The sequence below is a fragment of the Choloepus didactylus genome, chromosome 5 (assembly GCF_015220235.1).
Source record: "Choloepus didactylus isolate mChoDid1 chromosome 5, mChoDid1.pri, whole genome shotgun sequence".
Taxonomy (NCBI): Eukaryota; Metazoa; Chordata; class Mammalia; order Pilosa; family Megalonychidae; genus Choloepus; species Choloepus didactylus.
The window spans coordinates 76459409-76985721 of record NC_051311.1 but is presented as its reverse complement, the minus strand read 5'-3'; the positions used below and the strand labels follow the sequence as shown (position 1 = coordinate 76985721).

The 526313-nt window shown below is 38.4% G+C and overlaps 5 protein-coding genes and 2 pseudogenes across 13 annotated transcripts; 3 read left to right on the top strand and 4 right to left on the bottom strand.

Annotated features, from left to right (window-relative positions):
* Positions 1 to 41902: 41902 nt before the first annotated feature.
* LOC119535129 lies at positions 41903 to 42386 on the top strand (annotated as a pseudogene).
* Positions 42387 to 65447: 23061 nt separating this feature from the next.
* Positions 65448 to 432026, top strand: ST7 (suppression of tumorigenicity 7). Of its 8 annotated transcripts, none has more exons than XM_037836311.1 (15): positions 65448 to 65772; positions 284796 to 284878; positions 312378 to 312537; positions 325375 to 325429; positions 331047 to 331162; positions 332488 to 332563; positions 336723 to 336877; positions 339011 to 339108; positions 370009 to 370123; positions 394440 to 394512; positions 395982 to 396084; positions 411402 to 411552; positions 420930 to 421022; positions 423858 to 423997; positions 431679 to 432026. In XM_037836311.1, the coding sequence occupies exons 1-15, from the start codon at positions 65622 to 65624 to the stop codon at positions 431772 to 431774; spliced, it is 1665 nt and encodes a 554-aa protein (XP_037692239.1). In that variant the 5' UTR covers positions 65448 to 65621; the 3' UTR covers positions 431775 to 432026. The 8 variants fall into 8 exon arrangements, with proteins under 8 accessions (XP_037692239.1, XP_037692247.1, XP_037692240.1 ...); XM_037836319.1 differs by lacking the exon at positions 431679 to 432026 and adding an exon at positions 424795 to 425857; XM_037836312.1 differs by lacking the exon at positions 431679 to 432026 and adding an exon at positions 424583 to 425857.
* Positions 65828 to 124392, bottom strand: LOC119534756 (annotated as a pseudogene).
* Positions 200658 to 204051, bottom strand: LOC119534198 (zinc finger protein 596-like). 2 transcript variants are annotated; one of them, XM_037836320.1, is made up of 2 exons: positions 203733 to 204051; positions 200658 to 203300 (listed from the first exon to the last, which is right to left on the bottom strand). In XM_037836320.1, exons 1-2 carry the CDS (start codon positions 203961 to 203963, stop codon positions 202017 to 202019), a joined length of 1515 nt encoding a protein of 504 aa, XP_037692248.1. In that variant the 5' UTR covers positions 203964 to 204051; the 3' UTR covers positions 200658 to 202016. The 2 variants fall into 2 exon arrangements, with proteins under 2 accessions (XP_037692248.1, XP_037692249.1); XM_037836321.1 differs by having other exon boundaries at positions 200658 to 203319; positions 203733 to 203911.
* On the bottom strand, positions 249814 to 250375 carry LOC119534755 (protein Mdm4-like). The gene has a single exon (XM_037837350.1). It carries the CDS (start codon positions 250285 to 250287, stop codon positions 249814 to 249816), a length of 474 nt encoding a protein of 157 aa, XP_037693278.1. The 5' UTR covers positions 250288 to 250375.
* Positions 346483 to 348020, top strand: LOC119534199 (60S ribosomal protein L27a-like). Its single transcript, XM_037836322.1, has one exon. It carries the CDS (start codon positions 346787 to 346789, stop codon positions 347228 to 347230), a length of 444 nt encoding a protein of 147 aa, XP_037692250.1. The 5' UTR covers positions 346483 to 346786; the 3' UTR covers positions 347231 to 348020.
* A 36397-nt stretch (positions 432027 to 468423) lies between the features above and the next one.
* On the bottom strand, positions 468424 to 512512 carry WNT2 (Wnt family member 2). Its single transcript, XM_037837450.1, has 5 exons — positions 512430 to 512512; positions 510117 to 510343; positions 504663 to 504940; positions 486917 to 487181; positions 468424 to 469225 (listed from the first exon to the last, which is right to left on the bottom strand). Exons 1-5 carry the CDS (start codon positions 512510 to 512512, stop codon positions 468996 to 468998), a joined length of 1083 nt encoding a protein of 360 aa, XP_037693378.1. The 3' UTR covers positions 468424 to 468995.
* Between the last annotated feature and the right edge of the window lie 13801 nt (positions 512513 to 526313).

Here is a 526313-nt window from a genome sequence, read left to right as displayed (position 1 = left end):
TCCTTATGTCCCTGAGTTATTTTTATCATAAAGCCACAAATGTATTATAACACAGCAAATTGTAATATATATTCCTGAACTCATGACCATGTCTCAGTTTTATTTTTTTTCTTGAATTGAAAAGTACCAAAATCAATGTACCATTAAAATGCAAATTTTCCTATTTATTTGAGTAGAAAATCACCAGTGAGTCATACACTATTTTTAAAATACTTTCTTGGCTATTGTGATTCTTAAGTGATTGTAATTAGAAAAGCTGGGAGTACATATGGGTATGCAGTAAAAAGTCTAAATTTTTCCATCTTCCTTTGCATAATAGCATGTTTGTAATATTTTTAAAAATACATATACTGATGCTACAGGAATTTCAAGCCTGTGGTGAACATTAGTATTTACTATAGGGAATGGGGTGGATTTATGGTTTCATTCAATAGAGTATTGCTTATTATACTCGAGTGGAATCCTTTCCTCACATACTCCTGGCAGATTGTCTGGGCCTGACAATGTTTTTGGTTTTGTTTTTTTTAAACACCACTTTTATTATGTACAATAAAATATTTCATTAGCTTGGTATAGATTTTTAAATATTATTTCAATGAAAGTATTTGCTGAATTTCTTTTTAAAATCCTGATTGGACTCCAAAGCTTGGGACTGTAATATGAAATTAAGACATTTTTTAGTTAAATCTCTTTCTCTTTAGTTTTAAAATACAAGTATCTATAATTGATTAGCTCAGTTCTATGAATTGGGCCATCATTGATTTGCATCCTGTGAAAGTCAGTTACTTTTGACTCTGTTTTACACTAATGTTTTCTTGAAAAATTATGGGCAATTGTTTTTAAGGTGATTTGCATGTGAAAGAGAAGATTTCTATCAAAATAATACAGAACACAATCCAAAATAATGGTTGCCCAATAGACTAGTTTTTTATAGTCTGAGAATAGCATTTTATTAAAGTGGAAGAAGAATGGAAACTCAAAATATCCTAAAGCTCATGGATGTAGTTTTAATAGAACAGTAGCGGCTACTTTGTGGATAGGCTGAAGTTTGGAATAAGGGCAGGGCTCAGGGACACCAATTAGGAAGCTATTGGAATAATCTAGTTAAGAGAGTGTGTTGGCCTTGAACTGGGGTGGTAGCTGTAGAGGTGGTAAGAAATGGCACGTTCTGGATATTATAAAAGTAAAATCAACAAAATTACTGAAAGATTGCTTGTGAAATATAAGATAAAGAGAAATGCCAAAGACTAAGATTTGGGCTTGAGAAATTGGAAGAATGGAATTGGGGAAGATTTGGGGAAGAGCAGTGTAGGGGCAGGGGGTGGTTAGTCAGGAGCTCAGTTTTAGACCTCAGGGGGAAATATCCCTAGCAGCTAGATACAGGAGAAGGGAGCTAGAGGAGTACTCTGGACCAGAAGAATGCAAAAGTAATGTAAAGCTACATGGGTGTAGGCTTAGAGTAGCTTAATTAAATTTAGCCAAATTTGTGATTTTGCCAAGAGACTCTGAGGGACCACACGAAGAGGGGCAAGGTTGTGGAATTTAAGTCAGGTAAACAGGAAGGGAAGGGATAGTAAAGATGTGATACATTCAGTGGGTTATAGATTTGTTTAGAGTCAGGATACTAGAAGGAATGACCTGGAAATGTGGAAGTGGTGATTAAGACAGTTGTGTGCTTAAAACTGAGATTTGGAGGGTTTAGAGTTATTAGTAATGACAAGTATAAACCAAGGGAGTGGCTAGCTGAGATAGGAGAGAAGAGTTCAAGTAACTGAGCCCTGGGGTGGTTGGAAAGATCATCTCTCTGGATATTCAAGTCAGTAAGGATTATGATAGAAGTATTCTGATATGATTGCTGTTTTTCCAGACTATACCTGTTGTGAATATCATATATATGTGGTACAGGTATTCATGGAGCTTTTCCTCATTTGGAATTTTGGGAATTAAAACAGGAGCAGCAGCAATCTTTGTAATAAATGAAAGGTGTCCTGGAGGTTCTGGTTTATTACTAAGGTTGCTTGAAACTAAATAAGACAACTGTAGATAATTCCACAGCATTTGGGTATCTGTAGTATTTGAGTTAACCCTTTCTATGATTGAAATTATTTTTGACTTTAAACCACACTGAAAGCTTTGGAATAACGCAAGATCCTTTCGAAAGACCAGCTTGTGCCCTTGCCAATCTAATAGGTGTAAAATATAAAGGCACATTTTGCCAACAGTTACATAGGTGTTTGGTAATGCACACATTATGAAACATTCCAAGAAGGATGCATATTTCTGTTCACATCTCTGAAGTAGATTATTTAAAATCAGAATCACAATGTACTTACTATTCTTGAATTCTAGTATTTTGAGGCTTGAAACTGAAAACTTTTTAAAGGAGAATTTTGTGTAGACATCTCCAAATTTGATATTCTGAGTATTACACAAAAGCCTTATTTTATTATTGGTCTGTAGTACTAGCTATTGCAAAATATGTGGAATACTCACCAAGTCAATTAACAACTTTAAAATCTACTTGCTATTAGAAATTAATGTTAAGTTATTCAAGATTAATTATCTGCGTTTAAAGGACTATTCTTGGGCATTGTGGACTCAGGAAAATATAAACTGATTTCTTTAAGGGGTCTACAAACGAGTTATGGGTCTATAAGCAGTGGTTTTCCAACCTTTTCCACATCACAACACAGAACAAAATTAGGCTAGCTGTAAGGTAACCCTGGGGAACTGGATGAGCCTGCTTGTCAGCTGCCCTGAGGGCTGAGGGGATCCGTGTCTTGGCACACCTGGAACCACTGCAGGAAGGTGTGCTGCAGATAGCACAGAAGATTAAGATACTCTAAGATTGTGTTCTAAAAAGCCTCAAAAAAGTTAATTTTAAAGGAATGTCAAGCCAGGGACAGTTTCCTGAAAAGGGTAATTTTAAACTTCATTTCAGCACACTAATGTGTTTGCTCTCGTGAGTCAAAATAGCTTTAATCCATTTAATCCTTAATTTTGGTATAATCTAACAAAAGTATGCTAGTTAGCTCTTTAACCGAAAAAAGTAATGACAGCTGGAATTTTCCTGAATTTCCACATTCTTTTTGTTAAAATGTATATGTATTTTGAAAGATCAAATAAGCACTGAAAATCAGGATTCATATTAAACATAGTTTTAAACATACAATTTTAAAAGCAGTATGTCAGTTTTCATTCTTCTGCAGTGCAACTGTTTCAAGAAACATTTTTTCACAGTCTGACTGGAAAGCACACAAATCACAGATATCAAACTAGCCACTCATTCTAATAACAAAGCTTTTCTCATTAGCTTGTGGGACTACATGAAGACTTAAGGAAACAAAGTTGGTATTACTTAGAAGATCGGTGACTTCTTGGGAAAAATTTGCAACATCCCCAGCTCTTAAACCAAATAAATTTCCAGGGAGTTCTCTTACTGCTAGGATACCCGTAAAAATCGTGTTAAAACACTAAAAATCACTACGTTCTTGGCTTCGTGTTTTATGATGCTAACTTTGCAGAATCTGAGCACTGAAGCTGTCTCTTCCCTCCAGACTTTACCTGAAACTGAGGGTTTGCCTCCTGTTTCCCAAAAGAATACTGATACCAGAGAACTTTCTTAGGTATAAATTAGACACTTAGAGAAGACTTTGGTTCTTCTAGAAATCACAGGAAAATAGGAGATCAATGTTTCAAGACATTGAAGGGTATTTTGGATGAGGAAAAAGCAAAATAAAAAAAAAAAAGGAAAAGAAAAAAATCCTGCCTATCTACCTCTTTTCCCCCTCACTTTGGGACTATAGAGAGGAGAAAGAACACAAGAGATAAAATTAAAAGGAAATAAACTCTTGGCCTGAGGTTTGCAATAGCAAAAACTTAAAACCAGTGTGAATATCCATCAACAGAGAATGAATACATAGGGTGGTTTATTAACAAACTGGGATAACCTACAGCTTTAAAAAAATTTGTGAACCAAAGCTTCAAATAGCAACATACTTTGAGAGAAAAAAGCAAGTTGCAGAAAGGTTAGTACATTTATAATAGGAATATATAAGTTTAAAAACCTGTAAATGCTATGTGTTTTGTTGTTATGTGTATAGCAAATGTATAAAACATGCAAAGGAATGAAACATCAAATCAGAATAGTACTACTGATGAAATTTCCCTGTAAAGCCAAAAGCAAAATTTCTAAATACATAATAACCAAAGTATGCTACATCATGATCAAGTAGGGTTTATCACTGGAATGTAATTTTCCTTGTTAGGAAATCTTATGTAGTTTACTACATTAGCATATTAACAGAGAAAACCACATAGAATCATCTCAGTAAATACATAAAAACATTTGATAAAATTTAGTACCCAGTCCTGATTTTAAAGGCAGTGTCTCAAATAAATAGGGTAAAAATGAATTGCTCTATAAATGGTGTTGGGACAACAGGGTAGCCAACTGGGGGGAAAAAATGAATCTGTATCTCACACCTTACACCAAAATCAAAGATTTAATGGTATAAGATGAAATCATAGATGTTCTCAAAGAAATGATGGTGATAATGAATTTCAGAACGGATAAGGCCTTTCTCAGAAGAAACCCACAGAAGCCATACAATAAAAATTAATTTCATGAAAGTCGAGATTTTCTGCATGAACTAAAATGCTCAAAGCAGAGTCAAAGATAACCCACAGTGGAAAAAAAAAATTTGACATGTGGTTAATTTTCCTAATGTCTAATGAGCACCTACAACACAATAAGAGACCAATAGAAAATTGAAAATAAGCACAGCCTATGGAGTCTGAGTTCCTGAAACTGTGGGAGCCTTAACCAGTCTTGGGCTGCCTAACTAAACCTTCATTGAGAAATAAACTTGTATCTTGATTGAGTGAGTGCTGTTTTGGTTTTTTGTTTTGTTTTGTTTTTAAATCACTCAACATCTGCCTCTCATGCTACACAGAATTTGGTACCAGAAGTGGCACTTGCTAAAGGCAATATATCAACAGGGGTCCATTGACATTTAAGTTCAGTGGAATGTACAAGACTGTCTGCACTTAGTGGCAATATTTATCATCTCTGCCCCCAGGCACTAAATGCCAATGACACCCTTCATGACAGTCAAAAATCTCCCCCCTAAGAGGAAGGGAGCGCCACCTTCTGGGCAGGCTCTGCAGGGCACAGATAATTGCTTAGAAAGCTGGTGAACCTTCTTAGGCTTTGGAAAGATAGCAGGGAAGATTGAAAATGATGGTCTGTTGCTGCAGGCTATTTGCAAGCTAAGAAGGAAGATGGAAGGGATTAAAAACTGTATTGCCATGTAATTACTGATTAACGGCACTGAACCTAACTGTAAGGACTGTTCATTCTCTCACTTTTTTTTTTAATCTTCATTTTATTGAGATATATTCACATACCACGCAGTCATACAAAACAAATCGTACATTCGATTGTTCACAGTACCATTACATAGTTGTATAGTTGTACATTCATCACCTAAATCAATCCCTGGCACCTTCATTAGCACACACACACAAATAACAAGACTAATAATTAAAGTGAAAAAGAGCAATTGAAGTAAAAAAGAACACTGGGTACCTTTGTTTGTTTGTTTCCTTCCCCTATTTTTTTTTTATCATCATTTTATTGAGATATATTCACATACCACGCAGTCATACAAAACAAATCGTACTTTCGATTGTTTACAGTACCATTACATAGTTGTACATTCATCACCTAAATCAATCCCTGACACCTTCATTAGCACACACACAAAAATAACAAGAATAATAATTAGAGTGAAAAAGAGCAATTGAAGTAAAAAAGAGCACTGGGTACCTTTGTCTGTTTGTTTCCTTCCGCTATTTTTCTACTCATCCATCCATAAACTAGACAAAGTGGAGTGTGGTCCTTATGGCTTTCCCAATCCCATTGTCACCCCTCATAAGCTACATTTTTATACATCTGTCTTCGAGATTCATGGGTTCTGGGTTGTAGTTTGATAGTTTCAGGTATCCACCACCAGCTACCCCAATTCTTTAGAACCTAAAAAGGGTTGTCTAAAGTGTGCGTAAGAGTGCCCACCAGAGTGACCTCTTGGCTCGTTTTGGAATCTCTCTGCCACTGAAGCTTATTTCATTTCCTTTCACATCCCCCTTTTGGTCAAGAAGATGTTCTCCGTCCCACGATGCTGGGTCTACATTCCTCCCCGGGAGTCATATTCCACGTTGCCAGGGAGATTCACTCCCCTGGGTGTCTGATCCCACGTAGGGGGGAGGGCAGTGATTTCACCTTTCAAGTTGGCTTAGCTAGAGAGACAGGGCCACATCTGAGCAACAGAGAGGCATTCGGGAGGAGGCTCTTAGGCACAATTATAGGGAGGCCTAGCCTCTCCTTTGCAGCAACCGTCTTCCCAAGGGTAAAACCTATGATAGAGGGCTCAACCCATCAAACCACCAGTCCCCTATGTCTGTGGTCATGTTAGCAACCACTGAGGTGGGGTAGGCCAATAACCCTGCATTCTCCACAAGCTCCTCAAGGGGGCACTACATATTTTTTTCCTTTTTTTTTTTTTTAACTTTTTTTTCTTTTTTAAATCAACTGTATGGAAAAAAAAAATTAAAAAAAAAAAATACAATAAAAGAACATTTCATAGAGACCACAACAAGGGAGTAAGAAAAAGACAACTAACCTAAGGTAACTGCTTTACTTCCAACCTGTTCCTACTTTACCCCAAGAAAGTTACCTAATATAGCAACATTTCTGTGAACTTGTTCCTACTATATCCATCAGAAATTAACAGACCATAGTCATTCCTGGGCATCCCCAGAACGTTAAATAGCTTATCTGTTCTTGGATTATTGTTCCCCCTTCCTTAATTGCTCTCTATTGCTACTTCCCCTACATTCTACATTATAAACCATTTGTTTTACATTTTTCAAAGTTCATATTAGTGGTAGCATATAATATTTCTCTTTTTGTGCCTGGCTTATTTCGCTCAGCATTATGTCTGCAAGGTTCATCCATGTTGTCATATGTTTCATGAGATCTTTCCTTCTTACTGCCGTGTAGTATTCCATCGTGTGTATATACCACATTTTATTTATCCACTCATCTATTGAAGGACATTTGGGTTGTTTCCATCTCTTGGCAATTGTGAATAATGCTGCTATGAACATTGGCGTGCAGATATCTGTTCGTGTCACTGCTTTCCGACCTTCCGGGTATATACCGAGAAGTGCAATCGCTGGATCGAATGGTAACTCTATATCTAGTTTTCTAAGGAACTGCCAGACTGACTTCCAAAGTGGCTGAACCATTATACAGTCCCACCAACAATGAATAAGAGTTCCAATTTCTCCACATCCCCTCCAGCATTTGTAGTTTCCTGTTGTTTAATGGCAGCCACTCTAATCGGTGTTAGATGGTATCTCATTGTGGTCTTAATTTGCATCTGTCTAATAGCTAGTGAAGCTGAACATTTTTTCATGTGTTTCTTGGCCATTTGTATTTCCTCTTCAGAGAACTGTCTTTTCATATCTTTTGCCCATTTTATAATTGGGCTGTCTGTACTATTGTCATTGAGTTGTAGGATTTCTTTATATATGCAAGATATCAGTCTTTTGTCAGATACATGGTTTCCAAAAATTTTTTCCCATTGAGTTGGCTGCCTCTTTACCTTTTTGAGAAATTCCTTTGAGGTGCAGAAACTTCTAAACTTGAGGAGTTCCCATTTATCTATTTTTTCTTTTGTTGCTTGTGCTTTGGGTATAAAGTCTAGGAAGTGGCCGCCTAATACAAGGTCTTCAAAATGTTTTCCTACATTATCTTCTAGGAGTTTTATGGTACTTTCTTTTATATTGAGATCTTTCATCCATTTTGAGTTAATTTTTGTGTAGGGTGTGAGGTAGGGGTCCTCTTTCATTCTTTCGGATATGGATATCCAACTCTCCCAGCCCCATTTGTTGAAAAGACCATTATGACTCAATTCAGTGACTCTAGGGGCCTTATCAAAGATCAGTCAGCCATAGATCTGAGGGTCTGTCTCTGAATTCTCAATTCGATTCCATTGATCTATATGTCTATCTTTGTGCTAGTACCATGCTGTTTTGGCAACTGTGGCTTTATAATAAGCTTCAAAGTCAGGGAGTGTAAGTCCTCCCACTTCGTTTTTCTTTTTTAGAGTGTCTTTAGCAATTTGAGGCATCTTCCCTTTCCAAATAAATTTGCTAACTAGCTTTTCCAAGTCTGCAAAGTAGATTGTTGGAATTTTGATTGGTATTGCATTGAATCTGTAGATGAGTTTGGGTAGAATTGACATCTTAATGACATTTAGCCTTCCTATCCATGAACATGGAATATTTTTCCATCTTTTAAGGTCCCCTTCTATTTCTTTTAGTAGAGTTATGTAGTTTTCTTTGTATAGGTCTTTTACATCTTTGGTTAAGTTTATTCCTAGGTACTTGATTTTTTTAGTTGCTATTGAAAATGGTATCTTTTTCTTGAGTGTCTCTTCAGTTTGTTCATTTCTAGCATATAGAAACATTACTGACTTATGTGCATTAATCTTGTATCCCACTACTTTGCTAAATTTGTTTATTAGCTCTAGTAGCTGTATCATCAATTTCTCAGGGTTTTCCAGATATAAGATCATATCATCTGCAAACAATAACAGTTTTACTTCTTCTTTTCCAATTTGGATGCCTTTTATTTCTTTGTCTTGCCGGATTGCCCTGGCTAGCACTTCCAGCACAATGTTGAATAACAGTGGTGACAGCGGGCATCCTTGTCTTGTTCCTGATCTTAGAGGGAAGGCTTTCAGTCTCTCACCATTGAGTACTATGCTGGCTGTGGGTTTTTCATATATGCTCTTTATCATATTGAGGAAGTTTCCTTCAATTCCTACCTTTTGAAGTGTTTTTATCAAAAACAGATGTTGGATTTTGTCAAATGCTTTTTCAGCATCTATTGAGATGATCATTTGATTTTTCCCTTTTGAATTTTTAATGTGTTGTAATACATTGATTGATTTTCTTATCTTGAACCATCCTTGCATGCCTGGAATGAACCCCACTTGGTCATGGTGTATGATTTTTTTAATGTATCTTTGGATTCGATTTGCAAGTATTTTGTTGAGGATTTTTGCATCTATATTCATTAGGGAGATTGGCCGGTAGTTTTCCTTTTTTGTAGCATCTTTGCCTGGTTTTGGTATTAGATTGATGTTAGCTTCATAAAATGAGTTAGGTAGTGTTCCATTTTCTTCAATGTTTTGAAAGAGTTTGAGTAAGATTGGTGTCAGTTCTTTCTGGAAAGTTTAGTAGAATTCCCCTGTGAAGCCATCTGGCCCTGGGCATTTATTTGTGGGAAGATTTTTGATGACTGATTGGATCTCTTTGCTTGTGATGGGTTGATTGAGGTCTTCTATTTCTTCTCTGGTCACTCTAGGTTGTTCATATATTTCCAGCAAATTGTCCATTTCCTCTACATTATCCAGTTTGTTGCCATACAGTTGTTCATAGTATCCTCTTATAATTTTTTTAATTTCTTCAGGATCTGCAGTTATGTCACCTTTTTCATTCATTATTTTGTTTCTATGGGTCTTCTCTCTTTTTGATTTTGTCAGTCTAGCTAGGGGCTTGTCAATCTTGTTGATCCTCTCAAAGAACCAACTTTTGGTGATATTTATCCTCTCTATTGTTTTTTTGTTCTCTACATCATTTATTTCTGCTTTAATCCTTGTTATTTCTTTTCTTCTACTTGGTTTAGGATTGGTTTGCTGTTCATTTTCTAGCTTCTTCAGTTGATCCATTAGTTCTTTGATTTTGGCTCTTTCTTCCTTTTTAATATATGCGTTTAGTGCTATAAATTTCCCCCTCTGCACTGCTTTTGCTGCATCCCATAGGTTTTGGTATGTTGTGTTCTCATTTTCATTTGTCTCTATATATTTAGCAATTTCTCTTGCTATTTCTTCTTTAACCCACTGATTTTTTAGGAGTGTGTTGTTTAACCTCCAGGTATTTGTGAATTTTCTAAGTCTCTGATGGTTATTGACTTCTAATTGTATTCCATTGTGGTCAGAGAATGTGCTTTCAGTAATTTCAATCTTTTTAAGTTTATTGAGGCTTGTTTTATGTCCCAGCATATGATCTATTCTGGAGAAAGTTCCATGAGCACTAGAAAAGTATGTGTATCCTGGTGATTTGGGATGTAATGTTCTGTATATGTCTGTTAAATTTAATTCATTTATCAGATTGTTTAGGTTTTCAATTTCCTTATTGGTCTTCTGTCTGGTTGATCTATCTATAGAAGAGAGTGATGTGTTGAAGTCTCCCACAATTATTGTGAAAACATCAATTGCTTCCTTTAGTTTTGCCAGTGTTTCTCTCATGTATTTTGTGGCACCTTGATTGGGTGCATAGACATTTATGATTGTTATTTCTTCTTGTTGAATTGCCCCTTTTATTAGTATGTAGTGGCCTTCTTTGTCTCTCAAAAAATCCCTGCATTTAAAGTCTATTTTATCTGAGATTAATATTGCTACACCTGCTTTCTTTTGGCTGTAGCTTGCATGAAATACTTTTTTCCATCCTTTCACTTTCAATTTCTTTGTGTCCCTGTGTCTAAGATGAGTCTCTTGTATGCAACATATTGATGGTTCATTTTTTTTGATCCATTCTGTGAATCTATATCTTTTAATTGGGGATTTTAATCCATTTACATTCAATGTTATAACCGTGAAGGCATTTCTTGAATCATGTTTGTGATATATATTTGGTTTATGTTTGTGATATATATTTTTCCCCTCTCTCTATTAATATCCTTTATTGTACCCATACCGAATCTCTTTAGTACTGAACCTTTCTCCAAGTCTCTCTGCCCTTTCTTTGTTTCTCTGTCTGTAGGGCTCCCTTTAGTATCTCCAGTAGGGCAGGTCTCTTGTTAGCAAATTCTCTCAGCATTTGTTTGTCTGTGAAAAATTTAAGCTCTCCCTCAAATTTGAAGGAGAGCTTTCCTGGATAAAGTATTCTTGGTTGGAAATTTTTCTCACTCAGAATTTTAAATGTATCGTGCCACTGCCTTCTCGCCTCCATGGCGGCTGCTGAGTAGTCACTACTTAGTCTTATGCTGCTTCCTTTGTATGTGGTGAATTGCTTTTCTTTTGCTGCTTTCAGAACTTGCTCCTTCTCTTCCGTGTTTGACAGTGCGATCAGAATATGTCTTGGAGTGGGTTTATTTGGATTTATTCTATTTGGAGTTCGCTGAGCATTTATGATTTGTGTATTTATGTTGTTTAGAAGATTTGGGAAGTTTTCCCCAACAATTTCTTTGAATACTCTTCCTAGACCTTTACCCTCTTCTTCCCCTTCTGGAACACCAATGAGTCTTATATTCAGACGTTATATATTATCTATCATATCCCTGAGGTCCATTTCAATTTTTTCAATTTTTTCCCCATTCTTTCTTTTATGCTTTCATTTTCCATTCTGTCATCTTCCAGGTCACTGATTCATTGTTCAACTTCCTCTAGTCTTGTACTATGAGTGTCCAGAATCTTTTTAATTTGGTCAACAGTTTCTTTAATTTCCATAAGATCATCTATTTATTTATTTAGTCTTGCAATGTCTTCTTTATGCTCTTCTAGGGTCTTCTTGATATCCTTTGTATCCCGTACTATGGTCTCATTGTTCATCTTTAGTTCTTTGAGTAGCTGCTCTAGGTGCTGTGTCTGTCCTGAACTTTTGATTTGGATGCTTGGGCTTGGGTTATCCATATCGTCTGTTTTTTTCATATGCTTTATAATTTTCTATTGTTTTTGGCCTCTTGGCATTTGCTGAACTTGATAGGGTTCTTTTAGGATTTGTAGACCAATTGAAGTCCTTATCTCTAATTTATCAGATCTACAGCTTCATGGAGTACACTTTCTCTAACTAACCAGCAGGTGGTGTCCACAAGTCGCGTGTTCTCCACAAGCCAGTTCTCCTCTGCTTTGCCTTTGTGGTGAGTGGGGGAGTGAGTCTTGTGGGGTCCAATTGGTGTACCAACCTTGCATGTGTAGTTGGTGTTGCCCGCCCTGTATATGAGGTGTGTGTCTGGGTGGTCAGGGAGGGGGGGTGGCTCTAACAATCAAATCTCCCTGGTCATCCTGGAGTTTTGAAGCTGCTGCAATAGTCTAATCCTTCAGTTCAGTCCTGCCACAGTTTGTCTCTGCCACTGACCCACAAGTCCTTGGTATTGGCGTATGGCTCCTGAGACTTGCGAGTGGGTCCCTCTTCCAGGCCGTGCACCCCCTGGTCCTCTGTTGAGGGATGACTGTGCTATGAACCCCCAGGGCGATTCTGGGCTGCTGGGCTGTGTAGGGAGGCTCCCAGTCTGCTGAAATGATGGCTGAATGGGGCTTTGTTAATTCACACTGCTCCACCTTCCCAACTCTGGGACAATCAGCTGAGGTTGCAGGGAAGGCTAATGTCCCCGCCCAGTTTTGTGGTGTGTACCTGTTATTTGAAGCACTTCTGTCACACTGGGTTGTCTGGGGGCAGCTCTGGGCTATGGGGCTGGCAATGGGCAGGAGTGTTTCCTGTCCACCAGGATGATGGCTGTGAGCGGACACCCCCATTTTCTTGGGAAGTTGTGGTGTTTAGTGAATTTTCTCAGCCACTGGATTATTGCCTTTTGTCTCAGAGCTCTCTTAGTTCTGCTCTTGTTTTGTCCTGCCCAAATTGCAAGTCTTTGAAGCTTTCTGTATTGGGCTTCTTAGAGTAATTGTTTTAGAAAAAGAAAAAAGGATTAAAAAAAAAAAAAAAAAAGGGCCCTCCTCAGAGATCTAATGGGTTATTGAAATGCTAAGAGACAAAGCAATTAGGGCCATTAAGGAAAGGACCACAGGGCAGAGAGATCAGCTTTTCTTCGGGATTTGCATATGAGCCTCAGGGCCTGAGCTCTGCCCTTCCCCTTTCTATGTTCACCAGAACTCCAAAATCCTCCACTTTTATTTTGGAGTTTTTCATGCTGTTTTTTTCTATGCCTATCTCCTCTCTGCTGGGCTGGCTGCTCTCAGATTCTCTGGTGTCTGGTCTCAGTCTGTCTATGGTTGGAGTTTGGATCAGTAGAATGAGTTTCCGATAAGGGCTGCCACTGCAGTTCTCCCTTCTCCTTCCCGGAGCTGACAGCCCCTCCTCCCACGGGACTGAGCCTGGCGGGGAGGGGTGCAGGTCCTCTGGCCACAAAAACTTACAGATTTCACTGATCTCAGCAGTTCCACATTTTCATGAGTGTTGTATGAAGTATGCCCAAAGTCAGATTGCTCTGTGGTGTCCAGTCCACGCAGTTCCTGGCTTTCTACCTACTTTCCTGGAGGAGTAACTAAAACATACAGCTCACCAGTCCACCATCTTGCCCCGCCCCCCCATTCTGTCACTTTTAATCTATGAACTGACCGTTCCAAAGTGATCATTTCAGAAGAAGATAAGGTTGAAGGCAGTGATGAGGTGTATTAGTTTTCTATTGCTCTGCAACAAACTGTCACAAAATTAGCATTTTAAAACAGTGCAAGCTTATTTTCTCATGGATCAAGAATCCAGGCACAGTTTAGCTGGGTGCTCTGCTCAGTGTCTCACCAGGCTGAAATCAAGGGTTGCAGTCTTGTCTGAGTCTCAGGAGTTCTCGTCCAGGCTCATGTGGTTGTTGACAGAATTCAATTCCCTGTGTTTGTAAAACTAATGCTCTCAGCTCCGCTTTCTACAACATAGCAGTTTGCTTTCTCAAGGCCACAGAAGAATGTCTCTGTTGAACTTCTAGTCTCTGACCTCTGGATCCTCTTTTTAAAGCAATTAAGAATTATATATTTTAATACATCAGGCACACCCAGGATAATCTTTGGATCGACTTAAAGTCAACTGATCAGATTTTTAATTACATCTGCAAAATACCTCTAGCTTTACCTTACAGTGTAACTTAATCCTGGGAGTGAAATCCATCATGTTCACAATCTGGCCCACACTCAATGGGGGGCAGAGGTGGGGAGGGGACTATGAGGAAATAGGTCAATGGAGGCCCTCTTAGAATCCTCCCTACCACAGAACCCTTCAAAGGGGGCTCTAACTGTGAGGGAGAGAGAGCATGGAGAATAGGAGGCAAAACACTATCTCAAGGTTTAAAATGTTATCTGGATATATTTGGGTGTGATTACTTGCACATTGTACGTAAAACTGACAGAAGATAGACTGAAAGCTTTTCAATCTATTTTTGAGGAAACTGATTTGCTGTGACCATTTAAACCTTATTCCTGGGCCCCTGAACTTCACAAGGAATGGAGTGATTATATAATTTATTATCCAAACCTGAATACTTGTGAGAGAGGAAGAAGAGCTTTTAATAATTACACCAAAACAACAGGTGTGTTAACAGGGACTCTTCTGGGTGAACTTGGATGTGTGGTCAACCTAATCAGCTACGGTGAACTTAGAAAGCTGTGCAGCCCCAGTTGTAGCCAGGAGGAATAAGGATAATGAAGAACTTTCCCCAGGAACAGTGCACAAGTTCCTCCTAGAGAGCACGATCTCAGTCTGCCCCATAAATTAACCAAAGAACTCACTCTCCTGCCAGAGTAGGGAGAGCTTGAAATTCCTGCAGAGTGGTGTTTGATAAGCAATGACAGATGAAGTAATTTCCATTTTTTCCATTTCTGAATGGTGGTTATTCTGTTCCTACACTTTCATTCTATATTAAGTGTGTTAGGACATATATATTGTCTTTTAGTCTATAGTTTACTGGCTGATAGAGAGACACATTTGTTCCTAATAAAGACAACTGTGTATCCTCCCTGCCCCTCCTCAGATATCTTGGACTTGGAGCTGACTGGATATACTCTGTGTATGGAAAGAAGGGTGCACTCAGGTCTAAGGGGTAGTCTATTGCAGAAATTGCTAGTTGTCCCCCAATATCAATTTTTAGCAGTTCATATGTCCTTGCAGTATATAGATGACTTCCCAGCTTCTCTTAGAGCCAGGCGTGTTTATGTCAGTTCTACCTAATGGGATAAGAGAAAGTGCTGTAAGGCAACCTCTGGACACCTCCCTTTGGGGTCAGAACCTGTGTGCTCCTTTCTTGTTTCCCTCTTCCTCCATCCTGATGCCTGAAACTTGGATGCCACTATCCTGGACTGTTAGGTCCAGGCACACATAGTTTATCAACCCTATCTTTAACACTTTAGAGCATCATACTAACTTGAACTATCTACCTGGACTTTTACATGAAGAGAAAGAAACCTCTATCTTATCTTAAACTCTTTCTTAACCAATATAAGCACTATTTTGTTTTTTTGTCACCTGCCGCTTAACCTAATCCTAAAAATATAGAGGCCACCCCCACCGCATCTCACATCATATTTTTAAAAATTCCAGGTGGACTAAAGATCTAGTAAAACCAACCAAACTATGAATGCTCTGAAATTAAAAATCATAACTTTTGTTAGGGAAAAACTTCCTCAAAAACAGACAAAACTCAGAAGTCATAAAATACACAATTGACAGATATCTCCTCCCAAATTATTTAAGATTTCTGATCACAGAAGAAACCATTAGCAGTGGTTGCAAACATTTTTTCTCTCCATCTGCCTTTTATCTTTTCACTTTGAAGTTGGCATCTTTTGTGGTCAGAAATTTTATCACTCTGTGTTCTCACTAAGCATTTCAAAATTCTTCTTGAAAAGAAAACGTTTTGGGTTTCTGAACATATGTTTGAATGAGATGAGATCATATATTGCCGAAATTTTCACCCGAGGAAAGGATGAGGTTGCCGTTTCGGAGACAAGCCAGCAGGTGTCGCTGTTTTCAGTTCAGGCCAATCGCGGTCCCGGAAGGAGTTGAACGACGGGAACGAGGCTGGGGTGTGCTTGTGACCATCTGGAGCAACCGGGCTTGTCACGACTTGGCTGTTTCTCAGCAGAAGGACGATGCAGTTTCTGGCAAAGAAACTTTTCGCAGTTAGCATCCAAGGAAAAAGCCCTTATGATGTGAAAATAGATAAATTAAGGTCTTGCCCGCCAACACTTGAGGAGTATATTTTCAAGCCAAGAGTACAGTGATTCTTTACTGTTTTGAAGTCAAGAACTCATTTGAAAATCTGAAGAAAGCCATGATCTCTCTTCCCAGAAAAATGCACCACATGTGCACACTCATACACACCTCTCTCTCAACACACACATACACACACACACATACCCCTCTTCATACTCTTCTAAAGGGAGTTCACGGCCCCTTTAATCCATTGTTTCCCGACCTTCAGTAATGTTCAGACATATTCAATAGAAAGAAAATTTTTGCAGATCCCTGCTGTTGGCTTAAATTATTTTTTTAAATCATTTTCCATTAATTTAACAAACTTTTCTCCAACTCCTCATGGTGCCAGACACTGTTCTAGGTGCTTGGAAATGCAGCAGTGAAATAAACAGTAAGGGTCCTTACTTGCTAGGGGCACTAAGAGGCACTAAACAAGGAAACGAAAATGTCAGCTCTTGATAACTGAAAACACAATGGGGATAAGGCCTCTCGGAAAGAGCCAACATATGCAGGTTTGAGTATTCCCTGTGGGGAACACCCCCCGCAAGGCCCCAAGGCGGGCATGAGCGTGTCTGGATGGCTAGAGCCATTGGAGTTTTCCTCAGTTCCTCTCTTTCTCTCCACCTACCCCCATCCAAACCACCAGCAAGTCCTGTCGATTTAACTTCCAAAATATATCTTAAGTCCACCTCATACAAACCAACTAGACTGTGGAAATGATCGAACTGGTCTTTGCTTCTCCACTCGTTTCCCTCCTACCCATTTCCTATGTAGCTGCTGCGGAGGAGTGGTCTTTTTTTAATGCAGATCTGATCATTTTCCTTCCCTGCTTAAAATGCCTCAACGCCTCTTGCTAACAAGGCTCCTGCCTGCTGCTTCAGTCCCACCTCATCCCACTGTCTTCCTCACCTCCTGGCACCTTCACACGGGCCTCCTTTCTGTTCCTGGAACTCATCTAGTGCTCTCAAACTGTGGCCATTCTTACATGCTGTTCCCTTGGCAGGATCATTCTCCTTCACCCCCATTTCCCCTGCTCTGCCCTTCACATGGCTTGCACTTTCTATTCCTCAGGTCTCAGCTCAATATCGCCTTCTCATGGAGGTCTTCTCCCATGAACAATCTAACGTAGTCCATCCCTGCCCCTCATGTTAACTCCTAGCTGTGCCTATTTATATATATTATATCCCTCAGAAAAAGCCATATTCTTTAATGTATTCTTGTAGGGGCAGACATTAGTGTTAAGTTGGAACCTTTGGATTAGGATCATGGAGCTATGACCCACCCAACTGTAGGTGATAACCCTGATTGGATAAGTTCCATGGATGTGTGGCCCTGCCCATTCAGCGTGGACCTTGATTGGTTCACTGGAGCTCTGTAAAAGCTCAGTCAGAAGGAGCTCACAGCTAGCTGCAGCTGAGAGACACATTTTGAAGATGGCCCTTGGAAGCTGACACTGACATTTTGGAGAAAGCCATTTTGAAACACAATCTGGGAGCAAGCAGAAGCCAGCCAATTGTCTTCCCAGCTAACAGAGGTTATCTGGACACCAATGGCCTTTCTCAAGTGAAGGTACCATATTGCTTATGCCTTAACTTGGACACTTTATGGCCTTAAGACTGTAACTGTGTAACCAAATAAACCCCGTTTATATAAGCCAATCCGTCTCTGGTGTTTTGCAAATGGCAGCATTAGCAAACTAGAACACTAGCCAATCAAGCAGCTTAATCTATTTAAATAATTTATAATAATCTGTCGTTATCTTGTTTGTTTCTGTGGTTAGATGATATTTGAAGCATTGATTACTTCGTATCTTCATATTCCCTGTCCCCAAATCTTATTCAGACCTAAGACATGAGGCTACCGTTGCTTAAGGGTAAGGAAAGAAGAAACTGGGAACCAGGACAAATAAAGCCTTGAATTTCACATTCAGAGGCCGGATCTGAGAGTTGTAAGACAAGTGTATTGAAATATTATTGGCTGAGTCAGATTTTCCTCAATGCCAAATTAGATCCTATAAACTGAGGGGGTAGGGGATGAAGGCCCAATGGTAGAAGTAGAGAGAATAAAGCAAAACAGTTAGATGCTACATGAAAGGCTCTGTACCCTACCTCTTATTCTTGTACAGTTTGTCATACTTTCAGCAGCAAGTGACCTAACTCCACCATCCTTGGCATGTTTGTTCTTTGTCTCCACGTGCTTACAAAATGGCTGCTACAGCTCCAAGCTTTATAGGTAATGAGAACAAAGAGGTCTAGTCTGTCCATTTTAGAGATCAGAGACATCTCAGCAGGTGTGAGGAGTTGCTGACAACAAAAGACCAGGATTAGACATTTGCACAATTCTGCCAAGACCAGTACAGATAGAAACAGAAAGATGAACGCTCTCTCCCCATTTAATGGTGAAGCTTGGAATCAACACCTGTGAGAGACAAGGGGAGAATTCTGAATGTGTCTGAGTTAACTTGACATGACTAGAAATTAATCTGGACATGACAGGAATTAAATTAAAGATAATAGAGAAAATTTGGCATCCATTTCCCACAATAGAGTGTCAGCTATATGACAGCAAAGATCTCACTTGCCTGCCTTGTTTAGTACTGTAGCAAATACTTCTGGTGGCCTGCTCAAAATACGTCCTTCCCTCTCCTTCCTTCTTCCCACACCCCTTTCTTTTTGTCCTTTCTCTCTTCCCTCCTCCCTCCCTTCTTTCCTGCCTTTTTTCTAACAGGTCCCACAGTATGTTTGGGATGGTAATATGCCCGTTTAAAATACACATTTGCCCAGCTCCCTTTGCAACCATGGGTGGTCAAACGAGGAGATTTAAGCAGTAGTGGCTGGGTGGGGTTCAGGGAATGCTCTTTTAAGGAAACAAACTCTTACTCTTTGACCTTTTGCCCTCTAACCTTCTTCCTCCCTGGAATGTGGACCTGCTTTCTGGAGATGCTGCTGCCATCTTGCAGCCATAGGAACGGATGGTGTACATTGTGCAAGAGGCAGAGCAGGCCCTGCTTTCTGGAGATGCTGCTGCCATCTTGCAGCCATAGGAACGGATGGTGTACATTGTGCAAGAGGCAGAGCAGGCCCAGAAGCCTGGACTTGATGACTTCCTTGAGCGGCTGCACCAGCCATAGACTCTGAAAAGAAACCCTCTATTTGGTTACACCATTACTGTTTACATTTTCCATTACATTCAGCTGGGCACAATCTTAACAATGAATACCACCCATAGAAGGAACTCACTAAGTATTTGTCAAATGAATGAATGAAATGCAAATGCAACACTAGAACCTTATATGTGTGTTCAGTTTCAAGGTAATTAACAAGATGCAGAGCCACAGAACTGTACAATCTTACCTTGCAGTCTTTGTGAACAGCACTCATGGAGCACAAACAAAAGCACAGTGTGAAAAGGGATCCAGAAATTATGCAATATAGGGCATTGTACAGATCATCCTAATGGCACAGACGTTGATTTTTCCTGATGATCATATGAATGAGAAAAACTAAATTTAAAAGTTCTTAAAAAACTCAGATTCCCACGAATATCTTGCTTTGGGATAGAATGTCTAGAAGGACTATGCTGCCCTGATATTTTTAGTCACAGAGTGGCTGCATAATACATGAAAGGTGAACATCTCCTTTTAGCAATTTTATTGGAAGCTGTAGGCATTACTTACTATCATTTAGTTGTACGGCTTCAAGAGACAAGAAGAAAAAAAATACCTGCAGGTTCTTGCCCTTGTTAAATGTTCAGCAATTTCCAAGTTAGAAGGCAGCCCACTGGAGTGTGCAGGATGCACCTGCAGTCTTCTTCCTCCAGCTACAGCACACCTTCCAATTAACACAACCTAGTTATTCACTCATAAAGCCCTACTCATCTGCAATATTGCATAAAGCTATTTTTGAGTTCTGAACATAGGCCTAAGAGTGTGCAGTTTATTTTTATTGGGTACTCTTTAAAAGCAATGCTTTCCACCCCCTCGGGGAACCTATAAATTTCTGTAAGAAACAGGTTGGTATATAAGTCACTCAGTAAGTTAAGTCATTTACATTTACCTTGTGGAGTTAAGTGAAAGAAATGTGGGGTTGTGTTTTGTTTTGTTTTGTTTTGTTTTTAACTGATGGTGTGCGGGAGAAGAGTCTGATTATCGTGATGATTGTTTATTGTCTCTCCTCTCTGCCCTCCTGCCCCTGCAACCCACCCGTCCTAGACTGTAAGCACCACAACGTCAGGGATCTTGGTTTTGTTCAGCCGTGTAGGCTGAGTACCTAGAACACTGACTGGAACTCAGTAAATACTTGTCAGTGAGCAAGTGAACTAACTGGGAAAGAAGGTAGTGTACTTACATGGTATTGAGCAAGTAAAGGATGGTTGTTTGAAATTTAAGAGTAGATCGTTTCATCCATAAAGCAATACTACTTCCTAATATGGGTTATGAAACCTGTAGATTTATTTGCAGAATCATTTTCACAAAACTACCCATACCATCAGCCTCATTTTCCCCATACTTATCCTTTTGCTGAATTGCCTCGTGCTTTTTGCTTCTTTTCCTTTCACCTTGTATGCCATTTCTATAAGTTCAAATCCTACCCATACCTTAAGACCTGACTGAAGGGCTATCTCCACCAAAAAAAAAAAAAAAAAAAAAAAAAGCCTTTTGCAAATTAATTTCTCTTTTTTGAATTCTTATATTTGTACATCTCTGGAAAGATTCACCCTATTATAAATCCTATTATAGTTATTTTGGGGACATCTTAATGGACCATTACTCCATTAACCCTCACACCTGAAACAACAACAAAATAGACAAAATGTATGAAACAACAATTTTCAAGACACTGGACATAAGTCAACAAAGGACAGCAATCCCCAAGATTTGAGAAACAAATAAGGTAAGCCCTCAGATTGCCCGAGCTTACTACCTTGACAGCATTTCCAGCCACAGCTCACAAAGGGGAGACTGAGGCAGAGTCTAACAGAAACCCTGAGTTGAGGAGACAGAACTGTGATTCTGGGGAGACCAAGGCAGCAAGAGTTCACGGGGCAGAGTGTCAGAGAAGAAGCAGCTTCACTGAGACAGGATTCCAGAAATCTGCAGAGGGGCGCCTGCAAGTATCCAGCAGATGTCAGGGGAGGAGCACCTTAAACTAAGGATTAGAGGGAACAGTATCAAGCGCTCACACAGAACCAGGAGTACTGCCTGTTCCCCTCAGCCCAACTGGAAAACCTTATAATTTAGGGAGCATAATTGGGTTACTCACAGGAGTGTTTCCTCAGTAGTGGGGAATAATTAGCCCTTAACTAAACACAGCTCTGGTCTCATTAACAAACATTAAATGCAAGACCCAAAAGGCTCAAACTATTTCCAAGTAGCTTAATTGCATCCCAGAACAAAGCTCAAGAATACATGCAAAAATACCCAGCACTGAACAAAGTAAAAATTTTAAAAGTACATTATTTTTTTGAGAAGTTGTAATTTTACAGAAAAATCATGCAGAAAGTAGAGTTCCGATATTTGCCCCCTCACACTCACAGTTTTCCCTGTTATTAATCTTTTGCATTAGTATGGTATCTTATAACAAAGTAAAATTTACAGTGTCTGGCATTCAATCAAAAATTACCAGGTTTGCAAAGAAGCAAGAAAATATGAAGAGAAAAGTTAATCAAATCAAATAGACCTGGAACCGACATAGCAGATAAGGACATTAAAACAGTTACTATAACTGGATATTCATATGCTGAAAAATTAAATAAAAACATGGAAAATAGTTTTAAAAGAGCCAAATTGAACTTCTAAAGATTAAAACTACACTATCTGAAGTGAAAAATACACTGGATAGTGTGGAGACCCAGGGCCCAGGATCCCCCTCCATATTGAGAGTAAGTGGCTACGTGTAGCCACCTACTTGACTGGGACAGAAGTTAAAGGTCTACAGACCTCCTCAAGGAGGAAAGAATGTACAGGTGGTGTCTAAACCATTTATCTTGAAAAGCATTGAAACTCCCCTCCCCTGATCACTTTTTTTTTTTTTTTTTTTTTTTTTTTTTTTTTTTTAAGGTCCCCTTCTATTTCTTTTAGTAGAGTTATGTAGTTTTCTTTGTATAGGTCTTTTACATCTTTGGTTAAGTTTATTCCTAGGTACTTGATTTTTTTAGTTGCTATTGAAAATGGTATCTTTTTCTTGAGTGTCTCTTCAGTTTGTTCATTTCTAGCATATAGAAACATTACTGACTTATGTGCATTAATCTTGTATCCCGCTACTTTGCTAAATTTGTTTATTAGCTCTAGTAGGTGTATCGTTGATTTCTCAGGGTTTTCTAGATATAAGATCATATCATCTGCAAACAATGACAGTTTTACTTCTTCTTTTCCAATTTGGATGCCTTTTATTTCTTAGTCTTGCCGGATTGCCCTGGCTAGCACTTCCAGCACAATGTTGAATAACAGTGGTGACAGCGGGCATCCTTGTCTTGTTCCTGATCTTAGAGGGAAGGCTTTCAGTCTCTCACCATTGAGTACTATGCTGGCTGTGGGTTTTTCATATATGCTCTTTATCATGTTGAGGAAGTTTCCTTCAATTCCTACCTTTTGAAGTGTTTTTATCAAAAAGGGATGTTGGATTTTGTCAAATGCTTTTTCAGCATCTATTGAGATGATCAATTGATTTTTCCCTTTTGACTTGTTAATGTGTTGTAATACATTGATTGATTTTCTTATGTTGAACCATCCTTGCATGCCTGGAATGAACCCCACTTGGTCATGGTGTATGATTTTTTTAATGTGTCTTTAGATTCGATTTGCAAGTATTTTGTTGAGGATTTTTGCATCTATATTCATTAGGGAGATTGGCCGGTAGTTTTCCTTTTTTGTAGCATCTTTGCCTGGTTTTGGTATTAGATTGATGTTAGCTTCATAAAATGAGTTTGGTAGTGTTCCATTTTCTTCAATGTTTTGAAAGAGTTTGAGTAAGATTGGTGTCAGTTCTTTCTGGAAAGTTTGGTAGAATTCCCCTGTGAAGCCATCTGGCCCTGGGCATTTATTAGTGGGAAGATTTTTGATGACTGATTGGATCTCTTTGCTTGTGATGGGTTGGTTGAGGTCTTCTATTTCTTCTCTGGTCAGTCTAGGTTGTTCATATGTTTCCAGGAAATTTTCCGTTTCCTCTACATTATCCAGTTTGTTGCCATACAGTTGTTCATAGTATCCTCTTATAATTTTTTTAATTTCTTCAGGATCTGCAGTTATGTCACCTTTTTCATTCATTATTTTGTTTATATGGGTCTTCTCTCTTTTTGATTTTGTCAGTCTAGCTAGGGGCTTGTCAATCTTGTTGATCCTCTCAAAGAACCAACTTTTGGTGATATTTATCCTCTCTATTGTTTTTTTTGTTCTCTATGTCATTTATTTCTGCTTTAATCCTTGTTATTTCTTTTCTTGTATTTGGTTTAGGATTGGTTTGCTGTTCATTTTCTAGCTTCTTCAGTTGATCCATTAGTTCTTTGATTTTGGCTCCTTCTTCCTTTTTAATATATGCGTTTAGTGCTATAAATTTCCCCCTCTGCACTGCTTTTGCTGCATCCCATAGGTTTTGGTATGTTGTGTTCTCATTTTCATTTGTCTCTATATATTTAGCAATTTCTCTTGCTATTTCTTCTTTAACCCACTGATTGTTTAGGAGTGTGTTGTTTAACCTCCAGGTATTTGTGAATTTTCTAAGTCTCTGATGGTTATTGACTTCTAATTGTATTCCATTGTGGTCAGAGAATGTACTTTGAATAATTTCAATCTTTTTAAATTTATTGAGGCTTGTTTTATGTCCCAGCATATGATCTATTCTGTCGAAAGTTCCATGAGCACTAGAAAAGTATGTGTATCCTGGTGATTTGGGATGTAATGTCCTGTATATGTCTGTTAAATCTAATTCTTTTATCAGATTGTTTAGGTTTTCAATTTCCTTATTGGTCTTCTGTCTGGTTGATCTATCTATAGGAGAGAGTGATGTGTTGAAGTCTCCCACAATTATTGTGGAAACATCAATTGCTTCCTTTAGTTTTGCCAGTGTTTCTCTCATGTATTTTGTGGCACCTTGATTGGGTGCATAGACATCTACGATTGTTATTTCTTCTTGCTGAATTGCCCCTTTTATTAGTACGTAGTGGCCTTCTTTGTCTCTCAAAACATCCCTGCATTTGAAGTCTATTTTATCTGAGATTAATATTGCTACACCTGCTTTCTTTTGGCTGTAGCTTGCATGAAATATTTTTTTCCATCCTTTCACTTTCAGTTTCTTTGTGTCCCTGTGTCTAAGATGAGTCTCTTGTATGCAACATATTGATGGTTCATTTTTTTTGATCCATTCTGCGAATCTATATCTTTTAATTGGGGAGTTTAATCCATTTACATTCAACGTTAAAACCGTGAAGGCATTTCTTGAATCGGCCATCTTATCCTTTGGATTATGTTTGCCATATTTTTCCCTCTCTCTATTAATATCCTTTATTGTACCCATACCGAATCTCTTTAGTACTGAACCTTTCTCCAAGTCTCTCTGTCCTGTCTTTGTTTCTCTGTCTGTAGGGCTCCCTTTAGTATCTCCAGTAGGGCAGGTCTCTTGTTAGCAAATTCTCTCCGCATTTCTTTGTCTGTGAAAAATTTAAGCTCTCCCTCAAATTTGAAGGAGAGCTTTGCTGGATAAAGTATTCTTGGCTGGAAATTCCTCTCACTCAGAATTTTAAATATATCGTGCCACTGCCTTCTCGCCTCCATGGTGGCTGCTGAGTAGTCACTACTTAGTCTTATGCTGTTTCCTTTGTATGTGGTGAATTGCTTTTCTCTTGCTGCTTTCAGAACTTGCTCCTTCTCTTCTATGTTTGACAGTGTGATCAGTATATGTCTCGGAGTGTGTTTTTTTTGGATTTATTCTATTTGGAGTTCGCTGAGCATTTATGATTTGTGTATTTATGTTGTTTAGAAGATTTGGGAAGTTTTCCCCAACAATTTCTTTGAATACTCTTCCTAGACCTTTACCCTTTTCTTCCCCTTCTGGGACACCAATGAGTCTTATATTCGGACGTTTCATATTATCTATCATATCCCTGAGGTCCATTTCGAGTTTTTCAATTTTTTTCCCCATTCTTTCTTTTATGTTTTCATTTTCCATTCTGTCATCTTCCAGGTCACTGATTCGTTGTTCAACTTCCTCTAGTCTTGTACTATGAGTGTCCAGAATCTTTTTAATTTGGTCAACAGTTTCTTTAATTTCCATAAGATCATCCATTTTTTTATTTAGTCTTGCAATGTCTTCTTTATGCTCTTCTAGGGTCTTCTTGATTTCCTTCATATCCCGTACTAGGGTCTCATTGTTCATCTTTAGTTCTTTGAGTAGCTGCTCTAGGTGTGTCTCTTCTGGTCTTTTGATTTGGGTGCTTGGGCTTGGGTTATCCATATCGTCTGGTTTTTTCATATGCTTTATAATTTTCTGTTGTTTTTTGGCCTCGTGGCATTTGCTGACCTTGATAGGGTTCTTTTAGGGTTTGTAGACCAGTTGAAGTCCTTATCTCTAATTTATCAGATCTACAGCTTCGTGGAGTACACTTTCTCTAACTAACCAGCAGGTGGCGTCCACGAGCCACCTGTTCTCCACAAGCCAGTTCTCCCCTGCTTAGCCTTTTTGGTGAGTGGGGGAGTGAGTCTTGTGGGGCCCAATTGGTGTCCCAAGCTTGCGTGTGTAGTTGGTGTTGCCTGCCCTGTATGTGGGGCGTGTTTCTGGGCAGTCGGGGAGGGGGGGTGGCCCTAACAATCAAATCTCCCTGATGATCCTAGAGTTTTAAAGCTACTGCAATAGTCTAATCCTTCAGTTCAGTCCTGCCACAGTTTGTCTCTGCCACTGACCCACAAGTCTTTGGTATTGGCGTATGGCTCCTGAGACTTGCAAGTGGGCCCCTCTTCCAGGCTGTGCACCCCGGGTCCTCTGTTGAGGGATGACTGTGCTATGTCACAGGTGAGTGCCGTCCCCCCAGGGCAGTTCTGGGCTGCTGGGCTGTGTTGGGAGGCTCCCAGTCTGCTCAAATGATGGCTGAATGGGGCTCTGTTAATTCACACTGCTCCCCCTTCCCAGCTCTGGGACATTCAGCTGAGGTTGCAGGGAAGGCTAATGTCCACGCCCAGTTTTGTGGTGTGTGCCTGTTATTTGAAGCACTTCCGTCACACTGGGTTGTCTGGGGCAGCTCTGGGCTATGGGGCTGGCGATGGGCAGGAGTGTTTCCTGTCCACCAGGATGGTGGCTGTGAGCGGACACCCCCCTTTTCTTGGGAAGTTGTGTTGTTTAGTGAATTTTCTCAGCCACTGGATTATTGCCTTTTGTCTCAGAGCTCTCTTAGTTCTGCTCTTGACTTGACGTGCCCAAATTTGAATTCTTTGAAGCTTTCTGTATTGAGCTTCTTAGAGTAATTGTTTTAGAAAAAGCAAAAAGGATTTAAAAAAAAAAAAAAAAAAACAAAAAAAAAAAAACAAACAAAAAAAAAAAACGGCCCTCCTCAGAGATCTAATGGGTTATTGAAATGCTAATAGACAAAGCAACCAGGGCCATTAAGGAAAAGTGCCCAGGGCAGAGAGATCAGCCTTGCTTCGGGATTTGCATATGCGCCTCAAGGCCTGATCTCCGCCCTTCCCCTTTCTGTGTTCACCAGAACTCCAAAAATCCTCTGCTTTTATTTTGGAGTTTTTCGTGTTGTTTTTTTTCTATGTCTGTCTCCTCTCTGCTGGGCTGGCTGCTCTCAGAGTCTCTGGTGTCTGGCCTCAGTCTATCTATGGTTGGAGTTTGAATCAGTAGAATGAGTTTCCGGTAAGAGCAGCCACTGCAATTCTCCCTTCTCCTTCCTGGAGCTGACAGCCCCTCCTCCCCCGGGACTGAGCCTGGCAGGGAGGGGCGCGGGTCCCCTGGCCGCAAAAACTTACAGATTTCGCTGATCTCAGCAGTTCCACGTTTTCATGAGTGTTGTATGAAGTATGCCCAAAGACAGATTGCTCTGTGGTGTCCAGTCCACGCAGTTCCTGGCTTTTTACCTACTTTCCTGGAGGAGTAACTAAAACATACAGCTCACCAGTCTGCCATCTTGCCCCGCCTCTGGATTGGCTTTTATAAAAAGGGGGTTTATTTGGCTATACAGTTACAGTCTTAAGGCCATAAAGTGTCCAAGGTAACACATCAGTAATCAGGTACCTTCACTGGAGGATGGCAAATGGCGTCCGGAAAACCTCTGTTAGCTGGGAAGGCACGTGGCTGGAGTCTGCTCCAAAGTTCTGGTTTCAAAATGGCTTTCTCCCAGGACGTTCCTCTCTAGCAAGCTTGCTCCTCTTCAAAACGTCACTCACAGCTGCGCTCTGTTCCCCCTGATCACTTTTGATAAAAAACCTCTGGACCCCTGTGTCATGAGACCCTGCAGAAGCTCTATTCTCATACTCTATGGAATGTCCTCGTCCTAAACCCTTATAAGCTGCCCCTTGCACCTCCACCTTTGTGAAGCACTGACTTCCTGAAAGGCCGCCACTGGGAAAAATCTTCTCCTGTTCGTAAGTACTAATAAAACTCATGTCTGACTCTGTGCCTAGTATATTCTTTGGTTTTGGGGCTGCGCTGACCTGAGCCCTTCAAGAGCTGGGTTGGAACAGATGGGATCAGTGTTGTTGAAGACATAGCAATAAAAACAATACAAAATGAAACTCAGATAAAAAAATTAAGAACAGCCCATCAGTCAGTTATGGAACAACTCCAAGCCATCAGGGGAGGGGGACAGTGAGAACAAAAATAATATTTGAGGAAATAATGGCCAAATATCTTCCAAATTTAATGAGTAGTATAGACCTGTAGATCAAAGAAATATGAAGACAACTACTCTAAGGCACATCATAATCGAGTTGCTCAAAACCAATGGTAAAGAAAAAAAAAACAGCAAAAGAAAAGAGAGACAATGTTCAGTACAGAAGAACAAAGATGTGAATGAACTCTGATTTCTCTTTGGAAACAATGCAAGTAAGAAGTCAATGGTGCAACATCTTCAAAGTCTGTAAAGAAAAATCTGTCAACCTATAATTCTCTATTCCGTGAAAATACCTTTCAAAACCAAAGGTGAAATAAGAGTTTTTTCAGATGTATAAAAGCTGGAAGAATTCATTGCCCCTGCCCTACACTACAAGAAATGTTAATGGAAGTTCTTCAGGCAGAAGGAACATGACAGCTGATGGAATTTAGATCCTCACAAAGAAATAAAGAGCTGGAAATGCTAGCTACATGGGTCAATATACATGATTGTATTATTATTTAAATCTCTTTAAATGATTATTGGCTGCTTAAATGAAAATAACAACAATGTAATATGGGAATTATAATGGGTTTATAATATATGTAAAATAAAATGTATGACAGCAATAGCACAAAGACTAAGAGGGGATAAATGGAAGTATACATTATGCTTCCATTTATAATGTAAGTGATCATTATACTATTATTGTTATTTTTGTACCTGTCTTATCTTTCCTATTAGAATTAGACTATAATCTCTTTATTCTAGGATCTAATCTTTGAAGATCATGTGGTATAAAATAATCTTATCACAATGAATTGGAGTTTGCAAACAAGATTCCTTAATCACCTGCCCCGTTTCCTATTTTTCGTCTAGGCAGGCGATTGGAGGGGAGAAATACCTGACTAGATAAGAGATGGTAGTTTTGCCTGTGTGAGGAGAATTGGCAGGAAGGCTGTTTTCCAAAGTATCTGCTTTGGGCCAGAGGACACGCTATTTGCTTGTCTGTGTCGGTTACTTATTCTTGGATGTAATCCACGTTACTGATGGCCCTGGCAAATTCACAACCTAAAACCATGAAGAGAGGAAAGAAGGCAGCAAGAAGATATTAAAGAAAGGTATTAATCAACTAGTGAGGATCTGTAACACAAACTCCTCGAGAAGAGAGAGGAAACTAACATTTATCCACTGCTAGAAGATTTACGTAAGTAAAATCACTAAATCCTGCAAGCCATGTAATATTCCAACTTTGTAACGAGGTTAGGATTTAGCAAATGATTATAATTACTGAATCATTACATAGATATTTCTTTTTTACTTTCTAGTATATTAGTATAGCAGAAGAAAATACCTGAAATTACTGAACTGTAATCCAGCTGCCTTGATCTTTGATAATTATTGTATGACTATATAGCCTTTATCTTGTGCTTGTAAAAACTTTGTGACTGACCCCCACTTGTACCTCTTTGTCCTGTATTTGAATTTTAGAGTCTTATAATCACCAAAGACAATGGCCAATGTTTATTAATAAAGAGCCTGAGTCAGCCCAGAACTAACCCAACCCAATTCCAAAACTATCCTTGCTAGATAGAGCTGGATCTAACCAAAATTGACCTACCTGACATGTGCAGTAAATTAAACTTTAACCTATAAGTGACATATACCTCATTATAATACTAAAAATGATGCCCATCATCATATTAAGGACACAATGTTCTTCAATATATTCTGTGACTAAGCATGTACTCAATCTGTACATGCTCAGAATTAGATCATCTCTAATCTTGTCATCTCCAGCCATTGTGCTTATTATCCTAAAACCTGCCCATCTTTTGATACTATGAAACAATCAGTTCAGGAAGACGGATTTTTAGGTCAATAGACTGTCTTATCTCCTGCTTTGCTCTTAACAATAAATTATTTCTCTCCGAAATCCCTGTGTCTCAGGAATTGGTCTTTTGAGTGCATAGGACAGAGAACCCACTGCTTTTGATTGGTATCAACTTGACGGATGAAGAAATTGAAATCCAGAAAAACAAAGTACCTTGTCAAAAATCACAAACCAGAGTTCTATCCTACTTAAATTCCTTATACATTTCAGATGAGATAAAAACTAAGAAGCAACATTTGAAAGTGAATTTGACCAAATAAGGTATTATAAATTCCATTTAAAAGTCTACCATGCATAATTAGCTGAAATATATTTTGTATTTTCATCTATAAAAAGTTTTTAGTCAAATTTTATAAACACATGTACATTTTGCCCTGTTTTTTTGTACCCAAGCCCTATTTTTTTTTTTTGTAAAAAAAATGTATGTGGTAACATCTATACAGCATAAAATTTCCCATTTTAACCACTTTCAAGTATACAATTCTGTGGAATTAACTACATTCACAATGGTGTGCTACAGGTACAACCATCCATTACCAAAACTTTTACATCCCCCAAAGAGAAACTCTGTAGCCATTCAGCATTAACTCCCCATTTCCCTCCAGTTCTCACCCCTGGTACCTTGTTATCTACTTTCTGCTCCCATGAATTTGCATATTCTAGTTACTCCATATAAGTGAAATCATACAATATCTGCTCTTTTGTGTCTGACCTATTTCACTCAACATGATGTCTTCAAGGTTCATCCCTGATGTTGCATGTATCACATCATTCCTTTTTACAGCTGAATAATAGTCCATTATATGTATAGACCACATTTTGTTTATACATTCAGCTGCTGATGGACATTTGGGTTGCTTCCCCCCTTTCAGCTATTAACACCATTGATTTTTTTTTTCCTCAAAAGGGTTTTATTGTGCCATTTCAAAGTCAAAAGAACAAGACCTTTGCCAAGAAGCACTTTGGCAATCAGTATGTTGATAATTCAGTCACAATGGCAAAGCATCACACCTAATTACTACCAAATCTGTCTCTGGCCCTTTCAGTTGTACAAGCTTTGCTTTATCCTTACTGAAGGAAGAAAGATTCTGTGGAAACCCCAAAACATAAAAAGAATGCATTTACTCTTATTTAATATTAAAAAATCTGTTAATTTTTTAAGGTATGGTAAAAGTATTATGATTATGTTAAGAGAAGTCATTATCTTTTACAGATACATACTGAAATATTTGCCAATGAAATGATACAAAATCTGGGATTGGCTTAAAAATAATGTAAGGGACTAAAGTGAGGGGGTAGAGTGAGGGCATATAGATGAAACAAGATAGGCCAAGAGACAGGTGCTTGGGGGCTCATTATATATATATTTACATTTTCCATAATAAAGTAACTTCATAAAAAATGCATTTATTCAGTTTTTAAAAATTCAGTTAATAATAGTTCTTACTAAAATACATAATTTTCTTCATTTCCTATTAAAGAAAGCTCAACAAGGGTTAAACAGAATAATTCTAATACTTAAATGCATTATTAAAAAGGAACAAATCCAGAATTATAATAAAGTCACTTCTCTTATACTTTAATGATTTTAACACAGCCCTAAAAACACAAAAATGCATGTACATTTTCATCTTCATGCTGCATATGTTCAAACTTACTGAGATAGTACTAGAGATCTGGGACCAGAGTTATCTCCATAACATCAAGGCTTAAGTCACATACACAGTCAAGACACGAGGCTTACTGAATGTTTACATTCAAATCCTAAAATTATGATAAAACCCCTGATATGCACAGACCAAAAATTATGACAATCCTACTGGTTGTATAAACCTTATTCTTTGAACCTAGACTACGGACCTGTGCAGACCCTAGAATAAATTGGCTTGACTGTATCCAAAAGTATTAGCAGACAGGTTTGGAGATATGGGAGACATCATTACTCACCTATCCAATATCTGTTTTCCCCTTCTTCCTTACAAAGGGAAGCCTAAATTTGCCCAGTTGAAAAAAACACATTTCTCAGCTTCCCTTGTGGTTATGTGACACAATGCTGGCCAATGAGATCATAAGGCAAAATACTTTTTTGCTGGTACATTTTTGGCATACTTTTTCCCTTTGCTGTTCCACTGTTTCTGAGCTACTTACCCTTATACATTTTGTTTCATAAGAATAAACTCCATACTTTTTTATCCTACTGTATATCAAGTTTTCTATTCATTCCAAAGGCAATCCTAATTGACATAGAGGTGCTGTAAATAGATTTCATCTGGCCCATACTAAAAACAGGTCCTAGAAAATTACCTCAATATGCATCAAGAGTAGAATGCATAAATAAGCACAACAGCATGCAATTCAGCAATAAGACTTAACAATATACTGGAGTAAACAATAATATGGATGAATCTCCAAACAACGCTGAGCAAAAGAAGCCAGACACAGGAGTACATAATGTATGATTCCATTTATATAATGTTATAATGTATAAACGCAGGCAAAACTATGTGTTAGAAGACAGGATTGTGATTGGAGGGTGGTTATTTACTGGAAGGGAGCAAGAGGAGTGAGCTGGTAATGCCGAGTTTCTTGCTCTGGAAGATGGGTAAATGGATGTGTTCAGTTTGTGAAAATTTAGCAAACTGTTCACTTAGGATATGTGAACTTATTTGTAAGTATATTAATCTTCAGTAAGACTTTAAAGAAAAAAAAACTGGCCCTACATATTGAGAACAGCAAATGCAGTTAACAGAACTCCACCCTTCCTTCCTTCAGGTCATTTCCTTCAGATCCGCATCAGTTCAGTAACGGGAATCAAATACAGAAAGAATGGTCAAAATATAAAAGTATCACAAACACAACACATCCATAAATAGACATAAATCACATTGCAGAAATGTCCAAAGGTACTCAATAATAGAATCTGTATGAAGTTACCCACATAACTTTTTTAAAAAGTTTTATTCACACACCATACAATCCATCCAAAGTGTGTAATCAATGGCTGTTAGTATAATCACATAGTTGTGCATTCATCACCATAATCAATTTGAGAACATTCTCATTGCCCCCAAAAAGAAAAATCCCATACCCCATAAACTCCTCTATTATTGACACTTAACATTAGTAGAGTACCTTTGCTACAACTGATGAAAGAATATTACAATATTACTGTTAACTATAGTCTATAGTTTGCATCAGTTGTATTTTCCCCATATACTACTCTGTTATAATACCTTGTAATATGATGTACATTTGTTCAAGTTCATGGAATAACATTCTTATATTTGTACAATTAACCACAGTAGTGACATACACGACCCTAAACTTTCCCTTTCAACCACAATCACACCCATAATTCAGCAGTGTTAATTACAGTAATGTGCTACCATCACCGCTATTCGTTTCCAAACATTTACAATCAACTTTGTTAAAAATTCTGTACAAATTAAGCATCAGCTCCCATTCTCTACCCTCATTCTATCTCCTAGTAATCTATACTCTAGATTTTAACTCCAAGAGTTTGCGCATTATAATTAGTTCATCTTAGTGAGACCATAATAATGTCTTCCAGGTCCATCCATGTTGTTTCTTGCCTCAAGACTTCATTCCTTCTTACACCTGAAAAATATTCCATCATATGTATCTACCACATTTTGTTTATCCATTCTTCAGCTGATGGATACTTGGGCTGTTTCCATCTTTTGGCAATTGTGAATAATGCCACTATGAACATCAGCATGCAAATGTCTGTTCTGGTCCCTGCTTTCAGTTCTTCTGAGTATATAGACCTAGAAACAGGATTGCTGGATCATATGGCAATTCTATACTTAGCTTCCTGATGAGTTGCCAAACTGTCTTCCACAGCGTCTGCACCATTCTACATTCCCACCAGCAGTAAATACATGACTCGTTTTTAAAAGTGGAATAATGTCAGAGAATTACCTACCCAAAACAAATCACAATTTCAGGAAATTCCAAAAAATAGAATGCTAAAGATGTCTTAGAGAACATTATCCTTAACAATTCCTTTGTCCTGGAAGAATCAAATGATTTGATCTTGGAGATAAATTAAAAAGTTACTTTCCCAGGTCTATTGCTAATAGAAGGATCAAGAAGGTATATAAAAACATCATAAAAGGAAAACTATTCCACAGCAACCAACCCTTCCTCAATAATAAGAAAATATCATGAGACTGGAAGAGGAAGATACCTGATGTTTCATGCTTTTGAGGCAATTTTCCAACTGTAGGGCCTAGAACGGTGCCCTTTTGGTATTAAGCTTCTGATTCTTTTCAGTGCTTTGCTTTGCTGCGAGGTGAGATTAGACTAAAGGAGGGCACAGAATCAGATTTGTCACTGGCTCTAAAGGATGGTCCTTAATCTTTTTGAAAGATCATGTTCTCCTGATGAATGCTATGGACGCTTTCTCCCTAGTCAGACATGGTGACGGTGGCTTTTCCTCCGGGAACACCATTGATTTTTGTGTATTGATCTTGTACCCCGCCACTTTGCTGAATTCATTTAGTAGCTCTGGTGCGGGACACTGATTACGTGCTTCGACTTGGCGGGCCTGGGCCAGGGGACCGGATCCGCCCCTGGGGAGGGTGGTGGGCACGGGCGACAGCGCCCTCCACAGCCCCCCGGGCCTGGGAAAGTGAGGCCGGAGGCAGGCCCCATTTCCTCACCCAAAATACCACTGTTGGGAGAGGCTTGCCGGAGGGAACCGCCTTTTCCCCACCCCCTTGTCCTGCTCGGACACTCCTCGTTGCCAGAGCAACTCCCCCACCTCTAGTGAGCATGCTCAGTTACCGGAACAACTCCCGCCCCCTGTCTATCAACCTCTGCACCCTCTCTGAACCAATCCAAGCCTTTGACCTCTACAGCTACCCCGCCCCCTAATCACCCAATATAAGCTGGTGCTCTCCCCTAATAAAGCTCTCTCGCTCTCTTGGTTTTCCACACCCTCAAAGAACCGTGTCCCGCCTGCTCCTTCTCGCCGCCCTCCTTGCACGCCTCCGCCGGGGACTAGGGCCCAGTCCCCCACCTCGCCCTCGCCTCCGGGAAAGAGCCCCCGCCGCCGGTACCCTCAGAGCAACGCCGAGAGCCGAGGGTTCAGCAACCGGCTGCCCCCCCCCCCCCCGAAGCAGCAAACGCGACCGCAACTGGTGCCCCGTGTGAGGGTTTCTCCACACGACGGTTTAGCAGGTCGCCCGCTCGCCCGGACGCCTCTCCAGCTTCCCTTCTCCTCGCCTGCAAGGTAAGGGCCGCCTCTCCTTCGCCGCTCCCGGAGCCGCCTCTCCCTCGCCGCTCCGCGTTAGGGGCCGCCTCTCCCTCGCCGCTCCGCGTTAGGGGCCGCCTCTCCCTCGCCGCTCCGCGTTAGGGGCCGCCTCTCCCTCGCCGCTCCGGAGCCGCTCCTCCCTTCCCCCATTATCCCGGCTGCCTCTCCTTCTTTTCTTCTATGACCCCCATTCTTCCTAACGCTCTCCCTCTTCCCCTCCATTACTTTGCTGTCCTCCTTTCTGTCTTTCTCTCTTTGTTTGGCGCCCTGTACCTCTTTGCAACTGCCCCCCCCAGACTGCTTCAAAATGGCGAACTTCCTCCTTCTTCTTCTACTGAGGGGAGGAAGTGCTCTAGTGATGACGTCAGCCCTAAGCCGGGCCGGAAACCGCATGCGCTTTACCCCGCCCTTTCACAGGGCGGAGCTAGTCCGCCATCTTATGCCTTAGGCCCCGCCCTTTCACAGGGCGGAGTTAGTCCGCCATCTTATGCCTTAAACCCCGCCCTTTCACAGGGCGGAGCTAGTCCGCCATCTTGTGCCTTGGACCCCGCCCTTTCACAGGGCGGGGCTGGTCCACCATCTTGTGTCTTAGCCACGCCTACCGCGCCGCCATCTTGCGACGCTTGGGGCCTCCCACTTCCGCCTCCCCCTTCGACGAGCTCCCCCTCGGAGCCGCTGCCGGCGGCTGCCACCGCCCCTCCCACCCTGCCGACTAACAACCCCTGGCTGCCTTCTACACCTCAAGGCAACCCTTAGGACAGCGCTGCCCCTACCCCCACTCCCGTGCCAGGCCCTGTACTTTGAGTGCATCCTGCTAAGAGCCGGCTTAGAAAAATTTGCCCCGCAGTGCGGCTTTGGATCAGCCTAGCTTCAGATCTAGTCACTCTGGCTGTTCATGTATTTGGAGAGCCGCCGGAAAAAATTATCTGGCCCCTGGACGCAGGCCAAACTCGCCTGCTTATACGTGATAACCCAGACATGCAAATCCTCTTAAAAGGATTTCAGGGGGAATTCAGCTGCCACTATCCTAGCCATCGACTGTTACAGGGGCTCGCCAAGTTTCCCTTCCGCAGCCCCTTCCATCTTTTCCCCTCCTCTGCACCCATCCCGGGTGCCACTACTGTCTTCACTGACGCCTCCAAAACCCGTTTTGCCTTCCTCTCTTATTCCCAGGACCACCCGGAACCCCGCCTATTCAGTTATGTCAACCTTCATTCAGTCCAAGTGGGGGAAATTCTGGCTGTGTCATACGCGCTAAACGCCCACTGCAACCACCCAGTAAACATTTTCACAGACAGCCTCTACACGTATCAGGTCTGCCGAGTCCTCGCGTTTTCCACCTTTTTCCCGGGAGACTCGGCCATTGATAAAACGCTTTCTGACCTCAGAAGCATCCTGGAGCATCGACAGGATCCTTGGTTCATTAGCCACATTCGTAGTCACTCAGGCCTTCCGGGGCCCCTGGCTAATGGCAATAGTATAGTAGACCAAGCGGTCTCAGCTCAAAATACCCAAGCTATGCTAACCCACACGGCAGCCCCTCCGGGGGATGCTGTTAACCAGGCCAAGTTATTGCATTCCAGGTTTCACTTTTCGGCTACGTCGTTGCATCATTTATGTGGCCTCCCCCTAGATACCTGTAAACATCTTGTCTGCAATTGTGCAACTTGTGCGCCCTTTGCGCCGCTTGGCCCCCTGCAACCTCAGGGAGTCAACCCACGAGGCCTAAAACCCAATTCTAGATGGCAAATGGATGTAACTCACGTTCCGTCCTTTGGACGCCTCAAATATGTGCATGTAATAATTGACACCTTCTCAGCCATGTGTTATGCAGTCCCCCTCGCCGGGGAAACGGCCAAACACTGTATCAAGGCCCTGAGACAGGGAATTCTCTTCATGGGAGTCCCCTGGGACCTAAAAACAGACAATGGGCCTGCCTATCGCAGTGCCTCCTTTGCGGCCTTCCTTCAGTTATATAACATCACCCATCATTTCGGCATCCCCTATAATCCTCAGGGGCAAGCCATTGTGGAAGCAATCCATCGCCGCTTAAAAATACAAATTGAAAAAGAAAGGGCAATGCTCCCCCAGGCAACTCCAGGGGACCTTGTTATAGCAGCCCTTATTCACCTTAATCTACTCACATTCAATAAGGAAGGGCTTTCGCCCCTACATAAACATTGGGGGCCCTCGTATAGGCCCACCCAGGCCCCAATGGTTTACTGGAAGGACCCGGAGAATAATACCTGGAAAGGTCCCTCCCCACTTCTCGCCCAGGGGCGCGGGTTTGCTTGTGTTTTCCCAGATGATGCAGCACAACCAATATGGATCCCAGGAAGGGCAATCCGGCCCGCCACCAGCAACCACGCATCCAACGAGACGGGAACGCCGTCGTCTCCGCAGCCTGGTGTACCAGATGACAACCTTACAACTGGGCCTGAACCCCAGTCCGAGTGAACCCCCTTTTTCCACAGCCCTCCAGCCGCACCTCAGCTCCAACCAGCCGCACCACAGCTGCAAACAATGCATCGCCAACCCCACCAACCCGACCTCCTCTACCCCCCTCTCGCTACTCCTCTCGTTACTCCTCTCCCCTCCTCGACTTTATCCAAGCAGCCTTCACCTCGGTAAATTCCTCCCACCCCAATCTTACCTCCTCTTGTTAGCTTTGCCTCTCCACCTCCTTCCCCCCTGTATGAACCAATTGCCTCCAACCTCTCCTTTTCAGAAAACACAGAGGACAGCCCCTCGGAATGCAATTGGAATACCTCTGCCGTCCCCCTAACCTTTCATTCAGTCTCCTTTACAGGAAAGTGCATCCGCCCTCGCTCAAGTAACTCTCCCAGCCTCACAGCTTGTGCCGACTACTCCTCTCCCAGCAGCTCTGCCAAGTTTCTTATTCCCCACAACTCCTCCCAATGGCTGTGCTCCTCTACAGGACTTACCCCCTGCCTTAATGTGCAAACCCTCTATACAACTAATGAAACTTGCCTCCTAATTGTCCTTATCCCTAGGGTCTTATACCACAGCGAGGAAGACTTCTTCCTCCGCCTGGAAAGAACTGCAGATTCCGCCCTTCTGCAAAAGCGAGAGCCCATCACGGCCCTTACAATTGCCTCCCTCCTAGGTCTTGTAGGCACTGGCACTGGAATTGCTGCACTAGCCCGACAAAACTCTGCCCTAACTCACCTCAGGGCAGCCGTAGACGAAGATATCACTCACCTACAAAACGCTATTTCTCATCTTAAAAATTCTGTCAATTCCCTCTCTGAGGTAGTGCTCCAAAACCGCCGAGGTCTCGACCTTCTCCTCCTCAAAAAAGGGGGCCTCTGCGCCGCCCTAGGAGAAGAGTGCTGTGTATATGCCAATTCCACAGGTCTCGCCGAGGACAGCCTAAAAAAGGTCCGAGAGGGACTGGAACAACGTAAAAGAGACCGTGAAGCCACCAACTATTGGTCCCACATCTTTACACCCCTCCTCCCATACCTCCTCCCTCTCCTTGGCCCCCTACTAATGATCATTCTAGCTCTCACCCTAGGGCCCTGCATTATCCGCAGAATCGTCCAACTTGTAAGGAAACAAACGGATGCTATTTTTTCCTCGTTCGTGCAAGTTCAGTACCAGCGACTCGCCACCTCTGACGCTGCCTACTCCAAGATGACAACCAACCCTCAGCGACCTCGCCGCCACCGGTCAACCCGTCGACCGCGAGGCCCTTCTCAATCGCCTGAACCTCGTATCAACCCCGAGCTCCAGCTTCTCTAAACTTTCGCCCAGCCCGCTACCAGCAAGGCCCTTGTCGAGCGCCCGGGCGCCACACCAACGCTGAGCTCCAGCCTTGCTGAGCCACCGTCTACCCCTTTTTCCCCTCCCCAACCGTCCCCTTCCCTCATCCCTTGGCGGACCTCTCCGGTAAGCTTCTCCCTTTAATTTGAAAAGAAGGGGGAAATGCGGGACACTGATTACGTGCTTCGACTTGGCGGGCCTGGGCCAGGGGACCGGATCCGCCCCTGGGGAGGGTGGTGGGCACGGGCGACAGCGCCCTCCACAGCCCCCCGGGCCTGGGAAAGTGAGGCCGGAGGCAGGCCCCATTTCCTCACCCAAAATACCACTGTTGGGAGAGGCTTGCCGGAGGGAACCGCCTTTTCCCCACCCCCTTGTCCTGCTCGGACACTCCTCGTTGCCAGAGCAACTCCCCCACCTCTAGTGAGCATGCTCAGTTACCGGAACAACTCCCGCCCCCTGTCTATCAACCTCTGCACCCTCTCTGAACCAATCCAAGCCTTTGACCTCTACAGCTACCCCGCCCCCTAATCACCCAATATAAGCTGGTGCTCTCCCCTAATAAAGCTCTCTCGCTCTCTTGGTTTTCCACACCCTCAAAGAACCGTGTCCCGCCTGCTCCTTCTCGCCGCCCTCCTTGCACGCCTCCGCCGGGGACTAGGGCCCAGTCCCCCGCCTCGCCCTCGCCTCCGGGAAAGAGCCCCCGCCGCCGGTACCCTCAGAGCAACGCCGAGAGCCGAGGGTTCAGCAACCGGCTGCCCCCCCCCCCCCCACGAAGCAGCAAACGCGACCGCACTCTGGTAGCTTTCTTGTAGATTCCATAGGATTTTCTATACATAGGATCATGTCATCTGTGAATAGACACACATATCTTTTTAAGCAACATGAGTAAATAATATCACAATAAAACCTGCAAACTTCTCTTTCCTCTCATGTTTAATAATTGACCTGCATATTTTACCATTTTCAGCTAGGTTTACTCTTCAAATCTTAGGGTTATCTTTCATACTGACAAAAAGGAAAACAACTTAGAGAAAAGCATTTATTATGAAAGGCAAATCCAAACCAACCAGGCAAAAGGGACTTGGAAAACAGTAGCAATGAGGGGAAGGAAGTAAATTTCTAAAAAGTTACCATAAATATCCTTAGAGAGATAAGAGTGATACAAAAGTTCTCTCAGAACCATACTTAAAAGGAAAACTCAAAGGAAATATCAGTATTAATGGAATGAAAATGAACAGTAAATAGATTTGCATCATATTTCTCTGTTAATTTGAAATGCACCTTCAATGGATGCTGAAGATTTGTAGAATTTTTAAAGAATCAAAGTGAAAAATCTAAAATGGTTTTTAGGTACAATAACTTAATTTCTTTAGAAGTCATAGGTTAAGCCAAGGATAATAGCTCCTTATTATAAGAGATTTTAGATCTTGAGATTCTTGTTTATGATTCAAAAAGAGAGATCAGGAGTCAGCAGGATGAGTGTGATTTCTTACTCATTAAATGGAGGTTGGGTGGTGTAGTGGGTTGAATGTTGGTGCCCAAAAAGATATGTCCACATCATATCTCTGGAACCTGTGCATGTTAATTTATTTTGGAAAAAGGGACTTTGCAAATGTAATTAAGGATCTTGAAATGAGAAGATCATCCAAGATATTTCAGGTGGGCCCTAAATACAATGACAGGTATACTTATAAAAGAAAGAATGATACTTGATACAGAGAGAAGAGGAGAAGATACAGAGAAGGCCATGTGAAGACTGAGGCAGAGATTAGAATAATGCAGCCAGAAGCCAAGGAATCCCCGAAGCCACCAGAAGCCAGGAGGAAGCATGGAAGAATTCACCCCCAGAGCCTTCAGAGGGAATGTGGCCCTGCTGCCATCTTGATTTTGGAATTCTGGCATCCAGAACTATGAGAGAATAAATTTCTGGTGTTTTAAGCTACCAAATTTGTGGTAGCAGCCCTAGAAAACTAATACAATGGGCAATTTAGCCAACAAAACTCATTTCTCTGAAGGGTTGGCCCTCAGAGGGGATTTTCTTTCCTACTCAATGAAAAGATGAAGACTCTTGAGATCAAAAGGTAATTTCCACAGGAGATGATGATCTTGGTGATGAGTGGATAAGCTTTGCCTACAGGGTAGTGTGGTTTAAGTTGCAGATTTTAGGATTTTCTAATAGATTGATAGAAGATAAAGTTATTCCCTGAGAACTGACATATTTTCTATTATGGATTATAAGAAAATTAGAATGGAACATTTTCCTCTTATCAAAACCACAGTCAAAATTTCCCAGTTGTTTCCAAAATATCCATTACATAATTTTGTGTTGATGAATAGAAGAGAAACTGTAGTTGCAATGAAATTTGATCAACTATCTATCAGACCAGTAGTACTACATATGCCACAGCTCTGATTTAGCTAAATCACAGGACAAAATGCATAATGTTGTTGCACAATCATTTTCAACTATAATTTAACTTAAAGTTGTAGTTAGTTAAAATTTTATGCAGTAGGATCAGTGGAGTTTTTAAGAATTGCTTTTGATGAGCAACTGGGCACTATGTGTCAACAAACTTTAAAATATTCTTAACTTTGACCACTGTCTACTTCTTCAGATCTATCACAATAAAATAATCCTAAATTTAAAAGTAAAGTTATAAATGCCCAGATATTCATGATGGAATTATTTAAAATAGCAACATATTAGTAAATATAGTTGTGGAATGTTTTAAAAATTCTTTGACATATGGAATATCATGCAATCATCAAATATGATGCTTATGAAAACTACATAATAACATGGGAAAATCTTTTAATAATATATAAGCGCAACCTGCAAAACTGAACTTAAAGAATGATTAAAACAACGTAAAAACTGCACATAGCAGTGTCCCCAGCAGTCTCACAGATCTACTTCCTGCTTCAGCAGTGTTTGGATGAAACAAACCCGGGAGCTATCCCCCATTCAGCCTCCATCACCCTCCATCTTCCATTCCATTTGTAACTTTGGGGACCACCTTGGCCATCTCCTGCTTACTGGACCAGCTAATATCATTTTTGTGTGTGTGTGGTTGGCTCCTCATTGTAGCCCAACCATGAACTTCCAGATCCATCAAAATTATTCCACCTAAGTTGAGGCCTCCATCAACTGCCTGATCAATCTCCATCTGAGTCTCCTACACCTACCTCCCTCTGAGCTTTTATTTGGACCAGGAAGATGTGGCCCTGAAGGGTGTGGACCACTTCTTGGGATAGCTGTCATAGGAGAAGCATGAGGGCACCCAGCACCTCTTGAAGATGCAAAACCTGTGCAGTGGACAGGCCCTCTTCCAGGATGTGCAGAAGCCGAACCATGATGAGTGGGGGAAGAACTCGGGACACTGTAGAAGCCGCCATGGCTCTGGAGAAGAATCTGAACCAGGCCCTTTTGGATTTGCATGCCCTGGTTTCTGCAAAGACGGACCTTCATCTCTGTGACTTCCTGGAGAACCATTTCCTAGACAAAGATGTGAAATTCCTCAAGAAGATGGGTGCCACCTGACCAACCTCTGCAGGCTGGCTGGTAGTCAGGTTGGGTGAGTATCTCTTATATAGGCTCAAAGGCTCACTCTCAAGTATGACTAGGAGCCTACGGAACCCAGAGGCCTTTGGGGTGCCCCTCTGAATTCCCCTGGCATCCAGGCTTCTGCCTGAGCCCCTCCCTCTAGCCAGGAGGCATCTTTTTAACCAGCCTTCTAACAAGCTGTGAACCAAGAGTAAACAAGCTTTTTGCAGCAAAAACGAAACACTGTACATAGGAAAATTGGTAGAGGAAAATATATTAAAAACTAACAGTAGATGTGTACGATCACGATTCTTAGTTATTTTTATTTAGTCTTCTCTATTTTCCAAATGTCACTGTGATTGCTTTGGTTCTAGTTGTGAACTAATGAAAGTCAATTTGATCATGTGCAACTATGAGCTATTTAATTTTATTTTACTATTTTATTTATTATTTTATGTTATTCTATATATATATTATTTTATATTTAATTTTATTTTGGTTTATATCAGTAGCTACCAATTATTATATGGAGGTGAGAGATACAGGTCTTCTCCCATCTTCTGCCCCCCACTGCTTTGACATCTTCCACCAGGTAATATCTTAAAATGAAAACGAGTCTCAGACCAAATTCTAACATGTATGTAAGCATTTATTAGAAACAGATACTAAAAGAGTTTATGCAACTTGTTCTGCAAGCTGGATGAAGTTACTACTTTCTGAAATTTACATATTCTGCCACCCCTTGCATGAAAAAAGTGCATGAAAGAAACAAGATTCAGTTAACCACATGTTGGCATGAGGTAGCCAGAAACCTTCCAGTTATCAGTGGGTCCCAGAACAGTTTAGAAATCATGTTTTTTTGCACCCTCCATGCCCCACTTTTTCTTTTTTTGATACCCTGGGAGAGTGTCTTTAAAATATTTTAGTCAATCTCGTATCTTGACTGCCTCTATAATTTCATAAATAAGAATTCATTTCTAACACCCCCACTGTATCTGCCTAGCAGAGGAAAAGGTGAATCATCTCTAGTAGAAAATAATATCATCTGAAGTATCCTCTATAATTCTTTTTATACACAATGTTCAATGTTTATTTAAAATTATTAGACACGTCAAGATAAAGCACTATATGACAAAGTCAAGAGGAAAATAAAACAACCCTAAACAACAGAAATAGATCCACAGGTGATCCAAATATTGCAGTTAATAGATAGAGATTTTAAAATAACTTTGATTCATGTGTTAAAGATAGTAGAGAAAATGAAAGGGAAACAGTTTTTAAAAATGGAGAACTTCATGATCTTTTCAAAACTTTGAAATCTAAATAAAGAATCAAATCAAAATTCTAAAACTAAATTACCATTGTTGTGATAGATAAAAGTATTACATCAAAAAAAAAATTCCTGTTGAATAGGAATCAAGATTCAAATATGTCTGCTGTGTGGAGTTAAACAACACTCTCCCACATTCCTGGGATCTATTTATATCCAATGATTTATACATGGGCTGAGGAGGCTTCTGGAAAAGTACAGTCACTGTGGAGGTCCAGACTTAAACAGTCATAAACTGATCAACTGAAGCCACTGAAGGGAACCATGCAAGGATAGGATGAGGATTAGGTGAGAGGGATACTGCTCAGGGCATTTGGAAGAGCCAGCAAAATAACGGAAACTTATTTTAGGGTTAGCTGTGATAGGCAACAATAGTTGTTATGTGATTCAAGGGAACTGGGGAATAATGAAACAACAGTCAGTTGTAAGTTCTCCAAATCACTGATCCTTAAAGTTGGGTGCAGGCAGCCCAGAAGAACATAGACAATCCATGGTATTTTTAGGAAATGCTAAAACATATTTATATTCATCTCATGTTTAAAATGCCTATGTATTCATTTATTTTTTTTTTATTTTTATTTTTTAAATTCAGTTTTATTGAAATATATTCACAAACCATACAGTCATCCATGGTATACAATCAACTGTTCACAGTATGATCATATAGTTATGCGTTCATCACCACAATCTATTTCTGAACATTTTCCTTACATCAGAAAGAATCAGAATAAGAATAAAAAATAAAAGTGAAAAGAGAATACCCAAACCATCCCCCCATCCCACCCTATTTGTCATTTAGTTTTTACTCCCATTTTTCTACTGATTTTTTTTTCAATTTTTTAACTTTGTTTATCAAAAAGTTAAAAACAAACAGGCAAACAACAACCAATAAAACCCCACAACATTTCAAACAAAGCAATGGATTAAGGAAAACAAATAACCTAAAATAACTACTTTGCTTCCAATATGTTCCTACCATACCCCAAGAAAATTAATAAACCATGTCCAAACAGAGGAGTAAGAAAAACAAATAATCTAAAATAACTACATTGCTTCCAACATGTTCCTACCATACCCCAAGAAAATTAACAACCCCTAAGAAAACAAAGGAATAAAAGAAAAAAAAAAAAAACCTAAAATAACTCTATTGCTTCCAACATGATCTTACTATATCCAAGAAAGTTTACAAACCATAATCATTCCTGAGCATTCCCATAACATTGAGATTACCCTCCATAGTTTATCTGTTCTTATTAGATTATCATTCCCCCTCCACTAATTGGTATCTCTAGGTCCCCTACATTCTACAGTATAAAACATTGTACATTTTTCACAGAATTCACATTAGTGGTAACATACAATATCTCTCTTTTTGTGCCTGGCTTATTTTGCTCAGCATTATGTATTTTTTTTTTTAATCTTCATTTTATTGAGATATATTCATATACCACGCAGTCATACAAAACAAATCGTACTTTCGATTGTTCACAGTACCATTACATAGTTGTACATTCATCACCCAAATCAATCCCTGACACCTTCATTAGCACACACACAAGAATAACAAGAATAATAATTAGAGTGAAAAAGAGCAATTGAAGTAAAAAAGAACACTGGGTACCTTTGTCTGTTTGTTTCCTTCCCCTATTTTTCTACTCATCCATCCATAAACTAGACAAAAGTGGAGTGTGGTCCTTATGGCTTTCCCAATCCCCTTGTCACCCCTCATAAGCTACATTTTTATACAACTGTCTTCGAGATTCATGGGTTCTGGGTTGTAGTTTGATAGTTTCAGGTATCCACCACCAGCTACCCCAATTCTTTAGAATCTAAAAAGGGTTGTCTAAAGTGTGCGTAAGAGTGCCCACCAAAGTGACCTCTCGGCTCCTTTTGGATTCTCTCTGCCACTGAAGCTTATTTCATTTCCTTTCACATCCCCCTTTTGGTCAAGAAGATGTTCTCCGTCCCACGATGCCAGGTCTACATTCCTCCCTGGGAGTCATATTCCACGTTGCCAGGGAGATTCACTCCCCTGGGTGTCTGATCCCACGTAGGGGGGAGGGCAGTGATTTCACCTTTCAAGTTGGCTTAGCTAGAGAGAGAGGGCCACATCTGAGCAGCAAAGAGGCATTCGGGAGGAGGCTCTTAGGCACAACCATAGGGAGGCCTAGCCTCTCCTTTGCAGCAACCGTCTTCCCAAGGGTAAAACCTGTGGTAGAGGGCTCAACCCATCAAACCACCAGTCCCCTATGTCTGTGGTCATGTTAGCAACCATGGGGGTGGGGTAGGCCAATACCCCTGCATTCTCCACAGGCTCCTCAAGGGAGCACTACATCTTTTTTTTTTCCTTGTTTTTCTTTTCTTTTTTTTTTTTTTAACTTTCCCTTCTTTTTTAAATCAACTGTATGAAAAAAAAAAAGTTAAAAAGAAAACAAACATACAATAAAAGAACATTTCAAAGAGACCATAACAAGGGAGTAAGAAAAAGACAACTAACCTAAGATAACTGCTTAACTTCCAACATGTTCCTACTTTACCCCAAGAAAGTTACCTAATATAGCAACATTTCTGTGAACTTGCTCCTACTATATCCATCAGAAATTAACAGACCATAGTCATTCCTGGGCATCCCCAGAACGTTAAATAGCTTATCTGTTCTTCTTGGATTATTGTTCCCCCTTCCTTAATTACTCTCTACTGCTAGTTCCCCTACATTCTACATTATAAACCATTTGTTTTACATTTTTCAAAGTTCACATTAGTGGTAGCATATAATATTTCTCTTTTTGTGCCTGGCTTATTTCGCTCAGCATTATGTCTTCAAGGTTCATCCATGCTGTCATAAGTTTCACGAGATCGTTCCTTCTTACTGCCGTGTAGTATTCCATCGTGTGTATATACCACATTTTATTTATCCACTCATCTGTTGAAGGACATTTGGGTTGTTTCCATCTCTTGGCAATTGTGAATAATGCTACTATGAACATTGGCGTGCAGATTTCTGTTCGTGTCACTGCTTTCCGATCTTCCGGGTATATACCGAGAAGTGCAATTGCTGGATCGAATGGTAACTCTATATCTAGTTTTCTAAGGAACTGCCAGACTGACTTCCAGAGTGGCTGAACCATTATACAGTCCCACCAACAATGAATAAGAGTTCCAATTTCTCCACATCCCCTCCAGCATTTGTAGTTTCCTGTTTGTTTAATGGCAGCCATTCTAACCGGTGTTAGATGGTATCTCATTGTGGTCTTAATTTGCATCTCTCTAATAGCTAGTGAAGCTGAACATTTTTTCATGTGTTTCTTGGCCATTTGTATTTCCTCTTCAGAGAACTGTCTTTTCATATCTTTTGCCCATTTTATAATTGGGCCGACTGTACTATTGTCATTGAGTTGTAGGATTTCTTTATATATGCAAGATATCAGTCTTTTGTCAGATACATGGTTTCCAAAAATTTTTTCCCATTGAGTTGGCTGCCTCTTTGCCTTTTTGAGAAATTCCTTTGAGGTGCAGAAACTTCTAAGCTTGAGGAGTTCCCATTTATCTATTTTCTCTTTTGTTGCTTGTGCTTGGGTGTAAAGTCTAGGAAGTGGCCGCCTAATACAAGGTCTTGAAGATGTTTTCCTACATTATCTTCTAGGAGTTTTATGGTACTTTCTTTTATATTGAGATCTTTGGTCCATTTTGAGTTAATTTTTGTGTAGGGGGTGAGGTAGGGGTCCTCTTTCATTCTTTTGGATATGGATATCCAACTCTCCCAGCCCCATTTGTTGAAAAGACCATTATGACTCAGTTCAGTGACTTTGGGGGCCTTATCAAAGATCAGTCGGCCATAGATCTGAGGGTCTATCTCCGAATTCTCAATTCGATTCCATTGATCTATATGTCTATCTTTGTGCCAGTACCATGCTGTTTTGGCAACTGTGGCTTTATAATAAGCTTCAAAGTCAGGGAGTGTAAGTCCTCCCACTTCGTTTTTCTTTTTTAGAGTGTCTTTAGCAATTCGAGGCATCTTCCCTTTCCAAATAAATTTGATAACTAGCTTTTCCAAGTCTGCAAAGTAGGTTGTTGGAATTTTGATTGGGATTGCATTGAATCTGTAGATGAGTTTGGGTAGAATTGACATCTTAATGACATTTAGCCTTCCTATCCATGAACATGGAATATTTTTCCATCTTTTAAGGTCCCCTTCTATTTCTTTTAGTAGAGTTATGTAGTTTTCTTTGTATAGGTCTTTTACATCTTTGGTTAAGTTTATTCCTAGGTACTTGATTTTTTTAGTTGCTATTGAAAATGGTATCTTTTTCTTGAGTGTCTCTTCAGTTTGTTCATTTCTAGCATATAGAAACATTACTGACTTATGTGCATTAACCTTGTATCCCGCTACTTTGCTAAATTTGTTTATTACCTCTAGTAGCTGTATCGTCGATTTCTCAGGGTTTTCTAGATATAAGATCATATCATCTGCAAACAATGACAGTTTTACTTCTTCTTTTCCAATTTGGATGCCTTTTATTTCTTTGTCTTGCAGGATTGCCCTGGCTAGCACTTCCAGCACAATGTTGAATAACAGTGGTGATAGCGGGCATCCTTGTCTTGTTCCTGATCTTAGAAGGAAGGCTTTCAGTCTCTCACCATTGAGTACTATGCTGGCTGTGGGTTTTTCATATATGCTCTTTATCATGTTGAGGAAGTTTCCTTCAATTCCTACCTTTTGAAGTGTTTTTATGAAAAAGGGATGTTGGATTTTGTCAAATGCTTTTTCAGCATCTATTGAGATGATCAATTGATTTTTCCCTTTTGACTTGTTAATGTGTTGTAATACATTGATTGATTTTCTTATGTTGAACCATCCTTGCATGCCTGGAATAAACCCCACTTGGTCATGGTGTATGATTTTTTTAATGTGTCTTTAGATTCGATTTGCAAGTATTTTGTTGAGGATTTTTGCATCTATATTCATTAGGGAGATTGGCCGGTAGTTTTCCTTTTTTGTAGCATCTTTGCCTGGTTTTGGTATTAGATTGATGTTAGCTTCATAAAATGAGTTAGGTAGTGTTCCATTTTCTTCAATGTTTTGAAAGAGTTTGAGTAAGATTGGTGTCAGTTCTTTCTGGAAAGTTTGGTAGAATTCCCCTGTGAAGCCATCTGGCCCTGGGCATTTATTTGTGGGAAGATTTTTGATGACTGATTGGATCTCTTTGCTTCTGATGGGTTGGTTGAGGTCTTCTATTTCTTCTCTGGTCAGTCTAGGTTGTTCATATGTTTCCAGGAAATTGTCCGTTTCCTCTACATTATCCAGTTTGTTGCCATACAGTTGTTCATAGTATCCTCTTATAATTTTTTTAATTTCTTCAGGATCTGCAGTTATGTCACCTTTTTCATTCATTATTTTGTTTATATGGGTCTTCTCTCTTTTTGATTTTGTCAGTCTAGCTAGGGGCTTGTCAATCTTGTTGATCCTCTCAAAGAACCAACTTTTGGTGATATTTATCCTCTCTATTATTTTTTTTTTGTTCTCTATGTCATTTATTTCTGCTTTAATCCTTGTTATTTCTTTTCTTGTATTTGGTTTAGGATTGGTTTGCTGTTCATTTTCTAGCTTCTTCAGTTGATCCATTAGTTCTTTGATTTTGGCTCTTTCTTCCTTTTTAATATATGCGTTTAGTGCTATAAATTTCCCCCTCTGCACTGCTTTTGCTGCATCCCATAGGTTTTGGTATGTTGTGTTCTCATTTTCATTTGTCTCTATATATTTAGCAATTTCTCTTGCTATTTCTTCTTTAACCCATTGATTGTTTAGGAGTGTGTTGTTTAACCTCCAGGTATTTGTGAATTTTCTAAGTCTCTGATGGTTATTGACTTCTAATTGTATTCCATTGTGGTCAGAGAATGTGCTTTGAATAATTTCAATCTTTTTAAATTTATTGAGGCTTGTTTTATGTCCTAGCATATGATCTATTCTGGAGAAAGTTCCATGAGCACTAGAAAAGTATGTGTATCCTGGTGATTTGGGATGTAATGTCCTGTATATGTCTGTTAAATCTAATTCATTTATCAGATTGTTTAGGTTTTCAATTTCCTTATTGGTCTTCTGTCTGGTTGATCTATCTATAGGAGAGAGTGATGTGTTGAAGTCTCCCACAATTATTGTGGAAACATCAATTGCTTCCTTTAGTTTTGCCAGTGTTTCTCTCATGTATTTTGTGGCACCTTGGTTGGGTGCATAGACATTTACAATTGTTATTTCTTCTTGCTGAATTGCCCCTTTTATTAGTACGTAGTGGCCTTCTTTGTCTCTCAAAACATCCGTGCATTTGAAGTCTATTTTATCTGAGATTAATATTGCTACACCTGCTTTCTTTTGGCTGTAGCTTGCATGAAATATTTTTTTCTATCCTTTAACTTTCAGTTTCTTTGTGTCCCTGTGTCTAAGATGAGTCTCTTGTATGCAACATATTGATGGTTCATTTTTTTTTGATCCATTCTGCGAATCTATATCTTTTAATTGGGGAGTTTAATCCATTTACATTCAACGTTCTAACCGTGAAGGCATTTCTTGAATCAGCCATCTTATCCTTTGGTTTATGTTTGTCATATTTTTCCCCTCTGTCTATTAATATCCTTTATTGTACCCATACCGAATCTCTTTAGTACTGAACCTTTCTCCAAGTCTCTCTGTCCTTTCTTTGTTTCTCTGTCTGTAGGGCTCCCTTGAGTATCTCCAGTAGGGCAGGTCTCTTGTTAGTAAATTCTCTCAGCATTTGTTTGTCTGTGAAAAATTTAAGCTCTCCCTCAAATTTGAAGGAGAGCTTTGCTGGATAAAGTATTCTTGGCTGGAAATTTTTCTCACTCAGAATTTTAAATATATCGTGCCACTGCCTTCTTGCCTCCATGGTGGCTGCTGAGTAGTCACTACTTAGTCTTATGCTGTTTCCTTTGTATGTGGTGAATTGCTTTTCTCTTGCTGCTTTCAGAACTTGCTCCTTCTCTTCTGTGTTTGACAGTGTGATCAGTATATGTCTCGGAGTGGGTTTATTTGGATTTATTCTATTTGGAGTTCGCTGAGCATTTATGATTTGTGTATTTATGTTGTTTTGAAGATTTGGGAAGTTTTCCCCAACAATTTCTTTGAATACGCTTCCTAGACCTTTACCCTTTTCTTCCCCTTCTGGGACACCAATGAGTCTTATATTTGGACGTTTCATATTATCTATCATATCCCTGAGGTCCATTTCGATTTTTTCAATTTTTTTCCCCATTCTTTCTTTTATGCTTTCATTTTCCATTCTGTCATCTTCGAGGTCACTGATTCGTTGTTCAACTTCCTCTAGTCTTGTGCTATGAGTGTCCAGAATCTTTTTAATTTGGTCAACAGTTTCTTTAATTTCCATAAGATCATCCATTTTTTTATTTAGTCTTGCAATGTCTTCTTTATGCTCTTCTAGGGTCTTCTTGATTTCCTTTATCTCCCATACTATGGTCTCATTGTTCATCTTTAGTTCTTTGAGTAGCTGCTCTAGGTGCTGTGTCTCTTCTGGTCTTTTGATTTGGGTGCTTGGGCTTGGGTTATCCATATCGTCTGGTTTTTTCATATGCTTTATAATTTTCTGTTGTTTTTGGCCTCGTGGCATTTGCTGAACTTGATAGGGTTCTTTTAGGATTTGTAGACCAATTGAAGTCCTTATCTCTAATTTATCAGATCTGCAGCTTCGTGGAGTACACTTTCTCTAACTAACCAGCAGGTGGCGTCCACGAGCCACCTGTTCTCCACAAGCCAGTTCTCCCCTGGTTAGCCTTTTTGGTGAGTGGGGGAGTGAGTCTTGTGGGGTCCAATTGGTGTACCAAGCTTGCGTGTGTAGTTGGTGTTGCCTGCCCTGTATATGGGGCGTGTTTCTGGGCAGTCAGGGAGGGGGGGGTGGCTCTAACAATCAAATCTCCCTGGTGATCCTAGAGTTTTAAAGCTGCTGCAATAGTCTAATCCTGCAGTTCAGTCCTGCCACAGTTTGTCTCTGCCGCTGATCCACAAGTCCTTGGTATTGGCGTATGGCTCCTGAGACTTGCAAGTGGGCCCCTCTTCCAGGCCGTGCACCCCGGGTCCTCTGTTGAGGGATGACTGTGCTATGTCACAGGTGAGTGCCATCCCCCCAGGGCAGTTCTGGGCTGCTGGGCTGTGTAGGGAGGCTCCCAGTCTGCTGAAATGATGGCTGAATGGGGCTTTGTTAATTCACACTGCTCTACCTTCCCAACTCTGGGACAATCAGCTGAGGTTGCAGGGAAGGCTAATGTCCACGCCCAGTTTTGTGGTGTGTGCCTGTTATTTGAAGCACTTCCGTCACACTGGGTTGTCTGGGGCAGTTCTGGGCTATGGGGCTGGCGATGGGCAGGAGTGTTTCCTGTCCACCAGGATGATGGCTGTGAGCGGACACCCCCCTTTTCTTGGGAAGTTGTGGTCTTTAGTGAATTTTCTCAGCCACTGGATTATTGCGTTTTGTCTCAGAGCTCTCCTAGTTCTGCTCTTGACTTGACCTGCCCAAATAGTAAGTCTTTGAAGCTTTCTGTATTGGGCTTCTTAGAGTAATTGTTTTAGAAAAAGAAAAAAGGATTAAAAAAACAAAAAACAAAAAACAAAAAAAAAAACGGGCCCTCCTCAGAGATCTAATGGGTTATTGAAATGCTAAGAGACAAAGCAATTAGGGCCATTAAGGAACGGTCCACAGGGCAGAGAGATCAGCTTTTCTTTGGGATTTGCATATGCGCCTCAGGGCCCTTCCCCTTTCTATGTTCACCAGAACTCCAAAAATCCTCCGCTTTTATTTTGGAGTTTTTCGTGTTGTTTTTTTTCTATGCCTGTCTCCTCTCTGCTGGGCTGGCTGCTCTCAGATTCTCTGGTGTCTGGTCTCAGTCCATCTATGTTTGGAGTTTGGATCAGTAGAATGAGTTTCCGATAAGGGCTGCCACTGCAGTTCTCCCTTCTCCTTCCCGGAGCTGACAGCCCCTCCTCCCCCGGGACTGAGCCTGGCAGGGAGGGACGCGGGTCCCCTGGCCGCAAAAACTTACAGATTTCGCTGATCTCAGCAGTTCCACGTTTTCATGAGTGTTGTATGAAGTATGCCCAAAGTCAGATTGCTCTGTGGTGTCCAGTCCACGCAGTTCCTGGCTTTCTACCTACTTTCCTGGAGGAGTAACTTTTGCCGCATTCATTGGCCCAGTAGGTTGACAGCTGTCCATGCCAACCAAGTTTGTTATCCTCTTTCTATAGTGTAAAGGTGCTGTTGGAAAGTTGCTGGCCAACCAGAGCCTACAATGTCAAGCTGCCCCCTGCATCCAGATGTAGCCAGTGCTGGGTCTTCAAGAAGTAGGACTCCTCTTCCACTGTCTTTTTCTCTATTCTCCTGCTGAATGCAGAGAATTCTAGGAATTGTGGGACCACAAGTTTGAAGAAGCCTGGATCCGTGACTGTGGGTATGCACAAGTCCAAATTCTGTAGAGCCATCAACAAACTGTCAACTCCAAGGAAGATGTCCGATGAACTCCTCAGGAAACGAACCACCAACTTCAACGAACTCTTCAGGAAATGCTTCACTGGGCAGCTGAAGAAGAAGTCTCATTTATTTTTATTGTGTGCATAATATATTCATATTGTGGTACATAGTAATACATATGTGTGTGTGTATATATATACACACACAGACACACACATATATATATGGAATGAGTTGATTTTTTTTTTTTTTTTTTTTTGCCACTGGCCAAATAGTTTGGAGACCAAAATGGCCTAAATCTACAAATTCATTAGCTAACTTCCATGTTGCTTCTACTATATCATGATTAAAATCCCACCACAACTGGTTAATAACTAAATTTGGAGTTTCACTTGTTTAGATCAGGTTTGTCCATGTATAATTTCTTGGTGTTCAGCTGTTTTAAGAGGTAGACTGAAATGGCAGTTTTCTCTTAATTTGCAGAAGAGAGAGTTTTCTCAAGGTTGTTTCTTTCCCGTACATTGTAATTAAACCTTTGCTTATTGCTGCAATTTGTCTTCTAGAGTCCTACCAAACAATAAAATGGTAAATAAGCAGTAAATTAATAACAAAAGAAACAATAAGGTATAGATTTCTGTAGCTTATCAGCTTGTTTTTTATGGACACATACTCAGTTGGAATTTTTTATTGTTCATGTAAAATAACTCCTTTTTATGATGGAATAACATTTATTAGTATATAAAGGTTCAGTAAGAGTCCCCTGACTTCAAGATATGTTGATACTGGAAACACTTGAGAAACATTATTTTATTTTATGGCTTTGATAGCTGATATCTGTTAATAAACACTTGGAAGAGTAACTTTTTGAGCTTGCATAAATTATTTATGCTTACAGTTGCTAGAGCAGATTTTGATAGTAGACAAGGGAAGGAAGTAAAGGCCCTAGGCAGCTAAGGGAAAGAGGAGGCTGTCTACAGGGTTTGAAGAACAAACTCCTACTTTCCAGTTTCACCTGAAGTGGGCCCTATATCTTGGAATTTAAGAGTTGAAAGAGAACACAGAGTCCATTTAGCCCAATTGTGACTGAAGGGAGTTCCCTGGATGTGGCCTTTCAGTTTTAAAACTGGGACAGTACCAGGCAAATGAAGATTCCTACCTTCTGCCAGATTCTCCTCCTACCTGGTATATGTATTCCATTATTATTACCATTTTACAGATGAGGGCTGGTGGTCCGCCAATTTCAGAATACTCTGTGATGGGAAGCCACATAATGGTTCTGTTAGATGCTTCTTCCTCAAACTGATTGTTTCTTACTGTGAGAATCACACAGGGCTTCAATTTTCTAAGTCTAGATAACCATATTATTTGAGAGGTCAAAAAAAAAAAAACAAGCAGCAGTGCTCCCTTACCCCCAACTCAACATATTCATTTCAATTCAGATCAGCACACAAGTCCCTCACTGTGCTAGGCCCAGGAGGGGATATAACAAAAGACCATGAACCAATGAAGAAATCTATAAAGAACACTTGATAAATGTATCTAAGCATGGTAGCTCAAGATAAGTAAACTTCTTGTAATAAGAGTGTAATATGCAATGCATACATGAAGTAGAAGTGCAGATAATTAAATCTAGTCTGGAGTTAAGTTATTTGCTACTATTTGTTTAATCAGTCGTACTTGAGAAGTTAATTCAAATTGGCTTGACTGGAGTATGTGGACATCTTTAGCTTAAAGGTTGGATGACAAACTTTGATCAAACAGACAAAATTGTACTGTTCAAACAGTATTATAGAGATAATTTTGAGGGGGAGGAAAAACTCAAGGGAAGCTGTAGCTTCAATTATGATCCATATACCCTGTCATTTTTAATAAGGAGATAAAACCCATTATAGTTAAATGTGCATAAAATGCTAAATATGGCAACTATGCTAATATCATTGAAATGCAGAATAAAATGGAAACCTGAAATGATTTTTGCAATGCAAAGTAAAGAAGAGAAGTTGGAATTACTATTAGAAATACAGACTGGAGTGGGCAGTCACATTACTTAATACTAGCCTGAAATGTACTTTAAGATAAAAATAATCTTTCCTGGTTTTGGATTAGGCTTCTGCACAGGCCACATATACCAGATGATTGTGAAATTTCCACTTTAATTTGCTTCCTTAAGTATAGTCTTGCACATTAGAAATGAGAACAAAATGAAATGTAACCAATAAAGTGAAAGGCAATATATTTTGGTTAAAAGAATGTAATCAATCTTCAGAAATTTAAGACTAACTGCTCTGGGTCAATAAAAATAAACTTAAGCCTATGTCATGGCTATCAGATTTTTCTTAAGAATCCTGGATAGTTCCATCACAGCAGTCTAACCTGCTTTCTGCATTTTTTTAAAATGCAATTGACTTGTTTGTTTGATGGATGTGTCTAAATCTGCCAGGTGCTTTGGAAGTTTGTATGCATGAAGGTGAAATTTGAAGCCAAAATCACAAAATAACATGTTGTGCACATGGCAAGTAAATAGACAGCATATTATTTTTGTACTTGTCTTGGAATTATTTTTGTGATGGTTATCATTAGTACTGGCTATTTTGAAAATTATGTAATTTTAGCAAAGAGATATCTAGAGATGACTCTGGTTCCTGAAATTCTAGCCAGTTATGGACCAAAGATATGCAGTGTTAAAATTAAAAAAAATAAAATAAAATAAAATTGGGATAGCTGATATTTTACATATACAGAAAATTTCAGAAATGGGATTCTTGTTTTGATTAAAAGAGCTACAATAAAAAAAACTCTTGGTCTGAGTGTCAAGAATAAAAAAAAGTCTACTATTATCATGTCCACACTACTTAAGTGCAACTGAAAAACTAGCTCATCTTAGAGTATCTTCCCAAGAGTAAAGACACTGAAGATAGAGTAAGTGTGGGTAATAGAGTTCTGCTCATGATTCGTAATTCAAGAAAGAATGTACCAGTTAGGACTTCAGAGGGTTCTTTCAATATATTTCTGGTCTTGTTTTCGATGAATATATCTGATCTCTCTCTGCTATTGCTCAGGTTTTGTTTTGTTTTGTTGTTTAATCTCATTCATCTTCATCTGGTCTCTCCTAATTATATTTTAGCAGTATAAAGGAGAAGGCTGTTGACTTCTCTAACTCTTTTCAAAGAAATTTTATTTTTTTTCATTTCCTTTGAAAATGAGGAAACATCCTCTACCAACTGGTGCAGATTTTCAGGGTGGAGATAAGCTTTAGTTGCCTTCAGATCCTTTATACAAAGCTCTGGTTGTTCTAGTTTGTATCCTTGCTAGAATTATTCTGTACATTGACAAATCTTATTTTATTAACAGGATTTTATTTTTAAACAAATCAAGGGTGCTAAGGAGTGTCACTGAGTAGTGACATGTCTGTGGAAGATTTACATAGAAACTAAGCTATCTTTTTAAAGAATGGAGAGACAAGAGGTAAATATGATTATAACATCATAAAATTCTTAAATCTAGTCCTCATGTGTCTTCTACTGTAATATTAGAAATGTATTTTTCTTTATCCATGCAATATTATATCTTGGGGAAGTTGCCCACAAGACTTTTGCTATCTAAATCATCTTTTCAATTCTACATGGATAGTTGAAATTCCATCTCTTCCACATTCTATGAGAGATTAAATTGGCTTGAAGAAGTTAGAAGCAATGAATTCCCTGCCAAACCTGTTTTTCTTTTTTTTACTGATTCTTACAACCAAGTAGATTTGCATTTATACAATTCTAGGTAAGGCATTAAATAGAGATAACCATTATGTAGTATGTTATTCATGAATACAGAATATTTGTAAATGCAGCCAATGAACATTCATGAACCCAACCAATGGACATGGGTGAGATTTTTGTTTTAAACTTAAACCCTAATGTCAGAAGAGTTATTTCCTGTGTTTAAATCTCAGATGAACTCTGATACTCGTTTACAAAACTAGATTCTTAAGTGTAAAACCAATGACTATGACAGACACTATAAGCATATATATACTTCCAAACATCATTTACAGAGTAAGAAACAAAAGATAAACACTTTAAAAGAACTTTTAAAGTTCTTTCCTAATATATTATTTTTTTCTTATTCAGCATAGATATTTTAATATAAGACTGAGATATACATTTTAATCTAACATATTAAACCAATTTAAGGGGAATTTAGGAGCATATTGTTTTTACATAATTCCCGTAAATTAATGGATATTTAACTCCTATTATCCAGATCCAAAGGTGATTGATTGCATCTCCTGAAACAAGCTCTCAAGTAAGCTCACCATGTGGTGGAAGGTGAAATCTTTACTTTTTCCCCTGAATTAAATCTAATAATAGTATTTGTTTTGTCTATATTTGTGACATGTAAGATTCAGAACTTATTTTGATATAATTGATTTCTTTCATTCCTTTATAAAACACCCAGTTAAGATTTATTGAGCATGTACCATGTACCAAACACTGCACTACTTGTACTAGTTGGTAAAGAGGACTAAAAAATTAACAACAATAAAATCACTTAGCATGAAAGGCTTCAATTTCCCTAAGACAGATGAAAGCATTTTTGGTATACATCTCATTCAATCTTCACAACAACTCTTTGTAATAAGTGCAAGTGTATCCCCATTGTACAGGTGAAGAAACTGTGGCTCGGGGAAAGTCATTAACTTGCCAAAAAACATCCAGTTAATGAATGGCAGGATCAGCCATAGAGCCCAGTATTGTGTGGCTCTGAGATGCCACATCTGTTAGGGAAGAGATGGTGAATTCCTGATGGAGTGAGGTGCGAGGGAGAGAAGTTGGTGTCACAAAGGAGATGATATTTACTTGAAAAAAAATCTCTAAGTTTTCATTTGGCAGTTGGGTCAGGGAAAGAAGTGGGGTAGTATAGCATGGAGAACTCTACTACAGGTAGGTCATGTCAAGCAAGTACAAAGGTATGGAAGAGAATGGCATGTTTGCTAAAATGATGGTGGTATGACTAGTGCCAAGGGTGGGATAAGGGCTGCATAGATGGGTACAAGTGGCCCTACAAAGGGCCTTGGGTACCATATAGATTTCATCCTTTAGGTAGGCACTGGGTAGAAGTAGGAGTGGAGTGAGAGTGGGGACTTAGTCTCTGTGGAAGATCATCTGGGCCATCATTAAAAGCAATGGAAGGGAAATGGAGAGAAGTAAAAATATCAGACATATGTAAGAGTCTTGATGCTCAGTTGGATGTGGAAAGGAAAGGAAGTGAGTGACAGGGACGGATCTGGATGTTTTGATATGCAGGTTTCTGAGTTAGACAGCTGGAAGTCTGGTGCCTGTTCCCTGATGGAACTCTAGATGGAGAAGCAGATGGGTGTGAGGGAGTAATGAGTTCAGTTTTGGATGTGATGAGCCTGTGGTGACTATGGGTCATTCCACTGGGAGATGATCAAGGGGCAGTTAGACATATCTGGGCTGTTGGTAAGTTCTGTAGCTGTATGGATATGATCCTTCACAGACAGAGGGAAAAGAAAGAAAGGGCAAGGTATGAAGAGGGAATCCTGGGGAATATCAACACTCAAGGTATGAGAAGATAAAGGAAAACCAATGAAGGCACCTGAGTAGTAACCAGAGATGTAGGAGGACAACTGGGAGAAAGTCAAAGGAGATTTACAAGTTCCATCCTATTTTTGTTACAGGCTATGAAATGCACATAAGTTTTTGGAAATGGCTAGACCTGAAATGATGAGCATTGTTTGTTTAGTCCTTTTTGGTTTATTTTATTATATCCAAAAATGATGTTGGATAGTCTGGGGAAGAGGATTGGGAGGAAGGGCCAGAGTTATTTTTCTTACTTCACAGATAAGAAAACTGGCAGAGAGTTTAACTGACTTGTCCAAAGTAATATAGTTGGTAAAAATGGGGAAACTTAAGTCTTCTGATTCTAATTTCCATTTTCTTTCCATATGCGTGCTACCCTGAATTAAGGAAGGCCTCCTTGTGAATATGGCTTAATCTCTCTGACGTAGTTTCTCTATCTATAAAATGAGAACAACAACACTTAATTCTCTGAGTGGTTGGGAGGTTTTGAGGAGCCTGCACATCATAGGATCTACTCACCCTCTTCCCTCCTATCCCAGGATAAAATAATTTAAGCCCAGGGAAAGTGGGGGTAGAGTGGGGTAGATAACAAAACCTAAAATGTGGTTCTATATGACTAAGCAACATTTATTCAAATTATTAACATTAACATTCACTACATTTAGAAACAGGAGTAATAAACTTTTAAAAAATTTGTTGTTTGGCTGCATGTAAGCTACCATTGGATATTAAATAGATAGGAATTTAATTTCCTCATATCACAAGATATCTAGAGGCAGATAGTCTCAGGCTGGCAGCTGTCTAAAAATGTTTTCATAGTGACAGACATCTAGCTTCCTGCCTTCCCACCTGTTCAGGTTTGCTAATGATGCCAGAATGCAAAGAGAATTGGATTGGCTTTTATAAAGGTGGTTTCTTTGGTTACACAGTTACAGTCTTAAGGCTATAAACTGTCCAAGGTAAGGCATTTACAATAGGGTACCTTCACTGGAGAAAGGCCATTGGTATCTGGAAAACCTCTGTTAGCTGGGAAGACACGTGGCTGGCGTCTACTTGCTCCCAGGTTGTGTTTCAAAATGCATTCTCCAAAATGTCTCTGTATCAGTCTCTTGGGGCAAATTCTGGGCTAGCACCTCCAAAGCATTAGCAAAACTGCTTTCAATGGCTGTCTTCAAAGTGTCTCTGTAAGTTGCAGCTCCTCTCTCAGCTCCTGTGCATTCTTCATAGTGTCCCTCTTGGCTGTCACAAGCTCACTCCTTCTGTTGGAGCTTATATAGTGCCCTAGTAAACTAATCAAGGCCCAGGCTGAATGGGCAGGGCCATACCTCTGTAGAAATTATCTAATCAGAGTTATCACCTACAATTGGGTGGGTTGCATCTTCATGGAAACACTCAAAGAATTACAATCTAATCAACACTAATGCATCTGCCCTCATATGATTTCATCAAAGATATGGCATTTTGGGGGGACATAATACATTTAAACCAGCATACCACCCTTATTGTGTGGCGTTTGTCCTCAGGGTCACTGTGTCTCCAGGCACCATATTCACTTGCAGGCAGGATTTGTTTTAACCTTTTCTTTTCGAAGGGAAGCCCTTCTCAGCTGAGTTCTGTTGACATTTCATTGGTAAGCTCTGGGTTGTTTGGCCATCTCTGTCTGGAAGGTGGCAAGGAAAATCAATTATTTAGTTTTCTAGACTTTACAGAAGAGGAAAGAAGAGGAGAGGTGGTAAATGGCTTTGGAGTAGCCAACCTGCAGTGTTTGCAACAGTCTTTTTGAAATTTCTTTAACATCTCCTCCTCACCTCCAAGTCAAAATGAACAAAAGCAAATGAACCTAACCACATATCAAATGGGTAAAATAACTACACAAGGATTTACATATTTTATCAAATCTAAAATTCCATTATTTTAAGTTTTATGCACCATTAATTACATTTACATTAATTATAAAGTAAAGAAAATACATATTATTTAAGTTGTATTAGGAATAAAAATTATCAATACAGGGAAAACAAAAGAAATTTAATAGAAAGTAATGATTAAATTGAGATAATAGTATTTAAATGACCTAGATTAGAAAAAAATATGTTGTATAACTCTGACCACTAAAGTGGTGCAGAAGCAATGTCATCTTAGGAACAGTGAGCACACCTAGTGTTCAGATTTTGGTTTCTAAAATCTTTCCCCTCCGAAGATATCAAGGCTTGTGGGAAAAATGGCTGATTCCAAGTCTGGGGCAGAGAAAGTACACTGTGAATCTGGGCAGAAAACAAGGAAGCTGAAGAAAATTAATTTAATTATGTGAAAAGGACACAGGAGCCAACTTGAAAAGGTTAACACTGGCCATAATTGTGACAAATGTGAGCATCAAAAAGAACAACTGCAGTAGATTCAAACACACTGAATCTATGAAAATGCATGGGAATACAGTAATAGTCAGAAAAACAACAGAAAAAAAAACCTAATTTGTCACTTTTTGAGGTGGAGAGTAGACCAATTTGTTTCTTTGAAAATTGCCAAAGAAATTAGGGAAAGAAATGAGGTTTTAATCCTGTCCTTCTGGCAGGTACTGTATTTTAGTGTGTATTAGTCAGGGTCTTCCAGAAAAACAGAACTTAAATATATGTAAATATTAAGAGTTTTTTTCCATAAGAATTAGCTAGTGACCATGGGGATTAGCAAGTCCAATTCCATAGGGCAGGTTGCAAGCTGGGAACTCTGATGAAGGTTTCAGTGGAATCTCCAGGAGAAGCTGGCTGGCTGAAGTAGAGATAGAAACTCTTCTTTCTGACTGCTGAAATTATCAGTTCTCCCTTTAAGACCTTCAACTGATTGGGTAAAACTTCTCTTATTGTTGAAGGCAATATCTTTTATTGATTGTAGATGTAATTAACCATAGATGCAATCAACTGACTAATGATTTGTATCCATGAAATACCCTCACAGTAACAATCAGGCCAGTGTTTGCTTGACCAAACAACTGGGCAACCACCTAGCCAGGTTCACACATGACATTAACTATCATAACGTAACCAACAGCTCCAGAAAATTCCTTTTAATAATGCAGAAGAAATGACAGACCTAGAAAATCACCATTTCTAATCTCTTATAAAATCATCAGTCAAGGAAAACATTATCAAGTGATGTTAAAACCAGAAATTGAATGGTTGATGTGGAACCAGACATGCAGGTGGGACCAAAGTAGAACCACCCAGATTCCTTTCTGAGAGCAAGGGGAAAATTATAACTATGCAATGGAAGGATTGGACAGTCACCTCCACCATCCAGTGGTGGGAGGACCAGATATGATATGTCGCCTGAGTGGTGCAATATTAAGTGCAAAATACTGCCTAGTCAAAAATGTTTAACACGGATCTTTCAGGCCTTTAAATCTAACTTATAGTTTACCGAGAAACAGACTAAGCATGCCTGAAGGAAGCACAATTCCAGAAGGTGAACCATTCTGTAGGGCAACTGGCCAGATCTCTTCAACAAGTCATTGTCATCAAAAAGTTAGTTTTAGGTCCAGTGTCTTTTAAACACCTGAAGATAAAACAAGTACATGGAATGCATGGCTGTGGATTGGATCATGGTTTGCACAAACTAGTTGTAAAGGATATTTAGGGGAGAATTGGGAAAACTGAATATTAGATAGAAGAAAATAGATAAAAATACAATTATATGGATGAGAGAGATCTTTAACTGGAAAAACACCATTTTACACATAGTATATGTATGTGCATATTTGTGTGTGTGTGTGTATATATATATGATTTCTTTTTAACAATAGACATATACTCTCACAACATACCACACACAGCATACACACTAGAAAATATTTGGAAGTATATACATTAAGATTTTAAGAGTGATAATTTTGGAATCATGGGAATGTAGTGTTATGTATTATTATTTGCTTATCTGCATTTTCTAATATGTTATAATGATATGTACTGCTTTTATAATAAAAGAATGACAAATTAAAGTGGTTAAAAAAAGAAAGCATAAGTTATTGAAAAGGAATAGTCACATGCAATACATTGATTATAATGTAAAAATGTTCACTTGGCACTTAATTTTCCCTCTTCAATACTCTCAATTCCCCTTTCCTGGCTGGACCTCTAGTATGAGCCCCCCCCCCCCCCCCCAATTCCTGTGGAAGGCTGGAGACTTCTTAATTACAGCTGAGAACAGGTGTCCAAAAGTGGGTACAGTGGGCTAGAGTGAAAAAGTGTTTCAAAGAGCACTATCTCTGTAGTGGGTATCAGATAGAGGGCACAATTCAGGGAGCCAGGGAAGGAGCTAGAAGGATCAGGGATGATCTGGTCAAATGGCATTGATAAGGAGGACCACGTAATAATAATAATAGCAGGACTTCTCATTGCTCAAATCTGAGTTTTCACCTGTCTTATACTATAGTACTTATAAGGAATAACACCTGCAGCACTTAACAGATTAGGAAGTCTTTTACAGCTAACAAAAAGATAAAAACAAAAACAAAAACCAACACAATAATATTGAGAGCTAGCTATGTACCAGAAACTGTTTTAGGTGCTTCAAATAGACTTATTATGTTTAATGCTCACAACAACCATACAACTATACCCATTTAACAGATGAACAAATAAGGCTTGAGAATTAAACTCAGAGCAACTGAGAGAGAGAGAAACAGGTGTCAGGTAGCTGTTGACTAAACATCAGCTTTATTACTGATGAAAGCAGGATTGGAAACATAACTATGTATGTGACCAGATGGGCTTGCTAGCGTTGCCCTGAATTGAACCTCAAAATGCAGTTCTCCCTGTCAGGGCATAAAACCTGCCCCAGGAACTCACTGTAAGTTTGAGGAGAGACCTCAGCACATAACGCTCAGCAGGCCAGCTGCTCCAAATTCACAAATCAGATAAGAAATAATGATGGGGTAGCCTGAAGAGCCAGGTGTGTGACACTCTAGTAAAGGCTCCTCTACATGAAAACATGACACCTGGGGGGTGAGGGTGGGGGTAGGTAACAATGACAACTATCTCATGAATAGTTTCATCCTTTACCCTTTTGCCTTTACCCTGCCTGTCCTATCAGTCACCAAGTCCTATCAATTCTATCTCCCCAATATTCCTTAAATCCCCTCTTCTATAAATCTCTGATTATTACAGTGGTATACTAACTCCTACCCTTTCCCATCTATTCTGTATATTGTCATCAGAGGGGTCTTCTAAAGAGTAAGTAGCATCACACTTCCCTGATTAAGACCTTTCAAAATCAGATGCTGGCCTACCTCTTCAGCTTTATCTCTTAACACTCCTTGGAGTGGAACCTTCCTTCTGGCCATATTGAAACAGTTTCAGTTCACAAGAGATTGGGCTCTTTCATTTGGGTGTCCAAACCCAAAGGTAATTATAAAGACATGGCTGACCCTCCAGGAATCAGTAGCAATAGAAAATTATGGCTCAAAGTCATATTAATGTCCTTCAGAGAAGCCAGGCTCCTGGATGTTCATTTAAATTAAGTAGAAAATAGCCTAGCTTGCCTAGTGAATACCAAAGAATATGGTGGGTTACTTTACATAAAATAAGTTCATGTACTCAAGTTGTTTTAGTATCCTAAGAATTCAGGCATCATTAGTAGATGCAAAAATTATTTGGTAGTGTGCTGCCATAAGTAACTATGAAAAAGTATGTGTGTGTTTCTCTTATCCTTGCCTATATCTCACTGTAGAGAACATGTAAAAAACAAGTTAAAAACGTGCTTACTTTATTATGGAGAAAACCACAAGTAAGCAAAACAAAATTTGTAATAAAATATTCCCCTAAATGCTCAGAATTCATCTTGGCTATAGATTGTCTAAGCCATCTACTACACAGAAAGTTCAATCATTCCCGGACAGAAACAGACTTTCTAACTTTATCTGATAAAGGCAACAATTTATTCAGCAAAGGCAAAAACTTTATAATTTATTCTCACTTAAAGTAGCAGGATCAGAATAAGTCAAAATTATTTCAGAGAAAATTGTTTACATTAAAAACGGCTGAGAGTTGTTTGAACTGTGATTGCCAGAAGAATTGGAGGATAAACATTCAACTTGTCAAGATTTCTTTGGAAAAATCCCTTTACTGCAACCAAAAAAAAAAAAGTGAAATACCATGCACAACCAAAATCTTGTTTAATCGAGTGATTTATCTTCAGGCCTACCAACCCATGACAAGAGCACACTTCCCATTTTTTTCTAGCTGCCCTCGGTTTATTCATCCCTCCCTCTGGGCCTGAAGTCTGAGAGGAAGGAGGTTTAGGATTTAAAACCTCCGGCACTGGAATCCACGATTTGTAAATGAATTTTGGAACCACTTTACGGTTATCTATTCAAAGGATATGTGCCTCAGTTTCCCGAACTATAAAATGGGGGAAATGACGGTAGTGACCTTCTAGGATTGCCGTAGGGATTAAATTACATTATACAGAGGTTGGAACAGTGCCTGGCATATAGTAAGCGCCCAACACATGTACCTTATCATTATCACGTCAGGAGTTTCCTTCAGGGCGCCACTAGACCTGTCTTTCGAATTTTAACATAATAAATACAAATGGGATCAGAACGTGAGGGGGCAGGGGCCACGTGATCCCTACACGAAAGACACTTGTAGGGGCCTTCAGAGAGTTAGCAATAAGGCTAATAAAGGGAAAGCAGAGCGCGCCCGCGGTCAGCACGCGATTTCCCGCCGTGCCCGCGTCCCGGGCGGCGGGCGGGCAGGCTTCGGGGGCGCCCGGGACGCGGCGGCGGCAGCGCCGGCGCCTCCGGGCCGGTGAATCATCCCGGCAGACACCGAGAACCGCGGCGGCAGAGAGCAGCGCTGAAAAATGGCTGAAGCTGGTACGGGCTTTCTGGAGCAGCTCAAGTCCTGCATAGTTTGGTCTTGGACTTATCTCTGGACTGTGTGGTTCTTCATCGTGCTCTTCCTGGTCTACATCTTGCGGGTGCCCTTGAAAATTAACGACAATTTGAGCACAGGTAAGGTCGGGGCCCGCTGGGCCCGCGGCGCTCGCCCCTCCCCCGCCTCGGAAAGTTAGTGCAACTCGCGCGGAGCCGCTGCCCGCGGAGGCGGGCGGCAGGGCGCGCGCTCGGGGGCGCGCCGGGTCCCGGGGCCCGCGCTCCCGACTTCTGCGGCCTCCGGGTGAGGACGCGGCGCCCGAGCTGCCCAGGCCGCTAGGCGAGGCGTTGAGAGGGCAGCGAGCGGCCTTCACGGGTCCCGCACTCCCGTGGGGGAGGAGCCGCGCTGCACACACGCCGCGTGAGGCGGGCTGGGCCGGTGGCTGCGGCACCTTGGCGGGGCCCGTATTTCGCTCACCCTTCCCCAGGTTTCGCCCGCAAGAGACGGGGGAGGACGGGTATTGGAGCGAGAGGGTCGCTCCCTCGAGGTCTGCACTTGAACTCGGAGGATTTCTCAGAGTTAGATCGTTCCCTTCCTCACATCCTTTGGCTCGTGGATGCTGAACGTGCGAAGTGGAGTCGGGCGGGGGTTCCCTCCCCACCCACGGCGTGAGCCCTGCCGGCCGCGGGCGCCCCCGCGGGGTGCTTGCCAGTAGCGCAGAGCCCCAAAAAGGGTCGGTCCCAGGGGCCGGGATCGTTGGGGCCGCACCTCTGCGGGCCTCTATTTGAAACCCGCTGCGTCGGAGGTGGAGTGTGGAGTGTGAGGTGTGGGTGGGGGGAGGACGCTACTCTGATTTGGACGCCGGGAGGGACTCCCAAAGGTGCTATTAAGGGAAGGGATGACGTGTCAGGTTACCAAACAGAACGTCGAAGCAACAGAAGCGGAGACAGGAAACTTGGAATTTAGATAGTCTCAGTTGAAGTTTTAGAATGCTCTCTACCCTTCTGGCTCCTCTCTCCCAGTCTGCGAGTTCGTTAAGGCTCTTCTAAGTAGCTGGGTCCAGAAAGTTAAGCTCCACATACTAAAGAAGTGAGCCCTGCTTGTCTCATCCACGGTGATACTTGCGGATGGTAATTAGAACAGGATCTTAATAAGCATGCAGCCAGCCAAATGAATCATTAAAAAAAAAAAAAAACGCACACACACAACCAACCACAAAGAAAATTCACGGCAGTAACTCCCCAGAAGCAACTCAGAAACACAAGATATATTTTGAAGGAAGGATACAATACTTTCTGAAGTTTGGAAATAGTTGTGGGACTCAAGTTAGGGGCTCCCCCCCCCCTTTTATAGTTTCACATTATCCTAGGAGTTTTCATAGTTCTGAGTATATACGTATTCTTCCTGGTGTGTGATTTACATATTCTGGGAGTCCAGTTCTGGAAATGCGTTTAACTGCATTAAAACAAGTTTTAGAACACTTAAGAAAATGGGCTCATTTTGTTAGGTATTTGTGTTGTTAAGATACTAAACCTTAGACATCTTGATTGCTTTAACTTGAACTCATGTACCCACTTTAATTCATATTTACATTTGTTTGATGGTATCCCTACAGAAGGATTCTGCACCCCAGAATCATCTCACTGTTTTAATAGGTTCTGCTCAGTCCCTTGGAGTCAGGAGTCCATGGCTTCCAGGCTTGTTACCTTTCTGGCTTCCTTGCTTTAGGCAAATATTTCTAAGATATCTTAGCCCCAAAGTCCTATAATTTCAAGAAATTGTTTGAATATATGGAAAGGAATCATATATTCCATGGAATATATGGAATCATATATTTACTGGTAAGTGAGCTTGATCACCCCCCCCCAAAAAAAAAATTCATTGTAGGAAATGTATTTCTCATTTAATACACATTTAAAATTTTTATTTCAGAACACGCTTGTATACCACATTTTCTTAAAGTAGGTTAATCATCTGTGTGTGTGTGCGTGTACATACACATGCTGCATACCAATGGGCTATTTCCTCTGTTTTCAGTGTGGATGTATGCACATTTTAGTCATAGAGGAGGTAAAAGGAGAAGCACACAGAGAACACTCATCTCTGCTGTTTCCTTGAGAAGAAATAGGAGGAGGAGGTACTTTGGCATCAATTATAAGACGTGAAATGATGGCAGCATACCACCCCAGAGCAGTTTTTAGAAAGACAGTGACAGGCATTGGAGGCCTTTTTTCCTACCTATAAGTAAAAGTGAGAAGTAATAGGAAAACTGGCAAAAGATTGCTGTCAATTTAATGCCTTTCCTTGCACCCTCCCTCCTTGGGAAATAGGGTTATTGAGGCTGAGGGCTTAGTGCCAAATGGCTTGATGTTGCCCTCCCTCGGTGTGGCAGGGACTACCTTCCTGTTGCCAAACCTGTCCTGGTGGGGAGATCTAAATGGATTCTAGTGGGACTAATTTTACTGTCCCTAAGCTCTCTGTTGCTTGCTTTTTTCCTGTGATGGTGAAGGCAAGTGTCCCTGGAGAGACTGCTGAGTCTTTAGCTGCTCTTAGGGAGCTGTGGGTGGTGCAGGCCTCCCTCTTCAGGGAAACTGAAACATGATCACAAGGAAGCACTTTGATGAGGCAACAGAGAGCCTGGGCTTCCATGACATAGGCCCAGCTTTGCACTTTAAGGTTGTGGAATATGGTAAAAAGGTTCTGGAGTTCTTGGAAATCTACTTCTGTTATTTCTCAATATCTTGACTGTCTTTGGTGATTTTAGTATTTTTAATATCATATCATATTTTTGTGTGAAAGTGCTTAATCCAATTAAAAAAAATCTTTAATTCCTCCTATACATAGGGTACTATGATATGTGTGCTATAATGAGAAAGAAGATGCACAAGTTTGTAAAATTTGGGCTACAAAAGAAGTTAACAACAAAAGTACAACTTCTCATAAAGCAAGGTGGATCAGGGTTATGTGATGGGAACTTTCCTTGAACTGAGCCTTGGAGGATGAGGAGAATTTCAGGGTTCTTGGTTGGTGAGGCAGAGGAGATGGCTTGGAGATGTGAAAGTGCAGATTGGGTTCAGGGAACTGAATCAGGTGGGCATTTAATTTAAAACAATGAAAATAAAGGACTTTAATGAACAGCAGTACCTTTTCAGCTCTTGTATTGTGTAGTTTCCAAGTAAAGTAAGTTTCTTTTCATGGCATGACATAGCATCTTGGATGTGGACTTTCATGTCTTTCATTAAATTTGGGAAGTTTTTAGCCATTATTTCTTTGACTATTGTCTCTGCTCCTTTCTCTTCTCCTTTTGGAGCTCCTATAATGCGTATATTGGTATGCTTGATGGTGTACTGCAGGTTTCTCGGGCTCTGTTCACTTTTCTTCATTCATTCTTGTTTCTGTTCCTCAGACTAAATGATTTCATTTGTGTGATCTATAGGTTCTCTGATTCTTTCTTTTGCACTGCACTCTGTGTCCTATAACTAGAAATCCCTTGCTTCAGGTAGCACAATTTAACTGTTCTCCCACAGTGTTCTGTAGGAGAGCTTGGTGAGCTGCGTTCTACATGCAGGGCAGGTTCTGGGATGGCAAGTCTCACAGGCTACCACCAGATAGATTGGGCCAGACACACATGCTCCCACAAGGGTTATTCTGTTCCATCTGGAACGGGGACCAGGGATCTGCACTGGGAGCGTGGGAGACTCCATGCCAAGTCAGTGATGGGTGGGGAAGGGGCCAGTCAGGGCATCACAAGATCCTAATGTTTTTAAGACCACCAGTGACAGGGTGCTCAACCTGTCACTGCAGTCCCTTGACTGTTTTCTGGAGCCTTGAGAAAGATGTTTCTGCCAGTTCTTGCTGGTTGTTCAAAGCTTCTGTGGGGGAACAGAGCTCTGAAGCATCTCACTCCAGCATCTTGATCCCTTTGCCATTTTTGCACTGAGTAGCCTAAGTAACTTTCCAATTTTTTTTCTGTTTCTTCAAAAGCAAATTTTCAATAATCTTTGAAATTTAATTTAATTCCTGTTGGAAAACAAAACAAATATAATATCCAGATCTAGGTTTAAAGTTATTGATATCAAAAAACATTTTATGAATTTAGATAGTAAATACAGATGAACAACTCTTATGTTACTGAATTGAAATGATACATAACTGCAGGTGCAGATCAATTTTAGGTATTTTTTTTTTTTTCAAGAACATTCTTTTATGGAGTCCCATTAAGCACAGCTAAGAAGTTCAAGAAATTCAACATTGATACAAAGCTTGCATTCTAATTCTGTATTTCCTTTTTTTTTCTTTCTTTTGTCCTAACTGTGCCCCTTTGATCCTCCTCTCCTCCATCCTCAGATCCCATCCAGGATCATCCTTGGCATTTAATTGTCATTATCTATTTAGACTGTCTTTTTTTTTTTTTTTTTAATTGTGGGAACATATATACAGCCTAAATCTTCCCATTCCAACCCCTCCCTAGCATTCCATTAGTGGGATTAATCACATTTAGAATGTTGGAATGCTATCACCTTCCCACCATCCACTACTAGAAATTTCCCTTTACCCCAAACAGAAACCCTACACTCATTTCTTAACTCCCCGTTGCCCCTTCCTCTACTTCTCATAACCCCTACTCTACTTTTCATCCCTATGGTCATATTCTCTGATATATTCTTTGTGTTTACTGTGGGGCTTAAATTTAACCTCTTAGATCTATAACAATCTTGTTTTTCTTTGATACCAACTTAATTTCAATAGAACATGTAAACTATGTTCCTATTCTCCTCCATTCCCCCACCTTTATGTAGTTCTTGTCAAAAATTACTGTTTTACATTGAATCCAAAACCACTGATTTATCATTACAGTTTATGTATTTTAGATCCTGTAGGAAGTAAATAGTGGAGTTACAAATCAAACATACAGTAGTATTGGTATTTATGTTTACCATGTGATCTTTACTGAAAATGTTTATTTCTTCATGTGGTTTCAGTCAATTGTTTAGTGTCCCTTCCTTTCAGCCTGCTCAATTCCCTTTAGCATTTCTTATAGGACTGATCTACTGGTGATGAATTCCCTCAGCTTTTGATATCAGGGAATGTTTTCATCTCCCCCTCATTTTTACCCTTCAGTTGTTGTGAATTCTCCAAGTCTGATGGTTATTGACTTCTATTTGTATTCCATTGTGGTCAGAGAATGTGCTTTGAATAAATTCAATTTTTAAAAAAATTTATTGAGGCTTGTTTTATGACTCATCCTATGGTCTATTCTAGAGAAAGATCCATGATCACTGTAGAAGAATGTGTGTCGTGGTGACCTGAGATGTAATGTTCTATATATGTCTGTTAAATTTCTCTCTCTCTCTCTCTCTCTCCTTTCTTTGTTTCTCTGTTGGTAGGGTTCCCTTTAGTATCTGAAGTAGGGCAGTTCTTTTATTAGCAAAATCTCTCAGCATTTGTTTGTCTGTGAAAAATTTAAGCTCTCCCTCAAATTTGAAGGAGAGTTTTGCTGGATAAAGTATTCTTGGTTGGAAATTTTTCTCTCTCCGAATTTTAAATATGTCATGCCACTGCCTTCTCGCCGCCATGGTGGCCGCTGAGGAGTCACTACTTAGTCTTGTGTTGTTTCCTTTGTATGTGGTGAATTGCTTTTCTCTTGCTGCATTCAGAACTTGCTCCTTCTCTTCTGTATTTGACAGTCTGATCAGAATATGTCTTGAGTGGGTTTATTTGGATTTATTCTATTTGGAGTTTGCTGGGCATTTATGCTTTGCATATTTATATTGTGTAGAAGGTTGGGGAGGTTTTCCCCAACAATTTCTTTGAATAGTCTTTCTAGACCTTTACCCTACTTTTCCCTTCTGGGACACCAATGATTCTTAAATTTGGATGTTTTATTTTATCTAACATATCCCTGAGATCCATTTTGATTTTTTCGATTTTTTTCCCCATTCTTTCTTTTGTTCTTTCATTTTCCGTTCTGTGGTCCTTGAGGAGGCTGAGTCCTCTAATCTTGTATTGTGAGTATCCAGAGTCTTTTTAATTTGGCCAACAGTTTCTTTTATTTCCATAAGATCTTCTATTTTTTTTTATTTATGCTTGCAGTTTCTTCTTTATGCTCTTCTAGGGTCTTCTTTATGTCCTTTATATCCTGTGCCATGCTCTTCTTCATGTCCTTTATATCCTGTGCCACGCTCTTGTTGTTTGTGCTTAGTTCTTTGATTAATTGCACCAAGTACGTGTCTCTTCTGATCTTTTGATTTGGGTGTTTGGGTTTGGGTTCTCCATATCTTCTGGTTTTGTCATATGCTTTAAGATTTTCTGTTGTTTATAGCCTCTTGGCATTTGCTTTACTTGGCAGGGTTCTTTCCAGATATAAAAAATACCAATCTCTAATTTGTCAGATCTACAGCTTGATGGCGTACACTTTCTCTAACTAACCAGCAGATGGTGTCCGCGAGTCACCTATTCTCCTCAAGTCAGTTCTCCCCAACTTTGTCTTTGTGGTGTGTGGAGATCTGATTCTTGTGGGGTTCAATTGGTGCACTAAATTTGGGCGTGTGTTGGTGCTGTCCGCCCTGAATGTGCAGCGTGTGTCTGGGTGGTTAGGGAGGCAGGGCAGCTTTAATAATCCAACCTTCCAGGTGTTCCTGGAAATTTAAGGCTGTTGCAAGAGCCAAAGCCTTCATTTCAGTCTTGCCACAGATTGTCTCTGCCGCTGACCCACAAGTCCTTGGTATTGGCGTAGGGTCTCTGGCATTTCTGAGCGGGTCCCCCTTCTCAGCTGTGTTCTTCCAGGACTTCTGCTGAGGGAAGGTTGTGCCACATCACAAATATGTGCTGGCCTTCCAGGGAAGCCCTGGGCCTCTGGGCCATGAAGGGGCTCTCCCAGCCTGTCATTTCAGAATGCAGACTCTCAGTTTCACCAAATGCATGGTCCCTGTGGATTTAGCAGATCTTGTCCAGCTGGTGCATCGCTGGAACTGGTGTTCTGGGTCACTTTCTGGCTTTTATCTGGTATTTTTCATGGAGGTGTTTTTTTGCCCTGTCTCAGCTAGCCGCCATCTTAGGTTCTCCCCCCACAGTTACAGTCTTAAGGCCATAAAGTGTCCATCAACAAAGGGTACCTTCACTGGAGAGAGGCCATTGGCATCTGGAAAACTTCTGTTAGCTGGGAAAGCATGTAGCTGGTGTCTGCTTGCTCCTAGGTTGTGTTTCAAAATGGTGCTCTCCAAAATGTCTTCATCAGCTTCCAACAGCTGTCTTCAAAATGTTTGTCTCAGTTCCAGCTCAATTTTAGGTATTTTTATGTTAGATATGGTTGCTCTAAATTTAATTAACTTCCTAGATTTCTCTTCTAGAGGCATGGTTACAGTTTATTTAGTCTTTTGCCCCTCCTAACTATAATTTACCCTATCTGTAAATCCCACCCATCCTTCAGGGACCAGCTTACATACTGTGATCTCATCCTTTCAACTGAAAGTAATATTTCCTCTGACTCTCATAGTGCATTATCTCAGAGGCATGTTGGCAGCTTTTACATTTCATCAATTACAGTTGTGTGTGTATAATATATGTATATCAGCATTGTGTGTCTCTTTCTCTGTGTGCATATTTTCATAGCCTCTTCTAGATTCTAAGTCTTTCAGTATAATTCCTTGCACATAGTAGGTCCTTACCCTCTGTTGAATGAATGAATCTCCAAGTTGTTTTGTACTCAGTGGGTTGGGATTAGAACAACAGAATTGATTGTTTATTGGATATGTGCCACCATGTAAAAATTTCAGTTTTAGATTGAGGTCAGGGGCTGTTAAAAGATATAAGAAATTTTATAATGGGTCATATGCATTTAGTTCGTGGCCCAGTTTATGACCACATAAAGGACATTATTTTCTGATTAACGCCAACTTTGAGTTTAGGATATGTTCTGGACATACTTGCCCTTAATTATTTTTGTAGATATTTCTGTTAACCATTAATGAAACAATCTGAATGATGCCTTTTTCTTAGGCCCTCAGTTTCCTTATCTGTAAAATGGTGGCTTTATACTCCATAATATTCCTTCAAGCTCTAGGATTGTGCCAGTGTCTTCAGATGGATTTTATTGAGTGCTGAGTGTAGCACAGTTTGGATTCTAATTCTTAGTGAACATGACTCTAGATTTTATGTGATTTTCTTCAGTGGCTTCCCATCAAGCTAAAAAATAAAATCCAAATATATTACCTTGGTTTTTAAAGTTCGATGATCTGGTCCCTTCCTACTCCTCCAATCTGAACTTTTGCCATTTACTTCTTCAAGAGGCTTTGCCATTTACTTCTTTCAAGAGGCTTTCCATGATGACTCAATCTAAAATGGCCATCCAATCACTATAATCTCACCAGGTTTGAATTATCTGTATAGCACTTAGTACTGTTGGATATAATTCTTATTTGTTTATTTATTTATTTCATTCTCATAGTTGTCTCTCATGGGATTGTAAGCTCCATGAGAGTAGGGATCTTGTCTATCTTGTTTTGATATCTTACTGTGTATTGCTAGGATCTAGAATAATCACTGTATTTGCTGAATGAATGAACAAATATGTCAGTTGGTTGTGATGACTCAGCTGTAGCACTGTCCTTTAGGAAATGATTTGGGAATCTACCTCTGCCAGTTTGAATGTATTGTGTCCCCCAAACACCATTATCTTTGATGTAGTCTTGTGGGGCAGACGTTTTGGTGCTGATTAGATTTGCTTGGAATGTGCCCCACCCAGCTGTGGGTGATGACTCTGATGAGATATTCCCATGGAGGCATGGCCCCACCCATTCAGAGTGGGCCTTGATCAGTGGAGCCATATACATGAGCTGACTCAAAGAGAAGGAACTCAGTGCAGCTGTGAGTGACGTTTTGAAGAGGCGCAAGCTTGCTAGAGAGGAATGTCCTGGGAGAAAGCCATTTTGAAACCAGAACTTTGGAGCAGACTCCAGCCATGTGCCTTCCCAGCTAACAGGTTTTCCGGACGCCATTGGCCATCCTCCAGTGAAGGTACCCGGTTACTGATGTGTTACCTTGGACACTTTATGGCCTTAAGACTGTAACTGTGTAGCCAAATAAACCCCCTTTTTTATAAAAGCCAATCCATCTCTGGTGTTTTGCATTCTGCAGCATTAGCAAACTAGAACACTACCCATGTGGTAATTTCTTATGAGGGAGAGAATTGCTTTTACTGACTCTGGATAAAGTTATGAGTGTTGCTCTGAAGTGCTTACTTATGTTCCAAAATAGTAATAAGTTTTGACCCATTCTTCCTGTAAGGAAGGCTTTATTTCTGGTCCATGTTGTAAAGTAAATTTAATATAAAGAATGCTTAGCATCAAAATTAATCATGTTTGAAACTGATTTGTATTATGTAACCTGGAACGTCAAACTTAGATATTTGCAGAGTTAAGTAACTAATATTTTATCTGTAAGAATGGAGCTTGGGGTTCTGCCAACACATAATACGCTCGTTTCTGTAGGGAAAATAAGGGTAATAGGAGAAATATTTGGTTTGGAAATTTTTCAGAGCAATATTTGCAGGAATAATGAAACGTAACGTACAGAAACATAATGTGGTGGCTTGGAGCTGTCTAACCCTAAAAAACATGTTCTTAGACTTAATCCATTTCTGTGAGTGTGAACCCTTGTAAATAGGACCTTTTGATGAGGATATTTCAGTTAAGGTGTGGCCCAAATGAATTGGGATAGGTCTTAATCTTATTGCTGAAGACTTTATAGGGATGGCCACAGAGAGAGCAACCAGAGGCTGAAGGTCAACAGAACCTGGAGGAGAAGGGAGAAGCTAGGAGAGGCTGCCATATGCATTGCCATATTACAGAAAAGCCAAGGACCAAGGATCGCTGCAGCTAGTGCCAGAATGCCAGAATATCTGGGAGAAAGCATTGCCTCAATGACCTCTTGATTTTGTACTTCTCCTGGCCTAAAAACCGTGAGCCAATAAATTCCGGTTGTGTAAGCCAGCCCATTGTATGATATTAGTTTTAACAGCTAGGAAACTAAAATGCATAACTTGACATAATTTGAAATATTTAGGCAAAATATAAAATTCATCTGTTTGATGATTCTTCTCTAACCATGCAAACCATTCCTAAGTTTATATGAGAAGCCAGTGTGAAAATAGTTTTAGCATTATAGAAATTTGCTTTTATATCCAATTTTACTGGAATATTTCTTTCTCTATCAAATACTGCATATCTATTGAGTGGAATAAATACCAGCTGTGATGAAATGAAATGAAAGGAACATTGACAGTTTGTCATGTGTTGGATAACTTTGGACAAATTGCTTTGTAAGACTCCTTTCTCATTTTTAAAATGGGGACAATAATTTCTATTTCAAGGTTTACTTTGAAATCTATAGGAGATAACATGCATTGAACGTTGAGCATAGCACTTAAATAATACTATCAATCATATACTATATACCTGATTGTTCTAGTTTATCTGTCTGACTCTGAACCTTGTTCATTCATTGATTAATTCATTCATCTACTGTTTTGTTCATTCATTGATTTGGAGAAGAAGGTGCCTTTAAAACTGAAATTGCATTATTCCTGTCAGTTATTTGGGACATAAAATCTTATGTTAGTTATTTTCCTCCAAGTTTCTGTGCTTGTTTTCTATGTTGGACAATTGGCATCCTCTAATATACTGCCTTGTTTACTAATGATTACAGGTATATTTTGCTCCCTATGAACAAGGACCATGCATATTAGAAGTCAAATCTTAAAAATAAGTTTGACTGTAAGTCTGTTAATTGGAATTAAGAAGGGATGAGGGAATTAACCTTTATTGAGTTCTTATACGAGCCTGGCACTGTGCTGTCTGCTTTATTGTTGGGTGTTAGAACTTGCCTACAAAAACCTGTTTATGTACCATAATATGCTAATGTTCTGTTTGTACATATGAAAAGAAAATTGTTCAAAACAAAATGAGTACTGTTATAATATTAGCTGTCCTATAAAAAGAAATATAAGTGAACACATTAAAAATGTATTTTTATGGGAAAGCAGTTTAATTTATGAATGAGACTGAGAACTTAGACTTTTGGAGTACTTTTGGAATGGAGTATTTTCTTGGTATACTCAGAGGGACTTGAGAGCAGGGATTATGACATTTTCATCTTGTATTTCCAACATACAGTCATTGCTCACTGATGATATGTAAAAAGATGAATGTATGAATGATTTTGGGTGTTTTTAAGACTTTCCAAGATTGATGGCACTTTAATCCTTTTCTTATTTAATTTCATCTTGCCCTTGGTTCAGAGGGGATTTTCTAGTGTTTGGCACTCTAGCCTGGGCTTATTATTTGACTCACAACTGAAACTCGGGAGACTTCTGAGGTAACTGGGGCAAGAGTTAGAAGATAAAGGAGGAAAAAGAGCTTTCCTGAATAGGAATTCAGGATTGGAAAAGACTGAGGGGAAGAAGGCATAGTGTGGTGTGACCACCAGTGGTCAGATGGGTCAGAACAGCTCAGAGATTGTCTAGATGTGGGGCTGGAATGGGATTGACAGAAACTGTGCAACTGGGCAAAGACACATCTTAAAGAGTTTGTACTTTTAAAATAGCCTGTAATAGGCACATCTGTGCATTCTATGAATATTTGTGTGGTTGAGATAGTTGCCGTTGGCCCCTCTATCAGTGATAGAATTGGTTCCTTGATTGGAATGCAACCTCACATGAGGCGGTAAGATAAATGAGAAAGTGCTTTGTAGACTGTAAATACTGTTTAAATCTAAGACATTATAGTAGATTGTTTCTCTAGAAGCTTTTTTCTATAGGGATCACTCTCACAGTGAAATGACAGGTTAAAATAGATAATAGGATCTCTTATCCTGTATATTGTTTCTAAAATAGAACCAAGCAGGATAATGGCCTACTGGATTGTAACCACACTATTGAATGTCTGTCTGTTTGAAGCATAGAATAATATATCCCAACATCCTTATTGTATTTGAGATGTCATTGTAGAAATATCCATTCAGGGTTTTGACTCTTTTGGAAGAGAGAGAATATGTAATGAAAATCATTTTTGATTTTAAAACTGAGAGCACAGTTGCTCATATGTTACTATTACCCATTATTCAAATATATATAGCTATCATTCTTGCACTACCAACAATGCTAAAATAAGAAACTGACAGTCCCAATTATTTTATTTTATTTTAGTTATTTTATTTTAGCTGCGGCTGTGGCCAGAGGAATCGCTGTTGAAACTGCTAGATCTTCCAACAGAATAAGGCAACATTTATCTGAGAGTATTTTTTCCCCTCTGAATTTTAGGAAACTTGAGAGTGTACTGCTTGTTGTAAGCATATGCCAAAGAGAACCTGAACTTTGGTTTTTAAGCTGACCTCCAAATCTAATAAAAGACCTTGGTTAAAAGTCAGTCTTTCAGAAATTGTGTCCAAGCCTGTAGAGAGTTAAAGGATTTTAAGAGAATCTCTTAAATTAGAGAGCAAGTAGTATTTGTTTTACTATTAAAAAAAAAGTAACTATTTAAAACAGCACAAACAGTAGAAACATTCTGAGATATAAAATAGTCTTTAAAAAAGAAGTAGCTTTTAAAAATAAGCTGGCTGGATCTAGATTTATTTGTGTTAGAGAGTTTTGTTTTTAAAGTCAATTGAAATCCCATTTTAAAGTATTATTTTACTGGTAGTAGGTAGTAGTAAAATGTATAGTTCCTCCTTTTGTTAAGCTTTTCCAGTTTCAGTCTCATTCTCTTGGGAAGAGAAATTTAAATTTCCTTCCCTAACAAATTAGTCTTTTCTATTTAGTTTATAGGTGCTGTTTTTGAACTTTCTGAGTAGAACTCATAAAATAATGCTCTTGGGGTATTTTGCAATTTGTTATACCCATTTGATTTAATTAGTATTATTTCTAGGACATATCTTTAGATTTGTGTAGTGTCACATAGTAAGAACTATATGATCTGGTTTATACTTTTTCCTGTTGCTGGGGGAGGTGGGGAGGGAGAGATGGGGGAATTCCTATCCCCTATCATTGGCATTTTTTATTAAAAAAATAAAAACCAAACCAAAACAAACTGAATTATACTTTTCTCAGTTCAGGCTACTCGACATTATGACTTAGAAAGAAATTTTTTCCTAGCTTATTTTTGTTGCTGAAATACAATATTTTTCACAATGGCTCTTTAGGAAAGAAAGTGTTTTAAATTGTCCCTTTACATTTGAGAGATGAAGCATAAGAGGCTAAATTACAATTCTTAAATATTAGAAACTTGCTTCTCATTTATTTTTGGTATCCACAGGAAGTTGTATATATATTATCATTCAGCCAAAATCTAAATATATAATTTAAAAATCTTATAGCAAATCTAATCAATTGGAGAAAGACATTATCTTAAGAAAAAAACTTTTTTCCTTCTTTTACATTATTTAAACAATCAAATTCTGGTTTTGGAGGGAAAGTACAGAAGCAGAAGCAGTGACAACATAATATCGATTAAGTTTGAGCAACGATATGCAGACATTAGTTTGAGCTGTAGAAGTATTCATAAAAATCTTTGATTTTTACTTAAAAAGTTGTTTTTTGTGGCTTGTCTGTAGAAAATAATTAACAATTTCTGGTAGCTTTTTTTTTTTTTTTTTTTTTTTTTTGGTGATTGTTCACATACCATACAATTATCCAAAGATCCAAAGTGTACAATCAGTTGCCCCTGGTACCTTCATACATCCCTCACCACAATTAATTTTTGTTCAGTTTTTAGAACATTTTCATCACTCTGGACAAGAAATAAAGAAGAGGAAAAAAAAAAAAAATGGGAAACTCAAATCTCCCATATCCCTAACCAACCCCCCTCCGTTGTTGACTCGTGGTATCAGTATAGTACATTTGTTACTGTTTCTGAAAGAACGTTGAAGTACTACTAACTGTAGTATATAGTTTGCAATAGATATATATTTTCTACCTATATGCCCCTCTATTATTAATTTCTAGTTGTAGTGTCATACATTTGTTCTGGTTCATGAAAGAGATTTCTAATAGTTGTATAGTTAATTACGGACATTGCCCACCACAGGATTCAGTTTTATGCATTCCCATCTTTTAACCTCCAACTTTCCTTCTGGTGATATACATGGCTCTGAGCTTCCTCTTTCTACCACATTCCTGCACTGTTCATCACTGTTAGTTATTCTCACAGCGTGCTGCCACCACCTCTGTTCATTTCCCAACATTTATGTTCATCCTAGTTGAACATTCTGCTCATTCTGAGCAACTGCCCCCCATTCTTTAGCCTCGTTCTATATCTTGGTAACTTATATTTCATGTCTATGAGTTTACATATTATAATTCGTTCCTATCAGTGAGACCCTGCAATATTTGTCCCTATGTGTCTGGCTCATTTCACTCAGTATACTGTCCTCAAGGTTTTGTCATCAACCCATTTTTTTTTTTTAAGATGGTTTTGCTCACACGCCATACATTCCATCCTAAGTAAACAATCAATGGTTCCCTGTATAGTCACATATTTATGTGTTCACCACCCTCACCACTGTCTATATAAGGACACCTACATTTCTTCCACAAAGCAGGAGGAAGAGTCAGAGAAGGTAGAGAGGCAAAAGAAAAAGAAAAAAGAGGGGGAAAGAAAAAGACATGACAGCTAGGATCCTAGCAGCAGAAGGAAAGATAACCTTAAATCAAAGTAGAATAGAGTCAGACAACACCATCAATGCCAAGTGTCTCACACCCCTCCCCTATGCCCTCCTTTTATCTGCATTTACCTTGGTATGTTGCCTTTGTTACATTAAAGGAAGCATAATACAATTATTCTGTTAATTATAGTCTCTAGTTTACATTGATGATATCCCCCCCCCCCCCGGAATGCCTCCCTATTTTTAACACCTTGCAAGGTTAACATTCCTTTGTCTTCCCTCATGAGAAAACATATTTGTACATTTTATCACAATTGTTGAACACTCCAGGTTTCACTGAGTTATGCGGTCCCAGTCTTTATCTTTCCGCTTTTCTTCTGGTGTCCCACATGCTCCTAATCTTCCTCTTTCAACCATATTCATAGTTATCTTTGTTCAGTGTATTTACATTGCTGTGCTACCATCACCCAAAATTGTGTTCCAAACTTCTCACTCCTGTCTTTTGCTATCAGTCTGTAGTGCTCCCTTTAGTATTTCCTGTAGGGCAGATGTCTTGTTCATGAAGTCTCTCATTTCTGTTTGTCAGAGAATATTTTGAACTCTCCCTCGTATTTGAAGGACAGTTTTGCTGAATATAGGATTCTTGGTTGGTGGTTTTTCTTTTTCAGTGTCTTAAATATATCACACCACTTCCTTCTTGCCTCCATGGTTTCTGCTGAGAAATCTGCACATAGTCTTATTAAACTTCCTTTGTATGTGATGGATCGCTTTTCTCTTGCTCCTTTCAGGATTCTCTCTTTGTCTTTGACATTTGATAATCTGATTATTAAGTGTCTTGGCATAGGCCTATTCAGATCTATTCTGTTTGGGGTACGCTGCGCTTCTTGTATCTATAATTTTATGTCTTTCATAAGAGATGGGAAATTTTTGTTGATTATTTTCTCTATTATTGCTTCTGCCCCTTTTCCCTTCTCTTCTCCTTCTGGGACACCAGTGATACGTACATTCTTGTATTTTGTTTTGTCCTTAAGTTCCCGGAGACATTGCTCATATTTTTCCATTCTTTTCTCTATATGTTCTTTAGTGTGTAGGCTTTCAGGTGTTTTGTTCCCTGTTTCTGAGTGTTTTCTTCTGCCTCTTGAGATCTGTTATATGTTTCCATTGTGTCTTTCATCTCTTATGTTGTGCCTTTCATTTCCATAGATTCTGCCAGTTGTTTTTTTAAACTTTGGATTTCTGCCTTATGTATGCCTAGTGTTTTCTTTATAGCCTTTATCTCTTTTGCCATATCTTCTCTAAGCTTTTGGAATTGATTTAGCATTAGTTTAAATTTCTGTATCTCAGTTGAAGTGTAAGTTTGTTCCTTTGACTGTGCCATAACTATGTTTTTCTTAGTGTAGGTTGTAGTTTTCTGTTGTCTAGACATCTGATCTCCTTGACCCCAGTCAGGTTTTCCTAGAGGAGAACAGGTTCAGGTCCCAGAAGGAGGGAATATTCAGTATCCAGTTTCCCTGATGGTGTGTCTTAGAGGATTGACACACCCTATGCTTTTCTGCCTAGCAGGTGGCACCTTTCAGCCTTTCACTCCAGGCTGGTATAAGGAGGTGTGGCCCATGGCTCTCCTCCCCCAGACTCTAGGGTCTGGTGCTGCATGGAAGGGATGTAGTAGAGCTGGGCCCCTCCTCTTTCCTCTTGGGAAGCTATGCCCCCTATAGAGAGGTCATTTGCATATAAATAGATTCTTTGTTTCTCTGACTCTACTATCTCCACCCTTGTCTGGGTCAGAGTGCTGTGAGTTTAAAATGGCTGAGGCTTTCTCTACAGCAGAGCACTGTGAGTTGAAAACAGTTGAGGCTTTCTCCACTGAGCTGCCCAGCTTGAGAGAGAGAGAGAAAGGGACAGAAAGCCCCTGTCCATGGCCCCCAGATTGACCCGTTGGCCAGAGATAACACACGATCCTCTGGGCTCCCCGTCCTGAGAAAGATACGTCCTCTGACTCTCCCAAGGTTGGTCGTCACCAAAAGCCTCTGTCTGCTTGTTGGGGATTCACCATCTGTATTGAGCAGTTAACATTAAAACCCCAGTTGGAGCTGGGCTGAGGTATATTAGCTTGTTCAGAGAGTGCTGCTTGCTAGCACCACCAGGCTTCCATGAGGGAGGGCTCTTGGCTCTCAGCTTGGGTCCACAGTTTTTACTTACAGATTCCATGCTGCGATCTCGGGCATTCCTCCCAATTCAGGTTGGTGTATGATGAGTGACAGTCACGTTTGTCTCCCCGCAGTTATTCCAGGTTATTTACTAATTTTTCTGTTGTTTATTAGTTGTTCCAGGGGGACTAACTAGCTTCCACTCCTCTCTATGCCGCCATCTTAGCTCCTCTAGCCCCTCTAGTAGCTTGTAAGGGATAGTTAAAGGAACTATGATTTTTAAAAATTAGCATTTTTAGTTTTGACCATGAGAATAAATGTGATGAAGAGTCTCAGAAGATGACAAACAACATGTTACCATTCAGGCTGGAGGGGATCTAAATTCCAAGTTAGCATGGAAACTGGCCAGCTGCTAAGAGGAAACAAAAATTTATTGTTATTTATTATTGCTGAATTCAGGGGGAAGATTTATCACTCTGGCAGATAAATGCCTTAAATGATATCGGGAATAGCCTTAAATGATAATGGAAATAGCAGGGGAAAGAAAGTTGTTACAGTGGTCAAGGCAGGGCTTTGTTTCTACCATGTCTTGAACATTATTTCCATTCATTGTTTTATGTCCAGTTTTCTTGCTAGGAATAAGGATGACTTAGAAGTGAAATATAGTGTCTCCTTTTACATGGCTTCTGATTGCAACACTTGCAAAATCAAAGAGAAGGTAACAAAAGTATTTGGACATTAAGACAGTATATTTTTAGTGGCTTATGCTCCATTGTTGCAATCATTTATTATTTCATTCAGATATATGTTATTTAAAATATGCTATTGATATGTAGATGCTGTTAATACTTGGCTTTATGAAAATCTCTTTTTTATCATTGACTGCTGTTGTAATTTTTCTTCTGTTTAAAACTGTATTATACTGGCCAACCAGAAGATTAAAACGTGGCAGCTAAACAGTGTCAGTCTTTTCAAATTGGTGTATTTCCTGGAGATTTGAAATAACTTAAGGTTCATATACCCTTCTGGGCAGGAAGCCCAACTGTTTGTGAAATGACATAATTTTCACCTTGCATTTAAATGAAAACAGTTCTCTCCTAGTCCTGGCACATTGCTTTTACCCTTCTTTTCTTAGAGGCACTGGAGAACGAGTCATTATCACTTCTTACATCACAATATGCATGCCATGATATTCTGTCCTAGTTTTCTTACTCCAGATGTAGCAAATTATTCAAAATGGTATGGTAAAATTTGCAAATCAATAAAAAATTAATGTATATGCTACTTTTAGAAATAAGGTGGCTGTTGGGAAATCAAACCACCTACGATGTGATAAAGTTATTGCAAAATACCAAAGGATTCAATTTGTATTTTGTGGGTTTCTTTTTTTAACTTGCGGTTTTATTGAGATATAGTCACGTACCATACAGTTATCCAAAGTGTATAGTCAGTTGTTAACAGTATCATCATATTGTTGTGCATTCATCGTCACAGTTTTTGAACATTTTCGTTACTCCAAAAAATAATACAAATAAGGATAAAAATAAAAGTAAAAAGGAACATTTTGGGTTTCTTTCATTTCTGCTTCCTTTTTTTTTGCCACTGATCACACAGTAACTCAAATAAGTCAGGGTTTTTTTCAGACTGTAGCTGCCCAGAGGTGTAGAGCAAAGGGTATGTTGATATTAATAAGTGGTAAGAATTCTGAGAGCTGCTCTGGGAGGCCTCAACTCCTGGCAGAGTCCAGCAGAGCTCACTGCCCCCGGCGATGGCCATTAATGCCCATTGATGTTCCAGAGCAGCTCTGTTACTGTCACTTATGTTTCCTGATGCCCAGGACCAGTGTTCCATCTTCCTTTCTTACCAGATCCTGATGTTTGGGACATTAAAGGTGGCTTTGGTTAGGCAGCCTGGGGCAGGCCTGCAGTCTAATTTGTCCAATCAGGGTTATAGATAGAGGCTCATTGGGTCTTTCTGCTAATTGTATCTGGCCTTGCAATTACTCCTGAATTACTGACCTGCAATAAAATGTGATGCTAATGTTTTAGTACAGTGTTAATGTGGGTTCAAGTCATTTGCTAGTTCTGATTCTTATCACTAGTTATCTTATCTGTAACTTAGGATAATAATAGTAAGCACCTCCTGGGATTGTTTTGAGGATTAAGTAAAATAATATGCCTGCACAATGCCTGGCACATCTAAGTGCTCAATACATTTTAGGTATTTAGTTGTAGTTATTGTTGCTGCTACTACTATAATATTGACCTTGTTCTATAATCTTCAGTGCCTCAAAGCTGATAAAATCAGCTTTTTCTCGATCAGTTTCTAGACTGGTAGTTTGTTTGTTTTTAATATGCATTTTTTCTCTCTCTTTATAGCTGATTATATTTGTCCTCTGTGTGTTTTTTATTTCCCCTTGATTTTAATGAGAAATATATGACAGTAGCAATAGGAGTTCTGCTCCTAGTAAAATGAATGAACTCTTTTTTTTTTTTTTAAAACTTTTTATTTTGAAATAATTTCACACTTACAGGAAAGTTGCAAAAATACAAAAATAATACAGAAAACTTCAGTATACCTTCCAGCCATACCCAGATGTTCCGGTTCTCAAATGCCTTTATGCAAAACACCAGAAATGATTCGGCTTTTATAAAGGGGGTTTATTTGGTTACAAAGTTACAGTGTTGAGGCCATAAAGTGTCCAAGGTAAGGCATCAACAACAGGTACCATCACTGGAGAAAGGCCACTGGCATCCGGAAAACCCCTGTTAGCTCGGAGGGCACATGGCTGGCTTCCGCTTGCTGCCAGGTTGTGTTTCAAAATGGCATTCTCCAAAATGTTGCTCTTGGGGCATTTTGCCTTCTCTTAGCTGCAGCTCCTCTTCAAAATGTCACTCTCAGTTGCTCTCTGCTCCTTCTGTCAGTCAACTCTTTATATGGCTCCAGTGATTTAATTCAGACCCACCCTGAATGGGTAGAGTAACACCTCCATGGAAATTATCCAATCAAAAGTCTTGCCCACAGTTGATTGAGTCACATCTCCATGGAAACAATCAATAGGTTCCAAACTAATCAACACTAATATGTCTGCCCCCACAAGAGTGCATTAAAGAATATGGCTTTTTCTGGGGGACATAATATATACAAGCCAGCACACCAGATTTAGCAACTTTTAACATTTTGCTCCATTTGTCATGTCATTCTACCTGTCATCCATCCATCTATCTTCGAAACATTTGAGAGTAACCGTATACATCATGCTCTTTGAACACTTAATACTTCCATGTATATTTAAGAGCGAGGATATTCCCTTGTGGTGACTTGGAGCTGTGTACCCCAGAAAAACATGTGTTTAAACTTAATTCATTCCTGTGGATGTGACTCCTTGAAAATAGGACCTTTTTGAGTTAAGGTGTGGCCCAGCTGAATTAGGATGGGTCTTTTTCCTATTACTGAAGGCCTTATAGAGAAAGTCACAGAGAGGAAAGGTCACAGGTGCAGCCAGAAGTTGAAAGTGATTAGAACCCAGAGGAGAAGGGAGAAGGGAGAAGCTAGGAGAGGTCTCTATGTGCATCGCCATGTGACAGAAAATCCAGGGACCACGCATTGCCAGCAGTCAGGCCCAAAATACCACAGTCTTCGGGGAGAAAGCATCACCTTGATGACGTCTTGATTTTGTACTTCTCCTGGCCTGAAAACCAAGAGCCAATAAATTCCAGTTGTTTAAGCCAACCCAATCATTACATGGTATTTGCTTCAGCAGCCAGAAAACTAAAACACTATGTAACCACATTGAGTACAGTTATCAAGTTCAAGAAATTTAACATTGATATCAAGCATATAGTCTATCTTCAGTTTTTTCATATGTCCCAATAATATACTTGGTTATTTTCTCCTCCATTACTAAAGCTAGTCTTATTACATTTAACTGTCATTGTCTCTTTAGTCTTCTCCTTTTTTTCCAAATGTGGTAATATATATACAGCATGAAATTTCCCATTCTCATCCATTCCTGAGCATACATTTCAGTGGCATTAATCACATGCACAATGTTGTGCTATCACTACCACCCATAGCCAAAAACTTCATCACCCTGTACAGTGACTAGCACCTATTATGCATTAACACCCCATTCTCCCTTGCATGTCCTCCCCTACCCTGGTAGCTTGTAGTCTACTTTCTGCCTCTAAATTTAAGTCTTTTTGTTATTTCTTATAAGTGGAATCATCTAATATCTGTCATCTGTTGATAGGCGCTTAGGTTGCTTCCATCTTTTGGCAGTTGTGAATAGTAGTATGCAAATATCTGCTTGAGTCTGTGCTTTCAGTTTGTTTGGGTATATAACTAGAAGTAGGATTGTTGGGTTATATGGTAACTTTCTGAGAAACGGCCAAGATGTTTTCCACAGTGGCTGCACCATTGTACATTCCCATTAACAATCTCTGCATCCTCTCTAACACTTGTTATTCTCCATATTTGTAATAATAGCCATTCTAGTGGGTGTGAAATGGTATCTCATGATTTTTATTTGCATTTCCCCAGTGACTAATGACAATGAGTATCTTTTCATGTTCTTATTGATCATTTGTATCTTCTTTGGAAAAATGTCTATTCAAGTCTTTTGCCCATTTTAAAATTGGTTCATTTGTCTTTTTTTGTAGTTGAGTTGTAGGATTTCTTTTTATATTCTGGATATTAAACCCTTATTGGATATGTGGTTTCCAAATGTTTTCTCACATTCTGTAGATTGTCGTTTTACTTTTATGATGAAGTTCTTTGATGCACAAAAGTTTAAAATTTTGATGAATTCTCATTTATCTAGTTTTTCATTTGTTGCTCATGCTTTTGGTGTAAAGTTTAAGAAACCACTGCCTAATATATTGAAAATGCTTCCCATGTTTCTTCTAGGAGTTTTATAGTTTTGGTTCTTCAGGTTTTTGATTCATTTTGAGTTGAATTTTGTATATGGTGTGAAGTAGGAGTCCACCTTCATTCTTTTGCGTATGGATATCCAGTTTTCCCAGAACCATTTTTTGAAGAGTCTCTTCTTTTTTTTTTTTTTTTTTTTTTTTTAAATTCAGTTTTATTGAAATATATTCACAAACCATACAGTCATCCATGGTATACAATCAACTGTTCACAGTATGATCATATAGTTATGCGTTCATCACCACAGTCTATTTCTGAACATTTTCCTTACATCAGAAAGAATCAGAATAAGAATAAAAAATAAAAGTGTAAAGAGAATACCCAAACCATCCCCCCATCCCACCCTATTTGTCATTTAGTTTTTACTCCCATTTTTCTACTGATTTTTTTTCAATTTTTTAACTTTGTTTATCAAAAAATTAAAAACAAACAGGCAAACAACAACCAATAAAACCCCACAACATTTCAAACAAAGCAATGGATTAAGGAAAACAAATAACCTAAAATAACTACTTTGCTTCCAATATGTTCCTACCATACCCCAAGAAAATTAATAAACCATGTCCAAACAGAGGAGTAAGAAAAACAAATAATCTAAAATAACTACATTGCTTCCAACATGTTCCTACCATACCCCAAGAAAATTAACAACCCCTAAGAAAACAAAGGAATAAGAGAAAAAAAAAAACCTAAAATAACTCTATTGCTTCCAACATGATCTTACTATATCCAAGAAAGTTTACAAACCATAATCATTCCTGAGCATTCCCATAACATTGAGATTACCCTCCATAGTTTATCTGTTCTTAATAGATTATCATTCCCCCTCCACTAATTGGTATCTCTAGGTCCCCTACATTCTACAGTATAAAACATTGTACATTTTTCACAGAATTCACATTAGTGGTAACATACAATATCTCTCTTTTTGTGCCTGGCTTATTTTGCTCAGCATTATGTCTTTTTTTTTTTTTTTTTTTTTAATCTTCATTTTATTGAGATATATTCATATACCACGCAGTCATACAAAACAAATCGTACTTTCGATTGTTCACAGTACCATTACATAGTTGTACATTCATCACCCAAATCAATCCCTGACACCTTCATTAGCACACACACAAGAATAACAAGAATAATAATTAGAGTGAAAAAGAGCAATTGAAGTAAAAAAGAACACTGGGTACCTTTGTTGAAGAGTCTCTTCTTTCCCCATCGAGTGGACTTGGCACCCTTGTCAAAAATCAGTTGGCCACATACATGAGGGCTTATTTCTGAACTCCCCATTTGATTCCAATGGCCTATATGTCTGTCCTTGTGCCAATACCATGCCGTTTTGATTACTGTAGGTTTGCAGTAAGTTTTAAAATTGGGACGTGTGAGACCTCCAATTTCACCATTTTTTTTCCTCAAGGTGATATTGGCTATTTGGGGCCCCTTATACTTCCATATAAATTTGTTGATTGAGTATTCTATTTTTGCAATGAAAGCTATTGAAATTTTGATTGGGATTGTATTGACTCTTTAAGTTGCTTTGGGTGGAATTGACATCTTAACAGTATTTAGGCTTCCAATCTATGAATGCAGAATGTCCTTCCATTTATTTTGGTCTTTTTTTTTTTTTCTATGTCATTTTTAAAAATTGTGTAATGTAACATATTTATATAGAAGTGGTGACTTTCCAAGTGTAATACCATGTAGTTAGAGAGCAAATTTCAAAAAATTTTATGGGTTATTACAGTTCCATGTTACAGTTATTTTCTTATTCTGAAATATAATGTATATGCAAAAAAGTATTAACTTTCAAAGTGTGCTTTAATAAGTAGTAATATAGGAAATTTCCAAGAATATTATGGGTTACAGTAACAGTTTCAGTTATATCCTTATTGTGAAATATAACATACATGCAAAAAGATGATAACTTTGAAATTACAATTTAACAAGTAGCTATATAGCAAATTTCAAAGAATGTTACAGGTTACAGTGCTACCATTTCAGTTCTTTCCTTCTAGCTCTTTTAATACCCTAGCAACTAAGAAAATTTTACAGAGATTCAGTATTCATAATCCTTTGTTAAATTCTGTCTTGTCTGTTGCTATCCCTTCCTCTAGTTTAATCACGTTCCCAATCCTCAGGGATGTCTAAGCAGTGACCACCCTAACTTGTTCATGTTGAACAGGGGTGTCGACATTATGGGGAGAGGGGATGCAACTGGTTGATATTCTCGAAGAGGCTGTTGCCTCTGGGTTTTGGGACTTAGCTGGCATAGTAGCTCTCTGGAGGATTTAAGTTTCTGAGGAATAAACTTAGTGAGTGAAACTTTTGTAGAGTCTCAGATAGAGACCCGGGTAGTCTTTAGGGTTTTCGGGACCACTGTTGACTTAGGCTTATCATATTGTGGCCATTTGGGATATCTAGCTGAAGCTTACGTAGGAGTAACCTCCAGGACATCTTCTTGACTCTATTTGAAATCTCTTAGCCACTGAAACCTTATTTTGTTGCCTTTCTTTCCCCTCTTTTGGTCAAAAAGGCATTCTCAACCCCTTGATGCCAGAGTCAGGCTAATTTCTGGAATCTATGTCCCATGTTGCCAGGAAGACTCACTCACCTGGGGTGTCTTGTCCCACATCAGGCTGAGGATAATGAATTTATTTGCAGAGTTGGGCTTAGAGAGAGAAAGTCCACATTAGAGCAGCAAAAGAGGTTCTCTGGAGGTTACTCTTAGGCATAATTATAGGTGGGCTTAGCTCCCCCTTTACAACCATAAGTTAAACAAGAGCAAGCCTCAAGATCAAGGGCTTGACTTATAAAGTAGGGGGGCCTTAATTTCTACCCACGATAATCAATAATATCTCACATTATCATCACTTAGTTGTATAATCCTCATTACTCCCCATTTTAAACAATTCTCATGACCCAAACCCTCCCATAGCTCTTTTCAGCCCTTAATTATTTGTCCCTAGTATTTATGTGGTACTAATAAGATATTCCTATTAATTATAGTCCCTAGTATGCAATAGGTAGATCTTTCCCATAAACCACTGTTATCAACTCTCTGTACCAGTGTCATGCCTTAGAAGTATATCTTGCAAGCACCTATCTATATTTGTAGTGCTTATCTGTGGGATACATGCCTTTAAACAATCCGTTTCAATCCTGTTTGTCTTCAGTGCAGTTCTGATACTTATAATCCCATTAACAAATAGTCATCACCCCTACCCATTCCCATACCTTTAAATTCATCCTTATTAACATATCTGAATATATTAGGTTATCATTCCCCCTTCACTAGGTTCTGTCTATCTCGAGGTCCCCAATATTCTTACATTATAAGACATTGATTTTACATTGTTCAGGGGGTTCATGGTAGTGGTAACATACAATATCTCTCCTTTTGTGTCTAATTTATTTCACTCAGCACTATATCTTCTAGTTTCATCCATATTGTCATGTGTTCAGGACCTTGTTCCTTCTTACTGCTGCATAGTATTCCATTGTATGTATATACCCTATTTTGTTTTTCTGCTCATCTGTTAAAGGACACTTGGATTGTTTCCATCTCTTGGCAATTGTGAACAGTGCCGCTATGAACACTGGTATACAAATGTCTGTTCATGTCACTGCTTTCAGATCTTTGTATATACCTAGAAGTAGAATTGCCGGACTGTAGGGTAATTCAATATCTAGTGTCCTGAGAAACCACCAAACTGTCCTCCATAGTGGTTATACCGTTATACTTTCCCAACAGCAATAAATAAGAGTTCCAATTTCTCTAGATCCTCTCCAGCATTTGTTGTTTCCTGTTTGTTTAATGGCACCCATTCTTACCAGTGTGAGATGGTATCTCATTGTGGTTTTGATTTGCGTTTCCCTAATAGCCAGTGAAGATGAACGTTTTTTTTCATGTGTTTTGTAGCCATTTGTATTTCATCTTCAGAAACATGCTTTTTCATATCTTTTGCCCATTTTATAATTGGGCTGTTTGTACTATTTTTGTTGAGTTGTAGGATTTCTTTATATATGCAGGATATCAGTCTCTTATAGAGATATGGTTTCCAAATATTTTCTCCCATTGAGTTGGCTGCCTCTTCATCTTTTTGACAAAGACTTTTGAGGCACAGAAACTTTTGATTTTGAGGAGTTCCCATTTATCTGTTTTTTTCTTTTGTTGCTTGTACTTTTGATGTACGGTTTAAGAAGCTACCTCCTATTACTAGGTCTTGAAGATGTTTCCCTATATTATCTTCTAAGAGTTTTATTGTTTATTGTGCTGTCTCTTATATTGAGGTCTTTGATCCACTTGGAGTTAATTTTTGTATAGGGTGTGAGGTAGGGGTTCTCTTTCATTCTTTTGGATATGGATATCCAGTTCTCCCAGCCCCAGTTGTGGAAGATACTGTTCTATCCAAGTTCAGTGGCTTTGGGGGCCTTGTAAAAAATCAGTTGACCATAGATCTTGGAGGCTGTTTCCAAACTTTCAGTTTGATTCCATTGACCAATATGTCTATCTTTTTGCCAATACTATGCTATTTTAACCACTGTGGCTTTATAGTAGGCTTCAGAGTCTGGAAGTGTAAGTCCTCTGTCTTCATTCTTTTTTAGAATGTTTTTGGCAATTTGAGGCCCCTTTCCCTTCCAAATAAATTTGATAACTAGCTTTTCCAAGTCTGCAAAGTAGGTTGTTGGAATTTTGATTGAAATTGCATTGAACCTATAGAGCAGTTTGGGTAGAATTGACATCTTATCTTAATGACATTTAGCCTTCCTATCCATGAACACAGAATATTTTTCCACCTATTTAGTTCCCCTTTGATTTCCTTTAGTAACAATTTGTAATTTTCTGTGTAGAGGTTTTTTACATCCTTGGTTAAATTTATTCCTAGGTACTTGATTTTTTTAGTTGCTATTGTGAATGAAAATTTTTTTTTTTTTTTTTTTGATTGTCTCTTTAGTTAGGTCATTCCTATTGTTTAGGAACATTACTGGCTTATATGTATTAATCTTGTATCCTGCCACTCTGTTGAATTTGTTTATGAGCTCAAGTGGCTTTGTCATTGATTTTTCAGGATTTTCCAAATATAAGGTCATATCACCTGTAAATAATGACAGTTTTACTTCTTCTTTTCTAATTTGGATACCTGTTATTTTTTTGTCTTGGCAAATTGCTCTAGCTAGAACTTGTAGCACAATATTGAATCAAGGTGGTGACAGTAGGCGTCCTTGTTTTGTTTCCAATCTTACGGGGGGAAGCTTTCAGTCCCTCATTGTTGAGTCCTATGCTGTCCTTGGGTTTTTCATATATGTCCATTATCATATGGAGGAAGGTTTCTTCAATTCCTACCTTTTGAAGTGTTTTTATAAAAAAGGTATGCTACATTTTGTCAAATGCTTTTTCAGCATCTTCTGGGATGATCATTTGATTTTTCCCTTTTGATTTGTTAATGTGTTATAGTACATTGATTTTGTTATGTTGAGCCACCCTTACATGCCAGGAATGAACCCTACTTGGTTGTGATGCATAATTCTTTTAATGTGCCTTTGGATTTGATTTGCAAGATTTTTTTTTTTTTTTTTTTTTTTAGATCTTTTGCATCTCTATTCATTAGGAAGATTGGCCTGTAGTTTTTCTTTTTTGTACTATCCTTATCTGATTTTGGATAGTACAGATCTGAAGCCAGAGTGATATTGCCTTCATAAAATGAGTTAGTGTTCCTTTTTCAATTTTTTGAAAGATTTTGAGCAGTTCTATTTGGAACTTTTGGTAAAATTCCCTGTAAAGCCATTTGACTTTTATTTGTAGGTAGATTGATTGGATCTTTTTGTTTGTTATTAGTTTGCTGAGGTCTTCTATTTCTTCTTGGGTCAGTCTAGGTTGTTCATGTGTTTCCAGGAAATTGTCCATTTCCTCTAAATTGTCTAGCTTGTTGACATACAGTTCATAGTATCCTCTTATGATTTTTTTATTTTTTTGGGATCCATAGTAATTACCTTGCTCTCATTTCTGATTCTGTTTATTTGGGTCTTCTCTCTTTTTGATTTTGTCAGTCTAGCTAAGGGTCTGTCAATCTTGTTGATCTTCTCAAAGAACCAACTTTTGGTTTTATTTATTCTATTTTTTTTTGTTTTTGTTTCTGTTTTTGTTCTCCAAGTCATTTATTTCTCCTTTAATCTTTATTTCTTTTTTCTGTTTGCTTTAGGGTTAGTGTGCTGATCATTCTCTAGCCTCTTCAGTTGTTCAGTTGGGTCTTTGGTTTTAACTCTTTCTTTCTTTTTGATGTATGCATTTAGAGCTATAAATTCCCCCTCAGCACCATCTTCTCTGCATTTCATAGGTTTTTATTTTTATTTTTAAACACAAAGAGGATTTATTCCTTATTTTATCTCTAAGCTCTTTCCTCCCCCTCCCCCAAGTTATTAAGGATTTTATTGTCTTAAGTTAAATTAACCACTGAGAGAGCTAAGCTCTGAAGAGTTAAGTCCCAAATTAACCCTTTATTTACCATGGACTCTTAAACTCAAGAGACATCTTAAATTTTAAATTCATTCTTTCCCCCACTCTGTATCTGTTTTTGTTAAAACTGTTTTATTGAGATATATTCACATACCATGCAGTCATCCATGGTGTACAATCAGCTAGCTGATCACAGCACCATCATATATTTGTGCACTCATCACCCCAATCTATTTTTGAACATTTTCCTTACACCAGAAAGACTCAGAATAAGAATAAAAAATAAAAATAGAAAAGAATACCCAAATCATCCCCCCTATCCCACCCCACCCCACCCCACCCCCCATTTACTTTTTGTCCCCATTTATCCACTCATCCATCCATACACTGGACAAAGGGAGTGGATCCACAAGGTTTTCACAATCACACCGTCACCCCTTATAATCTACATTGTTACACAGTCGTCTTCAAGAGTCAAGGCTACTGGGTTGGAGTTTGGCAGTTTCCAGTATTTACCTGTAGTTATTCCAATACAATAAAACCTAAAAAGTGTTATCTATATAGTGTGTAAGAATGTCCACCAGAGTGACCTCTTGACTCCACTTGAAATCTCTCAGCCACTAAAAGTATTTCGTCTCATTTCACATCCCCCTTTTGTTCAAGAAGATATTCTCAATCCCACGATGCTCGGTCTAGATTCATCCCTGGGAGTCATATCCTGTGTTGCCAGGGAGATTTACACCCCTGGGAGTCAGGTCCCATGTAGGGGCAGGGGCAGTGAGATCACCTGCCAAGGTGGCTTAGTTAGAGAGAGAGGGCAACAAAGGGGAACTTAGGGGGAGACTCTTAGGCACAATTATCAGCATATTTAGCCTCTCCTTTGCAGTAAAGAGCCCTACAAGGGCAAGTCCCATGATAGAGGGCTCGGCATACCAAACCGCCAGTCCCAATGTTTGTGGCAACATCAACACCAGTCCAGGTGAGGAAGTCCAACACTTCTGCACCTTCCCCCAGCTCCTCGGGGGGTGGGGGGCTGTAAATATATTTTTTATTCTCTGCCTAAATTACTTTGGAATGTGTTACTAGTTCACTCTAACCCATACTGACCCACCGTATCTCACTTCCTATTCAAAGCTCCATGCAATTGTGTTTGAACAAACCGATTGTAGAGTTATACTGTTTAGAAAATATAGATCCTGCACCAAATAGACATCTCTTCCCTTGGTCTCACATAGAAGTTGAAGTTTTAAAACATTGTCAGTTTCGACCTTTACCCTTGGGCCCGATTTGCCCTAGTCTTAACCAGATCTGCTTCGTTCATATCACTAATTGAAGTCGGCTCTTTTTCAGCTCTCTTTTTAACAGTTGCTGTATGCGCTAATACTGACATCCATATCTGCCGAGCTCTAGCTCCAAGTTTCAGATGTCCCAGAGATATACATTGTTCCAGAGACCAATCAGGTCATACACTAAGGGATCAGCATCTCAAAGTTTAGAGATAGGCATTACAATTCAGGAATAGAGTTGACTGCTGTAAGAGCTTACAATCTAGTGACCATTACAATAATCAAGTCCACGTTAGGCTATGTTCTAAGATTCAATTCTGAGTTTACACATTGTAGTTAGTCCATATTGGCGAGGCATTATAGTGCCTGCCTTTATTTCTGGCATACTTCACTCAGATACTGTGTACAGGATCCATTCACCTCGTTGTGTGTCTCACAGCTTCACTCCTTCTTGCAGTTGCTCAGTATTCCATTGTATGCATACACCACAGTTCACCATTCTGTTCCTCAGTCTATGTACCCTTAGGTCACCTCCACCCATTGCAAATCATGATTGCTGCCTCCATGAACACCAGTTTGCAAATGTCCATTCATGTCTCTGCTCTCAGATCTTCAAATGACGTACACCATAATGAGGTTGCAGGACCTTATGGTCCCCACATACTTAACTTTTTGTGGAACCACCACACTGACCTTCAGAAAGGCTACACCATTCTACCTGCTCATCAACAGTAGATAGGGACATCCCTCTCATCATGTTTTCTCCAACACTTTTACTCCTATATATATATTTTCCTACAATTTTGTAGAGTTATAGTCACATACCATACATTCATCCACAGTGCATAGTCAGTTGTTCGTGGTATCATCATAAAGTTGTACATTTATCACCACAATCAGCACTTGAACATATTGATTACTACAAGAAATTTTTTTTTTTTAGCAATAATATAAAAGATGATAAAAAGAAAAATAACATGTCATACAATACAATATAATAGTAAGGACAGAAAATAACACCACTACCAAGAATCCCATATTCCTCCCCTATATCCCCCTCTCATATACACTTAGCATTGGCACATTGCCTTTGTTAAATTTAATGGAAGCATATTACAAAGTTACTGTTGACCATAGACTTCAGTTTGCTTTGATTATGTTTTTTTTTTTGCAAATATCATCCCTTTTTCTACACTCTACATGGTTGACATTCATTTGCTCTCCCACATGCAAAAACATATTTATATTTGTATATTTAGTAACAGTCATTGGCCACTCCAGTTTTTGCCAAGTTATACAGTCCCAGTCTTTATCATCTATCTTTACCTCTGGTGTCATACATTCTCCTATCCCACCTCTTTCAGCTTTACTCACAGACATCTTTGTTCGGTGTACTTACAATAGTGTGCTACTGTCACACAGCATTATGCTATCTATTTCTGGATCTATACAATCAATCCTGCTGAACATTCTGTAGTCCTTCAGCATCAAATGCCTGATCTCTACCCTCTTTCTATCTCTTGGTCGCCTCTGTAGTCAGCTTTTAACTGCCAAAGTTTGTTCATTAATATCTGTTCATATTAGTGAGACCATACAGAATCTGTCCTTTTGTTTCTGGCTAACTTCACTCATCATAATGTCCTCAAGGTTCATCCACGTTATTATATGATCCATGTCTTTGTTCTGTCTTACAGCTGCATAATACTCCATCATGTGTATATACCACAGTTTGTTTATCCACTCGTCCATTGATGGACATTTGGGCTGTTTCCATCTCTTGGCAATCGTGAGTAATGCTGCAATAAACATCGGTTTACAAATGTCTGTTTGTGTCTTAAGTTTCAGTTCCTCTGAGTATATACCTAGCAATGGAATAGCTGGGCCATACGGCAAATCTATATTTAGCTTCCTGAGGAATCTCCACACTGTCTTCCAGAGTGGTTGCACCATTCTACATTCCCACCAGCAATGAGTAAGTGTACCTCTTTCTCCACATCCTCTCCAGTACTTGTCATTTTCTGTTTTTTTTTTGGAAAATGGCCATTCTGGTAGGTGTGAGATGATACCTCATTGTGGTTTTGATTTGCATTTCCTTAATAGCCAGTGAAGTTGAGCATTTTTTCTTATGTTTTTGAGCCATTTGTATTTCCTCTTCAGAAAAATGTCCATGTCTTTTGTCCATTTTTTAATTGGGTTGTTTGTCTTTCTGTTCTTGAGTTGTAGGATTCCTTTATATATTTGGGATATTAAACCTTTATCTGATATGTGGTTTCCCAATATCATCTCCCATTGTGTAGGTTGCCTTTTTACTTTTCTGACAAAGTCCTTTGATGTGCAAAAGTGTTTAATTTTGAGGAGATCTCATTTGTCTATTTGTTCTTTTGTTGCTTGCGCCTTGGGTGTGAGGTCTGAGAAACCACTTCCTATCACAAGATCTTTAAGATATTGCCCTACATTTTCTTCTAAGAGTTTTATGGTCTTGGTGCTAACGTTTAGGTCTTTGATCTGTTTCGAGTTAATTTTTGTATAAGGTGTGAGATAGGCATCCTCTTTCATTCTTTTGGAAATGGATATCCAGTTCTCCAAACACCATTTGTTGAAGAGGCTGCTCTTTCCCAGTTGCTTTGGCTTGACTGCCTTATCAAAGATCAGTTGCCCATAGATGCAAGGGTCTACTTCTGAACACTCAATTCGATTCCATTGGTTGGTATATCTGTCCTTATGCCAGTACCATGCTGCTTTGAACACTGTAGCTTTGTAATACGCTTCCAAGTCAGGAAGTGTGAGACCTCCCGCTTCGTTCCTCTTTCTCAAGATATTTTTGGCTATTCAGGGCACCTTGCCCTTCCAAATAAATTTGGTTACTGGTTTTTCTCTTTCTGCAAAGTAAGTTGTTTGGATTTTAATTGGTATTGCATTGAATCTATAAATCAGTTTAGGTAGAATTGACATCTTAATTGTATTTAGTCTTCCAATCCATGAACACAGTATGTTCTTCCATTTTTGTTAGGTCCTGTTCGATTTCTTTTAGCAGTTTCATGCAGTTTTCTTTGTATATGTCTTTTCTGGCCTTTGTTAAGTTTATTCCTAAATACTTGATTCTTTTACTTGCTAACGTAAATGGAATTTTTCTTTTGATTTCTTCCTCTTGTTGCACATTACTTGTGTATAAGAACACTTCAGATTTTTGCATGTTGATCTTGTAGCCTGCCACTTTGCTGTATTCATTGATTAGCTCTAAGAGCGTTGCTGTATATTTTTCTGGATTTTCTACATATAGAATCATGTCATCTGCAAACACTGAAAGTTTTACCTATTCCTCTCCAATTTGGATGCCTTTTATTTCTTTTTCCTGCATAATTGCTCTAGCTAGAAATTCCAGCACAATGTTGCATAACAATGGTGACAGTGGGCATCCCTGTCTTGTTCCTGATCTTAGAGGGAGAGCTTTCAGACGCTTCCCATTGAGTACGATGTTAGCTGTTGGTTTTTCATATATTGCCTTTATCATATTGAGAACGTTCCCTTCTATTCCTATCCTTTAAAGTGTTTTCATCAAGAAAGGATGTTGACTTTTGTCAAATGCCTTTTCTGCATCAATCAAGATGATCATGTGGTTCTTTTGCTTTGATTTATTGATGTGGTGTATTTCATTAATTGATTTTCTTGTGTCGAACCAGCCCTGCATACCTGGAATAAACCCCACTTGGTCATGGTGTATAATTCTTTTAATATGCTGCTGGATTCTATTTGTGAGTATTTTGTTGAGGATTTTTGTGTCTATATTGATTAAAGAGATTGGTCTATAATTTTCTTTTTTTGTAGTATCTTTGTCTGATTTTGGTATTAGGGTGATGTTGGCTTCATAGAATGAGTTGGGTAGCTTTCCTTCCTTTTCAATTTTTTTGAAGAGTTTGAGCAGGATTGGTATTAGTTCTTGAATGCTTGGTAGAATTCACATCTGAAGCCATCTGGTCCTGGGCTTTTCTTTTTTGGGAGCTTTTTGATGACTGACTCAATCTCTTTGCTTGTGATTGGTTTTTCTATTTCTTCTCTGGTCAGTGTTGGTTGTTTATGCTTTTCTAGGAAGTTGTCCATTTCGTGTAAGTTGTCCAGTTTATTAACATATAGTTGTTCATAGTATCTTCTCATTATCTCCTTTATTTCTGCAGGGTCTGTAGTTATGTTTCCTTTCCCATTTCTGATTGCATTTATTTGCATCCGCTCTCTTTTTTTGTTAGACTAGCTAGGCGTGCATCAATTTTGTTGATTTTCTCGAAGAACCAGCTTCTGGTTTTGTTGATTCTCTCAATTTCATTTGTGTCTGTTCTAATATTTGTTATTTCTTTCCTTCTGGTTGCTTTGGGGTTTCTTTGCTGTTCTTTCTCTAGTTCCTCCAGGTGGACAGTTAATTCCTCAATTTTTGCTCTCTCTTCTCTTTTTTTTTTTAATTCATATTTATTGAGATATATTCATATACAATGCAGTCATACAAAACAAAGGATACATTCAGTTGTTTACCGTACCATTATATAGTAGTGCATTCATCACCAAAATTAATTTTTGACATTTTCATTACCACACACACACAAATAATAAGAATAAAAATGAAACTGAAAGAGAACAATTAAAGTAAAAAAGAACACTGTGTGCCTTTTTTTTTTTTTCCTTTCCCCATTTTTCTCCTCATCCATCCATTAATGAGACAAGGGGGAGTATGGTCCATATGGCTTTCCCAATCACATTTTCACCCTTCATAAGTACATTTTTATACAATCGTTTTCAAGATTCACGGGTTCTGGGTTGTAGTTTGATAGTTTCAATTATTTACTGCTAGCTATTCCAATTCATTAGAACCTGAAAAGGGTTATCTATATTGTGCGTAAGAGTGCTCACCAGACTGACGTCTCAGCTCCTTTTGGAATCTCTCTGCCACTGAAGCTTATTTCATTTCCTTTCACATCCCCCTTTTGGTCAAGAAGATGTTCTCTATCCCACAATGCCGGGTCTAGAGTCATATTCCACGTTGCCAGGGGGATTCACTCCCCTGGGTGTCAGATCCCATGTAGAGGGGAGGGCAGTGATTTCACCTTCCAAGTTGGCTTAGCTAGAGAGAGGGGGCCACATTTGAGCAGCAAAGAGGCATTCAGGAGGAGGCTCTTACGCACAATTATAGGGAGGTCTATCCTCTTCTTTGCAGCAACAGTCTTCCGAAGGGCAAGTCCTGTGGTAGAGGGCTCAGCACATCAAACCACCAGTACTCTATGTCTGTGAGCACATTAGCAACCATCAAGGTGGAGGAACCCAACACCCCTGCATTCTCCACTAGCTCCTTAAGGGGGCTGTGCATATTTTTTTCATTGTTTTTTTTTTTAATTATCTCTTTTTTTTTTAAATCAACTATATTCAAAAAAGAAAAACTAAAAGAAAAACATACAATGAAAGAAAACATTTCAAGCAAACCATAACAAGGGAGTCCAACATGTTCCTACTCTACCCCAAGAAAATAACCTAATATAGCAACATTTCTGTGAACTTGTTCCTACCATACCCATCAGAAATTAACAAAGCATAGTCATTCCTGGGCATTCCCAGAATGTTAAATTTACCCACGATAGCTTGTCTGTTCTTATTGGGTTCTCGTTCCCCCTTCATTAATGGCTCTCTTTTGCTAGTTCCCCTACATTCTACATTATAAACCATTTATTTTAGGAGTGTGTTGTTTAACCTCCAGGTGTTTGTGAATTTTCTAAGTCTCTGATGGTTATTGATTTCTAATTGTATTCCATTGTAGTCAGAAAATGTGCTTTGAATAACTTCAGTATTCTTAAATTTATTGAGGCTTGTTTTATGTCCCAGGATACGGTCTATTCTGGAGAAAGTTCTGTGAGCACTAGAGAAGAATGTGTATCCTGGTGATTTGGGATGTAATGTTCTATTTATGTCTGTTAAATGAAATTCATTTGTCAGATTGTTTAGGTTTTCGTTTTCCTTATTGGTCTTCTGTCTGGTTGATCTATCTATAGGAGAGAATGATGTGTTGAAGTCTCCCACAATTATTGTGGAAACATCCATTGCTTCCTTTAGTTTTGCCAGTGTTTGTCTTATGTATTTTCTGGCACTTTGATTGGGTGCATAAACATTTATGATTATTTCTTCTTGCTGAATTGCCCCTTTTATTAGTATGTAGTGGCCTTCTTTGTCTCTCATAACATCCTTGCATTTAAAGTCTGTTTTATCTGAGATTAGTATTGCTCCTCCTGCTTTCTTTTCGCTGTAGCTTGCATGAAATAGTTTTTCCATCCTTTCACTTTCAATTTCTTTGTGTCCCTGTGTCTAAGATGAGTCTCTTGTATGCAGCATATTGATTGTTCATATTTTTTGATCCATTCCATCAATCTGTATCTTTTAATTGGGGAGTTTAATCCATTTACATTCAACGTTATAACCGTGAAGGCATTTCTTGAATCAGCCATCCTACCCTTTGTTTTATGTTTGTCAAATATATTTTTTCCCCTTCTGTCTTATTGTCCTTTAATGAACCAATATCGAATCTCTTTAGTACTGAACCTTTCTCCATTTCTCTCTATCCTTTCTTTGTTTCTCTGTCAGTAGGGCTCCCTTTAGTATCTGAAGTAGGGCAGGTCTTTTATTAGCAAAATCTCTCAGCATTTGTTTGTCTGTGAAAAATTTAAGCTCTCCCTCAAATATGAAGGAGAGCCTTGCTGGATAAAGTAGTCTTGGTTGGAAATTTTTCTCTCTCAGAATTTTAAATATGTCATGCCACTCCCTTCTCGCCTCCATGATGGCCGCTCAGTAGTCACTACTTAGTCTTATGTTATTTCCTTTGTATGTGGTAAATTGCTTTTCTCTTGCTGTTTTCAGAACTTGCTCCTTGTCTTCAGTATTTGACAGTCTGATCAGAATGTCTTGGAGTGGGTTTATTTGGATTTATTCTATTTGGAGTTCACTGGGCATTTATGCTTTGTGTATTTATATTGTGTAGAAGGTTTGGGAAGTTTTCCCCAACAATTTCTTTGAATACTCTTTCTAGACCTTTACCCTTCTCTTCCCCTTCTGGGGCACCAATGAGTCAGACGTTTGGACGTTTTGTTTTATCTATCATATGCCTGAGGTTCATTTCAATTTTTAAAATTTTTTTCCCCATTCTTTCTTTTGTTCTCTCATTTTCCATTCTGTGGTCCTGGAGGTCGCTGATTCATTGTTCAGCTTCCTCTAGTCCTATACTGTGAGTATCCAGAATCTTTTTAATTTGGTCAACAGTTTATTTCCATAAGATCTTCTGTTTTTTTTTATTTACTCTTGCAATTTCTTCTTTATGCTCTTCTGTGGTCTTCTTGATGTCCTTTATATCCTGTGCCATGCTCTTGTTTGTCTCTAGTTCTTTGATTAATTGCTCCAAGTACTGTGTCTGCTCTGATCTTCTGCTTTGGGTGTTTGGGTTTGGGTTATCCATATCATCTGTTTTTTTCATATGCTTTAAAGTTTTCTGTTGTTTTTAGCATTTGCTTTACTTGATAGTGTTCTTTTAGGATATGTAAGATTATTCGAAGTCTAATCTCTTAATTTGTCAGATCTACAGCTTGGTGGCATATACTTTCTCTAACTAACTAGCAGATGGCATCCATGAGTCACCTATTCCCCTCAAGTCAGTTCTCCCCAACTTTGTCTTTGTGGCGTGTTGGGGTCTGATTCTTGTGGGGTCCAATTGGTGCACCAAGTGTGGGTGTGTTGTTGGTGCTGTCCACTGTGAATGTGGTTCGTGTATCTGAGCAGTTAGGGAGTGAAGGCAGCTTTAATTATCAAACTTCCCAGGTATTCCTGGAGATTTAAGGCTGTTGCAAGAGTCTAAACTTTCAGTTCACTGACGCCACAGACTGTCTCTGCTGCTGACCCACAAGTCCTTGGTATTGGTGTATGGTCCCTGGGATTTCCGAGCAGGTCCCTCTTCCAAGCTGTGCCCTTCTAGGGCCTCTGCTGAGGGAACGTTGAGCTACGTCACAAGTGTGCACCATCCCCTCAAGGGAAGTTCTGGGCCGTCAGGCCATGTAGGTGCGTTCCCAGCCTGCTGTAAGGATGGCTGAATAGGGCATGTTAATTTCCCCTTTTTCGCACAGCTCTGTCTTCCCAGCTCTGGGAGAATTAGCTGTGGGTGCACGAGACGCTACTATCCATACCTGATATTGTGGCGTGTGCGTGTGATGCTGGAAACACTTCCTGTTACACTGGATTTTTTTTTTTCGTGCGGCTCTGGGCCTGGGTGCCAGCACCAGGTAGGAGCGTTCCCAGCCTGCCGGGAAGATAGCTGCAAGGGGCGTGGTTATTTTCCCCTTTTGGCTCACCTCTGCCTTCTTTGCTCTGAGACTGTTAGCAGCAGGTGCATGAAAGGCTATCTTCCATACCAGATATTGAGACTTACCCACAGCCTGTTCCTACTGCGCTTTACTGTGCAGTTCTCGCTGCTGTATCTTCAGCTGCTTTTGGGTTTTTTAAAAAAGAACTAGTCTGCCTCCAAACGCCAACCCACGGTTTCCCCACACCGCAGCGTGGTTGCTGGACATTCAGCAGGCTTACTCACTTGTTTCAGAACACAGACTCCTGGTTTCACCAAGTGCACGGTCCCTGTGGATTTAGCAGCTCTTGTCCAGCTGGTGCATTGCTGGAACTGGTGTTCTGGGTTACTTCCTGACTTTTATCTAGTATTTTTCACTAAGGTGTTTTTTTGCCCTGTCTCTCCTAGCCGCCATCTTAGGTTCACTCCTCTCTTCTCTTTTAATATAGGCATTTAGGGCAATAAATTTCCCTCTCAGAACCGCCTTTGCTGCATCCCATAAGTTTTGATATGTTGTGTTTTCATTGTTATTTGCCTTGAGGTGTTTACTAATTCCTCTTGTAATTTCTTTCTTTACCCACTGGTTTTCTAAGTGTGTTGTTTAGTCTCCATGTATTTGTGAATTTTACAATCTTCTGCCTGTTATTTATTTCCCACTTCATTCCATTATGACCTGAGATAGTGGTTTTTATAATATCAATATTTTTAAATTTGTTGAGACTTGCTTTGTGACCCAGCATGTGGTCTGTCCTAGAGAAGATTCCATGAGCACTTGAGAAAAACGTGTATCCTGTTGTGGGGTGTAGTGTTCTATAAATGCCTGTCTAGTCTAGTTCATTTATCGTACAATTCAACATCTCTGTTTCCTTCTTGATCCTTGGTCTAGATGTTCCGTCCATTGATGAGAGCAGTGTATTGAAGTCTCCAATTATTGTTGTGGAGTTATCTACTTCTCCTTTCTGTGTTCTCAGTGTTTGCGTCATGAATTTTGGGGCACTCTGACTTGGTGCATAAATATTTATGATTGTTATGTTTTCTTGATGAATTGGACCTTTTATTAATATACAGTGTCCTTCTTTGTTTCTTTTAATTGTTTTCCTTTTGAAGTCTATTTTGTCTGATATTAATATAGCTACTCCCTTTTTTTCTGGTTGCTGTTTGCATGAAATAACTTTTTCCAACCTTTCAGTTTCAGCCTATTTTTGTCCTTGTGTCTAAGGTGAGTTTCTTGTAGACAACATATAGAGGGGTCCTGTTTTTTAATCCATGCTGCTACTCTGTGTCTTTTTATTGGGGAGTTTGAGCCATTAACATTTAGTGTAATTACTATAAGGGCAGAACTATCTTCTATCATTTTGTCTTTTGGATTTTATATGTCTTGTCTTATTTTTTCCTCTCTCTCTTTTTACCCTTCAAGGTAGTCTTCTTTCTACAACCCTTCTACAAACCTCTTTCTCGTGTCTTTTCCTATCAGCCTATAGCATTCCTTTTACCATTTCTTGTAGCACTGGTCTCTTGCTCATGAACTCTCCCAGTGTCTGTTTGTCTGGAAATATTTTAATCTCTCCCTCATTTTTGAAGGACAGTTTTGCTGGATATAGAATTCTTGGTTAGCAGTTCTTCTCTTTCAGTATCTTAAATGTATCATACTACTGTCTTCTCGCCTCCATGGTTTCTGTGCAGAAATCTGTGCATAGTCTTATCAAGCTTCCCTTGTATGTGATGGATTGCTTTTCTCTTGCTGCTTTCAGAATTTTCTCTTTGTCTTTGACATTGGACAATCTGATCAGTAAGTGTCTTAGAGTAGGTCTATTGGTGTCTATTCTGTTTGGGTTGCGCTGTACTTCTTGAATCTCTAATTTTCTGTCTTTCATAAGAGTTGGGAAATTTTCAGTGATTATTTCTTCTATTATTTTTTCTGCCCCTTTTCTCCTCTCTTCTCCCTCTGGGATACCCATAACACGTATATTTGTGCATTTCATGTTGTCACTCAGCTCCCTAAGACCCTGCTCATATTTTTCCATTCTTTTCATCATCTGTTGTTTCGTGTGTCTGAATTCAGATGTCTGGTCTTCCAATTCACTGGTCCTTTCTTCTGCTGGTTCACATCTACTGTTGTATCCTCCATTGTCTTTTTCATGTCCTCCATTATGCCCTTCGTTCCCATAAGTTCTGCCATTTGCTTTTTCAAGTTTATGGTTATCCAGTGTCCTCCTTATATCCTTAATCTCTTTTGCTGTGTCTCCCCTCAGTTCATTGACTTGATTTTTGAATTAATTTAGTTTTGTTTGAACATCTCCAATTAGTTTTTTCTTCAGCTCATTGAATTGATTTAGCAATAATTGCTTCAACTCCTGTGCCTCTGTTGAACTATTAGTTTGTTCCTTTGGCTGGTCCATGTTTTCATGTTTTCTAGTATGGATCATTATCTTAAGCTGTCTAGGCATCTGACTTTCTTGATTAGTTTATTCTGGAGCTTGTTTTCACCCTTTCACCTACGGTTTTCTTGTTGGTCGGCTTTGTTCTCTAACCCTTGGTGTTCAGTTCAGCCTATTCTAGACCTTTAAGTTAGATTCTGTTTAGTTGATTGGAGTTTTTCACCTCTTGTTTTTCTGTTTCTTGCCCTGCCTCTATGTAGCCTTCTTGTGTGATGGTCTCTTCAGGTATGGTTAACCCCAGTCAGGTTTTTGCAGTCCAGTGAAGCCCCAGGTCTCAGGAGGAGGGCATGGAGTTTCCTTGAGAATGAGACCCTCCTGTGAGGCCTTTAGAGTGTATGATTCTCATATGCTGTCCAGCAGGTAGCGCTTGCCAGCCACAGTTACCCCACCAATGTAAGGGGTCTAGAGCCTTTAGTTCTCCTGGTGACCCTGACCCCGTCAGAGGTGTGGCTGACTGAAGCTGGTTTCTGAATTCCAGCCCCTGGGGTCTGAGTTCCCAGAAGGAGGGCTGCCGCTGCAGCTTGGCCATGCCCCCCTTCTCTTGGCAAGTTATGGTGTTTAGTGAATTTTCTCCACCACTAGACTTGTTGCTTTCTCTCTCAGAGCTGTCTTAGCTCTGCTCTTGCCTGGGCCCAAATTGCAAGTCTTTGAGGCTTTCTGTAATGGTCTTCTTAGAATAATTGTTTTAGAATAAGAGAGAAAGATTTAAAAAAAAAAAAAAAAGAAAAAGAAGGGCCCAGTATGACCTATTTACAGTCCTTGCAGATGAAATGGGCTATTGAAATGCTAAGAGATAAGATGTTGAGTATCATTAAGGAACAATCAAGAAAACAGAGAACCTGGCTCTTCAGACAAGGGTCCTTGCCCTCTGGATTTGCATATGAGCTTGATTTTGATTGAGCCCTGCCCTTCTCCATATTATGTTCACCTGAACTCCAAAAAGTCTCTGTTTTCATTTTGGGTTTTTTGTTTTGTTTTGTTTTGCTGTTTTTGCTACCCCAGTCTCCTCTGCACTGGGCTGACTGCTCCCAGTTTCTCTGGTGTCTGGTCTCAGTCTATCTATGTTTGGAGTTTTTGATCAGCAGTCTGAGTTTTCAATCAGAGCTGCAACTGTATTCTCCTTCCTGGTTCCCAGGACCGACAGCCCCTCCTCCCATGGGACTGTGCCTGGCAGGGAGGGGCACGGGTTCCCTGGCCACGAGAACTTACAGATTTCACTGATCTCAGCTGTTCCACACATTCATGAGTGTTGTATGAAGTATGCCCGAAGTCAGATTGCTCTGCGGTGTCTGATCCATGCAGTTCCTGGCTTTCTACCTACTGTAAGAAAAAAGGTACTGTGAAGTTACTGTAGAGGAGTAACTAAAACCTACACCTCACCACTGCACCATCTTGCCCCGCTTCATCCCATAGGTTTTGTTATGTTGTATTCTTGTTTTCATTCATCTCTAGATATTTAGCAATTTCTCTTGCAATTTGTTCTTTGACCCACTGATTGTTTAGGGGTGTGTTGTTTAATTTCCATATATTTGTGAAAGACCTGTTTCTTTGGGGATTGTTGATTTCTAGTTGTATTCCAGTATGGTCAGAGAATGTGCTTTGAATAATTTCAGTCTTTTAAAATTTATTAAGACTTGTTTTGTGCTGTAGCATATGATCTATCCTGGAGAACATTCCATGAGCACTAGAAAAGAATGTATATCCTGGTATTTTGGGATGCAATGATCTATATGTGTCTGTTAAGTCTAATTCATTTATCATATTGTTTAGGTTCTCAGTTACCTTATTGTTCCTCTGTCTAGTTGTTCTATCTATAGAAGAGAGTGGTGTATTGAAGTCTCCTATTTTTATTGTAGAAATATCTATTGCTCCTTTCAGTTTTGCCAGTGTTTGTCTCGTGTACTTTGGAGCTCCTTGACTGGGTGCATAAACATTTTAGATTGTTATTTCTTTTGTTGTAAATTGTCCCTTTTATTAATATATAGTGCCCTTCTTTGTCTGTTATGACATCTTTCCATTTAAAGTCTATTGTCTTTATTGTATAGCTTCCCCTGCTTTCCTTTGGGTAAAGCTTGTGTAAAATATATTTGCCATCTTTTCACTTTCAGTCTCGTTATGTCCATCACAGGGTCTAAGATGAATCTCTTGTAAACAGCATATTGATGGGTCTTACTTTTTAATCCATTCTACCTGTCTGTATCTTTTAATTGGAGACTTTAAATCATTCACATTCAAAGTTATTACTGTTAAGGAAGTTCTTGAACCAGCTATTTTATCCTTTGGTTTTTAGTTGTCAGATCTATTTTTCCCCACTCTCTCTTTTTTCCCTTAACTTACCCTTGCTAATACTCTTCAGTTCTGTGTACTTCTCCAGAACTCTCTCCTTTCTTTTTTTCTCAGCTGGTAGAGCTCCTTTCGTATTTATTGCAGGGCGGGTCTCTGGTTAACAAATTCTCTCAGCATTTGTTGGTCTGAAAATTTTAAACTCTCCCTCAATTTTGAAGGAGAGCTTTGCTTGATAAAGAATTCTTGGCTGGCAATTTTTCTCTTTCATAATCTATAATATGTCATACCACTGCTTTCTTGCCTCCATGGTGCCCTTTCAGTAGTCTGTGCTTAGTCTTATGTTGTTTCTCTTATCTGTAGTGAATCACTTCTCTTTGCTGCTTTTAGAACTTTCTCCTTCTTTTCAGTGTTTGACAGTCTTATCAGTATATGTTTGGAGTGAGTTCATTTGGATTTATTCTATTTGGAGTTGGTTTGGCATCTTTGATTTGCATATTATTGTTACTTAGAAGGGTTAGGAAGTTTTCCCCAATTATTGAACATACTTTCTAGCCATTTATGCTTCTCTTCACCTTCTGGAACACCAGTGATTCTTGTATTTGTGCCCTTCATGTTGTCCATCATTTCCCTGAGATCCATTTTAAATTTTTTTATTTTTTTTCACCATTTGTTATTTTGTGTTTTTGCATTCAGTTTTCCTGTCCTCTAGTTCACTTATCCTTTCTTCTCCGTCTTCAGATCTCCTGTTGTGTGTTGTTTTTAGTATCTCAAGTAGGGCAGGTCTCTTGTTAGCAAATTCTCTCAGCATTTGTTTGTCTGTGAAAAATTTAATCTCTCCCTCAAATTTGAAGGAGAGATTTGCTGGATAAAGAATTCTTGGTTGGCAATTTTTATCTCTCAGGCTTTTAAATACGTCATGCCACTGCCTTCTTCCTCCATGGTGGCTGCTGAATAGTCACTACCTAGTCTTATGTTGTTTCTTTTTTAAGTGGTGAATTGCTTTTTTCTGGCTGCATTCAGAACTTGCTCCTTCTCTTCAGTATTTGACAGTCTGATCAGAATATGTCTTGGAGTGGGTTTATTTGGATTTATTCTATTTGGAGTTCACTGTGCATTTATGATTTGTGTATTGATGTTGTTTAGAAGGTTTGGGAAATTTTCCCCAACAATTTCTTTGAATACTCTTTCTAGACCTTTACCCTTCTTTTTCCCTTCTGGAGCACCAATGAGTCTTATATTTTATCTATCATATCCCTGAGGTCCATTTTGATTTTTTCCCCATTCTTTCTTTTGTTCTTTCATTTTCCGTTCTGTCGTCCTCGAGGTCACTTATTCGCTGTTCAGCTTCCTCTAGTCTTGTACTTTGAGTATCCAGAATCTTTTTAATTTGGTTGAAAGTTTCTTTTATTTCCATAAGATTGTCTATTTTTTTATTTACTCTTGCAATTTCTTCTTTATGCTCCTCTAGGGTCTTCTTTATGACCTTTATATTCTGTGCCATGCTCTTGTTGTTTGTCTTTAGTTCTTTGATTAATTGCTTCAAGTACGGTGTCTCCTTTGATCTTCTGATTTGGGTGCTTGGGTTTGGGTTCTCCATATCATCTGTCTTTTTCGTATGCTTTAAAATTTTCTGTTGTTTTTGGCCTCTTGGCATTTGCTTAACTTGATAGGGTTCTTTTCGGAGATGTAGGCTTAATCAAGCACTGATCTCTAATTTGTCAGATCTACGGCTTGGTGGTATGCACTTTCTCTAACTAACCATCAGGTAGCATCCATGAGCCACCTATTCCCCTCAAGTCAGTTCTCACCAATTTTGTCTTTGTGGTGAGTGGGGGTCTGAGTCTTGTGGGGGTCCAACTGGTGCACCAAGTTTGCCTGTGTAGTTGGTGCTGCCGCCCTGAATGTGGGGCGTGTGTCTGAACGGTTAGGGAGGGAGTGCAGCTTTAATAATCCAATCTCCCAGGTGTTCCTGTTGTCTCAGCAGAACAAACTCACCCTGGCCCTGGAGGTGCATTCTCTCTGCCGCTCACAGCCTCAAACTGTGGTCCTGGGTTTCCTTTGGCCCCTCTTGAAAGGTTGCTGCCCTCCTGGTTCCGGATACACACAGTGCATGGGACTGCCCAGGTGCCACGAAGACACCGGTGCGAGTTTTAAAGTTGCTCTTGGAAGGGGCTGAAGTTGCTGGTTGCTCCCACCCACTGCCACTGCTTTACTGCTAAGCTTTTTAACTAATGGCCACTCCCACCCCCCCACCCCCCCCACTGTGGGCAGGGAGGGTGTTTGCTCTACGCTTCCAGTAGTGGAGTCCCAGTGTCTCTGGAGCTCCAGGTTCCTTCCCTGCAGCCTCATTCACTACTGCTTTATCTCAGCTTAAATTTCTGTGTGTTCTTGTGAGATACTCTACTTAGGGACAGAATATTAATTTAAAGTATTGTTAGTTTCATTTGTAGGCTTTAATTAAATTCGCTATGTATTTCCCTGTTTATCATAAGGTTATAATTGGGGAAATGGCAGGGCAGACTGGGAGAAATAACAGTGGAAAGGCCTTGTGCTCAAACTCACATTCCTCAGTTAGTAAGTCTGGGCGCTGTTGCAGTGCCTGCTGCACTAGGTGCCTGGTTGTCCCTGGTTCTGGATCTTTGGGCTAGGTCTTTTAAAATTTCTTTTGGCAATGTTTTTTAGTTTTCTGTGTAAGAGTCCTTTACATCTGTATTAGTCAGGGTTCTCTGGGGAAACAGAACCGACAGGAGATATCTGCAAATATTTTGAGATTTTTAAAATTGTCTCATGCAATTGTGGAGATGTACGAGTCTAAATGCTGGAGGGCAGGCTGCAAGCTGGGAATGCTGATGAAGGTTTTGATGAATTCCCAAAGAGAAGATGGCTGGCTGAATATACATGAAAATTCTCTCTTTTGACCCCTGAAATCATGACTTCTCCTTTTAAAGTCTTCAGTTGATATGGATCATTCATCTCATTACTGAAGAAATCTCAGTTGATTGTAGATGCAATAGATGCAGTCAACTTACAGATGATTTAAATCTACAAAATGCCCTCACGGTAACAATGTATATTATATTTTGAGGCTCTGCTAGTAGGTGGATATATATTTATAATTATTATGTCTTCTTGAATTAACTCCTTTATCATTATATCGTGACCTTTGTCCCTTATAACATTTTTTGACTTGAGGTCTATTTTACCTGATATTAGTATAGTGATCCTAGCGCTCTTTTGTTTATTGTTTGTGTGGCCTATTTTTTCATTCTTTCATTTTCACCCTACTTATGTCTTTGAGTGTCATATAGTTGGAACATGCCTCTGCCAGTCTCTGCCTTTGGACTGTGGAGCTTAATCCATTTATATTTATAATGATAAGGGGTAGTGCAAGATTTTCTTCTGCCAATTTCCTATTTGGTCTTTGTAAGTCTTATACCTTTTTTTGTCCCTCAGTTCTTCCATTAATGCCTACTTTCATATTTATTTGATTTTTTTAGTGTAGCATTTTGAGTCCCTTCTCATTTCCTTCTCTATATATTTTTCAGATATTTTCTTTGTTGTTACCATGAGGCTTAAATTTAACATTCTAAGCCTATAAATACCATATTTGTTGATACCAATTTAACTTCAGTAGCGTATACATACACTATTCCTATATCCCTTCATCCTTTCACCTTTTTGTTGTAATTGTTAAAAAGTATTTCTGTATATATCGTACATTCAGAACCATATATTTATCATAACTTCCTGTGCGTTTGCATTTTAGCACCTTAAGAAGTAAAAGTGGAGTTACATACCAAAAAATACAATACAGTAGTACTGACATTTATAATCGCCCATATGATTACCTTATTTGGAGGTCTTTATTTCTTTATCCTGCTTCATTCACTGTCTAATGCCCATACCTTTCCATCTGATGGACTCCCTTTGGCATTGCTTGTCTTGCAAGTGTAGTGGGGATGAATTCCCTCAGCTTTTGTTTATCTGGAGATGTCTTAATCTTTTCCTCATTTTTGAAAGACATTCCCACCAGATATAAAATTTCTTGTTTGGCATTTGTTTTCTTTCAGCCTTTAAATATTTTGTTCCACTGCCTTCTTGCCTGGGTGGTTTTTGATGAGCATATGGCACATGATCTTATTGGGACTCCCTTTCTTTTCTCTTGCAGCTTTCAGAACACTTTCCTTATTCTTGGCGTCTGACAGTTGATGACTATGTACTTGGGCTAGGTTCCCTTTGAGTTTATCCTGTTTGGGGTTCATTTAGCCTCTTGAATATGTGTATGTATGTTTTTTGTTAAATTTGGGAAGTGTTTGCCATTATTTCTTTGAATATTTCTTCTGCCCCTTTCTCTTTTTTCTCCTGGGACTCCCAAAATATGTGTATTGGTATGCTTGATGGTGTCCCATATGTTTCTCAGCCTCTGTTCCCTTTTAAAAATTCTTTTATTCTCTCTATTCCTCAGCCTGAATCTTTTCAGTTGTCTTATCTTCAGGGTCACTGATTCTTTTTTCTGCCAGCTCCAGTCTACTGTTGAAATTCGGTAGGGAACTTTCCATTTTTATTATTTTGGTCTTTAACACCAGTATTTCTGTTTGGCTCTTTTAGAAAATTTCTTTTTTGAGATTCTCATATTGTTCTTTCATCATTTCCTGTTATTCTTTAATTCTTTCTCTTATCTCCTTGAGCATATTGAAGATCATCTTTTAGAAAGTATTGGTCCAGTATTTCCAAAGTGTTGTCTTCTTCATTGATGGTTTCTAGATTTTATCTTGTTCCTTTGATGGACCATCATTTCCTGTTTGTTGGTCTTTTAATCTTGTTGTACACTGTACATTGTGGTATTTTAAGGGCTTAACTCTGGGATTTAGTCCCTGAGCTGTTACTTAAGCTTGTGTCTAGTTAGTGTTATGACAGATTTCCTTGAGTGCCAGGATCTAACAACAACAAACAAACCAATGCAAAATACATCTTTCATGGTCTTTTCAAATTGGCTCTGCATTGTCTGGTGTCCTCGTTCAGAGTGTAGACTTCCTATCAAGAAGTTCAGCTGAGGTAAAAGTGATCTTTTCCAGTATGTCTTTTCTGAGCCTGTGTCTTGTCCTGGTCTTATCCTGCTCACTTGTGATCTTAGGAATTCCGCCATTTACAGGATTCCAAATGTTATCTCTGTTCCCCATGAAATAAACACCCCTCCCCCACGCCGGTTTGAGTTAATTGTTTCTTATTCTACTTTGACTGTCACCATGTTGCTTCTTCCTCTACGGCAAGCCAGAGATGAATTTCCTGTGTCAGTCTTTTAGGCTGCCACTTAGATTGGTACAGACACCCCAGTATGCTCATGGGGCTCACTCTGCTCCTTTAGAAATAGGGCCAGGGCCCCACAATGGGAGCAGAGGCTGGCTCCACACTACATTGGGGAGGGGTGGGAAGGAGGAATTAGTATGGTGCCATGTCTTCCACCATTTTCAAGGCTGCATTTTCTTGATATGACGCTACTTCAGTTATTGTAACACTTTAATTGTTTTCTGGAATTTTGTAGAGGGTATCTCTTCCACTTTTTGCTAGTTATTCAATTACTCCATGGGGGAATGGTACTCTGTAGCATACTACACCACCATCTTGGTCGACTGTATCAATGATGTGCTGGTTTGAAACTGCTATGGACCCCAGAAGAGCCATGATTTTTTTACCCATACTTTTTGGGTGGAACCTTTTGATGAGTGTTTCCGTGGAAATGTGACTCACCCAACTGTGGGTGAGACCTCTGATTAAATTATCTCCATTGAGATGTGACCCCACCCATTCCAGGTGGGTCTTGATTAGTTCACTGGAGTACTTTAAGAGAGCTCACAGAAACAAGGAGCTTAGAGAAGCTGAGAGAGACATTTTGGAGAGAAGCTAAGATTTGTAATCCAGAGCCAACAGAGACACTTGGAGACACTTGGAGATGCAGATAGAAAAACGTTTGGAGATGCTAAGCTGTGAGATGAAGCCTGGAATTTGCCTCAGGGAAGCTCATAGAGGACTCCCAGATGCTTAGAGAGAAATGCCCCAGGAGAACCAAGCAAAGAGCTGAGAGAAGCTAAGAGAGACAGATACCCAAAGACATTTTGGAGAAAGCCATTTTGAAATGCAACCTGGGAGCAAAGGATCAGCAGACACTAGCCATATGCCTTTGCAGCTGACAGAGGTGTTCCAAATGCCGCTGACCTTTCTTCAATGAAGGTATCTTCTTGATGCCTTAGTTTGGACACTTTTATGGCCTTGGAACTGTAAATTTGTAACCTAATAAATCCCCTTTATAAAAGCCAATCCATTTCTGGTATTTTGCATAATGGCAGCATTAGCAAACCAGAACATATGTCATTTTTGAGATTGTTGCCTGCTTATGCTTTGCACCTTAGTTGCCTTGCTTGCCTCATCCTAGTCCTGACTCTGATTATAAATTATGTTTTGTTTGTTTTTCTTTTATATTATAGTTAGGACATTTGTTGACTTTTTAAAAAAGATTGCATGTGTGAGTATATATATTAAGTTTGTTACAGGATCAAAAGAGCATGATATAAATTCTTTGTTATAAAAAGTAGGTCTTAGATCTAATAGAGTTGAGAACTATTGCTCTAGAACATATACTTGGAAGCGTGAGTTTTGGGGTCCTGTGAGTATCTTCAACGTTATTGGGTAATGTCAGATTGCTATACTGAAGAGTTGTATCATTCGGTGATTGCTGCAATAATGCTAAGTAAAAGTACCCCAAAACTTCAAAACTCAATGGCTCAGAACAATAAGTATTTATTTCTCCTGTGGATCTGTTTGAGTTGGTTGCAAATCACCTGAGCTAGTCTGGATTCCAGGCTCCAGACTCTGGGCTCCAACCTGCAGGCTGCAGGTTGGGTTCAGGTCTACTCTATATCTTTCAGTCTCTTGGACAAAAAGCTATCAAGGACACGTTCTTCTCATGAGAAATGGCGGGAGCTAAAGAAGGCAAGTGGAAATATGTAAAACCTCCTATCTCTTTGCCAAGAACTGGTTTAGTGTCATTTCTGCAAATGGCCACGTGCATCATCTTTGGTGCAGGGAAATGTACTCTGCCTTTCTGTTGGGTGGTCCTGCAAAGTCATATGACATAGATGTGGATTAAAATTCTAATACAAGGAGGGTGTCATGATGGTTGTATCATTATATACTCTGCTAGTAATATATACAAAGTCATTGTTCTCAACATCTTCATCAGATCTTGAAGTTACCATACTTCCAAAATTTTTGTTCATTTAATGGATGTTATATGATACATTGTTATTTAAATTTGCATTTCCAACTGTATAGGACTATTCATAATACTTTCTATTAATTTATTTTAAAAGATTAGGTTTTTTTACCCCACGATAAAGCTAGGGAGAATAATGAGGCTTTGGGGGATGAAAACAAAAATTTGAAATCGAAGATTATGACATTTATAGTTAGTTGCAAGCTTTACCAACTACTTTCTGTTTTTGTTTTACTTATAAGATATCAGATGTTCTGAAGAGCATGTAAAATGTCTAGGCTCTAATCACGAAGGGCCCTTTTAGTTCTAACATTTTATATGTTTACAATTTTCTTTCTACTTCATAGTCTATTAGTTCTGTTGAACCCATTTAGTAAGGAATAGGCACTGTATTCTAAACTACTCTTTCCAAAATGTGATGATTCTAAAATATGCAGGTGTTGTTTTAATAAATGGATTTCTGGTGTGTTTCTCTGGGAATAGTGCTTCCTGTTTATTGGCACTCCTCTGATGTGGAGGCAGTTCCTGCAGGAGAACTCCATCCAGATGAGAGAAGGGTGGGAAGGAAGTAAGGCACCCACAGAGCTCCTGCCTTGTAAATATAATCTCATTTATGCAGGGATCAGGCAGGTTTAGTTTCAGATAGGTGTTTTTTTTTTTTTTTTAAGATTTATTTTGAAATAAATTCAATCTTACAGGAACAGTTGCAAAAACAATACAAACCCCATACACAGAACTCCAGCATACCCCGACCCCCCTTCCCCGATACCCCGATCCACCAACTTTAACATCCCTGTCACACCACCATTTCTTTCTTTCCTTCCCTCTCTCCCTCCTTCCCTCCCTCCCTCCCTATCATCCATCATCTATTGCTCTGTCCTCTGAACATATGAGAGCAAGCTGCACACTTCTTTGAACAAACAATATAATTCACATATACATTTCCCAGGAACAAGAACATTCTTTTATGCAATCCCATTAAGTGCAGCTAAGAAGTTCAAGAAATTCAACATTGATTCAAAGCTTACATTCTATATTTCCTTTTTTTTTCTTATGTCCCATCTGTGTCCCTTTGATCCTCCTCTCCTCCATCCTCAGATCCCAACCAGGATCATCCTTGGCATTTAATTGTCATCTATTTAGACTGTCTTTTTTTTCAATTGTGGAAACATATATACAGTCTAAATCTTCCCATTCCAACCCCTCCCTAGCATTCCGTTAGTGGGATTAATCACATTTAGAATGTTGCAATGCTGTCACCTTCCCATCATCCATTACTAGAAATTTACCCCAAACGGAAACCCTACACTCATTTCTTAACTCCCCATTGCCCCTTCCCCCACTTCTCGTAACCCCTGCTCTACTTTTCATCTCTATGGTCATATTCTCTGATACTTTCTTTGTGTTTACCGTGGGGCTTAAATTTAACCTCTTAGATCTATAACAATCTTGTTTTTCTTTGATACCAACTTAACTTCAATAGGACACATAAACTGTGTTCCTATACTTCATCATCCCCCCCCCTTTATGTAGTTCTTGTCAAAAATTACATATTTTACATTGAGTCCAAAACCACTGATTTATCATTACAGTTTATGTATTTTAGATCCTGTAGGAAGTAAATAGTGGAGTTACAAATCAAACATACAGTAGTATTGGTATTTATATTTACCATGTGATCTTTACTGGAAGTCTTTATTTCTTCATGAAGTTTCAGTCAATTGTTTAGTGTCCCTTCCTTTCAGCCTGCTCAACTCCCTTTAGCATTTCTTATAGGACTGCTCTACTGATGATGAAGTCTCTCAGCTTTTGATTATCAGGGAATGTTTTCATCTCCCCCTCATTTTTACCCTCCAGGTGTTGTGAATTCTCCAAGTCTCTGATGGTTATTGACTTCTCTTTGTATTCCATTGTGGTCAGAGAATGTGCTTTGAACAAATTCAAATTTTTTTTCTTTTTTCAATTTATTGAGGCTTGTTTTATGTCCCAGCATACGGTCCATTCTGGAGAAAGATCTGTGATCACTATAGAAGAATGTGTGTCCCGGTGACCTGGGAAGACCGGGGAGATGACTGCAAGTCATGTGGTTTTTTCTCCTTTTGGCTCCCGTCTGCTCCCCTGGCCCCAAGACAATCAGCAGCAGATGTGGGAAGGGGTATCCTCCACACCAGGCACCGAGGCGTTGGCCCAGCCTGCTCCTGCCATGCTTCACTGCGCGGTTCTGCCGGTTGTATCCGCAGCCGCTCCCGGTTTTTTTTTTTTTTAAAAGAACCGGTCCATCTCCAAATGCCAACCCACCGTTTCCCCACACCGCAGCATGGCCACCGGACTTTCAGCCGGCTCACTCACTCATTTCAGAATGCAGACTCCCGGTTTCACCAAATGCATGGTCCCTGTGGATTTAGCAGACCTTGTCTGGCTGGTGCATCACTGGAACTGGTGTTCTGGGTCACTTTCTGGTTTTTATCTAGTATTTTTCATGGAGGTGTTTTTTTGCCCTGTCTCACCTAGCCACCATCTTAGGTTCTCCTGATAGGTGGTATTTTTAAAGAAGTACAGTCCATGTAAACAATGAAAAGGCTGAAAAGGACTTACATGCTATACTGTTGTATCTTAAAGAACATCATAGGAGATATAATTCATAATTTCCAGCAACATTGCTAGTCTTCCCCTTTCTCTTTTGCTTCTCATATCTCTCTATCCTCCTCAGTTCTCTCTGCTATTTCCAGTCAGCTGGGCTTTTACCCTTCTCACTCCCATATGCCTCAGTGCTTTATTGTGTAGATTGACTCCGCCTCTTTCCATTAATTCTTTTCCCTCCTTCTACCCCTCAGATCCCCTTTTGCCTCTCAGGTCTCATCCTTCTCTGCCCATTTTTAATTCTGTAGCACAAAAAAACCTAGGAACTGTGGACTAGGAGTTTTATCTCCTGGATTGGTGGGGTGGGGGTAGTGGTGGTGGAATAAAATTGAATGTTGTTTTGGGTTGGATTCTCTTTGGCTGTGGGCTGGGTAATGATGCCTACACACATGCCATTATTAACATCTTTTGTGCTGGTGCAACGAAGGAAAGACTGGTTTTGGTTCTAGGGGCTCACGGAACCAGCAGCTCCTGGTCAGGAGCATTCTTCAGAAAGACAAGTATGGATAGGAGACAGGAACTTCAAAGAGACAACCACTGAGGTGCTGCTGGTTTCTGTAGGACTGGCAGGGTTTGATATTGTCAGGGCAAGTCTGTTCCACTGGAGTATGTGGTATATATTTCTGTCACAGGTAGGAGAACGGCCACCTCCTAATCAGGCATTGGTACATCCATCCGACTGGAACAGTGCATTCTCATGTAACTTGATACTCTAACTTTAGGGTCTTTTCTGTGTGCTTTTTTGACTTCTCAGTATGATTCCTAGAACTCTCACAGCTTAGTTTTCGTGAGTCCCTACACCCACCCTTCCAACTCCTTTGTACCATTGTCCTTGCTATTGCCAAGTCAGGGCAAAAATGCCTGCTTGGCTTGGTCCTAAAGAGGTGATCTAAATTTGGACGGCCTCTGACTAGGGCACCTTAGCTTCACACTCTGAATGGTAATGGGGTTTGTATCTTGAGGCCTGGTTCCAGTAGATGGAGTTGGCAATTCCAGATTTCTCTTTGACAGGCTAATGGTTGGCAACTTGTTGCATTCTTCAACATCAATAAATTGTATCCTGTCAAATTAGCAGGGGAAGGTTGGTTCTTTGTTTCCAAGAGCTTAGGTGAGTCATTTCTTGGCCTTTTCTGGCCAGCTTCACATCCTTTGGTAAGACAGGTAGGCTTAATACATATTTGAGCCGTTGTCAGAAACCTTCAAAGAAGGGAATCATAGGTCAGGAAGGCAGGGCCATGTGGAACATGTGGGAGAGGCTGCTTCCTAATCTATGGGTGTCAGCTTTTCCCCAGATCTCCTTTCTCCTGGAGACAGCTTCCAGAGGCTTAGTGAGGATGTATCCCACCCTATGTCTTAAAATCCAGCATCTTGAAAAGGAGTAGAGGAGACCAAAATAGAATGGATCAATTTTATCCTAGAAAAGTCTGTGGAATAGAACTTTGTGTAAGGATTTTTGAGGGAAAAAATTAAATGCTTTGATATATATTATGAAGTTAATTATGGCTGGTAAAGATAGGATACTATATTAATGAAGGTCCTAGTAGGAAACCGATCATAACTCAAATTGGTAATTAAAAACATGTAATAAATGGACTATTTGCAAAGGTGTGGGCAGGATAGTAAAAAAGGGTATATTATTAATAAGAAAACATAGTGCAGTACCCTGAGGCTAGGAGCAACAGGGAGCCATTACCACCCTTAAGTCTGAAAGGTTAAGGGGGGGGCAGCAGTTATGGGAACCTGGAGAGGTAGCTGTATGGAGGACCTGTGGCCTTCAGTAGTTAGACACAGCCAATCTGTGATGACTCTGTACATTGGGAACAAGGGGAAAATACCCTACCCTTATTCTCCTCCTGCATCTTGAAGGTTCCCTTATTGGTGTCTCCCATTAATGGAACCAAGTAGAAGACAGAAGGCAAGGGAGCCTGTTGATGTGGTCCACAAAGGTCAGCGACCTAGGGCACAGAGTAGGATGGAGAAGGTGAGAAGTAGATGTGGAGGAAATATATCTAGCCTAGGCAATTTTCTTCATCTCCTCAAGCACCCCCCTCTCCTTTAACTGTCTCTTTTTCCTAACAAGAGGTGTTTCTCAAAATTCTGTTTTTAACTGTCTTATTTTCTTATGCTGTACCCTTCAGTAAACTCATGTAGATGAAATTCAGATCTATAGTTTTTTTCTGACCCTCTCTTGACTTCCAGGTTTGCATTTTCAATTGTCTGTTGTCTATTTTCTTTGAGATCTGGATCACTAACTACATTTCTTTACTTCCTCTTAACAGAACTCAATTTCTCTTAAGGATCCCACATCTTTCAGGGCTCATCATAATTTATGTCTTCTCTTTCTTTCACATATGTTTAGTTGGTAAATCCCGTCAAATTTGTAGTGCCTCCTGAATCTGCGTTTAATTCCTACCTCTGCCTTTATTTCAACCGTTATAATCTTATTACAATAATCTCCCAACTCATCTTCCTGTTCTAATCTCTCCTAATCTAGTCTACATACTAGGATATGGCTTTCAAATTCCTTAGTGTTTTTCTGTTGCCTAGCAAATAAAATAGAGACATCTAAACCTAATATTCTAGGCCTTCTACCATTGGCTCCAGTGAATCTTTTTGGTTTGATACTCAATACTTTCCTTCACATTCCATACCCTACTCAAAGTGTACTTTACTGCATTGAAACATCATCTTTCCGTTATGCTCATATTCTTAATCATCTTAAAAATTCCACACTTTTCTTATCATGGAAACCAGAACCAGATGATTGATCTGCAAGCTGGTTACCTCTACTTTACCTGAGTCCAAATAGCAAATACCTCCATTTCAAAATTACCCACATAACCTATATCCCATTGGCTCCTTAATCTCCTTGTCCTAAGGACCTTTATCCCTCCCTCCAGAGTTTTCTTCCTACATCATGGGCCATCTAGGCATTTCTGCGCCTGAGCTGTGAGGAGCCCTAGGCCTTCTTCCCCTCAGTGCATAGTTCCTCTAGAAGTCAAGTCCTACTATTTGGTTTTGATGACAAAGAACCACTGATAGTCTATATGGAGGCCCCTCTAGTGGTCCTGATTCACTTTAAAAATTTTTATTTTAAAAAAACCTCAGTCTTTCAGAAAAGGGTTTTTTTTCCCCCCAAACCATTGCTGACATGATACCTTGTTACTCTAAAATACTTTAGTGTGTATTTCCTACAAACAATGACATTCTCCTGTAACCACAGTACAACCATCAAAATCAGAAATTAACTATATTAATTAATCAGAAATTGGTACAGTACCACCATCTAATACTTAGACCCCATTCAAGTTTCACTAGTGGTTCCAACAATGTGCAAAAGGATCCAATTCACAATCATGCATTGCATTTAGTTGCCTTGTCTCTCTAGTCTCCTGCAGTCTGGTATAGTTCCTCAGTCTTTCCTTGACTTTCATGACTTTGATACATGCCAGATTTTTGCTTTTCTTTTCAGAATGTCCTTCATTTTGGGTTTGTCTGATTGTTCCTCATGTAAGTTCAGGTTATATTTACCCTTGGCAGGTGACATATGATTTTCATTTGTCCCATTAATGATGATGCTCATTTTGATCATCTACTTAAGTTGGTGTCTCCAAGGATTCTGTAGTTATTCTTTCTGCAATTAGTATTTTACGGGGAGACACTTTGAAACTGTATAAATTCCTAATCAAACTTTTAATTTGTTCATTTATTTATATAAGTGTAGACTCTTGGTTTCCTGTTTTATTCAATAGGTCATAATTTGTTACTGTCATTATTATTTTGATACATACATTGTCCAGATGTGGCTTGTGGGGGCCCCTTCAAGGAGGCCTCTGTATCCTTATAATATGTTCCTGTCATTCTTTGAGGACTTTATTACTTTCTGGATGGTCTAGTATAATCTTGTATTTTCCCTGCCCCAGCCTTGAAATCAGCTATTTCTCTAGGGATCCTTGTTTTCCTTTTAGTGGAGAAACATTTGGAAGCCGATATCAGGGCATGAGATATGCTTATTGCTATTAGAGTGTCACTGGTTCCAGTCCTCTCGGTGGACATGTATATATGCTCATTATACATGTATTTATATTTGTATACATCTATGTATACTTCTATCTATATTTGTTTTTATATTTCTATTTATCTATCTATTTACTTGAAACCATGAATCCACATTGATACCTCAAATTCCAGCCTAATTCCACCAGGATTTATTCTGGTTTTCTGGCTTTCATTATCCTAATGTTAACTTATTTGCTCAATTCATCTGTATATAGCTAATATCTTTTTTTTCACAAGGAATATAATTTTATTACTGAAATCACAAAATCTTAATTTCTGTACAGTAATGTATAAGTGAACATTAATCAATGCATTGATAATTCACTTCATAAAGATCAGGTAAACATACTATAGAACATATTGTAAAGAAAAAATATTGTAAAATTTTCTGGCCTTTCTATGCACTTTTTGGTGCAAGTATTTAAGACATACTAGTGTTAAATTCAGCAAAGTACTAAGAATGTCATGCCACAGTCTACTTAATTCAAAGAGGGTCAGGACATGCAGCTTATAATAAAATGTTAGACAATATAGATTTAAAAAAACACATGTAATTAATAAAATATATAGTGGTTTATTTAGATGGTTTTAAATGATTTCATTGTGAAATTCAGCATAACTGGGACAATTGTCCAAGATCTTCCTAACAGTAATAATCTTGCTAGGCTGTGGCTTTTGCTTCTGTAGAAATGCTTCCCAGTATTTTATCAGCTGTTGTTGTATTTGCACTAATGATTCTAAGTACTTGATAATAGCAGTTTTAAAATCTTTCACTCATTCTTTCTCAAATCTTCCCACTTCTTTTTGAATTGTTCTAGAGATTGTTCAAAATCTCTTTCTCCTTGTTGCACTTTGGCCTCCAACTCTTTTATTTCATTTTTATCTTGCTCTTTTTTGTGTGGTTTGTTAGCAACCATCATTTTTGCCTCCGTTTCATGATTTTTGAGCAAAGTAATTTGAGCATCTTCCTATTTCTGTCAGCACTTCATTTGATAATCAGACACACCTTTCACTGCAGCAATAAGACGAATGTAGTCACTAAGTAGTTTTGAAAACATATGAAAGTCAACAAAAGCTTGTTCTTTATGTAACTTGTCTGTCTTCTCCTCAACTTCAACATGTTGAGACAAAGCTCTAGATAAAGCAATGTGATCCTCAGAATTACCTAACATGGCGACACTTTTAGCAAAGGCCAGCTGTGTTGGCCGAAAGTTCTTTTCTATGACAGAGCAGGGTTTCAGCACTGGCATGAAGTTTCCTAAATTGCTGATCCAGATTCTCAAATTGCTGCTTTTCTTCACCATGCATCTGATTCATTCATCTCAACTGTCATTTTGTTGACGGTGTCGGCAGCCTTGTTCATGATCCTCAGTATTCCTGCTCCACTCAGAGCCTGTGTATTAACTGCTCTAGGCAGCTCAGAACTTTCCGAGAATTGCCTTAAATCAGGATCCTGTGATAAAGTTGGATGTTTTATAGTTCATTTAGGATAGCTTTCAAGAGCTGTTTTCTGTGTTTTGTTTTTGTTTTTTTTGTTTGTTTTTTACAAAATTAGTGCATGATGAATCTTCTTTACCCACGTTGACCTTGGTCATGCCTACTATGCTTTTTTCCTTTAGCCAGTGGCACAATATTACCAACATGTAAATAATTGCTTGCTAATTTGCTGTGCAAGCCAAGAAAGTCACTGAATGTTCTTTTAACAGAAAATTCACTCTTCTTAAACATGGAAAGGGAAGTCTTTGTTTTTACCCTATAAGCCATGTAAACATTCATGCTATCACCAACTTTCTCTGCATCTGATACACCAATTTCTCTATCAAAAATATCTCTCTCTGCTGCTTCTTCAGTCTCTTCCCTGTATCTGTCAAATATCACAGGAGCAGATATACTCTTTGATTCAGTTCTGAGAGCAATGAGAGTAGTAGTGGTGACAGTAGCTGCAGGAGAAGGGTCCAAAGATAGTTTAGGTTCCCTTTCTGGACTGTCCAAAGAAACTTTTGTGGCTTCTGCAAAAACATCTTCTCTGTCATCATCTAGAATAGACTTCTGTGGGTTTTGAACCATTTGGAGTTTGTACTAACATCTTCTGCAGGAAGACTAGCTGGTTCTGGAGATGATGGACTTTATTCAGGGGTAGAGACAGTGCTAGTGAACAGGTACTCTCTGTCCTCCAACTCCTCAGAGTCGGTCGGCTTCCCATCCCCCAGTGGAGGAGGCTCCCTCTCTCCAATATCTCTTAACATCTCTGTGTGTTGGATTCTCCCTCAACTCACTCTGGCTCCTCAGAGGTCCTACTCATCCTATTTGGGCTGCAACACCCAATACCCCCTCCACTCCTCCTTCCTTCTCTAGTGGAAACCTTTCTTGTACCACTCAGTTCTGACACCACATGCTGGGCTATCACCTGTGTTTAGACCCACCTTACTCTGCTTGGTCTGTGATACTCCACGCTGGGCTGTTCCCATGCATAGATGTGCCCCTCACCCTGTTTTGAGCCTTTGTGCCCCCACCCCCTACCATTTGCCCCCCCACTCCAGCATAGATGCCTACCTTGCTTTGGCCCCATCTGATTGCTTTAGGATTGATGTATTGAGGAAGGGGAAGAGAAAGAAGAAAAGCAGACCCATTTTTACAATTCTTATTTTCTCTCTGTGCTCCTTCTTATGTTTTCTTTTCTTTTCTTTCTTTTTTTTTGTTTTTTATTAATCCAAGTAATTCTTACCAAATACTGCAGAATACAATTACTGAAGTTTCAGTGTAGGTCTCTTTGTGGCTCCAAAGTCTGGTTTTCTTTCATTAAGCTATGCCATCATCTGTTTGTTATATCCTTCAGTTCCTACAATGGAATTCCTCTAATCCCATGAAGAAGTAAGGATTTAAATAACGTTTGTTGCAAAGAGCATACCTGCTGGAAAGCAGCAGTTTTAAAGCTCTGGTTTGTGTGTATTCATCCATGTGTGTTGGTTTGTGCATATTCATCCGTGTGTGTGTGTATGTGTGTGTGTGTGTTTGTGTGTGTGTGTGGAGAGGGAGGGGAAGGGAGAGAAGGGAGACATTTTTGAAGTTGGAATGGATAATTATATAAAGTCCTCTGTTGTGAAGGGGACAATCAAAAATGTTATTTTATTTTTTATATTTTGGAAACCCCTTTTTGCCTCAGATTAAATTATGAATTATTTAGTCTCTTACAATATGCCAAAAGGACCTATCTACTCATCTGTCAGCTTCTCCACTAGACTGAAAGTTATTCAAGAACAGTACCGTAGACTGTGTGAGAGCAAGATGAGTCTTCCGTGGACACCTTTTTGTCCCCAGCCCCAGTAATCTACTCTGTCACATAGAAGGCACTCAGTTAATATTAGTTTCCTAACACTGGCTTGTGTTTGGGCCTGACACCAAAGTCCATGATCTTTCTACTACACACATTATGCTCAGGACCATCTCAGGATGATCTCTGTCCCCTTTTAGCTAGCAGTCTGGCTAATCCTAAAGTCTGAGGGATTATCTGTTATCCAATGGCATATCTCTCTTGTCCATGTTGGAGTCAGTCATATGTACCATAAAGTAAATGCTCAGTGAGTTTGTATGTACTGCACCTAGAATATTACTTTGTTTTTTCCCTTTGTTTCCAAGGAGCCAGCAATGGGTGAGGTATGGATGGCGAGGTGATTCTATCATTTACTGTTTGTATGACTTAAAAATAAATTATTTAATATCTAAGGGTCTGTTTCCTCATTTGTACAGTGGGGATTTTAGTAACTTCCTTACTGGATGCTTGGAAGGATTGGGTGAGATACAGCAAATTTAAATGTACCTCATACTCTGGGCAGAGTAGGTGCTCGATACACACACTTGTTCTCTTTCCTCCACTTCAAGTGTAAGAGCTTCATTTAAGGATGTTAAAAACAGCTGAACCTGCACTGTCCTGTGATCATTTAGTCTTAATATTTACTTTAAAATAGGCACTATTCTTGATTTAGTAGCCATATTGCTACTAAATTTGTTAACAAAATTGGATCTTAAACAAGAACTGCCCGTTATTTGGATTTTACTAAGTAACTTAGAACTCTTGTCAGTGATGTTTATCCAGAGTAATTCTTTTTGCCACTGGATGGTGCTTGCCTATGTATTTCTGATTCTCATATTAAAGTTATATTATTTGGGGGAAAAACTATATCTTGTTCACATTTGGGAATTGAATATATGATATTGATACTCACACTCAATGCTAAAAATAATATCTAACCAACAGGTTAAACTGGAGGGTAGGGCAGAAATTAGATGGGAATTTTGAAGTTGTTTTAAATCATTTTGTTTATCCATTGAATTCTCAACCCATATGTTTAGACATAAGGTATTTGCTAAACAAGAATGAGGATAGGAGGAATTATGTAAGTAAATATGGCATTCATATTTTCAAGATGGGCACAAAATTGGGCCTAGGCATTTTCAATGAATTAGTTAGAACTATCAAGATTAAGCACTTTGTAGGCTCATGTATAATTTCTTCTTGATTTTTCAGTATGATCAGAAAGGCAAAGCAGATAGTTCATACTTATATATTCTAATAGTGGATAATAAACACCATACACAACTCACAGTACATGTCATTTGAATTACAGTAATTGTTAAATGTGAAGCATTTTCTGTGTTTTCTGATGAAATTCAACAAACATTTATGAAGCCTGCTTCACCTGGGGATATAGAGATGAGAAGACCTGGTCCTTTCTTTTCATAAAGTCATGAATAATTAATTGTGTTTGACTGAGGATAGTTGTTAATAGTAGAGATTGTGAGGGATCAGAACAAGGGATTATCGAAATTTGTAGTATGTAACTATTTGACATGGGCTGCAGTGGGGAATCCTGTAAGTGATTTTCCTACTCATTGTGTTTTCTATGAATAGCTGGACATAATGAGGTTGGGAACAAACTATTTGGTGAAAGATAATTTTAATTCTTAGGATTTCTCAACATACAGAATGGCTCTGGACATGTGTGATTATGGTCTGTTATAATTCAAAGTGATGTCTCTGCTTTTTCATCATAACTCTAAATGGAAGGAACGATAGGGAAATACAGATTGGTGGCAAATTGAGAGTGGTGGTGATAAAGCAGAGTTGGTGAGCCAAGATCTAGTGGTTGTATAGGGTAAGGGGTTTTGGTTGTAAGCAACAGAAACTGACTCTGCTTAATATAAGAAAAAGTGGAATTTTTCATAATCTAATGAGATGTTGAAGAATGTGACTTCAGAAAGGACAAAATTTAGAGCATCTCCAGGAATCTAGAATTCTAGCTACTTCAGGGTTTTTTTTTTTTTTTTTTTAATCCCAGTTGAGGGGAAGGAGGAGCAGGTTTGGGGGAAAGAGTAGTTTTGGATGTATTAAGTTGGTGATATTCAGACATGCAAATGGATATGTAGGGAGGAAGTTGGATTTAATAGTCTGGATTTAGGGAGAGGGAGAGATTTTGAATAGTCAGTTTATAGGTGGTAGTTAGAGCCATGGGATTAGATGAGATTAGTAAGAGAGTGAGTATAATTACAGAAGAGAAGAAAAGAAGCCCTAGATTGAGGTCTGAGACTTTCCAACCCAGAGAGGTTGGGAAGAAGAGGTAGAACCAGCAAAAGAGACTAAGGAGGATAATTAAGGGCTTTTTCTGTAACAGGACTTTTTAGTGAGTATTCATGTGTGTATTCTAATTCTCTGAGCCCTTCAAATAGTCCATCCATCCACATTCCCCAATCTCCATCCTCCTAGTCACCAATCCTTCAACATTACTCCTTCAGGTCCCTCATTATTCAGCAGGACATTGGCCACTGCTCAGGAATTTATATAGATTCTGATTGTAGGCCTTCTCTCTTTGCATACAAAGTGAATAGATATATTATTTGAAGTTTGCCTACAGAAAGAATCTCTCCACTATCCTTTGGAGTCACCCTAAAGAGGGGGCTATAAGCTACAAAACAGTTGTAGTGTATTACATAGAGCCATCTAAATAAGCTTGGTATTTTTCATAGGCATCTAATCAGGTCTGGGTGAGTTCCCATGAAGCTGGGATGTGGTTGAAGGATAGGAGCCATCAGCTGGAGTAGGGCTCACTGTGAGTGTACATCCTCTCATACAAATTATGCAGGCCATCATGGCATCACTGGCCTGACTGCTCAATGCTCCAGCAAGAAAATGGTTCCTCCCTTTGATGTTCTGTGCCTAACCCCATATTCTTGACACTGAAAATTGTCCCTGGGTTTGGTTCTTGGCTCTGTGCCACTCCTGAACTTTATACACAATGATTTCCCATGAGATGCTAGACTAAGCATTTTAGAACTTGGATTTCAGGTGAGTTCCCACCATTCCCAGACCTGAGAAGAGTGGCTCACTGTGCATAAACTGTGCAAACAATATGGTTTATATTAAATACCTGTTTTCTTCTGGGCATCTGAAACTTGGGTACATGCCAGACAGAGGGTTGCTTATATGATCAACCCCCAGTAAAAATCCTGGGTGCTGAGTCTCCAATGAGATTCCCTGGTTGGCAACATTTCACGTTACCACTTCTCAAATTAAGTGCATCCTGTTTGACTCTAACGGGAGAGGACCCTTGAAAGCTAGTGCCTGGTTCCTCCTGACTTTATTATCCCTTGTGACTTTCTCTGTTGATGATTGTTCTTTGTATCCTTTCACTGTAATAAATCATACTCTTGAGTACAGTTCTATGCTGAGCCCTGGAGTCCTCCTAGCAAATCATTGAAACCTCGGGGTGGTTTTAGGGAACCGTGACACAGGATACTGGTTATTTAATCCCTGTTCTATCTTGTAAAAATCCGAAATGCGTGAAACATTTTTATAATTCTGTAGCAGGCCTTGTAATCAGGTATTTTCCTGAATCAGTCTATCTTCAACTTCATTAATAGTTTTGATGAATCTGGTGGTCAGAATGTTTATTTGGGCCTATTTGGAGTAGTATTGAAGTCAAATTAGGTTGCAGGTTTACCCACTTTTATGAAATGGATAGTTACTGTTACTTTTCAGTTGACACTGAAAAGTATTTTTCTCTTCAACTTACTTTTCATTAAATTGATTCACTCAAGACCAGTATATTAGCTATGTGCAACATTTAGATTTTACTGTTTTTCTAAGTTCTTTAACATATGGTTATGTGTAGATTTCATATTGGAATTTATGTTTAGTTTTTATCATAAAACCAATTGATCTTTGTGGCCAACTATATTCAAATAATATTATGAACTCTAGAGGGCAGTCTTTAAAAGATAAAGTAGTTGATTTCTTCATTTCTTGATTTTTGAAACTGTGATTGTAGCTATTGAAATAGTTGAGACTAGTGATTAAAATGCTTGTTGTATTCTGTTCAAGTATGCAAGGACTAAATTGTGATCTATAAAGAATACCAAAAATACTTGTAAATTATCAAAAAAAGACAAGAAAACAACAGTGTTATTTGAATTGATTATCTACCTAGTCTTAGGATGCACTTCCAAAATGCAAACTTGGAGACTAATGCTATGTAAACATACATTGTTTATTTATTCAGCAAATACTGGCTGAGGATCTTCTATATTGTAAGCTCCCTAGAGAACACAAAATAATTTAGATATAACCCTTGTTCTCATGCAATGTATACTCTAGTATTATACTGTCTAATAGAAATATAATAAACAAACCACACATAAGCCACATTTGAAATTTAAAATTTCCTAGAAGCTGTGTTAAAAAAAATAAAAAGAAACAAGTGAGATGAATTTTTATAATATACTTTATATAACCAGTGTATCTAAAATGTTATGTCAACGTGTAATTAATATGAAAAATGATTAATGAGATATTTATAATCTTTTTGTTACTGTGACTTTGAAATTCAGTGTGTAGTTTACCCTTATAACATATCTCAATTTGGACTGGCCACATTTCAAGAATGCAAGAGCCCCTTTGGACAGCACGGCTCTGGGGCCTAGCACCCTCACCAGGCTGCATCCTGGGAGTTTAGACAATGGCCCCAGTGAGTTTAGGCAATGGCCTCAGTGAGTTTAGGCAGTGGCCCCAGTGAGACATAATTTATATCACGAAATTCACCCATTGTAAGTGTGCAATTCCATCACCTTCTCTCTCTTTCTCTCTCTCTTTTTCCCCCCAAAATAGCATATTCTTGTCTAAAGATGTAATGACTTCTCTTATATCTTTGAGAATATTGTTTGTTTTTTTTTAAATTCCTTTTTTTATTTTTGTCATCTCTGTTTCTTCCATATTCCTTTCTTTCTTTTAAAGTTTTTTGTTTGTTGTCTTTGTCACTCTCCATCTTGTTAGAAGTTTGCCCCATAGGTCTGGTGATTGTTGACTGATAGAAAACTGTATATGTTAGAGTGTGTGAGTGAGTGTGTGTGTGTGTGTGTGTGTGTGTGTGTATGTTCAGGGGTGGGGAGGCTGGTGATTGTTTAACTTTTGACTTCCTTGTAGAGTGAATGAACAAGTAAAACTGAGTAATTTTCTCTTTCAGCCTTCTCCTTTCTCTAGCTTGGCAAGTTCCCTTTTACTTTTGTTTAGCATACTAGCTTTGTCTATGCCTAAGAATCCCCTTCTTTTGAGGGCCTTAGTTTTGTTTTGTTCTGTTTTGAAGTGTTTATACAAGAGGAAAAAGGAAAATACCTTTTTTTTTTAATGTTATAATGACCTCTGTTGGTATAATTCCACTGAAAAAAGAAAGGAGGGTGAAAAATAGGTAGATAGTTTTTTCTGTTACATAAATTATATACAAGCATCAGTTGAACTCTCCTATGCACTTGCTGTCCTCCTAGATAGTTGCATAGCTTACACCCTCACCTTTTTCAGGTTTCTAATTGGATGACACTTCTCAGTTCAGCCTTCCTTGACCATTTAAAATTGCAAATCCCCCTACACACCATATATATACACTGGTACCCCCATTCTCTTTCATTGCTTTATTTTTAATTTATTGCATGTGTCATGCAATACTATATGACATACTATATGCTTTATTTCTCTGTTTATTATCTGTCTCTTCCAAAAATGAGAGTAGAAATTGTTTTTCAATTAAATTTTTTATTGAACATAATGTTAATATAGAAAATAGAAATAATAAGTTTATTGCTCAATGAATTTTCACACAGTGAACACACACATACTGTCATCACTCAGATCAAGAAATAGAACATTCCCAGCACACCAGAGGCCTTCCTCATTTCCCTTCCCATCACTAACCTCCTCCTCAAGGGTAACTACTCTCTGGCATTCTGTCAGTGTGTATTAGTTTTACCTGTTTTGAATTTGATGTAGATGGAATAATATGTATTCTTTTTGTCTGGCCTTTTTTCCCCCTTCAACATTATGTTTGTGAGTTTCATTGATGATGTTGCATCAGTAGTTTGCTTATTCTCATTGGCATAGAGTTTTCTATTGTACTATCACAATTTATTCATCCATTCTACTGTTGTTGTATATTTGGATGGTTTTCAGTTGGGGCTATTACAAATGATTAGTCTTTTGTTCTTAAAAACCCTAAAAGGTTCTTGGACTGCCACTTTTTCTGCTGGGACACAGGCCTCCTCTGCTGCAGTGAGCAGGGCTGTCTACCCATTTGAATTGGGGAAAGGGAAAATATTATCCAGCCATACTGGCTTCCTCCAATAACTTATCTTGACAACAGAAACTTTGACTTAATCGTCTTTGAAACTTCAGTACCTAGTATGGGCCAGACACATGGTAGTCTAAAGACTGTTTCTGAGAAGTCACATAAGCTTTTTTTTTAAACATTTTTTTTAATTGTAAAATATAACATGCAGAAAAGTGATAAATTTCAAAATACAGTTTAACAAGTAGTTATAGAGAAAATTTCCAAGTAAGGTATGGATTACAGTTCCACAATTTCAGGTATTTCCTTCTAGCTAATCTAATACATTGGAGATAAAAAAGAAATAATCTTTGTAATGATTCAGTAGGCACAATTATTTGGAGACAAAAAAGAAATAATCTATATAATGATTCAGTAGTCACAATTATTTGTTAACTCCTAGCCTCTCAACGTTATTTGAAATCTCTTAGCCACTGAAACCTTATTTTGTTATCTTTCTTTTTACCCTTTTGGTGAAGAAGGCATCGTGAATCCTATGATGCCAGGACCAGCCTCATCCCTAGGAGTCATGTCCCACATTGCCAGGGAGACTTACACCCGTGGAAGTCATGTCGGTGTAGCAGGGAGGGTAATGAGTTGGTCTTAGAGAGAGAGAGGCCACATCTGAGCAACCAAAGAGGTTCTTTGGAAGTGACTTTTAGGCATAAATACAGGTAGGCTTAACTTCCCCGTTACAGAAATAAGTTCCATAAGAGCAAACCTCAAGATCAAGGGCTTGGCTTATTAAATTTGGAGTCCTTAGTGCTTGACAGAGTATCAGAAATTTCCCAGATAGGAAAGTTTAATAGTTCCATATTTTTCTCCAGTTCCTCAAGGGACTTTGCAAATACTTTTTAATTATCTGCCCAACATACTCTGGAATGTATCAGGGTATTACATTAAGCTATACAGAAATACAAGATCTCATTCCCTATTCTAGGCTCGATGTATTTAGGTTGTTTAAATGAACTGGCCAGACAGGTTTAATTTTTGTTCAAAATAAACATTTCTTCCTTTGTTCTCACACAGAAGGTGAAGTTTTAAAATATGAACATATAATATCATTCTTTACCCCGTATTCTGATTTACCTTCATCCAACCAGATCTGCTTCGTTCATATTTTTAATTGAAGTCTGTTCTCTTTTTTGGCTTCTTTAACAGTTGCTGTATGGAGTAATGCTGACTTTTAGAGCTGTAGACCTCTAACTCTGAGTCTTAGGTGTCACACAGGTGCTCAAAGTTCCAGGGAAATACTAGGTTATACACATAGAGCACAGCATCTCAGAATTTAGAAGGCTTGAACCTCAGGAATAAATGTGACTGCTCTAAGAGCTTATATTCTAGGCCCTAATTTTTTTACACATATTCTCTAAAGGAGACCGTACAATATTTGTCCTTCTGTTTCTAGCTTATTTTGCTTAGCATATTGTCCTCAAGGTTCATGCACCTCGTTGCATGCCTCATGACTCCCTTCCTTTCTATAGCCACACAGTATTCCATCATATGTATACACCTCAGTTTGCCCTTTCACTTTTCAGTTGATGTACCCTTCAGCCACCTCCATCCATTGACTGTTATAGCTAATGCTGCCTTATAAACATCAGTGTGCAAATGACTGTTTGAGTCCCAGCTTTCAGTTCTTCTGAGTGTATTCCTGGTAATGGGATTGCCTAATCATATGGTGACCCTATATTTAGCTTCCTATTGTTCTGCTACATTATCCTCTGGAGGGGGTGCACCATTCTGCTACCCTGCCAACACTGAATAGGTATACCTCTGTCTCCACATTTTTTTCTAGCACTTGAGTCTTTCTGTTTATTTATTTAGAATCTGTAGATTTTGTTGAGATATATTCACATAGCATATATTCTATCCAAAATAAACTATGTCTCACAGTATCTTCACTTAGTTGTTCAGTCATCATCACTTTCAATTTTAGACAATTTTCATTGCTCCAAAGAGAGAAACAACAGTTAGACAAACCCATACCAAAGAGAAAACTCAGAACACCCCATTACTCTTTATTCTCTGCCCAAATTACTGTGGGATGTATCAGGGTTTCACGCTAACCTGTAGAAACCAACCAGATCTCACCCCCTATTCAAGGTTCCATGTAATTGTGGTGTTTGAATAAACTGACCATATGAGTTAAATTATATAGTGTGCTATAAAAAATACAGATTTTTTGCCAAATAAACATTTTTTTTTTTGTAGCAAGGTTTTTAATGAATGAATCTCTGTACTTGTGATTGGTTTGTTGAGGTCTACTATTTCTTCTCAAGTCAGTATAGGTTATTCATGTTTTTCTAGGTAATTGTCCATTTCGTTTACATCGTCTAGTTTGTTGGCATACAATTGTTCATAGTATCCTCTTACGATTCTTTTTTTTTTTTTTTTTTTTATTTCTTCAGGATCTGTGGTAATGACTCCCTTCTCAGTATTGGTTATTGATTTCCAGCTTCATTCCATTATGATCAGAGAAAGTGCTTTGAGTAATTTCAGTTGTTTTAAAGTTATTGAGATCTGTTTTGTGCCCCAGCATATGATCTTTCCTAGAAAACATTCCATGAGCTCTATAGAAGAATGTATAGCCTGGTGTTTTGTGGTGCAGCAATTTATATGTGTCTGTTAGGTCTAGTTAATTTATCAGATTGTTTAGTTTAGGTTCTCTGTTTCCTTGTTGATCCTCTGTCTGGTTGTTCTGTCTATATATGAGAGTGGTGTATTGAAGTCTCCCATCATTATTGTATAAACATCTATTGCTCCTTCAGTTTTGCCAGTGTTAGCCTCATGAACTTTGGAGCCCCTTGATTGGGTGCATAAACATTTATGATTGTTACTTCTTGGTGAATAGTTCCTTTTATTAATATATAGTAGCCTTCTTTGTTTCTTATGACACCTTTGTATTTAAAGTTTGTCTGATATCAGTATAGCTACCCAGCTTTTTCTTTTGGTTACAGCTTGTGTGGAATATTTTTTTTCATTCTTTCACTTTCAATCTATTTGTATCCTTGGGTCTAAGATGAGTCTCTTGTAAACAGCATGTTGATGGATCATACTTTTTTTTTTAAATTCAGTTTTACTGAGATATATTCGCATACCGTACAATCATCTAAAGTGTACAATCAGTTGTTCACAGTACCATCATATAGTTGTGCATTCATCATCTCAGTCTATTTTTTGAATTTTCCTTGTACCAGAAAATAAAGGTAAAAAAGAACACCCAAATCATCTCTCCCCCCGTGTTTCATTTATTTTTTTTGTCCCCATTTTTCTACTCATCCATCCATACACTGGATAAAGGTAGTGTGATCCACAAGGTTTTCACAATCACACTGTCACCCCTTGTAAGCTACATTGCTGTACAATTGTCTTCAAGAGTCAAGGCTACTGGGTTGCAGTTTGGTAGTTTCAGGTATTTACTTCTAGCTATTCCAAGCATTAAAACCTAAAAACGGTTATCTATATAGTGCATAAGAATGTCCACCAGCGTGACCTCTCAACTCCATTTGGAATCTCTCAGCCACTGAAACTTTATTTTGTTTCATTTTGCACCCCCTTTTGGTCAAGAAGAAGTTCTGTATCCCACGATGTTGGGTCCAGATTCATCCCCAGGAGTCATATCCTGTGTTGCCAGGGAGGTTTATACCCCTGGGAGTCAGTTGATGGATCATACTTTTTAATCCTTTCTGCCAGTCTGTATCTTTTAATTGGGGAGTTTAATCCATTCACATTCAAAGTTATTACTGTAAAGGAAGTACTTGAACCAACCATCTTATCCTTTGGTTTTTATTTATCAGATCTATTTTTTCCCTCTTTCTTTTTATCCTTTAAAGTAACTTTACCAATACTGTTCAATTCTGTGCCCTTCTCCAGACCTCTCTCTCTCTCCTGTCTTTTTGTTTCAGCTGACAGAACTTTCTTTAGTATGTCTTGCAGGGCAGGTCTCTTGTTAACAAATTCTTTTGACATTTGTTGGTCTGAAAATTTTAAACTCTCCCTCAGTTCTGAAGGACAGCTTTACTGGATAAAGAACTCTTGTCTCAGAGTTTTTCTCTTTTCAGAATTTTAAATATGTTATACCACTGCCTTCTCACCTCCATGGTGCCCTTTGAGGAGTCATTACTTAGTCTTATGTTGTTTTTCTTGTATTTGGTGAATCACTTTTCTCTTGCTGCTTTCAGGACTTTCTCCTATTCAGCGTTTGACAATCCGATTACTGTGTATCTTGAGTCAGTCTATTTGGATTTATTCTATTTGGATTTCATTGGGCTTCTTTGATTTGCATATTTATATCATTTGTAAGGGCTGGGAAGTTTTCCCCAACTGTGTCTTCAAATATTCTTCCTAGTCCTTTATTCTTCTCCTTCTAGGGCACCAGTGATTCTTACATTTATGCGCTTCATGTTGTCCATCATTTCCCTGCGATCCATTTCAGATTTTTCCGTCTTTTTCACTGTTTGTTCTTTTGTGCATTTGTGTTCACTTATTCCTTCTTCTGCCTCTTCAAATCTGTTGTTGTGTGTGTCTAGTATATTGTTAATTCAATCTACAGATCTTTCATTTCCATAAGATCTGGTATTTTTCTATATATTCTTTCAAATTCTTTATGTTCTTCTAGTGTCTTCTTGATATCCTTTATATCTTTAGCCAACGAATTGAAGTTATTTTGGATATTTGTATGTACTTCTTTGATTAGTTGCTCCAAATTCTGTGTCTCCTCCGGCTTTTTAATTTTATTATTTGGCTTGACTATATCTTCCTGCATATTCATGTGCTTTGTGATTTTCTGCTGATTTCTTGGCATTTGATTATCTTGAAAGGGTTATTTTGAAAGTTGTTTCCCTCACTTGCCTAAGATTTTATAGTTGCTTGGGTTTGTGTTGAAGATCTCCTTTGGCACTTGGTTTATCAGTAATTCCCAGCCAGAACAAGGCCAAGGCCTCGCATGGGAGATTTAAGTCTGTTTGTACATCTACAGAAGATTTGGAAGAACAAGTTTGCCAGAGTGCACTTTCCCTGTCTTCCCAGCAGATGGCCCCCTTGGGCCACCTCTTCCCCTTAAGCCTGCTTTTCCCTGACTGTGGCAGCCTGGTGGGTGTAGTCCAAATCAGGTGAAAATCCAGCCAGTGCAGCAGGTCTCTGCATGTGCTGGAGACCACCAGCTCCTGGGGTGGGGGCTGAGCATTGTGTACCTTGGTGGAGAATTGGCTTGAGGACATGATGAGTTTGGTGATTTTCAGGTTTTGGAGTGTGATAACCTCAGGCTGTGGGACAGATTTTCACCTTCCCTGGCGCTGAGCCAGCTAGGAAGCACCCTACTCTTTGTTGGCCTGCAAGATCCCTGCCCGCTGTGCACCCGTGGTCCTCTTGGGTGGGGGAGGGGCTCTTGGTGCTCCATGTGGCTGTCTCCCTTGTTCCCACCTCTTTGCCCTTGGATGCTGTAAGCACCGTGGGCCTCCATGGAGAAAGGATACAGGCAGCGAGAGTGTCACTCTCACCTGTCAATTGTCAGGTCACCTCTGTTCTGCTCTGCGTCCTTTCTCCTCTGCTCTCCATCCTTTCTCCTCCTGAGGGGTGCGCCCCCAGTTTTCCCATAACCAGGCACCTGCAGCAGCATGCCTCAGGGTTGCAGGGAGGCACTATGCACCGCAGCAAGTTCTCTGCCTGTGGTTCAAACAAGTATGTTAGATCCCAAGTTCCCACACAGGAGTTCCTGGCTGCAGAACTGAGAAGGGTTATCTCCCAAGCTGGTTGCAGAGATGGGGGTGTGGGAGTATATAGCTCCTCCCTCACCCACTCTGGCTGGTGCATAGCAGCCAGCCCCAGAGGCAGTCATGATTAAATAAACTCACCCCATCCTTTCAGTTTAATTTCTCTGCTTTTCATCCAGGTCCTCTCTATAGAATGTAGAAGTTCCTCTCTGACTGCTCTTACCGTGGAACCACTGTCCCATTCATTTCCTGCTTTTTTTCTGGTATTCCATGGTGGAAAAGTTAGTTCTGCCTCTTCTGTTGTGCCATATTCCCAGAAGTCCATCCGATCCTACACTTTTTCATAGCCTTTTTCTTATTTGGGCACTTGCTCTGTTGCTGTGGTCCTTTACCTGTTTCCTGAAGCTTTGAGAAAGATGTTTCTGGAAGCTCTTGCTGGTTGTTCAAAGCATCTGTGCGAGGACAGAGCCCTGAAGCATCTCATTTATCCATCTTGATGGGGCAGTTATGACTAGTTCTTTCTTTATTATTTCCCTGCAGAATTTACTGACCTGAACTTAACATAGCCTCAAACTCTGAGGCGAGCACTGTGGTGCAGAGCTCCAGGAAAGGCCCTCTAGCTCTGGCTGAAGGGACTGGAAAGGGAACTCCTAGCACACAGAATGAATGTGGAATATCCTGCTGTTGTCCCTCTTTCTCCACAATTATCTAGCACTGCAATCCAAATAAGCTTTTATTCTCAGAATGGATTCTGGGGATAGGGGAAATAAAATTTGTTTAGAAGGGTCAAGGATAAAATTGAACTTCACCTTGTAGAAATTTCAAAACCAACAATGAGGAAGTTTTCAAAAACATTGAAGATAGAAATTTGGCCAAAGAATCAATTGTACCCTTTGATTGTACCTTGTAGAAGGTGTCTTCAGATGGGAGAAGCAAGTAGCAGAAGTACTAAATGAATTTTTTGCTTCAGTGTAAGGTAGATGTCAGGAGATAGATGTCTAATTTCTAAATTTTTTTTTTTGAAGTAAATAGATCAGCGTATAATCCAGATTGGCCTGATTAATAAATAGATATTTCTGGAATTCAAAGACATTAAAAGATGTTTTAAAAACCTTAAGGGCATAATTAATTATTTACTAAAATATATGATGCCTAGTTGACTAGTGACTTTTATGCATTAAAGAATAGAATCATTGATCAAGGAAGCAACTAAAACTCTTTGGGGAAAGTTAGCCTGCTTTTCACAATAGAAACTACTAGATGTATCTGAGAAGATATATTTGTCTCTGAACAAGGAGAAACCAGTGGACCTGCTGTTTTTAGATTAAGAGAAAACCATTGATGATATTTTTATACCTAAGGCTATTAAAAATGAATTCAGTTAGGCATTAGAGGGAATACTTTGACATGGAGGGCATCTGTCTTAGAGACCAGAGTCAAAAGGAGAAATAAATATGTAGTTCTGGAACATAAAATGTTAACTGTGGTTTCTCTAGGAAATTAATGTTGGGCCTATTTGAAATATCTTTTTCTTTTCCTCTTTAAATAAATTATCGGAGATTGCATAATGCACCAGTCCTCTTCTCTTTGCTCCATTAGGTTCACTTTTTACTCTTCTTTACCCTTTTATTCTGCCATGGGAGGTGACCTATATGGAGTTCTTCATTTAGCCGTCTTACCTTCTGGCTTCTAGTTGGTTCAGCCAATGGGAAGCCTGGTTGGAGATCGGAAGACTCAAGTAAATGAGTCGTCTGGCTGTGGCCTTCCACCAAAGGTCACAGTCTCTCTGGAGGCAGCCTTCTCTGTATGGTTTTCTCCCTATGAAACTGTATGGTAATGCCCTCTTGCCCTTTCCAGCTTAGGGGTGGTAATTGTCCTGGGAAACTGTACTATTCCCTGTGTTTACCTTATGCCCTTTCTACACTTTTGTAAATAGTCCCTTTATTAAATACTCCATAAAGTATCTAATTTGTGTGTGTGGTGAATGCTTCCTGCTAGGACCCTGACTAATAGAGATAAAACCCAGTGTATAGTTGAAAGAGAGGAAGGAACCACCAACCCAGGAGAACTGGGTGTTAGACTTGCTCTGCCTTTACTAGGGAAAGACTGTAATTTCTTTGTGTCTTTACTCTTTGACAAATTAAGAATGGTAATATTAACTCCTCCATCCTTATGTGGCTTTGTGGTAATGTTTCAAATAAACATCTAAGTTTATTTTAAAGCTTTTTAAAAACTAGGTTGCCAAAAATGAAAACCATTATTATTATTAATCTCATGACCAGTATAAATTGCTAAGTGAGGGAAATAAACCTTCCAGGTGAGGTGATATGAATGGGCAGGAGGTGACACATAATCTTTAAATGGCAAGGAGTAGATTTTAGGATAACACCTCGCGACAAAGGCTGGCACTTAATTGGGATCCCGTGGAAAGCATCCCCAAGTGAGAAGGAAGCAGTTTTACAGAATGGAGTAGATCATGCTTCAGACTATAATCTCCTTGTCTTCTTAGTTTGATGGTGCTTGCTTCTTCCTCATTCCTGGTATTCTGATACTATTTTGAGTACATCCAGGAGTTGCAAACTGAAATGCCTATATTAGGGGTCAGATAGGAAATTAAATGAGGTAAGTGGGCTTGAGTGCACTATGGCAAACTGGAAAATAACAGAGCTGTTTGAAAGGAGGCAGCTAGTTTTGTTCTAGTCGTTTGTTATGTGGGAATGTGGGTCATTTGTGGACCATATCTTCTAACTTTTTAGTAAAGTTGGAAATGTCAAATTTTATGTAAAATACCTCAATTTGAATTAGCCTTAGCAACTAATTAAAAAAATTTAAAATAGTCTTTGGGTTCTATAAAACATGTCTGTGGTTTAGATATAACCTGTGGTCTGCCAAATTTGTTCTCTGAGGTATGTATGACCATCTTAGATTTCTTAGTAACTCTCTGGGATTTGCCTGGAGTTCCTGCTCCTTTTTACCTTCATAACATACTGATGTGTTCTCTACTTTCTGGATTTCTGATATTAACTTTGCACATCTCCAATTCTTTATGTTTGACACTTAACATATTCAAGTGTGCAATAATGCATTTTGGAAAAACTGCAGGAAATGGAGCTAACACTGCTGCCAATTTGATGTAAGTTGATCTGGCGATGGATGATATGAAAATGTTAGTGCTGCTTCCTTATATCAGGCTTGTTATATAGATAAAGTCTCTTCTTAACTAGGCAAGATATAAAATTTTTATTATATTCTTTCCTCCAGTCTGTTAGTTGTCATTTTCTGAATAGCTGTATTATGCTTTATCTATCTCTGGAGACCAGAATGGCACCTGGTATGATTTAATGGTATTATGGTGTTTTCTCAGGGTGCACATGAGTAATCCACCTTTGTCCAAGCTGGATGGATAAAATCCCAGATGATATTTAGATACTATTTAACTTTCTGCTGCACAACTGAATGGGCAACTACAGGTGATTTCTCCCCGAATTTGTGTCCCATTAAACGTTCATTTAGCAGATATGAAGATATCCCACAAGATGGCCAGTAAGTTGGAGAAACACTATATATCCTTTGGCCCTCTAGAAGAGTCACAGTAGAAATTTGCTTGGAAAAGTCTGAGAAGTCATGTAGGAAGGAAATCTGGGTAACTTTGTTTGATTAATTAATTCATCCATCCATCCATCCATCAAATATTTATTGAGAGTCCACTGTGTGCCAGATACTGTACTATCCTCCTGGGATATACCATCCTCATGGACCTTATATTCTGGTGAGAAAGACTGATAATGAAAAACTAAACTAATAAACAGTTTCCTTATAGATTGTGAGAAGTACCAGGAAGGAACAAAGCAGGGTGCTATGATAGGGAAAAACTTCAGTATAGCAATTTTGTAAAACTCTCATATATAGGAAGTTACCACAGAATTGCTGCACTGGCCTTAGAGCTCCAGATAGTCAAGAGGTAGAAAATTACTCTTATAGTTCTATTGAATGCTTTATCAAGAATTTACATACTAACATCCTTGTTACTTGGAATCCAGCCTTCTGGGCCCTTTTTGGAACAATTCCAATGTGTGGCAAGTGTGTGAACAGCAAACCCAGTGCTAGTGAGGAAGTGTATTCAGTGACATATAAAAGAGAAGGTGGAATAGCTCTGAATTTGTGGGGAATAAATTGACCTCTGAACATCTGTGGCCTGAAAGGGCTACACAGAGCCTTGAGAAGGGCACAGTCCACTCAACAGTTCTTTTGATAATGAAATGAAGTTTGGCCTTTAGTAGATAAAATCTGGAGAAGAAAGGGTAATTATCTTCCTAGTGTTATTTCGCTGATTAGCATGTATCCCGTAGCCATTTTGTTTAGGAAATATTATAAGAGAGCTGATCAATTCTATAGATACTAGACAAGTAGGTCTATGATTGAAGCTTCTATTTTTAATGTTGCTTATGCCTGGAATTTTGTTACAAAGCCGAATCTTAAAGAGAGCTTGAGATGAACTGTGGACTGCGTAAGTGCCTTCTGTTACTGCTACTGAAGAATTCTAAGTCTTTATTTTTAGTTACCCCCAAAATGGAAATGAGATGGCAAGGTTATATGTTAGGAAACCTTAGAGCAGTGCTGTCCAGTAGAACTTTCTTCAGTGATGGAAATGTTCTACACTATAGCACCTGTTGAGCACATATAACTAGTGTGGCTGAGGAACAGAATTTTTAAAATTTTAATTAATTTAAATTTAAATAGCCATGTATAGTTAGTGGCTAACATATTTTGGACAACACGGCTTTAGAAATAACTTGTGATACCTATAGAGGGAGAAACAAGTGACCAAAAAGCAAAAAGACCTTTGGGACTTTTTCAAGCAGCATGTTTGAGAGTCCTCTTAGGGGTTAGTTAGTCCTATATCCACATCATCTTCATTTGCATCTCCAGTTACTTCTGTAATCTATCAAAATAATTTAATAATTAAGAAGAGCCTGGCAGATGAAATCACTGCCCTTCCCCCTACGTGGGATCAGATACCCAGGGGAGAGAATCTCCCTGGCAACTTGGAATATGACTCCCAGGGAGGAATGTAGACCTGGCATCGTGGGATTGAGAACATCTTCTTGACCAAAAGGGGGATGTGAAAGGAAATGAAATAAGTTTCAGTAGCAGAGAGATTCCAAAAGGAGCTGAGAGGTCACTCTGGTGGGCACTCTTGCACACAATATAGACAACCCTTTTTACGTTCTAATGAAATGGAATAGCTAGCAGTAAATACCTGAAACTATCAAACTACAACGCAGAACCCATGAATCTTGAAGACAATTGTATAAAAATGTAGCTTATGAGGGGTGACAATGTGATTGGGAAAGCCATATGGACCATGCTCCACTTTGTCTAGTTTATGGATGGATGAGTGGAAAAATGTGGGAAGGAAACAAACAAAGAAACAAACAAACAAAGACACCCAGTGTTCTTTTTTACTTTAATTGCTCTTTTTCACTTTAATTATTATTCTTGTTATTTTTGTGTGTGTGGGAATGAAGGTGTCAGGGATTGATTTTGGTGATGAATGCACAACTATGTAACGGTACTGTGAACAATCGAATGTAAGCTTTGTTTTGTATGACTGCATGGTATGTGAATATATCTCAATAAAATGAATTTAAAAAAAAGAGCCTCTTTTTGGCAGGGAAGTATATTGTTAAGGTTGGGAGGGCAGTATTGTTTCACTAAAGGGCATGTGAAAATGTGTGTGGGTGGCTTTGTGTTGTCACAATGACTGGACATTGCTACTGGCCTTTAATACCTGGGGGCCAGGAGTGTTAACTGTAATATTATCCTGCTTAAAATACCCATAGCATCCTCCTTGAGAAATACTGTTGGATCTTTTGGATGGTAAGAGTTATATTAAAATTTAGAAATTCTAAAGGGTTTCTTAAGAGATAACCATTTCTAAAGAGATAAACCCTTTGGTTATTGTTTTCTCAAATCAAACTATGTTTGGAAGACATTCTCTAAAGCTTCAGGATGTTAGATTTTTCTGTACTGTAGCCTCTGGTGCTTTGATTCTAGGACTCCTTTTCAGTACTAAGCAATTAGCTGAGTATTTGAACACTGGAAAACACTGAAGAAGCTATCTGACATTTTTAAGTGCAGAAGTGGTGAAACTGGTACCTTATCTAGTGTTCACAAAAATTCACCTGAATGGTTGAAAACTGTTTCTGCTGCAGATGAATGGAGGAAAGCAGGAGGTTGTCATGCTGAAACTATACCCAAGCAGTATTCATCTCTTTCCATTTTAAAAGACAAATCAGTCAATCTACTTGTAGCATTATGTAGAAGAATGTGTGAATTTATAGAGTTTATTTTCAAATGTAAAGACTACTTTCTCCCTGAAAGAACATAACAGAAAACTACCAGTGCTAAGTGCAGTTGAGTATGTTTTTACTGCTATTTCCTGTTATGGTTCCCCGAGCTCAGGTGTCTTTTTCTGGAAAGGAACCCTTTCCCTTGGTAAGTGAGTCAGAATGAGAGGTTTTTATATCTTTTTGTGTGAGTTACATAAAGGATAACATTGCAGGAATCAGATAATGCTTTCAGAAGCAATCCAGTGTAAGTTGGTAAAACAGCCTACAAGACTTCTAAAGATCTTCCATGATTATTCCTGGGCGGAGCTTGGAAAAGGGTATTTCTTGTGTAAGTTTCACAGTAACGAGATCATTTTTGATAATCTAGAGTTGCTACTGTTTTGTTGTTGTTAACTATGAATAATAGGCTAATAATGGCATGAATGTTAATAAAGGGGTTATTTCAAAAAGGGAGAGGTGACCAATTTTCCATTTTCTTTCCCCAGTCTTATAATTGTGGCAGGATCATTATCTGTTCTAGAAAATATAATCTGATGTCTCCACTTTGACCTAAGACAAAAATAATAAAAGTATATGGAAATCTGAAAAGACACCAGGTTTTATGAACATACTTTCTTAAGCACTGACATTTGTCCGAATATTTTAGGTGGGAATCAAATAAGAAGGTTTATTATTTGGGGATTTCAATTTTCTAGTTGAATATTATTATGTACTAATGTATGGTTAGGTTTACAAGTTTTGTTGATTAAATCCAGTTGATAGCATGATATAAATTGTACTGCAATCTATTTCAAATTGATTAGATCCTTAGAATTTTGGCTAGCTTCCTAACTGTTACAACAGCTGGGGATGTTTGTACACATGAATGTATACACGTGTGTGTTTTGAAGGTAGAATCCATTCAGTATGACTTTAGTTAACCAATGAATAAAAATGTTGGGCAAATCAATAATAATATAAATTCTTTTCTTTTATCTTCAGTATTAGATGTTAGATGCTGTTCTAGTTTGCTAGTGCTGCTGGAATGCAAAACACCAGAAACGGATTGGCTTTTATAAAGGGGGTTTATTTGGTTACAGAGTTACAGTCTTAAGTCCATAAAGTGTCCAAGGTAACACATCAACAATCGGGTACCTTTACTGGAGGATGGCCAATGGTGTCCGAAAAACCTCTGTTAGCTGCGAAGGCACATGGCTGGCGTCTGCTCCAAGTTCTGGTTTCAAAATGGCTTTCTCCCAGGACGTTCCTCTCTAGGCTTCAGTTCCTCAAAAATGTCACTCTTAGTTGCACTTGGGATATTTGTCCTCTCTCAGCTTCTCTGGAGAAAGAGTCTGCCTTCAACGGCCATCTGCAAAATGTCTCTCACTGCAGCTCCTGTGCTTTCTTCAAGTGTCTCTCTTGGCTGTAGCTCCTCTTCAAAACATCGCTTACAGCTGCACTGAGTTCCCTCTGCCCTTCAGTTCATTTATATGGCTCCACTGGTCAAGTTAGACCCACCCCAAATGGGCAGAGGAACACCTCCATGGAAATTATCCAATCAGAGTCATCATCCACAGCTGGGTGGGGCACATTCCAAAGAAACACTCAGAGAATTACAGTCTAATCAACACTGATAAAATCTGCCCACACAAGATTACATCAAAGATAATGGCATTTGGGGGACACAGTATATTCAAACTGGCACATTCTACCCCCTGCATATATAGAATTAGTGTTTTAGAAAGTTTTTTTTTTTTAACTGGCATACTGCATACTGTAGGGCCTTTTAAATAAGTGTCTCTTAGGAAGGAGTTCTGAATGGGTTGTTCGTTGCCATGATTGGAAGATGTCTTTGCAGGGACACTACAGTTTGAGTTGTCCCACAAATCTGAGATCAGGGTCTCTCAAAATATTGCCATTGTCTATTGTCTACTTTTTAAACTAAGAAGACTGACTTTTATGGTATGCATCTCACCATAATTTCTATTTAATTATTTTTAAAAATTTGTTTGTATTCACATGGATGAACATTGATAGTGTGCATAATATGTATATATATAGTGATACATTTTTTAAATTCAATTTTATTGAAATATATTCGCATACCATACAGTCATCCATGGTATACAATCAACTGTTCACAGTACCATCATATAGTTATGCATTCATCACCGCAATTATTTTTGAACATTTTCTTTACACCAGAAAGAATCAGAATAAGAATACAAAATAAAAGTAAAAAAGAACACCCAAATCATTCCCCCCATCCCACCCTATTTTTCATTTAGTTTTTGTCCCCATTTTCTACTCATCCATCTGTACAATAGATAAAGGGATTGTGATCCACAAGGTTTTTGCAATCATCCTGTATCACTTCTTGTAATCTACATTGTTATATAATCATCTTCAGGGGTCCAGACTACTGGGTTGGCGTTTGATAGTTTCAGGTATTTACTTCTTGCTATTCCAATACGTTAAAACCTAAGAGGTGTTATCTATATAGTGCATAAGAATGTCCACCAGAGTGACCTCTTGACTCCATTTGAAATCTCTGAGCCACTGAAACTTTATTTTGTTTCATTTTGCATCACCCTTTTGGTCAAGAAGATAATTGTAATGCATTTTTATTGAGATATACTCATGCAGCATATAATCCATCCAAAGTATATAATCAGTGGCTCACTGTGTCATCATATAGTTGTGCATTCATTGCCACAATCAATTTTAGGACATTAACATTACTCCAAGATAAAGAAAAGAATAAAAATAAAAAAATCACATAAACCATCCCAAACTCCTTATCCTCTCTATTACTTATATATTTTTTTGTCATTATTTTATTACTTGTCTGCCCATACACTGGGTAAAGGGAGTGTCAGTCACCAGGTTTTCACTATTACGTGGTCACATGATAAAAACTACATAGTTATATACTTATTGTGAAGAATCAGGTCTATTGGATTACCATGCAATAGATTCAGGTATTTCCTTCTAGCTATTCTAATACACTAGAAACTAAGAAAGAATATCTATATAATGTGTAAGAATAACCTCCAGACTGACCTCTCGACTCTTATCTGAGATCTCTCAGCCACTGAAACTTTATTTTGTTTCCCTTTATTTCCCCCTTTTGGTCAAGATGGCACATAATGTATTTTTGATAGTCCAGATAGAAAATGATTGCTTTTTGGACGTATGACAGTAAGATTGCTCAAATTATGGAATAAAAAACCCAATATTCAGAAAATTGTTTCTTAGTGATAATCAGAGGTCTGGGGAGATAGCTAAAGGACTCTTTGACCTTGTTTTTGTATCATCTACTTTGCTTAGAATTTTACCATTTCATCAGCCTGTTTAATCTCTTGACAGTTCACAAATGTATGTGTTGTATATGTGGAAAAGAAATGAACAATCTGTAGAAATTTTTAACAAGGTGGGCATTTTAATAATTAAGAGCCCTTAATTGACCCTTTTATGCATTTTAGTAGAGTTCCTCATGATTTTATGACCAAGATGGATAAAATAGATGTGGTAATGTTACCATAGAGTTTCAGTGTCTATAACACATACTTAAAGTACTTAAGTAATTATATAGTGTTTATTATGTTCGAGGCACTGTACTATATTCTTGGTAGTCATTGAATCATTTAAGTGTCAAAACAGGGCTACCAGGTAGGTAATACTATTATGTCCATTTTTCAAATGAAGAGACTGTGGCATAGGAAGATAACTAAAAAAAAAAAAAGGTACTCAATAACATTAGTTCTTTTCTTTCTCCTCCTTTGAAAGCCTTGCTTTGCTGGAGAAAAATGTAAACTAAGCGTTCCTAGTATAACCTTATACAATTTTTACATTGTTGACTTTTTCATCAATTCATACAAAAATATTTACACTCTAATGTTGAATCAAACTACCAAAAGAATGCCTCAGTCTGAAGGCATTAATTTCCAAGTTCAAAAGCTCTATGCATTCTGTATACTTATTCCTAATTTTTTTGATTGGATCCAGGGGACTTGTACAAAGTAGTTCTTGTTTTGTGCTCAGGGAGAAAACCGTAGAAGCTATCAATGAACTTTCTCCCAAATGATCCAGATAACCTATTCACCTTTAAGAAATCTGTCCACCAATAGGCATTGCTTCTTCTTGATGAATATCTGAAAATAGATTTTTCTAAGAAGTAAAATTAATCATTATTTTTATATTTATTGTATATTTAACATCTAGTAAAATGCTTTATGTCAGGTGTTAAAAAATGTTTACAGGTCCCTATTTTTCTCTTATAACACTTCAGAGATAAATGCTTTAGTATAATTTTAAAATGGTATCTTATTAAAAATAGGTAAGTTACAGAAATGATTAAAAAGATGACATCTTTCATGGAATATTTTGGGTAGGGCAAAAAGTTCATGAGACAGTCTGTACTTCTATAAAGATTTGATTCAAGTGGAATTTGGAGTGTTTTAGGTAAATAGTATATGGGAACCTAACATGTTTTATGTCTTGATTTTCTCAGTTATATTTGAAACATGGTTATGTTTAAATGTATTGCTACTGGATAATGCTTGGAAGTGCAGTAGTCAGATTTTGTTCATTGTAATACCATCTATCCTCAATGTATTTTTTTTTTTTTTTTTTTTAAGAAACACACACATTCCTAGCAGCTTTCACATTTTCAAAGAAAAGCCAAGTCAGTTCCATAAAATCTAATTTTATTGAAGTGGAATGCATTTGTTAACTCATTACAATACTGACAAAATAACTTTTTTCCCCTAATTATCCCCCATTTTATTTGAATATCATTTACTTCTGATTTACTCCGAGAACACATTTTTTTGTTTTTTTTTTTTACATTCTATTTTGAAGTAAATTCAAAGTTATAGGAACAGTTGCAAAAACAATACAAACCCCATAAACAGAACTCCAGCTTTCCCTGACCGCTCCCCCATACCCCGATCCACTAACTTTAACGTGTTGTCACACTGCTATTTCTTTCCCTCCCTCCCTCCCTCCCTCTCTTCCTATCTATCATCCGTCATCTATTGCTCTGTCTTCTGAACATATGAGAGCAAGCTGCACACATCCTTGAACAAACACTATAATTCACATATATGATTCCCATGAACAAGAACATTCTTTTATGCAATCCCATTAAGCGCAGCTAAGAAGTACAAGATATTCAACAATGATACAAAGCTTACATTCTGTATTTCCTTTTCCTTATGTCTCAAGGGTGTTCCTTTGAGACTCCTGTCCTCCAACCGAGGACACATTTTTGATGTGAATAATTCAGTATTATGTAATTACAAAATGTCGTATTTTTAAAAATGTTACATACCCTAGGAAAATCTAAAAGCTGTTGATCCTAAGTCTAGCCACTCAGTTTCAATCCACTTCACTTTCCATTATCTCCTTGGATAATAAGCCACAAATGGATTCTATTTTCTTCATTGTTTTCACATCTGCTGTTAATATAAAAATATTTCCAGTTTTCAAAAAGTTATATATATCAGATTTTTAATGAAATGCTAAAGGACACTACTGATTGACCACATGAAATTCCCTCTTTGCATATCTCACTTCCTGCCTAAGTGATTATGGACTGTGGAAACAATGACTAACATGACTAACATTGAGCACTGTTTTTAAGATACAGTATGCTAAATTCCCAGACATCAATTTAAAAATAAATTATGCTGATGAAAAGTATGTACGGCATGTTTCTGCTAAGAAACCAAGTTGTGGGAAAAATTCTGAATTGAATTGAGAAGATGTAATACCACATGAAGGAATGGCTCAAAGGACAGATTTTGTGATTCTTTAATTAGGCATTTTAATACATTAAAAAAGACAATACATTTTGTTTGTTAGACATAAATATAGATCATAAATAGAAATCTTCCAGAGATTTTTTGTTAAAGGAAAAGGTCAAAAATAGTAAATTAATTAATAAAAATAAATAGTACTGACTCCTGACATTTTACCATTTATAGAGTGCTTTCACTCATATCGCATATGAACCTCACAGCAACCTATTAACCATATTTCATGCCTGTGAAAATTGAGGCACAGAGTTGCCTACAGAAAGATCCAAAAGTGGATCTTGCTCTAATTCCAGTCCTTTCCACATGTCATACCTTTTTTGTGGTTGATTCATAGCAGAGTCAATGTGCTTTTTTAAAGTACGGTGTCCATATTTTTTTGGAAATAATAAAGCTTTCATAGGAGAGCGGTTGTTACAACTCTATTGCCCTGTTACTTACATTTTTACTTTGAAGTTTAAACAATTAATTTTCTGTTCCCAGCTACCATCCTTGTGTTTTAGGGATGCTACAACCAGTTGGTAGTAGTATGACATAGTCATCTATTCAAATGATTTTTAAATTTTCTGAAATTGAAGGAGTTGCTTTCTACTCAAGTTTGTGTATTGATTCACTCAATAAGCATTTCTAGGCATTAGATTTAACAATGAAAGTTTTAATCCTTATTTTTAGTTTTATAATGTCTTCTTAATCAAAACTAAAACTTATATAAACTTTTCATAAATGCTATTTAAAGTTAATATTTCTCACTAAATTTAGTAACAGAAATATACTCAAAGATACAACTGTTTATGAATTCTTTATAACTCTTTTAGCCAGTTATCCTGACCTAAATCCTAGATAATAGTTCTAGGTTACAATATTTAGTCTTAATGAATTTCAAGAATAGTTTATCCTTTTGCTGTTAGATTTCACAGCTTTTAGGCTTACTTCATGTCTAATGAGGGTCCAGGCTAATCAGAGTGTGACTGCAGTTTGCCCTTCTAGTGCTTTTTCATGTCTATATCTCTCTTAGCTTCATTATCCTAAGACCCTTTTTTTCCCTATGTGAAAAGTACAAAATATTTGTATACACACACACACACTTAATGTAGAAAGTGGAAATCATCAGTAACTCTACTGCTAGAGATATCCACAGTATGCTTTTTTAAAACCCCAAAAATGCTATCATATTATTCCTATTGCTTTGTAAATTACTTTTCAAGCCTAACAGTGTGTTGCAGATGTCTCCTTACATCAATTTTTATACATCATTCTGTGTATATTATTTCCATTGCTGCCATGTATAGCATCCCAGTTTTACAGATGGGGAAACCAAGGGTTGGAGGTGAATAACTTTCAGTTTAAGTATCAGTGGCAGGAACTAAATTCATGTCTGTTTAATTCTAGAGTCGGACTGCAGTATGGTTCATAGAGGTCAGAATTTTGATTATTGTGGAAAACTGTAGTAATTTTGAAGACAAGTTTTTGTGGTAGCTAAAGAATGACTTTATGCTTTTGTTATAGGGAAATTTCACAACTTGGAGTTTATGGTTGCAGCAGGCACAAATGTCTATTTCTAGAAATATCTTCTACGTATTACAGTCCATGTATTTTCTCTTGGAATCACTTGTATATGTGTTAAAACTGGGTAATTTCTAAGAGGGTAGCAATTGTCCTGATCAGAAATTAATTTTCAATGGCTTTTCAATAAGCCAGAAATAAAAGAGCAGTGAGGAAATTATCTGCCTCTTATCTGAAGGATAATAATTAGTGAAAATGTCATCAATATGAGCTGTAATAGAAAAATGCAGAAACCCTCAATGGGCTAGGTCAGATATCATGATAAATGTAGCTCTTTACATTACATTTTAGAACCATTGCATTTTAGAGCTAGAAAAGATAACAGAAATAATCCAAGCCTACCTCCTAATTTCATACATAAGGTACTTTTGTGAAATGGGCTAACCAAACTAGTTTAATTTTGCAGTTAGGATTGTAATCTAAATTTCTTGTTTCTCAAGAATACTTTTTCAACTATTGTTGATTGAGTGGGGCAAGATTTTCTTATCTCAAACTAGTTATTACTTTTATTTTAGACTGAGAGTATGCTTTGTAGAAAGTTTCCTGGCTAAGAATATAATTGAGGAGAGTTGGAAATCATACCCAGTGATTTCCACTTTTACAGGATCTTTGAGGCTTAGAGCTATATGTGGGTTGGAGATGTTTTTGTTATCCTATGAAAGTAGTTGAGGATTTCTCAGAAGTCTGATTCAGCATTTACCACTAATTCTAGGTGGATAGGAAATGGGATAGGGTTAGTGTGGATTATCAAGATTCGCTATTGCTGCTAGTATTAGAAATGAAGGGAATTGGAATGAAAGTTTTCTTGAATTCCGTTATCTGATCCATTAGGGAGTTGTTGGTGGAATCTATTATCTTTGTGAGTCTTGTCAGTAACAGAGACCTAATTAAAGATCAGAGCTCTTTCAGAGCTAGATTATAGAACAAAGGTTGGCAAACTATAACCAATGGTCAGACTGGCCTGCCACCTGCTTTTGTATGGTTCACGAGCTAAGAATGGTTTTTACATTGTTAAACGGTTGGGAAAAAAATCAAATGCAGTGTGATTTGTGAAAATTATAAAGATTTCAAATTTCATTGTTCATAAATAAAGTTTAATTGGAGCACAGTCACACTCATTCATACACAACAGTTTATGGCTGCTTTTGTCTAGAACAGCAAAATTGAGTAGTTGTGACAGAGAGCCAAATCTAAAATATTTACTGTTTGCCCCTTTGTAGAAAAAGTTTACTGACCCCTGTTATAAAACATTAAGAATGAGTTGTGTTTTGGAGTACCGTGGAAATTTGTGACTTTGCTTACTGAAAACTTTAGGTAAATACTACCATATTTCTTGAAGAATTTCTTTGCCACTGTGTTTTGCCTGTGGTAAAATCTACAGTAGTCCATTCATGACTATTTTTCATGACTTCTTTTGCTTATTTTCCAATGGTTCCTTTTGCTGGTCAGGTGAACAGACCAAAACCATACAGGAAGTCTGTGATTTGCTTAAAGAAGCTTTTCTTATATCTGGTTTGGGTACCTGTTTATTGTAGAAATCTGGATTTTGATTCTGATCTTTCTACTAGAGCTTTGATTAAAATGCAGATAGAATGACCCTTACTTTCAGGGTGTAAAATTAATTAACATATTTATTGTTGGATCCATGTTTGTAGGAAGAAAATCTTAATTTTTTCATATTTTTACTGGGCATTTTAGTAAATTCATTCATGTTTCCAATGACTCATAATTTTACATCAAGATTAATTCATGTGTCATCTTTTTTATTGTTTAGCCTTAAACACTTAAACCAGTGTCTTTTTTAAACAATCCTCTTGATAGACTGAAAACATCAATGGTTGGAGACTATGCTTCACCTCTTAAAAAATTTATTTCTCTTTTCTTTCCAGCTGTGATTACATTATGTCAGTTCTTTTGAGGCCCATGTATGAAGGGAGTGGCCCTGCCACTTTATAAGAGGTCTGAGCTTTGCACCCACTGAAAGCCTTGGATACTGCCACCATTGCCACCACCCCTTTATGGCAAACAGTTGTTGCCTATCCAGAATATCTGAAGGCTTGGAGCTTGGTATACCAGTGTATCTTTCTGTCAGGTTTTACCCATGCTGTCTGCCCTAACGATACTTTCTTGCCCGCTGTGGATGATTCTTAGGTTTGCCTCGGTTCACAGAATATAGAGCACTGTTCTGAGTCATGGTACTGAGTTGAGCTGTCAGGCACCCCCCTCATTTCATAGAGCTGATTTTGCTATCTGGTTGGTGCTTGGTGCTTCTCTGTCTCAGTTTATTTAAAAGTTTTGAGATGTGAAGGGTAGAGATCACTCATAGGAGGAGTTGGGCTCACTCTGTAGCAATCTTGTTCATCTAGAGAATCCTGTATTGCAAAGGGACTCATCTCATTTTGAGGCAAGCTGTGAGGTAGCTCCAGGGTCAGTAAGCAAAGCCAATGAAGGATGACAGAACATGAAAGGGAAATACTGAGGCAGGTGCAACTTGGTTAGTGAAAAGCTTGAGAGAGCAGCAGAGTGAAGTAAGATCCTAGGAAAGTTTGTTCTGACTTTGTAATAAAGGGAAGTTGGGGTGAGGCATAACCTGAACACATTTTGACTTAGCTCTGACGTGTTGGTGAAAAGGGAGAGAATTGAGATTGGAGGGAAAACTCCATATTATGATTTGTGAAATGTGAAAAAATTGAGGGTGAGCATTTATAAGCTAACCCTGGGATTTTAAAACATTTATAATAACTGATCGAGTTCTTATATGTGTCAGAAATACAGTGTAGGATATTATGGTAAAGTTATGTTTTTTGGGTTTAAGAGGGAAGATTGAAGTGGGAGAGGTGTCCATTCCCTTGCTCTGGGGTGGGTGACAAGCTGGACTGCATGTCCCTGAGGGCCTCTGCATATCACACAGCAGGAACTACTACAAGTAGGAAAGCCTGAAAGGGAAAGGGGAGATATGTCTCAGCCCAAGCTATCATCTATAGAAAACTGGCTATTTTAGTCATGTCCAGGAGGAAGGGTATCCTTCAGAAGCTTTATTGCTTGCACCTTAGCTACATTGCCGTAAGAGATGAGACCAACCAGGGATGAGCTTCTGGCAGTTATTTCTAAGTGTGTTTGTATTTATTTTCTGGCCCTCAGGCTGCAGTTGCTGGGCGCCTGTCTAGAGGGAACATTGTGCCTGTTAACAAGAGGACTCTACCTGAGAGCATCAGCCATTCAGTATAATTGCACTGGAATAGAACAATACACTCTGGCTGTTCAGTTTCCTATCCTTGAGGGACTGTTCCCAAAGTCTATGCAATACTGTGGGCTCTATTAGGAGGAGCTGTTAACTGCAGTGAATTGAGTTTTCTCATCCAGTGGTAATTAATCTGAAGATAGAATCCTAGATCATTTGAGTTGGTCTAGATTTTAGGAATAATCCAGTTCAACCAATTCATTTTACCAATGAGGAAATGGAGACCTAGGAAGGTTTCAGAATTTATCTAAGATCTGAGAAGTAATGAGGCAGTGTTCAGGCTAGACCCCGGGTCTCTTGATTCAATAATATATTCCTTCCACCCTGGGCCAGGAGGGGTTAAATTAAAGCAGGAATCAGTGTTGGGTTTCAGGAGCACCAACCAGTGGGCTACTGCTGAGTCAGTAAGTTGCAGTTAGAACAGTGGCTCTTAGGCTATAGGTTTAAAATGGGTAACCTGAGAAGAACCTCTGGCTCTGGTTACTTGTTACCACACTTTGGGTAGGACCATGATGTTATTGCGTGTGGGAGCATCACGGTCTAACACCAAGTCTCAGTCGCTGAGGATGGGATGAGGTAAGAAGATTCTCAGGGAGATAGATGGAGGGATCCAGTTAAAGCTCTCCTGAGTGAGCTTTGAATTTATAGTCAGATGGATCTGCCTTAACTCTTTAGAGGCCAGGCTAGTAATATCTACTATGACATTTGGAGAACTGAAAAACAAGGAGGGACTTAGTGGTTGCTGGGTGTGCAGTAGGTAGCATGTATCCTTTTATGGTTGTAGCTCTCTGTACTTGAGTACTTATTTCTGCTTAACTGGTTAATGTAACTCTCATTTTAAGCTATCATGACTCTAAACATTATCCCTTTCATTCTTTCTTGTTTAATTTTTCCATATGTTGGAATTAAGCATAGAACATAAAATGAAATTTTTATAAATCCTGAACTCAGATATTTGGTAAACTTCAGGATTGGTTTTATTAGGAAGAATGACCCTAGTTTTTGAAATGACTTTTCTTTTTTTGCTTCTATTTATTGTTCCCCTACTCGAGAGAGGTGGTCCATAGTTGTTAAAAAGAAGGGCTTTGGCGCTAGGCTTTGTGGGTTGAATCCTACCTCTGCTGGTTATAATGTGTGACCTTAGGTAAGTTATTTACCCTCCATGACTCAGTTTCCTCACTTATAAAATTGGAATAATACCTCATGGGATTTGTGGGGATGAAATAAATTAACATATGATTTAGAACACTACCTGGTAAATATTAAGTATTATTTACGCATCAGCTGTTATATGTCCCAGGCATTGTTCTCAGTCCTTTGTATACATTGTGGTTTAATTTATGAGGAAACTGAGGCTCAGGGAGGTTAAAAAATTTGCTCATGATCAGCTAATAAGTGGCTAAAGTGGGACTTGAACCTTGTTTCTTTGACTCAAACCCTGGCTCATAACCACTCTGCTGCAGTTCTGAGGTGTGGCAGATCACTTTACTCTGGGCTGTAGGTTTTATATTCATCTATCTTATGCTCTCTGGTTTATATTTTTCATTCTGATATTAAAATGCATTTCCTTAAAATATCTAAAACTTAAGAATTATAAAATATAAGGAAGAATATAAAAATAAAGCAGCTGCTCTCAATGCTACTCAGATAATTAGATAAGAACATTAAAAATCCATGATAACTGTGCTAAATTGTGAATAGCATAAACTACCATTTTGTGTGACATCTGATAATGGCTACTGGTATTTCCACAGACTTGAACGTTGTGTGGAAATTAAGATGTTGGTTATTATTTAGGCATTTTGAGGCTACCATTTTAAGACAATGTTACCTTTAATGTTTTAACTATTTGCTCATCTTAGTTACCTGGAAGAAACAATATCAAATTTTTATGCCTCATGGAAAGTGTCCCAATCAATACTCTGGATTAAGATACTGAGAATTAAGTTCCAAAAAGAGAAGGGGCTGCTTAGCAACAGTGACAGGTGAAGTTGAAGAAAATTAGGAGAGAGATAACAGTTTTTGATTGAGTTCTTAGCCAAATGGTGGTGTAATGGGATCTGCTTAGTGAAGCACTGATTGTGTAAGTGAAATAATGCTTTCTTGTTTATTTTATAAAATTAATGGGGAAATCTTAAATAATAATATTAAACCCTGATTTTGTAGATTTCTGCACTATACATACTTTTGACGTTGTACTGAAAATTAGAAGTCGCCTATGTTATAGCATTGTCAACTTCGTACTTATCTAATGGAGAAACTTATTCAGCGGAAAGTAACAAAAACAAAACACAACATGCAACTAGTCCAACAAAACCACTCTGACCAACCAAAACCTTATCTTCCTCAAAGTAGCTACACTTTACAGATACCTAAATTGTAAATTGTCCAACCATTCTGATCATTCAAAAAAAAAGAAAACTGATAAAAATTAATTAACTAGTTAATTAATTAAATCCTGCCTCTGGGCAAGGTAAAGAATTGTGTCAAGGTGAAATAGCCATTGTTAGTTTATTTAAAGTTTTAGCTGGCCACACTCAAGATCAGAAATAATTGTCAATGAAGGAAAAGATGGTTCAGGGGGATGTGATGAAGATTGCATCAGATAGAATCTGTCTCAGCATGACCATATGTCCTATGTCCTTTTCATCTGATATCTGTTTTAGCACTTGTGAGTTGGGGGTCTTAGATATTCTTTAAAGGATCTTTGATCACCTTTATTGGATTTGTTTTCAAATTAATCAAATGTATTTCAAATGGATCAAATATGTATACTCTCAAATGAATAAACATAATTACATAATTACAGTCTTCCTAATAATTTGGATGCTGATTCTTTTCTGGTTATATGGTTTTGTAATATTGAGTACTAGATGGATGAAGTATGAATTTCTTGTGTTCTTTTTACTTAGAGAAGAGAATTTTTTCCCTAGTTCTAACCTAGGGAAATGGAAAGAAGTTTATTTTATTTTATTTTATTTTTTATTTTTTTAAATAACCTTTCTTTTCTAAGAGAGATTTTTCTAAGGATGACTTAAAAAACAAAACAAAACAGATAAAGGAGAGCAGAACTGGCCGTTGTAGCTTGAGTCAAGAGATAAGCAGAAGTGTGGGTGTGCTTAATGTCACATGGCAGGAGGCTTTCCCCAGAACAGTTTGCCTCTCCTGGGAGCTGTTTCATTTTGTGTCTGATAGATTTGTACTTTGGAAAATACCCGGTTTCTTGACTACTGATTCATTATGGATTATACAGGTAAAATTAAATTTAAAATATTTGCCATCCATATAATTACATAAAATATTGAATTTATCTTTTAAAAATTATATTGGTTGTGTGTGTACTTTAAAAAATATTGTGCATCAGTTTATTCCTGAGTATATGTTTGTTATAGACAAATTGTGATTAATTTAGGATAAGCACTTCAGGGAATTTCTCAGACATACCCATATAGATCTGTTGCTTCTTCTATTTCAGTTTGGGTCGTAGTTGAACAGACTTAAAAAATAAACTGATAATTAATCCACAATTTCCCCTTCTGGACCAAAGGTTTAAAGTACAAACATCTTAGTTCAGATTATGCCCTACAGAGAATAAAATATATAGTCTACAGAGAGCTTCTGGTTTCTGTTCACCATTTTTGGCATTGTAATGATTATATCTTGCACGTGTGTGGCCATATCTTTTAGATGAAATTAACACAATGATTTGAATTTCAGTTTTTATGTAAATTTTCTGAGTTTAAAGTGAGTTCAGATTTTTCTGATGGATAATTAGCTTCTTCCTTTTAGGTTGCATAGCCATGGTCTCAATTTCTAGTTTCATTGAATGGTAAATTGGTACAGGTTTAGGCATAAAGTTAAGGTTAGACTAACAAAGGGTGGCAGTTCTTGATGAGTATGTGCAGATTCCCTTAGATCTGGTGGGGTGAAGGTGAGGGTGGGAAGGGAAGAGGTAATAAGGGGTTACCCAAACTTGTGCAACCAATTCAGAATTAATTACCCTAAATTCAAGCTTTTGGGTAATGGTGACACTGTTTTCTGACATTACTTTTATTTTTTTTTTTTTTTTTTTTTTTTTTTTTTTTAATCATCATTTTATTGAGATATATTCACATACCACGCAATCATACAAAACAAATTGTACTTTCGATTGTTTACAGTACCATTACATAGTTGTACATTCATCACCTAAATCAATCCCTGACACCTTCATTAGCACACACACAAAAATAACAAGAATAATAATTAGAGTGAAAAAGAGCAATTGAAGTAAAAAAGAACACTAGGTACCTTTTGTCTGTTTGTTTGCTTCCCCTACTTTTCTACACATCGATCCATAAACTAGACAAAGTGGAGTTTGGTCCTTATGGCATTCCCAATCCCACTGTCACCCCTCATAAGCTACATTTTTATACAACTGTCTTCGAGATTCATGGGTTCTGGGTTGTAGTTTAATAGTTTCAGGTATCCACCACCAGCTACCCCAATTCTTTAGAACCTAAAAAAGGTTGTCTAAAGTGTGCGTAAGAGTGCCCACCAGAGTGATCTCTCGGCTCGTTTTGGAATCTCTCTGCCACTGAAGCTTATTTCATTTCCTTTCACATCCCCCTTTTGGTCAAGAAGATGTTCTCCATCCCACGATGCCGGGTCTAGATTCCTCCCCGGGAGTCATATTCCACGTTGCCAGGGAGATTCACTTCCCTGGGTGTCTGATCCCACGTAGGGGGGAGGGCAGTGATTTCACCTTTCAAGTTGGCTTAGCCAGAGAGAGAGGGCCACATCTGAGCAACAAAGAGGCATTCAGGAGGAGACTCTTAGGCACAAATACAGGGAGGCCTAGACTCTCCTTTGCAGCAACCGTCTTCCCAAGGGTGAAACTTATGGTAGAGGGCTCAACCCATCAAACCACCAGTCCCCTATGTCTGTGGTCATGTTAGCAACCATGGAGGTGGGGTAGGCGAATACCCCTGCATTCTCCACAGGCTCCTCAAGGGGGCACTACATCGTTTTTTTTTTGTTTGTTTTTTTTTTCCTTGTTTGTCTTTTTTCTTTTTTTTTTTTTTTAACTTTCCCTTCTTTTTTCAAATCAACTGTATGAGAAAAAAAGTTAAAAAGAAAACAAACATACAATAAAAGAACATTTCAAAGAGACCATAGCAAGGGAGTAAGAAAAAGACAACTAACCTAAGATAACTGCTTAACTTCCAACATGTTCCTACTTTACCCCAAGAAAGTTACATACTATAGCAACATTTCAGTGAACTTGTTCCTACTACATCCATCAGAAATTAACAGACCATAGTCATTTCTGGGCATCCCCAGAACGTTAAATAGCTTATCTGTTCTTCTTGGATTATTGTTCCCCCTTCCTTAATTGCTCTCTACTGCTAGATCCCCTACATTCTACATTATAAACCATTTGTTTTACATTTTTCAAAGTTCACATTAGTGGTAGCATATAATATTTCTCTTTTTGTGCCTGGCTTATTTCGCTCAGCATTATGTCTTCAAGGTTCATCCATGTTGTCATATGTTTCACCAGATCGTTCCTTCTTACTGCCGCGTAGTATTCCATCGTGTGTATATACCACATTTTATTTATCCACTCATCTGTTGATGGACATTTGGGTTGTTTCCATCTCTTGGCAATTGTGAATAATGCTGCTATGAACATTGGCGTGCAGATATCTGTTCGTGTCACTGCTTTCCGATCTTCCGGGTATATCCCGAGAAGTGCAATCGCTGGATCGAATGGTAGCTCTATCTCTAGTTTTCTAAGGAACTGCCAGACTGACTTCCAGAGTGGCTGAACCATTATACAGTCCCACCAACAATGAATAAGAGTTCCAATTTCTCCACATCCCCTCTAGCATTTGTAGTTTCCTGTTTGTTTAATGGCAGCCATTCTAACCGGTGTTAGATGGTATCTCATTGTGGTCTTAATTTGCATCTCTCTAATAGCTAGTGAAGCTGAACATTTTTTCATGTGTTTCTTGGCCATTTGTATTTCCTCTTCAGAGAACTGTCTTTTCATATCTTTTGCCCATTTTATAATTGGGCTGTCTGTACTATTGTCATTGAGTTGTAGGATTTCTTTGTATATGCAAGATATCAGTCTTTTGTCAGATACATGGTTTCCAAAAATTTTTTCCCATTGAGTTGGCTGCCTCTTTACCTTTTTGAGAAATTCCTTTGAGGTGCAGAAACTTCTAAGCTTGAGGAGTTCCCATTTATCTATTTTCTCTTTTGTTGCTTGTGCTTTGGGTGTAAAGTCTAGGAAGTGGCCTCCTAATACAAGGTCTTGAAGATGTTTTCCTACATTATCTTCTAGGAGTTTAATGGTACTTTCTTTTATATTGAGATCTTTGGTCCATTTTGAGTTAATTTTTGTGTAGGGGGGTGAGGTAGGGGTCCTCTTTCATTCTTTTGGATATGGATATCCAACTCTCCCAGCCCCATTTGTTGAAAAGATGATTATGGCTCAGTTCGGTGACTTTGGGGGCCTTATCAAAGATCAGTCGGCCATAGATCTGAGGGTCTATCTCCGAATTCTCAATTCGATTCCATTGATCTATATGTCTATCTTTGTGCCAGTACCATGCTGTTTTGGCAACTGTGGCTTTATAATAAGCTTCAAAGTCAGGGAGTGTAAGTCCTCCCACTTCGTTTTTCTTTTTTAGAGTGTCTTTAGCAATTCGAGGCATCTTCCCTTTCCAAATAAATTTGATAACTAGCTTTTCCAAGTCTGCAAAGTAGGTTGTTGGAATTTTGATTGGGATTGCATTGAATCTGTAGATGAGTTTGGGTAGAATTGACATCTTAATGACATTTAGCCTTCCTATCCATGAACATGGAATATTTTTCCATCTTTTAAGGTCCCCTTCTATTTCTTTTAGTAGAGTTATGTAGTTTTCTTTGTATAGGTCTTTTACATCTTTGGTTAAGTTTATTCCTAGGTACTTGATTTTTTTAGTTGCTATTGAAAATGGTATCTTTTTCTTGAGTGTCTCTTCAGTTTGTTCATTTCTAGCATATAGAAACATTACTGACTTATGTGCATTAATCTTGTATCCCGCTACTTTGCTAAATTTGTTTATTAGCTCTAGTAGGTGTATCGTTGATTTCTCAGGGTTTTCTAGATATAAGATCATATCATCTGCAAACAATGACAGTTTTACTTCTTCTTTTCCAATTTGGATGCCTTTTATTTCTTTGTCTTGCCGGATTGCCCTGGCTAGCACTTCCAGCACAATGTTGAATAACAGTGGTGACAGTGGGCATCCTTGTCTTGTTCCTGATCTTAGAGGGAAGGCTTTCAGTCTCTCACCATTGAGTACTATGCTGGCTGTGGGTTTTTCATATATGCTCTTTATCATGTTGAGGAAGTTTCCTTCAATTCCTACCTTTTGAAGTGTTTTTATCAAAAACGGATGTTGGATTTTGTCAAATGCTTTTTCAGCATCTATTGAGATGATCAATTGATTTTTCCCTTTCGAGTTTTTAATGTGTTGTAATACATTGATTGTTTTTCTTATGTTGAACCATCCTTGCATGCCTGGAATGAACCCCACTTGGTCATGGTGTATGATTTTTTTAATGTGTCTTTGGATTCGAATTGCAAGTATTTTGTTGAGGATTTTTGCATCTATATTCATTAGGGAGATTGGCCGGTAGTTTTCCTTTTTTGTAGCATCTTTGCCTGGTTTTGGTATTAGATTGATGTTAGCTTCATAAAATGAATTAGGTAGTGTTCCATTTTTTTCAATGTTTTGAAAGAGTTTGAGTAAGATTGGTGTCAGTTCTTTCTGGAAAGTTTGGTAGAATTCCCCTGTGAAGCCATCTGGCCCTGGGCATTTATTTGTGGGAAGATTTTTGATGACTGATTGGATCTCTTTGCTTGTGATGGGTTGGTTGAGGTCTTCTATTTCTTCTCTGGTCAGTCTAGGTTGTTCATATGTTTCCAGGAAATTGTCCATTTCTTCTACATTATCCAGTTTGTTGCCATACAGTTGTTCATAATATCCTCTTATAATTTTTTTAATTTCTTCAGGATCTGCAGTTATGTCACCTTTTTCATTCATTATTTTGTTTATATGGGTCTTCTCTCTTTTTGATTTTGTCAGTCTAGCTAGGGGCTTGTCAATCTTGTTGATCTTCTCAAAGAACCAACTTTTGGTGATATTTATCCTTTCTATTGTTTTTTTGTTCTCTATGTCATTTATTTCTGCTTTAATCCTTGTTATTTCTTTTCTTCTACTTGGTTTAGGATTGGTTTGCTGTTCATTTTCTAGCTTCTTCAGTTGATCCATTAGTTCTTTGATTTTGGCTCTTTCTTCCTTTTTAATATATGCGTTTAGTGCTATAAATTTCCCCCTTAGCACTGCTTTTGCTGCATCCCATAGGTTTTGGTATGTTGTGTTCTCATTTTCATTCGTTTCTATATATTTAGCAATTTCTCTTGCTATTTCTTCTTTAACCCACTGATTGTTTAGGAGTGTGTTGTTTAACCTCCAGGTATTTGTGAATTTTCTAAGTCTCTGATGGTTATTGACTTCTAATTGTATTCCATTGTGGTCAGAGAATGTGCTTTGAATAATTTCAATCTTTTTAAATTTATTGAGGCTTGTTTTATGTCCCAGCATATGATCTATTCTGGAGAAAGTTCCGTGAGCACTAGAAAAGTATGTGTATCCTGGTGATTTGGGATGTAATGTCCTGTAGATGTCTGTTAAATCTAATTCATTTATCAGATTGTTTAGGTTTTCAATTTCCTTATTGGTCTTCTGTCTGGTTGATCTATCTATAGGAGAGAGTGATGTGTTGAAGTCTCCCACAATTATTGTGGAAACATCAATTGCTTCCTTTAGTTTTGCCAAAGTTTCTCTCATGTATTTTGTGGCACCTTGATTGGGTGCATAGACATTTACGATTGTTATTTCTTCTTGCTGAATTGCCCCTTTTATTAGTATGTAGTGGCCTTCTTTGTCTCTCAAAACATCCCTGCATTTGAAGTCTATTTTATCTGAGATTAATATTGCTACACCTGCTTTCTTTTGGCTGTAGCTTGCATGAAATATTTTTTTCCATCCTTTCACTTTCAGTTTCTTTGTGTCCCTGTGTCTAAGATGAGTCTCTTGTATGCAACATATTGATGGTTCATTTTTTTTGATCCATTCTGCGAATCTATATCTTTTAATTGGGGAGTTTAATCCATTTACATTCAACGTTAAAACCGTGAAGGCATTTCTTGAATCGGCCATCTTATCCTTTGGATTATGTTTGCCATATTTTTCCCTCTCTCTATTAATATCCTTTATTGTACCCATACCGAATCTCTTTAGTACTGAACCTTTCTCCAAGTCTCTCTGTCCTGTCTTTGTTTGTCTGTCTGTAGGGCTCCCTTTAGTATCTCCAGTAGGGCAGGTCTCTTGTTAGCAAATTCTCTCAGCATTTCTTTGTCTGTGAAAAATTTAAGCTCTCCCTCAAATTTGAAGGAGAGCTTTGCTGGATAAAGTATTCTTGGCTGGAAATTCCTCTCACTCAGAATTTTAAATATATCGTGCCACTGCCTTCTTGCCTCCATGGTGGCTGCTGAGTAGTCACTACTTAGTCTTATGCTGTTTCCTTTGTATGTGGTGAATTGCTTTTCTCTTGCTGCTTTCAGAACTTGCTCCTTCTCTTCTATGTTTGACAGTGTGATCAGTATATGTCTCGGAGTGGGTTTTTTTGGATTTATTCTATTTGGAGTTCGCTGAGCATTTATGATTTGTGTATTTATGTTGTTTAGAAGATTTGGGAAGTTTTCCCCAACAATTTCTTTGAATACTCTTCCTAGACCTTTACCCTTTTCTTCCCCTTCTGGGACACCAATGAGTCTTATATTCGGACGTTTCATATTATCTATCATATCCCTGAGGTCCATTTCGAGTTTTTCAATTTTTTTCCCCATTCTTTCTTTTATGTTTTCATTTTCCATTCTGTCATCTTCCAGGTCACTGATTCGTTGTTCAACTTCCTCTAGTCTTGTACTATGAGTGTCCAGAATCTTTTTAATTTGGTCAACAGTTTCTTTAATTTCCATAAGATCATCCATTTTTTTATTTAGTCTTGCAATGTCTTCTTTATGCTCTTCTAGGGTCTTCTTGATTTCCTTCATATCCCGTACTAGGGTCTCATTGTTCATCTTTAGTTCTTTGAGTAGCTGCTCTAGGTGTGTCTCTTCTGGTCTTTTGATTTGGGTGCTTGGGCTTGGGTTATCCATATCGTCTGGTTTTTTCATATGCTTTATAATTTTCTGTTGTTTTTGGCCTCGTGGCATTTGCTGACCTTGATAGGGTTCTTTTAGGGTTTGTAAACCAGTTGAAGTCCTTATCTCTAATTTATCAGATCTACAGCTTCGTGGAGTACACTTTCTCTAAGTAACCAGCAGGTGGCGTCCACGAGCCACCTGTTCTCCACAAGCCAGATCTCCCCTGCTTAGCCTTTTTGGTGAGTGGGGGAGTGAGTCTTGTGGGGTCCAATTGGTGTCCCAAGCTTGCGTGTGTAGTTGGTGTTGCCTGCCCTGTATGTGGGGCGTGTTTCTGGGCAGTCGGGTAGGGGGGGTGGCCCTAACAATCAAATCTCCCTGATGATCCTAGAGTTTTAAAGCTACTGCAATAGTCTAATCCTTCAGTTCAGTCCTGCCACAGTTTGTCTCTGCCACTGACCCACAAGTCTTTGGTATTGGCGTATGGCTCCTGAGACTTGCAAGTGGGCCCCTCTTCCAGGCTGTGCACCCCGGGTCCTCTGTTGAGGGATGACTGTGCTATGTCGCAGGTGAGTGCCGTCCCCCCAGGGCAGTTCTGGGCTGCTGGGCTGTGTTGGGAGGCTCCCAGTCTGCTCAAATGATGGCTGAATGGGGCTCTGTTAATTCACACTGCTCCCCCTTCCCAGCTCTGGGACATTCAGCTGAGGTTGCAGGGAAGGCTAATGTCCACGCCCAGTTTTGTGGTGTGTGCCTGTTATTTGAAGCACTTCCGTCACACTGGGTTGTCTGGGGCAGCTCTGGGCTATGGGGCTGGCGATGGGCAGGAGTGTTTCCTGTCCACCAGGATGGTGGCTGTGAGCGGACACCCCCGTTTTCTTGGGAAGTTGTGTTGTTTAGTGAATTTTCTCAGCCACTGGATTATTGCCTTTTGTCTCAGAGCTCTCTTAGTTCTGCTCTTGACTTGACGTGCCCAAATTGCAATTCTTTGAAGCTTTCTGTATTGAGCTTCTTAGAGTAATTGTTTTAGAAAAAGCAAAAAGGATTTAAAAAAAAAAAAAAAAAAAAAAAAAAAAAAACGGCCCTCCTCAGAGATCTAATGGGTTATTGAAATGCTAATAGACAAAGCAACCAGGGCCATTAAGGAAAAGTGCCCAGGGCAGAGAGATCAGCCTTGCTTCGGGATTTGCATATGCGCCTCAAGGCCTGATCTCCGCCCTTCCCCTTTCTGTGTTCACCAGAACTCCAAAAATCCTCTGCTTTTATTTTGGAGTTTTTCGTGTTGTTTTTTTTCTATGCCTGTCTCCTCTCTGCTGGGCTGGCTGCTCTCAGAGTCTCTGGTGTCTGGCCTCAGTCTATCTATGGTTGGAGTTTGAATCAGTAGAATGAGTTTCCGGTAAGAGCAGCCACTGCAATTCTCCCTTCTCCTTCCTGGAGCTGACAGCCCCTCCTCCCCCGGGACTGAGCCTGGCAGGGAGGGGCGCGGGTCCCCTGGCCGCAAAAACTTACAGATTTCGCTGATCTCAGCAGTTCCACGTTTTCATGAGTGTTGTATGAAGTATGCCCAAAGACAGATTGCTCTGTGGTGTCCAGTCCACGCAGTTCCTGGCTTTTTACCTACTTTCCTGGAGGAGTAACTAAAACATACAGCTCACCAGTCTGCCATCTTGCCCCGCCTCTGACATTACTTTTAAATTAAAGGACAAAGGCTTTTGGAAGAGCATTCCCCCAGGGAAGAGACTCACCTTCCTTACCAATGTAATGAGAAATTTCCAGGGTGCTTTCAGATTAATCTCTATTTACATATTCTCTGTAAAAGATCCCTTTAGACCTATAATGGACCTTTGGCAAGACAGCTAATTATGGTATACAAATCAGATTTTTGTGAAACCAGAAATTTTAAATGCAGCTTTTAGGAGTTTGCTATTGAAAGAACTTCTGTGGTGAAAACTTTTTAAAAAGATAAACACTTAAGCAACTGTTTTAGTTTGCTAATGCTGCCGGAATGCAAAACACCAAAAATGGACTGGGTTTTATAAAGGGGGTTTATTTGGTTACACAGTTACAGTCTTAAGGCCATAAAATGTCCAGGGTAACACATCAACAATCAGGTACCTTCACTGGAGGATGGCCAATGGCATCTGGAAAACCTCTGTTAGCTGGGAAGGCACGTGGCTGGCGTCTGCTCCAAGTTCTGGTTTCAAAATGGCTTTCTCCCAGGATGTTCCTCTCTAGGCCTCAGCTCCTCTTCACAGTGTCACTTTCAGTTGCTCTTGGGGTGTTTGTCCTTTCTCAAGGGGGGACATAATACATTCAAACTGGCACAGCAACTAATTGGTCCAAATATATTTATTCTGTAAATCCATGTTTTCCAATTTTAGGGTTTCTTTAAAGCAGGTATAGCTGTATCTGTGTGTGTGTTTTCTTTTTCTCACAAGTTCAGTGCACTAGAATTTTTGTTCCAGTGGTCTGAAATAAAATGTACTTACCTTTTAGAAGGCTCACTATCTGTGGGGTACTGTGTTGAAGCACTGTAAAGCCACATGCAAAGAAATCAAATTTCTAAAATCATACCAGGGAGCTTTACTATGAGAATGCTTTTAATTATAAATTTATATATTTTTTAAAAAGGATCAGAATCATTTGCTTAATTCTTTCATTTTTCTATAGTTTGTATATTGCCATTAAAATGCTTTTTCTGTTGTTTTTAAGTAATATTTTATGCACTTAAATGGTTGATATTTTAAAAGACATGCTACTTTAACGTGCTAAAATAGACATCAAGAGGATACTGAGGAAATAAAAACCTTGATGTGAACAAAGGAGATAGCTCCAAAGAAATTCACAGATATGACAATTTCAAAATTATTGTGTGAGCTCTGGAGAGAATATATGGTTTAAGTTCTTACCACATTAATAAGTACATTAATTAAATTAGTTATCTGTGATAGGGAATTAATGTGAAGGTTGTCTTCTATAGTGATTTTTATAAACATTTACACTTTTAAAAATATAGGTGTATTTAACCTATTAAACTTTGATGATAACTCACGTTTTCCATTCATAGGAGAATGAGTTCTTTTGAATTAGAAGAGAGAATTTATTTTGCTGGCAGTACAATTCAGCACCACCATTTTGTACTCATGACATCATCACAGCACTGAAGGAAATCCTTCCAATAGAAAATTGATATTTGAAGGCTCAAGAACAGATGTCTTGTGATTGTTTTTCTTTTTCTTTCTTTCTTTCTTTTTTTTTTTTTTTTTACTTTTAGGGGCTCTAAATGCCCCTATTCAAGACCTTTTCATTTATTCCCTCTGTTTGCAATGCCGTTTCTTTTGTTTTCCATGTAGTTTCACCTCACGTTTTTTAGGTCTCTGTTGAAATTCACCTTTTCAGGGTGGCCTTACATAACAATTTTACCTCTAAAATAACCCCCCATTCAATCACCCCCTATCCTTTAATTCTTCTTTATCTTTCTTGGTAAACATATACTGCCACTTGACATATTACATATTTGTTTGTCTGTCTCAACCACTAGACTAAAGCTCCATAGGGAAAGGTATTTAGGTATTTGTTCATGGCTGTATCCCTAGATGCAGAGATGCAGAACAGTAGGCTCCCAGGAAGTAGTTGTTAAGTGAATGCATGAATGGGGGTTTCTTCTAAAAGTGGACTATTGAGGCGGGGCAAGATGGCAGACTGGTGAGCTGTAAGTTTTAGTTACTCCTCCAGGAAAGTAGGTAAAAAGCCAGGAACTGCGTGGACTGGACACCACAGAGCAATCTGTCTTTGGGCATACTTCATACAACACTCATGAAAATGTCGAACTGCTGAGATCAGCGAAATCTGTAAGTTTTTGCGGCCAGGGGACCTGCGCCCCTCCCTGCCAGGCTCAGTCCCGTGGGAGGAGGGGCTGCCAGCTCTGGGAGGAGAAGGGAGAACTGCAGTGGTAGCCCTTCTTGGAAACTCATTCTACTGATCCAAACTCCAACCATAGATAGACTGAGACCAGACACCAGAGAATCTGAGAGCTGCCAGCCCAGCAGAGAGGAGACAGGCATAGAAAAAAAAAAATAACACGAAAAACTCCAAAATAAAAGCAGAGGATTTTTGGAGTTCTGGTGAACACAGAAAGGGGAAGGGCGGAGCTCAGGCCTTGAGGCGCATATGCAAATCCCGAAGAAAAGCTGATCTCTCTGCCCTGTGGACCTTTCCTTAATGGCCCTGGTTGCTTTGTCTATTAGCATTTCAATAACCCATTAGATCTCTGAGGAGGGCCCTTTTTTTTTTTTTTTTTTTTTTTAATCCTTTTTTCTTTTTCTAAAACAATTACTCTAAGAAGCCCAATACAGAAAGCTTCAAAGAATTGCAATTTGGGCACGTCAAGTCAAGAGCAGAACTAAGAGAGCTCTGAGACAAAAGGCAATAATCCAGTGGCTGAGAAAATTCACTAAACACCACAACTTCCCAAGAAAAGGGGGGTGTCCGCTCACAGCCACCATCCTGGTGGACAGGAAACACTCCTGCCCATCACCAGCCCCATAGCCCAGAGCTGCCCCAGACAACCCAGTGTGACGGAAGTGCTTCAAATAACAGGCACACACCACAAAACTGGGCGTGGACATTAGCCTTCCCTGCAACCTCAGCTGATTGTCCCAGAGCTGGGAAGGTGGAGCAGTGTGAATTAACAAAGACCCACTCAGCCATCATTTGAGCAGACTGGGAGCCTCCCTACACAGCCCAGCAGCCCAGAACTGCCCTGGGGGGACGGCCCTCACCTGTGACATAGCACAGTCATCCCTCAACAGAGGACCCGGGGTGCACGGCCTGGAAGAGGGGCCCACTTGCAAGTCTCAGGAGCCATACGCCAATACCAAAGACTTGTGGGTCAGTGGCAGAGACAAACTGTGGCAGGACTGAACTGAAGGATTAGACTATTGCAGCAGCTTTAAAACTCTAGGATCATCAGGGAGATTTGATTGTTAGGGCCACCCCCCCCTCCCCGACTGCCCAGAAACACGCCCCACATACAGGGCAGGCAACACCAACTACACACGCAAGCTTGGTACACCAATTGGGCCCCACAAGACTCACTCCCCCACTCACCAAAAAGGCTAAGCAGGGGAGAACTGGCTTGTGGAGAACAGGTGGCTCGTGGACGCCACCTGCTGGTTAGTTAGAGAAAGTGTACTCCACGAAGCTGTAGATCTGATAAATTAGAGATAAGGACTTCAATAGGTCTACAAACCCTAAAAGAACCCTATCAAGTTCAGCAAATGCCACGAGGCCAAAAACAACAGAAAATTATAAAGCATATGAAAAAACCAGACGATATGGATAACCCAAGCCCAAGCACCCAAATCAAAAGACCAGAAGAGACACAGCACCTAGAGCAGCTACTAAAAGAACTAAAGATGAACAATGAGACCATAGTACGGGATATGAAGGAAATCAAGAAGACTCTAGAAGAGCATAAAGAAGACATTGCAAGACTAAATAAAAAAATGGATGATCTTATGGAAATTAAAGAAACTGTTGACCAAATTAAAAAGATTCTGGACACTCATAGTACAAGACTAGAGGAAGTTGAACAACGAATCAGTGACCTGGAAGATGACAGAATGGAAAATGAAAGCATAAAAGAAAGAATGGGGAAAAAAATTGAAAAAATCGAAATGGACCTCAGGGATATGATAGATAATATGAAACGTCCAAATATAAGACTCATTGGTGTCCCAGAAGGGGAAGAAAAGGGTAAAGGTCTAGGAAGAGTATTCAAAGAAATTGTTGGGGAAAACTTCCCAAATCTTCAAAACAACATAAATATACAAATCATAAATGCTCAGCGAACTCCAAATAGAATAAATCCAAATAAACCCACTCCGAGACATATACTGATCACACTGTCAAACACAGAAGAGAAGGAGCAAGTTCTGAAAGCAGCAAAAGAAAAGCAATTCACCACATACAAAGGAAACAGCATAAGACTAAGTAGTGACTACTCAGCAGCCACCATGGAGGTGAGAAGGCAGTGGCACGATATATTTAAAATTCTGGGTGAGAAAAATTTCCAGCCAAGAATACTTTATCCAGCAAAGCTCTCCTTCAAATTTGAGGGAGAGCTTAAATTTTTCACAGACAAACAAATGCTGAGAGAATTTGCTAACAAGAGACCTGCCCTACTGGAGATACTAAAGGGAGCCCTACAGACAGAGAAACAAAGACAGGACAGAGAGACTTGGAGAAAGGTTCAGTACTAAAGAGATTCGGTATGGGTACAATAAAGGATATTAATAGAGAGAGGGAAAAATATGGCAAACATAAACCAAAGGATAAGATGGCCGATTCAAGAAATGCCTTCACGGTTTTAACGTTGAATGTAAATGGATTAAACTCCCCAATTAAAAGATATAGATTCGCAGAATGGATCAAAAAAAATGAACCATCAATATGTTGCATACAAGAGACTCATCTTAAACACAGGGACACAAAGAAACTGAAAGTGAAAGGATGGAAAAAAATATTTCATGCAAGCTACAGCCAAAAGAAAGCAGGTGTAGCAATATTAATCTCAGATAAAATAGACTTCAAATGCAGGGATGTTTTGAGAGACAAAGAAGGCCACAACATACTAATAAAAGGGGCAATTCAGCAAGAAGAAATAACAATCGTAAATGTCTATGCACCCAATCAAGGTGCCACAAAATACATGAGAGAAACACTGGCAAAACTAAAGGAAGCAATTGATGTTTCCACAATAATTGTGGGAGACTTCAACACATCACTCTCTCCTATAGATAGATCAACCAGACAGAAGACCAATAAGGAAATTGAAAACCTAAACAATCTGATAAATGAATTAGATTTAACAGACATATACAGGACATTACATCCCAAATCACCAGGATACACATACTTTTCTAGTGCTCACGGAACTTTCTCCAGAATAGATCATATGCTGGGACATAAAACAAGCCTCAATAAATTTAAAAAGATCGAAATTATTCAAAGCACATTCTCTGACCACAATGGAGTACAATTAGAAGTCAATAACCATCAGAGACTTAGAAAATTCACAAATACCTGGAGTTTAAACAACACACTCCTAAACAATCAGTGGGTTAAACAAGAAATAGCAATAGAAATTGCTAAATATATAGAGATGAATGAAAATGAGAACACAACATACCAAAACCTATGGGATGCAGCAAAAGCAGTGCTAAGGGGGAAATTTATAGCACTTAACGCATATATTAAAAAGGAAGAAAGAGAGAAAATCAAAGAACTAATGGATCAACTGAAGAAGCTAGAAAATGAACAGCAAACCAATCCTAAACCAAGTAGAAGAAAAGAAATCACAAGGATTAAAGCAGAAATAAATGACATAGAGAACAAAAAAACAATAGAGAGGATAAATATCACCAAAAGTTGGTCTTTGAGAAGATCAACAAGATTGACAAGCCCCTAGCTAGACTGACAAAATCAAAAAGAGAGAAGACCCATATAAACAAAATAATGAATGAAAAAGGTGACATAACTGCAGATCCTGAAGAAATTAAAAAAATTATAAGAGGATATTATGAACAACTGTATGGCAACAAACTGGACAATGTAGAAGAAATGGACAATTTCCTGGAAACATATGAACAACGTAGACTGACCAGAGAAGAAATAGAAGACCTCAACCAACCCATCACAAGCAAAGAGATCCAATCAGTCATCAAAAATCTTCCCACAAATAAATGCCCAGGGCCAGATGGCTTCACAGGGGAATTCTACCAAACTTTCCAGAAAGAACTGACACCAATCTTACTCAAACTCTTTCAAAACATTGAAAAAAATGGAACACTACCTAACTCATTTTATGAAGCTAACATCAATCTAATACCAAAACCAGGCAAAGATGCTACAAAAAAGAAAAACTACCGGCCAATCTCCCTAATGAATATAGATGCAAAAATCCTCAACAAAATACTTGCAAATCGAATCCAAAGACACATTAAAAAAATCATACACCATGACCAAGTGGGGTTCATTCCAGGCATGCAAGGATGGTTCAACATAAGAAAAACAATCAATGTATTACAACACATTAACAAGTCAAAAGGGAAAAATCAATTGATCATCTCAATAGATGCTGAAAAAGCATTTGACAAAATCCAACATCCGTTTTTGATAAAAACACTTCAAAAGGTAGGAATTGAAGGAAACTTCCTCAACATGATAAAGAGCATATATGAAAAACCCACAGCCAGCATAGTACTCAATGGTGAGAGACTGAAAGCCTTCCCTCTAAGATCAGGAACAAGACAAGGATGCCCGCTGTCACCCCTGTTATTCAACATTGTGCTGGAAGTGCTAGCCAGGGCAATCCGGCAAGACAAAGAAATAAAAGGCATCCAAATTGGAAAAGAAGAAGTAAAACTGTCATTGTTTGCAGATGATATGATCTTATATCTAGAAAACCCTGAGAAATCGACGATACAGCTACTAGAGCTAATAAACAAATTTAGCAAAGTAGCGGGATACAAGATTAATGCACATAAGTCAGTAATGTTTCTATATGCTAGAAATGAACAAACTGAAGAGACACTCAAGAAAAAGATACCATTTTCAATAGCAACTAAAAAAATCAAGTACCTAGGAGTAAACTTAACCAAAGATGTAAAAGACCTATACAAAGAAAACTACATAACTCTACTAAAAGAAATAGAAGGGGACCTTAAAAGATGGAAAAATATTCCATGTTCATGGATAGGAAGGCTAAATGTCATTAAGATGTCAATTCTACCCAAACTCATCTACAGATTCAATGCAATCCCAATCAAAATTCCAACAACCTACTTTGCAGACTTGGAAAAGCTAGTTATCAAATTTATTTGGAAAGGGAAGATGCCTCGAATTGCTAAAGACACTCTAAAAAAGAAAAACGAAGTGGGAGGACTTACACTCCCTGACTTTGAAGCTTATTATAAAGCCACAGTTGCCGAAACAGCATGGTAGTGGCACAAAGATAGACATATAGATCAATGGAATCGAATTGAGAATTCAGAGATAGACCCTCAGATCTATGGCCGACTGATCTTTGATAAGGCCCCCAAAGTCACCGAACTGAGCCATAATGGTCTTTTCAACAAATGGGGCTGGGAGAGTTGGATATCCATATCTAAAAGAATGAAAGAGGACCCCTACCTCACCCCCTACACAAAAATTAACTCAAAATGGACCAAAGATCTCAATATAAAAGAAAGTACCATAAAACTCCTAGAAGATAATGTAGGAAAACATCTTCAAGACCTTGTATTAGGCGGCCACTTCCTAGACTTTACACCCAAAGCACAAGCAACAAAAGAGAAAATAGATAAATGGGAACTCCTCAAGCTTAGAAGTTTCTGCACCTGAAAGGAATTTCTCAAAAAGGTAAAGAGGCAGCCAACTCAATGGGAAAAAATTTTTGGAAACCATGTATCTGACAAAAGACTGATATCTTGCATATACAAAGAAATCCTACAACTTAATGACAATAGTACAGACAGCCCAATTATAAAATGGGCAAAAGATATGAAAAGACAGTTCTCTGAAGAGGAAATACAAATGGCCAAGAAACACATGAAAAAATGTTCAGCTTCACTAGCTATTAGAGAGATGCAAATTAAGACCACAATGAGATACCATCTAACACCGGTTAGAATGGCTGCCATTAAACAAACAGGAAACTACAAATGCTGGAGGGGATGTGGAGAAATTGGAACTCTTATTCATTATTGGTGGGACTGTATAATGGTTCAGCCACTCTGGAAGTCAGTCTGGCAGTTCCTTAGAAAACTAGATATAGAGCTACCATTCGATCCAGCGATTGTACTTCTCGGTATATACCCGGAAGATCGGAAAGCAGTGACACGAACAGATATCTGCACGCCAATGTTCATAGCAGCATTATTCACAATTGCCAAGAGATGGAAACAACCCAAATGTCCTTCAACAGATGAGTGGATAAATAAAATGTGGTATATACACACGATGGAATACTACGCGGCAGTAAGAAGGCACGATCTGGTGAAACATATGACAGCATGGATGAACCTTGAAGACGTAATGCTGAGCGAAATAAGCCAGGCACAAAAAGAGAAATATTATATGCTACCACTAATGTGAACTTTGAAAAATGTAAAACAAATGGTTTATAATGTAGAATGTAGGGGAACTAGCAGTAGAGAGCAATTAAGGAAGGGGGAACAATAATCCAAGAAGAACAGATAAGCTATTTAACGTTCTGGGGATGCCCAGAAATGACTATGGTCTGTTAATTTCTGATGGATATAGTAGGAACAAGTTCACAGAAATGTTGCTATATTATGTAACTTTCTTGGGGTAAAGTAGGAACATGTTGGAAGTTAAGCAGTTATCTTAGGTTAGTTGTCTTTTTCTTACTCCCTTGTTATGGTCTCTTTGAAATGTTCTTTTATTGTATGTTTGTTTTCTTTTTAACTTTTTTTTTTCATACAGTTGATTTAAAAAAGAAGGGAAAGTTAAAAAAAAAAAAGAAAGAAAGAAAAACAAGGAAAAAAAAAAAAAGATGTAGTGCCCCCTTGAGGAGCCTGTGGAGAATGCAGGGATATTGGCCTACCCCACCTCCATGGTTGCTAACATGACCACAGACATAGGGGACTGGTGGTTTGATGGGTTGAGCCCTCTACCATAAGTTTTACCCTTGGGAAGACGGTTGCTGCAAAGGAGAGGCTAGGCCTCCCTATATTTGTGCCTAAGAGTCTCCTCCTGAATGCGTCTTTGTTGCTCAGATGTGGCCCTCTCTCTCTGGCTAAGCCAACTTGAAAGGTGAAATCACTGCCCTCCCCCCTACGTGGGATCAGACACCCAGGGGAGTGAATCTCCCTGGCAACGTGGAATATGACTCCCGGGGAGGAATGTAGACCCGGCATCGTGGGACAGAGAACATCTTCTTGACCAAAAGGGGCATGTGAAAGGAAATGAAATAAGCTTTAGTGGCAGAGAGATTCCAAAAGGAGCCGAGAGATCACTCTGGTGGGCACTCTTACGCACACTTTAGACAACCCTTTTTAGGTTCTAAAGAATTGGGGTAGCTGGTGGTGGATACCTGAAACTATCAAACTACAACCCAGAACCCATGAATCTCGAAGACAGTTGTATAAAAATGTAGCTTATGAGGGGTGACAATGGGATTGGGAAAGCCATAAGGACCAAACTCCACTTTGTCTAGTTTATGGATGGATGTGTAGAAAGGTAGGGGAAGGAAACAAACAGACAAAGGTACCCAGTGTTCTTTTTTACTTCAATTGCTCTTTTTCACTCTAATTATTATTCTTGTTATTTTTGTGTGTGTGCTAATGAAGGTGTCAGGGATTGATTTAGGTGATGAATGTACAACTATGTAATGGTACTGTGAACAATCGAAAGTACAATTTGTTTTGTATGACTGCGTGGTATGTGAATATATCTCAATAAAATGATGATTAAAAAAATAATAAATAAAAAAAAAATAAAAGTGGACTATTGATGTGCTTTAAGATTTTTACCATTATCCTTCTTCATCAGCAACATTCTAATTTAACAATAATTATTTAAACTACTAAATTATTTTGAATATTAATATTTTCTTTCCTTGGTAACTTTATCCTAAAATCAACAGTATTCTCTTCACTAATGTAAGGATGAGGTTGCAGACAAGGATAATTAGACAAAATGAATTATCCAACGGGCACTTTGGTTTTTTAATTTATTATGTGATTTTTTTTGTGGGGGGGTGAGGGGCTGATGATCAGATTTATCCTTCTTTCATTATATTTTCATTAGGCAACACATTAAAATTTGTCTTCATTACCTGAGCTCATGCCAGCTCACTGGAGGAGAGAATTGGAGTGAACTAAACTTTTGGAATCATTTTTGTTAAAGATGAGTCTTCAGCTATATGAATACAAGCCTTCTAAAGTGTTCAGAAATGTATCAGTCCTCCAGGGATTACACAAATCTTAATAGGACTCAGGTGTAATGTGTGTCCAGTTTTGCTGACAGTTAAGATGCTTAACACACTGATACTTTTACAGTTGTCTAAAAAGTAGACTTCTTGAAAAATATTGGAGCCTTTAAGTTATTCTTAGAAGTCTTTGCCAAGAAATATATATAAGCTCTCTGAAAAAGGCATTTACATATACATGTATACACCCGCACATATGAGCTGAAAAAAGGAGCTACATAAAATGAGTTTACTAACAGCAAAGCAGTTATTGCATATAGAACAAGGACTTCTGTTTGAAAAATCTCTCTTATCCAGGGAAAAATTTTCTCACTTTTCTGTTTGTCTTCCCTATGGCCATATCCATCTACCATTTGTGTGACTAGTCATATATAACATCTAGTATACAATTTATATAAGATAATATTCTTATGTAAGATAATATTCTGTCATAATGTTCAAATCATTTGAAGTGTATGCTGCTTTCTACTTCATACAGTTTTCTCTCAGCACCATTACTGGTTTTCTCCCCTGGTTGTTGACCTGACTGATTATTTTTCGAGGGATGGATTTTTCTTTCTTAATTTCTACAATTGTCAGTATAATCTTTTCTGTCATTTTTAGTTTTCTCTAGTGACTTTTCTCTCTCTTTTTAAGAATTTTTTTCTTCTACGTTTTCGATTGATTTCTATTTTCCTTTCAATTTAGTTATATCCTTGAAGTATTTTGGGTAATTATTCATTTTTCAAGAGGAATTATGGTAGGATGGTTCAGAGCATATCTTTTGGAACCGTACCTCCTGGGTTTGAATCTGGCTTATCATTGACTACTTGCTTGACCTTGGCAAATTATTTAATCACCTGTTAAGTGGGGATGATAATGGTATCTATCTTGTATGGCTGTTAAAATTCAATGAGATATACATATAAATATATGTAAATATACATATAAATAGTGCCTGGCACATAGTAAACACTCAGTAAATATTAGCTATTGTTATTCTTTCCTATAACAGAAGGTTCTTTATTTTATGTAGCATCATCACATTTTGTTCACCATAGTTCAACATTTTCAATAAGCTAAAGATCATGTTACCGTGAATGAATTATGGTACATCGATACAGTAGAATATTACAGTCGTTAAAAGAATGAGATAGATTTACATATACTGGCCAAAAAGCTACTAATGACGTTTTTTAGAAATTTAATTTAAAGTTTTTAAACTATCTCTATATAGACATGTCTTTATAAATATGAGAAAATATTGGAAAGGGTATATGCCTCGAATGAATGGATAGAGAAGACATTTGAACTTTCAATTTTATATAATTTTGAAAGTGGTGGGATTATCAGTGAAGATATACACATATGCACATATACACATGTAATACATAAGTATGTTATGAATATACAACTTCCTATTTTATATGATTTTAAAAGTGGGATTATCAGTGAATATATACATATCTATGTATATATACACATATACATATAATACATATGTATGCACAATATATAATGCATGTGCGCATATATATTACGTTTTGTGCGTTTCAGTATTTTAATTATTAAAACAAAAGAAAACGAAAGTTCTTAATTTGCCTGTTTTGGTTTAGGCCTTTTAATGAAATTCTCCACACTTCTTTTAGTGTTTTATTTTTACCTGATTTTTAAGAATAAGGTAATGCAGGAAGACTTTTATTGTCAAGTGAGTAAAGAAACAAAGTATTAGTATCTTCAATTATTTCTCTGTGATGGTAGATTCAAAAGAAATGTATTCATTGGTCACAAATGCCCACTCATACACACAACTTTTAAATGACTGAGTTACTCTGGAAAATGACAGGAATCCTCTTAAGGCAAAATGAAGACAAATAAGGGAAAAGGAGTAGGATAGGAGAAATGTATGTATGTTAATATATTCCTGGACTAGTGATTTTCACATTTGAATAATAGTTGTAAAACATAATTATTATTATTACTAATATTTGAGTGCTTATCATGTGCCAAAGCAGTGTTCTAAGCATTTTACTATTATTTTATCATATTTGTGTATTTATGCATTCAGAATGTGAGTGTGAAAGTATGTATATTTTTGTATTTGTGCTTGAGTGTACAACCCTTGATATGTCAGTCTACTGTAAGCCTAGAAAATATATCAATGAACTCTTCTGTAATTATTTTTAAAGGTAGATTACTTTTATCATTTCTGATATTCTTAACTCCCTTGTAAAAGTTCTATTTGCTGCATAAATCCAAGAATCCTGATGGGTACGATATCTTTGTATTTAGTTACTGTAAAGCCAATATTTAAATTTCTTTAAGGTCTCTTTCACTGCTTGTTTTTAGAAGATGACGATGTAGTCAGGAGGGTGTGTATATATGTGGCTCTTGGTCTTGTGTGTTTTTTGACAAAAGAATCTCCCTTTGAATCACACTGCTCCCCTGAAGCCCCTGGAGCCTCTGGCTCAAGCAGCGCAGTCAGTCTGTGCAGTGTTCCTGACGTCATCCAGTGTATGCATAAGCCCTGCTATTGTCTTACTGCTACAGCAGGGCTGGGGATTGCAGTATCCGCTGTTTCTCCTGCTCCCAGTCCTGCTCCTGCTGTTACCTAGTGCTGCCTCGCTGCATCCCAGAAGAGCCACGTTGGCCTTCTTTTGCCTATTGGATTTTCAAAAGCACCTCTTCAGTTTTTGGTTCTGTAGGAGACCTTGCTTTTCAGTCACACGGGAGAAAACTGGAGCTCGTAAGAGGAGAATCTGGCAGCTGGATCCCAGCTTGGACTGCATTGTCTGGCTTCATGACCCCTGCTGTGTAGCCGGCTCATCTCTTCCCTCTCACACCTACTCTTCTCACATTTTCTTCCCTCCTTTCTTTTTTCTTTTTCTTTTTTTTTTTTTCTGATTTTTAAAAGCGTCTGGAGCCAGCCATGTTTGGCACTGAATCCTCATGTAAGTAAATGGATCCCACTTCTTGCTATTTAGAAATCTGCTTGCTGTCATGGTTTCATTTGGCTTGGCGTTCATATTCACTTTGCCCTAGGTAATTAACAGCATTGTATTTTGGCTGTTATTATAAAAGAATTGGTCTCAGGGAAGGCACTCCCCCTTACTGGGTTATTCATCCTTAAGGCCTGGGATATCAGTGTGGTCAAAATCAGGGAGGAGGAGAGGAGGACAGGAATCTAGGCAGTCTTTCCAGAACATGTTAATTGATGGGATTAGATCTGTCACTGATCTATTGTTGTGGTTCCCTGAAAGGTAGTTAAACCCTAAAATAGATACTGGGAGGATATGAGATGATAGTGTTTATTAAAAAGGAAACAAAAGGTTTAAAATTTTATCTTAAGGGGGAAAAAAGATATCATTATACCCATGTCCTCATTTTTTTTTTTTAAACATGAGTGGACATTATATGTAGATTAAAAAAATAAGAAATAAACTTTATCTTTGAACATGAATTTATTTTTACAATGTTTGAATTTTGATATGCTGAAAAGTGTCATAGTCCAACAACATCATATGTGTCTTGAAACTTATACAATGAAATTGCTTTGGTGCAGAGCAGGCCCTGCACAATGAGATAGGCTGGACAGCAGTTGTAGACAGCAAAAATTGCTATTTAAGAGATGGTGACCAAACTAAGTTATTTATGGATCATTTAATATTGGGTGTAAAATAATATAACTTGCTAATGCAGTTGCAGAGGTTCTGCAAAATATTTTGTCATGATCTTTAGGCAAAGGTGACAGTTAAGAATTTCTAAATAGACTCAACCTGATGGCCTTAGAACATTAAAAATTGACAAGACAGTCTCTGGGAGGGTGGGGTTAGGGCAAGAATTTAGGGAACACATTTCTTATGAAGTTGTGATTTGACCTTTTCTTTCCGATCTCAGGTGATTGGTGTTGACTATTTGTGCATAGCTGACGGTTATTCCAGAATAGTAGCATTTAAAGGAGTTAGTAATCTTCAGCTTTTTTGCTTCTTGATTGGCCTTTTTAATGCATTAATTATTTTTGTTGTTTCATTATGGAAGCTTACCATCTCTGAAACTACCACACTGCCTATCAAGGTCAAAATAGAATAATAGTGAGATGTAATATCTTATTCAGCATATGATATTATTTTCTAACAATTAAATTATTTTTGTTTTGTAATTTACTTAATGGTGGGTACATTTGGGATCATTGTAATCCAAGAAATAGGAAAGGATTACTTATTATGTTGCAAAGATCTTCCAGTTTAATTGCAATCATGAAATTTTATGTAGGCATCTAGATGTATGCAGAAATACTTATATACTAAAGAAAATTAGTCCTATTACTTTGTTTAGCTGAAAATGTCAGTTGAAGGCTCAGAATGGGAGTCTCTGGGTTATTGGATTAGGGACTCTAAATGTTGTCTGGCCAGGTTTACCAAGCCGACACAGCCTTTCTTGATTTTCAAACATGATCTTTTAGTAATATCACTCATATGTATATGGTATGTTTGAAAACCGCTGATTGCTTCTGCTCTCCATAGCTACCAGATTACTGAACAAAACAGAATACTATTCAGAAGACAAAACAATCATGCAGGGTTATAGCAATTTTTTACTTTACTGAGTATTAAATTTTGGTTCTTGCTTGTCACTAGAAGACCACAGACTTATATGTTGGTGGTCTTAAGTATTGAGAGTGGACTGCCTTTTTCAGTTTAAGAGAAGTTCTAACCCTGTGCTCAGAGTTAAGACAAGTATATTGTCTTTGTATTCTAAGCATAGCTTTCCAGTCCTCTGATTTCCACTTTCTGGAGGCTATTTTATAGGCTTGAAACTGTCTCTATCTAGCATATTCAGAAAAATAATCACATTTGAAATTCTTACTAGTTCAGAAGGGATCTCAGGAATCATCCAGGTTGTTCTTACTAAATTGTTAAAGCAAATACTTCTTTATATATATACCCTGAGAATGATACTGTTAGGTTAATTTTTTTCTAACATATTCTGATTTTGTAAGTTCTTAACTTTGATTTTAGGATTCAGTGCATTACTTGTATTGGATGCTTTTATTTTTAAATTTGAGATATGGTTTGCATACAATAAAATGCATAGGTCCAAGTATGCAGCTCAGTGAAATTTTGCCCTTGTTTAAACACACCTGTGTAACCACTACCCAGATGAAGATACAGAACATCTCCATTACCCCAGAAAGTTCTCTTGTGCCCCTTGCCATTCAGTATTATTTCCCCTCTCACCAATAAGTAACCACTATTATGACTTCTTTTATCAAAGATTTGTTTTGTAAATGGCTCTTTTTAATTTTCTTTTTCTCTTCCTTGCTCCTTACTGTAAGTGGAGGAAATGGTAATGTCTTCATTTTCAAATACTGGATTAAGTTGATTTTGTGTTTTAGACCTTGAGTTCAGGAATTTGCAGTAGCCTGATACCACATTATAACATGTTTTGTCTCACTGAAATAGTATTGCTTGATTTAATTATACATAAAAAAAAAAAATCCTTAAAAACCACAAAAACTAGTAGGCCCTAGCTCATCAAAGCTAATAAGCCCTAGCTCATCAAAGCTAAAGACTTACACAGTTATGGTAACAGATTTAATAAATGCTCTTTGATGTCTGTGTTGGCCTATTTCAGATATCATTTTAGTGAATGTCTCCACCAGTGCCAGTGCCATCTCTCTGACTTAGTGGATCTGAATCTCCACAGTTGTGTAGCTTGGCCACAGCCAATCTATATTTGGGCCCACTTTGAAGTACTCTATGGTATGTGTACCCTATTACAAGGGAGGAAGTGTAGTTTCTATAACCATGTTTGTTACTATCCTGTTACATTTTACTGAGATTTTCCTTTACTGAATTTCCATGTCAAAAAATGAGAGTATTATGTCTGCTCTTTATATGCTTCAAGGAAATGCAATTTTAGATTCGGTGATCAGAATAATTTAGGTTTAAGAATAAAGTACTATCAATAAAGTTTTGTTGAGGGGGTGGTAATTAAAATGCATATTTTGGGTACTTCATTTGGTAGTTTATGTTTTAAAATCAATTAACTGAATTCCATAAAAAGGTCTTTTAACATTTTATAAAAGGAGAAAAAATTTTTCATCTTTTCTTTTTGAAGAATAAGGAAAACTGGTTTTGCACTGCTGCCATTTGGTTACACCCTTCCTGATAAAACCAGCTATTTTCTGAAGAGTAAATATTTCAAGTATGATTAACATTATTCAATTAGCATTTATTGGGCTCAGCCCTCCCCCTTTTCCCCTTCCAGTGGTTAACTTTTTTCAAGTCTCAAGAGTATCATTTAAGAAGTACTGTGGTGGGAATTGTGCCTCACTGTAAGACATAAATGTGCCTTCCAAAGCACCTGCCTTATTAATCCTGTGAAGAGAGCAACACTTCATTACCTTTTGAAAAGCAGGATGCCCCTGGGTAAATAGTGTCATATAATTCCACCTCCCCAAATTTTGTTATGGTTGTTTCAAATTGAAAAGAACATCTAGGGCATCTCTAAAGGGGGAAGTGTCATCACCAAAGGGTCTGTAAGGAGACAGTGTAACACCCACCCACCTGAGCTAATGGTGATGGGGAAATGGTGGACACATGTGTCAGGAGTTCGCTTTAGGGCTGGTATGTTTCGCCCACATGTCTTCCTTGCCATTCTCTGCATACCCACATCATCTTAGGTAGGGTAGCTGAATGCTGGAGAGGATTTGAAGTCCATGCAATACCCCCTGTGATTTGTCTTTGTTGCACTCCAAAAGTTCAGCTGTTGTCTTTTGTTTTTATTTTTGTTACTGATAAATGCATTCAGTTCGAACTGACAGCTTCTCAGTTCTAATAGAGAGTGTGGTATCATGTTATGAAGAACAAGGTAATTATGTCAAATACTCTAGCAATATTAGGTCACTAAGATACTGTATAATTAAACAGGCATTTCTTTGATAGAAAATGAGTCACACTTCCCTTTTATGTGTATTTTAGGGCCATTCTTGACAGTCAGTCGTAAGTGAGATTATACCTGGGTCTCTTGTTTTGGTGTAGCTTCTGTGAATGTGGATTGAGATGTGAATAGTGGCTGTGATTATTAAAAGATGACTATTCACAACTAGACCATTTCTCAATATAAACACCTTGTTCTTAAATAATTGTGTGAGATACTGTTCTTTTTACTGTCAGTATGTTTGGCCATTTTAATACTGTATTTTGTTTTCCTTTTTATTAGTATTTCTCATATGAAACTAGGTAATTTAAGAACACAAGCCATTTTCCTGTCCTACAACTTTTATCTGATTGTATTTAATATTTAGTAGTATTGGATTTTAGATGCTTTCATCTTACTGAAAGCAAATACATAAATTTGCACACAAAATTTCCTCCAAGTCTGCACTAAGAATATTGAATTTAAAAGAAAAATACTATTATATGACTTTAGATAAGTGGAATACCACAGACTGCTAATTTCACATATATGGAAACATAATTATGGACCACAGGGATTTATGTTGGGACATGGTGACACTGGAGCCTGGGAAGCTAAAGATCATATACTATTCTTGATTTTTCTCACTTTTTTCATCTTTTCTTTCCTTGTGACATCTTAAGTTATGATTTATAATTTTAGTATCAAATAAATAAGATAGGAAAATTTTTTTCATCTGGATATTTATATACTTATTCTACTAGTACAGAAATGGAATATAAATAACCTAGTGGTTATTTTTAAATTCTCACTTGAATTTCTTTTCTTATTTTCATTTCAGTATTGGTTTCCCTCATTGGTTAGTCTAGTTTATTCAGCAAAAATTGCACATGAGTTTTCAGTGATCTGTTGTTTTCATTGTGACAGTGGACCAGATTCATATCCTGTATAAACTGTGGGGAGTCTGTGGGGAAAATTGCCATATATGGAAACTTTCCCCATAGAAACCCCTTGGAGTTACACAGGATGTGAATACGATTCATTGTTGTTAAGGATTCTGAGCCGGAAAAGTCACTGATCCACATGTGTTTTTTAAACATTAATAATGTGATTGCATTAAATTATGTTCAAATACTATTAAACTTTCAGCATGAGACCATGTGGAAAACTAGAATATGAATTGTATGGTCATTTCTTCGTTGTTCTTTCAAAGAGTATTGTTGTCCCTCTGTTTTGTCCTAATAAGTATGAAGCATTTATTAACAAACTTATCCATGTGTTTTAAATTAGAAAAGGAACAATTTTTGAATTAAAGTCCTGTAATTAGTCCTATTTGCCATGCTAGCATAGTAAATTGTAATATTTTCTCTATAGAGTTTTTTTTATATTAATAATGGATTCAGATAATTATGAACTGAAAGACAAAGATACAACTTAATACATGTTACAGAAATGGCAGCAACCACATGCCAGAGCCAGACTCAGTGACTAAGTGCAGAGTCTTTGGCATCTGATTGCCTGGATTCACATCATGACTTTTATCACGTTTTAGCAGGACTTGACCATCTACCATCTAAGTTCTTCCTGCCCGAAGTGTGACTTATTCAGTGAACTCAATTCTTCATTCTTTTGGGGTCAGGATGTCTGTACCAGGGTAGGGCTTATCAAGGGTCATGTGGAGAGAGTAGAGTCCAGCAGTAGGAAAGACTGGTTGAAGAAAGGGAAATGTCACTTCCTAAGACTGAGTGGAAGTTCCATCATGGGGTTCTGTGAAGGGACTCAGTGGAAGATCTGAAGAGAGGAGGTTGCATGAAACTGGATGAAATGGGTTAAGGTTGGCAAATGTCCAGCATATTTTTCACTACTAGCCACCTCTGTGGCAGGTGTCAGTAATTGGTCACAACACTCCTTCAGAATTGGCTTAGGCCACTAAAGGTTGGAATGTTCTTCACTTGCATTTCATCTATGCAAGTGTTGATACATTACTATGAGTAATAGTCACATAAATGAATATTTAAATAAACTTGCTAACAATTTCTGAATTAAGAAAAAGGTGGAACTCTAAGTGTTCCAGAAATGTCCCATTAGATACTGTGTGACACATTGTGGTTCTCAGTGATGTCATGGGCTAGTGATTCAGAGCCACCACATTTTGCATGGCATTTATACCAATTGAAGACATATCCTCAGAGCCTAGTAAGGTACCTGGTATATACTAGGCACTCACATTCTTTACAATTTGAATATGCTGTGGTTTAAAGTAATATCATTGAAAATACAATGTATGGGCTTATCAGGGGTTAATGAGTTTGCTTAAATTTTCTAGGCTAAGGAGTTTATCACACATATCTGGCACACATCAGAAACATATCAGTGAACAACTCTTACCTGTCACTCTTCAAAGCAGGAGCAGGTAACACAAACAATAGCATATGGACTTTTATTACAGAATAGCATATGGATTTTTTATTACTCAACCCAAATTTGTTAGTGGGTAAACAGACAATTCTCTTGCCATATACTGATAACCTGAATACATGTGATCTAAGTTCACTTACCATTTTTTAAGGTTAATAAGTAAAAATGACAAGTCACTAGAATCACCACTTTATTTATGGTATGAAAACTGAGAATTGTTTATTTACCAATACTAATGTAATTTCAGGAACTAGAAAAAGTGGTTTTCTATTTCTTTGTGACCTTTCCAGACTGTTAAGGTTCAGGCTTGTTGGCATGGTTTGGATAGTGGCAAGCCTGCTTGGAATGCGTATGGATTAGGAAGTCACAGTGACTCCATTGGAATATCTTTTATTACTTTGTCCATTCCTGGCTACTTCTAGAACTTCTAGGGTTAGGGGGAGGCACTGGTAGAGTCTGGCATGGATCTTGCAAGCCTGGGCTTGCTGTGGAAGCCTGGAATTTCTCATCTGAAACTTTCCTAGATTTTAGCATAATTGTGTTCCAGTTATCTATTGCTACATAACAAACCACCCCAAAACATAGTAGCTTAAAATGAGCATTTATTATTATCTTCCTCATTTCTAGAGTTGAATGGACCCAGCTAGTAGTTCTTAGAGTCTCATGTGGTTGTAGTGAGATGCCTGTTGGGGCTGTAAGTCATCTGAAGTCTTGGTTTAGCTGAGGGTCCAGGAGAGCTTTCTCACAATGGCTGCCAGTTGACGCTGGCTCTTGACTTGAGACTCAGCTGGGGTTGGAGGTAGGAATATCTATATGGTTTTCTCTGTGGCTCAGCCTTTTCATGTCATGGTGCTAGATTCTCAGAGGGGACATCTCAAAGGCGAGCATTCCCAGAAACCCATTTGGAAGCTAGAAGTTTCCTTATGAACTAGTCTTAGAAGTCCCAGAAGTCACTTCTGTAACATCTTGTTTGCCAAGGCAGTTACTAGCACCAGCCTGGATTTAAGAAGAAGGGAATTAGACTCCTTCTTGGTGAAGGAGAGGCAAGGTCACATTGCAGGAGAGTATTTAGGATGGAAAATATTGTAATGACCATCTTTGAAAAATACAGTTTGTCTCAGTGGTTTCCAAACAGTACAGTAAGGAGTTGCCTCCTCAGAGGTGCTGCAGGGATTCTCTAAATCAGAGACTGACAAACTTTTTCTTGTAAAGAGCCCGTTAGTAAATATTTTAGGCTTGTGAACTATACAGTCTCTATTGCAGCTACTCAACTCTGCCATTGTAGCACAAAAGCTGCGTAAATGAAGGAGCATGGCAGTGTTCAATAAAACTTTATTCATGCACGCTGTTTTAGTTTTCTGGCTGCTAAAACAAATACCATATGGTGGGTTGACTTAAAGAACAGGAATTTATTGGCTCACAGTTTTAAGGGTAGGAGAAGTCCAAAATTGAGAAGTCAGCAAGGCAATGCTTTCTCCCTGAAGCCCAGTATTCTGGGACTGGCTGCCGACAACCCTTGGGGTTCCTTGGCTTTCCTGTCACAGGGCAGTGTCCTTTACTTTTGCTTCTGGATTCTGTTGATTGCCAGTTTCTAGCTTCTCGTGACGACTTCTTCCATGTCCAATTTACTTTGCTTATAGGAACTTCAGCCATATTGGATTAAGGGCCACCCTCATTCAGTTTGGGCACACCTTAATTAATAACAGACTTCTCTTTAAAGGTCCTATTTACAAATGAGTTCATACCCACAGGACCAGGGTTTATGAGTTGAGCATGCCTTTTGTCGGGGACACTGAAATTTGAATTTCATATAATTTTCATGTGTCAAAATATTACTCTTCCTTTTGATTTTTTCCCACCATTTAAAAATGTAAAAAATAATATTCTTAGCTCAAGGGATGCTGAACCCTGTTCTTAATATTTGACTGGAATTTAATTTTTAATTACTAAAAAACTAAAATAAAGAACAAAAGGTGACTCACATATTATGATTAATTTTTTTAAAATTTTATTTTGAAATAAATTCAAAGTTACAGGAACAGTTGCAAAAACAATACAAACCCCATACACAGAACTCCAGCATACCCTGACCCCCCTCCTCCGATACCCCGATCCACCAACTTTTACATCCTGTCACACCACCATTTCTTTCTTTCCCTCCCTCCCACCCTCCCTCCCTATCATCCATCATCTATTGCTCTGTCTTCTGAACATAGGAGAGCAAGCTGCACATAATTATGATTAATTTTAACAAATTGGTATTACTTATAGATAGACTTAGGATCTCATTGACTTTATTATTGAATGTTATAAATTTGAATTTATAAATGGATATGTCTGTTTGGCATGTTGGGCTTTTACATAATATTTTCTTTGAAAAAAGTTCTGCTAAAAATGACTGAAAGAAAATATAAAACAAACAAAATCCTAGGACACTGATAGGCTGCAATTCTTGTCTGTTCCAAAATTACACTAGCTGACAAGAGTGGGACAGTATATTGAAACTTTCTGTTTGATTCCGTTACACAAATATTTGTTGAACATAGAGGAATAGCATGTGATGCTCGAGGTAAGATAACAAATAGCTTTCAAGAAATTTAAAGTTCAGTCAAGCATGAGGGTATGACAGTGGGAGGAGAACAAAGAGGGTAATATTAAAACTATGTTTCACCTTTAGTTAAGGCAACATAGATAAGATTTTTTTTTTTTTTGACACAGTGCTCATGAATCAAATAAAAATGACTTTCATTTGAATTGGCATTGTGTGATATGCAGAATATGACAAAGGAAACCATTTTTTCTTTAATTTACATGTAATAAAATCTCCATTTTAACTGTTCAGTTTGATGAATTTGACACATTTGTGCATAAATGCAGCCATCACTGCAATCAAGATATAGAACTTTTTCATCACCCCAAAATGTTCCCTTGTGCCCCTTTCCTGTCAATCACCCATATCCAGACAGTGGTCTCTGTCACTATAGATTAGTTTTGTGTATTTCAGAATTTCATATAAATGGAATCATACAATATGTTTTCCTTTGTGTTTGGTTTCTTTATCTTGGTATAATGTTTTTGAGATTCATTCATGCTATTGTGGTTATTGGTAGTTCATTCTTTTTTGTTGCTGAGTAGTATTCCATTGCAGAAATAATATAATTGTCTTATCCATTTATTCATTGATGCTGAGTTGTATCCTGTTTTGGGTTCTTATGAATAAAACTGCTGTAAACATGCACGTGTAGTTCTTTATGTAGATATATGTTTTTGTTTCAAATATCTAGCAGTGCAATTGTTGAGGAATTGCTAAATCATTTTCCAAAGTGGTTAGCCCATTTTACATTCCCACCAGGAATTTATGAGAGTTTCAGTTGCTTCGCATCCTTGTCAACACTTGATATTGTCAGTCTTTTTAATTTTTGCTAAGTTAATGGGGGATAATGGTATCTTGTGATTTTAATTTGCAGTTCCCTAATGCTTAAAAATATTGAATATCTTTTCAGGTGTTTGTTGGCCATTGGTATATCTTCTTTGGTGAAGTGTCTCTTCACATACTTTGCCCATCCTAAAAATGGATTATCTTGTTATAATTGAGTTTTGAGTGTTTTTTATGTATTCTTGTACAAGTCCTTTATCAAATACATGTATTGAAAGTGTTTTCTTATAGTTTGTAGCTTTTATTTTTATTTTCTTCATGGTGTTAAGTTTTAAATTTTGATGAATTCCAGTTTATCAATTTCTTGTGTCTTATGTAAGAAATTTTTGTCTACCCCAGGGTCAAGAAGATTCTCCTCCTATATTTTCTTCTAGATATTTTATATGTCTAACTTCTTTGTATAAGTCTATGATCCATTTTGAGGAAATTTTTATGAATAGTGTGAGGTGAGGGTGGAGGTTCATTTTTTCATCAAAAAAATATTTGGTTGTTTCAGGACCATTTCTTGAAAAGACGATTCTTTCCCCATTGAATTTACCCTCTATTCTTGATTTCTCTGTTTTATTCAAGTGATCTGTATGTTCATCCTTAGGCCAGTCTCATAGTTTTGATTGCTGTAACTTTATAATAAGTCTTGAATCAGACCTCCAGCCAAGTTATTTTTCATAATTTTTTTGGCTATACTAGATCCTTTCATTTCCAAATATATTTTAAAGTTTGCTTGTCAATTTCTACAACAATGTCTGCTGGTATTATTGAGAATTATCTTCAGACTAGAGAGCAATTTCAGAAGACTTGACACTAAAAGTATTGAGTTTTCCAATTTATGAACATGCAATAGCTCACCATTTATTTAGGTCTTCTTAAATTTCTCCAAGTGATGGTGAAAGCTTTTGTGAATTAAAAGAATAGTTTGGATTTTTTTAATGATAAAAGAATACTTATTTGGAATGGGTATAAATTATTTTTTCTCATCCACCTACTATTATGTTTCTAGGGAATGTATAGTGAAATGTAAAGTGGGGTGTTAGTAAAACCTTAATTTGAATTTGGTTGAAGGGCTTGTTTGAAGTTGTGAAAAGTCTGAAATAGCATGAAAAATGAGAAGCTACTAAACAAATGTTGCATAAAGGAGTCTTCTGAGGTTATATTTTAACAAATAGATGGTTTGCACCAAGAATACTTAAAATTATGTTCATATAAATGCTACTTTTATGGCTCTTAAAACAATTGTTCTCTCTACATGGTGAGCTACTTCTTTCTCCATTTTATATTATATTTTAGGAAATGACTTTATTGTATTTTAAAACTAAACTTCACTTCTTCCTTAAATGTTCACATTTCTTTAATTAAAAGGGTCTAAATAATGAGTTTTTTAAGTTCAGAAACAAAGTCCTCCTTATGAGACTTTTTCTGTGGTTCTGTTGGATTACAAGCCTTTTTGAGGATCTGAAAAATCTGTGGCTCTTCATAATTTTAAGAGATTTGAAGTAATACCTCTCTCTAAAATAGATTTGGGATGACATTTGTCACCTTTAAAAATTAAATTAATTTAGAATTTACTTTTTAGAAACTTTTCTATTTTTTTAATATTACTTTAAATAATTTTCAAAATTCTCAGATTTAATAAAGCCAGACTGGACAGATTGGATCATTTGAAATAACACATTAGGTATATGCATTGTCAGTATGTATCCTTAAACATATATGTAATGTCTGAAGTAATATAAAATGTCCCCATCCTTTTTGGGGGCAGGTGGGGGAGTTACGATACAATAGTTCTGTGTAAAACCCTACTTGACTAAGGCAGTCTTTTGAATGTTGTGGGGTGAATATATTTTGATAGAGAATGAGTTCAGTTGTTTTTGTTTTTTGAGTTGGTCTCAGGGAGCCCTGCTTTGTAAGTTAATTTTAGAATATAGTACAATGCTTAAGAACTCAGCCTTTGAGTCAGGTAGACAAAGGGACTAGGCTTGCTTTGTTCTTTGGGCATCTTATCTCTTATTTCAGTTTTTTCTTTCTGTAAAATGGGTATTATAGTTAACTTCATGGGGTTGTTGTGATGCTTAAATGAAATAAGTAGAATGGCAAGCCCTAAGTAGCACATCATAAGCAGTCAACAGTTTAATTATTTTTTAAAGTTTTCCATTCTAGTAATACCTTAAGGGCAGTAAATAAATGCACTGTTTATATTTGATATAGAATAGGGCATAAGTGAAGATAGAAACAACAACATTGAGTGTACACAAATGTGAAGGAAAGAATGATAAAAAAAAATATTTTACATGGAAAAAGTTGTTTCTCATTGTAGAACTCAAAATTTTGATCCCTGCCATCTAGCAGCATGCATTCTAAGGGGACAAGATGAATGAAACTGTAATTCATACATATATACTTTATATCAATATTGGTCTGTTTATATGTCTGTATACATATAACAGTCCTTTTGCTTCTCTTTACACCCTCAGACTCCTCACTTCTGGTATTGTTCTCTTGGGTCCCTGTAATAGTCAGGTTAATTTCTGTCCCTAGCTTTCTTTCCCCCTTACCTGGATACATTCTATAGGTGAATTTTCTTTCTTTTTTTATTGAGGTATAACTAATATAAAATAAAATGAACAAATACTGTTTAGTTTGATGAGCTTTGGTAATTGTACACATCCCTGTAACCACAACCCAAAAGAAGAAACAAAATATTTCTTACTTCAGAAAGTTCACTCCCTCCCCTTCCAAACAATTCCCCTCCCCAGGGTTTTGCCTGGAACTTAATATATCTAGAATTACATAGTGTATATTATTTTGAGTTAGCTAGCTTGTTAATCATGTTCTTGGTCAAAACACTCTTAATGGCTCTTCATTGCTCTTTTTTCTCAACATCTTACTGTTTGCCTGACAATTATTTTCTACCATTTTTATGATTAATTTATCTCAGTCTTCATTTTTAAACTGCATTTCTTGTAGATAGAAAATCATTAGTTCTGATGATCTGCCTTTTCATTATGTTTGCACTGTTTTCATTTAATGTAATTTTTGATGTATTTGAGTTTGACTGCTATTTTTACCTTTGTTTTCTATCTGTTTCTCTTTATGTTGGCATTTTGCTTTTCTTCTTTTTAAAAAGAAATTTGTGACATATTCCCCCAGCATGGTCTGAGGAGTTCCCTCAGGGAAAGCTTTATATAAATGTTATGTCACCAATTAAGGTAATCATTTTCTTCTTCTTCTTCTTCTTTTTTTTTTTTTTTTTTGTTTGTTTTTTATTAGAGAAATTGTAGCTTTACAAAAATCTTCATTGCTTTTTTTTTTTTATCATCATTTTATTGAGATATATTCACATACCACGCAGTCATACAAAACAAATTGTACTTTCGATTGTTTACAGTACCATTACATAGTTGTACATTCATCACCTAAATCAATCCCTGACACCTTCATTAGCACACACACAAAAATAACAAGAATAATAATTAGAGTGAAAAAGAGCAATTGAAGTAAAAAAGAACACTAGGTACCTTTGTCTGTTTGTTTGCTTCCCCTACTTTTCTACACATCGATCCATAAACTAGACAAAGTGGAGTTTGGTCCTTATGGCATTCCCAATCCCACTGTCACCCCTCATAAGCTACATTTTTATACAACTGTCTTCGAGATTCATGGGTTCTGGGTTGTAGTTTAATAGTTTCAGGTATCCACCAACAGCTACCCCAATTCTTTAGAACCTAAAAAAGGTTGTCTAAAGTGTGCGTAAGAGTGCCCACCAGAGTGATCTCTCGGCTCGTTTTGGAATCTCTCTGCCACTGAAGCTTATTTCATTTCCTTTCACATCCCCCTTTTGGTCAAGAAGATGTTCTCCATCCCACGATGCCGGGTCTACATTCCTCCCCGGGAGTCATATTCCACGTTGCCAGGGAGATTCACTTCCCTGGGTGTCTGATCCCACGTAGGGGGGAGGGCAGTGATTTCACCTTTCAAGTTGGCTTAGCCAGAGAGAGAGGGCCACATCTGAGCAACAAAGAGGCATTCAGGAGGAGACTCTTAGGCACAAATACAGGGAGGCCTAGCCTCTCCTTTGCAGCAACCGTCTTCCCAAGGGTAAAACTTATGGTTGAGGGCTCAACCCATCAAACCACCAGTCCCCTATGTCTGTGGTCATGTTAGCAACCATGGAGGTGGGGTAGGCGAATACCCCTGCATTCTCCACAGGCTCCTCAAGGGGGCACTACATCGTTTTTTTTTTTTTTTTTTTTTTTTCCTTGTTTGTCTTTTTTCTTTTTTTTTTTTTTTTAACTTTCCCTTCTTTTTTCAAATCAACTGTATGAAAAAAAAAGTTAAAAAGAAAACAAACATACAATAAAAGAACATTTCAAAGAGACCATAACAAGGGAGTAAGAAAAAGACAACTAACCTAAGATAACTGCTTAACTTCCAACATGTTCCTACTTTACCCCAAGAAAGTTACATACTATAGCAACATTTCAGTGAACTTGTTCCTACTACATCCATCAGAAATTAACAGACCATAGTCATTTCTGGGCATCCCCAGAACGTTAAGTAGCTTATCTGTTGTTCTTGAATTATTGTTCCCCCTTCCTTAATTGCTCTCTACTGCTAGTTCCCCTACATTCTACATTATAAACCATTTGTTTTACATTTTTCAAAGTTCACATTAGTGGTAGCATATAATATTTCTCTTTTTGTGCCTGGCTTATTTCGCTCAGCATTATGTCTTCAAGGTTCATCCATGTTGTCATATGTTTCACCAGATCGTTCCTTCTTACTGCCGCGTAGTATTCCATCGTGTGTATATACCACATTTTATTTATCCACTCATCTGTTGATGGACATTTGGGTTGTTTCCATCTCTTGGCAATTGTGAATAATGCTGCTATGAACATTGGCGTGCAGATATCTGTTCGTGTCACTGCTTTCCGATCTTCCGGGTATATCCCGAGAAGTGCAATCGCTGGATCGAATGGTAGCTCTATCTCTAGTTTTCTAAGGAACTGCCAGACTGACTTCCAGAGTGGCTGAACCATTATACAGTCCCACCAACAATGAATAAGAGTTCCAATTTCTCCACATCCCCTCCAGCATTTGTAGTTTCCTGTTTGTTTAATGGCAGCCATTCTAACCGGTGTTAGATGGTATCTCATTGTGGTCTTAATTTGCATCTCTCTAATAGCTAGTGAAGCTGAACATTTTTTCATGTGTTTCTTGGCCATTTGTATTTCCTCTTCAGAGAACTGTCTTTTCATATCTTTTGCCCATTTTATAATTGGGCTGTCTGTACTATTGTCATTGAGTTGTAGGATTTCTTTGTATATGCAAGATATCAGTCTTTTGTCAGATACATGGTTTCCAAAAATTTTTTCCCATTGAGTTGGCTGCCTCTTTACCTTTTTGAGAAATTCCTTTGAGGTGCAGAAACTTCTAAGCTTGAGGAGTTCCCATTTATCTATTTTCTCTTTTGTTGCTTGTGCTTTGGGTGTAAAGTCTAGGAAGTGGCCTCCTAATACAAGGTCTTGAAGATGTTTTCCTACATTATCTTCTAGGAGTTTAATGGTACTTTCTTTTATATTGAGATCTTTGGTCCATTTTGAGTTAATTTTTGTGTAGGGGGTGAGGTAGGGGTCCTCTTTCATTCTTTTGGATATGGATATCCAACTCTCCCAGCCCCATTTGTTGAAAAGACCATTATGGCTCAGTTCGGTGACTTTGGGGGCCTTATCAAAGATCAGTCGGCCATAGATCTGGGGGTCTATCTCTGAATTCTCAATTCGATTCCATTGATCTATATGTCTATCTTTGTGCCAGTACCATGCTGTTTTGGCAACTGTGGCTTTATAATAAGCTTCAAAGTCAGGGAGTGTAAGTCCTCCCACTTCGTTTTTCTTTTTTAAAGTGTCTTTAGCAATTCGAGGCATCTTCCCTTTCCAAATAAATTTGATAACTAGCTTTTCCAAGTCTGCAAAGTAGGTTGTTGGAATTTTGATTGGGATTGCATTGAATCTGTATATGAGTTTGGGTAGAATTGACATCTTAATGACATTTAGCCTTCCTATCCATGAACATGGAATATTTTTCCATCTTTTAAGGTCCCCTTCTATTTCTTTTAGTAGAGTTATGTAGTTTTCTTTGTATAGGTCTTTTACATCTTTGGTTAAGTTTATTCCTAGGTACTTGATTTTTTTAGTTGCTATTGAAAATGGTATCTTTTTCTTGAGTGTCTCTTCAGTTTGTTCATTTCTAGCATATAGAAACATTACTGACTTATGTGCATTAATCTTGTATCCCGCTACTTTGCTAAATTTGTTTATTAGCTCTAGTAGGTGTATCGTTGATTTCTCAGGGTTTTCTAGATATAAGATCATATCATCTGCAAACAATGACAGTTTTACTTCTTCTTTTCCAATTTGGATGCCTTTTATTTCTTTGTCTTGCCGGATTGCCCTGGCTAGCACTTCCAGCACAATGTTGAATAACAGTGGTGACAGCGGGCATCCTTGTCTTGTTCCTGATCTTAGAGGGAAGGCTTTCAGTCTCTCACCATTGAGTACTATGCTGGCTGTGGGTTTTTCATATATGCTCTTTATCATGTTGAGGAAGTTTCCTTCAATTCCTACCTTTTGAAGTGTTTTTATCAAAAACGGATGTTGGATTTTGTCAAATGCTTTTTCAGCATCTATTGAGATGATCAATTGATTTTTCCCTTTCGAGTTTTTAATGTGTTGTAATACATTGATTGTTTTTCTTATGTTGAACCATCCTTGCATGCCTGGAATGAACCCCACTTGGTCATGGTGTATGATTTTTTTAATGTGTCTTTGGATTCGATTTGCAAGTATTTTGTTGAGGATTTTTGCATCTATATTCATTAGGGAGATTGGCCGGTAGTTTTCCTTTTTTGTAGCATCTTTGCCTGGTTTTGGTATTAGATTGATGTTAGCTTCATAAAATGAGTTAGGTAGTGTTCCATTTTTTTCAATGTTTTGAAAGAGTTTGAGTAAGATTGGTGTCAGTTCTTTCTGGAAAGTTTGGTAGAATTCCCCTGTGAAGCCATCTGGCCCTGGGCATTTATTTGTGGGAAGATTTTTGATGACTGATTGGATCTCTTTGCTTGTGATGGGTTGGTTGAGGTCTTCTATTTCTTCTCTGTTCAGTCTAGGTTGTTCATATGTTTCCAGGAAATTGTCCATTTCTTCTACATTATCCAGTTTGTTGCCATACAGTTGTTCATAATATCCTCTTATAATTTTTTTAATTTCTTCAGGATCTGCAGTTACGTCACCTTTTTCATTCATTATTTTGTTTATATGGGTCTTCTCTCTTTTTGATTTTGTCAGTCTAGCTAGGGGCTTGTCAATCTTGTTGATCTTCTCAAAGAACCAACTTTTGGTGATATTTATCCTTTCTATTGTTTTTTTGTTCTCTATGTCATTTATTTCTGCTTTAATCCTTGTTATTTCTTTTCTTCTACTTGGTTTAGGATTGGTTTGCTGTTCATTTTCTAGCTTCTTCAGTTGATCCATTAGTTCTTTGATTTTGGCTCTTTCTTCCTTTTTAATATATGCGTTTGGTGCTATAAATTTCCCCCTTAGCACTGCTTTTGCTGCATCCCATAGGTTTTGGTATGTTGTGTTCTCATTTTCATTCATCTCTATATATTTAGCAATTTCTCTTGCTATTTCTTCTTTAACCCACTGATTGTTTAGGAGTGTGTTGTTTAACCTCCAGGTATTTGTGAATTTTCTAAGTCTCTGATGGTTATTGACTTCTAATTGTATTCCATTGTGGTCAGAGAATGTGCTTTGAATAATTTCAATCTTTTTAAATTTATCGAGGCTTGTTTTATGTCCCAGCATATGATCTATTCTGGAGAAAGTTCCGTGAGCACTAGAAAAGTATGTGTATCCTGGTGATTTGGGATGTAATGTCCTGTAGATGTCTGTTAAATCTAATTCATTTATCAGATTGTTTAGGTTTTCAATTTCCTTATTGGTCTTCTGTCTGGTTGATCTATCTATAGGAGAGAGTGATGTGTTGAAGTCTCCCACAATTATTGTGGAAACATCAATTGCTTCCTTTAGTTTTGCCAATGTTTCTCTCATGTATTTTGTGGCACCTTGATTGGGTGCATAGACATTTACGATTGTTATTTCTTCTTGCTGAATTGCCCCTTTTATTAGTATGTAGTGGCCTTCTTTGTCTCTCAAAACATCCCTGCATTTGAAGTCTATTTTATCTGAGATTAATATTGCTACACCTGCTTTCTTTTGGCTGTAGCTTGCATGAAATATTTTTTTCCATCCTTTCACTTTCAGTTTCTTTGTGTCCCTGTGTCTAAGATGAGTCTCTTGTATGCAACATATTGATGGTTCATTTTTTTTGATCCATTCTGCGAATCTATATCTTTTAATTGGGGAGTTTAATCCATTTACATTCAACGTTAAAACCGTGAAGGCATTTCTTGAATCGGCCATCTTATCCTTTGGATTATGTTTGCCATATTTTTCCCTCTCTCTATTAATATCCTTTATTTTACCCATACCGAATCTCTTTAGTACTGAACCTTTCTCCAAGTCTCTCTGTCCTGTCTTTGTTTCTCTGTCTGTAGGGCTCCCTTTAGTATCTCCAGTAGGGCAGGTCTCTTGTTAGCAAATTCTCTCAGCATTTCCTTGTCTGTGAAAAATTTAAGCTCTCCCTCAAATTTGAAGGAGAGCTTTGCTGGATAAAGTATTCTTGGCTGGAAATTCCTCTCACTCAGAATTTTAAATATATCGTGCCACTGCCTTCTCGCCTCCATGGTGGCTGCTGAGTAGTCACTACTTAGTCTTATGCTGTTTCCTTTGTATGTGGTGAATTGCTTTTCTCTTGCTGCTTTCAGAACTTGCTCCTTCTCTTCTATGTTTGACAGTGTGATCAGTATATGTCTCGGAGTGGGTTTTTTTGGATTTATTCTATTTGGAGTTCACTGAGCATTTATGATTTGTGTATTTATGTTGTTTAGAAGATTTGGGAAGTTTTCCCCAACAATTTCTTTGAATACTCTTCCTAGACCTTTACCCTTTTCTTCCCCTTCTGGGACACCAATGAGTCTTATATTCGGACGTTTCATATTATCTATCATATCCCTGAGGTCCATTTCGAGTTTTTCAATTTTTTTCCCCATTCTTTCTTTTATGTTTTCATTTTCCATTCTGTCATCTTCCAGGTCACTGATTCGTTGTTCAACTTCCTCTAGTCTTGTACTATGAGTGTCCAGAATCTTTTTAATTTGGTCAACAGTTTCTTTAATTTCCATAAGATCATCCATTTTTTTATTTAGTCTTGCAATGTCTTCTTTATGCTCTTCTAGGGTCTTCTTGATTTCCTTCATATCCCGTACTAGGGTCTCATTGTTCATCTTTAGTTCTTTGAGTAGCTGCTCTAGGTGTGTCTCTTCTGGTCTTTTGATTTGGGTGCTTGGGCTTGGGTTATCCATATCGTCTGGTTTTTTCATATGCTTTATAATTTTCTGTTGTTTTTGGCCTCGTGGCATTTGCTGACCTTGATAGGGTTCTTTTAGGGTTTGTAGACCAGTTGAAGTCCTTATCTCTAATTTATCAGATCTACAGCTTCGTGGAGTACACTTTCTCTAACTAACCAGCAGGTGGCGTCCACGAGCCACCTGTTCTCCACAAGCCAGATCTCCCCTGCTTAGCCTTTTTGGTGAGTGGGGGAGTGAGTCTTGTGGGGCCCAATTGGTGTCCCAAGCTTGCGTGTGTAGTTGGTGTTGCCTGCCCTGTATGTGGGGCGTGTTTCTGGGCAGTCGGGGAGGGGGGGTGGCCCTAACAATCAAATCTCCCTGATGATCCTAGAGTTTTAAAGCTACTGCAATAGTCTAATCCTTCAGTTCAGTCCTGCCACAGTTTGTCTCTGCCACTGACCCACAAGTCTTTGGTATTGGCGTATGGCTCCTGAGACTTGCAAGTGGGCCCCTCTTCCAGGCTGTGCACCCCGGGTCCTCTGTTGAGGGATGACTGTGCTATGTCACAGCTGAGTGCCGTCCCCCCAGGGCAGTTATTGGCTGCTGGGCTGTGTTGGGAGGCTCCCAGTCTGCTCAAATGATGGCTGAATGGGGCTCTGTTAATTCACACTGCTCCCCCTTCCCAGCTCTGGGACATTCAGCTGAGGTTGCAGGGAAGGCTAATGTCCACGCCCAGTTTTGTGGTGTGTGCCTGTTATTTGAAGCACTTCCGTCACACTGGGTTGTCTGGGGCAGCTCTGGGCTATGGGGCTGGCGATGGGCAGGAGTGTTTCCTGTCCACCAGGATGGTGGCTGTGAGCGGACACCCCCCTTTTCTTGGGAAGTTGTGTTGTTTAGTGAATTTTCTCAGCCACTGGATTATTGCCTTTTGTCTCAGAGCTCTCTTAGTTCTGCTCTTGACTTGACGTGCCCAAATTTCAATTCTTTGAAGCTTTCTGTATTGAGCTTCTTAGAGTAATTGTTTTAGAAAAAGCAAAAAGGATTTAAAAAAAAAAAAAAAACAAAACGGCCCTCCTCAGAGATCTAATGGGTTATTGAAATGCTAATAGACAAAGCAACCAGGGCCATTAAGGAAAGGTGCCCAGGGCAGAGAGATCAGCCTTGCTTCGGGATTTGCAAATGCGCCTCAAGGCCTGATCTCTGCCCTTCCCCTTTCTGTGTTCACCAGAACTCCAAAAATCCTCTGCTTTTATTTTGGAGTTTTTCGTGTTGTTTTTTTTCTATGCCTGTCTCCTCTCTGCTGGGCTGGCTGCTCTCAGAGTCTCTGGTGTCTGGCCTCAGTCTATCTATGGTTGGAGTTTGAATCAGTAGAATGAGTTTCCGGTAAGAGCAGCCACTGCAATTCTCCCTTCTCCTTCCTGGAGCTGACAGCCCCTCCTCCCCTGGGACTGAGCCTGGCAGGGAGGGGCGCGGGTCCCCTGGCCGCAAAAACTTACAGATTTCGCTGATCTCAGCAGTTCCACGTTTTCATGAGTGTTGTATGAAGTATGCCCAAAGACAGATTGCTCTGTGGTGTCCAGTCCACGCAGTTCCTGGCTTTTTACCTACTTTCCTGGAGGAGTAACTAAAACATACAGCTCACCAGTCTGCCATCTTGCCCCGCCTCTTTCATTGCTTTTTTTTTTTTTTTTTTTTTTTTTTTTTTTTTTTTGAGTTGTAAACTGTTTTTATTTATCAATGTTTGCATTCATCCTTGCCATGAACATATATATTGTAATACCAAGACAATAGTAAAGAGTAATAATGCTGTGTTCCAGATTTTTGAGTTATCATTCCAAGTTACTTTCTGATTGATTCAAATCTTTGTGACTGGAACTGCTTAAAAAGAAAATTAGAATATGGCAAACATTAGATTTTCAGCAACAATATTTGTTGCTTATATATATATACAAGAACTGATCAATGAATTAACCTCACTTCACAATACTTTTTACAAATTCAAAACTCAGTATACCCATTTCACTTCACAATTTGTACTGTTATCCTACATAATATCAACAGTAAGTCTTGTTCAAAACCTTGAGTTTCTGCTCAATTTTGTTCTAATGGGCAACTTAAAGTATTTCATTTTCCACTATGAATTATCTGATGTGAAATCAAGTTGCAGATGTTTCCAAATGGATTTTAGGATTTTTCTTTCCTCTGCATATGAAAATTAATGCTAAAGTAATGAGCAATCACTGATTTCATGCCTGCATTCATGAGACTGAGAAGAGATTTATAAAGTGTGAATTCTCAATTGCCCTACAAGTGTGGGTATACAATTAAAGAATTTTGTGATTTTTCATGAATAACATCTCCAGCATGAAGTGCCTGGAAATTCCTCAAGAAGCTCCTTCATTTGGTAAAGATTTGTCTATCAATAGGAGCTGAGGATGAAGACTCTCCAACTTTCATTAAATGTATAACATGAGTTCTCTAAAATTGTATATCATCAGACCTTCTTACTAAATTCTTTGCCATGAAGGTGACATGATGTTGATTCCCTCCAATATGAACTGGCTTACACTGATGTAGAAAGAATTATTTAAAACTCTATCAGACTGATTACAAATGGTGTTTCCTCAGTGTATGAGTTGTCTTGTATGTTTAAAGGATAACTCAAGGGCTGAAATCCCTTCAATATTCAAATCATTTATGGTATGTGTTCTCTCACATAATCTAATAAATGAACATTGGCTGAAGCCTTTCACATATAACACTCATAAGGTTTCACTCAATTCAAATTCTATCATGTTGTCTAAGTTTACAAAAATAAACTAAGTTTCCCATGTAGATAATATTCTTATGGTATCTTTCCCCTGGACATTTTGTCATGTTTTCTAAAACCAGAAGTGTGGGTGAAGGCTTTCCAACATTGATGAGATTCACAAGGTTTCTCTTTAGTGGCAGTTCTCTCATGTTGTCTCAGATGAACATATTGAGACAGCTTTCCCATACAGAAGACATTCATAGTGTTTCTCTTACATGTGAGTGTTATCATGTACTCTAAGTCTAGAATAACAGGTGAAGGCCTTCTCACATAGATGACATACATAAGGTTTCTCTCCAGTGGGTTCTCTCATGTTTTCTAAGGGAAGAACAGTGAGCGAAGACTTTCCCACATAGATGGCATTCATATGGTTTCTCTCCAGTGTGAGTTCTCTCATGTCGTCTCAGGTGACTATATAGAGTGAAGGCTTTCCCACATTGAAGACATCCATATGGTTTCTCACCAGTGTGTGTTCTCTCATGTCGTCTCAGGTAACTATATAGAGTGAAGGCTTTCCCACATTGAAGACATCCATATGGTTTCTCACCAGTGTGAGTTCTCTCATGTCGTTTCAGGGAAGAGAGATAAGTAAAGTCTTTCCCACACAGAAGACAATCATGTTTTTTTCCAGTGTGAATTCTCTCATGAACTCTAAGGTAACAACACTGAGAGAAGGTTTTCCCACAAAGATGGCATTTATATGGTTTCTTTGCAGTATGAGATGTCTCATGTTTTCTCAAGCTAGAGAAACGATTGAAGGCTTTCCCACATAGATGACATTCATAAGGTTTCTCTCCAGTGTGTATTCTCTCATGTTGTCTCAAGTTAGATAAATAACTGTAGGCTTTCCCACAAAGATGGCATTTATATGGTTTCTTTCCAGTATGAGATGTCTCATGTTTTCTCAAGCTAGAGAAACGATTGAAGGCTTTCCCACATAGATGACATTCATAAGGTTTCTCTCCAGTGTGTATTCTCTCATGTTGTCTCAAGTTAGATAAATGACTGAAAGCTTTCTCACATACATGGCATTCATAAGGCTTCTCTCCAGTGTGAGTTCTGTCATGATCTCTAAGGGCAGAACATCGAGTGAAGACTTTCCCACAGAGATGACATTCATAGGGTTTCTTTCCAATGTGAGTTCTCTCATGTTGTCTCAAGGTAGAGAAAAGAGTTAAGGCTTTTTCATGTAGGTGACATTCATAAGGATTCTCTCCAGTATTAGGTCTCTCATGTACTCTGATGCCAGAATTATGAGAGGAGGCTTTCTCACACAGATGATATTCACAGGGTTTCTCTCCAATGTAAGTTTCATTGTAATGTGTAAGGACAGAGCTTTCAACAAAGGATTTACCAATTAGAAGACATTCATATGATTTACTTCTACTGTGAAAATGCTTTTGTTGATTAAAAGATAACTGATCATTGAGGGGTTTTCCAAATAGATTGCTGAAGTAGGATTTCTCTCTCTTGTGATTTAATACAGGTTGAGTAAAGTCTTCTGGCAATTCACTACACATTCCATTCTCTTGAGTATTAAAATTTGGCTTCTGGGAAGTAGATGAGAAACTATAAAAGGTTTGTTCATAAAAATCAATTCATACACTTAGGAATTCTAGAATAATCATTCAGTGCCAGTCTCCAATTAATATCTTTCCTATATTAGTTACATACCATGTTATTCTCCTGCATGCAGAGATCTTCTCTTCTGTATCATCTAAACTGCACTCTTGATCAGTTTTGAAGACATTATAATGTTTCAAATATTTGGTATATGAGCCATGATTATACAATTATATTTTTATTAAAATGCAGGTTATCCTTTTTTATTGAAATTAATTTTCCCTAAATTCAAACTATCACAGACTTTTCTGGATTAGCACATAAACCAACCTACAGTTAAGTGATTGCATTGAATTACTAATTTATTCCACTTCCATGTATACATTTAGAAGACCAGGGCTCACCACCATGATGCTTACCAATGCTGTGATTGTAAATGTGTCTTTCCTGCAGACATGTTGCATGGAGAGCATTCCTTGTTTTTTAAAGCCAACTTCACTGCCCACTGAAAGCAGATGACTGATATTCTCCACCATCACATCTCTAAACAGCATTTTCTGGAATGCATCCAGCAGAGCCCACTCTTCTGGGGTGAAGTCTATAACTACATCTTTCAAGTTCACTAACTCTTGGTGCTGGATTTGAATCATGTTGCAGGGGATCCCACCAGTGCAATGTGCAAGTGACCCAAGTATACCCAGAGCCCTGGGAGCCTCCTCCGTGGGTTCCGCGCGAGTGAAGCGCCTTTCATTGCTTTTTTAAGTAAATATAACTCTTAAAAAATTTCAAAGCTAGTCCTCATATGGTCCCAACTTTTCTTTCTAGGCTTATCTCCCACTACTCCTCTGTATATGCTGCAGCGAAACAGAGCGTATTTACTTTTTCCAGAGAGCGTTTTCCCATGCAAGTTCCTATATTTGAATCCACACTTGCCCTCCCCCTCACCTGACAAATTTTCTTGATTTTCAAGTCTTAACCACTCTTTGAAGTTCATCTCAGGTACCAGTTACTCCATGAAAATTCCTGGTTCTCCTGATGTCATGATTCTCAATCTCTGATCACACCATCATGGTCACAGACACCTCTCTTACATTCAGAACAATGATTCAGAACAACTCCTTTTCCACCATCATTTCTCCCTCCTTCTCCTAGAACCACTGACCCCACCAAAGAGCATCCCACAGTTTTGAATACCTCATTGCACTTTATAACAGAGGGTGCATAGATATGGGTTTGTAGGTTCTGGAGTCAGACTTTGTGAGCTGAAATTCTCATTCCCGTAGCTGTGTGACAGTGGGAATATTAAGTAACTTTTCTGGGCCTCATTTTCTTCCTCCATAAAACAGGGATACCTACTAGGGGCTCAATGAATGTTACCTATTACTATTAGGTATTATATTAGTCATTTATGTCTTGTCTTATAAGTCCTCTAATTGTTTCGCATTTCCCCTAGGACTGAGGTTTGCTCACCTTAATGTCTACCAAACTAAATACAGTAATTTGTCCGTTTAATAGTTTGCTGATAAGAAAGTCTGTGATGTGTTGGGGGAGGGAGTAAATTGTTATTTAAAGATAGTGGTTCTGGGTTTTATTTTCACCTCAGCTAGCACCTGTTCTTAGTTAATCTTATCTTGCCAAGTGTCTTGTTTATTAAAATAAACAGTAATGTTGGTGTTCTTGTTTTTATTCAGGAAACTGTCTGAAAACATGAATTGAATTTGTGCTTTTTTTAATGGTCATATCTTCACTCATCCCAAGGTGAAATTTAAGTGACTCTTTCTGAATACAAATAATTATTCCCTAATTTATTATTTTAGAAGTTAGTATTTTTGTTTGTCAGATTTTCTTAATGTCATGCATATCAGTATTTTTTTTTTTTTTAAGACTTTGTGATACTTTAGTATAGATGTTGCACCATGCTTTGCATTGTTTATCTCAGCTTAAGTGGATTAGGTGAACTTTTCCCTCTAAGTAATTTGATAAACTCTTCCTGATTCTTAATTGAAATGGACAGAGTTTTAACTATTTAAAGAGGAATAATGGGGAGATAAAACACCTATGCGTTTATATTTTGGTTTGTTTCTTTTGAGTTTTATGTTATTATATATCAGAGATGTTTTTGTTCGGCTGCTTAAGTGGGAGACAGGCATCATTGCTTCCCTTTACAGTATTTATGCATATTATGAAAGACTTTTACTGTGGTGTTGTAATAAGCCTAGTTTCCCTACAAGCTTTAACTAGGCAAAGATGTTTTGTGTCTACATTTGATTCCATGCAGGATTGGAGAGCGGTATTTTTTTAAAATATAAAATACCCAAGTCCCTGATTCCTCCGGTTTTCTTCTGCCAGGGAATAGTCACCCACACACCTGACTAAAGTTCATTTGTTTCTATGTAAGAATAATAATTTAAATTGACCTTTGCCAGCCTCCTCCTTTGTTGAGGAAGTTGGAGTCTGCACAACACCAGCTGTGTGTGGTGTGTGTGGAACAATAATCCAGGGATGCAGAGTATGCTGTGCCTTAAGTTTCCTGAAATTATGCGTTGATTTCTTTTGTCAATAGAATACTTCAAATGAATGAACACACCATTTTCTATTTTTAGTCTTTTTTGGGGGTGGTGGTGCCAATGACTTCTTTATTTTTTTTTTTTTTAATGTCCCCTTACCTTACTGCCTACCTTTCTCCATATCCTTTGTTGGATCCTCCTCATCTTCCTGGCTTTAAATTGGGGGGCCCCAGAACTAAGCCTTCAAATATCTTTTCCCTCCCTCCCTAAACATCTCTATGCTGATGATCAAAATTTAGTCCTTTATACTCAACTGCCTATTTGACATTTCCGCTGGATGAATGACGTCCTTAAAAAGCAGATAATTAATTCATCTGCAAATTCAAATTTTATTCAATGCATTGAATTGGCTTAAAGTAAAATGCACATCTATATAGCAGAAATTTTAACTAATGAATGAATGTCTTGATTTCATAGTTGTCAGATCCTTTTTCTTTGCAGCCACCTGATTATTTAAATTTAGCTTTTGTGCTTTTTCATTTTTCATAAAGGAAATATCTTCATTGTAACCGTTGCTTTCAGCATAAGAACAATTTTCACAAACATTTTCAGGATTTTTGCTACCTGACACTTTTAAGTAGATAAAACTGCTTTTCCTTTGGCACTGAGTGTAGTCTAATTTGTAGCTTCAAAAAAGTAGAGTTAACTCGTTTTTTTTTTTTTTTTAGTGAGTGGGTGAGTGAATTCTTTATAGGATAGATGACTCTCAAAGAATTCATTAGTTCAAAATATAATAGGAATCAATAAGTATTTTCTGCCAACTAACCAAATAATTGGGAATTCTTGAGAGGCATACAAGGAAATATATGGCTTCAAGCCTATGTCATAAATCATTCTGGAGGTTTCTTAGGATATTAGTGTCTTAAGCCTGAGATACTGGTTTTTCTTTTTCTGAATTGGAGCACCTTTGTTGAGGTCTCAATCTGACAAGTAAATAGTTGCTCACAGTTTAATAAATAAATGTTTATTGTGTGTTAAGACTTGACTTTCCTGTATTTTGTTAGAACTCCTCAATCGTGATGCACTAAAATTTCTGTTTTGCTCTTCATGCAGCTGAGCCCTCTCCCTAATAGTAAATAATCCTCTGCAGGAAGTCAAATCACTGTTACACATGACGGGATGTAAACCTAGATGGTGGTGAATATTTTATTTTATCATTTGTATTGTGTGGGACCCCAAAAAGCATCATCATGTCAGGAATAGGGGATAGCATAACATACAATCATGAATCAGTGGAATTGATGAATCTGAGCAGGAAATTACTGGGTATTTTATTCATTTAGCTGACTGGACTTTTATTTTTATAGCTATTTTTAATTTTAGGTTCAAGATGATTGAATGCTGTGGTGTTTCCAAATCTCCTATTAGAGATGGTAGGAATGTATTATTTTACTCATTTTTCATGAAACTATTAAAATTATCCATTAGATGTTCAGCACATTGTGTTACACTTAAAGATTTTTTTTAGTATTGTTCTTAGGCTCCCTGAGGGCTTTTACCTCTTATTCTTAGGGCTTTTTAGCCTCTTACTCTGAATGTGGAGGAGGAAAGAGCAAATGAGAATTGATAGTAGGAGTAAGGAAGAGTACCATATTTCTAGTCTAGCGACTGAGAAAACAAGACAAAATCATATAAGCCGCCTTTTCAGAGGCCCTGTTGCTCCCAGAAAGGAAGCTTGGGTGCTCATTATCTTTCCCTGAAGCAACTATATACAATATCACATTCATTTACTTTTGAGTTTGTCTGCCCGTTTTGTATTTTGAAACAGTAGTTGCATAATGATAAAATGCCCAATTTTTGGTGAAGAAGCCCCATTGCTTGAATCTCCCATCCAACCTCAGTTTAAAATCTTTTCCTAAGGCTGGGAGGAGGCGTGATAAAGTGTCAGACTTTTTTTTTTTTTTTTTTTTAAATGCCATTGTTCAGCACTTCAGCCTAAAGGCCCGTTATATTCTTACAAAATTTGGCAGTTCATTTCATAATAAGTTTCCTCTTTCTTCTAACCAGATTTAAAAGCTGTTAGTTGGACCCAGGATCCTGGCTCTAAGAACCTTGGCAATACAAGCAGAGACAGCAGCTCTGCTCCAAACAGCTGCCCTAGAAAAGCTGCACGGGCAGCCTGAGTGATTGGCTGAGCCATGTTTTATGAGGAAACATTCCCCTTAAACACTGGTATTTTATGTTGGTGATTAGAAGAATTTGGCATTTGGGAGTAAGGTCCCATAACCTTGTATTTTTGTATGAAAATATGCAGCATTGCATTTTATGTTATGCCCTTAAGGCACAGTTGTACCACGAAAGCTTCCTGAAGAGAGCCAATTTCAAAGTAAAGAGGAAAAGATTTTATGATGCCATTTAAACTAAGCAAGGCACTCAAATGTAATGGATTGGAATAAGATAGAACACAGACAAGCCAATGGCAAAAGGACTGATCCAAAAAGGTTGACCATAGCCTCTGACCATCCATCAGCTCTTACATTGATTGGACCTGAGTTACCAGTACATGTTTTCTTTCAGAATCAAGATAATTGAGTGCTGTGATCTTTTCAAATTCTCCTATTGGAGATGGTGAGAATATATTACTTTATTTTTTCATGAAACTGTTAAAATCATCCATTATGTTACATTTGAAGATTTCTTTGTATTGTTCTTAGATTCACTGAGGGCTTTTACTGCTACCTATGATTCTGAATATGTGGGGGAAAGATCAAATGAGACTTTTGATTATATGGCAAATAGCATAATCTTGAATTTCATGAAATTATTTCTGGATAGGGCTGAATTCAATATCTGAGATTATAGTCTAGCCCATTGCTTCCCAACATTTAAGCTGTCAACTCAATGGTAAATGGATGCTTTCGGAAATAATTTACTGCAGTAGGCTTCCGGGGGACAATAGTGTAAGTCTGCATAGGAACAGGAGCTACCCTTTGGAAAATCTTCATTGAAACAGTTGTTTCAGATTATTGTGCTCAGTGTGTGGAGATGTTGAATGACTTTTTGATAAGAGCTCTCATTACTTTATGTTCTTTAGAGGGTATTGATGGGGGCACAGGGCTTAATGAAAACTGAAAATTACAACCTGAAATGATAAATACCTGAGGATAGATGCTAGACACTAAAATGATAGTTTAAGGTAACTTTTATAAAGGATAACTAAAGGTAGATTTAATGTGATAACTTTTTTAGGGGATAATTAGGGTACATCTAATGTGATAACTTTTAAAAGAATTTACCTTGGTAATGATCATCCCTAAGCTCATTGAAAAAGACTCCCAGTGTACCAACTAAAGGGGACTGCAGCAACTGGCAGGCATTTGGCAGTTCGGAGAGAGGCCTATTCATGCTTGGTTCCTACATTAACAAGCTATGTGGACCAGTTTTAGTCTTCCTTATAAATACTTATTTTGCCCTAGGGGTCAGTGATTGATACCTATTGATATTTTCATTTCTCAAGGCTAGGGTGAGAGCTATTTTTTAAAACACAAAACTATTTTAATTTTTTTTTAAGTACATCTAAAACAATGTTTTGTCTTCTTACTCTTAACACAGTAGAGTTCATTTTCATTGTAGAAATCTTAAACAATCCACATAATGAAAAAGGAAGAGAGAAGAAAAAGACGGCTTTGAGTTTTGGGGTCACACAGACCTGGGATTGAACCTTGGTTTTGCTCCTTACTAGGCAAGTGATCTTTGGCAATTTGATTCTTTCAATTGAGGACATCTCTCAGCCCATAAAGTTGTTGTAAGGGTTAAATGAGATGGTGTTTGTAAATGGCTTAGCGCAGTGCTTCACATGTAGTAAGTGTTCAGTGCATTGGTATACACATATTGAGAACTTGTATGTTAAGCAGTGTACAAAGGATTTATACTATACGTAGATATATAGATATATGTAAAAATGTGTTTGTGTGTTTGTAATCTAGTGGATATCTCTACCACTGTCTTTGAAGCAGAGTGACATGCTCAATAAATGTGAAATTTTGTAATTATTAATAATATCCCAAATCCTCCCACTTAGTAATAACTTCTTGTTAACATGTCTTAAAATGAAATAGTTTTGAGAGATTTGTGTAACAGAGTTACCATTTTGTATATACTATTTTGCAATCTGCTTTTTAAAATTTAATAGTGTTTTGTTAATATTTTGCCATCACACCAAATTTAGTAGCCACAGGGTATTGAAACATTTTAAAAATACCAATCCTTTGCTAGTAGTTATTTAGGTTTTTTTTCTGTTGTTTTGTCTTGGATTTGTATTTCTTTTGCATGTATTTTTAAATCTCTTTGTGTAAACTCAGAAGTTTTAAAGACATGGAACAATGCAGTATTATTTACTGTCTTCCTTTTATATAGGAAAAAAAGAGCTTCGTATTTTGTTTTTTTAAATGTATGTTTTTTGTGTAAATGAAAGGTGGCTGAAAATGAATCCTTCTTCTGTACATGCGCAGTTCCCAGGTGGTTGTTAGAACCTTTGGTTAGAATATGATCCTGGCTTGAGCTCAGTCTGGGCCAGCTGGTCCAGCCTTTTTAATGGTCAAACCACATTGCCAAGCCCAGCCAGCCATCTTGCAAATCTTGGACAGTAGTCTCAAGGAAAATAATCTGTCATGGGAGCTAGAAGAGCCCAAGGAGGTTCATCAATAACATGCTTGCACATGAAAAACAGATTATTATGAGATTCAGACACTGTGAATAAATATATACATATACACTATGCATGGTAAATCCACTCTATGGCGGCATACCAGTTTCTTAGGAATGATTGTAGGTAAACTTTATTTTAAATATTGAAGTGCTAGCTGGTGATCCAGTTCATTTCTTTACCAATGGGTCTGGGTGTGCCTGTTTGTCAGTATGGAGTGCCGCTAGACGTCACTTCCTCTTAGGAAACTGTCACTGGTAGGACAAGTTGCTGATATACTTAGACTTTCATATTTAAAGTCACCTATGCAGTAATATTGCCAAAAGGCTCTACAGTTAATTTTAAATTAATCTAGTGCTTTGAAGAGGCTAGTTTCATTCTATAGAATCTGATCCATGGAATATATACCTACATACCATCAGAACTTATTGTTCTCTCCCCCCCCCCTTTTTTTTTTTCGCTGTCTTCTTTCCTCGCCTTCCATTTCTGTATCTACTACACCCCTTCTATTTTCTCTGGATTGAGTCAATGATACTAAAAATAGAAGATGCTTTCTGGAATGTTCGAGGATTTCCCTGAGGAACAGCCCCTAGGGGCTGCATCTACCTTATGATGTGAAGACTGAAGATGAGCAAAAAAGCCTGGGTGATGTGTATGCATGGGTATTAGCTGCTTTCCATTTAGGGAGCTTAGAAATGTGTCATTCTGAACTGCAGGATTGAACTTTTACTGCATATTCTTTTTTTCTACTTTGAGAATGAATGTAACTTTAGTAGAGGAGCAAGCAGATGAGTTAGTTATTGCAAATTCTGCTCTTTCTGGAGTGTTGTGCTTTTCTCTTTCAGTGAAGCCTAGAGATGTTTAGGTGCCAGAGGATCCTGTTCAGTCATTAAATTTGCAACAGCTGTAAGACAGTGGTATGGATACTTTTAAAAAAAGAATTAACAGTAGCAAAGAATGAGGGTCTGCAATACAGTTGGTATTGGGAGAAATTATTTAGAAGATATTATTTGATTCGTGTTTGATTCTAACTAGAATGCTCCTCTCTTTTCCATATATTTTCCTATATGTTGTTTTTCATTGCATTATTACTTTTGACATGTATCTTCTTCCTATATATCCATTTTTATCTTCTTTTCAAAAATCACTCTTCTTATGTGTAAATGCCCCTTCTATCTGCATAAACCTGTTCCTGTTTTCCTAAAATAGCTGTATAGGCTATTTCAGCAAGGCATATTTTGCCTTAAAGAAAAAGAAGAAAGTCCTTTTTCTTAGATTGCATGCTCATACCTGTGGTAGGCAGAATAATGGCCTCCCAAAGATGTCTGTGTTCTAATCCTCAGAACCGGTGAATGTGTTACATTAAATGGTAAGGGGGGATTAAGGTAGCCAATGGAATTAAAGTTACTTATCAGCAGACCTTAAAATAGGGAGGTTATCCTGTGCTGTCCAGGTGGGCCCAGTATAATCACAAGGGTCCTTAAAAGTGGAAGAAGGAGGGCAAAGAAGAAATCAGTGATGTGATGTGAGAAGAACTCAACTTGCTCTTGCTGGTTTTGAAGACAGAGAATGAAGGTCATCTGCTTAGTTAGGAACATGGGTGGACTCTAGAAGCTGGAAAGGACAAGAGAACGGACTCCTCCCTAGTGCCTACAAAAATAAATGCAGCCTGCCAACACTTTGATTTTAGTCCAGTGAGACCCATTTTGAATTTGTGAACTACAGAACCATAAGGTAATAAATTTGTGTTGTTTTAAGCCAATACATTTGTGATAATTTGTTTCAGCAGCAATAGAAAACTAATACAATATCCTACAAATAACCAATTCTGTGTTTTATCTGCTACTCTCTGTGTGTCACTCTTTCATATTGAGGAGACTGTTTATTCATTCTTTGACCTTGATATAGTGGCTACAATAAATTAGGGATTTATTCTCTTTGAAAAAGAAGTTTAGAGGCAGTGAATCTGAGGCTGGTATTGTGACTCCATCAAGTTACTAAGTACCCAGGCTTCTTTCAGCTCTGGCTTCTGTCCTCGAGGTCACAGGATTGTTGCTGAGACTCCAGCCATCATTTTTGTGTTCCTGGTGCAAAGAATGGAAAGGGCACATGCCAGCTATCTTTCTGTCTCTTAAAGAGCTTTTTAGGAACTATCTCACCCAGTAAGCTCAATTTATATCTTGTGTTAAGGGATTCTGGGAAAGGTAACTTTTTAGGTAGGTATATTGCCTCCTTGAATAAATTGGGGTTCTGACATTTAAAGACAGAATGGATATTGTATAGGTAACTGGAATTCTTTACTCTGGTTCTTCTCTTCCCCTCTTCTCTACAGGTAGCTATCATTACTAGGCTCTTATGTAATTTTCCAGAAATAGTCTTAAATAATACACACAGGTATATATTTTCTCCTTTTATTTTACACAATTGGGAGCTTACTATCCATACTTTTATATACCTTGAGTTTTTGCTTTTTTTAATCTATTTTTTAAAAAACATGTAGAGATTCACATATAGATAGATTGCATTCTTTTTGAACAGATTCATATTATTCCTTTATATGATACTACCACATTTTATTTAAATGGTTCTCTATTGATGGACTATTAGGTTGTTTTCCGTTTTGGCTATAACAAGTCTTTGTGAATTTACACAAGTATATTTGCTGCATAAATTCCTAATCAATTATGAATTTAAAATTTGGATGTTTATTTCCAAATTACTCTACAAAGAGGTCATTAAACGTACTCTTTTGTAACCTCTGTCTGGTCTAGACTGTAACTTGATTGTTAGTCACAATGAAGTAGAAAGTACAAGACACTAAGAGATGGAGATCAGAATGTCATTCTCTTTTTATTCTCTATTAAGTAAAATGCCCAACATCGTTGAGTGATTGCCAGACAGGTTTCTTTAATTGTCCTGATGATCCTGGGTCTGAGAGCCAATGTGGTTCCTGTGGCACTGATGAAAGTGGCACAATATTTGGAGTGCCCATGTCCTGCAGCCTAGCTTCTGTGTGCATGACTGTGCAACCATAACAGAGGAGGGAGTATTTGGGATACTAATGGACATAGATGCACAATATTTAGCTAGTGCATGTGATTTCTACATGCAGTTGTTCTGTTTAGGACATATGCAGCCTGTCTCTAGAAGGAGCATAAGACTTTGGCATATCTTGATTTTGCAATGACAGATAAGATGTTAGTCTCATGAGCAGGAAAAATCATGTAGCACTTTTAGGGTCCTTAGGTCCCACATAGGACATTTTCTCCACGACTCTTCCATAATATTAACAATAACATTTGATAATACCTACTGCACCTCACTCTCACCAATTCTGTGTATTAATAACCTTTTAAAAATGACAGTTGTACCACTTCCTAGTTCTGACTTTAGGGAGATTACTTAGCTTTTTTTTTTTTTTTAATTCAGTTTTATTGAGATATATTCACATATCATACAATCAGCTGTCCACAGTACCATCATATAGTTGTGCATTCATCACCCCAATCTATTTTTGAACATTTTCCTTACACTAGAAAGAATAAAAATAAGAATAAAAAATGAAAGTAAAAAGGAACACCCAAATCATCCCCCCATCCCACCCTATTTTTTGTTTAGTTTTGTTCCCATTTTTCTGCTCATCCATCCATACACTGGTTAAAGGGAGTGTGATCCACAAGGTTTTCACAATCACACTGTCACCCCATGCAAATTACATCGTTATACAATCATCTTCAAGAATCAAGGCTACTGGGTTGCAGTTTGATAGTTTCAGGTATTTCCTTCTAGCTATTCCAATACACTAAAACCTCAAAAGGGGTATCTATATAGTGCATAAGAATGCCCACCAGAGTGACCTCTTGACTCCATTTGAAATCTCTCAGCCACTGAAACTTCATTTTGTTTCATTTCACACCCTCCTTTTGGTCAACAGGATGTTCTCAATCCCACAATGCCGGGTCCAGGCTCATCCCCGGGAGTCATATCCTGTGTTGCCAGGGAGATTTACACTCCCGGGAGTCGGGTCCCATGCAGGGGGGGGAGGGCAGTGAGTTCACCTGCCGAGTTGGCTTAGCTGGAGAGAGAGTGGGCCACATCTGAGCAACAAAGAAGTACTCTGGGGGAGACTCTTAGGCTCAATTATAAGTAGGCTTAGCCTCGCCTTTGCAGTGACGAGCTTCATAAGGGCAATCCCCAAGATAGAGGGCTCTGCATACCGAACTGTCAATCTTCAATGTTTGTTAGAACATCCGCAGCAACCCAGGTGGGGGAAGTCCAACATTTCTGCATTTTCCCCCAGCTTTTCAGGGAAACCCTGCATATAAATTTTTAATTTGGGATGTATCACTATTTCACACTAACCTGTCCAAACCTACCAGATCTTACTTCCTATTCAGAGTTCCATGTAATTAGATTACATAGTGTTTTCATCTATAAAATGAGGGTAATACTACATGGTAAGCATGAAAAATTTTTACAGGTATTACTACTATTCATCTTTGTTAATCTGATGGTTGAAAATATCTCATTTTAACTTGTGTTTCTTTAAGTTTTACATTGTTAAAAAACTGAGTCTTTTTCTTATTGTTGCATAATATCTTGTTTTATATTAAAAAGATTAATTTTTTTCTGCCATTTATTTTGCAAATAAGTTTTTCAGTTTGTCATTTGTCTTTATTTATGGCATTCTTCTTTTATGCAAGAATTCTTTGTGATTATGTAGTCAGATTTGTAATTTTTTTTTTTTTTTGTTTATAGTTTTGTTTTGTTCTGTGTCTTGCTTATGAAGACCTTCCCTTCTCCAATATTAAAAAATATATGTAAACCTCCCATATTTCCTTCCAGGACTTTTATACTTTTCTTTTTTACTTTTGAGTCTTATGGAATTTTTTTGTTTTGTTTTGTTTTTTGTTCTTGTTTTTTTATTACAGAATGGGTTGGTTTTCAGAAAAATTATGGATAAAATACAGAGTCCCACTAACAGATTTTTAGCTCTGCAATTTTTTTAAGATAAAATTTATTCCAATAAATTTTAAAATGAAATTTGGCATAATCTATAGGGCCTTTCTGTTAATTACATAGTGCTTTTTCGCATAGTGGTACCAATCGGTATATATTTTTTCATGGTGATGGTAATTAATAATTTTTTCCCCTCTTGAGGTTTCATATAACTGTTTAGAGGTGGCATAATTAATGTTTTGAACCATCAATGCAACATGCAAAACAACTTACCTAGTGTTTCTTTAAGTTTTACATTGTTAAAAAATTGAGTCTTTTTCTTATTGATGTATAAGATCTTGTTTTATATTAAGAATAATCTTTTTTTCTGCCATATATTTTGTAAATAAATTTTTTCAGTTTGTCGTTTGTCTTTATTTATGGCATTCCAATAATATTAATAATATATCTTTGGAACACCTTGCTGTTTTCTAGCTCTACTTTCTCATGTCAGATTACAGCTGTTTGGGGGAGAAAAATGTATTCAGTCTTAGTAATTTTTTATTTTGACTTAAACCTCCCTGTGGGGGAATAACAATTAATTATTTATGTTTTATAGCCTTACAGTCGTTGTTTGAATTTGGTTTTGATAAAAATAGTGACTTAGGGAACAAAGCATTGGTATATGTTGTTGGGGCATTTGAGACTGTTCCTTTTCGGTTGTTCCATTGTGAACTAACAACATTCTGTTCTGTTACTTGAAGAAGTTGTATATTTGACTTCTAAATTTTCAGGACAGGCAATTTCCTATATTGTTGAATTACCTTTAACCAATTAGGGCTTCTCATGAGTGGGCTCTAAAGGGAGTCATTCCTCATCTCCAAAGATGAAAAAGTTATTGTCTACACCATCATGATGTATAGATGTTGCTATTCATTGAAGTCTCTCAGAATACTTCATAAATGGTATTTCAGTTCTTTAGATTTTATGATTAGTGCTATCATTTCTTAAGTCTAAACTTGCAAATAACACCACACCTTTGTGAGATGGCAAATATTACTTCCGTTCACATTTGCAGAGATTCCAGTTAAGTTTCAGTGCCTGCTTTATCTGAGGATGTAGATCACAGTCTTTATGTCTTAACTTTCTAGCCAGTTTTCGTTAATTATGTTTGCATTTTTCTGAGTCTGCATTTCTTGGAGTCAAAGAAATTTTGAGAGGGTGATAGAAAACCATTATAGTCCTATCAGTAATGGCACCAACTCTGAAGAATACTTGACAACATTCTGTCTCTTAGACCACTCCTGCTTCTTGCCATTATTTAGTTTTCAGCATATATTGTTCATTTGTAGTATACAACTCTGGTATTGATACCAGACAAAAGCAGTGAGTTCTCTGCCCGATGATAGAGAACTCAAATGACCAATTCACGAGACACCAGGATTTCAAAGTGAGAAAGAGTTTATTGCTAGACACAAAGCAGGAAATCAGATGGTCTGTTGGTCTACAAATCTTTCTCTGTGAACTGCAGTGATTCTGCTAGTGTTATAATATCAAAAGATGGGCAGGTTTTAGGATAATGAGCATAATGGCTCTAGATGATATAATTAGAGGTGATATAATTATTGAGCATTTGCTGACACGTTACATGCTTAGTTACAGAACATATGTAAAAAAAACGGCGGCCTTAATATGATGATAGGCATGATTTTTAGTATTATAATGAGGTATAGGTCACTTATAGGTTAAAGTCTAAGCTACTGTGCATGTCAGGTGGGTCCATTTTGGTTAGATCCAGTTTTGGTTATCAAGATAACTTTGGAATTGGGGTGGGTTAGTTCTGGGCTGATAAATAATAAATAAATTCATTTATTCATTAATAAACATTAGGGGCTGTCTTGAATGATCTTAGGACTCTAAATTGAAGTACTGGATAAAATGGGTACAAGTGAAGGTCAGTCACAAGGTTTTTGCAATCACAAGGGCACAAGATAAAAGCCATACAATCATTATCAGAAATCAAGACAGTGGAATTACAGTTCAGAGATTTCAGGTATTTCCCTCTGTTTACTCTAAAATACCAGAAAGTGAAAAAGGAATATTATATAATGACTCAGTAATCATAATCATTCCTTAAATACTAAACTTTCAGTAACAGTATGCCTAAAATGCCTACCTTTTCCTTTCCTTTCCCTCTTATGTGTCTTCTTTCCTTGATTTCAAAAAGAAAGGAAAAAGGATTGTTGCAGTTTTGATTTACATTTCTTATGGAACGTATCATTTTAGAGGAAGGGATTTAACCAGGAATGAGGGAGGTGGAAGAATATGAAGGAGGGATGGAGACTAATTTGATCTTATTTGTTTAAAAACCTGATTAAGTCAAAACCATTTGACAGCTTGACATGAACCAGTCACCATCTAGGTTCTTTATATACTTAATTCATTTAATTCCTAAAGTAGGTTTTATCATCCTATTTCACACAGAAGGAAATGGATTCAGAGAAGCTAAAGAAGCTTGTCTAAGTCTCATGACCACGTTAGAGCCAAGAATCAAACCCAGGAATCCATGACTCCAAAGTTAATGTTCTTTGTTTATTGATCCAGTCTCACCTCTTTAAATACCATTTATATGTAGACATCTCCCATAACTATATCTCTAGACCTCTAGACCTCTCTCGTGTAGACCTCTCCTCTGAACTCCAATTCCATGTATCCAATGACCTACTTGGTATCTCCACTTGGATGTCCCATGCATACCTCAATGTCAACATGTCCCCAAACTTCTGATTTCCCACTCCTCCCCCACCTACCACTCACCCATTCGTCCCCTTCTCAGTTCATGACTGCTCCATCATCTCAGTTGCTCAGGCCAAAAATCTTGAGGTCATTCATGACCCTTTTATTTTTTACACTCCATATGCACTCTGTCAAAAAATCTTTTTGGCTGTATCTTCAAAATTACCCACCATTACCTCCACCATTGCCTTCTTGGTCGAAGAAACCATCTTCTGCCTGGATTGCCACAAAGGTCTCCGGATTGGTGACCCTGCTTTCATCTTTGCCTCCTGGTAGTCTATTTCAAACACATCAATCCAAGAGAACCTTTTCAAATTGAATTCAGACCTTGTCTCTCTTCTGCTCAAACATTCCAGTAGCTTCCTTTCACCCTCAGAGTTACAGCCCTACAGAATCTGTTCCCATTACCTCTCTGATCTTACCTTCCGTTACGTTCCCTTCTGCTGATCTGCTCTAGATGCACAGATCTCATGCTGTTCTTTGAACACACCAGACACACTGCTGCCTTAGTGCCTTTGCATTTCAGGTTCCCTCTTCCTGGAATGCTCTCTCTCTAGATATCTGCATGGCCCACTCCCTCATTTCCTTCTTCTCTTTCAGCAAATAATACCTTCTCAGTGAGGCCTACCCTGACCACCTGACTTGCTGGCACTGTCCATCTCCATTACGTTGTTTTATTTTCTTACACTTACCACCTTCTAATAGGTTATGTAATTATCTATCTCCCGAGCCCTTTATCCTCTCACTCGGCAAGGGCATGGATTTTTATTTGTTTGGTTCATTGTTGTATGCCTGGCACTTACATCAAGGCTTGGCAAATTGTAGGTGATGAATAAAATCTATTGAATGAATAAGTTTATTCACAAACATGTTGAGCTTTGTGCTAAGAGCTAGGGATATAAGGGCTATCCTTAGTGTCAAGCTTTTAGTTGATTCCATTCCTTTAGAATTTCTACCTTTCACTTAAAAAGAAATCAAGTCTAGGGAGGTTGTAACTTGCCTAAAGTTGCATAGAGTTCCCAGTGGTGAAATGAACCAGCATGTGTTGAGCAGTTGCTTTATACCATATGCTTCATATAGATAGAATGCTTTCGTTTACACCTTACAACACCCCATAAAGAATATGTTATCTGCATTTTGCAGATGAGGAAACTGTGGTTCAGTGAGACTATGCACCTTGCTGAAAACCAACCCTCCCTAAGTGCATTAAGGAAGATCTGTTTGTGGTTTTTCTACTTGGCCACACGCCTTCTCAAACTGGACCCCACTGGCTATGGACTGAGCCCTGTTTCCTTAGTATGGCATATAAAACCCTTCCTAATCTGTATTCAGCCTGTCTGGGGAACTTGAGTTTCTCTTGCTCTTCTGGGATACCACCAAATCTATGTTCTCTTTAAAGACTTGCTTTTCACCCCATAGGTAGAGTTTTACAGCTCTGCAAAGTCTTTTTCATCTAACTGAAATGGCTTTTATTCTCTTTTCTGTTTGGGGAATCCATATTTGTCCTTTGAGTCCTAGCACATGTGTTAGTTCCTCCTTTAAGCGTTTTTTAGCGCTTTTTTGAGGAGATAGTTGGTCACTGCATACAGCTCACTAGAATGCCATCATATAATGTGGTAATTAACCCTTCCACTAAATTCTAGTTAGTCTACCAGAAATGGAGCTTTCTTCTATTTTTCTTTGCCCCATCAATGTCTAGGACATGGCCTAGAATAATATAAAGTAAATGTTGCCTCATCAATGTCTAGGACATGGCCTAGAATAATAAATAATATAAAGTAAATGTTTCTTCACTTAATGGTGATATGAGATATAATGGATAATCGAAACACCTAGGGATTTTGAATTTAAAAATGGAAGATTGACAAGTGTAATCTGAGAAGACAACTCAGAAATACTCTGTGGGTGGAGTACTCATTCATATACTCATTGCTATAGCATAGTTATTAAGTATATGGACTTTGGTGCCAGACAGATATGGGTTCAAAACCTAGCCTTGCCATTTACTTCGTAACCTTGCCAAGTTACTAGCCTCTCTCAGTCTCTGCTTCTTCATGTATGAAATTGAGGAAGTTGGTGGAATAATATTGGTACCTGCCTAGCAGTATTACTGGGAGGATTTAATGGGACAGTGCTTATGAAGTGAATGCCACATATTAATTACTAAATATATAACTTAAACAGTTTTCTTAAGGTGTTAGTATTTGTACTACAAACCTAAAATGTAAATTGCATTGAATAGATTGGGCAAAATACTAAACTACGGACATCAGTCATTAAGAAAAAAGCAAGCCACTTTCTGGTGGGGGTTACCTTGTGGGTCCATCCTATAGAATTATTCTGCCACACGTTTTTTTTTTTTTTCTTGATAGACACCTCATTTGAGGTTAAGTTGAATATTTTAAGCATTTAAACAAAGAGGGTTTAGGAATAGGCATTATTGCAAGGAAAATAGTTGGAATCTGAGAGTTGTATGTTTTATCAGAACTATTTAATTTGTTACAGTTTAACTTAATTACAGGCATGTGATAGTCTTAATGTTGTTTATAAGATGGGGCAGGGAGAGGTTTTAGCAAGTAGAGCATTTGATTGCATGAGCTGAGGCTCACCCAGAATCTGTCTAGAGGGCCCTGTGATATGGTATCCACATGATAGAATTAGGTTTAGAGATTCCTCTAGGAAAATTTTAGAACCATGCAAATGTACATGTCCAGCTACAATGTGACTTTACATTGATTTGGTGTCTGGCACTTTATACACTCTGTGCATTCTCAGATAGCTTCCTAGGCTGGCAATAATTAAAGGATTTGAAGTAAATAGATATAACATGAAGTCTTTGATATCTAACGGTAGGTTAGCCAACTTAATACTAGGTGTTTTGAGGCTTGGATGTTTTTCATGGTTATAGGCTGCATGCCAAATTTTATTCCAGAAATTGATCTGAGAGGGCATGCTGAGAAAATGAATGCAGAAGTAAACAATGATTTAAGAAATCAGCTTGGAAGTCAAGGATTTATTTTCCCTATCTTGCACTAATTATTTTGTACTTCTAGAAATAACAATGCCAGCGATAAAACAAAGTATTCTTCAATTCATTAAAACATATTAGGCATAGTTGGTAGAGATACAGTAGTGAACAAGATAGAAATGACTCCTGCCTTCATGGAACTTATTATTTAATGGATAAAACAGGCAACAAACAAATATGTAACAATGCATATTTACCAAATGGGGCACAGAGGTCGTGGATGATCAGGGTCCTAATACAGATAAAATAGAGGAATTTTGAGGACTTTTGAATTAAGCTGCAGGATGCCAGGAAGTCAGCCTTGTGAAGTAAGAGCATTTCAGTTAAGGGCTCAGCATGCACAAAGGCTCAGAAGGGGGAAAGAGCTTTGGCCTTGCCGGTTCAGGAAGTAGGTCAGTATGAGTGAAATGGTGAGCAAGTAGAAAGGCAGACAAGGGTCAGATCATACCAGGGCTCCTATTCCTTGGCGAGGAATATGGGCTTATTCTGAGTATATAGGAAGCTACTGCAGGGTTTTAAGTAAAGATAACATGTTTGTATTATGTGGAAAGTGGATTGGAGGGAATAGAGCAGGAATGGAAACAGCAGACCAATTAGGAAGCGCTTGTGTAAGTCCAGATGAGAGGTAGCAGTGGCTTGGACAAGTGGTAGTGGTGGAGAGGGAGAGAAGAGGATACATTAAGGATGTATTTGGAAGATAGAACTGACAGGACTTGTTGAGCTGGGTGTGGGAGGTGAGGGAGAAAGAGAAATCAAGGATGACTCCCTAGTTTCTAGCTTGAGGAATTGGGTGGATGGGAATGCTGTTAATCAACATAGGAAATAGAAGAGCACATACCAAAAAAGCCTAGGGAAATATGAAGGTTGGCAACCCTTAGCAGAGTCTAGCCACCCACATGGTTTTATTCCCATTCTCTTGCTTTTTGCCAAAATAAAAGCTTTTCATCTGCTGCAAACTCTTTGAACACAGTGCAACCTCTGTGTCGTCAATAATTTATGCAGTGTTCTCAAGTAAAAGCATTAGTGTTCAAGGCCTTGTGATTCTGATGTGGCTTCTCAGAATATTTCACAGGGCAGATATGAAAGAGGAGATTTTAAAAACTCCATCACTTATTGCTATGTTGAAATTCAAAGGGCCATAATTAAATTAAAGCCAAGGCCACTTTCCTTTTTGTGGGTGTGTGATTTTTAATGATAAAGGTTATTTTTCTTCCAGGACCTGTTGTACCAACACCTGCACCCTATTTATAGGAAAATAAATAGGCTGAATGGTATGTTTTACTTTCAGATGATTTTTTCCCCCATATGTACCACCAGAAAGGATTTGGAGATATATATATATCTTTGCAGCCTTCAGTCTGACATTGGTAGTTACTTTTAAAGAAAAGTAATTATTCTCATCAGTTCTTATTCTTTAAGGAATAAATAAATTTTTTCTTGTTATAAATACTATATATTCATTGTAGACATTTTGGAAAGTATAGAAAGTTATACAATCATCTGTAATCACAATGCCAAGAAATAATATATCCTTCCAGTCTCTTTTATCTAATCAGTATGATCCTTCATACTCTATGTGCAATTTTGTATCTTCCATTTTTCACTTAACATTCTATAGCTTTTCTATATCTTATTAACAATTATTCAAAACAAGGTTTTAAGTTGCTGTGTAATATTCTGTGACATGGAATATTCAGTCATTTTCCTGTTGTTGAGCCATTTAGGTCATTTGCTGTTCTTTGCAGACAAATTTTAAGTAAAGGAAAAAAGCCAGACCATTTTTATTGAACACCGTTTTCTAACAAAAGAAACTAAATCTTCTGCATAAACCAAAATAATTTGTTAAAGCCACTGTACTTCTCCAGGCATCTTTACAAGAATGACTGGGTCATCCGAGCAATAACAGTAAAAACCCCAGTCTCCTGCTGAGTCCTTCCTGGGCTCTTGGTTCCTGGGTGCTCAGCTCTGGCAGTTACTGGCACTCCTTGGATCTTGCCTTGGATTGCTGGCTGGAACTGGGGAGAAAAAGGAACAGCCCTCTTACCAGACTTTTGGGCTGCCAAATTTGCACTGCTTCATCCTCAGCCCACCCTTCACAGTGGCAGTCCCTCAGGTCTGGGAAGGTTGCCTCCTTCTAGCCATCCATCTACTCACCAACTTTTATTGAGTGCGGTCGCGGTTACTGCTTCTGGGGGGAGTGGCGGCCGGTAGCTGAGCCCTCAGCTCTCGGGGCTGCTTAAAGGGTACCGGCGGCGGGGGCTCTTTCCCGGAGGCGAGGGCGAGGCGGAGGACTTGGCCAGGTCCTCGGCGGGAGGCGTACAAGGTGTGGAGGGCGGCGATAAGGACAAGACACTCTTCATCCAGTAGGAGTATGCGCCAAAGAGGCTTTATTCAGGGGTGATCACAGGTTATATAGGCTGGTAAGAAGGGCAGGGCTGGAAAGGAGGTGAAGTAGCCTTAAATGGCAATACTGAAGGGAGAGGGGCTAGGATTGGTTCTGAGAGGACGCAGGAGCCGTTGCAGCGGGCGGGAGTTGTTCTGGCCACGGTGCATGCGCGCTGGCGGTGGCAGGAGTTGCCTTGGCACAGGGGAGTGTGCGGGCAAGATAAGGAAGTGGGGAAAGGGCGGTTGGGAGAAAGGCGGTTCCCTCCGGCAAGCCTCCCCTGCCAGTGGCATTTTGGGTGAGGAAAAGGGAGCTGCCTTGACCTCGCTTCCTAGGCTCGGGGGGGCTGCAGAGGGCACTAAACGCCCGTACCCACTACCCTCCCCAGGGGGTGATATCAGGTCCCCTGGCCCAGGCCTGGTAAGTCGAGGTACAAGCTCAGTCACCCGCAATTCCCCTTTCTTTTCTAATTAGAGGAAGAGGCTTTACCGGAGAGGCCCGCTAAGGGTGAGGGAAGGGGGAGGTCAGGGAAGGGAAAAAGGGGTTGACGGTGGCTCAGCGAGGCTGGAGCTCAGTGTTGGTGTGGTGCCCGGGCGCTCGACAAGGGCTTCGCTGCAGCGGGCTGGGCGAAGGTGAGGGGTTTAAAGTTCAGGGGTTCAGAGAAGCTGGAACTCGAGGCGAGAGCGATGTTCAGGTGATTGAGAAGGGCCTCGCGGTCGGCGGGTTGACCGGTGGCGTTGAGGTCGCGGAGGGTTGGCTGTCATCTTGGAGTGGGGGGCGTCAGAGGTGGCGAGTCGCTGATACTGGATTTACACGAACGAGGAAAAAATGGCATCCGTTTGTTTCCTTACAAGCTGGACAATTTTGCGGATGAGGCAGGGTCCTAAGATGAGAGCTAGAATAATTATTAATAGGGGGCCAAGAAAAGGAAGGATGTATGGGAGGATGGGAGTGAAAAAACTGGACCAATAACTGGTGGCTTCACGATCTCTTTTACGCTTTTCCAGTCCCTCTCGGACCCTTTTCAGGCTGTCCTCGACGAGACCTGTGGAATTGGCATATACACAGCACTCTTCTCCTAGGGCGGCGCAGAGGCCTCCTTCTTTGAGGAGGAGAAGGTCAAGACCTCGGCGGTTTTGGAGCACTACCTCAGAGAGGGAATTGACAGAATCTTTTAGATGGTAAATAGCGTTTTGTAAGTGACGAATGTCCTCGTCAACAGCCGCCCTGAGGTGAGTTAGGGCGGAGCCTTGACTGGCTAGTGCAGCGATTCCGGTGCCAGCGCCGGCAAGACCTAGGAGGGAGGCAATTGTGAGGGCGGTGATGGGCTCTCGCTTTTGCAGAAGGGCAGGAGCTGCAGTTCTTTCCAGACGGAGGAAGAAGTCTTCTTCGCTGTGGTATAAGACCCTAGGGATAAGGACAATTAGGAGGCAAGTTTCTTTATATTCACTGATGATATTCGTGCTGAGACAGGGGGTAAGTCCTGTAGAGGAGCAGAGCCATTGGGAGGAGTTATGAGGAATGAGAAATTTTGCCGAGCTGCTGGGAGATGAGTAGCTGGCACAGGCAGTGAGGTCGGGAGAGTTACTGGAGCGAGGGCGGACGCACTTTCCTGTATAGGAGACTGAATGAAAGGTCAGGGGGACGGCAGAGGTATTCCAATTGCATTCCAAGGGGCTGTCTTCTGTGCTTTCTGAAAAGGAGAGGTTGGAGGCAACGGGCTCGTACAGTGAGGAAGAGGTGGAGAGGCAGAGCCAGCAGGAGGAGGTAAAATTGGGGTTGGAGGAGTTCACTGAGGCAAAGGCGGCTTGGATGAGGCTGAGGAGGGGAGAGGAATAACGAGAAGGGGGCAGAGGAAGCTGAGGTGGTGGGGTTTGAGATGTAGTTGAGGTGCGGCTGGTTGGAGCTGAGGTGCGGCTGGAGAGCTGTGGAAAAAGGGGGTTAATGACTTTATTGGGACCTATGCCAGAGGGTGTTTTTAAAGCAGTATTTTGGCATGGTTGGCTTACAGCCTCCTTTTTTATTAGAATAAGTGATCCTCGGTCGGTTCCTTTCTCATAGATTCTGAAGCCCCAAGTTTGACCGAGTAACCAGGAGGGATTAGTGGGGAGCTGCACTGTAAGATTAAGATGTGTGCAGGATCCCTCACTTTCTTGGCCGAGCCAGTTAACAGTAGGGAGTTTGCACCCTGTAGGGGCCCACTTTAAGGTAAGGTAATGATTAGGAACAGGAGGCTTCCAATTAGTGGCTAATGTTTCACACCCCCAGTATGCACAGTAGTACTCGTTGGGGGAATTACAGTACGATTTTCCAGGATTTGAGGATGGGCACATGTAATATTGGGCCTGGGGATTACTTACCTTTCGAGCGCAGGTTTCTTCGACTCTGGAGACAAAGGTGGTGAAAGGCTTACTTGGCTCCTGGAAGAGCTTGGTGAATTTATTAGGCCAACAGGTAGAGCAGTTGGCAAACGCTCGTAAGGCGATTTTCCAAAGGATAGGCCAAAAGGTGGCAGGTGCATTAATATAGGCAGATGCATTTATAAACGCTCCCGTGCCCAAGTAGGCTTCGGGGTGATGATAGACTTCAGTGGCTGCGTCTTGCTCACTTTGCTTAGCTGCTTCCGCCTGGAAGTGAGCACGCCAGTTAACAAACTGACCGGGGTTAAGAATGGAACGGGCAAGCGAGGCCCAGTCTTGGGGGATGCAATAGTCCATGCCGAGATCCTGCAGTATTTGGGAAGCGTATGGGCTACCTAACCCGTCCTCTTTGACGGCCCTGCGAAGCTGCTTGATAGTATCTGAGTCAATGGGATACCAGTCATACGGTTTCTGTGGGGTGGGGGCAAGGTTAAGAGGAAAGCAGCGAAAAGCACGAGAGAAAGGAGGACGCGCTTGCAGAGGGCTTGGCGCGGGAGTGGGGGTAGGGGGAGCGTTGCCCCAAGGGTTGCCTTGAGGTGTAGAAGGCAGCCAGGGGTTGTTAGTCGGCAGGGTGGGAGGAGCGGCGGCAGCTGCCGGTAGCGGCTCCGAGGGGGAGCTCGCCGAAGGGGGAGGCGGGAGTGGGAGGCCCCAAGCGTCGCAAGATGGCGGCGCGGTGGGCGTGGCTAAGACACAAGATGGTGGATCAGCCCCGCCCTGTGAAAGGGCGGGGTTCAAGGCACAAGATGGCGGACTAGCTCCGCCCTGTGGAAGGGCGGGGTAAAGCGTATGCGGTTTCCGGCCCAGCTTAGGGCTGACGTCATCGCCGGAGCACTTCCTCCCCTCGATGGAAGAAGAAGGAGGAAGTTCGCCATCTTGGCGTGGCGCAGTGTTATTTTGCTTTTTGGGAGTCACCTCGAGCGCGTTGTTAATCTGCTCGACTAAGGACTCTGTGTCCGAGTCATGATTTGAATTAGTATCGCTATCTGAATCTGTTGGCTGGGTTGATAGGGCCTCCTTGGATTTAACGGGGCCTCGATCAGGGGGGAGGGAGCCTTGAAGGCAGGAGCGGATGGTTATCAAGGTGGGGAGCAAGCCGGGAGGGAAGCGCTTGCTCTCATGTTCCATGGCGTTGGTGACTCGATCAATAAGACGATCATAAGTAACAGGGTCCCAAAGATGGCAAGTGGTGAGCCATGGGTTAAAGGGCAGCAGGAGGTCCCAGTATACCTGCAGCTGCCGGACAGACACTTTACAGTGATGCGTGTCTAGGAGACCCGCTAGAGCACGAACTTGAGGTGCCTGGCACGTAGATAGACGATTACCCATAGCTGAGGGGGGAGGAGGGGGGGTTGTTTACCGAGCAGAGAGAATGAGATAAACCGTGGCCGCGAGGCCGAAGGAGACGGCGAGAGCGGAAAGCAGTGCCCTTTGGCAACGGGAGCAGTCGGGGGGGGGCGGTTGCAAAGAGGCACACGGCGCCAAATGAGGAGACAAAGACACAAAGAACCACGGCAAAGTAATGGAGGGGAAGAGGGAGAGCGTTAGGAGGAACGGGGGTCATAGAAGTGCGCATACAAGAGGACGAAGAGAGCGTGGGGGAAGGGAGGAGCGGTTTCGGAGCGGTGAACCTCACACGGCTCCGGAAGCGGCGAAGGAGAGGCGGCCCTTACCTTGCAGGCGAGGAAACGGGAAGCTGGAGAGGCGTCCGGGCGAGCGGGCGACCTGCCGAACTGTTGTGTGGAGACGTTCCTCACACGGGGCACCAGTTGCGGTCGCGGTTACTGCTTCTGGGGGGAGTGGCGGCCGGTAGCTGAGCCCTCAGCTCTCGGGGCTGCTTAAAGGGTACCGGCGGCGGGGGCTCTTTCCCGGAGGCGAGGGCGAGGCGGAGGACTTGGCCAGGTCCTCGGCGGGAGGCGTACAAGGTGTGGAGGGCGGCGATAAGGACAAGACACTCTTCATCCAGTAGGAGTATGCGCCAAAGAGGCTTTATTCAGGGGTGATCACAGGTTATATAGGCTGGTAAGAAGGGCAGGGCTGGAAAGGAGGTGAAGTAGCCTTAAATGGCAATACTGAAGGGAGAGGGGCTAGGATTGGTTCTGAGAGGACGCAGGAGCCGTTGCAGCGGGCGGGAGTTGTTCTGGCCACGGTGCATGCGCGCTGGCGGTGGCAGGAGTTGCCTTGGCACAGGGGAGTGTGCGGGCAAGATAAGGAAGTGGGGAAAGGGCGGTTGGGAGAAAGGCGGTTCCCTCCGGCAAGCCTCCCCTGCCAGTGGCATTTTGGGTGAGGAAAAGGGAGCTGCCTTGACCTCGCTTCCTAGGCTCGGGGGGGCTGCAGAGGGCACTAAACGCCCGTACCCACTACCCTCCCCAGGGGGTGATATCAGGTCCCCTGGCCCAGGCCTGGTAAGTCGAGGTACAAGCTCAGTCACCCGCAATTGAGCACCTGCAAATCTGATTCCAGGAAATGAGCTAGATATGGGGGATACAATGGTAATACAGATGCAGCTGCCCCCAGTTTATGTTTGGTGGGGAGTTAGTTCTACATGGGAGGCAGGATAAATAGTTATGTATGGTTTGGGAGCATGTTGTACAAAAGCATTGTTCTAGATAGTCCTGACCTTAGCTAGCTTTCTCATACTATCCGAGCACTCTCTCCGTAATTATATTTTGAAGCCTGTGTACGTGTGTGTGCATGCATACCCCCCCCCCCACCAAAACACCCCTTCTTCAATAGCGTGAGCTGTATCTGTTAAAACTGTACAATGAAGACAAAAGAACATGATCAGTGAAGCAGAGGCATTGCTTGGTAATTTTGCATTTCTCTGTGGGCCTTTCCTGTTCTTGGAATGGTCATGCTGTGTCACCAGGTGCCACATTGCAAGTCTATTATAATCCTTCGGAGATCAGGAACTGCTCTTCTCCAATGTGCCTCTGATGCATGTCCCATGTTAAAGGCATTGGGCTTGTAGTTTGACCAGAAGATAACATTTAACCTTGTGTTTCCCTCTTCCTCTTCTTAAAAGAACACTGCTAACACAGAATATAAGTGAATTTAGACTTTGTTTGGTCATTCCTCTATCACACTGAGTCTCTACTCTAAATGTGCTATGCTTGAGGGATGGTCCATGGTCTTTTGTTTTGTTTATTTGGTGATTTGACAAGGTATCTTCATAGGTGAGAAATAGAACAGTTTCAACAGCTAATGTTCAATGTTAGCATTTTCCCATCTCATTATTTTTTATAAACTAAGAGATGTAATTGTTATTGAACTCTGTGGGGCATATCAGGGAAATGCAGCAGACAAAATGAATTTGTATTTTGGCAACAAATCCATCTCAGAATATTCCTTTGCAAAGATGAAATACAGGCTGAATACAAGGAAAAGCAGATGAATTAGAAAAATTGGGTATTATATTTAGTGATGATGTGGGACAAGGATCTCTGGACACATGTTCATTGGTCCTGATTTAACATTTTTACTTCATTTTTTATTACTATATACATGGTCTTATATAATTTAATAGTAATAATCATAATTATACATAATAGTGAGTGACATTTACCTAGCAATTGCTCATTTACTGAAGAGTAATTCACTCTACTAAGTAAATTTGATAAATTCAATCCTCTTTGAGATGTAGGTAATGTTTCTCCCAAATTTGTAAGGGAAGAAACTGAGGTACAGAGAAATTGAATGAATAATCCTGGATCACAGAGCTCATCATTGCTGGGACCAGGATTTGCATGCAGGTCATTGTGACTAAGCAACCTATGCCACAGCCACTATTTAGTATTTAACTTTCCAAGTCCCAGTTTCCTTGGTTGGGAATTTATCTAATAAAATATTAGGTGCTGTTGGTATTCGTATTTTGGCAAATTCCAAGACACTCCCCTTTCTGGTACTCTTCCTTCTCTCTATGCAAATTGGCATTAGGACTTTTTGTTCCAGGTGAGATGAAGTGTTGTTTTGTGCCAAGCAATAAAAGGGTTTCAGTGCATTACTGAGTGTATCTCTTGCTTAGTGTTGGGAGGCTTACATGAGAGGAAATGAGATAAAATAGAACAAAGTGTTTAGTAAAATGGAAAGGGCTTGCACATATAAAGGATTCTTCTATATCAGGGTCACTTCAGGGGAGGGTGTTGGCATATTGCAGAGTCCTAATAGACCTTACACGTTTCAACATTGTATCAATATCTGGAATGAATAAATATATAGGGGATGCTCATCATCTATTTGTGGGTGATCTAAAGTGGTAGCTATACCAAATAATTCAGTTTTCATCCATTCCTTATGTTTTATTTTCTCTAATGATTTAAAACTAGGCTTTTGAAAATGTAACAATATTAAATCGTGGCCAGTTTAAAGCTTTACGTAAACATGCTTAAATCTATATTTCATTATCAAATTTTACTCATTTTCTGAGGTATTCAAGTTACTCTTTCTATTCATTCTTTTTTGTTTTTTTTCCTTATGTCTTCTTTTCTGATGCCAGTGCCCTCACCAAAGTCAGAGAATTTGGAGAATGCCAAGTATCATAGTCTGCCTTCTAAGAGATTTTAGCCCTCTGGGCTCCCTACCAGAGGAACTTTGCTATTTTAGTTTTTGTTAAGTGCCTCAGGCCAGGCTGAAGTACTTTGGTATACTCTGTATCTTACCAAAACAACTCCCTCCCACCCTCTTCCATGAATAGAGAGCTAAAGATAATAAAAACCATATCTAAGACATATTGAGCCTTTAGCACAGTAGGCATTTTTCTAAATACTTTAATGCATTACCTCATTTTACCTGTATGAGAACTCTATGATGTAGCTGTTGTAACTATCCCCGTTTTATAAGACTGGGCACTGTGAGGTTCCCTAGCCAGTAAGGGCGGAGCTAGGATTTGAATCCAATTAGTCCAGCTCCAGTCTTGGCTCTCAGCATATGCATGTGCTGAGATTCTTGCCTCCCAGGTAGTGAATTCTCTGTCCTACAGTGCTATATGCCAGATCCCTGAAACCACCACCCTTTACCCCCCAGTAAGACTCAGGTGGTCTCATCCTTTTTGCCCCCTTCTAGTTTGACAGGATTGTTTGTGATTTCCCAAGACATGACTGCCAAACTCAGTCTTCTGAGACAGCAGGGAATTGTGGTGCAGTGGGGGGTTTGTGACTTCTGTTTGTCTGCTGTGTTAGCCCAGTTTCAAGGACTCTGATCTGTTCATTTTATCTGGGTATGGATTATTGCTATGAGAATCGGAAGGGGATGCATTATCACTTGATCTGACTCCACATTTTATAAGTTATTCAAATGAGGTCCAGAAAGAGTAGACAACTTTTTTTACGTGTGTAGTTTTCCTTAACTTTTTTTTTTAATTATTGTTTTTTTATTAGAGAAGTTGTGGGTTTACAAAACAATCATGCATAAAATGCGGGATTCCTATTACTAACATCTTGCACTGGTGTGATACATTTGTTACAATTCAGATAAATGCACATTTTTATAGTTGTATTATTAGCTATAGGTCATGGTTTAACTTAGGGTTCACTCCTTTTTTAATATAGCCGAAGGTGCCTTTTGTTTGCTGGTATCTAGGAGTGACAGCTGGCCCAGAATTGAAATTAAAACTAGATTTTAAATTATTTAGATCAGGCTCTATATCTTCTACTTCTTTGTTTTTTTACAGTGCTCCACAATTTGTTTTGGATATAATTGATGTGTGTTATGTACTGTTTATTTTATATGAGTTTTTAAAAAATATTTTTTCTCTTTTTCTTCTTTTTTTAATGAAGTTTTATTGAGATCCATTCACACACCATACATATCATCTGAAGTATACAATCACTGGCTCCCAGTATCATTACATACTTGTGATTCCAGCTCCATGATCAATTTTAGAACACTTTCATTACCCCAGAAAATAAATAAGGAAAAAAGAAAACCCAAATCTTCCCATACCCTTTATCCCCCACCCCCCATTATTGACCCATAGTATTGGTATAGTATATTTGTTACTGTTGATGAAAGTTTTAAAATATTACTAACTTTAGTCCATAGTTTGCAATAGGTAACATTTTCCCCCATATACCCCTCTATTATTAACTGCTAGTAATAGTGTTGTACATTTATTCTAATTCATGAAAGAACTTTTTTTTATATTTGTACAGTTAATCATGGACATTGTCCACCACAAGATTCACTGTTATACATTCCCATGTTTTAACCTCCAACTTTCCTTCTGGTGACATACATGACTGTAAACTTCCCCTTTCCACCACATTCACATATCATTCCACACTGTTAAATTTTCTCACAATAGCGTGCTACCACCACTTCTGTCCATTCCCAAATGTTTATGTTCAACCTAGTTAAACATTTTGCAAATAGTAAGCAGTCTCTCCCCATTCTTTAGCCTCATTCTATATCCTGTTAACCTATATTCTATATTTTATGTCTATGAGTTTACATATTATAATGAGTTCATGTCAGTGAGATTGTACATTTTTGTCCTTTTGTGTCTGACTTATTTCACTTAGCCTAATGTCATCAAGGTTCATCCATGTTGCATGCTTCAAAACTTCATTTCTTCTTATTGTTGAACAATATTCCATTGTATGTATATACCGTATTTTGTTTTTTCATTCATATATTGATGGGCATTTGGGTTGTTTCCATCTTTTGACAACTGTGAATAATGCCATTATGAATATTGGTGTGTAAATGTCTAGTCGCGTCCCTTCTTTCAGATCTTCTAGGTGTATCCCATGTAGCAGGATTGCTGGGTCGTAAGGCAACGTTATACTTAGCTTCCTGAGGAACCACCAAAGCATCCTCCCAGTGGCGGTACCATTTTACATTCCTACGAGCAGTGAATAAGTGTTTCAATTTCTCTACATCCTCTCCAATTCCTGTAGTTTCCTGTTTGTTTAATAATGGCCATTCTAGTAGGTGTGAGATGATATCTCATTGCGGTTTTGAGTTGCATTTCCCTAATAGCTACCGATGCTGAGCATCTTTTCATGTGCTTTTTAGCCATCTGTATTTCCTCTTTGGAAAAATGTCTATTCATGTCTTTTGCCCATTTTTAAATTGGTTTGTCTTTTTATTGTTGAATCATAGGATTTCTTTCTTTTCTTTTTTTTTTTTTCTTCCCCCATTTTTCTACTCATCCATCCATAACATAGACAAAGGGGAGTGTGGTCCATATGGCTTTCCCAGTCACATTGTCACCCCTCATAAGCTACATTTTTATATAATCGTCTTCAAGATTCATGGGTTCTGGGTTGTAGTTTGATAGTTACAGGTATTTACTGCTAGCTATTCCAATTCATTAGAACCTAAAAAGTGTTGTCTATATTGTGCGTAAGAGTGCCCACCAGAGTGACCTCTCAGCTCCTTTTGGAATCTCTCTGCCACTGAAGCTTATTTCATTTCCTTTCACATCCCCCTTTTGGTCAAGAAGATATTCTCCATCCCATAATGCCAGGTCTAGATTCCTCCCCAGGAGTCATATTGCATGTTGCCAGGGAGATTCACTCCCCTGCGTGTCAGATCCCATGTAGGGGAGAGGGCAGTAATTTCACCTGCCAAGTTGGCTTAGCTAGAGAGAGAGGGCCACATCCAAGCAACAAAGTGGCATTTGGGAGGAGGCTCTTAGGCACAGTTATAGGGAGGTCTGTCATCTTCTTTGCAGCAACAGTCTTCCCAAGGGCAAGTCCTGTGGTAGAGGGCTCAGCCCATCAAACCACCAGTCCCCTATGTCTGTGAGCACATCAGCAACCATCAAGGAGGGGAAACCCAACACCCCTGCATTCAAGGGAGCTCTGCATAATTTTTTCATTTTTTTTTTCTTTTTTTTTAAGTGACTTTTTTTTTTAAATCAAATATATCAAAAAAAAAAGATTAAAAAAAACATACAATAAAAAAATTCAAACAAACCATAACAAGGGAGTAAGAAAAAGACAACTAATCTAAGATAACTACTTTACTTCCAACATGTTCCTACTCTACCCCAAGAAAATAACCTAATATAGCAACATTTCTGTGAACTTGTTCCTACCATACCCATCAGAAATTAACAGACCATAGTCATTTCTGGGCATTCCCAGAATGTTAAATTTACCCACGATAGCTTATCTGTTCTTATTGGGTTACATAGGATTTCTTTATATATTCTGGATATCAAACCCTTATCAGATATGTGCTTTCCCAAATATTTCCTCCCATTGAGTTGGTTGCTTTTCACCCTTTCGATGAAGTCCTTTGAAGCACCAAAGTATTCAATTTTGAGGCGATCCCCTCTATATTTTTTGTTTCGTTGCTTGTGCTTTGGATGTAAAGTCTAAGAAACTATTGCCTATTACTAGATCTTGGAGATGTTTCCCTACATTTTCTTCTAGGATTTTTATGGTATTGTTCTTATATTTAGTTTTTTGATCCATTTTGAGTTAATTTTTGAATAGAATGTGAGATAGGGGTCCTCTTTCATTCTTTTGGTTATGGATGATTTGATATGAATTTTTAAAAATCAAGATTAAGTCTTAGGGAGTTGTGAGATACTTGTTAATATGTTTTGAATTAGGACTTCTCCTAATAGGAGGTTTGATTGAGTCTTGTTTTAACACCTTTAATTAGTTGGCTTCAAATGCCCAAACATTGCAAATAGCAGCCTGATTGAAGGCCTCTAACATTGACTAGAGATTATACTATTTCAGACCCATACAGAATCATCAATTTGAATATAGTATAAGGAGCGTCTTTATTGTGACTTATTTTTGCTCTTAATAAAATATTCTTGAAAAATGATAGCGATGTAATAGAAAAAGTCAAGAGACCTGAATTTTATCACTATTTAGTGTATGCTTGTAGGTCACGCAACTTCTTGGGATCAATAATTGTACTATGAATTAAGAGAGTTAAAAATCAAGATCCTTTCTAGTTCAAAATTTATCTGAGTTTTTTCAAGTACTGTTACCTACCACCTATGAAGTTTGGCAGCCACAGTAATTCTGTCTGTGGGATGGTTTACAGAACCCCAGATGGTTTAAGGCAGTGCCCTTGACTCCTCTGACTTAGACTAACAGCTGTTTCTTGTGTGGGGGCTGCGGATTGCAGGAGATGTATGTGTATGTGTCTGTGTTGTGTGTATACTGTCATTAAAAAGCAAACTCATTTTCACAAGTTTTTATTTTTTAATTCTTTATTGTTACATTTGCAAGGGAATGTTAAGAGTATCAGGAATGTTGACTAAGTTTTATAAGTGAGGGCATGGAACTACATCTGCTTTTGCTCTTTGAAAATAGATTGTGCTTTAGCCAGTCAGGTTATCTATCTAAATAAGACAGAGAAATCAATAACATTTTCTTTATGTACAAAGGCAGTTATTTCCCAAAAAGTTCTGGTGATTTTAAAAAAAATTTTTCAGTAAAATGTAAATTCTTGGCTTCCTTTAGCTTTATGTGTCTTCAGAAATTAATGGTCAATTTGCATAACAAGCTGCTGATGGGGAAGACTTAAAATATGTTCTGTTTAATACCAGTTCTTCTATACATTCAACTTTTATTTCTTCTCTGTTGATTGTTAACGAAGACATCTTTTCCAGGAAGGCATGTTGTGCTTCTTTACTTGAAGTCTGAATTTGCTTTTCTATCTTAGTTCATTTTGTTGAAATTGAGCATTATAATTCTTAAGAGGAAACCAAGTATCAAAAAAGGGAAATGCTTAAGAATTGTTCATATCCTTCCTGTGTTTTTATAAGAAATTATAATATGGAAAAAATACAACTCTGCTTTTAAGTCAATTCATTGGCCATCTATATTCAACTGAATTGTTTGCTATATGATGGTATCAAAGAAATAGCAGGTATAGTTTATGCTCTTATATTCATTATTTAAATAGAAGAGTGTTTAAGTCAAATATTTCTTTCCCTTTCTAATGTTTTAGAATGAACAACATAGTTTCATTCATTTATATATATGAATTATATATATTACTATATATATACATGTACGTCATCTGTGTATTGTTATACACACACACATGGGAAATTCCTGATAATTTTAGACATACAGATAAAAATATATTCTGGAATTGAGAATTATATCATCCCTCAGACACTTTTATACAATTAAGTCTTGCTTCTTCTGCATACCATTTCATAGAAGTAGTGCCTCTGGTCTGAAATACTGTGGTTTGTGCTCTTGATATTAAATCAAACTCTTACATGCCAGATAATTGTTAGTCATACTTTAATTTCTTTCTGACCGTGGGTCATTCTTCAGGGTTTGTTTGATTAAGTATTAAAATATTTTTTTTTTCTTTATTAGAGAAATTGTGTGTTTACGGAACAATCATGCATAATTAAAATTTGTTTTGAAATTTCACATGTATTTGATCAGTGTAACCAGTTGACCTGATCCTTTGGGAGTAGCCAAGCAGCCTGGGCAAGGAGGGCAGGCCTGCTACAGGCAAACCTAGTATGGGACTAGTCGGCCCCTGTGACTGGTCAAAGAATAAGAACCTGTGGATAAAATGGACCTGAAAGTTGTGGAATCACCTGAAGCAGGAAAAGGAAGATAGGGCAAGCATAGTATCAGGTAACTAATGACTGCACCACCATTGAATAAGGGAGAGAAGTTTTCTAATCACAGTGCTAGGACTAATATCCCTCTCTTTCTTTCATGATTCCAGCTGAGTTGAAAAACCTTGCGTCTCCAGGTGTATTTGTAGCTAGAAGAGAAGATGTGCTTGAAAGTATGTTCTGATCTAAGGGAAGGCTGGGCATGGAAATAGAATTACAGAGAAGTTGTTATATACAGCAGTCTCAAGGAATAGTCACGAAGTTTCTTCACTCTAAGAGAAAATAAGAACAATTATTAGAAAGCCCAAGAATTAATTGATTCTTTCTATGTATGTGCAACATTTTAATTTATAATTCCAAACCCTGACCCTTCCAACTTAATTTATGAATGTAATGCAATTTCAGTTAAAATCGTTCTGGGATTTTTGGAGATCTTAAGAGGATGATTTAACGGAAAAGTAAACATGGGAGCTTCCCAAGAGACTTTCTAAAAAAGAAACCCAATGAGTAATAATGATGAAAAGTATAAACACAGATCTAGGTAACAATATATGAGTCTAGAAAGAGATTCAACAATTTAAAATTCTAAAATTAGTGTTGGGAAGTTGGGTAGTAGTTTTTTAAAAAACAGCTGCATCAACATCTTTTACTATATACCTATTAAGTTTGGAATAAACTAATGAATTAAATGTAAAAATTTGATGTTCTAGGAAGACCAAAAGGAAATAGAATAAAATATATGATAGAACTATGAAAGGATGTCCATTTTAGTTTTGAAAGACTAAGGAAATAAAGAGGAAAATTGATTTAAAAATAAGAATATTTAAAATTTATGTTCAGTGATAATGATTTTTAAAAGGACATTAACAGTATTGGAAAATAGATTTGTGCAAACATGACTAGAAAATATATCTATGAAATATAAAGTACTTGTTCATATTTATCTCCCATTGATTTTATTATAGGTGAGTGGACAAAAATACATAAACAGATGATTTACAAATGCACCTAGTAAAATGAACATGAAAAAATGTTAATTCTAAGCCATGATCAAAGATCTCAAACTTATAGCACACTATCATTTTATAATTGCTGAGGAATACCTTCTATCACAGAGGAGAGCATGTTATGTTAGTGGAATTGCAGTGAAATTTGTACACTTTTATTTTAAAAAGAAACCTGGAAGCTTATTAATTGCTGCTGAAGAAAATTTACTCAACTTCTTTTAAAATATATAGCAAAATGTAGGAAAAGTAAAAATAAAATGTTGAAACCCTTTGACCTAGTAATTCCATTCCAAGTAATCTAGCCCAAGGAAATATATGTGAACAAGATGATTAGACTTGGTGTTCCCTGCAGTAGTGGATGATTAGAAATAACTTTGATGTCCATTGAAAAGAAACAAGTACATAAGTGATGCTGCATCAACATGACGGAATCTCATGAAACCATTATAATGAAAATTATGAATTCTAAATACTTGGAATATACATTTAAGGTATAATGTTGAAGTGAATGGGATATGCAATATGATTTCAATAATAAGTGTGTGTGAAAGCTAAGCAATAATGAAAGTAGTTCTATTAAAATGTTAGTTTGTAGATTTTTAAATAATTAAGGTTTAATGCAATATTGCCTTTCCTATAAATAACGAGAAAAGAAATATAATTCTTGCCCCTGTGAAACCAATTATAAGCATTGTGAAATTGAAATCTTCAGGACATGGAATTTCAGTTCCCAGAGGTGAGTGGGCTTTATGGAAGCAGACAGATTGACCATGTGGCTACTTTCCTGCAGTTCCAGATATACAAGTCAACTCTAAAAACAACTGCTGTAACAGGAGGCACAGGGTGGGCAGGTCTCATAAGACTCAAGCCCATTAGCCCAGCTTGGTGAAACTTAAGTTTACTTGAACTTTACTTTCAGGTGTGTGTGTGCGCACACACACGTGCATGTGCGTATAGTCATCGTCGTAGTAATAACATCATACTTTTTAGAAACAGTTTAATGCAAGTGATTTATGATGTAAAAATAGGTACCCAAAGACCAATTTATGTAAATGATCTGAATCCCAGACAAATATATAAGAAATTATATGTGAATACTCTTTTTTTCAAAAGACTTTCAAAGTCTCTGAATTTTACTTCTGTAAAGGCACAGAAAAAGAATACAAATTGAGTCAGTAATGTAAATGGATAGTCTGAACCCACAGACATAGCAAATATGGATTAAGTGTAAGGGGGAACTAGAGGAGTACACTGATATTAAAAGAAAATATGTAAATATCACATTAATGGAATGAAGGAAAAAATCATGTGATCATCTCAGTTGATATAGAAAAAGCATTGGACAAACTACAGTACCCTCTCATGACAAAAACACTCAATAAACTGGGAATAGAAGGAAAAATTCTTCAACACGATAAAGACCATAGATAAAAACCCATAGCTAACATTATACTCAGTGGTAAAAAACTGAAAGCTTTTCCCCTACCATTAAGAACAAGATAATGATGCCTGTTTTCACCACTTCTATTCAAATAGGCCTTGGAAATTTGAGCTAATTTGAGAAAGAAAAAGAAATATAAGGAATTTAGATTGGAAAAGAAGAAGTAAAACTGTCTATTTGCAGATGACATGATCATGTATCTAGAAAACCCTAAAGAATCCATACAAAAAACATTAGTGCTAATAAGCCAAGTTACAGGATACAGAGTCAATACACAAAAATCAGTTGTATTTCTATACCCTAGCAATGAACAGTTTGAAAAGGAAATTAAGAAAAACAAGTCTATTTATAATGGCATTCAAAAGAATAAAATACTTAGGAATAAATTTGACCAAAGAAGCACAAGACTTGTATTCTAAAAAGTACAAAACATTGCTGAAAGAAATTAAAGAAGTCCTAACTAAATAGAAAAACATCCCATGTTCATGGTTTGGAAGATGTAATATTGTTAAAGTTGATGCTACTATCCAAAGCAGTATATAGATTCAGTGCAATCCCTTTCAAAATCGCAATGACACTTTTTTTGAAGAATGGAAAAACCAACCCATCTTGACATTCATGTGGAGTTTCAAGAGACCTGTAGTAGCTAAGACAATCTTGAGAAGGAAGGACAAAGTTGCGGGATTCACACTTTCTGATTTCAGAACTTATTACAAAGCTACGGGAATCAAAACAACTGGACATCCACTTGTAAAAGAATGAAGTTACCGTACACTATATTCAGAAATGAACTCAAAATGAATCAAAGACCTAAATTTTGAGCTAAAACTGTAAACCACTTGGAAGAAAATATAGGGGCAAGTCTTCATGACCTTGGATTTGCCATTGGTTTCTTTAAATATGATACAAAAAATGCAGGCAACCAAAGAAAAAGTAGATAAATTGGATTTTGTCAAAATTAAAAACTTTTGTGCCTCAAAGGACGTTATCACAGAAATGAAAAGACAACCTATGGAATGGCAGGAAAATAGTTGCAAATAATATATCTGATAAGGGTTTAATGTCTCAAATATAGAAAGAACTTTCTACAACTCAACAACAAAAAGGCAAACAATCCAATTAAAAAATGGCAAATGACTTGAATAGACATTTCACCAAAGAAGATACACAAATGGCCAGTAAGTAAATCAAAAGATGTTCAACATCATCTGTCATTATGGAAATGCAAATCAAAACCACAAGATACCTCTTTACACCTATGAGGATGGCAATAATAATAATTAACAATAAGAGAAAATAACAGGTTTTGGAGAGGTTGTAGAGAAATTGAAACCCTTATACATTGCTGTTGGGAATGTAAAGTGGTGTAGCTGCTATGGAAAACAGTTTAGTGGTTCATTTAAAAGTTAAACATAGGACTACTGTACAACCTAGCAATTCTACTCCTAGGAATATACCCAAGAGAATTGAAACAGGGACTCAAACAGATACTTGTAGGTCAGCATTCATAGCAGCATTTTCACGTTAGCAAGTAGGTGAAAACAAATCAAGTGTGCATCAACAAATAAACAGAATATGTTATATCCATACAATGGAATATTATTCAGCCATAAAAAGGAATGAAGTTATATATATATATTCAAATTTTTAGTTTACATATATGTTTCCAGTAATCTGAAATCTTCCATTTTAGTAAAGATATTTTTCTGTTAATTTAAAAAAAAAAAAAAAAAAAAAAGGAATGAAGTACTGATATTTGCTGCAAACAGAGGAACTTTGAAATCATTATGTTGAGTGAAATAAGTCAGACACAAAAGGACAAATATTTTGTGATTCCATGTGCTGGTTTAAATCTATTATGTCCCCCACAAAAGCCATGTTTTTTAATCCAATCTTGTAAATGTAGACTTACTATGAGTGGGATCTTTTGATTAGGTTGTTTCCATGGAGATTTGACCCACCCAACTGTGGGTGAGACCTTTTGATTAGATTATTTCCACCAAGGGGTGACCCCGTCCATTCAAGGTGGGTCTTGATTAGTTTACTGGAGTCCTTAAGAGAGAGCTCAGGGGCCAACACAGCCCCAGACACTTGGAGATGCAGAGAGGGAGACAGATGCTAAGCTAAGAGATGAAGCCCAGAGTTTGCCCTGGAGAAGCTAAGAGAGGAACCCCAGATGCTTAGAGAGAAATGCCCTGGGAGAACAAGCAAGGATGCACAGGAGCTGAGAGAGAGAAGCTAAGAGAGACAAAAACCCAGAGATGTTTTGGAGAAAGCCATTTTGAAACCAGAACCTGGGAGCAAAGGACCAGCAGATGCCAGCCACATGCCTTCCCAGCTGACAGAGGTGTTCCGGATGCCATCATCCTTTCTTCATTAAGGAATCTTCTTGTTGATGCCTTAGTTTGTACACTCTTATAGCCTTAGAACTGTAAATTTGTAACCTAATAATCCTCTTTATAAAAGCCAACTCATTTCTGGTATTTTGCATAATAGCAGCTTTAGCAAATCGGAACATTCCACTTATATGTAATATCTAGAATAGGCAAATTCATAGGGACAGAAAGTAGATTAGAGGTTACCAGGAACTGGAGGGAGAAAGAAATGTGGTATTGTAGCTAAGGGTACAGGATTTCTGTTTTGGGTGATGAAAAATTCTGGAAATATACAGTGGTGTTTGTTGTACAGCATTGCAAATATAATTAATGCCACTGAATTTTACACTTAAAAATGGCCAGAATGGTAAATTTTTGCATATTATATATATCCACAATAAAAAAAAAGAAAGAGGAAATGTGTAGCCTTTGCTGTGCCAGAAAAAGAAAATGAACAATAACCACAATATTTGTCACTTGGAAAATTAATGTGTAGGGCAAAGTTTAAAAATATAAGCACTTTTTCATATTATATTTCTGTTTTGCCCTCTATTCAAAAGAATACCTTGTTCCCACTGATTTGATGGTAATCTTGCCAACAAGGACTCTATCTTATACTTTTTTAACCCCACAAGCATAGAGCTCATAGTAGTAGCATCCATGTCAACATGGAGATTGGACTCAATACTGGTTGATCAAAGCTGATAGTTTGTTAATTGTGTGCTCAGTGTGATGTGAAATTCAATCACATTTTCATACTAATCCATGGAACTTACTTTTAACACGTTAGCTTTTTATTAGACTGCCAAGCAACAAAAGAAATTCAGTTCATGTGTTCAATTATTCTTTTTCCTTTTCTAGAACATTAACCTACATTAACATATTTAATATATACTAAATTTCTAGGATTCAATAAATTTGTGAGCTCTCTGCAAAATCTATAATTACACTAGTTTATCACTGGTAAATTAAATTTGGTTCTTGGTAAGAATAAAGTGAATGTTTATGTCAGATGCTGGAAACTTTTAGTTTTTATATCTTTCAAGAGCAAGTTAAGAAATCCCTTGGTTTTGATTTTTGCTGAGACTAATGGTATTTTAAAATAGTAATTTTTAAAAGCATATATGTTGGGGGCATTGTCCTATAGATAGAGAAAGATCTCAAATCAAAATCAAAGATCACTGGAAATAAAGTATTTGCTTTTTTATTTTAATTTTTTATTGCATTTTATTCTATCCTTTGAGGTCCCAGACAGTATTAAATTAGAAAGAAAATCTGGGTGATAAGTTTATTCCTAGAATATGACTGATGATTTTATATAAATGATAAACCACAGTTCCAATCCCAAATTTTCAGAACAATAAAGTTTTTTTTTTTTCACTTTTATTTCCTTCCGTTGATAGGCTATGGAAAAAATATTTTTATGTTTACCTTTGTATAAAATAATTTTATCTACTGATTTCTTGGGTCTCATTTTCCTTTTTTAGAAACATAGTTTGGTTGCTCCCTGAAAGGAAATTGGATTTTTTTAAACACGCTATCTCAGAAAATACCTGTGGTACTGTTATCCTCCAGAGTGTCTCCACCTGAGGGACATAATTTTAGGCCAGTGTGTGCCATTTATTGTAATTCCCAATGGGTATTATTTATATCAATCTTTATTAGTGTTTGTTTATAAGATTTGAAGTACAGTAATTTCAGAACATTAAATACTTATTTAGGGAAATAATTAGATTCTCTTATTTAAATGTCTTTTTTGCTACCTTTCATTTTTTAGTGTCGTCTTTTATTAAACAGAAAAAGTCCTTTATTCTGTTGAAGATAAACATTAAAATTTATGGGACTATGTACATGGAACGATTTTTTTCATTATCTGAGACAGTATACTGATAAACACGTGCTCTCTTGCTTGCTCTTTAGTTAATGCTGTCTTAGAAAAAAAAATGGAAATATGATGTAATAATTACAAAAAAGTCAGCAAAAACATTAATGAAATATCAAGGTAATTAAAAAACTACCTCCCTATAGGCTTGTCAGGGGCTTCCAGAAAAATCTCAGAAGAATTTGCCTTTTTCACAGCCGTTTAATTAACTTGAGAAAAATCCCAAGTGTACCCTTCCTACAAACATGCCTAGGAAAAGGTAGTGACTCTAATGCATATAGGGCTGTCTTCATGAAGGGCAAGACCAAAATGTCGTGTTTTCAAGGTAGAATTTGGATTTGAATGTATTTATTGATTTCAGTAGAATATAGCAGTATAACTTTGCCATAAACTTTGCCAGAATATCACCTAAAATCAATTCTCATATTAGTTGTTTCATAAACATGCTTTATAGTAAATTGTTTTTAAAAATTAAAGTGTAATCTACAGTATTTCAGAATATTCATTCATACCATTCTGTATTATTTAGTTCAGTTATACAAATGTTTATTGAGCATCTCTGGTATGGGACACAGTCCTAGATGAGGGGGTGTAATGGTGAAAATGATAGGCTGAGTGAGTACAGATCTGTGTCTTCTGGAAGCTTATAGTATTATTTACATGAACAAATAAAAATATGTGCCGAGAGACAAACATGTAAACAAGTAGCTTTATATGACATGTCCAGAGGAGAGTAACAAACTAAACTTGGGGTCCCTGGGGTTGGGGGGATGGGTTTCCATCTTCTGCCATCCTAAATGGGGCTAAGTGTTTGGTATAACTTATAAAACCCAAAGAAACAAGCTGCTGAGATTTAAAAGGGAGGTAAAATAATGTTAAAAATCACAAAGAAACAAATATATCTGCTTATCACCACATACTTGATGCTGGGAAGACTTTTCAAGCTCTTTGTCAAGTGAAATATATTTTTTTGAGGCTGTATAAAAAGTTACCTCTTGATTCTATCTCAAATCCAGTCTGTTTCCTGACAGCTGCTCAATCACTACTGCTGTCTAGGGCCATGATTCCCTGCCCTGGGCTGCTTCAGGAAAAAGCTTTCTCAAAATATCATCCACTCCCAAAGCACCCCAGAGCCCTGACTATAGAAGACTTTTACCCACAACATCTTGAGGGTTTCCCAGCAAGCAACTGCCATGGAATGGGAGTAGATGGATCCTTGCTGTGTTCTCCACAGACCATGGCATATTAAAGAAGCTTAGCACATGTTAATTTAAAAAAACAAAAAAAGGACCTAAAAGAAGAAAAGTAATGTATTTTGGGTGTATCTTTTAAATCAGCTAACATATATAGAGCACATTACTTGACACTCTTAGACACTTTCACATATTTCACATATTAAGTATATTAGAGTAACCCGGTAGAATAGAGCTATTATTCTGACTGTACTAATAAAGAAACTGAGACTCAGTGAGCAAGTATTTGCTGAGATTTCATAGCTGGTTGGGAGCCGCACTAGGATTTTGAGGGCTTTTTGATTCAAGTCTGGTAACGAAACACTTTACCCCATGTTCACCCTTCCTCTTTTGTCCCATCCAGTTCAGGCTGAGTATATAGAACAGAAAAGGAAAGAGTTCTGACACAAATCCTTGTTTTTGTCTCTGTATGTCTGTCAAGGTTATTAGGCTTTCCACTGAAACACTGCTTAGCCCTCTAAAGTACACTCTTCCCCTCACTGCAGCCAGTGCACTTTTTGAAATGTAATTTGAATCATGCCATCCCTCTGCTTAAAAACCTTCAGTGATTTTTCTATTGTACTTAGGATAAAATCCAAAATACTTGTTTCGATTTATAAGACATAGCACATTTTGATCCTGCTTCTCTCTCCTTCACTGGCTCAGTATCCTTGAATGCCTCAAGCTCTTACCTGCCTCAGGACCTTGGCACTTTCACTTTCCTGTCTGCAGTTCTCTAAGTGCTACTTCTAACTTATTCTTCAGGTTTCAGCCCAAATGTCATTTCCTGAAGAGTTATGTTCTGTAACCGCCCAATTTAAGCCCCCCTGTTTTGTTCATGTTCTTTCTCTTTTCTTGGCATTTATAATTTGCTTTTAAATTCATTTAATAATAATAGCTAACATTTGGTGAGCCCTTCCAGTGTGCCAGTCACTGAGTATTGCATTAAATCCTGTTGAATAGATGAGAAAGTAAGACACTTTTCCAGATTACATTAAGTGTTAAACTAGTATTTAGAGCCAGCTTTCCTCCACAAGACTATATGCTCTGGGAGGGCAGGGAACATCTCTGTGTGTTATCTACCCTAGTGTGTCTGGCACACACTAGGCACTCAACAAATATTTTATTGAACAAATGAACCCATAAGAAAGAGTGGAATTGCCGGGTCATATGCGGCAGCTCTGTGTTTAACATTTTGAGGAACTGCCAAATTTTTTCAAAGTGGCACAATAATTTTTTGAGACCTATAAGAGATAATTTGGGTATTACCTTTCCGGTGCTTTCCCACAAGTTTGTTAGCCAGGAGGCTTCCCTTAAATTATCTAATACATAGTGACATTTCATTCAGCATCCAACAGACATTGGTGTTGGTAATCTGGGACACAGCCTATGGAGTATTTTCTTGAAGCTGGTAAAGCTGCTTTATTTTCTCATTCACATGTTTACATATTAGTGTTTTGTTTTGTTCTGTATGGAAAGATTTAGCGAATTTGATAGTTTAGGCCTTTTTGGAAATATTATGCTATAAAGAGTGAAAGGCAACATTATATATTATTGTAGGGTTGATAGTTTGATAGTCATGTCATTTAGATAAATGCCTATTTTCACCATTAACACACCTTTTAAAAATATTTACTTTTATCTTTTTCTTTATTCTTTTTTCTTTTACTGTTCTTTCCTTTTTAAAGAAGCTTTTTCTTTCTGTGTCTTAGGATGTGTATAGTCCTGATTCATTTCACTTAGTTGTTTTTATTACTGTTACAATTTTATCTCACTTATTGAAGCATTGCTAGACTAGATTTATAAATTAATCAGCGACTGCTAAGAATGATTTTAACTTGCTCACATACTGTGTCATTCTTTGTTTTTTCTACCCGTTTGCATCATGGATCTTCAATTAATGCAAATTGATTTTCTTTTGAGAATAAAAGTACTCCTGGAAATTATTGGTTGTCTCAGGGAGCTGGGAATCCAAAGTTGTTACTCAATTAGAAAAATGAAGGCCTCCTCTGAGTGTCCTGACCTTCACCAAGGTTAACTGTAGACTTCTTTATCCAGTTAGTAACTAATGCATGCCAGCTCTCATTGTATGTGTTTTTATCACAAGAAGTGGATTCTAATGATTATAATTGTTTGGATTACATTAATATTCATGGCACATGGCTCTTACCTTACATGACACTCATTCTCTGTGTATTTAACTAATGTACCGTTTTGCCTTTCATTTTGGTGTAGGGAACCATGATTTTAGAGGGTGTGAAGTAGAGAGCAGCTGGAAGAAGAATGAATACCCAGAACCCAGTGCCAGGATTAACATACTGATGCGGATATTCTGAAAAGGGATCTTTTGAGGCAGGTTAAAGAAAATGCCAAGTGGAATAGAGCAGACCTTGCACTGGCCTGTGACGCTAGTTAAGGAGGTGCTTTGGGCTTGCTCTGCTGCATTTTGCTCTCAGTTTGCCAGCTGCCTCAAGCCAGCTGCTTAGACACAGCTCAAATAAAGGAAAGAAAATTATTACTGTACATTTTATATTTGATAACAGGCCAATAAAATTTAGAGCTCTCAAAGGAAAATATCTTATCCTTCTTCCCTTTCCAGAATCATTTTTAAAAGGGTGTGCCTTCCTTCTTTGGATTATTTTCAGAAGAAAGGGGGAAAAAACATTTTTTACTCTTTATTATAAAGTGATTACATATAATTGAATTTCAATAAACACATTGCAAAAATAAATCTAGTATCACTATTTTATGTTTTACACATGTAGAATTTGCAGAAAGGGGAAGTAACTACTGGAATTTAAATGGCATTTCACAATACCTTCAGAATAGGAGCTTGATATGCAATCCAACCCTTTTCCTCTGCTACTAACTCCCCCATTTCATCCTAACTATTGTCTGACAGTAGACAATATGACTGTCTTTATGTTCTTTTGGTTGATTGACATGACTTGAGGACTCCTCTAGCATGTTGTATCTGTGAAGCTTTTGGATGCACGCAGGAAACCATAGGTACTTAAGGGCTTCGGTAATTGACATGAACCCACCTGGTGTATGTGAAAGTGCAGTTCGGTTCATGTGTTACCAGGGTGCCCCTCTTGAACTGTATCTTCTGGATCCTACTGTAGAGTTTAGGTTCTTCCTCTCGGTGCACTGCTTCTCAAGCTTTCCTATCAGAAGCCCTTCATACAGGCATGGGAATGGATGCCTGAGGCAGCAGGGGGCATGGGCCAAAGCAGCTCACTGAGGAAACACAATCCCCTTGAAGTTCTCTAAAATTAGGTTAATTTTGTATCTTACCCTGCAGTGTATCCATGATTACTCTAATATCTAAAGATATTTAATTTTCTAATCATCAAGTAAAATTAATACTCTAGGAAGGAATGGGATGTTTAAATTGTGGCTTCCAGATGGTATGTATGCCCTGTTTTGGAGAATCATGGACTTACTGTGACTAGTCCTTTCTTTGAAATGTACCTGATAGATACTAAGTACATTCAGAGTACATGGTGGCAGAGTTTGGATAATTATTAGCTTATTTCAACTTTCCCACTTTCCCATCTTAGTGTAGTGGAGTGAGGCCAGACTGAAAGTCCCATAGTCTGAGTTCCAGACCTGGCTCACTATTAACTGGTGATGTTGGACAACTTAATTAACAGTTTTAGACCAATTTTCTCTTCTGTAAAATGAGGGAATGAACTATAAGAGATTAAGTGGCATTTTTCAAAGCGTCTTCTGTGAATTTTTTTCCAAAAGGAAAACTTACAAAAAGTAAACTGCGTTACATCTCCCTACTTCACAGTACATTCAGCATATCAAAACTTCTGCATTATATGCACTAAAACCCAAATTTTGCTTAAGTTCAAACCATTATTTCTCAAGTTTCCCCTCCAACTTAAACGAACATCTCTTACTATCCCTTGGACGAGCCCCATTTGTGAAAAACTGATCTGAGGTCTTTTCTACCTCTAACATGTTATCATTCTTCAGAAACACTCTATGATAATATGGGCTTTGCCAAAGTAAGAAAGACCTGGGCAGCCTGATTGGTAGAGATTAATTCAGGGCTTCCCATCCTTTTCCATGTTATGGCACATGCAGAAAGTGATAATATTTGTATGGGGGTGAGAGGTTTCCAAAAGGGTAATATTCTTCTGCAGTTCATTATTTAATACATGTGATTAATTCAATAGCCTCCTATTTTTTTTTTTTTTTTTTTTTTACATTTCAGTTGTATACAGTTTATTCACTTATCTTTAACATACCACCACTTTGGAGACTTCAGACTCCAAAGCAGTTTGCTGCACATGTCTAACAAATTCAACTCAAAGGGCAGTATTTTAAAAGATATTGCATCAATGCACAACTATATGATGATACAGATATAATTAACAATTGATTGTACTCTTTGGATGAGTGTATGATATGTGACTACATCTTAATAAAATTGCAAGGGAAAAAAGGCATTGAATCAAGCAAAGTGTTAGACAAATTGGCATTCAAATAACAGAAAGAGCAAAAACCCATTAGGTGAAAAGTCCACGGGGGACCTTTATAACAAACAGATCAGGCTGACACCACCTGAGCCCACAGAATCTTAACATCACTAAAAGAGGACAGGAAGACTTTTCTTGACTCTTTTTGTGATGTAACCGAAGTAAAAAGGACCACCTATGAAGCCTTTCTCAGCAAATAATTTAAATGTGAATCTAATTAAGCACCAAGATCTAACTACAGGTTTACCGAATAGAGATTAGAGAAACAGTTAAACAACATCACAAGGATACAATCTGCCGACTCTAGAATGTGGGAAATTCTACAGGACAAATGACACATTTCTTCAACAAATAAACGACATGAAAAGGTGTGAGTTTTATAAAATTAAAGACACTTAAGACATATATCAACCAAATGCAATGTGTGCACTTTGGATCCTGATTTGAACAGGCCAAATGCAACAAGATATTTTTGATAACTGGGGAAAATGATACATAAACTGGGTATTAAATAGTATTATGGAATTATTAATTTTTTAACTGTAATAGTAGCATTGTAGTTATGTCTGAAGGGGAAAAGTCCTTCATCTGTTAGAGCTTTTTTAATGTTTGTACAGATGAAGCAAATATGGCAAAATGGTAACAGTTACTCAATGGGCATTAATCATACCATTCTCTCAAATTGCAGTGTGCTTGAGTTTTCACGATGCAAAGTTAAAAAACATAGTTAACATTTTATGATAGGTAGTACATATCCCTCCCAAAGGCAGCATTCCATTTCCATCTTGATCCTCCTTGCTTGCCCATCATTTGCCCCCCTGAACTCAAAGCTGTGATACGGACTGAAGAAATATGATGTAACATACCTGTAGTAACAGTAGCTAAAGTGACAAGATTCTTTCTTAACATATCATAGAGAGGGCTTGGATCTTTCACAGAGAAGCTCTGACGTCCTAGCAGTTCTCCCAAAAGATCTCCACCACAATATACCATATGCTGCTCCTGCTGATCATAAAGCTGCTTCACCATTATATATTGGCCTAGATAGTGCATTACCTCTTTAACAGTGAACATGTCACCTTGTGCGCCTGCTTCCTGCAAAATCTTCAAAAGTGGCAGTTTTGGTCGTACCTGTTTGATTTGTGTTGGAGAGATCCTGCAAGCACTATCAGATGTTGAACACTGGGCAGAGGTGGAAATGGATGTCATTTTGGCAGTGGAAATATTGCAGTCTGTTGGTAAAACTTACGGTCGCCCCGTAGGTCGCTCGCCCACCAAGCACGGGGCAGTGGAACGTCAGTCAAAGATCCTAAGGCCTCAGCAGCATTTTTGAAACCGCGAGTGATGAGGGCGCTACTTCCGGCCAATAGCCTCCTGTTTTTAAAGTAGCACATACATATTAATAGAAGCAGAATAGTTCTCATCCCATAATATTTTTTTTCCCAACCTCATTTATTAGAGGAATAAGTATTTGAGGTAGTGATATGGACTGATTTGCGGGCGAAAGCATATTTATATTAGTACATTCTTAAAAGAAATGTGGTACAGATCGGTGATCGAGATCAACATTATTTCTACATAAGACCTCTTACTGAAGCTGTTCTCAGCCCTGAGCCTCCATCTTACCCCCTTTAGTTTGTGTTATTCTATAATACTATAATTTCTCAATGGCTTACTTAAAGGTTCTAGACTGAAGGGAAAAACAAGAGAATAGATTAAATTTGAAAATGACCTACACCGTTTTTTCAGTTAGTGTTTCTATTCAGCTCACCTAGAAACTAAGTTAAGTAATCATGATCCACTTAAATAGACATTTGGACTTTCAGAAGTATTAGGTCCTCCCCAGATTATCTTTTGTATTTATTACCATTTTTTTCTTATAGTAACTCTTATTTTTGCCTTTTTTTCAATCTTTCTTGTTTTCTCTAAGAATCCTGTTGGCAAGACATCAAGGTTTAAAATTAAACTTAAAACTACATCCTTACTTAGTGGCAGGGATCCACTGAGAAACTATTGACAACCAATTCTGGCTCTTGAGCCAAAAGTTTACCACCTATTGAATGAGTTTGATTTGTCACTTCTTGGGATCTGGCCAGAGCTAATTCCTTTCAGCAGAGTAAAGCAGGTGGGTAGGAGCCAGAATTATGAAGAAATGCAGCCACTGCAACTGGCCCCACTTCAGGTGTGGATGAAGGAAGTTGTACATGTCAGATCATGTCCAGAATCCAGAGGTGTGCAGTCATGAGGGATAATTGAGATAGAAAGTAAACCATAGCAATAGGAGTTTGAGACAAAAACAAGGAGTGCATAGTAACTAAAAAGCCAGTGCTTGCAATTCTTAGAAGCCAGGCAGACTGTGCTGACACCAAGGAGGCTTGAGGTGGGTTTCAGTCACTTAGAGGGTGAGCTTCTGTCTTTGGTGTAAAGCCCTGGTAAGAAGAAGACTGAAGAAAAGCAGAAGCAGTTCAGTAATAAAAAGTGGGAGAAATCAGTAGACTATGAGCATATCCCTAGGCTGCCACACAGTTTAATACTGTGTAACATTTTAAATGAAAAGAGCAGATCTGGATGTACTGAAGTAGAAAACTATCCATGATATAATAAGTGAAAATGCAAATCATTTATTATATAACATTTTTAAAAAAAGTATGATCTCTGTGAAAGGAGCTTTGGAACATGGTAAGGTAGAACTCTGCTCAAACATCTTAGACATACTTTATAGGGACAGATACTTTGCCTTTTGTTTTTAATCTATCTACCCCCCAGGAATGGCCACAATTATTGAATAATAACTGCCTAAAAGTGACAAAATGTCACTGGTACTCCTGAAGAGAGGCAGCATATCGTTGAGGGCAGTATGGGAGTGATTAGGGGCACCGATTCTGGATCTGGACTACCTGTGGATCTGGACTACCTGGTTTAAAGCCTGATTTTTCCACTGACTACTTGTATGACTTTGGGTTAGTCACTTAAGTTTTCTGTACCTCTGTTTCCTCATCTGTAAAATGGGGGGGGGGGCAATAATTGTATCTACCTCAAAGGATAGATATGAAGATTAAATGACCTAATATTTGTAAAATAGTAAGTTCTGTACAGATGTTTGCTAAGCAAGTAAACAAACAAAACACAAAATTTCTCAGTTTCCAGGAATCAAGTTAGGAATCAACCTCCGGCTTTTCTTTCCATTTCATGTAAAATGTTCTCTTAGGTATTAAAAAAAATATGTATTGTTTAAGCACTGTTGAAAAATATACTTAATATTGTCAGCATATCATTGGATTGGGTTTTTTATCTTAATCCTTCTGAAATTAAGAAAAATCACACTAGTTACTTTAAATTGGCTGGTCTATGTCAATGCTCTAATGATAAAGTAGACATTATTGTATAGTTTCCTGTGTACAAAAATCTAGTTATCTAGCTTGGATGGCTGGTCTTTTTTCCCTCATGGATAGTTCTTGGACAGTTAGGAAAAGTAAACCACAACAAAACATTTATCTGTGAATGGCCAGGCATGATCAGTACATGAAAAAGAGAAGTCATTATTTATGACTTCAAATAATGAGGGAGAGTAATAGGCTTTTGTTTTAATAAGGCTTTGAGAGATTAAACCTCCTGAACTTTTGTAATGCTGTTTGATAAAATTAAGGGAACCAGCATTAGACAAAATAAACAATGGTGTTCTAGTTAGAACCCCTGTAAAGTTTGGAAATTTTATTGGCTTTTCTGAAGACAATGAGAATTTAGTTAACTGTCATGTTTGCTTTCTAGTAAATAGTGATGTTACGGTGAATAATGTTCTTTTTGCATTGGTACTCTTTTTAGTACAGGTGTACAATTTCATAGAATGATTTCAAATTGACTAGCATTGCAGCTGGACTATGATATAACCTGAAATGATGTTACAGTTTGGGTTATTCAGTGAATTTAGGAATTTTGAGTGTAGTTCATTCTCTCTAGCTTAGTTCAAAGAACTGAACATTTAAAAATTATCTCTTGGTGATGGAGGTGGTACCAGTGATATGCTAATATACTAACAAAGATACACTAAAAACATGCAGAAAATATCTTGATAAATCTGTAGTAAAATGGAAAGTAGATTTATCATTTCCAGATTATCAATTCAGAATTTAGCTAATCAGGTTACCAATTGAGGATTTAGCTAATCTAATACTTCAGTAGAAGTATTTCTTATTGGGAATTCTGAACGATTTATAAATATTGCCTCATTATTTTCCACAACATCCCTTTGAGGAAGTTAGAAATATAAAATATATGTTTATGACTATGTTTATGTAGCGCACAAATTTATTCAAGATCCTAGAGTACTGTTCTCAAGCTAGAGAAAATCACATTTAGGAATCCAACAACTCTGCCTTCATACTGCTGCAGACATTGTGCTAAATGGGTATTATAATGAACACTGTTAAAGGCTCCAGATTAGTTTTTCATGGAGATTAACAATTTAGAATGAGTAATGTAGTAGCAGTAGTAGTAGCAACAGTAACCTTATTATAGTTAGCATGTAACTTGCCTCATTTTAGACAAACCTGAAAATGCATATGTTAGCAAACTTTTGGAATTTTGCCAATCTAATCAGTAAACAGCAGATTCTTATTGTGGGATTTGAGTTCTCTTGTGGACAAAGTATTGATTTTTTAGGAGCTCTGTGTTTAGGGATATTAACTTTTTGTGATATGCTTTGCAAAAGTTTGTGGGTTTTTAGCTTAAAAACTAGAGTTGTCATTTGTCTTAGAGCTGAAAAGGACCTTACAATCCAAAGCCCTCTATAGACAAGAAAAATTTATTAACCCAATTTATTAATCCAATAAAGCAAATCTGATCCCCAGCCCTTTTCTAGGAAACAGTGTTACATGTAGCTTGAAGGGGTTAAAGGACAGATGGAAGAATTCTTGGTTGCAGCTATGTGTATGTAATAGTTTTATACAACGTAATACCTTTATACAACATACACAGTGACACAGAACCCAAAGTATAGTTTGTAGCGCTTTAATATTGAGAAAGTGCCACTGAGCATTTCAACAATGTAACAGTAGAATGGAAAAAATTAAGAATGTCAAAAACTATAATCATTAAGTTTTTACAACATTAGTTTTAGAAGCATTGCAGATTAGCTCTGTTAATTTCTTCAGCCATCTGGTGACACAAATTAATTGTATTTATTGGGTTATAATATAAGCATTGCAAATCCAAGTTACCCTGTTACTTTCATTCTTTCTAATGGAGTTATTATGCTGCTACTCAAAAACCAGGGTGAGGTCTAGACATTCATGCCCAGCTGGAAGGAGCCAAATGCCAGCTACATAGCATCAAGATACATGCTCTGCATCAGGGTCATTGCTACTATATAAAGCTTGAAAAAGAATAGAACAAAAAAGTCATGGTTGTATGGATGCCTTTAAGGGTGATAAAGTTTTAATTGGCATATACAGGACATTCCATGACAATTAATACCCACTCTGTTACCTAATTGGTTGGGGTGAATTCTCTCTTAGTCTTTCATTTGCCTTATAATTAACTCAGCAATAGCTCAGCAGTTAAGTCATGTCACCAGCCCACTGTGACACTGAAGGATGGTGATAATGCTTGGGTGGGTGGCAATGCTTGGTACGGATTGCTCACATTAGAGCAGAATTGCTGGCTTCCTAAATGGATCCCATATTTTGGCTTGGGAACAATCTTTTGGGTTCTTGAATAAATCTGTGTTACCCATACACAGTCATATATGCTCTAAAACAAATAATTCTATACAAGATTTTAAGTCAGGAAATGTGGTTTTGAAGCTTTATAAATGTTAAAAACCATTATATTCATGTACCATCTTTCTAAAACTGGAATTCAGACACATTTAAACATATATACTTTTTTCTCTTTATTAACACCTAGAAAAACTTCATAAGGTAGAATTTTGTTGTTGCTATTACTCTTCAACTTATCCTTAAATATTTTTAAACTAAAATAAATTGGATCATTCTTTTAGAAATTTTCCTAAAATTCCTGTTACAGAAAATGTCTTATTCATTGAAGTAAAAAATGACATGTATTGCTTGTTTTAAAAGCTGTATATAGGCTTGTTTAAAATAACCAAAATAATACATATTTATATAATAATTTAGGACTATAGAGAATGTAAAAAGTATAAAATGAAAGTTCCATGTATTCCCACCCTCCAGAGATAGTAACTTTATGGTTTGTAATTTTATGTCTGCTTTGAAAACCTTTTCTCCCCCGATTAAAAAAATAACATCTACCATATATTCATAATAGAAAATTTCAAGTCAATAGCAGAGCAAAACATATCCAAATTTTACCACTCAGAGGTGAGCACTATTTGAACATTTTGCTTTATATTCTTCCTTCTTTCTGTGTTATATTATTACAGGGGATGTGCATATGTTTATGTACCTATACATATAGCTACATGTATAATCTATGAACTTATTTTTACAAAAGATGCCATGCTATACATGGTTACATATTGTTTTTAAACTAAAATGTGTAATTACATTACATGGGTAATACATTTTCTCATGTCATTTATAAGTTGATTTTTAATGGCTGCATACTATTCTATCACATAAATATATAATATTTAACCAGTTCTCTTGCTGGATAATCAGATAGTTTTCTTTCTTTTCTTTTACAAATAATAGATTTATAAATATATTTTGCTGAAGATCCTTGAAGATAAATTCTTGCATATGTCCATTATTATCATCTTAGGATAAATTCCTAGATGTGTATTGATTTTTAAAGAATGATATAAATGTACTCAGTTCACATATACAGACTTCTGAGATCAACTAGTGGATGAGCAAGATTGCATTCTATTTTTAGAATGACTTCAGTAAGTAAATTTGAAGATTCTAAGTTTCAGACTTTTAATTTAAATAGTTAATTTTCTAGCCTTAAACATTCTAGCTTTAGATGTTCAAATACTGTAGTTGAATGTAATCACTGCATTTGTGGAGGGGAGATCTATTGTGCATGTTTTAATACCACCCTTGTTTATGTCACTGAGATTTGTATCGCCTGAATGTTTGGAACTGTGTTTATCACACCAAAACCCAAATGCAAAGTGAAAAATGTAAACAGATTTTATAGGATGTCCAATAACATGTGTACTAGATTGTGTTCGAGAGAAAAGACAGTCTGGATATGATCCTCCCCAGCATGCTTTAAAATTTCTCTCGTGTTTAGCAGAGATTACTCTAGGAGGAAGAAATACGTTATTATGGTTGTTTCAAAACCAAAGTTATAAAATTTGTCATATCTTGAAAAATGTAAAAGGATACTACCTCAAATGTTGACTAAAGCAATAATTATATGATTAGAAGAAAATTGTAACTTTATAAATGATATGAGCAGTAATAGCTACTGTATATAGAGCTCATATTAGATAACTGATTTGCCCTACAAACATCTTGGCTCCTCACTCTTATCAATCCTTGTTAAGGCCAGGATAATAATGTATGTATGGCAGGCCTCAGTGTTTTCATTTTAAATACTTCTCAAATTACTCATATTTCTGATGTTTTGGTTCCCAGAAATGTTTGGCCATCTCTCTATAATTTTTAAACTTTTGCATCCCATTAAATCAGAAAACTGTTTCTTTCATTATCTTACTGCTGTAGGTTCTCTGAGTTAAAAAGACTTTTACAATTTAAATGATCTCTCAGTACTCTATAGTTCAAAGTACTTTTTGTTTAGCTTGGCTTTTCTCTTTTAGAATTCATGGTTTACCAGAGTGAAAATGCCACTGTCCTTTCCTCAGACTTGAGGATTTCAGGTATAATAGGAGGTGTAGGAGGTGTAACTATAATGTAATGAGTTTCTTTTCTAGGTGGCTGTTTTCATCCAAGAGGTTGTTGTCCTCTGGAATAATTGTAAAGAGATAAATAATCAGGCTTGATGTATTAGTCAGGGTTCTACTAGAGAAACAGAACCGGTAGGATATGTATATGGATATTTATCTGAGGCTCACCTGATTGTGGGGACTGGCTAGACAAGTCTCAAATCCATAGGCAGGCTGGAACTCTTGGGTGTGAGCTGAAGCTGCAGGTCCACAGGTTGAATTTCTTCTTTCTTAGGGAAACCTCAGTTCTGCTTTTAAGGCTTCTCAGCTGCTTGAGTCAGTTGATTATTTAGGATAATCTTCCTTACCTAAAATCAACTGATTATGAACTTTAATCACATCTACAAAATACTTCAAAGGAATACCTAGGCTTGTGTTTGACTAACTGGGGACTGTAGCCTAGCTAAGTTGGCACATAAAGCTGACCATTACACTCTATATCTGAACCAAGTCACCAGTCATATAAAAGAACCAGCTCATTAATCCATGATAAAACCTAGTAATACCCAATTTGATTACTTACCCTATGGATTAGTTTGGGCTATAAAAACTTTTATTTGTTACCAAAGATAAAATCTACCCTCAAAGAATTAATATTTATTGGAGTTGAGAATATTGAAAAGAAAGTACATTAGACTATAATTATAATTTTTAAAAAGTTTTGAGGAATGGCAGTATTGTAGGAAAACTAATAGCTTCCTGAGAGGATTTGAAAGGGCAAATGGTTATTTAAATCTATGTTTCTGAATGTGGAGTTCATAACTCCCTTGGAGTACATACTTATTTTCTTCTGCTTTTAGAGGTATGACAGTAGAAAATACCAGAGAAGCTCTACTTTTATTTAATGTAGACCAGGGGTCTGCTAACTGTTTTTGTAAAGGGCCAGATAGTGAAATTTTCAGCCTTTCAGGCCATATGGTCTCTGTCACAACTATTCAGTTCTGCCATTTCTAGTGTGAAAGCAGCTGTGTACAGTACATAAACTAATGAGCATGGCTGTATTCCAGTAAAACTTTATTTACTAAGATAGGTGATGGTCTAGATTTTGCTGACCCCTGAAATAAATGATCTGGTTTGTTGGTTAAAATAGTTACTCTGCTTCTAACACTATACCTATCTAGTGATATGGGATATATTTCAACATGATTTGGAAAGTTAGGAATTGATAAAGAATTTATTAAACACTGGCTAATTTTCAGCTATTTTAGTAAGAACCATGGATGAATCAGGAAAGGAATAGGAATGGAGCAGTACCCAGTCATGTTAGGGGATTGAAGACTATTGTGGGTGAGGTTATTAGCAAACAATGCATAATCATATAGGGCTATAAAATATATGTTATATATTGTATGTAACTGTGTAACATATTCTATATTGACTGATGTATTATATACATGTAATGAAGTCTATCTCCCAACTATCAAGAAAGAAAGAAGGAAAAAAAAAATAAACATTTGGTCTGTTTTGTGTTGCAGCACAGAAACAAGGACAGGTGCACAGATTTCCTTGTGAGCATATGGAGCCACTATAAGGCTATTGGCTGCCAACTTCTTGACTTTGTTCCTTTCCCCATCTTCTCTATGTTAAATAATAATAATAGTAAGGAAAAAAAAGAAGCTCAATAATTATTTTAGCATACATCTAGATCTGGGGATCTGGTAGAACAGCTCAGATACCCAAGTACTTGAGTTTGAGATTCTAAATTCAGTAGCAGAATTACATTTTCTGCTCTAATATGATGCAATAAATTATAGCTCAGGCACAGGGTAAGGAATCAGGAGATTTTGCTAATACCTAGAAATATGACCTAGAGAATGACACCATCTTTGGGCATTACTTTCTTCATCTGTTTTTAGGCATGCCTTATGTTAGTGATCATTAAGTTTGAGTGGATCAGTTCTGATATGTAGAAGATAGGTTAAACTGAGAGCTGAGAGATAGCAGCAAGAAAATGTCTAGGTTAGAACATATTATAGTTTAGGTAAGAGAAAGGAGGAGATTAGACTGCTGAGGGGAGAGCAGATGGAAAGATGTGTACAGGCTAATTATATGAACCCAAGATCCTGTGAAAGGGGCCTTAGAACAGTAGTTAGGAACTCATACTTCAGAGCCAGTTTTGCCTGAATTTATATCCTGGGTCTGTCACTTTCTGGCTGTGTGACCTTGGATAAGTGAGTTGAGAGATTTAATCTTCAGTTTCCTTATCTGCAAAAATGGAAAGAAGAATAACACATCTCATGAGGTTGTGAAATTAAGTAAGATTGTTAATGTTAGGCATTTAGCTCATCACCTGGAATTTTGTGAAGGTCCCGTAAATGTTAGTTGCTGCTGCTATCATCATCATCATCATCGACAGGAAGAAATCAAGTTTCAGTGCCAATAAAAATCTTTAGCTATGTGAAAATCATAATTATAATATTTTTTATAATCTTCAGGAGCCAGGGTATCTTTTTTTTAAAAATTTTGGTTTGGTGGTAATAAAGATAACATTTGATGTTTTCACTTTGGCAAAAATGATAGGGTCCCTTATCTCACACTATGTACAAAGATTAACTCCAAATGGATCAAGGAACTAAACATAAGAGCTAAAACAATAAAACCCTTAGAAGAAAACAGGGGAAAACCTCATTATGGTGGATTTGGCAGTGATTTCTTGGATATGTCACTAATAGCATAAGCAACATAAGAAAAAGTGGAAAAAATGGACTTCAAAATAAAAACTTTTGTGCATAAAAGTACCTGATCAAGAAATTGAAAAAGACAGACTACAGATTAGGAGAAAACAGTTTTGTGGTTCCTCAAAAGTTAAGTATAGAATTAGCATATGATCTGGCAATCTCACTTCTGGGTATATACCCCAAAGAATTGAAAACAGGAACTTGGAAAGATATTTGTTTATCAGTGTTCATAGTACCATTATTCACAATAGCCAAAAGGTGTAAGCATCCCACATGTCTGTCAACAGATGAATGGATAAACAAAATATGATATGTACATACAACAGAACATTATTCAGCCATAGAATGGAATGAATTCTTTTCATGCTGCAACATAGATAAACGTTGAAGACATCATGTTGGCTTTTAAAAGCCAGCCACCAAAGGACAAATATTGTGAGTCGACTTACATGAAATACCTAGAATATGTAAATTCATAGAAACAGATTAGATTACAGGTTATCAGAGCAGGTGGGTGGAGGGAATGGGAAGTTATTGCTTAATGGTACCGTACGGAGTTTTTGTTTGTGGTGATAGAAGACTTTTGATAATAGATGGTGGTGACAGTAGCACACAGTTAATGTCACTGAATTGAATACTTGAAAGTGGTTAAAAGGGGAAATTTTGTGTTGTGTATATATTACTGCAACAGAAACCTTTTAAAAAACTTGATAGGGGAAGCTCAATTTTAAGTTGTCATTTAGTTCTCTGTTTCCTAGTTTTAGAAGAATAGATACCTGTTCTCTGTAATCTGGGTGTGTCCTGTGTCCTTTTCAGCTTCGTTAGACTATTCCTAGCATAAGGCTTAAGTCTGTCATGGCAGTTATTCCTAAGGAAGTCATAGGAAATATTAAGAGACAAATACATACCAAATTTGTAAAAGAAAAAGGAGAAAGGAAGGAATTAAAAAAAAAAAGAAAAAATAAACACTAGTACCTCAAGTCACTAGTGTTCAGTGACAAGAAAAGAAAGAGCTTCTATTTCATACTAAACTGAGATAGACTTCATGTTTTAACCCCAGAATTCTGTAAGTGGGATTTCTTTCTAAATATTTCCTTTCAGCAGTTTGGTTCCTTCCCTGTCTGCTTTGAGAAATTTTTTTACTTCCTTTGCAGCTGTTGGTCTGTCTCATGTTACACTCCCATCATTTCTAAATTTGGTTTTGCTTGAGACGAAAGCTGAGAAATAGCTCATTTTAATGATTTCTGTATTTTGTGTATGTTTTCATTCTTCAGGAGGCACTTAAACCAGTAGTTATGCCATGTCATGTAATTACACACCTCTCCGCATATTCTCCCTTCTGTTGTGAACAATATTTATGGTTGTGTGTATGCCTGTGTGTGCTATTTGCTAAGCATCTGGGCTGGAGCAGTATGAATCTGCGTATTGAATGTCAGTTTCTTCTTGGTTTGTTTTGTTCCTACATGTCATCAGATACTCGTAAGTGTGTGTCCCTTCCACTTTCTGGGTAAAAGAAAACTAGAAGATAGGAAATTTTACTTTCTAGTAAATTGAATGTAGTGTAATTTTTTTCTAATGATTGTTTTTCCTCTCAAACCCTGAACATTTATATAGAAAAGTTTCTGTCAAAACTTCTGAAAAAAAAAAAACCTGAAACAAAATTAAAAGCACTTGACAACCTGCTGTGAAATCACATCAACTATGACAGATAAAAGGTTAACATACTTAATAATGAAAGAGCTTTTACAAACCAGTGACATCCACTAGAAAAACAGGCATACAACATGAACCAAAAGTTCCCCCCAAAATAAAAACTAGAGAAAATAAACCTGAAAAAAATTTCAGCTTGGCTGGTAATTAAGGCTAGTAATTCCTTCTTTTATCTTTTTGTTAAATAGTTAACAAAACATAATACTTAATTTGCTAAGGTAGTTGTTCTCAAACACTATTGGGAGTAATTTGGCATTATGAATTGAGACTTTAAAAAGCTTTACTACCTTTAACCCTTAGCAGCACTTACAGTAATCCATTATCAAAACTTTTCCACTGCCCCAAACAGAAAGTCTGGACCAATTAAGGATTAACTCCCATTCCCTACCCCCACCCCAACCCCTGGAAACTTGTATTCTAGTTTCTGGCTATGAATATACTTATTCTGATTATTTCATATCCGTGAGATTGTGCAATATTTACCTTTTGTGTCTGGCTTATTTCACTCAACATAGTGCCTTCAAGGTTCATTCTTGTCATCACATGTATCAGAACTTTACTCCTTTTTATAACTGAATAATATTCCACAGTATGTATATGCCAAATTTTGTTTATCCATTCATCTGTTGATGGATACTTGGGTTTCTTCCGTCTTGTGGCAGTTGTGAATAATGCCTCTATGAATATCAGTATGTAAATATCTGTTTGAGCCCCTGCTTTCAATTCTCTTGTGTGTATATCTAGAAGTGGGATTGCTGGGTCATATGCTAATTCTATACTTAACTTTCTGAGGAACCGCCAAACTGTTTACAGAGTGCTGTACATTCCCACCAACAATGAGCAAGTGTTCCTATTACTCCACATCCTCTCCAAGTGCTTGTTATTTTCCATTTTTTAATAGTAGCTCTGCTGGTGGGTGTGAAATGATATCTCACTGTGGTTTTGATTTGCATTTCCATAGTGGCTATTGATGTTGAAATCTTCTCATGTGCTTATTGGTAAGTTATATAACTTCTTTGCAGAAATGTCTATTCAGGTGCTTTGTCCACTTTTCAATTAGGTTGTCATTTTTGTTGTTGAGTTGTAGCATTGCTATGTATAATCTGCATATTAAACCCTTATCAGATATGTGGTTTCCAAATATTTTCTCCATTCTGTAGGTTATCTTTTTACTTTCATGATGAAGTCCTTTGATGCCCAAAATTATTAATTTTGATGGGTTCCATTTACCTATTTTTTCTTTTGTTGCCCATGCTTTTGGTGTAAAGTCTAAAAAGCACTGCATAACATGGGTCCTGAAGATGCTTCTCTTGTTTTTTTCTAGGTGTTTTATAGTTTTGTTTCTTATATTTAGGTCTTTGATTCATTTTTGAGTTATTTTGTATTTGGTGTGAATTAGGGGTTTACTTTCATTCTATCCCTGAGAATGATCCATGTGCACTAGAGAAGAATTTGTATATATTCTGGTTATTAAACCGTTATCAGATATGTGGTTTCCAAATATTTTCTCCGATTCCGTAGGCTGTGTTTTCACTTTTGTGATACAGTCCTTTGATGCACAAAAGTTTTTAATTTTGATGAGGTCCCATTTATCTATTTTTTCTTTTCTTGCTTGTGCTTTGGGAGTAAAGTCTAAAAAACAATTGTGTAACACAAGACCCTGAAGATGCTCTCCTGTATTTTCTTCTAGGAAGTTTATAGTCCTGGGTCTTATAATTAGGTGTTTGATGCATTTTGAGTTAACTTTTGTATGTGGTATGAGACAGGAGTCCTCCTTCATTCTTTTCATATGGATATCCAGTATTCCCAGCACCATTTGTTGAAGATACTATTCTTTCTCAATTGAGTAGACTTGGCAGTATTGTCAAAAATCAGTTGGCCAAAAATGTGAGGGTCTGTTTCTGATCTCTCAATTGGATTGCTCAATATATCTGTCCTTGTGCCAGTACCATGCTGTTTTGACCACTGTTGCTTTGTAATAAGCTTTAAAGTCAGGGAGTATGAATCCTCCAACTTTGTTCTTCTTTTTTTCAAGATGTTTTTGGCTATCCGGGGCCCCTTACCCTTCCAAATAAATTTGATAATTGGTTGTTCCATTTCTGCAAAATAGGCTGTTGGAATTTTATTGGGATTGTGTTAAGTCTGTAAATCATTTTGGGTAGTGTTGACATCTTAATGATATTTAGTCTTCCAAACCATGGATACAGAATGTCCTTCTATTTATTTAGGTCTTCTTTGATTTCTTTTAGCAGTATTTTGTAGTTTTCCAGATATAAGTCCTTTACATTCTTGTTTAAATTTATTCCTAGATATTTGATTCTTTCTGTTGCTATTGTAACTGGAATTTATTTATTGGGTCCTCCTCAGATTGCTTGTTACTAGTGTATAAAAACGCTGTTGATTTTCATGTGTTGATTTTGTAGCCCGTCTCTATGCTGAATTCATTTATTAGCTCTAGTAGTTTTGTTGTAGATTTTTTTGGGGGTACTTTCTATGTATGGGATCATGTCATCTGCAAATAGTGAAAGTTTTTCTTCTTCCTTTCCATTTTGGATGCCTTTTATTTCTTTTTCTTGCCTAACTGTTCTGGTTAGAACTTCCAGTATAAATTTGAATAGAAGTAGTTACAGTGGGCATCTTTATCTTTCAGCAGTGAGTATGATTTTAGCTGTGTGTTTTTCATAAATGGCCTTTATCACACATTGAGGAAGCTTCCTTCTATGCATATGTTTTCTAAGTTTTTATCAACAAAGGATGCTGGATTTTGGCAAATGCATTTTCTGCATCAATTGAGATGACTGTGTGTTTTTTTCCCTTCATTTTTTAATGTGGTATATTACATTAATTGATTTTCTTATGTTGAACCACCCTTATGTACCTGGGATAAAATCCACTTGATCATGATATATAGTTCGTTTAATGTGCTGTTGAATTCTAATTGCAAGTATTTTGTTGAGGATTTTTGCATCTATATTAATAAAAGAAATTAGTATATAATTTTCTTTTCTTGTATTATCTTTACCTGGCTTTGGTATTAGGGGGATGTTGGCCTCATAGAATGAGTTAGATCATGTTTCCTCCTGTTCAAAATTTTTGGAATAGTTTGAGAAGGCTTGGTTTAATTTCTTCTTGAAATGATTAATAGAATTCACCTGTGAAGTCATCTGGTCCTGGGCTTTTCTTTTTTGGGAGGTTTTTGGTGACTGATTTAATCTCTTTATTTGTAATTGGTCTGATAAGATATTCTGTTTCTTCTTGAGTCAGTGTACTTTGTGTGTTCCTAGGAATTTGCCCATTTTATCTATGTTGTCTAATTTGTTGGCATACAGTTGCTCATAGTATCCTCTTACAATCCTTTTTATTTCTGTGGACTGACTCAGTAGTAATGTCCCCCCTTCTCATTTCTGACTTTATTTATTTTTGTCTTTTCTCTGTTTTTCTTTATCAGTCTAGCTAAGGTTTTGTCAATTTTATTGATCTTTTCACAGAAACAACTTTTAGTTTTGTTAATGTTCTCTATTTTTAAAATTTTCTATTTCATTTATTTCTGTTCTAATCTTTGTTGTTTCTTCTGCTCTCCTTGGGTTTAGTTTGCTTTTCTTTTTCTAGTTCCTCCATGTGTGTAGTTAGGTCTTTGATTTTAGCTCTTTCTTCTTTTTTAATGTAAGCATTTAGTATTATCAGTTTCCCTCTCAGCACTGCCTTCACTGTATCCTGTAAGTTTTGATATGTTATGTTCACATTCTCATTTGTCTCAGGATATTTACTGATTTCCCTTGCAATTTATTCTTTGATACTGACTGTTTAAGAGTGTGTTCTTTAACTTTGATACATTTGTAGATTTTTTTGTTATCTGTCTGTTACTGATTTCCAGCTTCGTTCCAGTATGGTCAGAGAAGATGGTTTGTTTAATTTCAATATTTTAAAATTTGTTGAGACTATTTTGTGACCTAAACTTGTGGTCTGTCTTGGAGTATGATCCATGTGCACTTGAGAAGTATGCAGTGGGGTGCAAGGTTCTGTACATGTCTATTAGGTCTAGTTTATTTTTCATATTATTCAAGTTCTCTGTTTCCTCATTGATCTTATGTCTAGATGTTCTCTATATTGATGAAAGTGGTATTAAAATCTCCAACTATTATTGTAGAGGTTTCTAGCCCTCCCTTCAGTTTTGCCAGTATGTATTTTGGGGCACTATAGTTGGGTACGTCAGTGTTTATGATTCATATTTCATCTTGGTGGATTGCAAGTTTGATCTTTAGTGTCCTTCTTTATCTCTTACATCAGCTTTTGACTTATATTTTGTCCAGTATTCATATAGCTATCTCTGCTCTTTTTTGGTTTCAATTTGCTTGGAATATCTTTTTCCATTCTTGCACTTTCAACCTATTTGTGTCTTTGGGTCTAAGCTGATTCTCTTGTAAACAACATATAGTTAGATCTTGATTTTTTATCCATTCTGCCAACCTGTGTCTTGTACTGGGAAGTTTAATCCATTAACATTCAGTGATTACTATCAAGGCAGTACTTACTTCAGCCATTTTATCTTTGGTTTTTATATGTCATCTTTTTTGGGGGGTGGTTCTTGTTTCCTTTATTGCAACCTCCTTTTCTGTAGAGTTGATCTTTTGTAATGTATCTGCCTGATCCCTTATTTTTATTTCTGTGTATTTTAAAAATACTTTCTTTGTGGTTACCCTGGGGTTTATATTACACAGCCTATAACTACAACCTACTAATTTGAAAAGATACCAACTTAGCTTTAGTAGCATGTATGTTCTCTGCTCCCATATCTGTCTGTTTCCCCTCTTTATGTTGTTTTTAACCCACTTTACCTTTTTATAATTCATGTCCAATATCAGGAAATATGTCTTTTTCTTGTTTAGTTGTATTCTGACCCCTACAAGAAGTAGAGTTGCATATTGAGGATACAGTACTATTGGGTTTTGTATTTACCCTTTTAGTTACCCTTACTGCAGATCTTCATTTCTTCACACTACTACAAGCCATACTCTCCTGTCTTTTCCTTTCCACCTGCAAAAATCCCTTTGGGAATTCTCATATGGCAGGTCTTTTGTTGATGAACTCTCTCAATTTTTGTTTGTGGGTATTTTAAATGCTCCTTTATTTCTGAAGGACAGTTTTGCCTGATACAGAATTTTTGGCAGGCAGTTTTTCTCTGTCATTACCTTAAATATATCATATACCACTGCCTTCTCGCCTCTGTGGTTTCTAATGAGAAATCAGAACATAGTCTTATTGAGGATCCCTTTTGTGATGAATGAGTTTTCTTTTGCTGCTTTCAGAATTCTTTCTTTATCTTCAGCATCTTACATTCTCATTAGTATGTATCTTGGAGTAGGTCTATTAGGACTTACTCTGGAGTACATTGTGCTTCTTGGACATGTGTATTTATATCTTCCATAAGAGTTGGGAAATTTTTAGCCATTTTTTTCCTCAGGTATTCTTTCTACTCCTTTTCCCTTCTCTTCTCCTGGGACACCCATGATGTATGTTTTTGTGTGATTCATGCTGTCATTCACATCCCTGAGACAGTGCTCGATTTTTTCTATTCTTTTCTCTCTATGTTCTCTGTATGTATGGTTTCCATTGTCCTGTCTTCTAGTTCCCTGTCTTTTCTGAGCCTGTGTCTAGTCCTGGGCTTGTGCTTGTTAGTTGCTTTGCAGTTCCCTGTTTACAGGAGTTTGAATACTCCCTTTATTTTTCCCAGGAAACAGACCTTCTCCTGGTTTTTAAAACAGGCAATCCTTTGCCCCAGGCCATTGCCTCAGTAGTTACTTATACCGTTTTTGTTGTCGCAGCTGCTTTCACCTTGAGGGCTAATTCTGGGATAGTGGGGTATGCTGGAGAGGAGTTTTCCCATCATTCTTTCCCAGCTGAAACAAGTCCAGGGGACCCACAAAGGGGTCTCAGACTTCCCTGGGGAAGGGATCAGGAAGGGCGGCAGGAACTTCTTTGATGGATCCTCAGTGCTATGCTTTCTTGACCTGCCCAGCAAATGCAGCCCTTGAACTGTACCCCGCAGACCTGAGGAAGCATAGCATTTTTCATTCTCCTCCACCGCCACCTTTGTCAAGGGCAGGTTGGGACAATGGCAGTCCTCAGAGCCAGGCCCCCAGCTATTCAAAGTCACTAATCAAAAGCCATGATCAGAGATCAGCCATGCCCATCATTGAACTTGGGTGAGTGAATTTTCGCATCCCTTTTTATCACCAGCCAGCTGGCCAGGGGTCGTACCCCATGGAGGCCTGCCATGAGAGTGGGAAATTGGCACTGCTAACTGCCAGGTCCAGAGAACAATTTTCTAGTCTTTACTGTCATTTACCCGCCTCTTCCTCCTGGTCTTCCCTGGATGATGGACAGTGTTCTGCTGGACTCTGGCATTTGAAATAGTTGTTTCAGACAATTCTACCAGCTTAATTGTTGTTCTGGTGAAGATACTTAATCCTGGAGCTTCCTACTCCATCATCTTCCTACAGTCCTCTCTTCTTATACCTTTTTTGCCCCCCAATTTTTCCATTAATACCTACTTTCATATTTTATATTTTTTGTAGTGTGCCCTTTTGAGTCCTTCTCATTTCTTTCAGTATATATATAATATTTTTTTGTGGTTATCATGGGTCCTAAATTTAACATCCTGAATCTATAATAATCACTTTTGATCTGATACAAACTTAACTTCAATAGCATATACATACACTGTTATATACTCCTTTGTCCCCCTACCTTTTTTTGTACTTGTTACAAATTGTATCTTTATATATGTATATCCAAAAGCCTAGATTTATCATTACTTTTTATGTATATTTGCTTTTTGTAACCTGTAAGATATAAAAAGTGGAGTTACATACCAAAAAATTCAATACAATAGAACTGGCATTATAATTACTCTTATGTTTACCTTTACTGGAGGTTTTTTTTTTTTTAATCTTCATTTTATTGAGATATATTCACATACCACGCAGTCATACAAAACAAATCGTACGTTCGATTGTTCACAGTGCCATTACATAGTTGTACATTCTTCACCTAAATCAATCCCTGACACCTTCATTGGTACATACACAAAAATAACAAGAATAATAATTAAAGTGAAAAAGAGCAATTGAAGTAAAAAAGAACACTGGGTACCTTTGTCTGTTTGTTTGTTTGTTTCCTTCCCCTATTTTTCTACTCATCCCTCCATAAACTAGACAAAGTGGAGTGTGGTCCTTATGGCTTTCCCAATCCCATTGTCACCCCTCATAAGCTACATTTTTATACAATTGTCTTCGAGATTCATGGGTTCTGGGTTGTAGTTTGATAGTTTCAGGTATCCACCACCAGCTACCCCAATTCTTTAGAACCTAAAAAGGGTTGTCTAAATTGTGCGTAAGAGTGCCCACCAGAGTGACCTCTCGGCTCGTTTTGGAATCTCTCTGCCACTGAAGCCTATTTCATTTCCTTTCACATCCCCCTTTTGGTCAAGAAGCTGTTCTCCGTCCCACGATGCCGGGTCTACATTCCTCCCCGGGAGTCATATTCCACGTTGCCAGGGAGATTCACTCCCCTGGGTGTCTGATCCCACGTAGGGGGGAGGGCAGTGATTTCACCTTTCAAGTTGGCTTAGCTAGAGAGAGAGGGCCACATCTGAGCAACAAAGAGGCATTTGGGAGGAGGCTCCTAGGCACAAATATAGGGAGGCCTAGCCTCTCCTTTACAGCAACCGTCTTCCCAAGGGTAAAACCTATGGTAGAGGGCTCAACCTTGCTAGACGTAAAATTCTGATTGGCAGTTGTTTTCTTTCAGCACTTTAAATATTTCATCCAGTGCCTTTTTGCTTCCATGATTTCTGATGAGAGATTGGCACTTAATCTTTTATGGGCTCCCTTGTACCTAACATTTTGCTATTCTCTTGCAGCTTTCAGAACTCTCTCCCTGTCCTTGGCATTTGATAGTTTGACTTCTATGTGTCTGGTCATTGCTTGTCTGGACATTGTTCTCTTCAAGTTTATCCTGGTTGGGGTTCGTAGGGCTCCCTGACTGTGCGTATTTATATCTTTTGTTAAATATAGGAGTTTTTCTGCCATTATTTCTTGGAATATTCCTTCTGTCCCTTTCTGTTGAGTATGCTTGATGGTGTCCCACAGGTGTCTTAGGTTCTGTTCACTGTTTTTCATTCTTTTTTCTTTCCATTCTTCAGTCTTGTCTTTGAGACTGATTCTTTTTGGTCCAATGTGCTGGTGAAACCCTCTATCGAATTTTTCTTTTCAGTTATTGTGGTTTTAAACTCCAGTATTTCTGTTTGGTACCTTTAAAAAGTTGTATGTTTTTATTAAGATTTTCATATTGTACGTTCATTGTCTTCCTGATATCCTTTAGTTCTTCATGTTTTCATTGTCTCTTTGAGCATACTGCGGATTTTTTGGTTTTGTTTTGTTTTTTTTAAATCATGGTGTGGTATGCCCAAAGTTCAGTCTTCTTTTTTTGATGGTTTCTGGATTTTTATCTTGTTCTTTTGGATGGGCTGTTATATCCTGTTTCTTTATCTTGTAATCTTTCATTGCATACTGTACATTTTAATATTTTAAAGTTTTTACTCTGTGATTTAGTCCCTGAGCTATCTGTTCTTTAAGTTTGTATCTAGTTAGCAATATGACAGAGATTTCCTTGAGTGCCAGGAGCTAACATAAGCAAATAAACCAATGCATAAGTACCTTTCACAGTTTTTGCAGAATGACTGTGTTGGCTGATGCTCTCTTTCAGGGTGTATCCATCTTATCAAGATCAACCCAAGGCGAATATGAACTTCATGTACCTCTATCTTTTCTAAGCCTGTTTCTTGTCCTTGTCTTTTGTTTGCTTGTGTTCTTAGGAATTCCCAGTTTACACTATAATTTTAAATAAAAAAGAATACTGTTGTGGTAGTTCCACAAGAAGCTAAGTATGTGGGTGCCATAAGGTCCTGCAACCTCATTAGGGGCATATACTTGGAAGATCTGAGAGCAGGGAGATGAATGGACATTTGCACACTAGTGTTTATGGAGACAGTATGCATGATTTGCAGTGGGTCTCAGAGAAGGCCTAAGAGTATATCGGCTGAGGAACAGAATGGTGAACTGTGGTGTGTGCATACAATGAGAAGTAGTGAAGCTGTGAGACACTCAATGAAGTGAATGGATCCTGTAGAGAGCATTTTGAGTGAACTACACCAGAAACAAAGGCAAACACTGTAATGCCTCACCAATATGGACTAATTACAGTGTGTAAACTCAGAATTGAATCTTAGAGCACAACTTATCAGGGGAACACTATTGTAATGATCCCTAGATTGTAAGCTCTTACAGTAGTCAAATCTATTCCTGACTTGTAATGGCTGCAGATTCTGAGATGCTTATCCCTTTGTGTATAACCTGATCGATCCCTGGAAATTTGGTTATGTGTGTGACACCTGAAATTTAGAGCTAGAGCTCGGCAGATATGAATGTCGTTATTAGCACATACAGCAACTGTTAAAAAAGCTGAGTCTAGACTTCAATTAGTGATATGAATGGAGATATGAATAACATGCCTGGTTAGGACTAAGGCAAATCAGACCAAAGGGTAAAGGATGATACTGACTGTGTTTTAAAACTTCAACTTCCACGTGAGACCAAGGGAAGAGATGTTTATTTGGTGCAGGGTCTATATTTCCTAAACAGTTTAATGTGTACAGTTTGTTCAAATATCATAATTACATGGAACTTTTAATAGGAAGTGAGACCTGGTAGGTTTGCATAGGTTAGAGTGAAATAGCGACACATCCCAAAGTAATTTGGGCAGAGAATAAAAATATTTATGCCGGGCGCCCCCCCACCCCACCCCGCTGAGGAGCTGGGGGAAGGTGTGGAAGTGTTGGACTGCCTCACCTGGACTGGTGTTGATGTTGTCACAAGCATTGGGACTGACAGTTTGATGTGCCGAACCTTCTATCTTGGGGCTTGCCCTTATAAAGCTTGTCACTGCAAAAGAGAGGCTAAACCTGCCTATAATTGTGCCTAAGCATCTCCCCCTGAGTACCTCTTTGTTGTTCTGATGTGGCCCTCGCTCTAGCTAGGCCAACTCGGCAAGTGAACTCACTGCCCTCCCACCTACGTGGGACCTGACTCCTAGGGGCATAAATCTCCCTGGCAACACAGGATATGACTCTCGAGGATGTATCTGGACCTGGCATCGTGGGATTGAGAATATCTTCTTGACCAAAAGGGGGATGCGAAATGAAACAAAATAAAGTTTCAGTGGCTGAGAGATTTCAGATGGAGTTGAGAGGCCACTCTGGTGGGCATTCTTATGCACTATGTAGATAACCCTTTTTAGGTTTTAATGTTTTGTAATAGCTAGAAGTAAATACCTGAAGCTATCAAACTACCACCCAGTAGCCTTGACTCTTGAAGACGATTGTATTATACTGTAGCTTACAAGCAGTAACTGTGTGATTGTAAAAGCCTTGTGGATCACACTTCCTTTATCCAGTGTATGGATGGATGCATAGAAAAATGGGGACAAAAACTAAATGAAAAATAGGGTTGAGGGGGATGATTTGGGTGTTCTTTTTTTACTTTTATTTTTTATTCTTATTTTTACTTTTTCTGGTATAAGGAAAATGTTCAAAAAATAGATTGGGGTGGTGAATGCACAACTATATGATGGTACTGTGAACAGTTGATTGTACACCATGGATGATTGTATGATATGTGAATATATCTCAATAAAATGGTATTAATAAAAAAGAATACTGTTACCTAAGAGAGAATTGGAGCAATAATCGACATCTTCCAATGTCCATATTCATGTTTTGACCATTGGACAGTAATGGCTCCTTATGTGTGAAATATCTAGCACTGGATTTTATCTTGACACCTAGTAAGATAAATGAATAAGAGACACAGTGGAATAAACATGAAAATATACAGGAATCATCCTTCATTGTTAATGATAGCCTTGTGTGAGAGTCACAGTTATTTAGCTTGAGGTGTATGTGGTAATAAAATGGCTTAGTAATCAACTACCATCCACCTTGAGCTCAGTAGGAAATCTTTGCGGGCTTGTGCCCCTTGCGCTCATATCCAAGAGCGCTCCCTGATTCCAGCCACTGGGCCTGGCCCTGGGAACAATTGCCAATTCAAAAGAGGCAGTGAATGTCAAAACCTCAAATAGTGAATCCAAAACTTTGGCATTTCTCTTTGCTTTGTTTCTTCAAATGTACTGTTGATTACCTAAAGAGCACAGGCTTTGGGGTTAGGCAGAGCATGCTCAAATCAAGATTTCAGCTGATTAATAGCTGATTGTCCTTGGGCTAGTCCTTTAACATTGGTAAGCCTCAGTTTTATCCTCATAAAATACAGGTAATAATATTAACTTTGCAGGGCTTTGGTGGAGATCGGTTGATTAAAATACGTCAGATACCTAAAACAGTGTCTGACATATTAGCACTCAGTAGATGGTCACTAAATATGTCAACCCTTCCCTCCATAATATGTTTGTTGAACTTAAACAAGAATTTGAATGGCTTGATGGACATTTTATTTGTCACCATAAGGATGGTGGCTTAATTTCCTAGGTTGCTTAAAGCAGATTCCGTGAAATGGGTTGGCTTAAACAGTGGGAATTTATTAGCTTACAGTTTTGAGGCCAAGAAAGTGTCCAAAACTAGGCATCATCAAGGTGATGCTTCTTCCTGAAGACCAGCTGCCAGTGATCCTTGGCTCTCAGCCACATGGCAAGGCATGTGTTGGCATCTGCATGTCTCTCTTTTCCAGATTTTGTTGCTTATAGCAACTCGCTTCCATGGCTTTCTTCCTGTTTTTCTAAATTTCATTCTCTTATAAAGGACTCTAGTAATAGGATTAAGTCCCATCCTGAATGAGGTGGGTCACACTTTAACTGAGGTAGCCACATCAGAAGATCCTACTTACAGTGGGTTTACACCCACAGGAGTGGATTAAATTTGAAAACATGTTTTTCTGGGATGCCTACAGCTTCAAACCACTACAAATGGTTTTGCATATTTTGCAGATAACAATCTGAATTATAATTAAGGTGATAATTTTGTGAATCACATAATTTACTATATTTGCTTACTGAGTAATCATGTTAAATATTTCTTTGTGCTTTAGTTGGTGCATGTTGAACTTGCACAATTCCATCATTAAGTTTGTCTTCTCTTTGTGTTGTTTTGTTGAAATTTAAAAAAGTTTTCTGTTTTAAAATATATTTTGGAAGAACATCTTTGAAACACAATCTACTTTTTCTTTTAAAATTGGATTGTTTTTATGGTACTGTGATGGTTGGCCTCCCAGTATAATACCCATTTGTAATATTCCTCTGAGTTTGTGGCACATATACTCCTGATGTGAGGTTGACTGACCCATTCAGGGGCGTCTGTGACCTCATTAATCCCAGGTTTGGCCAACTATTGATTTATCTGGAGGTAAATTACCTGGGTTCTGAGGATCTAGGCATTAGGCAATTACTAAGTAAAAGCATGCAAATTCCATTTTTAAGCATTACAGATCAGTGGGTCATTCACAGTGATGGAAGACAATGCCTGAAAATATTTGAGGTAGTAAGAAGAGCTTTGAAAGGGAGGTAGATGCCTTTCATTCGGACTGGAGCATTTATATTATACGGGCAACACAGAGCATCCAGGATGTAGATACATCTTTTTATAGATTTTTAAAAACTGGTTTCCCAATATTTTTTAAATATCAGTGTTTCAGTTTCCACTGGCTGTCATCTGCTGATGAAAGCCAAGTGCATTTGCAATTTGCCACTTACAATTTGCTGCCAGCCCTGGACCTGGGGAGATAATTTTAGATGCCCTCTGGAATGGTAACTGGTCATTTGGTGCAAACACAAAGTCAAGTCTTCTTACTGGAATTGAACATAACAAAGCCAAGGGCTTATTTTGGACAACCAGGCAGTTGAAGCAGTGCAATACTAAAATGCTGGCTCTCTGGTGGTTTCCTCTATGGCCTCTTATCGTTGTGGATGATATACCCTCACCCGGGGGAGATAGCTTTAATGCTGCTGCCAGTAGACATTCTGTTGTGGGGCAGCTTTCTCCTCAACAGGGAAGTAGATTAGTCATTGAATTTTTGGTGAATGTAAAGATAATAAAAACATAGCTTAGAGTCAAATTTGAATTTTACTACTCCATGGCCTTTTAGACCAAACTATCAACTTCCTTTGAGACAAACTCGTCAGCAGTGGGTTTCAAAACAAAGCAAGTTAAATTAATAGAAAGTGTAAAAATCAGAATAAATGGGATAGAATGCCTGAAAATGAAAGTTAAAAATAATATGCACTGCTCTAGAACATTCCAGCTTCTAACAGATTTATTTTTGTTTTGTCATGTAGTCCCAGCTGGTAAAGTGTATGTGTATGTATAATTGTCAGATGCAAAGTCTTGTCAATTAAAGTACTTTATTTTAATTTTTCTTGAAGGCATATGTAAAGAGAAGACTCTTAGAAATTTCTGATGTTTAACCACATGTCTTTCAAAGTTTAGTATATGAATGAATGTTGTATTTCTCAGGAGGGCTAATATTCTTGTTGCAGTGGAATAAAGGTTTGAGTTTAATTCCTAACTCACTAACTGATTCCATGCTATTAGTATTTTCTTTTAACTTACATAAACTCTCTTATTTCTTTACTGCCAGACTTCCTGGCAAAGTAACCTGCTCTTGCTGCTTTAACTTCCTTACTACCCACTAACTGTCTTAAATTGCTTGCAATTTGACTTTGCCCCAACTTGGCTGATGCCCCCCAGACTCTCACCCCTTATTGCCACATTCAGTTAATAGCCATGTTGATTTACTCTGATATCCCCAACTCCCTACCCTAGTAGTATTATAAGAGCTCCTCTCTGAAATAATTCCCAAAGATGCACATTTTACTCATTACTGCATTACGATCAGATGCACCTGTCTTAGCCATTCATATCTCTGCTCACAAATGGGGAAAGTTAGTCTCTGTCATTTTATTGCCCAACTACTTCAGTGTCTTGTACTTTTTATAAGCTTAGTACATTTTGGATAATATTAATAAATGCAGAGCACTTACTGAAGGATGTTTTAGAATATAATGGTTACTCCATTACCCTTGTTAATATTCTTATGTTTCTTAGTTATTTCTATACATGTTGTATTTAACAATTATGTTCAAACAGCTGATTGCCTCCAGTATTTTAAGCCCTTCTATTAGGTCTTTTGGTATTTACATTTCTTCAAATTCTCTCTGTTATAGCACATTAGGTAACAAGTGAATTGCTGAATTCAACTTTGCATGCAGTATTCCTAAATTTTAGCTGTTAAAATTTTTGTAGTATTTTTCCAGATAACTTCTAGTAAAGGAAAAGTAAATGAGAGGTTAGTGACCAGATTCTACTCAAGATGATGGAAAAGTCCAAGCACATTTTGCATTGCTGATAGTAAGGCTGTGAGTAGCCCTTTGGAACACTCTGGGGTGATCATGAGAACTATTGAGAGTCTAGAGTGCCTTTCTTTATACCACGTGTTCTAGTTTGCTAATGCTGCTGGAATGCAAAACACCAAAAATGGATTGGCTTTTATAAATGGGGTTTATTTGGTTACACAGTTACAGTCTTAAGGCCATAAAGCATCCAAGGTAACGCATCAACAGTCGGGTACCTGCACTGGAGGATGGCCAGTGGCGTCTGGAAAACCTCTGTTAGCTGGGAAGGCACATGGCTGGCGTCTGCTCCAAAGTCTGGTTTCAAAATGATTTTCTCCCAGAACGTTCCTCTCTAGGCTGCAGTTCCTCAAAAATGTCACTCTTAGTTGCTCTTGGGGCTCTGAGCAAGAGTCTGCTTTCAATGGCCGTCTTCAAACTGTCTCTCATCTGCAGCTCCTCTCTCAGCTCCTGTGCTTTCTTCAAAGTGTCCCTGTTGGCTGTAGCAAGCTCACTCCTTCTGTCTGAGCTTATATATAGTGCTCTAGTAAACTAATCAAGGCCCATAGTGAATGGGCGGGGCCACACTTCCATGGATATTATCCAGTGAAAGATCTTGCCCTCAATTGAGTGAGCACATCTCCTCAGAAACATCCAATCAGAAGTCTCCAACCCAATCAGCACCAATACGTTTCATGCCCACACAAGACTGCATCAAAGATAATGGTGTTTTGGGGGACATAATCCATCCAAACTAGCACACCACTCATTACAACTGTCCTAAAAGAGTGTGTATAATAGCTCATTGCCATGAAACCTTGCCTCTCAGGAACTGAGTGATCAGTAATTTCAACTCCCCAGGCTACCAAGCTCTAAGTAACAACAACAACAACAACAGTAACAAAAGGCCAATGTTTATAGCCCATACAGATGGAGCACAAAAGAATTACCAAGGAGAGATCTTAATTTTGGCTGTCAGTCACAGCTTTTATTACATAGTTCCAAGGCATATCATTTGGGATTCTCCTTAGCAGCTTTCTCAAAGAAAAATTTCTTGACAGACATTTTGCCCCCACCCCCCATCCCCTGGGCCCAAGGCTGAGTTAGGTGTACCCTTTTTGTATTTCCATAGCAACACACAGAATTATAGTTGCCTGTTAACTTGCCTGTGTCTGTCTCTTCCAGAAAACCCAGAGAGCTCCTTCAGGACAAGGATTATGTATCATTCATCTTTGTATCCCCAGAATTTAATGAGTGCCTGGCATGCATTATTGAATGACCAAGGCTCGTTACCTGTCTTTGAGCAAACAAGAGATTTTAAGTAGCATAGTAAGGAGGAGAGAAAGTGGTTTGAAGCAAGCACACAACCACAACAAATAATAGTTAATACCCTATAGCATGACAGGTGACAAAAATAGTAGGAAAAAGACTCAAAACACACATTAGTTTGAGATCACTTTGTTTGGGGAGGGAAATAACCTAGAGTACTTGGATAATTTCTGAAAACATTGCTTCATGCTAGTACAATACTATTGTTTATGTTTATTTTGATGACTTAGAACCATCAAAGATTGAAATATGTTCAGGTTATTCTGTTTAAAGGTGCAGCCAATACGTAACCATTTTGGAAAGATTTCCTTGTAAAATTGCTTTAAAAAGAAGAGAGTCTTTACTGTTTAATAGGATACATCCTCGACTATCCCAAATACCTCATTTCTGGGGGCTTTATATACCCTAAGTGTTGCTGTATGAAGATAATATGTGTGTGCCCAGAACCCACAGGACCATGTCCTGGCTAGACTGCTGTCTCTCTGCAGCATAACTGTGGGGAAAGTTTTCTTCCCCTAAAGACAAACATTTCTTTTTTCTTCTTAATGTTAAACAATTTATGAGAAACACAAAGATTCTTAAAAATAAAATATATTTCAAATGGCTAAAAATATAATTCCTTATACAGGCCTCTCTCCTGTTCTTGACCAGGGTATAGTTCCTCATTATCAGTCTGCTAAAAGAGAACAGATACTCTGAGATCTTGCCTCACTCGTTGAGGATTATCAAAGTTTATGTTGACTGGGTTCTGTACAGTCCTTCACAGCTTGACAGATGGACTCCCTCCAGCAAGGGAGAAGGAGCCATGAAGACTGAGCACTGCGTTGTTCAGAGCACTGTGCTCCTAGGGACCACAGCTGGGGAAATAAAGAACATGCTCGGCTGTACTCCCGAGGAGAGCCTGCTGCCCAGAAAGGGAGAAATGGTATACCTCTAAGGTTGCCAAGACAACATCAAGGGTAGAGGGAAGAGAAGACAGAATGATTTATGAGGGTTTCTTGACATTGGAACAGGTCTAAAAATAGATCAGGTCTTTTTCCTCACAAGGGTGAATGCTACAAGATTTGTCAAGGGAATTGTGATGCATAAAAGCCTGAGACGTTATCGGAGCCCAAGTAGACCAGGGCAAAGGTCAAGGAGAGGAGAAACAGAAGCAATAAATGAGGAAGAGAAGTGCTCATGAAATGTTTTACTTCTCCTTTGAAGCAATGCTATGCTGGATGTAAAACAGTTTTTTTTTTTTTTGAAATGTACATTAAAAAATGTACCTAGGGGAAAAAAAAGACCATTTATTGGGGTAAAATGGAAAGATTTGATTTCAATATTTAAAAAAAATCCTCCCAGTGTCTACTTAAATAATGGTAAATTTGCAAAGATAACTACAGACAGTGTGTGGAATAACATGTTGTCATGGCAACAGAGGATAAAGTCGCATTTCTTTTATTAACAGTTGAGAAAGAAGCTTTTTGAGTAGATAGAGTTGGTGTATCTTAGCACCCTTTCTGGGCATCCTGCAGTTAGCTAGAGTTATCAGCTGTCTATGTTAATTTTCATTCCATGAATTATTACGTTGGTGACTATCAGTTTTATATTGCTGCATAACTAATTATCACAAACTTAGCTTAGAACATCACACATTCATCTCACAGTTTCTGTGTCAGGACAGGCATGGCTTACTGGGTCCTTTGCTCTGGGTCTCACATGTTGGCCTGGGTCCTTTGCTCTGGATCTTACATGTTGGCCTCATCCGGGGCTCATCTAGGGAAGATTCCACTTTCAAGCTCACTCAAGTTGGCAGAAGACATTTCTTTGCAGCTATAGAGTTGAAGCCTTCAGTTTCTTGTTGGCTGTTGGCCAGAGGCCACTTTCAGCTCCTCAAGGCTGCTTGCAATCCATTGCCACATTGGCTTCTCAACATGGCCACTTACTTTATTAAGTCAGCAAGGAAAGTCTCTAGCATGCTTGCTAGCAAGATGAAATCTTATATATCTATTGGTTAGAAGGAAGTCACAGTTCCACACACACTCAAGGGGAGGGGATTACATAAAGTTGTGAACACCAGGAAGTGGGCTCATTGGACCCATCTTAGGATTTGTTCATCACAGTGATGTTCTGAGACAAAGGGCAGGTTCTGTGCAGAACTGGGATGCATGTGAGCTAAGCTATTAAACTTCATTTTCCACTCTCTTGTCCTTTGGTAAATGAGAAGGGCAGAAATGAAGTTGTAGCCTTACTTGACGCAAGCTGACAGGAAGGAAGAGAGGTTAGCAAGGTTGAAAGAACAATGAAATGATGGAAAAATGCAACTATTCTTAGATGGATTAAATTGTTTCAGTGTGTTCTCTAACCCATTTGGAAGGTTTGGGAAAATAGTTTGAAAGAAGGTTACTGCTGGACTAACATGAGCCTTAATACCCTTTCTATACACATGAGTCTCTATGCAAACTTTTTATAACTAAGTCAGAAGTGTTGCTTTGCTTACAGTAGATCGTTTCCTACTCACCCAGATGTCCCCAGTTCAGGACTAGTAAGGTATTGTGGCCTTTATTATTGTCCCTTACAATTAAAACATTTGCAAACCAGCATGCATACATTATGGTTTAGGGTTTAATATGTTTATGTATTCATAAGCGACAAGGGGACTTAAATAAAAGTAAGGAGAAGGATAACTTGCAGATCCAATATGGCCTGTGGCTGAATTGATTGTTCCCTCAATATCAAGTAAGGCAGTGATCAGAGATGTCAAGCTACATAGTAGACTCTGGGGGCTCACTAATCATTTCTTTGCTTTCTAAATAACTGCCTTTAAACTTATCTGATTAAGCGCAGTGCCACCTGAAGTAATTGGAATCCAGTTAAAAGGACCCTTCTCTTAACTTACTCTTCATTTGTTTGAAGGGCATCCATATTTAGCGTAAAGACAAATCACAGTGTAGCTGATTTACTTCTTGGGCTTTCTTTATAGTACAGGCTTAGCACTTAAAGGGTGCTCAGTCTGAAGACTCCTACTACTATTAGTATTTTTTACACATTCAGTGGAGTTTCCTTTGCTTTCTTCAACTACAGTGCTACAAGATGCCAAATCATAAAAGGAAGAGTAACATAAACCATAAATGTTGATGACATTTACTGTGTAAGGCACTTGCTGTATGCTATCACAGTCCTCACAACATCCCTGCAAGACACATATTATTATGTTCATTTCATGGATGAGGAAACAGCCTCAAAAGAACACTAAGACTTTTTATAAATACTTTCACCATGTGTTGAAATAAATATATTTATATTAAGTTAGTAAGAAAAGTAAGTAAACTAGAGTCTCTTATTAAGTATCTTTTTATTTAGGCAGCATTGTATGTGTACTCATTGCATCAAATCTTTGGAGAAAAGTATTCCATAAATAATTTTGAAGTTTCAGTAAGGATAAGTGAACATACCTTATTTTTAGAAATACAATTTGGACCCCTACTAATTTGTCTCATCTAAATGGAAACTGAGAATAACCATTTGCTTCTAGTCAATCAATGTTCCATGCATTTGTATACCAGGCACTTTCAGAATATTTTCACATTTCTAATAGCAATTCCCCACCAGTGCTGCAACACACACTTAACTCTGTTGCATCTGCCCTGCCTTTCATTTTCCTTCCATGGCATGCAGTCTCAGTCCCTGGGCAGCAGGACTCTATGTGGAATGCTCTATATCTCTACACCTCACCACTCCTAGTCCCTGCTGCCACAGATCTCTCCACCTGGATGAATCCCTATTTATCCTACAAGTCTCAGATGAGATGACGTTTCTTGTCAGCAATTTTTCTTAATTTCCCAATTCCTGTTGGGTGTCCTGTGCCCTCATGACTCCCTCATGTGTCTGCTTTCGTAATTGCTTATCTACTTACTTACCTCTTTGACCCACTGGACTGGGAGCCCTTTGTGGGCAGAGCCAGTACTCTGTTGGCTGTTGTATCCCTAGCACCTGGCCCAGGGTAGGCACCTCATGAGTATCAACTGAAGTTACAAGGGACTGCACATTCCATCTGAGCATAGAGTGACTCTGGGCAATAAATAGGAGATTAAAGCTCTGGGAGGGTGTGGAACTTTCTCAGGGCACCACAGCAGAGTTATTCTCACATATAGGGACCAAGATCTCTTAACTCTGGTATCTTGCCAGGCATAATGCTTTTATGTAAGATCCTTTCAAACCTTTTTTTTTTTTTTTAAACTATTCAACCGAAATAAACTTGGTGTCTTTAACTTTGCCTTCTAGGGACTTTCCCCAACCCTTCCATGATTGCTGGTTGTTATTTCATTGCTTATTATTATTATTATTATTTGCTTCTCATGCTGTATTTTAGCAGAGTATTAAAAGGAACACAGGACAGAGCAGACCCACATATTTGGACATTGCAGATGTCATCTTGCTGCTTATTCATTTCTGTCTAATAAATACCTCAAACTCATTGATGCTGATGAGGAGTGGTTTCTTCATTCGAAGGCTTCTCTGTGTGGGGTGGAATATATCTAAGGAGACATAAATGCACAAGGTCATGTCCTCACTCGCCTTTACAGAGGCTTTTCCCAGGATGGTAATTTGGGGATTGCTCATGTTCTGAAGAATATAGAGGGGACTCTATTACTGTAATGACAGCCAGAAATGTGTCAGAGTCTTCAGAGATAATGGCCTTTCAAGGCCATTCCTCATGATTCCTAGGTGAGGCCTCTGATATTCTAGTGCTTGCTCACAGGAGTGATTCTGTTGTTTCCCACAGTTGTATAGTCACCTTTGTGCCTGTTATGTCTTTGCGTTATTTTTTTGTCTACTCTTTTCTCTGATCCATAGAGGTCAATTGCTTTTCAATCCATGCACCCACCCCTCCTACCTAGTTTCTTCTCAGTGCCATGCTTAACTCCTTCACATTCACTCAATAATTAAATTAGAAGCCTGTGCTAAGTTAAAGTTCAGCATCTTCAGAACTCTCCATGATGCAGTGAGTCCCAGAGGCTCCCCTTGAATAACTGATGCAATACTCTTTGATCAGTGACCTGTGAGGAATGTCCAGCTGGATCAAATGAAAAACCCTTCTGATTTATTGATTTTTGACTCTGGATTGAAATAGGACATTAGTAAAGTATTACGACTTTTTTCTCCACAAAGCTAGACTAGTCTACCTATTTGTTTTGCCTCCATTCTTCCCAGGTATGGAGGTAACATTGATAAGTCCCGATATGCCTAGATTTCAGGGACATAGCTTTTGTGTGTCTCAAGCACACATTTCACAATTTTTCTGGTTGAATTTTTAGACATACCATCAGGTTATTAATAGGTTATTAAATGAGCACCTCCCACTCTCTATGTGTTTCTATTTCTGCTTCTCTCTCTTCTGTGCCTCTATTTTCTTTTAGTGCCTGCCATTATCTATCTCTTCCAACTTTAGCCAGCTTTCCATATCTGGATATAATGAAACATGTATTTTGATTATTAAATACAGTTGCTTGATAATCTTAATGAAAAAATGAATAGAATTTTTTAATCTCTTTAAAAAACTCAAATAATTTTTTTTTAACTTACCAATTAATTCTTGAGCCCCCCTTGCCACAATGGATCAGTGATTTCCAGTAGAAAAACTTTCTCTTCTACTTCTTTATGATTTTGTTGCTGGGGTTTAACAACAGAGCTACTAAAGCACTTCTGATTCAGGCAAATCTTTTCCTCTTCATTTTAGAAACGGATTTCATTGAATTCTGTGCTAATGTTGTCCCCAGAAACCTAGTGAAAAGTACAGCTATGATTGCTTTTACAGAATAACAAAGCAATATTCTGTTTTGGATTTTTTTTTTTTAATAATGTGGAATATGGGGACATTCAGAGAGTGAGGAGGGGAATTTTGAGAATTTTAGGTACCTCAGAATCAGACTAGCAGTTATGAACTCTAGGATTTTTTGTTTATTTGATTGGTTTTTTCTATTTTAAAAATCCATATCCTTCCACTAACTAACTATTGCTTGGGAAATGACAAATCACTACCTTTTGTTGTTTTAATGGCCAAGCAAAGCCACCCCAACTGCTCAACTGTACCTTCCTCTACTTGCCCTACAACCCTAAGCTGTTCACTCCTTCCATGCCCACTTCTACTTCCCCACTTAGTTCAATTCCTGAATATTGACTGAGCACATTATATTAGTCCAGTCTCTTGGGATTATAAATGACAGACTGCAGTTCAAACTAATTGGAGAGTAGGTGTGGGGCAGGAGTAGTGTTGTTGAGACTGGGAAGGCAGGATGGACAGGAATCAGGGTACCCTCCCCATCTGAATCTTTGCCAAGGATGATAGCTCAAGCTCCTTTTCTCCTTTTCTCCTCAACCAGTGCAGCTGCTTAGAAAGACTCTTTCTTTGGCCTGAACTGGTATCCCCATTATCCCTCCTCCTGCCCCCTTTGGTTTGCTTAATTCCTGCTTGCTCTTCAGGAATCATCTGAGATATCCCCTTTTCTTGGACACCTCCCATGAACCCCCAGCCTGAGCTGAGTCCCTTTTATATAGTTTCATGATCATCCTATGCACATATCAACTTTGTGCTTGGCTATTTATCTGTTTCCCAACTGGACTGTGGACTTGTAGAGGATGGGAGCTGTGTATAATTCATTCTTTCATTCCTTGTCTGTGAACTCATTCATAAACAGAGACAAATATTGGTTGAATGAATGAACATGGGTTCTCTATTCACCTTGATGATATTACTGTGGTTTCTGGGCTATACCCAAGATAGATGCTCAAGCCTTTCCCCCAATGGCATCAAAGTTGTAAATCCTTCATTCCAAAACGAGTCTGGGTGTGATATTCTTCCTTAATCAATTCAGGAAGGAAACCTGAATATGCTTGCAAAAGACCCATTAAATCAGTTGTTGTTTTAGTAAAATCCATCCATCCATCCATCCATCCATACATAAATCTAAGTTTTGTGCAGTATCTAGATATAAATGACAATGATTTAAAATATATTTACAGAAGATGTAAGTGAACCTTACTTAATGGGCAACCAGATTAACTATGTAGTTGATGTGAACAGTATCTGGAATTGTCAGCAAGATGCCTGGCAATAAATACTCATTTTCAGTGGTTTATTTTTCACCTTTCTTCATTGAACCCACTTATTTAAATGGGTAGTCTGATAGTCTTTTAAATAAATTGGAAGAACTTTTACTAATACCCAAAAACTTTTGTCAATTTGTCCTTCCTTCTCAGTGGTTACCATATTATTACAATCTTTAATAACTATTTAATATAGTAATTTTTACTTGTTCTAAGGTCAAAATACTACTTGTTGGTTCATCCAGGATTCTGATATTCTGGTCCCACAAAGCATCTAAGAGCATCTTTTTGATGGACAGTTTAATAACCAGCTTTGAATTCCTCAGTGGTTATGAATCTATGAAAACTATTCATAACAATAGTTTTGAGAGGCAGAAACTAAAAAAGCTGCTTTTTTTTTTTCCCCCAGAATGTATAACTTACATAGTATTCCAAGCCTTGGTAATGCTGAGTATTTTAATGGATTTTGCTGTGGTTTTAAGACTTCTCATCATCATAGACAAATGTTTCACTAAGAAAAAAAATGAAGGAGTTGGTTTTATTTATGTACTTACGCATTCCTTGTTTTTCTCCCTCTCTTTTTTCAGTGAGCATGTTTTTGAACACATTAACACCAAAGTTCTACGTGGCTCTGACAGGCACTTCCTCACTAATATCAGGACTTATTTTGGTAAGTGGAATCATTCCCATTTGAAAACATGGCCTTTACTAATATATATGTTAGTATGTATATAGGAAAAAAATCTGGAAGAACATACATCAACAGCTTATAATGATATCTTGCATGTGTGTATATGTTGGGTGAGGGGTCTTATCCAAGCCCTTTCACTACCTAGGTTGTATAGTCCTGAAATGTTTGAAAGAAATTTTAAAACAATCATGTATTACTTTTGTTGAAGGGGGAAATAGTATTTAAATAAAATGAAAAATAAAGAAATACACAATTCTGTATCAAATTCTCGTGTCTGAGAAATAAATATTATAAAATAAATGTGACTCAGCCCAACTAAAAAAATGTTCTTCACCCTTATCAAATTTGATTGTTGAATGGACAGAAACAAGATCAGTAGGAACACAGTCCAGTTTCTTAACTTGATTGACATGGAATGTGGCAATTATAAACTTTTTTTTTAACCTTCTTTTCTCTCAAAATTTACATTTACTTACCTATTGCTTACTTTAAAAAAAAATCCCAAATAGGTAAAAAAGCAGTAGGATTATCATCCATATAGCTCAATTACTTTATGCTCTGTAATGGTCCTAAATTAAAGTACCTGAGGAGGTTTTCTTTAAATGACCTCAAATAGGGGCCATCTAAACTCAGTGGACTCTGTACTATAATTAAATGACCTTTATGGAAAAAGGGGTTTTAGGAAGCTTCTTTTTTCTTGCACACATACCCCTGTGCTAAAAATTATTACAGAAAAAGGGACAAAAAAGATATAGAGTTGATGTTAAAAGAAGAAAAATCTAAGGTTAGTAGATGAAGTTTTAGGGAGGAAGTGCACAAAAATGTGGGACAAAGAGCATATATGGACCTACAATAATGGAAGATTTCAGAAGCTTGTAAAAGGAGCTAGAGTAAAAAGGTGGAGAAATGTGTGCAGGGCAGAAACTTGCAAACAAATGAAAGAAAATTCATTTAATTTGTTATATTAGAGAAGCTGTAGATTTCCAGAAAAATCATTTTGAAAATACAGACTGCCATAAACTCCCCTCATAGCACAGTTTTCCTATTAATAACACTTTCCTTTGGTGTGGTACCTTTGATGTAATAGCTGAGCAATATTATGCTATAAACTACAGTCCATAGTTTATGTCAGGGCTTACTGTATTGTACAGTTCTTTTTTTTTTTAATTTTTATACTAGTAACATATATACAACATAAAATTCCCCGTCAGCCACATTCAAATATATAGTTCAGAGGTGTTAATTACATTCACGATGCTATGCTTTCATCACCACCATCCGTTATCAAAACTGTTCCATCACTCCCAACAGAAATTGCATTCCAATTACGCATTAGCTCCCCATTCCCTACCCCCTACCTAAGCCGCTGGTAACCTATATTCTAGTTTCTGACTCTATGAATTTGCCTATTTTAATTATTTCATATCAATGAGATCATATAGTATTTGTCCTTTTGTGTCTGGCTTATTTCATACAGCATAATGTTTTCAGGTTTCATCCATATTGTTGCATGTCTCATAATTTCTCATTTTTGCAGCTGAATAATATTCCATGGTATGTATATACCATATTTTGTTTATACATTTATCTGTTGACGGATACTTGGGTTGCTTCCATCTTCTGACAATTGTGTATAATGCCGCTATGAACAGTGGTGTGCAAATATCTGTTTGAGTCTCTGCTTTCAATTCTTTGGGGTATGCACCTAGTAGAGGGATTGCTGGGTCATATGGCAATGATATAGTTAGCTTTCTAAGAAACTGCCGAACTGTCTTCCACAGGGCTGCACTGTTTGAATGAGTGTTCCTATTTGTTCACATCCTCTCTAACTCTTGTAATTTTATTTTTTTCTAATAGTAGGCATTCTAGTGAGTGTGAAATAGTATCTCATTTTGTTTTATTATTTTTTTTTTATTATTTTTATTTTTTTTTCCATTTTTATTGAGATTGTTCAGATACCATACAATTATCCAAAGATCCAAAGTGTACAATCACTTGCCCCTGAGTACCCTCATACAGCTGTGCATCCATCACACTTAATTTTTGTTCAATTTTTAGAAACTTTTCATTACTCCAGACAAGAAATAAAGTGAAAGATGTAAAAAGAAAAAAAGAAAAGGAAACTCTAAACCTCCCCTATCCCTAACCAACCCCCCTCAATTGTTGACTCCTAGCATTGATATAGTACGTTTGTTACTGTTTAGGAAAAAATGTTGAAATACTACTAACTGTAGTATATAGTTTGTAATAGGTATATAGTTCTTCCCTATATGCCCCTCTATTATTAACTTCTAATTGTATTGTCATACATTTGTTCTGGTTCATGAAGTGATTTCTAGTATTTGTACAGTTGATCATGGACATTGCCCACCATAGGATTCAGTTTTATACATTTCCATCTTTTGACCTCCAACTTTCCTTCTGGTGACATATATGACTCTGAGCTTCCCCTTTCCACCTCATTCACACACCATTCGGCGCTGTTAGTTATTCTCACATCTTGCTACCAACACCCCTGTTCATTTCCAAACATTTAAGTTCATCCTAATTGAACATTCTGCTCATACTAAGCAAGAGCATCTACATTTCTTCCACAAGGCAGGAGGGAGAGTCAAAGAAGGTAGAGAGGCAGAAGAAAGAGGAAACAAAAAAAATGACAGCTAGGAAGCAGCAAAAGGAAAAATAACCTTAAATCAAAGTAGAATAAAGAATCAGACAATACCACCAATGTCAAGTGTCTAACATGCCTCCCCTATCCCCCCCTCTTATCTGCATTCACCTTGGTATATCACCTTTGTTACATTAAAGGAAGCATAATACAATGATTCTATTAGTTACAGTCTCTAGTTTATGCTGATTGCATCCCTCCCCCAATGCCTCCCCATTTTTAACACCTTGCAAGGTTGACATTTGCTTGTTCTCCCTCGTAAAAGAACATATTTGTACATTTTATCACAATTGTTGAATACCCTAGATTTCACCAAGTTACAGAGTCCCAGTCATTACCTTTCCCCCTTTCTTGTGGTGTCTCACATGCTCCCCATCTTTCTCTCTCAACCGTATTCATAGTTACCTTTGTTCAGTGTACTTACATTGTTGTGCTACCATCTCCCAAAATTGTGTTCCTAAACCACACACTCCTGTCTTCTATTACCCTGTAGTGCTCTCTTTAGTATTTCCTGTAGGGCAGGTGTCTTGTTCACAAAGTCTCTCATTGTCTGTTTGTCAGAAAATATTTTGGGCTCTCCCTCATATTTGAAGGACAGCTTTACTGGATACAGGATTCTTGGTTGGCGGTTTTTCTCTTTCAGTATCTTAAATATATCACACCACTTCCTTCTTGCCTCCATGGTTTCTGCTGAAAGATCTGCACATAGTCTTATTAAGCTTCCTTTGTATGTAATGGATTGCTTTTCTCTTGCTGCTTTCAGGATTCTCTCTTTGTCTCTGACATTTGATAATCTGATTATTAAGTGTCTTGGCATAGGCCTCTTCATATCTCTTCTGTTTGGAGTACGCTGCGCTTCTTGGATCTGTAATTTTATGTCTTTCATAAGAGATGGGAAATTTTCATTAATTATTTCCTCTATTATTGCTTCTGCCCCCTTTCCCTTCTCTTCTCCTTCTGGGACACCAATGATACGTACATTATTGTACTTTGTTTCATCCTTGACTTCCCAGATACGTTGCTCATATTTTTTCATTCTTTTCTCCATCTGCTCCTTTGCGTGTAGGCTTTCAGGTGTTTTGTTCTCCAGTTCCTGAGTGTTTTCTTCTGCCTCTTGAGATCTGCTGTTGTATGTTTCCATTGTGTCTTTCATCTCTTGTGTTGTGCCTTTCATTTCCATAGATTCTACTAGTAGGTTTTTTGAACTTTTGATTTCTGCCGTATACATGTCCAGTTCTTCCTTCACAGCCTCTATCTCTTTTGCAATATCTTCTCTAAACTTTTTGAATTGATTTAGCATTAGTTGTTTAAATTCCTGTATCTCAGTTGAAGTGTACGTTTGTTCCTTTGACTGGGCCATACCTTCATTTTTCTTAGTGTAGGTTGTAATTTTCTGTTGTCTAGGCATGGTTTCCTTGGTTATCCGAATTGGGTTTTCTCAGACCAGAACAGGCTCAGGTCCCAGAGGGAAGAAATATTCAGTATCTGGTTTCCCTGAGGGTGTGTCTTAGAAAATTGCTCCACCCTTTGATGCCTCAGGTCACTGTGCTTTTCTGCCCAGCAGGTGATGCCTGTTAGCCTATAATTCTTGACTGGTGTGAGGAGGTATGTCCGTGTTCCCCCAGGCTCTGGGGTCTGGTTCTGAATGGAAAGGGCCCCACCCCTTTCCTCCTAGAGAAGACAGACCCCTTAGGTGGAGGTCATTAGCATTTCAGTGGTCTCCCTCTCTGCTTGTGGTGTCTCCACCCTTCCCAGAGTCACAGCCCTGGAAACTGAAAATGACTGGGGCTTTCTCCACTGAGCCAAAAAAGAAACAGATAGTCCCCTTCAGACCCAGTCCAAGGCAACCCTCCAGCTCTCCCAGGTCAGTCGTCACCCAAAGCCTCTGTCTGTTTTTTGGGGCTGCATACCTGTAGTGAGCAGTTCACACTTGCTACTTAAAACCCCAGTTGGAGCTCAGGTGAGCTGTATTCGCTTGCTGGGAGAGAGCTTCTCTGTGGCACCACGCGGCTCCGCAGCTCGGACTATGGGGGAGGGGGTCTCCCGACCTGGTTCCGCAGGTTTTACTTACAGATTTTATGCTGTGTTCTCAGGCATTCCTCCCAATTCAGGTTGGTGTATGATGAGTGGATGGTCTCGTTTGTCCCCCCACAGTTATTCTGGATTATTTACTAGTTGTTTCTGTTTTTTTGTAGTTGTTCCAGGGGGACTACTTAGCTTCCACTCCTCTCTATGCCGCCATCTTGCCCGACTCCTCTCATTTTGGTTTTGATTTGCATTTCCCTGACAGTGATATTGAGCATCTTTTCATGTGCTTTTTAGCCATTTGAATATCCTCTTTGGAGAAATGTTTATTCAAATCTTTTGCTCATTTTTAAATTGGGTTGTTTGATTTTTTTGTTGTTGAGTTGTATGATTTCTTTATATATTCTGGATATTGAACCCTTTTCGAATATGGGGTTTCCAAATATTTTCTCCCTTTCTGTAGGTTGTATTTTCACTTTTGTGGTATAGTCCTTTCATTCACAAAAGTTATTAATTTTGTTGAGGTCCCATTTATCTATTTTTTCTTTTCTTGCTTTTGCTTTGGGTGTAAAGTCTAAAAAACCATTGTGTAATACAAGATTCTGAAGATGCTCCCCTACATTTTCTTCTAGGAATTTTGTTGTTCTGGTTCTTATATTTAAGTGTTTGATGCATTTTGAGTTAATTTTTGTATATAATGTGAGATAGGAGTCCTCTTCATTTTTTTCACATGGATATCCAGTTTTCCTAACACTATTTGTTGAAGAGACTATTCTTTCCCAACTGAGTGAACTTGGCAGTGTTGTCAAAAATCAGTTGGCCATAGATGTGAGGGTCTGTTTCTGAACTCTCAATTTGATTCTCTTCATCAGTATATCTCTCCTTGTGCCATTACCTTGCTGCTTTGACTGCTGTAATTTTATAATATGCTTTAAAGTCAGGAAGTGTGAGTTCTCTAACTTTGTTCTTCTTTTTCAAGATGTTTTGGCTATTTTGGGCCCCCTTACCATTTCTAATAAATTTGATAATTGGTTTTTCTATTTCTGAAGAGAAGCCTGTTGGAATTTTGATTGGGATTGTGTTAAGTCCGTAAATCATTTTGGGTAGAATTGACATCTTAATATTTAGTCTTCCAATCCATGAACATGTAATGTCCTTCCATTTATTTAAGTCTTCCTTGATTTGTTTTATCAGTGTTTCACGGTTTGCCATGTGTGGATGATATTTTATTATCAGAGAGAGTATATGCAGTTTAATTTTATGTGGGCTGCTGAACTCAAGGAATGAGAATTTTGAAGTTGATATTGTTGGGCCAGGAATATGAAAGAATAGCAGCAGGAACCACTCCAAGGTAATTATGTAAGAGGAACTCCAAAGAGAGAGTCCCGTGCTGGCTGCAAAGACTAAGCCAAGGTGAGGGGGGAAGTATATTAAAGTTCCTTCTTGAAAGGGTTGAAATGAAGTGCTTGTGGTAATTTGCATCATATTGCCACTTAAATGCTGATCTGCAAACTCATGTTTGTGTCTGAAGTCTCCCCAGTTCTGTGAAAATATGGGAAAAATAAGGACACTGTAGAGAGTTGCTCATAAAGATATAAAGTAGTTCATTAATTTATTCCATTTAAGGACTGTATGTTACTCTGAGATTGTATCCCTCTTATTTTTTAATGTTAAAATTTCCTTCTGAAATGATGGTGATAGTGGATGGAGGTTTTATTTTTCTATTTTCACTCGGCAAAGAAAACTTGAACAACCTCATATTGGTTCCCAGATTGGTGATGGTGGGGGGAGGGGTTTTAATGAAATGTAAAATTCAAAATTCTAGGAACCACTGGCCTAAGAGACCAAGAACCACAAGAATTTACTTCTGTTGAACCTGTGGAGGAGCAACATAAATTGTCCCAAAGGAGAGAAGTAAGCAAAAATATTTGAGTCTGACCTAGACAATAAATAAAGAGTAGAAGAGGTTTAGGCAGTTTCTGAAAAGTTCACCAATATAGGGGGTCCAGGGCAGAGGAATATGATCCAAGAGAAGCTTTGATGGAACAAAGCTGGCAGTAACTGCATTAGTATAAAACCACAGAAAAAGGTGGGACAGTTTTGAAGGTATGGGAATAAATCTCTCATTCCCAAGTCTTCAAAGTTACTTGGTTAAAAGGAAGATTTTCTTTAGGAGGACTTAGGCTTACTGTTTAAAGTCAGGCAAGAAATTGTATTTATAAATTGAGAATTATGCACTATCTACAAGAGGAAAAGGAATAGGTTGGTAGAAGATGAAGAGAGGACATAATGAAAAGGAGATTAGTATCAGTGAAACATGTGATAGAAGAGAAAAAGCAAGGGCAGAATCATGGATTGTTAATGGTCTAGGACTTTATGGTCATTCAGTTCAAGCCCATCATTTTTCAGAAGAGAAAAATGAGATTTCCGAAGGAAAGAAAAGAAAATGACTTCTTGCCTGCATTCACTTAGTGAATTTGTGGCAAAGCCAGGCCTAGAACCTAAGTCCTCAGATTTCCACTTTAATATTCTTAAATTGGCAGAAGAAACTCCAGACTTGGAAAATACTGCACATGCCTGATAAATTCTTAATAAGTATATGCTGAAAGCATAAAAACTTTTAACATATATATACTTTTTGGCAAGGGGGAAGGAGGTATTATAAATCTCCATCCAAAGATTATCACATATTTTAAATAATATTTTAATGTTTTCTCTATAAAACATTTTAAAATATTTTTTGATTAAACAAGTACAAACAAAAGTGAACTTTTTTGGATACAATTTGAATAGCAATTTCATATAGTGCTGAAATCAGTAATTCATTCTCATGCAGAAAGGTAGATTTTTGTTTGTGCTTTTCTTGTCTTGGGATGGTCATTTAGGAACATAACCCACTTAGATGATGCTGACTATGTGCCAGGCACTGATCTACGCACTGTACATGCTAACTCATGCCTCACAGCAACCCCGATGAAGTAATTGCTAATGTTATTTCCATTTTACTTGTAAGTAAGCTGAGGTGGAATAGGCAAGTAAGTAACCTGCCAAAGGTCACATAGCATAGCTAATAATGGCAGAGCCAGGATTTGAACCCACTGCCTCTTTGGTTATGCTTTTGGCTCTTTTTCTTACTTGCTGAGCAAATGGTGGGTCTGAATTTTATTCTAGCAATATCTTGGTGTGGGTTCAGCAGGCTATAAATTAATGACTTCGGTGTTAGGTTATTTTGTTTCACTCTGGTGAGCTAGGCCCACAGTCATTTTCTCTTCTAACCCAGGAACGGTGTTGTACTATCAGCTTGCTTCTCTTGCCCTTCAAATGAAGAGATTTCCCTAGATCATAACTGCTTTTGCAGATCTAGGAAGGCAAAGCTTTCTGCCTGCATGTGGAGTGTAGTTGATGAAACCTCATGATGGCTGTACTGTCTAACTCTCAGAAAGCAGAGGATACACCTGACTGACATGAAACTTTGAGGAAAACCCTGGTGTATGTAGATTTTGAGAGGCTTCTCAAAAAGCTTGATCTTTTCTGAGATTTAAGTACCTACAGTGTAGGAATAGCTCTTTATCAAAGGCTCCTGCTTTTGAAATTATTAACATTGGAGTTGTCTAGCCTTTGGGAACTCAGCTTTCCTAGCCCTGTTTGAGGTTTCTATTCAACCCCTATTCTTTTCTGCCAAGTGCTTTTCAGGGTGAGGCAGTGTTGAAGTAAAGGATCAGGTGCTATGCAAAATAGCTGTGTGCATATAACTGCTTAGGGGTTTGTTTCTTGGCCCCAGGGAGATGATTACTTAAGTGTTTTCCTCTAAGCAATGTTCTGATAGCCAGGTAATGAAAATTCCAAGTGTAGGGCTGCCCCTCAGGAAATCAGTTATTTGGGGACATTGGGGATTCCTATGCTGGAGACTGAAAATATCATGTTATTTGGTATCTTAGGAGAAGGGAGGTTAAAAAAAAAAAGTCTGGTATTTTCACGTATGAAGAAAAAGTCATTTAATTGAACAAATATACATAAAAATAAAATTCATTTACCAAATACCGTTGTCTTTTACACTAATGTGCTTAAAAATAAATGAAAGCTAATTAGTGTATATTTTACTAGGTATCACAGATCGTTCTTAATTTCACAGGTTGAAAGCTAGCAATGAGTTTGTGATACCACCTACCTCTCACTGTTCCCTTTGGTTTCTGGGCCCATACTCATCCAGGCAGCTCTGTCCCTTGCTTAACTTCAAGCTGCCTCTCTGCTGGCTTGGCACAAGCCTTCCCTTCCCAGTCCAGTTCCAGCCACAGGAACTACACCTGTCATCACAGTCCAAACTTGCCAATTTAGTCTTCTGTCTGCTTTAGCATAGATCCCTGTATCCACATACACACATAAATACATATAGGCACTCTCCTATACCTACATTTTACACATATATATTATAGAGGTATAAAAAAGGCTTCCAGGACATACTTCTTAAAAGTGAGAATCAAGAACAAAAAAGAGAAAATTAGATTAGTAAATAAAAGAATAAGTCCATGGATTGGATGTAAAAGAAGTACGTTTTTGGGTAAGAGGTCGAAGAAATGACTGAGTTAGACTCATTTATAATGAAAAGCCCGTTTATGGAGTTCTCACTCTGTGCCAGTACTGTATTAACTACATTACATATGTTATTGCATTTAATTCTCACTGAAATTCTGTCTGGTAGATAGAACCAGCCCCTTTATGCTTCTGGGTATAAACAGACACAAAGGATTAAATAATTTGGTCCAGGTCATACAGCAGATAAATAGTGGGATTTGAATCCACATCTCTCTGGCCATGCTGTCCATCCCCTCCTATTCAAAAGTAAGGGAGTAGGGAGGGTGGAAGATTGTTATGGTTCATTTCAACTCTTTCCGTCCATCTAAAGGACTTCACCTGCACTTGAGGTAGCATTAAATTGATAAGCATAAGTATCACCTAAATGATGGTATTCCTAGAGCTAAGAGTGAAGAAAAGAGTCAAAGAACTTTGGTAAGAAGAGTTCTTGGGGTGTGGGATGCAGCATATAAATATCAGGCTGTGTCAATTATGAAGCATCTTGTACCCTGGCTTTATAATAAAGAGTGAGAGATGCTGTGGGGGTCAGATGGAAGAGGAGCCTGCACACAGTGGGAGGAAACTGAGGTTCATTTAGCCTTATCGGATTATAGCTTCTTGGGTTCCCCATGAAGATTAATTACCTTCCATTGGAGATCAAGTATCATACAAAAGGAGTAGTAGATAGATGTCTGTCAGGTCTGACTGTGAACATGAGCATTTGAGTAGATCAGACAGGCCAAAATGAAGAAGATGAACAAGCTAATGGCAGATAAAGGGACAAAACTTCGCTTTTGGCATTTTCGGTTTATATGTGAGCATAAGTCATACAGTTGAGAACTGACATTGGAAAGAAGGAAGGAATGCAGGAAGGAAGGGAGGAAGTGAAGGAGAGTGGGAGAAACAGAGAGAGAAAAGAGGGGTACAAGCAACCATGTCTGGAGGAGAGATTTTTTTTCTTTTTCTTATTGGTCAAGGATTAGGTCAGATTTGACCAGTCTGGAACTATGGAGCAACACTTACCACAATTCATAATTATAGATTATTTGTGTAATCACTTAATGTCTTCTTCCTCTTTAGAATGTGAGCTTTGCAAGGGAAGGGACCATATCTACCTATAATGCCAGAGTAAACACTTAAAACACATCTCTTGAATAAACAGAAGATCAAGTGAATGAATCAATGAATCAAATAAATCAGAATTAACTGGTGAGCTTGTATAAAATTACAGATTCTGAGCACTACCCCATACCAACTGAATCAGAATCCCTAGGTGAGGGGCTTTAGAGAACAGCTGCTGCCAGGGCTTGGGTGTATGGCACAGGCCAGCTTCTCCTACTTCTCATTGGACTTCATAACTTTACCCCAGGAGAGTGACCCTCCCCTTCAGGCCATAGTAATTAATGATCTAACAGAAAATCTCATCCTGTGAACATACAGACATTGAGGTAGGTTTGCATCGTACTCTCACCTCTGTCTTCTCTCCTTTTTCTTAAAGCCTTGGCAACTGGTGGCCAAGGAAGGGGGTGGAAAGGCATGAATACCAGTTCTTAAAATAGACAACTGTTTAGGGGAACAGGTGGCTGAGGAGGAGTGGATTGAGACTGAGGAAGCAGTGGGCAAAACCTACCCTGTAGCTGTTCAGTGTTCCTAAACAAAACATGTAGAAGCCAGGAGTGAAAAAAAGTCATGTCTGTCATGAGGAATTGGGAGGGACTTTGAAAGAGTCATTGGATGTGGAGTAAAGTATATACTTGATAACTCAAGAAGGAATCTAAAGAGGTTACAGATATTATAAACCAATGGCCTTGGTTTATCTAGTTTATCTTTTATTTTTTTATTAATAAAAAGATAATTTATCAAGAAAGCATAACAATCATAAACACTTATGCACCAAGCAATAGGGCCCCAAAATACATGGGGCAAACACTGTCAACACTGAAGAGAGAAGTAGATACCTCTATAGCAGTATTTGGAGACTTCAATACACCATTCTTATCTAGAGATAGATAGAACATCTAGACAAAGGATCAATAAGAAAATAGAAATTTTGTATTTTATGATAAATGAACTAGAGTTGACAGACATTTATATGACAGTACACCCCACAATCCCAGGGTACACATTTTTCTCAAGTGTTCATGGATCATTCTCTAGGTTAGTCAACATGTTGAGTCCCAAAGCAAGTCTCAACCAATTTAAAAATATTGATATTTTAAAAAATATTTTCTTGGATCATAATCAAATGAAGCTGGAAATAAATAACAGTCAGAAGATCAGAAAATTCACAAATATTTGGAGTCTACACAACACATTCTTAGATAACCAGTGGGTAAAGGAATAAATTACAAGAGAAATTAGTAACTGCCTTGAGGCAAACAAAAATGAAAGCACAGCATATCAAAACTTATAGGATACAGCAAAGATGGTGCTGAGGGGAAAATTTATTCCCCTAAATGCATATATTAAAAGAGAATAAAGAGCAAAAATTGAGTAATTAACTGTTCACCTGGAGGAGCTAGAGAAATGACAGCAAACTAATGATGAAGCAAACAGAAGGAAAGAAATAACAAAGATTAGAGCAGAAATAAATGAAATTGAGAACAGGAAAACAGTAGAGAGAATCAACAAACCAGAAGTTGGTTCTTTGAGAAAATCAATAAAATCAATGGACCCTTAAGTAGGCTAACAATAAAAGAGGATGGATGCAAATAAATTAAATCAGAAATGGGAAGGGGACTTAATTACTGACCCCTCAGAAATAAGGGAGCTAATGAGAGGATACTATGGGCAACAATATTTTGATAAACTAGGCAACTTAGACAAAATGGACAAGTTCTTAGAAAAGCATGAACAACCAACATTAACTTAAGAAGAAATAGACAACCTCAACAAACCAATCACAAGTAAAGAGACTGAGTCAGTCATCAAAGAGCTCCCAAGAAATGAAATCCCAGGACCACATGGCTTTACATGTGATTTATACTAAGCATTCAAGAAAAAATTAGTACCAATCCTGTTCAAACTCTTCAAAAAATTGAAGAGGAGGGAAAACTACCTAACTCATTCTATGAAGCTAATATCACCTTATATGAAAGTCAGACAGATACTACAAAAACAGAAAACTATAGACCAATCTCTTTAAAGAATATAGATGCCAAAGCCCTCAACAAAATACTCACAAATTGAATCCAGCAGCAGCGTCAAAGGGGCCTTCCCTAAGAGATCTGAGCTTCCATTCATTCAATGGATTCTGGTTCTTTAACCTGTCTCAACATGGTCCTTCAAGGCCATCTCAGAAAGGGGCTGTACTGCTACAACCATCCAGTTTTGTGTGGTGCCTGTATGTCACACAGAACTGTCTGCAAATGTGGCCCAAATTTAACCTTTCTCAGTCAACTTATCATAGGAAACTCTCCAAGAGGCTGTAGGTATGTGTGGAAAGATAGACAATAATGTAGTGGCAGTGGGGGTCATGGGCATTTGTGGTATTTACTCTTGAAACTTGCTTGGGACTTCAGGCCTATATTAGACTGATCTTGTCTACACCACTTCCTTTTGAAGATGGGGTTTTTCTTAGGACAGTGTAGATGAGGGGATACACAGGCTTAGGGAGATTGGATATTAGAGTGCATATGACTTGTAAGATGTGCTCACCTCCCAGGTTTGCCCAGAGGACACAGTTTATAATTGTGTGGAATAAATTTGTTAGAACAGCTCCATATTCCTGAATAGCTCCATGGATTCTCTTCTGTGTAGATCAGATATTAATGTGGGAACTGCCACCACAGAATTGGATCCTTAAAAACAAAGATAATGATCAGTTTCTCTGTTGGCAGGAGCCAGGTTAGGGCACTTAATCACCAGATACAATGTGGGCTTTGTTACCATAATAGAGAGTAGAGTCAAAGTGGAAATCAGAATAATCTGATACACAATGACCTGTGGCAATGGCTTGCTGATTTTCTTACACCTAGAGGTGAAATAGATGGGCACTATACTAATTTATTACTTGATCTGTATAGGCAGAACAGTTTTAGATCAAGTGAAAGAGGTTTATGGATTGACTTTTCTGAATTTACAAAGAAAACCACACACACAAAACATGATATTTTTGTCCCTGTGAATGCTTACTCTAGGATGTTCTTAAGAAAGGAGGATCCTAATAATGCAGTTGATTTGATGACCTGTTATTTTAGAACCAGTTTGCCTCTGTCACAGGCCACTCATATTTTGACCCATGGGCTTCTGAGAGACATTGTCATGTGGCAGAGATAGAGGTTATGAATGATCTCAGCAATATGAACTTCCATTCACCAAGGCTGGCCTTGCTATAGTCATTCTAGGGTGCCCAATCTGCCAGTAGCAACACTGATTCTGATATGGTCCCATTCTCCAAAGTGATGAGCCAACTAACTGAGGACAAGCTGATGACTTTGGTCTGCTTCCATCATGAGAGCTGCTGTGTTCTTGTTGTTTTTGTTATTTTCCTATCGGAATACATTTACTCTGGATATGACTTTGTCTTCACTGTATTCAATGATTCTCTCTAAATTACCATCTGTGTACTTACATAATGCCTTATCTACCATAATGATATTCTACACAGCATTGTTTTGGATCAAGTAACTCACTTTTTATCACATGAAGTGTAACAATGGACACATGTTGATGAAATTGACTGAATGAACCATATTTCCCATCTCCTATAAGAGCTTTATTTACTGAATGATATTTGTGCTATTGAAGTCTCAATTTCAATGCCAACTATGTGGTAATAATTAGGAGCACTGGGCTTGTGATTTCCAGGAGGGGGCATATGCTTTCAATCAGCATCCAATGTATGGTGAAGTTTTTTCCATAGCCATAAATACAGGTACAGGAGCAGTTTTTTCCACAGCCAGAAAACACAGATCCAGGAATCAAGGAATGTTTATGGGAGTGGAACCACTCACTATTACCCATAAGTGATCTATTAGGAATTTTTCTTCATCCTGTAACTGTAACATTAGACTTTCCTTGCCTTGATGTCTTAGTTTCAAAGGAAGGAATGCTTGCAGCAAGTGATGAAAGAATAATTCCATTGAACAGGATGTTAAGACTGCCACCCAGCATCTTTGGCTTTCTCATCCTTGAGTCACTAAAGGCACATGCTATCTCCAGGTCTCAATTCACCATCAGCAAATACATATCAAGAGTTCCTGGAAGCCCAAATTCTGTGGAAGTGTTGGTATCACTGGTCCTATAAGTATATATGGTGAGGTGGCCATATAAGTGCATTCCTACTATACATCCAGGCTTCACCATCAAATCCTCCTTCCTGTCACAGACTCTACCAAATTAGCTGCAAATTCAAAGTCCACCAGGGTATTGTGGCCTCAGTGAAGGAGAGTGTTTCTTTGGAAAAATGATGCTTGGAGAGCTGGAGGGTCACTTTGGACTGGGTCTGAAGGGGACTGCCTGTTTGTTTTTTGGCTCAGTGGAGAAAGCCCCAGCCATTACAGTTCCCAGTGCTCTGATTCAAAAAAGCTCTAGTTTATTTATTTATTTATTTTTTTGGTTATGGGCCATTGATTTTTTTTTTAATCATCATTTTATTGAGATACATTCACATACCACGCAGTCATACAAAACAAATCGTACTTTCGATTGTTTACAGTACCATTACATAGTTGTACATTCATCACCTAAATCAATCCCTGACACCTTCATTCCCACACACACAAAAATAACAAGAATAATAATTAGAGTGAAAAAGAGCAATTGAAGTAAAAAAGAACACTGGGTACCTTTGTCTGTTTGTTTCCTTCCCCTATTTTTCTACTCATCCATCCATAAACTAGACAAAGTGGAGTGTGGTCCTTATGGCTTTCCCAATCCCATTGTCACCCCTCATAAGCTACATTTTTATACAACTGTCTTCGAGATTCATGGGTTCTGGGTTGTAGTTTGATAGTTTCAGGTATCCACCACCAGCTACCCCAATTCTTTAGAACCTAAAAAGGGTTGTCTAAAGTGTGCGTAAGAGTGCCCTCCAGAGTGACCTCTCGGCTCGTTTTGGAATCTCTCTGCCACTGAAGCTTATTTCATTTCCTTTCACATCCCCCTTTTGGTCAAGAAGCTGTTCTCCGTCCCACGATGCCGGGTCTACATTCCTCCCCGGTAGTCATATTCCACGTTGCCAGGGAGATTCACTCTCCTGGGTGTCTGATCCCACGTAGGGGGGAGGGCAGTGATTTCACCTTTCAAGTTGGCTTAGCCAGAGAGAGAGGGCCACATCTGAGCAACAAAGAGGCATTCAGGAGGAGACTCTTAGGCACAAATATAGGGAGGCCTCGCCTCTCCTTTGCAGCAACCGTCTTCCCAAGGGTAAAACTTATGGTAGAGGGCTCAACCCATCAAACCACCAGTCCCCTATGTCTGTGGTCATGTTAGCAACCATGGAGGTGGGGTAGGCCAATACCCCTGCATTCTCCACAGGCTCCTCAAGGGGACACTACATCTTTTTTTTTTTCCTTGTTTTTCTTTCTTTTTTTTTTTTTTTTAACTTTCCCTTCTTTTTTAAATCAACTGTATGAAAAAAAAAAGTTAAAAAGAAAACAAACATACAATAAAAGAACATTTCAAAGAGACCATAACAAGGGAGTAAGAAAAAGACAACTAACCTAAGATAACTGCTTAACTTCCAACATGTTCCTACTTTACCCCAAGAAAGTTACATAATATAGCAACATTTCTGTGAACTTGTTCCTACTATATCCATCAGAATTTAACAGACCATAGTCATTTCTGGGCATCCCCAGAACGTTAAATAGCTTATCTGTTCTTCTTGGATTATTGTTCCCCTTTCCTTAATTGCTCTCTACTGCTAGTTCCCCTACATTCTAAACCATTGTTTTACATTTTTCAAAGTTCACATTAGTGGTAGCATATAATATTTCTCTTTTTGTGCCTGGCTTATTTCGCTCAGCATTATGTCTTCAAGGTTCATCCATGCTGTCATATGTTTCACGAGATCGTTCCTTCTTACTGCCGCGTAGTATTCCATCGTGTGCATATACCACATTTTATTTATCCACTCATCTGTTGAAGGACATTTGGGTTGTTTCCATCTCTTGGCAATTGTGAATAATGCTGCTATGAACATTGGCGTGTAGATATCTGTTCGTGTCACTGCTTTCCGATCTTCCGGGTATATACCGAGAAGTGCAATCGCTGGATCGAATGGTAGCTCTATATCTAGTTTTCTAAGGAACTGCCAGACTGACTTCCAGAGTGGCTGAACCATTATACAGTCCCACCAACAATGAATAAGAGTTCCAATTTCTCCACATCCCCTCCAGCATTTGTAGTTTCCTGTTTGTTTAATGGCAGCCATTCTAACCGGTGTTAGATGGTATCTCATTGTGGTCTTAATTTGCATCTCTCTAATAGCTAGTGAAGCTGAACATTTTTTCATGTGTTTCTTGGCCATTTGTATTTCCTCTTCAGAGAACTGTCTTTTCATATCTTTTGCCCATTTTATAATTGGGCTGTCTGTACTATTGTCATTGAGTTGTAGGATTTCTTTGTATATGCAAGATATCAGTCTTTTGTCAGATACATGGTTTCCAAAAATTTTTTCCCATTGAGTTGGCTGCCTCTTTACCTTTTTGAGAAATTCCTTTGAGGTGCAGAAACTTCTAAGCTTGAGGAGTTCCCATTTATCTATTTTCTCTTTTGTTGCTTGTGCTTTGGGTGTAAAGTCTAGGAAGTGGCCGCCTAATACAAGGTCTTGAAGATGTTTTCCTACATTATCTTCTAGGAGTTTTATGGTACTTTCTTTTATATTGAGATCTTTGGTCCATTTTGAGTTAATTTTTGTGTAGGGGGTGAGGTAGGGGTCCTCTTTCATTCTTTTGGATATGGATATCCAACTCTCCCAGCCCCATTTGTTGAAAAGACCATTATGGCTCAGTTCAGTGACTTTGGGGGCCTTATCAAAGATCAGTCGGCCATAGATCTGAGGGTCTATCTCTGAATTCTCAATTCGATTCCATTGATCTATATGTCTATCTTTGTGCCAGTACCATGCTGTTTCGGCAACTGTGGCTTTATAATAAGCTTCAAAGTCAGGGAGTGTAAGTCCTCCCACTTCGTTTTTCTTTTTTAGAGTGTCTTTAGCAATTCGAGGCATCTTCCCTTTCCAAATAAATTTGATAACTAGCTTTTCCAAGTCTGCAAAGTAGGTTGTTGGAATTTTGATTGGGATTGCATTGAATCTGTAGATGAGTTTGGGTAGAATTGACATCTTAATGACATTTAGCCTTCCTATCCATGAACATGGAATATTTTTCCATCTTTTAAGGTCCCCTTCTATTTCTTTTAGTAGAGTTATGTAGTTTTCTTTGTATAGGTCTTTTACATCTTTGGTTAAGTTTATTCCTAGGTACTTGATTTTTTTAGTTGCTATTGAAAATGGTATCTTTTTCTTGAGTGTTTCTTCAGTTTGTTCATTTCTAGCATATAGAAACATTACTGACTTATGTGCATTAATCTTGTCTCCCGCTACTTTGCTAAATTTGTTTATTAGCTCTAGTAGTTGTATCATCGATTTCTCAGGGTTTTCTAGATATAAGATCATATCATCTGCAAACAATGACAGTTTTACTTCTTCTTTTCCAATTTGGATGCCTTTTATTTCTTTGTCTTGCCGGATTGCCCTGGCTAGCACTTCCAGCACAATGTTGAATAACAGTGGTGACAGCGGGCATCCTTGTCTTGTTCCTGATCTTAGAGGGAAGGCTTTCAGTCTCTCACCATTGAATACTATGCTGGCTGTGGGTTTTTCATATATGCTCTTTGTCATGTTGAGGAAGTTTCCTTCAATTCCTACCTTTTGAAGTGTTTTTATCAAAAAGGGATGTTGGATTTTGTCAAATGCTTTTTCAGCATCTATTGAGATGATCAATTGATTTTTCCCTTTCGAGTTTTTAATGTGTTGTAATACATTGATTGTTTTTCTTATGTTGAACCATCCTTGCATGCCTGGAATGAACCCCACTTGGTCATGGTGTATGATTTTTTTAATGTGTCTTTGGATTCGATTTGCAAGTATTTTGTTGAGGATTTTTGCATCTATATTCATTAGGGAGATTGGCCGGTAGTTTTCCTTTTTGTAGCATCTTTGCCTGGTTTTGGTATTAGATTGATGTTAGCTTCATAAAATGAGTTAGGTAGTGTTCCCTTTTCTTCAATGTTTTGAAAGAGTTTGAGTAAGATTGGTGTCAGTTCTTTCTGGAAAGTTTGGTAGAATTCCCCTGTGAAGCCATCTGGCCCTGGGCATTTATTTGTGGGAAGATTTTTGATGACTGATTGGATCTCTTTGCTTGTGATGGGTTGGTTGAGGTCTTCTATTTCTTCTCTGGTCAGTCTAGGTTGTTCATATGTTTCCAGGAAATTGTCCATTTCTTCTACATTATCCAGTTTGTTGCCATACAGTTGTTCATAATATCCTCTTATAATTTTTTTAATTTCTTCAGGATCTGCAGTTATGTCACCTTTTTCATTCATTATTTTGTTTATATGGGTCTTCTCTCTTTTTGATTTTGTCAGTCTAGCTAGGGGCTTGTCAATCTTGTTGATCTTCTCAAAGAACCAACTTTTGGTGATATTTATCCTCTCTATTGTTTTTTTGTTCTCTATGTCATTTATTTCTGCTTTAATCCTTGTGATTTCTTTTCTTGTACTTGGTTTAGGATTGGTTTGCTGTTCATTTTCTAGCTTCTTCAGTTGATCCATTAGTTCTTTGATTTTGGCTCTTTCTTCCTTTTTAATATATGCGTTTAGTGCTATAAATTTCCCCCTTAGCACTGCTTTTGCTGCATCCCATAGATTTTGGTATGTTGTGTTCTCATTTTCATTCGTCTCTATATATTTAGCAATTTCTCTTGCTATTTCTTCTTTAACCCACTGATTGTTTAGGAGTGTGTTGTTTAACCTCCAGGTATTTGTGAATTTTCTAAGTCTCTGATGGTTATTAACTTCTAATTGTATTCCATTGTGGTCAGAGAATGTGCTTTGAATAATTTCAATCTTTTTAAATTTATTGAGGCTTGTTTTATGTCCCAGCATATGATCTATTCTGGAGAAAGTTCCGTGAACACTAGAAAAGTATGTGTATCCTGGTGATTTGGGATGTAATGTCCTGTATATGTCTGTTAAATCTAATTCATTTATCAGATTGTTTAGGTTTTCAATTTCCTTATTGGTCTTCTGTCTGGTTGATCTATCTATAGGAGAGAGTGATGTGTTGAAGTCTCCCACAATTATTGTGGAAACATCAGTTGCTTCCTTTAGTTTTGCCAGTGTTTCTCTCATGTATTTTGTGGCACCTTGATTGGGTGCATAGACATTTACGATTGTTATTTCTTCTTGCTGAATTGCCCCTTTTATTAGTATGTAGTGGCCTTCTTTGTCTCTCAAAACATCCCTGCATTTGAAGTCTATTTTATCTGAGATTAATATTGCTACGCCTGCTTTCTTTTGGCTGTAGCTTGCATGAAATATTTTTTTCCATCCTTTCACTTTCAGTTTCTTTGTGTCCCTGTGTCTGAGTCTCTTGTATGCAACATATTGATGGTTCATTTTTTTTGATCCATTCTGCGAATCTATATCTTTTAATTGGGGAGTTTAATCCATTTACATTCAACGTTATAACCGTGAAGGCGTTTCTTGAATCGGCCATCTTATACTTTGGTTTATGTTTGCCATATTTTTCCCTCTATTAATATCCTTTATTGTACCCATACCGAATCTCTTTAGTACTGAACCTTTCTCCAAGTCTCTCTGTCCTGTCTTTGTTTCTCTGTCTGTAGGGCTCCCTTTAGTATCTCCAGTAGGGCAGGTCTCTTGTTAGCAAATTCTCTCAGCATTTGTTTTTCTGTGAAAAATTTAAGCTCTCCCTCAAATTTGAAGGAGAGCTTTGCTGGATAAAGTATTCTTGGCTGGAAATTTTTCTCACTCAGAATTTTAAATATATCGTGCCACTGCCTTCTCGCCTCCATGGTGGCTGCTGAGTAGTCACTACTTAGTCTTATGCTGTTTCCTTTGTATGTGGTGAATTGCTTTTCTCTTGCTGCTTTCAGAACTTGCTCCTTTTCTTCTGTGTTTGACAGTGTGATCAGTATATGTCTCGGAGTGGGTTTATTTGGATTTATTCTATTTGGAGTTCGCTGAGCATTTATGATTTGTGTATTTATGTTGTTTAGAAGATTTGGGAAGTTTTCCCCAACAATTTCTTTGAATACTCTTCCTAGACCTTTACCCTTTTCTTCCCCTTCTGGGACACCAATGAGTCTTATATTTAGACGTTTCATATTATCTATCATATCCCTGAGGTCCATTTTGATTTTTTCAATTTTTTTCCCCATTCTTTCTTTTATGCTTTCATTTTCCATTCTGTCATCTTCCAGGTCACTGATTCGTTGTTCAACTTCCTCTAGTCTTGTAGTATGAGTGTCCAGAGTCTTTTTAATTTGGTCAACAGTTTCTTTAATTTCCATAAGATCATCCATTTTTTTATTTAGTCTTGCAATGTCTTCTTTATGCTCTTCTAGAGTCTTCTTGATTTCCTTCATATCCCGTACTATGGTCTCATTGTTCATCTTTAGTTCTTTGAGTAGCTGCTCTAGGTGCTGTGTCTCTTCTGGTCTTTTGATTTGGGTGCTTGGGCTTGGGTTATCCATATCGTCTGGTTTTTTCATATGCTTTATAATTTTCTGTTGTTTTTGGCCTCGTGGCATTTGCTGAACTTGATAGGGTTCTTTTAGGGTTTGTAGACCTATTGAAGTCCTTATCTCTAATTTATCAGATCTACAGCTTCGTGGAGTACACTTTCTCTAACTAACCAGCAGGTGGCGTCCAGGAGCCACCTGTTCTCCACAAGCCAGTTCTCCCCTGCTTAGCCTTTTTGGTGAGTGGGGGAGTGAGTCTTGTGGGGCCCAATTGGTGTACCAAGCTTGCGTGTGTAGTTGGTGTTGCCTGCCCTGTATGTGGGGCGTGTTTCTGGGCAGTCGGGGAGGGGGGGTGGCCCTAACAATCAAATCTCCCTGGTGATCCTAGAGTTTTAAAGCTGCTGCAATAGTCTAATCCTTCAGTTCAGTCCTGCCATAGTTTGTCTCTGCCACTGACCCAGAAGTCCTTGGTATTGGCGTATGGCTCCTGAGACTTGCAAGTGGGCCCCTCTTCCAGGCCGTGCGCCCCGGGTCCTCTGTTGAGGGATGACTGTGCTATGTCACAGGTGAGTGCCATCCCCCCAGGGCAGTTCTGGGCTGCTGGGCTGTGTAGGGAGGCTCCCAGTCTGCTCAAATGATGGCTGAGTGGGGCTTTGTTAATTCACACTGCTCCACCTTCCCAACTGTGGGACAATCAGCTGAGGTTGCAGGGAAGGCTAATGTCCACGCCCAGTTTTGTGGTGTGTGCCTGTTATTTGAAGCACTTCCGTCACACTGGGTTGTCTGGGGCAGCTCTGAGCTATGGGGCTGGAGATGGGCAGGAGTGTTTCCTGTCCACCAGGATGGTGGCTGTGAGCGGACACCCCCCTTTTCTTGGGAAGTTGTGGTGTTTAGTGAATTTTCTCAGCCACTGGATTATTGCCTTTTGTCTCAGAGCTCTCTTAGTTCTGCTCTTGACTTGACGTGCCCAAATTGAAAGTCTTTGAAGCTTTCTGTATTGGGCTTCTTAGAGTAATTGTTTTAGAAAAAGAAAAAAGGATTAAAAAAAAAAAAAAAAAAAAAAGGGCCCTCCTCAGAGATCTAATGGGTTATTGAAATGCTAATAGACAAAGCAACCAGGGCCATTAAGAAAAGGTCCACAGGGCAGAGAGATCAGCTTTTCTTCAGGATTTGCATATGAGCCTCAAGGCCTGAGCTCCGCCCTTCCCCTTTCTGTGTTCACCAGAACTCCAAAAATCCTCTGCTTTTATTTTGGAGTTTTTCGTGTTGTTGTTTTTTTTCTATGCCTGTCTCCTCTCTGCTGGGCTGGCTGCTCTCAGATTCTCTGGTGTCTGGTCTCAGTCTATCTATGGTTGGAGTTTGGATCAGTAGGATGAGTTTCCGATAACGGCTGCCACTGCAGTTCTCCCTTCTCCTTCCCGGAGCTGACAGCCCCTCCTCCCACGGGACTGAGCCTGGCAGGGAGGGGCGCGGGTCCCCTGGCCGCAAAAACTTACAGATTTCGCTGATCTCAGCAGTTCAACATTTTCATGAGTGTTGTATGAAGTATGCCCAAAGACAGATTGCTCTGTGGTGTCCAGTCCACGCAGTTCCTGGCTTTCTACCTACTTTCCTGGAGGAGTAACTAAAACATACAGCTCACCAGTCTGCCATCTTGCCCCGCCTCCTCTAGTTTATTTTTAAGCCCAGAAGATCCCCTCTTGCCAAAAAACTGTTTACTGTTAGATATATTTTTGATGACTTAGAGCAGGTGTCAATTTGGCCATCTTTTCTTCTGGGAGTAGACGGCAGTAGAGTTTCATATTTCCTTTTCAGGCTCTACCATCATTGTATCCTCCTGTGATACAAACATCATCATTTGCTTTAACCCTTCGGAAGAAGGTTGCCAATTTCTGGTTTTACCATCTTGATATTTCCCATGAGCTTAATGGAATTGGCATAGAATTAACTGAGGTGCTGCTCTGTGGGAATGTTGAAACACTCTTTAGTGAAATGTAAGGTATGGCAAAATCCCTGATCTCTGAAGAGAAGTATATTAAATAGAGAACATGCACTTTAAGAGGAAGAGAATGTCCTATTAGGGAAAATCTAGGCACTTTCAGAAAAGATTCAGATTTTAGGTCTATTAGAGATAGATGGAAGGACCTTGTTTATGTTCCCTTTGCCAGATTTTGTTCCGTCAATGCAAGGAATGATGCAACAAGTTTGTACCTCAGGCCAACAGCAAACCTGTATATCTAGCCTAGCCCCCATTCCTCTTATGTCATCCTCTCTGCTTTTTGTCAGATAGTAATGGAGGAAGTCACTGAACATTTGTAATTGGATCCTAGGCAAATGGGTCTTTGTTTTAAATATGATCTGGGCCCTGAGTATAGTTTATGGCCCTTCTCTGCATGGTATAGTTTGAACCACCTCTTCAATCCTCACATTCTCAATTCTACCCCCACCTCCCTTATTGTCAGCCAATAAACCTTACCTGCACTTCCACAGAGATCATTGTTACCCAGTTTATCCCTTTGTTTCCTTCTTACCTGTGAAACAGCCCATATCATAATTTACTATCTAAAAGAGAAGGTCTCTCTCCATTCATCTTCACTTTCTTCCTGTCTCACAGGAAGAAGTGGTAGGCTACCTTTTCAGGGTAGGATATGCCCCTTGGACTCTTGTCATCGTGCTCCTGGATTATTTATAGTCTTTTGAATCCTTAGTCTCTCCCTCTCCACTGAATTGGTTCCCCTTCCACAAATACATGTGCACCTCTCTGTATTTTAACAAAGAAACAAAGTGAACACAAAACCTTTCATTGATCCTGCTCTTTGTTTATATCTCATAAAATAAACCAGGTTAGCTCGTAATATCCATCCATCCAACCTTCTAATCATCCATCCATCAAACTTTTACTGAGGGATTACTGTATTTTACACATTAGAAAACTCAGCTCCAGAGAATCAAGAGAACCAACCAAGGCCACAAAACTCAGCTATCATGAAGTGTATTGGGATTTTTATCTTCAAACTAGATGGTAGGGTCACTTTTGACACCCCAAATGCAAACCCAATTGAAGTGTTTAAATCTCTTCTTAATTGACGTGTATAACTCTTGGGGTAGAGTATGAGTAGGAAAAAAACCACTACCTATGAAATGTGTAAATTTATATTTTGATTGTTTGGTTATGTATCATGTTAAAGACTGATTTGTTCCACTGTGGTAAGCCCACTAAGCTATTAGCATGTCCAAGAAGTGATTTTAAAATCTGAATTTGTTTATGAGCTTTGAGGTTTACATTGTAGGTTATGCACCAGTGAGAAGAATTCAAAGTGACACCAAATATGAGCACATTAAGTAACACCATCTGCCCATTTGGATCTTTGCAGCTCTTTTAAAATACTGTGAGGTGCTGCTCAAAGTCTGACATGTTTCAGGATAAGAGCAGGGGACAGATTGTTTTTAGAAGACTTGATTTGCAGTTTGAGAAGGTTTCAAATCTCTTCCCTACTTCCTTTTCCTAGGTGTTCATTCAATAAATTTTGGAACCTCTACTGTCATAAAAAAACTCTCCATTTCCCCCAAACAAGTGTGTGATCAACCCAGTTTTTGCTGAAACATATTATTCCTGCATTAGAAATACTCGGTTAAAGGACTGTCTCCTAATATAATGAAAATGTCCAGTTAATACAATTCATTGTACCTTAGGATGAATTATTGGGTACCATTTGATAGACTACTTCTGGATTGGTTTTGATAGTTAAGGAAGCATGGAGGGACACTGGGTCAAAGGACTCTTGGAAGTGAAGATTTAAAAAAGGAAATTATAGTCTCTGTCTTTCTGTGTTTGTTTAAATGAAGCAAGAGAGTTAGTTACAAAAAGACCTCTTATTGTAGGGCCCTGGTATGATTAGGGAGCTGTGGTTCCATGCTTAGCAATTATTCAATTAGTCATATAACTTTGGTCAGGTCACTGCAACCTTGATGGGTAGTCCTCATTCCTCATCTCTAGATGTGTAGATGGTCCTTTAAGGTCCCTTTTAGTGCAGGAATTCTCCTGGAGGAACTGAGGATTCTGAAGAACCCCAAGTTTTCTGTGATTGAGACAGGCCATGCCAGAAGCCATATCTCTGCTTTATAACTCCGGAATGCAGCTCATGCCTGGTGTGGGGCACCTAGTGCTGTGTGATTGAAGGGATGAACTGGGGGAGATGACAAGGCCTCCAGCAGCACAATATAGAAAGCAGAGCAAAGACCTGGGCAAAGAAGGCCCTTCCTCACAAGTGATGGAGAGCCTTTGCCAGTTCTGTAACTGATGCTCTGGATCCTTTGGAGCCAGACTTCTCTTCCAATAAAGGCAAAGCTGTGAATCTCTTGAGGGGTTTATTGAGTGGTCAAGACTGTGTGGTGAAAAGTTCCCTTTCACAATTGTTTTCTAGGGTTTTTAGCCAACAGCCTATTAGGAGACAAGATACTGTACTAGCTTTAATTGTAGAGTGCCATAAAGAGGGTGCATCATGGCAGTATGTGAGGTGTGCTGCCCTTGGGAGGTGTGTACATCATTAACAAAATAAATATAGCCTTGCTATTGCTTTTGAGTACCAATAGTGCAGCAAGCACTGAACTAGGTGTTTTACGTGGAGTTGTTGTGAAAATTAAGTGAGAACCCTTGAGGATAAGTGATTTCTACTTTACAGGTGAAGAAACTGATGTTCAAATATATTAAATAATTCACCTGGGGTTACACACTCCATTTTGGATCTCCACAATCTGTAAATTTACCATTCTTGAACTTTCTCTTATCTTATTACTAGCATTCCAGATGTTACAGACTAGTTCTATCCTTTCTTGGCTTTTCTATTTTATTACCCCCAATCCGCCCAGTTAAAGTACAAGCATCTCTTGGAGATATTGCAGATTCGGTTCCAGACCATTGCAAAACAAAGCAAATATTGCAATAAAGCAAGTCACACAATTTTTTTGGTTTCCCAGTGCATATAAAAGTTAGGTTTACACCATGCTATAGTCTGTTGAGTGGGGCAGTAGCATTATGTCTCAAAAAGCAATGTGCATACACTTTAATTAAAATGTGGCACAGAGGCATGAAGTGAGCACATGCTGTTGGAAAACTGGAACCAATAGACTTGCTCAACACAGGGTTGCCACAGACCTTCAATTTGTGAAAAACTCAGTATCTGTGAAGTGTAACAAAGCAAAGGGCGATAAAACAAGGTTTGCCTGTAATTGAATGTTGCAATGTGAAAATGCATATAATTAGAAGAGGTAACCCTGGAATGAAATTAAATTGCCCTATTATAGGATTGGAAACATTTGGATTGAATGGTAGTTCTTACTGGTCATTCATAGATATTCTTTCTGTCTTTTTTAAGAAATCTTTGGAAGAGCAAAAGAGAGAAAACACCAGTTTTATATGATAGCCCAAAGTCCATTCCAGGATAGCAAAATCTTGTTTTTATGATAAGTAATGATAAAGGTAATTAATTTTATATCAACTCCATAGTCTATATTATATTATAATAGTATAATATAAACATCCTATGAGACTCTGGGATATAGTTGATTCTTAAGATTCTTCCATGGAAAGATTTCTGACTGCTTAAGGAACAAATTTCATATCAAACAGAAAGGAGAGAGAAGGATATGGGAGAGAGCAATTTTCAACAACTGTGAGAAACAGTGTTCTCTGTAGAAGCAGAGGAATCTAGGTAAGAAGGGGTGGGGAAGGTTGCCTGCTTTTCCAGTGCTTAGGGAGTCCTGATTTTCATCTAGTCATTTGAGCATTATTACTTTCCTTTTATTAATGAAAGTTATTTCTTCTCTCTTTTGGAATCCACAGTGTATAACAATTGGTAAGCTTGTGAACTAGAAACTTTAATGTCATACAACACATGCTTGTGTTTATAAATCACTTCTTAGCCAGTGGGACATTGACGAATCTCTTAGCATTTGTGTTCCATCCGTACATAAAACGGGATGTCTCTCTCTCTTTCTACAAATTTAGCCTTTCTCTAAAGAGGCAGTTTATAAAAGCACAGTGGTATTTTGCTATCTTAAACATTTTATGAAAGTATGGTTTTATCAGAATGTAAAGCTCCAAGAATTGGAATGTATCATAAGCCATACTTCTAAAAGTGGCTTAATTAGGATTGTCTTTCAGATATGGTGATTTTATTTGATTATTAATGTAACTTTGGAAGAAAATAATAATGAGATCTTACCAGTGTTCCTTTTTTGTTATGTTTTGTATTTGTAATTATTTTTGAATAACAATATTAAGTAAAGACAACACTTAGAATTTTTAAATGTAATTGGCATATAGTTTGATTAAATTCTTTAATGTTTGGAACAAATTAAAAAAAAATTTTGGAATAAAATTGTTCCATCAAGTACTTAAGGTGGGTATTAGTAATTGTAACATATTTTACGGGTATGTATACAAGAGACATAAATGATAACAGGGATCATAAACACACTTATTATTTTTCTGTTCTAGATATTTGAATGGTGGTATTTTCGCAAGTATGGAACATCATTCATTGAACAAGTCTCAGTAAGCCACTTGCGCCCCCTTCTGGGAGGGGTTGACAACAACTCCTCCAACAGTTCTAACTCCAGTAATGGGGACTCGGATTCCAATAGGCAAAGCGTCTCAGGTATGGAAATTCTTTCTATTTGCAACATCATTTGCTTATTCTTTCTGAATTATTATTATTGTAAGACAGTGAGAACGTTGCTATTTAAAAATTAGACTTCAGAGGTAAATGTAGTTTATTTTATTTTATTTTATTTTATTTTGGCAACCTATATCAGAGAACTAGGGTGTATCATGTCAGGGAAAGAAAATGCATCTTGATTAATTTCACTTTCTCTCTCATTTCATTTAGCTAATGGTCATTTAGGTTAATGTTCCCAACCTGAGCCTAGGGAGTTTCTCAAATTTCACTGGCTGAACTAATCCATTTTCCCCCATGCTGATTGCAAAATTTTGGGTCTAACTAGATCTGATCATACTCCTCCTCTGCTTAAAAGGCTCATTGTTCTCATTCCATAAAAGATAAAGCCCGGTAAGGGAAACGTTCAAAAATAGATTGGGGTAATAAATGCATGACTATATGATGGTACTGTGATCAGTTGATTGTACACCATGGACGATTGTATGGTATGTGAATATATTTCAATAGAACCGAATTTAATTAAAAAAAAAAAAAGATAAAGCCCAGATTCTATAGTACAGTATTAGATGCTGCTAACGTGTCTTGCCAACATTGACTTCTGTCACATCCAGTTCCATCCCCTATATGTCCAGTTTTCTAGTCACCTGACACCACTTACCATTTCTTGAACATGCCACTGTTTCTTATGCCACTCTGCTTAGAAGTCTGTTTTCCTCTCCTTTTTGTTTGTTCATCCTTCACAACTCAGGTCAAATGTTACCTCCTGGGAAGCCATCTTTGAGATGTTGTATAATATTTTTCCACCTTTGTAGATCCTTAGTATTTTTATCTTTAGCAACACTTATCAACATAAATTGTAATTTTTAAGCTAACATTTTTTAAATTGTAGGATCTTTAGCATGTAATCTAACATAGTGACCCTGTATCATTCAAAGTCAGTGAACAACTGAATGGGTGTATGTATACAGGCCTGTACTTTCTCTACTCCTGAAAGAAGATGAAAAAAATCTAATTTCCTAAGCTCAGTCTCTTAGTCAATTCAGTAAACATTTCCTAAATACTTATTATACATCTGGCCTTGTAAGGGTCTTATAAATATTATGACCCTAAAAAATCAAACTCTTTGTCCCCATTTAACTGTCTGCTGAAGGATTCAAAGTGATAAGTGCTCTGATCCTATGAGAGAAACGTATATAATGTCATGGAGAACAAAGGAGAGGTTCTTGACTCAAACTGGGGGAAAAGATTTGCTTCATGGAGGAGAGGGCATCGGTTCTGAGATCTTAAGAGATTAAGAGGAAGAAATTAAAAAAGTAGGTTAACTAGAATAACTCAGTCCACATTTCACAGCTGTCTAGCCAGGTAATGAGCATCAAGGAGCATTGTAAATTTATTTTGTTCCTGATTTTGATTGAGTACACTCTTTATCCTGAAATACTTTCAAACTTACAGGACAGTTACAAAAATAAAACAAACCCCAAACAAAAACTCTAATATACCCCTCCCTAACCCCCTTCTCATACCCGAATCCACCAACTTTAACATTTTGCCACATATGCTGTATCATTCATTCTATCTATTTATCTGTGTGTCTGCCTATTTATCAATCAATCCATTTTCTGAACACTTGTATGTAGGTTGTATACATCGTGTTCTTGAATATTTAATACTGCCATGTACCTTTCCTAAGAACAAAGATATTCACTTTTGTAATTGCTTAAGTGAAGTTATCAAGTTCAAGAAATTTAACATTGATATAAAATTTCTAGTCTGTATTCCATTTTTCCCTTGATCCTTTTCCCCTCCCTTGCTAGATCCCATGCAGGCACATGTATTGCATTTAATTGCCATTGTCTCTTTTGTTGCTCTTTCTTTTTGTTCCCTTTAATTGTGGAAACGTATATACAACATAAACTTTCCCATCTCAACCACTCCGAAGTACACAATTCAATGGGATTCATCACATTCATAATATTGCAGTACCCTCACCACCTTACATTACTAAAACTTTCTCATCTCCCCAAACAGAAACCCTATACTTAACTCCTCATTCCCCTGACCCCCCATCTCTGGCAACCTGTTTTATAATTTCTGTCTCTATGAGCTTGCATATTCTCTGATACTTTCTTTGTAGTTACCATAGAGCTTAAATATGTCACCCTAAGTCTATAACAATCTCATTTGCTTTGATACCAACTTAGCCTCAATGGTATACACAAGCTATGTTCCTGTACCCCATCCATTCCCCCACCTGTATCTAGTTCTCGTCACAAATTACGTGTTTATACATTGTGAATCCAAAACCATGGATTTATCATAAAATTTTATGCTTTTGCCTTTTAGATCCTGCAGGAAGCAAAAAGTGGAGTTACAAAACAAAAATACAATTGTATTGGGATTTATTCACTGGAGACCTTTATTTCTTCATGCAGCTTCAGTTTATTATTTGTCCTTTCTTTCAACCCACAGAACTCTCTTGAGCATCTCTTCGTAGGGCTGGTCTCATGGTGACAAACTCCCTCAGCTTTTGTTTATCTGGAAATGTCTTAATTTCTTCCTCATTTTTGAAAGACAGTTTTGCCAGATAGAGAATTGTTGGTTGGCAATTTTTTGCTGTTAACATTTTAATTTGTCATCCCACTGCCTTCTTTCCTCCATGGTTTCCAGTGAGAAATTGGCATTTAATATCATTGAAGCTCCCTTGTACTTGACACATTGCTTATTTCCTGCCACTTTCAGAATTCTCTATCATTTGGCATTTGACAGTTTGATTATAATATGCTGTGTCATGGTCTATTTGGGTTTATTCTGTTTGGGATTGGTTGAGCATCTTGGATATGTGTATTCATGTCTTTTGTTAAATTTGCAAAGTTTTCAGGCATTATTTCTTTGAATATTGTCTGTCTCTTACTCTCTTTCTTCTCCCTATAGAACTCCCATAATATGTATATTGGTGCATTTGTTGATGTCCCACAGGTTCCTCAGGCTCTGTTCACTTTTCTTCATTTTCTTATTTATGCTCCTCAGACTGAATGATTTCAGTTGTCTTATCTATCTTCAAGGTCTCTGATTCTTTCTTCTGCCAGCTCCAATCTGTTACTGAACCCTTCTAGCAAATTTAATTTTTGTTACTGTGGTCTTCAGCTCTGTTTGGTTCCTTTACATGATATCCATCTCTTTTTTGATATTCTCTTTGTGTTTATCTAGTTTTCCTGATTTCCTTTAGATGTTTGTCCATGTTTTCCTTTAGTTCTTTGAGCATATTTAGGAACATTGTTTTAAAAATCTTTGTCTGGTATGTCCCAGATCTGGTCCTCTTCATTGATGGTTTTTAATGCTTTAATCTTGTCCTTTGCTTGGACCATCACTTCCTCTTTCTTGTTATGTTTTGCGACCTTTTGCTGACCTGGATGTTTTGATATTTTAATGTGTTACCACTGGTATTTAGACTCTGAGGCTTTTTGTTTCTTGCGCTTGTATCCAGCTAGTATTATGACATAGCTTTCCTTGATTGCCAGGAGCTATCAACAACAAAAATGCAGAAGGAAAAAAAGAAAACACCTTTCCTAGTTCTTGTACATTGTGCAAGTGCTTTCCTTCAGGGCTTTGGTATCCAATGGGATACCAAAACTCAGAGGCCTCCCTGATCCTTTCTCTGCATGAATTTTGTTTTTGGCATGCATGTGTGGCCCTAGGAATTCCCCTGTTTACATGGTTCCAAATGTCCCCTTTTCCCTAGGAACAAGTTTCTTCGTGGTCCCAGGCACTGCACGGTGTGTTCTATAGCCAGCAAGCCCTTGCCCCAGGCAGCATGATGTGACTGCTCTCCCACAGCATTCTGTAGGCGAATTACATGAGTTTTCTACATACAGGACTAGTTCTGGGATGGTAAGTCCCTCAGGCCACCTCTAGACAGATTGGGCCAGACATACATGCTCCCGGTATGTGTACGAGGGTTACTCTGCTTGCTTCAGGGACCACATATCTACACTGAGGGCTCTATGCTACTCATGTGTAAGCAAGGGGCTGGCAGGGCTCCAGAAGATCTTACTGCTTTTAAGTATGCTTTTTGTTGATTCTGCACTTGTCCTGTTACTGCAGTCCTTTAACTGTTTGCTGGATCTTTGAGAAAAATGTTTTCGTCAGTTCTTGCTGGTTGTTCAGTGCTTCTTGTGGGTGGACAGAGCCCTGAAGCATCTCACTCCACTCTTTCTTCCTCAGTGCCCTTTTAATAGACCCATTGCCAGCAGCCATGAGTGGCACTGGCAGCTCTAGTATACATTTATTTCATTCTAAAGGGTACATGTATGAGAGATGGAACCACTAGATAACAAAATAGTCTGAAACTTTGGAAATTGATCTGCTTTGTGAAAGAAACAGAGAGAAATGTGAGCAAAGAGAAACATTACTTTAACCAGCTACTCTAAGGAATATTACATATTATTCTAATAAGGAATCTTGAGCATTCATTTATTATCACATAAACACTTGTGGATAATTGCCACCACTTAGCATCTGCTGTGAAGGCTCCACAGATTAAATGTGCTTTTGTTTGACTGCAGTCATTATAATCTTTGAATGACATTGTAGAAAATTAACAAATTGAAAACAGAAAGCACCCTCATTAAAGGCCATTCCTTATAGTGAATATATTATTTATATTTTCATTTTTACACTAAAGTTCTCTCTCTACCCAGTGTAAATATCTTGACATCATTCCTGATGAAATAAAGAGTTCATATTGTCGCTATTATTTTCCTGCCTCTCTTCTTGGATGCCTTGGTTAGAAGTCTGTTTGTTTATTACATAAATCTTGGTGCTATTCTTAGTGTTGCTACAGCAGCAGCTTCAAAGGGAGAACTTAAGCTCTATATAAAACTACATTTAATAATAATAGCTGGGGGGATTCTCAGTTTTATTTCTACCAAGTTTTACTCTAAGACTGAGCTTTTAAATGTTATTATTAATGGAATTCTATGAGCATTATTGAGTACCTACTAAGCATTCCACATTTTATTCATTTCCTATGTAGTAGATATAGCATTTATGATCCAATTGCATAGAAACATTCAAATAGTTAGATTAAAGAAAATTTAACTTGTCTGTATTATTTTTAGGGCTCAATCTGCCCACTTCTCCTCGACATTTGTGCTTCTAATATTTGGCTAATTCAGTCCAACAAACATGTATGCTGGTATGGAAGCTGCTGTACTAGATACCATGGGACTAATGCCATTTTTTGCTTCTCTATTCTTTTAGTGATTTTTATTTTTAAATAAGAAAAATATTATAAAAATACATTGTCCATGTTTATCTTTACCCTTAATCACTTCCTGTTTCATAGTCCAGTTTCAGCTATGCATAAAGGAAAAAGAAGGTCCAAACCTGGGGAAATAGATGCATTTCCTTAAAATAGAAAAATCTGCTTTAAAATACTTACTTCCTTAATAATTGAAGGATGACTCTCTTGATTTTCTTGGAGTTTCCTAGGTCAACTCTTTGCTGAATTTTATATCAGACAATGTGATTAACAAAGACCCATGGTTGTTAGCGAAAGGCTAATAATTTTCCCCATTGGAGGCTATATAGTAACTGACATTCTTAGTGCCTGCTATTGTCTTTACATGTATTATCTCATTTAATCCTCATAATAATGACATTGTTTTATTTTGAGAAAATATTTGAAAACTAAAAATAAATTGAAAATTTCAGTTATAAACATGAAACCTGATAGTGTGGTTTCTTTCCTTAAAGAACCACTTGTTTTATTTAAAAGCTGGAAAGACCTTGCTTACCTAAGCACCTGGGGTAGGAGATGGGGGTGAGGTAAGGTTACTGTTACAAGGCAGATTGTTCATATATTTTTTTAACTTGTGTGCCCCAAATGCCATTATCTTTGTAGTCTTGTGTGGGGCAGAAGTTTTGGTGCTGGTTGGATTTGCTTGGAATGTGCCCCACCCAGCTGTGGGAGATGATTCTGATGAGATGTTCCCATGGAGGCGTGGCCCCGCCCATTTGGGGTGGGCCTTGATGGGTGGAGCTATATAAATGAGCTGACTCAAAGAGAGAAAAGAGAGTGCAGCTGGGAGTGATGTTTTGAAGAGGAGCAAGCTTGCTAGAGAGGATCATCCTGGGAGAAAGCCGTTTTGAGGCCGGAGCTTTGGAGCAGATGCCAGCTGCCTTCCTAGCTAACAGAGGTTTTCCGGAGGCCATTGGCCATCCTCCGGTGAGGGTACCCGATTGCTGATGTGTTACCTTGGACGCTTTGTGGCCTTAAGACTGTAACTGTGTAGTGAAATAAACCCCCGTTTTATAAAAGCCTATCCATCTCTGGTGTTTTGCATTCTGCAGCATTAGCAAACTAGGACAGATTTTGGTACCAGAGAAGTGGGGTGCTTTTGCTGCTGAGTTTGCAAATACCAAACATGTTGGAACGGCTTTTCAAATGGATAAGGGGAAGACTCTGGAAGAATTGTGAGGAGCTTGATAGAAAAGGCCAAAACTGCTTTAAAGAGACTGTTTGTGGAAATATGGACTCTAAAGATACTTCTGATGAGGACTTGAACAGAAATGATGAATGTGTTGTAAACTGGAAGAAAGGCGATCCTTGTTTTAAAGTGGCAGAGAATTTGGCAAAATTGAGTCCTGGTGTCAGATGGAAGGAAGAATCTGGAAGCAACAACTTGGAATACTTAGCTGAGGAGATCTCCAGACTACGTGTGGAGGACGTATCCTGGCTTCTCCTTGCAGCTTATAGTAAAATGTGAGCAGAGAGAGATAAACTTAGAACTGAACTCTTGGGTTCAAAGAAACCAGAAGTTGATGGCTTGGAAAATTACGGGCTTCCAGTGGGTAGAATCCCAGAAGCTACAGCCCAACCTGAGGACAAGCCAAGATTGGATAAGGAGTTAAGCAGAAAGGATTTGTGGAAACTCCTATTGTCTGATGGCTTTGACCCCTGCATGCTTCATGCAAAGCCAACAGAATTTTTGCGAGATCTTTATAGATGGAGCCATTGCCGGTCTGGACTGGAGGAGACAGACAAGGAAAAAATTAAAGGAAAAATCTCTTCCTTTTGAATCTCTTCAAAGACAGAGCCATGGAGGTTGAGGTCTGGAGTCAGGAGGTCTCGGGCTGGGAGAGCGGAGCAGCCCACATGCATGGAAAGGGTGAGTTTGCCCTGGAGGTCGAGGGCGGGCAGCTCCCGGATTCCCTTCCATCTCCGGGGTACATGCTCAACCCCTTCAGAACAGTGGGGTGGCAGCCAGGCTCTCAAATATACTGTTTCTGATAAGCTCTGCTGGTATATTTGCCACCTTACCACATTTCTCACCGCCATTTCTCAATTCAACTTAGCTTATGAGCTGAGAATGCATAGGGATTTAAAACTTGGCCAACTTCTCCCTCTCTTAAGGGAAGGGATTCTCAGGGTTCAGGAACATTCTGAATTTGGGTTTATGGTAACATCTGTTTGATAACAGGCCCTATTTTCAAATAAGATGCCTTAAAGACAAAGGTTTGCAATGTTCCCCTTCTTCACAATACTTGGAAAAGTGCCAGGTACTCCATCACATGAGAGGTATCCTTGCCAAAGTCAAGTTTAAGTTCTCTGAAACACTTTAATAGCCTCTTGAATAGAGCTGGACCTTTAGACAAGCTTTTGTTATAGTCTCTTGGCTTCCTGTCTCAAATCATCTAGCTTTAATCTCATTTAATTTTGATAAGCATCTCTGATTGAATTCTAAATTGAAGTTCATTACATTAATAATCCCTAGAGGCAATTCAAGCACTGATTGAATAAGTTAAAGAAAAGCAGTGGAAATGAAGAAATTTAATAAAGTATAAGGATACCTCCTAAAACTTTCATAGATTCTTGAATTCTAAGACCACCAGGACAAGTAATTTTCCTCATTGAAGTAACTAACACTCTTAATGCCTGCTGTTGTCTTTACATGTATTATCTTACTTGATCCTCAGATAAAATGGCTCCTTCATGAAAATGGTTGGGGAGAATGGCACAACCACTTGGGAGATATGGCCGAGAGGTCAGCAAAGCTCACTCACTGGCTCAGTGACTCACTTTTGCATACAGGCTTTTCACTGCTTACATTTCAAATATATCCCTCAGCAAAACTGCAAATTGCTACTTGTCAAGGACCTTTGGGGCTGCTCTCCAATAGTCTCAATGAAGGAAATCTCAGCCTGCACTTGCCAAAGTCTAATGGTTTTGTTGAAAGTAATTATCTTAGTTGATTATTATAATATCTTTTAAAATCTCTTAATTTGTCTGCTAGTATAGATTAGATCTCCAGATAAATGGTGCAAATGCCTACAACAGTTCTAGTCCCTGGTGATCATTTATTTAATGATTTCCATATTATTTGGCAGAGTTGATTGACATAGGTTAGAAATGACCATTTGAAATATATGAGAGATGCAAGTAGTACACTGTCTTGAACAAAGAAGATCAATAAAAATGGTCTTAAAAATCATACTTATCTTTTTCCTCAGTCCATAAAAGGATTTGAGTGAGCAACTTTTTTGTTGAATTGAAAGCCACCTACTTGTTACTTAATGTCTATACCTCTAATCATTATTTCAAAACAATTTTGAAAAGTTATGAAAACAGTTAAAGGTAAATTATTTAAGAAAATGGATGTATTTTCTACTCTTGATGACTTAAATAGATCTGTTTGATGTATGGAATTAGTTATTAATTCTAAAGCATGAAAGCTAATAAATATTATACGCAGAATCACATGTTCAGAAATTTTCTATTGTGGGCTCTTTTCGGTTGTATTTTGGATCTAAAGTATTTTAAAAGTGTTATTAAAAAGTGCCTAATATTACACCGGAAGATATTTTCAACACTGCTTCCCTAGTGGAAAATCTGACTGATGAAGTCAGAGGATTTTCAGAACATGATGTCAAAGGAAAGCATTTCTTTTGCAGATGGTGTCTAAAAGTTGAGCAAGCACCCCAGGCCTGAATCTCACTTATAATGGATACTGGAAAGGTTATCTAGCTTTTCTGTGCTTTACTTTTCTCTTTCTGTAAAAAGGGCCTCATTAATTTATGTTAGGGGCATAGAATACTTGAGATTTGAGTTCCTTTATAGAAAAGATAAATGTAAGTCAAGCTATAGTTAAGACAGAAGTTACTGCTGATACTGTTTGTAGTAATGTTCTTATCATTATCAGATTTTAGATTCTGAGAAGAGGTGGTAATTTTTTAGTCTAATAAATTTTCCTAGGCTGTGACTTAGTAATTTATATGTATTGAAGGCTCTATGAGTAGGGATTTTATCTTTTTTTTTAATTTTTTTAATTTTTTTTTTATTTTAGGGGAATAAAAAACATTTTAGGAACTAAGTTCAAAGTAGAATAATATTTCCTTCTATGTTGTTAAAAGCCCTTAAGTTCTCTTTTTCTTGAAGACTGTGACAAAGGAAAAAAATCTGTGGTTCTCTCAGAACATTTATTCCTTCTGTAGAGCTTCTTTAGTTGGATGCCAGGTTCAATGCTCTCTTCATCTTTCTACCTCTAAGACTATAAGCTCTTCCAGGTAATCAGGTATATCTTTTTTGTAACCCAGGGCCCTAATGCTGGACTAATGCATAGTAGCCACTCATTTATGAGTGATGGGGAGAGCATTCTGGAAGAATAACTGAATATGAAAAGGTATGAAAAACGTATGATTGTGAGAGAAGGTTTTTTGTGGAGAATGGTGAGAAGGAATGCTGAAAAGAAGATCGGAGCTATGTTTTAGAAGTCCTTGATGGTAGTAAGCATTATATATATATTTTTGTCTCCTGCACAGAAATTTTGTAATCAGCCCATTTGACAAACGTGGGAGGCAGGGGATCTGTCTTGCAGACTTTGGGACTAAATAAATGTTATTCCAGTATTTGCTGCTTCTCTTTCTCTTGAATTACATTCTTTTGTGCATGCTGAGATGTGGTCAGCATTTCTGTCACTACTGTAAACTCCTGGAAATGGAAGCCATGGAGAGGTTGATCATTGTAGCAGAAGCATATTTTTAACTAAACTATTAATGACATAAGCAAGCCCTTGATGAAGTCCCAGTCAGCTTTAAGTGCTTCCGAAGAGCGTAAGTTGATGTTAAAGAAGAATGGAAAATTCCTTTTGGAGGGAAAATCTTAACTCTGGTTTGAAATATAGAATTTACTCTTTAAAAGCACAAATAAGATAAAATAGCCTCATGTGGAAAATTTTTACCCTCTGTAGGCTTGAGTTTAGTTTCTTGACTTAAATCTTCCTATTCTAATATGTTTGGCATTTACACCCTTTGTCCATATCACCAAACTATTAGACAGCCTGATGTTTGGGAACATATGATTATGTTCCTTAAAGTGATTCCAGAGTAAGAGTTTTTCAATAAAGATAAAATTATGGGAAGAAAGCCGTAAAGAAGAAACTAACATAGCTAGGACCTAATTTAAAATGAAACTTTGACATGTGTCCATGTTTGGCCTCTAGATTGCTACTGCTCTATTTATTTCTTCAAATAAAATTATGCCTGCTCTGTACCCTCAATTTAAAACGTATAACTAATGAAGACATTTCTTATCTATCTCTTCATGTTTTCTTTCGCTCAGACTATTTTATATTTGTTTCAATTTCTCAAATCCTCATTTCTAAGTTTCAGGGATAGTTTAAGAAAACTAAGTACAAAACACACATAGGATGCAAATGTTAACAATAATGTTTTTTTTTTAAAGTTCTGTTCTGTAATAGAAGCCATTGAAGCAACTTATATTTTATAATGTTTGCTGCACCCTCTGCTGGCTATATTGTGGCACTTCCTAAGTATAGATAGCATCTTTAGTAACTACTTTAGGTATACACACTATTCCTCGTTGGAGTTATTTTTGTTTAGAAATAATTTAATTTACATCTGATATATAATAGAATTGAAATTTTAATTGAAGGCAATTTGCTTTGTAATTTATCAATCAATGTTTGAATAGTGCTTATCTTTCCAGGTGGCATGTTAATGTAATTGTTGGAGACAAAACATTTACCATAACCTTTTTACTGATAGTTCAGATGAAATTCATTGGGGGAGAGTCATTTCCCCAAAAGTCCCTGTTTTATTGTAAATATTGCTAGGTGTACATAAATATTTGTGCATTTTTATTATATGCTAAATACAATCCTTGCAATGTCCAAAAAGCTTTAAGAAAGAGTACCGTGAATTTTGAAAGAGATTCTATGAGGAGGGGATGGAGGTGGTATGGTTCTAAGAGTTATAAAAGCCTTAGGAGAAGGGATCATGGCTGTTTGGCTCACCAGTGTGTTTCAAGCCATGATCTGGAGTCAATGCATTAATGACTCCTCTCAGGGGTTTATGTCTGGAGAAAAAGTAATTATTTAAGGAAAGTGTCATTTTCTAGTTAGTGCTATGTAAAGTGACAGCCATTTGCAATCATTGAATCTCAGTTTCTCTGAGATGTTTAATTAACTGAACAAAGATCATTTCCTAAATGGCAAGTGAATCTAAGTTAATAAACATTGAATAAATTTTAAGTGGGACTCTGCCCTAATTGAAAGATAAGTTTATGTTCTTTAAATAAAAATGTGTCCTCCTGTTGTGTGTTCACCTTCATTCATTTTTTCTAACAAGTATTTATGGAGATTACATAGGATGCTCCCATAGTGCTTTATGTTCTCTTGCATTATCGTACTATTTCGTAATTTTTTACTTGTTTGTTTCCCCCATTGGGTACTCACAGTAATGCTCATTGGATAGATGGATAGATGGGTGGGTGGGTAGATGGACAGATGTTTGGAAAGATATTGAGTGTACAGGAACAAGGATAGAAACCTAATGAATCACCATGTCTTTTGATTTCTGCACTAATTGCTTACTTTTGTATGTATTTAGCACTGCTTGTGTTTTTTGGCTGACTGGATGTTTTAAGTACTGTTAAGTGATTTTATAGTTTCATCAAACCTTATTCATCTAAACAGATGTATTCTGTATTTCATTGTGTTCTAAATCAATAGAAAGTCTTAATCATAGGCTGTTTTAAAGGAATTGTAGCTAGTTAGTGACACACATCCTGTAACATAGTCTTAAAGCTAATAATTGACTTTCCGAAGTTAAAATCCCGTGGTTCTAAAGTCCTATAGTTGTTATATAATAAAGAGATGTGACATTATGATATTAGCATGTTGATTAGTACATTATGTCTGTGTACCTAAAACAATTTATTTTCATAGCATTTCTCACTACAGTAATGCTAATTTATTAATTTTTTATCACTCCCTTTCCCAAATGGACTATGGTGAATTATCACAAAATCAATATTCATATGAACTCTTATTAGGGGTTAAGTGTCTTTGCATCTTATACTCTAGAGCTTAAGTTTAGATTGTCACATGTGAAGCTCTTTTAAAAATACATGTTTTAGAGAAACAGGAAGTAGTTTTACTTCTACCTATGCCTACCTATATTTTCTACCTATAATTTTAGAAATAAATTCATAGAATCCATTGAGACTTGCTGAAATGACCATTGAAGTTATGAGCTAGCTGATTTTGGCATGTACCTTGATTTAGCAAATGAGGAAACTCAGGGCCAGAGAGATTAGGGGAAACTTCCCAAAGTCCTGGTGTCTAAGCCACATTTCCTGACTAACCACCCAGAGTTCTTCCATGGTGCTTCCCATGTTGAGGATGAAGAATAAAATTATCTTATCAAATGTACAGGAAGGGTATTTTGCTGAATTAATTAACTTGTAGTCTCTCTGAACTATTATGTGTAACATTTTCATATTTTTCTCTCTTGCAGAATGCAAAGTATGGCGAAATCCACTAAATTTATTTAGGGGTGCTGAATATAATCGGTAAGCATTTTGACAGTTTAGAAAATAAATAGATCTGGTTCAGAGAGCAAAGACAGCAGCTCATATTTTGGCCAGTTCATTTAGGGGCCATTGTAACAGTTTGTTTAGTGCTTCCAGTTCTTGCTACTATCCTCAAATGTTTTGATTTTTCTGTTTTATAAATATTTTAGCATTGGCATTGAGATAATGTACAGAAATTTATAGTTTTTAGAATTTTTCTATTGTCATTCTTTTCAGAGAATCAAAGCATTTTTGTTTTTTTAATGCAATTTTATTGAGATATATTCACAAAGCATACAGTCATCCAAAGTGTTCAATCAATTGTTCACAGTATCATCACATAGTTGTGCATTCACCACCACAATCAATTTTTTGAACATTTTCATTACTTCAAAAAATAAGAATAAGAATAAAAATTAAAATTAAAGTAAAAAAGGACACCCAAAACATCTCATACTCCTTTCCTCCCTATTATTCATTTACTTTTTGTCCCCCTTTTTTCTACTCATTTGTCCATACACTGGATATTGGGAGGGTGAGCCACAAGGTTTTCACAATCACACAGTTACAACATATAAGCTATATAGTTATGTGATCATCTTCAAGAATCAAGGATACTGGATTGCAATTCAACAGTTTCAGGTATTTCCTTCTACTATTCTAGTACACTAAAAACTAAAAAGGTATGTCTATATAATGCATAAGAGTAAACTCCAGAATGACCTCTCGACTCCATTTGAGATCTCTCAGCCACTGAAACTTTATTTTGTTACATTTCGCTTCCCTCTTTTGGTCAGGAAAGCTTTCTCAATTCCAGGATGCTGGAACCAGGCTTATCCCTGGGGTTCATGTCTTGCATTGCCAGGGAGATTTATACCCCTGGGAGTCATGTCCCATGTAGTGGGAAGGGCAGTGAGTTTGCCTGCTGAGTGGGCTTAGAGAGAGACAGGCCACATCTAAGCAACAAAAGAGGTTCTCTGCGGGTGACTATTAAGCATCATTATAAGTAGGCTTAGCCTCTCCTTTGCAGTAAGAAGCTTGATAAGGGCAAGCCCCAAGATCGAGGACTTGGCCTACTACAATGGTATTCCCCAATGCTTGCAAAAATACCAGGAATTCCCCAGGTGGGGCAGTTTAATATTTCCACATTTTTCCCCAAGCCCTCAAGGGGGTTTACAAATACTTTTTATTCTCTGCCCAAATTACTCTGGGATGTGTCAGGGTTTCGCACTACCCTGTGCAAACCAACCAGATCCGCCCCCTATTCAAGTTTCCATGTAATTACGGTGTTTGAATAAACTGACCATACAAGTTAAATTATAGAGCATGCTACAGAAAGTATAGATTTTGCAACAAATAAATGTTTCTTCCTTTGGTTTCACACAGAAGTTGAAGTTTTAAGATATAATCAATATCATCCTTTTCCCTTTAGTCTGGTTTACCTTAGTTCTAATCAAGTCCATTTTGTTCATCTCTCTAATTGAAGTCTGATCTCTTTTTTGCCTTTTTTAACATTTGCTGTATGGGGTAATGCTGACATTCCTAGCTGCCAAACTCTGACTCTGAGTCTCAGGTATCACACAGATACCCGAAGTTACAGGGACTGACCAGGTTATACACAAACAGCTCAGCATCTCAGAATTTAAAGATGTCCATTAAACTCATGAATAGATGTGAATGCTATAAGAGCTTATACCATAAGCCTTCCCCTGATAACCTATGCTCTCAGATTCCATTCTCAGAGTTTGCACATTATAGTTAGTCCATATTAGTGAGGCGTTATAATGTTTGTCTTTTTGATTCTGGCTTATTCCACTCAATATACTGTCCTCAAAGTCCATTCACCTAGGTGCATACTTCACAACTTCACTTCTTGTGCCATTTGGTGTTCCATTGTATGTATACACCACAGTTCACCATTCCGTTTATCTGTCGATGTACCTTTAGGCCACCTCCAGCCATTGCAAATAGTGACTATGGCTGTCATAAAATAAACACCAGTGTGCAATGTCCATTCATGTCCCTGCTCTCAGTTCTTGCAAGTATATATCCAATAATGGAGTTGCAAGACCATATGACAACCCCATAGTTAGCTGCCTGTGGAACCACCACACTGCTCTCCAGCTGGGCTACATCATTCTACTTCCCTACCAACAGAGGATAGGTACATCCCTCTCTCCACATTTTATCCAGCATTTGTAGCCCTTTTTTTTAAAAATAGTTTTATTCACATGCCATAGAATCCACCCTAAGTAAATAATCAATGATTCCCAGTATAATCACATAATTATGCATTCACCACCACAATCTATATGAGGACATTTCCGTCTCTTCCCCAAAGACAGAGGAAAAGGAGAAAAAATGAAGAGTAAAAATGCAAAAGATAGAGAAAAATAAAAATAAAATACAATGAAAAGTTCAGATAGCATCACTACCACCAGGAATCCCATATCACTCCCTTATTTCCTCCTCTTATAAACATTTAGCTTTGGTATATTGCCTTTGTTACAATTAATGGAAGTATCTTTCAATATTACTGTTAACTATAGACTCTAGTTTACATTGATTGTATTTTCCCCCATACCATCCTGTTTTCAATACTTTGCAATGGTGACATTCATTTTCTCTCCGTCATTTAAAAACATTCTTATATTTGCATGTTTAATCATCATGATTGACCACTCTAGGTTTTGCTAAGTTATACAATCCCAGTCTTTATCTTCTATCTTTCTTCTGGTGTCATACATGCCCCTGACCTTCCTCTTTCAACCATACTCACACTCATCTTTGTTCAGAGTACTTACAGTATTGTGCTGCCATCACAGAGTATTGTGCTATCCATTTCTGGATCTATGTACTCAATCCTGTTGAAACTTCTGTACTCAAGTCTTCAGCATCAAATGCCTGATCTTAAACCTCTTTCTATCTCCTGATAACCTATGTTCTGAACTCTCAAATTTCGCTCATCATTGTTAGTCCGTGTTAGTGAAACCATACAGTATCTATCCTTTTGTTTCTGGGTAATTATACTCAACATAATGTCTACTGTCTACCATTTTGTCTTTTGGATTTTGTATGTCATATCTTACTTTATTTTTATTTTTTCCCTCTCTCTCTTTATAGTCTTACTGATAGTCTTAATTTCTACACTTTTCTCCAAACCTCTCTCTCCTGTCTTTTCCTTTCTGCCTGTAGTGCCCCTTTAGTATTTTTTGTAGAGCAGTTATCTTGTTCACAAACTCTCTCAGTGTCTGTCTGAAAATATTTTAAACTCTCCCTCATTTTTGAAGGACAGTTTTGCCAGATATAGAATTCTTTGTTGGCAATTTTTCTCTTTCAATATCTTAAATATATTATACCATTGCCTTCTCACCTCCATGGTTTCTACTGAAAAATCCGCATATAGTCTTATCGGGCTTCCTTTTGGATTGTTTTTCTCTTGCTGCTTTCAGAATTCTATCTTTGTCTTTGACATTTGATAATCTGATTGTTAGTGTCTTGGAGTCGGTCTACTTAGATCTATTCTGTTTGGGGTGTGCTGCACTTCTTGGATCTGTAATTTTATGTCTTTCATAACAGATGGGAAATTTTCCAGTGATTATTTCCTCCATGATTCTTTCTGCCACTTTTCCCTTCTCTCATATATTCATATGCTTCATTTTGTCATTCAGTTCCCTGAGACTCTCCTCATATTTTTCCATTCTTTTCTCTATCTGTTCTTTTGTGTGTAGGATTTCAGATGTCCTGTTCTCCAGTTCATGAATCCTTTCTTCTGCCTCTTCAAATCTGCTGTCTACATTGTGTTTTTCATCTCTTCTGTTGTGCCTTTCTTTCTCATAGGTTCTGCCAATTGTTTTTTCAAACTTTTGAGTTCTTCCTCATGTTTGCCCAATGACTTCTTCATATCCTTCATCTCTTCTGCCATATCTTCCCTCAACTCATTGATTTGATTTTTTAATTCATTTAGGAGATTGTTTGGTTAATAATTAGCTGTTTCAATTCCTGTATCTGAAGTGTAAGTTTTTTCCTTTTACTGGGCCATTATCTTTGTTTTTCCTAGTGTGATTTATAATTTTTTGTTGTCTAGGCATCTGGTTTCCTTGATTACCCCAATCAGATTTTCCCAGACCAGATGGGCCCAGGTCTCAAGAGGAGGCTGTATTCAGTATCAGATTTCCCTGAGGGTGACACCCAGTAGATTGTCAGACTTTCCTGTGAGACTTCTAGACTCTGCTTTTCCTATCCTGCCTAGCAGCAGGTGGTGCTTGTCAGCCTGCAGCTCCCCGGCAATGTAAAGAGGTGTGGTATATTTAATTCTCAGTGGGCCCTGTCCCAGCAAGGGTCTGAAGGTGTCAGAAGCCAAGCTTAAGCTGTTTCTCTGTCCGCCCCCTCCCTGGCCCTGGGGTCTGAGTTCTCTTGAGGGAGGGCCACCACATGAACTGGGCCCCACTGCCCTCTTTTCTTAGGGAAGATAAGCCCTTTAGGGGATTATCTCCTACACTTGAGTTTTTCCTTGGACTCTCTGACTATCTTAACTCCACCCTTGCTTGGGTCAGTGTTGACAACTGAAAATGCCTGAGGCTTTCTCTAATGAGCTACTTACAATGAGAGGAAAAAAAAAAAGGGGGGGGAAAGGAAGGAGTCCCCTTTCAGAGCCAGTCCCCAACTCTCCAGTTCACCAGGCAAAAACCAGAATTGGTACCCAGTTTTGTGCCCCTTTTCCAATATTCTGATCTTAGTGGACTCCAAAAGCGTCTGTTTTTATTTATTTATGTATTTTTTTCCTCCAGCACTGCCTCTTCTCTGCCAGCATAAACCTCCAGGTTACTTTCTTGCTTGCTCCAGGTTTATCTGTGCCCATAGCCTGTATTCAGTAATGCAGATTTGCTAATTAAAACCACAGTTGGAGCTTGGTTGAGTTACATTCCCTTGCTTCTGGTAGTAACTGCTTCTTTTTCCCACAGCAAAGTTTTGCAATTCAGCCTGCCATGCCAGTGGGGGTGGGGTGCCAGCTCCGCAGTTTGGGAAGCTTTACTTGCAGTTCTATGCTATGATCTCAGCCTTTCCACCCATTCCTGACTGGTGTATGATGTTGTCTGGCCCCAGAAGTCCCCCCATCAATTGTTCCAGACTATTTTCTAGTTGTTCCTGGCTATTTACTGGTTGCTCTAGGGGACTAACTAAATTCCTCACCTCCCCATACTGCTGTCTTGCCCACCTCCTGAATCAAAGCATTTTTACGCTTAGTTAGAATGTGGTTATAAAGATGCCATAGAAGTTATGCTGGAATTTAATTTACCAAAGTAATTAGACAAATTAGGATTTTCATACCTTTTGGGAAATGTCTATTCATAATAGTGATTAAGAAAGGTTTTTCAATAGCTAGTGTTAGTAAAATTTTAAAACTGAAATATAGGGATAAAATGTTTACATTTTTCTCTGCTGATATACTTCCTGAAAGGAGAATAGAGTGATTAAAAAAAAAATTGCATTCATCAGCAAAGTTGATTTAGTATTTGGTTAATGGTTTATATTTCAATCTTTAAGCAGCTTAATATTTTGTAGGTCTTCTTTTCCTCTCTCAAAAATGTTCAATTGTCTTATTTGCCCTTTGCAGGTACACTTGGGTGACGGGACGAGAGCCTCTGACTTACTATGACATGAATCTCTCTGCCCAGGACCACCAGACATTCTTTACTTGTGACTCAGACCATCTGCGTCCTGCAGATGCAAGTATGGAAAATCCTTGCATATTTGGATAGTTACTGGGTGGGAAGGTTTTGTTTGTATATTTGTTATAAGTACCATGATTTCTATTTTTAGAATATCTGCTCTATAAAAACTACAGTGATTGACTAGTAAGACCCCAGATTCTGATACTAAAGTAAATGCTTTACCACAATGAACCATTAATGTAGAAACAAGTTTCCTCATTATAAGTTTAAATGTGATTTTTAAAAATATACCAAAGTTGGATTCAAATATTTTAAAGAAATAGATACTTACATGAAGCTAATTGAATCCTTGTTTGACACAGAAGAAAGTGTGTGGTCTCCTTGATGATATTCTCATTAGAAATTTGGATACAATGAATCCAAATGCTTTATGAATATATCATAATGATTTATATGCCTATTTGTAGGTTCACTAGAATTGAATGGGGACATGGTCTTGGCAATTGAAGTCCATATTTGTTTTCCATCCTGGAGAAGACTCTGTTTACCTTTTCTTAGAACTTTTTTATTCACACTGCATGAGTTCCAAATAGTTCTACTACAGATATTTCTATATATCAAACTTATTCAAAGTAAGTAATGAAAAAATGCTTCTTAAAAAAGGAATATCTACATGTTCTTAGGAAACTGACTATAAAATTCAAACTTATAAAACAAATTAAATAAGAAGATTGTTACTTATTTTTAAAAGGCACTCTTTGCCATTGTGGAACGCTATTGTGCAATAAATATTCTAAGCATTAAGCTTCCCATTTTATATTCAAAATTTACACTGATATATAAAAACTGACTTGCAGGCAAATTTTGGAAATAGGAAAAGCAGGTTAAGCAAAAGACTAAAACATTGTTTTCTGACCCAATTCATAATTCTTCAAATGGTTTCCAAAGAGTCTGTTATCCAGAGCCTGTAGCAAGTGCTTGGGAAAATGACAGATAGAAATTATATTGTGTTGAAGTGGAAGGAAGAGAATAGTAGCAATGTTATCTCTAATGTGTAAAATAATATAGGTTCTCTAACACCAAATGTTAGATGAATGAGAAAAAGAAATATAAAGCTCTGTTAAAGTGCCGTTTCTTTCCTTTATTTCTTTAGTCTTTAAGATTTAAACCTGTGGTGTTAGGAGCACAGAAAGGTTTGATATCAGAAACAAGTAGCAAAATTGAATATATTTCTGTATCTTTGGAGATCAAGGCTGATCCTCTTGGTAAATGAAATATTCTTTTGTAATTCAAGCTGAAAGCTATTAATTTTAGCTATTGTCCTAGTGAGAATTCCTAGTGATGTGTAATGATTGACTTGCCTTTTCTATTTCTCTAAAATAGTAATGCAGAAAGCCTGGAGAGAGAGAAACCCCCAAGCTAGGATTTCTGCAGCTCACGAGGCCTTGGAGATAAATGAGTAAGTGGGAGAAAATCTTGTTTTAAAAAAGAAATCTCATCTTTTGCTGAATGTATTCAGTTGCTTTTGATGGGATACTTACATTAAACTATGCTTTTGAGCTTGAGGGTTATTTTGAGGGGTGTTACTTTATAAAATTTTTCAATGAAGGACAGCCATGTGGAGGTGGTTTTAGTCATTTTAGAAAGAAGTTCAGTGGCTCTGCTGTGACCCTAAATTAATTCTTCAGTGGCTATCCCTGGGATATTGTGAGAACATATAATGAATGCAGTTCCCTACATATCTAAAGCATTTTGACAGGGAAATTTTTTCAGATGTGGAATGCTCATTTGTGCCATCACATTTTTAGATAGACTATCTGCTAGTAGGAGAAACATAATAAAGACATAAGGTGAAAAAATAATATTTTTAAAATATATCAAAATCAAGACAAAGAGAAAATGTTATCCTTAGTGTTGTTAAACATTCTGTGGGTTACCAAGGAAAGCTTGGAAATCTCTTCTTGAGATCTCAGAAAATGAGAATGATTCTTAAAATTGTAGTCATAAAAACTCAGGGTTGGCAGGGACCTTAAAGGTCATTTAGCTCAACCACCCATCTGATGCTTGAATCACCTTGACACTATCACTGCCAAGTGGTCATTGTTAAACTATTTCATGACTTTTTTCTGAAGAAGGTTACAGAATCTTCTTTAGAGGTCCAGGAAAAAGACAAGATTCACTTGAGGATTTGAAATCCTGTCATTGAAACCTGTTGGTCTATTTGGTTTCTGATTCCGTCATGCAACATTTATTTTCTGGTTTCTTGTCATCTACAAATTTGATATCCCTGCCTTCTGTGTCATCCACATTTCTAATAAAAATATCAGGGCCATGGATAGAACCCTGTGACATGATGTATGGTATCCACCCTCCAGGTTCATGTCTTCATGAATTACCATCCTTTGGTATTGTTCAACCAATTACTAGGCCACCCAGTGACACTGTGAGTCAGCCCATATTTCTCCATTTTGATCTTAAGAATGCCAGTTGTAGCTATGGATCTTTAATGTTTAGAAAATCTATTAGAGTAAATTAAGCTAACACCACCTGATTTCTTTATTCTTAGTGAATTTAAGCTGACTTCTAGTGGTTACTATGTTCTTTTAAAAGTGCTTGAAGACTATCCTTTTAATAATCCATTAGAATATCTTTTCAAAACACCATTCTGTAGTTTGGAAAGTCTGCCTTCTTCTCCTTTTGGAAAATTTATGCTGCATTTGTCATCTCATCTTTCTAGTATTTCTCCATTCTTCTTGATTCCTCCGCTATCCACAGAGAGCAATTCTATGCCCTGCCTACAAGGTCTATTGGTTTCCTAGGATCTAATTTGCCCATCCCAGTACATTAATTCATTTAGAATAGATCAGTGAATTCCTCTATTACATCTTTTTTTTATCCATTTTAGAGTTTAATTTCTTCTCCCCATTTAAGTCTGATGATCATTCTCCTTGATGGAGAAGCCAGGAACAACGTAGGAGTTAGAGAGTTTTGCTTTCTCTTTATTATCCACTGTTAACTTTAAACCTTCCTCATTTTGATGTTGTTGTTGTATTGTTTGTCTTTTTTGCTTATTTGTTTTTGTGGTGATTTTGGAGAAAATGGAGAGGTTATAGAGCCTTAAATATAATTTTAAAGTAGGGAGTAGTGGTTGTCTTTAGCACTTTGTTTTGTTTGGTCTTTTTTTTTTTTTTTTTTTTAAAGCTGCAGCTAATTTGGAGCTTTAGCTCTCTTGACAGTATTCTTATAAGTTCATTCCACTTTCTTATAGACCTTTATTACATGCCGTTCCTTCTATCTTTTTTACAGCTGCTTTAAAAATCTGATCTTGTGAGCGCTTTCTATGCAGCCATATTGGTTCCTTAAGTGTCGCACTTCTTTTCTTCCTTAGAAGATCATTTGTGATTGTGATTACAATTGCACATTTGAAAGTTTCTCAACTGTCTTAAAACATTTTTCCTTCTGAGTCTCATGCCATTCAATCATGCCTCTTGTCTTTGAATTTTTTGAGGTTCACTTTCCCCTCTTTGATTTTCCTGAACCCCAAAATGACATAGTAACTCTCTGAATGTTCCTATCAATTTTCATTTCACCAACTATTTTTTTCTTCTTGGTCAGAATTAGGTCCAGAGTTGAAGTTCCCCTAATTGCTTCCTCTACCATCTGGGAGATAAAATTGTTACCAAAGTAAGTCAAGAGCCTGTCGGGTGCCCTACTTCTAACCAAATGAGACTTCTTTTAGCAGATGTCTGGATGGTTGACACCCTCATCACCACACTTTCTTGCTTCCGTGTGTGTGTTGTGTTGTGACAAGGATGCATCATCTATATCTTCCATCGAGCTGAGCAGTCTGTTCTGTACTCCCCAATCATTAGCACTTCTATTACTCTCTCCTTTTTCCTTCACTCGCAAGCTCTTAGCATGTTTCTACCCTGGACTCATGAATTTCCACATAGAGTTATGTTTTCTTGGCCAGTAGAGCTACTCTGCCTCTCCTCCTAAGAATACTATTTGAAATATAAATCAAGCAAGCAAGCAAGCTAGCTCCAACCAGTCTTGAGCTCCAAGCCCACCAACTACAATCTTATAGTTAATTCCTCTGATATTGTATCTACCATTCAGTATTATAATCTCAATTTTCACTTCATTACCCTTGACCTATGCTTATATGTCTGCATCTGAAGCCTTAAGTATTGCTTCTGATGCCTATCCCAGTTATTTTCTGCAGTGAATCACTGGGCAGCTTCAGCATCATTATTGTTCTTTCTAAGTCATATCTGCTGCCCTCCATACTAATTGGTTTTACAGCTTTTATTTCTGGACATTTCCCTCCCAGCCTCATCACATTCAGTTTAAAGCCCCATTGATCAGTCCTGCCTGAAATTAGAGGGATTGGCTCAGATATTTACAAGACCCCTCCTCAAGGTTAAGATTAACTAGTAATCCCAAACCTGACATTAATTGTAAGTTCAGACTCCTTTTCCTAACTGGCTGTAGCAGTTTATTAATGGTAAAAGTAACATTTTGTTTTAGTTTCTGCTTATTTTCTCTTTTGTGGTCTGACAAAGGTTCTGATAAGCAGAGAAATGGCCACAAGAGGGGCAGTGGAGGAGGAGGAAGGTGAAGGGATCTGGTGCAGATCAGGACCTGCATGGTCTGTTCTGGCCTCTCTGTTTACCTTTTGTGTTTCCTTTCTTTGGCAGTGGGTTATTCCTTTTGGGATTTGGAAGGTTTAAATTTCCAGTAGCTCCCAGGTCCCCATTAAGTGCTTATCCTTTCTGACTTCTTTTAGAGAAGAAAGGATTGTTGAAAGGATTATATGAAATGATATATGTTAAGTGCCTGGTATTAAGCAACAAATAGTAGCTATTGTAAATTTAAAGGCATGAGATTGAACTCCTATTAGCTACTGTAGCTAGATTAGATTTTGAGCTCTTCAGAAATAACACTGCCTGTAGGTTCTTCTAGTGACTTCTCTGAAGTAGAAAATCAGTGCTAACTGTAATGAGATACTGAAGCACTGTTTGTTTTCTTTTTTAAGGAGTAACTTACTCAATTTAATGAATTTCTCGCTCTGAAGAAGTCCTTAGATCGAAGTGACTCTTTGTTTAGTAAATAGAAGTAAACTTATATATAGTACCTCTAACATTTTGTATTGGAAGGAGACATTTATTAATAGCTGTTATCACCACCGTCAGTAGTTGACATTTATTGAGCATGTATCACATGCTGACTATGATATGGAGTCCTTTACAAGTGTCACCTAATACAACCTTCACAACAACACTGTGAACAAATAGATCCCATGTTGTTCTCCATCAGGGAGGCAGAGGAATAATTGCCCAAAGTGACACAATAATAAGGGTTGGAGTCCAGGTGTGAGTTAGGCCTTTTTGACTCCAGAGCCCACACTCCTAACACTATGCATCCTGCCTCTCAAGCTAAAATACAGACATTTCTTTTGTACCATTATTTTGTGTCAATAGCTGCAAACGGGTGCATGAACCAGTTGGCCACTCTGCATGTTTGGCGTAATTCCTTGCCATTCTGCATGCACTCCTATGGTCTGTTGCAGTATTGTTGGACTTGTAATTGATGGTGGCTATTGTCTGAATGGACAGGTGTGCAACTGCTTATATCCTTTTGGCTGAAGAGGAAGCAACAACCATTGCTGAAGCCGAAAAACTGTTTAAGCAGGCCCTGAAGGCTGGAGATGGCTGTTACCGGCGTTCTCAGCAGCTACAGCATCACGGATCCCAGTATGAAGCCCAACATAGTAAGGTTTCCTCCAGGTTTACTCACTGGGGGATCAGAATTATAAAATGATTAATCAGGCCATTTCAAATATAATTCTCCTAAATGAGAACAAAGATTGGCTTTTGCCTCTCTTTGTTTTTAAGTTATTTTTTTCTCATTTCCTGTACTAGCACCTGGTACATATAATTAACTTATAGCTTCATTACCTTATGTTCAGATTCTCTTCCTGCCCATACATTGCTAATCTTAGAAATAAATAGTAATAACCTTTAATGGTAACTTTTTTCCTCACAGAATTCCCACATATATCTGTGTCATCAGCTGCTTCTCTTTACTAATTGGGAAACTAGTGTTATCAAAAGGTTTTTATGAGTCTTCTACAGCATGGATTAAGATAGGACAATTAAGAACGTAACAGTTATTGGTGATTGTTTCAGCATTTAGCTCTTATATAAGAAGCATTAGTGTTAGATTCCAGAGAGGAAGAGCCATGAGTTTTTAATTATTTTCCCTTTTTATATTAAAATTAATGCCATGTTTTATTTAAGATAACTTTAAAATCTGAGACCTTTCATTTCAGTGAAACTGAGAGTAAGTCATATTTTGGGGAAGATTATAGAAACAAGTCAATATCATTTTGGAATTCCCTGAGCTCCTAGATTCATCAATTGGTTAGTTTTTTAAACAAAATTTAGCCATCCTTGTTGGTGGAGAGTGTTTTCATTATCTTCAAGGTGGGATTCTTTTCACCTTGGTTCTCCCTTCTGCATCCCTGGAGAGTAGGAGTGTATCTCATTCATATTTGAGATTATAAAATTAAATTTTAGTGTTAAATTTGGACTCAGTGTAGAAACTGAGTGTGTAAGTTCCTTTGGCTCAGGTACCAGTGAGCTCTTTGGACTGTAGCATACATATGCATGAGTATATCCATACAATCCATCAATATACAGATTTTTATTTTTATTCTGCAGTGACTATATGTGTTAATCAAGTCTCTAATCATCTTGCTCTTTTTTTAAAAAAAATGTATAATGCTATGAATTTTGAAAATATATGTAGTAAATGTCTAGTTTGTAAACTAAATGGGAATTAACACATAAAATTACATAATCTTTTTTACAGTTAAAAATTTTTGTTTCTTCTCAAAATTAAAACATTTCAATGATCTATCCAAACAACATAATCATATCTTTAAAATAATTTGTAGGTACTTGGCAAATTTTCAGCCCACATCTTGTTTTCATTGTTTAAAACTTGAAATGTTAGGACTTTGGTCTTAATATCTTTTAATAGCTGCGTATTATACATGTACTTAATCTGTAACAGGTGTGTCATGTTTTTCCAAAACATGGTAATTTTATTGAGGATTAAGCACATGCATGTTCTCACTGGTCTGGAAATATATCCCAAAAGACATATAATTAAATAAAAGTTTCAGATAAAGAAGTTGTTAATATACTTTTTAAGAGCCATTTTGATGACTATTGGTATAACTATTTATCTTGTCAATGCTTTCTCTAACACTAGGGTAGTTTTTCATTTTTTTGCATATTCTGTTGTCTTATCTGGAATGTGTTATATTGCCATTTAAAATTGACTGCTTTGGGGGACCTGGAGATGATTATGATATCACTATTGTTAGGGAAAGAATAATATAAAACAGAAGTTCAAGATGAGGCTTCTCCAGACTTAATATCAAGAGGGGAGAAAAAATAGTTGATCGGGATGCAACCTTAGATTCACCTCTCTGCATTTTTACCAAAAACATGCACACTTGAAAAATGTGGAATTCTTGCTTGTAAACCAAATGCAAAGTGGGTATGTTCTCAGTACTCTTTGGCAGATGATTTTATTTATCAAATATTCAACATTCCTAACTCAAAAGCATAGATTAGGTCACTGGTCACATGATTAGATCTTTTTGAAGTCTAAGTACTTTGACTTTACTCTGTATTCATTCTACTATTAACAAAGTCATCAATGGTCCTAGCGATAAGGAAAGGCCAAGGAGCAGTCTGTTCTCTCTGGGATTCCTTTAAGGGCATGATAAATGGGCTTCTGTAATTTCTCTTGCTGCTCAGCTGAAAGCTTACATGGTTTTTTTTGTTTTGTTTTGTTTTTAAATTTTGATGTTTTATATCTCCCTCTTCAGGACGAGACACCAATGTCTTGGTCTACATCAAAAGAAGGCTAGCAATGTGTGCCAGAAGACTCGGGAGGACCAGGGAAGCAGTGAAAATGATGAGAGATGTGAGTTTGAATTTGTGTTTGGGTTTGGTGGCAGTGTACTTGACTTTGGGGGGAAGGAGGAGCCCTCTGAGTAGACATAGCAGAGAATACCATTGATGGTGTGAAGGCCCCATGGGTTCTGGAGCCAGACCACCTGGGGTTCAGCTTTAACTCCAACTTACTAAGGTCTCCTCCAGGTTCTTTGAGTACTCTTGGGCAGGTTATTCTCTGTGCTTTAATTTTCCTGGTCTGTAAAATGGGTACAATAATAACAATCCTGATAATTACTTCCTAGGATTTTTATAAGGATTAAATGAGCGAGTATATGTGATGCTTTTAACTGAGTGATGCATGTAAAAAATTCTCAGTAAATGTCTCTGTCATTAAACCTTTGGGGCTGTAGCCAGAAGCTAAGAATGAGAGCAGTCATTTTAATAATCCAGATTTTTCTGTGAAGTTGTTAGTAAGATTTGAATAGACTATGGGTAAAATTGCTATCCTCAAGTTCAGTACTATTGTGAGTCAATTCTATTGTAGTAATTGTATACATTTTCCTGGATCCTTCCTTGAATCAGGGTATTTATTATTGGTAGTGAACATGAGAATTAAGAAGAGAGAAAATAGGTGAGAATTTTAAAACCAAAGAGAACCAAGGAATACTGTTATGTAGTTTTAAATCAAAACAGTGGTTTTACGGGAAACTATTTGAGGAACTTTTACTTTCACATTTTTACAAGAAGTACTTTTCATAAGAAACTGACATCATAGTGAATTCTACTTATAAGCCATTTTCCTTTTAAAAAGACCTCAACAACCTTGGTCAATGTTTACTTCTTCTTCTGTCTTCCTGAATTAGGAGACAGATAACCTCCTATTATAAAGATGAAAGAACCAAGGGGCTAGATGAAAGTGGCATCTTTCCCAATTCTCAGCTTGTGAGTTTGAGAATAGGACTGTGTAAACCTAGTGAGCCTTTTCTTAGTTTGTCCTTAGAAGGGCAGTTATTATTCATGTGCATTCCCATTTACTCTTTGGACGAGGGGGCCTGCACTCCAGGCCAACTACTCCTGATTATTTCTTCAAGTTACTACGCTATGTGAAGGCCCACTTGAGGCTCATGCTTGAATTTTGGCTGCTCCATTAGGCAGCAGTGTAGCTCTCAGACCTGAGGAGAGGAGCAGGAGGAGGGAGGATTCCAAGATAATTCTATTTGACTGAAGGTGATAGATGCTCCTTAGGTAAAGCCACTGCAAGGGGGACCTCCCAGGATTAAATTCTTTTGTTGAAGGAGTAATTTGAAGAATGTTTGTGATATGATACAGGTGCTAATTTTAGGAAAAAGGGATTTCTGCAGACACATGAGCTTGCTCTCAAAGTTTTTTCACTTTGCAGAAATTCTGTTTCTTGATATAAGAAAGAAACCCTGCCAGTTAGTTTGGCTGTGAAGTAGCTGAGAATTTTATGAAGGTCAGGGTATTTCTCTGTGTTAACCTGGTCCGAACATATTGAGCCTTTAACAAGCTGTTTTATATTTATTGATTCCTATTAACTTTAATTAGCCTGGAACAGGCATGCATGGAAGAGGAACAGATTTCAGTGATTTTCTATATGCTTAAGCAACTTTGTAGGAAAACTTTTTCAGTAGATAACATATAAAATTTCACATGAGGAAAATCAGTATATCTATGCTATGATTTGCTTAACATTATTTTATATTCACATTTCCCTTTATTGACATAGTCCAAATATGGATCATGGGCAGAAGGCTGGGATGCAGTGAATTAAACACTGGGTTGGGAGCCAGAAAACCTAGATGTGAATCTCAGCTTTGCTATTTACTAATTTTGTGACCCAGGGCCACTTATGTGCCTTTTTTGAACTTTTCATTCTCCTTCTGTATAGTGGAAATAATGATTATTACCTAAAGAGGTAATTGAGGGGATGATGGAGAGAATTAAGTGAGATAAACATAAAGACATACCTGGCATGTAGTAAATGCAGCCCCCCCCCCCCCGTTTTTTCTCTGTTAGGCCATAATTTATGTGACCATTCTCTTGATGCATAGTTTGAGATATTTCTGATTCCTTTTTCTTGTATGAATCAATCAGTTAATTAAGCAATCTCTTTTCTTCTTTCTACATATAAACACACATACATATTTATGCATATGTATATCTATGTGTGTGTGTATAATATATATATAGGGGGTTCTTGCATTACATTTCTAAAAAATATTCATGTGTTTATAATACTAGTACATATTGCTATTTGACTGGGATTATGGAGCATCCAATAGACTTGGGTACTATTGTAACAATTTTGAGAGGGAAGCTGTCAGACATGTTGGAGATGTGTTTTGATGAGACATATTCAAAGTGCTCTTTTCTTCAGAAACTCCTTGTATCAATCCTTTCACCTCAAATGAAGGGGGAGGGGAGGAACCGTCTCTTTGTTAAAGAAGCAGCTGGTCCCAGTTTTGCAGGAGACAGTTGTTGGCTGGGCCTGACTCATTTGACTCCTCTCAGGTTATGGGTCATGCACAAATGGGTGTTTCTCCGAGCCGTTCTCTCCCTTTACAACAAGCACCACATTTCTGGAAAACTTCCTCTGATAAAACAGCACAATGAACTCCAGGCAGCATGCTGATGAAGCATGTAGGCAGGAGGATCTAGTTTTTCATTAAGACAATCATCCTTTCCTCATATGCATTGGTATAAACTTTTCTAGAGCCAATTTTAATGTGGAAATACAGTCAAAATGCCTTCCATATAGAAATTTCTCTGGAAATGCCTTTAAGAAGGGAAAACTGTTAATTGGTGAGATGTCCTGAAAGAGAATGAAAGGGAATTCTGGGAGGACAGCTTAGATGATTTCTTGCCATTTCCATGGCTCAAGATTGTATTACAGATCTAATAAATTATTGATGCTGTAAGTGGACTATTGATGAAGTAAAAACACATCAACTCCTTAATGTCAAGATGCATGTCCTCATTTTTTTTAAAAGCAACGCATAATTATTTTGTACTTCAGGATGCTTTTTCAAATGACTCACATTAATAGTCTCCTTTTGAAATCAAGAAAATAGAAGCACCTTCCTGCCAAATGAAATCACTCCCTTCTTGAATCACCGTATTTACTTGGTTTTAGGATACCATGCTCTCTTAGTTCTAAAATCTCACGGTTTCCCTTGCCATATTCTCTTGTCTTCCTGACCTCAGAAATTTGAAGTGTCCTCTGGCAAGCTAAGCCTTCTTATCTACCTTCTTCTAGAACCCTGCATGACTGCATTCAATCCCAGAGCTTTTAACACTATTTAAATGTCAACAAACATTTCTGTCCTGTTTGTTGTAAGCATTGTTCCAAGTGCTTTACAAATATAAACTCAGTTAATCTTCATAACTGCCCTCAACATAGGTGCCTATTCAAGGTCACACAGCTAGTGAGTATTCTGGAGACTAGTCTTCCCATCATCTGCATCAGAAGTACCCATGTACTAGTTTAGTATCTACTTCAAAGGATCGGTATAGGGATTCAATAAAATAATTTATATAAAACACTTAGCACAGGTTGTCATGAATAGTAAGTGCTCAGTGTTGCTATTCTTACTGTTATTGTCCAAGATATATTGATAAGTGAAAAGGAAAAGGTATAAACATTAGATATGGTTTGATTCCATCCTTTCAATTAAAAAATAGATATTTATATAGACCAGTGGTTCTCAAACTTTTGAGGTCAGGACACCTTTAATATTATTGAGGACCCTCAAAATCTATTGTTTGTGTGGGCCTATCGCTATTTACCATTCTAGAAATCGAAACTGAGAGATTTTAAAAATATTAATTCATACTTAAAATAAGAATTACAAATATATGTTATTACAAATAACATTTTTATGAAAAATAACTATGTTTTCCAAACATAAAAAATAAGTAAGAAGAATGGCATTGTTTTACACTTACAGAAATCTCTTTAGCATCCAGCTGAATAGAATACAGCTGGACTTTCCTATCTGTTTGTACATTCAGAGGTCTCTGGGAATACCACTGTATACTAGTGAGAGAATGAGAGCGAAAAAGGCAAATAGTGTCTTAGTATTCTTATGAAAACAGTTTTGACCTCAGAATTCCTTGAAAAGAAGTCAGGGACCCCCTGGGATTCCCTGACTACACCTGGAGGGTCAAGGTATACGTATAATAAAAAGTCTTGAACTATACAGAAAAATGTTAGCAGTGAGCTTATAGCTGTTTTTCTGCTTTATGTGTTAATATAATGTGGAATTATTAGAATAACCATATCATTCTTATTTTCTTAGGATAAAAATAAAATGTGAAAACAATAAAGTTGGGACCTCTTGTCTTATACCATTTATAAAAATGAACTCAAAATATATCAGTGACCTAAATATAAGAGCTAAAACCATAAAAGTCTTAGAAGAAAATATAGAGGAAATTCTTCATGACCTTGGATTTTGGCAATGGATTTTTAGACATTACACAAAAAAAGTGAGCACCAAAGTAAAAATAGGATTTCATCAAAATTCAAAACTCTTTTTTATCCAAAGGACATTGTCAAAAAAGTGAAAAGGCAACTTGCAGAATGGAAAAAAAATATTATCAAATCATACATATATCAGTATCTAGAATATATTAAAAACTCTTATAACTCAACAAGAAAAAGGCAACCCAATTAAAACATGGGCAAAGGAATTGAATAGAAATTTCTCCAAAGAAGGACTACAAAAGTAGTGAAAATATTTTATTGTGTTCAACATCATTAGTCATTAGGGAAATGCAAATCAAAAGTACAGTGAGATACTATTTCCCGCCCACTAGGATGGCTGTAATTAAAAAAATGTAAAATAACAGATGGTGAGGATGTGGATAAATAGGAACTCTTGTATGTTGCTGGTACAAATGTAAAAAAACAAATGGCATTGTTTTTACATTTTTGGAAATCTCTTTAGCATCCAGCTGCCAGCTGCAGCGGAAGACAGTTTTGTAGTTCCTCAAAAAGTTAAACATAGAACCATATGACCTAGCAATTCTTCTCCTAAGTATATACCCAAAAGAATTGAAAACAAGGACTCAAACAGAAATTTGTACACCGATGTTCATGACAGCATTATTTACAACAGCCAAAAAGTGGAAACAACCCAAATGTCCAGCAACAGATGAACAGACAGACAATACGAGGTGTATCCATATAGTGGAATATTATTCAGGCATAAAGAGGAACAAAGTACTAATACATGCTACAACTGGATGAGCCTCAAAACATTATGCTAAGTGAAATAATCCAGCTACAAAAGGTTACGTATTGTACAATTCCACTTATATGAAATATTCAGAGTAGATTAAACCATGGATACAGGATACAGTTTGGTTGTTGCCAGGGACTATGGGGAGAGGAGAATGGGAAGCAATTGCTCAATGGGTATGAAGTTTCCTTTTGGGGTGATGAAATGTTTTGGAGCTAGACAGAGGTAGTGATTGCACAACATTGTGAATGCACTAAATGTCACTGAATTGTTATGTGTATTTTACCTCAATTAAAAAAAAAAGACAAACCATTTTCAAGAAAGCAAAAAAATAAATGCAAAAGGTGGCAAATGGGGTAGAAGCAGGGAAATGTGGACATCAACGAGAACTTTCACAACTAAAATTTCCTTTTAAAACCAGACCTGTGACCTATTTATTACTAGGTTATATATAAAAGCAAAATATGATACTCTGTATCTACCTTCATTCTTTCTAAAACTTCTTTAGCTGTATCAGGTCAGCCGAAAGCCCCCTACCATGGCCTTTTACCATGTAGACTTATTCTTAGCCCAGCCTGTAAAGATTGTAACTGCTGAATATCCTTCTTGAATTCTTATTCTTGGGTTTTTATTAAAAAATAAATTAGAGGAAGCTGCAGTTACTCCATCCCTGGGCTTGTATTCTTCCTGCACATTCAGCATCTTCCCCAGGATTGTCAATTGAGAACTGGAGAGTTTTCACTTTTCTGTTATCAATAAATTAAATGAGTATTCCTATGTGCCAGACATTCTTAAGTAGTTTACATATACCATCTTATTTAATTCACACGTACCATGGGTATCCTATTAAATTACAAAAGTAATTTATGCTTATTATAACAAGTTAAAGAATGAGGAAGTTATTATATCCCCTCCACTCATACAATGCCTTCTCATTGAGGTACATGCATCAAACTCTGAGATCTGTGTATATCTTTCCACCCTCTTTCCTTTGCGTGTACTAACACATACCTGATCATGTAAGGATTTTTGAGTCGAGTTCATTTATATCTTAACCACGGTTTCATGAGAGAATTAAGCTCTAATGGGGATGCTCCATTTAGTGAGGGCTCCCTACTAAAGAAAACATACAAATTTTGAGGTAATATAGTGCCATTTTCTTGACCTCTTTTTCGTAATTATTTTATCCTAATCTTAATTTTTATCTCAAATCACTTATTCATGTGATCCCTTCATTAAGGAGAGATCAAGACTGGGTGAGCAGTTTTGAGAGATCAGGACTGGGTGAGCAGCTTTTTGAGCCGAGTTTAAAAGCATGCAAAAGGGTAATTAGCATTCACCAGATTTTGAGCTTCTTGAGTGCCGGTACCATATTTGTTTTTCTTGTGCATCCCTCTCAATACACAGAACAGGATCTTGTAGAAAGAGATAGTCAAGGAAGTATTTGAATTGATGACTCAGATCTATGGTGTATAAATTCCAAAGTAGTGTTTTGCACCTGTGACTTTTGATTCCTAGCTTCTTGATGGTTATGACACCTCTTTTGGTTTGATTCTACTAGTTTTCTACCTTCCTTACAAGTCATCACATTTATTTTTAAATTAACCTAAGTTAAATGAGTTCTATTTAAAAAATTATCTTGACGTTCATCATATATAGCTTCTGGATCATTAGAGGTGTACTAGGATGTGAGCAATTGACCTTTGGGAATTAATTTAATAGTATTAATAGTTTGAGGATATCCTTTAAATGATTTGAGAAGAGGAGCACTTCTAATGAATGCATACTTTAGAGAATGTATACCTCTGGCATTAATCAAAGCCTTTGGAGCATTAAGGACTATTGATCAGGATTTTGCTTACTTATATGCATGAAGGGAAACTTCATGAAATCATTGATTTGTAAAAGAGAAATAATATGCCCTTCCTGATCTGTTTTTACATTTATTTTTGGAAATAATCTGCAACAAAAATTCTGTTCTTATTGCAAAGGTGAAGAGATTTTTTTTAGGAAGAAGAGTACTAAATGAATATTTTCGGGGTTAATTTCTGTTTCATTTTATTTTCTCATTCCTAAATTCTCTAGTTTTGTTCCTTCTCTCTGCCTTTTCATTCCACAGGTCATGTCACATTATTTCCCTTTTATACAGTCTTTCTTTGTTTCCTTCAAATTGTGGTTTATTATAGGTAATTTGATTATTGAATTGATTTAGAATATGTTAAGCTTGGTTAAGCTGGAAGGAAGTAAAGTGCCACTTTGTGGACATGGGGGATAGGAAGAAGGGCATTTTAATACCATCGGGCAACCAAGGGTCAGTTGAATATATGGTACTTTCAAAGCTTTTAAGATGCCCAGATATATGATGAGCTAAAGACAAACTATACAGTGACATGTGTTGGTGTTATAAAAAATAATAATAGCTCTTTCGTCTCGGCCGCCGACATGCCTTCCAGATTGAGAAAGACCCGGAAACTCCGGGGCCACATGAGCCATGGCCATGGCCGTATCAGCAAACACTGGAAGCATCCGGGAGGCTGGGGTAATGCTGGCGGCATGCATCACCGCAGGATCAACTTTGACAAATATCACCCAGGTTACTTTGGGAAGGTTGGTATGAGACATCACTTGAAGAGGAACCAGAGCTTCTGTCCAACTGTCAACCTTGATAAATTGTGGACCTTAGTCAGTGAGCAGACATGGGTAAATGCTGCTAAAAACAAGACTGGAGTTGCTCCCATCATTGATGTGGTACGATCGGGCTACTACAAAATTCTGGGGAAGGGAAAGCTCCCAAAGCAGCCTGTCATCATGAAGGCCAAATTCTTCAGCAGAAGAGCTGAGGAGAAGATCAAGGGTGTGGGGGGAGCGTGTGTCCTTGTGGCGTGAAGCCATGAGGAGGGAGGTTCATTAAATGCTAACAAATGCTTTTTCCCCTTGTGGTCTGAGTGTAGACTCTTTGATCTGAGTGTAGACTCTGAGCATAGTCAGCATCAGGAACCCACCTTAACCAGGTTCTAAGAAGAAATGTGGAGGCCTTAACTAATTAGCAAACTTGAACCTTACTTTCATTTATAAAATGAGAATGATACCTCTTGATAAAATTTTAGGTGAACACCTGTTTGCATTATTTACAATGGGTGGGAAAATGTAGCCTCATCTATTCCTTGGGGATTGAGACAGTTTTGATGGGTTTGAGGCAGTTCTATAGAGCTAAATTCCTGATCCTAAGGGTTGCCTCCTGGGTTCCTTACCTTGGACTGAACCATTCTAGTTATAACTAGAATCTAGAATTAGTAGTATTTCTTACAGTCAAAATGGTAAGGAGAAAATACGGAAATCCTGAAGGCCAGAAACTGAGTCAGGTTTGATAGGGTTTGTGTCTTCCTGTTGAAGCCAAACTGATAATGACCAATGCTCCTGTGTAATAAAACCTATAGAGAGTGGCCTTTTTAGTTTTTACCACAGAATGAAAGAATTTGCTTATAATACCCCAAATAGCAATTTCTCAGCTTCAGTTATTTAAATGTTTGTTCTCCATTGGCCCCTTATTTACAAAATTAATAAGTACAATAAAATAAGGCCTTGAGAATATATATGTTTATAATTATGCCATCATGTCTGTCCAGTTTCAAATAATTTAAAAGCGTATTTGAATGATTCTGGGTAAGAACATTCTACTAAGATAAATATTTGGATAAAAATTAAAAAAAAAACTAAAAAAATAAAAAAAAGTCAATTGTTAGCATATTTCTAGATACTGTTTTGGGTATACTTACAAATAAATAAAAAGTGAATCTTGAAAATAAATACCATAAATAAGAAACCACTGATCTTTAAAGTTCAGCCATGTATTAACGCCTTCCTTCTTTTTGATCCTGATTTGCTTTTCTGCGTTTGCCTGATAGAATTAAGTTGACTTCTTTAGTAAATTATTGGCAATTAGTGTGTTAAATAGAAAGGAAAAGTGCTTAACTAATAAGAGCAAACAGTAGATCTAGTGATTATTGATTTACCTGATGGTAATCCCGTCAGTTGATGAATTGTAGTTTGAACATCATACTCTATAAAAAGTGAACAGCAGATGGTAAATAATCTGATGTAGGGGAGAGCTTTAGCTAGAAATAGAGTAATTTTATTTGCTATTAGGTATTATCATTTACATGAAAGTCTTACTTGTAGTGTAGTAACTAAGTACGTGATTCATAACCTGAGCTGTCACTAGCAGGATTTTTCATATTCTGGACCTACAGTTTTCAATGTGGTGGATGGTATTCATTGCTGAGTAGAATCTTCAGTTTGTATAGCTGGCCCATGAGCAGTTCCAGCTAGATGCTGCCATCTGAGAGATTGATTTATCTTTCCACCTTCAGGTTCCTGTTCTTGACCCTGCCTTCCTAGGTATTAATATTTGGCTTTTGTTTCTCAACTATGTTTACAACCAGTTCTTTTCTTGGATTCCTCTGTTCTTCATTTCACCTTCCCAGAACTCAATCCTGTTTTCATCTAGTGACTCCAGTAATGCCCACCTTTCTCTAGTTCCTCATCTTCTCTCCTGCTTAGTGCCCTGCACCCCTGATTTTGGTCTTGCTATATCCACATTGCCCTAAATCATTTATCATTCATTCATTCATATAGCTCCACTCCATGCCAGTCCCTGTTCTAGGTAATCGGTATAATCAGTGAGCAGAACAAAGGCCCCTGCCTTTATGCAGTTTGCATTCTAGTAGGGAGAAGAGACAATAAATAATAAACCTAATAAGTGCGTATTTTTATAGTATATTAGAAGGTGATAAATGCTGTGGGGAAAAAAGATCAAGTAAATTGGGATAAGAAGGTCTGGGAAAGCCAGTGGGGAGAAGAGGGGCAGGTAGGGAGGCCATAGATGAGAGAGTTTAAATAGGTTGACCTGTGACAAGGAGGAGACATTTTACCCAAGATTGAAAAAGGTATAGAAGTTAGTCATGTGATATATGCTCAAAGGCCCTAAGATAGGAGTGTGTCAGCTGTGTTCAAGTAATAACAAGAATCCTGGGTGGATGGGATAGAGTAAGCTCAGGGGAGAGAGGTGAAGTAGGTTACAGAACATGTAGGGTTTGTGGATTGTAGTAAGGCCTTTAGCTTTTACTCTGGTGAAATGGCTAGGCTTGCAAGGTTTTGAGAAGAGGAGTGACATATCCAGTCTTAATTTTTACAGGCTGCTCTATAGCAAGGGTAGAAGCAAGGTCAATCAGGCTCTTACATTAATCTTGGTAAGAGATGATGGTGTCTCAGGACAGTGGTAGCAGAGCTGGTGGGGATAAGTGGTCAGATTCTAGATGTATTTTGAAAATAAGACCAACAGAATTAGCTGATGAAACAGATGTGCAGTATGAGAAAAAGAGATTGTTTATATTCTCATCATCAATACATGACTGTGTTTACATTTTCGCCAGCATTACGTGACTGTGCCATCCATAGCTCAGTGCCAGGCTCTGTTTTAAGCCTTATAATATACATACATATGCACACGTTTAATCCTCACAATAACCCTATGAAGGAAGTACTATTATTATCTCCAGTTCACAGATGAGGAAACGGAGATACAGAGAGGATAGTGGCTGGCTTAAGTAGTGGGTGGCCAGGTTTTGAACTCTGAGTCTGGCTCAGTACTAATATCTAGTTTTCTAACTTCTAATTTTGCCAAATCTGGTGGATGTAAAGTAGCAACTCAGTGTTTTAGTTTGTATTTTGCTGATTATTATTAAGCTTGAACATGGACAAGATGATTTTTGTCCTTTAATGCTTAATTTTCTTTAATGGCTATTTGTTTAGTCAAGTTTTCTATTTTTTTCCTGGATCAATTTTGGCGTGTCTAGAGACATTTCTTTTGTCAAGATTTTCAAGTTTATTGCAAATATTTTTGTCAAGTTTACACAATTTTGTAGTATTAATTACGTTTACAATATTATTCTACCATCACCAATATCCATTACCCCAACTTTTTCATCACCTTAAACAGAAATTCTTCACCCATTAAGCAATAACTCCTTCCCATTCCCCATGTATAGTTTTTCATAATGTTATTTCATACTTTTAAAAAATATTATGTTTGTAGTTCTTTCTCCCTTATCATTTTGTATTTTGTTTATTTGCATCTTTATGCTTTTATTTTCCCTAATCAGTCTTGCCAGATATTTGTCTATTTTATTAAGTCTTTTCGAAAGAAAGATTTTCTCAACTTTTTTGTTTTTTATTCATTAGTTCTGCCCACATTTGTATTATTTTGTTTCTTCTCCTGCTTGTCTGTCTCCTCCATTTCTGTGTTTGTTGCCCTCTTTTTTTTTAACCAATTTAAGTTGAATGTTTAGCTCCATTTGATTCAGAGTATTTCTTTGTTCCCTTATCATTTTGTCTTAACCTGTATGCTATTTTTTTAGCCCCACGGCAATTGTTTTATAGTTATTTTTGCATTATTCTTAGAGAACATAAATCATATGATACTGACTTGGGGAAAATTTATGGAGGCTTCTTTGGAGACCTAATACAGGGTCAGTTTTTGTAAATGTTCTGTCTTTGAAAAGAATGTATTTTCTGTCTGTTGGGTGTAAAGATCTATATGTATAGGATGGAAGCAATGTAGTTATTTTAGGTTGTTCTTCTTATTCCTTTGTTTTGTTTGAAATGTTTTTGTTTGTTTTTAATTTTTTTGATAAATATAGTTTAAAAAAAAGATCTATATTTATTTACTAGCTTGAGCTCATTAATCACGTTTTCAGATCCTGTGTAGCTTAGCTAATTTTTTGTCTGCTTGCTCTATTAGTTTCTGAGAAGGATATGATAGAATAGGCAATTCCAATTATTGATTTATCTGTTTTTTTTAACCCATGTTTATTGAATTTTTGCTTTATGGTATATAATGTCCCTCCTTTATCCCTTATATTTTCTGACTTGATTTTTTAAAATTATATTAAGGTTGCTACCCTAGCTTATTTGGATTCATATATGCCTGGTATATTTTTTCCAAATTTTATAATCAAGCATCCTGCAACTTTTTGAAGGATCATTTGTATCTGTAAAATTTTTGCTGAATACTGGCTTTATTCCAATCTGAGCATTGCTCTTGGTTGATATATTTAACCCATTTGTATTTATTGTAATTATTATTCTGTTGAGAGTTATTTTTGCTGTTTTTCATGTTTTCTATCATATTTCCCCCCTCCTTTCTTCTCTTCCATTGAATAGATCTTGTGCTTGTTCAATACTTAAACATTCTATTTTATTCTTCGTGTGGCCTCAACTTACTAAGATCTATACTTACATTTATTTTTCTTGTTCAGTTCTCAAGCATATCAGTATCTCTATCTGCTTCCCAAATGAGACAGTTAACTTAGAATGTACTTACCCGTCTCTAGACTCACATAGCAACCAGGAAAATTTGTGAGCAGCTTTTTCTCTCTGAGCGTGTGCAGGCAGCACTGAGTCCGAGGCCCCGCCTGATAACTTGGCAGGTTGTTTCTGTGGCAAGGAGCCAGTGAACTGTTGATTTATAGTGTAAACAAAAAGGTGATTGCTGGAAAAGACATACTGGCTGACCTGAGCCAGCAGGAACAATCTATTTGCAGGAACAGCTTTTTTGCTTGCACAAAAGCAAGTGAAGACAGCAATGTATGCAATAACCAGGGAGGCCAATGAATTGGGTCTCCTGTATTTCCCATTTTAATGAATTGGGCCTCTTGTATTTCCCTTTTTAATAATTGATGTAAAAGCATTGATTATATTCTTCTTCCTGGATAAATGTTTGCCTACTTATTAAGGACAGATATTCTCATAGCCTTCCCATTCTGCTAAGGCCTGGGGAAACTACTTTCACTGCTTAAAGTTATATTCTGGGACCTCTCACTGAAACCTTTAAGTACAAGCTGGTCTCCAGTGGAGCATCTTGCCTGTACTTTCCCACCAGTAAAATTTTTACTGTTGAGGCAGAGTAAAAGTAGTTGCCATCTTTCTACCCACAAATATCCCTCCCTTGAAGTACAAATGGGCTGTGCCTCCTGTTTAATGTATCCCTGCCCTATTTCCCACTCTGAGTCATGGCTCCCTTGCTGTTGAGGATCTGGAGCAGTCCTCAAGTTCTGGTTGGAGAGATGCTCTCTGCTCCTCTTCTGATAGTCTCCTCTTATGTTGTATTTTGCCCTCCAGTTTTCCCATGAGCAAGTTATTTCATTATATCACCTTGATTGTGTCCTACTTTTCTTCTTGAAGGCATTGATTTTTGAGTTCTCTGACTTTCTGATTCTTATGTGGATTGATAGTTTTTTTAGACACACTGCTCAGATGGAGTCTTCTACTGTTCTTATGTTGAAACTCTTGGATTAGTTCCATTGTTTATTGGAATTATTTCTAAGATTTTGCATTTTGCTGGGAGTACATTCTCAAGAACTTACTTTACAACTCCTGAATTGTTTAACATCTGATGTCTAACTATCTGATGATACTTCTGCTGCAAGTAATGAAGGCCTTGATCTATTTCTTTTGGCATTCAGTAATCCTGATGAGAAATCTAATGCCAATATGATTCTCATTGCTTTGTAAATAATCTGGTTTTCTTTCTGGAAGGTTTTAAAATCTTGGTCTCTGGTGATCTGAGAATTTTTAATGATGTGTCTAGATGTAGGTCATGTTGTCATTGACCTTTTTTGGCACCGAGTAGACCTTTTCAGTTGGAAGAGTCAAGTTTATGCCACTCTGGAATTTTCTTCAGCTATTTATTCTACTGTTTCTCTCCTCTTTTTTTTTTTTTTTTTTTTTTATTCTTTCAGAAATATCTGTTAGATGGGCATTGACCTTCTTAGACTGCTCTTCCATGTCTTTTATCTTTTTTTTTTCACCTCTATGTATTTTTTTTTTTCTTCATTAGAGAAGTTGTGGGTTTACAGAACAATCATGCAAAGTACAGGATTCCCATATAGTGCCCTATTATTAAACCTTCCATTGGTGTGGGAAAACATTTGTTAAAATTGATGATAGCAAATTTTATAATTTACTATTAACAGTCCATGGTTTGACTAGGGCTCACTGTGTAGTGTAGTTCCATGGATCTTTTAAAAAAATTTTATTCTGTTGGCATATATACATTCTAACATTTCCCCTTTTAATCACATTCAGATATATATTTCAGTGCTGTTAAATACATTCATGATGTTGTGCTACCTTCACACCATCCATTACGAAGCATTTTTATCATTCCAAAAGGAGCCCTGTACATTTTAAGCCTCAACTTCCTATTCCCTATCCCCATGCCATCTCCTGGTAACCTGTGTTCTAGATTCTGCCTCTGTGAGTTTGCTTATTCTAATTATTTTTAATCAGTGAGATCATAAAATATTTGTCCTTTTGCTTGTATTTGTCTGGCTTATTTTACTCAGCATAATGTCTTCAAGGTTCATCCATGTTGTCACATGTATCAGGACTTCATTCTTTTTTTACTACTGAATAAATATTCTGTTTTAAGTATGCACTGCATTTTATTTATCCACTTATCAGCTGATGGACACTTGGGTTGCTTCCACCTTTTGGCACCTCTGTGCTTTTGCTCTAAGTTCTAGGAGATTTTTTTTCAGCAAAACTATCTGATCTTTTATTAACTTTTCCCCAATTTTGACACTCATTTTAATTCCCTTAGTGCTTTCTTGTTGCTCCTTTCGTAGTAGCCTATTCTTTTTTTATTGTTGCAGAATCCTCTTTCATTTCTCTGAAGATACTGCTTTTTTAAATGCTTTAAATTTTATTTCCTGAGTTATTTCATTTATCTGGAGTTAGTCTTTTTAGCTTAGTCTTCCTGATTCTCTCTTTTGTATTAGTAATTTTCCTTGAATGTCTAGTGATATTTTGTTTTGCCTTCATATTTACAGATGAAGGTCTAGATTGCTTAATTTATATAACTGTTTACATTTCCCTTTTTTTCACATATAAAGAGGTTTACTTCAATACATTTCCTTTTACGTGTTCCATGTCTGTTTCCTCTCTATGGAATGGTAGATGACAAACTCTCTTTAGATCGGTGGAACATGTTGATTGACAGGCTTTTCTTTAGACAGCATGATGGCCAATTCAGTTTTCTTTTCCACTCTGAAGCTTTTGATGCAGTTGGCAACTCCTTCTTTAATTAGGAATTAGTTTTAATTTTTATCAAAGCAATATATGTCCCTAGTTTAAAAAGTCAAATAGTATTAACAGACTGTTAGTGAAACATCAGCAGTTTCATGTCTCACTTAGACCCACTCTCAGACAACCACTTTTTATTTACTCTTCTAGTTCTTTGGTATTTTGCTCAATATTACTAAATATGCTTATTTTCCTTTTGTGTGGGTTTATTTTGTTTGTTTTTGGTGGTGACCTCTTTATTCTGTCTAGATGCTTTTAAGATCTCTTTAATTTCTGATGTTCTAAAATTGCGTAATTATGTGCCTTGATATGGTTCTTCTTTCTTTCATACTGCCTGGTACTTGGTTGTTCTTTTCTTATATTATTTCTTTGATAATTTTTATCGCCTCTGTTTTTCTCTTCTTGCTTTCTAGAACTTCTATTACTTAGGCTTCTTGAACGGATCGTCTGATCAGAGGACTGTCAAACCATTGCTTGTTCTTTTCCTGCTTAAAACCCTTTAACGTATACCATTGGATTTAGAACAAAATGTAAATTCTTTCCATGGCTTTTAAGGCCTTAAATGATCTGGCCCCTGCTTATTCTTCCAAACTCAACTTATGCTACTGTTTTTCTCGCTCACTTAGGATGCAACCAGATTGGGCTTCTTTTTGAGTACACCAGGCCCTTTATTCCTTCCTTAGGGTGTTTACGTGGGCAATGCTTTCTGCCTGAAATCCTCTGCTCCAAGATCCTCACTTGGTTGGCTCCTTCTTGTCATTTAGGCTCAGCTGAACTATTACCTTAGGAGGGCCTTCCATGATTCCCAACTGAGAGAGCACCTTACACACACGCACGCACACACACAAACACACTATATCATTATCATGTCACTGTCTTATTTTCTTTATTGCCCTTTCTCTTTTTAAATTAACTTGTTAATTTACTTATTTGCTTATTTATTGTCTGTATTCTTGTCCCCCACTAGAAAGTAAGCTCCATGAGGACAGGGCTTCATCTTCTTCACTGATGTTCACCTTTGGACTAATAATAGTACCCGGCACATGATAGGTTCTCAATTTTTATTGAATGAATGGCTGGATGATGGATGGATGCCTGCATGGGGAATAAAGCGGCAAAATAAGAAGACTTGACTGAGAATTTACAACTTCCACACTAAGAACTCTTTTCTACCCTGAACAAAAATCTTCAGTTTTTTTAGTGAGCACTTCCATGATTGTAGATTAGATACAAATGCCAGTTACTTCATTTCCATCAAACTTAGGAAGATGAGAAAGGCTATTCATCCCAATTATTCTGTAGTCAGGTGCTTAATTTATGTTTATTGCCCCATAAGCCATTCTAGCTCTCTGTCTCTGCCAGCTCCAAATTTGGGGTCTCTCTGGGGCTCTTTACAGAAAAATAAGCTATAGTTTCTTTAGCTTCCCCTCCTATGGTGAATAAGGTCCTATATATAATTTGTCATGCAGAAGTTTGTTGAAATCTCTTGTTCAGTGAGTCTGCAGACATTCCTCCCATTCTCTTTACTGTTTTCATCAAAGTTACCGATTCGTTCTTTTTTATACCACTTTTCTGTCATTTCAACAAGTTTTAGGGGAGGGAAAGGAGGTAAACGTGTTTGTTCAGTGTTCCATTCAACTTGTAAGTATTTTGCCTGAATTATTTTACTACCATCATGTGGGATGTGTGGAGACTATAGACTTGGTGTCTATGCATTATTAAACAACTGTGCATGGTGTGCTCACACATCCCTGATTTCAGGTAGGAAAAATTTTCTAGACTTTTCTCTAAAGAGTCAGGGATCATTTTATGCTACTTCTGCTGAACACAACACATTTCCTTTCATAGAGAGAGAAGCATCACTCCTGTCTTATATAGTTGACTTTTTCAATCTTGCCTTCTACTCTTCAGTAATAAAGACACACAGATCCAAAAGCTCTGAGTTTAATTGATAGGTTCTGGTAGAACAACCCCAAGTGGACTCTAGGCCTAACTTGAGAGACTCAAGATTCAAGAGGTAGAGTTGAGAGGAGTTGGAGACTGATTGGATACAATTTTCATTTCGTTTTGTTTTGTTTTTTAATTTTCATAGTGTTGGGTGAGGGAGAGAGAAAGAAGTTATAGAAGACTTCTGGAGTTCTTACTTGGGAAATTGGGGAGACAATGGTACCATCATGAGAGTTGAGACTGTAGTAGAAATAGCTCATTTGGGGGGACAAGAGGAATTATTTCAATTTTAGATATGCTACTTTTATAGTACCTATGGAGCATCCAAGTGGAAATTTCTAGGAGGTAATGGGATATACACATCTTGAGCTCAGGTTGGAGAAAGATCTGGAAATGATCAACATGGAAGGTAATTATAACCATAAGCAAGAATGAGGTCATCTGGGGAAGAGTGAATAGAGTAGACAAAAGAGGTGTGCAGGGGAGTTCAGAACACTCCATCAAAGCCTGAAAGGAAGTGACTAGAGAAGTAAGAAGAAAATCTAGGAATATGTTGTATCTTGAAAACTAGAGCAAGAGAACATTTTGGGAGGGAGTTTATATTTCTTTGTAAGTAGAATGTGAAGCCCTTAAGTGTATAAAACAGAGGAGGGATGTGAACTTACTAACATTTTTATAAGATTGTATTTATAAGAATACTGGATACATTGTAGAGCTTGGAGTGTGTTCCGGTTTGCTAATGCTGCCGTTATGCAAAATACCAGAAATGAATTGGCTTTTATAATGGGGTTTTATTTGGTTACAAATTTACAGTCTGAAGGCCATGAAAATGTCGAAATCAAGGCATCAATACAAGTATACCTTTACCAAAGGAAGTCCAATGGCATCCAGAAAACCTCTGTTAGCTGGGAAGGCATGTAGCTGGCATCTGCTGATCCTGGGTTGTGTTCCAATCCTCTCTCAGCTCCTGTGCTTTCTTCAAAATGTTGCTCTTGGGGCATTTTGTCCTTTCTTAGCTTCTCTGGAGCAACCACTGGGCTAGCATCTCCAAAGTGTCAGCAAAAGTCTGCTTTCAGCAGCCGTCTCCAAAATGTCACTCTCAGCCGCTCTGAGGTCCTTCTGTTTGTGAGCTCTTTTATAGGACTCCAGTGATTAAATCAAGACCCACCCTGAATGGGCAGGGTCCATATCTCCATGGAAATTATCCAGACGTAATGGGAATGAGAGTAATGGGAATGGCCCAAGAAAGATAAGGACGGAAATCTTTGGAGTACAGGGCATCAATGGTCTCAGTGAAATTAAAGAGGAAGTTAGTGGGAGTAATGGTAACTGGAGAGTGGCACGTTATGGTCACAGCAATGCATATTTGAATTTTAGCTGGAACACATCTAGATGATGTCATAGTCTGGAGTTTGGCTATGACCTACCTTGGGTTGCTTAATTGTGGTAGAGGGATAGTCTTTTTTTGAGAAAGTAAACCACTGAGATTCTAGAGTACTAGATGGATGTTCACATGGACTGAAGTTATCCATATTGAAGGGAGGGCTTCAGATCAAGAGTAATGGTGGACTTGGGTGCCAGAAATCTTCCATGTATGAGAGTCTATGTTCTAGTTTGCTAATGCTGCCAGAATGCAAAACACCAGAAATGGATCGGCTTTTATAAAGGTGGTTTATTTGGTTACACAGTTACAGTTGTAAGGCCATAAAATGTCCAAGGTAACACATCAACAATTGGGTACCTTCACTGGAGGATGGCCAATGGTATCCAGAAAACCTCTGTTAGCTGGGAAGGCATGTGGCTGGCATCTGCTCCAAAGTTCTGGGTTCAAAAGGGCTTTCTCCCAGGACATTCCTCTCTAGGCTGCAGTTCCTTAAAAATGTCACCCTCAGTTGCTCTTGTGGCATATGTCCTCTCTTGGCTTCTCCAGAGCAAAAGTCTGCTTTCAACAGCCATCTTCAAACTGTCTCTCATCTGCAGCTACTCTCTCAGCTTCTGTGCATTCTTCAAAGTGTCCCTCTTGGCTGTAGCTCCTCTTCAAAATGTCACTCTCAGCTGCACTTCAAAATGTCACTCTCAGCTGCACTAAGTTCCTTCTGTTGTCAGCTCATTTATATGGCTCCAGTGATTTAATTTAGACCCACTCTGAATGGGTGGGGTAGAACCTCCATGGAAATTATCCAATCAGAGTTATCACCCACAATTGGGTGGGGCACATTTCCATGCAAACAACCTAATCCAAACATTCCAACTTAATCCCCACTAATATGTCTGCCCCACAAAATCACATCAAAGAACATGGCTTTTTCTGGGGGACATAATACATTCAGACCAGCACAAGTCTATTACTGAGATTGGAAGAAAACAAGTCAAAGGATGGTGGTGGTGCTGGAGCATTAAGGCATGAGCTTCAGAAGAGTAGTTGCTGCTGCCCAAGGGCCAAACCATAATGGCCTGAATGTACTCTGAAGAAACCAGCTCTACATCCTTCATAGTAAACACAAGTTTAGTGGGAAAATTAGCAGCTGCAACAGAAACAGTGCACTCAGGCTAGTGTTCCATAAATAGGTTATGGATATATTGGGGAATTTACATATCATGGACTCAGGTTCCAAGTGGGCTCATTGGAAAGACTGGGGAGGAAATAGAGCACTGGAAGGGAAAGTCATCACAGAACAGTGGGGAGAACGAATGTCAAGTGTTGGACTACTAACTTTCTGCCTGTTGTCATAAAAGAATCTTCCATAATAGTTAACTTTCAGCGTGACCCTGTTGTGAGAACAAGTATTTGTTAACTGTGCCTCAAATAACCAAATGAGTTAATCTCTTGAATAGACTTATTTACCATTACCCAAGTGAATGTGGAAGGTTGTCTGCCAAACACAGTGATTGTGGTTTTGGCATGAGAAGTCCTTTCTGACAGTAATTGTTGGCCAGCATGTTTAGCTGCTCTTTGAGGCCACTCCTGGAACAGGAGAGCAGTGCCATGTCATCACAGAGGGAAGGATGCTTATCGTCCTATTTTCCATGGGCCTGCTTCCAAGCCTTTTGAAATATGCATCAGATTGTTTAGATTTGTTCATCATTTCAGGTCTAGGACACAGTCCTATTTTAAGCTGATTAAGATAAGAAAGCAAGTGTTTTATTCATAAGCTGATTAAGGTGAGAAAGCAAGTGTTTTACTCAATGTTACCTAACAGTTGGGGAGGGTATAAATCAGTCTTTCCCCAAGACAGTATGAAGGCCAATTTCTTCCTTGACCTCTTCTCCCAAAATCTCACCTTTGGGGATCTTGAAACTGCAGTTTATCATAGAGTTTACAGTGGGGAAATTATATATATAAATATCAATCATAGGTTAAAAGGTGGTGACACTGGATTCTTGATTTTGGAAAGGAAATTTTCCGAGTGTCTTGAAGTGGGGTGAAAAAAAAAAAAAAGTCACTGAGGAAGGAAGAGGTTGAGGAAGAGAACCTTTGAAGATTTCTCTGCTCTGACCAGGGTTTTGCTTGTTTTACCTTCAACTGACCAAGGAACAAAAGAACAAATAGAAGTTTTATACTGAAAATAATTTTGTTAGGATATGTTAATTCACCATATAAAGGATTATGGATTAAGAGAATGGAAAGACAAGTGACAGAATAAGAGAAAATATTTGCAAAATATGTATCTGGCAAAGGATTTGTGTCCAAAATATATGAACTGTTAAAATTCAATAAAAGGAAAACAAATGACCCAATTAAAAAATGGGCTAAAGAGCTGAACAGACACCTCACCAGAGCAGATATACAAATAGTAAGTAAGCACATGAAAAGATGCTCAACATCATATATCATTAGGGAGTTAGAAATTCAGACAATAACAAGATACTACTACACATCTACTAGAATGACTAAAATCCAAATCACTAAAATGCCAAATGCTGGCAAGAAATAGAGCTAAAGATACTCTCATTCATTGCTGGTGGGAATGCAAAATGGTACAGCCACTTTGGAAGACAGTTTGGCAGTTTCAGCAATTGTGCTTCTGGAGCTATTTACCTAAAAGAGTTGAAAACTTATGTCCTCACAAAAACCTGCACACAAATGTTTATAGCACCTTTTTATTCATAATTACCAAAAATTGGACGTAACAAAGATGCCCTTCAGTAGGTGAATGGATAAACAAATGGTGGCACATCCATAAAATGAGTTATCAAGCCACAGAAAGACATGGAGGAACTTTAAGTGCATGTTACTAAGTGAAATGAATCAGTCGGAAAATGCTGCATATTATATGATTCCAATGAAATGGCACTCTGGAAAAGGCAAAACCATAATGACAGTAAAATGATGAGTTGTAGCCATGGTTTTGGTGTGGGATGGGGGAAACACAAATGGGTGGGGCACTGGGTATTTTTAGGTATTTATCTGGCTGATACTTATAATGGTGGATACAGGACATTATGCATTTATCAAAACTCATAGAACTGTACAACCCAAAGAGTGAACCCCAATGCAAACTATAGACTTCAGTTACTAATAATGTATCAATATTGGTTCATCACTGTAACATATTGTACCACGCTAATGGAAGATGTTAATAATAGGAGAAATTGTTGTGTGGGTGTGGGTGGGGGGGAGGAGTATATGGCGTCTTTGTACTTTCTGTGCATTTTTTCTGTAAAACTAAACTGTTTTAAAAAATAAAGTTTATTATTTAAAAAAATACAATGAAATATATAAACACAAAACTTTTCATCTTCACTAGAAATTTTTTTTTTTTAAGTTCTCTCTTTGGAATGATTTTGACTGGAAAAGTGGATAATTATTTAGATGACCTTCTAGTCTTTTGAGGCTTTGAGAAATACAAAACAATCTTCTGCCAATCACCATGATACCTACAACTGTTCCTTCTCTCTTCAGTTCTCGTGTTAGATACGTTTATACAATGTACCCAGTTCGTGTACTTGTTAACTGGTGATATAATTAACTGTCCATGCAGCTCATGTATTACTGTGTTACTTTTCAGTAGACGCAACTTAATATTTTCCTTTAGATTAGTTCTGAAAGTAACATTTTCCTATTAGTGTACATATAAGCCTCTCCGGATTGCATTTTATGGTGGTCTGTGTAAATGGAAGTCTCATGTGCCTCTGAGGACTTTGGAAATAATTCATTCTTTTCTTTCACAGCTCTTAATGTCAGTAAAAATCACTGACAAAATAATAACATGAAATACAGAGTGTCTTTTGCCTTTGTTTGAAACTGTAATTAAGTAATGTCAAATTTGCAACTATAACAAAATTGTATCTGCTGTTTGAATATAGTACAGGCCAAATTCTATAAACTTCAATTAGGCCAAGCTTGCATTGACCTCAGTAGGAATCTGGCTGAGTATCTTTTTTAATTACCTCTGCCTTAAAATATGTAAGAATTTTCACATAGTTTTTATCACTCAAGAAACAATACATGGATAGCTAAACTAATAAAATGTTTAAATAGAAACAAATCAAACTTGAAAGGTTTAAACTGTTGTTTTCATCCTGTAAGTCAGCTGAGAAAAAGCATACAGTCTGCAGTTCTAAATTATGTCCATAGAGCATTTCAAATCCAGTGACTTAAACTCCTTTTTCTTTCCCCCATTTGAGCTCATAAATGTTAACCTCAGAAGTGCCTTACATTCTTCCATTGAAATAAACTTGAACTGACATAGCCAGATGATGTAAAATTGAAACTGAAATTCTATCCTTGGCCCATCCCATGTTCTTCCCCATAGGTATTAGAGGAATCACAGGAGAGTTAGTGTTTTCATTCTATGTGAACTGCAATATTTGGGCAACACAGGGCATATAAATTTCTTGCTGCCAGGAGAAAGCAATTACCAGCATGGAGAAGATAGCTGGCATTAAATAAACAGAACTATGCTAGAAAGTGAGTGAGTTTAAAGATTTATTTAGAATGACTTAAACTTATAAAAAACAGGCCTTTATATTTATCATATGCCTTCATTCAAGTTTGATATGGAAACCATGGTCGTTTTTTAAGAGAAATACCAATTATGTCACCAAGCCAATTTTGTACATTATTTTAAAATAAATAAATACATTGGGATATGCTATACTGTACAATTGAAAAAGAAAGGAAACTAGTTGTATATAGCAAAACAAATAGCACTTTGAAAACTGTATACGTGTTAACATTATATAAGGATAATGGCTACCATTTATCAAGCTCTCCCTCCCTTATATTGTGCCAGGATGCACCCTGAGCTAGGTGTTATTGCTATCTTGCAGATGAGAAAAATGAGCACTGGTGCTAAGAAAATGCCACTGTCCTTGGACATGAACCCAGATCTATCTGATTACAAAGGTGGGATGTGCCACCTCTCTTATGATGAACCCTCCCTAGCAGCCCCACTGCTGTGCCCAATGCCATGTCTTTTATTTCAAAAACAATATGCTATGCGAGTTATTGATATGGTTCTGGAGAGGAAGAAGAAGAAATTTTATGGCAGAAGAGTTCTGTTATTAAGTAATCTTGTCTAACTCTAACCCCAGTCCCAACCCCAATGCTAGGCATTAGGCTGAGAAGGAACTTCTAATCTGCTTTACCTCTGAGGCTTTCTTCAGGTTGAAACAATAATTCTTATAAATTCTCATGCTTTGTCTGTCAGTGTACCAATTCACTGGAACTCAGGTGGAGAAGAATTAAGAAGTAGGACTGTAAGCTGTGGTTTATCTGAGAGTCACAATTATTCCTGACAGTAAGTCCAATGTATTAAAATCTATTAGATTAAATTCTATTTTTGAGGAAATGCTCTTAATGTTGTTTAGTCAGACCCTGGCTTTTTTTGTTTTTAGACCATAACAAAACTTTAAGGACTTAGAGAGTTAACATTATTGAGGGAATCAATAATTTTGCCTCAAAAGAGGCAATTAGAAAATAAAACAAATCAGTATCTAAATGATGAAAATTGAATGCTTTATGACTTGAGGAATTACAAATGAAAAGTGCATCTAATGAACTTCCTACTTTTAAGGCAGAAACTTTAAAAATATGAAAAGTAAACTATGGACTATAGTTAATAGTGTTATAATGTTTCATTAATTGTAACAAAGGTACCACATAAATGCAAAGTGTCAAAGAGATCTATATGGGAACTCTATACTTTCCACATGATTTTTCTATAAACCTACAGCTGCTCATCCCACTATCCATAATTAATAATAAATATTAATTTTTGTCATTTTGTTCACCTTTTTTTAAAAGACATAAAATAATATTCACCCCCAAGGCAGCAGTGAGTTTGCTTTTTCAGCTTGTTTTCATACATTTCTATAATGTATACCTGTAAGTGGTATGTAGTTGTAGTATTGTTTCGTGTGCAGTTTTAAATTTAATTAAATGCTGTCATATATCACTCTACATTATAGTTCTTCACATAAAAAAAAAAAAAACTGCTTGATACTTGCCCACAGTAAGATATATTAGGTTCTAGTTCTTTCCTTTACCTGCAGAATAGTATTTTACCATATGAATGTACCCATTTTATCTATTCATTCCACTGTTTATGACTTTGTTTCCTTATGCCGCAGTGAATATCCCAATGTGTGATTCCTCAGAGAAAAGATGAGAGTATCTCTAGGGGATATAACTGGAAGAAGAACTAGGCTATAGGGTAGGCCTTTCTCTGTTTTCTAGATTCTGCCAAATCAGCTGGGTCTAAGAAATGTTACGTTTTTTAAATACAATATCACTATGAAATTTTTTTTTATGAAGATCTTTAATTTTTTTTTTAATTTATTTCCATTAACCCAGGGTCAGTTGTAGGGTATGTCTTTTTCCATTTTGCTACATTCTGTCAAATCAGCTAGGTCTAAGAAATGTTACATTTTGAAAATGTAATATTGCTATGAAATTCTTTTGATAAAGATCTTTTATTTATTTAGTTTTAAAATTTATTCCTATTAACCAGGGGTCAGCCAACAATAGCCAGTGGGCCAAATCTGGTTCATTGCTGGTTTTTGTAAATCAGGTTTATTGGAACACAGCCTTGCTCATTCATTAACATATCATCCGTGACCGCTTTCATGCTACAACAGTGAAGTTGAATAGTTGCAACAGAGACGCTCTAGCCTGCAAAGCCCTAAATATCTACTCTCTGGACCTTTACAGAAAAATTTGCTGATCCTTGTAATAATAGTCTTATTATTACTCTATTTAATTCTGTTTTGCTTTCTAAATTACCTAATATTCAGCCACATAAATAAATAAGATGATTTCAGAAGCAATACAAACATGGAGATGTGATAGAGTGATTGGGGTAGGGTAGGTGATGACCTTAGGTAAGGGGTAGGGAGAGTCTGAGAAGTTACAATATGATCTGAGATCCAGTAGATGAGAAAACTGAGGCTCGAGAGGTTATGTAATTTGTCCAAAATCATGCAATGACAGAGGTGGGATTTAAACTTAGTAATAATTCCAAATATGGGGCTCTTTCCTCTGTAATACAGCTGCCTCATATTCAGGTAAATGCAATACAAAGCAGATATGTAAGGGCTATAGCAGAATCATAAGCAAAATGGTTTAGTTTTCCTGGACTTGGCAGCCCAGAGGCTGGGGTTCTGAGGTGTTGAAATTTGGAATCAGTTCTGATGACTGGGTCTGAATCATAGCACTAACCTTGGCTGAATCACTTAAATTTGCAGCTTTCATTATTTTTTTGGTGGGGTGGAGCGGGAGCGGGCTTGTCTGTAAACTGAGGAGAGTGTTGGGCTGACCTCCATGGGCCCTTCTGGCTCTCACTTTCTATGAAGCTGTGACTTCAGGAGGTGGCATTTGATCTTTACTTTGAAGGGTGGGAGGATTTTGACAGGCTGCCTTGTACATTAGGGGAAAAGGTATTCCAGGTGGTGGAAAGAGTTTGAGCAAAAAAACAGTGGCAAGTAACTGAAGAAAGAATTTTGGGAATGGTGTATATAGTCTGGTCTGACAAGACTAGGGTTTAATCCTGTAGAAAACAAGGAGAGGCAAGAGGGATCTGGCACTGAGCTTGGGGAGGGCCATAAGTCTTGTTCAGGAGTTGAGAATTGTTTTCCTGTAATTGCAGAATTTGAAAGGTCCTTGGCCCTTTCTTTAGCATCCCAGTCCAGTGACCGGCCTCTCTCTATATGAACAGTTCCAGTGATGGAGACCTCTCTAGATCATCTGTTCCATTTTCAGACAGCTCTAAGTGTAAGAAAATTCTTTCTTCCATTGAGTAAAAATATACTTATATAGAACATTTGGTGAGAGTTATACCTTTTACAAGGTATAGATAATGACAGTCTTTGAAAGATTTTAAATGGTAGAGTAATACATTCAGGAGTATGTAACCAAGATTTTGAAGTAGGTCTGCAGCATCACACATATAACATGTGCCACAAAGGAATAGAACTTTAAAAAAAGTCTTTAGGGATTCCTTTCATCAAATATGTATCGTGTGCCCATGATGGGTCAGGCACTGACCAAGAATACAGATGTCCTGTCCTCACTCGCTCCTCAAGCTCATAGGGAGGATGGACCAGTAGTCGTCTTCCTTGTGACAGGGGTTCTGTGAGTTCAGGGCAGGAGTCTTAACCTGCCAGATGGAGGGTAAGGGGTGTAGGGGTCAGGAGTCAGGGTGCAGGCAAAGGATTCCTGGGAGTGTAAGAGCTGGCCAGATTGTCCAAGGAGGCAGAAGGGAGAACATTCCAGGAAGAGGGGAGCAGCATAGACAAAAGTCCTGGACACATGAGTGAATGTGACCTATTCAAGGAACTGAAAGCTGTGTTATGGCTGGAACATGGTGTGTGCATAGTGACATGGCTAGAAATGAAGCTAATACAGTAGACTGAGACTGTGGACATGAGGGAGTGTGTTTGCCATGCTAAGGATTTGGGAATTTATTCTGAATTTGATGAGAAGCCAGTATTTTTAAAGACAATGTTTTTACCCAGTTTATGGAAGTTACACATGCATCTTTAAAAAAAAATAGAACATACAGAAAATGTTCTGTGTACAGAAGAAATAAAAATCACCTTTAATCTCACCAACCAGAAATAATCTCTGTTAAAAATATGTTTCTATGTATAGATACATAAGAAAAGTATGATCTTATTGCAAATAGTTTGTATCCTGTTTTTTTCTTGTATGTCAGCTTTTCCCAGGCCATGCCCTTAAAAGTCTTTTGAAAACTTAACTTCTAATGACTACATATAATAGCCCAAAAGATAACTATACCTTATTATACTTAAATGTCTCATAGTGGGTTAAATTTTAAGTTGCTTTCATTTTTCACTACTATAAATAATGCGGTGATAAACTGCTTTGTTTGAAAATTTGTATTTATATCTGACTGCTTCCTTGGGATAGATCCAGCCTTGTCAGTTGTTGCTTTTTAAGCAGGGGTGTGATGGAATCAAAGTGTATATATTTGAAAAACCATTATGACAGCATTGTGAAGATTGGGTTGGAAAGAGGTGTTTAAGAGGCAAATGGATGAATAAGGGTGCTTTCTGAGCAATTTAGGCAAAATAGGGGGCATAAACTAAATTATTGGCAAGGTGAGAGAAAAGGGGAGATGGCAATGATTCTTAGGGTTTTTATTTGTATGTGTCACAAGCCTTTGTGTGAATTTGATGAAACCTATAGGTATTTTTAAAATATTAATTCAGGGGTTTCAGGGACCTCTAGAGTGGCTGTAGTAAGTAGGATGAAAGGGGTGTCTAGGTAGGGTGACTGAGGGTGCAGTTAATGGTACTGTTCCCCAATGCGAACAGATTTGAAAGGTTTGCTCAGAGAGGAAAACGTTATGAGCTAAGTGTGTTGCCTTTAAGGACAGCCAGGTAAAGCTATTAGGAAGACAGTTTATAAATGGATCTAATAGCTTAGGAGAGCGGTCAAAACAGGATGTTAAGATATGGGAGCCATCCCTACAGAGATGGTGGTTTTAAAACCCTGTACACAAAAGTAGTCCCAGAGTTCAGGGTGTTTATGAGACAAGGACTTGGGATATAACCTGGGAGAGTACTTACTCCAAAGTAGCAGACGGGGGAAACCAGAGAAGGAGCTAAGAGATATAGGTATGAAGAAAACCAGAAAAGAATGGTATTGAGGAAGCCAGGAGAAGCAAGAGTTTCAAGGAAAAAGTCATCAAACTGTCATTTGATGCAGAGGTTGAGCAAGAAAAGGACTGGAGGGTATCCACAGGAGCAATTTATGTCACCTGTAAACACTGGACGAGCAGATTCAGAGAAATGGTGGGGCTGGAAGCCAGATTGTAGCAGTGTAGTGAAGAGTAAACGGAGCCCAGTGAGAAGAGTGTTCATGGACTTTTTTCTAAGACAGCTTGTGAAGGGCTAGAGAGGGCAAGGGAATAGCTAGAGAGAGATGGGTCAGCAGAGGGGGTTTGTGTTTTTCCTTCTTGTTTATATTAAAATAAGGAAAGCTAGATTTCAGAATCGTCATATGACTTTGATTGCCGCACCAACATTTGCTATCTTTGAAATCCTTTCATTGGTGATTTTCTTTTTTGGACACGGTATCCTCTGTCCAAGTTTCCATCAAAGTCCTGCTTTTCGAATTCTCTTTAAACAAGCTGAGGCCTCCACATTTGCTCATGTAGGTTCACTGGGCTTTAATAAGACTCCCCTGTCTGTTTTTAAGCTTCAGCACACTAATATTTAGAATTGCAGTTTCAAAATGACAAAATATGACCTGTCCTTGAAGGCTGACCATTACCTGAAGGATTGGTCAAAAATGAAAAATGTTTAAATATTGCTGTTTAGAGAATATTTTTATTGTGTTGCCGAATGTTGAATGACAGAGAGCTTTAATTCTAACAAGCTCTAATTAGAGAAGAAAAAAAAAATCAAACGGTGATGTCAACCAGAATCAAAGTGAACCAGAACAAGAAATACTTCTATTGATTACAGAGCATCAACAATGATGTGAGAGTCTGATTCACTTTCTTTACTAACAATGGAAATACTGCAGGCCATCCCTAGGGGTTCAGACAGTCAGTCTTATTGAAAACATAATCATTTTGATAGGTGTTTTTTGCTGTTAATATGATACTGCAAAAATTATTTATTTTTGAAAATATGCTCAATGATTCTTGGATTTAAAAAACAGAACAATATGGTAAATGTTTTCTAACACAGGAAGAAGGTGGATAGTCAATGCACTGTATCCACTTGCTAACAGTGTATTAGCCTACTTTTGAATATTATTTTTCTTAGCACTTTAAAGATGTTAACACCAAAAAAGTTATTACTCCTTTAGAGGTCATTATGTTATAATTGGTAGAATGAATATATATAAACTAAAGCTAATAGAAAAGTTATCCACATAGGAGATTTTATGTCTGTTATATAGGGGTGTGTGTGTGTGTGTGTGTGTGTGTGTGTGTGTGTGTGTGTGTGTGTGTATAAATACATATGATGTGTATATATATGAGATTTTGCTTTGTAAAGCATCTGGTAATCGTTCTCTTGTAAGTTGAGATTTTACTCTAAAATCTTGTTTCTGCCTTCTCCTTTCTCTTGCTTTTCAGTGAAATTAAGTATTATATCTTTGAACTCATTTTCTTTTCTTCCCTGTCCAGACTAGACCTCTTGGTCCACTCCTTTAATCATTCTTTCACTCGTTATTGTCAACTCGCTTGCCCCCTTGATTTTTCACCGAGCCTAATTCAGTCTGCCCAGGCTTGACCTAATTATTTGACATCTCTGCTGCTATACCTGAGTTGCTGAACATTGCTAGATATAACTTGACAGCAGTACCACCTGTGGCCTCTATAAATCCATGGTCTCCAATTCGGTTAGACCCTCCTGATGGTCTTAGCAGTCCTTGTTTATTTCCCTAAGAAGTTTTCCCCTTTTTGGCTATTCCACATTTTCACCCATCTTTAAATTTCCTCCCTGTCACCTATTCCCTCGGTCTTAGAAGACGATCTTGACTCTTGTTTTATTGAGGCCACAATGCAAGAACAAGAACTCCTAAATGTCTTGCCTCCTTTACTACCACCCCTGCTCACTCCCTACAGCTTTTCTCTCAGCTCACATCACCTTCTAGCTCCTTTCATATTTTCCTCCTTAATGTCACCAGGCTACTCAAAAGAGTAGTGCCTACTTGGCTTGTCCTTCTGCTCTCTGGCTTCCATCCAAAATGCTCTTGACAAGATTACCAGTAACCTAACTGTTAAAGCCTGTAGAATATTTTTCAACCTTCATCATGTTTGGCCTCTTTATGGAATTTTAATATTATTGAGCCTCTAAGCATCTTCTTCAGTTTTTATGAAGACCCCCTCTCTTTTGGATTTTTCCCACCTTAAGGTCTTACAAAGTCAAAGTTACCATTTTTTTCAAAACTAGCAGGAAAAATGAAGCATTTAATGCTTTATAAAGTGATGATATTTGGTGTGAATGCTTGTAATTCAGTATTAACCATATTTTAAAACTTGTATTATACTTTTATATTATAATATAAATGTAATATATTATAATTCAGTATTAACTATACTTAAAAAAATAAAAAATATGTATTCATTATGCTTTGTTTTCTTCTCTCGTAGTTAATGAAGGAGTTCCCTCTCCTGAGCATGTTCAATATCCATGAAAACCTTTTAGAAGCCCTCCTGGAACTGCAAGCATATGCTGATGTTCAGGCAGTCTTAGCCAAGTACGATGGTGAGTCTTTGGGTATTTTTATCTACTTGAGTATTCCTCTTTTAGTGTATTTCAATAATTAGATTCAAAGGATTATTTCAAATAGCATAGCACCTTGATAACTTATAGAAGTTTCACCAACAGTTTTATGGTGCTGTTTTATAGATTCTTAGAATTCCATGGTTAATAAGGGAGGAAATGTTGTGTGGCCTGTGCCATATTCCTCTTCTTGCATCCCAACAGATTCCCTCTGCACAATCGCTCTCTGCAGTTATGCATACTCTGCTTTAAAACCTCCGTAGTCAGGATCACTTGGAACCTCTGCAGGCAGCACAGTCCCTGTTGGGTCAACACTGACTGTTAGAACTTTTGTTATGATCCCAAATCTGTTGACTTATGACCATTATCTGTTGGTCATGTTGATCCTTTGGAGCAATACAGAACAGCAAGAAGCCCTTGCACACATGAACTCCCAGTAAATACTTGAAGATAAGATTGTGTTCCCTTCACATCACATCTTCTCATCAGCAGAATACTCCCACTTCATATGGTAGGCATTGGAATCCCTTTGCCGTCTAGTTACTTGCCCACGAACTTATTCCATTTTGCCTGTTTTTAATAAACTGGAAAAATGAGTCAATACCTCCTAGAGATTTGGGAACTCTTCTGCTGACATTGCTATTTTCTTTGAATTCATTATTTGATTAATTGTACAAATATTATCTACATAATTACCTGCCATGACTTAGCTACCAGAATCTCTGCAGAACTTCATACTATTCTGCCTTATTTCCACAACTTTCTCCCCCAAATCAACAAGTTTTCTTGTAAAGTGGATGTTAGGGACTGATTAAATTATATTACACAATCATTGTTTGCTTTATAAAATATTACATTCTTTCATTAGTATGCTTCTTTAGTACCTGTAAAGAATAACTCAGTTCACAGATTTCTAGAAATTCATCAAACACATAGAGCAAACTACACCATTCATAAATAACCTCTGAAATGAGTTGTTGTTACCTACTGTAGTTGGGGGAGTTGAAGCACTATGAGGCTGTTTTTGTTTTTGTTTCGTTTTAATTCTTGTTCAAATTAGTGGAAACTAAAAGTTCTTAGCCAGAGATGGCATCACTTTGCCTCTGCAAACATGAGCACCCTGTGTAACAGGATATATGCTACCTAGTATGGAAATGTTTTTAGAAAGATAGAAAAGTATTTGTGGTGCACTTGGAAGTAAACAAAATAAAGACTGTTTGGCCTTTGCATCAGCTTACTTTTATTCTCTGTTTATACACTGGAATCTCACTGTTCATCTGATCTCAGGAATCTAAGCCAAGAGGCTGCCCTGTAGGCAAAATGCTCATACATTGAGATTATTTTCTTACCCAGGAAACCTAGCCCTGTGCACATGGGCTCAGGTGGTCCTGCATTTTCCCAAATTACACCCTGTAGCTGTCAATGCAATAGCAAGTTTCCAATATTCTCTTCCCCACTGCCATCCCTGTACTCAGTCTAATATATCAACTTAAGAAATAAAGGTATAACCAATAGCATTTGTGATCATAAGTCTCATAAAGCTCTTTTTATGAACATGTCAGTTCATTACAGAAATCATCAACCTTGTGTTTTAAGACTGATTGTAAAATAAAGAACTGAACTCATTTGGAGCTTTCCATCATCTCTATCTATCCCACTGCATGGCCTCTGCTGATTTATTAGATTCTGATAACATATGTTTGCATTATTTGTTACAACAGCCCATCCTGCACTCCACTGAAACTTGGCTTGCACTTTGAAAAATTCCTTTGTTGCAAAGGGACAACCTCATCTTACCAAGGCTCTTGTGTTAAGCTTTGTTTATGTTGTGTACCTGGCAACAGAGATGATGTTCTTGTTCATTATTCATGGAAAAAGAGCCTCATTAGTTTCAGGACACATACTGTTGCTGAGATGCCTTATTATGGGGTTTGAATTCAGCAGTTGTCAATAGACTGCAGATGACCTAACCCTGACTGAATTCTGCAGGGAATTTTGGTGCTGACTTGGCAGAGGCCTGTGCTATTTACAGTAGAAATATAATGAAGTGGCTGCTGAAGTTACTGTTCTTGAGGGGAGAGCTCCAACCACTCAAGATTGTGAAAAACATGCCTCTTATTCTTCACCCACCCTGTGAAATCAGTTCTTTCAAGTTCAACCCTGCTGCTTTTCCTAGAGACCTGAAGGGCCTTGACAGAGCTGCTCCCCACTTACCTGGCCCTTTGTGAGGCAGTGGATGCTTTAGAGAACTCAGAGTAGAGAGAGCAGTTATGGTGCCCTGGCCTTTACCATGGTTTAGGTGTCATCATTCTAATCTGTGAGATGATGGAGGCAACGTTTTGAATCTCTCCATCCTTCCCCATAGAGCCACACCCAAAGCAGTAGGATTATATGTTATCTTTGCAAACTGGAATACTCTGGTTGGGTAGCTGTCTCTTGGATGATTTGGGGTTTAGCAGTCCTTCTTTATTGCATTTGCTAGGTGGCTGGAATTTTTAAGTAGCATGTTGGGAAGTGACACAAGCATAGGAAATTAAAAAAAAAAAAGAAAAAAAGAACATGCTCTGGGGAAAGGAGAAACATAAAATGTATTCTCCTTGCCTTATTTTTCTTCTTTACCATTTTTATTTTTTTGTGTTGAATTTTAAATTTGAATCAGTGACATTCACAACTCCTTTTACAGTGAATCCCTTTGGGAACCCTGGGTCCCTACGAGGATTACAGATAATTGGCCAAGCTTCCTTGTAATCCGCAGTCTAATTTTGATTTTGCCCTTGAGATGATTTCTTATGTTTTATTATTCCAGCCCTTAGTCTGAAATACTGTCTTACTATCTTAGTAGTTTTCATACTCTTCTGTTTTCAGTTTGTTGGCCAATATTGTGGGTGGGCAGAGTCTTTATCCAGGTGATTGTCCTGGTTCTGTAGTGTCCTTCACACAATGACTAAAATAACAGCAGCAGCGGCAGCAGTGCTGGCTAGCATTTACTGAGTTCTTACTGTGTGTTAGATGTGGTTGCAAGCTTTATGTGAATCAACTCATTTATCCTCATCACATGCATATGAGGGTAGATTCTATTCATTATTCCCATTTTAAAGCTGTGGTAACTAGTGCAGCAAAGGGTAAGTAACTTGCTCAAATGAACAATTTAAGATGTCAAAGTAAAACCATGCAGATGTTATCTAGAGAAAGATCAAGTAAGAAAAATCTTTGTTAAAGATGATGTGAATTCTATAAGGGAAGGAAAGCTAGGAAGTAAACCAAGTGAGTTGGATTCCAAGCCCATGCTCTTAACAATTATACCTACACTGTATCTGCTATTGACAGTGTTTTTTTATTGTTTTTATTAATGCCATTATTCTTGTTGTTATTATTAGCTACACTTTATTGAGAACCTACCATGTGCCAAGCTTGTTGCACACATTACCTATAGCTCTCAAAATAATCCTGCGGGAATGTAGGTATCCCATTTTAGCAGATGCAGAAACTGAGACTTCAGGGATTTAAGTAATTTGCAAGACCATATTCTTAGAAAACTGGAAAGCTGGGATTCACATCCACGTCCAGATGGCTCCAAAGCCCATGTGTTTTTATAGAAAACGTAAGTCTGGTGGCTATAAAGTGACTCTTCTACTTCTTTCGCTTCCCTTAGAAAGACATGAATTAGATGGGCTGAAGCAGTGATGCAGAATTTCAATAATGCCAGATTGTCTTTTGAGATTCCTTTTTAATCATTCTTTAAGAACTGGGTAAATCTATATTTGCTTGTGTCTCTGAAACTCTCTTCAAAATATGGCTTACCATCTTCAATCAACTTGTTCCTGATTTCTTTAGTCACAGAGAAGATTTGATATACAGTATTCAAAGACAGTAGTGTTATCAAGAGCATTGTCATCAGAACATTATTGCACGCTTTGAATTGCTTTAAAAAGGAGTTCATAGGCCAACTAGATTGAAAACTTAAGTATCAAAGCTTAGCATGGTAATGTAGAAAATAAATGCATGTGTTCTGGTTATCATTTGTACATTTGGGTTTTAGAAGTCTCTCATAGCGCAAGTGAATGTGAATTTAAGAGCTATAAGGTACCTTTCGGAGTGTTAAGTTCTGCCTGTCTCTAGTTAGTGAGACCTGGGGATACTAAGAAACAGTCATGTGTGGCTGTGAAGGGTACCAGCTCTGGTGCCAGGCAGCTGGGGTCAAGCCCCAGCTCTGCCCATCACTAGCTGAGGGAGCTCGAGCAAATTACTTAACCTTCTAAGTCTCAGTTTCTTCCTCTGGAAATGGAATTGAGGCTTAGAAAGATTAAGTAACTTGCTCAAAATCACACAGCGAGTAATTTGTGAGGATTAAATTGGTTAATCCATGTTAAGTGTTTATAACAGTATGGGGCACATAATAAGAGCTCAGTAACTATTAGCTGTTATAAAGAGCCAAGATCACCACTTCTGAACTTTGCCACTGTTCTTGGTCAATCTTGTTCTTCTGGAAAACATATATATATAAATGTCAGTTAAAATGAGAAAATAGGAGTCCAGTCTTGAGGTCTTAAAAAGGCAGGTATGGCAGTAAGATTAATTAATGGGAAATGTGCACAGATCTTTGGTAAGAAATGAAATGCTTAGTTCTATATTCAAACGATTCTTAAACTCTTGAGAAGTTGAAAAACGAAATGCCAAATTTTTACTCCAGATCAAAGGATACATTGTTTCTTTGGTTTACAGCAACTTCAGCCTTGGGGCAATTTGCACCAGTGAAAGAACAAGTCCAAGCTCTGTTAGGTCTTTAGTGATTAACCTAATTTTGTGGCAGAAACTTCCCTGTGAGGGACAGCTGGTCTTTTTTATGGTCACAGATGTTACATAAACGAAACAACTGTATCAAGACCATTTTTACTGATGCCATTCAGGTCCATCCTAAATTAGCATTATTATCTGTCATCTGGTAATGTGCAGAGGGTATGCTTTTTAGAATAGGGTATATTTCTAACAATGGGGAAATATTTTCATCTCAGTAATTGAAAACAGAAGTTCTAAAGAAAGTCATTAGGGAATCACTATTCAGAGAATAAGCCTTTTGCTGATATTATTTTGCAGAATCAGCATGAAGTTTTAAGGAAAAGTTTCATAAGCCTTGTTCATTGCTCAGGGTCTTATAACAGCACAAATTACTCAACTATCATCATTGTTCCTCTGAAATGGTCCCTGGATATCCTGCCTCTTGCTGAGGCTATTCTCCATTTATGTTTGAGGGAAGTAGGCAAGTAGTTAAGGGATTTGAGAATTCAGGAGAACCAGTGCGTAAAATCTGGATTCATCGGCATTTCAAGTATCAGGCTGTCAAGACCTCCAAAAGAGTGCTTCTCAGTCATGTATATGGATATGAGTTCTGATGCCGTAGGCACAAGCAGCTTCTGAAACAATTTCCACCACAAAATTAGGCCACATTTGAGAAAGAAGGTTTGAAATGTCCTTTGTGACAGATTCCAAGCCTAGTCCAGCTCCCTTCCCTGGGCTGGCTCTTGTGGAATGATTAAGGATCCTAGGAAAGTGCCCAAAGAGAATCCTTACGTGTAATAGACAGGCAAATGAATCATGTTGCTTCACAGAAGAAAGAAAGAAATCAGCACTGATAACCATGGACCTTTGGACCTGAAGCATGAGTCACTGAAAAATGATGGTCTGGCAGAGCTTTGCATTTGGTGCCCTGCTGACTTAGACACCAAGGAGTAGATCTGTCAAGAGGACTAGACCTTTGAGGTTACTTGAGAACAAAATGAAAGACTGTCAGGGGATGAACTATATATATATACAATGAGGAAAAAAGTCCTGATAATGTATGTCATTTCAATAAAGTCTATGTGCATGAGAAGCTTCTACTGTCTCTGATGATGGAAGACCTTTTACTAATGCACTCATCTGTAATTCACATAGTTGGCACATGCACAAACCCTCTAAATTTATGTCGGCTTTAGTAATCCTATTGTCCAGTTATCATAACTTACCAAGGTAACACCCTTCCCTAGCCAGCCATTACTATCACATAAACTGCCGTGTTTGGCTCTAGGGCACCAGCCATAGAAAGACCCCTGACCAGACCTTCTGGGGTAATTCAGTCCAAAAGTTGCAAATGACATCTGGTCTTTGGCTTTGTAGCATAAGATGAATTTTTCTAGTTGAATGAGTGTTGTCTGCCCCTCTCCCTTGCCCCAAATTAGGTCATGTAGAATTTCCCAATTGAATTTTTGAAATCCCAGGTGGCACATCTTATAGAGATTCTTGTATATTAATACTTTTTATTTCTGTAGTGAAGTTTTACCCTTTGGTTGAAAGGAGACCTTGGATTGGCTTTTTGAAGGTGATACCAAAAAACCTCACACCTTCCTGAATAACAACATCAAAAAAACCTAAGGGCAGAATTCTGGATTTCAGTAATTTTCTTTGCATCATTTCATGAACAGGACTAAACTAAGAAACTTTATTTAGGACAGCCACATGGAGGACAGCATCACTTAATGGGTTAATAACAACACATCACAATCCAAAAACAGATTGTGAAAGATAAATGGACCTTTTTTATTTGTTTTCCATTTTTGTTTGTTCTTTGGTTGGTTAGATCATAGCTTTCAAAATCATCTGTCAAGGACACATGTGTTAGATTAACACAAGCTTGAGTATATCTGGTGAAGATATCAGTTTGTTGCCTGGCCAAGAAAAGGGACGCCCATTCTCTATAACCTTAAAGGTTTATAGAGAGTGATTAAGTTAATTTTCCAAATCAATTCAACAAAGATTTATCAAATTCCTGTTATGCTGAAGATACTAAATTTCAAGTGCTTCTGGGATTCAGAGATGGAAATGATCTATTCTTTGTTGCCAAGAAGCTTTCAGTCTAGTGGAAAAATGTTAAAAAACAAACAGAAAGTTGAGGCAGGATGAATCAGTGCTCAGTGAATCTATTTGAAAAATTCTGTGAGAAGTGCAGAGAAAGAAACCTTTTGAGGGCAGGCCCTGTGTCTTCTTTATCTTGGGCACCTGTGTATTAGAATAGACATTTAGAATGTCAGTGGTGAATGAGTGAATTAGTAGATGGAGATGCACTATGACATAGTGTCCTCACTTGTGAGCACTTTGGGATTTATTTATCTGGTTGCTATTACCTTTGAAAATATTATTTTACCATCATAAATTAGAGACTCAACTCTTAATTGACCTAGTTTTATGCATGGGAGCATTAATGATCCTTTTTTTTTGTTAAAATGCAATTTTATTGGGATATATTCCCACACCATATAATCCATCCAAAGTATACAGTGACTCACAGTATCATCATATAGCTATGCATTCATAGCCACAGTCAACTTTAGAACATTTTCATTACTCCAAAATAAAGAAAAAAATAAAAATGAGCACCCAAATCACCCTACCCCTTATCCCTCCTATTATTTATTTATATTTTGTCTTTGTTTTCTTACTCATCTACCCATACACTGGATAAAGGGAGTGTCACTCACAAGGTTTTCACAATCACACAATCACAGAATAAAAGCTATATAGTTCTACAATCATCAAGAATCACGTCTACTAGATTACAGTACATCAGATTCAGGTATTTCTTTCTAGCTATTCTAATACACCAGAAACTAAAAAGGAATATCTTTATAATGCATAAGAATAACCTCCAGAATGACTCTCAACTCTATTTGAAATCTCCTAGCCACTAAAGCTTTATTTTGTTTCATTTCTTTTCCTCTTTTTGTTCAAGAAGGCATTCTCAGTCCTGTGATGCCAGGGCCAGGATCATCCCTGGGAGTCATGTCCCATGTTGGCAGGGAGACTTACACCCCTGGGAATCATGTCCCACATAGTGGGGATGGTAGTGAGTTTATTTTCAGAGTTGGCTGAGAGAGAGAGGCCACATCTAAGCAATAAAAGAGGTCCTCTGGGGGTGACTTAGACATAAATATAAGTAGGCCTAGCTTCTCCTTTTCAGGAATAAGTTTCATAAGGGCAAGCCCCAAGATCGAGGGCTTGACTTATTAAATTGGTAGTCCCTAATGCTTGTGATAATATCAGGAATTCCCCGGTTGGGGAAGTTTAATACTTCTACATTTTCCCACTGTCCCTCAAAGGTACTTTGCATATATATTTTTTTATTTTCTGCCAAAAATATTCTAGGATGTATTGGGGTATTACATTGATCTGTATATAATTACAAGATCTCATTCCCTATTCAAGGTTCCATGTAATTAAGTTGTTTAGATAAACTAACCATACAGGTTAAATTAGATATAATGTGCTACAGAGAATATAAATTTTGTACCAAATAAACATCTCTTAAATAACAGTTAAAATTCAGGAATAGATGTGACTGCTATAAGAGCGTACAATCTAGGAACCTTTAGCCTTATTGAACATTCTGTACTCTTGCATCATCAATTACCTAATCTCTGCCCACGTTCCATCCCCTGATCACCTGTGCTCTTGAATTCAATTCTCAGCATTTTCTCATTATAGTTAGTTTATATTAGTGAGGCCTTACAGTATTTGTCCTTTCATTTCTGGTTTATTTCACGCAACATAATGTCCTCAAGGGTCATTCACCTAGGCTCATGCCTCACAACTTCATTCCTTCTTGCAGCCGCTCAGTATTCCATGGTATGTATACACCACAGTTCACCCATCCATTCACCTGTTTATGTACCCTTAGGCCACCTCCATCCATTGCAAATCATGAATACTGCTGCCATGAACACCAGTGTGCAAATGCTTATTTGTTGCCCTGCTTTCAGTTCTTCCAAGCATATACTAAATAATGGGGTTACAGGAAAATATGGCAGCCTTATGCTTAGCCTCCTGTGAAACCACCACATTGCCCTCTGGAGGGGCTGCACTATTCTGCTTCCCTATCAACAGTGAATAGGTGTATCTCTCTCTTCACATCTTCTTTAGCATTCGTATCTTTCTGTTTACTTTTTTTTAAAGTTTTATTTATACACCATGCAATCCATCCTAAGTTAACAATCAATAGCTCCCAGTATAATCACATAGTTATGCATTCACTACAATCTATATAAGAACAATTCCATTTCTTCCACAAAGGAAGAAGACAAAAAAAAAAAGAGTAGAGAATAAAAAAAACTAAAAAAAGAGAAACAACAAGAATCCCATACACCTCCTTTATATCCCCCTCTATTGACGTTTTGCTTTGATATATTGCCTTTGTTACAGTTAATAGAAGAATATTACAATGTTTCTGTTAACTATAAACCCTAGTTTGCATTGATTGTATTTTTTCCCATATACCATCCCATTTTCAACACCCTGCTATGCTGACATTCACTTGTTCTCCCTCATGTAAAAACTTTCTTATATTTCTACATTTAATCACCATCATTGTCCACTCTAGGTTTTGCTAAGTTGTACAGTCCCAGTTTTTATCCTCTGTTTTTCCTTCTGGTGTCATACATGCCGCTAAGCCTTCCTCTTTCAACCACACTCACACTCAGCTTTGTTCGTTATACTTACAGTATTGTGCTACCATCAGATAGTATTGTGCTATCCATTTCTGGATCTTTACAATCAATCCTGTTGCACATTCTGTACTCCTTCAGTATCAAATGCCCAATCTCTACCCTCTTTCTACCTCCTGATAACCTGTGTTCTTAAATTTAACTCTCAGGGATTGCTCATTGTAGTTAATAAGTGAGACCATGCAGTATTTGTCCTTTTGTTTCTGGCTAATTTCTCTCAACATAATGTCCTCAAGTTTCAAATATGTTGTTGCATGCATCATGACTTTATTCTATCTTACAGCTGCATAATATTCCATCATATATATCTACCACAATTTGTTTATTCACTTGTCTGTTGATGGACCGTTGGACTGTTTCCATCTCTTGGCAATCATGAATAATGCAGCTATAAACATCGGTTTACAAATGTCCGTTTGCATCCTAGCCTTCAGTTCTTCCAAGTATATACCTAGTAATGGGATTACTGGATCATATGGCAGGTCTATACTTAGCTTCTTGAGAAACCACCAAACTGCCTTCCAGAGTGGCTGTACCATTCTTCATTCCTGCAAACAGTAAATAAGTGTGCGTCTTTCTCTACATCCTCTCCAACAATTGTAGTTTTCTGTTTTTTTGATAATGACCATTCTAGTAGGTGTGAGATATCTCATTATGGTTTTGACTTGCACTTCCCTGATAGCTAGTGAAGTTGAGCATATTTCATATGTTTTTGACCCATTTGTATTTCCTCTTCAGAAAGTGTCTGTCCATGTCTTTTGCCCATTTTTAAATTGGGTTGTTTGTCTTTTTGTTGTTGAGTTGTAGGATCTCTTTATATATACTGGATATTAAACCCTTATCTGATAATGTGGCTTCCAAATGTGTCTTCATTGCATAGGCTGCCTTTTTACTTTCCAGACAAAGTCCTTTGATGTGCAAAAGTATTCAGTTTTGAGGAGATCCCATTTATCTATTTCTTCTTTTTATTGCTCGCACTTTGGTGTATAAGGTCTTGGCAACCACCTCCTATCACAAAATCTTTAAGATATTTCACTACATTTTCTTCTAAAAGTTTTATGGTCATAGCTCTAATGTTTAGGTCTTTGATCCATTTCTAGTTAATTTTTGTATAACTTTTGAGATGGGGTCCTCTTTCATTCTTCTGGATATGGATATCCAGTTCTCCAAGCACCCTTTGTTGAAGAGGCTGCTCTATCCTAGTCGAGTCAACTTGACCACCTTATCAAAGATCAGTTGTCTCCTATATAACTACTTGTTAAATCACACTTTGAAAGATATCTTTTTGTACATGTGTTATATTTCACAATAAGGAAATAACTGAAACCGTGGAACTGTAACCCATGACATACTTTGAAATTTACTCTGTAACTACTTGTTGAATTTCACTTGGAAAGTCATCACTTCTATGTTTATATGTTGTGTTCTACAATAAAAAATATGATTGTAAAAAAAGAAAATATATATATATTAAAAGATCAGTTGTCAAGGGCAATCAGCTATCCTCTCAGCACTGCCTTTGCTGCATCCTGTAAGTTTTAATATGTTGTCTTCTCATTTTTCATTTGCCTTGAGATATTTACTGATTTTTCTTGTAATTTCATCCTTGACCCACTGGTTGTTTAAGAGTGTGCTGCTTAGCCTCCATGTATTTGTGAATTTCCCAGCCTTCCTTCTGTTACTGATTTCCAACTTCATAATTTCTATCTTTTAAAATTTATTGAGATTTTCTTTATGACCTAACATGTGGTCTATCCTTGAGAATGATCCATGAGCACCTGAGAAAAATGTGTACCCTGCTGTTTTGGGGTGCAGTGTTCTGTAAATGACAAGTCTAGTTCATTTATCATACTATTCAAAATCTCTGTTTCCTTATTGATCCTCTGTCTAGATGTTCTGTCTAGCGATGAGAGTGTTTGATCGAAGTCTCCAACCATTATTGTAGCAGTGTCTATTTCTCTCTTAAGTGTTGTCAGTGTTTGCCTCATATATTTTGGGCACTGTGGCTCAGTGCATAAATATTTATGGTTGTTATATCTTCTTGATGAATTGTCCCTTTTATTAATACATAGTGTCCTTTTTTGTCTCTTCTAATTGGTTTACATTTGAAGTCCAATTTGTCTGATATTAGTAATAGCTACCTTTGCTCTTTTTGGGTTGTTTTTTTTTGTGTGTGTGTATGAAATATCTTTTTCCAGCCATTCACTTTCAATCTAGTTTTGTCCTTAAGTCTAAAGGACTGACAGCATTTAGATGGGTCCTGTTTTTAAATCCATTCTGCCAATCTTTGTCTTTTGATTGGGTGTTTTAATCCAGTAACATTTAATGTTATTACTATAAAGGCAGTATTTTCTTCTATATTTTGTCTTTTGGATTTTATATGTTGTTCCATTTTGCTAATGATGCCATTTTGCAAAACACTAGAAATGGATTGGTTTTTATAAAGGGGGTTTATTTGGTTACAAAGTTACAGTCTTAAGGTCATAAAGTGTCCAAGGTAAGGCATCAACAATAGGGTACCTTCACTGGAGAAAGGCCATTGGCATCCAGAAAACCTCTGTTAGTTGGGAAGGCATGTGGCTGGCATCTGCTTGCTCCCAGGTTGTGTTTCAAAATGGCCTTCTCCGAAACATCAGTGTCAGCTTTCAATGGCTGCCTTCAAAATGTTTCTCTAAGCTGCAGCCAACCTCAGGGGCCTGCAACTCCAAGCATGTCTAAGCATCAGCGTCAGCAAGTGTCTGGGCCTGTGTGGCTCTCTTTAATGTACTCCAGTGATTAAATCAAGACCCATGTTGAATGGGCAGAGCCACACCTCCATGGAAATAATCAAAGGTATTACCCACAACTGGGTGGGTCACATCTCCATGTATAACCAACCCAATCCAAAGATTCCAAACTAATCAACATTAATACATCTGCCTCCACAAAATTGCATCAAAGAACATGGTGTTTGGGGGGCATAATTACATCCAAACTAGCAGATATGTCATACCTTTTTTTTCATCTCTCTTTACCCTTACTGATAATCTTCATTCTTCAGTCTTCTCCAAACCTCTCTCTCCTGTCTTTTCCTATCTGCCCATAGCACTCCCTTTAGAATTTCTTGTAGAGCTGTTCTCTTATTCAGAAACTCTCTCAGTGTCTGTCTGAAAATATTTTAAACTTGCCCTTATTTTTGAAGGACAGTTTTGCAGGATATAGAATACTTGGTCAGCAGTTTTTCTCTTTCAGTATCTTAAATATGTCATACTACTGCCTTCTTGCCTCCATAGTTTCTGCTGAGAAATCTGCACATAGTCTTACCAAGCTTCCCTTGTACGTGATGGATTGCTTTTCTCTTGCTGCTTTCAGAATTCTCCCTTTGTCTTTTACATTTGACAATCTGTCTTGGAGTAGGTCTGCTGGGATCTGTTCTGTTTGGGGTATGCTGTGCTTCTTGGATCTGTAATTTTATGTCTTTCATAAGAGTTGGGAAATTTTCAGTGATTTCATCCATTATTCTTTCTGCCCCTTTTCCCTTCTCGTTTCCTTCCGGGACACCCATAACGTATATTTGTGTGCTTCATGTTGTCATTCAGTTCCCTGAGACCTTGTTCATATTTTTCCATTCTTTTCCCTATCTGTTCTTTTGTGTGTAGGATTTCAATGTCCTATTCTCCAGTTCCTGAATCCTTTCTTCTGCCTCTTCATAGCTGCTGTTGTATGTCTCCATTGTGTCTTTCATCTCTTCTGTTGTGCCATTCATTCCCATAAGTTCTGACATGTGTTGTTTCAAGCTTTCAAGTTCTTCTCTATAGTCACTCAGTTTCTTCTTTATATCCTTCATCTCTTTTGCCACATTTTCCTTCAACTCATTGAATTGATTTAGAAGATTTGTTTGAACATCTTTAAATGGTTGTTTCAACTCATGTATCTCATTTGGAGTGTTTGTTCCCTTGACTGAGCCACATCTTTGTTCTTCCTGGTATGACTTGTGATTTTTTGCTGGTGTCTAGGCATCTGATTTCTTTGATTTGTTTATTCTGGAAGTCGTTTCCTCTCTTTTACCTAGGGTTTTCTTGTTGGCTGGCTTTGTTCTCTCTCTATTGTTTGACATTCATTTCAACTGATTCTAGACCTCTAGCATAGCTTCTGAATTTTTCAGCTCTTGTTTTTCTGGTTCTTGCCCTGGCTGTATGGAAGTTTTTATGAGGAGGGTCTCCCCAGATAGGATTGACCCCAATCAGATTTTCCCAGACAAGACAGGCCCAGGACTTAGGAAGAGGGTGTAATGCATATCAAGTTTCCCCAACAATGAGACTCAACAGGTTTCCAGTCTATGCTGTGAAGCATCTTGATTCTTTGTTTTTCCTATCCTGACCAGCAGATAGTGCTTGTCAGCCCACAGCTCCCCACTGGTCTAAAGTGGAAGTGGTACAGTAACTTTAATTCTCAGCAGACCCTGTGCCTGCCAGGGGCATGGTTGAAACAGAGGCTGAGGCAGAGGACAGGCTTAAACTGTTTCCATTTTCCAGCCCCTGGGATTCTGCCGCTTGTACTGGGGCCTGTTCCCCATCCCCTTTCTTGGAGAAGATATGCCCTTCAGGAAATTATCTTCTTCACCTGACTAGTACTTTGTCTCTTAGATCTTCCTTATCTCCGCCCTTGCCTGGGGCAGTACTGACAACTATAAAAGCCTGCTGCTTTCTTTATGCTAAAAAGTAACAGCAAAACAAAAAAATCCTTTACAGAGCCAGTCCCCAGCCCCCCGGTTTGCCACTTGAGCTGCAGTTGGTACTCAGCTCTGTGTTCTCCTTTTTTGGGGCACAGCCCTTTTCTAGCATTTTACACTCAGCTAACTCCAAACACCTCTGTTTTTTGTTTTTCTTTTCTGTCAGCCCCAACTCCTCTCTGCTGGGGAGAAACCTCCAGATTTCTTTTGTGCTTTCTCCTGGTTTATCTGTGCTCAGAGCTTGTGTTCAGCAGTCTGAATTTGTTAATTAAGTCTGCAATTGGAGCTTGGTTGAGCTCCCTCCCCTCGTCCTGGTAGAAACTGCTGCTTTTTTCCCCTGGGTAAGTGACTCCAGAACAGCCTGCTGTGCTAGGGGGAGGGGCACCAGCCTCCACAGATTGGGAGATTTTACTTACAGTTCTGTGCTGTGATTTCAGCTCTTCCATCCATTCTAAATCGGTGTACAGTATGTGTCTGGTCACGGAAGTCCCCCAAGCCAGTGATCCCTTTTAAGCTACATCTCAGTTGTTATTGTGATTATTGAAAGATAAACAAAAGAAAATTCGGTTAAAAAGATTGTCAACCTCATTTCAGCTTTTATTTGTTTTTTCTTCTTGCCCAACTTTTTCTTTCCACTTCTGTTTCAAATAGCTTTATAGATTAGAGCACTGTTACAATTTCCTGCATTCTTTTGGAATGCCATAGCAAAGATAAATGCAGTAAACATGTTGAGAAATAACAAGTTTCTGACTCCCTCTTAAAACAACCATCAATACTGACCATTTTTTTTCTCCCTGAAGCTAAATTAGATGTAAATGTTTGCATATGAGCAGAGACTAATATGAAGTGATTTGAGATGACAGTAAGTTAATTTAGGATTTCGTTCAACAAACACTAACCATCCACTGTGTGCCGGACATTGTTTTGTGTTGTGGGTACAAAGGGATGAAGAAACACAGCTCTTAACTGCAAGGAGCATTACATGTAGGTAGAAGAGGGAAATGAAGGAGCAGACAGTTTCTGTACAGTAGAGTATAAGGGCTGTGATGGAGTTTAACCCAAGATGGAAGGGACCCCTTGCCCAGGAAGGCAGAGTGAGAAAGCCTTCCTGGAGGAGGCAGTATTGGCTGGCCAGACAGAGAAGTTGCTTGAGGCAGAGACCATATTGAAAGGTACTAAGGGCACAATCTCCATGGCTTATTTAGGAGAACTTCAAATCTTGGAACAAAGGAGTAAGGGAGGGGTGCAGCAAAGAGCAGAAGATGCATTCCTAGAGCTAGGTAGGGACCAGAATCCAAAGGGTTTTGGATCCAGCTTAGATTTTATTCAAAACGCAACAGAGAGACATGGAAGGAATGAATGACAGCAGAGAAGGGGCTTCAGTCTGATTGCAAAGTGAGAATTGCACAGTAGATTCATGCTTGCCCTTTTTTAACTTGAGGTGTTTGAAAGATGAACACACAGTGTGAAAGCACTAAGGCATGAAAGAGAATGAAGTGGCACAAAGAGGACCGGTGGGGTGACTTCAGACACTGCAGTGACTCAGATTTCTATAATTGAGGAAGAAATTTGTTAGGTTTTCCAACTGATAAGTATAAAAGAGTTATTCGAGTTTGATTTGTTTTTCTTCTTTAAACAAGATATGGAAATTCCAATGCAGAAACTTTATTGTTTCTTGGGTATGCAAAACTTCCTCCTTAAAACCATAACCCCTTAATTTTCATTTGCTCTCTGGTGATCTCTTAACTGCAGGAAATTGAGGACTGTGTAGACCCAGCATAGCCTTCAGATAATCTATCTTTCAGGAGAGTATAAATAAGACACGACGAAGAGCCTGCCAGTACTCGTGTAATCCATCAACACCTACCTACTTCTGTGGTATCATAACAATGGCACGAGGAGAAAATATGGAATGTGGGGAAAGGGTGGAGTGTCCACCTATTTTTTATAACAAAGGTTATGAATTTAGAGACAAGGGAGTTCATGGTCTGAATGCCTACATGTGCAGATCTAGAAGTCTCATTTGCTGAGAGCAGAGCATCTGATAAATTCTTGCCTTGCCTTGTTGACACTTTACTCCTAAAGTAGAACAAAGCATGAGGGTAATTATACCCTGGATTTAATTCTTACCAACAAGAAAAACCTTAAGACAGAGACCTTGTTATCCTGTAGCTTGTTTTAGTAAAAGAAGGGAACATAAGATATGGAAGTGTTCCTTGAATCAAAAAATGAGCAAGAACAAATAACAACAAAAAGCCAAAGCTGCACTATTTTCTTAATTCAGAGAATAGATGACTATGAACCCATAAGTGAGATTCAATAAATAACTTACTGTGTGATGATGCTATTTGGCATAGGATATACAGAGTTTTTTAAAGTGGAAAATGGTTCAAGAAGGATGGGAGATGCTAAAAGATGAAATTATAGTCATTCCCAATGGAAACAGATGTAAAGGAGGAAAAATGGTTTAAGAATATGAAAAGATCAGAAAGACAAATAGCTAAGTAAGTATATACAAGTGAGGTATAAATCTGTTAAGCAGGCTTTAGTCAGGGTGGCTGAAGTCCAGAAGGAGCAAAAATCTTAAGACTTTAAAGTGTGAAGCTATTTTCCAAGCAAAAAGGTGAAGAAGTGTAAGAGAATGATGATAGGGAAAATAAAAGCAAATACCACACTGACAGTATGAGATGGTAACTAGGACATGGTATTGCAAGATCAATTCTGCACTAACTAGTTGGGTGGCTCTTAAGAATATCATTTAGCTTTTCTAGGTCTGTATTTTTCCATCTGTAAAAGAAAAGATTTGACTTGGATGACCTTCACAGTCCAATGCTGTTGTCAAATTCTTTGAATCTATCTTATGGTATTACTATTTGGGGAAGAAAGTATTATTATAACAAGTTTATAAGAAAGTACAACTGTTCACTCTTATTTTTTATTTCCCTTTAATACTTTTGATTTTTTTTTTAAGAATTTCAGCAAAAAAAGAGGTGATGAAAAATCCAACATGAATTTACTAAGGAAGTTGTGCCAAATAAAAACAAAGAGATAGTGGATACTAGGGGATACCAAATACTTGGGAGTCTATAGAATAGTATTTAAATGGCCGTTTTCTTCCTGTTTCAGCATAAGGGGAATGGCGGAGATGTACTTATATCTTTATTTAAGCAAAACATTTGACAATTTTTAAGGACATGTAAACTGCTTAACATAAAACTTGGCCAATAAAGTAAATTCTCAATATTTGACAGCTGTTATTTTTATCATTATTATTTTTTCTTTATCCTGTTTATAAGGATAATGTTTTTGATGCTATCCTTTTGGATAACATGGAGCAATGTGGTCATATATAACTAATAGATGGTTGCACATATATCATTGCAGACCTTTGCAAGTTGAAATTGATCTCTAGAATTCTGTTCCCAGATTCTCTCCTTGGTATTGCCGTGGTCAGTATTTTTTATCAGACCCTTGGAGACAACATAGCACAGTTAAAAATTATGTACTCTGGAGAAGGCTCCCAATTATTCTAACTATGGGATATTGGCATACTTCTTAACCATTCTATGCCTTATTTTCATGGGTTGCTCTGAGGATGAAATAGGATAATGTATATAAGTGATTAACACTAGTATTTGGCATATAGCAGTAAATGATAATTTTGCTGATGATTATGATCATATAAGGAAGGCACACATATGAAATGTATAGATAGAACAAAGCTGGTGTGTTAGTTTGAGTCAGAAAGATGAGTAATGGACTGGAATGATGTGCTGAAACCATTATAATTTAATGGTTTAAGTTTAATTTTAAGATTTAGAATGTAATAGCGGTCAAATATGAAATCCTGCTTATAGGCTCAAAAGAGAGAGAGAGGAAAAAAACTGGCTTTGGCTGAAATCATTGTGAATAGACTCTGGGGGATTTTGTTGACCACACAATCACAGAACCAAATGATGTGGCCTAGCTGTTCAGTACCAGGGCTGTCCTAGCTGGCACTCAGAGAGGGATGGTGGCCAGGGTTCCTCAGACTGCACGTTTCCCTTGAGCTCTGGACTAGTCAGGTTTGAGGTATGTAGAGGATTATTCCTGTTTCTAATCCTTATACTTTGAAATCCTCTATGGCCTGGTAACAAAACAGATGAGAAGTTTTTAAAAATATGTCAGTTGAGGAACTGGAGTTGTTTATCCCGGAAAGCATTAGGTTTGAGGAGATATTTTAACCATCTTAATTTGAAAGGCTGAGATAGTCATATTCTGTTTTGTTATGGAAGGCAAAACTATTAAGTGATTTTTAGATGAAGATGGAGAGGTGAGCAGATGGGGTAAGCAGAATGATAGAAAGCAAGTAAAATGTTATGAAGGTTAATTGTTACAGTTTCTGTTGGGGTGATGGAAAAGTTTTAGTAATGGAGGTAGCAGTAGCACAACATTGTGAATGTACTTAACACCACTGAATTGTATAAATGAGAGAAATGAGAAATTTTATGTTGTATATATGCTACTAGAATAAATGTTTTTTTAAAAAATCATAGGACTGTACTATATTGGACTATAGTTAATAATAGTCCAATATTATTAACTATGGACTATAGTTAATAATATAATACAAAATGTTAATGATAGAGAAAACTGTAGGAAAGGGTTGTGGTATATGGGAATTCTGTACTTTCTGCATAAAATTAAAAAAAATATTATAAAGGCTAGATTGGTAAGAGAAGACAGCTTCAGAAGACCACAGGATTGTAGGTTTTTTAAAAAACCTTTTTTATTGAGGTATAAATTACATATAGTAACATGCATAAATCTTAAGTGTAGAGCTAGATAACTTTTCACTTACGTTTATACCTGTGTGACCACCACTCAGAATCAAGCATAGACCTTTCCATCATCCCAGAAGTTTGCCTCACACTCGTTTCCAGTCAATAACTGCCTTCCAGCCAGATATAACCATTTTCTGACTTCTGTCACCAAGTTTTAGTTTCACAAATCTCTTAAAACCACTGTGGAACACTGTTTAGCAGTTTATAACAAAGTTAAACGTGTGTATCTTTTGACACAGTAATCCCATTTCCAGGTATATATTTGAGAGAAATGAGTTTATATGTTAAAAAAAAAAGAATCTTAAACAAGAATGGTCATACTACCTTTATTCATAATAGCTGCAAACTGAAAAAGAATTCACATATCCATTAGCAAGGAAATACTGTTCAGCAACAAGAAGAAATGAACTACTGATATATAGATACATCTCAAAGACATTATACTGAGTGAAAGAAACCAGACATAAAAGACTACATACGCTTTGGTTCCATTGGTATGAAGTTCAAGATTGTAGTTTTTAATGAAAGACTTTCCTGACAATTGTATTTTGCCTACCTACAATGTTTGGGGAAAGTTCTTCTCCTTCAGAAAGGATGTGTATGAAACACAAGATGGCCAAGAAGTATATGAAAAATTAAACTAACACTATCAGTTCAGCTTTGCTTAAGTGAGAGACATTTATTTAGCATTCCTTGTTTCTGCAACACAAAATGGAATTATGTGAAATCTCTTTATTTCCTTTTGTTTTCTCCTGGATTCTAAATCTTAAGGGGACTTTCTGGTAACAGTGGTAGCTAAATGTCACTTGCAAAAGGCAGAAAGGCACTGCATATCCAAAGGTCCTGTTCATACAAAATCTTACTAACTTAGAATAATTTTGAAAGTCTCTTCTTCAAAATAAAATTTCGGAATAAATTACAGGCAATACGAGAAAGCCGATGATTTATTTCCTCCTCATATCTTCTGGTAGTACCATTTTCATCCCTACTGTTAGTCACTCTGTTCACCTTACCATTCCATCCACAACCTTAGTGATAAAGGCATAAAATCATAGTAGGCAGACAAAACTGTAGAGGTGAGAACAGATTAGTGGTTGCCAGGGGAAAGTTTGGAGGTGGTACATGAATATAAAGGGGTGTTGCTTTGCAATGCAGTTCTGTATCTTGATGATGGTGGTGGTTGCACGAATCTATGCGTGGGATAAAATTGCATAGACTGTACACACACACACACAAATGCATGTGAAAAAATGGTGAAAACTGAAAGTTCTGCAGTGTAAACAGTACTGTATCAATGTCAATTTCCTGGGTTTTAATATTGTACTACTGTTATATATATGATGTCACTATTGGGGTATGCTAGGGAAAGGTTCACAGGACTCTATATATTATTGTTTTTACAACTTCCTGTAAAAAGTTAAAATATGTTAGGGAGCAATAACCAAGGCTCAGTCCCTTTTTGGAAATGAAAGAGTTACTGCACATGAGGCAAGCAGCTCATGATAATTAGCTTTCTTCTAGAGGTGGTATATATAGTTTTTCTTAACAGTGAACTAAAACATGCAGTTCCTGCCTCTGATTTAGATGTTTAAGCAGTTATTACCTTAAAATATGGTTAATGAGTGCCCTGTAGCAAGCACACTGCTAAAGAAACTAGCTAACTTTCACAGGGGTGTGTAAGTGCATCCTCTGGATCTGCGGGTGGAAGACACTTCACATGACAGATTCTGCCTTTGTTTGTCTGTGTCTGGCTTCACTGATGTATTTGCCCAGTAATTTGCTCCAGTTTGTAGAAAAAATTATTTCATTTAGCATCATTGTTATCCTTTTAAAATTCATTATTCTTACATGTGCATCCTTGAAAGCTTAGAAAATACAGTTAAACATTAGGGGAAAAAATGCCTATAGTTCCACCACCCAGAAATAAACATTATTGATTTTTGATAAGTATTCTCAGTCTTTTTATTTCTATGCATATAAATTCTTTAAAAAAAAAAAACAATGTGGGATCATGCTTTTTGTAAGCTTGTTTTACTTATTGATGTTTGCACAAAAATGAAACATTTCCCCAGGTCATTAAATACATTCGTATGACATGATTTAATGACAGCAAAGAATTGCACCCTGTAGGTATACAGAACCTTAACCAGTCTCCTATGATTGGACATTTAGGTTGCTTCCAGTTTTTCACCATTAGAAACAATGTTGTGAACATCCTTAAGCTAAATCTTCATGCACATTTATGATTATTTCCTTAGGATAAAGTCTTAGCAGTGGAATTGCTGGGTATGCAAAATGTTAAAACTTTTAATTTACATTGCCCAAGAGCTCTGCAGAAAGATCAGCATCATTTAAAACTATATGTTGTAAACAAAAACTTCATTTGAACAATAAGATGCTTTACCTGAAGGGAAATTTATCTAGTATCAATTTCTTTCGAGTGATTCATCCCTCCTTTGAGATAGATTGTCACTGGTATAATAGCTCCTTATGAAATAGACACACTGTTTTTGCAGCGTTAAAAGAAAAACATAGAAAATATCTAAATAGACAAGTTATTCAAGAGTCTTTTGCTATTTTTACTTTTGTTAAACAGTGAGAGCAAAGTAACTTATTAAAGTAGACAAAAGATAAATAGAATGAGCATGTCTTCAGTTGTGAATGGGTTATTTTCATAGAGCCATGGTTCCCCCTTTCCTCATTTGATATTAAAATATATTTTTGACCATTATCCTTGCGCACATACACCACTTACTTTACATACAATAAAGGAAAAGGGTGAATTTTCTTTAAATGGAGAAAACATACTATAATAGTCCTAATGTTGCCGAATCCAGTTGATACAGTTGTTGAGTGTCCCCCTATGGGAGTGGGGGACGTGGTTCTGAAGTAAAGGTCACCTGTGATTAGGCATCTGTAGTCTTCTACTGGAACATTTCAATTGTATCTTTTTCTGCATTTCCACCTAGGTGAATGTGTCCATTTGATTCATTAAGTACCCACAAAAACACAATATTATTCTCATTGAGAAGCTAAGTTCTTAACAACAGGTTTTCTTTACTTTTCCAAGTGAGGACCCACCTTGTATGGCTACCTTCAAATGATTGTGATCCATTATTTTCAGCTCAGCTCCCTCCTAGGGCTTTTCATTGGTCCCCACTTCACAGAAAGGTGCCAGGTTGGCACAGAAGGAACACAGTCCACATGGGGAAAGGTAGAAATAATTGAGTACTTTTAAAATAAAAAGTCTGAACTTTTAAGTAGAACATGTATTATTATGCAGTTTTGTTGTTGTTGTTGTTTTTGTTATCTTCTGATAATAATCAATGAATTGACCTTAGAAAACAAGATTTGGTCCCTGGATAGATTTTCCTTACCAGAAGCCTATTAAATGTTTAGATTTATCCGACATTCATTTTTTCTTCTTAGTTCTGTGTACACCATTTTATACTATGCATATGGTGGTAGAAACTTGTTTGAATATTGTTTATGAGATTAGGGTTACAAACACCTCTTTCCCTTTCAGTTCTGTGCTGGTGTTTTCAGTGATTAGTTGTGTTCTATTAATGTCATTGAAATTTCCCTCAGAGAAGTTCCTCATGCTGGAAATGATAGTAAATACTTGTTATTGGATAAGGAATTGTCCTTCCTTTATGAAATTATTTTCTTATATGGCCTGTTGACTAATTGTGGGACTTTTTTTTTAATTCTCACTATAATATAACCCTTCTAAAGTGGAAACGACCCTTTGAAGAAACTTGCAGGGCATTGCAGGAGTTCCTGAAACCTAGGGTGACCTTGAGTGTGGGACCTGGGAGTAGGCTATTTTTTTTTTTTTTTAACCTCTTATTAATTAAGATATTTCTCTATCATAGTGTAAATTTGGTTGTGGGTGTTAAATACCAACTCATCCTATTCTGAAGAGAAATGTCAACTCATCCTACTCTAAAGAGAGATGGAATAATAATTTAAAACCATATTTTACTCCCAACAGGGACTGCCCTCTTTGAGTTTATTTACTCTCAGTTGTACCGTGTCTTTATTGGTGAGGGAAAGATTCCTGGCCTGGGATTATGGGGAACACATGACCCCTGACACTGGACAGAAGAGATCTAGGGCAGTTTAGTAGAAATGTGTACTGGTAGCCCTGGGGAGGAGGACACCACATGCCATGAAGGGTTACACAGGGGTTGCATGTGGGAACTAAGTGAACCACCAGGGGCTGTGGGAGGCAGGCTTTGTACTATCCAGAGGGCAGAGTGCCCTGGGGAGGATGTGATTGGCTTGTTGGAATAATTCCAAGGGCTGGCAGGGAACTGAAACCTGCTACTCAAGGAAAAGCAGGAACTATATTGGGTCCTGCTGGTAAGGAGGGTTGTTTAGCTAGGGGACCATATCCACAGGAGCAGAGGGGAGAGGGGAACTTGGTCATTAGATGTCAAGGCAGTGCATAATATTGAGCCTTAATTTTAGGCCTGTACTTCTGTTTCCCTATAAACTTATTTGACTCTGTAAACAACTCCCCCAGCCCCCACCTCTTCCCACTTGAAATTTTTTATGCAAACTGAAAGGAACTGTTTTTGTGGGGGATAGGAAAGGGATTTGTCACAGATTTGAATAAACAAAAAACATATATATAGTTTTCTAAAGATTTCATATGTGTGTGCGTGTATATGTGTGTGTATATAGATAGATAGAATATACATATCCCTGACTTCTACATGTTTAACATACACTATGAAAAACTGAATGTGAACTTTTTGGAATATAATGAAAAGAAAATCTGGTTTAAGTCTGACCACTAAAGAATAATTTATTTAGCTTTTTTAAAATTTTAAATCCAGTTAATATTTTTTCTTCATTAGTATTTCATATTCCTGTTGAGAAATTATTATAAGGAACAAAGAATTTTATATATTTATAGTTATTCTCTGCTTTAAATAAACTCAACAACTGAACATAGGAAAAATCTAGATTTTTAAATAGATGATTGCTAAAGAGAGAGCATGATGGATTTTAAAAATGAATTATTCACAAAAAAATGTTACCCTTATTTTCATACACCACCCTGATTATTAAAAGAGCACTGGATTCTTGTGTGATATCTGGATTAAAATATCCTTAATTTATGCTTTATTATTTGACCTACACGATTAAAATGCTAGTAAATTAAAAATCATTGCTCTTTGTTTCTGCAAATTTACAAGAGTTCCTACTTTCCTTTCTCCTAACAGATATAAGCTTACCAAAGTCGGCAACAATATGCTACACAGCTGCTTTGCTCAAAGCAAGAGCTGTCTCTGACAAGTAAGTGAATAATAATTTGTGCGGTCCTAAATGCCTGACCTGACTTAAGGAAATGTCAGGGCTTTCTCTGGAAGTTTAATCTCTTAGTTTGTGAGATCCTTGCTTATGAGCATGCATTTTCCGAAACCTGCTGATCTTTTCTTTTACTACTAGAAGGAGGGAATATTTATCCCCAGGTATTGCAAGGGTGTATGGGTGCCAAAGAGGGATTTACATGAAATTACATGCCTCTGAGGTGACTCTTTTTGTTTTTTGGGTGGTGATGGTTGGTTGGTTGTTTTGCCAGACAGTAGATACCAAAAGGCCTGCTTGGGACTTACACACAATGCCTTCCTTGCATTCATTTTTTGCGTATTCCTCTCCCTCCAGCAGTCCATAGCTGGATAGTAGTCAAACAAACATGATATAGCCAGTGGGGATGGTCATCTCCCATTCTTCGCCTCATCAAGTCTAAATTAAGGGTCCGTTTACTTTGAGGTTCTCTCGCAGTGAGACATTTGCCCATTTTATTCAGGCAGGTAACTGTTGCATACAGAATCTCCATAAACATCCAGGGATGAGTGGCAGGTGAAAGAGAATAGATGGCTTAACTGTTTTTGACTTCACAAACGCTTATATTTCCCCAATACAATCCCCTTTGGAGCACTGAAAAGCAGATAACAGGAAAAGAAAACAGCCTCTGCTATGTCAGACAGGTTTGCTGTTAAGTGTGTGTGCACTTCAAGACCGAAGTAATTTTCTTTCATTCTTTTTTATCCTGTAGATCGCCAGTACCTACTGCAACATCTTTTCTCCCTACACAGCGACTCCAGCTTGGGAGGGCAGGGCCAGGGTTGTCACAGCTTCCCCTGTGGTGTCTGCCTGCCAAGCACAGCTCTGGAGTTAGCCCTGGGTGTGAGGTGAGAAAGAGATTGCATGGTCTGGTTTTTTTCATTCACTTGGGCAGGTGTCTCGCCCACAGTTTGGGCATGCACACCCCCTGCCGGAATGGCCCCAAGCAGGCTCGCCTGCTGCTGAAGCTGCAACAACTTAACCCTCCATCGCAGCACTGACATTGGGTTGGGAGCCTCCTTTAAAATTCTCCCCAGTTCTGTTTTTAACCAAGTGCGCTCTTCTGTAACATAGTTTTCTCTTTTTCCTACACTGTCTGCCCTTGTCAGTCCTCCCCCTTTCCCCCGACCTAAGCAGGTACCTCATAGAAAATTTAGATTAGCTATTTAGACAGAGAGGCTTGACAGCTGAATTTAATTCCTGCCGCCATTAGATGCAAGCACGCTTTCTGCTTCTGCTGGGGTTTTTGTTGGCCTCTGTCTGAGGAGGTCACTCAGAGGTTCCATGTAGTGGAGGTTTGGAGAGCTCGCGCCATTGGCTCGCTGTGGTTTTATGGGCCCTTGATGTATAGATGCCTCTGTGGGTTGTTGCCCAAGCAGAGGTCCCAACTGGATGGTGTTTGTCTTTCTGCTTTTCAGATTCTCTCCAGAGGCGGCATCACGGCGGGGGCTGAGCACAGCAGAGATGAATGCAGTAGAGGCCATTCATAGGGCTGTGGAATTCAATCCTCACGTGCCAAAAGTGAGTCTGTGGAATCCCCACAGGAACTCGGGATAGCAGAGAAAGTTTGTTCACTGGCCACAATATGATGTCTCAAATATACCCAGTTATTAAAAAAAAAAAAAAAAAAGTGAATTGCAACCAGCATATATAGAGGTCCTGTGTAGTCTATGATCATTAATCTCTTTTTAAGCAAAAGCTACATTCAAGAGGTTTGGGGGCTGATTTTAGGGCTTTGCATAATAAGGGTAAATTGATAGACTGTTGCTTGGGCAGGCCAGGTCAGGAAGTGTGAAACTGACAAATGTGAAGCTCTCAGCAGTGTTGCTGCATTTGATAGGAATTTAACAGCAGTCTTCCTTAGACCCAACTTGGGAAGGAAGCCTTGTTGTGAATAAGAGTGATGCAAAATACTAATGTGGTATCCTATGTCTCTATAAATAAATGACAGTTAATCAGCAAGAAAATAATAGGGAAAACCTCAAAGTATGATAACTAGTTTTCAATTCGTAAGTGCTATTTTAATAGGTATATATAGTAGGAAGTATTTGTCTTTCTTATTAACCATATGATTTACCAATTTATAAATACCCAATATTTTGCATCTTTTTTCTGAGATTGATTTTAAGGAAATCAAATCAGGGCAGGAAGTATTTCTATAATTTTTTTTCAGATGACTGTGTATTTATGACTTACCCGTATTTGAGTACTTGCTGTGTAATAGGCACATATGCTAATGAAGAGCCACTTTCAGAGCCCATTTTGACTTCTAAGAAACTATTCACATTAGGGACTACAGGGCATAACTTTCTTGTCAAAATGTCTGATGAGGACTTTTATTGGTGAAAAATGACAAAGGAAGGCTTTTTTCTTGTGCTGCTGCTGAAATGTAGCAAAAGGGTAGTGTGTGTTTATGTGTGTGTATGAGATGATTTATGGAGTTTCCTACTTCACTCTATTTAGTTGATATCCAGAGTGTGAGAGGTAAGTGATCTAATGTCATTCCTGAGGTTTTACTTAAGTCATCGTCATCTTTTCACTTAACAGGAAACTGAAGAGCGATGCACAGTGCCACCTTTGCATAAGGATGTTTTCATCTACTCTAGTTATAGTGGATTCTGATTGACACAGTATTTGTAGACTTAGGTATTGTTTATAGGGCATTATAAAATATATCTATATAATATTTTTTCACCTAAGCTAAAAATGTCTAGTCAACCTTGATTAAAATTAAAAACTAAACATGAAAATACTGTCCTGAATTGTATAGGTCATCAATTAATATTTATTGAATACTATGCTCCGAATACCAAGCTGCTCTGTGAGAATAAATGAGGCTCTTTTAGAAATAACATTGGGCAGTGGAGTCCTGGATACTGAGACAAAAACTTGGTTTCAAGTTCTGGCTCTGTGGTTTGTAGCTATGTGACCTTGGGCTTAGCTTTTCTGAACACATCTTTAAAATGAAGATAAAAATATAAGCCCTAACTATCCTTCTATGTTAAAGATCAAAGTGAGGTGACATATATTCAGAGTTCTTTGAACATGCTTGAGCACCCTATATTTGTAAAAGTATTAAAATTATTGATCTTGGATTTGCAGGAGGCCCCTCAGGGCTAGGAACTAGGCCTTAACTTGTTGGGTTTTACTACACAGAGCCTTATAATCCTGAGCACAGGATAGAAAATGTGTACAAATTTTGATTGAAGCAGCCATTTAATTCTATGATAATGGTGTGGAATGGTTACTTGAGCCTCTAGTAGAAGAGTGTTACAACCCTAAGAAATAGTTTAAGGCCTCAGTGGAAGAATTTGACTCAGTCAACCATTATTCCACCTGCAAAATAAAATTCTTCTGACAGTGAAAACACTTGAAATTTTGATTTGCTCTACTTCTAATCCTGAAACTGAGAGATGATAGGATATCTAGGTAAACAGATTCTCCACCAGTCTGCTTTGTTGGTGATTGGACTTTGGGTGGAAACCTGTTTCCAGAGCTGCTCCATATATTAACATTTCTATGGGGAAAGGGCTCAGTGAGTCACTGGCTTTATAAGTTCAGAATTAACTACAAACCTCTGGTACATGTATACTATAAACATCTTTTACGTATTTTCTGCTGTTTATTGGACTCTTAGCTAATACCTCAGCAAACATACATACACAAACCAGAACCTCTGCAGGCAGAGGAAGGGCCTCAATTCTAATCAGACATTACTGAAGAATATAGACTATTAGACTCTTAATGTGAGAAGAGGCCTTAAAGTTCATCTAGGTGAACTTCTTATTCTGAGCTTGACTCTTTCCTTATAATGATATTACAATAATTATTTTTATTATTGGTTTCTATTGAATGTTTACTGTGTGTGAAGCACAGTGCTAACTGAACTATATACACCATCTCATTTATTTTTTGTAACAACACTAGGAGGTGTTTTATATTATCTCTGCTACTCTGCTACATAAATGAGGGCAGTGAGGTTTGGAAAGGCTACGTAACCTGCTTACACAGCAAGTAAATGGCAGAGCTTGAACTGAATCTGGGTTGTCTGACCCTTAAACATCACCCTTCACTGCCTCCCAGATCCCACCAGGTGGCTGTCCAGCCTAGGCTTGAGCCCTTTCCCAAAGCACCCTATTCCTTAATTTCAAGATATCAGCATATCCTAAACACCACCAACACTTCTTTTCTCTTATCATAGAAGTGGTCAACGGCCTACCATAGGAATTTTCACTATCTTCATACTTGTTTTACCTAATTATAGTCTGCTCAGAGAAAGAATAAATAGAATAGCTGAGAACTGCCTTCCATAAATTTCCAGTTTAGTTTTCATTTGGTATCTCATTAAGCAAAAGTACATAGGAAATATTTCAGTATCCAGTGATGAATATTTGTTGTTTATCCCAGGGGGGTTACTCTTAGGAATTTTCTTCACCTAAGTGTGTTGCTCCTAACTACACCACAGGGCTATGAAATAAAAATAGAAAGCCATGAATCTCTATTCTGAAGGAGAGCCTCTTAAGTAGTCAGATTCTAAACACCAGAATTTTTGAAGTTTTAGATCCCAACAGATTAGTAAGGAGAAAGGCACATAGACTCATCATTACAAATTATAATGTGTCCACTCCCCTTCTGTGGCTGTGTCCCTAAGTCCTAGAGAAGAAGGTATAAACTTCTTGGGCAGTTATCAGGACCCTTCACATCCTGCCCCAACTTATTTTTCATTTTTTTCCAGCTCCTTCTAACAGTCTGTTCATCTTTTCAGAAACACTCCCCTCCCCTTTCCTCTTTGCTTCCTCTGAGGAAATCCTGCTCATCCTTCACCCACCCTACCACTAAAAGTCACCACTAGGAAGCTGGTACCTTCCTGTTCACCTTCCTCACCAGCAGAATCAGTCTCCTGCCTCTGTGCCCCCAGCTTACTACAGTGCAATGATAATGTGCATGCTGCTCCTATCCCTTTTTGAGAAAGACTGGGGGCAGCCAGAGAGGCCATGTGTCCCAGTTCCTAGCTCAGTGTTAGCACCTGGCTGTCCCTACATTAATTTGATATTTCCTAAGCATTTATTCTCAGCTCTAAGAGGAGGAGAAAAACTTTTCAGTTTTAGGGTCTCAATGATTCTCAAGATCTGGACACATTAAGATGACAAAGAAATCTCTAATCCATTTTAGGATGCTTTCCATTTGATGGGATTAAAATAGGAACTTTGCATTTAAAGGGAGTAAGAAAATTTCACTCATCTGATGCCAGAGAGAGGAAGGGTTACCCTCATCTCAGTTTTACACCCTCATCTCTGTATTATAATTTACTAGATTTTTGGCTTTGACTTTTTCTTCCACTTTCCCTTAGCAATTGAGAGATCTACATTTGGGGCAGGAGGGCATTTCTATCAGTGACTCATTTCTTTATACAGATCTAAGTTAACCAGTGCTCATGTACTCTTAGTATGCTGCATCTATATGGCAAGGCTTTCCCTGTATGGTCTGGAGGATGTTACATTGGCTCCTTCAGGGTACTAAAGATAAACTTTCACTTTCTGACTAGTTTCCAAAAAAAAAATGAGTAATTTATTGGTTTGCTACAAGCAATGTTAGACATATTTTTTTTCTCTGTATTTTTTTCACATTGACTTTATGGTAGGTATTGGGGATATATTTATTGTGTCTGGGGAAGGATCATAAGATTTTCAGTTCTGTGATCTTAAAAAGCTTGACCTCTGATTTAATGTTAAAGTCCAAACATTTTGTCCATATGTGCTCAAATGCTTTATGAATATTCTCAGTAACTGTTTCCTGGATGATTTAACTTCCTGAGGCCTCCTTTGTAGGGTATCAGATGGTAGCCAAAACCTGAAGTGAACTTCTTTGGGTGTAAAGATTTTTTGGTCTTTGGGATTATTTCCTTAGGATAGATTTACATAATTGGAATTACTAGCCAAGTTTAGAAGCACTTTAAGACTCTTGCTTCTTATTGCCAAATTGCTTACCAAAAAGATAGTTGCAGTTTATACTGTCATCAGTAAGTGACTTCTTATTCACTGTTTCGTCACACTCTTACCAGCATTGAGCAATATAAAAAAAAAAAAAGGAAAACAAAAGATATTTATGATTTTATTAAGTACAAATGTAGTTTTGTTCTTTTAGTTTGCATTTCTTTGACACTACTAGTAAGGTGGAACATTGTTAGCCACGTATATTTATTCTTTTCCTGAATTGTCAGGCCCTATGTAGTATTACCGTAATTACTGGGGGAAAACACTAATTATAATGAAAGAGCAGGGATAGTGACACAAAGGTAGGCTGAGCTATGAGGTATAGTTGAAAAGGTTCAAAAGTGATCAAAACAACTCCCACTACTTCCTATCCGTGGGATCAGAGGCAATTATGAGGGGACTCAATTAGCTTCCTGCCCATTTCCTTTTTGATAAAATGGAGGTAAGAATAGCAGCCTAGGACTGATAAGAAGTAAATGGAATTATATTATGTAACTCATACAGTCCACAGTATGTGCTTAATACATATTAGCTTCTTCCTCATCTCTTCCGTTTTACCTTCAGCTCAATTTCTGAACTTGCAGCCTGGGTGGAAGTAGAGGCTGCCTAGAATCATGCACTAACAGTTACTTCCTGGGCCACCCTAGCTTGAAGAACAACAACCAGGGAGTGAGTAACAGCAGTTGACACTACAATGTCCCTGGCCTTGAGTACACACAGGGTCTTTCAGGCCTTCTAGTTTGAAGAGAGGCTCTAGCAAATTCTTACTGTTCTTACTGTTTATTGTCTTCTGGTATTCCCCTCTTCTTGTAGTTGCTTAGTGAGTCCTTTACTTGCAGCTTATTACGAGTTACTCTTTTCCAACCTCTGTTTGATTTCCTAGTCTGAGCAGAGTATCACCCTTGTTTCCTGCCACCTCCCACTCCATCCTCTCTGCCCTAGCCCAGTGCTTCATGTCTGGGATGAAGCTTGGCCTTTTCCTCTCCTTGTCTCTCTGCCCCCAGCCTCCTCAGGTGGTAATGACCTATAAATCTGTTCTAGGAATGAATGAGGTTGTCTCATGAAGTGTCTTTGCCTTTTTCACCCTCATTGCCCCAAAAGTGGCTGGTGTCTTCCTTCTCATGGAAGGTAAGGCCATACCTGTCTCTCTACAATGTGACTCAAATCTCCCAGTCTGAGTAAGCAGATTTTAGGGTCCCCTTAACAGTCCCCAACACACATGTGCACACCCTGAACCTATCAATTGCCTCTCCAGCCAAAATGTTTCCAGTTTCTATTAAGTTTTTGTTCTTCCCGAAGTTTTTCTTTTTCAACCCCTGAAAAACAAGCAATTATTTGTTTTATTCCAAGATGCACTTAATTTTGCCAGCTAGTTGGATTTGGGCTTTTAGAATGATGCCTGACAACCCACCCCCAGGGCAAGAGGAACACTTGAGTGGAATGAGGTCGAGGTGGCAGGGAACCCTCCTCTAGATGGAGGTTGTAGTCTTCCTGCTATTCATCAGCCTCTACATTCTCCAAGTGTTCATTTCTGCATCAGAGGCCTTTTCCTTTCCAATATGGCATTCAACTAACACTGAGCACCTACCGTATGCCAAGCACCGAACACTGGTAACAACGTGGTCCATCCTCTCAAGGAGCGCCCCAGTCATTGAGAAAACAAACAAGGCAGTGCCCCATGAAGTAATAGATGGGGTGCTACAGGACCACATAAAAGAAGGGACAGGCATCCAGCTGCAGCTCATAGCTGGAGAATTTAATCTGGGGTGTTCTGTAGCTCCTTAAAACCAAATCCTATGCTTTGCTCTTATAAATATTCTCCTAATGTGCAACACTGTGGGGCTGCTCTGTCTGCATACAAAATGCAGAAGCCTTCCTCTCAGCTCTGAAAACCTCAGACTTGTGGGCACCAGAATTGAGCCCTGACTGATACAAAAGTGAAGGAGGACTTCCCAAGTCACAAGACCTCTTTACTACCAGGCACAAACCCCCACTGACCAGCCTACGCTTAGATCACCCATGGAAGTTTTGCTTTTGCTTCCACAGAAAAACACACCCTAACAGCAATTTTTATTATTTATGAGCAGTAAACATTTTTTTTTCTTCTGATATATGAATCCTTAATAAATAAAACTAGTAGATCTAGAACTGCTCTGGTTGAATCTGGGAAGAAAAGTCTGGTAGCCCAGCAACCTCTTTGCCTAGAGTTTAGAAAGTAACAGATGCCTAAACCTGCCTCCCCTACTCCCAATCCCCAAGGCAAATCCCAGATTCTTGAGGCCCCACCCATGGAACAGGAGCCCCCACACCCACTCTGAGCAGCCAGGAGCAGACTAAGGGAGCCAGTGCCAGCCCCTTGGGATGGCTGGGTGTTGTGGGTGGAGCTGTTGAGGGAGAAAAATCAAGAAAAATCACCAGCACCATTGGGGGGAAACTTTTGTCTTAATCCTCCCTGACATCTCCGAGCTGTTAAACCATGCACTCTTAGAGCCAGCCCAAGGCACAGCAGAGGGAGCAGGGGGCAATCCCTGAAGGTGCTGAGGGACAGAACCTTGCCATACTCCTGAAACTTGTTTTACCAAGGGCAGCCTGAGCTTGACAGAATATTGAGATGAGGACCAAGCCTAGTAGATACTTGATTTTAAAATCAGAGTCTAGGAAAGGCATGAGAAAATAGAGTCAAGAGAATGAAGAATGCTATGACAGAACTGCATTCCCATTAAAAATTATATATATATATTTTTAAAACCTCATCTAATAGTAATCTAGAAACTCTAATTTCATGGGGATTTCAAGAAGTTGAAGGGGGAAAATATCCTGGTAATCGTATATGCTAATGGAATATCCATAGGACTTGTTATAGTGATGGAAATTCTATTTCATGCAAACACTGAAGCAATCCTCCCTTTATATCTTGGTAAAGCTGATTGACAGAGTATAAAATTGCTTCTTAATCCAATTTAGGAAACAAAATGTGTAGTGGGTTTTAGCATTTAAAAATGCTTGAAGCATGGAAGCAGAAACTCAAAATGCTCTGGACGGATTGTCTATGATGTGTTTCAATGGCACATTCCAGAAATATTATTTCAATATAAATTTCTTTGAATTGAGTACTATTTTGTTCCAGAGCTTTTTTGGATTAGAGTAAGGAGTATGTATTGTGGAAATATGACCCAGAGGGAAAGTTAGCAGAAACCGATTTTTAGCTACATTTCTGAGAAATAGAAAGTTTTAAAGAGATCTCTTTCTTAAACAAAAATCACTTCAGCTGCTCCTGTCCCCCCACCCCCCGCCAAGGTCACCAGATCCTTTGGCCTCTTCTCAAACCTCATTCTATTTAATCTCTCCTCAACATGTGCTTCGCTGACCACTTTTTATATCTTGAGGCCATCTTGACTGTATGACACCTGTCTGTCACACTCTTGAGTCTCTGAGTACTCTCTCCATCTGGGTCCTTCCTCTCCTGCCCACCCCTTCATGTTGGTCCTCTGGATGCTACATTCACTGCCCTTTCCTCTGTTGTTTGAAGCTTCCCTGGGAGGTATCATGCTCTCTCCCACTGCTTTATGTTCTGCCACTGGCCCGGAACATCCAAATCTGTGTCCCCAGTGTCTCTCCCAAGCTCCAGTCCTGCGCACTCAGATCATCTCTACGTATGTGGTCTGCAGGCACTTCAACCCTATTTTGTTACCTTCCTACTTCTCCTAAGCCTCTTCTTCCATTGGTGTCTTCATCCTAGATAATGACCTCACATTATTCTAGTTTCCTAAGCTAAAAATTTCACAATTGTCCTTGATTCCTTCTGTCACCGTCAGATTTAGTAAGAGACCAAGTCCTGGGAAGTCTTCTCCTTCCCTTGTCACCCCTCACCTGGACCACAGCAGGGGTTTTCTAAAGCTTTGCCAACTTTAGTCTCTTGTCTCTGTCCAGTGGTCCTCCACGTGACTCACCCATTTCTTTCAAAAAACACAACTTTAACCAACTAATTTCCCAGTTGCCTACTGCAGGAGTTTTCAAACTGTCTTCCCAGAAACCATGATGATTTGTGTGCCTTCCCCAGATTTATCTGCACCTTTGTTTTTCATCCATTTCACATGTTCTATGTTAGATTTCTTCTTTTCTTGGAACAAATCATTCTATGTCTAAAAGTTTGAAAACCACTTAGTAACTCAGGGTGAAAGTCAATTCTGGAGCATATCATGCATGGCCTTGTACAACCTACTTTTCCAGCTTCACTTTCTTGGACAGTAGCATAAAACCTGAATTCAAATGCAGATTCCATCATATACTATTTAGGCAACCCTTGGCAAGTTACCTAACTTCCCCAAAACCCCATTTACCTAGCTTTGAAATAGAAATAATAATATTACCTCCTTCATAGAGTTGTAAGAATTAACTGAGATAATGGGTGGCATAAGTTTGCTCAGCATTGGTGATTACTATCATGTTGGTACTCAAGCATCACCAGATTATACCTTTTGATACTTTGGTGCCACTGCCCAGATTTGTTCCTGGCCTGAATTCTCCTCTTCATCTTCTTTGTATGGCAAACACTTCCTTGGGTTTACTTCCCCTGTAACACCTTCTCAGAAACAGTGTTCTCCATTTGCTTCCTTAGTATATAGTATGTACTTCTTATGAAGGCATTTATCATGTTGAATTTTATTATGTTTCTTTGTCTCTACACACAGACACACATGCCTGCAAAGATTATGGGTCACCAGGGCAGGGGCCTTGCTTGATTCATGTTCATGTGGTTGGGATACACTGACACTCCCATAACTATGTCCTTGAGGTACCCTGTGGCCACTCCCATGGATTTGCCCTTGGGGCACACGATGAGCTTCCGTATTTTTCACATGAAGCAAAGCAAAGTGATGAATAGGTAAGTGAACAGGAAGAAACAGGTACCTTGTGATGAGGATCCCTGAGTGATACTGCAGATGACCAGATTTAATTTGGAAGTTCAGCTCTGCTTTGTGATTGTTTCCATATTGGTCAGTTGGTGACCACCAATAGCCTGTTCAACTGTTTAACAGCTGTTACTATGACAAAATTGCTTAAGTTATTTTACCTAGAAACAGACTCATGTACCTTTGGGACACACACAAACAAAACTCAACTTATACATACAGTTAATTTGAACATTTTGGTTGTTTTATTAGCAAAAAATAGCTACTATTTAGTGAATAGTTATGTGACAGGTACTGTGTGAATGTTTCACATATCTTATGTAATTTTTAAGAAATGAAGTTAGCAAAATGTGTTTAAATCCATTTTTAAAGACGAGCAAATTTAAGGTTCAAAGAAATTAAATAACTTGTCCAAGGTCTCTTAGCTAAATGGGACAGCCAACATTGAAACAGTGGTTCAAATTGACAGGTGTTAGATGAGGAGGCTTGATGTAGGGGGCCTTGGTAATGTGCACCTCGTTCTACATCGCAGCCATGGTTGCTTGCATGTTCCAGCTGCGTGTCTTACTGAGTCCAGGGACTAAGCAACACTGAAACTCAGTATATAGCATCTCTTTCAGATAACATCAGTTTTATTTTCTGAATTCTTCAGTGTTCTATTTTGTTTTACTTTTCGTGGTTTTTTGTTGTTGTTGTTGTTGTTTAAATCTTCCCTGGGCTTGTAGCCTGTTTTAGAACGAGTTACACTCAAGTACCATGGACATGCAAAAAAGCTGCTGTCTGCAGTTACCCTTTTTTTGGTTTGTTTGTGTGGTTTGTTTTGTGTGTTTTTGATGCAAGTTTAGAAAATAGGTTTGTATTTATACATGTATATATATATGAAATAGATAAATATAATATACATGCTTAAACACCAACATATATATATACCTACATACATATAGAAAGAGAAAACTTAAACATGTTTACTACAGAAAACTTGGAAAGCACAGCAAAAGCACAGAAGAAATTGATCTCCCATAATATCAAATATTTAACTACCATTAATGTTCAATCTGTTACTTTGTTGTTTTTTTCATGTCTACATATACCTTTTCATTACCAAAATCATAATCTATGTATATTTCATGGTAGACTGATTTCTTTCCATTTAGTAATATATCAAGAACATTTCTCCCTGTTTGTAAATATTCTTCCACTACCTGATTTTTGGGGGCAAATTCATAGTTGTCCTCAAAATGTGCCATAATTTAACCTCTTCTTGCACATTTTGTTTACTCTCATATTTTTGCTATGGTTGTCATATGACTTATGCAATTAGTGGTGCTGAAATTCCAAAACAGGGTATGACTTAATTATTTGGCATTACTATCTATATGACAGATAACATTGGGGTCATTTTCACTCAAACTATTATAGAATTATAAGACCTTAACAGTTAAAAGAGACCTAAGCAGTCATCTGGGGTACCTCTTGACAGGCCAACTGTCTTCTGCAGCTTTCCTGACAGGTGAGCCAGCCTCTGCACAGATATCTCCCTGACAGGTACTACTCACTCCCAAGGATGCCTTCATCTCCTCTTGTGTGTTTTAACTTTATATATTTCTATGTTGGGCATAAGGGAGTGGATTCTGACACAAACAGATTTTGAAAAGTTGCTTCTGAAATCTTTAGAAGAACTATTCTTCAAGTCAGTGTGATTTGAGATTCTGGGAAGGAAGTTAGAGGCAGGATGATAGGCACTATAGTACAGAATGTTGGTTTAGCTAATAGAAGCCAAATAGTTATTATAGACAAGCAGAGTGTTCTCTGATTTGTGAGCTACAGTTATTCTAATTGATTTCTGCATATTTGTGGATAGGCTCTGCCCTCTTCCATTTATTTTTCTCTTGACAAGTAAGATGTGAAATGTTGTTCCATGCCTTTCTAATTTAAATGCTGCACATGTTGAGAACTGATCTTGCCAGCTATCTTAAGCCTGGCCAAAAACATAACACGTTGTTATTAGCCTTCCTCATTTGGTTAAGGCCAACAATGTGTTTGGAACTATACAGAAGTATAAATCATCTTTATAGGTCTAACCTATGAGAAGGCAGTTTAGTTTCCTTGGTGAGCTGCTGATTTCTAGACCAGAGATACTAATCTTGAAAGACTTATTAGGAAGTGAGATTTCAATTTAATTCAACTTTTTTTTTTTAACCTTGATGTGCAAGGCTCTCTGTAGGAGGGACAATAGGGTAAATTAAGATGAAGGTGATAATTTTCATGCTTTTGAGAGTTTTATCCACTGGGAAGAAAGAGAGACAGATAATTAGTATAAGGTTGTGTATAAAAAGGGCATATAACACAGATCAGAGGGAGCACAGAGGAGAAACAGATCATTACCTCACAGCCCACATTTGGGGCTGTAGAAGATGTCCTTGAATCCATATGCACCCCATTTGGCCTACAGGCTGAGTAAACCATCTGTCTCACACACGTGAACTACTGTTTTTCAAATGTATGTAGATGCCATGGTAGCCAACAGTGCTTTTAAGTGAACTTTTATTGAATTGCATTTATTGTAGCATTTTGTCAAATTGTGTATTTTTAATCAATAGATACTCATAACTCCTATTGTGGGTGACTGAAATTTTTTCACATTAAAAATTGGTCCACTTGAAAGATTGGAAACCATTGTCTATAACTGCACTTTCCAATAGAACTTTTTATGATAATAGAAATATTCTTTGCATTATCCATTACGGTAGTCATTAGCCACATATGGTACTGAAGGACTTGAAATATGGCTATTGTGGGACTGAAGAACTGAATTTTAAATTTTATTTTATGTTAACTAATCTAAATTTAAATAGACACATAGTAGAGGCTACCATATGGACAGAACAGATATTTTGTTGGTAATTTTCTACAACCCCCCCCCCCCCAAGTTTCCTTTGTCTTGCCCCCTCCTAGTTTGTTTTGGCCTCTACCTACAGTTGTGGGTGACTATTAGGCCCGCTTACTCCTAGTTACCCCTATTCCTGAAGGTTCTTTTGACCTAGAGAAGAGTTCTCTCACAGATGATTAATGGAAGAATTTTGAAAGCCTTTCCTAATCCAGAAATAAAAGGAGTGGTGACTTACGTGGGATCAGACACCTAGGGGAGTGAATCTCCCTGGCAACGTGGAATATGACTCCCAGGGAGGAATGTAGACCCGACATCGTGGGATGGAGAACATCTTCTTGACCAAAAGGGGGATGTGAAAGGAAATGAAATAAGCTTCAGTGGCAGAGAGATTCCAAAAGGAGCCGAGAGGTCACTCTGGTGGGCACTCTTACACACAATTTAGACAACCCTTTTTAGGTTCTAATCAATTGGGGTAGCTGGTGGTAGATACCTGAAACTATCAAATACAACCCAGAACCCATGAATCTCGAAGACAATTGTATAACAATGTAGCTTATGAGGGGGGACAATGGGATTGGGAAAGCCATAAGGACCACACTCCCCTTTGTCTGTTTATGGATGGATGAGTAGAAAAATAGGGGAAGGAAACAAACAAACAAACAGACAAAGGCACCCAGTATTCTTTTTTACTTTAATTGCTCTTTTTCACTTTAATTATTATTCTTGTTATTTTTGTGTGTGTGCTAATGAAGGTGTCAGGGATTGATTTAGGTGATGAATGTACAACTATGTGATGGTACTGTGAACAATCGAATGTATGATTTGTTTTGTATGACTGCATGGTATGTGAATATATCTCAATAAAATGAAGATTTAAAAAAAAAAAAAAGGAGCGGTGGCTTACATTTTTCTTTCACTCACCATCCAATTCTCAGGGTCCCTGAAGAGACGTCTGTATACCTGAGACACATAAGCTAGTTGCTTTCAAATTTAGTTTCAAATTTCATACAATATGATTCTTTTAAAATTGACTATTTAGTAGGCAGGGTGGCTCTAAATAATTATTAGAAACTCAGAAATCAAAATCTTATTCTAGGGTTCTCAATAGGCAGGAAGTTTTCTCTCATTTGTTTTCCTGTTGATTATAAAGGGTAACCAATGGTCTTTCTTCTCTTACTCTGAAACAATTAATACACTTCATAACACTTTATAAGTTATGTATCCTTCTCATGGCTCATAGCCTTGGGGTTTTTTAAAACCATCACGGGTAGTAGCAAACTATATTATAAGGGCTTCTACTGAGGTAACAAAATCACGGATGATAGCCAAGCATCTCTGTGCATACAATCCACCTTTTATAGGTATGTGGTGGGTGATATGCTTCAAAGAGAGAGAGCTAGTTGGATTATTAGACAATTCTCTATTCTTTTCCCAAAAGATATTTGTTCTGCACTGTTTTAAAAGAAGATGTAGGAAGAAAAAACAGTAACTTATAGAATCCAGAAAGGCAAATGACCAAAATGTTATTTTGGAACTCATGCTGAGGAGCTCCCATCAAAATAGTAAACACCTTTTGTAGGCCGACTAGGGAGAGGTAGAAAGCCCCCCATGAGTCCTTTCTGTCCCACCCCACCCCCCAGTCATAATGGCTTTATCACTGCTCTCAGCAGCACTCAGGGGCTTGCTCACCCCCTACTCTTCCTGCTTTGAGGCCAGAGGCTTGGAGGTTTCTCCACATTTCAGACCCAGAGTGAGAAAAGGTTGAGTTGCTGAACCAAGATGCCAGAATGTGTCCTCCTGACTCCTGCTGGGCTGTGCACACTGACATCGAGAGTACCAGCTAGAGAGAAAGCTTTAAGGCAACTGGGTTATGCTCAAAGCATATAAATCCACAGCGAGGTGATCATGAAAAATTGATATTTATGTCATAATCCGTATAACAGGACTCTTCCACCCTTCACCTTCTTACATAAATTTCTACCAGCAGATAACTCCACAGGCCATTATTTCTGACATTAAAATTTTTGAACTTCTCATAACACTTCCTTTTGCTGAGTTCTCCCCATTTTAATTAAATGCATCCCTCCATCCCTGCTAATCTATATTTTAAAGGAGATACATGGATTGTTTTTGTTGGGAGTATGGGGTGGTAGTGGTAGTGGATATGTGCATATGTGTGTTAGGAATGGAACAGGGAGGAGAGGTAGTGAGGAATGGAGCGCAGGGAGAATGCCAGCCAGCACAGAGGTTTACATTTACAAATACCAAAAAATAAATAAATAAATAAAACCCTTCTAAATTTGCTCCCCTTTCTGTAATAAATGCAAAAGAATAAAAATAGAAACTTAGCCTTCTCTGAGCCCCCAGGAAGAATATTCATCCTGGACCTGTATGCCCACTTCCACTGTAGCAGATAACAAAGAGGCTTAAGCTGAGAACAGACCTTCTAGTCTTTGGGAAAGAATCTAGAAAAACATTGTATTTTTTGGGATGTACATTGGCTCTGTACTACTCCACTCCCTTGGGTCATCCTATGTCATCTTTCCTCCCTCCAGAATCTGAGAAGCTATGTGTGGCCCTGTAATTAAAAAAAAAAAAAAAAAGCAGTGCTAGTCAATCTCAAGTTTCTCTAATGCCAGTTGGTTTAGTCATATCACTTCTTAACCTTTAGGTGTGTGTTTTATATATTTTCATTCTGGTTACAAAATTATACCGAATTATGTGTCTTCTAAATGTTCCTTAAGGCTCTTTTAGTCTATCTATCTATCTATCTATATATAATTTTTTTTTCTTTGGTTAGATTATCTTAGTCTGAAAGCTTCTAATCGTCACTGTAGGAAACTAGTACAAGGCTAATCATCTGTCAGCAAACTTTGGATTGCTGGATATTTTAGTAATTGCCTTCAAGTGTAGTTATGAAGTTGCAGGTTTGATGAAATGCTTATGAATGGTGGCTTTGGGGAAATCAACTTCTCTGTTTTCAATACTGAATTCCAAATTGCTATGTATTAACACATCTGTCTCCTCCCTTTTTTATTTCAGTACCTACTAGAAATGAAAAGCTTAATCCTACCCCCAGAACATATCCTGAAGAGAGGAGACAGTGAAGCAATAGCATATGCGTTCTTTCATCTTGCACACTGGAAGAGGGTGGAAGGGGCTTTGAATCTTTTGCATTGTACGTGGGAAGGCAGTAAGTAATTTTCTTTCTTTGAAAATATTTTAAGGCATGAAAAGGTACCAAAACAGTTTTTACCCTGAGTCCTCATGGTGAATAACGAAGATTTGCATATATATAGGTCTTCTTATCTACAATATCCCATTATTGAGAGACAGTTAATCACTTAGGCTCTCTACTTCCCCACTGATGGTGGGTATTATTGTAGTGATGCTGTCTCTACAGTTCAAAATGGTAAAATGGACTGTTTGGATTCAGGACTATTCTGGGAGAGTAATACTCTGCTACCCTGAAAATCTTCCTTGGAGACTGGGATACCAATTGGCATCGTAGCAGTTTTAGGCAAGGGATTAGGCCTTATGATGGGCTCTGATTACTTCTTGATGGCATTACTGAAAGGGTTGGCTAAATAGCCACAGTTATCTTCCTCTAGTTCTGGGTTGGCCATGTACAACGAAGCAGCAGTTATGCTTCGAAACAAGAGTAGTGGCCCTTGGACTGTAGTGTTTGGTGGCAGGTGTAACATTTGTTTGTGAATAGAGAAATGTCTTTGGGGTAGATGGAAGGATAAATAAATTTGAGTACATGCTATCTGTAGATAGCATCATTCTTGCCTGTGTAGGCAGAAGGAGCTCTAACAGCAGATGAGACATGCTCTTTAACCTGGAGAAATGTTTCATCTAGTTGAGAGAAGCAGCCAGCAGCATGTGGTAACTGCCCAGCAATTTTTTTTCAGAAGGGATATTCTACAGGTGGAGCAGTTATCATGGTTAACCTTATAGGTCAGATGAGATTTGCTCCAAGCCTTGAAGATCTAGGACAGATCGAGGACAAAGGATACTGTGTGAAGAAATGCTAAGTGATGGGACTGTTTGGGAGCATGTAAATTACGAAAAAAAGGCCCAAGACTGCAGATTAGTAGACAATGTGTACCTGAAGACTCTGCTATCGATAATGTAAGCAAAACAAGTACAGCATATAGTATGTTTTTTTAATCTCATGGTGAAACAAAACAATAAATATTAGAGGCTTCTGATAATTTTTTCCTAGTTCAAACCCTACTCTGATCAGCCTCACAAACAAATGTCTTTTTAATCCCTTTCACTCTGTTTATCTTTGCTGCTTCCATTTTTATTTTGATAACCCTCTGCTTCTCCTTTTTCCTGTGCTTCCCTAATCCAGCAGAATTCCAAGTTGATGCAGGAAAGGGTGGGGGAATATGTGCAAAATGGGATGGAATAAAGATAAATTGGTAGAGATGGGACTCAAAGTTGATTGAGAGTTTTTTGCCTAGTTGTTAAAAATATTTCTTTAGAGAATTAATTAATTGTGGATCTACTTATATAATTTACTATTTATATCTTGAGGGATGTTGATTTGATTGATGCTTTCACCCCCACCTCTGTTAATGTAATAATGTAGTCCAGGTGTGCTGCTCAGTGCTGGCAACTGTATCTGGCTGCGTTAAAACACAGCATACTTTACTCAGGGCATGTGTGGGCATGTGAGGATCCTCTCTGGCTTGGGCTTATTGTTGTTAGTAGAGTATTCTATCAAGAAGAGACAAAGGAATTTCTATTGAAGCATGAGAAATAAACAGAAAAAGCCCAGCCAAACAGAACTTGAGAGACTTCACGTAGTGTTAGTTGTATAAAATATGAGATGGATAAATTAGCTCATAAAATAAGAACCTATATATATATAGTGTGTGTGTGCATGTGTATACATATATATCTATTATAGTAGAAGATCATTAATTGGATCTGATCAATCCAAATTCAGTCCTTTAGAAAGGACCAAAAAGAATAGTGGCTTGGGTTGGGGTGGAATGTACAGATACCATGCTAGGAATGGCATAATGATAGTAAAATAAAAATTCTATTAGGAGTAACTGGAAACTCTGGAAATGTGTTACCTGTATTATCAGATAACACTGAGGAAATGTTCTGGATCAACTGGGAAGGACTATGAGATTGAGAGAAATGTGAAGTGACCTAGGGGAGCTGCAAAATCAAGCAGGGTGGTAATATTGGGGGAATTTAGCCCAAATTAGATTGGCAGAGTGCTTTATTAGGATAAAAAGAGGAGGTGGGCTTTTAGACATAAAACAGTACATCAAGGCAGTCAAGGACCTATAGAAAAAGGGAATTTTGCATTTGATCCTTACATACTAATAAGGAGGAACCACTGTGGGGAAGTGTTTGTGAAAGATAACCGTGATTCCAGCCACTAAAATTCTGCATCTTAAGTGGAAGAGGGAAAAAGCCATGAAATCAATTACACGGCTATGCAATTTTTAGAAAAGAGAGCCATGACATTCAATTTTAGAACAAAGAACTATGAGAGGTCTTGGTATGTACTGAAGGCCTTGGAGAATACCAAGAACCTTGAAGAGTGTTTGCATAACTGAGTAGTTTACAGAGGGTTGGCATTGACATCATTTCATTTACCTATGCCCACCCCCACCCCCAATAATGTTCTGAGTTAGGCAGGACAGGGATGGCCATCTCAAATTTTCAAGAGAAGAAACAGACTCATTGAGATTAATAACTTGTTAAAGTTCATGTGGCTGCTGTTCATAGTGCCAAGATGTAAACCCAAGTTCACTTTTTTTCTTCACTGCATTTTTCTTTAGTAGCAGCTATTTAGGCCTCTCCTGAGTACTTAAGGATAAGAGGATTATTCATTTCTGAAACCTCTGCTTGCAAGCCCATAATTCAAATTTACATTACTACTTACATACTAGGGTATACTTAATTAACCTGGTCCCTTTCTAGTGTTTAGAGAGTTCGTCATTTTGTATAAAATTTACCTTGTTGTTGAATTTTGAACATTTTAAATACAGAATGAGCCTGATTTATAAAAAAGAAAATAAATTCTATGTATACACAAAGTAAAGAGACTGGAAATAAGCACACCTAATTGTTTTAAGTGGTTATTACCCAGTTACAGATTTTTAGTAATTTTTCTTTTTTATATTTGTATTTTTTCAAATGTTCTACAAGAAGCATCTATCTTTTTAAAATCAAGTATACTCTTGTATTTTCTACAAGCATAAATATGTATATATGTGTGTACATATACATTTATATTTAGAAAAAATAATCTTTGAAATGGTATTGCAAATGAAACTCCAGATAAACTTTGGTCAGTTTTAAAAACAAAGCTATAAATCTGTCACAGAATTTAGAGAAAGAATTACCACCCTAACCCCAGAGAGTTTTGAATAATTTTTTAAAATCACTTCTAGATTTGGGTCCATTCTAAACTAAATTACATGGAGGCATCAGAGCCCTAGATTTTAAATCAGAGGACTTGAATTAGAATTGTGACTCAGCCAGCTACAGTATTACTTATTTAACTAATTTTTGAAAACCACAAACCACAGATGATATTAAATGACACTCCCCTGCCCCAGGTTCATAGACTTCAGAGCAGCTGCTGCTGAGGGCAGTTGTCAAGCAGGCTGTGCCTCAGCGAGGAGGCTGCACTTCCTCCAGTTCACCACTTGGTGGTGCCTTTTGACATCTCCACCCTTTTGTTCAGATTTTTCTCGTTTGAATCCTTCTTTTCTTCATTCTGAAATTTAAGGCCACTCCCCAACCCCCTTCCAACCTGTTTTTTATTAGGAAGGGAATGCAGGGAAGAAAACAATAGCACACCTAATTTCACTAGTTTCCACGTTAAAAATGATCATTCTTTAGTCAATCTTTTGGAGGGTTTTTTTGTTTTTGTTTTTGTTTTTTTAATATCTTCAGTGTTGGTTTGGGGATGGGGTGGAAGTATATTTCTGCTTTGCTTTATAATGAATTTATTATGTTGGAGCATTAGTCATACTTTGAAATTAGTGAGTTTCTCACCAATCATGCTGAAAAAATTTCACATTTTTGATAAAACCTTAAAGCCCAGCTGATACATGGCAGAGATTGTTTGAGTTTGAAACATATGGTGGTTTAAAAAAAAAAAGAACTGAGTCCTCAACCACAAATACATCAGCATTTCAAAGGTTTCCAAACTGTTTGATTCATCACTGTCCCAGCCCCTGAAATTATACAATATGTTCCTCAAAGTCAAGATAATCACGAAAGGGGGAAAGTTTTAATTTACAAGATTTTTATAATATGTGTTTTGTTCTGTAACTTAGTTCATTACACATACACACAGCTGCCACCTTATCTGAATTATACTCATTTTAAACACTGTAGGTTCTGGTTATCCTCATGCACACACCATTGCAAGTATGAGTTGAATATTAAAAAAAACATTTAGGAATGAGGAATCCCCTTTGAACTGGGTCTTATTTACAATGGCTTGCATCTTTTGGGGTCCTATTTTTCATGATACATCTTCTGTTTTACCAGTATTATATTATATACTGTTATGGCTTTATCTCCCTCCAACCTTGATCTTTTCAAGGCTCTGCTTTGGCTGTATTTATTTTATAAAACAGGGTTGTCTGCTGACACAACTGTGAACTTCAGATTTAATTTTTTAGTTCTATATATGAGAAAACTAATATGCCATGGAGTAAATCACTTAGCCTTTCTTTGTTTCCATTTTTTTCCATTTGACCAAGTAAGACTCTTTATTTTCCTTTTGGAGCCCCACACCCCCACCCCACCCTGACCACCACCACCACAAAGAATTCATTAAATAATGTATAAGATTTGAAGGTGGTGTTTTTTAGGAAAGCTACAGTAGAGTATTTCCTTTGATAGGGGAAAATGGCCCATTGTTGAAGCATAGGATGAGATTCTAATTCTAATTTATTCTCTTTGAACCTAAAGGCAAATGCAACTCACTCTAAGATGTGGTCTTCAGGGCATTTCCTCTAACCAAACCTATCCTCCAAAGGCTGGCACTTTTTGGACTACTAACGAAGAGATTTTTTTCTTTTATAAATCCAAGGCAAAATTTTGTAACTTGGGAGAAAACAATGATCAGCTGAAGTCTCTGCTCTTAGCTAACTGATCCTAATACCCAGTCTCCAGATATTGTATGATGCTTCTCCTCATCCCCACCCCCCATCTCCCATCTGCTGTTCATAGAGCCAGGTTGCTCCTTTCCTTTACTCAGCCTTGGGGAAATTCTTTCTCTTCCTGATTGTGCATTCATTCATTTGTTCATTCAGCAAACACTGAGTCATTCTTTTTGCCAGCATTGTGTTGGGTTACTGTCAAGATGAATAAGACATTGGAATGCTTTTGGGAGGAGCACTGATGTGTGCATGTGCGTGTGTGTGTGTGCATGCATATTATGTGTGGATGGATTTATAGAGTGGACAATTAGTACTATGACGGAAGTAGGAACAGTGTTGAGAGTCACCATCAAGTTAGTGAATTTGCTGTAGAGCTCTAGAATTTCTCTTCAGAACTGGAATGTAATGTCATTTAAATCTAAGCATGGGACAGTGATTTTTCCCAAGGCAACCTAATTAGATAGTGGAAGAATGTGGATCAGAACCCAGGTGTTTGGCTTTTAGGCCAGTTTTCTTTATGCCTCATGAAAGACAGATGGTCTTCGTGGCAGGTTACCTACAGAGCAGTCAAAAGTGAGAACATAAAATTTGCATTTTGATAATTTTCTCTTCTAAATTTTGCACTTTTGATTTTATACAAACAAGCTGCATTTTTATTTATAAGCTGGAGTGTGGCCTGAGAGAGAAAACAGAAACTTAAGATTTAGTAGAGAGTGAAGGTAAAAAGAAAACTAACCTTTATCGAGCAGCTGAGCACTGTATTTAAACACCTTGACCTCTGCTGTCACACTTAGTCCCTTTAACAACTTTGCACAGTACATGGAATTCTCATTTTTCCAGATGAAGAGAATGGGACACATTAAACAACCCACCCAAAGTCTTACAGTAGTTAACCTAGTAGTTCCTACTCATCCTTCAGATGTTACCTTCACTGCTCCACTGTTAGATACACACAGCACCACAAATCACCTCTTCGTGGGACTTTACTGCAGTGGGACTTTTACACTTATTTTCATGATTTTGGATCATCTGTTTCCCACACCAGGTAGTGAGGTCCATGAGTGTAGGGACAGTGTATCCTTTGTATCCTTGGTGCACAAGGGAGGCATTTGCCTTTTGATGAATGACGGACTAAAAGAGGCAGAGCTTAGATTCAAACTCAGTTCTCTCTGATTACAAATAATCTATCTGTATAAAGTTTTCTGAGAACCTCTTTGAAAAGGTAGCAGGACCAACAAAAATATCAAAAGTCACCTACTGTCTCTGTCTATATGGTGAATAAAATGAGAGGTTATTAGAGAGTCATTGGGAAAATTGGGAATTAACTTGTTCATGTATCCATTCTTCTGTCCATTCTTTGGTTCTGTTGATTCTTTTACTAGAGGTATCTGTGGAGAGCCTCAGTGGGGACAGCACTAAAAGGCATGGAGCCTAGAAAATGTTATCTGGTCAGGGATAAAAGAAGTCAATGTAATGTCTCAGATTTTATTATAGGGGACCTGATGTATTCATTAACTAATTCCCAGTTACATTTTGACACAAAGACACAACAGAAATCAGGGCAAAAGAGGGATGGCACACAAAGGAAAAATGCAGAAATATCATGCAAATACCATGTATTAACTCTGAGTATCTTAGCTTTTGTTTTGTTTTGACTTGATTTGTTTTTAACCAAATATATGTATATTTTTAATTCCCCTGAAGTGTGTATTCTATCAAAGATTTTTAGCAGGTCTGTAGTCATTCTTAAAATAAATTTGTTCAAATGATTTTTCCATTCCTGTGTGCACTGCCAAATCAGTGTTTTCTTAGTATTTGCACTCGGAAAATTTCTGGATGTTCGCTAGCTAAAGCCATGAGACTTGTGGAACAGTTATGTGTCTTTGCAACGAAAAGGACCAGGAGCTGGGGAGGTCCGGCTGGCAGCGTTACACAGCGCCTCTAGCCTGGCTCTCTCCAGCCCTCTACTATTTATCTGACACTTTGTTGGGCCCTGCACAGCAGGATGGGTAAAGGATAGTATTGCAAGCAGACATTTCATTTGTTTTTGTTTAGTGCAGCCCAAAACCTTAATATTGTTTTTATGAACTTGATGTAAATAACAATTGACATGAGAAAGATGGAGATTTTAAGAGCACTGTAAGCATATTTAAAATCATGGGGTGGGGCAGTACAGGATGTATATGTGTGTGTGTGTGTGTGTGTATATATATTTAAGTTGTATATAATACATGTCTCCACCCTCCCCCAAAACACTAGAACATATTAGAAGAAGAAAAAGACTAACTTGATGCACAAAATTCTGTATGCACGCCAAAAACTGGAGTAAAAAAACTTTTGGCATCTGAGTGAAAAGACACCAACACAACATTAGATTTCTATGGTTGAACACTCTCAATAACTTGCACTCCTGCATTTCATTTTAAAAATTGTTCCCTGAAGTGCAAACTGACTTCAATTTTGAGAAAATTTAGCATTCAAATTTATAGCCATTTTGAAAATTCAAGCTTTATTTATGTCTTATGAACCTGAACAGATTCTTAATTATAGCAGCCCTGTTGTACATAGAGAATCTAGATTTCAAACAAAACTTCCACATAGGTTTTTCCACATTTTTTGGATGCTTTCTTGGGAGCCATCATTTTTAGTGTTAAATGGTATTAATGTCTTGCCATATTGTAGTTTAAATTTAAATGTAATGCTTCCCAGAACAGATTTTAGTGTGTCCTATAGAAGCACTGAAAGTTGTTTTTTGTCTTTTTTTGGGGGGGGGCGGGGGGGGGCTGTTGCTTTTGTACATTTCTCCCCTCTCTTGAAAGTATAGTTCTACTGAGAAAAATGTTGGTTCCTTCAAAGTGACCTTTATGTGTTAACAACCTGTGCAAAGAGCTCCTCTCTTTCTCATGCTAGTGGGCAAAAGTCAGCTTTGTTTGCATGAAAGAAAAAAAGTTTGAGTGAACTAGGGTGAGCCTTTCTTTTTGAAAAGAGTTAGTCTGGGGTGTTTTTAATGTTTTAATCTCTGTTTAAGAGGTTTCTGTTACGAGGGGAAAATTGATAACATTTTTACCTCAGCAAACTGCCAGCAAACTGGCTCTGCTCTAATCCCACGTTTATAGTGATTTATATTCTCCGTGGCAATGTGCTGTAACCTCAGAGTGATACCACTGTGGTGTAGATTGACTGCATTCCAAATGCTGGAATCACATACATAATGTTTTTACTTTTAAATAATATTCAGACACCAGAATAAATACCATATGTGCACTGATGCTAGTTACAATGGAACCTTGTCATTTCTTGTGAGGGAGAACATTCTTTGTTTCTGATTCCTGTTTGAAATAAGTATGCAAAAGATAAATATGTACATTGACACTGAGAAAGCTTAGGTAATTAATTAAACATCTTAGGATATGGCTAGATTCCTTTACATTTAGTATTTAAAACTGAAAATATCGCTGCATGTTGCCATCATCCCTCCTGGACACACATGAGGGCAAGGACTATTATCTGACATTCCCAGTGCAGAGTATAGCTTTTATATCTGTAGCATGCGGTAGTTAAAGGACATCTGTTGAAAAATTACCTCCATGAGCACCTTTCATAGGAACAGTGAGACTAACATGCTGATGACATTGTAGCACAGAGAGTAACACATGGGAAAGGATAGATTGATGATTCAGTTGTGAGAATGAATGTTATCTGAAGCCACAAAAGCAGAATTTAGGTGGCCTGACATCATCGAAATACAAATAGTCAATCTCTCCAGATTCTCTTTTTTCCCCACATGATATTGAAGATTTAAAAGTTTCATATAGTTTAGAAATACTTCCCAATTCATGCATTTTTAGATTTTTGTTTTTATCCTTCTTGGTTGGAATTCTAATCCATTTAGGCATATTTTTAAAATAGATATGGTAGAATGCCTTTCATATCTGTACATCTGTAACAAGTTCCAACAAGTCAATCCACATTTGTTTCTGAGAAGCCATTTCAATTCAGGTTTGCTTTATTACCATTGCTTGAGCTATTGAATTAGTGCTTATAATGTTTTTATAATATTTTGTAGATGACGAAGCCCTTGGCATTGGTATTGTTGGCTTCCCTACCCCCACCCCACACCCCGGTCCCCACCCAGCCTTGTGAGGTTTGCCCACCCCACACCCCGGTCCCCACCCAGCCTTGTGAGGTTTGCCCAGAACATATAGTGTGAGATTAATGTGTGAGTAATTCATCATAATGTCATTTCTGACAGTTTATCTGGTACACGACTCCAAGTTTGGGTAGGTCTTGCATCCTTTCTTGGAATTGTTTGTAGACGTGTTCCCCATTATTAGAATACCCCAAAATTCCTTTTTGAAGTTGGGAAGACATGAGACAAATATTGAACCATTAACATATTGTCTCTCTTTTTCAGCTTTTCGGATGATCCCTTATCCCTTGGAAAAGGGGCACCTATTTTATCCGTACCCTATCTGTACAGAGACAGCAGACAGAGAGCTGCTTCCATGTAAGTTTCAACTGTGTCTCTCTCTCTCCAGCCAGTTAGGTTGGTGTGACTAAAGGTGGGAATGGGAAGAGAGAGGGGAATGATAAATGTTTATGTTTCTTGTCTTTTGTTACTCTTCTCCCAAACTCTGCTCTCATTTAGTAGCATATGCATTAACAGTGAATTATGTGAGTGGGTTTGGCATCCTGTTTCTCCAAGTTCATCAAAGAGAAAGACCCCAGTGGACTGAAATGTAGGTGAAGAGGTATCGTGTGATTGGCTTGAGTACAGAGACCCCTAGTTTGGGCTTGTATTCAGATGAGACATGGGGTTGGTCCATTGTGGAGTGTTCTGCCAGGGCTCTCCTGGTGGTCAGATGTGGTCTGCCCAGACTGGAGTTTGAAGAGGAAACACTGGCTTCAGAGGGAGCCACAGATGAGTCAGGCATAGATGGAAGGGCAGCCCCAGGATGCCAGCATCACTGCCAGTTTGTGAGGGTTTGTGAGGGTTTGTGGTTTGTGAGGCAGGGCATGCACACCTCTCTAGTGATGCAGAGGGACTGCCAGGGGGACTGCTCATGAGCATCCTGTGGGCTGCATGCTGTGAGTTGGTTTAACATGTGCAGAGGACACATGGAGCCTCAGCACTGTAGAAAAGCACACAAAAGGAAAACCCTGCCCTCGAGTATCTTAAAAGCCAGCTAGTCTAATGGCCCATACCACATGTGGAAAATACTGTTTTGGTTACTGTAATATAACATTGCTTTGACTCTTTGGGCTAAATAGTTATTATCAAATCATACTGTGATAGGGATCATGTCCAGGTTCTTCATGTAGCCCTAACTTAGGACATGTTTTCCTCCCTCAAATAAGCAGCTCCAAATCATGGCTATTTTCTCTGTCCCTTCCTCTCTCCTGCCACCCTCTCCCTTTTAACCTCATTTATATCAATATCTTGTAGTTATAACATATATGAATACTTTGCCCTTAGGAATAGTGTAACTGTGGAGCCCTGGGTGCACAGTAAATTTTTAAATGCCAGCATTATTGAGCCAGGCATAAATCTTCATGTGGTGGGGTCTGGGTGCAAAATGAATTGTTGTGGTCACATTGAAGTAGCAGGAGGTGCCTCACTTGTTTCCTTGCTAGGCAGACCCAATGTGAGGTTTGTTACTTGGGGAACTGGGAGGTCTCAATGATTCATTCTTGATTGTCCAAGTTTTATTGTAAAAAAGGTCTGGTGCTTCAGACTACATTAGATGTGATTTCAGAAACCCCTATTATGGTCCCATTCTTTACCTTTGACTCCCCCTTCAGAGAGACCTATGTTGAAGTTTCTGTTTTCTGAATAGTACAACATTTTTAAATGTTTTAATTGGGTCCAATTAAATTTCCATGGAAATAGATGAACTATTAGAATAGATTACAATTCTTAAAAGAAACTGTCTAGAAATAATCTTTATAAGCTCTAAATAGAGAAATATGGCTCACATTATTTAGTTAATTGCAATGATCCAATGGGGGGGGGGTTTGGTTGTTGAGGGTGAGGATAGGAAGAGAGTTGGTTGTTTTAAATCAGACCCACAGCTTGCTGCACATTAAAAGTGTAATTGTGGCCATGTTTGGCCCTGAGAGCACTTCTACCCTGTGTTTGAATCCAGCAGGTTGACTCAGGTGGATTTAGGTTCACATGCTTGTTTGTGCCTTGCCCCTCCCCAGTCCTCTGCACCCTCAGTTTTCATCAGTGTTTTAGTTTCCCAGCTGCTAAAACAAATACCTTACAGTGGACTGACTTAAACAGTGGGAATTTATTGGTTCACAGTTTTGAGGCTAGGAGAAGTCCAAAATTGAGGTCTCAGCAAGATGATGCTTTCTCCCCAAAGACTGTGGTATTTTGGGGCTGGTTGGCTGCTAGTGATCCTTGGGTCCTTGGCTTTTCTATCACATGACAATGCACATGGCAGCATCTTCTCCTTTTTCTTCTAGGTTCCATTGATTTCCAGCTTTTTATTTCCTATGTCTTTCTCTCTTTCTGTCAGAATTTCATTCTGTTTATAAAGGTCTCCAGTAATCCAGATTAGAGCACACCTTAGCTGAGTAACATCTTCAAGAGATCCTACTTACAATGAGTCCATACCTACAGGACCAGGGATTGGGACCTGAACATGCCTTTTGTAGGGGACATGATTCAGTCACCAACATTCATTCATTCATCTATTTTCAGTGATTGTTGGAAGTATATATATCATCGGGGTCTCCTGCAGTTGTGCCAGGTAACCCTAGTGGCCTTGTCTCAACCTTTGCAGACTGAATAGGCCAATGTGGCAGGTCCCTACAGAATGTCTGTCAGGCCATCACCTTCACTGACATACTTACAGTGAGCCAGGGAAAAATATAATATAAACTAATATTGCCTCATTGAAATGATAAGAAATTACAGGAAGGTGGAAATTTAGAGAGAGGATTTTTTTTTTAGTAGACTTTATTTTGGATTTTCTGGGTTTTGTACAATGAACATGGATTTTACAATTTGAATAAAGTTTTGTTTTATTTGTGTTTGTTTTTGAGAAAGGAATATTGTATATTAGGTATAAATGGTGCTGTTGTCCCTGCCCATGAATGTCTGACACTCCTAAACAGCCTGTGATGCCCCTAGATAGAATTCTGAAGGTTGAACATGGACTTGGGAGAAGCAGATTGGCAGCCAAAGGCTGGGTCAGATGTTTGAATGTGATTCGTTCAGGTGTTCTATCTTGGCTTCATCCAAAGTGCTGAAGAGTCAGTCCTAACATGTAGGAATTCCCTGAAAATACATTTCACTCCAGCCCTGATATTTCCTTTTTGGTCTCCTCCACAGCTTTCCATGAAGTTTCAGTTTACCCAAAGAAGGAGCTTCCCTTCTTTATTCTCTTTACTGCTGGATTATGTTCCTTCACAGCCATGCTGGCCCTCCTGACACATCAGTTCCCGGAACTTATGGGGGTCTTTGCAAAAGCTGTGAGTATTTGCCAGAAGAAAAGCCTCAGGAAAAGGGCTGAGAAAGTAGAGAGAAATAGCTTGAGGAAACTGGGCATTGTCATTTACAAATGGATATGAGACTGTATTGGCCCTTTGCTCATTGTTTAATTTTCATTAGCATCGGTGGAATCAAAGAATTGAAGGTCAAATGAAAAAGTATAGGTTGTTTCTTTAATCCATGCTTTGCCACTTTCCACAAAAAAATATTTTCAGCAGTTTCCAAAAAATGGATAAGGTCCAAAAGGATAAAATAAGTAATTAAGGGAATCCTAGCAATGAAAAATGTATGGGAAATTATTCAGTTTGTATAAATTGAATGACATTATTTCTAATCTTGGGATATTGTGGGTCTTTCCTTTAAGAAGGATGAGATTTACATTTTCAAAGATGATTAAATAAAAAAATTGTTAAAGGCCACAAACCCTTGGCTTGTTTGGGGAATAAATTGAGGAGGTGTGAAAGGCTTGTAATAAAGATGTAGACTCATATGATATTCAAAAATATAGAAATCCACTAAGGGTTGTGCAGAGTAGCATAAATAAGACAAACCATCTGCATTGACAGGCAAGAACCGTCGTTCCCTTTTTGAAAACTGACCATGTAAACCTGCATATGTACTGAGAAGACGTCTACTGATTTTGCCACACGAGTTTCAAACATAGGGTACAAGGGAAAACATATCAGTTGCCTCCCTGGAATTCCATTCAGATTTCAAGGCAAGTGGAGTCAGCAAGGATGATTTCTAACTTGGTTGGGTTGATTTAATCCCTTTCCAGATGATTGACATTTTCTGCTCGGCAGAATTCAGGGACTGGAATTGCAAGAGTATTTTCATGCGTGTTGAAGATGAACTGGAAATCCCACCAGCACCTCAATCTCAACATTTCCAAAACTGAACTCAACACTCTTCTTCCTCTACCACCACAACTGCTCCTTCTCCTGTATTCCTGACCTCCACCAGTGGCACTACCATCCACCTGGTTACTCAAGGGAGAAACTCGGCAGCCTTCCCAAACTCTTCCTCTCTCATTCCCCATATCCAATCTGCGTTAGCCTTCACGGTCTCTTGATTCTAACCTCGTAAGCATCTGGGCCTTCAGAAAATGTTATTCATTTCTCCTTCCTCTCCTTTATCTCCCCATGGCCTCTCTCTTAGTTTAGATCCTTGTTGTTTCTTGCCTGGACTCCTGCAATATCTTAACTGGTTTCCTTGTTTTCAGTCTTATCCTCTACCAGTCTTTAAAACTGACAAAAGAATGATCTTTCTAAATTGCAAATCTAAGCATGTCACTTCCCTGCTTGAATTCCTCAAATGGTTTCCCATCAATTTCAAGAAAAAGTCCTGGCTCTTCAGCATGGCGTACAAGGCCCTTTGTGACCTGGCCCTTGCTTGCCTCTTCAACCTCATCTCTCCCAACTCTTGTATAGACACTATTCTTGGGCCATAGTGAATTATTCGCCATCCCCCAGATGCTCTAGGCTCCTGCACACCTTAGTGCCTTTGCACGTGCTGTCTGCCGTATGTGGCATGCTCTTCACCATTACCAACCCCACTTGTCCACTCTACTAACATCACTTCATTCATTCTTTAACACTCAGCTTTCTTTAATTTTCTCCCAGGCTGAGTTAAGTGTCTCTTCACTGATCCTACAGTATTCCATGAATACCTATATTAAAACATTTATTGTACTGTATTATAATAAGTTGAAAACTTGTCTGCCCCTCCCCCTTTAGAATGTGAGCTCCTTGAGAGCAGGACTGTGGCTTCCTCATCTCTGTATCCCCAAAGCTTTGCACAGTGCTTTGCATATAGTAGGTTTTCAATAAACGATTATTAAAGAAATAAATGGTAGTGGTTTCTGCAGAAAGAACCAGTATAAAAATCAGATGCAGCTCAGCATTTCCTCTTTTCTTTTATACTCTTAGAGCTCGAACCAATTGCCATCAACAGTATCCCTGCTAGAGCTTATCTAAACTTGTTGAATACTTTCAGCAATGGGGAGCTCACCTCTTTAACATTGCAGTCCACTCTGGATCACTGAGAATGAGTTCTGGATCATTCAAAGCTCTTCGTTATTCTGATAAAATCTATCTCCCTTTAATTTCCACTGATTTTTCCTACTCTACCTTCTGAATCCATATGGAACAAGTCTACTTTCTGCAAATTCTCAAGACAGCTAATACATTCATGGCCACTTCTAACCTCTAACTCACTACCACCTCTTTTCTCTAGGCAGAATTTACTATCTTAAATTTCCTTAAGTCTTCTGTATATGACATGACTTCTAAACCCAGTATCACCCAAGTTACCTGCTTGGCTGTTCTTTAATTTATGGGCTTACATTCTTCATTATTTTCTTCTATTCCTAACTCAACCTCTGAGTAAAGTAGTTGCCAAAACACTGTAGATCAGAGTACAACTTAAAATTTAAAATAGGAATATATTTACAACATTAGACTATTACTGTTCTCCTTATTATTTTCCTCTCCTAAAAAGCTTTTAAAGCATATTTGTAAAGGTATATATCATTGGTCCAGTATTCTTTATTAAACTAATTGCACTTGGTAGGAATTTTAGATCAGAATAGAGATTCTCAGCCCGTAATGTGCAAAAAATACACCTGGCCCTGCCACCAGAAATTCAGGCTCTTGAGTTTTAGCATCCAGGAATCTGTATTTTTTACAAGGAACCCCGGCAAATTCTGAGGAACGGGGTTGAGGACTTCCTTCTAAGAACACTGGTTTCAAGAAAGTTGAACCTGTGAGCAGCCATTCTGTAGGTACATGGTATGCTGACAGCTGTCCAGACAAAAGTTTTGACTCTCTTTCTACAGATCAGTGGTTTCACCCTGGTTGTATCTGGGATCATCTAGGGAGCTTAAAAAAAATATTGATGCCTGGGTACCGCCCCCATGCCCAGGGGCTATGACTTTATTGGTCTGGGGTACTGCACTGGCATCCGAGTTTTCACACGCACACCCGCAACCACCCGTGATTCTGGCATGCAACCACATTGAGGACCACTCCATGGAAAGAAACGACTTAGCTTTAGACGCCTAAATGCCTGAAACAACTTTAACCAGGGAGGAACTGGGAGGCATGGGGGGGTGGTAAATGACTACACCTGGGAGTTCTTTAGGGCCGGCTATACAGCTGTCCCTCCTGTTTATTGGAGAGGTGTGCTCATTCCAGATGTCAGACAGGGGTGACTCTCATCTAATATTTCCAAAGCTTTGGTTTTGAGTCTAGGATCAAATGATTCATTAAATGAAAATTAAAGATGCGTTTAGGGTCCAAGGTGTGGTAGTTTGGTCAGCCTACCCATAATTTAAAATGAAGCTTAGATGTTTGCTTTAAAACCTCAGTCTGGGGGATCACATTCATCTTCTCTTTCATTGAGGTTTAGCAGTTTCCAAAACGGCTGGAGAGACTTCATGGGGAAGGAAGATGGATGGCCTGAATGAGACAAGCCCCAACTCCCTCCTCCTCCCCACCCCTGCCCCCAGAGTCTTCTCCACATTTCCTCCATTGTCACTTCATCACGACCCTCAGGAAGCCCCTGGCAGGTTATCACAGCCGCCCTATAGGCCGTCTGCAACCATTTGCAGTTCGTGAAAATGATTTTCTGAGCCCTGGCCTGAGATAATGTCCCTGGGATAATGACTTTTAGTAGATGCAGAGAGATTGTACTGCCGTCCCCCAGGCTGCATGCAGCTTGGGAACTCTGCAGTGTGTTTACATGTTGATATGCAGCCAGCAGGGAAACCCACAGTGAAGTGTGAGCAACTGGAAAATAGTAAAATGAGAGACTTCAGCAGACTCCCCTCTGTTTTAGCCACTCCATCCCCCAATCTAATCTGCCTCAACAATTTAGGACTAACTCCTCCTAGAATGTTTGGTTACCAAGATAAGGTTGCTCATATAAATAAGTTATCATTCCAAAACCAGCCCGCACAGAAGGTGGGAAGGTCAGCATCCTGACCCTTTCGGCTTTCAAGGACCCTGTCTCTACTCCTCTGCTCTCGCTCCTTCCTTAAGATTGAGCCCCCCTGATTTCTGACTCTCATCTTCACTTACAGACCCCAACCTCTTTGAAGTCTGATATTGATTACAGCGAAATGTCAATTGTCTGATTGCAATAGGGCACCTGGAACTTATTCAGATAAGCAGAGGCATTTCGAATGTTAATGAAGCACACTGGGAGCCATGACCTTCTTCTAAATAATGGTGTTTCGGGAAAAGGAGGCTCAGGCGAGTGACTGAAGTGTCACTATCTTTTTTAATTATTTCAGTTGCTTTTTCTCACCATAGGATGCTGATTTGGATTATGGTGCATTTTGGATAAAAATCTGATGGTATGACTCCGTCCTTTGGACAGTAGTTTTAGACATTGAGATAGATGGGCTGTTTCAGGGTTGCCTGGTGTTCCTCATTCAGACTTAACTTTTCAGGCAATAAATTTCCCCCTAAGCCTATAAGTAAAACGCTGTTTCTCCTGAAGCATTGGTTAAGTCTCTGACCAAAAATTATTGACTGATTTTAAATCATGCAATTTAAGCATACCCAAGGAAGGTATGCTCCTCCAAACTTTTTAAATAGCTCCTAATTAAAGCCAGTGACTTTTATCTGGTTACTAAATGGAAGGGCTTAGTTAGCAGCTTCAGACGCTTCATTGCACTGTCTGCTTTTTCCTGTGGGTGTGGGGTGGGAAGGAGGATATAGGGTGCTAAGGAGGAAGGTCGCTTACTAAAAAGGAGCACATCTCAACCAGGGTTCTGCAAGACAAGCGCTCTAAGAGAAGATTCGAGGGATTCTTTTCTAAATTCTCCCAAGGATGGTAGATTTTCGATATGAGGAAGAATTAATTCATTGCATGCACTGTAGGCATTGAGGCTTAATTCTTGGGGAACCTGGTTGAGAAGGGCAGGTGCACTCCAGGAAAGCAAGGACCACTATGTCTCACTCTGCAGTGTTGGAAGAGGGACAGTTGCAGACATCAAACAGGGTGAAGCTCTCCTCTTGATTTCCAGAGGCCTCGCTTCTGTGATTGTTATTCAAGTCAGGTCAGTGCCCAAAATAAAGCAAACAAATAAAGAAAAGCCTGTATTTTGAACCAATTTTCAAACAGTGTCACCATTCATTCTGTACCCCAAGTTGAGGCTCCCCAATATTCCCATGTTTTAGTGTATGAAATTGGTCAGAGTACAGAATGATGCCTTTCATCTAACTCCACTTCCCCACTCAGTCACAACTCCAGCTACTCTAAATGTGTGTGTTCAGGTATTTAGGATATGATAACTTCACCAGCAATATCACCTTGTTTATTGAGCTCCATCTTACAACACCTGTCAGAATCTCTGGTTTATCCAGACCGCTTTAGTACTTAGCTCCTCTTTATGGAGTTAAGTATTATAGGTAAGTGTTGTGTTTAATGGAGTTCTAGCAGTCCCTGATACCCTGACATCTCCCTCTCAATCCCTCTTCCTCTCCCTCTCCCACACACTTAATTACATACATTTAATTTTATAATTTTCTCATTTTGGAGTAATGCAGTCAGTAGACTGCTCCATGTTAGCTGATAACAACCGGGGTTTCACACGTTCTTTCAGAGGCAGCTTGAGCAGTAATGACTCACCCCAGGGCCCAGTGTCCCCACAGTGCCCTCCAGCTGCATTCAGGGGTGTTACCCAGTCCAGCCCTGAACTAAAAAGGGTAGGCAGTACATTCTGTAGGGTGAGCATCCCAAGTGCACAAAACATGAAGTCACAGACCTTTGGTCTTTGGTTCTGTGCTCTCAAGAAAGGATAATTCCAAAAGGTTATGAGAAATGGGCCATATATCTCACAATCACTAGAGGAAAGAGAATCACCCCACCTTTGCCCAAGCACTGAGGAGCTGCCTATTTCTTAACTACAAATCCAGCCTTCCAGGCCCTCTCCAGTATTCTTCCAGTCACTTTTGAACTCTAACTATTTCAACTAAATTGAACTAATTACTATCTTCTGCTTGGACCAGTTGCTTTCCCATTTTTGTTCCAGCTGGTTATTGTGCCTAGTAGAGTGCCCACCCTACTCATTTTTTCTCCTTACCATCCTTACCCCATCTCTGTCTTTTAATATCTTGATCATTCACCAGAGTCTATTTCAGTTACCTCATTTAAAAATTGTTTTCCTGATTCTTTTAACAAAACAGAATAGCTCCCTTTTCTAAACTCTCTGATGCATTGTTTGAGCTTCTGTCCTGATGCCTATTCATGATCTATTGGGTATTATTATTTGCTGCATACATGTCTTAATGGCACAATCTGCCACTGGGCTTTGAACTTCCCAACAGCAGGACTTTTGTCCTAGACTCCTTTATAACTCACCCAGCACTTAAGTGCCTTACTGAATAAATATATTTAATTGATGCAAAAGACCCAAGATGGAAAAGCATTCTGTATTTTCTTATGCTTTCTTGAGGGTTTTTTTTTCCCTTACTGATCCCTTAACATTATCCTTAAGAAGAAGGAAAGATTCTGCAGCCAAGTGATTTTGGGAAAGTTGCCTCCTACCCCTTTTAAGATCCACAATCCAATAGAACATATGACCAAGAAAGGGGCCTATTTAATTTCATTAAATGCACTTTCTACTAAACTTGTTTGACCTCAGAACCAGGTTCTCCCTCTGCATATGTACTCATATCTGCCCTGCTTTGCTAAGGGAAATTCTTTGTCGTGCTGTGCCTATGGACAAGGGATTAGGACAAAGAACTTCACAATACAAGAACCGGGTGTTGAACCCCAGCGAGAGGATACCTTGGTTATGAACAGGCAAAGGGGAAGGAAACCATCCAAACACTCTCCCCTCTGTCTGGGTTAGGGTACCTCTTCAGCCAGATGCTGGATGGTGTGTGGAATGAGGCTGATTCTTTATAAGAACACAGTTGGAATGGATTTGAGATGATGTTAAATGAATCCCAGACCAAGACACTTGGCTTTCTTAAAAGGCACAGCTAATGACCATTGTTCTCTACCCGAAAAGCAGGCAGGCATTTAGTAACAAAATGAAAGCGTTCACAAAGGCTCACCCAGAACAGCACCTCTTCAACAAGGATGCGCTCTCCATGGAAGAGCCACTTGGCTGCCTGTCCCCAGGCTCCCATGAGAGCACTACTAGTCAGGCCAGTCAGAAAAGAGTACAGGCTGAACAGGTGTTTGGAAGACAAGAGAACCCCAAAGCAGTTCATGACCATATAACAAACTTGATTTTTAAAAAACTGCCTTTTCATTTAAAGTGAGTTCTTCATTCAGCTCAGAGAGCAAGTGGTCTAAGCTATCACTATTTTTTAACCCTTCTGCCCACACTACTCATCTGCATGGGCAGCCAGCAGATCCTGCAGACTAGTTGGAAGACCTCAGAACTGTGGGCCAGCTGTCAGAGAAGAGAAGGGGGCTGTCAGCAGACACCTCCCCTGTATCTAACAGAGCTGAGGGGCTGGAATGCAGGTTTGATAATCAATCTATGCTTCCTATAAACATAAATATGAAATTGTATGCCTTTTGAGATTTTAGTAACACAGAGACTTAAGATGCAGCACATGCGGATGGGTGGGTGAGGTCTGTTTTATAGTCTTGACCAAGATCCCTACTGACTTCTTTTTCTTTCTGATTTCTTTGCAGTTCCTCAGCACTTTGTTTGCCCCCTTAAACTTTGTCATGGAGAAAGTAGAAAGCATCCTCCCATCCAGTCTGTGGCATCAGCTAACACGGATCTGAGGGAAGCCCACCATCCTTCCACTCACCATACCCAGCTGGCTGCCACTATCTCTTCCGTGCCAACTCCTTGTGGACTGCAAGAAAGCATGACTTTGAAAAAGGGAAGCCATTCCGAGATTTTAAAATGTTCATGGACTGTCTGTTCCATATCAAAAGCTGTTTTGGTTGTATAAAATTCATTAATGTTCAGTTCTATTATATTTTGCCTTCAGAAAAAGAAAAAAAAATGTCTAAAATAAACTTTTGTGTATTGCAGCAACAAGTCGTGTCTTCCTATATCTTTCAACCCTAAAAGTCTTGGTGGTTCAAATAAAACTACGGTGTTTTCATTTAGTTTACTAGGGCACCAGACCTGCCAGTGCTGTGTGCTGAATGTCACACCATGTTTCTCATTGCTGATAAACTGTCATCTCAGCAGTCACCTAGAATCCTTACAGTTGGTGGTGGAAAATGGAATCTCTCTGGCTCAAAAGCACCATATTTTCAAGTCCCAAACTGAGTGTCCTCATAGACCAAATACACACAAAAAGCTATCAAAATGAATAACAGGAAGCATGGATGAAATAAAAGAAATGCACCATATCGGGTGGTTTCCATCCAGAGACTCTACATACTTAATAGTATTCGACACTGGAGTTCCAGAAATCAGTTTGTTTTTCCTGTTTGAAAATTCACAGTGAGAGGAAAAGCTCTGATGAGAAGCTACAGACCCAATATCTTACTGCGGAACCTGACCAATTTCAGCAATATTGCCATGTTTATTTATTAAGGGTATTTTTTTTTTAATCATGTTTGCATTCTTAATGCTTGAATGTAAGTATTCTTGGAGTACTTTAGTGATCTGAACCAAAATGATGACTTGTCCTCACCACCTTTAAAAGCCTTCTATATAATTCATACCTTTCTGAGCATGTCTTTACTTAAGCAAAAGAAAAAATATAACCTAGAATCCTCTATCTGAACTGAAAAGTATCTGTATTTAAAATCTCAATCTAGTTTTTTTTTTTTTTTTAAAAAGGACTGTCCCTTAGATGGTTTATTTCCCTTTTATTTAGAATCCTCCATCCTTCCCCACCCATATTAAATGGGCAGTTTGTGGGGAAAGCCCCAGACCTCTCCTTCCCTGTTGGGCTCCCTTCTGGCTCCTGGGCTTCATCCAAGAGCACAGTCTTGTGAGCAGGTAGAGTTCAGGTGCACAAGGGCCTTTCATGCTTTTGGCAAACACTTTGTTGTACCTACTCTGTGCAAAGCCCTAATGGAGATTGTTCTGGTCTGGTTTGCTAATGCTGCCGTTACGCAAAATACCAGAAATGGATTGGCTTTTATAAAGGGGGTTTATGTGGTTACAAAGTTACAGTCTGAAGGCCATGAAAATGTCCAAATTAAGGCTTCAACATAAGTATACCTTCACCAAAGGAAGGCCAATGGTGTCCCGAAAACCTCTGTTAGCTGCAAAGGCATGTGGCTAGCATCTGCTGATCCTGGGTTTTGTTCCAGCTCCTCTCTCACTGTGCTTTCTTCAAAATGTTGCTCTAGGGGCATTTTGTCCCCTCTTAGCTTTCTCCAAAAGTGTCAGCAAAAGTCTGCTTTCAGTGGCCGCCTCCAAAATTTCTCTCTCAGCTGCTCAAGTCCTTCTGTTTGTGAGCTCTTTTACAGGACTCCAGTGATTAAATCAAGGCCCACCCTGAATGGGAAAGGTCCATATCTCCATGGAAATAATCTAATCAAAGTATTACCCACAGTTGGGTGGGTCACATCTCCATGGAAACATCCAATCAAGAGGTCACACCCTGATCAAAAAGATTAATCAATCTGTCCCCACAAGATTGCATCAAAGACTATGGCTTTTTCTGGGGGGCATAATATATACAAACCAGCACAGGGATATACAACTGCCCTTAAAAAATTATCTAGTAGGGCTGATACCCATCTATGCACCAGTTGTGCTGCTGTGGAGGCAAGGGCTGCGTCTGCCTTGTTTACCTCTTTATTCTTTCTTCCTCCCACAGAACTCTTGACATACTTTTGACAAAAAATGGTTTGTTGAATGAATTGATACAATACTTTATAGGTACAAATAAACTCTTCATGTTCAGAGGAGAGAGACTGGTTCCAGCTGAGAAGGATCAGGAAAGGTTTGGGGTTGTAATTTTGAGCTGAAATAAAAAGAATGATTATGTAATACAAGTCCTTGATTTAACAGATGAGGAAACAAAGCCCGGAGAGATTTTGACTTGCTCCGGTTGGGACTCTAGACTGGCTTTGGATATGAGTGTGAGGTGCCTTTGGGATATCAGATGAAGATGCCAGTAGGCAACTAGATATTGATTTGGAGCTCAGCTTGTCTCTCCTTGTGTCCACCTCAAGTCAATTTCGTAGTCCTTAGGACCTCAGCCTTGAAGCTCTTATGTGACTGATGCTCAGGAAGAAACACTTGGAACTGAAAACCACAACTGACCATCGTCAAAAGGCAAGCAAGCCTCAAGTTGATGTGTTTATCCAAGGAAGAGGCAGTAAGTTACAATCTTCGAGTATGCAAGGTATTTTTATTTTTATTTTATTATGACCACCCTAGTTCCTTGCTCTCCATGCTCCCATCCCATCAAGCCAGAAGAGAATTGCATCTTAGCCATAAGTGGGCTGTGCTCCAACTCCCACAATGGGTCTAGCTTCTGAAGGTCTGTGGCCTCTAGCCTTAGTCTAGTCTTGGTTGCCTCTGACGGCATCGTCATCCAAGCCCATGGTACCCCTGAAGCCTGGTGCTCTCTACTTCCGTGGCGCACAAAAGGCACAAAAGGACCTCACTCTCCCAGTGCCAGGCTCCTGTGAGCAACTCCCTGCCACCCTTTCTGAGGCCTGAGTGCTGCTTGCAGGCCCACAGACCACCCTTTTATGTCTTTCAGCCCTCTACTCTCCTTCTTGGATACCCACAATAATCTCTGCACTGGGCAGGTCCTTACAAACTCAGGCTTTTTCAGACTCTTCAGCTTTCCCCCTGACAGGTTTCTGGGGGTAAAAAACTACAAAATCCAAACTCCTGCTTGGAATGACAAGCATCAGAATGCAGGGAAAAGATCTGGATTATCTCAAAAATTATCTTGCTTTACAAATCAAAGATAACCTCCTTCACATCTAGTATGAATTAGATTCATTTGTTCATACCTTTATGTGATAGAAATTTATGGAGGACTGTGCTGGTTTGAAGCTGTTATGTACCCCAGAAAAGGCCAGGTTCTTTTAATCCATTCCTGTGCATGCAGACTTATTGTGGGTGGGACCTTTTGATTAAGTTGTTTCAATTGAGAAGTGACCCACCCAATTCAAGGTGGGTCTTAATCCTTTACTGGAGTCCTTTATGAGGATAAAAGACAGAAAAAGCCCAGAGAGCTTAGAGAGAAACACCTACAGAGAAAGCTGAGAAAGAAACCCCCTGGAGATGCTAAGAGAAGAGCCACAGAAGCTCAAAGAGAAGGCCACTGGAACCAGGATCTGAAAGCAACAAAACCCAGGAGCAAAGGACAAACAGACTTGACCAAGTGCCTTGCTATCTGACAGAGGAACCCTGTTGATGCCTTAATTGGGATATTTTCATGGCCTTAAGAACTGTAAATTTGTAAACTAATAAATACCCATTGTAGAAGTCAACCCATTTGTGGTATACTGCATTCTAGCAGCTTTAGCAAACCTAAACAAGGACCCACTGTGTGCCAGGGATGTCATCAGTTTCTCCCAATTGCCCCTTGATCTGCATCTCTTATCACACTGCTTTAGCTGACTCTCTCCTTTACTGGACCATAAGCAATTCAAATTACACATTATGACTTAATCAACTTCATATCTCCATGATCTGGAACTAGATATTCTGTATTCTAGAATATAAAAGCTTAATAATTATTGGCAGGAATGTAAAGCAGGCTAAGGGTAGAGAAGTGGATGGTGCTAAACATCATTTTTTATCAGTCCAGGATAAAAAAATCTTATTAAAATAAAATTTATTTCTCTTCTTGGAGCATCAGCTTAATAAGGCACTTTTATGAAAAGTTTGCCAAATTGAAGTTTCATCTGGTATTATTTCTTTTATTTCACTGTCCCCAAATAACGTGTGCCATCATTTATTTAGTGCCAGCAACTACACGAGGTCCTTGATGTGCATTACCCTTTTGAGTCCTCCAAACCACTCTGTGACATGGGTACCAATGACATCCCATTGAACAGATGCAGAGCCAAGGAGCTGGGGTCTGAACCCCTGAGTGCCTGGGCACCTGGCCGCCATGCAGCGCTGCCTCAGGATACTGGCTCGCCTGGCTCTAACTCCCTGCCCACTGAGTCTCTCCAGCTAGAAGCAGATTAATTATCAGCTGATCTTTGGCTCTATGGGAAGTATACTGGGGACCCTGCCCCTCAAATGCCCCAGAAAGGTACAGAGCCCAAGCCAAAGACAAGGTGGACTTCACATTTCTTTCACATTCCAGCCATCCACATTATGATAGGAAATAGGGAGCTAATGATCCTAGGTTAGATGATAAAGGCATAAAAACAAGTATAATGCCGTGGACTTGAAATAGGAAGGGGATCCCTCTAATGCCTGCAGACCAGCGTTTCTCACAACAGGTTTTGAGAAACATTAACTGAATGAAATGCTTGTTCTCTAGGAAATTCCCAGTGCATATTTACATGTAATAAACCCTGAAAAGTTCTATAATAGACCTTTTTAATCCACTTCAAATGTGATCATAGAACATTCTCTCCTTTTATAAAGAATACTTATTAATATCTCACAGCATTCATTTTGGAAAACATTGGACTAGACCAATGCCAAATCACAGGGAGGTCCCAGAAACAAGGCATGAGATCCTTCTAAGCATCTCATTCACCCTGACCAGTTGGGACCTGCCAGATAGAATATGGGAGGCCTCTCGGGCTGCATCCAGCCACGAAATCCTGCCATGCTCCCTAACGGGCACCTTGTGCTCTGCGTCCACTCCTGGCCTGCCTATGAGTCCCCCTGGGTACTGGGCACGATGTTGGTCCATGGAGCCCCAGCAGGGATACCAACACAGTGGAACAAAGTGAAGAAGAATTGGGACAGCTGTCAGAATTCAAGTGTTCTGTTTTCTCTCCCATCATCCAAGAAAAACCCATTGACGGTACCTAAGAGAGCCTCTTAAGAGCTGGGCTTCAGCCATGGCAACCAGTCAGTAACTTTTACTCTCTTGGGGCCCACACCAAGCGGCAACCCCACCGAGTGAGTTTTTCAGGAACCCTCCTGCTAACCCCAAGACCTAGCAAATTATGTTTTACATTATTTTTTTTAAAAGCAGGTTAGTGACAACTAAGATGGTCCCTCTGCAATTAGAATCTGATGTCAAGAGTGAGAAAATCCCGTTCACTGGGAACTCCCATGTCACTCATTCTGTATTAATGATATTTATTCTCCCTAGTTGTTTTATTCTTTAAAAATGGCTCCCCCTAGCTGGTGGTGGATACCTGAAACTATCAAACTACAACCCAGAACCCATGAATCTCGAAGACAGTTGTATAAAAATGTAGCTTATGAGGGGTGACAGTGGGATTGGGAATGCCATAAGGACCAAACTCCACTTTGTCTAGTTTATGGATGGATGTGTAGAAAAGTAGGGGAAGCAAACAAACAGACAAAGGTACATAGTGTTCTTTTTTACTTCAATTGCTCTTTTTCACTCTAATTATTATTCTTGTTATTTTTGTGTGTGTGCTAATGAAGGTGTCAGGGATTGATTTAGGTGATGAATGTACAACTATGTAATGGTACTGTAAACAATCGAAAGTACAATTTGTTTTGTATGACTGTGTGGTATGTGAATATATCTCAATAAAATGATGATTAAAAAAAAAAAAAAAAAAAAAAAAAAAAAAAAATGGCTCCCCTGGTTGCAGTGTTATGTTAAGCATATTACATGTTACTCCAAAGTCAGTTCATATATTATTGCTTGTTACACTCCTGTGTATACATTTCTGAATAGCTCTCACTCCACAGTTACAGTTTCACATTAAATATGGACTGCCGTGAGTGGAACCTGAGAGAGTTATTGGTTCAATTCCTGGCTCCTTGTTTTCCCTGGAAGTTTTCTTCCCCTTCTATTTTATACTCCACAGGGAAGATGTGCTCTCCAGTAAGAAAAGTCTACCCGAGGAAGGTGGAAAGTATTTTTCTCTAGTTTGTTGGAGAGGAGGTTAGAAAGTAGGTAGTTATTAAGGGCAGCGTGTTCCCAGCCTTCTGTGGAGGCCAGTGATGGCCGTGAACATGAGTGGTCACGCTGATTCAGGAAGGAAGCTGGGGAGTGCCAGAATGCATCAAGGTCATTGACAAAAAGCCACAATGCTTTCCTTTTGAAATCACACTACCAAAATGAACTTTTGTCCACTATAGCCATAGAATTTTGTCTTCTATGGCTAGCATGCTTGAGCATGTGCTGTACTGTCCTTAATAGTTTCAGAGATTTCACAAGATGTATTCTTTTTAGTCACCTCACCAAAAGAATTCAGAATGGCAACATTTTTAAAAATTTGTTTGCCTTGGGATCCAAGCATAAGCTCTAAAGAGCCACTAGCTTCTTTGTTTCATTTATTCATGCATTCACTGAATACATATCATGTACTGGGTGCTGTGTGGCTCTGGGAAAGTCAGTCAACAAGAAAACGTCAATGTGCTTGTGACATATATGGCAAGATCTACCGTCCTCCGGGGAAAAATATCCTCATGTTCTGGCCCTGGGTTGGGGTTCTTCCATGGCACCTGCTGACAAAGAACACCAGTAACCCTCCTCTCATGTGGCTCTTTGGAGAAGTAAACAAGCAAAACTGAGCAGCATGAAAGTTATACCCAAGTGGCCTTATGAAATTCTTCTCAGTGGGCCCCTAAGGCTCTCAAAAGGTGAACAAGTCAAGAGCCACTCTTCTCCTATGCAACTTTGCCCGTTCTGATTTTCCCCACATGCCTTCTTTCAAACTATCTTAGCCGTTGCCCAACACAGTGTGACAAGCCCCAGGCACCTCTCTTTTTCAAGATAAGGGGGAATCTTCAGAGGAAAAGTGACTATAATGGGGCCAGGGCACCAGAGTCTCTGGAGCCTACCACTGTCTCCCTTGCTACAGAGCCAAAGGCCTGAGACTCTTGAGAAATGAGAATCAGATTGTGTCCAAAATACATCTCAACCTCTTGGGGCTGTCTGTAGCTATATAAGGAGCTGGTCAAGAGTTATTTATCAGAAAGGTTCTTGAGGGCAAAGAGAACCTACAGGGCACTTCAACTAACTGAGCAGTCCTGAGCTCTGATGTGCCTGCAGCTGTCACTAGGGAAGGGTATTGACTATTCAAATGGCACCATTATTGTGATTTCATATGCAAGGGCTGCAAAGGGCTCCCTTTCTCTTCCTTCAACTCCTTTAAACATCTTTGCCCATATTTGCACAGGGTCTTGGACTCCCAAAAATATTAGAGTCTAAAAATTGTCAAACTATAGGCAATTTGATACTTTAATCAAAGCACAAAAGAGGACTGCCCAATGATCACTAATCACCACAGCCACAGACAAGTCTTAAAGAGATCATTCAGGCAACCCACCTGCTTTTCCTAAATGAGCATCTGAGTCATGATAGCTGCTCTAATTTCTTTGCCTTGATCAGCTACAATTGTTTGCACTGACAGCCCCATACCCAAGGGGCCCTACAGCATGAGCAGTGAGATCAGGAAGCTTCTTCCAGGTCTCAGTAGGAAACGTTTTTATACATGTAGAATTCAGGATGTATATGCACAGCTGCCTTCAAAAATATCTTTATACTTCTTTTAGTTCTGAAAGGTCTAACAAGGAGTTTCAAAGATTAAACACTTCATTCATCCCACAGCCAGTTTTCTGCCATAGAAGGGATGACTGGGCCATATCCCCAACTCCTCTCTGAAAGATATGAAGCAAATCTCCTAAGATCTGATTTGATTTGCCCTTCCATGTATAGGAAGCTGCTTTAGTTTCCAGGCTGCTAAAACAAATAGCATACCATGGGTTGGCTTAACAACAGGAATTTTCTGGCTCATGGTTTCAGAGGCGAGATGGCTTGCTTCCTTCTGGGTTGGCTATCATCTGGCTGGCTGGCAGTCTTTGGGGCTCCTTGGCTTATCCATCACATGGCAATGCATATAGCGGTGCCTTCTCCCTTCTCTTCCAGGTTCCATTGACTTCTACCTTCTCGCTGACCCCATGGCTGCTTCTTCTGTGTCCATTTTCTCTTGCTTATAAGGAATTCAGCCACATTGGATTAAGGCCCACGCTCACTCAGTTTGGGCACATCTTAACTAATAGTGTTTTCAAAGGTCTTATTATAAATAAGTTCACAAAATAAATAAAAATCAATCAATAAATAAATAAATAAAAAAGAAAAAAATATATAAATAAGTTCATACCCATAGGACCAGGGGTTGGGACCCTTGCCTTCTGTGGCAGACTTGATTCAATCCCCGATAAAAGCTTTTCCAAAAATTCTCCTTCTGTTGATACCATTATGATAGCACTTAGAACTTTATATTTTAATGTCTCTCTATCCCTCCTACCAGATTATGAATGTAGTCATCCTTGTATTCCCAATGTTTAGCACAGTGTTCACACTGGTGAAGCTCAGTAAATGCTGAGCAGGAGGAAGGAGAGAAGAAATGAGGGGAAGTTAAAGTGCTAGAAGTGTTTTCCTCCCAGGCTGTGTTATGGCAGGGGCATAAGTGCATTTTGCAAAATTCAATTTGGTGGTTAGAATTGAAGTATTTCTTTAGTTGTGTTCATGGCCAATTTATAGTAGTCGCCTTCTGAAAATTCTCTCTACGTTTCAGTGGTCAAGAGCAAGGCCACTCTGAAAACAGGTGTGAAGCTGGGACACCTGAGAAATCCCAGCTCCTCTGCTTCTTTTCCTCGCCACCCATAGCCCATACCTTACTGCAAACCACAGATTTCTGGAGCTGGAAGGCATATAGTCTAGATGAGTTTGTGGTATACCTCCTCCTTCCTTCTGTTCCTACCCTGACAGAGCAGTGTGTATACTCTATGTAGATCAGAAGAACAGAAAAAGGAAGTTGTTTCTTAGGACAGTGTTTCTCAACCTTATCACTACTGACATTTTAGCCCAGATAATTGAGTTGGGGGACTGTCCTGTGCATCGCAGGATATTTAGCAGCATCCATGGCCTCTACCCACTAGGTGCCAGCAGTACCCCCAACCCTGCCATTATGACAACCAAAAATGCTCCAAAGCTTTTCAAATGTCTCTTGGGGGACAAAATCACCTCTAGGTGAGAAGCACTGCTTTAGGAAGAGTCCCAACAAGCCTGGACCTTGGGCACCTAAGTATCCGGTCAGTGGTGAGGGTCAGATGCAGTGTTTGGTGGTGATGTGACCCGGAGAAGTCATTTTCCTCGGGAATAATGCACTCATCGAAAGCATGCATGCCTCTCCTCTGGCTTCTGCACGCCAAGCTGGGGAGGACATCCAGAGCACATCTTGCTTTCAGTCTATCTATTTTTCTATCACCAAGGAAATGAAAGGAGAAGAATACTCCAAAACAAAGCCCCAATTATAGACTGATATTTTTATATTTTGGTGTGGTTTTTTTTTTGCATTTGAAATGATCAAACTTCGAGAAAAGATGGACAGGTAGTCCAAAAACCATTTTTTGAGAGTAAGTTGCTGGCATGATGCCCCATCACTCCCAAATACGTTCGAGTGTACTCCCTACAAACAAGGACATTCTCCTACTTAACCCCCATACAACCACCAAAACTAGGACATTTACACTCATACAGTACAACCTCACTCCTCCACGCCTCAGACCCCACTCAGGTTTCTCCAATCATCCGATGCCATCTTTCACAAAAGCAGAATCTACTTCAGAATCACATGTAGTATTTAACTGTATCCTTCCGTTTCATTCACTCTGAAACAGATTCTCAGTCTTTCCCTAATTTTCAAATCCTTAATGTATTTTAAGACTAGGGCCAGTTATTTGGTAAAACATCCATCAATTTGGGCTTATCTGATATTTCCCCATGAGTTGATTCAGATTATGCAACTTTCACAGGAATATCCCAAAAGTAATGCTGTGTTCTTCTCATTGCATGCTCTAGGGTGACATGTTTTGGTTAGTGTCAATGAAAACTTTGATCCTTGATTAAGATGTGTCCTTCCCCCTTATAATTAATAAGTGTTTTGTGGCAGAAGAACTTTGAAAATATGTAAATATCCCATTTCTTATCCAACTTTCAATTTTTTAGTGTATTTGTTTGCATTTGTAAGGACTCCTGGACTCCTATTTTAATCAACAGGTCATAATATGTTACTATCATTATTTATGTTGAGGCTTGAACTGTCCTAAATTTGGCCAGATGCCCCATCATTCTCTGACCACTTTGTGGCTTTCTATAGCAGATAGTCTAAGCTCATGTTATACTTTCCTTGCTCCTAAAAAAACCTCTGGTTCTTTTAAATGGAAAGTGGTATTTAGAAACTGGGTGCTAGGTGTGCTCATTGCTATTGGGGTGTAACTGCTCCTGGGCCTCTCAGTGGACAGAGGTAAGGAATATATGTATATTCCTATATACATACACACGTCCATTTCTGTATTTCCTTGTTATATTGAAGTCATGCACTCTAACCAATACCTACAATTCCAATGCAATAACACAGGGTTCATTCTAGTTTGCTCTCTTTCCACATTTTAACTCCCCTCTGACAGTGTGACACCTGCTTTTTGTTATTTTTAATTACTTATTTGATTGATTCCCCTCTATTTAGCCAATCTCCCTTCTGCTGTGATTCCCTATGTCAGGCTGCCCACCTATACAGACGGCCTCATCATCCTACCTGGGCTCTGACATGCCATGCCAGGCTACTCTTATGTGGGGACAGTCCCCTCACTGTTCTTGGACTCTGGCTACCCACATCAAGTTGTCGTCTCACCTCGGTAGGGCTCAGAAACCACAGACATTCTTGGAACAATTAATTTAGATTTGGAAAGTTTGACAAAGATAAAATAAAGGCATTTTTGTACAACAAAATACACCAAATTTCACAGAATTCTTAAAATATTGGGAGAACTAAGAAGAGAATGGAAATGAGTTTGTCTATCATAGCAGAATGTACAGCAGATCAATAAAAAAGCATTTATTTCCACACTTTTATTATTTCCTTCTTCTGTTTGCTTTGGATTTAATTTCTTAATGTGTAAAGTTATGTTTTTGATATGGTATCTTCTTTTTTAATGTAGGCATTTACAACTATAAATTTTCTCCTCTGGCACTGCCTTAGTTGTATCCCATGTTTTGGTATGTTGTATGTGTTTTTCATTCATATCGAAGTATTTTCTAATTTCCCTTGTGATTTCTTCTTTGACCCATTGGTTATTTAGGAGTCTGTTGTTTAATAATCCTCAGCTTCTCTCCTCATTCCATCTACATGCCAATATTTTTATCACCAGAGTCTCTTATCCCTCTCTTTCCTATCTCTGCCTCTGAATATTTCATTCTGTTTCTATGTCAAGTGTGGAGCATTTGTTCTGTGGAAGAAGCAGTCACTTACAAAGTGGCATCTGCCTGCCCTGGGAAAGTCTGGACTGTAGTCAGCAGGTGTGGTGGGCAACCAACTTGTCATGACTGGAGAAACCTGGCTCAGGGACGTATGAATCCATAAATTCAAAGAGCATAAACATTTGAATAGGTGTCATTCCCAAGTATGAGAGGATCAGAACTTACAAAGGTTAACTTACCATTTACAATGAGAACAACTGATTTAGTGTTTTGCCTTAGTTAGGCTTTTCCCAATATTGATTTCCCAAATTCTTTGAATTCTCAGAGTTGTACTGGGTCTTCCCTCCCTGGCATCCTTTTTTCTCTAGAAAGGAAAAGCTGAAAAGGCATAGCTAATCCAGCCATCCTAGCTTCTTCTGCTCAAAGACATTTAGCCACAATCTCCACTGCGGGAGGGCCAGTTGGTTCCCTCAAGATTGTGAGTGGCGCCTTGAGGCTAAACGAGTCAGCATCCTACATAGTCCTCTGCCACATTCTTCCCTGTCCTTCCAGTCTATATCCCAAATCCTGACTCCTCAATCTTCTGATGATCTGAGATGTAGCCCCCTCCATCCAGGTACTTTTATCCTCCTTCATTGGCTCTCTGTCCTCTGCCAAGGTATCTTTAGGTCTTTTTCACTGTGGACTTCTCAAGTGTGACTCATACCCCCCCCATTTAATGAAACCCTCCCTTTCTTGAACCCCCTCCTCTTGAACTACACACACACCCAACATTTCCTTCCTCTACCCCATCCTCTCCTGAGTGGACATGGACCCTGTGAAGCTGCCTTGGAAGGGTTCAAGGGAGACACCTGACTTATGGGCATGTATTCTTTTTCAGGTCCATATCAAGCATGAGGATGTACCATCTTCTTCCCTGTCATCACTGATATCTGGATACCTTTCATGTTCCCTAATAAACAAACATAGCTCTCTTCCCTTTCCATCCCTTGTCATCATCTTGGGCAAACTCAATGTCCATATGGACAATTCATGCACCATGTCAGCCCTACAATTCCTATACCTAGCCATTCCAAAAATAAAGAAAACAATATGTAAAAATTGGTATTTGATAACTTAGAAAATACTTTCCCAGTCATAACCTCATTTTGTTTTGATTTTTGAACTCAACTCACAAAGCCAAACCATATACTCATCCCCTTGTAACTGCCTCATTTTCAAAACCTGGATATCTCAATTTTCCTTTCATGATAACAATCTCATAGGTTTCTATTTTTGACCTTTCATTACTCCCGGTAAACCTTCTCTTGGGATTCATTAACACACTCTGTCCTTACCCTGAGCTAATCTGACAGATAGATTTACCCTTCTGGACGACTCCTTAATTCGGCCAGGATCCAAAGGTTAGTCATGCAGACCCTGCACTGACCAGAACTTTCATTTCTCTCATCCCTTCATCTTCCACTGCACCCCTCTTGTCCATCTTTAATGCTTGCTCACCACAAACACTCGTTTTCCCCGCTCTTGCTGCTCAGCCTCTTATCACTCTAGCATATCATTCTCTCTATAATTTCAAAAACTATTTCCTTAATCCTTAGTTAACTCTGGATCCACATTTTCTTCTTCCAAGTCCAAATTCTCCTTTTACCTGTACTCTTGGTCTCCCTGTTCCAATCTCCAGGATCTTATTACATCATTTTCCCCCTTTCTTTCTCTACTGTTTCCATTTTCAGGCCAAATTTTCACTGACCTAAATGAATGGTCAAATAATTTTACAGAAACTAACTCCTTCTTAATCTTGCCTCTTCCTTAAGCTACCTTTCTGTATCTTGCCACTCCTTTTTTTTTTTTAAAAAGTTTATACTCAACACTCTGTCTCTGCCTCCTCTTCACATATTCTTTCCTCAACTTCCAAACTCTGGTGTGGCAGAAGCTGCTTTTTCAAAAGAAAGCAATGACTGCTCAGTTCCTAATTTCAACTTGACAACAAGCCCTGGGAACTCTCCTCCTTTGACCTCTGAGACATTCTTTTCTCCAGATTCTCCTTGAATCTCTCTGACCCAGGCCTTCCTTCACCACCATTTAAATGTAGGCCTCTCCCAAAGCTCTCACCTTGCTCCTGGAGGAATGCTTACTTTGCACTCCCTCCCAGGCCTCTCCACAGCTTCACCTCTGCTGGTCAGCCTCCCACCCCACTGTGACCCCACCCCCACTTCTTCTGAGCTCCTGACCTGAATTTCCAACTGTCTATTGGACATCTCACTTCAAACTTGACAGGTCTCAAACTGAATTGTTTTTCCCTTAAAATTCACCTATCTTGTATAAATTATATCACCAACCAGCTTCGCACATAGAAATCCTAGAGGGTAAATTCCCCCAATTAGTACCTTGAGCTGCCAGGTGGCTGTAGTTTTGCATCCATTCTGTAATTCAGGGTCTAACTCTTGCCCCTGATCTATTACCATTATCCTCTGCCTGGTTTGCCTGCCTCCAAACTCCATTCTTTTCAAGCTTGGAACACAGATTTAATTTTGCTATCTCCATGTTTACACTGATTCCTTGCGTACAGGGAAAGGCTCAAACTCCTAGGAAGGGTATTTCAGGATGCTCCATGGTACCCCAGCCACATCTTCCACCACATCGTCTGTGCTCTGAAGCTCCTGCCACACAAGGCCCTTCACTGCTCCCTGAACTCGCTGTCTTCTGTCCCTTGTCTCCACTTGCTTTTCTTTCAGTTTTGAAGATATTTATCTTCATTACCTGCCAACCCAATCCTCCCATAAGTCAAAGACCAAGTCAACAGCCATCGTTTTTGCAAAGAGTTCTCTAATCCTTCCTGGACAGAATAAGTGATTGTTCCTCTTGTATCCCCCTAGTGCATTATTTTTAACATTTAATCAACTCTGCCTTGAATTATAATTGGTTAGTTTTATTTCTATCTGTGAGTTCTTTAATAACAACCACCTATTGAGTAACTCTGCTCTTTGTTCTTATCACCTCATTAAATATTTACCAAAACTCTTCAAGTGGTATCATTATTCCCATTTGCCAATGAAGAAACTGAGTCTCAAAGAGTTTAAATTTCTTCTTAACGGCACTGTTTCTATTTCACAACTGCTGAAAAGAGTATCATACAATGAGTTGTCTACAAAACAGGAATTTGACTCACAGTTTCAGAGGCCAGAAGGCTTGCTTGCTCCTGGGGTTGGTATCTTCTGACTGGCCAGCAATCTTTGAGGTTCCTTGGCTTTTCCATCACATGGCAATGGACATGCCAGCATCTCCTCCTTTCTCTTCTGAGCTCCATTGACTTCCAGCTTCTGGAAACTCCCGGCAGTTTCTCCTTTTATCTGCCTTTCACTCTGCTTATAAAGCTCTCCAGAGTAAAGTCCTGATTCAGTGGGGCCACACCTTAACTGAAGTAACATTTTCAAGAGACTTTATTTACCATGGGTCCTCAACCACCAGAATGTGGATCAAGAACATGTTCAAACTGGGGTACACAGTTCAGTAAATCACTGGCACACTGCTGGTAAGCTACAGAACAGACTATGAACCCATGTCTGACTCACTCCAGAGCCTGTTCTCTTTCTCCTAGACTAGTTTTTCCCAGTCTGAACATTGAAATCACTTGGGGATCTTCAAAAAGATCCCACCCTCTGACATACTGATTTAATTGGCATGCAGTGCAACCTGGGCATCAGCTGTCGTTAAAGCTCCCCAGGTGATTCCAATGTGCAGCAAATGTAGGAACCACTGCCCAAGGATATTCAGCGTTTCTCCTGGTGTCTGGCACATAGTGTGTTTGATACTTGTTTGCACTAAATCTTTTCTCCATGTGCTTTTCTGGACCACTGGGCACTTTATCCCTAAATTCTAAGGCTGGCAAAGATTACAAAGCAAAAAACAAGCAGAGAAAGAAATTAATTACCTGGCTAAAATGAGGCCCAAATTCATTTCCAATGATATTTCCCAAATCAAAATAAAGAAATTAGGAAACGCAGGCCAAAGTGAAATTTTAACTGATATACCTTGATCTTCAATTGCCTTTCCTTGGCTGGAGAAGCCTCTTCCCTCAGCATCACCCCACCCTTCTCTTTGTCATCACTCCAGAAGCTGCATGTTAATATTACTTGCTTCCACAATTTGATCCCGAGGCTGAGCCTACCTTCTTTGGAAGAGCAGGGAAAGCATGTGCAGAAGGTGAGGACAGTGACGACAATCAGGCCACACTCCCTGAATCCTTGACACTGTTCCTGCGGTGGGCTGTCACAGCCACACACTCACCCAGAAATCACCAGTCGCTTCCTACGATGCTTCTGCCTTCCCCTCTGCATAATCTGAGGTTATTATATTACAGTCAAATTTATGGAAGGAAATTTGAAACTTGGACTACAACTCGAAAATGTTTTGTTCCATTAAGATTTTATTTATAGCTTTTAATATTAAATTCTGTCAATGAGGAAACATCACCTGGATAAAACTGTGCTGTGAATTTATGTGAACTTCCTGTCTAATGAGTAGGATATGCCTTCTTAAGAAAGTCTATTAAAGCTTCTGTTTTGCTGCATTTAAGGAGCAAACAACAGAGAAGACCTTTTCAGCATCTATTTTGAAGGCCAAAAAACTACTCTTCCCAGATGTTATGGGACCCAGTTGTTGGTCATTGCTAGCAATAATCTAGCTGGTAAAATAGGTATGGACATTTTTTTGTATGCTCAAAGTTCTGGATAAATTAAATAATTCATTCACTGAACTTTATTTGGATTCCTCACTACAGGCCTAAACATGCTGTAATACAGTTGGAGCCCAAAGAGTCACCAGTAGTACTCCTTTATAAAGATGCCTTAGCTAAGTTACAGTGTCAGGTAAATGACATTTTAAGGCAATATTTAAGAAAATGCTGCAAGGTCTCAAATGATTGAGTGCTAAGTGAACAGTCGAGATGGGGGCTTATTGTCCTGGAAGGCTGGCAGGAGACCCAGGACCTCCTGCCTTTGATAAGAACGTCTGAACCTTTAGTTTCCTCCATTGCTCAACAAGGGAGGCATAGTTGAAAGGTATTTCTGAGGTTCATCCCTGCTTTTGTCTGCGGTTGTGAGTCTGAGGGTCTGTAAGAGTTCATAGGATGCAGTGGCCATGGACGCCTTCTTGAAGTGGGGTGTATATTCACTTGGAGGGGTGGAAATGTTGGGGAAGATGCCAGGACCCAGTCAGGAAACACACAACACACAGTCATTTAACATAAAGAACTGTTAACCTGGTATGAGAGAACACAAAGGGAACCCTGAGGTATTACAGAAATGGGAACTGCACAAAGCAGCTACTGCCCCTAGGGGTAGAGGAACAAAGGAAAGAGGTTATGATTACCAGAATTTGCAAATTTGGAGTAAGAGTCCCAGGGAGCTGACTCCTGGGGGGTGAGGGTGGGGCTGCTGCCCAGATGGCACTGATGTCTCTGAGGTGCCACAGGAGGCTGGTTGGGGGTGGTGCGGGGCGGACAACTGCAAACAGGAACCAGCTTCTGCTGCTGCAGGAATAGCAGCTATTGCTGGAGTAACAATGACAGGGACATCCAGGAGACAGAAAGCAGAGTGTCATTCTTCCTCCGCCAGGCTGTAGTCTCCCGTTGGTGCCTCCTTCTAGAACCTTCTAGAGCCTACCAGGGAGCAACTGGCAAAGCAGAAATATGGTTTGCAATCTCAGCCCAGGGTCCCAGAACAGAGCACACAAAGTGGGTTAGGAGCTGAGAGACAACAGCACAATAACCAGCACAGGAAGGGATGGGAATAGGAGCAACTATAAGCAAGGGAAATAGTTTAAGGAAAATAGAAACAAAATCTACCTCATCTAGAAATCTACTTTATATCATTTTACCCATTCACGCATTAATCCTCACTGCAACCTTATGAAGTCAGTATTATTATTCACCTGTGGCAGAGGAAGAAATACAGCTCAGAGGAGTTAAAGTAACTTCTCACGGCTGCCCAGCTTGTGAAGGGCGGAGCGGGGATCTCAATGCAGGATTATTTGATTTCAAAACTCTTCCCATGCACAGTGTTTGGTGAAAATGTACTTGGTGCTTCTAAGTGACAATGAGTAGTCTGACTTGAAAGGTGGGGAATAAATTCAGAAAGGTGAGTTTTGGCTAGATTGTGAAAGGGTAAGAGACTTGGACATTTTAGGCAATGGGGAACCTGTGAAGATTTTGGAAAACAGCAGTAAAATTATGGAAACACTGTTTTAGAGAGATTTGTTTGGAAAGAGTGAGCAAGATGGTTTGAAGGGAGGACAGTGTGATGCCAGTCAGCATTATTGTGAATTAATTATGATAACTTAGAAATGAGGTAATAAGGATCTTGGTGTGGGTGGTGGCAATGAGAAACAAGAGGAAGGAGAGACATATTTGGAAGAAAAAATACACGGGAATTGTTGGATATAGATATTGGATGAAAGTAGGACTCAAACATAATTCTGAAGGTTTGGGGTCTAGAAAGCTAGCAGAAGAAAGACGCTGCCTTCAGAAACAGAAATTCTTGGAATTCTGGAATGTTTTTCCTTTTAAAATATGCATTGCCCCTACCTCTTCCTACCTCCAACATACCACGATAGCTTAGGATTTCCAATGCTCTTCTGTCTCAGCCTCAATTATCATCATAAAGTTGATAATCTAGAATTAATTGAAAGAAAACGATTTGTTGTGTAGTTGGAAAAGTATTAGATTGGGGATCAGGTTCCGGATTCTACTATCAATCTGTTGTCATTCACTAGCTATTTGACCTTTTCCAAGTTACTCCACAGCGTAGCTAAGAGGACTCATTCTTTCAATAGTTCTCAACCTACGCTATGCATCATGGTCACCTGCGGAGCTTTTAAAAAAATACCAACATCTGGGCCCATCTCCAGAGATTCTGACTCAATTAATCTGGGATGGGACCCAGTCTTTTTAAAAAAACAGCTTCTCTGGTTATCTATGTGAAGGTCCCCTCATAAACATTCTCAACTGACCCCAGAGAGCTTCACTAACGCAGCACAAGGGAACTCATTAGAACTGACTAATCCATTGAGCTAGGTGGTAGGCATTCTGGAATATAAAAGAGCTGGAGAAGAAAGCAACTCTGCTTGTCCCTAAAGCCCAATAGGCACTTTGGATTTTCACAGCCTCAAATGAAAACACATCTAAAAGTTCAATTGGGCTTATAGAAGATGTGCAAGACTCTACTAGTCCATATTTCTAATTTTATGTGGGTACCATCGGGCTCCCCAAGAGGGATAGGTTACACATAGTACGGCAATTCACAGAAAAATAGCAGACAACATTTGGGAGGTTCAAGGCCAGTAGAGCCCAATCTTACCTGGTACTAAAATCAGCCCAGAAGGCAAAGAATAATCAAAACTATCCTTGACATTGCCTGTAAAGATGTGGGGCTCTGCTTTCCTAGTTTAACAGTTTTTCCTCTACTGTTGGGACAGATCGTTTATTCTTCCCCTGAGCCCTCAGGGGACAGTTGGTTTGTGTTTAAAAATGACCATTTGTACCTTAAAACAGTATCTTTAAACATGAAAATCATACCTAAGGGCTGAGAAACTCTTGAGAGAGGCAATGCCTCAGAAGCACTGAAGCTAACTGAGGGAAGAGTAGATTCAAATGTCCCTTTCATTCTCACTCAGGGATATACCTGCTCATTGAGCGAAATGGCCCCCGTATCTCACATTTTTTATCCCTTTCCTCTTCTGTCTTTTAAATGTCACAAGTGATCTATTTCACCTAGAGGTCATCAAGACTTTCATATTGGACAGGACTGACATGCTAGAGTGAAAGTCAATGATATGGAGTAGGGGATCACTGCCCCAATACACATGCCACATGCCTAAGGAAATCTTCATGTTTGATATACCAGCAACCCTGAGTGATTCCAGATGAACCGGAAGCCCCTTACTGAAGCATCAACTTTGAGGTCAGGGAGTCTGATGCCAGTGCCTGAAGTGCTAAGTCTGCATATACATCCCTGCTCCCTCCTCCCTCCACTTTTCTCCTAATCCCCTCCCCTAATTATCAATGTGTATCAATGTCTCCTTATGCCACAGTGTGCATGTGTGTGTACTTCACTTCTGTCAATGGCTTCCAATCATACCTCATTCTTAGCACAATATAATTAAATACTAAACTTACATTCTTTGATCTTGATGGTAGATTACGCAGAGGACAGAATATAAGCTTGGAGTTGGACAGGCCTGGTTTCCCACTCTGCTTGGGCTAAGCCTCAGTCAGTGCCAAGGACACTGGCAAACAGGAAGAAAATGGACAGCAAAGAATCCACTTAAGAAGGACACTTCATTCTCTGGAATTTTAGTTTTTCTTGTCCTTGTTGCTTCCACAGCTCTCCAATATCTTTAAAAACGAGTTTTTGAAATTATCCAGGTTTTTTTTCTATTTGTCACAGCAGGAGAGGTGGCTTGCTCTAGCCTACTACATCTTAGCTGAAAGCAGAAGACATGGATTAGCTTTTTAAGTTAACTATCTGGTGCTGTAACTTCTAGGTATAGAAATGAAGATGTAAGTCAGTTTGGAGCAGATTTTCATTATGTGAGGAGTCATTTGCGAGCCCAAACTTAGACTTGCTTGTTATATAAAGACAGTAGACTCTCCTTGCCCTCAGGAAAGGGTGTAACAGAAGTTTTTACAAATTCCTGTGGCTTATCAATTTGCAAAAAGAGCCCTGGCGCCTTATAGAAAGGAACAAGTGAGACCCCACCCTTTTCAAGTTAAAATTACGACTGAAAAATTAAAGAAACCTGTTTTTTTAAGACTGTGACCCTACAAATATCTGTTGGCATGAAAGGACTCCAAGGGTTCCAATAGGGAATTCCTTATGAAGGAATCTGCTAATAATACAGGATCAATATAAAAGGCAGGAGGTTCTTTGAAAATGAGAGGTTCCAGCACAAAGTATAGACTTATTATCACACTTTGAGAACAATGGCTAAATATGTGAGTGAAAACAAAAACAACTATATGCTAAGAGCGCAAGTATGAGATTTGGGCTTTGCAGGGATGTGGACCTGACCCCAACTCTACAGGACCAGCAGTTCAATGGTGGCCCCCATCCTACGATACCTGTTGACTTGACTCTCTGATTCTACTGTCTGGAAGTACTGACCCATTTGGATTCAACAAGTTCTTGAGATTCTTGGACAATTTAAAGCAGAAGGCTCATGAGAGAGATCCTCCATTCCGTAGGATGATCAAGCAATGAAGTGGGGTAGGGGGATGTGTAAAAGTAGTGAAGAGGTTTATCCCACTTGCACTGGTATAATAAAATGGGAGTAGGGACAAAAGTATGGGAGAATGTCACAGTCACTCAATTCTTAGTAATATGCCAGTCTTTATGTGCTTCAAGACAACCAGCTCTCAGGGACCATCAGACCTCTGAGATCGTTTTGATCACCTACCGGGAATTAGCCAGAGTGTGACAAATTTCTGAGGATTTCATGGGTGGATCCACCTAGGGATTTACTTAAGACACTGCCTGAGCCTTGTGATAAATAGAAAGTTATTGAAATCACTACATAAAATCAGAGTTTTGACCTAGAAGTGTTCTGTAAGTATTTAGTGAGTAACTATAATGGTCTCCTATTCTTGTATTTTAATTAGTGTGGATTATTTTTCATCAGATTAATACTAAGAAGTCAATATCTACTGACTAAGAAGTCATCTATTTGTGTCTCTCAGAAAACCTTCTACAATCATTTTCCAGTTTTAATCCACAAAATGTTCTTGGCAGAAGATTGGTTTGTACATTTATGCAGAGATTCAAAGTTGGGTATTACCTTGATATGTATTGTGTACCATGCTTAATGGGATTTTTCTTTTGATACAGTAAATCAGAAAATCAGAATTGGTTGCAGAACAGTTACCTCATGCATTTATTAATTCCTTTATTTTAAAAAAGTATTGATTTATTGAATACCTGCTGTATGCTAGGTACTCAATAATTGAATCCAGAGTGAGAAGTGAAATTGGTGCAGGGAGAAGGAGAGAGGGAGAGAAACTGCCTAAAGGGAACAATCATGATTACCCTTGTGTGGTCTTTGGGGGATCAGAGTGTTGGAATGCAGAATGTGTTTGATGACCCATAGCCTAATGCTCATGGGAGGGATGGCTAATATATCCATATGTCAAATCAGGTTAATGCCATAAATTCTGATTCAGTTTCTGGGTTAATCAAGGGAAATATTACCTGCTGTAACATATCATCACTCCAGAGTTCTCAATGACTTAAAATAAATGTTAATTTCTCACTTATGTCCCAGTCTAATGCAGATGTTCCTTGTTGGACAGCCTACCATATGCTCACACAGGGACCAAGATTCCTTCCATCTTAAAGCTCCTCCTTGCTCTAGATCCTCTCCAGTCCTTCCCATTCACCAGTGGACATAGAAAAGAAGAGAAGATTGTGAATGGAAAGTTTTTAAGAGCCAGGCATGGTAAAGGCATGGCATTGCCACTCCTGCCCACACACTACTGGTGGGAACTCAGTCCCTTGACCACACTGAGCTCCTGAGAACTGTGTGCCCAGAAAGAAGAGGAAGCTAGTTTGATGAGCTTATAGCCAGTCCCCACCACAATCCTGGTCTGTAAAACAGCTGTGTTAATCAAATTGATAAAGATGGAAAAATCCAACAACATGATGTTGGAAAGGTCACAGAAAACAGGTACAGCCTACATTGCTGTGGGAAGACAAAATGTTTGACGATATATAACAAAATTACAAATCCAAGTTATTTGAATGAAAAACCCTATTTCTGAGAAGACATACTTGCACTAAAAGGAAATCATATATATACAAGTTGTTTTTTGTTTAACTGAGGCACTGCTTATATAAAAAACTAGTTATCCAAACTTTTATTAATATGGGACAGGTTAAATGCAATACTATGGAGATGAAAAAAAAAAGTGAGTGTACTGTTATTGTAAGATCTCTTATATTGTGAAATGAAGAAAACAAGGCACATAATACTGTATTTATATAATGTTATGTTTTGTATAAAAGGGGAGAAAATAAGAAAATCTATAAAGTTGTTGGGGAGGCTGAGGAGGGGGAGTACGTATGGGTGGGAAAGAGACTTTTGACTGTATATCCTTTTATTATTTTCTTGAGTTTTAACAAATGAGAATGCATTATATATTTAAATTTCACTCTAAGTATGTCTTTGTGATGAAATCTTTGCTCCTCTTAAGACATTATTTGAATTCTCCAAAATCTAAGCCAACTAAGAAGTTTAGGATTAGTGGTGAAATTTTTACCCAACTCTGCTCTGTGCTGAGGTAAGTCAGAAATGAAGATCAGGAAAGGATAAGTCCTTTAGCAATTCATGGAGCTGCATAGCATGATTATGACAAAGTTTCATTTTTCTGTTATAAGGCAGTCAGAAGAGAAGGTCATGGCTACTAAATACCCTGTCATGAATTGAAACAATAAAAAATAACAATTATAAAAATATATTAATCTATTTATTGGTGGTATATAAAAGTTAAAAGTACACATCCAACTTTTTTCCAGATTCATTTACTGATTCCTTTAATCTTTCATTTGATACACTTATCACCTACTATATTACACATATCTCTGGGTTGGTTATATAACTGTTTAGTTCCCTTGAATTATCTATTCCTACATTAGTACCATGCCCTTTTAATTACTGTAGTTTTAAGATAAATATTGGTATTTGATGGGGAAAGCCCTCTTCCCCATTCTACTTCATTTTCAAAACTTGCTGGCAATTTGGACATTTTTATTCTTTAATAAGAATAATTTTGTTCAGCTTAATTTTATTAGGATTTGTATTGGAATTGTAGTTTTCATAGATTGACTTTAGTGAAAAGTTGGCATTTTTACAATATTAGGTCTTCTCATGGTATTCTCTCCATTTGTTGAAAGCATCTTTTTATTTCTATTACTGAAGTTTCATACTTTTTAAAAACAGTTTTCCAGAGTTATTATTTTTTATTCCTAGGGATTTTAATTGCTATTATGAGCAACAGAATTCTAACCAGTTAATGGTTATCCTTAAAATTTTAACATGTATACTTAATAGCATTTGAAGTTTTTCAGTATTTCTGCCCTCCTCCTAAACAATATAAGTAACTTAAAATGTTTAAATTCAGTCACTGCACTCTTATCTCATTGTCATTGCCAGTACTTTTGTTCACCTTGCTTTCTGTTACCAGAATTAGTAATTATTACAGTTCCTTTCATATATTTGGTATTGTTTAAAGTTAACTGCATACTTAGAAATTTCTTTGCTCATCATTCCATCTTGCATTTCAGTCCTTTTGGAATATATTTCCTTTTTCCTGAAGTTTCTATGGAGAGGGTCTGTTCTTGGTAGATTCTGTTGCACAAAAATGTCTTTATTTTATCTTTGTTCTTTAATGAGGATTAACATGGGTATAAAATTATAGGTTGACAGTTATTTTCTTTCAAGATTTCAAGACTATCATTCCACTTGTTCTGGTTTGCACCATTTGCTTTGGAGAAGTATGCTATTAATTGGATTATTGTCCTTCTGTAAGTAATTTGTCTTTTATTTCTGGTAGCTTTTGATATCTTCTCTTTTTTTATTTCTACTCTCAGTCCTTTCTCTGCAGTGTGTTTTGGCTTGGGTTTATTTTAGTTATTGTTGGGACTGAATCATGTCCCCCACAAAAGGCATGTTCATGTCCCAAGCCTGGTCCTGTGGGTGTGAACCCACTTGTAAATTGGATCTTTGAAGATGTTCCTAGTTAAAGTGTGCCCAAACTGACTAAGGGCAGGTCTTAAATCAATATGGCTGAAGTCCTTATAAGCAAAGGAAATTAGACATGGGAGAAAAAGCCACAGGAAGCAGCCAGAAACTGCAAGCTCAGAGAACTTGGAAGAGAAAGGAGATGCCACCATGTGCATTGCCATGTGACAGAAAATCCAAGGACCAAGGATTGCCAGCAGCCAGCCCCAGAATGCCACAGTATTTGGAGAGAAAGCATCGACAAACTGATACCTTGATTTTGCACTTCTTGCCTCAAAACCATGAGCCGAAATATTCCTATTGTTTAAGCCAACCCATGGGATGGTGTATTTGTTTTAGCAGCTTGGAAACTAAACAGTTACCCTACAGGGAATTCATGCTTCTTGAATCTGAAGGTTTCAGATCTTTCACCCATTTTGAAAAATGCTCATCTTTCCTATTTTCTATCTTCTTTCTTTCTGGAACTCCTATTATATGGCATATAATGGACATATTCATTCTGTCTTCCATGCCTCTTAACTTCTTTTAAGATTTTCCATATCTTTATATCTTGTGCTGTATTCTGGGTTTCCTTAGATCTATTTTCCTCTTTAGAAACTCTTGGAGGATCCTCAGATTTCATCTATCCCACCCCTCTTCTGATGCTCTTGCCTTCCAGCTACCGCATGCACACATCCCATCACAGGAAACTCATTCCCTCCAAAGCACCCTGATCCTCTTTTGCATAGTCTCTTCAGTTGTATCTATTTTTCTGTTTTCCACATCCACTGAGTTTTTGCTGTTTGAGACACATTTATTTAGTGTCATAAGACTATTACATTTAGCAATCAACAATATAGGTGAAAAAAAACATTAAAATCTTTCGTTGGAATGCTTTGCAACAGAACAGAAACTAAAATATCTGCTTTACAATAAGTCACAAATATAGTTCTTATGTTTTAAGCTCATAAGGAGTATTTCTAAAACATGTCTTCTTTACAGCAGCTAATTCTTGTCACTGTGCTTGGCTACAAATCTCATGTAACCTATAGCTTTACTGTCACTTCTCTGGTTCTCCTATTCTTCTTAGTTTTGTTTCTCAATGGTAATGAAAATCTTCTGCCACTGCCTTATCTACTGCTGCTGCTGGAACCTCCAGAGCCACTTTGGTTTTGTGGTTTGACAAAATATTGGCCTTCACCACCTTAAGGGCCAAAGTATTGCCTCTAGCATTTCACTGCTTTGTGGGTCTAGAATTTGAACACTGATTGTTTCAACTGCCAAAGTCATTGTAGCTTCCACCACCTCCAAAATTACTTCCATCATTACCAAATCCATTACAGCCAGCACACTACCCAAAACCACCACCACTGAAGTTTCCTTCATGACCAAAGTAGTCATTCCCAACAAAAACACAATCACTGCCAGAGTTTCCAGAATCACTTTGACCTGAATAAGGCACTAGTGATCTCTTGCTTAGACAGGGCTCTCCTTACTTCACAGTTGAGGCCATTCACAGTAAGGTATTTCTGAATGACAATCTTCTCTATAAGTCATGGTTACCAAAGGTTATAAAAGCAAAGCTTCTATTCTTGTCACTGTCCCAGTCAGTAATTACAATCACTTTCCAGACTGCTTGAAATAATCTCTTTACATGATGTTCTTCAGCTTCTTCCTTAATGCCACCAGCAAAGATCTTTTCACAGGTAAAGGAAAACCTGGTCTTTGAGAATCTTCTCTTGTAACAGTCCTCTTTGGGTTCCATGGCTCTTCCTTCTAACTTGTATGGCCTTGCATTCACTACTGTATCCATTTGCTCCACAGTGGCATATATGACAAACTCAAAGCCTCTGGAGGGCTTGGTGTTTGGATCTCCTATGACCACCCAGTTGGTGAATGTTCCTCATTGTTCAGAATGGCTCCTTAGGCTCTCATAAGTTGTCTCAAAGCTCAAACCACTGACGAAGTTTCTGCAGCTGTTTGGCCTATTTGGGAGACTGTTAGACATGATGGCAGTGGGAGGAAAAGCTTTTTAATGATGCTTTCTCAGAGGTGTCCACAGGCAGGAAATCACTGAGTTTTTAATATGAGTGGTTATATTTTTAATCTATAAATATTCTTAGTTCTTTTCAAATACGCTTAATTTTTTTCCCTTCAAGTATCATGTGCCTTATTCCTGCTTATTATTCACTTTACCTTTTCTTTTATCATTCCTAAACACATTTATTTTAATAGCCTATGTATAATAACTTTATTATCTGAAATTCTTGGGAGTCTAATTCTACGGTTTGTTGTTTCTCTGTTTCTCAATCATGGTGGTTTATTTTGTGGTGTGTTTTTGTAATTTTGGATTGTGAACTCAGGTTTGGTGAATCTTTGAGAATTCTCTGCAGCCTGTTTGCAAACATGACCCTCAGAAAGGTTTTGTTCTTGCACCTGCTACACATCTCAATCTGGAACTGCTTGAAAAAAAAAAAAAAGATAATTTCTTGACTAGGTAATTCCTGGAGCATACAAGGTGCGTAAATTCTAGCATCAAACTTGGGGTGAGGAGAAGCTGGTAGTAATAAATGGCCAGAGGACCCATTTTTCCCTATCCCAATCCCCTGTCACAGCAAGCTAGTTCCTTTTTGATTCCCTGTGCTGTGGTCAGATTTTTCCTTTATTGGATGCATAACTCTTTGAAGGTTTTGACTTTATGTGGGAGGGGATGAGATGCTGTATCCTAATTCCCATTTCCCACTCTAAGAAGGCCACGATCTTTTTTTTCTGCACCCATGTGACCTATAAAACACAAACTTCTAGATAGTGAGGTTAGTATACTTTCACTGGGGTAACAAATGCTGTGTTTTAAGCTTCCTTTTCCTTTTTGGCTCTTGAGCTTTCAAGGGTGGGGATGGGGTAGGGGAGTTCACTAATACATTCCAAAGAATGCTTATTTTATCTTATGCAGAATTTGTAGATATTTTGCAGTAGGAGGCTTCTTTTTGGAAGCCAAATTACCAGAAATAAAATTCCCATTTATTTCATTTATCTTATTCAGTGCCATTTCCCCAACATTAATGAAAGTACTTGGCAAATGATACGTTGTGCCAGATATTTGTCAAATAAATAATTATTGGATTAAGGAATGAACCTGAACAACAGCTGTGCAATTTAAAAAAAAATTTCAGAAGAGAGTGTCTTAACCCCCAGGCAGTATTGCCAAGAATTTTAGGCCCATTTGAAGACTATGAAAGGAAAATGACATTTCTGGGTGAGTTGTCCCTATCTATCTAGGGATCTTATTTTACCCTAGTTGCTATAAGGAAAAATGCTTAATGTCCAAGAAATAGAAAAATTGCTTTTGGACATCATCTTACACTATTTATTGCTCCAAAAGAATGAATCACATTCTAGGCAAGATTAAACTGCCTAAATTTTATTTATTTATTAATTTTAAGTTCCACTTCTCTATGATCTCACATTTCTTAGCAACTTTCTCACAAATTAAAATGCATATCTGGGGACGGCTGGTTTTTTTTTTTTTTTTTCCATCATGAATAAACATGAGTGTAGATCTATTCCATAAACTTTTATAATAATTGTAATAAAAATTCTCCACCCTCTCTCCTGACCTCTCTTTTAAGATTTCATTTAGACAAAGATTCTCTCTTTTGCTCTCCTACACTCCTTAGATGTTCATGCAGGGACTTGTCCTTGATTCCTGCATTTTCTGAAGAGACATTCTGTTTGCTTATTTGGCCATTATCTCTAAGGCTGGAATAAGCCAGTAGTGAAATGGAGATCAGTGCTGAGGACCTCTATTATTCCAGGTCTCTAGATCAGAAGGTAGGAGGAAGGTTACATGTTCTTTCTAGAAACATTACATAATAATCTAGTATCATACAAATCTTCCCGGTTTATTTTATGGAAAGACCATCCATACTTCTTGTTAAACAAAGCAGAGCAAATAGTATTATTGCTAATAGATATCAATATCATATTTATATGCACTTTGTACCTTTTAAAATATTTTAAAATCTATTATTATATATTTAAATACAATTCTATAAAGTATTTTGGGGGCATTGTTGCTAAGAAAATTTTAACTGTCTCCTTTCTTCATTGTAAGAAGGCAAGACTATTCTGATAAAATATTTTTTAAAAATTATTGACATGTTAATACCCAAGCAATCAATCATTGAGGAGGAGTTTGGGGAATACTCTTAAAGAAATCATGATTCATACAACATTTGAGTTGATATGTAATGTTTTAGAATCATCTTCAACTGTGGACTGAATCTCTGTGACAGAGAAAGTAGATTTCTTATGACCAGAAATCACAGATTTTATAGGAGTATCACAAAGCTATTTTATTTTAAATAAGCATGCTTTTGTTAAAGATATCATTAAAAGCTATTTATTTTTTTGGTAAATCTTTGTTTAATGTGTATCTTCATATGATTTACTGTCTGGATTTCATATAAATGCATTCAGAAATCATAAAAATCCTTTGGCAGTGCACACTTTTGTTTGGAAAATATGGTCACTGAACCAACTAGGTCATTTTCAGTAACCCACTGGATAGAACACTTCTCACTGAGTTTTAATCAGAGTGAGCTCAGGTATCCTAGAAAGGACACTGGAGTGGGAGTCAAAATTAGAAGATTTGAATCCAGACTCTGCTTCTTACAAGCTTTTATTCTTATAACCTTGGGCAAATTACTAAATCTCTCTGAAACTTGCCTCATCTGAAAAACAGGGATAGCGATTATTATGGATTGAATCATGTCCCCCCAAAAGATATGTTCAAGTCCTAACCACCGGTCCTATGAACACGATACTATTTGTTCAAAGGATATCTTTGAAGATGTTGTTAGTGACAATGAGTCCAAACTAGAGAAAGGTAGATCTTAACACAATATGACTGGTATCCTTATAAGGAGACAAAATTTGGACAGTTGGTAGGAGAGAGACAGAGAGAAGACGGCATGAGACAGAGGCAGAGGTTGAGTTATGCCACAGATTGCTGGTAAGTCACCGCCAGAACCCTATAGACTGCAGAGGAAGCATGACCCTGTCAAACCTTGATTTCAGACTTCTAGCCTCCAGAACTGCGAGCCAATAAATCCCTGTGGTTGTAAGTACCCAGTCAGTGGTACTTTGTTATGGCAGCCCCAAGAGCTAAGACAGTTCTATCTACATCTAAGGGTAGCTCTAAGGACTAAATCCAATCAGACACATGAAATGTTTTGCAAAGTAAAAAGTAAAGAACACATGGTAGGTATTAGCTCTTCCAGAAGTCTCTGATCAAGTAAATGTTTATCTTAGTCACTACTGTACTTCCAGTATGTTGCACAGCAGTTGACTCACAGGAGATTCTCAAAAAAGACATATTGAATAATTGTTCTCTGAAGATGATTCAGGATGTCTTGTTCACGTCACAGGCTGAACCATGAAGTTTCTTCTGTTTTCTCATCAATAAAATGCAGAGTTTGGAATAAACTATCTGCAAATTTCCTTCCACAAATCCTCATTCTCAGGAGTCTGGAAATGTCATGTAACCTCACAGCTCTGTTGAAGCCCTATATCCATGATAGAACAACATAATTTTTTGGGAACTTTTTCATTATATTATTTTTTAATTTTTCAATTATCTTTCAACTGTTTGATTACATCTGCAAACTAGAGGTACATCCTGCAGCCAATCATGCAGTCATTAGGAAAAAAATGAAAGAAAACAGCCATTGAATAAACGGTTAATAGCCAGAAGAAGCAGCATTTAAATTAATTTGTATAGACACTGTCTACTGAGTAATTCTTAGTCTAGTTACTAAATTCTGTAGAAGGAAAATTTCTCATCTGTGAATCATGATTCAAATAAAATCTCCAAGGGCTGGTGTAAATGCTTTTAAAAACACAAGTGCTTATTATTCCATGAGAGTTGCTGAGAAGATAAGGCATTGTTTATAGTTACAACAATATATAAGAAAATTAAATCCATACTCCTTTCTCCTTGTAGTCTACTCTTAGGCTGGGAATATCTGTCTTAATTAAGCATAAATCCAAAATGACGACTCAAGAGTTCAAGCCTTTCATGAAGCCTTCATTACTATTGGAGAATAATGAATGATCAAGGGGCAGATGCCAAAGTTTATATGGGTGGGTAGACTTTTGGAGACTCTAATTCAGATTGAGTTTTCTGTGTTTTGTTTTGCTATTTTGTTCAGCTGGTGTGCAACCTCCACCTGTAACACGAAGCCTCTAAACATATACAGATGGGTCTGTGAAGCACCACAACATCTGCTGAAATAACCAGTGTGAGCAATCCGGCTGAGTGGATACTGGATGCATCTTCGTCATTTAATTATTTTAATTGGGTTTACAGGCAGTAATGTGATTCCTCTCATCTGTGGAACTTAGGAAAGCCTGCAACACTCTTAAAATAGCAACGGGAGAACTGCCTGGGAAAATCCAGAGCCTATGGTTCAGTTGCAGGGGCTTTCACAGGGTCGGTCACTACTTGGAAATTACAAAATCAAAAGTCCAAAAATCATAAATGTCAAACTGATTATACTGATCAGATTTTAATCCTCCTATTAAAACAGATGAAGAGCTATTTGTTCATCGAGTGATTCTTGTCTGATTCTTACATTTTTGGCAGAATAAACCGTAAGTTCAGTCTGGTCCATGGAAAATTGTCAGGTAAAACAAGATGGGCTTCTGTAAACCAGCTGTCATCTTCCTCCAGTTCTCCAGCCAGCTGGGGTTACCCTTTTGCTCTGTCCACCACCCCAGGCTTGTACCTATCTCCACTCTACCTTGTTTGACCTCCAGCATGTGTTGTCTCTTTCTCACCTTTCTTGGCCCATGCTGAATGCTATTTTGATTCCTTCATTCCAAGGCTGTGGTTACCTGAGTTAGAGGAAACTGGCAGTGGGGACAGGGGTGTTTCAATAAACAATCAACCTGCAAATGATACACATCCTGGTCTTAAAATTTTAGGATGAACCCACCACAGGAACTTGTCACTGTCTCTTTTCTTGAAACTCAGACTTTCTCCATTTTGCAATGCCCTCCTCTTCATTATTACCCTTCCCTCTGACTGTCTTTAGAAATTCAAAAGTATTCAACTATTTTATGCAGAGGTATAAAATTCTCACTCCTCCACTTTCCAAGACATATTTCAGGCTTTCGTTTTTTGCCTCAGTGAGTGTTGTGAAACTGAGGAATTCCTAGGAAGGATTCTGCTTCCAGCTTCTAAAATCACACTATTTTTTTTCCTCTTTAACTTTCTGACTTTCTTTTGATTCCTAACAGTTAATACCCATCCTCAGAAACCCAGGAGCCTCACATACTCCTGGAGGCCCCGGGCACGGTGTGGACCTAAGTGAGCTTCAGGTCCTGCCTTTCTCCATTTCCCCATGATGCTAAGTCGTTCTGCAACCACACTCTTCTCAGGAGATCCCTTCCCAGCTAAACTGATAAGTTAATATTGAGGACAATCCCACTAAACTAATACTCCCACTGAGGTGTTCCTCATGGAAAATGGCAGGTTATATCTCCATATATGAGGCTTCCATTTTAAGAGGACTCAACCCAAAAGATTAGACCATAGTTCCCCACTGGGGGTGACTGTGCCCCCCAGGGGACATTTGGCAATGTCTGGAGACATTTTTGGTTTTCATGATGGGGGAGGGTGCTCCTGGCATCTAGTGGGTAGAGACTAGGTCTTCTGCTAAACATCCTACAATGCTCAGGATAGCCCCCACAACAGACAATTATCTGGCTCAAAATGTCAAGAGTGCCAAAACTGTGAAACACAAAAAGTTAGATAATAGGGAAATTTCATTGACATATTCCAGGCAAAAATATTTGGGGACATGCCCTTTGCAAAACAGACAGACACAAGAATTGCCACCTTTTTTCCCAGATCATCCAAATAGGTGTGGGAGTTTCTGGAAGGGACAATGGAATCCTAGAGGACAATGGGGCCACCTTTTGTGCTTGAAGAATAAGGTCAGTGCCTTGCCTGCTCAGGTCACCCCCCAAATGAAGTTCACCAGAAAGAGGAAGTAGGACGGTGGATTTCCTTTGCTGGGGGGTGGAGGGATGGGGTGGAGTCTACTTCGTTTCCGAGCTTTCAGTGCTTATATATCAATAGCACACACGATCAAGATGCACATATCTCAGAAAAGGGCAAGGGGTCTTGTATGTTCCTAATCAAGCTGAGAAATGCCATTTCAGCCAAGAGCAAGCACTTACATAAGTGGCAATAATTCAGAGAAGTCAACAGGGGTGGGGGTGGATCTCGTTGCCATGGAGAGACACTGTCTTTATAATACCGCCAAAGTATGCTATACCAAGAACAGGCAAACCTTTAGGTGGAAAACACATGGTGAAAATTTGGAGTAATTTTTCAATCCTGAATATAAGTTTTATCCATTAACTCAGAAGAATAGTTATTGGTAAGAACTGTCTTCTCAGAAAAATCTTGAAAGATGCCTCTTAATCAAGCTGTTTCAAGTATGGTTCTGAGAAAAGACAAGAGAATAGTTTCCACAACCTGAAGGGATTTCTTTTCACCAGAGGATTTGGCAAGACCATTTGAAGTTTAAAATAACAAAGTTAACATTGAAAATTCACTTTATTACATTTTGATTTCACAGAAAATGTAGACTTAGATATAACAATAGTTCTTTGTAACAATCTGTGTGACACGCATTAGCTTGTGGAAGTGGAACGTTTGGTTAAACAGGAATCCATCTGACTATCAGGAAAAAAAAACTAGAGCTGGAGCAAATATGATTTAGAAAAATGATCATGTTGGACTTTGCAAACCACCTGTCACCTTGCTGATCCTCAGAAAAATGTAGAGAACATTCTCATGAATGAGTGAAAATTTTCTCTGCCTGGGTAAGGACAAGGTCAAAATGAGCTCGCCTCAGCTGTTAGCTCACATGATTGCTTTTCAGAAGTTCAGTGTAGACCTGACAGAAACAATTTACCAGCTTTGGTACTGGCAAGGCCTAGTTGTTAAGAATACAAGTCTTGCTCTTAAGATAAGGAAACCCATGTTGAAGTACAGTAAATAGACAAAAAAGGAGGATTGTGGTCCACTGGACACCACTCTGAACCTTTATTTGAGCGTGAACAAGGAAGGAAATGAACACTCTTCAGCTGAGTAAGACACCACCCACCCTGATAAAGCAGAAGTTATAATGACATCCTGGCCTGAAAATGCTGCCAAGCCCAGCACATGCACGGTCATGTGGGCTGCTTCTGAGAGAACCCTGCTTTGGATCTGAGTTGATGAACCTCCTTAGTAAGTCAACAGAGCCCAGAAACGTCACTGGACAACTGGATTTTCTGACTTTAAAGCCATTTTCATTAAAAAAAAAAAAAAAGATAACTATATTTTTAAGCTTTGTAATAATATGAATAGGAATTTGAAAGGAATATGGTTTTGACAATTTCAAAACACCTCTTGAAATGAATGTTGGCAGCCTCGAGCAGAGCTACGCAACAGGTAGGGCTGATCCCTGAACCTCATGGGCCCCTCAAGGCCTCAGGAAGTAGGTGCTAGGCAGGGTCAGGGAAACAACAGCAGAATAAAGGGTGGGGCTGAAGAGCCACCCCCTGCCACATCCAGGGACAATCAGTCACCTGGAAACTGATACCCATCTCTTTCCCTCTGACTCCCCTTCCCATCATCTGGCCTCAAACAGACCAAACTGCTATTCGATAGAAACCTTATCAGATGTCCATTTCAATCTGTGGGGTACTCATATAAGGGAGAGAAGATAGTCAGGGGTGCTGGGGTGCCTTCTGCCTCGCCCACTGAAGCATCTGTGATCCAATAATGAGCCAAAACCCTCATTATTGAAAAGCCTGAGGCGATCATAGGGCTGGTGGCTTTTGTGCCTGAGTCTAAGCCATTAGAGGGGATAAACTGGCCTCTTAAGGCAGGGCATTAACTTTTTCAGATCAAGAGGGGGTCCATCTAACAAGAAAGCACCTGGAAAAGGTATATTCAGAAAATACAGCAAATAGCAGCATCACACTGTAATTTAGAGAGGGAAATCTTTTGAAGAAAACTCATGCTAAGTCTTAGAGTCATAGGCAGATTATATCTTTATTGTAGAAAGCTCCTTAACTGGGTCAAGATCTCTTATTGTGTTGGAACTTTTTCAGATATTGCAGAAATTCAATGGGCACCATCTTGGGCCTAGAAAACGTCAGTTTAGATTAAGATTTTCATTGCGAGGAAATTTTTAAGGGGATTTGACCTAATGAAGTTTCTCATTATTTTATGTTTTGGGTAATTCATGCCATGAGTGCCCTTAAAAGCCTCAGACGATCAAGAATGTAATGTCTTTCAGAATCATGGAATACTGACCCTCTAATGAGCCCTAAAGAAAATGAGTTTAAAATGATCTTCACCTGTCCTTTAATCTTTGAAAAATCTTTTAAATCCCTTTTAAGATTTCCTTATTTCAGAAGTAAAAGCAGATAAAAATATTTCACTCTCTTCCTAAGCCCTTCAGAACCCACCAGCACTTGAGATGTTTGCCACAGTCTCCCTTAGATGTCAGGACAATTCCTACAGTTTCCTACATGAATACACCTTGTACTCTTGCTCCTTATTAGGGAGGGACGCATTTCAGCATAAAAAGGAAGTCAGATCTAAGCATACAGGAATAAAAAACAACAATGAACATCCCCAACGGACACTAAATACTTAGAATCTGTTGGAGGAATCTCCGAGAGAAAGTATTTTCATTTAATAGACAAAGTGCTTAGCCTTCTCAAATATTCTTAGTGTGGTCCTATTTGTGATGGAGCATTGGGGTAATCATTGATATTTTATGGATCTCATTACTTTTGTTGGCCTTAGTTTTTCCACATACAAACTGAAGGGAGCTGGAGATGTCCTCCAAGATCCTACCAATTCTAAATACACCCAGGGACTTATGAGTTCAGAGTTTATCTTGGAAGAACGGCTGATGGCTTTGGGACCCCCACAAAAGTCCTTCTCACTTCCCATGAAGAGTGAGAAGCTGCCCACTCACCAGCCTTCCCACTCACCCCATGGGCGGCCCAGTCACACCCACCCTGGCAGCTCCCCACTGAGCTCAAAGCTGCCACTGCCTTGGTCCGTCACCAACACCCTCTACATCCATAGCCTAAAAAGAGGAAAGACCCACTTTGGAGAAATTAGACAACTAATTTTGGGGTTTGGGAAAGGGGATGAGTTCTGTTATTTTTAACAGGGTTGAAGGCAGCTGTGAATCATGACAAAGTACTCCAGTAGGTTGTTTCCACGCACCTCAGTCTAAATGACTGACTGCAAAGTAAGGATCAAGAAACCGAAGACCAAAATATTAAAGAATGAACAAACATCTTAATTTATCACCAGACGCATATAATGAAACATATTGTTATCTGATGTAGGTAGTTCTAGGAAGAGATCACATTTAAAAAAGAACTGAGTTTTACAAGGTGATAAGAAGTAACTTCATATATTTCACCTTTCTTTCATTTGTTTTATATATATATATATATATAAAAAAAATGAGGCAGGCAGCCTCTCCATTTTCCCTGGATGTCATCTTTTGGCTCATGGCAGAAGCTGACCACTATTTGCATATTGATGTTCCCATAATTACAGCTGGGTCCCTTAAATACAGTCTCCAAGCTAAGATTTGTTTGCAATATTATATACTAGAATTACCAACTTTATAAGCAAGGGTATGTGTCATTTGCTTTAGGCTACAGTATCAGGTCATTTTGTAAGCATCAAATGAACATAATTAAATGTGACAGGTCTTTATGTGTTTGGAGGGTGACAGGCACTAGTCAATGTTCCCCAGCATACGTGGCCAACTTCTTGCAGGCATCTGCTTATGGTAAATGGTGTCCCAAGCATGACTGAGCTCTGGAAACTTCTCTGTCAGCAGTTTAGTTCCCTAGTCTTGTCATCCCCAGAAGTTTCATTCTCAAAGTTGTTTTAGTGACAAAATTCCATGGGTCACATGCAAAATACCAAACAGGAATTTTATTTCCCCTTTTTTCCTTATCTGTAATCCACTAAGTTATTTGCCTCCATATTCACCCAATAGTTAACAGAATACTGCCAGCTTGCCAATTCTCTTCCTGCTTCCCTTCAGATCTTAAGTGAGAAGGAAATCTCATTCCTTATGTTATGGGTTCTTTACATTGAGAGGGACAGTAATTCAAAGCAATCACTTTCCAAAGGATTTGTTATTGCAAAGATCCAAAAAGCTACTGTACCAAGGGACACACATTCCTACCTCGTTACATTGTATTTTAATATGGTGATAAATGCCTTGAAAAAAATATGCTTTTTAAACCTGAAGTTTATTGAAAGGCATCCTTCTCCAGGCATTACCAATTACCCCCAGGGATGATGGCTGTGAAAATCACTTGACCAGACAAAATCCTTACTTGGTCTCTCCAGGAATTTAAAAATAATTCAGTGGCAGTTGATTCTGCTTTCTTTGCTTTACACCCCCACTCCCACCCCTGGAGAGGTATGAAATTTCTTAACTGTGAGCATTTGTTGGAAGACACAGAGAAAGTTCTTTTGAGACACTCTATTTTGCTTCCTGGTCAATTGCTCTACAACAAGGAAAAGTCTAGGCAGGTAGAGACAATTAACTGAGCCTATCATCCTTTTCCTCTGACATCCTGACATACTATTTCCAGAATGCCAAAAGATAGATAGAATAGGAGTACTTTATGTGCAGTGTGTGGTGCTGGGTCCCTTGGGAGGGGGAGAAGGGACTTATGTTGAGGCAAAGGCTAAACATCTTAGGAAATATCCCCCAGGAGAGAACCCAAAGACCCAGTGTCCTTGCAGATCCTATGGAGTCCCTGCAGGAGAGAAGGCAGAGGGTAACCTCTGCCAGGGTCATGTGGGAGCTGCCCAGTCGGCGCTCTTGGGGGCCTTGCACGTGTGCACGTCCAGAGCCTCCAGGCAGTCCTGACAGCGCACGGCGCAACACCAGTGGAATTTACACTCACACTTCGTCATCCGGGTGACACGGGAGGTATCGTAGCCTCTCCCGCAGCACATGACTTCGCAGCTGTCCATGCCTCGGGAAGTCAGGTTGCACACACGGCCTGCTGTACCCAGGGAACCTGGAAGACAAGCCAAGGAGGGGTCACAGAAAGCATCTAGGCAGAACACAAAATGCCTGGGGAGGAGAAGAGCCATGAAGCCCCACCACACCCAACCCAAAGCTGTAACTGTATTTCCATAGACACATGCAGTGGTTGTCATCCCCACGTGCCAGGTGCAGTGAGGGCAGAGGTGCCTGGAGGGCCAAGTCCAGGAAGGGTGGACCTGAAGCTTTGGATCCGCTTCAGGCAGCCCAAATCCAGCTTGCCCAATTCTGAGTTGGATAAACTTTTCGGATTGTCCTTATCCATCCCTGGATTGATAGATCCAAGGCTAGACACACTGAATGGGCAGGGCCAGATCAGAATGAAAAAAGGACTAATACTGGTTCCTTCTTTGCCTACCTCCAACCACATTAAGGAAGCAGCAGCAAAGGCTAGTTCACTCTGAATTTGGCAGAGTGTAGAATGCTAAAAGGGAGGGAATTCTATCTCCTCAGACCTGATTGCATTGGCTAGTTGGGTAGAAAAGAACTCTGGTTGCTGAAGAGGAGGTGTGGGCATCCTTTCTGTGAGGCCTTGATGGGAGAGAAAAACCCATAACTGCTCTCTTTCCTGCCACAGGCTATTCGCCCCTTGGATGTATGTGTGACATCTAGTTGTAGCCAAGATTCTAGGTCTTCAGTGAATATAACTGGCATTAAAAATGTTAGGAATTACTAATGGAACATCTATTTGATTAAACAGGGTGGTGTTTGCTATATGGCAATCCATAATTATGTATTTGTTTCTATAAAAGATAGGTAGCCTCCATTTGCTCTACTCCTGGGGATACACTCAGAATTCTTTTGTAAGAACATTATCAGAAAACAGAGCTAAGCATAGTGGACATTTCTGAAGTCTGCTCAGCTCACAATGATTCCTTCTACTTGGCCTCCTCCAAAGAGATGAGCCCCTGGTGACCATGTCGTACAATGTTACCCTGCTCTACTGGCGGCAGGTGATTGGACCAGGGGTGGGCACCTGATTCCAGCTGAGTCAATCAGGTAGATTTTCCAGGGAATTTGTGATTTGGACTGAGACCGGCAGTCTCTCTATGTGTAAATTCAGTAGCCATGGGCAGTCAGGTACCATGAGGTCATGAACTAGAGTTGGTCTACAGAGACAGGAACAAAGCATATGTACAGAGACAGTGAAGACATGAAAGAGAATGCTGCCCAGGTCCCAGATTCTTTTCCAGTTCTGCTTCTGTTTATCCCTGAGGCCTGACTGCATTCCAACCTTAGGGTTCCCAGAGACCCTGTATCCTTATATTAAATTTCCCTTTTTAGCTTAAACTGCTCCAATTCTATTACTTGAAAAGATTTAAGAATTGACAAACAGAGAAGCTAAAGTCTCTAGTCTTTATTTAAAAACAACAACAACAATAAACAAACCCATCAGGATAAAAAAAGATAATGACTTAATTCACTTTCAGTTCCTCATTTAACTAGAATTTTTTCCTCTTTGTAACTCCTATAGTGCTTTGTGACCCTCCCTGCATTTATCACAATCTGCATGTGTTAGAATTATCTATTAAAGTGTCATGCTGCCCTGCCTGCCAAGAATGACCAGGCAAACAGCAAGGTTCAAGCAAGGCATGGGGTCAAGAAGAGGAGAGGGTGGAGCAGAACTTGCTCTGCATGATCAGGACACTGACAGCAGGAAGACAGGCAGGGGAGTTTCATGGGGACAGGAAGGACGGCAAAGGGCTGGGGTCAGGGTGAAGGATTTCCTCGAGCCTACATCATGCTGAAGAAGCAAAGGGTCAGGAGAGGCAGCAGCTGGGCCCTGATGTGGAACAACCTGGACAATCCTCAAAATCACTGAGTATGGAAAAGACTCACTGCCAAATGCTGCCTCTTAAAAGCACACTCAATATTTAATGCAATAAACATTCATTGAACAAAAACATGTGTAAGACACAGTGCCAGTTGCTTGGAGTTTTGGGGGTGAGGATGGGAGGAATAAAGGTAACTAGGACCCAGTTCTTATTCTCAGGGAAGTAATAGTGTGGTGAACAGATAAATATGTAGAGACACTTCCACTACCTTAGGAAAACTGCGTCACTTGCTGAAGACCTACTGTACCCTAGCGTTATGTGAAAAGCACCCAAACAAATAAAGTTCAAAAACAGCAGGATGAGATTATTTAGAGCTTGGACAAATCAGAGTTCAAATTCCCAGCTTTGCCACTTATCAACTGTGTGACCTCAGGTGAGTTACTTCAGCTCACTAAGCTTTAATTTCCTCCTATGCAAAACTGGGATAAAAACAGTTCCTTCTTCACAGGCCTGTGGCAAGGATGGAATGAGATAATGCATGAACACATCTGGTACAATATGTACACAATAAATGCTAACCATTCATTTACTTCACAAATGTTTTCAAGTGCCTACTATGTGCCAGGCCTGGCTCTGGGAACTTGGGATACAGCAGTGAACAAAACATAGACCCTGCCCTGAGGAGCTTATGTTGTAGAGGGAGTGAGCCAAACATATTATAATAACTATATTAGTGATATTACTATTACTAGCAGCAAGCAGGACAGAAAAGGAGCTACTGATTTTGTGTGGCTTCACAGAAAAGGTGGCATTTGAGGTAGGACTTTTAGGATGAGTAGACAACTTTCAGGGAGGGCATGCAGTGAAGGGCACCCCAGGCAAGAAAGAACATTCTAGCAGGAATTCAGAAGGCAAGTTCACAAAGGGCTGAACACAGGGCACGAGTGTGGATGAACCTTAAAAACGTCACGCTAAGTGAAAGAAGCCAGACACAAGAGGGTACCTATTGCATGACTATATTTATATTTATATGAACTATCCAGAATAGGTAAATCCATAGCGAAAGGAAGCAGATTAGTGGTTGCAAGGGCTAGTGGAGGAGGGAAATTCAGAGTGACTGCTTAATTGGTATGAGGTCTCCTTTGGGGGTGATGAAAACATGTTGGAGCTAAATAGAGGTGGTGGTTGCACAACAGTGTAAATGTACTAAATGCCGCTGAATTGTATGCTATAAATGGTTACTTTTATGTTATATGAACTCCACCTCAATTTTTTTTTTAAAAGAATGAATTGGAAGAGAGGACATGAGAACAGTGAGTATAGACAAGTTTTTCAAGAAGTTTGGTGATGAAACAGATGAGAGAATAGTTACAAGGAGTGATGAAGCTGAAGGTGGGTTTTTTCTGGTTGTTTTAGGCCACAAGTGGGTATGTGGTTTGTTACACAGCAACAAACATATGATACAATTTCAAAGGTTTCCATTTATATCAAGTTCAAAAATGGAAAAAACTAATGTGTATGACGTTAGAAGTCAAGGTAGTGATTTAATTTGGAGGGGAGTGAAAAGGGGTGTGCCAGTTTGGATGTATTATGTCCCCCAAAATGCCATGTTCTTTCATGCAACCTTGTGGGGGGCAGACGTATTAGTGTTGATTACGTTGGAATCCTTTGAGCATTTCCATGAAGATATGACTCAATCAATTGGGGGTAAAATGTTTGATTGAATTATTTTCATGGAGATATGGACCCCACCCATTCACAGTGGGTCTAGATTTAATCACTGGAGTCCTATAAAAGAGCTCACAAACAGAAGGACCAGAGAGCAGCTGAGAGAGACATTTTGGAGAAGACTATTGAAAGGAGACTTTTACTAACACTTCAGAGATGCTAACCCAGAGTTTGCTCTGGAGAATATGACAGAGGACAAAATGCCCCAAGGGCAACATTTTGAAGAACACACAGGAGCTGAGAGAGGAGCTGGAATACAACCTGGGATCAGCAGACACCAGCCATGGGCCTTCCCAGCTAACAGAGGTTTTCTGGATGCCATTGACCTTCCTTCGGTGAAGGTATACTTGTGCTGATGCCTTAATTTGGACATTTTCATGGTCTTCAGACTGTAAATTTGTAACCAGTTAAATGCCCTTTATAAAAGCCAATCCATTTCTGGTATTTTGCATAATGGCAGCACTAGCAAACTGGAACAAGGGGCATGATGGGGATATTTCTGGAATCCCGGTACTCTTCAGGTTCTTCATCAGGGCACAGGTTACAGAAGTGCGTTCACTTTGAGAGAATTCATTGAGCTGTATACATGTGATAGGTGCACTTTTCTGTTTTCATAGGTGCACTTTTCTGTTTTCATTTTGTATTTCAATAACTAGTTAAGATGGAGGAGGAGAAGGAAGAAGAGGCAGCTACAAGCATAAAGGACAATTAACATGCAAAACTATAGTATTTGAGGAGCAGAGAGGTGTTCAACATGTCCGGAACGTAGCATTCAAAGGGGAAAGTGGCACAAGCTGAGGCTGCAGAGGTCGGTAGATGCCACATTATGAAAAGCCCCTTGTAATACATCAAGGGGTATAAACTTAAACCCGAGGGCAATGGAATGCTATTGGGGGTTTTTCCACAAAAGGGTAACATTATTTAATTTGCATTTTGGAAGGATTGCTCTGGGTACTGTAGCAGAATGGATTAAAGGGGGGCCAGAGAGAAAGGAAGGAGACTAGTTAGAGACCATTAAAGTATACCATTGAAGTACACCATTAATGCGGAGAGGCAAATAGACTCAGAAAAGGTTAAGAGGCAGGATTGCCAGGACCTGGTGACTGGATGGTTAGATGAGAGGAGTCAAGAAAGACTCCCAGGTTTTCGGCACGAGTGACTGGGTTTATGCTGGCATCGTTCCTTGAGATGGGAAACACCTGGGGAGAGGGGGGCTTTCAGGAAGGATAATGAGTTTAGTTTTCAACATGTTGAGTCTGCTGGGACTGTGGGTCATCTAGGTAGAAACGTTCACTAAAAATACTCTCTGGGACTTAGCAGAGAGCTCAGGATAGAGACACATATGAAGAAATCTTCTGCACAAAGGTGGTGGTTGTGGGTTGAATCGCATCACCCTGTCAAAAGATATGATCAAGTCCTAACCCCAGGACCTGTGAATGTGATTTTCTTTGGAAATATGATCTTTGCGGATGTAACCAAGTTAAGGTAAGGCCCTAAATCCAACGAGAGGTGTCCTTACAAGAAGAGAGATTTGGAAACAGAGACAGACACACAGGGAAGAAGGCCACGTAATGATGGAGGCAGAAATTACAGTTATGCTGCCACAAACCAAGGAACACCAAGAATTGCTGGCAACCACCAGAAGCTAGAAGAAGCAAGCAAGGATTCTTCCCTTGGGCCTTCAGAGAGAGCACGGACCTGCCAAAACCTTGATTTCAGACTTCGAGCCTCCAGAACTGTGAGAGAAAAAAAAAAAATGGTTTTTTAAGCCCCCCAGTTTGTGGTATTTGTTACAGCAGCCACAGGAAACTAAAGCAGTTATGAATGAGTGGTTGTGAAAAGGACTCTCATCTGGCATCCTAGAGGCAATGCATTCATATGTGTGTGCATGTGGGTGTGTGTGTGAGAATAGGAAGATAGAGATAGAGATATTTTAATGAAAGGGAGCCGTTGGGCTTTATGCCTTGCCCACTTGTTTAGTTTTGAATATTCAGTACACATACTTTTAAATCATTTTTCCAAATAATACACCAAATTAATAACTCCTGAGTCACTCACCCCTGCTTGGGCCACAACAGGAACAACTGGGGAAATAAATCCAGTTACACCTATCAGCCTAAATTCCAAAGGCACTGGTTTTCACATTTTCAAAGAGGGCTAGAACTGAAGTTCATCCATTCTTTTCTGCCTTTCCACTGACTCTTTTCTTCTTGCTTCCTTTCTTTCTTCTCCCCTTTTCTCTTCATTATGTTCATAATCAGAGCCCATTTTATGGAGAACTCACATTGGCTATGCCTTGCGGTAAGAATTTTACATGCAATTATCTCACTTAATGCTTTTATATTTATGAGGTAGGTACTATTTTCATCATCGTTTTGGAGATGAGGAAATGGAGGGTCAGGGAGGTTAAGCGACTTGCCCAAGATTCCACAACAAGCAGGTGGCAGGGCCAGACCTGAAGCCAGGCTTGTCTAACTCCAGAGCTCAAGCTCTTGACCATTGTGATATTCTGTGTTTTGACAAAGAGCTCTGTCATGGAGCCCTGCCAGGCTGTGTGAGACAGCAGGCTCACTTATAGCAGTATAATGACCAGAACTTTAGCATCCTTCCCACTCTCTCCCTTAATTATTTTATCAAGTGAAGAACTCTTAAACATTCTGACATGTAACATTTTTTGGAGGGGCCATTTTTCTCCAGCTCATGATATGTGACAGACAATTAAGATGCCTAAATTTATGTGAGAAAATTTCTTACTGACATGAAAAAATGAAAAAGTCTAGTTAATACGGTGTTAGTAGCTTACACTGTCTTGTTCCTGTACTTACATTCCTATTGGATTCCTGCAATTTGAATGATGTAGAAGGCCGCAGAAATGAGACTAATTCCTTGCAATACAGCCTGCACCTCTCTAAAACATTGTTCTCAAAGTGGTTTTAACATATGTTAAAATGCATCAGTTTCAACATCACAGCCATTGCCAAGGACACCAGAAAGAGCACTTTCTAAGGAGAACCTTCTGGTTCAGGAAAGCTGACAGCATCAATTTGTATCTCACAAAAAAATGGAATTACTTAGCCTGACCACTTACCTAATTTCCCAGGCTTAATTCTAAAATTCTCTGAGCCATTTCCAAAAATCAAACTGATCTTTACAGGCAAATATTTGCACCACAGAGTATCTAAAAAAGCATAAGTGGCTGGTTCTAAAAATACTCCAAAGAAGAAAATATGTAACACATTTTTGAGGAATGGCCTTATCATTAGAATCTCCCAAATTGAAATATTGTAAGGTTAAATACGTATTTTTACGCTTAATGTTTAGTATGTTCACTTTTAAAAATCACTATGTTTCCTTATTATGATAAGTAATCTCTTACCGCCCTTTGATTTACACAGTTAACTTAAGGGAGAAATGACAAGTTGAAAACTCACTTCTCTGACTTCCCATTGCCTTTTGTTTGTGAAGTATGCCCAAATGTGTGGCCTTCCTGAGTGCAGATCCCAATCCCCAGATATACAGAGCTGCAGACTCAGACTCAGCGAGCCCAACCTTCTTCTGTCATCTTTTCATCAAACTGTTGTGAGATCATCTGCCTGAACTCGGCATCTGTAGATCCAGGGAGAGTCTGAAGGGTCCGGCAATGTCTACACTGTGAGAAGGTGCTGGTTCCAGCCAGATATATGTTTTTCCTTCCCATTGTGTTGTCCTCATTCTGGCTCACACAAAAACTCATATATAGGCATGGGAAAGAGGACGACAAAGAATCGGAGTTCCTAAATCACCTAAATTTGGGACCACATAACACATTCTTGGTGGGGCAATGCTGGGGAAATTTTTCAGAATAGAGCATCCCATCCCCAGAGCTATAAAATTAATAATCGAGTCAGGGTTCCCAGTGTAAACACATTTCTGTCTCCACCGACATGCATCTTCCTGACAGCAGAGGAGGAACAGAGGGCTTTTGCTAATAGTTCCCAGATCCACACCTCTGGGACTTGGAGGAAGGGCGCTCTCTCTCTCTCACTTTCTCTCTGTCTCTGTGGATAGGCCTGTGTCTTTGCAAATTCCTGCCACTCCAGGCTGACAGAGGCCCATATGTTGACCATTAGGGCAGAAAGCAAGATTCACTTAAGTCCGTCATCCAATAGGCTGTTTCTCCTCCGCTTGACTTACACATTGTCATTAATGACACAGATTTATTGAGGAACAAAAGAATGTTAAAGAGCAAATGTTAGAGACCACATTTTCATCTACTTGCAAGGCTTACCCTTTCCTTACATTAAGGTTTGCAAAGCTAAAGCTATTTAGAAAGACAATATCCTCATTTTTCTCAGAAGATTGTATTCACCATGTTCATAATAATTTGAGAAAGTCTGACTGGCATAGGAAAGAATGTCCAATTAAATTAGCAAATCCTATAATGGAATTACAGTTGTTAGGGTCAGTTGTTCAAGGTTCTCCATGTCTGGCACTAGCTAACACAGACAATTTATTTCCCACCGCCACCCCCCACCCCACCTGTACTCTCTCACCGGACCAAGTCCTCACTGTCCCACTGAAGTGACTTTCTCATTTCAGCTCCATATAGACTACTTCTTCCTAAGAGTTACTCTCATCTGCATTGGCCTTTCCTAGCACTCCTTTCTGTCAAAAGTCTTCCTATCCTTCAGGATTTAGGTCTACTTTAGCCTCTTCCATGGAGCCCTCCCTGCCTGCTCCAAGCTCCACTGACCACCCTCATAAGCCTCAAAAGGGGCTTATATGCTGCCTTAAAATGTCTGATGACTTTTTGTGTCAGCATCTTGTCTCCCAAGAACAGGGATTGGTCTTACCCTTTCCTCTACATACTGCATAGTGCTCAGGTACTCACTACATATCTGTGGATTTATTAAATTTTAAATTAAAAACAATTTCTTAAAAATTAAGATCAGTCTTCCCCTTGTCAAGTGAGAGCCCACTTGTCCAGTGAGGCACTTGCCCAGTCATCAGGCACTTTGGAGAGGGCAGACTCACTAAAAGCCTTGTCTATAATCAAATTATATTGCTTGGTATGCAGAAAACATATACAGGAGATGTGGCTTATTTCTAAATGATCGAAATTTAAAAAGGCATGGGAGTTTGTGGTATCAAAGTTAAGGTTCTGTTATTGTAAACTTAGATTAAAAATAATTAATAATTAATTCATGCACTTATTGATCAAAGAATTTCTGATCTAAAGGAAATTTAGAAATTACTAGATGAAACACCCATATTTTCCCAGTCTATGAGAATGAGACTCAGAGAAGTTAATTTGTCTGTAGCTACCCAATCAGTACTCAGTAAAAAAAAAAAGTAAGCTAGAAAATCAGTAATAAGTGCTAGTACTAAAGTTTCCTAGGCTCCTCCCCTAGTAACATGAAATTTGCACAGTTTTTAAGAAGAGATTTACCCACACCAGTGCAACGCTTAAATGAAGTAAGCAAAGACATCATTTTACTTTAATATCACCCTTCGGTTTGTGGTACATTAATATGGTAATTAGAAATGAATCTTTTCTATCCACCCCCCTCCAAAAAAAAAGCTTATCTATTTGGTAAATTCTTTGTTGTTAGTAGTTCAGCTTATGTTGAATAACTGGAAACAAAAAAAGGAACATTTCCTCAAAATTTCTGTTTCTTGCATTTTCACAAATTTACTCTGATCGCTACTGCCAATTAAATCAAATTAGGCACTTTTTAGTGTATCCTAAATGTATAGCAATTCTACTATGTATATATTCTGAAAGATTGTGTAGATTTATATATCATGCCTACAATATAAAGTATTGGATGTATGAAATATTTTTGCTTATGCTAACAATGAAATCAGATTAACTACCCACTGGGTAATAAAAGTAAAAGCCTCCCTCCCCCAAGGAGTAAAAGAGCTGAGCATTTGGTGGCAGCTAAAAGCAGTAGAACAAGTCTGCCACTGTGTTTACTTGAGACTTTTTATCTCATCCAGGGAATGGCCAGCAGTGTCTCAAGCTATGAAAACAGCCAATGAATACACTTGAATATGAGAAAAAATTCCATAAACACTTAAACTCAAATGGGCATTTTCATAGATTGTGTGTTATAAGGTAACTGGTGATAAGTGAAGAGATGCTTACTAATTACCTGCCAAAGAAACCAAGTTATTGTTAAGCTATGAAGTTCCATCAACATATCTAAGAAATCAGCATCTTTCATGTTGTTTATAACTTGCTGATGAATTCAATTCAACACACATCTATATGGTAAGTGCTGGCATCCAAAGTTGAATGAGACAGATATAGTTCCTGCCACCATGGAATCAGAGTTCAGTGGTGCAGAGAGATCACAAACAAATATTTAAACAAATAACTATAAATTGTGGCCTGTGTTATGAATGAACAAAACGGGAATATTTAGGGACCTAGGAAGTGACAGTGAAGATGGAGAAGCAGATGGATCCATGATATATTTTAAGAGAACCTGGTGATCAACTGGATCATGGAAGAGAGAGAGAGAAAGAATGGTAACAAATGACTTGCAGGTTTGTGCCTTGACCAATGGAGCGGATGGTTGATCCATTTTCTAAGAGAGGGAAGACTGGGGGAAACAGGTTTGGGAGGAATTAAAAGTCAGTGTTGAACAGAAGCAGATTGATGCACATGTGAGAAATCTGAGTGGAGCTGTGAAGTTGGAAGTTGGGTACCAGATGAGGATATGGGTATAGGATGAGGATAAGGATAGCATTTAAAGCCTTAGAAGTGGTTAAACCATCCAGGAAGAAAGTGAAGAAAGACTGAAGATCTTCAAAAGTTAGAAAGAGAAAAATAGGCACTAGTAACTGAAATTGAGAAAGATCAGCCATTGGGGTAGGAGGAAAATCAGAAGAATGTGGTATCCCAGAGGGCCAGGATATAAGTGTTTTAGGAAGGAGAGAGAGGTTAAATTATATGCAACTAAAAATTTGAAAAGAGGGTCCATTGGATAGTAATTAATACTAATTAAACAACATGGTCAATAATTCCCTGTGCAAATGGTGACTTGGCCTTACCAGTAGATTTTTCATCTACTTCTCTTCTGGTCTGTTTTAGAACCTTTCAGATATCAATTGATTAATTTATGCAACAATTCTCAAAGCAGAAAGGGATCAATATCTCATTCTTTACATCAAAATTACAGATATAAGGGAAGACCTTGTAATAGAGCAATGGAGCAAGGACTGAAACCTAAGAATCACCACTTTCCTGCACAGGCTCGTGGATCCCCCAGCATCTGGACTGTGTTCCATTGCCTAGTTCCTGCTGGGCTCCCCTACAAAGAACAGGAGTCCTAGGGGGAGGAATGAAGGCATGACTTCTACGTCTTTGCATTTCCAGGCCTTATTTAGTGTCTGGCACATAAAAGAGACCAAATAAATATTTGATCAGCAAAAAAATAAGGGACCTACGATGAACTGGTAGAATTATGCATCTTAATATCCAAACAAGGCCCAGCCACTGCTGCCATGTTGCCCTGGTGTTTTTAAGTAGCTGGTGGGTCACAATTCCAGTGTTCTCAATGTTCTAGAAACCTGGCCATTCCACACAGCATATCTACATCACTAGTCTCTGCAAACCATGATTGGGTCTGTGTTTCCATGAGTCCTGAACAGGAATGCATTTTGCTGAACATGATTTATGTGGAAAAAAAACTTGATACCTGAGGGCTTACACCATTCACAGCCTACAGCTGCCAGCCAGGTATCTGGCTTTCAGCAGGTAACATGTTAAACAACTGTTGAACTCCATTTGTGTTTTGAACTTGACTGCAGAAAAGGTGGAAGGTTGTTTGTTTCCTACAGGAGGAGAGAAGACCCTGGAGTGACCTCTGGCCCAGGTCAGGGTTTTTACATCATAACCAGTGAAAGTGGCCTGTGATTAGGTGCAGACGCATTCTCTAGAGAGGATAGCAGCATTCCTTAGTGAAAGATGAGCCTATCTCTAACTTAAGGGCTTCTTTGATTTACAGATGTCTGGGGCAATAGCCTGAGCAGATTAACCACAGAACCACTGGAATACCCATCCCAGAAAGTCCAGCTTACAAGATATAGCCTTTAATTTGGCCTGCAAAATGTCACATGCACAACATCATGTGGTTGTATTTGCTCTTCGCATCTGAGTTGTATGAGAGAGTATTTATAGTTGAACATCAGAGCACTCACTTTCTTTGGCTGAAGACTAGGGGAAAATGTTTTGTTGTTGCTGTTTTTGCTGTTGCCATAATAATATCTTCCTTAAATGTTTTCTGAACCTACCATTTCTTAGGAACAATTAAAGACACCAACACTACTGAAAACTTGAATTGCTTGCAATTATAAAAGGTTTCAAGGCAACCTGAGCTAACCGTAGGTGAGGGTTGATTCTGATCACCTTTGCCCCCCTTTTGTGGGTGCCTCATTCTCTTAAGTTTCTATGTTCTTATGCTGCCTCTTTATTATGCAAGACTTGCCCCCCACCCCTAATACACACACACATATACATACATACAACCCACCCAAAATTCAACAGGTTAAGTGGTACAGTGATTGTCTTTCCTTCTTTATTTTTGTTTTATTTATTTTGTTTAGTGTTTTTTGTTTTATTTAGAAGACATGCCATCTTGGGCAAGTTACATAACTTTACAGAGCCTCACTTTTCTCCTCTAAAAATGTAGGTAATTGTGAAGATTCAAACAAAAGGCAGGTAGCACAGTGCCTGCATCTTAGAAACTCAAGGAGTGTTACCATCTCCCTTCCCCAGCTAGGAATGTCATCAACCCAGGAATACCCCACAGTCTTGACTGACCCTTTTATGATCCTTCTCATCAAAATTTGCTAGTCCTGGTGTCATCATTTCTGGATTTCACTAGAGGGCTGACTTGACAATCTCTGTCAAGTAAATCCCAGTGAAAGCTTTGATGGCTGAAATCATTTTAATGTGATTATTCACACAGTAAAAGAGAATTCCTGGAGATGTAGTGCTTACATATAACAGAATGACCCTCTTTTCCAGGGCAAGCCAGAGTGGGGAATTCTGGGGGATGACATTTATCTACAGCCCCTCAAATAAAGAACCTTTTTTTCCTTTGTAAGAATGAGGTATTCCAAAAGAGAGTACATTTCCCTGGATTTCTTCTTACCTAATACATAGGAAGAACCAAGAGTCATGGACTACCTAAGCCACTGATTTTTCAAACTTTGATGTGCTTAAGTTTGAAAAGCATACAGAATCCCAGGGGTGTTGCCCCTCAAGATTCTGATTCACTAAATCTCTGATGGAGCCCTCATTTTGGGAAATAGTCAACTGAACCTGTAGACTTTATCTACTCACACAAACCCAAGAGGCAAAATAACTCAGCTCACTTAATCAAATAACCGGTCAATGTGAACATGAAGTGGTTTACTGACTAGCAAAATGAAGTCAGTCAGTTCCAAATGCCTATTACTTGACAATATTTAACCAGCTTACCACCACTGCTTTTCCATTGCAAGCAAGTAGAAGATGCCCAGTAAGTTGAATATTAAAGGTATGATATGAAAAACAAAAACAAAGCAAAACAAAATGAAACAAACTGACCCCAACAAAGAAGACTGTATGGCATGAGATATAATGAAAGTTAATTTTAAAACAGAAAATAAAACATAAAGAAATTATATATTATTTGATTTAAATTGTTCGGCAGTCTTTTGACTTGTTTTGGAGCCTGGATACCTGTGATGGTAACCCATTTCCGACACATGGAAGTTCAATTTGCCAGAAAATATGTCCTCTCAAATGTAATATGATTCCAGTGCGGGGAAGAGTCCATCAGTGATATACTTGTTCAGGTACATGTGCATGCTGGACAGTTCTTTAAAATAAACTGACAGGATGTTAGTGTTGACCCAACACCTTCATTTCACAACAAGGGAGCAGAGAGGGAAGGGTTCAGAGTCCCACCATGAGTTAAAGGCAGGAAGCTTCTCTTCTCCAGGGTCTCAGATTCTCTCTGTCACATCTCCCTGCTTCCACAAACAGAGTTTAGAGGCTATTTCAGTATGATTCTGTACCAGCAAACTGCTACAGTTGTCTTGACTTACTCATTAGAGTGACTATTTCAAAGATTTCTCCTAGAAAATTGCCAGGATAAATCCTCATCTTTAGAAGGCATAGATAATGCAGTCAAGAGTGAGGCCCTGGTGAGCTGGAAGAGTTGAAGCAGGCTCTCTCAGAGACATGTGGCTACTTGTATGTCACTCCAAATATGAACAACAGGAAAAAATTACTCTGTCAACAATCGAGACTTTTGCCTACATGATATCAAACACCCTGAATATTTTCACTGAAATAATCATTTGATGGTCAACAGAATTAAAAAGAAATACTGCAAGGTTTGCATGGACAACTTTGGCATTTTCTTAGGATCAACTAAAAAGGGCATTTATTAAGTATAGTTCAGATAATTTACAAATAACCTAGGGATACATGGAAATCTGACTCAATATGTTGGAACTGATTACTTAAGAAAATAAGAAGAACAGGGTGGCTCCTGGTTGATCAACACCAATCAAGACCAAATTCACATTTGTTTTGAAGTCAGGTAAGTCAAAATGTGGCTAAGATAGAACAGAAATAAATTAAGAAAGTGAATAAATTATATGACTTCCCTCAGAAAGTCGACCCCTGCAACTGTGGGCCTCATTGCTGGTGCATCTGTAGGCAGAGTAAAGTGGCACCAGAAAAAGACAGACTCAAGTTTAAGACCTTGCTCGGCCTCTACCAAACATGAGTCCAGGGGCTAAACCTGTTAAATCCTTAACCTCCTGGAACCTCAGTTTCCTCTTCCAGAAAATGGGATTACAAAATACCCACCTCAGAGACTTTATTGTGAGAATCAATGAGATAATTTAGATCATATCCTGGCACATGGTAGGTACTGCAGATGTATTTGCTATTTTAGGATAAAGAAACAGAATTTTGATTTAACGGAGTGGAAAAAGCAAAGTGTGCAAGAACAATTTAGTAACCTGAAGAGGCAGCAGGGATTAGATTCAGAAACTGTCCCCTCCTGTGGGGAAGAGAAAGGAAAGTCTTTATTATGTTGAGTATCCATAAGGCAGTTAAATGTTCATCAGGAATAATCTTCACTGTGGAAACTGCTTCAATCTGAAGAACCAGAAAAGATATCCTGGAGAGCAGGTTCTCTTATATTTGAAACATGGTTTTTGCTTCACAAGGCCTTTTCACATATACATTGTGGTGGTTTGAAGCTATATGTACCCCAGAAAAACGTGTTCTTAAATCTAATCCATTCCTGTGGGTGTGAACCCATTGTTAAGTAGGACCTTTTGATGAGGCTACTTCAGTTAAGGTGTGGCCCAGCCCAATCAGGATGGATCTTAATCCTAATATTGAAGTCCATTATAAGTGGGATGAAATTCAGACAGAGAAAGAGAAAGCTAGAGGGAGCAGCCAGAGGCTTAAATTCAACAGAACCCAGAAGAGAACTGAGAGGTCAGGAGAGGCTGCCATGTGCACTGCCAAGCGACGAGGAACTAAGGACCAAGGATTGCTGGCAGCCAACCCCTGAAAGCCACAGTCTTTGGGGAGAAAGCACTGCCTTGATGATACCTTGATTTGGACTTTTTCCCAGCCTCTAACTGTGAGCGAATACATTCCCACTGTTTACACACAAGCCATTTCATGGTATTTGCTTGAGCAGACTAGGAAACTAAAACACAAGTTCTTGGAGATAGTAGGGTCAAGAGGACAGACCATGGGATCAGATGGCCTGAGCTCTACCCCCTCCTAGAAAGGAGATATTAAGCAAGTCACTTACTTCTCCTAGTGTATAATGGGGATGAGGATATCTTGGCTTCAGAAAAAAAAAAAAAAGATATGAATTTGGCTATTGGTTGGTATTGATCTTATCCTTTTTTAAGTAACAAGTTCCAGTGCACTGATGTCATAGGGCCACTCTAACGGTTAACTAAGATTAAATAATACCATGTGTGCAATGACCTTAGCACAGTGATAAGTATACAGTAGCTAAGATGATCAAGATATCATCATCCTCATGTTCTGTTTGAGGAAGCAGATATTAAACAGCTGGTAATGGCACAAGGGGAGCCAGACCTCCAAGACAATCCTGTATCAAAGCTCAAGTTTTATGATGATATGGCTGAAAACCGGCCTCACAGGTCAGATTACTTGTCAAAGATCCCAAAGTGTTTCACGAATGCAACAGGATCTGGTCCTTCAGACCCTCCATCCTTTTGCTCTATAGTCATTAATCCACAGCCTGCATGTACCAACCTGCTCTGCTGCTGCAAAGACTAGCTCATCATACCATAAAGGAAATTCATTAACTCAGGGGCAGAAGAGAGGCTTTGGACTTCTTGTGACATTCTCTAGTAATTGTGCCTATTAGTTAATCTAATATTAAGAAGTGGAGGCCACCTTCACTGTTTTACTGGTTTCTTTGCCATTAATTTGGGAAAATAAACTTAGAACTTAACTCAGAGAATGTTTTTCTTGATAATGAATTCCCTTGCTTTTTACCTAGTCTGAAGGGTTGACTTGAGCCAAAGTGGCCTATGGGCTCCCAATCACCACCTTTGGACTTAGATTTGTATTCTTTCTTATTTTGCTCCAGAGTCTTTGCAAAGAATGTGCTTCGCCTGGAGTTCAATGTTGCTCATGAGGGTTGAGAGGTAGACAATAACTCATTGCATAAAACCCGACAGGTGGGACCAGGTGTGTGCTGAGGCTGATGGAGTTGCTCTCTGAGAATGTCCAAGATGGGGAAGGCCCCGTCTAGGGAAGGGAAGGGTGTGACCTTAATCAATGAAGTACCTCTTACACAGTCCTCACACACTGCCTACCTACAGTCAGACAAGTGTGGATCAATTCTTGCTTCCTACTATTTGGCAACTCCTGAGAATACTGAAAAAGACAAGGGTATGTGAAGAATGGCAGATTTCAGAACAGGCTCAGTTTAAAGTCCTGTTTTCTGGTTTGCTAAAGCTGCCAAAATGCAAAGTACCAGAAATAGATTGGCTTTTATAAAGAGAGATTATTAGGTTACAAATTTACATTTCTAAGGCCATAAAAGTGTCCAAACTAAGGCATCAACAAGAGGATACCTTCACTGAAGAAAGGTTAATGATATCTGGGGTTCCTGTCACAAAGGCAGGCACATGGCAATGTCCACTGGTCCTTCTTTCCCAGGCTCCAGTTTCAAAAATGGTTTTCTCCAAAACATCTTTGGGCTTCTGTCTTAGCTTCTCCAGGTTCTTCTGCTTGTTTCTCCCAGGGTGTTTTTGTCTATAAGCATCTGGGGGTCCTCTCTTAGCTTCTCTAGGGCAAACTCTGGACTTCATCCCTTAGCTTCTCTCCTGTTTCTGGTTTCAACAGCTATCTCCAAAATGTCTCTGGGCATTTTCTCTCTAAGCATCTCAGTACGTGTTGGCTCTGAGCTCTTTTCAAAATGTCTCTGCCTTTTATCCTCTAATAGAGGACACCAGTAATTTAAGACCCACCTTGAATGGGGAGGGTCACATCTCTATGGAAATAATCTAATCAAAAGGTCCCACCCACAATTAGGTGAGTCACATCCCCATGGAAACAACCTAATGAAAAGATCCTACCCACAATAGATCTGCCACCACAAGAGTGGATTAAAAGAACATAGTCTTTTTATGGGGTACATAAAAGATTCAAACCAGCATACCCTGGGACCTTCTTTTATAATCATCAAGGTGGAATTTGGAATTTGTAAGGTAGTGAAGATGTGAAGATACAGATACATTGCAAAACTATTCTCCTCTGAACTTCAGGATCACGTGAAAGATGCTAAGTTGTTACACAAAGTATATGTTTGTCCAGACTTAAGAATTCTGTCCAAGTTGAAGAATTTTGCTAATCTGCATATTTTGACTTTTTGCATGCATATTCTTGTTGGATTCCTACTTCTCCAGAATCTGTATGTTATTAACCAGCATCTCCAGTTGCTTAAGAGAGCTCTCTGTGCACTTTTAAGTATAATTTTAAGAAACATGAGCTTTAAACCTGAAGGCAGCAGGCTGCATTTATAGAACTACAGATCTTCATTTTAATTGTGAAGTACTGGTTGTTTAAAGAACTAAGTGTTGCAAATAAAGCATTTTGAACTTACCTGAATCTCGGTCTCTGATACAGTAGTCTGGAGAATTCTCAAAATACACGAGGTCATTTTTCGTTGGCTTCTTAAATTTCTTGTTAGCCACAGTGAAACCAGTGCCATCCTGGTTCATGACGATCTGGATGGCACCATTGTACTTCCTCCAAAGATGATCACCCGTTTTCCTGAAGTCGGCCATGGCCAGCCAGCATGTCCTCAGAGTACAGGAGCCGCTCACTCCATGACACTTGCACTCTTGTTTCAAGAACCGCTTTACAGCCTACCGGGAGGACCAGGGATATGTTCAGTGGAGGTGAACTAATGCAAGTAACATATGCTACAACTTTCCTCACCTCTGAGCAATCAGCAAGTGACCCCGGCAACACTGGATCCAGGGGCTTATGACTGAGAAATGTTAAAGGTTCACTTGCTGGTCACTTTCAGCCCTGCTGAGCTTACCTGAGTAGGTGGAGGGGTGGTGGGTAGAGAGTGGCAGCATACTGCCTAATCCCAAACCTTATTTGGCTATTAGTATGATATAAACCTCATTAACTTGAATTTAATAATGTACAGGGCCAATTTGAAGAGTGAGGGAATGAATTAGAGGGTATTTTCTGAATAAATACAGCTCCATTATATCAAAAATGTACACCAGTTCTCAAATTAGATTAACAAAGTAATTGCTAAGCCCATATCTTTCAAAAAACCAATAATAATAATTGTCACCATAAATGGAATGCTATGTTCCAGGCATTGGACTAGCACTTTATATACTCTATCTCAATGACCTTAATCTTCACAACACTTCTATGACCTCTATGCTACCATATTTATTTTGCATATGATAGAGGAACAAGACTTAGGTTAAGGCACTTGCTCAAATTCACACAGCCAGTAAAGGACAGAACCAGGTTGCACTAGAAAGTCAGTTGGTGACTGTGAAACGGACATCAAATTAAAGAAATTATCACTCAAGTCTGGCCCAGATATTAAGGTTAGATGACAGGACTTAGCATGCTCTGTTCTTTCTTAGGGAGAAATGAAGGAAAACCGGGACTAGCCTATCTCAGTGAGCTCTTAATACAGAGACATCTCTTCAGGCTCTGGCCCATTTCTCCTTGTCTTGCTGAAGCGAAGAGACTTACTTGTGCTCATGGTCCTGAAAACAATCCTGAACTACTGTTCGTCCCACTTTACAGACGAGGGATTGCAGGGCAGGGGAAAGTGGGTACAACGATGTGGAATGGCCAGAATGCAAACCCAGACTCTCATGTCTTTCCTACTCAAAAGTATGTGCAAATAAATGGATTTCTTCCAAATATTTTTAAAAGCACATTTTCTGATTAAAAACCTCTTGTTCCCTTTTTATGATTCACTACTTTAATGACCATTTTTGTCCCTCAACAGTTAGCACCAAGATCTTGTTCAGTTAATCAGTTTTTCAAATTCTTATAATACTTAAAGAGCTTTTTATTGCTCATGGGATATCATGACTAACACTTACGGGCTCCCCCATCAGACACCCAAAGCAGCATGATGCAAAGAAGGGCTGGTGCAGGGACCAGCCTTTGAGATCTCACCAAGACTCTGGCTTTGGTCCTCAGCTCAGCAGGAGAAAGCTGCCTGCTGAGGGCCCCCATCCTCTAATTTCTGTCCTCAAGACACAACATATCTGGGGTAGGAGGTATAGGCAGAGGGGGGCATTTTCCATAGCGGTAACTTCTTGAACAAAATTCTTACAGTAATGAGTTGAGATGACTATTTTTAAGAACTTGGAGGTGGCAGCTTCAACCTTGCTCTGCCCACTCCCTGAAATTCTGATATAATTGGTCTGGGTGTGGGCCTGAGATGTGGTGGGTGGCTCTAGCATGCAGCCCTGGTGAAACACCCAGCAGCACCTATGCTCACTGCCCCCATCACCCACACATACACCCACACACAATCCAATATTGTAGGCTGCCTCTCCCCACTGGTCTCACCCAGGTAACTTTGCTCTAGTGCACAAACTGACTTTTGCTTCTTCCATAGACTCAGCTTCTGACTAAGCCTATAGTGGAACCAGGTGTACAGAGATGTTCTTCATTCCAGAAAGTCAGTCCCAATTCACTCATAAGCCTAGAAATGTGTCAAAAGCATCCTACAGCTGAAGGAAAAACTATAGCCAAGATATTGCAGTGGCCCTAAGGTTGCTGGGAAATATGAATTCACTCCCTCTCTCATGAGGGTAGGCCTTGGAAACTGGTTGTTGTTTCTCAGTTTGCCCCTCCTAGCTGACCATGCACCTGTTACATTTGAAATCTGTTCCACTCAGCACATGCCAGCTTTGGAGGGCAAGGACAGAGAAGGAGGCAGAAAGAAACTCATTAGTCTGTCCTACAAGTTACAGGGATCTGGGCATCTTTAAAGAATGTCAGAATTAACCTTTCTGGAATTACACCCTACCTCCCACCCCATCTTTTCATTTCAGGTGTTTGAGATAAGGCTCTTTGGATGCTATTGACTGAAGGCTTCTGCTCCCTCAAGCTACTACTGAGAAGAAGGCATCCTTCCACAGACGCAATCGTAGGAGTGCATCTTGGCTCCCCCACTCCGTCCTATGTGGCACACCCGGGTCAGCAGCTTTCCCTATTTCAATCTCATTCCATACCAAGCTATCAGGAATTGATCACAAATGTTCATTCTTCAAAGCTTATTCCTTTTAAAACTAGGCCATTCACTCATAAGTGTGAACGTCTGCACCTAGCTTAAAAAGTAAGAGGAAATACTACTGTCCTCCCTTTGTAATGGTTAAGTTCCCAGGTTGCAAACTTCAAAACTGGTATTTTTATATGATTAATTTAAGGATCTGCAGATTAATTTAAAATGGGGTCTTAAACTGCACCTTATAAATAAACTTAGTAGTGAGTGATACTATCGAGCATATGTGCAACCACTGCTTCCCCCTCTTCCTTACTAATGCTTTAGTTCAGGTATTGGTATTAAGTTCACATGCTTCAGAGGTGTCTGGGCCTCTCTCTAACTCCAAAGTGGTCTAAATCAGTAACAGCAATCTCATTATCCTGTTACTGAGGTTTTTTTTGTTTTGTTTTTTCTTGGCATAGGCATGTGATGATGCAAGTTAGGCCAATATATTAGGAGCAATCTGTTGGGAGACTTAAGAGAAAGGTTTTTCCACTCTTTAAAAGAAACCCATGAGGAAAAACTTCTTTGTCTCTGGATATTGTTTTCTGTGGCAGCCTCCTGGGATCACTGGGATCACAAGGGCAGCCAATGCAGGACAAGCAAGAAGCTGCAGGTGGCTGTCTTGAAAGACGGGAAGAACTGGGATCTGGAGGATGTTGTTAAGCTGTTGAATGAACCCATCTTGGACCTGTCCTATCTCAAGACTTCTTGTCATCCAAGATGGTAAATTTGCCTTGTTATTTCATGACTCCGGGGTCTGTTACTTGTAATCGAAAGTATCTCAGCTGGCACCAAGGTCAGCTCTTGATTGTGGATTAAGCTTGGGGGAAGGGGAGCACCTTTTCTGGCACTGGCTTTGCTCACATCTCCAAATCTTACTATTAACACACAGCCCGTTTGGTGCTCAATCACAGTTTTGCACTACCTTCACCTCTTCTATTTGCTGGGTTTTCAGACTTGAAATTCAGACACTTAAACTTGAGGACTGCAGAGCCTGTTCAATCAGAAAGGCAGCAGGAAGGGGATCCAAACCTAGGTGGCCTATTTTAGAGAGCAGTGGAGGTAAGAGGAAGGAATGGGACAGAAAAACTTACAATGAGAATTCCTAGTTTAAACAATTACAACATGCAAATGTTGTAATAAAACAGTAACAATAACAGCTATTTATTGAGGCTCCATGTCAGATGCTTTAAACACATTATCTTATATAGTATCACAACTAGCCAAAAGTAGGTTATTATTCCCAACAGCTACTTAACTATGTGCCAAGCTCCATGCCAGGTGTTTACACACATTCTCTTATATAATTATCACAATTAGCCAAAGTAGGTTATTATTCCCATTCTGCAGTTAAGAAAACCTGAGGTCAGAAAAGGTAAAACAGTCACACAGCTAGAAAGAGGCAGAATCAGGATGTGAAGCAGACATCCTTACTCTTAGATGAGTGCTCTTTCCAAAAACACATTAGAAAGCCTAATAAAAATCATCTAATAATTTTTGTGTGTGTGGTTAAAATGGGATATTTTAAGTTGTTTGTTATTACAAGTTAAAAAAGATGGTTGGAAGAAGAAGGCATGTACCCAAAGGTCAAGATTTAATACAGTTAATAATTCTTAGCACTTCTTCAAGGACACTCTAAACTGGAAAAAAAGTAATTGTGGAGACTTGGTCTCTTTTCATAGTCTGTTATCAGTTTCAGCTGCCACACTACCAAATTCTTGCAGTAATTTCTATCTAGAGAAGCAAGGTGACTTACCATCTATATATACTTGTTCATCTCATGGAGTTAATAATAATGGCTAACTATAACTGAAGGCATACTATGTGTCAGACACCACTAGACTATATTTATAATAATTTTTTCATTAAATCTTCTCAGAAAATCCATGGGGTAGGTAGATTCTAGGTACCATAATTACCCACATCTTACATCCAAGAACACTGAGGCTCCAAGAAGTGAAGCTGCTCAAGGGAAAAAAGATAATTACACCGATGAAGAATATTGGTAACTCAGAAACCATGTTATTTCCAAAGAGCAAGAACTTTGAAAATAAGAGTATGTTACTCTTCCCTTAACCAGCAACTGACACAAAACTCTCAGTGACTTTTAAAGCCAGCTGTGTTCTTTCCCCAGCCTTCTCCTTTGATAGTGAATTCATATCCAGCTGGCAAGCGTTTCAAAGAAAAACCCCCAAATTGTGAGGAAAACAGGGAAAACAGGCCTATTTCCCTCCAGAAGAACCAAAGCTAGAATGTATAGCTCTCACTGTTGCCCCCAACCATCCTCGGAGCACGTTCCTTCACCTGTGATGGCTCAGGATAGGACAGACGCTCTCTTCCCCATCAAAGAACAATTGTTGCTAATCAGCAGTCCCAGAGTTTGTACTGGATGCCTTCAAGAGGAAGAGACATCAAAGTGGTCAGACCTACAAAGTCTGGCCTCTAAGAGAAAAATCTTAATTTGGGGTAAGAAAATGAGTGCTTCGGGACCACTTACTCCAAATTTACATTTTGTCAGTCCAAGAGAAAGGCAAAGCACCTGCCTACCTCAAGGCTATGGCCCCCCCAAGAAGCCACACTGTTGTCTTCAGGTAGAATTGCTTCCCATGTGAGCTCTTTCTCCGTCTCTGATTGCGCCGAAGTGCTCTCACAGTCACTATCAGTCATCCTATCTTTAAGAATTTCAAACCATAAGCTGGTCTGGTTTAATTTTTCCTTTTGCATCTAGGTAAGAATGTTCTTTTCCCCCAACCTGTTTCATGTTCTAGCCTGGTTTCAAAACTATAAACACACTGAAGTTAAAACAGGAAACACAAAAATAACCCAGTGGCCAAATACCATGGTGTGAGGTGGTCAGTACTGTAGCTTATACTCAAATTGTCCCATCTCAGACTTCTCAGAGGCGGGAGAAGATGTAGCATGCTCAGGAAGCCACAGACGGCCACAGCAAGGTCCCTTCAAGATTACATACTCATCTGGGTCCAAGAGTCCAGTTTGAGATGGCAACAAAACCACCACCAAGCTGTGTCGTTCTAACCATAGGAAGCCCGTGTGTTCTCTGGAATAGAGTTTCTGTCCCAGCCCCAGGGCTGGGAATGTCAGCCCCCAAGCTGCTGTGAGGGCAGTGAGGCTTGGAGATTAATACTGAAAGTTATGATATCATCAAAAATCTGTTGCAGCCCCTCATCTTCAAACCGTCCCTCCAGGCTTGGGATCAGAGCCTTGGACTCCTCAGCAGTCTCTGGGCAAAGGCTGGCCAAAGAGGCCAACTCAAACTTACGAAGCTTTTTCTGGAGAAACAAGCTACCTGGCAATGGTCGCTCTGTTTCTGAACCTGCCGAAACGGGCCGTGTAGTTTTAAGGTCTTCACGAAGACCTCTGAGAGTCCCTGTTCATCCTCTGAGCTCGCATTCTGCTGCTTTCAGTGCTCCAGGAGCATATGAATTTCTTAATTGAGAAGTAGCTCAGCGGTTTCAAACTCTTTGGGAAAAACGAGCTTCTAGGTGACCTCCTCCACGTCGCGTGTCCGCGGGTCGCAGTCCACCGCCACAGCTACGCCGTGCACGGGCCCCGACGCCGCCGGAAGCGGAAGCGCGGGGCCGCGGGGCCGACGGCCGCACCTCGGGGGCGTGGTCGAGAGGGCATATTATAATTTTAATTTTTAATTATGCATCTTCTTTGTTCTTCTGAATAATCATGACTGATTAGTTAATATTACAGATCTGTTAATGTGTGTGTGGGGGGTGGTAGAGAAAGAAATAGGAGAGATTGCATTGTATCTTCCAGTCATCAAAAAGCTATTAAACAGGCATTTCGCAGAAGACAAGAAATATTAGAACTAACAAAGAGAAAAAAGGATGTACCACTTCACTAATCATCAGAAAAATTCAACCTGAAAGAAACATTTTTTTGCATAGGAGATTAGCAAATAGAAACACTGATAATATTTGGTGTTGGTAACAGTATGGAGCAAGAGATGCTTTTACAAACTGTTGGTGGGAGCATAAATTGATACACTATTTAACTGGAATACATGTCAAAACTCAAAATGTATGTATGCTTTGATTCTATGCTGGGATAGTTTTACTCTGGAAATATTTGCACAAGCTTTGAAGGATACACACCCACACGGATGTTCACTACAGCATTATTAGCAACAGCAAACTATGAGAAATAACTCAAATGACATCAATAGGAAAATGGTTCAGCACATTTTGGTATATGCATAATGGAATATTATGTGGTCTTTAAATAATGAGGTAGATTAGTCTCTCAGGCATGAAAAGAAACCAAATGAAAAAACCAAAACACCCAACAATATATATGATTTACTTTTGAAAGGCTTGTATATGTATGTATACACAGAGAAGGAAGGGGAAAAAAAGTTATTTTACAGTCAGGTTGCAGTTTGAGGAGCTGCCTGATCTGGAAAGAGAGGGAAAAACAAAAAGAGTTAAAATACTCTGCATAATAGAATAATAGGAACTTGAGGATTGTTCCCTGGCAACTGGAGAGAATAGCACAGTGGTTCTCATTCATGGCAAGACATAAAAATCACCTGGAGATCATTTCAAGCACACAGATGGCAGTCCCTCTCTAGACTAAGTAAATCAAAATCTGGGGTGGGGGTTGGGCCTGGGCATTGGTGGTACCTCTTTTCCCTCAGGTGACTCTAATATGCAGCCAGGGTTGAGAATTGTGCTCTAAATTCAAGAATGCAGGGGAGAAGGGAAAACAAAACAAAACAAAACCCAGAAACACGGAGGGGAACTGAGGATCTGTGTAAGAGTGGGGCCAGTGAGAAGTTCCCAGTGGCATGGGATGGCACTGCATTTCTAGGAAAGGGATATCTTATTATTGAATTAGAAGTTGTTTCCTACCCTATGCCTCTAAGACATCCTAACTTCCAAGAAAAATTTGCCACATGCAAGAATTTTGTGGTAATGCCAGTCTGGAGGGAAATGTAAGATGGCAGAGGGGTAAAATCCAGGTGTTGAGGGGAATGCCAGGAGGACTACAGCAGAGGAACAGTCCACAGGTGAGTCCTGGCTCAGAAGGGACACTGCCCTAGGGATCTCTGGAGGTGCTGGGTGAAGAGGTGGTGTGCTTCCCATGCATGGTCCCTAATGGAGGGGCTGGAAAGATTTTATTTGGATGATAAAAGAATGAGTAACCACGGTAGAGGACATAAGGATATCCAAGAGGCTGCCAGATAGGCTGGTGCTTTTTGTTTCCAGTTATTACTCTCAAATTTTTAATTAAAGAAATAGGTGCAAGTGATTAAAAAACCAAATAGTTCAGAAAAGATCACAGTGAAAAGCCATAGCCCCCTGTGGTATCCTTCCTATCCCATTTGCTCTCCTCACTCCCTCCCAGTCTGCAAAGCACAATTGGAGAGGCATCACTTCTAATGAATTCTGCTTTTAGTCCTCCTACTTCAACTGGACTGGCTACTCAGCTGAGCTCTAACATCATGCCCTCCTAGATTGGTTCCACTGCTCTTCTAGATGCCATGTTTTCTCTTTTTGGGTTTATTCCTTCCTTTTGCTGCAGCACATTTAATAATGTAAAAAACAATAAAAAAAGTAACTCCAAGGTACATGGCATATGCATTTCCTGAATTCTTTCACGTCTAAGATGTCTTTATTCAGCCCTCATACTTGATTAATAATTTGGCAGGGTATAGAATTCTGAGTTGAAAACATTTTTCCCTCAAAACCTTGAAGGTATTGCACTACAGGATTTTGGTCTCTAGTTTTGCTGATGAGAAGTCTGATGTCTGGCTGATTCATTGGTAAATGATTCATTTTTGTTTTCATTTTGTATTTTTGTCCTCCGTGAATGCGTCTAAGATTTCTTCCTTATCCTGGGTGTCCTGAAATATCACAATGAATAATATATTAAGGATTTTATTTTCATTAATTCTGCTCAGTATTCAGCAGGCTCTTCCAAACTGGAGACTCATGTCCTTCAGCACTGAGATATTCTCTTACGATTTTCCTCCCTTCTACTTTCTTTCTTTATGGCATTCTGTCTAGTCAGTTGCTGAACCTTCTGATCTGATCCTCTATGTTTTTTATATTTTGTTTCATATTTTTCAATACTTTTCCCTGGCTTCTTGAGGAAGAAATTCCATTAGAGTAACACTCCTGGCTCTCTCCACCCCCTTACTCAATACTCCCCAGGGGAGGAGAAGTGACTTGCCCAACTGGTGAGTTTAGAGGAAGAAACAGGGCCTTTATGCCTGGGTCCTTCTCTTAAGGGATTCTTTATCAGTTAGGATTTCTTCATTTGATTTCCACCTTCCAGAAATTTGTTGAGCTCTCTCATTTCTCAGGCCATTCTCCTTCTTGTTGATTTAAACAATTTTTATTCCGTTGCTATTGTGTTCATGGGGTTTGGGGAGGAAGAGGTGAAATAGAACAAGTTCCAACCATAGCCTTGAGTCCATTTGCATTTAGAAATGTTCTAGAAGGAGACAAGGATTGTGAGAGGAGGAAGCCTTCCCATTTCATGATATATACTTCTGCACTGTTCAACCTGTTAGTTTGTTATTATGCTCATGTATTGTTTTTATAAGAACAATAAAAGAATCGATTACAATGACTTGCTGTCTCTCTCTAGTGTGTGATGCTAAAGCTTAACCCAGAAGCTTAGGGCTTGACATATAACCTGGTTTCTATTTTGTTTCTTGAATCTTTCCTTTAGGACTTTTGTTCTACTTCTTCTTTGATCCTTAATGCAGGTTGCTGCCAAGATTCACCTTTCGCCTTCTCTTGTGTTCCTCTTTTCATACTCTCAGATCTCATAGCTTTTATGACACCAAACTGGCCAGCACAAATCTTAATGAATCCCTGTCCCCTCATCCTTTGCCTTAGTTGCATCTAATTTTTATTGTGGCATCTTGTCAATAAATACTTGCTCATTTTACATGATTGCTTTTAAAAAGACAGATAAATTTGACAATTTCTAAAGACAGCAATACTCCTTTGATATTTAGCCTCATAGGAATCATATTTAGCTTATCACATAAGTTTTATCAATAAAAAAATCTTTGGTAGGTTCACAATTGCTGCAGCACTAATCCTAACTTAGCAGATTATTGGACCTGACCCTTAAATCTTTGATTTTCAGCATTTTAAGTCTTTGATCTGCAGAGACTATTTTCTATTTTCAGAACTTAGGAAACTTCTAAATATTAGCAATCTATACCACAGACACAACAGTCTGTTAAAAAAAGAAAATGAAAAAAAAAAAGCTACAGAGAAAGGAACACCATGTAGGCTAGAACAAATCTATTTTAAAATTCTATTTTATATCTTTCTTGCCCCAAGTTACTGTCAGAGTACAATAATGATGGAATGAATGTATTCTGCATTTGGAAAGAACATGTCATTCTGGGGTCCAGGGGGGTTGGTTTGCTAGAGCTGCCATTATGTAAAATACCAGAAATGGATTAGCTTTAATAAAGGGGGTTTATTTGGTTACAGATTCACAGTCCTAAGGCCATAAAAATGTCCAAAGTAAGGCATCAACGAGAGGATACCTTCACTGAAGAATGGCCAATGGTGTCCAGAACACCTCTGTCAGCTGGGAAGGCACGTGGCTGGCATCTGCTGGTCCTTTGCTCCCAGATTGTGTTTCAAAATGGCTTTCTCCAAAATGTCTCTGGGCTTCTGTCTTCACTCCTCTCAGCTCCTGTGTGTCCTTGCTTTTTTCTCCCAGGATGTTTCTCTCTAAGCATCTGGGAGTCCTCTCTTAGCTTCTCTGGGGCAAACTCTAGGCTTCATATCTTAGCTTATCATCTCCAAACATCCTTCTGCTGCATCTCCATGTATCTCCAAGCATTTCTGTCTGCTCTGGCTCTGGAGCTGTCTTTGGTCCAGTGAACTAATCAAGACCCACCCTGAATAGGCGGGGTTCACACTTCCATGGAAATAATTTAATCAGGGGTTCCACCCTAATCAACAGACTAATCAGTTTGTCCCCATAAGACTGCATTAAAGAACATGGCCTTTCTGGGGGATGTAATATATCCAAACTGGGATATTCCATTCATTGGGTTCTTACCATGTGCCAAACATGCCAAGGACTTTAGATTCACTGTTTTATTTAATCCACACAAACATACAGAGTAGGTACGATTATTACCCCCCTTTTACAGATGAGGATATTGAAACACCTAGAAGTTGAGGACTTGCCCTCTCTCTCACAGGCAGAAAGTGGCTGAGGCAGGACATAAACTAAGCCTGTCCAACACCAAAACTACATCTTAAATCACTGTGCCAGTGTTCTTCAAACTGGGATTGTCCAGGTTCAGTGAGGTCTACAAAAGTTTTTACATTTAGTGTTTGGATATCTAATTAGAGTCTAAAAGGAATGATTTTGTCAGTTATTAAGAAAAAAACTTCTCCCAAGAATGAAACTTTGTTTTTTTCAGGTTTTTGAGAAACTGAACCCCAAAGCAACCCTGGGTGTCTTTGTAAGTCTTCTTTGTGGAACATGAGAAATCTTTTCTTGGGGGCACCTGTATTTTGTTAAGTTTATGAACCCTGTATGGTGCCACACGGATTCTCTTCCTATCAGATAAAAGACAATCCACTTTATACTGTGTGAAGTATATCCCCACTTAACAACTGAACTTACCTTAAAAATACTGTTTAGAATTTATTTACATCCTTATATACTGCATTTTAACTAAATTATTTAGTTAAACTTGAATATTCAAAGTGCTAGCACTTAACTTTTTAGTTGGGTGTATTTCACAAGGCAACTAACATATTTCTGGCCCTATATCTGTTTTCCTGAGAGGAGCACACTTAAAAACATATAATTTAACTTTTGGAAGCTGGCTTAAAGCCAAGTACATCTATTAACAATTAAATCCTTTTGACAAGTCCACATCTCCAAGATAGGAGTTACTGAAAATGGGACCAATTTATACCTTTCAACCATACTTGTTCTGGAACTAGGAAAACAAGGAATATTTATTAGCAAACTGTGCAGTTAATTTGTTTATGCAATCATTTGTTAACTTAAATAAGACTTTGTGATTTCTTCAGCACTGACATTCTTTAAAAACAGTGACTGCGGGTGGGCTTGGCTAAAAAATATAAGGTGTGGAATTTACATTTGTGGAATTCAAGAACATTAGTGTTAACTAATCAGATATATAATAATTCTTATTGACTAACGAGGCCAACTTAAACAAACATTTTCCATTAATAATAGAATTTTACCTGGAGCTGTAACAGTTTTGCTAAGACTTATTCCCTGTTTTGTGACCTTAATTCTGGTTAGTTTTTGATTCATACAATATATAAAGATCTACAGTATTGAGCACTTGCTATTTTTGGGTCCAATAAGATGGACATAGGGCTAGCAGACCTGATCTAACTGTTCAAAATGCATTTTATTTTTTATGTAGTTAGGAGACCAGTCAGAAAACAAATATCTACTAAGAAACTCTAAAAGTGACATTTGTACCCTATGAAGATGCTCACGATGTTTGAAGGAAGGGTTAAAGTCACCTGGCTCTGTGGTTCAACTGAAGAAGGTTTCCCACAAGCAGAATGTTCACTTTTATCATTTTATTCTCTATTGATAAACCTTACTTTTTAAGACTGCAATTTCTTTTTAAACATGCCCCAATTTTCTTGGGTTAGACCCATTATTTTATTTGTTATTATTCATTTTCAGGGGAAGACTTTACTAGATTTACTTGCCTAAAAAGCTGTGCTTCGTCTTATACTTTGGAAGAGTTTCCTGTGTATGGAACTTAGGAGGATCTCCTTGATCCCAGTGCCAGTGGTTCGTGTTCAGATGCATGCCCTAGTGCTCCCACAACACCTTGGGTAGTGCTTGTCTGGGCAGCGTGTGGAACTAGCAACTCTGGATCCCCTTGCCTATCGAGCTTTTCACCACCTAGTTTCAAGCAAGCCTAAGAAGTAGGGACCATTATTATCCACATTTTACATATGTGGAAACTGAGGTCTAATAGGATTGCCATATTTAACAAACTAAAATATTCTACTTTAATTGGGTGTCCTGTATTTTATATGGCAACCCTAGTTAGGTAGCCTATGCAATGATGTGCTCAAGCTTTAGAGATAGTTTTCTGATTCCAGAAGCCTAGCCTCTATATCACCTGAGTCAAGATGAAATCAATAGGTAAGAACTCCTAATGAGTAAAGAAGCCAATAATAAAATAAACCATTATGTCAAAAATATAAATATCAACACAGTTGCCATCTGCTAATTTTATTCTTAATAACATCAGGAGGTTTATTATATTAGTCCTTATATGAAAATTTCAAGCTGAAAATAAAATTCAGGGAGATAGAAATTTCTCATAGTTTTCCTAATACAGTGTATTTTTTTGGTCATCAGTTCAAATCCATTACAGAAAGTTTGAACTTTGATGAAATCTATTATTTTTTCAAAGTGGACTCTCAGGAAATTAATGAATGTATGAAAATTGGACTTAAATGATTTTCTCCCCATTGTTCAATGCCTTCCTTTCATCTACACAGGAAAAGCCAAATATGGTATTTGAGGCTCTCCAGATCTAATCACGACTTAAATTTTCCAGCCTTAGTTCCTATTAACTCTCAGTGATACACTCCATCCCATGCCCTCATATTTTCTCAATTTTATGATGTAATGTCTGCTCCAATGTCTTTCTTTGTTATGTAGTCTCCTTATCTCCTTATCCTGGAAAGAATTTTCCCTATCTCAACCATGGGAAATCTTCACCTCCAGTTCAAACACCCAGTTCTTTAATAATACAACCTGTACTTCGTCCTCAAATTTGCCCTTTGGCTGATTTCTCTATTATACCTCTTAGCATAGCTTGCCTTGCAATTGTATTCCACTCGTCTCTCCAACTATAACTTAGTTTCTCATAGTTAGGGTTTCTTTGACTTCGAACCAAAAAAAGTGCATTTCCCAAAGTAATTCCTTAATAAATGATCTAATGAACCAAATTTAGTACAACAGCATGTGGCAATAGTGCTCTCAGACGTGCGGTGCCATTAGGTGAAATTTTGTGAATCCATCAAGTAATGTTAAGTTGCTTTGTGTGTGCTAATAATGACAAGCACTTATGTTTTTGTCCTGTAAAACATAACTTTTTTCCTCCTGTTAAAAAAATAATACACATTCATTATAGAAAAATTGGGGAATAAAGGCACTATTTTAACTTCCCAGCTGCTAAAACAAATCCCATACAATGAGTAGGCTTAATAACAGGAATTTATTGGTTCATGGTTTCGGAGGCTAGAAGGCTTGCTTCCTTTCAAAGTGGGTACCTGCTGGCTGGCCGGCAGTCTTTGGGCTTCCTTGGCTTTTCCATTCACATGGCAATGCACATGGCAGCTTCTTCTTCTTTCTCTCCCAGGTTCTGTTGACTTCCACCTTCTGGCTGCTGCCCATGGCTGCTGCTTCTTTGTCCAATTTCCTTTGCTTATAAGGACTTCAGCCATATTGGATTAGGGCCCACCATCATTCAGTTTGGGCACACCTAAACCAGTAACATCTTTAAAGTCCTATTTACAAATGGGTTCAACCCAAAGGACCAGGGTTGGGACCTGAACATGCCTTTTGTGGGGGACATGTTCAATCCCCAACAGAAATACACAAAGGGAAATAAAATTATCAGTAAACTACCTTCCAAGGGCAGATTTTTTCTTTTAAGATACAGAAAAATTGTGTTTTTTTCCCAGAAATTCTTAACAGACAACATGGAAAGGTAGACAAGTACATGAGGGTGAACTCGAATGAACTTGAATCCCCAAGCTCAGAACTTGTTGATTGTGTGATCCTAGGTCACTTAATCCCTCATCTGAACAGTAGGAATATTATTTTTTTATTGTCATAGTTTGGAAAAGATAAAATTATAAAACATGACAGAATTTTGTAAATCAGAAAACACTTTATAACTGTTAATTATTAGTATGTTAAATTGAATAGAAGATGAGTCTACAGATACATGGAGGGATCAGATTGAATGCTAAGTAATAGTTCATATTATATCTGTGCCTACCTTTACTACCTAAGCTACAAATAACCTTCTCTCCACTAAAGGAGAAAGGTACTAACTCTTATTGAGCCCCTACTATGTGCCACATTCTGTGCTATTTGCCTTACACTGGTCTTCCCATAGCCCCATGTTACATCCATTTGGCACATGAGAAGAACTGAAATTCAGTGAGCAAAACTGAGGTGGACCCGATTCCAAATCTCATGTTTTTACTCCATTCATCATAGTAAGAGATATCTTTTGGGGAAAATATTTTTATGTGATTCTTATTCTTATTGTAGAAATTTCCAGAGTGATAGAAGGGGGGTATTTATATACATGGATTATTTTGATACAGATTCTCTTAAGAAAGGTCAAAGAAATTGTGGTGATTATTTCATTTAGAGGAATGAGTGGACTAATTAAAAATCCACTAGAAAACTCATGCAAGGGTACAAATGGTGGCTATTGACCAGGTACTTTTTACTTGTAATTTACCTAAACCTAATTTAAAAGTTTTTGTAGCATAGCTTCTTTAGACCTGAAAAGGGCTGCTGAGAAAGCTGTGGAATTTTCTTTTTACTATGATTGTTTTAAAAAGGGTAGATTTATCATTTTAGGACTTACTAATAGTTCTATCTGAAGGTAGAAGACTAGACTCAATCAAGTATGAGTTTTCAAGAAATACGAAGACAAAAATATTGTTATAAATTCTGCTGAATCTGTGACTAAAAATATATACTTCCTAGGTTCTAAAATGATATCACAGAACAGAGACACATGAGGGTGCTCTAACCAACTGCTATAATAAACAAATTAAATTATTCAAATTTGGGGAAAAATTAAGACTAGTGAATGTCAGTGTTGAATTCTGTCTTGTAGTGTTGGCTAAATGGAATGATCTTGGAACAGATGCTTTTTCTTTTAAATAAACTGTATTGCTATTTTCCTCCCAGTTAAAACATCAATGTTCATATTGGACAATTTGGAAAATACTGAAAGCCATAAAGAAGGAAATTAAAACAAACTGATATTGTTGTGAGCCCTAGAAGGATGGGGTTTTCTAGAGCCAGGCCTGTTGGAGGCCCAGTTCAGGAGGCCTGCCTTCAAACACAAGCCCAGCCTGTTCTCATTTTGATTCCACAGACCTTCTGCTGGTACGAAGGGGGAGTAGAGACTGGGGGTCTAATGACCGCAAGAAGAGAATTAGAGACGCATGTTTATCTCAATACATTTACCCTCATTAAACTTCATATTCACTGACATCATGCATCTCCTTGAAAAAGTCTGCCCACCCACCATTAATTAAAGCCACATTTTAAAAAGTCAGTGTGTGCACTTTTATTCCAATCGAAAGTAGCCTCCTAAGTTTTGCAGAGTAGGCAGGAGAATATCTGAGGCCTGACAGCTGTTTCACCTCTACACAGTGAAGAATCATGTGATTTACATTAAAAGTCCACATTTATTCAGAGCCTAAAATATAATAGCCACGATCTATTGTCTTTAAGAATTGAAACAGTCAAAATCTAATGACCTATTAAGCAATATTAGCATTTATTTTGATAAGTCAACATTCTCTCTGATATATATGTATAACCATATGCCTTTATCTTTTCAAATATTCTGAGAGATCTAACTATATTCCCTGTTTGAATAATTAGGCAGCACACTCCTATCAAAGACACCACATTTTATCATTTATACTGTGGTATCAATGTCAAGACAAAGGTCAACATAAATGTTTTTTATCTGAACAATTGCACAAACAGTAATTATCAATAGTTATAGGATTACACAACCACAGTCTATATTCTTGGCAGTAGTCACCATATGTCCATAAATTCCCATGAAGATGGGAATGTTGATTTTAAAAGTTCAAGAAAGGTATTATTTGTAAACAATTCAGGTCACACTCATCTTATTCCATGTGCTAAGCAAGAATTCTTTCCTTCCAACATCCTTTAAATGAGATTTGTTCTCTTCACCAGCTTAGCTTGGTTTTTGTCCAAACAAATCTGCATTCTTTTCCATTCTTTTTTCTATTAAAGCCCCACCCCATCGCCACCAGGGATCTTTGAATTTTATGCTGATCTTTCTCTATATTTTAATATTGAGCACATTTTTACATTGTGTCAATCAAAGACAAATTATGGTTATCTCTTCCTGTGGGCAATTAGATTATTCTAGAATTATTCTGGCCAAATATTTGATAGCCCAGCCAGTTGCAGCTTTCTACACAAACACATAATGTGCAGCATGCAGATTCTCTAGTTATTCTGGTCATGCCACCATGTAGACAGACATGGGTAATAAATGGAGGTGAACGTTAATAATGAAATGGTTTAACTGTAAGCCAAAGCACCACTGGACTAGGAATTGAAATCTGAGTTCTAATACTCACTTTTCTACTGATGTGTCATGTGACCTTAAGCACCTAGGGGGGTCTCAGTTTCCTCATCTGACAAATGGGGGGTAGAAGGTTGATAACAACTTATACCCCCAGCCCAGGAAATTAGTCAGGACTAGAGTACACTTTGGGGCTATGTCTTTCCCTGTTTCAATTACTCATCCAGCAGAAACTGTAAGGAGGTAATTCCATGAATGAGAGATGGTTCTAGAAAGCACCCCTGAATCTAGAAGAAGCCAACAAGCCATGCTGGGTGAGTTGCCTTCATGAGAAGTTTGGGAGAAGACACTCGGAGTTTGATATCCCTTAGATATAAATATTCAATGTACCACAGCTATGTGGAATAAAGCACTATCCTACTCTACAGATTATATCTTCTGTCAGATGACACCGAATCCAGAGAGACCAAAAAATACTTGACTCTACACAGTGTCAAAAATAACGGGTAGACTCTGTCAGCTCAGTTGTTGCAGGAAGGAAGGAAGAGTGGGTTGGTGCAGTAGGTGGTATTCTTTAGAGCAAACAGCTCTGGGCTGGGGGACAGAGTGAAGTTGTGACTACATAACATTTTATCAACCATAGGAAAGTTCAAGAAAAGCCCTGCTTAAGTAATATATAAGGCTATGCAGTCTACAAAATGAGCAGTTCCATACCTTTCTCCCAGCTCTGTTGTTGTGAAGGTTCATCAGGGCTCTGGCATCCTTTCCTTTCCTTTCCTTGGCATCCACAAATGCTCGGGCAAATTTGATCCCATAGTCAATGTTATCACTGCAGCCACCCCAGTCAAAAGTGCCCTTGCTGTCCTTGGCAGTTCCCTTCTTCTTTGGATCACAGGAACAGGATTTTAATTCTCCCTGGCTACATGCTCTGGTGATGGCAAATACAACTCCAGCTGAGGAGATGGCATAAACAAAGGCAGATTCCCGACTACCTGAAACAAAAATGCTTTTCTTAAAAGTGGTCTGGTATCATGTAAATCAAGAGCTTCAAATTTTCGTGTTTCCTTTAAGAACATCCAAGAAACTGCCCAGGTAAGGGTATGCATATTGGAAAAGCCATCAAGTGTCTGAAAGATGTCACTTTACAGAAATAGTGTGTGCCATTCTATCATCATAATGGTGGCCTTGGTAAGTGTGCCCAAAAAGAGTGCTGAATTTTTGATGCACATGCTTAAAAATGCAGATGCTGAACTTAATGGTTTAGATGTAGATTCTCTGGTCATTGAGCATTTCCAGGAGAACAAAGCCCCCAAGATGGGCTTCCAAACTTACAGATCTCATGGTAGGGTTAACCCACACATGAGCTCCCCCTGCCACATGGAGATGATGCTTAATGAAAAGAACAAATGGTTCCTAAACCAGAAGAGTCATTGAACAGAAGAAAAAGATATCCCAGAAGAAACTGAAGCAAAGACTGCCTTGCCCTGTTCCTGGCTACACATTAGTTTCACAGATGTGCTTGCTTTGCTTTAAGGTTGGCTCTAGATGTCCTGAAAAAAGAGTATCACAGCATCTCTTGGCCTTAGTTTCTTCATCTGAAAAATAAGGTTGCATTCCACAATTCTATAATGTATTTTGGTATTCATGATTCTACATCTTCCCTTGATAAAAAGTTTCTAAACCTCCAAGCATTACTGAGGACACTCATATACATTTAAATTAGTGAGACTGAAATACTGAATTCAAAGAAATCTAGAATCTGAGGTGGGAAGAGAATTCAGGCAGTATCCAGCCCTACCATTAACACTAGAGAGATTTACTTGGCATCAACTTTTGCAACTAATTGAGAGATTGTTGAAGGCAATATGCAATATCCTTGAGTTATATACTATGTCTAACTATTAAGGTGAATTTACTTTCTTCTGGAACACCTGCACTAATCACTGGTATTTGGTAAAAGACAGCGAAAAGCTTTTCTTTGGTTTTTCTGGAAGGAAACAAATTTACCGCCTATAATTAGACTTGGGCAAGAACCCTTTGGGGTGCTTTCTTAGAATTGTTCTTTATTAGAGCACAGCCTACTTTCACTTCCAGGCTGAAAGGTACATATTTCAGTGCAATAACTACATTAAATTATTTTAATAATCTGTAGTAACTCATAACACGGTGATGTGGTATAGTGACAGATATAAGGCTCTTTAGGGTCCTTGTGCACCTCATTTTTCAAATGGAGCCGTATTTCATTGTTATTAGCATGCCTTTTTATTAATGGTTGCTACAGCAAATATATTAACAATCAAAAATAGAAGCTGAACAATCTAGTGCCATTGGAAGGCAGAAAACAGAGAGCTGTTCGGTGATTCAATATGTCAAGACGAGTGTGACTTTTTGAACCACACAGCTGGGAGAACAAACTACCTTTACGCATGGAAGTCCTGCTTGTTTCCGTTTGTCATTCAGTGCTAAAATTTATTATACGTCCCCTGCAATATTTGCTCTGCTAGTCTCATTATTAAAAATCAGGAAAACATATCTACACCATATTAAATGGCACTTACCTCAGCCTTCAGAAAATACCTCCCCCAAAACCTCCAGCCATCAAAAATGGAATCAATCATGCCCTGTAGTTAGGTAAAATTAATTATATGAATATTTGCCATAGGTAGCAGGTAATGCTCTCCAGAGAGAAATGTGATGATCATGGGAGCTGTTTTAAAGGGTCCCAGTATATATTATAAGGATCACAGATTTTCTAAGTGAAATTGAGATGCTTTATAAAATAAGGTGGCTGGATGCTAACATGGCTTAATCTCAGGCAGGGGCTTTCAGATAAATAAAACTTTTATTGTACCCATTTTACAATTTAGGAATATAACTTACTCATAATTCCCCCATTTATCTGCTTAAAGATTGGGTTTGGATTAGGTGTTCAGTTCCCATGTTTAGAGAAATCACATAGGGGAGAATTTTCTAAAGGTTTAATGTTTTTATTATTATTCTTCTCTTATTTTTTAAGGAGAAAAGAGAAATTTCCTGATGTAGTCTATTGTGGAAAAGATATGGGAGATGTAGATGACAGGATTAGTCAGTAACCAGATAGAATTTTGAAAGCAGTAGAGGAATAAATTGTCTAGGAGCATAACTTGCATACAATTACATTAACTTCTTAGCTAGAAGGAAAAAAATCATTTTAAATCTGCTATATTCAGAAATAATTTCCAAAGAAAAATAACCTTTTTCAATATTAGTCATTTATTGTTCAAAAATATTACTAAAATAAAAAATTTAGCACATGGACCGAACTTTTCATTTTACCTCCTGATGTTTTGGTATCATGTAGAAACAGCCTTAAGATGTTTTGAGTTAAGTATCTTAGATGAATCACTAAAATGCTATGTGTGAAATAGTAGCACATTTCAAGAGTTGGCTTTGTAGCAAAACAAATTTTGATCTTGGGTCTCTTTTTAGAAGAACTGATTCTTTTAAAGTCGTCATGAAATAAAACAAAATCCAAATTTAAATGGTGATATTTATACTTCCTGATGTGTAACTATCAAAGTTTCTTTAATTTTTGGATTGAGAGAAGTCAAACAGTGTTTATTAAGTACATATACATACTGTTTGTTTGGGGCAGGGAATTGTTACCTAGAAGGGCAAGACATTAGAAGCTAGGCTTTCTAGAAGGTTATGGATTGTTCAACACTCTTAAAATGCTTCGTTTTTTTTGTTGTTGTTTTTTTTTTTAATGTAACCCTTATTCTAGAATTCTGAAGGTATATTCTTGAAGGATTAATTTGGGTTTACTAGTTTCTCTGCCTGTGACTGGTAAATGTTTGTTGAATGAGTGAATGAAAAAGTTTCCCAAAATAGTTATTTCTTACTATGGCTCTCTGAAGCAAAAGAGGTAACTGTTCTTTTCTTTGTGACCATTGAAAGCTTTAGTAACTTCTATATTCTCTCTGTAAATGGTGTTGCCCTTTGTCTTTCCTATTTATCTATAAGGCCTGTAGGTTTTCAAAGGACAGTTCTTCACAGCCCTAAGATGTGAACTCCCCTCCAAGCAATTAACTGTAAATCTCTTTGGATAGTTTCATTGGAATTTCATGATTATTTCCAGGATAAATTGCTTCAGGCCAAATTCAGCTCTCCCATAACAAACACAAAATCATCACTGATAGTCACAAGAGTTTGCATAAATGTCCAGGATGGAATCTGGCCTTCTGTGAAGACTGGAAAGAAATTGTGTAGCATGAGTGTTTTAAGTTTTGAGTACTTTGGCAAAGCATTCAGCTTCAGCTGAAAGAAATTTGAAGGAAGTACAAGTTAAAATCTCTTATTTACCTGAGGCCTTAAACTGAGTAAAGCTAGTTCTGTTTCCTCTTGTTCTTATACTCCTCCCTCTCAGCAACTCTACAGCTCTGAAGAAACAAACGTTGCCAAGATTAAGTTAAAGTATTTTATGAATGAATCCCCAGCTTTGACAGACATACTGTCTTTAGACTGACTGGTTAAAATTGTTTCCTTTGATCTAAAGGTTTTCCCAATATGGAAACATCTTAATGGATTTTCATAGACAGGATCTAGAGGCGATCGTTTTATAAATGAGATAGATGTGCTTTCAATTTACGATCATCAGAAAATGGTTGTGAGCACTTTGAAAAAGAAAAATCCTGAAGCATCTTAATGACTGATGGCCTGTACATGATAAATCCAAAGCTTACTTGTGCTAGATATTTGCAAACACTCTTTGACAAGTTCCAGCACTTTAACTGATTCACTGATGAGCTAATCTAGGTGAAGCCTTAAAATTCCATGTAGCTGAAATTTATGATTAACCTTTCAAATATTTGCAATGTCTTATTGAAACTCCAAAAGGAATGCAAAAGAATATAGTTTTTAAACTAGAGAATAAAATTGCAGAATATCACAGCAAATTAAATTTAGGGATACACTAAGAGTGAGAGCACTACACCCTTGGGGGATTTTAGAGACATTCAGTTATGCATTTGGCCTAATAAAACCCCAGGGCTGTGATGATTACATGATAGAAACACCCTCTGTTAAGCATTACCAAGTGCACAGCTTTGATGATTTTCTTAGGGGGGCAAAACAAGTGTAAATTTTGCCCCTGGAGAGGGGCAAAACAAATGTAAAGTTTCCTGTTTCTGGAGTTCACACATACAGTGTTTTCTCAGTCAGATTTCCCCATAGCAAATGGGCTGTGCTATTTCTTGGAGAACGCTAACAATGCCAGGTCAATGGATGGGTATTATTTGAAAATAAAATCTGCTTTCTGATTAATTTTCTCTGATGTTATACCAGCTAGTGAGCTACTTTCCATATTCAGAACTTTTAAGAAGTTTATTCTATAAATAGATAATGGTTAAGTCTCCGTCAAAATAAAAAAGAAATCTATTTATTCATAGTTTCCACCCCTAGCCTCCATAAGTATCCTTACTGCCTAAAATATACCTGGAAAACAGTAGGTGCTCACTACAAGTCCATCCATTTACTCACTGTGATGAATGAATGGTGCCTGCAATACACAAGGCACCAAGCAAGGAGCAGGGAATACAGGCTAGTCCCTGCCTTTATAGAATTTATAGCTATTGAAAAAAAAAAAGTTTAATTTAGAGTGACCCACGGTTAGGTAGCTGGATAGGTCATCAAAGTCGATGAGTAGAGATTTGTGTCTACTTATTAATAAAACTTTTATACAGTTTTTTTGTTAAAATGATCATCTTTTGACTGATAAAAGATTTGGGAATTCCATCCAGATATTCTTCTCAAGTATTTCTGGAAGATTCAAGCCTCAGGAAGATAAAAAGAAACATCAAAAGAGCCCTGTGGCTGCTTTCTCCCTCCTTGGAGAGACAAAGTCTGAGTGTAGAGCTCTGGAAGTGCAGGTGTGACATGATAGAGCAGAGTTGAAAGAAAACAGCTTGGTACAACATTGGTCTATGACTGGCCACCTGTAAGACTTGAGGTAAGTTACTTGATGTTCTCTAGTCTTCATCTGTAAAACAGGGGCAATGCCACCCAACAGAGCAAGCTTCTGGCAGAGTAAAATGCAACCAAAGATGAACAGAGGCTTTGAAGAGCAAATGTGAAACCCCATGGGTGTGTGAGAGGAGAGCCTGAGGAATTGGGTGAAGGCAGGGGACTTACTTCGGAGCAAGACCCTGCCGAAGAGGCTGTGATCCCTGTCTAGGGTGTTGCAGTTCCAACGATGCTGGCGGAACTGGTGCTGGCACTCTGCTGTCCACTCGGCCACACCCACGCCAATAGCTCGCATCACATCTGGGTGGCGGTGGCACAGCTGACGCTGGCGGCTCACCAGGCCTGGCACATTGTCACACATCACCCTGGAGGAGCCACCTGTAGCTCTCATATACCTGTGAGGGACCAACACAGGAGTGAGCAATGTGAGTGGGGAATTCCCCAAGAGATTGAAGACCTCAAAACACTTTTCAAATAGGAATTCCTTATCATTCTGGTAAGTTAGAAAGCAATGTTTTCTTGTTTTTGTTTTTGTTTTTTAATTTTAGTTCAATGGAGAAAGATGCCAGCCAGGCAGTCGTGAAAAGTGATCTGGTAGAAGCCACCCCAAAGTGTAGCTATGGCATGAAGCCAGGGCAGCGAATGATGCTCTGGACAGGTCTGCAGGCAGGGAAGTGAATGAGAAGAGGATGGGTGATGTTTTGGGGGGAGAATGCTTCAAAGTCTTTCCCCAAGAAGGCTCTGATCTCAGTGACACAATGTGTCTGGATTTGGCCTTGGGGGAAGCTGACCTTTAGAAGTGCCTCACTCCCTTTTATTTGACCTAATGCTCAAGTGCCTTAAAAATTGTATCTGTCTAATCAACACCTGCTGGTATCTGATGTTACACTCTCCTCATAGACATGCTGTTCTTTCCTTACTAAAGAACCCTTTAAATATTTCCATTTTACAGCTCTGTTTGGCTTTTACAGAAAATTTTTGGAAAAAAATTTATTGTTATTAAGGATACTAAATGTTTGTAAGAATCAAACAGTTATAGCTTCATAAAGTACTTTTGAAAAGAAACTTTAACAAAAAATTACATCATCATCTGTACCCAGATGTTCTCTATTAGTTGTGAAATGTTTAGAAAGTTACCTTTTATATAACCCAAGCTGCCATAGGTGTCTTTTGAAGTGATCAAACAGGGAGAATGTCTTTTTCATGTATTTTCATTATTTTATACAATCATAAAATCATTTCAGCTGTGACTTCCAAAAAATATATTTAAGTGGCAGCTAAGAGACAATGTGACAAAAAGTCTGAGCAATAAATAATGTTTATACACCCATGGAAACAGAAATAGTCATTTTATTGAAAAACGGTCAGTATGATAAATCAATCTTTGATCCTGTGTCAGCAAGGTCAAGGCTAAACGCCTTCCTGTTCAAAGAGGCTTAGGAAGTAACTGAACCCCTCTTTCCCATCAACGCTTTGCTTTACTTCTTTGAAGAACTCCAGTGTCTTCCTAAAGTTCCCTGCTTTGGTCTTTCATATGGTTGAGACTCCTGACTTTGGTCAGATCTTTAAAAAAAAATTGTCCATGATAAGAGGTCTTTGTGAATCAGTATTTTTAATATCTGTTCTGAAACTTTTAAGTGCAAGGAAGTTACAGAGCTCCCAACTCCATCTCTTTTCAAGATCAAGAAGGTCGGTAGGTGGGGAAGAATTTCTAGATGGTGAGAATCTCCCTTTGGAGCTTTTAATGATGCTAAGGCCTGTTACTGTTCAACGTTCCTTAATTACACAAACACACACACACACAAAATCGCAGATCAGTGTAGAACGGACAGCAGCAAAGTTAACTTTTGGCATGAGGGTTTTGAACAGGGTAAGTAAGGTCTTGAAGCCCCCTGAGTCTGCAGCTTCCCATTGAAGCGGTAGTCCCTACCTCCAGGCATCAAAATGTCCTTCCGCCCCACTGAGGTGAAGCATTAGGAATGTGGAAGGACGGGAAATAATGCAAAATCACAGGTTTCAAGCTTTACAATTCCCGGCTGTCTGAATTGGCACGTCGGTTTATCTTGAAGCAGTTTTTTTCGTGTGTGTGTTTGTGTGCGGCGGTTGCCGTTTTCAAGGTGATTTTACACACACACACACGCGCGCGCGCGCGCGCGCGCGTCTGTGCTAAAGACCTGGCTAGCGCGTCTGTCAACGGGACAAGAATTTGGCCGATTTTGCTGTCGCTCAGCTGGATCCAAATAAACCAACATCCCAGCTCTCATTTGAAGAACATGGATTTCTTTCTTTTTTTTAAGTTGTCAAAGCTGGAATGATCCGCCAGGAAAAGAGAAGGGGCTCAGGTTGGGACGTTAGGAGAGGGTGACAGCCAGGGGTCTCTGGCCTGGATTACCGCCGTGGCCGCACGGGAGGGTCTATGTGCCTAGTGCTGTCCCCACTCCCCTCTCCAAAATCCTCCCGCTCCCGTGAGCGGGGACTTACCACCATGAAGAGCTGACCTCAGGGGTGAGCCAGGTCAATAGTAGAGGGAGCCAGAGCCAGATTCCACCGAGAGGAGCGTTCATATTAACCCCCTTGCGTCCGCATTAGGTCAGACTCCGTGTGCGGGCGCCATGCGTGCCCGGAGCAGAAGCGCTCGGCGCTGGGAGCGCCTTGTCACTGCCGCCCGCGCCTCGATGCGCCCCCGCCCCCCGCTCGCGTCTGCGGCAAGTGGCGAGACTCGCTGATAAAGTTTCAAAGGATGAGCCGGACGAGCGATAAAGGCCCACCCGGACCGCCTCGCCCACAGCCCAATTCCCCAGGCGCGGCGAGCACGGACAGCAGGAATGCTGTGCGCGTCTCCTGCGCTCCCGTGTTCGTTCTACTCCCAGCCCGCGAGCTGCCGTGGGAGGGGGCTCTAGGCCGGGTCGGGCGGGGGGTGGGGATGGGTAGGTGGGGTGGGCGCGCGGGGTTCCTTACAAGGGTGGATGAAATGATGGCAAGAGACGTTTGGAGTGAGGTGGGGCGGGGAAGGAGGACACTTACAACCTTGAGCAGCCGCGGAGGCAGGCACGTTTTGGGAAACTCACGGCAAAGGAACGGACAGGCGGATAGGCGGATAGGTGAAGCTACCCTCCGGCAAACAGAAGTCCCTGAGCATGGCAATGAGGGGATACGAGGGAGATGACCGGGAGATTACTATGTACAGTATACAAGAATCCAGAGATTATTTTCAACTCTTTGATCCGTTTATCGCCCCAACGCCAAGAGAACAAGAGCACTTGTAAATTTGGAGCTGCCGCGTCTAGGCAGGGCAAGGAGGTGAGGGAAGGCGAAAGTTTGAAGGAAATGAAGACCCTGTAGCCTTCATTCCTCAGGGTTGGGCTTATACAGAGCTCGCAGGGAGGGGAGCCCGGGTTCTCATCCAGGCGTCCTCGAACAAAGACTCTGGGGAAGATGCAGTTTTTACGCACACCCAGCTCCTCCCCAGCCCCGCGGAGCGCAAAAGATCATCGAGGGAGGAACGGAGGCAGGGAGGTGCCCACCCGGGGTTTGAGCCCCAGTGTGGGTCGCGTCTGCAGCCGCCCGAACGCTCAGCCTTTGCACTTCGCGGAGGCAAAGACCCTCGGCCCTGGGTTGAGTCCCCCCACAACCAAGAGAGAAGGGCTCAGGCCCGCGGGTGGAGCGTCTTGAGCTGCAACTGGCTTGGAGCCCTGCCGTTTATCAACGGAAAGGAAGGAAGACGAAGAACTCGCAGCGGCCGTGAACTGTTCCATTGCTCTTTTCCCGGGGCGGAGGGACCCGCTGTCCGACCGAAGAACGCGCTCTATCTAGGGAATCGGCAGAGTGCGGAGGCTGGGGTTGGGGGCTGGGGTGAGGACGGTGAGGCATGGGTGGGAGTGCGCCGCATTGTTCCCGGGAGTGGGAGGGGAGTGGGGGTAGCTGTCCAGATAGGAAGGACCCGCTCTCTCCACCACCCACGCTCTGCCCGCCCCACCCGCCAGCACTGGCCTGAACATCAGCCCTCGCGAGCGCGAGCGCGGTGAGAGGCTGGACTGGGCGAAGCGTAGAGACGCCAAAAACCTGAAAGATGCTGTCATCGCCACCCCGTTTCCCCCCGCGGGTCCCTGGCAGGTCCGCCCCTCCCAGGCTGACCCAAATACATCCCCATTTGGGTCCGGAAAGGGAGGGGAGGGAAACAAGCATCGCGCCACCCACGACTCGGGAAGAGCGGGGCTCAGCGCCAGGGCCGCTCGGTATCGCTGGGCCGCGACCCAGGGGAAGTTCTGGTCGGTCTGTGCCGGCCGCGAGGGCGGGACAGGGGGGATTTCTATTCAGAGTATGTGCATACGCTGCTGCTGAGGCTGCTGGGGCAGCGGGGAAGCTTGTGATAGGCACCAGCCACAAATATCTCATTTTCCTCTCTGCTTATGGTCTTAAGCCACATTCCTGCAAGCAGAGGAATGAGCTAAAATTTACCTCCACCCTCCTTTGTCCCTGCAGTCTCTTGCAGTAAATCCAAACACTTCGGACATGTAGAATAGATGGAGGTATGACTCCAGAGGAACTATAAATTACCAAAATTTCAATTCTACCAGCAAATAAATAAGATGTGGGTTTTGGGAGTATGTGGGGAAGGTAGGCAGTTGCACACTTCTCTCAAGGAGAATGATAACGGAAACTACTTAAAACATTCCATAACTCCAAGTTTCCACCCACCTCAGCACACTGTCCTCACAGCTAAGTGGAGTTAGAAATACATGAGTGTGACCATCAGCTTAAAGGTCCTTTCCCTCCACCCAGGGAATTACTGAATGGCCAGGAGACCTGCCCTTCAGTTGTTGGTGAGTCCAATGGAATGACCTAAACCCGAAACAGACCTCCTGGAAAAGGAATGGATCATCCCTAAAGATAATTAAATCCACTCCGAAGGACTGCATCCTGGGGCAGGAGGAGGAGTGCCATATGTCTTATAAAGAAGAAATCCGTCTTGGTGAAAGGCAAAAGGCTGAAAAAGTTCAAGAGAAGCTAAATCCAGATGTGAAAAAGACCCACCCAAACACCCCTTTCCAACCTGTCTAGAGTTAGTCTGGACCAGATGACTTGTCTCTTCCAGACCTGTGATTCCATTTCTCTAGCATTCTCCACCCCTATTATGACCCATTACTTAACTCAGTAAAACTTCTCTTTCTGCCCAGCAGGTCTGACTTTACTCCCTCATTTACACCTATTCTCTTGGTGATCCCTTCACTTTGACCACAGAGAATCTAGTAAGGAAGTTGGGAAATGCTCAAGAAAATTTGGAGGAAAGGTTACAGCAAACCTCATTTCTCTTGCAATAAAAACTACCATCCTAAAGAAGAATTAATAAATAATGAAGTAAATTGTATTACTTCAGCTTAGCTATAGCAGATGATGAAGTAGGGAAAGAAAGGGTTTACAATGCCTTTATATCTATGAATTTAATGTCTTGTTCTTTATTTCTTCAATGAGAAGTCTCAGAATGGACTGTAAACCTCATTTACAGCATATGGAAACCAATTATCTAACTGGAGATTAATATTAGTTTGCTTTTAACTTCAGTATAACATTGTAGCCAGATGAGTCAGTCTATTTTCTTAGCTAGATCCATTGTTTGTCTAATCTCCCAGGGCAGGAGAACTAATTTACTACCAAACCATCTCCACCCTTTAAAAATGGAGAGTTACTTCTTCAGTCAAATAGTCATTTGTCTTTCAGTTTGCACTAGCTTCTTTCTAAGGTACTGACTCTTAATTTAACTGCTCATCAACAAATGATTCAAAGGTCCAGTGTCTCCAACTTAGAGTCAATGACCCTAAGAGAGAAGATAATGTGTTAATAGGTCATGAATGGGAAAAAATATATGTATTCATTAAAACTTTTTACTTTCAAGGCTAACTCTAAGATTTTCATATACATAACAACAGGAGTTAAGTTTGCAGTTTGTTTCCAATGCTTTTAAAAGCATTCTCCCTTTCCCTTTTAGTCACTTCTCAAATTTTTATCAAGCACATTCTTACCTGTTCTTTGTCAGAACTTGCTTTTCGAAAAAGTTCTAATAGCAGTCATTTAAATATCATTGTGAATTTAAATTAATTGGCATCCAGGACTTCTTCCATCTAGGAGACAGTAATAGGTACTTGACTTGCTCTTCCACTAAAAACAATTATAAGATTGGAAAAACCTATATAGGGAAAATCTTTTCAGGTATTGAAATATACGCAGCACATGGCTGTGACCCTTGAGATAGTGGAACACATGAGATGAGTTATACAGCCATCCTGTAACAGTCCTGGATTTTCTGCCTAAGAGCACTTTTCTTATGGGGTGCAAGAAGGTAGAATCCAAGCAAAGCAGTGATCTCACTTAGCTAAAATGACAGAGATTAGTGTTCTGGGCTGTTGAAGCAACTGAAATTTATGGGGCAACATACATGACAATAGGTATCTGTGAAGAGAGGGACTCCACAAGTCTATATGGACATTTCTCATAGGTCCTTGGCTGCAGACTGGGCCAAATGTAGGCAAGGTCTAGCAGAGACTGCTGCAGGTCATGCTGTGCTGGGAAACACTAAGTTCTAGCACAACAGGGTAGATACCTCACTGAACATTTCAGGCATTCAGTTCAGAGCCCAGAAAGGCCATGCCTTAAAAGTAAGGACCATGCCTTAGTGTAAAGACCATGTCTTAGGACAAAGTTCAAAATCTTGTTTCCTTACATCATGTGCTCTAACAAAGAATAAAATCAAACCAGAGAGGACCAAGAACAAAACCAACATCCAGTCCTTACAGACTCCCTACAATGTATCATTCAAAATGTCAAGCAGACAATAAAAATTGCTAGACAAGTGAAAAATCAGAAAACATGACCCATAGTCAAGAGTGAAAGCAGTCAAAAGAAACTGATCCAGAAATGACCCAGATGTTGGAAATGGTAGAACAGGATTTTAAACCATTTTAAGTATGTTCAAGGATTTAAAGAAAAATATGGTCACAATGAAAAAATAGATGGAAAATCTCAGTCAAGAAATGGAAATCACAAAAAACAAATGAAAATTCTGGAACTAAAAAGTACACTGTTTGAAATGAACTATTTCACTGGATAACAATGGAGTGGAATTGGCAGAAGAAAGGGACAGTGAAATTGAAGATAGCAGTTATCTAATCTGGAGAACTGAAATAAAAGATACTGAGAATAAAATTAATGTAACCTCAGTGATGTATGGAACAATACCAAGCAGTCTGATATGCTTGTGAGTAGAGTCCAAAAAATAAAAGAAAGAAAAAACAGGGCAAAAAGTATTTGAAAAAATAATGCCCAAACTGTGTTCAGTTTGATAGAAAACAAACTTACAGCTCCAAGAAGGTCAGCAAACCTCAAGCAGAATAAATAAGAAGAAAATCATAACTATATACCACAATAAAATTGTTTAAAGCCAACAATAAGGGAAAAACCTTGAAAGCAGCCAGAGGAAAAGGACACATTAAATACAGGGGAACATGGATATGAGTTACAACTGACTTATCATCCAAAACAATGGAGTTTAGATGAAAATGGAATGACATCTTTAAAATGCCAAAAGAAAAAAAAAAACAAAAAAAAAACTATTCCATTTAGAATTCTATGTTTGGTGAATATATCCTTCAAAAATGAAGGAGAGCTCTTCTTCTGTTTCTTCCTCTACCCCTTCCCTTTGGGAACAATGAAGGACCACACCCTGTGAGTAAGAGGAAAACTGAAACAGACCAGACCTAATGAAATCTAAAGCCAACTTCCAGAAGTCCTCTAGTTATGATTCAAGGAGTGGGCAAGTGACTAACACACTTGGAGAGAGTAGGTGAAATTCCCCTTTTCTCCTCCATTCTCTCTCATACCCCAGCCCTGTGGGCAGCTCTATGTTGATGTTGGCAGCAGTGAAAGTGGCAGCAGTGGGAGCCCTCAGGTGCCTAAAACTCTAACCGATGGGAACATTCATCTCCAATCAGAGAAACTGTGGTCAATAAGCAATAAAATTCCATTGCTTTTCTCCTTCTTTCCTCCTGCTGTGGGGTGGCTCCACACTTGGGTATAGTCACAGGGAATATCAGCAGAGTGGGATAACTAAAGCCACACTTTCTGGTCAAAGGACCACAAAGTGGGAGTCCTACGGAACCAGAAAGTACTTAGGAAAGAAGGAGCTCAGGAAAACAATCCCATAAATTGTATTTGAATTCCTGTGTTCATCCCCCAAGCTGTGAACATGTGGATCTGTCCCTCAAGATCATACCAAAACTTTGGGATAAACTATGCAATAGACCACCACCTAGACAAACCACTGGGTTTCACACATGTGAGACAAAGACAAATAGCACTGAAAAGGCCTTGAAAACTAAACTGACACTGGAACCAGAACTCAAAGAAGGCTGGTGAATTGGTGGCCTGAACCCAAGCGGGTTGACTGAAGCAAGAATATCAACATTCACCATGGGATTTAAACAAGATCCAGAGTCTCTTACCATTCTATTCAAAACATCTAGGATATAATCAGAATTATTGGGCATACAAAGAAGCAGGAAAATCGAAACACACAGAAGAAAAGACAACTAAGAGGCTAATTCCTCAACGACACAGATGTTGGAATTATCAGACAAAAACTTTAAAATAGCTAATAAATTGTAATAAAATGCTTCAAAAAGTAGGGATGGATATTCTTGAAAGAAATACACAACAGAAACTCACAACAAAGGAATAAAAGATAGAATAGTGACCCTATGGAAATTTCAGAACTGAAAACTACAGTAACTAAAATTAAAAAATAACACTCACTAGATATGGTCAATAGCAAAATGCAGAGTACAGGAAAATATGACTGAACTTGAAGATAGATAAATAGAAAGTATCCAATCTAAACAGAGAGAAAAAAAGATTTGAATGAAATTAACAGAGCCTCAGAGATCTGAAGGTATAACATTGTGTCACTGAAGTCCTAGAAGAAGAGAAACAGTTCATTGCAGAAAAAATATTTTAAGAAATAATGGCTACAAATATGCCAAATATGGCGAACGGCATAAACCTAGAGACAAGATGCTCAGCAAATCCCAAACAGGACAAACCCAAAGAAACCTATGCCCATAATCAATTGCTGAAAACTAAAGGCAAAGACAAATAAAGGGAAATAATTATTTGAATGACTATAGATTTCTCCTCAGAAATCATGAAGGCAGAACAACATTTTTTTAAGTCTTAAAAGAAATGAACTGTCAGCCCCAAATTCAATCAACATCCAGTGAAAATAACCTTTATCAATGAAGGTGAAATAGACACTCTCAGATGAAGGAAAACTAATAGAATTAATTGCCTGCAGACCTGTTCTTGCAACATCTGGAATGAAGAAAGGGCAACAGAAATGGTAGATATCTGGCCAAATACAATACACTCTTTTTTTCTTCAGTTCTTTAAAATATGTTTGAAATCAAAAAGTGTTTTCAATGTATGTAGATGTAGTACATAAAAACTAATATAAAGGGGGAGGGCAAAGTGACTAATATGGTGATACATTTTCACATTTAATTTAAAGCAGTAAAATGTTGATTCTAAGTAGACTGTGAAAAGTTATGCCTATACTTACATCCCTTATAGTGACCATCAAAAAACTATACAAAGAAATTTACTAAAAAGCACAACTGATACATAAAAACAGAATAAAACAGTTCAAATAATTCAAAAGAAGGAAGGAAATGGGAACGAGAGGAATGAAAAAGAGAGAGAAAAAAAACAAGAAACAAATAATAAAACAGTAGACCTAATCCCCAACATATCAATAATTACATAAAAGGTGTATGGTACAAACACAATAATTTAGAAACAGAGATTGTTTGGAAGGATTAAAAAACACGACCCAACTAATATGCTATCTATAAGAAATTCACTTCTAATATAATAATATAGGTAGGTAAAAAAGAAGAATAGAAAAAGATAAATCATGCAATCATTAATGAACAGAAAGCTGAAGTAGCTATATTAACATAAAAGTAGATATCTGAACAAACCAGGGACAATGAAGGATGTATCATAAAGGTAAAAGGGTGAATTCATCAAGAAGAGATGAAAATACTAAATGTGAATGTACCAAACAATAGAGCTTCAAAATATATGAATCAAATACTGACAAAACTGAAGGGAAAAATAAAGAAATGTGCAAATATAGTTGGAGACATCACTCCTCTCTAAGTAACTGATAAAACAAGTAGACAGGAAATCAGCAAGGATAAAGAACTCAACACCATTGACCAACTGGAGTTAACTGACATATAGAGAACACTGCACCCAACAATATCAGAATATATATACTAAGATACACCATATGCTGGATAATAAACCTTGAAAAATTTACAAGCATTAAAATCAAAGTATGTTCCTTCACTATAATAAAATTAAATGAGAAATCAACAATAGAAAGAGAACAAGAAAATCTCCAAATGTTTAGAAATCAAATACACTTTTTTTTTTTTTTTTTTTTTTTTTAAATCATCATTTTATTGAGATATATTCACATACCACGCAGTCATACAAAACAAATTGTACTTTCGATTGTTTACAGTACCATTACATAGTTGTACATTCATCACCTAAATCAATCCCTGACACCTTCATTAGCACACACACAAAAATAACAAGAATAATAATTAGAGTGAAAAAGAGCAATTGAAGTAAAAAAGAACACTGGGTACCTTTGTCTGTCTGTTTCCCTCCCCTACTTTTCTACACATCCATCCATAAACTAGATAAAGTGGTGTTTGGTCCTTATGGCTTTCCCAATCCCATTGTCACCCCTCATAAGCTACATTTTTATACAACTGTCTTCGAGATTCATGGGTTCTGGGTTGTACTTTGATAGTTTCAGGTATCCACCACCAGCTACCCCAATTCTTTAGAACCTAAAAAGGGTTGTCTAAAGTGTGCATAAGAGTGCCCACCAGAGTGACCTCTCGGCTCCTTTTGGAATCTCTCTGCCACTGAAGCTTAAAGAAATCAAATACACTTTTAAATAACCCTTGGGTCAAAGAAGAATCAAGGGATTCAAAGAATCAAGGGATAATAGAAAATATTTTGAACTGAAAGAAAATGAAAATACAGCTTTTCAAAAATACAGCTGAAGCAATGCTTAGCGAGAAATGTACAGCATTAAATTATTACATTTAAAAGTAGAAAGGTTTGAAACCAATAATCTAAGATTTGACCTCAATAAATTAGAAAATAAAAGCCAATTAAACAATGAACAGAGAGAAAGAAATAATAAATATTAGAAAGGGATTCAGTGAAATAAGAAAATAGAAAAACAATAGAGAAAATAAATGAAAACAAAAGCTGGTTGTTTGCAAAGATCAGTAATACTGATAAATAGTAGCAAAAACTAACAACAAAAAAGAAGACACAAACTACTGATATCATAAATGAAAGAGGGGGTATCAAATCTGATCCCATGGACACTGAATAGGAAATATTGTAAACAACTCCAGGCACATAAATTTGATGACAAAGATAAAATGGACAAATTCCTTGACTCTTATCCAAGGTGAAACAGATAACCTGCTCAAGAAATGGAATTTGTGGTTAAAAACCTACCACAAAAGAAATCTCCAAGCCTAGATGGTTTAACTGACAAATTATACCAAACATTTAAACATAAAATAACACCAATTCTACACAATCTCTTTCAGAAAATAAAACAGGGAATATTTCCAAATTTATTTTATGAGGCCATCATTACCTTGATGCTCAGATGAGGAAAACACAGCACAAGAAAACTACAGATTAATATCCCTCATAAACTTAGATGCAAAAATCTTCAACAAATTATTAGCAAATAGAGTCCAGCAATATATAGAATAATACACTTAGACCAAGAATACAAGCCTGGTTCAATACTTAAAAATCAATCAATGTGGGTATAGTAGGAACCAGTTCACAGAAATGTTGCTATATTAGGTTACTTTCTTGGGGTAGAGTAGGAACATGTTGGAAGTAAAGTAGTTATCTTAGGTTAGTTGTCTTTTTCTTACTCTCTTGTATGGTCTCTCTGAAATGTTCTTTTATTGCATGTTTTTTTAAAATTAAAAAAATTTTTTTTTAATTTTTCATACAGTTGATTTAGAAAAAAAAAAAGTTAAAAAAAAAAAAATGGAAAAAAATATGCAGATCCCCCTTGAGGAGCTGGTGGAGAATGCAGGGGTATTGGCCTGCCCTACCTCGATGGTTGCTAACATGCCCACAGACATAGGGGACTGGTGGTTTGATGGATTGAAACCACGGGATTTGCCCTTGGGAAGACTGTTGCTGCAAAGGAGAAGCTAGGCCTCCCTATAATTGTGCCTAAGAGCCTCCTCCCGAATGCCTCTTTGTTGCTCAGATGTGGTCCTCTCTCTCTAGCTAAGCCAACCTGAAAGGTGAAATCACTGCCCTCCCCTCTACATGGGATCAGACACCCAGGGGAGTGAATCTCCCTGGCAACGTGGAATATGATTCCCGGGGAGGAATGTAGACCCGGCATCATGGGATGGAGAAACTTGACCAAAAGGGGGATGTGAAAGGACATGAAATAAGCTTCAGTGGCAGAGAGATTCCAAAAGGAGCCGAGAGGTCACTCTGGTGGGCACTCTTATGCACAATATAGACAACCCTTTTTAGGTTATAATGAATTGGGTAGCTGGTGGTAGATACCTGAAACTATCAAACTACAACCCAGAACCCATGAATCTTGGAGACAATTGTATAAAAATATGGCTTATGAGGGGGGACAGTGGGATTGGGGGGGGGGGGGCATGGGGATCACACTGCCCTTTGTCTAGTTTGTGGATGGATGAGTGGAAAGGTGGGGGAAGGAAACAAACAAACAAACAAACAAACAGACAAGGGCGCCCAGTGTTCTTTTTTAGTTTAGTTGCTCTTTTTCACTTTAATTATTATTCTGGTTATTTTTGTGTGTGTGGTAATGAGGGTGTCGGGGATTGATTTTGGTGATGAATGTACAACTATGTAATGGTACTGTGAACAATCGAATGTACGATTTGTTTTGTATGACTGTGTGGTATGTGAATATATCTCAATAAAATGAATATAAAAAAAATCAATCAACGTAATTCACCATATTAGAAACTTACAAAAGAAAAACCACACGATTGTATTAATTGGGCTGGAAAAAGCAATTGACAAAATTCAATATCCATTCAGAATAAAAACTCTCAGGGAACTAGGAATATAAGGGAATGTTCTGAAGCTGATAAATGGCATCTACAAGAAAGTTATAGCTAACACAGTTAATGGTAAAATAGTTTCCTCCTAATATTGAGAACCAGGCACCACTATTCACCATTCCTATTCCAAATTGTACTGGAAGTCCTAGCCAGTGTCCACAAGGCAAGAAAAAGAAATAAAAAGCATACAAGTTGGAAAGGGAAAAACCTGTCCCAGTTCACAGATAACATGAAGGTTTATGTTACATTAGAAAATCCTAAGAAATTTATTAAAAACTACTAGAGCTAATAAGTGAGTTTCACAGAGTTACAGGATACAAAGTCAATACTCAAAAATTCATCTTACTTCTATATACTAGAAATCAACAACTGGAAGCTGAAATTTAAAAAGAAAAAAACATAATATATATCATTTAAAATAGCTTCAAAAACCTACTTAGGTATAAATCCAACAAAACACATACAGGATCTGTATGCTGAAATTTATAAAATGTTGATGAAAAAAATCAACACATAAATAAATGAAGAGACATACCATGTTCTTGGTATAGTAACCTACATAGTAAAGATGCTAATTTTCCCAGAATTGATCTGTAGATAAGATGCAATGCCAATAAATACCCCAGCAATATACAGACAAGCTGATTCTAAAATTTCCTTTGAACAGCAAAGGAACTAGAAGAGCCAATACAATTTTGAAAAAGAATAAAGCTGGAGGAATTATACTACCTCATTTAATATTTTATATAAAGTTACAGTAATCAAGGCTGAAGGGACAGACACAGAGATCAATGGAACAGAACAGAGTCTAGGAATTGATTATCACATATACGGAAATTAATTTTTGACAAACGTTCAAAGGCAATTCAATGGGAAAACGATAGTATTTTCAACAAATGGTGTTGGAACAATTGGATACATGCAATAAAATAACTTGACCAGAATAGAGAAGAGTTCCATCATCTCAAAAGACCTCCTGTGCTACCTTTTTGTAGTCATACCCTGCCAACCCATCCCTAATCCTCAGCAACGACTGATCTGTTCTCCAACACCACAGTTTTGTCTTTTCAAGAATTTCATTGTGGTAGGCAGAATAATGCTCCCCCCGCCCCAAAGATGTCCACATCCTAATCCCAGAAACCTGTGAATATGTTACATTACATGGCAAGGGAGATATAAGATTGCAAATGGAATTAAGGTTGTTAATCTGCTGCCCTTAAAATAAAGGCATTATTGTGGATTTTCTGGGTAGGCTCAATATAATCACAAGGGTCTTTATGAGTGAAAGAGGAAGGCAGTAGCAAAAGGTTGGAAACAGATTTGAAGATAAAAATGCTACCTCTGAAGATGGAAGAAGCAGCCACGAGTTAGGCAGCCTCTAAAAGTTGAAAATAGCAAGGAAATGAACTCTTCCCTAGAGCCTCCAGAAAGAATGCAGCCCTGCAACAACTGGAGAATGCTAAAACATTCAAGCTTCAAGAAGAAAACAGAAGAGAATATCTTAATGACCTTTGTATGGGCAAAGATTTCTTAAACAACACAAAAAGCACTGCAAAATAAAAGTGAAATAAAATGGGACTTAATTAAAATTAAGAATTTATGTTCACCAAAAGACACCATTAACAGAGTAAAAAAGGAAGCCACAGCCTGGGAGAAGATATTTGCAATACATATGCAGTAAAGGACTTTTATCCTTAATAGTTAAAAACTACCAATTTAAAAGAAAAAAAGACAATCCAATTATAAAATGGGAAAAGACTTGAACAGACACTTCACAAAGGAGGATATTCAAATGTCCAGTAAGTATATAAACAGATGCTCAAGGCCAAGTAAAACAAAAGGAGAATGATCAGAATTATAAGTTTTCTGGCTTCTAATTTTAAGGGAAAGGTAGAGCTATTGGTTCTTTGTAGACTTGCCATCTGGTACTATGTTAAAATTTTAAGAATAACCAATAAAAGGAATGAAAAGGTGTATATAATTTAAAATCTACTAGGAAAAAGGTATGGAGATTTAGTGGAGAAAATGAGAAAAGCTTAAAGAAAGCAGAAGGGATGGTAGAAATACATGTAAATATACCAATGATTGTAATACATATAAATTAGCTTAACTTTCCATCTCTGATTAAAGACAGGGATTCACAGATGGACTTTCCTTTTTAAATGCAGTTATATGCTGTGTACAGATACTAGAAGTTAAAGATATAGAAAGGATGAAAGTATAATAGTAAAAGGAACACCAGGAAATAATATGCTTAAAATACACCTACATTAATGAGGCAAATAGATTTTAAGATAAAAACACTAGTAGGAATAAAGAGGTTGATCACAATGACAAAAGACACAATTCCCCTGAAAGATGATAATTTTAAGCTTGAAATCACCTAATGATAGATACAGTATCAAATTTTCATAGCAAAAATTAACAGAATAGCAGATTAAACTGACAAATCCATAATCTTAAGGAAAGATTTTAACCTGTCTCTCTCAGAAATTGACTACATCAGTGAGCTGTTATTATGCAACCCACCGTTTCAGAGGCTGAAAACAACAATCATTAGCTCATTATTCTGCAAGTCAGCAATTTGAACTGGGTTCAGCTGGGAAATTTTTATGGCCTCAACCAGAGTCACGCATGTGCAGTCAACTGGTGTTCAATGGTCACACTATAGGCATTTGCTGGAGTAAGGGATAATTGAACAACGTTTCTCTCATAATCCATTAGGCTTAGTGTATAATTTTAGCATCTCAAGCTTAAGGCTTTTGGATATTGAGTAGCAGCCCCATATTTGTGCTTAAAATTGAATCACTTCAGGTTGTTTAGCAATTCTCTTAACCCTGTTTTATCCACACCGTTAGTGCTAGTTTTTCAAATAGACTTGATGTGTATAGTAAACATTTTTTGTATCAGGTAAATTTAACAAATAAAAACTTGAGGAAATGTGTACCTCTTAGCTGGATAAACTTTGGTCCCCTAACAGTGTGTAAAATGTTTCAGGAAGATATGAGACCTCTCTGTGACTTCTGGAGGCTTAAATGTGGTAAGTACCTACTAGGGGAAGTATCAAACAGAAAGTTTGACCAAGACTGAGTCATACACCTTTCCACACCACCACCAATCTTCATCTATGGAA

What these genes read in the sequence shown, in the direction of transcription:
- LOC119534755 (XM_037837350.1), bottom strand. Translation starts at nt 250,287, where the DNA reads ATGACATCCATTTCCACCTCTGCCCAGTGTTCAACATCTGATAGTGCT.
- LOC119534198 (XM_037836320.1), bottom strand. Translation starts at nt 203,963, where the DNA reads ATGATTCAAATCCAGCACCAAGAGTTAGTGAACTTGAAAGATGTAGTT. An exon ending in CATTTACAATCACAGCATTG is followed by an intron (nt 203,301 to 203,732) that starts GTAAGCATCATG and finishes TCTACTTCCCAG; the next exon opens with AAGCCAAATTTTAATACTCA.
- LOC119534199 (XM_037836322.1), top strand. Translation starts at nt 346,787, where the DNA reads ATGCCTTCCAGATTGAGAAAGACCCGGAAACTCCGGGGCCACATGAGC.
- WNT2 (XM_037837450.1), bottom strand. Translation starts at nt 512,512, where the DNA reads ATGAACGCTCCTCTCGGTGGAATCTGGCTCTGGCTCCCTCTACTATTG. An exon ending in ACAACAGAGCTGGGAGAAAG is followed by an intron (nt 487,182 to 504,662) that starts GTATGGAACTGC and finishes TCCTCCCGGTAG; the next exon opens with GCTGTAAAGCGGTTCTTGAA. An exon ending in TATCAGAGACCGAGATTCAG is followed by an intron (nt 469,226 to 486,916) that starts GTAAGTTCAAAA and finishes CTTGTCTTCCAG; the next exon opens with GTTCCCTGGGTACAGCAGGC.
- ST7 (XM_037836319.1), top strand. Translation starts at nt 65,622, where the DNA reads ATGGCTGAAGCTGGTACGGGCTTTCTGGAGCAGCTCAAGTCCTGCATA. An exon ending in CAATAGGCAAAGCGTCTCAG is followed by an intron (nt 312,538 to 325,374) that starts GTATGGAAATTC and finishes TCTCTCTTGCAG; the next exon opens with AATGCAAAGTATGGCGAAAT. An exon ending in GAGGCCTTGGAGATAAATGA is followed by an intron (nt 332,564 to 336,722) that starts GTAAGTGGGAGA and finishes CTGAATGGACAG; the next exon opens with GTGTGCAACTGCTTATATCC.